The sequence below is a fragment of the Schistocerca americana genome, chromosome 4 (genome assembly GCF_021461395.2).
Source record: "Schistocerca americana isolate TAMUIC-IGC-003095 chromosome 4, iqSchAmer2.1, whole genome shotgun sequence".
Lineage (NCBI taxonomy): Eukaryota > Metazoa > Arthropoda > Insecta > Orthoptera > Acrididae > Schistocerca > Schistocerca americana.
Genome location: NC_060122.1, coordinates 758,624,935 through 759,201,650, shown reverse-complemented (window position 1 = coordinate 759,201,650; position 576,716 = coordinate 758,624,935). Strand labels below are relative to the sequence as shown.

At 41.4% G+C, this 576,716-nt stretch overlaps 2 protein-coding genes across 3 annotated transcripts; one reads left to right on the top strand and one right to left on the bottom strand.

The window, feature by feature from the left end:
• The first annotated feature begins 185,431 nt into the window (after positions 1-185,431).
• Positions 185,432-483,734, top strand: LOC124612771 (beta-mannosidase-like). 2 transcript variants are annotated; one of them, XR_006979569.1, is made up of 15 exons: positions 185,432-185,597; positions 241,891-242,040; positions 259,311-259,459; positions 298,340-298,539; positions 305,387-305,645; positions 333,819-333,981; positions 371,665-371,861; positions 385,058-385,248; positions 398,052-398,242; positions 417,506-417,783; positions 434,855-435,002; positions 445,231-445,442; positions 460,370-460,579; positions 483,278-483,611; positions 483,645-483,734. XR_006979569.1 is itself a non-coding variant. In XM_047141165.1 (14 exons), the coding sequence occupies exons 1-14, from the start codon at positions 185,471-185,473 to the stop codon at positions 483,527-483,529; spliced, it is 2,727 nt and encodes a 908-aa protein (XP_046997121.1). In that variant the 5' UTR covers positions 185,432-185,470; the 3' UTR covers positions 483,530-483,734. The 2 variants fall into 2 exon arrangements, 1 of the variants encoding a protein (XP_046997121.1); XM_047141165.1 differs by having other exon boundaries at positions 483,278-483,734.
• A 56,463-nt stretch (positions 483,735-540,197) lies between these two features.
• On the bottom strand, positions 540,198-569,754 carry LOC124613782 (uncharacterized protein DDB_G0286299-like). The gene is made up of 4 exons (XM_047142499.1): positions 569,728-569,754; positions 559,233-559,528; positions 550,807-550,875; positions 540,198-541,238 (listed from the first exon to the last, which is right to left on the bottom strand). Exons 1-4 carry the CDS (start codon positions 569,752-569,754, stop codon positions 540,581-540,583), a joined length of 1,050 nt encoding a protein of 349 aa, XP_046998455.1. The 3' UTR covers positions 540,198-540,580.
• Between the last annotated feature and the right edge of the window lie 6,962 nt (positions 569,755-576,716).

The window sequence follows — 576,716 nt, the reverse complement described above, 5'->3', positions numbered from 1 at the left end:
CTCGGCTTCTGAATGCAAATACGAAGTGTGCACTACTCGTAAACAACCTGCACTAATGCCTAGTAGATACTGAACACGCACAGTCCAGCGCGACACGTACCTTACCTGTGTTGTTGACCGTCAAACACAACCATCCCATTACGTGTTGTTGACCGTCAAACACAACCATCCCATTACTAACACTGTTCACATTATTTTGAATATCCCCTGTATGTCCTCACATGGTGGGAAATATAGCCGAGGAAACATATTACGAGATACACGTATGATATAAAGGAACATTGTAAACACTATTCAAAAATTAAAAACCATAAACTGGAGAACCTGCTCCTGCCCTATCTATCCTAAAAAATCATTTTTGAGTCTCCTGGTGATTAAATCACGCCCTGTATAATCCTAACATCACACTCTGTGCTACAGACCTGCCATCTTGAGCTCACTCCCCACCATAAGCACAGCCAGGTCCTATTCCATTACTACATCACTTGTAGTACACCACAGAAGTCCTGGAGCTGGTTATACAGCCATTGAAGATCAAATCCAATCACAATACAGCAAATATAACATCAGCACCGTTAATACACTCCTGGAAATTGAAATAAGAACACCGTGAATTCATTGTCCCAGGAAGGGGAAACTTTATTGACACATTCCTGGGGTCAGATACATCACATGATCACACTGGCAGAACCACAGGCACATAGACACAGGCAACAGAGCATGCACAATGTCGGCACTAGTACAGTGTATATCCACATTTCGCAGCAATGCAGGCTGCTATTCTCCCACGGAGACGATCGTAGAGATGCTGGATGTAGTCCTGTGGAACGGCTTGCCATGCCATTTCCACCTGGCGTCTCAGTTGGACCAGCGTTCGTGCTGGACGTGCAGACCGCGTGAGACGACGCTTCAACCAGTCCTAAACATGCTCAATGGGGGACAGATCCGGAGATCTTGCTGGCCAGGGTAGTTGACTTACACCTTCTAGAGCACGTTGGGTGGCACGGGATACATGCGGACGTGCATCGTCCTGTTGGAACAGCAAGTTCCCTTGCCGGTCTAGGAATGGTAGAACGATGGGTTCGATGACGGTTTGGATGTACCGTGCACTATTCACTGTCCCCTCGACGATCACCAGTGGTGTACGGCCAGTGTAGGAGATCGCTCCCCACACCATGATGCCGGGTGTTGGCCCTGTGTGCCTCGGTCGTATGCAGTCCTGATTGTGGCGCTCACCTGCACGGCGCCAAACACGCATACGACCATCATTGGCACCAAGGCAGAAGCGACTCTCATCGCTGAAGACGACACGTCTCCATTCGTCCCTCCATTCACGCCTGTCGCGACACCACTGGAGGCGGGCTGCACGATGTTGGGGCGTGAGCGGAAGACGGCCTAACGGTGTGCGGGACCGTAGCCCAGCTTCATGGAGACGGTTGCGAATGGTCCTCACCGATACCCCAGGAGCAACAGTGTCCCTAATTTGCTGGGAAGTGGCGGTGCGGTCCCCTACGGCACTGCGTAGGATCCTACGGTCTTGGCGTGCATCCGTGCGTCGCTGCGGTCCGGTCCCAGGTCGACGGGCACGTGCACCTTCCGCCGACCACTGGCGACAACATCGATGTACTGTGGAGACCTCACGCCCCACGTGTTGAGCAATTCGGCGGTACGTCCACCCGGCCTCCCGCATGCCCACTATACGCCCTCGCTCAAAGTCCGTCAACTGCACATACGGTTCACGTCCACGCTGTCGCGGCATGCTACCAGTGTTAAAGACTGCGATGGAGCTCCGTATGCCACGGCAAACTGGCTGACACTGACGGCGGCGGTGCACAAATGCTGCGCAGCTAGCGCCATTCGACGGCCAACACCGCGGTTCCTGGTGTGTCCGCTGTGCCTTGCGTGTGATCATTGCTTGTACAGCCCTCTCGCAGTGTCCGGAGCAAGTATGGTGGGTCTGACACACCGGTGTCAATGTGTTCTTTTTCCATTTCCAGGAGTGTAGTAACCCAACTCAAACTCCACGCCAGCCGTTTCCACATCAAGATATTCCTTTCAGTTGATGAAATTCACACATTTTTACCATTATTTAGTGTTTTTTATATTCATATTCGGCTGCTGCCAGCTCGCCGTCCTCTGAAGGAATAAAATGACAATAAAGAAAACATGCACGGGGAACGGTAACCATCGCAAAATTTTATATCTAGGGATATAGGCTATACCCGCAGAGATGTACAGTTAAAGTATCAAATAATATTAAATGTAGAAAAAGCGGATGCCATGTTGACATACATCGCAAGTTTGCTAAAGAAATGTATTTCAGCAAAGACATTGCTAACAAAACACTCTTTCCCCGACGATCACTCGTCAGTCTGGAGCCCTTACCAGGTAGGGTTAAGTATAGGAGGTAGAGGACATCTACATCTGCATCTGCATCTGCATCTGCATCTATATCTATACTCCGCTAGACATCTTGTGGTGTGTGGTGTGTACCACTGCCGCTTCCCCACTTCCAGTTACAGTTGCGAATAGTTAGCTGGAATAACGATTACCAGTAAGCTTCTATGTCGTCTCGAATCGCTCTCAAAGATCCAAAGAAGAGTGATTTCTACTTTTTACAGTACATATAAAAGATCGGCGGTGTAATATCGGTAGCTGTTACAGGCCCTTCGCGTTCGATGCTGTTGTAAACAGGAACGTTGCTGCAGGAGAAAATTGACATTAAATGTAGCAATAATTTTGGAGGATCGATGCTTAGCGCTGGGACCTCTGACGTAAATAAATGTAATGTGCTGCTCGTAAACAGCCGGAAATGTACGCTAACAATCTAGCAGAATCCATCGACAGCAATCTGAAGTGAAATTATCACTTAAAACTAGTTGTAGGAGAAGGAAGAAGCAAACGCATGCTGAGATGCCCTGAAAGAATCCTAAGGGAATCTAAGACAAACTCTACAGAAACTATCTACAAAACACTAGTTCGACCTGTTCTTGAGTATTGTTCGTCTGTCTGAGAGCCTTCCTAGGTACGATTCGTAGGGGAGACAAAAAAACATCCGAAGAAGAAGGCCCAATTTGACGTGACTTCATTTTGCAAGTGCGAGAACGCCACACAGGCCATTAAACTCAAGTGACGGGCGCGACAAGACAGACGTTGTGGATGACGGAGAAGCTTACTGCTGCATATCCGAAAGCATACTTTCCGTGAAGATTTTCGAGCATTATTTCCATCTGTATTTGTTGAAATGACGAAGACGGGAAAATCAGACATACGAGGATCATTTATCTCAGAATATACACTCGAACTGTTCAGAATGGTCTTCAAACCAAACGCGAACAATTGCGGCCTGGTGAAATGTCATCTCTGTTTGAAAACAAGAAGTCCATAAAATGCTGGAAAGGTCTGCAACTTGCCGAACACAACCATTTCCAGTCAATGATCAGTTCAGTTGGACCAGGGGACCAAGTCCACACCCTGTAAACACAGCCCTCCCCATTGTGGACTCACCACCAGCTTACAAAGTGCCTCGTTGTCAACTTGGGTCCTTGGCTTAGTGGGGTCTGCGCCACTCTCGAACCCCACCATCAGCTCTTGACAACTGAAATCGAGACTCATCACCAGGACACGGTGTTCCATTCGTCTAGAGTCCAACCGATATGGTCACGAGCCAAGGAGAGGAGCTGCAGGCGATGTCATTCTTTTAGAAATGGTACCCGGGTCAGTCGTTTGATGGTACACCCATTAACGCCGGATTCACCGAACTGCCCTAACGTATACATTCGTCGTATGTCTCACATTGATTATTGAGGTTATTTCACTCGGTGTTGCTTGTCTGTTAGCGCTGATAACTCTACTCTTCTGTTGGTCGTTAAGTGAAGGCGTTGTCCATGGTGAGAGGTAATGCATGACATTCGGTATTCTTGGCACTCTCTTGTCACTGTGAATCTAGGAATATTGAATTTCCTAACGATTTCAAAAATAGAATGTCCCAAGCCTCTCGCTCCAACTGCCTTTCCGCGTTCAAAGTCTGTTAGTTCCCGTCGCGACGCCATAATCAAATCGGAAACCTTTTCACGCGTATCACCAGAGTGCTAACAATAGTTCCACCAAGGCACTGCCCTTTTATATCATGTGTACGCGATACTACCGCCATCTATATAACGCTATCAGTATATGTGCGTATCTCCTCAGTGTGTTTCTTTTATATGTACTTTTTTTCTACATTGTCTCCATAACGTTCTACTGGCTTACGTCAGCCTTGTGTAAAAGAAGGTATTACCTGTTGGTATGAAAGGGACCACAGTGGCGAGGTGAAACTAAGCTGCCTGATTTTATAAATCTGTATCAGAATGCTACCTGATTCATACCATGCCCAAGAACTATCACTATGACTGCATCGCAATGGAAATCTGTTAGGTAAAAAGAATGTACGGGGGTAATCCCAAAAGTAAGGTCTCCTATTGTTTTGTAAGTACATAGATCTGTTTATTTCTACAATGGCTTACATCAGTTTACAGCTTGAACATTTAGCTATTTTTCGACATAATCACCGTTTCTGTCGATGCACTTTTGTAGACGCTGAGGCAGTTTTCGTATGCCCATGTCATACCAGGTCGCCGCCATGCTGTTTAGAAAGTTATGAACCTCTTGTTTCACCTCGTCGTCGCAGCTGAATAGCTGGGACCACAATTAACGCTGACAGGTAGTGTGAAGCTCTGAAAAAACTCAAACGGGCAATTCAGAACCGGAGAAGACGAATGTTGAGCAAGGGCATACACATTCTCCATGACAACGCTCGCACACACATGGCTCGGCCAACCGTAGCTCTCCTGCAACAGTTTCAGTGGAACATTATCACCCACCCACCCTATAGTCCTGACTCGGCGCCTAGTGACTATCACCTGTTCCCTAGGTTAAAAGAACATTTGGCAAGAAAGCGATTACCCTCGTATATGTCCCTCAGTGAAGTTCTTGACACCTCTTACATAATTAACGAATTCATTGACTAACATCCCTCCCCCAAATGTGACTGAGGACAGCATAGTCAACGTGGTTCCTTTACTACTGAAAAGATAGTGGGTTTCAGTATAGCTATGTGATTTATTAAATGATGATGATGAGCGTTTGGCGTCATTGGCCGGGAGGCCCCTAACGGGGCAGGTCCGGCCGCCATATCGCAGGTCTTATTACAATCGGCGCCACATTGGGCGACCTGCACGCCGGATGGGGATGAAATGATGATGAACACAACACAACAACCAGTCCCTGAGTGGAGAAAATCTCCGACCCAGCCGGGAATCGAACCCGGGCCCAGAGGACGGCAAGCCGTCACGCTGACCACTCAGCTACTGGGGCGGACATTTATTAAATGAAAACACAGAAATCAAATGATATAAAAAACCATGAGCATCTAAATGCACAAACAAATGCAACTGATATCTAAGAATGATCATTTAGCAACGATGAAGTGGGAGCCTAACAAGTGTGAAACTTCCGCTTTGAACAATTATACAAGACTGTGCTTAACCTGACACACAATATTTTTTAGCGCGACGGAATCTGACTTTCAAAAAATCCCTACGAAAGAATGGCCCTGACTAACATTAACCTATACGTTTCACAAATCACTTACCTCACAAAAATCTTCGCTGCTCAAGCTACTGCAATACAGCGAGCGCCACTACTGCCAGCTAAATAAAAGATTCAAACTACTGAAGGCACTAACTACTGATAGGGATAGTTAGCAAATGAAAGATATTAATAGAGAACAAACAATGTATTTACCTTGATATCATCATATATAAATATAGCAGTTCATGACAAATTTCAAAACTCCGCCATCTCTCTCCCCACATCCACCACTGCTGGCGGCTCACCTCCAACTGCGCAACGCTACGCGCTGTTCACAGCCAGCTGCCTAACACTACAATGGCGAGTATTACAACAATGCAAAGCAGCCACAGACTGCACGTAACGTTGCCAATAAGAAAACATAAACAGCCTACTTACATAGAGAAAACATAAACAGCCTACTTACAAGTGACTACGATTCCCTATCATGTGTTGTGAGAAGGACGATAATTCCTAACTGTTTAAAATACCACTATTGCAGAGCAGGGAATGAGTATCAAAGCAAGTAAACAGAGTCCACATGCAAATAAGTTATGCTTCTTTTTTTTTGCGGCCAAAATGCGGCCGCTTTGTTGACCTCTTGGCCGCTCCAGATAAGAGTCCCATGCTGAAAAGTTGCTCTGTACAGAGAAACGTAGATCGCACCAAGCTGCAAGACTGCCGTCAGTAGCCGACCGTAAGCGTACAAATCACCGGACAATGACCCCTCCAAAACGTATCGCCAAATTCTGGAGGACGACGGTTCAAACTCGCGTCCGACCATCCTCATCCAGGTTTTCCGAGATTTTCCTAAATCACTTCAGGCAAATGTCGGGATGGTTCATTTGTAAGGGGACGGCCGATTTCCTTCCCCATCCCTCCCTAATCCGATGGGACCGATAATCTCGCTATTTGGTCCCTTCCCCCAAATCAGCCAACTAAAAACCAGCCACATCTTCCCCCAATTGACAGGCTTGCCGCCAAAATTTAGAAGCGCCTTCTTACGTCACATAGCGTCACTGACTATCCTCCAATCGGCTTACTCGCTCTTTATGCAATCAGGAAAGCACAGACGTCTGGACACGCAACAGAATAAGCAAAGCGGTGCATCTGCATGGGTGCTACTGACAAGGAAACCTCCCCATCGCACCCCCCTCAGATTTAATTATAAGTTGGCACAGTGGATAGGCCTTGAAAAACTGAACACAGATCAATCGAGAAAACAGGAAGAAGTTGTGTGGAACTATGAAAAAACTAAGCAAAATATACAAACTGAGTAGTCCATGTGCAAGATAGGCAACATTAGGACAACCAGAGTTCAGGAGCGCCGTGGTCTCGTGGTTAGCGTGAGCAACTGCGGAACGAAAGGTTCTTGGTTCAAATCTTCCTTAGAGTGGAAAGTTTACTTTCTTTATTTTTGCAAAGTTATGATCTGTCCGTTCGTTCATTGACGTCTCTGTTCGGTGTAATAAGTTTAGTGTCTGTGTTTAGCGACCGCACCGCAAAACCGTGCGATTAGCAGCCGAAAGGACGTGCCTGTCCAATGGAAACCGAAAACATTTGATTGCAAGGTCATAGGTCAACCGATTCCTCCGCAGGAAAACACGTCTGATATATTCTATACGACACTGGTGACGGCATGTGCGTCACATGACAGGAATATGTTGTCGACCCACTTAACTTGTACACTTGGTGAATGGGTGAAAAGATTCTTCTACCATGCCCAATTTAGGTTTTCTTGTGGATGTGATAATCACTCCCAAAAAAGTGTGAAAACATAAGAGTTTGTCGCATTAACTGCAACAAATGAATGCAACAGTTTCACAGTCGCACAGTTTTCCCTGTGCTCTGTCAAAACATATGTTTTTAACGTTTTCAAATTTTTCCGTGTGTAGACCGTCAAATCCTGCATATGTCCAAGCAAATCTGAACATGTCCTGGAATTTTGGAGAGCGAAGTTGATTATATGTGACTGCCTGAACTTTGATAATTGTCTGAAAATAAAAAATTAAAATTTTCTCCCGAGGGAACACTTGAACCAATGACCTACCGTTCCGCAGGTGCACACTCTAATCACGAGACCTCGGCGCTCATAGATTTATACCCACTTGGATGTTGCCTATCTTACACATGGACTACTCAGTTTGCATATTTTGCTTATTTTTTCATAGTTCCACACAACTTCTTCCTGTTTTCTCGATTGATCTGTGTTCAGTTTTTCAAGGCCTATCCACTGTACCAACTTATAACTAATTCTGAGGAGGGTGCGATGGGGAGGTTCCCTTGTGAGTAGTACACCATGATGTGTCAAACGTGCAATTTTAAGAAGGCCTCCTTGGCAGTGACCACACATTTGGACACAGGCGGCTTCGCACTCTGCAAGAAAAATCGCTAAAAGGGGCTGAGGAGGCGCTTACCCCGCAGTAAACTGATTAACGTGGCTCCAGCGCGTCGCGTCAAAGTGGCTCTGAAAGCCGCGTGGACATTGTCGCGGAGGTACAGTACACTACAAGCTGCTTGTATTGTACAGTGTCAAAGACCTTTTGGAAATCTAGAAATACGGAATCATTCTGAAATCCCCTGTGAATAGTACTCAACAATTCGAGTGAGTAAAGAGCTACTTATGTTTCACAAGAACGATGCTTTTCTACACCCTTGTTGAATGTGTGTCAATAGCCCATTCTCTTCGATGTAATTCATAATGTTCGAACACAATATATGTGCCAAAATACTGCTACATATCGACGTTAATGATATAGGCCTGTAATTTAGTGGAATACTCCTACTACAGCATAGTGAACACATTATTGTGGCCAAGATAGATACGAAGCCCACACCTACTACAGTGGTACAAGTTTATATGCCAACTAGCTCTGTAGATGATGAAGAAATTGAAGAAATGTATGATGAAATAAAAGAAATTATTCAGATAGTGAAGGGAGACGAAAATTTAATAGTCATGGGTGACCGGAATTCGAGTGTAGGAAAAGGGAGAGAAGGAAACGTAGTAGGTGAATATGGATTGGGGCTAAGAAATGAAAGAGGAAGCCGCCTGATAGAATTTTGCACAGAGCACAACTTAATCATAGCTAACACTTGGTTTAAGAATCATGATAGAAGCTTGTATACATGGAAGAACCCTGGAGATACTAAAAGGTATCAGATAGATTATATAATGGTAAGACAGAGATTTAGAAACCAGGTTTTAAATTGTAAGACATTTCCAGGGGCAGATGTGGACTCTGACCACAATCTATTGGTTATGAACTGTAGATTAAAACTAAAGAAACTGCAAAAAGGTGGGAATTTAAGGAGATGGGACCTGGATAAACTGAAAGAACCAGAGGTTGTACAGAGTTTCAGGGAGAGCATAAGGGAACAATTGAAAGGAATGGGGGAAAGAAATACAGTAGAAAAAGAATGGGTAGCTCTGAGGGATGAAGTAGTGAAGGCAGCAGACGATCAAGTAGGTAAAAAGAAGAGGGTTAGTAGAAATCCTTGGGTAACTTTAGAAATATTGAATTTAATTGATGAAAGGAGAAAATATAAAAATGCAGTAAATGAAGCAGGCAAAAAGGAATACAAACGTCTCAAAAATGAGATCGACAGGAAGTGCAAAATGGCTAAGCAGGGATAGCTAGAGGACAAATGTAAGGATGTAGAGGCTTATCTCACTAGGGGTAAGATAGATACTGCCTACAGGAAAATTAAAGAGACCTTTGGAGATAAGAGAACCACATGTACGAACATCAAGAGCTCAGATGGAAACCCAGTTCTAAGCAAAGAAGGGAAAGCAGAAAGGTGGAAGGAGTATATAGAGAGTCTATACAAGGGCGATGCACTTGAGGACAATATTATGGAAATGGGAGAGGATGTAGATGAAGATGAAATGGGAGATACGATACTGCGTGAAGAGTTTGACAGAGCACTGAAGGACCTGAGTCGAAACAAGGCCCCCGGAGTAGACAACATTCCATTGTAACTACTGACGGCCTTGGGAGAGCCAGTCCTGACAAAACTCTACCATCTGGTGAGCAAGATGTATGAAACAGGCGAAATACCCTCAGACTTCAAGAAGAATATAATAATTCCAATCCCAAAGAAAGCAGGTGTTGACAGATGTGAAAATTACCGAACAATCAGTTTAATAAGCCACAGCTGCAAAGTACTAACACGAATTCTTTACAGACGAATGGAAAAACTAGTAGAAGCCGACCTCGGAGAAGATCAGTTTGGATTCCGTAGAAATACTGGAACACGTGAGGCAATACTGACCTTACGACTTATCTCAGAAGAAAGATTAAGGAAAGGCAAACCTACGTTTCTAGCATTTGTAGACTTAGAGAAAGCTTTTGACAATGTTGACTGGAATACTCTCTTTCAAATTCTAAAGGTGGCAGGAGTAAAATACAGGGAGCGAAAGGCTATTTACAACTTGTACAGAAACCAGATGGCAGTTATAAGAGTTGAGGGACATGAAAGGGAAGCAGTGGTTGGGAAGGGAGTAAGACAGGGTTGCAGCCTCTCCCCGATGTTATTCAATCTCTATATTGAGCAAGCAGTAAAGGAAACAAAAGAAAAATTTGGAGTAGGTATTAAAATCCATGGAGAAGAAATAAAAACTTTGAGGTTCGCCGATGACATTGTAATTCTGTCAGAGACAGCAAAGGACTTGGAAGAGCAGTTGAACGGAATGGATGGTGTCTTGAAGGGAGGATATAAGATGAACATCAACAAAAGCAAAACGAGGATAATGGAATGTAGTCGAGTGAAGTCGGGTGATGCTGAGGGTATTAGATTAGAAAATGAGACACTTAAAGTAGTAAAGGAGTTTTGCTATTTGGGGAGCAAAATAACTGATGATGGACGAAGTAGAGAGGATATAAAATGTAGACTGGCAATGGCAAGGAAATCGTTTCTGAAGAAGAGAAATTTGTTAACATCGAGTATAGATTTAAGTGTCAGGAAGTTATTTCTGAAAGTATTTGTATGGAGTGTAGCCATGTATGGAAGTGAAACATGGACGGTAAATACACTCCTGGAAAGTGAAAAAGAACACCGTGAATTCATTGTCCCAGGAAGGGGAAACTTTATTGACACATTCCTGGGGTCAGATACATCGCATGATCACACTGACAGAACCACAGGCACATAGACACAGGCAACAGAGCATGCACAATGTCGGCACTAGTACAGTGTATATGCACCTTTCGCAGCAATGCAGGCTGCTATTCTCCCATGGAGACGATCGTAGAGATGCTGGATGTAGTCCTGTGGAACGGCTTGCCATGCCATTTCCACCTGGTGCCTCAGTTGGACCAGCGTTCGTGCTGGACGTGCAGACCGCGTGAGACGACGCTTCATCCAGTCCCAAACATGCTCAATGGGGGACAGATCCGGAGAGCTTGCTGGCCAGGGTAGTTGACTTACACCTTCTAGAGCACGTTGGGTGGCACGGGATACATGCGGACGTGCATCGTCCTGTTGGAACAGCAAGTTCCCTTGCCGGTCTAGGAATGGTAGAACGATGGGTTCGATGACGGTTTGGATGTACCGTGCACTATTCAGTGTCCCCTTGACGATCACCAGTGGTGTACGGCCAGTGTAGGAGATCGCTCTCCACACCATGATGCCGGGTGTTGGCCCTGTGTGCCTCGGTCGTATGCAGTCCTGATTGTGGCGCTCACCTGCACGGCGCCAAACACGCATACGACCATCATTGGCACCAAGGCAGAAGCGACTCTCATCGCTGAAGACGACACGTCTCCATTCGTCCCTCCATTCACGCCTGTCGCGACACCACTGGAGGTGGGCTGCACGATGTTGGGGCGTGAGCGGAAGACGGCCTAACGGTGTGCGGGACCGTAGCCCAGCTTCATGGAGACGGTTGCGAATGGTCCTCGCCGATACCCCAGGAGCAACAGTGTCCCTAATTTGCTGGGAAGTGGCGGTGCGGTCCCCTACGGCACTGCGTAGGATCCTACGGTCTTGGTGTGCATCCGTGCGTCGCTGCGGTCCGGTCCCAGGTCGACGGGCACGTGCACCTTCCGCCGACCACTGGCGACAACATCGATGTACTGTGGAGACCCCACGCCCCACGTGTTGAGCAATTCGGCGGTACGTCCACCCGGCCTCCCGCATGCCCACTATACGCCCTCGCTCAAAGTCCGTCAACTGCACATACGGTTCACGTCCACGCTGTCGCGGCATGCTACCAGTGTTAAAGACTGCGATGGAGCTCCGTATGCCACGGCAAACTGGCTGACACTGACGGCGGCGGTGCACAAATGCTGCGCAGCTAGCGCCATTCGACGGCCAACACCGCGGTTCCTGGTGTGTCCGCTGTGCCGTGCGTGTGATCATTGCTTGTACAGCCCTCTCGCAGTGTCCGGAGCAAGTATGGTGGGTCTGACACACCGGTGTCAATGTGTTCTTTTTTCCATTTCCAGGAGTTTAGTTTGGACAAGAAGAGAGTAGAAGCTTTTGAAATGTGGTGCTACAGAAGAATGCTGAAGATTAGATGGGTAGATCACATAACTAATGAGGAAGTATTGAATAGGATTGGGGAGAAGAGAAGTTTGTGGCACAACTTGACCAGAAGAAGGGATCGGTTGGTAGGACATGTTCTGAGGCATCAAGGGATCACCAATTTAGTATTGGAGGGCAGCGTGGAGGGTAAAAATCATAGGGGGAGACTAAGAGATGAATACACTAAGCAGATTCAGAAGGATGTAGGTTGCAGTAGGTACTGGGAGATGAAGAAGCTTGCACAGGATAGAGTAGCATGGAGAGCTGCAGCAAACCAGTCTCAGGACTGAAGACCACAACAACAACAACAACAACTCCTACTACCTTTTGTTGAATATTGGTGTGACCTGTGCAACTTTCCAGTCTTTCGGTACGGATCCTCCGTCGAGCGAACGGTTGATTATGATTCTTAAGTATGGAGCTATTGCATCAGCATACCCTCAAAGGCACCTAGTTTGTATACAGCCTGGGCCAGAAGACTCGCTTTCATTAACTGATTTCAGTTTCTTTACTTCTCCTATAATATCTACTTCTAAGTTACTCTTGTTGGCAGCTTTTCTCGGTTCGAATTATGGAAAATTTAATTCATCTTCTTTGGTGAAGGAATTTCGAAAAGCTGCGTTCAGTAACACTTTCGCAGTACTGATGTCGATTGTATTTCGATTGTTATTGACTGCGTCTTGCCGGTAGCATACTTTACATACGACCAGAATCTCATTGGATTTTCTGCCAGGTTTCGAGATAAACTTTCATTGTGGAAACTATTATAAGCATCTCGCCTTGACGTCAGCGCTAAATTTCGAGCTTCTGTAAAGGTCGCCAGTCTTGGAGATTTTGCGTTCGTTTGAATTTGGCATGCGTTTGTCATTGTTTCTGCAACAGTTATCTGACCCATTTTGTGTACCAAAAGGGATCAGCTCCTTCGATTGTTGATTTATTTGGTATAAATCTCTCAGTTGCTGTCGGTACTATTTCTTTCAATTAAAGTCACATCTAGTCTACACTTACTCTGTTAATTTGGAAGGAGTGGAGATTGTCTCTCAGAGAGGCGTCAAATGCATTTTTATGTTTCTTATAGGTATATTCTTCGTTTATTTTTGAAGGATTTCGGGGTTACAATATTCAGTCTCGCTACAACTCTGTGTTCACTAATCCCTGTATATGTTTTGATGCTCGTTATTAGCTGAGGATTATTTGTTGCTAAGAGGTCAAGTGTGGTTTCACAACCGTTTACTACTCGCATTGGCTCATAAACTAACTGCTCGAAATAATTTTCAGAGAATGCGTTTAGCCCAATTTCGGATAACCTCTGGGTTTAAACATGTGTTTTCGTCAACATGTCAAGGTTAAATTAAAGTCACCACCAACTATAATTGTATGAGTCGGATATATGTTTGAAATTAAACTCAAGTTTTCTTTGAACTTTTCAAGAATTGTGTAATCCGAGTTGGAAGGTCGGTAAAAAGGATCCAATTATTACTATATTCTGGTTGCCAAGAATGACCTTTTCCTATACTTAAATCACAGGCACTGTCTGCTTCAATTTCGCTACAAGATAAACTACTTCTAACAGCGTCCTTTTCCTTGTTTCCCGATGATTCTTCCCCGAATGAAGTCACCCACGTGTTGTCTCTGGACCGTTTCTTAATGAAAAGTCGCGCGGGGGGTACCCGAGCGGTCTCAGGCGTCTTATCACGGTCCGCGCGGCTTGTCCTCCCTCGGGCATGGGTGTGTGTGTTGTCCATAGTGTAAATTAGTTTAAGTTAGATTAACTAGTGTGTAAGGTTAGGCACCGATGTCCTCAGCAGTTTGGTCCCATAAGACCTCACCACAAATTTCCAAATTTGTAACGAAAAACACCACCACAGGGCACCATAACTCCTCGCTGATTGACACACAGTGACTTTTCCCGATAATTCAAAAGCGTCGTGTTGCGGGGCCAGCCCTTCTATACAAACTTTGCGTGCACGCGTGTGGGAGCTCTGACAACATTCACCCACACTTTCATTCATTTCCACTGGTTAGTTAATATGTTAGGTTATTTTACCAACCTCGTCTTCATGTTTTGCAGAACAGTGTATATTACCGTCTGTAATGAAAACTGGGGCTTTATTTCTCGAACGTTCCTCGTAATTCTTATACGGAGACTTAATCTACAGTCACTTTTCCCGCGTATCATTCGCGTCGCACACAGTTACTTGACCTGAAAAGTAACATTGCTCCTCGCAGGTAGCAGGAAAAGCATGTTTCCATACGCCTGTAGCCAAACGCGAGTTTCAAGAAAATTACTGCTCAGTATTTTGCTGTTTGTTTTATATTCATTAACTGAAACATCGTCAAAACTGTTAAACCCTACAGTATTTCCGTAGGACGTTGTAATCTAAGCCCGCCACGCTGCAAGGAACACGTGTGTAGCGTACGGGCTATCGCAGACCTGGGAATATCTGTGCAGACGCGGCAGGAGAGTATGGGACAGACGCGGACTCCTGCTGAGCACAGACGTGACTAATGGCTGCCGCGGCTTACCCCACACCACGTCACAACAAAGGCAAACACTCGCCGCACTCGTCACACGCTCATTAACCCTTTCGTGACCAAGATAATTAAAATTTCGCTTATCACTGCACAAACTGGTTTCCCGCTTTTGGTATGAATACTGAGTCAGGCCACGTTTCTAAATTTCGATTGTTGTTTATAGTATTGCAAATAATTTGAGTAGAACATATATGAGACACTGGACTCGAGAAGGAATAAATGGTTCTCCAAATTTATTCCTCCACGACCCCAGTGGGACGTACAGACTGTTTCAGTTGCCTCTACCGTTGTCGTTTTATGCAACCCGTAATATTAAAGCTGACATTCGTAAACAACGCGCGACAATTTCATATTCCCTCGCTCTCTGCGCAAAAACTACTACACCTACAGGAAACAATGAGCGGAACCTTTCTGTACAAAATTTAACGAACACTACTGGCCATTAAAATTGCTACACCACGAAGATGACGTGCTACAGATGTGAAATTTAACCGACAGGAAGAAGATGCTGTGATATGCAAATGATTACCTTTTCAGAGGATCCACAAATGGTTGGCGCCGGTGGCGACACCTACAACGCACTGACATGAGGAAAGTTTCCAACCGATTTCTCGCACACAAACAGCAGTTGACCGGCGTTGCCTGGTGAAACGTTGGTGCGATGCCTCGTGTAAGGAGGAGAAATGCGTACCATCACGTTTCCGACTTTGATAAACGTCGGAGTGTAGCCTATCGCGATTGCAGTTTATCGTATCGTGACATTGCTGCTCGCGTTGGTCGAGATCCAATGATTGCTAACAGAATATGGAATTGATGGTTCAGGAGGATACAACGGAACGCCGTGCTGGATCCCAACGCCCTCGTATCACTAGCAGTCGAGATGACAGGCATCTTATCCGCATGGCTGTAACGGATCGAGAAGCCACGTCTCGATCCCTAGAGTCAACAGATGGGGACGTTTGCAAGACAACAGCCATCTGCACGAACAGTTCGACGACGTTTGCAACAGCATGGAATATCAGCTCGGAGACCATGGCTGCGGTTACCCTTGACGGTGCATCGCAGACAGGAGCGCCTGCGATGGTGTACTCAACGACGAACCTGGGTGCACGAATGGCAAAACGGCATTTTTTCGGATGAATCCAGGTTCTGTGAACAGCATCATGATGGTCGCCTCCGTGTTTGGCGACATCGCGGTGAACGCACATTGGAAGCGTGTATTCGTCATCAACATACTGGCGTATCACCCGGCGTGACGGTATGGGGTGCCATTGTTTACACGTCTCGGTCACCTCTTGTTTGCATGGATGGAACTTTGAACAGTGGACGTTAAATTTCAGATGTGTTACGACCCGTTGCTCTACCCTTCATTGCCGCGCGGGATTAGCCGAGCGGTCTCAAGGCGCTGCAGTCATAGACTGCGCGGCTGGGCCCGGCGGAGGTTCGAGTCCTCCCTCGGGCATGGGTGTGTGTGTTTGCCCTTAGGGTAATTAGGTTAAGTAGTGTGTAAGCTTAGGGACTGATGACCTTAGCAGTAGAGTTCCATAAGATTTCACACACATTGGAACATTTGGGCATTACCCTTCATTCGGTCCCTGCGAAACTCTACATTTCAGCAGGATAATGCACGACCGCATGTTGCAGGTCCTGTACGGGCCTTTCTGGACACAGAAAATGTTCGACTGCTGCTCTGGCCAGCACATTTTCCAGATCTCTCACCAACTGAAAACGTCTGGTCAATGGCGGCCGAGCAACTGGCTCGTCACAATACGCCAGTCACTACTCTCGATGAACTGTGGTATCATGTTGAAGCTGCATGGGCAGCTGTACCTGTACACACCATCCAAACTCTGTTTGACTCAATGCCCAGGCGTATCAAGGCCGTTATTACGGCCAGAGGTGGTTGTTCTGGGTACTGATTTCTCAGGATCTATGCACCCAAATTGAGTGAAAATGTAATCACATGTCAGTTCTAGTATATTTGCCCAATGAATACCCGTTTATCATCTGCATTTATTCTTGATGTAGCAGTTTTAATGGCCGGTAGTGTAGTTAGATACTGTTCTGGGATATGTTGCTCTGCAGGCCATCGTTTTTGAGTTATTCAAGAAAAACATACAAAAGCGAACTTGAAACCCACCTCCATACCACGTTCATCTCTCGCTAGTGATTATTTCTAGTATATTGTTTTTACCACTCTCTCCTACCCATGTACAAAAATTTTTGACTTCGTGAATTATTACCAACATTCGACCCTTTTTTTGACTCTATTGATTGGGCTATTACGCCACCAGCATAAAGTCAACTACATCGTTAACATCATTAATTTAATCGCAGCCGTGAAGGTAATGAACGAATAACGACGTTTGTAAACGTTACGCTGAAACTAACTGCGTAGATAGTTTTATCCAAACTTAACTCTTACAAGCACAGTAGTTTCGTAGTCTGAAAATCTGACGCATTCAAATATGTAATTGTTTGTTTTATGCTATTAAAGTTCACAGTTTCTGGGTAAAATTCACACAAACGTCAGTTTCAAGTACTCAAAAATGGTTCAAATGGCTCTAAGCACTATGGGACTTCTGAGGTCATCAGTCCCCTAGACTTAGAACTACTTAAACCTAACTAACCTAAGGACATCACACACACCCATTCCCGAGGCAGGAATCGAACCTGCGACCGTAGCAGCCGCATCGTTTTGGACTGTAGCGCCTAGAACCGCTCGACTACAGCGGCCGGCTGTAAGTGCTCGACTAAGCTTGCGGCGTAATAAGGCCTTTCAATGAAACCAGAAAAGGTCGACCTGGGAAATATTTCGTGTACTCGCATACATTTGTACAGCGGCAGGAGTGAGTGCCAATGAACAACATACTAGAAATCCTGAGCAGGGTGAGTTGAGAGTGTGATGGAGGTGCGTTTGAAGGTCACTTTTGTACGTTTTTCTTAAATAACTAGAAAATCGTGGCCCCAGCGAAAACGTCTACCAGTAGAAAATTTAACTACATTAAATTTCCTACGAAAAGGTCCTGGTAATTTTTCTATGTAGGACCAATAGTTTGCGCACAATAAACGAGAGAACATGAAAATCTTGTGCCCGATTTATGAAGACCATTTTCAACATTGCCGGTTGCACAAAACGACTGCGGAAGGGGCAGCTGGAACATTGTGTATACGTCCCGTCTGAAATGATTTTTTTTTTCAGGGGATTAGAATCTGACAAAAGAAGAAAGTTAGCACCATTATTGTGTTAAACAAATTTATTTATTCATAGCTTAACATTTTTGTGAATTTTTTCGAAGGATGGCTCAATACATAATGGTACTTTGCCGTAGCTAGATATGAAATTAGTCCTTTTCCCTTGCCTCTGTGTGGTGCATTATCTGCATCGCCTCATTGTGTTCCTTGCTGGATAATGTTTTCTAACTGCATACAAGCGCACATCATCGTGTGTACACAAGGAGTGTATCTGCAGTAAAATGTCAAGATCATACGCCAGTTACAGTTTTGTCAACGGCTTTCTACCTGAAAGATATAACACTCTTCACAAGAAAAAAACAGAGGTGGTGGTACAGCCTCAGCTATATCCTGCCCTGTATGCGTAGCAAAGCACACAGCTGTAATGGGAGCTGTAGGGTGGTTCGACCAGTGCAGGGAAAGATATGCTATTACTTGTAGATCACTCAGTTGTTTACATCGTCTTTCTTATTTTGTTCTGGACGTTGCAATGCTAAACAGACACATAGTTTGGAACTGTAATAACGGAGGAAAATGTGACAAACTTTCTTTTCACGTTGCACTTGTAGACTGCTTTCAACTGGGAGAAATATAAAGAGAAGAGACAGGCACGCATTCAGTGCAAAAACAAAACAGCAATTTGTGGAGTTTTCCGTTTCATAACAAATAAAGATAAATAATATAATATTACAGAACCGAATAAAATATATGTATGTAAAAATTTAGATACAGATATGAACAAAAGCTACGAACAGAAGTTCTGTACACACACTGCCCATAAGGCAAAACCACTAAACGAAGGTAAAAGTGTTACGACAATAAATATGTGCACAAATGTGTATATTTCTAGCAAGCAATATCGAAGACATAATAAATACATTTACTGAGCTTATCTACTACAGACAGTAAAAAAATAACATAAAACCATCAAAACACAAGGCCTACAATGAACATCTGGAATAATTAAGGCAGTGGTAGTCAAGCTGGTCCCTACTGCCCATGGTGGGTGGCAGACGACAGAGATTTTAAAAACATTTCCATTAGGTTTTCAAAAAATTTTGAAAGAACTTATTTTGTAAGTAATTATAATTATACGCTTTAACTTGCTGTAACTCTGCTTCATACGTTTTACGACGTTAGTTACTTCCCTACTTTAAAAATCGCCATCAGTTTGGAACCGGTGTTCGGTAAGGATATTTTACTACTGACGAAGGGATAATAGCTGGCAGCAGGTAGAAAATTGTTGACTAGCCCAGAATTCATCGATAACTCGCGCATTAGGTGCCAAATAATTAACGCGTTGGCTCCAAACAGTTGACACATTCAGCGCTAGATCGCAGCACCAAACTGATTTTTTTATCTCATTTTTTCGTTATTGTTCGTTGAATTTGTTCGGGGTGGACGTCCCATGACACCCGTTCAAGTTTATCGTTGATCCATTCACTCAGAATTTTTTTTTTCTTTTTGAGTCATCAGTCTTATGATTGTCTTGATGCTGCCAGCTGCCACCACGAATTTCTTACCCGTGACAACCTTTTCATCTTAGAGTATCAGTGGCAACCTATTACCTCAATCATTTGCTCGATGTATTCGTCTCTGTCTTCCTCTACAAATTTTACCCTCTACAGCTCCCTCCAGTGCCACTAGGGTTATTCTCTGATGTCTTAAAAGATATCCTATCACCCTGTCCCATCTTCTTGGCCGTGTTTTCCATGTACTCCATTCCTTGCTCATTTTACAGAGATCCTCCTCATTTCTCACCTTATCCGTCCACCCAATTTTCAACAGTTTTATTTGGCGAACCCCCCACCCCCCACCCTTCCCCATGAACCATTTACCTTGCCGGTGGTGGAGAGGCTTGTGTGTCTCAGCGATACCGATAGCCGTACCGTAGGTGCAACCTCAGTGGAGGGGTATCTGTTGAGAGGCCAGACAAACGTTTGGTTCCTGAAGAAGGGCAGCATCCTTTTCGATAGTTTCAGGGGCAACAGTGTGGATGAATGACTGATATGGCCTTATGACATCAACCAAAACAGCCTTGGTGTGGTGGAACTGCGACCAGCTGAAGACAAGGGGAAACTACAGCCGTAAGTTTTCCCTAGGACATGCGGCTTTACCATATGGCATCCTTGGCGTCCTCTTGGGTAAAATATTCCGGAGGTAAAATAGTCCCCCATTAGGATCTCTGGCCGGGGACTACTAGGGAAGACGTCGTTATCAGCAGAAGCAGAACTGGCGTTCTACGGATCGGAGCGTGGAATGTCAAATCCCTTAATCGGGCAGGTAGGTTAAAAAGTTTAAAATTGGAAATGGGTACGTTAAAGTTAGATGTAGTGGGAATTAGTGAAGTTCGGTGGCAAGACTTCTGGTCAGGTGAATACAGCGTTATAAAAACAAAATAAAATAAGGGCAATGCAGGAGTAGGTTTAATAATGAATAAAAAATAGGAATGCGGATAAGCTACTATGAACATCATAGTGAACGCTTTATTGTAGCCAAAATTGTCAAGAAGCCTACCACAGTAGTTTATATGCCAACTAGCTCCGCAGATGACGAAGAGATTGAAGTATGATGCGATAGAAGATAAAGATAGTTAACGGATAAAAATAGTTAAGGAAGATGAAAATTTAATTGCCATGGGGACTGGAATTCGATAGAAGAAAAAGGAAGGGAAGGAAAAGTAGCAGGTAAATACAGACGGGGGAAAAGGAATGGCTCTGAGCACTATGGTTCAAATGGCCCTGAGCACTATGGGACTTAACATCTATGGTCATCAGTCCCCTAGAACTTAGAACTCCTTAAACCTAATTAACCTAAGGACACCACACACATCCAAGCCCGAGGCAGGATTCGAACCTGCGACCGTAGCAGAAAAGGAATGAAAGAGGAAGCTACCTGGAAACAGAAGAGGACGTAGAGGAATATGAAATGGGAGATATGATACTGCGTGAAGAATTTGACAGAGCACTGAAAGACTTAAGTCGAAGCAAGGCGCCGGTGTTAGACAACATTCCATTAAAACTGTTGATAGCCTTGTGAGAGTCAGCCGTGACAAAACTCTTCCATTTGGTGAACAAGATGTATGCGACAGGCGAAATACCCTCAGACTTTAAGAATGAAATAATTCCAATCCCAAAGAAAGTAGGTGCTGACAGGTGTGAAAATTACCAGACTATCAGTTTAGTAAGTCACGGTTGCAAAAGACTAACACAAGTTCTTTACAGAAGAATGGAAAAACTGGTAGAAGCCGACCTCGAGGAAGATCAGTTTGGATTCTGTAGGCAATACTGACCCTACGACTTATCTTAGAAGATAGTTTAAGGAAATGCAAATCCACGTTTCTAGTATTTGTAGACTTAGAAAAAGCTTTTCATAATGTTGACTGGAATACTCTTTCAAATTCTGAAGGTGTCAGGCGTAAAATACATGGAGCGACAGGCTATTTACAATTTGAACGGAAACCAGATTGCAGTTTTAAGAGTCGAGGGGCACGAAAGGGAAGCAGTGGTTGGGAAGGGAGTGAGACACGGTTGTAGCCTATCCCTGATGTTATTCAATCTGTACATTGAGAAAGCAGTAAAGGAAACAAAAGAAAAATTAGGAGTAGGAATTAAAATCCAGGGGGAAGAAATAAAAACTTTGGTGTTTGCCAATAACATTGTAATTCTGTCGAGACAGCAAAGGAGTTGGAAGAGCAGTTGAACGGATTATTTTGAAAATTTGTGATTTTGTCTCTCTAAGTTTCTTGTATCCAATGATATATTGTTCAGTTTAACATTTACAACATATTAAAATTTATTCATGGGCTATGCACTGAGTACCACTGCGGTCGGCAGTTTCTTGAACATAACATTATGAAAACAGAATGACGAACGTTACGTTGAACAGAAGTTATACAAAACACTTGCAACAATGAAACCAACATTTCCAACTTATTATTTATATCCATTGTTGCCGTTTATTGCCTCAGCTGTTGTTGTGTATTGCCCCAGTTGCTACTAGTGTTTTGCCTCAGCGTGTGCGAGAACAACATTATGACCAGAAAAAGTTTGAGATGTGCTGGAATACAAGAAATTTTAATTGAAGAAGGGGAATTAGGAGATATACCGTCTGGCGACAATGAAGAGATTGATGCTATTTTTCTGGAGGTAGTGAATCAACTGAAGATTCTGATGAAGATGTTGGAGATCTGGGAACTCTACTTCCTGAAGTTGCCAACATCGCAAATCAAAATCTTTTCAAGTAAGTATACATAGTCTTCCATATGTTTCCAGAAACTTTAATGATATTACTATTACTACTGCTAATAATAATAATAATAATAATAATAATAATTGGAAAAAGAACACACTACGTGGCAAGCACCCGTATCATCTAACACAGCCACACATCTATCAAGACCCATCCAACACATGGCTAAGTAAAAGGCAATATAGACAGTGAGACGGAAGGATTCATGATTGCAATACAGGATCAAACAATAAACACCAGATATTACAGCAAGCATATTATTAATGATCCCAATACCACAACAGATAAATGCAGACTTTACAAACAACAAATAGAAACAGTAGATCACATCACAAGCGGATGTACAATACTAGCAAATACAGAATACCCCAGAAGACATGACAATGTAGCAAAAATAATACACCAACTTGCCATACAACATAAATTAATAAAACAACACGTTCCCACATACAAGTATGCACCACAAAATGAACTGGAGAATGATAAATACAAATTATACTGGAACAGAACCATTATAACAGATAAAACAACACCACATAGCAAACCTGACATCATACTCACCAATAAAAAGAAGAAATTAACACAACTAATCGAAATATCCATACCCAATACAAGAAATATACAGAAGAAAACAGGAGAAAGAAAATGGAAGAATACATCTAACTGGCTGAGGAAGTCAAGGACATGTGGATCCAGGATATAGTTGACATTATACCAATTATACTACCAACTACAGGAGTCAGACCACACAATATCCACCAGTACATCAACGCAATACAGCTACATCCAAACGTATATATACAACTACAGAAATCTGTAATTATTGATACATGTTCAATTACCCGAAAGTTCCTAAATTGCAATGTAACATATACCGTACAGTTAAAATGAAGTCACGCTTGAACAAGGTCCGCGTCACTTTCCATTTTTAACCAGACATAACGTCTGAGAAAGGAAAGAAATAATAATAATAATATGTAAGTACATATCTATAATACTAATCCCATCTTTTTTTCCAATCAAGAAGTGGAAATGAAACATGGGGAAAAATCCTGTTGGATTACATGGGAGGCAACCCGCACGAAAATATATTGAAGATGTCCCCAGGTCTTTCACGAGGCGTACTGTAAGGAACGTAAATACTGCAGTCAGCATTTGAATTATTTATGAAGCACAACATGTTTCAGATTATTTTGAAGCGGACCAACAAAGAAGGTAACATTGTTTTCGGTACCAAATGGACATATCTTGATAGAGAAGAATTTGAATGCTTTCTTGGCCTACTTATTCTTGCGGGAGTGTACTAAGGTCACAATGATGGCATAGTGAATTTATGGAAAAAAGAGCATGGCCGACCTATTTTCAATAGTTCTATGGCTAGGAATTACAGAAATATCACGCTGTATTCAGTTTGATGATGCTCAGCACCGGCGACAGAATCGTAGCACTGATAAATTGGCTACTATAAGGGATTTATTTGAAAAGTGGGTAAGCACATTACGTGATACATACGGAACACTCGATAATATTACATTTGAACAACTGGTAACTTTTAGGGGTAGGTGTCCATTTCACCAGTACATCCCGTCAAAACCTGAAAAATGTGGTATAAAGATATCGGCTACATATGACAGCACTAATTACTATGTCACATACCTGCATGTGTACACAGAAAAGGGCGAAGGCCAGCCTAGAGAAATAAATCAGGAAAAAAGAGTAGTGTTAGAATTGACAGAACATTTATCCAGGAGTGGTAGAAATATCACAACACATAATTTCTTTACAAGTATGGAGTTGGCAAAGGAACTAAACAAATAACTCTGGTAGGAACACTAAGAAAAAGTCGTCGTGAACTACATGCAGAATTCATCGAAGCAAGGGGAAGAACTGCAGCTTCACGTCTCTTCGGATTCCAGGAATCAGCTACATAGTCTCCTATTGTCCAAAAACGGGTACGATAGTGACTTTTCTGAGTACTGTCGATTTCAGAGAGTAAACATGTGACGGCGAAGCAGCAAAACCTACGAAAATCCTAGACTATAATACCACTAAATAAGGTATAGACACAGTAGACACGTTAGTCAGGACCTACACCACAAAACGACTGACAAGAAGATGGCCCATGGTTATTTTTTATAATATTTTGGATATTAGTGCCCTAAATACTTTTTTAATTTGGATGGACTTAAATCCTGGCTGGAATAAAAAGAAAACAAAATCAAAAGAAGAGTATATCTTCTAGAACTGGGAACTAGTACAGAAAAACAGAAGGCGGCGCAGCAAAGCTTCTCTTCCTCGTCCTCCTCCTTCAGCAGAAGTGCACAAGGTGGCTAAACGTGGACGGTGCTCCCTATGCGAACGTTCAGGGGATAGAAAACATTCAGAAACGTGCAGAAGATGCTTTTCTTTTGTCTGTAAACAACATTCAGAGATTCTTACGTATGTAAAGAGTTGCTTTGTTTCACATGTAAGGATCTATAAGATCAAGGATTAAGACAAAAATGGTTCAAATGGCTCTGAGCACTATTGGACTTAACATCTGAGGTCATCAGTCCCCTATAACGTAGAACTACTTAAACCTAACTAACCTAAGGACATCACACACATCCATACCCGAGGCAGGATTCGAACCTGCGACCTTAGCGGTAGCGCGGTTCCGGACTGAAGCACCTAGAACCGAACAGCCACACAAGGATTAAGACAAAAGCTGTAAGTGATTACATACATAGTTTACCTAGTTTCAATTAGTAATGTATGCTCTTACATCTGTTCATTAAAATAAATAAAATACTGCCAATATATGCCGTGTAAATAACTTGGGGTCATATTGACCCCAGCGGTACTTACTGTAACAAAAAGATTCTGGTAGTGGGACGGTTAAAGTAGTAAATGAGTTTTGCTATTTGGGAAGCAAAATAACTGACGATTGTCGAAGTAGGGAGGATATAAAATGTTGAGTGGGTGTGGCAAGGAAAGCGTTTCTGAAGAAGAGAAATTTGTTAACATCGAGTATAGACTTAAGTGTCAGGAAGTCTTTTCTGAAAGTATCTGTATGGAGCGTAGCCATGTACGGAAGTGAAACATGGACGAAAACTAGTTTAGACAAGAAGAGAACAGAAGCTTTCGAAATGTAGTGCTACAGAAGAATGCTGAAGATTAGATGGGTAGCTCACGTAACTAATGGGGAGGTACTGATCAGAACTGGGGAGGAGAGGAATTTGTGGCACAACTTAAGAAGAAGAAGGGATCTGTTGGTAGGACACATTCTGAGTTATCAAGGGATCATCAATTTAGTATTGGAGGGAAGCGTGAAGGGTAAAAATCGTAGAGGAAAACCAGAAGATGAATACACTACACTGATTCAGAAGAATGTAGGTTGCAGTAGGTACTGGGAGATGAAGAAGCTTGCACAGGATAGAGTAGCATGGAGACCTGCATCAAACCAGTCTCTGGACTCTAGACCACAACAACATCAACATGTAGCACCCACCACATTTCAAATGCTTCGATTCTCTTGTGTTCTTATTTTCCCATAGACCATGTTTCACCACCATACAATGCCGTGCTCCAAAGGAACAGTCTTAGAAACTGCTTCCTCAAATTAAGTCCTATGTTTGATATTGGCCAGCAATGCTCTTGTTGCCAATACCAGTCTGCTTTTTATGCCCTGCTTGTTCCGTTCATTATGGGTTATTTTGCTGCCTAGGTAATACAATACCTTAACTTCGGCTACTTCCTGATCCGCAATTCTGACGTTTCTCGCTGACCTTATTTCTGCTACTTCTCATTATTTTCGTCTTTCTTCGATTTATTCTTGAACCATATCCTTCCCTCATAAGACGGTACTTTCCATTCAACAGATCTTGTAATTCTCCTTCACTTTCACTAACAATGACATCAGCGAATCTTATCACTAATATCCTTTCACCCTGAATTTCAGTCTCACTTTTGAACTTTTGTTTCAGACGAATGTGTGTGATGTCCTTAGGTTAGTTGGGTATAAGTAGTTCTAAGTCTAGGGGACTGATGACCTCAGATGTCAAGTCCCATAGTGCCTAGAGCCATTTGAACCATTCTTTTTTTTATTTCCGTTGCTTCATCTTTGTTGTGTAGATTGAACGTCAGGGGAGAAGGACTGCATCCCTGTGTTATCACCCATTTTTAACACGGGCATTTCGTTCCCTCCTCGTTCTTGTAATTATTGTATATCAGCCGTCTTTTTTCTCAGAATTACGAACCTCTTTCACCATTATTCACTGTCTAACGCTTTTTCCAGGTCGACATACCCTATGAAGGTGTCTTGATTTTTCTTCAGTCTTGTTTCTATTATCAAAGCAACGTCAGAACTGGCTATTTGGTGCCAAACTGATCTTCATCTGACAGACCCTTAATTTTGTTTTCAGTTCTTCCGTATATTTTTCATGTCAGCAACTGGAATGCACGAGCAGTTAAGTGGATTGTGTGAAAATCCTTCCACCTTACGACTCTTCCTGTCTTCAGAATTGTGTGAATAATGTTTTTCCGTAAGTTTGATGGAATATCGCCAGTCTCGTACGTTCTGATCACCAACGTGAACAGTCATTTTATTGCCACTTCTCCACTGACTTTAGTATAGAATGATGTGAATCTGTTCTGCCTTATTTAATCATAAGTAGGCCAAAGATCTTTTAAATTCTGATTCTAATACTGGGTCCCGTATCTCTTCTAAATCGACTCCTGAATCTTCTTCTACCACATCAGACAAATCTTCTGAGGCCTTCAGTGAACTCTTTCCATCTATCCGCTCTCTCAGCTAAATATCTAGGTATTACAATTACGAACGACTTAAATTAGAAGAAACACATAGAAAATGTTGTGGGGAAAGCTAACCAAAGACTGCGTTTTATTGGTAGGACACTTAGAAAATGTAACAGACCCACTAAGGAGACTGCCTACACTACGCTTCTCCGTCCTTTTTTAGAATACTGCTGCGCAGTGTGGGATCCTAACCAGATAGGACTGACGGAGTACATCGAAAAAGTTCAAAGAAAGGCAGCATGTTTTGTATTATCGCGAAATATGGGAGAGAGTGTCACAGAAATGATTCAGGATTTGGGCTGGAAATCATTAAAAGAAAGGCGTTTAATCGTTGCCACAGAATCTTCTCACTAAATATCCAATCACCAGCATTCTCCTCCGAATGCGAAAATATTTTGTTGACAACAACCTTCATAGGGAGGAACTATCACCACGATAAAATAATAGAAATCAGAACTCGTACGGAAAGATATAGGTGGTCAGATTAGATTAGATTAGTACTTGTTCCATAGATCATAAATACGACACTTCGTAATGATGTGGAACTTGTCAGGTTAATAAAAGGTGTCTATACAAGATATTACATTAGACAAAATATTACAAGACACTCAATATTTTCAGTTTTTTTGTGGCGGTTGGGAAATTACCCACTTACTATACCCAAAAATTCATCTAATGAGTAGGAGTTGCCATTAAGAAATTCTTTTAATTTCCTTTTAAATGCTATATGGCTATCTGTCAGACTCTTGATGCTATTAGGTAAGTGACCAAAGACTTTTGTTGCAGCTTAATTTACCCCCTTCTGAGCCAAAGTTAGATTTAACCTTGAATAGTGAAGATCATCCTTTCTCCTAGTGTTGTAACCACGTACACCGCTATTACTTTTGAATGCGTTCGGATTGTTAATAACAAATTTCATAAGTGAATATATATATTGTGAGGCTACAGTGAAGATTTCTAGCTCATTAAATAAGTGACTGCAGGAAGATCTTGGATGAGCTCCAGCAATTATTCTGATTACACGCTTTTGTGCAATGAACACTCTTTTACTCAATGATGAGTTACCTCAGAATATGATGCCATACGAAAGCAGAGAATGAAAATAGGTGTGGTAAGCTAATTTACTCAGATGTATATCGCCAAAATTTGCAATGACCCTAACAGCATAAGAAGCTGAACTCAAACGTTTCATCAGATCGTCAGTGTGTTTTTGCCAGTTCAACCCCTCACACATGCATACACCTAGAAATTTTGAATATTCTACCTTAGCTACCGATTTCTGATCGAAGTCTATATTTATTAATGGTGTCATTCCATTTACTGTGTGGAACTGTATATACTGAGTTTTATCAAAGTTTAATGAGAGTCCATTTGCAGAGAACCACTTAATGATTTTCTGAAAAACATCGTTTACAATTTCCCGAGTTAATTCTTGTCTGTTGGGTGTGATAGCTATACTTGTATCATCGGCGAAAAGTACCAGCTTTGCATCTTCGTGAATATGGAATGGCAAGTCATTAATATATATTAAGAAAAGCAGAGGACCCAAGACCGAACCTTGCGGCACCCCTTTCTTGATTGTCCCTCGGTTTGAGAAATCATCAGTTTTTTAATACATATTATGTGAACTGTTTACTTCAACTTTCTGCACTCTTCCAGTTAGGTATGATTTAAACCATTTGAGCACTGTCCCATTCATACCACAGTACTTGGGCTTATCTATAAGTATTCCATGATTTACACAATCAAAAGCCTTTGATAGATCACAAAAAATCCCAACAGGTGACTTCCAGTTTCTCAGAGCATTTAATATTTAATTAGTGAAAGTATATATAGCATTTTCCATTGAAAAACCCTTCTGGAAACCAAACTGACATTTTGTTAAAACTTTATTTTTACAAAGGTGTGAAGCTACTCTACAATACATTACTTTTTCAAGAATTTTGGATAAGGCAGTCAGAAGAGAGATTGGGTGGTAGTTGTTGACATAAGACGTATCCCCTTTTTTATGCAGTGGTTTAACAATGGCATACTTCAGTCTATCTGGGAAAATACCCTGCTTCAAAGAGCTATTACATATGTGGCTAGGAATCCCAATTATTTCTTTCCGCGCGCTATGCGAGTTTGGAATAATAGAGAATTGTGAAGGTGGTTCGATGATCCCTCTTCCAGGCACTTAAATGTGATATGCAGAGTATCCATGTATATGTAGATGTAGACCTCAAGTGGAATGATCATATGAAGCAGATAGTGGGAAAAGCAGACACAAGACAGATACATCGGAAGAATCTTAAGAAAATGTAACTCATCCACGAAAGAAGTGGCTTATATGGCGCTTGTTCGCACGCTACTGAGTATTGTTCATCTATCTGGGATCCCTGTCAGGTAGCACTGATAGAGGAGATAGAGAGGATCCAACGAAGAGCGGTGCCTTTCGTCACGGGATCGTTTAGCGAGGGGATTACGGAGATGCCGAACAAACTCCACAGGTAGACGTTACAAAAGAGGCGGTATGCATCATGGAGAGAATTACTACCGAAATTTCGGGAAAGCACTTTTCAGGAGGAGTCGGAAAACGTATTACTTACCCCCACGTACATCTCGCGTATTGACTACGAGGAGAAAATTCAAGAAATTAGAGCCAACACAGAGGCTTACCGACAATCATTCTTCCCACGCTCTATTTCGAGAGTGGAACAAGGTTGTAGGGATCAAATAGTGGTACTGAAAGCGCCATCCACCACACATCATTAGGTGGCTTGCGGAGTATGATGTAGATGTGGATGTTTAGAGCTAAGAATGTATGAACGAAGTTAATTATTAATTTATTGGCTGAAATGGCTCTGAGCACTATGGGACTTAACATCTGAGGTCATCAGTCCCCTAGAACTTAGAACTACTTAAACCTATCTAACCTAAGGACATCACACACATCCATGTCCGAGGGAGGATTCGAACCTCCGACCGTAGCAGTCGCTCGGTTCCGGACTGAAGCGCCTAGAAACGCTCGGCCACAGCGGCCGGCCCTATTAATGTATCCTGATTAGTTTGTATGTTACCTCATATTCTGATTGAGATTAGCAATAAGCGTTGCTCGAGTGGTATTGGTTGCATGTAAAGGCACAGTTTTACTAGAGCAAAGTAATTAGTGTACAAATAAACACGAAATGTTGAAATTTGTCGAACCCCTTCCATATAAGAACTGAAGCTAGAAAATTGTAAAAAATGTATTATGAAACTTCCGTCAAATTCTAATTAGTTAGTTAGTACACGTTCCATGAATCATTTTACATGATATCTCTTAATGATGTGCAACGAGTCTTTTTACTTTCACATCGCAGATAAATTTGTAATTATGGCTACATGCAGAAAGTTTGTAGGATTTTTGTTTATTTTTTTATTTATATATTTTTAAAACATACAGGTACTTCTTAGTAATTCCCGCCCACCACCCTTTACACATTTTACGGAATAGAAGGAGTCGTCAAGGAAGAACTTCAACAGTTTGCTTTCAAATTTTACTTTGCTGTCTATCAAACATTTTATACCCCCAGGTAGGTGATCAAAAATTTTAGTTGCACCATTGCACACCTCTTTTTGTGCTAGAGACAACCTTAATGTAGAGAAATAAGTATCATTTTTCCTTCTGGAATTATAATTGTGTGCACCATTGCTTCTTTTGAACTGCAGTGGATTCTTTACAGCAGACTTCATGAGGAAGCAAATATGCTGTGAAGCAGCAGTCAGAATTCACAACTCCATAAACAGACGTCTACAAGATGATCATGGGTGCTCGATCACCATACATTATTCTTACGGCATACTTCTGAGCAATGAAGACTTCCTTTCTTAAAGGCGAGTGACCCAAAACATTATTCCATGTGACGGCATTAAATGAATATTTGCGAAAAATGTCAGTTCACTGATTTGGCTCTCCCCAAGATTAGCAATAAGCGCTGCTCGTGTAGTATTGGTTACATGTACAGGCAATGATTTGCAATGATTGTGAGTGTAAATGTAACTGAACTAACCAAAATGTGCTCTTTCCAGCTTGAATGCTTATCAATATGGACTCTTAAAAATTTTTAAGTTTCCCCTTATTTATTGTTTCAATGTGTTACACTTATCTTTGATACTATAACTTTAATCGTGTTATCACTAAGTAGAAGTGAACCTGAGCTATTCCAATGAATGTAGTTTAAGAAATAAACAAATCAGTAATTCCAATTCCAAAAGTAGTATTAGCAGTTCAGTATGGTATTTTTCCATTAAACACTCACGCTTTTACGTACAGTCCACTTCAGTAACTGGACGATTACTTTTAACCAGGGCAAAATTTAAGGTTTAAAACATAATAAAATGTATTGAACTCCTAGTCGTTCTTTTGGTTCACATACTTAATTTTCACTGTTCTTTGTAGTTTGTAGCGCACATAAAAGCTTGTTATCATACTATGTTTACTGAGAGGCAAAGCAACAATGGATGCCAGAGAAGAATGGCTGGAATGTTGTCTTCTCCCCCCTGGATGGCCTCGCCATTGCTGACGACGTCCGGTGTCACGGCGTTGTAGATGTTTGACGGAATAGGACAAGGTAGTGGGTACTGTCTTGCGAATAAAAGAATTAATTAATAAAAAATATTTATCGCTCCGCTTCGTCGCTCCAATGAATCGTCCTATAGTAGAACTCTCACCGCTAGGACAGACTTTCAAACACCGATCTAAATGGTTCAGGACTGGGATGTGCCAAGACTATTTGTAAACACAGTTTTATGTACACTCAGTAATGGACGACTGCATACTGATGTACGTAAACTAGCGTATTGTCACTTTATTGACGATTTACTTTTAAATATCGTACATCTTCACCCTCACAAAACTAATTATACAAATGAAAGTCCATTCACAGTAAAAATATCTAAAATAAAAAAAAATCTAAACAGTCACTTTTTGTAATACAGTCTGTAGCACTGATGTAGTATCCTGTCTCTCTACTGTCAAAATAAAGCGAGTAGCTGTTCAGTAAACAGTCACACTTCATTCGCAATATTCTTTCGTTTTCGTGATGAAACCTCTTGCGGTTCTCTTCTTCCCAGCGTCTTATTGGTCTTCGCTCCCGTATGTTCTGCGCTGATTTGTTAACGAATCTTCTGTCTTAAAGATATTGTTTCTTGCATTCTTCTTCCTTTCATTCTTTCCCTCTCGCGACTTCTTTTCTTCATTGAATTTCTTAAATCATATCTCATCTCGAAAATTTAGTATTTTACTGCAACAATGCTGATACAATAGTCTTTTGGGAACTCCTACGTTCCAGCCGTTCCCATATACTTATGCAGTGTCCTCCTTCAAATTACACTACTTCTCTTCTTCTTTTTAAATCTCCTGACTATCACGACAACGAAAACCGCTTTTCCTTTCGACATATTATCACAATTTCTACTACTTAGCACCACATTCCTGGCCAGCCATCGTTATTCGACCCCAGTTCCCAGAACTCCTGAAGATAGACGTTGACTGTGGATATTGTATCACAGACACAGTCCCTGTGACTGTTCAGAGATGTCACTAAACCCGCCCAAAGATGTAAACAACCATGCATGAGGAACGCCTATTAGACGGATGTGGTCCAACAGCCGATCAGTTCCAGTCATTCCACTAGGAAGGAGGTGCACGGCTCATGTTGTCTGTAGTACAACCATGCCTAGACGATCAATACCGCGGTTCGATCGCGTCCGCATTGTTACTTTGTGCAGGGAAGGGCTCTGAACAAGGGAAGTGTCCAGGCGTCTCGAAGTGAACCAAAACGATGTTATTCGGACATGGAGGAGACAGGAACTGTCGATGACATGCCTCGCTCAGGTCGCCCAAGGGCTACTACTGCAGTAAATGACCGCTACCTACTGAATATGGCTCGGGGGAACCAAGACAGCAATGCCACCATGTTGAATAATGCTTTTCGTGCTGCCACAGGACGTCGTGTTACGACTCAAACTGTGCGCAATAGGCTGCATGATGCCCAACTTCACTCTCGACATCCATGGCGTGGTCCATATTTTCAACCACGACACTATCCAGCGCGGCACAGATGGGCCCAACAACATGCCGAATGGACCGTTCAGGATTGGCATGACGTTCTCTTCACCGACGAGTGTGCCTTCGACCAGACAATCGTCGGAGTCGTCGGAGACGGGTTTGGAGGCAACCCGGTCAGGCTGAATGCCTTAGACACACTGTCCAGCGAGTGCAGCAAGGTGGAAGTTCCCTGCTGTTTTGGGGTGGCATCATGTGGGGGCGACGTACGCCGCTGGTGGTCATGGAAGGCGCCGTAACGGTTGTACGATACTTGAATGCCATCCCACGACTGACAGTACAAACATATTGGCCAGGCATTCGTCTTCAAGGACGAAAATTCGCTTCCCTTTCGTGCCCATCTTGTGAATGACTTCCTTCAGGATAACGACATCGCTCGACTATAGAGGCCAGTATGTTCTCCAGATATGAACCCTATCGAACATGCCTGGGATAGACTGAAAAGACCTGTTTATGAAAGCCGTGACCCACGTGAGGGATCTACGCCGAATCGCCGTTGAGGAGTGGGACAATATGGACCAACAGTGCCTTGATGAACTTATGGATAGTATGCCACGACCAATACAGGCATGCATCAATGCACGACGACGTGCTCCTGGGTATTAGAGGCACCCGTGTGTACAGAAATCTGGACTACCATCTATGGTGGTACAAAATGCAATGTGAGGTTTTCATGAGCAATAAAAAGGCTGTAAATGATATTTATGTTCATCTCTATTCCAATTTTCTCTACAGGTTCCGGAACTCTTCGAACCGATATACGCCATACACAACAGTCAAATCCTCTTCTCTGTTCCTGAACAGTTACACTAAGCTTTGGACAATACTTCTGATCCGAGAGCAATAGGTCTGTCTTTATCACCAACTCTGCGTGAAAGCACTGCATCGATACCGTAAGAAGAAGTGTAAACTTGCAACACATCAGGTTGTCAGGATCAAAGTAAACTAAGCATCGATTGCTGAGCCATGCTTCTTTAAGTTTTTGAAAAGCTTCTTCGCACCTATCTGTACAAACGAAGGGGATATTCTTTCGACGCAAACGGGTAATGGAGCTGCGACTTTTGCAGCATTGCTTATAAACCGGAAATAATAGTTCATTTTCTCTAAGACTGACTGCAATTCTGTGACATTGCGAGCAACTGGCAGGTGACGTATGACTAACAAATGTGACTGAAGAGGATGTACACCTCGACTATTAATGACATGTCCAAGATACTGCAACTCAGGTTTAAAAAATATCACACTTGTCCAGTCCGCCGGCCGGAGTGGCTGAGCGGTTCTAGGCGCTTCAGTCTGGAACCGCGCGGCCGCTATGGTCGCAGGTTCGGATCCTGCCTCGGGCATGGATGTGTGTGATGTCCTTAGGTTAGATAGGTTTAAGTAGTTCTAAGTTCTAGGGGACCGATGATCTCAGAAGTTAAATCCCATAGCGCTCAGAGCCATTTGAACCATTTGAACTTGTCCAGTCTACACTTTAGTCCAGCATCAGATAAAACACGAAACAAAGTACGCAAACTTTCAATGTGTTCTTCAATTGTACGACCTGCTACGACAATATCGTCCAAATAGTTTGAACATTTTGGCACTTGAACAGTCAGCTGTTCCAAATACCTTTGGAAAATAGCTGGTAGGTAAGCACTGCCAAAAGACCAACGCAAATATTTAAACAAGTCCAAATGAGTGTTCACAACACTCACGGATTGAGAGTCTTCATCTAGTGGTATTTGGAGACATGTGTCACGCAAATCAGTTTTTGAAAAGAATGAACCAGCGCCTAATACGTACATGAGATCCTTTGGCCGTGGCAGTGGGTAAGTATCAGTCACAGTTTGTGGGTTGACTGTAGACTTAAAGACAACATGAGGCGAATGCGACCTGAAGATTTGGAGAGTAAAATCAGTGGACTTCCCCCATTGGCTAGTTTGTATGAGGGAAATGACCTATTGCAATTCCTTAAGTTCAGCAGCCGCATTGTTCCGTAATGCAATGGGAACATTTCTGGCCTGGCAAAATTTCGGCTGAGCATTGTCGTTCATGGTAATATGTGCAACAAAATTGTTAGTCTTGCCTAATGCTTCAGAAAAGAGTTCAGGGAATTCGTTCAGCAAGCTAGTTGCACTGTCGTTGGCATTGAATGCAGATTGACAACACATTGTCCTCAAATTGAAAGCCAAACAAATCAAACGAATCGAGGCCAAATATGTTCTCACAATCGCGTGATTGCAGCACACTGAAAGTCACAGATCGCGTATGCGAGCAATACATGGCCAGCAAAGTGCATTTTCTGAGAATGGGAATTTCTTGTCCATTGTAAGCCGTCAGGTGCGTGCTAGTTTTAGACAGGCGTGTGGAGCCTAACAGGTCATGTGTGTTACGATTCAGCAATGTAACAGAGGACCCGCGTCCAACTGAAGTTTCACATTTTTTCCACTACGATGCAAATGAACAAAAAGTTTGTTGGACTGGCGTACCACTGAAGAAACTGTTTGCTTGCTAGTTTTTCTATGAATACACTGTGTAGAGTCAAAAGTTGTTCCGAGCGAACGTTTGTTTTAGGATAGCTTGCTGTATGTAACTTCGGGGACTGACATCTAGCGGCACACCCGAGAGACACACGTGCATTGTAAGTAGGCTGTTTAGGTTCTTATATTGGTAACGCCACGTAGCGTACTGTATGAAAATCACTGGCTGTGCTGTGTGCAGTCTGTGGCTAGTTTGCATTGTTGTCTGCCATTGTAATGCTGGGCAGCTGGAGGTTAACAGCGCGTAGCGTTGCGCAGTTGGAGGTGAGCCGCCAGCAGTGGTGGATATGGGGAGAGAAATGGCGAAGTTTTGATATTTGTAAGACTGGATGTCATGAACTGCTATATATATTATGACTTTTGATGACTATTAAGGTAAATACATTGTTTGCTCTCTATCAAAATCTTTCATTTGCTAACTATGCCTATCAGTAGTTAGTGCCTTCCGTAGTTTGAATCTGTTATTTAGCTGGCAGTAGTGGCGCTCGCTGTATTGCAGTAGTTCGAGTAACGAAGATATTTGTGAGGTAAGTGATATGTGATTGGTCACTGCCCAAAACAACTTGTAAAATTTTTGTGGGGAGCATGGGGGCTATGTAAGTAGGCTGTTTAGGTTCTTATATTGGTAACGCCACGTAGCGTACTGTATGAAAATCACTGGCTGTGCTGTGTGCAGTCTGTGGCTAGTTTGCATTGTTGTCTGCCATTGTAATGTTGGGTAGCTGGATGTTAACAGCGCGCAGCGTTGCGCAGTTGGAGGTGAGCCGCCAGCAGTGGTGGATGTGGGGAGAGAAATGGAGAAGTTTTGATATTTGTAAGACTGGATGTCATGAACTGCTATATATATTATGACTTTTGATGACTATTAAGGTAAATACATTGTTTGTTCTCTATCAAAATCTTTCATTTGCTAACTATGCCTATCAGTAGTTAGTGCCTTCAGTAGTTTGAATCTGTTATTTAGCTGGCAGTAGTGGCGCTCGCTGTATTGCAGTAGTTCGAGTAACGAAGATTTTTGTGAGGTAAGTGATTTGTGAAAGGTATAGGTTAATGTTAGTCAGGGCCATTCTTTTGTAGGGATTTTTGGAAGTCAGATGGCGTTGCGCTAAAAAATATTGTGTGTCAGTTTAAGCACAGTCTTGTATAATTGTTCAAAGGGGACGTTCCAGCATCTGTCGCTGCCTACCATGGGAAACTTATTCAGTGTCTCTTACCGAATGTGTACATTCATCACCTATAAGAATCTAAATAAAGGATACAATCACACTTGTTTAATCGCATTCAAACTTTGTGTACTGCACTTTGTTATTAATAGAAAGATGATTTGAAAATCTGAGCTTCTAGCGGGCATATTTTCGGAGATAGAAACATTTAATGTAAAGTTAGAAAAACTACACTTAAGAAATTAAATTCACCCGGGAACATTTATCACTTGTTTTTGGTTGTCGATTGATATACTCACCGGAAGTATCAAGGTATATAATTATTTAAATGAAATTTAATTTAAAAAATTTCAGACATCTTACAATTTTCATAATATGAAATCTAGAATAACTTCAAAAAGAACTAAAAAAACCAATATTTCTTTTATTATGTGTTATGTGAGCCTGTGAGTAAATGAGAGTGTGTATGTGGGACATTCGTCAAATTTCAATATTGTATTATACACTGTCTTAAGTAATCTGCAAGTTACGCAAGTCTGTCTTGGGAAAATGATCCTTTGCTGATGACGTATGTCTGGATGTGATTGCTATTGTAACAGAGCAGCCAGAAAGTCAGCTGGAGTAAAATCTGTATATAGGGAATATTTCCAGAACTATTGTCTTCTTGTTTTCGTTTATTAAACGTTACTTTAATATATGCATGTCACATTGACGCAAATGCGACTGTGAATAAGGACTGGTGCAGGCCAGTTTTGGCGCAAGTGTGTACATGAGCGAGTATTCTGACTGGCCGTCAGTATGGTCAGACAATCAGAATTGAGACGGTTCCAGCCCGTTACCTGATAGTTAGACTGGTAGAGAGGCTGGAAGAAGGAAGTCGCTCGCTAGCTTTGAACGCGGACCGTCATGTTACTAGCGCCAGTAAAAATAATGTGTAAGATGAAGAATTATTTAGTGTTTGTGTTATTGATGAGCTAAGTCAATAGCAGTTGTTGTTGAGGACTGCTTGGAGAAATTTCAGAGGTTTTGACTAAATCTGTTGGGCAGATATTCACGTGTGAAATATTGGCCTTCATAGAATCCGCGTGGCGTGTTTCAGTATTCAACTATTGAGCATTTTTGGCGAGCAGTTTCGTTTTTAGAAGTTCATAAGAAGGACCGAATGTAATAACTAATATTAGTGGTGAAATTAATGACTGTGAAAACGCTGTTTAATTTGGGTCGGGTTTGGACATATTTCTGGCTGCTGTGCGTGTGAATTGTGCGTGTGGATCGTGAACTGGAAGGAAATAGCCAACAGTTTAAATGTGGACTGAATAGTACCTTTTCTTTGGTTATCAAGGACAAAATAAACATTAATGTGTGGAAATTTCGGACATTATTTTTCAGAAGCCAATCCATTTTCTTTCTGCCTGATAAAATTTGATGACAGTATTTCTACAGAACATATTAGGCTCCAGGAAGCTACTCCCAGGGCAGTGGAGATGCAAGAAGCATAGAGATGACGCAATGTGGGATGAGGTACCGGTACAGATGTTATATTTGGTACCATTCCCGTGAGAAAGACCGCCTGTATGATGCTGCTGCTCTGTGATTGGCTGCTGTGTTCGGCGGTAGGGCGCCAAAACGTTAAACTTTAGTTGCTCTTATTAATTAAACGTGTCATCCAAATTACTTCATTTTTTAAATAAACATCTCTCAACAGCCAGCTATCAATCAGTCATTTCCAAATTATTAAAATCAAAGTATTACTGAAACAAAAGACTGTCGATATTACTGCCGATGCACTTCGGTGGCGTTCCGGTGACGCCTTGCTTGTCTCGGGCAGTCCGGCTCTCCAGTTCCGACCATCGCTAGGTACAGACATGTTGTATGTAATAGTAGTATTTGATTCACGTAATTATATTTACTACAGTTCTAACCGTTCCAGTAGACAGACATGTTGTCTGTTATAGCAGTATTTGTATCATACAATTTTATTTACTACAGTTCCGACGGTTCTAGTAGATAGACATGTTGTCTGTGGCAGAATGTATTTCATGATATTTTAGCCCGATATAATGACTGTGGAAAGATATGTTCAAGACGTTGTGATCAAGAATAGTTTCTCGTGTCTATATCAATAAAAACGCGAGTGGCATCCCAAATGAGTTATAGTTTATTCGTAGCAGCAGTTCCTTGCGAAGTTAATTTCAGCCTCAAGAAAAAGAATCCACGACCTGCGTGCTGTTTTCTGCGCTGGGGACATCATCATCATGAAGACAGCTGGTTAGTGAAGTGTACAAGAACCTATGTATTCCACACAGGGCAGTGGAAACAACTAGGCACCTCACGTGTACTGCATGCACAGTACAAATGTGCTCAGTGACACGTCATCTGCAGTAATGCAGAGTAGGTAAAGAAGGATGAAAGTATTAACACTATCTAACTTTTATTCCTTATTTCTCGCCGTAAGTTGCGCGGCCTCAGTAATTGTAGTTGGTGTTTTTTATCAACACTGCTTTTACATCATCTTGAAAGTATCTACTTTTCCGAGTGAAGGGACATTGAACAGACGCCTTTCTGAGGTAGGAGAATTTTAATTTGCAGCGTGCACGACGAACAGACACGAGAAATTAAACCATGACCCACCGCAACTGCATTGATACCATGGGCCTTGTGACTAAATTTTTGTGAGTGGGTAGAATTCCTATGTTTGTTCCGTTGCAAACATACGGATTGTACATCTCGCCGCAACAAACAAAAAAATACGACCAATGCTGTCTCTCCTTCCAAGTATATCCATTACCTGGTCGTGGTGCACAGGACACTCCATGGAGTCGCCAATCAATAACCTAAGGACATCACACACATCCATTCCCGAGTCAGGATTCGAAGCTGCGACCGTGGCGGCCGCGCGGTTTCATATTGTAGCGCCTAGAACCGCTCGGCCACCCCGGCCGAAAAAAGATAAGGTTAAATAGTACATCAATTACTGGCAAAAAACGGCAGAAAAGTTGAACCATAATTTGAACAATAGTAGTTTGCTGTTTTGAGCGCCCCATTTTTTTTCACAGTTATAACTGTGTACAACAGTTTTCGTCAAGAAGCAAGTCCACATCGACAGCTAGTAACACAGTGATAGATGTAATTAGGCCAAACAGTCAAGGATACAGTGAGACATCGCAATGTTAGAGATAAAAACTGTGGTACATGCTAGGATGTAATCACTGTACAATTAAAAAACATCCTCGGACCCGGGTACAAAACCCGCCACCGCTTAATTTCAGATTAATACTCTGCATTGTCGGCCGAAGACTTCCGGCATGAGAAGTCACCCTCATTCTGCCAACGGCCTTGTCGAAGAGGACGGAGGAGCAGACATAGGTTCAGGGCACTCTCTTGTTCTTGTGATGGCAGACTGCCCCTAAGGAGGAAGAATCAGCAAAGATCAACGAGATGGGGATGCAGAAGGCACTGGAAACCACTGAATTAAAGACACATAACGTGTATCCACTGACATGTGGCCCGGAATTGAAAAAGTGTGTTGATGATCCCTCTATTGGCAAAAGATTCCGGAGTGCTCCCCCATTCGGATCTCTAGGGAAAGACTGGCAAGGGGGAGATTACCTTGAGAAAAAGACTGAATAACTAACGAAAGTATAACGCTCTACCAGTCGTGGCGTAAAATGTCAGAAGCTTGAAGTGGGAGGAAAGCTAGAAAATCTGAAAAGGGAAATGAAAAAGGCTCAATCTAGATGTAACAAGAGTCAGTGAAATCAAATACAGAGGAGACAAGCATTTCTGGTCAGATAAGTATAGGGATAGGGTAATATCAACAGCAGCAGAAAATGATATAACTGGAGCAGAATTCGTTATGAGTAGCAGGATAGGACAGAGAGTGTGTTACTGTGAACAGTTCAATGATAGGGCTCTTCTTATCAAAATCGACAGCAAACCAACACTGACGACGATAGTTCAGCTATACATGCTGACATCGTAAGCTGAAGATGAAGAGGTAGAGAAAGTATATGACGATATTGAAAGGGAAATGCAGTACGTAAAGGTAGATGAAAATCTAATAGTCATGAGGGACTGGAACGCAGGTGTAGGGGAAGCAACGTAAGAAACAGATGCAGTAGAGTATCGGCTTGGGACAAGGACTGAGAGAGGTGAAACACAAATTGAGCTCTATAATAAATTTCAACTAGTAACAGCGAATATTGGGTTCAAGAATCAAAAGAGGAGGAGCTATATTTGGAAATGGCCGGATGATACGGAAAGATTTCAGTCAGATTACTTCATGGTCAGACAGAGTTTCCGAAGTCAGATACTGGATTGAATGGTGTAACCAGGAGGTGATATTGACTCAGATCACAATGTAATAGTGAAGAATAGTAGTACGAAGTTTAAGAGATTAATCGGGAAGAATCAAAACGCAAAGAAGTGGGATACGGAAGTACTAAGGAACGACGAGATACACTTGAGGTTCTCTAAGGCTACAGACACAGCAATGAGGTACAGCTCAGTAGACAGTGCGTTTGAAGAGGAAGGGACATCTCTAAAAAAGGCAAGCACGGAAGTTCGAAAGGAAAACGTAGAGATGAAGAAGATAACTGCGAAGAAACCATGGGAAACAGAAGAAATACTTCATTTGATCCGATGAAACAAGGAAGTGCAAAAAGGTTCAGGGAAATTTCGGAATACAGAAATACAAGTCTCTGAGGAATGAAATCAATAGGAAGTGCAGGGAAGCTAAGACTAAATGGCTGCATGAAAAATGTAAAGAAATAGAAAAAGAAATGATTATCGGAAGAAATGATTATCGGAAGGACTGACCTCAGCATATAGGAAAGTCAAAACAACCTTCGGTGAAAATTAAAGCAAAGGTGATAACATTAATAATGCAACAGGAATTCTATTGTTAAATGCAGAGGAGTGAGCTGGTGGGTGAAAGAGTACATTGAAGGCTCTCTGAGAGGGAAGATTTGTCTGACGTTATAGAAGAAGAAATAGGAGTCGATTTAGAAGAGATAGGAGATTCAGTATTAGAATCAGAGGGCTTTGGAGGACTGAAGATCAAATAAGGCAGAATGCATATATACATTCCATCAGAATTTCTAAAATCATTGGAGGAAGTGGGAATAAGACTACTCACATTGGTGAGTAAATTGTCTGAGTCTGGCGACATACCATCTGACTTTTGGAAAAAATATCACCCACACAATTCCGAAGACTACAAGAGCTGGTAAGTGCGAGAATTATCGCACAATCAGCTTAAACACAGCTCATGCATCCAACTTGCTGACAAGAATAATATACAGAGGAATGGAAAAAAAACTTGAGGGTGTGTTACATACGATCAGTTTGGCTTTAGGAAACATAAAGACACCAGAGAGGCCATTCTGACTTTGCGGTTGATAAGAAAAGCAAGACTAAAGAAAAAAAAATTAAGATACGTTCATATGTTTTGTCTACCTGGAAAAAGCCATCGTAAATGTAAAGTGGTGAAAAATGTACAAGAGCCAAGAAGTAACAATAAGTGGACGACCAAGAACGAAGTGCTATTATTAAAAAGAGGGACAGGGGTGGAGTGGGGAAAACCATTGCACAGCAGGAGAGTAGATCCAATAGTAACGAAAATGGAAGTACAAAATTACAAGTGTGATGTTGTAGATGCTTTTGTAATATTGCAACTTGGGTTTATTTTAGTTCACCAACACATTTCTGATATGATTTTATGTGATGAAGTGTATTCCAAGAGCAAAGCCTGTGTGTGTGTGTGTGTGTGTGTATGTATGTGTGTGTGTGTGTGTGTGTGTACATCTTTGGATTTTTCCTGTAAGTATAGAAGTTATTGGAGACTGATGATCTCTATATGGACACCTTTACAAATTCTAGGCTTTTGTAATTATCTTTTTACTTTTAATGCATTATCCTCTAGTGGTGATGCCTCCCCCTTCTAGTATAACCCAAAGTGTGACAATACAAATAGAAAGTTCAAATAGGTCATGTTGTAGATTCTTCTGTAATACTGTAATGTAGTCTCTAATGTACCAAACCATTTCTGATACGAGTTGATGATATTATTTATGAGAATTGTATTCTATGTGAAAGTTCTGTAGCTAAAGACATGTTGGATTTTTTACTGTAATTATGGAGATGTTTGGAGATTGTGTGTGTGTGTGTGTGTTTCACACTCCTTGACAAAAACTGTGTTTAAACTTTTTTGAATACACAATGTGGTTTCTAATATAGATGGACTAACTTCCTTTTTGAAAAAAAAAAAATATTTGTTACTAGGAAATATTCCAAGTGTTAAACGCAACATTTTGACTAATTCCTGTCAATGATATTTTATGATTTATTTCTTCAACATAACAGATGCTGGTTACGGTATGTTGTTTCAAAAGATGTGTAAAGTTAGGTATTTTTGTGATTTTATATATGACACACATCTGGCCCGCATCTGACTGAGTAGCGTAGGTCCCATGGTAATTTTTTATTTTATTCTTCACATCCACTATTTCTGATGGTTAGGCTTAAGCCGTCAAATCCACTCCCGTCCCATCACACCCCCTGCTTTTCTATATCTCGTATGATTTTAATTGGTTGCCTATAGTTTTGATAAAAAAATATTAACACTGTTTCCTCCTGCTTTCTCTGTAGTATGTTCTATACTCACATTTTAAAAAAATAAAAATAAAAATAAAAATTTCTACTGTTAAGACAGGACCGCCCCCTCCCACATCTTCTATTGGGTACGTGGAATTAGAAGTGTGATAAAGTTTTAATCTCTATGTTCAAGAAGAATGCGTATTACTGTTATAATACATTTTGGTATATGATACTGTGTGAGGTTTGTTTTTTTGTTATTCACACAGTACAGGAAATTTTACGATGCACCATTTTGTGAACTGATGTTTACTTGCTAGTATACGTTATTTTGGTTTTTATCTTCTAACACAGCAACATCCTAGCCTAGTAATATGTCCTAGCGGACTTATGTTTTGTGATATATAAATTTTCGCTAGTGCTGCTTTATCTAGTGTACTGATGTCAACGGATGTACTTTTAATGTTTAAGCCCATTTGTTTCGGGCAGTTGCCTTGTATTTTAGATTACAAATGTCGCCAGTGTATCATTTATCGATGTATTACGTTTGCATATATGGAATTTCACGATCTAGTTCAGTAATGTACAGTTTTAACGTAACGAAAGATTATAATGTACCTCTTAGTAAATTGATACTGCTATTGCTAATGTGTGCTACAGTTTATATCCCTGAAACAGCGTTGTCTTTGACTGTATCCTTGACTGTTTGGCTTAATTACATCTATCAGTGTGCTACTAGTTGTCTATGTGAACCTGCTTCTTGACGAAAACTATTGTACACAGTTATTATCGTGAAAAATTTTACGTTCTACAGTGGGAAAATTAATTTCGTTCAGATTATGGTATAACTTTCTTGCCGTTTATGCAAGTAAGTGATGTACTATTTGACCTTATATTTTCCTTTAAACCGTGTAATCTCTGATGATTTGATTTATTCGTTTTAGGCTACGCTTCATATTGGCCACTGACGGAAACTAGTGGTGCATTGTGCAAAATAAAGGACAGCTGTGGGTTTCACCATGAATTTTAACAATTATTTGGCGCCTGAACACTCACTTGCAAACATACATCAACTCCCTCGGGCGTTGCAACGTAATACCGTCACGCTCGGGAAAGCAAGGGCTGGTCCAGAGGGACCTAAAGGAAAGTAAGCAGATGTCTGACACAACTAAGAGGAAGAAATGTCGGACGCAGCTAAGGGCCCATGTGATTGCCACCAACATGCTCCCAAAAAGGAAGCCCCCTAGGTGGACTACACTTCGTCTGTTCCCTCACTAGCAGACTAGTCTGGCATGGAGGACCCTACCAACAGCGTAGCTCTCGCCAGAATAGCTCTACGGATCACTGAGACAAACACACCACCCCATCAACGTTAAGGTAGTAGTAAGGAGGATGTATATGCAGGGTGATCCTTTAAACTGAAGCCACTGAAATGTCTCGGAAACTACACATCGGATCAATAACAGTTATAAAGTTATGATTCCACTTTCTTTGTCTGTGCGTTGGACATCCAACTATACCACACTCGACCCCCCACCCCCCACCCCATGCGTGAGAGGTGGGGTACAACTTTGAAATCTCCAATGGGAACCGTAGGTTTTTATTGCAGATTCTACAGCAAAATGTACATATGTTTTCTCTGAAGCATTTGCTTCGTTTCACTAGAGATTCCGCTGTAATCTGAGGAATAGAAATAGGTGCATAATCGTAATTTACGACATACTGCTCAATGGTCCTTGAAAATCCTATGGTACGTGGGACCCCACCTCCATGCTGCAAGGGTAGGATAGGCCAGTACAATAAACTGGAAACCCGTTTCGCGACGTTGTATTGCTCCAACATATCGAACATGTGGCTACCGGAAGCTACACGGTGGTCGTGCACCGAACTAGGACGTATTGTAACGGGCAGTACACGAGACCAGAGCTCACGCATCGTGCAGACGTAGAGCAGACAACGACTCTAAACATTACAATGCCTGCACACCTAGCTATCATTTTGACAACATACGTGCAAGCGGACGATGAATGTTGCAACCACAGAAGAAAATAATTGAAATGATCCTGATTAACGTAGACTGTAGGAGAAATGTTGAGGCTGCTGTTGCCTTGTCGGGCGAGGGTTGTCCGGAGAAAGCTCGCTCTCGTTCGTTCTTTTACAAGACTGCGAATGACTTTACGTCTGATGACAGCGTACAGCTGGCAAAAGCAAACGAAGGAAGTGTGTTACAGGAGAAGCTAATGAAATAGCTGTGCTAGCGGCAGTGCACCACAACCCGCGGATAAGCGCCCGGCAATTAAACCGCGTGCCGGTATGTCTATAGGAAGTATTGTCACAATACTGCATCGTCTTAAGTATGATGGATACCACGTGTTATTGCATCAAGAACTTCATGACGCCGATTCCCATTACCGAATAGTGTTTTCTGAATGGGCACGTCAACAAATGGAAACTATCCCCATATTCTTTATTGAGGTACTGTTTTGCGATGTGTACATTCGCAACGTCCTTGGTCGGTTAAAGTATGGTGTGGCAACATGGGCAAAAATCTCATTGGTCCGTATTTTATCGATGTCACGTTGAATGGACGCAAATATCGCACGCTTTTGGGACAGGAACTACCGGTACGACCGCGGGATGTTGCCCTGGACGCTCGATATTGTATGTGGTGTCAGCATGCGGTTTGCACAGTGCAGTACGCAACTGAGGCACAGTAGATGTTAGACCGTCTCGACACTGGTCGGAGGGCGGACAAAATTGGCTCTGTTAATTGGCCCGCTAGGTCGCCGGATTTGACGTCGCCGGATTTCTTTCTGTGGGGATGTTTAAAAGATAAGGTGCAACGGCAAGTGCCAAGAAACCGTGAAGAGATGATAGACTTCATCAGAAAGACGTGTGCTGACGTTTCCCGCAAGTATGCTACTGTCCTGTGGTACGTCATTTGAAAAGCAGATTACTAAGCATATTGCCGGCCGCGGTGGTCTCGCGGTTCTAGGCGCGCAGTCCGGAACCGTGCGACTGCTACGGTCACAGGTTCGAATCCTGCCTCGGGCATGGATGTGTGTGATGTCCTTAGGTTAGTTAGGTTTAAGTAGTTCTAAGTTGTAGGGGACTGATGACCACAGCTGTTAAGTCCCATAGTGCTCAGAGCCATTTTTGAACTAAGCATATTGAAGTTGGCTATAGTATGTTAGAACACTCTTTTGTAATTGGATAAGTAGTGTAGCGTTCGCTTCGAACCACATCCACTGTGGCGCGTCGTGTAGTCCCTATTCGATATGCCGGAGGAATACAACGTTGCGGATGGGGGTTGCAATTAGAATTTATGAAATACTGGCCTGTCCTGCTCTCGAAGTATGGAGGTGGGGTCCCACGTGCCATTTTATAATCAAATTCCATTGAGTAGCATGTCGTAAATTACGACAGTGTCCGCATTTCTATTCCTCCGATTACAGCGCCAACTGTGACGAAAAGAAGAAAATGTTTAAGACAAAACGGATGTAGATTTTGCCGTATAATTGTAATCTGCAATAAAAAACGGCAGTTCCTATTGACGATTTCAAAGTTGTATCTATGTGATCTTTCCAACTGAAGTTGTTCGTAATTTTAACACACAGGTACTTAATTGAATTGACAGCCTTGAGAATTGTACTATTTATCGAGTAATCGAATTCCAACGGATTTCTTTTGGAACTCATGTGGATCACCTCACACTTTTCGTTATTTAGCGTCAACTGCCACCTACCACACCACACAACTGATACTGGTCTTCGGATGACCTTACTAGACGGTAAATTAGAGCATCATCTGCGAACAACCTAAGAGAACTGCTCAGATTGTCACCCAGGTCATTTATATAGATCAGGAACAGCAGAGGTCCCAGGACGATTCCCTGGCGAACACCTGATATCACTTCAGTTTTACTCGATGATTTGCCGTCTATTACTACGAACTGCGACCTTCCTGACAGGAAATCACGAATCCAGTCGCACAACTGAGACGATACCCCATAGGCCCGCAGCTTCATTAGAAGTGAGGAACGGTGTCAAAAGCTTTCCGGAAATCTAGAAATACGGAATCAACTTGAGATCCCCTGTCGATAGCGGCCATTACTTCGAGCGAATAAAGAGCGTTGCACAAGAACGATGATTTCTGAAACCATGCTGATTACTTATCGATAGATCGCTCCCTTCGAGGTGATTCATAATGTTTGAATACAGTATATGCTCCAAAACCCTACTGCAAACCGACGTCAATGATATAGGTCTGTAGTTCAATGGATTACTCCAACTACCCTTCTTAAACACTGGTGCGACCTGCGCAATTTTCCAATCTGTAGGTACAGATCTATCGGTGAGCGAGCGGTTGTATATGATTGCTAAGTAGGGAGCTATTGTATCAGCGTAATCTGAAAGGAACCTAATAAGTATACAATCTGGACCTTACTTGCCCGTATCAAGCGATTTGAGTTGCTTCGCAACCCCTAAGGTATCTACTTCTAAGAAACTCATGCTAGCAGCTGTTCGTGTTTCAAATTCTGGAATATTTCATTCGTCTTCTCTGATGAAGGAATTTCGGAAAACTGCGTTCAATAACTCCGCTTTAGCGGCACAGTCGTCGGTAACAGAACCATCGGCACTGCGCAGCGGGTGTTTGACTGCGTCTTGCCGCTTGTGTACTTTACATACGACCACAATTTCTTCGGATTTTCTACCAAATTTCGAGACAATGTTTCGTTGTGGAGCCTATTAAAGGCATCTCGCATTGATGTCCGTGCCAAATTTCGCGCGTCTGTAAATTTTAGCCAATCTTCGGGATTTCGCGTTCTTCTGAACTTCGCATGCCTTTTCCGTTGCCTCTGCAACAGCGTTCGGACCTGTTTTGTGTACCATGGGGGATCAGTTCCATCTCTTACCAATTTATGAGGTATGAATCTCTATTGCTGTTGCTACTATATCTTTGAATTTGAGCCACATCTCGTCTACATTTGGAAGGAATGGAAATTATCTCTTAGGAAGACTTCTAGTGACACTCTACCCGCTTTTTTAAATAAAATTATTTTGCGTTTATTTCTGGTGTATTTGGAAGAAACGGTATTGAGCCTAGCTATAACGACCTTGTGATCACTAATCCCTGTATCAGTCGTGATGCTCTCTATTAGCTCTTGATTGTTTGTGGCTAAGAGGTCAAGTGTGTTTTCGCAACCATTTACAATCTGCGTGGGTTCGTGGACTAACTGCTCGAAATAATTTTCGGAGAAAGCATTTACGACAATCTCGGAAGATGTTTTCTGCCTACCACCCGTTTTGAACAAGTACTTTTGCCAACATATCGAGGGAAGGTTGAAGTCGCCACCAACTATAACCGTATGAGTGGGGTGTTTATTTGTTACGAGACTCAAATTTTCTCTGAACTGTTCAGCAACTATATCATCGGAGTCTAGGGGTCGGTAGAAGGAGCCAATTATTAACTTAGTTAAGCTGTTAAGTATATCCTCCACCCATACCAATTCGCACGGAGTATCTACTTCGACTTCACTACAAGGTAAACCACTACTGACAGACACAAACACTCCACCACCAATTCTGCCTAATCTATCTTTCCTGATCACCGTCTGAGACTTTGTAAAAATTTCCGCAGAACTTATTTCAGGCTTTAGCCAGCTTTCTGTACCTATAACGATTTCAGCTTCTGTGCTTTCTATTAGCGCTTGAAGCTTAGGGACTTTCCCAGCACAACTAGAACAATTTACAATTCCGAATGTTACTTGATCCAAGCACGTCCTGTATTTGCCATGCACCCTTTAAGATTGCAGCCCACCCCGTACTTTCCCGAGGCCTTCTAACCTAAAAACCGCCCAGTCCACGTCACACAGCTTTCGCTACCCGTGTAGCCGCCAGCTGAGTGTAGTGAACTGACCTATTCAGCGGAACCCGAAACCCCACCACCCTATGGCGCAAGTCAAGGAATCTGCAGCCAACACGGTCGCAAAACCGTCTGAGCCCCTGATTCAGACCCTCCACCCGGCTCTGCATCAAAGGTCCGCAGTCGGTTCTGTCGACGATGCTGCAGATGGTGAGCTCTGCCTTCATCTCGTAAGCAAGACCGGCAGCCTTCACGAAATCAGATAGCCCTGGAAACCAGAGAGAATTTCCTCAGATCCAAAGCGACACACGTCATTAGTGCCGACATGTGCCACCACCTGCAGCTGGCTGCACCCTGTGCTCGTCATGGCATCCGGAAGGACCCTTTCCACATCAGGAATGACTCCACCCGGAATGCACACGGAGTGCACACTGGATTTCTTCCCCTCATTAGCCGCCATATCCCTAAGGGGGCCCATTACGCGCCTGACATTGGAGCTCCCAACTACCAATAAGCCCACCCTCTGCGATTGCCCGGACCTTGAAGGCTGGGAATCATCCTCTGAAACAGGGCAGGCTTCTGCATCTGGCTCGGCCAGAGACTTAATATCTGAGGTCATCAGTCCCCTCGAACTTAGAACTACTTAAACCTAACTAACCTAAGGACATCACACACATCCATGCCCGAGGCAGGATTCGAACCTGCGACCGTAGCTGTCGCGCGGTTCCAGGCTGAAGCGCCTAGGACCGCTCGGCCACATCGGCCGGCGATGAAAATAATGAGCAGTAGCAGAAATGAGATTTAGCGGTGGGCTTGACATCAAAACTGGAGCTTTTCACTGGAATGACGGATTATCTGCAGTGTCTTAAAGCGGAACTACATCAAATAAGAATGTTAATTTTAATCTAAAAGGGGCATTACTCACTGCTAGGGGCTGAACGTTTAAAATCAGGTTCTCACTTTCTGTGCCAGATCCGTTGGCTAAGATGTTGTGAAGGCCAAATAGATGCCTGTGTGATCAGTTTTGTCAAGAACTGTACGTTTGCTCATTGTGGTGTGCGAGAAGAACGACCACTAGAGGTGAAATTGACAAAGAAGAAATTAGATACATAATTATAACGAAACGACACTACCTCGTTCGTTACCTCATTTCTTAGTCACTGTATTATCGTGTTGACAACGCCTTACGCAAAGGCTTTCTGTACAATTGCTACTCAACTGATGTTGTGTAGGTCATGTATGTATAAAACTTGGTTTTCCAAGCTGTTTTAATTGTTGTTAAGAAAAGATTGTAGACTATGTGACAGCTTGAGAATGTGAATGTAAATAACTGATCCTTTCTTGAGAGACGGTAATAGTATTTTTCATCGTGTCTTCCACCACTCAAGTAGGGAAAGTACAAGTCCTTTTACTTTGGTGGCTCCTCTTGTCTTGGCACACAGTGTTACGGGAGAACTTTTTAATCAGTCGTGAACTGAAGTTAACGGAGTAAATAACAACGATGTCAAGTGATCTGCACTGCAGTATTTAATGAAGGGTTCAAATGTATGTAATTGCAATATTAAGTAGTCTCTTTTATATTGCTGCCTCGATGAAAGATTTTTGAGGTTCGAAAAAGTTACAATGCGCGACAAGTTCCACATTCAGCAGGAATGATGGTTATAGGAACGAAGTATGCCGTGCTGGTGCTGTATTTATGGTAAGAGACTTGAAGGTGATGCAGTGTGTTGGCTGATTATGAGTCATATATCTGCGTATTATTTAAAAGGCAAGAACGTTTTCATTTCAGTGGAACTGTAACAATATGATCAGTTATAGCTCTAGATTCTACTTCTGAGCACTACATTAGTTCTATTAACAGTAATAAAACTGAGTAATAGACTGCAATAAAGAAGAGGTTTCTGAAATCGTATGGAGTGTGGCGTTGTACGGCTGTGAGATCTGGACCCTGTTAGCTGAGGACAGGGAAAAACTCAGTTCTTTTGAAATGGGCGTTAACGGCGATCCTCAAAAGCAAATGGACTAATAAGGCCACAGATTACGAAAACTTTAAAAGTATAAGAAAAGAAGTGGAGTTTAAGGAGCAATACAATACTGAGAAAGAAGGAACAACTTACATTATTGCTCATCTACTGACACTTGAGAAACTCCTAGAGAATCTAAGAGAGAGATACCTGTATTTGTTAATGGAAAAATGAAGTAGAGAAAGAGTGCGACTGAAGTACAGTACGTAGACTGAACTATCAAAGGTATCTGTTGTGAGTCATGTATATAAATTAAGAAGACGGCAGAAAGACGTGAACTCTGGGTATGCCCTGACAACCATACTGCTGCCAAGCAAGTGTCGGGCTGTAGAACGTCTGTGTTTTCTAAGCTTCTGGGTTTCTAGTGAGACAAGAACGCCTGCGTGAGCAGCTGGTCTCACGAGATAAGACAATGTAAGTCAGTTGTACTCGTATCTCATCATTAAGCACATGTACTTGAGCGTCCAAACAAACAAAACACTTCCACTCTTATCACTCTGTATTTTCTCTTTCATTGGTTCCTGATACGACGAACAGATGTTTTCGACAAAAAACTGGAAAACAGTTTTTACCGAAGACACGCTTCATCGTTATAGACTTCAGTGTTCTGAAGATCGTAATTTCAACTGACTGATGAAGACCACGCCAAGGGGTAGTTAGATTGGCCTCGTTTGAAACATAACTATGAGTATTTCACAGAACATACTTCATTTATGTTCGTCAGACTCCGACATTCTTTCTCGAGTGTAGCTCCGGATTATCTGCCAAAACTGCATTCAAATCCCGTAGACTGTACACTTACAGTGGGCAGTAGGAGAAACTTTCTACTCGATCTGTGTTGCTCTCATCGGAAACTAGAGAGTCCCAGTCTCTTAGCTACTTCAGCTGTGGAAATTTCTTTCTTCTGCAGATCATAGCTTCACTAGCTGTAATTTTGTATTTGTATTTTGCAGCTCGATGTGAGGAAGACTTAGGAGACCTGTAGAACGGAATGTTGATACGGAAATGGAGATGATATTCCTGAACTCTATCTTTGGAGAGCTGTGTTGAGTGAAAGTGAAACGTGGACCACCGGAAATCCACAGGAGAGGGAAATGCGGTCGTTGGAAATGTAGCTCCCTCGAAGAATGTTGAGCAAGTTGACAGATGAAGTTCAAAAAGGCGAAGTACTAACAAGTGTAACTGTGAAGAAAGAAAACTGTGGAAAAAACATGAGGTGGTGTAAGTTGTGCGTGGCACTATGGTTTTTAAATACTGTTGCTGTATTGTGCTTCTGGGTGCAGATTCCGTAACGTGTGGAATCCAGTGGATTGAGATATACTTTGTACAGCCCAAGTGTAACTGACACCGCCCATAACTTCATCTCCATGCACTGTCACGCAACATATACACCCAGCAGCCCCATACGCAGCAACATCAGAAACAACTAATATAAACGCCAAGCTCCCATCACGCAACAAGCAAAGTCGGGATTTGACTGTTTTCCTTACCTCACGGCCCAACAACTACACATCACCGATTTGTCTTTAGGAAGCAATCTTTGTCTCTTATTCTAATTATTTAAACTGAAACATCCAGGCCACGGATTGTTCCTGGGTATGGACAACCAATGACAAGGTCTCAAGGTAACGTATCCGCAACATCTCATCAGTCTTGCGGACCACTATGCTCAACCCTGTTCGCTCGCTGACGAGTTGTCGACGAAGTAGACCCGCATGTTCACCGCTTACGAGTGCTCCAGAAAGTCTCTTTAGAGCGGCATCATTTACAGATTGGCTCTTATAACGACTGTTTGTACAAGTCGTTGATGGCACAGAGCACCGAATACATTTTGTCACTCACTCAAGGGCAAAGGAAAAAAAGTGCCAAGTCAAGCGCCAAGGGGAAAAAAAAGCCTCTGCGATAGTTTGGTCGGGTAGTAAGAGCAGCAGCGGTTTCTTGCTATCTGCGACAGATCATACAAGAGTAGGGTGGTTGTTAGTTTCGGGTCTCCTGCAATGCGCAGTATCATTGTCATAGCTTAGGCCGTCATAAAGAGTGTCAGTTCTGTCGAGGAGGGTTCTGCTGGGCTGGGCACCTGCGAAGTCTCCTGGGCCAGCTGCATGGTCTGCACCTGTAACATGCCAAGATTCTTACACAAAAGGTCGATTGGTCATAAATCGATCACTGTGTAAGGGTTTTAACTGGCTTTCTTTCCGTTTAGTGTGAAATATGGCTCCCCTGCGTTGCCGATAGGTCGGCTAGTTTATGCCTGCCTGCGTTAGTTAATTTTGCTGTCTTTCAGGGGTTCGCCAGTATTTGTCATTTTCTGTGTTGGTGTTATCCACAGCTGGTTAATTGTACCTAAGAGCTAGTGTTATTGAGCGGTTGTGTTTTCACCTGTGGTTGTGATCGCAGTTACCCAGGTTAAGGATGAAAGCATTGTTCGAGTGTCTCTTCTTGCACAGTCGTGTGACGAGATTTTTTAATACGTCCGAGATAGTCTCAAGCCGGTGAAGGGCCGCGGTTCGTGTGTATCGTGGAGCGTTGCTTATGATACGTAGCGCTTCGTTCTGTATGATACGCAGGCGGTGCAGACGTGTTGGAGTTGCGTGTCCCCCAACTGCAACTGCAGACGTGCTTGGGTAAATCAGATGGTAGAGCACTTGTCCGCGAAAGGCAAATGTCCCGAGTTCGATTCTCGCCCCAGCACACAGTTTTAATCTGCCAGGAAGTTTCATACCAGCCCACACTCCGCTGTAGAGTGAAAATCTCATTCTGGAAACATCCCCTAGGCTGTGGCTAAGTTATGTCTCCGCAATATCCTTTCTTCGAAGAGTCCTGGTTCTGCAAGGGTCGCAGAAGAGCTTCTGTGAAGTTTGGAATGTAGGAAACGAGGTACTGGTAGAACTGAAGATGTGAGGATGGGTGATGAGTCATGTTTGGGTAGCTCAGTTGGTAGAGCACTTGCCCGCGGAAGGCAAAGGTCACGAGTTCGAGCCTCGGTAGGGTACACAGATTTAATCTGCCAGGAAGTTTCATACCAGCGCACACTCCGCTACAGAGTGAAAATCGCATTCTGGAATCATGTCGTGTACAGTACCGAATACATACGTTACAAAATATATCGTTACCCATTCAACCCTTCTGTAGACTGGCTACCCCTCATTCATTGTGCAAAATACACTGACGTAAAAAATCGCTACACCAAAAAATAATTGACGAAGAATAATGAAATTTCGCGAATACATTTATCTAGATAACATATGTGAGTAACATTATATAACGTTCTTTTACAAAGAAAAGTTCACGATTACGTTGTAATGAATGTCTGAACTGTGGAATGGGTACTAAACTCGAATTATGGTATGGCCTGTTGTAAGTGCAAATGGTGTGCTTACTCTGAGTTATTGTCAGCAAAAAATTTATACGATCAGTTTGGGCAATGTAACTCCTAATACCAAGAAAGAAATACAGTCACTGCAAAATACATTCCGCCCCTTAGGCACTGAATCCTCTGGCCCTGTTCAATACCCATAACTTTGGTCCCTGTGCACATAAGAAATAAATTAAATTGCCTTGCCTCTAAAGACCCAACGGTGGAACGCGTTATATTCTGGTCTCTCACAAAAATTACAAATATGCTAGCTACAGGCTCATCAGTATGCAGTTCTGGCCATAATACTTTGAAATGCACATGAAATTCTTTTGGCCGATAAATGTAAACATTTAAGAAAAATTCAACTTCTTTGAAAAACACATGGCCTGGACAGAGAGGTGGATTACTAACACAGATTTTTTTTATTATATATTGTATTGCAACTCAAGTGTGGCTTTTCAAAAACATTTGACAACTGAAGTTACAATGGTCAAAACAAAGTATATCATATTTACTAATTGACCCACAAACAATGAGATTTTTACAGAAAGTATTATCTAACCTCACTAATCCAGCGTAAATGCTTATCATCAAATTACATACAGCTCTATTAGTAAATCTTAGAAGCATTAACAAAGTGAAATATCTAACTACCCTTCTTATCAGTCAGTTTACGTACATTCTGGGGTTACTGAACAATTACAAATTATCAGCAAACTCATCTGCACTAACGCGCTGGTAAAGCGAAAATCATAATTATTTAACATCTTTACCTTGCCTGGATAACGACTTCTGCTTTCATGTTCTCGTAAATCTACATTAATTTAACACTCGGTGACCTCACACAGCACACCACAAAAACTGCCTACTCCATCGTCTTTTGCTTACAGACAGCTACCTACAACTGAGCGTCAAGTTTTACTGATGATAACTATGTCAATAGCGAATCTCATCATTGATATCCCTTCACCATGAATTTTAATTCCACTCTTGAACCTTTCTTTTAATTCCATCACCGGTTCTTCGATGTATAGACTGAACAGTAGGGGCGAAAGGCTACATACTTGTCTTAAACCCTTCTTAATCCAAGCACTTCGTTCTTGCTCTCCCACTCCTTATTATTTCCTCTTGGCTCCTGCACATGTTGTATATTACCAATCTCCCCCTATAGCTTACCCTTGTATTCCCCAAAATATCGCATATCTTGTACCATTTGACGTTGTCTAGCGGTTTTTCCAAGTCGACAAATCCCATGAAGGTGTCTCAATTTCTTCGTTAGTCTTGCTTCCATTATCAACCACAACGTTAGAACCGCCCCTCTGGTGCCTTACCTTTCCTAAAGACAATCTGATCGTCATCTAGCATATCCTCAAGTTTCTTTTCCATTCTTCCGTACATTATTCTTGTCAGTATCTTGGATGCATGAGCTGTCAAGCTGATGGTGAAATAACTCTCGCACTTGTCAGCTCTTGCTGTCTTCGGAACTGTGAAGATAATATTTTTCCGGAAGTCAGGTGGTATATCGCCATACTCATATATTCTAGACACCATCGTGAATAGTCGTTTTGTTGCCGCTTCCACCAGTGATTTTAGAAATCCTGATGGAATGTTATCTATCCCTTCCGGCCTACTTGATCTAAGCCTTCCAAAGCTCTTCTAAATTCTGCTTCTAATTCTAGATTCCCTACCTCCTCTATATCGACAGTTATTTTGTCTTCTATCACATCAGACTGTTGTTCCACCACATAGTCGCCTTCAATGTACTCTTTCCACCTATCCACTCTCTCCTCTCACTTAACAGTGGGATGCCCATTGCCCTCTTAAATGTTACCACCCTTGCTTTTAATTTCGCCAAAGGTTCTTTTGACTTTTCTATACGCTGAGTCAGTCCTTCCGGCAATCATTTCTTTTTCGATTTCTTCACACTTTTCATGCAACCATTTTGTCTGAGCATCACTGCACTTCCTGTTTATTTCATTCCTCAGCAACTTGTATTTCTGTATCCCCGAATTCCCTGTACATTTTTGTACTTCCTTCATTCATCGATCAACTGAAGTATTTCTTCTGTTACTCGCGGTTTCTTCGTGGTTACCTTTTTGTACCTATGTTTTTTTTTTCAACTTCTGTGATTGCCCTTTTTAGAAATGTCCATTCCTCTTCAACTGAACCGCTTATTGAGCTACCCGTTATTGCAGTATCTATAGCCTTAGAGAACATCAAGCGTATCTCTTCATTCCTTAATACTTCCATATCCTATTTCAGAAAAGGATTTAATTTTTTAAAGTTAATATGTTTATACAAATTTTTTAAATATAATTATTAACTTATTTATTCTTGAAGACATAAGCTTTAAGTTATTAACCTATAATTCGTTTATTTTTAGAATATAATAGTAAGCTTTAAACCAGCTATTGATTCCTCCTGACTAATCTCTTGAACTTAAGCCTACTCTTCATCACTACTTAATTGTGATCTGAGTCTGTATCTGCCCCTGAGTGTGCCTGAGAATCCAGCATCTGCTTGCTGAATCTCCTCCCGACCATAATGTTATCTAACTGAAATTTTCCCTACTCTCCTGGCCTTTTCCAAGTATACCCCCTCCTCTTGTGACTCTTGAACAGAATCCGCTATTACTAACCGAAATTTATTGCTGAATGCTATTATTCTTTCTCCTCTCCTAGTATCCCTAGTTTTCCTAGTATCAAGCGCATTTTCTCCCGTGCCCTTTTCTTCTACTCCTTCCCCCACAACTGAATTCCAGTCACCCTTTATGTACCGAATTACCCTTTCAATATCCGCATATACTTTCTCTATCTCTTCATCTTCAACTTGCGACGTTGGCATATATACCTGAACTGGTGGGTTTTGGTTTGCTGTCGCTTCTGATGAGAACAACCTGGTCACAGGACTGCAATACACTCTCTGCCCTACCTGCCTAATCATAACGAATCCTACTCCCGTTACACCTTTTTCTGCTGCTGTTGATATTACCCTACACTGGTCTGACCAAAAGTGCTTTTCTTGTTTCCATTTCACTTCATTCACAGTTACTACATCTAGAATGAGCCTTTTCATTTCCCACTACGTTTAAACTTCTGACATTCCACGCCCTGGCTCCTGGAACATTATCCTTTCGTTGGTTATTGAAGCTTCTTCTCATGGTCACATCCCCTCTATCAGCTCTTCCCGAAGATCAGAATGGGAGACTATTCTGGAATCTTTCTTTGGCCAGAGGAGAAATTATCACGAAACTTTTTTTTTCAATTACACGCCACATGTCCTGTGGATACACATTGTGTGCCATTAATGCAATGTTTTCCATTGCCGTCTCCATCCTCACGTTGTTGATAATTTCTGATTCTTTCCGCTGGAAAAGCGAAGACCTTTCGTGACTTCAGTCTCCATCTGTCCCCGCAATTCCAGCACTGGTAAGTAAAGCACTCTTTAATCGTCAACTATAGAGTAGGTGACATAGGTATTTCGCTTCTCTACCTACCACAGTTTCACCTTTTATTCAGTTTCACTAAGAGTTATGATCGCACTTAGCGCAGCTAATTATTTAAATTGGTTCAATTAAGTTTATTCTCCTTCTCGACTTACTTATAAAGTACTTTATAAGCGGTCAGACCCGACGCAAGAGTAATATAAATTCTTTTGGTGACTTTACATCAAATTACAATATTTACACACTTTCAATTTTCTTTTCTGGTGTGCTGAGAACGTCTCATTAACAAAGAAGTGACATCTCATGTTTTTATGTTATTCAGACGGACAGACAGTTCTTGTGCGGTCCTATGAACATGTGTACGAAAATGCATCGTTGCCACGGCAGACGACGATGACGAATGAAAGTTAATCTTTACCGACAAAGCAACGTTTACCTATACTTACATGAGTCTGCATAATCGCCATCTGTGGGCTACAGACAGTCCTCGGGAAACGGTTGAGGCGTCTCCTCAGCATCGATTTAGCATCAATGTATGGGCAGGCATTCTTGGCGACCACATACTTGGACCGGTAAAAATGAAATGAGCGTATGGCATCGTTGACCGGGAGCCCCCATTCGGGGAAGTTCGGGCGCCAAGTTCAAGTCTCATTTCATTTGCGCGCCGGTGATGAGGATGAAATGATGATGAGGACAGCACAACACCGAGCCCACGAGCGGAGAAAATCTCCAACCTGGCCGGCAATCGACCCCGGGCCCGCTTGCATGTGAGGCAAGCACGATACCACCCAGCTAAGTATGCGGACACTTGGACCGGCTGTTATCCACAACACCTCGACGGAGGAACGTATCTGGACTTCCTGCGGAATTCTCTGCCTGGGCTGTTTGAGAATGTCCCTTTGGCAACGCGACAGGTTATGTGGTTTATGCTTGGAAGAGATTCATTCCAATTTCGCATTACAGTTTGTCGATAGCTTACCAGTTCTTAATGTGCGGACCCTTCAACAAAGTGTTCACGACGCCTGTGACGCTATTCGGAGAGAGACGGAACGGAAAGAGTGCGGCTATCCACGATGTGACGTGTGAACAAGTGCATTGCATCCCCCGGAGGCCACTTTGAATAGCTGTCGTGACGTGGATGCGATGCAGCACCGTACTGTGTTACGGGATTATGTGTTGTCGTTTCTCGTACACTGTCCGGAAACATGTTCATGGGACCTTTCTTCCGTCATTTCCAGTCAGGAATCCGTCACTGCAGTTTGTCGGTTTTATTGACTTTCACCCTGTATAACCAAGGCAGTGCCATTCTTTTACTTACTAAGGAGTAATTCAACACCTTTCAACAGGCGAAGCAGCACATTACAAGCACCAACACGTGCTGATTCTAGTCTCAACCAAAGGAGACAGAAAAAAATCTCCACCGAGAAATTTACGAGGCAAAATGCACCTATATGAGACCCATACATGAAATTCTACAGTATCTCTTGTTTCGATTTAATTAACAATACTTTAATTGGCAATCACTAGCTATTGTTTCAAAGCCACAACGTTTTTCGTTTGCTCGCTAAGATAGCAGATGATAAATCAGTAACCACTCGGATGTGATATTATTCTATTATTCACTTACTACCTATTATGAGAAATCTTAATAACCTGTGTTCCTCTAACCCTTCAAGTCCTTTAAAATTTTTGGAATCATTGTTATCATGACTCAGTTTATTACGTGAGTTGCAAAAGTTGCAGCTAGATGATTGACTTTTGTGCGTAAATAATAATGTTGACACTCGGTAATTAACACTAACAAATAAAATCCTTTTTAACTATTATTTACAGCGTTACATGCTAGATCAGTCAGTCAGTTAGGGTAAATATTGCTCTATCAGATCATTACAGACTGATGATTTTCTGTTAATATATTGTCACTTAAGGTTTTTGCTGCATCCTTACAGTTTTCGTCTACTGAATAGAGAATAGCTCATTCTCAGTGATCACAGTGACTTAGATTCATGAGCTATGAATGAACGATACGATACTTTATGTTCTACCCTCAACGTTTCAGGCCCAAGTGCACATACTTATCTCAGTATTCAACACAGTTAAGCTTCTTCTTTATGAGTGTTTGCCACAAGATTACTCATCTATCTAATTCCGTGAGTCTGCTAAAATTTAGCCTTAAGTTCATGTGAACAAATTACCTGCTTCTAAGTGCGATAGTATTTGTCTTGTGTCTTAACATATCTCATAAAAAATCTGATACCCCTGTTTACGTATCCATCATTCAGATTCTATACCTGATGTAAGATTGATTCATGGGTCCCTTCCTATTTTCCATCTTACCGATCAAACTACATTAAACTACCTATTAGGACTGTGGCAGTTGACTCCGATTCCCTTCATCAAACCCAACCTAATATTACAGTGTTTGAATACATTTCTTCACTAACCATAACAAATGAATTATTATTGATGAACCGCAGCTAGTTACTACTGTATCGTATTCATACAGGAAAACAAAACTAAAGCATCCCAGACGCTGAAATAGGCTGTCATTTATTCCATGAAAGCAGCTGTTTGCTGTTCCTTCATTTTAGTTCAGTTATGGTATGAAAATACTCAGTGGTACGTCACTGTACAAGGAATAATTAAGACAGCACATATATAATTATGGTTCCTTAGCCTTGGGTGGACCTTCTGCCTTGGTTAATTACTTGTAAGCACTAATGAAAGTATTTTTAACGTCCCTATGGAAATACAGGCCTTTAATTCTCTTATTAGATGGATATGCTAATAAGTAACCTTTACTATTTTGAAGTGACCTGTACACATCAAGTGCCATTTCTTGTTTCTCTTTAATAATAACGAAGGTTTATAATGAGTCTTGAGTAATACTTTTTCACCAACGGAGTAGCTTTGCGTTCTCTCTTATTTCCTATCATAGTGTACTTCCCTTAAATTTACGCTTTCTGTAATGGAGGTTAACACCTGTTTCATCTGTTTTACCTTCTCTTCTCAACATGTTCCCCTTAATTATTAAATTAGCTGGGATATATGGTGTACAATACAGAGGAAGATTATTTGCTATTTGCTCTAACACTTCCTTGGTTTGTTTACTAGCTGCGTGTATCCTCATAAACCTGTTACATTAATGAAAAATCCTTTCAATAGGATCAGCTTGAGGGTTAAATTTCCAGGTTAATATCTGTTGAATTTGTTGATCCTTCGAAAATTCTTTCCATTTCTTGCAAGTAAAATTTGATGCATTGTCGGATAATATTGCTGCAAGCTTACGCATCAAGGGGATTTAGTCATTCACTATACGTTTGGTTTTTGGTGTAACTTCACTGTATATAATTTAACAACTTGGAAAAGACATGTTATGCACCTACTACATATTTAACCCTCCATGAGCAGAGGTAAAGGTCTGGCTAGCTCAATGCAAACAATGTTTAGAGGTTTTGTGAGTACAACTGCGATAAGGTCTGTCTCACTACTTTTATATGATGGTTTAGCTTTTTCACAAATCAGGTAAGATTTTAATTTTGCTCAGCACTCTGTAACATGTTTGGAAAGTATGAGTACAAGTTAAGTTTCTTGCAACATTTCTTCGTACCACGGTGCCCACATGCATATTGCATATGTGGAACTAGTTGTCTTGATACGCAGCAAGTATAGAGGCACACAGAATATCAGTAAGAACATTTCTTGTATCAAACAAAACGTCTTCATTAGGGTTATATTGCTGCTGTACTTTATTGTTGTTGAGGAGCAACTTTACGCTTTTCCATCTGGGAGCCCTTTCTTCTAATTTCTTCATATTTTTACACATGTCCAAAAAGTTTTGCCTGTAGTGACTATCTCTCATTTAGTGAGATTTGCTCCGCAACGGCTTCAAATTCTTGCAAACCTTGCGGAAGTCGACATAAGGCATCGGCGAAACTATTTCCTTTTCCCTTCACACGTCTTATTTCAAAATCATGACTGTAGAAACATGGTGCAGAGTGCTAGACGATTATGTAACAGTTTACAAGACAATATGAAACTTAACACTTGGTGATCGCAATAAACTTTCACATGCGTTTGGAACAAATATTAATGGAACCTCTTGAATCCGCAGATTACAGCAAAGGTTTCCAATTCGGTAGCTGAATATCTTCATTCACATTCCAATAGAGTCAGACTAGCCAAATTTATTATCCTTACTTAACTTTCAACTCCTTCATCGCCCCAGAAAATCAGGATGGTATTATATCTCGGAACGTTTCAAAGCATATTTTGTAGCTCCAAAATCTTCTTTACATTTTTTTTTTTTTCCAAGACCACTATGACTTTTTCTTTTCTGATATAAATACTTGTAATTTTCTGTGTTTAAGATGACACTCTATTAGCAGAACTGAAGAAAGAGTAGGTCTTTGACCCCATGCTCCTACGCAGTGGTTAGACACTGGACTCGCATTCGGGAGGACGACGGTTCAATCCCGCGTCTGGCCATCCTGATTTAGGTTTTCGTTGATTTCCCTAAATCGCTCCAGGCAAATACCGGGATGGTTCGTTTCAAAGGACACGGCCGACTTCCTTCCCCATCCTTCCCTAATCCGATGAGACCGATGACCACGCTGTCTAGTCTCCTTCCCCAAAACAACCCAACCTCAACCCATGCTCCTAGTTGCAAGGTTTTGAGGAGACTGGTGACTGCCTACTTCCACTGTATACGAGTTTTCATGGACACTGGACTGCATCAAACGTCAGTAACTTCAGCTCCAGGAGATTCACTTTTCCTTATTTCCATTCATTTTACATACTTTTTGAGCACTAAGCTGAGATTTTACGTCCTCTTGCCAATGTCCATACTCAAGTGCTTTGTTTGGTATATATTTCAGTAATGGTTTCCTTCACCGACTTCTATAATTCTGACTAACCTTTGTGTAATCAGATCATTTTTCTCTCTTAAAAATTCAACTGCCTTCTTTTCGTGTTTAGTAGAATCATGCAATTGTCATTAACCGGTGCATCTACTGGCAAATTACGATCCTATTCTGCTCGAGCATTTAGTAACACTAAAAATGGACAATAAATTTCACTTACTCATACATCGCAAGAAGCTCAAGACCAGTTTATTGGTATTCAGGGAATAAAGTTCACTAAAACATTATGACTCAGGTTCATAAGGCCACGTACTATTCTATGATATTATACAGTACCCTGAATATTTCCCACAATATGTTAGTAGTGCAACTTTATTTGAATCTGTTGTTCTCTGTTCGACAAGATACCTATGACTTCAGAGGCGATCGAATCCAAAACGTAGTGAAGTTGTGACGTTTCCTCTGCTTTTTCCAGGACGTCCGTGAGAAGCCGCTGCCGTCGTTCCTGTGCTCCAGGTGACGTACGGTGCTGTCTTATTTCGTTACGCAAAGTAATCTTATCTACATCACGATCGCTAAAGGAAACGTTCGTTAAATTTTTATCGACGGTTCTAGAAATGCAGTGTGATTCAAAAAGACCTTTACAGCTTGGAAATGATATAGAAATTTCTTGAGATAACTTACAAAACCGGCAGATGAGTCATTCTGTAGCAAAAACCTTAAGTTTCACATAAAACCGTAAAGCATTATTTTGGATCGATATGTGATGCGCCAAACATCCCATCGGTAATCAATTACTTCTCAACCTCGCAGCAAATCGGGCATAACTTGTGGAACGGCATCATGGATTCGATACTTCGGGTCGTCTAAATTAATTGATAGAGGAGGAGCATCTAAATTAATTGATAGAGGAGGAGCACCCGTAGCTTTGGGGCAGTGGCTTTTATATAAGTGATGAAAATGTCCACTGTTTAAATTTTGAAAATCATCGGCATTGGAGGCCGAAGACTTCCGGCATGAAGTCACCGTCATTATGCCAATGGCGTTGTCAAAGAGGGCGGAGGAACAGACTGAGGTTCAGGGCACTGTCTTACCCTTGGGATGGGCAACTGCCCCTAAAAGGCGGCAGAATCAGCAATGATTAACGGCATGAGGATTCAGAAGACAATTACACTACAGTCACACAAAGTGCTTCCACAGCACATATAGTCTGTAACTCTACATCCACATCTACATCTATTGTCTGTAACTCACCCTGAGGTGCATCACTGGGGGTACGTTCATCTGTACTAGTTATTAGGGTTTCTTCCATTCTCGTACGAAGCGCGCCAAGAATGACTTGTCTGAATGCCTCCGTGCGTGCAGTAATTATTCTAACCTTATCCTCACGATTCTTCTCTGAGCAATACTGAGGGAATTTTAGTATATTCCTAAAGTCATCATTTAAAGTAGGTTCTTAAAACTGTGTTAATAGACTTTCTCGGAATAGTTAACGTCTATCTTCAAGAGTCTTCCAGTTCAGTTCCTTCACTATCTCTATCACACTCTGCCATGGATCGAGCAATCCTGTGACAATTTGTGCTGCCCTTCTCTCGATATCTTCAGTATCGCCTGTTAGTCCTTTTTGGTATGGGTCTCACACACTTTAGCAATATTCTAGAACCGGTAATACGAGTGAGTTGTTGATTACGGTCATTTCGTGCAGGTTCTTGCCCCCCCCCCCGCGTGAACCATGGACCTTGCCGTTCGTGGGGAGGCTTGCGTGCCTCAGCGATACAGATGGCCGCACCGTAGGTGCATAGGTGCAACCACAACGGAGGGGTGTCTGTTGAGAGGCCAGACAAACGTGTGGTTCCTGAAGAGGGGCGGCAGTCTTTTCAGTAGTTGCAGGGGCAACAGTCTGGATGATTGACTGATCTGGCCTTGTAACACTAACCTAAACGGCCTTGCTATGCTGGTACTGCGAACGGCTGAAAGCAAGGGGAAACTACAGCCGTAATTTTTCCCGAGGGCATGCAACCTTACTGTATGGTTAAATGATAATGGCGTCCTCTTGGGTAAAATATTCCGGAGGTAAAATAGTCCCCCATTCGGATCTCCGGGCGGGGACTACTCAAGAGGACGTCATTATCAGGAAAAAGAAAACTGGCGTTCAACGGATCGGAGAGGAATGTCAGATCCCTTAATCGGGCAAGTAGGTTAGAAAATCTAAAGAGGGAAATGGATAGGTTAAAGTTAGATATAGTGGGAATTAGTGAAGTTCGGTGGCAGGAGGAACAAGACTTTTGGTCAGGAGAATACAGGGTTATAAATACAAAATCAAATAGGAGTAATGCAGGAGTAGGTTTAATAATGAATAAAAAAATTGGAGTGCGGGTAAGTTACTACAAACAACATAGTGAACGCATTATTGTGGCCAAGATAGACACGAAGGCTACGCCTACTACAGCAGTACAGGTTTATAAGCCAACTAGCTCCGCAGATGATGAAGAAATTGATGAAATGTATGATGAGATAAAAGAAATTATTCAGCTAGTGAAGGGAGACGAAAATTTAATAGTCATGGGTGACTGGAATTCGAGAGTAGGAAAAGGGAGAGAAGGAAACATAGTAGGTGAATATGGATTGGGGCTAAGAAATGAAAGAGGAAGCCGCCTGTTAGAGTTTTGCACAGAACGTAACTTAATCATAGCTAACACTTGGTTCAAGAATGATGAAAGAAGGTTGTATACATGGAAGAATCCTGGAGATGCTAGAAGGTATCAGATAGGATATATAATGGTAAGACAGAGATTTAGGAACCAGGTTTTAAATTGTAAGACATTTCCAGGGTCGGATACGGACTCTGACCACAAACTATTGGTTATGAACTGTAGATTAAAACTGAAGAAACTGCAAAAAGGTGGGAATTTAAGGAGATGGGACCTGGATAAACTGAATAAACCAGAGGTTATACAGAGTTTCAGGGAGAGCATAAGGGAACAATTGACAGGAATGGGGGAAAGAACTACAGTAGAAGAAGAATGGGTAGATCTGAGGGATGAACTAGTGAAGGCAGCAGAGGACGAAGTAGGTAAAAAGGCGACGGCTAGTAGAAATCCTTGGGTAACAGAAGAAATATTGAATTTAATTGATGAAAGGAGAAAATATAAAAATGCAGTAAATGAAGCAGGCAAAAAGGAATACAAACGTCTCAAAAATGAGATCGACAGGAAGTGCAAAATGACTAAGGAGGCATGGCTAGAGGACAAATGTAAGGATGTAGAGGCTTATCTCACTAGGGGTACGATAGATACCGCCTACAGGAAAATTAAAGGGATCTTTGGAGAAAAGAGAACCACTTGTATGAATATCAAGAGCTTAGATGGAAACCCAGATCTAAGCAAAGAAGGGAAAGCAGAAAGGTGGAAGGAGTACATAGACGGTCTATACAAGGGCGATGTACTTGAGGACAATATTATGTAAATGGAAGAGGATGTAGATGACGATAAAATGGGGGATATGATACTGCGTGAAGAGTTTGGCAGAGCACTGAAACAACTGAGTCGAAACAAGGCCCCCGGAGTAGACAACAGTCCATTAGAACTACTGACGGCCTTGGGAGAGCCAGTCCTGACAAAACTCTACCATCTGGTGAGCAAGATGTATGAGACAGGCGAGATACCCTCAGACTTCAAGAAGCATACAATAATTCCAATCCCAAAGAAAGCAGGTGTTGACAGATGTGAGAATTACTGAACTATCAGTTTAATAAGTCACAACTGCAAAATACTAAGACGAATTCTTTACAGACGAATGGAAAAACTGGTAGAAGCCGACCTCGGGGAAGATCAATTTGGATTCCGTAGATATATTGGAACACGTGAGGCAATACTGGCCTTACGACTTATCTTAGAAGAAAGATTAAGGAGAGGCAAACCTACTTTTCTAGCATTTGTAGTCTTAGAGAAAGCTTTTGACAATGTTGACTGGAATACTCTCTTTCAAATTCTACAGGTAGCGGGGGTTAAATGCAGGGAGCGAAAGGCTATTTACAATTTGTACAGAAACCAGATGGCAGTTTGAAGAGTCGAGGGGCATGAAAGGGAAGCAGTGATTGGGAAGGGAATGAGACAGGGTTGTAGCCTCTTCCCAATGTTATTCAATCTGTGTATTGAGCAAGCAGTAAAGGAAACAAAAGAAAAATTCTGAGTAGGTATTAAAATCTGTGGAGAAGAAATAAAAACTTTAAGGTTCACCGATGACATTGTAATTCTATCAGAGACAGCAAAGGACTTGGAAGAGCAGTTGAACGGAATGGACAGTGTCTTGAAAGGAGGATATAAGATGAACATCAACAAAAGCAAAACGAGGATAATGGAATGTAGTCGAATTAAGTCTGGTGATGCTGAGGGAATTAGAATAGGAAATGAGACACTTAAGTAGTAAATGACTTTTGCTATTTGGGGACCAAAATAACTAGTGATGGTCGAACTAGAGAAGATATAAAATGTAGACTGGCTATGGCAAGGAAAGAGTTTCTGAAGAAGAGAAATTTGTTAACATCGAGTATAGATTTAAGTGTCAGGAAGTCGTTTCTGTAAGTATTTGTATGGAGTGTAGCCATGTATGGAAGTGAACCATGGACAAGAGGAGAATAGAAGCTTTCGAAATGTGGTGCTACAGAAGAATGCTGAAGATTAGATGGGTAGATCACATAACTAATGAGGAAGTATTGAATAGGATTGAGGAGAAGAGAAGTTTGTGGCACAACTCGACCAGAAGAAGGGGTCGGTTGGTAGGACATGTTCTGAGGCATCAAGGGATCACCATTTTAGTATTGGAGGGCAGCGTGGAGGGTAAAAATCGTAGAGGGAGACCAAGAGATGAATACACTAAGCAGATTCAAAAGGATGTAGGTTGCAGTAAGTACTTGGAGATGAAGAAGCTTGCACAGGATAGGGTAGCATGGAGAGCTGCATTAAACCAGTCTCAGGACTGAAGACCACAACCACAACAACTTGTAACCATCCTCCGAAGTCGTCAACAGTTCCTGTCCATCAGTGCAGGAGGTCTGTGCTCATTTTGGATAAGCTTCTGTTGTTCCCTCGGCTTTCCATTTAACAATCACCTTGAAAGTCACTGTAACGAAAATCATAAAGTTGTTGTTATTCATTAACTTTCCTCGGCAATCCATTTAACAATCACACTGAAAGCCACCGCGGTAGATATCCTAAGAAAATTGTCATTCATTAACAGTTCGTTTCCTGGCAGTGTGAATAGAAGTCGACCACCTTTACCCACAACTGTGTCTGTGTGATCACTCCATTTTATATCTCTACAAAGTGTTACACCAAGGTATCTGTATGAGTTGGCAGATTCCAACAGTGACTCAATGACATTGTGGTCACAGGATACTACGTTTTTCCGTTTTGTGAACAGTACAATTCTACATTCCGAACATTTAAAGCAGATTGACAATCTTTGTACCACTCTGAAATCTTATTGAAATCTGATTGATGTTTATGCAGCTTCTTTTAGACTACTTCATTATAAATAACCGTATTATCTTCTAAAAGTTTGGAGTTATTATTTATATTGTCCTCAGAGGCACTAATATACATCATGAACAACAAGGGTCCCAACATACTTCCCTGGGGCACACCCGAAGTTACTTCCACATCTGACGATGACTCTCCATCCAAGACAACATGCTGCGTCCTCCCTAACAAAATTCCTCAATCCAGTCACGAAATTCACTTGATACCCTATATGATCGCACTTTTGACAATACGTGTAGGTGTGGTACTAAGTCAGATGCTTTTCGGAAATCGAGAAAAACCGAATCTACCTGACTGCCTTGATCCAAATCTTTCAGTACGTCAGGCGAAAAAAAGCGAGAGTTGGGTTTCACTTGATCGATGTTTCCGGATTCCACGCTGGTTGATGTTGAGGAGCACAAGTGAACTGAGATCTTCTCTAAACTTTTGGGTTACGTCAGGAGATGAGTCTGGTGGGCGACAGAAGAAGCCAATTATCATTTTATGCCCACACTTAATACAGAGTCTTACCCAAACAATCTCACATGCAGCTGCAATTTGTAGCTCAGTGGATTTGAGTTTCTTGTCTATTGTAACAAATACATCACCTCCATTTCCCAACTGCCTATCCTTCGATACACACTTAAATTTTTCCAGCCGAAGTGGCCGTGCGGTTCTAGACGCTGCAGTCTGGAACCGCGAGACCGCTACGGTCGCAGGTTCGAATCCTGCCTCGGGCGTGGATGTGTGTGATGTCCTTAGGTTGGTTAGGTTTAAGTAGTTCTAAGTTCTAGGGGACTAATGACCTCAGAAGTTGAGTCCCATAGTGCTCAGAGCCATTTGAACACTTAAATTTTCCTCAAAAATCTAAATGCTATCAGTTTCAGGTTTCAACTAGCTTTCTGCATCTGTTAGTATGTGAGCTTCACTGCTGTTCATGAGCCCTTCAAAAACTAGCACTTTGTTGCAAATACTTCGGCAGTTTACAATTAGGATTTTAATTCACATGTGGGAGGTATTTCTTTCGATATTATCCGATACTTCCGCATTTCCTACAGCTGTCGTTATCTGGATTGGACGGAGAGTCGCCTAAACTAGAAGAACCTGTCAGCTACCTGTCAGCTACCTGGGAAGCAGTCTCTGACGTATAGTGCACACCTGACTCATTCAGCGGGACCCTACAAAAGTCAACCCTATGGCTCTGGAAGTCACAGCCTGCTTGTCACAGAACCTTCTAAGTCTCTGATACAGTCCTTCCACTCCACTCAGAACAAAAGGGCCACAGCCAGTTCTGGGGATAAGCTGCAAGCTGTGAGATTCGTTGAAACGCCATGCACAAGGCTGGTCTTTTCCAAATTCTCTGCCAGTCGTTAGAATGTAGCAAGTATGGCCTCGAAGCCGAGACATCACATTTTACAACGTGCACTACAATCTGCATTTTCTTGCACTCGATTCCCCCATTGGCTACTGGAACAGAATGTTCAAATGTGTGCGAAGTCTTATGGGACTTATCTGCTAATGTCATCAGTCCGTAAGCTTACACGCTACTTAACCTAAATTATCCTAAGGACAAACACACACACCCATGCCCGAGGGAGGACTCGAACCTCCGCCGGGACCAGCCGCACAGTCCATGTCTGCAGCGCCTGAGACCGCTCGGCTAATCCCGCGTGGCTACTTTTCAACAAATTGAATGAGGTCCCCAGGCATACACACTGAGTGCACCTGGTTTCCTTTCCAGTCCCTTGCTGCCATTTCCCGAAAGGGTACCATCATTCACCATACGTTTGAACTGTCAAAGATTGATAGACACCCTCCCCTTCACGTTTGCCTCCTCTTGACAGGTTTCCCCAAAACAGGTGAAGTGAGACCCACTGGATCAGTTTCATTTTCCGTGAAACTAAGGAATGAAGAGATACTCTTGAAGTTCTCTGATGCTATACAAGCTGGAGTAATAAACATCGGAGAAGACAGTTCAACTGAAGAGGAATGTACATGTCTGAAAACTGCAATCACAAAAGCTGAGGAGAAAGCGTTGATACAAGGAGGGTAACTGCGAAGAAACCATGGGTAACACAAGAAATACTTCAGTTTATCGACGAGATAAGGAAGTACAAAAACGTTCAGGGAAATACAGAAATACAAATGACACAGGAATGAAATAAGTAGAATGTACAAGGAAGGTGGGGTGAAACGGCTACGTGAAAAATGAGAAGAATTCGAAAAAGAAATGATAGTCAGAACGACGTCGGTGAAATTAAAAACAAGGGCGGTAGGTGTGCAATGATAATTCCACTATGTCGTGTGACGAGGGCCTCCCGTCGTGTAGACCATACGCCTGGTGCAAGTCTTTCGATTTCACGCTATTTAGGCGACTTGCGCGTCGATAGGGATGAAATGATGATGATTAGGACAACACAACACCCAATCCCTGAGGGGAGTAAATCTCCGACCCAGCCGGGAATCGAACCCGGGCTCTTAGGATTGACATTCTGTCGCGCTGACCACTCAGCTACCGGGGGCGGACGATAATTCCACTGTTTAATACAGAGGAGAGAGCGAGGAGGTGGAAAGAGTACGTTGAGGGTCTCAGTGAGGGGGAAGACTTATCTGATAACCTGACAGAAGACATATGGGAACCAGTATTAGAATCAGAATTTAGAAGGGTGAGCCAAGCGCGGCTCGTGTTCCCGTCATCATGTATTTTATACCCTGTTTTTAACGTACTTCCACCTCACTACGTTAATTTAAATTACTACTGTCACTGAATTGCTGCTTTGCCTGACCGTGACCGGCGCTAGCAGCGTGTATCGATATATCCCCTCTCGTAGTATCTTTGCTCGACTGCTACTACTTCCCGGTAGTTGACTGTCGTAAACCAGTTCGGGTCGCGTGTTCGGTCTACCAGTCAGTTAGAACGCGTCTGGAGCGCAGTCCGGACCTGTCAGTCGGGGAGTTTCAATGCGCCACTAGTGCAGTCGGGTTGCAGCAGCAGTGAGGTCTACATCGACATGGCTCGCCCGACCATTGCCGCCACGCGTTGCTTGAGCCGCGCCGTGGTCTTCGTGGATCGTCGGTCAGTCGTCCTACCGGACGACGCGTTTTGGCTCGCCGATAATTCATGAGTCGATTGTGTGTGTGTGCATCGACTCCCGATTTGTCTTTGTGCGTGCTTAGTTACTGTTGGGTATCGTTCAGGTCTTCGTGCAGGTGTTTGTCAGGTTGTGTGTGTAGTTGGCGTTATTTCCACTGACGACCATTTTAGATGTTGTCGGCATTCTGAGAGGAGTCGGTCGGTTGGTGCGGAGCAGGGGAGATATCTCCGCACGGTGCAGTCGGCTGGGTCCGCTGCCGGTCCCTGCGCAGTTAGGAGCGTGTGTGGAGCTGCCCGATCGCTACGAGCTTCGTGGCTCACAGACCCAGGACGTCAAAGTTGAGCGGTGTTTTAAGTACCCAAGCCACGTCCATTCATGTTGTGTGGTTTGTTTCGGTGGTTCGCTGTTGGGGAGGTTTCTCTGTAAGCGTTTGTATTCCTGAAATTTAGCCGCCAGGCAGTGGAATTAACTATATTGGTTGACTACAATTCAAGTGCACCACTGAAATTTTCTTCCTTGTGGCCGTTAGTGTTCTGGTTACCTGCCATGACCACTAATGTAATTTCAGGCAGTGTCCTTTCCTCAGCTATTGTCGCTGTCCAACACAGTGGGTAGTTTTGACAGATTAATACGTATGCATATTTGATTGTGGATAATTACGTCTGTAATATTTTGTGTTTGAGTTCTCATGTACCGATTGGTGGCAAGCAAGTCGGGTTGTCAGTCGGTCTGTGGCTGTCCCTTGGTTGGGTTCCGACAGATCAAGTGTAGTTGGGCTCACCACCTGTCTCACCTAAGTGAACGAGGGCAGACCGACCCCCTGGAAGCTTCTGAGTGCCGTTTTCTTTACTGTCTTTCTCACCGGTGTTTAACTGTCTGTTTATAATTTATCATAGCACGTGATTTAAAAAGATTCTTGGTTTTACTGTGTTTTATGTAAATTATAGGTCTTCACCTATGTATAAGTAAGTTTGAATTCTGGCAAGTGGATGTTTGCTGAAAGGTTATTGCCGTTGTGTTGTCTCTTCTCTTAGTGCGGTTTCAGCTACTTAAAACTTAAGGCTTATGATTATATTTGTTTAAAATTTTGGAAAATTAGTTGTGGGCCTTCAGTTGCTTAAAACCTTATTCTTAAAATTACCCTTTAAGCAGAAACATTGCGGCCTTCTGCCTTTGAAAGTTTGTATTGCAGTTTGTTTATGTTTGTATATCCCCTTTTTCCTTGAGGCTTCCAGCCTAGCTGTGGTGTATTTATATCTGAATTATTTTAGTTTTTAAGTGCTTGTTTTCAGTCACTTGAAATTTACCTTGTCGATTTTTAAGATTTATTGTTTGGAGGCCTTTAGCCGTGAAAGATTTGGGGTTTGAAACTCGTAGTTCTAAATGTTCGGCTATGTTCCGCTTCGATTGTAAATGTGTTATTAAATTACAATAAATTACAATTTTAATGTGAAACTGACGGACACCTTACTTGGCCCTTTCCACAATCCTAATCACCTGTTCTGTCCAGCTGGTTAAGCGGGCGTCTCAAAAAGCTTTGGAAGACTTAAAACCAGTAAGGCAGAAGGTATAGAACATTCCACCGGAATTTTTAAAAAACAGTGGGGGAAGTGGCAACAAATCGGAATTTTTTAAAACACGGGGGGAGGAGACAACAAATTGACTATTCACGCTGGTGTGTAGAATGTATGAGACTGGCGATATACCATCTGATTTTCGGAAAAACATCACCCACACATTTCCCAAGATTGCAAGAGCCGACTAGTGACAGAATTACCTCACAATCATCTTAACAGTTCATACATCCAAGTAAGAATAATATTGAAGAATGGAAAAGAAAATTGAGGATCTGTTAGATGACGATGTTTGGCCTTAGAAAAGATAAAGATGCCAGATAGACACTCCTGACATTGCGGTTGATAATGGAAGCAAGACTAAAGAAAAATCAAAACACGTTCATAGGATCCGTCAACCTGGAAAAAGCGTTCGACAATATAACATGGCGCAAGATCTTCGGAATCCTCAGAAGAATATGGTTAAGCTAAAGAGAAAGACTGGTGACATATAACGTGTAATAGAGCTAACAGCACGAGTGGAAGACCAAGAACTAGGTGAATGTAGTCTTTTGCCCTACTGTTCAATCTATACGTCGAAGAAGCGACGAAGGAAATATAAGAAAGGATCAATGGGGAGAAGTGTTAAGATTCGCTGATTAGATTGCCATCCTCTGTGAAAGTGAAGAAGAATTACAAGATCAACTGAATGGAATGAACAGTCTAATGAGCACAAAATATGGGCTGGAAAGAAACCGAAGAAAGACGAAAGTAAGGAGAAATAGCAGAAATGAGAACAGAGAGAAAACATTGGTGATCGCAAAGTGCATGAAGTTACCGAATTCTGCTGCCTAAGCAGCAAAATTGCCCATCACGGACAGAGCAAGGAGGATATCAAAAGCAGACTTGCACTGGCAAAAAGGGCACTGCTTGCCAAAAGAATTCTACTAGTATCTGACAAAGGCCTTAACACGAGGAAGAAATTTCTGAGAACCGGTGAGGAAAGGAATATACGGCAGAATTCTGAAAAGAAGAAGGAACAGAATGGTAAGACATTGGCTAAGTTATTACGGGATAACTTACATGGCACTAGATGGTAAGAACTGTAGAGGAAGCAAAGACTGGGATACTTCCAGTAAATAAGGACGGACGTTGCAAGAGCTACTCTGAGATGAGAAGATCGGCACAGAAGAGGTATTCGTGGTAGGCCGCATCAAACAAGTCTGATGACTGTTGACTCAAAAGACAGGAGGAGCATACACATGGTCTTTAACGAAACCTCAGGAAAAGGGAAAGGTGGTGTCACGTCTGGGGAGCGAGGTGGCCATCCAATGGTCCTTCATGGCCAGTACACCTAAGTAGGAAGCGGTTATCGAGGAAACTTCGAATTTCTGTGAGGAAATGAGATGGCGCATCGTCATTCCATCTCTATCATCTTCATCGATCAGTGGATTTAAAATTGTTCAAGCATATCCAAATACACAACACAAATGACAGTTTTCACCATGAAGAAGAAAGGGCTGTACACTCAACAAAGTTCTTGTGCTAAGAGGAAATTGTTGGGCTGCCTGGAGGTTCGTTAGTGTATTCGGTGCGAAATCTACTCCGAACAGTTGATGCAGAAATCGTTACATGAAACCAGGACACGAAGCGAGCGCTCCAGTGAAAGTAGCCATTTTAACTATGCACAACGCTGGCGGAAAGGGGTACTGACGCACTATGTGAGTCAAACTTGACGTTGTTTGCTACAAAACAGCACATGTACCGATTCTGTAAGTTCTCTCAATAAATCTCTACATCTATCCAAAGTTTAGCAGTCTTTCTTGACTCACACTATACTTAAAGATTCGCTTTAAATCGCTAGATGAATGTCACCGTTTTTAGCTTTCAACCAATAGCCTTATTCAACTAACTGCTGATATTAGCTCCACAACCAAACACATGGCTGCCACCAGAGGAAAACGACATGCTAAAGTTAATACATAAGCATTCATCCTCGAAAATCGGGGCTGCCAAAAAGTGCATCCGCCAACGGCCATGCCATAGCGGCAACACTGGTTCCCGTCAAATCGCCGGAGATAACTGCTCTTGTGCTTGTCTATCACTTGGGTGGGTGACCATCTTTATAGAGCTATTGGCAAGTGGGGTGCACTCAACCCTTGTGAGGCCAATTCAGAAGTTACTAGACTGAGAAGCAGCGGCTCCGATCACGTAAACTGACAACGGCCGAGAGAGCGGTGTACTGGCAGCATGCCCTTCCATATCCACATCCAATGATGCCTGTGGGGTGAGTATGACACAGCTGTCGGTCTGTAACGTTGGGATTTCCGATGCCTGTTCGGAAAGTATTTTTCCCAATACCCCGCAGGATGCCTAACAGTGCTCTAGACTCTGCAGGGATGCCTTATTATTTCCTATACATCTACATTATCTACGTGATTATTCTGCAGTTCGGAATTAAAACTGGTAGAGGGTCCATAAAAAACCTCCTTTAAACTAGTTCTCTACTGTTCCGCTTGTAACGCCGGAAATGCATATCCTCCTATTTCCATCTGTTGTACTATAAATTTTTTTCCTTATTTTGTTACCTGAAGATATGACATTTCTGTGTCTTTATAAATTGTGACTGTTCTACTATATATATATATATATATATATATATATATATATATATATCGATGTATAATTGGTTTGTTTTGGAAATATTATTTGTATTTTTACGCTGAGTCTGGCCTAGGGAAAACTATACTATCGAACGATTACATCAATAGGTCGTGTGGAGAACCAAAGTGTTTAGGATCTTTGGTAGTGTTAACTCTGCCTCATGGAGCGCGGGCAGAGGGAGTCTGGCTGGAGTAGGGCGGTGGAGCAGGTGTGTTGTGTAACGCTCCCGCGAGTTGCCACGCTTTCGGGGTTTGGCAGCATGTAATTGCGCTCGACGTGCTATGATAGTTTCTGACACGGTGTCGCGGACGGGAAGCATTAGCTGGCGCACATCTAGCTTCTGCAACAGCGACGGTCAACAATGAGTGACTGTCGCCACCTCCCCGATCGACGACTGCAAACCTTCAATCAACCAACAAGGAAGACTAAAATCACGTAAAGTTTTAGAACTGTATGGCAGACCTCAGCTGTTCAAACTGTTGCATCATAAAAATACAGCAACTTAGCATGAACGTTAGTTGCTCATTGTCCCAATTGCATTACCAAGCAGGGTCCCTTCCTTTTCTGGAATGAACCCGAGTGTCATTGAAATTCATACGCTAGCATTAAAGTAATATCATTCCATTTCACTGCTTTAACTTCAAAGTTCAGTTAAAGTATTCATAGCTGGCTACAATATTTAGATTACACGAGCAGAAATTAAGAGTGCGAGTTTTGTTACCATAGTTTAGCTTACTTGTGACTACAGCTCAGCTTGGTACGTACTAAATTTTACTATTGTTAATTGTTCAGACTCATTTAATTCAAGTTCAAAGTTAAATCTTTTATTTCTAAATTGCGTAGATTCAAGCAGCTTTTGAAATGATTGTTGAGGTAGCCCAAGACTACCCTTATTTTATTTTATTTCGTAGTGCTTCAGAAACAAAGTTCACTATTAATTTCAGTTACTAAATTAACTTTCAATATTCCGGTTTTATTAATTCTTTTGCTAAATTAAGTCAGAGTGTAGCGAAATTTATTACTTCTGACAAACATTCAGTTTTCACACAACACGTGTCAACCTTCAGTTGCCACACTTTTAATGCTAATTATACGCGCATTAATCTTTCATTTTCAGTTATTACAGTAGTTGTCCATAGGACTGGCGACCGTAATTATCCCCAAATCTCAAATATCTAATTAACGCCAATTAATTGTTAACGTAACGACCGCACATTTACTTTCTTTATTAATTTTACCCTTTTCTCAAAATTAATTTCCACCAATTTCATTTGCATTTTTCCCATCATTTAGATGTAACCCTTTCCTCCCTCTTTACCGACAAATTAACTTCGGTGACGATTGCTTTTCCCATATTTCCATTAGGCGCATGCGGTTTAATTTTTCACTGTCTCGAAAAGCTCATGGGAAAAACTAACAGTTACATCTTTCCTGAGAGCCCTGATTTCTCTTCTTTTATTATGGGATCATTTCTTCCAATGTAGATGGGCGCCCATTTCTTCCTATATGTGTAGGCACCAACAGAATATTTTGACACTCTGAGAAGCAAGTTAGTAATTGAAATTTCATGAGAAGGTCCTGCCGCAGCTAAAAACGCCTTTGTTCTAATGTTTGGCATCCCAATTCGTGTATCATATCCGTGGCACTCACTCCCTTATTTCGCGATAATACAAAGTTCTTTGAACTTTCTCGATGTCTTCCGTCAGTCCTATCTGATGCGTATCTCACACCACACACCAATACTCCAGAAGACAGCGGACAAGCATAGTGTAAGCAGTCTCTTTACTAGACCTGCAATATTTTCTAAGTGTTCTGCCAATAAATGGCAGTCTTTGATTTCCTTTCCTTCACAAGATGTTCTATGTGATCGCTCCAGTGTAAGTTATTTGTAATTGTAATCCCGAAGTATTTAGTTGAGTTGACGGGCTTTAGGTTTGTGTGATTTATCGTGTAACTGAGATTTAGCGGATTCCTTTGGATTCCTTTTAGTACCCTTGTGGATGACTTCATACTTTTCTTTATTTACAGTCAGTTGCCTCCTTTTGTGCCATACAGATATCTTGTCTAAATCATTTTGCAATTCGTTTTGATCATGTGATGACTTTATAAGACGGCAAATGACAGCATCATTTGCAGGCAATCTAATAGGGCTGCTCAGATTGTCTGATTCTGTTTTATTCGATGACTTTCCATCAGTTACTACGAACTGTGACTTTCCCGTCCAAAAATCACGAACATGATCACACAACTGAGACGGTATCCTCTAGGCACGCAGTTTAATTAGAAGTCGGTTCTGAGGATCGGCCTCAAAAGCCTTCTGGAAATCGACATTCTCTGTCGATAGCGCTCATTAAGTCGCGAGAATAAAGAGTTAGTTGTATTTCACAAGAACGATATTTTCTGAATCTGTGTTGGCTATACGTCAGCAAAGCGTTTTCTTCGAGATGATTCATAGTGTTCGAACACATTATATATCCCTCAATCCGTTGGTGGTACCGGTCAGTAATTCAGCCGTTTATTCCTACTTCCTTTCTTTGCTTTGGTGTGACTTGTGCAACTTTCCAGCCTTTGGGTACCAATCTTTAGGAATGTGACTGGAATTAAAGTAGATCCAGTCTTCGTTCCACAGACCCAAAAATGAGATGATTCAAGTGGGTGTGTAACCTAACATAAAGTATAGCACAAGAAACATAGAACATTTTAATATGATATTCACTTCCCTTATGATTTGTCAGCCAATTGTCAAACTATGTTAACATATTACACATTCACTTCACTGGTCATTTGTCAGGATATTGTCAAGATATGTGAATACATTACAGTATATTTGAACTGTTGATATTTACAGGATTAATGCACTGTCAGAATGAAACATAGTTATGCACTTTTAATAAATTTGTCATGAACCAAATATCTCAGCTTGACGGTTGTGATTAAGTCCTGTCGTAAATGCAATCTAACAGACATTTATTTTCTTAAGCTGGTCTAACAGTCCCTGTTAAGATATTCGTCTATTGAGTAGATGCAGTTGTCTACAAAAGGTCTTTCAGATTCTGTTTAAACTGTGCTTTATATGAAACTAAGTTTTTAATAGTATTGGTTAAAAACAGTCTTGGTTGCAATTTTAGTTTTCTATTTTTCAACGGCGCGTTTCGCCTTATTTAGTCATCTTGAGGTTATCTTTCCTAGATGGACACGAGAGGCACCAAGATCTGCATAACGCGTTCCCGTTCACAGGAGCGAGTAACAGAGCAAGAGGGGGGGCTCAGGTAGTAAGCATAATGCATAATGCATCTCTTACATCTGACATCATTCGCATTGCAAATACAGATCTGTTTAGGCACTTCAGCAAGTCTGTGGTATGCCCTTCCCAACTGAATTTATTAACAAGTTGTAACCCCAGAAATTTAACGCTATCAATCTCTTCTATCTTCATGTCTTCATATGCTACACACATGCTGGAAGGAAATCTCTTACACGTTCTTAACTGCATATGGTACGTATTTTCAAAGTTTATTGAGAGTGTATTAGCTTTAAGAGATTAGTTAACGATAGTAAAAATCTGATTAGCAGCCATTTATAATTCTGTACTTAACTTTATATTTATTGCAATGTTTCTGTCAATTGCAAACAAAACAAACTTTGCATCTGGCTTTGTGACAAACAGTAATTCATTAATGCACTTAATAAAAAGCAATGGACCCAAGATGGAACATTGAGGAGCACCACATGTAATTAATTCTCAATTAATGAAGACTGATTGTTTAATTCACAGGTATTTTTCAACGACATCCTTTGTTTCCTGTTAGGTATGACTCAAACGATTTTGCAGCACTGCCAGTGACATCATACTATTCTAATTTACTTAAGAGAATGCTGTGGTTCACATTGACAAAGCCTTATGACAGGTCACAGAAAATGGCATTAGTCTCTGATTTGTTATCGAATGAATTAAGTACAGTCTCACTGTATATGTGAATAGCCTTCTCTATATTGGAACCCTTGGCCAGCATATTACTTGCAGAAGATGCTTAAAAAGACGATTGAACATAACTTTTCAGGTATTTGGAAAAAGGCGGCAAAAGTGTAAATGGACAATAGTTTGAGAATATATTAAAAAACTAGAAACCCGCCTCGATTGCGAAAAATGCACCTAAGATGAACAGCCTGACCAACCGCGCTCGTTCTTCATACTCGTAAATCTGATGATCTGGGGATTTTCACATGCGCGCGCTGATTGTCGAGCGCGGTTGGTCAGGCTGTTCATTTTTTTTCCTTCTTTCCTCATTTTCCTTTTTCGATGAAGATGACTTTATCCCGTTGAACACCTCACGTTTTATCCCTGTATCTTTATTACCACGACGTCTTTAGATTACGTCCCCTTAGCCCCCCCCCCCCCCCCCAAGGCTAACTATTGGCTTTAGGAATAGTTTTTAAAAGTTCCTCCTGTTGTCATAGGTAGCTTCATATATGTTTCTTTCCTAGCATAAGCAACCGTGTGCGGTTAGTTTAAGGTTTCATCTCCTATTTAGCTCGTCACTTATTCTGTCCATTCTATTTTTTGATATACGTTGATCCACGGTTGGGAATATATGGGCTATTTAGCCACGACACATGTATAAACTTTCTCGTATTCGTATGCGCATGCGCATTCAAGTAACTTCCCTTGTCTTGCACATGTGCATAGGTAGCGGGTCGGCGGGTCGGGCGTGTAAATGAGCGACCATTTGTAGCTGCAGTTTATGGCAGGTCATGGCCCATCGAACATAGGCCGGTGTGAGATGGAGCGTACACCATTAAGTTAAGTAGTGGTTTTGACTTTGCACATATGTACTGTTTGTGTTTTCCTTTTTTTCGTTTATAAATGTATAGCTATGGTGTTCTTTTAATCATTGACCAAGGCCTTCTTAGACACTTGTGGATTTTATTGTTTTGAAGAAGGTGCAGTTATCTGCGCCGAAACCTAGGTTAATACTAGGTGCTTTTTTCGCAATCGAGGTAGGTTTCTAGTTTTTTAATATATTAACTAACGATTGCTGATGCGCTGCGATGTTGAAGGTTCTTAAGTTTGAGAGTATCTCTTTAATCCCCTTCTTGGAAAGAGTATTAACTTCAGCTTATTTTAGCCAGTTTAGAAATGCTCTACTGATAAGGGACTGATTACACAAATAACTTAAGACAGAACTCAACACACATGAACACTGTTTGATTGACTTCGTTGATATGTTACCATAACCAATAGAGTACTTTGATTTTATGGATTTTATGATGGATGCTACGTCTTTGGGAAAATATCATTTCCGTTTTACTGCAGCTATTTGTAGAGACTGGTCTCAGATATTTCATTGCAGTATTTACTGAACCTGATAACATCAAGCTATTAGTGACAGATATAAAGTACTTTTTAAGAGCTACATGCTCTTGTTACCAACGTCTCATTTATTCTTAGAGCTATCTGTTCCTCCTCCTTTCTGTATCTTCGCCATATCCCATATAGTTTTTATTTAACTGCCTGATATAATTATCTTTTTCTCATAATAAAGCTGCTCAGATGTCTGCATTACTAGCTTCAATATTTTACAGTATTCTTTGTAATGCATTACAGTGCTAACGTCGAAGTTCTCCCTAGATAGTAGATATAGTGTCCTTTTTCTCCAATGGGATACCCTTATTCCTTGTGTAATCCATCGTTTATTTTTAGACTTCTGTTTGATTTACGTTGCATTCAGGGGAACACAAAATTCAAATGAGAAAGGGACTTGGTTGATCAATGCTTTGTATTTTCCAATTGAGTCAGAAGTATTATAAACATCTATCCAGTTCATGTCTTTGACCATTCTCCTAACATTCTCAATTTTTGACCAATTTTTTAACCACCTGTACTCAGATTTAATAAATTTTACATCTTGAAAAATTTCAACATTTAATAAAATGTTATGGTCAGATACCCCATTTACTATTAGGTTTGCGATATTATTTGTGTTTTCGTTAGTGTGGCTTTTTTAACTTTATTAACGTGAATGGTTTTAGGTTATATTCAAATTCGTAAAGGTCCAAATAAAGTAGGGTTTTTTCCCCTAGATTTGTCTATAAAAGTATTATCAATAGCAGTCCCCGAGCATTTACATAACCTAGTTGCAAAGTTCACTGTAGGAGTTACATTGAATGACAGTGACACTGGTTACAATAATTGTTCACTGGCAGAGCTTCTCAATAAATCCGCATCAGCAATCACTATTTCCTGATTTTTTACCGTGAGATGGGACTACAGAGCTTCCAGATTTTTTTATGAAGAAGTTGTAGTTTCTTGAAGGTACTGTGTAAATAATTATTATTATAAAGGGCTTATTGTGAAATACTACTTCTGATGCATAAGCTTCTAAGTGCTGCTCTGAGAAAAATTTATTCATCTCAGTATTTTTGAAATTAAAACAGTTTCTCATAAGTGTCGCTACTGCTTCTTTCTCCATTTTTTCTCTACAGAAGAAAGAGGCTAATTTAAATCCTGTAACATTTAACATATATATACCAATGGTAACGTGATGTTCAGAGAAGCAAATTATATCAATTGGTTTGCTCAACTCTAATTCTCCTACACAAATAAACAACTTAATAGGCTTAGCCCTCAGTCCTCGGATGTTCTGATGCAACAAGGACAACTGATTTTGCGCAGCAGCTGAATTACAAAAGGATGGACCTGATTTATCTGTCAATTTCTGAACATCTCGAGTTTAAATTAGGGGATGTCTGCATGAATTGTGTATATTAAAATTTATTTTCTGGCTGCCTGTTTTATCAATGTGAATGTCATTTTCAAACTGTCTCTGAAAATCTTTTGATTCTACCCTCCCTATCACTGGCGCTTTAACATATGTTATAGTGCCTCCCCTTAAGATTTTTGCTATTAACCCAGACAGTTTCCCTTCGCTTTCCTGTTGAACTGAGTGCCATGCCTAGTACAGTCCCACCTATTGATAGTCAACATGCACTGCACCAGTGAGAGACTTATATCTGAGCCAGGCAACCGTACCAACTTTAAATTAACTCTCTTAACAGAAGAGTTTAAATGCGGCAGGTCATGGCGCCTCAGAACAGAAACAATCCCACAACCAGAATGCCTCGTTGCTGAAGCTATCTTTACTAGGTAATCCTCAACCGAATGTTAGGGTCCCTGTCTATACTGTTGCCTGCCTCACCCCTTCTTACCAAAGAGTCTTCTTTTGTGAAGTCTTTTCCAAGTGCACCTACATCTTCTATCACCTGACCCAGATTTGCACTAGGTTTAAAAAGACTTGCGACCTGTTAATCTAACCCTAATGCGTCCTGCAACAGTTGGCCAACACCTCTACCATGTGAACTACCTAACAACAAATGTATCATTTCCTTCACAACTTTGCCTGACTTCTTACTTCTGAAACACTTCTTGAAAGTTTGTTGTATCTTGTCTGCTCCTACGTCTACTTGTAGCTCGTTAGTTTCCAACTGTAACAACAGATCAAACCCGTTTTCCAAATTAACAAAAATAAAAACTTTCTGAGAAAGACCTATTCCTATTTCCTCCATAATCTTTTGTCACTTCCCATCTCTCTTTTCCCTTCTCACCCCTTAACCATTCTAGATCTTGTTTTGGCTTATCCAGTTCCACCTGAAGGGCAGCAATTTTCTCCTCCTATTCCACTATCTTCTTATCTCTACAGCGAATCCTACGAAACTATTGAGCCTTGATTTCCGCAATTCCCAGTCCACTATAGTTACTGCAAATAAAGAAGCTACAACGACCCTCACACCACAACCCAGAAGTAACGGTCCTAGGGCAGCTCATACACTCCTCGCCCATGGCAAAAAAATTTTAGATTTAGTCTAAATTAAACAAGAATAACTTCCTAGACTAGTTAGTTAATACACTATGTGATCAAAAGTATCCGGACACCCCCAGAAATATACATTTTTCAATCAGGTGCATTGTGCTGCCATCTACTGCCAGGTACTCCATATCAGCGACCTCAGTATCATTAGACATCGTGAGATAGCAAAATGGGACGCTCCGCGGAACTCACGGACTTCGAACGTGGTCAGGTGATTGGGTGTAATTCGTGTCATACGTTTGTACGCGAGATTTCCTCACTCCTAAACATCCCTAGGTCCACTGTTTCCGATGTGATAGTGGAGTGGAAACGCGAAGGGATACGTACAGCACAAAAGCGTACAGGCCGACTTCGTCTGTTGACTGACAGAGACCGCCGACAGTTGAAGAGGGTCGTAATGTGTAGTAGGCAGACGTCTAGCCAGACCATCACACAGAAATCCCATACTGCATTAGGATCCACTGCAAGTACTATGACATTTAGGCGGAAGGTGAGAAAACTTAGGTTTCAAGGTCGAGTGGCTGCTTATAAGCCACACATAGCGCCGGTAAATGCCAAACGACGCCTCGCTTGGTGTAAGGAGCGTAAACATTGGACGATTGAACAGAGGAAAAACGTTGTGTGGAGTAACGAATCACGGTACACAATGTGGCGATCGGATGGCAGGGTGTGGGCATGGCGAATGCACGGTGAATGTCATCTGCCAGCGTGTGTAGTGCAACAGTAAAATTCGGAGGCAGTGGTGGTATGGTGTGGTCTTGTTTTTAATGGAGGGGACTTGCACCCCTTGTTGTTTTGTGTGGCACTATCACAGCACAGGCCTACATTGATGTTTTAAGCACCTTCTTGCTTCCCACTGTTGAAGAGCAATTCGGGGACGGCGACTGCATCTTTCTACACGATCGAGCACCTGTTCATAATGCACGGCCAGTGGCGGAGTGGTTATACGACACCCCTGTAATTGACTGGCCTGCACAGAGTCCTTACCTGAATGCTACAGAACACCTTTGGGATGTTTTGGAACGCCGACTTCGATACCTCTTCACAGTGCAGCACTCCGTGGTGAATGGGCTGCCATTCCACAAGAAAGCTTTCAGCAACTGACTGAACGTATGACTGCGAGAGTGGAAGCTGTCATCAAGTCTAAGAGTGGGCCAACAACATACTGAATTCCATCATTACCAATGGAGGGCGCCACGGACTTGTGAGTCATTTTCAGACTCGGAGTCTGGATACTTTTGATCACATAGTGTATATTAAATTTCTTGGAAAACTAATCCTAAAGTTTGGATACTAATTCAAGTATGGAGCTATTGTTTCAGCATAATCTGAAAGAAACCCAACTGGTACACAATCTGGACCAGAAGCCGTGCATTTCTTAAGTGCTTTAAGCTCATTCACTACACCGAGGATATCTGCTTCCAAGTTATACATGTTGGCAGTTGTTCTCTATTCAAAGCCTGGGCCGGCCGCGGTGGTCTAGCGGTTCTAGGCGCGCAGTCCGGAACCGCGCGACTGCTACGGTCGCAGGTTAGAATTCTGCCTCGGGCATGGATGTTTGTGATGTCCTTAGGTTAGTTAGGTTTAACTAGTTCTAAGTTCTAGGGGACTAATGACCTCAGCAGTTGAGTCCCATAGTCCTCAGAGCCATTTGAACCACCTCGAACAATAACACACATACACTTTACCAAAGTGACATTCAGACTCCGCCCCAACCCTTCTTGCTGCTTGTATTTATAACCTAGTCAAAGAACTAATAAAAAGAGATATAGTTTATAAGTCACATGTACATCTGTTATCGTAATTTGTGCAGAAAAGTTATTAATTTATATCGAGTGACATAATTTTACAGGTTATTAAAATGACAGACAGATTTGTTGACTTGACAGAATAATTCTTTGTTACAAAAAGGCCGTTTTTTAGAAGTTTGTCAATTGACTTCTCTAATTTGCATAAATAAGTAAATGACATGAATTATTGAGAATTACATTGGTTTTCGTCTAAAATATGAGTGTTTACGTGAATACTGAGTGAAAACGGTCCTAGTGAACAAATAGGTTTCACTGGATGATTTTTATTTAAGGAGATCCAAAATACGTAAGCTGGGCACTATTTTTCGTACTTCATATTAATTATTTAAGATGAACTTAGTGTTTTTACATGAAATTTGCTGTATCAGTGATCAAGTGATATTAACTTTTTTGTGTGGGTCAGTTATTCAGTATAATTTAATGGGTTGACTGTTTATGGAGACATGTTATGCAATCATTGTTAACATACACAATAACATTTCTGTAATCATAAATACTCGTTAAACTGGTTGAATTTGGAGGGTATCGCATACTTCGGTAAAGTAAAGCCTTTAACAGGTTCCGTTACAACCTACACGTGGAGTTATAGTCTGGGGTGCGGTTTCGTGTGACAGGAGGGGCACTCTCGTGGTTATCCCACCCACCCCGACTGCCAATTTGTACGTCAGTCTGGTGATTAGACCTATTGTGCTGCCATTCAGGAACAGCATTCCAGAGAGTGTTTTCCAACTGGATAACGCTTGCCCACATGCCGCTGCTGTAATCCAACGTGCTTTACAGAGTATCGAAATGTTGCCTTGGTCTGCACGATCGCCAGATCTGTCTCCAATCGAGCACACATGGGACATCATAAGGCAACCACTCCACTGTCATCCGCAACCAGCATTAACCGTCACTGGATTGACCGACAAAGTCCAACAGTCATTAAACACCGTCCCACAAACTGACATCTGGCACCTGCACAACACAATGGAAGCACGTTTGCATGTTTCCACTCAACATTCTGGGGGTAACACCAATTATTAATGTACGAGCATTACGCATTTGCAGTGGCTTATCTCGTGGTTACATTGACCGGTGATACTGCAGTTTTAATCACTTAAGTATGTTATCTAGAGAAAATTTTCCCAAAATTTCATTTGTCTACATCATTTACTTTTTGCTTTTGCGATTCTTTTAGTCAGTTTATAAGAAGTGTTTCTTTGCTGTTACACGCAACGTACACAATGAAGTCACACAAATATTCTTCAAAAACTACACCACTGGATATTAAAATTGCTACACCAAGAAGAAATGCAGATGATAAACGGGCATTCATTGGACAAGTATATTATACTAGAACTAACATGTCATTACATTTTCATGCAATTTGGGTGCCTAGATATTGAGAAATCAGTACCCAGAACAACCACCTCTGGCCGTAATAACGGCCTTGATACGCCTGGGCATTGAGTCAGAGCTTGGATGGCGTGTACAGGTACAGCTGCCCATGCAGCTTCAACACGACACCACAGTTCATCAAGAGTAGTGACTGGCGTAATGTGAAGAGCCAGTTGATCGGCCACCATTGACCAGACGTTTTCAATTGGTGAGAGATCTGGAGAATGTGCTGGCCAGGGCAGCAGTCGAAACATTTTCTGTATCCAGAAAGGCCCGTACAGGACCTGCAACATGCGGTCGTACATTATAGTGCTGAAATGTAGGGTTTCGCAGGGTTCGAATGGAGGGTAGAGCCACGGGTCGTAACACATCTGAAATGTAACTTCCACTGTTCAAAGTGCCATCAGTGACCCAGACATGTAACCAATGGCACCTCATACCATCACGCCTGGTGATGGGCCAGTATGACGATGACAAATACACGATTCCAATGTGCGTTCACTGCGATGTCGCCAAACACGGATGCGACCATCATGATGCTGTAAACAGAACCTGGATTCATCCGAAAAAAATACGTTTTGCCATTCGTGCACCCAGGTTCGTCGTTGAGTACACCATCGCAGGCGCTCCTGTCTGTGATGCAGCGTCAAGGGTAACGGCAGCCAAGGTCTCCGTGCTGATAGTCCATGCTGCTGCAAACGTCGTCGAACTGTCCGTGCAGATGGTTGTTTTTGCAAACGTTCCCATCTGTTGACTCAGGGATCGAGACGTGGCTGCACGATCCGTTGCAGCCATGCGGATAAGATGCCTGTCATCTCGACTGCTAGTGATACGAGGCTGTTGGGATCCAGCGCGGCGTTCCGTATTACCCTCCTGAACCCACCGATTCCATATTCTGCTAACAGTCATTGGATCTCGACCAACGCGAGCAGCAATGTCTCGATATGATAGACCGCAATCGCGATAGGCTACAGTATGACCTTTATCAAAGTCGGAAACGTGATGGTACGCATCTCTCCTCCTTACCCGAGGCACCACAACAACGTTTCACCAGGCAACGGCTGTCAACCGTTGTTTCAGTATGAGAAATCTGTTGGAAACTTTCCTCATGTCAGCACGTTGTAGGTGTCGCATCTTCTTCATGTTGATTAAATTTCGCTTCTGTAGCACGTCAACTTCGTGGTGTAGCAATTTTAATGGCCAGTAATGTATTTATTAAACATAACGGAATGCTTTGAATATACCTAAAAATTATGTGGCGCAAATAAATTGCAATGGTGAGCATGTTATTTAAAACTGCAGTCAACCGCAGCCAAGTCATGACAAGTCATTACAAGTCATGACCGGTTTCATGCTACTAGATAACGCATCGCCAGGTGACAAAGATTCTTTTTAATTGGCCATGGCCGAAAGGTAGCTGCCAGAATCCACTCCCCATCATTCACAAATAGCGAACTACAACGGATAGTCCTTGTTTAAACCGAAGAGGATAACAGAACCGCTGCACAGGCAGGCAGGTGGTTGAGCGGCGCCAGGCAAGGCTGTAGCGACCGCTATGCAATAGGTACACATCTTCTAAGCATCTTCTCCTTCCAACATGACGTGAATGATGGGGAGTGGCTATAGACAGTTAGCTTTGACAGTAATCTGCCAAAATAAATATTTTGTCACCTAAGTATTCGTCTTCTAGTGGTGAGAAATGGTTCTTGACTTGTAATAAAAAGTATTCTACAGCCAGTGAAGATTATTTATTATAAAATCGCAATGTCCCTATCTTCTTTTGTTAAGCATTAACCAAATATTGCTATGAATGGTCGGAGGTATCCATTATTTTTTGCTTAATTGAGAATATAGGAAGGGGAGCCGCAAACTTGGACGTCGGGCCGGGTGGCAGAAATCCACGCTACACCGCTGTATGTACCATCAAAAGTATATGATTGTACGATGCACAGTTCAGGACGTGGTCTAAGATAGTTACAGGCCTGAGCGCACGTCTGTGTGACGTAAACAATGTAATGTTCCTGCCGGCCTACAAAAACACTGTGCTGTAAAAGATCTATGTCAAAGATTTCATCGAACTTCTTTGACCGAAATGGAGCTATTACACTATCGTAAAATTTTTTACTATAGTAATTTGGGAATGGAAATCTATTCAGTATCATATGTTGAAGACAACATTTATTTCACATGTGAATCGTCTAAATTCCAAATCTTTATCTCTTGGTAACCCCATTGCGATACATATGTGAAAAGGATAACATAAAATCGTAGGTTGATTGAAAAAAACAATAAATACACAGAGTAGCTTGTACACCAATAAGTTGTTTGAAACTTACGAACAGCAAAAAAAAGTTGCAGAAAATGTGTGTTATAAGCCACTGAAGATGCTTAAAAAACAAAAAAGGGGAACGTGTCAGTAAAAAAAAAAGAAGACTTCTGAAAGGTGGAATATATATCCCAAAAATATCACAATATTCTGTTTCCCCGATAGTTTTCGCTCATGAAAGTGGTTCTCATATTAGCATACGCGATACTCATTTAAGAAATGCTGTTTCTTAGTTTCACTCATCATAATTGACGTTTTTGGATAGCCAGCAGCTCCGTCATTAGCGATTTAAATAATGAAACACTGCACTAGCTAAATATTTTTTCACGGTTAATATGATGCCTTTTGAGGATTTATTCTTGTTATCAAGAGGAATTATTTACATAGGTGTTTGACGTGGTGTTCGTTTGTGTTTTGTTCTGCTCTACTCCCCTGCAGTTGTGTTTTTATGACTTGTTGCAATCGGACAGTGTTCTTTTGTCTGAGTTTTTCGATACATCACATAACACCCCCCAGTAAGGTCTCGCAACGAATCGGGCAAATCGTGGAAAAAATACGTAAATCTTGCAGTGTTTTATTATTTAAATTATGAATGCTATCTCTGCTAAAGATCCTCTCATGGTTAGGTTAAATTTTTTGGAAACAAGCCAAAGCTCATCTAGGTTGTAATACAGTACTCGAATTCCTCAGTGTACCAGTATACAAGTTTATTCTTCCAGAAACATGTAGACCAATATATGAACAACTTAAAGAGAATTTGAAGTACAAATAAATACATTTATTTCACTTTAGTACACTTTGAACACACGTGGCTTTTCACATTTCCATATCCTTCCACATATACTCTACTGGCCATTAAAATTGCTGCACCACGAAGATGACGTGCTACATACGCGAAATTTAACCGATAGGAAGAAGATGCTGTGATATCCAAATGATTAGCTTTTCAGAGCATTCACACAAGATTGGCGCCGGTGGCGACACCTACAACGTGCTGACATGAGCAAAGTTTCCAACCGATTTCTCATACAAAAAGAGAAGTTGACCGGCGTTGCCTGGTGAAACGTTGTTGTGATGCCTCGTGTAAGGAGGAGAAACGCGTACCATCACGTTTCCGACTTTGATACAGGTCATACTGTAGCCTATCCCGATTGCGGTTTATCGTATCGCGGCATTGCTGCTCGCGTAGGTCGAGATTCAATGATTGTTAACAGAATATGGAATCGGTAGGTTCAGGAGAGTAATACTGAACGCCGTGCTGGATCCCAACGGCCTCGTATCACTAGCAGTCGAGATGACAGGTAACTTATCCGCATGACTGTAACGGATCGTGCAGCCACGCCTCGATCCCTGAATCAACATACGGGGACGTTTGCAAGACAACAACCATCTGCACGAACAGTACGACGGCTATCAGCTCGGAGACCATGGCTGTGGCTACCCTTGATGCTGCATTACAGACAGGAGCGCCTGCGATGGTGTACTCAACGACGAAACTGGGTGCACGAATGGCAAAACGTAATTTTTTCGGATGAATCCAGGTTCTGTGTACAGCATCATGATGGTCGCATCCGTGTTTGGCGACATCGCGGTGAACGCACATTGGAAGCGTGTATTCGTCATCGCCATACTGGCGTATCCCCAGGCGTGATGGTATGGGGTGCCATTGGTTACACGTCTCGGTCACCTCTTGTTCGCATTGACCGCACTTTGAACAGTGGACGTTACATTTCAGATGTGTTACGAGCCGTGGCTCTACCTTTCATTCGATCCCTGCGCAACCCTACATTTCAGCAGTATAATGCACGACCGCATGTTGCAGGTCGTGTACGGACCTTTCTGGATACAGAAAATGTTCGACTGCCACCCTGGCCAGCACATTCTTCAGATCTCTAACCACTTGAAAGCGTCTGGTCAATGGCGCCGAGCAACTGGCTCGCCACAATACACCAGTCACTACTCTTGATAACTGTGGTATGGTGTTGAAGCTGCATTGGTAGCTGTACCTGTACACGCCATCCAAGCTCTGTTTGACTCAATACCCAGGCGTATCAAGGCCGTTATTACGGCCAGAGGTGGTTGTTCTGGGTACTGATTTCTCAGGATCTATGCACCCAAATTGCGTCAAAATGTAATCACAGGTCAGTTCTAGTATAATATATTTATCCAATGATACCCGTTTATCATCTGCATTTCTTCTTGGTGTAGCAATTTTAAGCGTAACTTCATCCACAGTGGAGCAGCTTCGAATGTAGCATATTGCTGCAGCTATTTCCTTATAAGATTTCGTCCGCTTATTAAGTTTTTGTAGTCATCAGGCTTTATGTTGTGAAGAATTTCATATTCTTCACACTTTGCGATGATCGTTGTATTGGTAGCGTCTAATAAACTTCGTCATTCATAGGTTAAATGCATTAAACCAAGCGAGACGACATTTAAATGACTGACATTGGTCTAACGTTTACCTAAAATCTTTACTAAGCTATGATAATTATTTATCATTGGCCACGAACACTACGTTTTTGACGTCACACAGACGTGAGCTTAGGTCTGTATTTATCGTAGATGACGGTTGTTTCAACACTACGCAAATTATCCAGTCTGTACTCATCCAGCGTTTGATAATGAGAGCACTTAGCCCCTTGCAACAAATATTAAACACAATTTCAAACATTTTCTGAACTACTTCTCGCTTATAGCTTCAGAAAATAGTAAAAGAAAGCAGTTTATCGGTTATTAAATGCTCTTCGCTCAAATTTTTGAAGCTTTTTTCTATATGGGAGTTCGAGGGAGGGGGGGGGGGGGGGGGGGAAGGGAGCGGGTTATTGGTTTTCTAGATTGCACGTGTTGTCATCGCGCGTAACATGCACACATGTTTTCAACTTCCAATGAAGCAGAAACTTGGACAGCTTCGGTGAGTTCTGCTCGTGATATCGGCACGTGAATTTATTGTCCCATCTCTGACTTGCAACTGCTCCAGGACATCAAAAATATTCATCATCTGACCCAAATATCGTTACCCAGGTAATGCGTCCGCTCACGTCTGCGCAGGTCCAGCTAGAAGTGGCGCCCTGGCCGTCGCAATTCCCTGGCGAAGAGGCGGCTCTTTGCCGGACTTTTATGATGTTTGTCCCTGGGGAGCCGTAGTCTTCAGGGAGTCAACGCAAGCAGTAGCGGTAACGCGCCCTCCACGCCGGCCGGCCGTATAATTTACTGGTTATCAGGGGCACCCTCGACGAGAAGTGTCGCTACTTCCGTGGCAGTCGAAGGGTGCGCTGGAAGGGGAGGCTGCCATAAACACAGGAACTTTGCAGCCGTTCATGCCCTGGCTACACACACACACACACACACACACACACACAGGCACAGGCACATGCACACACATACAGAGAGAGAGAGGGGGGGCAAGGGCATGTGAAGGGAAAAATTACAGCAATTTCTTCTCCCACATCTTGACTTCGCAAGGGCATTCATATGGAAGTGCCTCTTTCCTTCGCTCATCGAGAAGTTTTAGCAAAGTCGTCAACCACATAAATCATATACACTGGCAATGGTTGCTACTCGGTTAGTGTGCTTTAACATTTACCAATAAACAAAGTTTGTCATTGTTCCATTAAGTTTCGAGTCTGCAGCCGCAAGAAATCTCCTTCTTCTTCTAAGACTTCGGCTGTATAACGTTCAGCCATCTTCAGAGTGAGCCGCAAGACTGCCGCTCCAGTTTTTTTTTTTTTTTTTACTTTATTGTTATTTTAAAGCCTGTACAACAGGCAGGCTGTCAGCAGCACACTACGCTGCTCTGCAGCCATAGAATATACAAGCAGAAAAAAAAACAGGAGAAGACACATAAGTTACAGAAGGTGGGCAATAAAACAGGAGACACATAGAGACAAACACGGAGCCGTTCACACTCGTCGATAAACCACACTGCTAACTGATGAGACGACGCACAAACACTGAAGATGACGATGGCACTGGTGAACGAGGGAGTGTGACGGTGAACACTGAACACTAAGCACGACGGCACACACTAGACACTGATGGCGATGATCTCCGGCGCGCGAATGTTCACTATGCGTGTGCGAGTCCGGGGACCTGCCAAGAGAGGAGGAGGAGGAAGGGGAGTGGGAGAGGGAGAGGGGAGAGCAGAGATGCCACAGGCTGGGGAGAAAGGGGGGAGGGAGGAAGGGGGAGGGGAATCCCGGGGGGAAGAGTGGGGGAGGGAGGGGACGGGGGAAAAGGAAAGAGAAGGGGAGGGAAGGGAAGAGAAGGGAGGGAGGGAGGGTGCCTAAAGGAAAGGACACCGGAAGTGGGTGGTGGGGCAGGGTCAAAGTTGATAGGAGGGGTAGATGGAGGAGAGGAGGACATCATCAGGGAGGGGGAGCTGGCGGAAGCCACCTTGGGAGAGAGTAAGGAGGGTGGAGAGATGGAGACCGGGCGGGACGTGGGAATACAGGCGCGGCAGCGGGCAGGGATGGGAGAGGATTGGGGAGACGAGCGGGTGAGAAGGATCGAGTTTACGGGAGGTGTACAGGATCCGTATCCTTTCAAGGAAAAGGAGGAGGTGGGGGAAGGGGATGAGATCATACAGGATCCGCATGGGGGAGGGGAGACGGATGCGATAGGCGAGGCGGAGAGCATGGCGTTCAAGGATTTGGAGGGATTTATAAAAGGTAGGGGGGGCGGAGATCCAGGCTGGGTGGGCATAACAAAGGATAGGGCGGATGAGGGATTTATAGGTGTGGAGGATTGTGTAAGGGTCCAGACCCCACGTACGGCCGGAAAGCTGCCGCTCCAGTGCTCGCTTCGTCCCTTTATACTGTTGTACCGAGCGACTGCGCATGCGGCCACAGGTGCAAATGCGCCAGAGACGTTGGTCGGCGGCTGAGACGTGCACAATGCGCGAGTTGTATCTATGACTCCGCAGTTGATCTGTGTTGGCATATCGATATATCATTGTGAGCTGCACTGCGACGACGTCTTTGCGAGTGCCGGATTCCATGATTTATCAAGATTGAATCCACTATCTCTATTAATTAAATTCGTCGTCCAGCGAATTTCAATTGCCTCCTTCACTATCGAGTCCCAAAAGGATGATGTAGTTGCCAAAATTCCGACGTTTTCATACAACATACTGTGACCATTATCAATACAGTGCTCTGCCACTGCCGACTTGTTAGGTTGTAAAAGTCGTGTGTACCTCCAGTGCTCTGTACATCTTTCTTGGACAATACGAGTTGTTTGTCCGATGTAAGAAAGGCCACATTCACATGGAAATTTGTAAACTCCTGATTTTCGGAGCAGTAAATCATCTTTGACGGAGCCCACCAGTGCAGCTGCCTTGGGTGGAGGACGAAAAATCACTTTTACTTTGTGTCTGCCGAGAATGCCAACACAGATCAGCTGCGGAGTCATAGATACAACTCGCGCATTATGCACGTCTCTGCCGCCGACCAACGTCTCTGGCGCATTTGCACCTGTGGCCCCATGCGCAGTCGCGCGGTACAACAGTATAAAGGGACGAAGCGAGCACTGGAGCGGCGTGTTTAAGTGAGTGTTCAGTGTTGTGCGTCTCTCCACAGTGTTGCGAACAGAAATCATGCTGTCGCTGGGTGTGCATTTTACATCTCTTGCGAACAGAACCCAGACTGTCGCCGTATTTTTTAATTGTCTGTCTATTATTTTTCTGCTTCCTGTGTATTTTATTAGCATCATCAACCCTGTGTTTTATGTTTTAAGCTCCAGAATTTTCTGCCATTTTACCTTTAAGTCACCGATTTTATCGCCAACTGTTATAACTTTTTATTATCTTCATCTTTTTAAAACAAATTCTGTAGGCTGTAGAGCGGCGTAATAAGCTGCTGCCAGCCCGCCCCCTTTAGGGGGAATCGAAACTCAATAAAGGAAAAAAAAAAACCTTGAGCGGCAGTCTTGTGGCTCACTCTGAAGATGGCTGAACGTTATACAGCCAAAATTTTAGAAGAAGAAGGAGATTTCTTGCGGCTGCACACCCTAAACATAATGGAACAGTCTTTGCGCCGCCAAAACCTGAAGATTCATAAGGTTTGTCATTATTTTTATGTACTTCTTGTCGTTTCATACACGTGAAATAGAATATTGCGATATAAATTCTATTTCTGCGCCTATGTGAAATGTTGTTTATTTTATTTACAGAGACATTTCGCTTTTTTTTTATATTTTAAGCATCTTCAGTAGCATATAACACACGTTTTCTGCAACTGTAGCTTGTAAGCTATATATCTTCTTTCTTTCGCTTACGCCATAGTCCCGCAGCGATCGCAGGGTCGGCGTGGTTACAACAGATTTGGCAGTGTTAGTGACAGGGATGACCGAATGTCCTTCCTGCCACCACCCCGTACCCCCCAGGACGGAATCAGTGTACTCCAACTTTCTGCGTCTAGTGTACATCGTGAAATAGTGCGGACGTGTGTCAAACGTCTGCGACGCGTGTAACTGAGGCAGAACGTGGGGACCAGCCCGGTAGTCACCTAGTGGGGTGTGGAAAACCGCCTAAAAACCACATCCAGGCTGGCCGGCACACCGGCCCTCGTCGTTAACCCGCCAGGCGGATTCGATCCGGGGCCGGCGCGCCTACCTGAGCTCAGGAAGCAGCACGGTAGCGCGCTCGGCTACCCTGGCAGATAGCTTATAAGCTAGATATGTTGTGAAGTAATTATAAATGATTTTCTAATTTACACTTTTTTGCTGTTGCTGGGTTTCAAACAACTTTTAAGTGTGTAAGTTACTCTGCTCGTTTAATATTTTATCAATGAACCTACGATTTTATGAGTCCTTTTCACACATGTATCGCAATGGAGTCACCAACAGATAACAAAATCGATATTTAGATGGCTCACATGTGAGAGAAATATTATCTTAATTTGTATAGGGGCTCAGACTGAAATAATTTTAACGCTGGTCTTGTTGATATGAGTTATGTTTTAATTCATTGTGACATTTATGGAGCTAACAACTGACCTAAACTGAGACAGCGTCCTGAACTGTCATCTGGAATCGCGCCAAGTATAGTTCACTTGACTAGACTTACACGACCACCTGCTACTCCATGCAAATTAGATACGTTTGAGACACATCGCCTAGTATTTTGGTATGGATCAGGTTAGTTTCACCTTTCACCTTGTAAGGTTTCTGTATTACTATAGATGGTAGTTTTGTTTGTAAGACAGCGTTTTGGTTCAAATGGCTCTGAGCACTATGGGACTCAACTGCTGAGGTCATCAGTCCCCTAGAACTTAGAACTACTTAAACCTAACTAACCTAAGGAAATCACACACATCCATGCCCGAGGCAGGATTCGAACCTGCGACCGTAGCGGGCGCGCGCTTCCAGCCTGTAGCGCCTAGAATCGCTCGGCCACTTCGGCCGGAAAGACAGCGTTTTTCCTGCAAACATACACAGAGAAGAGTCTTTTGATTCCAAAGTCTATATTGTTGTTGTGTAATCGTTACATGCTGGCGAGCACTTATTTGTTAGAAATTGGCAGAATTGGATGTGTTGACTTGAGACGTGGTGGTATGGAGGCTTGGTTTCGGAATATAATTTCTGTAACTTGGATCATCTCAAATATAGTAATGTCTGGCTATACATTCGCGTACGCTGACATTGCTGGAAACGGAATGTTGCGTTTAGGGAGCATTTTCAGTTCCCCCCTTTTTCAATATTGTAACTTGCCTCATGGCTATTGTAGCGTTGTTGGTTTAAGCGCTTAATAATCTGCATGAGCTCAGGAAAGGATCATATCATTATTCATCTTCTCATTTCAAAGTACTGAACGTAAGAGTAAGTGTTATCTAATGTATTTATTTCATGAGCTTTATGATTCGTATCCAAAAATTACTGCTGTTGTTGATATCAATGATCATTAATGTATACATATTCATATTGTCTAATTCCACAAGTCAATACACAAATAAATCAGAATAGTTTTCAAGTTATTAGTTACTGAGCCTTCACACCTAACTTGTCCGTTTAAAATATTTCTAAACGATGATTATCCAGGCACGCATTGCAGCTCGCGTGATGCGATTATTAATATGTGATTTGCTGGCATTTTGCTTCCTCGCACTGAACTTTGGGAGAATTACGGTATTTAAGCAATATCAGAAGCAGCGTTTATTCTCCTAGCTCATCATGTAGCAGGTGACTATATTTCCATTGCACAGCAGAGCTACGTTTCCGTTGTTGCAGAGATAAGTCACTTTATTAGAGTCAGGCATTGTCTGGTTCGTTTAGGGAACAGTGAGTGTTTTCACAGATTCCTACTACCTCTAGCTAATGTATATGTTTATTTCGGACAGTTCTGATAATTGTTGTTAGGACAAAACGCTCTACCATACTCACAGCACTCAAGTAGCCCGCTTATATCGGGACTAATAGCAGTGGATAGGCACACTTTATACTCACGGATTTGTTTAGTCATGATGCAAGAATCTTACATAGTTACGTATGTATAATTTGGTTTGTTTAAAATACATACCAATACATACCAAGACTGTATACGTTTTTTGCAGTAAACATAACAGGCCTACGCATAAAGTTCGTATAGCTACGCAACAATCACATCTACACTACTGGCCATTAAAATTGTTACACCACGAAGATGACGTGCTACAGACGCGAAATTTAACCGACAGGAAGAAGATGCTGTGATATGCAAATGATTAGCTTTTCAGAGCATTCACACACGGTTGGCGCCGATGGCGACGACACTTACAACGTGCTGACATGAGGAAAGTTTCCAACCGATTTTTCGTACAAAAACAGCAGTTGACCGGCTTTGCCTGCTGAAACGTTGTTGTGATGCCTCGTGTAAGGAGGAGAAAAGCGTACCATCACGTTTCCGACTTTGATAAAAGTCGGATTGTAGCCTATCGCGGTTGCGGTTTATCGTATCGCGACATTGCTGCTCGCGTTGGTCGAGATGAATCGGTGGGTTCAGGAGGGTAATTCGGAACGCTGTGCTGGATCCCAACGGCCTCGTAACACTAGCAGTCGAGTTGATAGACATCTTATCCGCATGGCTGTAACGGATCGTGCAGCCACGTCTCGATCCCTGAGTCAACAGATGGGGACGTTTTCAAGACAACAACAATCTGCACGAACAGTTCGACGACGTTTGCAGCAGCATGGACTATCAGCTCGCAGACCATGGCTGCGATTAACCGTGGCGCTGCGTCACAGACAGAAGCGCCTGCGATGGTGTACTCAACGATGAACCTGGGTGCACGAATGGCAAAACGTCATTTTTTCGGATAAATCCAGGTTCTGTCTACAGCATCATGATGGTCGTATCCGTGTTTGGCGATATCGCGGTGAACGCACATTGGAAGCGTGTATTCGTCATCGCCATACTGGCGTATCACCCGGCGTGATGGTATGGGGTGCCAGTGGTTACACGTCACGGTCACCTCTTGTTTGCATGGACGGCACGTTGAACAGCGGACGTTACATTTCAGATGTGTTACGACCCGTGGCTCTACCCTTCATTCGATCCCTGCGATACCCTACATTTCAGCAGGATAATGCACGACCGCATGTTGCAAGTCCTTTACGAGCCTTTGTGGTTACAGAAAATGTTCGACTGCCACCCTGGCCAGCACATTCTCCAGACCTCTCACCAACTGAAAACGTCTGGTCAATGGTGGCCGAGCAACTGGCTCGTCACAATACGCCAGTCACTACTCTTGATGAAGTGTGGTATCGTGTTGAAGCTGCATGGGCAGCTGTACCTGTACATGCCATCCAAGCTCTGTTTGACTCGATGCCCAGGCGTATCAAGGCCGTTATTACAGCCAGAGGTGGTTGTTCTGGGTACTGATTCTCAGCATCTGTACACCCAAATTGCGTGGAAATGTAATCACATGTCAGTTCTACTATAATATATTTGTCCAATGAATACCCGTTTAACATCTGCATTTCTTCTTGGTGTAGCAATTTTAATGGCCAGTAGTGTAATTGGTCAGGTCTCTAGGCTTCACAGAGATTGCATATAATGTACACACCTATACACATAGGAACTCCCAATTCGGAAGTTGAGCTAAACAGTGGCGCACACATTTTGGTTTTCATTAGCAGCTCGTAGCTGTCTGGAAGCTGAAACCTGAACCTAAAATGCCGAGAGATTTGCTGGAGGACCTCGAAGTCGGCAACGTGAAGTGAGTTTCGACTACCCTCTATAGAGAAATATGCTATATCCTGCGACCACATCTAGCCACAATAGAGCCACGACTGACGCGTTGCCGAACACAGTTCCACAGCCAGCCCCACGACATTGGTGGCTTGACAACAAACACAGACAGACAGATACGACTGTCTGTTTACAAGCTATCTTAGGGTGGAGCCCATGGAAACGTGCGGCGGTAGCATCAGCACCTGCGGAGCGCTCATTGCTTTACGCATCAATACACGCTGATCGCAGAACCAGTATCTACCCGCCAAGATTAAGAGACTACCCGACACCAGAGCTGCCAGTTCCAGCAGCAACACTCGTCCCAGAGGATCAACGCCGAAGAACCGACAACGAACAGCGCCCGAAGCTATCGCTCTCTGTAGGGCATAACCTCATCTTTTGCAGTTGAAAAATGGCTCTGAGTACTATGCGACTTAACTTCTGAGGCCATTAGTAGCCTAGAACGTAGAACTAATTAAACCTAACTAACCTCACTGACCTTAAGACTTATCTTAGAAGAATGATTAAGGAAAGGCAAACCCACGTTTCTAACATTTGTAGACTTACAGAGAGCTTTTGACAATGTTGACTGGAATACTCTCATTCAAATTCTGAAGGTGGCAGGGGTAAAATACAGGGAGCGAAAGGCTATTTACAATTTGTACAGAAACCAGGTGGCAGTTATAAGACCCGAGGGGCATGAAAGGGAAGCAGTGGTTGCGAAGGGAGTTAGACAGGGTTGTAGCCTATCCCCGATGTTATTCAATCTGTATATTGGGCAAGCAGTAAAGGAAACAAAAGAAAACTCGGAGTAGGCATTAAAATCCATGGAGAAGAAATAAAAACTTTGACGTTCGCCGGTGACATTGTAATTCTGTCAGAGACAGCAAAGGACTTGGAAGAGCAGTTGAACGGAATGGACAGTGTCTTGAAAGGAGGGTATAAGATGAACATCAACAAAGGCAAAACGAGGATAATGGAATGTAGTCGAATTAAGTCGGATGATGCTGAGGGAATTAGATTAGGGTGTGAGACACTGAAAGTACTAAAGGAGTTTTGCTATTTCGGGAGCAAAATAATTGATGATGGTCGAAGTAGAGAGGATATAAAAAGTAGACTGGATATGGCAAGGAAAGCATTTCTGAAGAAGAAAACTTTGTTAACATCGAGTATAGATTTAAGTGTCAGGAAGTCGTTTCTGAAAGTATTTGTATGGAGTGTAGCCATGTATGGAAGTGAAACATGGACGATAACCAGTTTGGACATGAAGAGAATAGAAGCTTTCGAAATGTGGTGCTACAGAAGAATGCTGAACATTAGATGGTTCAAATGGCTCTGAGCACTATGGGACTTAACATCTATGGTCATCAGTCCCCTAGAACTTAGAACTACTTAAACCTTATAACCTAAGGACATCACACAACACCCAGTCATCACGAGACAGAGAAAATCGAAGATTAGATGGGTAGATCACATAACTAATGGGAGGTATTGAATAGAATTGGGGAGAAGAGGAGCTTGTGGCACAACTTGACTAGAAGAAGGGATCTGTAGGTAGGACATGTTCTGAGACATCGAGGGATCACCAATTTAGTATTGGAGGGAAGCGTGGAGGGTAAAAATCGTAGAGGGAGGTCAAGAGATGAATACACTAAGCATATTCAGAAGGAGGTAGGCTGCAGTAGATACTGGGAGATGAAGAAGCTTGCACAGGATAGAGTAGCATGGAAAGCTGCATCAAGCCAGTCTCAGGACTGAAGACCACAACAACAACAACCTCAGAACATCACACAAAGCCATTCCCGAGGCAGGATTCGAACCTGCGACCGGAGCGTCGCTCGGTTCCAGACTGTAGCGCCTAGAACCGCACGACCACACCGGCCGGCTCGATGCAGTTATTTGGGTATATATATATATATATATATATATATATATATATATATATATATATATATATATATATACCGTGCTTTCAACTTAAAACTGCTATTCTATAGGTTTTAATGCCAGTGACTGAGGTCCTGTGAGACTTAGAAGAATTATATGGCACTCGTACTGTAAACTAGCTCGGATACCACTGACTCAGTTGGCAATAACGGCTGGAGGAATTGGCAGCATGTCCGACGCTCATAGGTTGCTCCTAGTACAGCATTGTAGGCACCTGGCCGGTTGGAACAAGGTGTAGGCTTAGTCTGTGGATTCACACAAAGAAATACCAAAACTTGTGAAGATAAGAGCCTCTCTAAGTGTGATGTTCTGTTTTTGGAAGAAAAGCGAAAATCGCAATTTTTGTGTAAACATTCTTACACTACAGTTTAATAAAATTATTGGGAGGTAGCGTTGCTCACGTCCGTAGGTTTAACCTTAAAATACCCTACACGTGCCTCGTGGGTGGTGCTAATTGAGCAACAGTGATTACAGGCAGCCAGACTATCCACAGGATTTCCTGGCAATGACATATCAACTAAATAGCAGAAACAGTTCTTTTCAGAGCCCATTAACAAGAAACATTGGACCAACTATCAGACTCCTTCAACTGAATATCGAAAGCATTAGCAGGGCAAAGTGTGACTGCCTGTCAAAATTTTTGCTGGACAAGAATATTGATGTCGTCTCCACTCAGGAAACTCGCGTTTCCAGCGAAGCAACATTCCGAAGCCGAGGTCGAATTCCTGGATGTTCTGCACTTGGTGTAACTTACCACGAGGTGTATGGAATTGCTACGTATGTAAGTAATAAATAAACGAAGCTTCATTGATTTCTGTAAGTGTGGAGACAGATATAGATACAGTTGTCATACAATTGCACGGTATTACTACTACAAATGTTTACAAACCACCCAAAACGACATGGCCCGATTTTGTCCTACACACAGCAGAACATCCTGAAATTTACGTAGGAGACTTCAATAGTCACCACGAACTTTGGAAGTACTCTCAAAATGATGAAAACGGGAGCATGCTTGCAGAATGGGTTGAAGAGAATAACCTTCATCTACTGCTTGATGCCAAAGATCAAGGCACTTTCATGTCAGCTGCTTGGAACAAGGATTCAAATCCTGAATAACGCTTTGTTAGCTACAACGAAAGTAGCTTTCCCATCAACGCCACAAGGAAAGTGATAGATGCCTTTCCTCACAGCCAACACAGACCTGTAATAATACAAACTGGCTGCACGGTTCCTGTCGTACGATCAAACCCGCATGCTCGATGGGATTTCCAGAAAGTTGACTGGACGAAGTTTTCAACGGAACTGTATAAGACCATTCACTGGATACCTCCACACATAAGAAATATCAACGCCTCATTGGTGCAGCAGCAGCAACAGCTAAAAAGTTTATGCCAAGAGGATACCGAAAAGAATATGTTCCAGGATGGAATGATGAAAGTGAAACACTGTACCAACACTTCCAGCAAAGTGGTGACCCAGAGATAGCTATGGTACTATTGTCCAGCTTGGACATGTCTCGGAGACAGAAATGGGCAGAAACAGTCGAAAATATGGGCTTTACCCACTCGAGCAGGAAAGCATGGAGTATTCTGAGAAAACTGGGAGGAAGTGCTCCAGTATGCAGAAAAAATTCCGAAGTAACACCAGACCAGATTGCTTCCCACATCATTACTACCTCAAGAGTCCTACTGACAAGAAACATACAAGACATACCAGACAACATCTTCGTGACCTGAAAAAGATGGCATCTCTCTCATCTGAGTATACCCATCCCTTCACAGTTTCAGACATTGACTCTGGACTGAAGGACCTCAAACCTCTTAAGGCGCCTGGATTCGATGTTATCCATCCAGAATTAATGATCCATACGGGAGGAAAAGCTAAGAAATGGCTGGCAAAATTCTTCACTGACATCCTGCTGACTGGTCAACTTCGATTGGAGTTTAAAAAGTCGAAGATAATATCTGTTCTGAAACCTGGCAAACCCAGCAATGTGGTAGAAAGATATCGCCCCATTGCCCTACTTAGCTGCTGCTACAAGTTTTTTGAAAGGCAAGTATGCAACAGAATAAGTAGTGCTACCCTAGAGAACGTTGCAGTTGATCAGGCAGGCTTCAGACCAGGGCGCAGCTGCTGCGACGAAGTGTTGTCTCTCACATCCTCCACAGAGTCAGGATACCAAATGAAGCAGAAAACATCTTTGGCGTTTATTGATCTAACTGTCGCCTTTGACACTGTGTGGAGGGAAGGCCTTATCTACAAATTTCTTCACATCATACCCTGCAGAACAATGGCGCGACTGATTAACAGCATGCTAAGCGATCGGAAGTTCCAGGTAATCACTGGAAGCAACATAAGTAAGGAGAGGAAGCTGAACAATGGATTTCCTCTAGGATCAGTTCTCTCACCATTACTTTCAACCTATATCTATCTGATCTACCTGACACTTCATCCAGAAAATACTGCTATGCCGATGACCTGGCTTTAGCCATATGACACCAGGAAATGAAAACAACAGAAGAGATCCTAACTAATGACCTGTCTGCACTAGATAATTACTTCAAAATCTGGGGACTCCAGCCCAGTGTGAGTAAAACAGAAGTATGTTGCTTCCATTTAAATAATCGGTTGGCGAACGTAAAACTGGAAGTAAGTTTCAGAGGCAGAATTCTTCGTCATAATTGGAACCCACAATATCTTGGTGTCATCGTAGACCGTACACTATGCTTCAAACAACACCTTCTTAACTTAGTTCAAAAGTTGAGGACTCGAAACAACATCTATGCAGAACAACCTGGGGATCTTCAGCAACCACCCTGCGATCTTCAGTTCTGGGCTTGGTGTACTCAAGTGCTGAGTATTGTGCACCTGTCTGGATGAACAGTCATCATATAAGGCTTGTTGACACCCAGCTGAATACGCCATGCATAGCGACCTGCCACTTTTAAATCGTAAGAGAATGAAATCACGCCATCCAACTCTGTGCTATGCTGCTGACATGGTTGCTAAGGATTTCAAACCTCTCGAAGAATGGGAAGGTCGGTGGGAAGCAGTGACAGATGTGCGCCTACATAACATCTTCTCATGTGCTAAACTTCCAAGTGGATTCGACCTACCACGCAAGACTTGTACTATTCTCAACAGAATCCGTACCGGCCATGGCCGATGCAGGGATGCTCTAAGTGGAAGAAGCTGCCTAATCCTGCCTGTGACTGCGAGGCTCTATACCAGACTGTTCACCACATTGTCAGTGAATGCAGGACTCGAGCCTATCACGGTGCTGAAGAGGACTTCCTGCTAGCAGCTCCACATACAGTGCGCTGGATTGAAGGACTGGATATTCAGCTGTAAAGACAAACTTAAGTTTCTTGTGTGTCAATATGTACATATGTATATGTAATTTAATTTTATGATATGTCTGTATTAGCCATACGCTACGTAAAAAATAAAATTATTAAAAGTTATCTTAAAGTCCAGCCGTTTACTGAAGCAGGTGAAATCTAAAAAGTTCTAAAAATTAAAATAAATGCCTTCTTATATGTATGAGCTCTACAGTTGATCAAAATTTTTATTGCCTTAAAAAATGTAGTACATGTATTACATACAACTATACTTATACAAACTAGATAATTTTTAAAAAAGCGAAACTGACATGCGGAACGAGTGACTACCCTAAAAAAGAACGAGGAACGAGATCAGCCACATCAGACTGAGGTGGGAACGGGGAACAGAGGAACGAGGCCGACAGAACGAGACCGAAGCAGGTAGGAGGCCGTGAACGGTAACGATTGTCCCGTGAACGAGATCGACTAAATTCAACGGTGAACGGCTGTTCCTTAGAAATCGTTCCTTGGACCTTCCATGCACTTCAGTGAGCTGTTCCTTTGGATCTGCTCGTTCAAAACGCCAAACACGCCATTTTGGTGGTCCTTCGTCGCCTTCGATCAGGCCAGGACAAATTTCTTGACATGGCATCAGAAGTCTGTTACCATACAGTTATAGAGTTGACTGTCGTGAGGCACAGCTTCCCATCAGGACTAAGTCCACCACCAGATTGAGTCTGTGAAATACAGTTCTATGAGAAGTGGTGAGCTAAGCCGTACATGAGTGCCCAGTTGACTAAAAGCTTGTCACAACTCAGAACATTCCAGCGTACTAGCACCATCACCATGAGCTTTCCATGTTTATAGGAGTCGTCCTCCTTCAGTTGGACAATGGTAAATTCCCAGACTCCTGTAGTGCCCTATGCTGGACCTATTCCATTAGGGACGTTGGGGCATTGTGCTCACCAAATGGTTGGGTCAGGACCATGTACACTGGCACAGCATTGATGAGGACATAAAGAACACCCTCAGTAACTGCTGCCTTTGCCAACAACACGAAGTGGTCTCTAGGAGACACGTTCTGTGATCACCAATGCAGCTGCCGCCTGGTATCCACTTGGATTCTATGGGTCCATTCTTAGGACTCAATGGTTCATACTCATCGACATCTATACTAAACTCCCATATGTTGTAAGCACACAGTCAGACACTTTGGCCTTGACTATTCAGGCCCTGGCACTCACACTCTCCATAGAGAGCTTAGCAACCATGATCAACACGGAAAATGGTCCTCAGTTTTGTTCAGTTTTGTGAAGGAAATGGAACTCGACACGCGTGGACAGCTCCCTTCCATTTGGTATCCAATAGCGTTACAGAACAATTTTCTCTGCACCTGCAAATTGCAAATGGCCAGGCTACCACAAGCGTTCGATGAAGAGGAAGCACTAAAAACTGTTTCTCGTTTCTTATCGTAGCGCACTTCTAGATGGTGTCAGCCCCGCCGAGATGCCGCAAGATCGACCTAAATATATCAAGTTGTTGATCATCAAGACTGTCGCATGTAGAGACCCACCGCCAGTGTGCCATTTGCATCGTTTTAAGCTCCACAAGGAAGCCTCGACAACAGTGTTCATCAGGGGCAAACGCCAGTGGCCCCAGCTTGGATCATTCACCTTTTGAGCTGACCCATGGTTGACATCAGACCATGGTAAACGAATATATTAATCAGATCTGTTCCTGTTTCTCCAAAGATGCCACGTTCTCTTCCCCACAACCCACAACAGCAGCTTCCACAGAAGGAGTCCCTTTGGCAGCACGAACTCAGCTCCAGGACCAGGGCTGTTGCTGTGGCAGTTACCCCCATCCCAAAAGACGAGGACTCAGATGGATCCAGAACATCTCCAACAGCAACCAGAACAATGGAACCACCAGAAGCCACGACAGGCCCACCTTTTCTTTCCTATGGGGGACAGGGATGCAATATCCTGTAACCAAATGTACCCACAATACAGTCGCGGCTGCTGAGTTCACCAAGTATAGCTCCACCGTTAATTCCACAACACAAGCAGCTTGATAAGAAACACATCGGCGTTCAGATACGCCTAATCACTTATTCTATCCAAATACCAAGAGGCAGGTTCGTAGTCGCTCATCCACGACAACACCCCAGCCCACAAGAGAAGACCATGCACAAATTTTTGGCCAACAGACGGATCACAATCCTGTATCACCCGAATTATTCGCTCGGTTTGGCCCCAGCCGCCTTGTGATTAATCCCCAAATTGAAGTTGGCAATAAAGGAACGCCGTTACGGCACACCTAAGCACATCCAAATGCAGTTCCAAAAGAGGTCTACAATGACCGTTTGAAAACACTTTCAAAGTGATTGCAGCTGTATATTGATTCAAGGGGATAATATTTTAAGTAAATGCAGTGATTTTGTGAACGTAATACATGAACTTTACTTTTCATAGCCACAGTCCTAACGGAATACAATGCTTAGCTATTACAAGACTGGCCGCATTTTCGCGGATGGGTGATGTTTAGATGAGTGAGCTGGCCATTAGAACCGTGACATCATGAAACAGGCATACTATAATCGTCAAACTGGCATGAAGTGTAGTACATGGTTGAATTTACAAACAATTACAATTTCAGAGGGAAGTGATACCACAGTAATTGTCGTTCAAAAGTCGCACTCGAATGTTGTTTGTGAGAAGATCGTTTTATCCATCGTGTGAGGAGAAACGCCTACTACTGCAGCACTTGTTGTTATTCAGTAGCGGAAGGATCGTTGCCTACCGAATTGCACATTATCATTTCGTGATATTGTTGTTCACGTTGCTCGTGATGCTACGACTCTATTGTGAATGTGAATCCAACGGTTTAGGAAGGCAATGCCCAATGCCGTGCAGGATCTCTCTCGACAGTGCTAGAAACAGGAGTGGCAACACGTCGTCTTTCGAGACGAGTCTTACTTTGACATCCAGCATCATGTTGAGGAGAACGAACGTTTCAAGATTACATTGGTCATCGTCGAAAGAGCTCAACACTCGACGTGATGGTATAAGGTGCCACTGAATACAGATCACGATCACCACTGGCCCGAATGGCCCGTAGTTTTGACAGCATCCGTGACATTTCTGAAGCGTTACAGCCGGTGGCCGTTCTCTGTGCTCAAGATCTAAGTCATATAATCTTTCAACAAGATAACGCAAGACCAAATATTACCCGTGTTGTCCTCAACTACCACGATACAGAAGGTATTCAAGTGTTGTGCTGATCAGCACGTTCTCCACATTTCTCACCTATTGGGAACGTCTGCCGATAAACGGCCATATCATCGCTGTGACTGAAGAAATCGGGCATTGAAAGGACTTAAGTACCAGTATTTGTCATTGCATTTCAGTTCGACTCGATGCCCAGCCTGAACTGAGGCATTGTTGCCAACAGAAGTGACAGATCCGTGCACCACATTTTCAGCTCTGTATATCCACAATTCGCGTACAAGCCTAATTATATACACTCCCGGAAATGGAAAAAAGAACACATTGACACCGGTGTGTCAGACCCACCATACTTGCTCCGGACACTGCGAGAGGGCTGTACAAGCAATGATCACACGCACGGCACAGCGGACACACCAGGAACCGCGGTGTTGGCCGTCGAATGGCGCTAGCTGCGCAGCATTTGTGCACCGCCGCCGTCAGTGTCAGCCAGTTTGCCGTGGCATACGGAGCTCCATCGCAGTCTTTAACACTGGTACCATGCCGCGACAGCGTGGACGTGAACCGTATGTGCAGTTGACGGACTTTGAGCGAGGGCGTATAGTGGGCATGCGGGAGGCCGGGTGGACGTACCGCCGAATTGCTCAACACGTGGGGCGTGAGGTCTCCACAGTACATCGATGTTGTCGCCAGTGGTCGGCGGAAGGTGCACGTGCCCGTCGACCTGAGACCAGACCGCAGCGACGCACGGATGAACGCCAAGACCGTAGGATCCTACGCAGTGCCGTAGGGGACCGCACCGCCACTTCCCAGCAAATTAGGGACACTGTTGCTCCTGGGGTATCGGCGAGGACCATTCGCAACCGTCTCCATGAAGCTGGGCTACGGTCCCGCACACCGTTAGGCCGTCTTCCGCTCACGCCCCAACATCGTGCAGCCCGCCTCCAGTGGTGTCGCGACAGGCGTGAATGGAGGGACGAATGGAGACGTGTCGTCTTCAGCGATGAGAGTCGCTTCTGCCTTGGTGCCAATGATGGTCGTATGCGTGTTTGGCGCCGTGCAGGTGAGCGCCACAATCAGGACTGCATACGACCGAGGCACACAGGGCCAACACCCGGCATCATGGTGTGGGGAGCGATCTCCTACACTGGCCGTACACCACTGGTGATCGTCGAGGGGACACTGAATAGTGCACGGTACATCCAAACCGTCATCGAACCCATCGTTCTACCATTCCTAGACCGGCAAGGGAACTTGCTGTTCCAACGGGACAATGCACGTCCGCATGTATCCCGTGCCACCCAATGTGCTCTAGAAGGTGTAAGTCAACTACCCTGGCCAGCAAGATCTCCGGATCTGTCCCCCATTGAGCATGTTTGGGACCGGATGAAGCGTCGTCTCACGCGGTCTGCACGTCCAGCACGATCGCTGGTCCAACTGAGGCGCCAGGTGGAAATGGCATGGCAAGCCGTTCCACAGGACTACATCCAGCATCTCTACGATCGTCTCCATGGGAGAATAGCAGCCTGCATTGCTGCGAAAGGTGGATATACACTGTACTAGTGCCGACATTGTGCATGCTCTGTTGCCTGTGTCTATGTGCCTGTGGTTCTGTCAGTGTGATCATGTGATGTATCTGACCCCAGGAATGTGTCAATAAAGTTTCCCCTTCCTGGGACAATGAATTCACGGTGTTCTTATTTCAATTTCCAGGAGTGTATTTTTCCCACTATGCTGTACTCGAATAGTAAGTAAAATCTTGTTCATAACTGTAGGTCAGTAGCTGCAGAATATTTCAAGAAAGATAAAAGGTCAGTCGTCAGCTGCACTGATTCTGTAGCAAAGGTCACCAGTACTTATTCTGATGTTGGCTTACTAATGATTTGAGCCTATTTAACTTCTGAAGATGGCAGTTTAAACTGTCGAAACCGTTAAAGTGAACCAAATAAACGTTTTCTTTTGCAGCTGACGATCGACCTCTAACGTTATTGGCATAAGTAAAATGTGGTTGCTTGCTATCCTACCATCTGCTGCAACTACTGGCGTCGTAGAAGAATTCGAAGTTGTGGGTATGCATTGTTTCAGAGTATTATAGTGCTAATGTTGATGAGAAATGTCAATATTCTGGCAGTAATGTTTTCTTGTACTAGCATTACAATATAGGCGGAAAAATGCTCCTATCGAAGAGAATAAAAAAGGAATATGTTCCTCTTTTATGGGATTTTGCCAGAAAAGTGGTAAGCTAGGTGTCTTAATCCTCATTCCGCGTCCTTCCTCACTAAACAATTTGACATGCGAACATATTCTGCTCTTTTAACACAGATCATTCTAAATCTTTGTAGCTAAGCCTTCAGACTTAGAATCTCTCTATCACACTTTCTCTAATTGATTAACAGTATACACCACTACCACTATCTTCTCTCTCACTCGCCCTGTCTCCTTTTGGTTTTCTTTCCCAGTCAGTGCCACTGTCACCACCATACCACGGCAGCTCAAAAATGGGGGGGGGGGGGTATTGCTTCATCAATCTACCTTTGTCTTTCACTGCCACATTCTCTCTCGCACAATCACAGTCTCCTCTCGCTTTCTTTCGAACTGGCAGTGTCTCTTCTCTCTTCCACTGTCACTGTCCCTCTGCTACTCTCTTTCGGCAAAAAAAAGCATGAATACGTTCATGTACCAAGATTTCTGCAGATGAAAACGGAATGAGGATTAAAGCAACTGGTTTCTCTGTCAGAGGCTTTTAAAGCGGAAGATATTCACTTTTTGTGTTCCGAAAAGAACCTTTTTCAGCTCGTTCCCTTCTTTTAACTTTTACAATAGAGAGTATTACTTTTACAAAACAGCTTCAGTAGGTCAGTTAAGTTTTGGCAGTTTATTTACCGTGCATGCTTCAGCACGTGTGTATACTTTGACACATATAAACAACAAATAAGTAAGTATAATATAAAGCCAATACAAAATCCTTTGCTTTACGTTTTTTGTAGATTCTGTGCCCATCGATCGCAATTCATGGAAAACGTCCGGCTTACGATTTGTATCTTAAAACAGTAAAACTGTCATCAGAAATATTTTACTTAATTTGCAGTCTTTCCAGTTTTACATGTTTTTTGGCAACCATCTGAAGTTTTTAACACGAATGTTAAGATCCTTTTTTGTCCATTTTTGTCTCTGCACTACCAGTTTGGGCATAATCGTATAGGCGGGAAATGTCCTCTGTGCTTTGGGGAAAAAATGCTGCCTAAAAACATAGTTAGGTGACCTCAGAACTCTTGGGATGACCCTAGAGCCCTTGCCACGTGTTCACTATATCACTTAAAACTCCTTTTTCGCCTCAGACTGAATGTTACACGCAATTTTTTACTCTGAATTTCTGGTTCTCCGCCGGCCGGAGTGGCCATGCGGTTCTAGGCGCTACAGTCTGGTACCGAGCGACCGCTATGGTCGCAGGTTCGAATCCTGCCTCGGGCATGGATGTGCGTGATGTCCTTAGGTTAGTTAGGTTTAATTAGTTCTAAGTTCTAGGCGACTGATGACCTCAGAAGTTAAGTCGCATAGTGCTCAGAGCCATTTGAACCATCTGGTTCTCGGTAAAGGATAATTACATCAGAATATTTTCGCGGTCCCCCGAGAACATTATCTTAAGAACATATGGTAAAAATTTCGTTGAGCTGCAATGAATAGAAATTATTCCCAAAACTGATAGTCTTTGTACCCAAAAATCATGGTTTTTCTGAGTTTTCTAAGGAACATACCATATGTTGCCCATAAAAGCCGCCCTAAGGTCCGCACTAGAGCACATGCAATGCAAAGATGATAAGGTAAGGAGTGATGAGATGCTGTGCAGAATCGGCGAAGGAAGGAGCAGTTGGATAATACTGACAAGAAGAAGGGACACGATGGTAGGATATCTGTAAGACATCAGGGAATTACTTTCATATAGTAGAGGGAGTTATAGAGGGTAAAAATTGTAGAGGAAGACAGATATTAAAACATCTCCAGTAAATATTTGAGGACGTAGGTTGCAATTGCTACTCTGAGATGAAAAGGTTGGCACAGGAGAGGAATTCGTGGCGGGCCGTATCACACCAGTCAAGAAATAAACGGTGAGATACCATGAACAGACTCTGGTAGCGTACACGTTTTCCCACGTCGGAAAACTCTGTTGAATTTATTAGAACAATACTGAATTCTTAACTAAGTTTTTCACAGGCGATCCAGTCTACCCACCGGGAGGCCCTCATCACACGACGTTTCGTTTCATTTCACGTTTTGTGACCTGTGGATTAGAATTAAAGTGTTTACGTTAGTCTGAAGTCCCTAAAGCGTTAATTTGAGATCGTTCGATTGTAAGTGCGACATTTTTCAGTCATTACTATTCTCCAGTCACCTTCCCATGTTTCACGCTTTAAATTGTATTTAAACCTGGTGAGAAACGTGTTTTATCTCTGTGACATTTCAAAGAAGTTCCGTCGATAGTAACCAGGAACTCTATCAATGACCTTCCTCTACCAAGTGTACATTGATGCCTAATGAAAGTGTAGTACAAAAACAGTTGGGGAAATACTACGGTTATTTGAGCAATACTGTCAGAGGCCATGATTTTTGTGACTGTAAGAACACGAAATTACTGCTCCAATACAATGGAGATACACTCCTGGAAATGGAAAAAAGAACACATTGACACCGGTGTGTCAGACCCACCATACTTGCTCCGGACACTGCGAGAGGGCTGTACAAGCAATGATCACACGCACGGCACAGCGGACACACCAGGAACCGCGGTGTTGGCCGTCGAATGGCGCTAGCTGCGCAGCATTTGTGCACCGCCGCCGTCAGTGTCAGCCAGTTTGCCGTGGCATACGGAGCTCCATCGCAGTCTTTAACACTGGTACCATGCCGCGACAGCGTGGACGTGAACCGTATGTGCAGTTGACGGACTTTGAGCGAGGGCGTATAGTGGGCATGCGGGAGGCCGGGTGGACGTACCGCCGAATTGCTCAACACGTGGGGCGTGAGGTCTCCACAGTACATCGATGTTGTCGCCAGTGGTCGGCGGAAGGTGCACGTGCCCGTCGACCTGAGACCAGACCGCAGCGACGCACGGATGAACGCCAAGACCGTAGGATCCTACGCAGTGCCGTAGGGGACCGCACCGCCACTTCCCAGCAAATTAGGGACACTGTTGCTCCTGGGGTATCGGCGAGGACCATTCGCAACCGTCTCCATGAAGCTGGGCTACGGTCCCGCACACCGTTAGGCCGTCTTCCGCTCACGCCCCAACATCGTGCAGCCCGCCTCCAGTGGTGTCGCGACAGGCGTGAATGGAGGGACGAATGGAGACGTGTCGTCTTCAGCGATGAGAGTCGCTTCTGCCTTGGTGCCAATGATGGTCGTATGCGTGTTTGGCGCCGTGCAGGTGAGCGCCACAATCAGGACTGCATACGACCGAGGCACACAGGGCCAACACCCGGCATCATGGTGTGGGGAGCGATCTCCTACACTGGCCGTACACCACTGGTGATCGTCGAGGGGACACTGAATAGTGCACGGTACATCCAAACCGTCATCGAACCCATCGTTCTACCATTCCTAGACCGGCAAGGGAACTTGCTGTTCCAACGGGACAATGCACGTCCGCATGTATCCCGTGCCACCCAATGTGCTCTAGAAGGTGTAAGTCAACTACCCTGGCCAGCAAGATCTCCGGATCTGTCCCCCATTGAGCATGTTTGGGACCGGATGAAGCGTCGTCTCACGCGGTCTGCACGTCCAGCACGATCGCTGGTCCAACTGAGGCGCCAGGTGGAAATGGCATGGCAAGCCGTTCCACAGGACTACATCCAGCATCTCTACGATCGTCTCCATGGGAGAATAGCAGCCTGCATTGCTGCGAAAGGTGGATATACACTGTACTAGTGCCGACATTGTGCATGCTCTGTTGCCTGTGTCTATGTGCCTGTGGTTCTGTCAGTGTGATCATGTGATGTATCTGACCCCAGGAATGTGTCAATAAAGTTTCCCCTTCCTGGGACAATGAATTCACGGTGTTCTTATTTCAATTTCCAGGAGTGTAGTTAGCGTCCTTCCTGTAGTTTGCTTTTGAAGCTTTATTCTGAATATTCCGAAGCGCCAGCGCCGCTGTGTTCATGCAAGAAACTACATCGACACTATAACTTCATCCTTGATATCCTTGATGTAGATAACATTACAGTCAAACAGATTTCGAAAACCGAGAGTGGTGATGTTATGTTCTTATAAATGTATTGCTATCATCTGTAGGCAGCATTGGATGGCATCTTCAGTCACTGAGTTATCGGAGAGCTTCAACATGGTAACGAGGACTAAGTCGACAAAATGCTGTCAGAATGATGATGTTATTCCATCACTTACTTAGCTTTCTGACGCTTTCGTGCGGCAGAGAGCTGCCGCTCCACCTGTACTTGACATAAATACTACAAAACGTTATGCAGGGTATCCGAAAAGTCTTTCCCTGATTACATAAATTGATAACTGAGGCTAGATGTAAGATATAAATGTGAAATTTTTGTCGAATTGTTTACAACTATCAAAGTTTTTTTCTGTTTTAGGTTCGCAGTACGTAAGTAGTTGATGTGGTGCAGTGCCTAAGAAGCCATGTTAACCAATGAGGAGAAGGCACAGTGTGTCCTGTGATACCATGAGACACGATCACCAACCACAGTGCAGAGACACTTCCAGACAACATTTGGAAGGAATCCAACTGATGTTAAGAGCGTTAAAGACTGGTATGAGAGGTTCGAGAACACAGGATCCGTTGCTGACCTTCCGAGGTCTGGTCGACCAAGAACCTCAGCAGACAGGGTGGAAGCTGTAAGGCAGTCTTTCCTGCGAAGTCCGAAGAAATCGGTGCGCAGAGCCTCACGTGAATTACAGATGCCAAAAAGCTCTCCCCATGACATTTTACACAAACGTTTATTGTTTCGTGCATACAAAGTGCAAATCGTTCAGGTCTTGTTGCCCAATGACGGTACACGTCGATATGACTTTGCGGCCGAAATTCTATCACGTATTGAGGACGATGATGGTTATCTCAAACGAATTGCCTTTTCCGACGAAGCGACCTTTGTTGTCAGTAGAATAGTGAATTGCCATAATGTGCGCATTTGGGGTTCACAACCCCCTGGCGAGGTCATGGAGTGCACCAGAAGCAGTAAAAAGGTGAATGTTTGGTGCGCGCTATTGCACGATCGAATTATGGGGCCATTCTTCTTCTCTGAGGCTACCATCACATCTGCAGTGTATCTGGACATATTGCAACTGTATTCAGTTCCTCAGCTGCTTCAGTATCACCCCGACGTCTTGTTTCAGCAAGACGGTGCACCACCTCATTGGGGTTTGGACGTGCCTATCTCGATATGACCTTTCCTAGGCGATGGATTGGTCGTGATGGGCCAACGGTTTGGCCTCCACGCTCTCCTGACATAACCCCATTAGACTTCTTTTTATGGGATTATGCCAAGGACGAGGTCTACCGAACACGTGTACCAGATCTTGAAACCCTGCGGCAACGGATAACCACAGTCGTTGAATCGATCCATCCAATGATGTTGGCTAATGTGTGGACGGAAATTGAATATCGCTTAGATGTGCTACGTGCTACCAAGGATGTTCATGTGGAAGTTTAGTGATGTGTGAAAAAAAACTTTGATAGTTTGTAAAAAATTAGCCACCAGTTTCATATTTGTATCTTACTTCTAGCCTGAGTTATCAATTTATGTAATCAGGGAAAGACTTTTCTGACACCCTGTATATGGCGACCGCTCAGCGCCAACATCTTCCACTATCTTTACAATCTGGGTGTGTCCAGATAATATGTGGTACACCTAGCAGCTGTTGGCGACGAATTTCATTTCTCGTACGCGATTTTGTGTAGAGCAACATATAAAATTATGTGCGTGTGAGCTTAAACTAAATAAGGGTACTTTTATAACTAGCTGTGTACAGGTGCCCACTGGGAAATTTTCAGCTATTTTTGAAGAACTTGGATCTTTGTTGTGCTATTTGTCAGACAGTGGATAGCAAATTATTGTTTGCGGGCATTACAATGTAGATTTAGTGAAAGAATCCGATAGAAAGCTTGACCTTGTAGTATTACTTGATTATTTCAATGTGACGTCAGTTAATGATTTTCTCACTCAGGTAGTATGGGAAAGCAGAACACTGCTAAATAATGTTTCTAGACCAAAATAAATTCAATCAAATAAAAACTTTTCCTGTTAAGAGTGGTCTATCTGATAATGACGCACAGATAGTTTCAGTATATAACATAGCTTCATAGAGTAATGCAAAACTGTCCTCAAAATGGTGCGTTCAATTAACAATTTAACAACTGAAAATTTTAAGGAAAGCTTGTAACAGTTAAACTGGGATGAGGTGTACAGGAAACCTGATACTAGTTAAAAATTTAACCTATTTCATGATACCGTTGTGCTAAAACAGTGAAATATAATGTAAGAAACCATCTAAAAAACCATGGATTACTAAAGGGATAAAAATAACTTCTAAACAGAAATCGGAAATTTATCTTATGGCTAGAAGGAGTAATGATGAACAAACAGTGAAACATCATGAAAACCACTTAACTGTACTAGAAAAGATTTTAAAAAGTCCAGATGTATGTGCATATGTCTGATATTAGAACATCTGATAACAAATTTAAAATAATTTGGAATATTTTTGAAAGGGAAACAGGGCAAGCGCGAGCACAGGAAGACTTTATTTCTGTCAAACTCAATGAAAAGTTTGTTAACAAAAAGTCAGAAGTAAAAAACATTTTTAATAATCGTTTTTTAAGTATTGTAGAGAAAATAGGATCCATCTTTTCATTAGAAAAGGCAAGGCAGTGTATGGAAGAGGCAATACCTATACAATTTGATAAAACTGAAATCAACCCACCTCTCCTACTGAAGTTAGGAAAATAAAAAATTCACTCAAAAGTAAAAGCTCACATGGAATTGATGGCATTTCCAACAGAGTACTAAAAGCTTGTTCCCACTAAGTAGGAATTTTCAGACACATACTTAGAAGCTCACTGAAACAGGGCATTTTTCCAAATAAACTGGAATACGCTATTGCTAACCATTGCGTAAAAATGGGGATAGATCTGATGCTAACAACTGCTGCCCAGTCTCACTTCTGACGGATTTATTCAAAATTCTTGCAATAGTAATGTATTGCAGAGTAGCATCACATATTTTTAAAAATGAAGTACTAACCAAATATCTAACTGGTTTTCAGAAATGCTTTCCAACAGAAAATGCTATATATGCTTTCACTGATCAAATATTAAATGCTTTGAAAAACCGAACATCATCCAATGGGATATCTTGCGATTTCTCAAATCCTTTTGAATGTGTAATCATGAAATTCTACTATATAGGCTTAAGTATTGTGGTATGAGTGGGACAGTGCACAAATGGTTTAGTTCATACTTAACTGGAAGAGTGCAGAAGATTGAATTTAACAGTACAGATAGTCTGCAAAAATCAGCAGAATTCTCTAACTGGGGAGGTATCAAGAATGATGAATCACACCCAACAAACAAGAATCGACTGAGAAAATTGTAAACCACGTCCTTCAGAAAATTATTAAGTGGTTCTCTGCAGAAGGACTCTGTCTAAATTATGAGAAAACACAGTGTATATAATTCTGTACAATAAATGTCATAACCCCCCCCCTCCAATACAAAAATAATGGTGAAGTGCATAGCTATAACACTAGAAGAATGGATGATCTTCACTATTCTGGGTTAAATCTGACTTCAGCACAGAAAGGGGGGAATTATGCTGCTACAAAAATCTTTTATCATTTGACAAATGGTATTAAAAGTCTGACAAATAGCCAACAAACATTTTAAACAAATTAAAAGAATTTCTCAATGACAACCCCTTCTACTCAATAGATGAATTTTTAGATATGAGGTAACTGTAAGAAACGATAAAAAATTTATTACATTGTGTAAAGAAACCGTATGTTAAACCTGCACGTTCCACATCACTACCAAGTCTCGTATTCATGATCTATGGAACAAGTATTAATGTAATGTAATGTAACTTCTCGCATGATACTCCCAAGTTTCTAGTACGTTGTAGCGCGACCGAGACACAGCTCTGTGAGCTAGTAGCCGTAATTATCTGCTTCACTTCACTCTCTGCCTGTCTGGTTAAGAAGGGTCTCCAACATCGGACTGTCACTGGTGAGGCGGGATTATGCACTCACTTGACTACCACAGGAAATTCACTGCACCTGCACCAATCATCCCTTAATAACCATTCAAAAATTGAATTCTCCTTCCTTGCTAGTAATAAAGTACAGCTCCTCTACAGCGTATGTAGAATAAAGCAACAGTTCTGGGTCATTTATGCTGTATTACCATTCTAATAAGATTTACAGAATTTTTGTAAATATCAACAGTTGTGAAAATCGCTGACTGGTGAATTTCATGAAATGCACGGACTATACTATCTACTTGCCAATACAAGACAATAAAAAAGTAAGATATCAATAACTTGGAAGGTATTTACAATGATGAAATGCTTTTTAAAAAGGGGACGCTAAGAAATATATGGTAACGGTCCATTCACGACAGTGCCCCGAACCAATTTTTTCTAAAAAGCCGCACGATTTTTCGGGCTCTATTGATCACGTAGGTAAAGTATTTTGGATAGACCTTTCAGTAAAAACGATTTTTGTACCTTTCGGAAGAAAGCGCATACTGCAGCTATCCTACGGTATCGGGTCAAAATTTAGATACTACATACTATATTTAATTTCCACATTCTTCTGTAGCACCACATCTTAAACACTCCCCATTATCATACAATGTTGTGCTCCAAACGTACATTCTCAGAAATTTCTTCTTCAAATTAATAACTATGTTTGATACTAATAGAGGTCTCCGTCCGTCATTGTTCATTTTTCTGCCTAGATAGCGGAATTCCTTAACTACATCTATTTCCTGATTACCAGTTCTGATGGTAAGTTTCTCGCTGTTCTCATTTATCCTTCTCATTACTTTCGTCTCTCTACGGTTTATTCTCAATCGTATATTTTTGTACTCACTAGATTGTTCATCCTATTCAAGAGATCCTGTTCTTCTTCACTTTCACTGAGGATAGCAATGTCATCAGCGAATCTTATCATTGATATCTATTCACCTTGAAACTTAATCTCTCTCTTGAACGTTCCTTATATTTCCCTCACTGCTTCTCCAATATGTAGATTGAACAGAAGATGCAAAAACCTACACCCTGCCTTACACCCATTTTAATTCGAGCACTTCGTTCTTAGTATTCCAGTCTTAGTGTTCCCTGTTGGTTCTTATATGTAATGTATACTACCCGGCTTTCCCTATAGCTCACCACTATTTTTCTCAGAATTTCGAACACCTTGGACCATTTTACATTGTCGAACGCTTCTATCAGGTCGATAAATCCAGTGAACGTGTCTTGATTGTTCTTCAGCTTTGTTTCCGTTATTAACTGCAACGTCAGCAGCTTGGATGCATAAGCTGTTAACCCTCCAGTTACCAAGCTTTTTCACACCTCTATTTTACCAAGGGGGTTTTTGGACCACCCCAAAAGAGTTTTGTGTTTTATTGTAATATTTGTTCTCAGATTTCGTTATTTCCATTGAATGGCTTTATTTGGTATTGAAAAACAGCTTTTCAGGTTATTAGAAGTATTTAATCAGATCATAGATATAAAGTACAAAAAATTTTATATCTTTCACTAAATTCAGTACTCAACGAACAGAAAATTAATAATCTATTTACCTCAACAGTCACTGCAATAAAATAACACAAGACGTTTTTCAACTTTTCAGTGAAGTACATTGTTGCACTGCATGCACATCACAGTAACAGTTTCTTCTCTGTGTATATTACAAACAGGTTTCTTGCACGTTACACAACAGAATCGTGTTTTTCGATCTTCGTTTCTCTTGCAATCTTGACATGGTTGTGCGTTGGTAACTAGGAACACTGGGTCTGGATCACTGCTGTAGGAACTGCAATACCACAAGCTTTCAGTGCATCTTGTACATCTTTATGAAGACCGTTGATATTTTTGGGTCTTTATTCCATGTACCCTTTGCTGAGTCCAAATGCCAGTTCAGTCGTAAAGAGATTACGTCGGCTTCGGTTATTCTTCTCCCATTCAGGAAATCTTTGAGTGTACAGAATATATACATTCAGCGCTGCAATATCTATCATTTCCAGTTGCATTTATATCTCTCCATCTCGTCTTTTTTTTTCGAAGAATGAAGTGCATTCTACAAAGAAATTACTCGTTTGGCTTCCCTGATCGTTTCTTCTATAATGATGCTCACGATATCCGGTGAGATAAATAATAAAAATTACTCTGTTATTGTTTTGATTGTTTTTCCATCATTCACTGGGCCAGGTGTTACGTTCAAAATGTTGCGACATCGACTCCGCCCAACTTTTGGTGGTCTACTAGAAAATTGTAGTCCATTTCTAGAAACAAACAAATCTCCAGTGTCTTCATTTTCGTCTTCTTCTTCTTCTTTTCATCATCCTCTTCTCCTACTTCTACTTGTTCACATGAATGTGTAGTGTCTTCTGATATTTCATCATCGGCTTCATCTGATGTTATGATATGGCCTTTGTCAAGAGGTTCCATATATTCATTCAGTTCATTATCAATGTCCCATTCATTTTCATCGTCAGTGACATCAGAATTGTATAGAATTTCCATGCTCTCTTCGCTAGGAAGTCCGTTGGACATCCTTACTTGCAGATGAAATACTGACTCGTGTAATGTCAGCTCAACAGTGAAAGTCAAATTCAACTCAACAATAGTAACCAGCAACAATAACAAACATTGGATCTATGGCAAAACTCATCAAAGAAGATGAATGACAGATATATTTCCCAAAATCTTCTTTTTTCTACAAATAAGAAAATATGGCGTTTCATACCAAGCGGGGTAGTCTCACAATCCCACCAATAAATGACTTGAATAACAATGATAAAGCTAAAAAAATTAGATAGTCATGAGTGTGAATTCAACGTTAACCATTTTAGTACAAAGTCATGAAACTACGGGCATATGGCCCGTCAGATAACATTATTATAGGGAAAAAATTAACCTGGGGTAGTCAGAATACCCCGCTTGGTAATGCGAGGGTTAAGCTGATTGCGCGAAAGTTTTTGCAGTTCTCGGCTTTATTAATCAGAGCCGTACGCCGAACACGATGGTCTTCCCTCTACGTAGTGCCAGGTGGCCGCATGGATGCCGGGCTTCTTGCGACTGTACATTCTCGTGGCCACCGTCACCAGCAATCATATACAGTGGCAATACTCCCGCCAAGTCTTTCGGCAGTACCACAAAGGAACATCCAGCTCCTCGTAGCACTATTACACGACCTCGATCAAACTCAGCGAGATGTTGATAATGGCGTCTTTGTCTCCTTAAAGTTACTCTCTACTAACATCAACTCACCACATCCAGTCTAAAAGTAACTAACGTTCACGACCGTTACAGCTTGTATTTAAGGCAAACCTCATAGTGTCACTACTAGCGCTCCTGTTAAGCGAGCGGCTCGAAATTTGAATAGGCATCATCTTGCAGACGTAGGAACACCTCAACCAACTTTCGCCTACGTCGCACTACTCCTTCTTGGTACTGAAGTTTTTTCCGTCGGTGTTGGCCAGGCATGAGGTGTTTGGGCACGACAGTGTCCAAATATTGAACCGAATGGAAACACGAGGGAGATCACTCCCATCGTCGATTTTCTGGTCCACAAAACCTAATCACACCGCGGGAGGCTCATGTATTGTACACTAACAAGGGAACCTCCCCATCGCACCCCCCTCAGATTTAGTTATAAGATGCCACAGTGGATAGGCCTTGAAAAACTGAACACACATCAATCGAGAAAACAGGAAGAAGTTGTATGGAACTATGAAAGAAAATAAGCAAAATATACAAACTGAGTAGTCCATGTGCACGATAGGCAACATCTAGGACAGTTTGAGCTCAGGAGCGCCGTGGTCCCCTGGTTAGCGTGAGCAGCTGCGGAACGAGAGATCCTTGATTCAAGTCCTCGCTCTAGTGAAAATTTTACATTCTTTATTTTCGCAAAGTTATGATCTGTCCGTTCGTTCATTGACGTCTCTGTTCACTCTAATAAGTTTAATGTCTGTGTTTTGCGGCCGCACCGCAAAACCGTGCGATTAGTAGCCCAAAGGACGTGCCTCTCCAATGGGAACCGAAAACATTTGATCGCAAGGTCATAGGTCAACCGATTCCTCCACAGGAAAACACATCTGATGTATTCTATACGACACTGGCGACGGCGTGTGCGTCACATGACAGGAATATGTTGGCGACCGACCTAATTTGCACACTTGGCGAATGGGTAAAAAGATTCTTCTACCTTTCCCGATTTAGGTTTTCTTATGGATGTGATAATCACTCCCAAAAGACGAACAGATAATAATTATCTGAAAAATAATTGAAATTTTCGTTCGAAGGAAGACTTGAACCAAGGACCTCTCATTCCGCAGCTGCTCACGCTAACAACGGGACCACAGCGCTCCTGAGCTCACACAGTCCTTGATGTTGCATATCTTACACATGGACTACTCAGTTTGTAGTATGTTTTGTTTATTTTTTTCATAGTTCCACACAACTTCTTCCTGTTTTCTCGATTGATCTGTGTTCAGTTTTTCAAGGCCTATCCACTGTGCCAACTTATTACTAAATCTGAGGGGGGTGCGATGGGGAGCTTCCCTTGTAAGCACCTTGGAACGCCACCTGCAGGTACCAATCGGGCACATTATAACAGCCTGCGACACCCACACACTTGGTTGGCTTCTAGCGGAACACAAAAAGTTGAATCGCTGTCCAGTGTGTAACCCGCTGTTTCTGTCATAACACGGCTGTTTTGGAGTGAGTGCGCATCTGGAAAGAATGGCCTAGAGACGAACGGTGTTGCGTCACATTCAGCGATGAATCTCGCTTTTGCACACTCTAAAATGACCAACATCTATGAGTATGTCGGCGCCAATAGATGAGGACAAAATGTTTCAATGTTTGAAGAGACACACTGCGATTATCACTTGCGCCGTTCTGTGAAAAAAGTTTTGATTTTTCAGGAGATCTCTGGTAGTGAGTACGGGAAACTGACGGCATAGCATTACATCAGAGACATCATGCGTCCTCATATGTTACCTCACATGTGACAGTATCCCTGTACCACACTTCAACAGGACAATGCTCGTCCTCACACGGTACTCTCTGAACTACCTACGTAATGATAAGGTACTCAGCTGGCCAGAACAATTTCCGAAATGTTCCTAGTGGAACTTGTACGGGAGCAGATCTAACGTCAGCTTCATCCAGTGCCTATAGCCAGGATATCGCATATTTACAAAGTATTGTATGGCGATTCTCCGCTGTCATGACCTATGTACTTTGCCGTTACTGAATACGACGGAAGACAGTCATCAGAGCGAGTGCAATTACGGTTCCCTTCCGTATGCCGCAGACGGCAGGTAGCTGCGTCAATTTGTAATGGAGCAGCAAGATGTGTAAGGGGTCCAGCCGTGTGTTGCCACATCAGAGCGAAACACTGAAATGATGAAAATGTCCCACAGTCTGGCAACTTCAAGTGATGTTTATAAAGTTTCCCCTTACACATCTTTCGATGTGTATTACAAGTCCAAATTTATAGGAAAGAAGTGATCAACATTCCTGGTGCAATATTTTTAAATATGAGTTAAGAGGAAGACTTTATATCGTAGTGCAGTTAATTATCTTGCAACTGACGTAAGTGTATAGGCTTCTTGTCCAATTTGTAGCCTTAATGAAAGTAATACTTTGTCCTGGGTTTTGATACAGAGATGACTGAAGTAATGAGTCTTGATTTTTACGTATCTACTTTTTATTTCCTCTTCTCGCAATTCATTGCATATAAATATCACCAACATTTTCCACAACATGTAAAATCACAGTGTTAATACAAAAGCATTGTGCTTGGAAGTTCTTTGCTCTACCCGTTACACAGCAAAAAGCCTCGTGAACTGGACTTCAGTACGGTCGAAATACTGGTAAGTGGTGCCGTCTGCGACACCAATTTGAAGTATATGTCAAGAAAATAATGTTATAGAAGCATTCAGAACATTCTATGCGTCAGATTTGTTGTCGGTAAACTGCTTTTAATATTTAACTGAAATCAAAATTAGTCGATGTCTTTCACATATCAAAATATTTCGAAAATATTATGGGACTGAAAGATGTTAACTGAAGTGACAAAATTATTTTCTTTTAATTGAGATGTAAAGCCACATCATAGGTTGGTAAATTAAACAAGCATGATGTTTATTGATTTTATAAAAAAATGAGAATATGATTTATTACATTTAATATTTTATCCATCCTCAGTAACTGTAGTTGTATGTGATTAAATAACAAGCAACCAGTTGCATAAACGAAAATTTCATTTCCTTACCGGTTTCGGGCACATAGTGCCCTTCTTCAAAAGGTTAATCTTATCGTATTATTTGCGAGTGTCAACAATAACAAGCATAGAAAAAAATGCATTCTGCTGCATGCCTCTTATTGTTGACACTCGTAAAGAAGGCGGTAGGTACAACCTTCTGAAGAAGGAACTAAGTGCCCGAAACTGGTGAAGAAGTTTAATTTCCTTTATACAACTGGCTGCTAATTATTCCGTAACATTGTGTTATATATTTAGTGGTGACAATTATGCGAAGACCAGTTCTCTTAGTTTAACTCGGTAGCGTATGAAAACTTCGATATGTACTCGACTAAGTTCAAGCAAGCCAGAGATCCGCCAGACTACTACAATATTGTGTAGATATTCATAAACATGAATCAGACACTATATATCCGACAATAACTACAACCATCGTTGAAAATAAAGCGGTATCGTTTCAGTAATTTGAAGAAATTACGAAAGATCTTTGTTTATTAGATGTTCTAGTTTCAGCAGAGAAGTAGTATATAGATTTGGAATCCGTTGCTTTCGCTGAGAGGCTGTAATGGGGCTACTCATAAAATGGCTAAGTCTCCATGCTACTAAACTTAGTACGCAGAAATTTGCTGAAATGTCATAGAATTTTTATTTTTTACCTTTCATCAGATAGTCCGAAAATTAATTACAGAAATTGTGTGGTGTTGCTACGTTCACCTACAAGAGTCACAAGTTAAGACAGTAATCGTAATTATTATTCACAAATATAATCACTGTACTCTAATGAAAATGATATAACATATTGCTAGTATTTCACAAATCAAACTGCGCTTTCTAAGCTCAATTACGGCCTGCTTTGCTCACAGAGTCGCGATTTTGGACGTGCATTGAAATTCTAGCAACTTTACTATTCGGCGTGTCCTTGCCGACTGTACCGCATCACTGGACGGTTATTTAGCGCGAAGCTGAAGACAGAATAAGTGATTCGGTTTTATCCAGTTACTCAACTATTCTTCAAAAATTGATTGTAAAATGGACTTTTGACTACATGGTAATAACTTAAGTGTTGAGAGTCTCTCCATTATTATTGTAAACAAAATCTGAATTACATTTTAGTAACGATTAGATTTGCGCTATATCCAACTACAGGTAAGCAGTTTTGGTACACTATGTAAATCACATAGTGAATGGTAGAATTACGTAGATCGTGTAGACGTTACGCCCGATAGGTATGCAACACAGCTAACATGCAGGTAATGCTGGTATGACTCATCTGACAAAAGCTACTACCGTAGTCTATGCTTACTTTTGGTATGGTAGCCTACGGTGGCCTTCACTAGTTTTACAACTCTAGTAATGACCAATGAATGAAAATGTTAGCTTTGGAGCACAGGCTGATGATAATCCTTCCATTTCCCATCACAACAGCCAATCAGCTGGCGCAGTTTTCCACGATAGACGTGCTCTCTGTGCCATCTGTTGTTCATGCCTCACTCCACATTATGAGATCATGTCAGCTATTCATCTTGGCTCAACTGAGATGTGATGTGTCGGAATGACAGAAATGTTACAATTTACAGCACTCATGCCTTGTTAATGGGGTAAAAACCACATGAAGAACTGTATGAGCGGTGTGCTGCTCGCGCTCGAGCCGTTTGTTCTTTGGCATTTTGTCACATCGAGTTGCGTCTTGTTTCTTCCTTACTTACTGGCTTTACGAAGTTGCTGGCTTGCCTCCTTGAGTGGCAGCAGCAACTCTTCTCGATACTAGTACTGTCGTACTATCTTTGGTGTGACCGCTAGTATTTCCGGGTGGTGGTCGTGTGTGTGATGGTCAGTCAGTTGGAACAGAGCAGCGAGGAAGTCTCTGCAGCGTGAGGCCAGGCCAGGACCGTTGGTGGCGTGCACACGCTGTCGTATTGTTAGGCGATAGCTGCGAGAGCGACAAAGTTCGTTGCCCATCGAACCTGGATGCTGAAGTTGAGTGATCAGTTAAACTGTTATGAAACCTCAACTATTGTCACGTCTCTTCGTTCATTTCCAGATTGTTGCTCCCAGGACCGTTTTGGCTAGCAGCAACATTTGATGTGTTAGTCGGTGAAATCTTGCAGCCGTCTTCCTATATCGTGATTAATTATTAAACTAACTGTTGTAAGTAGGCTGTTTATGTTTTCTCTATGTAAGTAGGCTGTTTATGTTTTCTTATTGGCAACGTTACGTAGCGCTCAATATGAAAATCACTGGCTGTGCTGTGTGCAGTCTGTGGCTAGTTTGCATTGTTGTCTGCCATTGTAGTGTTGGGCAGCGGCAGCTGGATGTGAACAGCGCGTAGCGTTGCGCAGTTGGAGGTGAGCCGCCAGCAGTGGTGGATGTGGGGAGAGAGATGGCGGAGTTTTGAAATTTGTCATGAACTGCTATATTTATATATGATGATATCAAGGTAAATACATTGTTTGTTCTCTATTAATATCTTTCATTTGCTAACTATCCCTATCAGTAGTTAGTGCCTTCCATAGTTTGAATCTTTTATTTAGCTGGCAGTAGTGGCGCTCGCTGTATTGCAGTAGCTTGAGCAGCGAAGATTTTTGTGAGGTAAGTGATTTGTGAAAGGTATAGTTTAATGTTAGTCAGGGCCATTCTTTTGTAGGGAATTTTGAAAGTCAGATTGCGTTGCGCTAACAAAATATTGTGTGTCAGTTTAAGCACAGTCAGGTACAATTGTTCAAAGGGGACGTTTCACTGTTACTTGCCAGTGAAGTGTACCAGCGGTATTTTCTGCCCTGTGGCCATTGACGCCCCAGTTACCTGCCCTGGTCGTTAGCGTAGTTTTCCGGCAGTGTGCCTTTCCTCATCGTGTTGATACTGTCTGGCACGGCGTGTAGTTCGACAGTCTTTTAAGTTGTTTGGTTCATATTTTGCTTAGAATGATTATTGTTCCCTTGGCTGTGTTTAGACGCCAATTTCTGAAGACGTAGTGCTGTTCGTATCCTCGCCCTCGGCCGATATTTTCCATCGTGTTGCCATTGGTTAGAAGGAAGGGAATTGATTAAATTGGTGGTCGGTCCTTAGGCCGTCCCTAGTTTGAGATGCCAGCCGATTATTTAATGTAAACTCTTGGCTGCCTGTCTTACCTCACCTTACGTTTGAGCTACCTTCTCATGCCGACCGTTGGAATACTTCTGCGCACCACTTGTTCTGTTTGTTCTAAATGTGATTTTCATTTTAGTTTGAAATATTGTGCGAGGCCTTGGGCCATGTATAAATTCAGTTCTTTTTAAATTTTACATAAGGCTTTCAGCCGTGTTAAATTAAAATTTTGAAGATTGATTGTATGTAAAAAAAAATATTTTTTTCCGTAAAATTTGTTCTATCTGAAATTGTTTGTAATCCAGGTTCTAAGCCGTTAGTTGTTCAATGTGTTATGTGTGGCCTTCAACCGAGGAGTTACATGAACCTCTTTTAATAACGCCTTCAGCCATGTGTATTTTTTTTAAGGAAAATTTTTTATAAGAAGAAAGTGATTTATATTAAATTGTTTGTCTGACTTGTTGTTCAGGCTTTCAGCCGTTGTTTCAAATTTTTTTCTGATCTTCAGCGGTGCAATAAGTTAACATTTCTTTAATTAGACTTTTGGCCGTTGTGTTGTAATTTAAAAAGAAATTTCTTGGTTAGAAAAATTGTTTATTAATGTGTTTTAATTATAGTTGTCCTTCAGATGTGTAGTGTAGGTCTTCAGCCGCTATGTGTTTTATATTGAAATTTAAAAAAAATAAAATATTTTTACCTTCTATTTTTAATTGCTTTTGATTTCCAAGCCAAGTCTTCAACCGCTCTTTTTTTAGTTATGGTTTTGGGCCTTCAGCCCAAAAAGTATTTCAAGTTTTGCTTCACTAGGCCTTCAGCCGTATTGTCTAATTGTGATCTTTTAAAGCAATGTGTAAATAAGTGGTTCTTAGAAAAATAAAGTTGTGTGTTTGATTGTTCAACCCGCAGTAAGTGTTTACGGCCCCACGCACAATCGTAACCTTATCCTGTGCGCTGTCTGAGTACCTACTAACCAGGTTTGACTGCAGTATAACTGTCCAGCATCAGCTTACCTGATAAAAAAAACGATGGAACTGCTCTACTAAACACCACCTTAATCAGCTAACAAGCTACAGGGGAGATGACTTTCTCTTTTCAGGCAACAGAACACAGAGGTACCCAGTGGGGTTGCTCGGCCACAGAGGAACGGCTGGCAGTGTTGATGTCACCTCCCCGCGCTGCTGTGTGTGTGTGTGTGTGTGTGTGTGTGTGTGTGCGTGCGTGCGTGTGCACCCTGTAGTGGCTGCGGTGGTGTGCCGCTATCTGTGACAGCCATCCGATGGCCGGCCTCGTTACCGCTTATCTGGGGGGTTCGGGCGGACGCTCAGCGCTCCCTGAAACCCCCCTGCGGCCCACACTCCACGTTGCAGGCCACGCCGCCACTCTTCTCTCGTCGGACGCCGTTCCCCATTCTCCTGCTTCAACATACAGCTTTGTAATAAGGGATACCGTTTCGGAGAATGTTTTTAACTCTATGGGAATCTTACTTGTGGAGTATCACAAGGCTCTGTCTTAGGTTCCCCGTTAGATTCCTTGTACTACATTGGAAAGGTAATTCCTGAGAAATAGATCTTTTGTTAAGCTCTTTTCATTTATTTTTGTGAACGAAATATTTCAGAAGTAGGGGGAAGCGTTGTTCGCATATGCTGCAAGAGGTTTCCCTGCAGGATACGGAGAGGCTGATTAACAGCAATATGTGTCTGTGAGCGGAAGAAGTAACATTATTTAAAGAAAAAAGTTTCGTTGTAGACAGCAATCGTACAGAACGGGCGAAGCCCACAGAAAACAAAATATAAACCAGAATCAATGTCACGTTGGAATTTCAGACTTGCAATACAGATCTGGCGCCTGACACTAAGTGCTGAGAGTATGGTTTAAGGAGGGTAGGCCGTCAAACGGGCCGACTTGGAGCAGGAGAGTCGCCACAGGACATTTTAATTTCTACTGTCTATACTTTTACAAATAAATTCATAGAACTTTGTCACCATGACCAGGAAGGATTGAGGACTCACACTCATAGCAGTGGAAGTTCAAAAACGTAGCAAAATACTTTTTATTTTAAATGGAAATTTCATCATTTTTCACTTATTAATGGCTGCATTTGTTGCTTAATGCATTTCAAAATCTATTAAAAAACTGTGAAAAAATTGAGATAATTATCTATAAAACTTGAGTTTTATCTAAACATGAAGTTTAAAATTTAACAGTTCATTCATTTTTTCATAAATTAAATAACTTCTAGAGTTTCATACACCTGTAACTATAGTTTGTGTGCTGTACAAAAGTCATCGAATAATCTCTCTTACTTAGGAAGAAAAGTGTACCTATAGCAACAAATGCAACCAGTAGTAAGTGAAAAAATAACGAAATTTCACATGTAAAAAAATGAGTTTTATTACGTTTTTGAGCTTCCTCTGCTATGAGTATGAATCCTGAATCCTTCCTGGTCATGCTGCTAAAGTTTTATGAATTTATTTGTAAAAGTATAGACAGTGGAAATTAAAATGTCCTGTGGTGCCTCTCCTGCTCCAAGTCGGCCCTGTTTTTAAGACTGGAATGAAAGTGAACGATTAAATAAAAAAGGTGGGAAATACTTAATGACTGTTTTGTGCTGAAACAGCATTACTTGCTACGTAAACACGCATAGGCTATTAAGTTCACAAAGACAGCTATTAAGTTCAAAAAGACGTCATTGTGAACTTTGGTTCTTTATAAAATCCATTGTACACAGCTATTAGTGTAAAAAAAAAATTGAACTACTGTGGTGGGCTCAAAATAACTTTTTAGCCGTTCATGATAACTTATGGTTGATAATGGTCATTTGACCTAAACTAGTAGCGAAACGCAGTGTGCAAAATAGAGGACACCCGAAGGTTCACCATGAATTTTAACAATTATTTCACGGGTGAATATCCCTACCCGCAAAAATAAACAGATGAAAAAAATTCGTTAGAAAAATTTATTCAGACATATTTGTTATACAATTTGCAAATGAATATAACTTAAAATAATATATTTCGTTTGTTATATAATAAACTAAGACAGTTTTTTCAAGTCCGTTCCGCCCTGCTTTTTGTTTATTTTTTTAATATCTTCGATGGCACATCTTACAGATTAGATGGGCTTTGTCATCCTCACTATCTATACCAGCATACGAGCTATGAACCCACTGCCTACACTTCTGACTGGCAATCCAACCTTCACTTGAAGCGGAAAGTATTTCCTTGCAGTGTATACCTGCTGTCGTCTTCAGATGTTTCATTTTCTGTAAAGTCAGTTTCCTTTTCTTTTGTCTTCCATTTCTTTGACTAAAGACGTTTTCCTTCCACTTTGTTCTTCTCTTCTCGTGATAGCAGCCTGCTCTTTCCTATATTCTCTTTAGCTTCTTTAGTTTTCATGGATTTTTTAACCTCTTCTTCTAGCACATTCATTTCGCGAGGCGATGTCACAATATTGGTTTTACCTCTCTTTCTTGTCACTCGTTTCTACCCCGGTTCAAGTCTGATTAGTGGAATAACATTTTCCAGGTTAAAAGTAGGGAAGCTTGACCCAGTGAAGTTATTGATGAATGCCTGTTTTTCGTGGACCAATTTGGCCTCTCCGTTTTCCGTACACAATGACGTACCGTCCTCAAACGATAAAGGCAAAACATGCGGTAGAATCCGTCAAACGAAAAATAAAAGGCGACCTGGGTGGAGTGGAATATACCAGTAGACCAATCCGCTTCAAACGCAAACCTACTGAGAAAATATTGCGTGACCATCGCAAACAATTTTTTTTCAACTCCAGTGCATACACAGATAGGTAAGAACATACTCATTTAGGCGGACTGAACGTACCTTCTAAAGAAAAAAGTATGATAAACTTACCTTAGTTGGAAACGGTCCGGTAAGTTATAACAGAACATCAAATTCACTCACTTTTGTAGACAAACTAAGCAACTCGCTCGCGACAACAGTAGTAACCTTATTAAACCAACACAGACATTAGTCATTCTCAGCGCACTTAGGCACCTCTAGAGGAAGTTTTACCACCAGACCACCGAGACCGTTCTGCCCAGGTAATCCATTCCGCCCCAGTCTCCCCTACAAGGAAAGGGGTTACTAATAAAGCCAAGCAACTAGAGCATTTATAAGGCTGTTAAATTCATAATTCTTGGAAGAATAATGAGCACGTGTATTTTTTCCCATATTACACAATCAATTTTTCATATTAAGTAGCCTAGTTTATTATTATAAATTAGAAATAGGAGCACTTTACATAGAGAAGAGCATTGCAGTGCTCTGTATTAGAATGCGTTACTTTCCCCACAGTAGTTTCCGTTGCATTGTCTGATAAACTGAAGGTGAAACAATGGAAGTTAATGAAGGAGAAGTGAAATACGCTAGAATGCCTGCCGGTTTGTTAAAGAGTTGCACTCTATGTTTATCGTGCTTTTTACGTAAATAAAATATCTGCTGCTGCTGTTTCTTAATGAAAATTCTATAACAAGGGTGTACGCACTGGTTCGCTGAAGTGAAGCTAATAAATAAAGAGTAGTGATTGAATTCTCGATGTGTAATGAGTACATACGTGTGACTTGAAATATAATTAGATATGTAATATTACTCATACATTAGTCATTTATTGTAGGTACACATACTGTATAGGATACACAAATTCGTTTCGTTGTGCAATTATTTCCATATTGCATGCCAGATCATATACTCCTATATCACTCGCATGGCTTGTCCATGTCATTATATAAGATTACCGTCTGTTGTTATATTAATAATAGTGTACAAGAAATGTGATTATCAGTTTATCTCTACATGAATTTGCACTCCACTAGTTGCCTTACCTTCGTTCTCACACAATATACTGCAATGTTTCAAGGAGTAAATTGTTCTTCAAATATACTGAGATGAAAGAGTTTAAAAACAATATTTAATCTGCAATAAAAGGACCTTCTCCACGCTATTCAGCTTGTATTACGAAAATGCCGATCATATAAAACCCAAATTGCCCTCTTTACACATACGAAAATCATAAGACCATTGGATAGCAACCATAAGTATTGTATGGTTCCGTAATTTCGAAAACATCTGAGAATTTATTAATAGCAAAAGGAAACACTGACGCCCGACGTAAAGTCTTCACAGACACTGAAGTTATGCCGAGTGTTCCGCATGGAAATCAGGTTGGACTATATTGTTCACGCTCTATGTTAATATCTTGTCAAATGCTTGGTATCAGAGGGAGTCGCAGAAATTAAGCAGATGCCATCGAAAATTATAATGAAGCGTTATCCAATAGAAATCGTTGTCATACCCAAACAAGTCTTGACAAAATATCAACTTTCTACAAATACTTGTAACTAGGTTCTAGTGTGGAGGAAGATAATTCCCAGCATAAAACGAAAAAAAAGTGGAAATCCTTAACCATTCGAGTAATGAGCTAAACTTAGTGTCAATCGTTTCATGGTAATACCTGGCAACAATAATCTGAAAAATATTAAGTGAAATTATCTAATAAGATAATACTATGTAGGGTACTGGGAACCTACGAAGCAGACTGCTTACAAAACAATACATCCAACAATGTTAAACTGTTCAAGTGTGTTGGATTAACAAAGAACATTGATCGTACACGAAAAAGGGTAGCACTACTGCCCACATGTTTGTTTTGGCGGGTAATTTTCCACTTAAACGTGCTTAGATAATTCCAAGAGGCAGTTTCCAGATTGATATCCGCTAATATTCTTCATCCGACTATGAATGACTCCCATAGAGAGTGTGAGGATAAAAATTGCCTAAGAACATCTCCTACGGAAGCGAATAGCGAAAAACTTTTCCCATGTCCCATCTATATATATTGCGCATAGAAAGACTGATAAAAGTACTTCTACAACGTACTTCATAGTAATCACAGGATTTTTTGTATTTTTATTTTTGTTTATTTATTTTTTGGATGATTTCGTTATGCCTTCAGATGATATTCTCTTCATTTCTTGTACTCTAATGATAGAGTAATGAAAAACATGAAATAGAGTGAAATAGAGTAAAACCATTCATGACCTGCTTTTTGGTTGCGCGATCTGCCGCATCACAAGTGTTCAGTACCGTTTCATTAGAGTGCAGTGGTCGACTATAGATATAAGAGCGTTGCAACAACTGTTCAAAAATGATGTGCTCCCACAACAACGGAACAAATATTTACAAGTTATTTGCAGGAAATTACAGCTACATTTACGCCAGTTATGAACAACAATTAAATGTAGCTGAGATCAAAGGACATATATATAGCTTAATTAACGAATTTCTGTAAAGTAAAATAAATTTAATCTTCCTAGTGGAAGGTCGCTAAAAAAGACCGACTTTTGCAACAACTGCTCAGAAGTAACATGCTCCTAAACTATTTTTAATTTGTTTTATTACAATTACTTTCAGGCGTAGGACCAAGAACGTAAATGGCATCAGATACCATTAAAGGATAGTCCATAAAGTAAGTTAAAATTCTCCTAGCATTTCTTGAGATATGAGTTGTTCCTAGGTTAAGTTCATAAAGATACTAATACATCTAATGTATGTCTCTTCCGTTCCAGATATTTGAAAATGACCTAAGGCCGAAATTGTGCAATCGTACATTAAATAAAGAGAATATTAGCTGAAGGCATCACGGAACCATTCAAAAAAATTCATTGTAGCTACAGACCCTATTGCAATGAACATCATAGATCGCAGAGTAGTAGTTGTTTGATCTTCAGTCCGAAAAACTGTTTCATACAATTCTGCACGCTTGTCCGTTCTGTAGAAGCCTCTTCAACTGTACGTAACTGCTGCAAACCTACATCCACCTGAACCTCCTTACTGTTGACACGACTTGGTCTGCCTCTACAAGTTTTATCCACTACTATTCCTTGATGCCTTACGATGCATACCACCAAGCGATCTCTTCTATGGTCGTATTATTTTCTACAATTCGATTCACTACCTCCTCAATAGTTTCTCGATCTGCCGCCCCCTTCCCACAATACTTTCCCGCTTTCCCAAATTGATGATTGTTTCTCGATCAGTTCTCCTCTTTAACTCAAGTAGTACCATAAACTTTTCACCCCAGTACCACATTAGTCATCCGATCACAAGCTTTATTCTGTTCCAGTCTAAACTGTTTGTGGTGAATGTATCACTTCAGTTCAAAGCTATCCTCTAGACAAACACATGCAGAAAGAGATACCACACACACAAACTTGTATTCTGTATTTATAAATTTCTCTTTTTCGAAAACTGCCAGTTTGCCGTTCAGATTACTATGGCTACCTGTCAAAAGCCTGAATAACCACCTTTCGCAGTGCGGAGAGGCATCACGAAAAACCTAAACCAGGATGGCCGGACGGGGGTTTGATCCGTTGTCCTAGCGAATGCGAGTACAGTGTGCTAACCACTGCGCTACTACGGTCGGTGCACGTGTATTCACCAGCAGATGTCACCGCAGCCGTCGCTCACCATTGTCATCTGTGGCCTGTGATGCACTTTAGTTGCCTCGGCGACGGTTTGGATAGCGCCGTTATGCCATGCACAGTAGACTATAGCGGCAAGCGAACAGTTTACAAACTTGGCGGTTTCAGAAGTGCTTCCGCCCTTGGACTGAAAGCCAATGATCTTGCACTACAGGGTGTTACAAAAAGGTACGGCCAAACGTTCAGGATACATTCCTCACACACAAATAAAGCAAGGATGTTATGTCGACATGTGTCCGGAAACGCTTAAATTCCATCTTAGAGCTCATTTTAGTTTCGCCAGTATGTACTGTACTTCCTCGATTCACCGGCAGTTGGCCCAATTGAGGGAAGGTAATGTTGACTTCGGTGCTTGTGTTGACATGCGACTCATTGCTCTACAGTACTAGCATCAAGCACATCAGTACGCAGCATCAACAGGTTAGTGTTCATCACTAACGTGGTTTTGCAGTCAGTGCAATGTTTACAAATGCGGAGTTGGCAGATGCCCATTTGATGTAGGGATTAGCACGGGGCAATAGCCGTGGCGCGGTACGTTTGTATCGAGACAGATTCCCAGAACAAAGATGTCCCGACAGGAAGACGTTCGAAGCAATTGATCGGCGTCTTAGCGAGCACGGAACATTCCAGCCTATGACTCGCGACTGGGGAAGACCTAGAACGACGAGGACTCCTGCAATGGACAAGGCAATTCTTCGTGCAGTTGACGATAACCCTAATGTCAGCGTCAGAGAAGTTGCTGCTGTACAAGGTAACGTTGACCACGTCACTGTATGGAGAGTGCTACGGGAGAACCAGTTGTTTCCGTACCATGTACAGCGTGTGCAGGCACTATCAGCAACTGATTGGCCTCCACGGGTACACTTCTGCGAGTGTTCATCCAACAATGTGTCAATCCTCATTTCAGTGCAAATGTTCTCTTTACGGATGAGGCTTCATTCCAACGTGATCAAATTGTAAATTTTCACAATCAAAATTTGTGGGCTGACGAGAATCCGCAATCAATTGTGCAATCACGTCATCAACGCAGATTTTCTGTGAACGTTTGGGCAGGCATTGTTGGTGATGTCTTGATTGGGCCCCATGTTCTTCTACCTATGCTCAATGGAGCACGTTATCATGATTTCATACGGGATACTCTACCTGTGCTGCTAGAACATGTGCCTTTACAAGTACGACACAACATGTGGTTCATGCACGATGGAGCTCCTGCACATTTCAGTCGAAGTGTTCGTACGCTTCTCAACAACAGATTCGGTGACCGATGGATTGGTAGAGGCGGACCAATTCCATGGCCTCCACGCTCCTCTGACCTCAACCCTCTTGACTTTCATTTATGGTGGCATTTGAAAGCTGTTGTCTACGCAACCCTGGTACCAAATGTAGAGACTCTTCGTGTTCGTATTGTGGACGGCTGTGATACAATACGCCATTCTCCAGGGCTGCATCAGCGCATCAGGGATTCCATGAGACGGAGGGAGGATGCATGTATCCTCGCTAACGGAGGACATTTTGAACATTTCCTGTAACAAAGTGTTTGAAGTCACGCTGGTACGTTCTGTTGCTGTGTGTTTCCATTCCATGATTAATGTGATTTGAAGAGAAGTAATAAAATGAGCTCTAACATGGAAAGTAAGCGTTTCTGGACACATGTCCACATAACATATTTTCTTTCTGTGTGTGTGAGGAGTGTTTCCTGAAAGTTTGGCCGTACCTTTTTGTAACACCCTATATACTCTCCACTGCTAATGCTGTTAGTTGCCGTCTGCGAGTGGTTATTGCGCCTTGACTTCGAAAATAGGCGGTAGGCACAGTTATGTGACAGGACCGTGTACAATATGATAGACAAATCTCAACGCTTCAATTTCTTCTCCAAGAACTTTCGTTTCATTTCCAAATTTATCCTTGGTTCTCTTCACAGCTCGAGCAATGGAGAGATTGAATGACTTCATGGAGTGATCGTACAGACTATAATATTAATCGAAGAAAAACGTGCAAAACTAGAGTTCATCTGTGGGATTAATATTAATGGATGTGCGAAACTGACATATACAGACGAAGGAAGATATGTCCGAGCAATATAATCTATCGTCTGCCTATATGCCAATGAGCTCCATATCCTATCCCATTCGACAGGCTGATACAAACCTGGATTTCTAGTGAAGTGCAGCAAAGCAATAATAAGCCATTTATTCGTATATGTTTCCACGACTAACATAATTCTCATATCAGAGCGTTGTCAACACGTTATTAACATTTGTTTTTATTTCGTAAATAGAACACTTTTGTGTTTCGCCAAGATGTAATCCCGTCTTGCCTATGATAGGTGCTGCAGCACATTTGCAGTTTATTCAAAATCATATCTCTTTTATATATTCGTGCATACACGCAAGGAGCGCCATTGCTCTTATTTAGCACTATTTTTCTTTCTTGGATTCTTCATCCGTTCTCTGTGTTTCTAGTCGCAGTATTCTGTACTTCCTGCATTCTGTGGGATTCTGAGCAAGTTTATGTTTGTGTTTTGTGGTACTACAATTTGTCCCATTTTGAATTATTTCTTCACGAATACCAGGGTTTTTTAGATCAGCAATAACTTCTACTGGCCAGTACTAAGATTTTTCGTCGATTGCATACCATTTAGAATTTGTTATTGAGTACCTTACTAAATCGAAACAATAAAACTAAAAGGCTATCTATTATAAAATTCTTTCTGTTCTCTGCAGGATCTTTTTCATAGTGTAAAAAAGTGTTGAGGTGCCAGTAGTGAAACGTATATTGAATGTCTACATGTACGATCAACACTGTATCTGAACACCATCTGTTCAGGCGTATCGGGACATCTATTAGTACGCATTAATATGGGGTGAGTCAACCCTTCGCCATTTTGACAGTTTGTACTCTGCAGGGGACATTTTCAATGACGTGTTGAATGTCTGTGGAGGGATGGCAGCCCACTCTTGCTCAGGAGTAGAAACTAGAAAATGTAGTGACGTCAGACGCTGGCGTCTGGAGCGAATTCGATGTTATAAAAGGCCCTTCACACGATATTTGCACACAGACAGTGTTTGTACAAACAAATCGTTGTGTATGAATGAATCTCCCACTGATAAATTTGTCTGGTGGCGCTTGAGTTGAAGCATACCAGATGTGCAACCGAGGTGAAAAGCTTTAGTGTTTCATACATAGCACGGCATGTTTACGGACTTGTATGGCCCAACGATGAATGGGATATCATGGCAGAAAATTTCACATCAGCACGGTTTGTGCCAGTAGCCGAATACCTCAATGTAACTATAAGGCTTTCACAAGTATTTACCGATTTACTCAATACACTGTCATTTCTTTTTATATACGCTGTCACATACAGCAGCACCACAAAGAATGTCTCCTCGTCCTAGCTAGTTAAAGCTGTCTTCTTTTCAATTTTTAGCTCCTTAACGTGTGAAAGCGTTACATGTTTTAGGAGGCACTCTTTTGTCAATCTCCGTACTGGTCTTTTTTTCGAAATAGTACTGAGCAGAATAATTATCTCATAAGGAAAATTACTTAATTTGGTCACGCCAAAAAAAGTACACTGCACTGTCTGACGACTGATTCAAGACTGTGTGAAAGCTGCATTGTGGTCGTAAGATGTAAATGCGAATAGCCTACTGCGGAGCAGATGTGCAGACGGTCGTTGCGAACATGACCTGATCATACAAGCCTGAGTGTGTAAAAGGCATTTTATTCGTCCCAATTACGTCCCACTGGATTCAGGTCGGAGCACTGGCCAGGCCAATCCACTCCAGGAACGTTGTTGTCCACAAACAATTGTCCCACGGATGACAAGGTGCATTGTCATCTGTACCGTTCGCAGTACACAATGCCGTAAAATTTGTTCGTATCCGACCACGTTTATCGCTTTCTTCAGTACAATACGCGGACCACACCGTAACAACGATAAACATGCCAGTACCGTTAACACCACCTCTGCACTTCACTGTTGGCACCACATATGATGGCAGGTAAAATTCTCCAGTCATTCGCCGAACCCAGACCCTACATCGGATTACCACTGGGGGTAGGTAGAGTGATTCACCACTCAACATCATTCGTTTCCTGTCATCCATTGTCCAGCGGCGTCACTGTTTACAAAGCCTCAAGTGTCGCTTAGCACAGATTGCAAATACGTGTCGCTTAGGAGCAGCTGTTCGCCCATTGTAACCCATTCTTTTTAACTCCCTACGCACAGAGATTGTGCTGGCTGTAATAGTGGAAGCACTTTGGAATTCACGAGTAATTCCTCCTGCTGGTTTCATGCAATTTTTATAAACCACCCTCCGAAACCCTCGATGGCTCTTATCCGCCAGTATAGGAGATGTGCCAGGTCTTGGTTTACCTATGGTGTTTTACGCTTTCCCACTTCACTTTTCAATCACATACAGTCGACTTGGGCAGGTTTAGGACTGGTATGTCCCTGACCCATTTGTTACTCAGATGACATCCAATGACTGGTCCACTTTCGAAATCACTGAGCTCTCCTGGCCGAGTCATTCTGCTCTTGCTGCGAAAAGCAGCACAATACTCCCCCGCCTCTGTGTTATTCATATCACGATAGGAATAGGCGTATGATTATAAAGCCATTTCCTCTATTCAGCTACATACGAGGGTGAGTCAAATGAAAACCTTAAATTTGTAATAACAAATCGAAATTCGCGCCGTTATCCCGTAAGTTGGTAAACGTGCTACAAACAGCTTCCAGAATGCCCTGTAGGTGGCAGTATAGTGGAGATGCACACATACCATCGCAGTATGAGATCAAAGATGGGTCCGCAGCTCGTGGTCGTGCGGTAGCGTTCTCGCTCCCCGCGCCCAGGTCCCGGGTTCGATTCCCGGCGGGGTCAGGGATTTTCTCTGCCTCGTGATGACTGGGTGTTGTGTGATGTCCTTAGGTTGGTTAGGTTTAAGTAGTTCTAAGTTCTAGGGGACTGATGACCATAGATGTTAAGTCCCATAGTGCTCAGACCCATTTGAACCATTTTTTTATAAAGATGGCGGCCCCACTTGCGACTTGCACCAGGGAATGAAGGTTCAGTACGGTGATGCATGTTTGACACAACAGCAAGCAACGGCAAGTCTACGAACGGAGTAGGAAGTTCGCAAATGGTGTGACTTCAGTGGAAGATGCTCCTCGTCCAGGTCAGGCGCAACGAGTTGTGACTCCGCAGAACATTGCAGCAGTTGAAGCCATAGTGAAGGAAAACCGCCGAGTGACACTGAATGACATTGGACCATGTTTACAGATTAGTCATGAGACAGCACACCACATTGTACATGATGTGCTCCAGTTTCGCCGGCCGAAGTGGCCGTGCGGTTGAAGGCGCTGCAGTCTGGAACCGCAAGACCGCTACGGTCGCAGGTTCGAATCCTTCCTCGGGCATGGATGTTTGTGATGTCCTTAGGTTAGTTAGGTTTAACTAGTTCTAAGTTCTAGGGGACTAATGACCTCAGCAGTTGAGTCCCATAGTGCTCCGAGCCATTTGAACCATTTGCTCCAGTTTCACAAAGTGTCTGCAAGATGGGTGGCCACGGCAGCTGGCTCCTGAAATGAGAGAACGACGTGTTGATGCGTGTGAAGAACTTCTTCGCCGCTTTGAACGAGAAGGAGATGGTTTCTTGTATGGGGACGAAACCTTGGTTCACTTCCACCAACCGGAAACGAAGAGAGAGAGCAAGGAATGGCGCCATTCCTCATCACCAAAACGAAAGAAGTTTCGAACAGAACCATCAGCAGGGAATATTATACTGACTCTTTTGGGACGAAAAAGGCGTCATTTTGGAGCATTACATGCCTAGAGGAATCACTGTCACCAGTGCATCATACACAGATTTCCTAAAAAATCATCTGCGACCTACAAACAAATCAAAGCGACGTGGAGTGCTGTCAGCTGGTGTCCTTTATCAACATGACAATGCAAGGCCCCACACTGCCTGTACAACAGTTGCAACGATTACAGACCTGCATTCTGAGTGTCTTCCTCATCCACCATACTCACCAGACCTTGCCCCAAGTGATTTTCATATGTTCGGACCACTCAAAGACGCAATGGGAGGAAAGAAGTTCCGTCCTGATGAAGAGGTACACGACGCGGTGAGTGAGTGGTTGCGCGGACTACCAAAAGAATTTTTTCTAAAGGAATTTATGCACTTTGTAAGCGATGGAGGACTTGCATTGAGCGTGGGGGAGATTATGTTGCAAAGTGATACAGCTTTGTAACATTTCTGCAGAATAAATAATGATTAAAAAAATATTTAAGGTTTGTATTTGACTCACCCTCGTATAACACCGATCTTAACAATATGTCGTGTTCTACATCCTAACGACAGACTCGCAAAATTTATCCTTGAAACTAAATGTATAATAACGTACAAATAAATGATTTTTAATACAGAATTCGTAAAGTCTAATTTCATTCATGTTGTTAGGTCCTGATGAGACAAAATAAACACGCAAACCATAATTAGCGGTATGATAGGAGGAAGGAAAATACAGTATGTGCCTTGGACGTCAACACAGAACAATGCTTCAAGTAACCGACAATGGAAGGGCACTGCTAATATTAGCGCAGCATCAGTTCGCTTAGGATACACTCACAACTTTGAGTACTTAGTGTGACAACGAAAGACCGTGGCACCAATAAAATTAAGTTCAAGTATTTCCTCTCAAAGACTGATTCATTAAGAAGAGGCAATTGCTGAAAATCTTTCTGAACTGAACTCGGATCTATGGAAACAACTCGCTAAATGTACATGAAACATCTCAGATCGAAAAATGGGCACGAGATCTGCGAAGAAATATCGGTAGCGTGTGTTTCTGAAGAATAAAGCTAACTGCAATGAACACTTCTTGAGGACAAAATGAGTGCACTATGAGATCAGTTAAGAGAATTTGGAAAGAATTCCAGGTACAGATATTGAATAACTCGACAGAAAACGTTGGCATCATACAATGACGCTCAAGAAAATAGGGTATGGAGAAAATTTTTACAAACCACGTACCTGGCCGTGCTATTGGCGGATCACATTATGATGTATATTTATTAATATAGATCCATTTGCTAACAGTTGTGCTATTCTTCCCTGAATACTAGACTTCTTTGGCGTTTAAAACGAATTAAGAGGGTTTCACTACGTTTCATCATGAAGTTTCCTACAAGCGATGAGATTCGTCGTATTAGGGAATATTAAAATCCTTAAATAGAGGTCGCTCCCATAACTTCCCATATCCTCGGTCAGAAGTGCATGCATAAACACGTAAGATGTACGACGCTCCGCTAAATTAGACTCCTGGCGTTAATCTGGGAACTTGCGCGCCGTCTCAGGTTCTTCATTCTTCCGCGGGAGGCGCTTTCGGCAACAGAACAAACAGCGATCGCAAGTTGGCTGTTTGAGTTGCTGGGCGCCTATCGATTCATTCACGAGGCTTCATCTATACGGCTGCCTCCTCCAACCGTTTTAAAATAGCCCCTGCCAACTTTAAACAGTAAGAAAATCGGAACCAGCAAACTCCAACACTTCCTTTTATTCTTTTTCATCACAAGTTTCGAGCCGAGAATTACGAAATGGGTGCCTCTTAAAATTATTCTTAAAGTCAATCAGAAAGTTTAGAGCTCTGTGAAAGAAAATGGAAAGAGTTGTCTGTCTAATTCAAAAGTACGGATTTTAAAACACAAACTGTCAATAATATAACATTGGTACCATTATTATAACAGATTTTATCTTTGTGCTGGCTTCTTCGGACGTAACATCTTCATTTACTTCCTTTAATTTACTAGTCTTATTTTCCAGTACTAAAAAAGGGGCTATAAATTACTTCTGTTTCTCTGATATGTTTTCTGTTCGATTCAAAAAATGGTTCAAATGGCTCTGAGCACTATGGGACTTAACTACTGTGGTCATCAGTCCCCTAGAACTTAGAACTACTTAAACCTAACTAACCTAAGGACATCACACACATCCATGCCCGAGGCAGGATTCGAACCTGCGACCGTAGCAGTCGCGCGGGTCCGGAACTGCGCGCCTAGAACCGCTAGACCACCGCGGCCGGCTTTTCTGTTCTGTGCTCCTACTTTTGTGATCCAGGATAAAGCTGACATCTGTTCCCACAGGATTTTTTTTCTTTTTCTTTCGACAGAATGTGAAGCAAAAGATTTGTTTGCTGTTAACTCCTATTATTAATTATGTTTTATGATAAAGATAAGAAAACTTCTGTATTTTGCTACTGAAATTTATTTTTGTGTACCAGACATGTTCTGTCTATTCATGTTAAAGACCTTCTGTGGTCTAAAATACACATATATATTTTTAATACGAAATTTGTAGTGATTCTTTGGCAGTTGGTTGAAGTCTTAATATTTCTATTTTTAGCTATATGCTTGTGTTCTCTTTTTTATTGTCACATTCGTTCTTGTCCTCTTCATGCAGCCATCTGTTGTTCTACATTTGCTAAATGAACATAGAATAGGTATCTTCCAGTAAATATTTCTTTGCACATAACCTATACTGTACTCGCATACCGTCCATACATGCACCGTTTTGTCACATAACTAACTCAGGGTTCATGCTAGCTGTAGAAGGGGAGAGTGGAGTGGTGTGTTGGGATGGGGTTGGAGGAATGGTGGGTGGTGGGACACAAACAAATGGTTGCGTGAACAGAACACGAGATGAATGTAAATTTAAAAAATGTGGCCTTGCCAGGGTGGAGTGAGTCCATCATAAATGTGCACTAGCTATTAGTCAGATGCGTTATCCATTGCGTTGCATTAAAAAGTAAGGACGAGAATATATTATAGCTTAACTGATAGACACTAGGGCTCATATTTCAAGCATAGTTGCAGTGGGTATGATAATCACGAAAATATTTCTGATGTACGAATAATAACTGCACTCGCTTGGCAGGCTACTCATCTAGTAGGCCTGATTATTAGATGCCATAGAATGGGCTAGGAATCTCCCAATGTCTTCATGTAACTAGGATAGCCGTAAGTGAAACGGCGCTTATTGTCAATATGACGAATGTTACGAATATATGGCACGTAGGTGTTCATCACAAGCTCCAAGCACCACGAGCTTACCCGAAAAAGACGCTATGATCAACAAGAGAAAATACAAATGTTTATTCGAATTCCTTTTTCAGGCCCAAATCGAAAAGCTTTCTATATTTTTGCAGGGCCTTTTTTCTTAGTTGTGGCCGGTTTTTTTTTTTTTTTTTTTTTTTTTTTTTTTTTTTTTTTTTTTTTTTTAGGTTCCGCATCTCAGTCGGTAAAAAAGGAAACGTCATAGGTCGCACTATTGTCTGTCCGTCTGTCTGTCCAACTAACAATTAAGAACCATTTTTCTCAGGAAAGGGGAGACGTAGCAAGTTTAAATTTACGTCACATTCTTCGATCTAGAATCCTTCAGTGATGTAAAAAACTTAATCATCAATGCAGTCAAAAGATGTAGCCAATTATGTCATATTTTGATACCCAGAAACTCACTCACCAAAACCCGTTGGCCGGCCGCTGTGGCCTAGCGGTTCTAGGCGCTTCAGTTTGGAACCGCGCTACTGCTACGGTCGCTGGTTCGAATCCTGCCTCGGGCATGGATGTGTGTGATGCCCTTAGTTAGGTTTAAGTAGTTCTAAGTTTAGTGGACTGATCACCTCAGATGGTAAGTCCCATTTGAACTGCCCGTTGACCTAGAAGCACGAAATTTGGCAGTAACCAAGGATCCTAAGTACAAGTGATGGAACAGAAAATCCTAAAATCGCTAATTTGTAATTATATCACACGAAAAGAACTTTTTTGTGACTTGTTATCGGACCCCTTTTTCCCACGAACGGTTAAATGTGCTTTCTTTCATTTGTTATTGGACCCCTTTTTTCCAGAAATTTGCACATGTATTAAGTAGAAATTTATGTCTGATACTAAAGTCAGTAGTCCCTTGACAGTGGAAAAATTTTAGTTCGTAAGTCAGTGCAATCAAAGGATAGAGCCACTTAGATCACAATTTTGATACTACGTTTCTAGCATTTGTAGACTTACAGAGACCTTTCAACAATGTTGACTGGAATACTCTCTTTCAAATTCTAAAGGTCGCAGGAGTAAAATACAGGGAGCGAAAGGATATTTATAATTTGTACAGAAACCAGATGGCAGTTATAAGAGTCGAGGGACATGAAAGGGAAGCAGCGGTTGGGAAGGGACTGGGACAGGGTTGTAGCCTCTCCCCGATGTTATTCAGTCTGTATATTGAGCAAGCAGTAAATGGAACAAAAGAAAACTTCGGAGTAGGTATTAAAATCCATGGTGAAGAAATAAAAACTTTGAGGTTCGCCGATGACATTGTAATTCTGTCAGAGACAGCAAAGGATGTAGAAGAGCAGTTGAACGGAATGGATAGTGTCTTGAAAGGAGGATATAAGATGAACATCAACAGAAGCAAAACGAGGATAATGGAATGTACTCGAATTAAGTCGGGTGATGCTGAGGGAATCAGATTAGGAAATGAGACTCTTAAAGTAGTAAAGGAGTTTTGCTATTTGGGGAGCAAAATAACTGATGATGGTCGAAGTAGAGAGGATATAAAATGTAGACTGGCAATGGCAAGGAAAGCGTTTCTGAAGAAGAGAAATTTGTTAACATCGAGTATAGATTTAAGTGTCAGGAAGTCGTTTCTGAAAGTATGGAGTGTAGCCATGTATGGAAGTGAAACATGGACATTAAATAGTTTGGACAAGAATAGAATAGAAGCTTTCGAAATGTCGTGCTACAGAAAAATGTTGAAGATTAGATGGGTAGATCACACAACTAATGAGGAGGTATTGAATAGAATTGTGGAGAATAGGAGTTTGTGGCACAACTTGACAAGAAGAAGGGACCAGTTGGTAGGACATGTTCTGAAGCATCAAGGGATCACAAATTTAGCATTGGAGGGCAGCGTGGAGGGTAAAAATCCTAGAGGGAGACCAAGAGATGAATACACTAAGCAGATTCAGAAGGATGTAGGTTGCAGTAAGTACTGGGAGATGAAGAAGCTTGCACAGGATAGAGTAGCATGGAGAGCTGCCTCAAACCAGTCTCAGGACTGAAGACCGCAACAACAACAACATTTTGATACTAGCAAACTCACTCATAAAAACCTGCAGGGTACTTCCCATTGACCTAGAATCATGAAATTTGACAGGAAGCCAGGCACCCCATACAAGTGATGTAAAATATCCTGAAATTGTTAATTTGTCATTATATCACACGAAAAAACACGTTTTTTGTCATTTGTTATTGGACCCCTTTTCTCCAGGAACTTGTACATGTATCAAGTTGAGATTTATGTCACATACTAAGGTCTATAGTCCCTTGACAGGGGAAAAATTTTAGTTCGTATGTCAATGCAGTCAAAGGATACAGCCATTTACGTCACATATTTTGATAGTCGCAAACTCATTCATCAAAACTTATAGGGTACTTCCCGATGACGTAGAAGTATCAAATCTGGCAGGAAGCAAGGTTCTAGAGTGCAAATAAGTTTTTACGGAATCCTCGGTGCACTCCCGCGCATCCGGATTTTGTTTCATTGTTTCGCTTGGTAGCGTAGCGGCGTAGATGTCGCCCCATGAGACGACATTTCGGTCGCTCCGCGTGTGACGGTCAAGGACCACTGGCGAGGCCGGCGCTGTGGACACGCCCCGCACTACAGCAAAGCGCATGCGCAGAACCCTGCCCCGTCGGCGCAACGCAAGCTGCCTCGCCACTACATCTTTCATCGCTATTACGCACAGGTATTTGTTCCGCAACCTCATCTATTGACTATTGGTAAAATGGAAATGTCGTGTGGCTAGGGCCTCCCGTCGGGTAGACCGTTCGCCTGGTGCAGGTCTTTCGATTTGACGCCACTTCGGCGACCTGCGCGTCGATGGGGATGAAATGATGATGATTAGGACAACACAACACCCAGTCCCTGAGCGGAGAAAATTTCCGACCCAGCCGGGAATCGAACCCGGGCCCTTAGGATTGACAGTCTGTCACGCTGACCACTCAGCTACCGGGGCGGACTGACTATTGGTGTTAATCGTTACTGTCACTTGTTGTCATTAACATAATCATAGGAAATACAGGCTTTCATTACGTTGATGACGTCTTCTCGGGCCATCAGTGGAGTTATGGTGTCGTATTGGCGCAACATTTCGACGACTTTCCTACTCATCATCTTCAGGCGAAGACTCGCGGAAACGTTGCGAGAGGACCACGCCGTGACTCGGCTGATAACCCGAGAAGATTTCATCAACGTAATGATTGTTATCCAGCTCAATTTCGGCTATATCACTGAGTTAGCCAGGCACATAGAATTCCAGCATTTCCGTTAAACGCAGAAAGAGGACAATGCACATGCTATGTTGTTCAGCCTAAGGACACATCAGTTAATAAAAGCAGTAACATCTGTACCGATTGCAAGGGTTCAATTATTTATCACTCAATAGTACCCTAGTAGATATTAGTATTGAATTACACTGCCGTGTTGCAGCGACACTGTATTACCAGAAAAAGACCGACTGGAAATTCTAGAAGAGCTTAGCTCTCTTTGATGCGTGGTGTAGATAGACGTTTCTGGACGCCCTGCATCTGGAAGCCCTGCATCTCGACAAAATTAATTCCGAGCCTGCATGTTCCTTCAGCATGTTCTTTGAATGCTGCAGTATGAATAGCTCCGTCCATGTGGATGACACTTTTCAGCGTGTTTTGTTGAGAGTAGTAATAAGGTCTTGTCAACTGATTTAAGTGTTCTACTGCTCATTAAAACTGTAACACTACATTCCAGCATGTCGGTTTTGGGGTACCAAAAAACACGAGCTGTAATATCGCGATATGAATTCCGACATGTTGTGCCAGACGTTTCTGTTTCTTAGACGAGACTTAACAGGAATTTCCAGCATTCTAATGCGATTTATGAATAAAAAGAAATATACCGCCTAACGTTTCTTTATATGTAGATTGTAGATGGCTTTAATCCTACCTGCTTTGTGTGACTGCCCTGAAACGCTACTCGTTTGGATGTCCAAGCATGTGGTACACGTTATCCCATTCCGAAGTTTGTTGCATGCCGCATTTTTTGTGCAGCAATTTTAAAGGCAGATGTGTCCTTAAGAGCTCGTACAAAATCAGCAGACTCTAGAACTACGCTGAAGAGCCAAACAAACTGGTACACCTGCCTGATATTGTGCAGGGAGCCCGCGAGCACGTAAAAGTGCCGCAATACGACGTGGTATGGACTCGACTAATGTCTGAAGTAGTGTTGGAGGGAATTGGCATCATGAACAGCGCATGGCTGTCCATAAATCCGTAAGAGTACGAGGGGGTTGAGATCTCTTCTGAACAGCTTGTTGCAAGGAATCCCAGATACGTTCACTAATGTCTGGGGAGTTTGGTGGCCAGCGGAAGTGTTTAAACTCAGTGTTCCTGGAGCCACTCTCTAGCAATTCTGGAAGTGTGGGATGTCACAAGTCCGTCGGAATGCATAATGGACATGAGTGAATGTAGGTGATCAGACAGGAAGCTTATGTACCTGTCACATGTTAGGGTATCTAGACGAATTAGGGGTCCCATATCACTCCAACTGCACACGCCCCACACCGTTACAGAGCCTCCACCAGCTTGAACAGTCCCCTGCTGGCACGCAGGTCCATGGGTTCATGAGGTTGTTCCATACCCGTAAACGTCCATCCGCTCGGTGCAGTTAGAAACGAGACTCGTCCGACCAGGCAACACGTTTCCCATCATCAGCAGTCCAATGTCGATGTTGACGGCCCCAGGCGAGACCTAATGCTTTGTGACGTGCAGTCATCAAGAGTATATGAATGGGCCTTCGAATCCGAAAGCCCATATCGATGATGTTTCGTTGAACGGTTTGCACACTGACACTTGTCGATGGCCGAGCATTGAAATCTGGAGCAATTTGCGGAAGGGTTCCACTTCTGTGACGTTGAACGGTTCTCTTTAGTCGTCGTTGGTCCCGTTGTTGCAGGATCTTTCTCCTGCTGCAGCGACGTCGGAGATTTGATGTTTTACCGGATTTCTCATATTCACGGTGCACTCGTGAAAGGGTCGTATGGGAAAATCCCACTTCATCGCTACCTCAGAGACGTTGTGTCCCATCGCTCGTGCGCCGACTGCAACACCACGTTCAAACTAAGTTAAATCTTGATAAAATTGCCATTGTAGCAGCAGTAACCGACGTAACAACTGCGCCAGACGCTTTTTGTTTTGTACAGGCGTAGGGCCGGCCATTGTGGCCGTGCGGTTCTAGGCGCTTCAGTCTGGAACCGCGTGACCGCTACGGTCGCAGGTTCGAATCCTGCCTCGGGCATGGATGTCTGTGATGTTCTTAGGTTAGTTAGGTTTAAGTAGTTCTAAGATTTAGGGGACTGATGACCTCAGATGTTAATCCCATAGTGCTCAGAGCCATTTGAACCAACAGGCGTAGGCGACGGCAGCATCGTATTCTGCCTGTTTACATATCTCTGTGAATAAGCATGCCTATACCAGTTTCTTTGGCGCTTCAGTGTAGTTTTTGCTACTGTGTTGCAAACACGTAGCATTTCAATAAAAAGAAATCAAGAGATTCTGCGAATCGTAGACTTATAGAAGAGCACAGTTCTCTATAGGCGATTCTGGTCCTGAAAATTTTATTTTTAAGTCTATGCTTTCCATGTTATAATCGGAATGGCTCCGTCAACATACGTGTTATTTCTAAGTATGAGCTTTCAATGTTATAATAGGAATAACTCCGTTTACGAAGATAGAAAATATCAGTTTCTTTTTGGTGACAGTAACTAAATCTGATATGTTACGTTCATCTGATATATGTGTTAAGACCACAAAATGTTACAGACTTAAAATTTTGCGTTATGTTTAATTGAATAATTCAAAATAATTACGGAATCCGGTATAGGAATTCATTAAAAATAGTAAAAAAATTTTCAAAATTTTAAAATATGAAATACATGGCTAGATTATAATATGCCCCTTGATATTGCGAGACTTACAGGCTGTACATTGGTTTGTATGGAGTTTGAGGTTGACTTTTTCTATTTTTGTCGAAAAAAAATTGTATGAAGGTATGAGGAAGGAGGCGTTGTTGTTGGAGTAGAGTTGGTGATCATTTCTCGCAATCCCTGCGTCACTTCTGATGCTGCTGCCTTCTCAGTAATCATGTTCACACTGATAAAACAATGTACGCTGGATGGCTTTTTTCGACACTGTTTCTCGTGATTATCAACTGAGCTAGTATAGCATAAGAAATAACATATCTCTTCAATAGTTGACGCACCTTTAAATACTCTAACACATATGCGGGTCACATACACAAATGCATACACAAATGCATACACAAGACGTGTTGGGCTTAAGTGTTTTTGTATGGATCAGTAATATACCAACTCTAAATTATTTTAACTCTCGCTCCAGCCAAAATTTTCGGGTGGTTTCCGGAGGCAATTAGGAGAATATCTGAAGTGAGAGTCCGCCTCCAGTTAGAAAGCTCGATGTGGTTTGGCTGCAAACAAGTAAAGTGTCAGGCTTCAAATAAGGTATTTTATGACGTCACACTATACGTTACACACAATGAATTATTTTTTAAAGTTCATAAATGTTTCTTCTGTCATTTATCAGTTACTCACATGAGATATTAATAAGACTTCTGAATGAATAACGCCGATTATACACAAAAAGTATTTGGAATCAAATTCACAACCAGTGTTCAGTCTACACTGAGTCAATTATACAGTTGACATCTTGTAACGCACCACTTTACAGCAGTGAGCAGACCGTTTGCCCACGTCACAGTGTGCCTAATGTGTTCGGAAACAAGCCATCAGTCCCATACCAAACAGAATGGCCGCGGGTAGCGTGTATAGCACACTACCAAACTGACATCACTCCGTCTCTCAACTTAACGATCTTCGCATTTAATTAATTTAGTTATGTGTCATATCACTACAAAACAGAAAATAGTTCCTACTACTACTTAGTAATATGGTCATCAGTCCGTTACGAACAAACTGTGCTGTTTTAACCAGCCGGTTACTGTATAGAAATATCACGTAATATGAAGAGGAGTGTGTGTTACTACTGTATCAAAATAACATCGCATAATGGCACAAATATTTCCTGCTTAAAATAAATCTGAAGGCCTACACTAAAAAAAAAAAAAAAAAAAAAAGGACAGCAATTAGGGGAAAATGTGCACACTGCAGCGATTATACGATAATTACTGAAATGAGTTTTCACATTCAAGATTATTCAGATGCCCATAACTATGGGCTTTACACAACCTGCATAGGCTTCAAAAACCATGGACAAGATTTTCATATTCTCTTGTTCGCAATGTGTAAATATACAGAAAAAAAAAAATTAACAGAACCTTTTTGTATGAAACGTTATGTGGTTAAATTTTATACTGGTACACATTCTTCTAGAGGCTGTACTTTTCGAAATATTAAACGTAGTGACCTTCAAACACATTTTTCTTGCATAACTCAGAAACTGTGGCCTCCAACGAAAACTTATTCCAATACAAAATTTAACAATATTAAATTCCCTAGAAAAAAGTTCGTTTCGTTTTTGTTGTACTGCTAATAGTTTGCGTGCAGGGAGCGAGAGAATGTCAAAACCTCACATGTGGATTTTGAAGGCATAGCAGGTTGCATAAATTCGATAGGTAGGGACAGATGAATCACGCTGTATGTAAATGCAATGGCATAACAATACATTATCTAATACCTTTACAGACCGCTATGCCTTAAAAAAAGTACGTAACTGTTATAAATACAATTTTTGCCTGTAGAAACACATAAACAGACTAGACATCGGTGTAATACTGCACTCCAAGCCAACTCAGACGACTACAGAACATGCTGGCTGTAAATCAATGACAGTCTTAAATATGCCATAACTAATTGGTTAATGTTTACTGGAAATCGGTCATTCAAAAATTCTCTCGACTGAAGATCTTTTCTTATTACTGAATCTCGTTAGTGCACCAAAACGTAGCAATGAAAAATAGTTTACATTATTTAAGAAATTTGAGAGCAAAAGATAACCAGTCTTACATAATCTTTCGGCTGTACTCTGAATATAATCAGAGAATAGGAACGGTATCTTACCATAGGAAACAATGAATTAGTCAAATCACAACATTATCACGGCCTACATTTCTAGATGCAACTGTATTAAATTCAAATAAATCAACAGTCTAAGTTGTTATTCTTACGCAGAAACTCCAAAAGACGAAATGGATAATCAGTTTGGTGTCGTAGACGATACTGTCCCATTTGTCCTCGTGGTGCGTTGAAGGTACTTCACTTGGCACAGTGGCATACAATAATTTGTTAAGCACATATAATATCTGACGGAAAAAAAGAGACGTACAGAAAGAGGGGAGGAATCGAAATGAAACTTCATTGTTCATTGACCTAAATGTACAACAATGATTCGGTGGGAATGGTGTCATGAGGCTGTTGTACCCTTTCCTGAGGCAAGCTGAAGGACAACTATTGCAACTGGTCCTTGATATCCTAGTTACTGGCGCTGGGTTATATTTGTCGTTGGAGCTGGTCCCACAAATGCTCTATGGAAGACGGATCTGGGGATCTTCTACTGACGGCAGTACCTCAACATCACGCAGACAGTTTATACAGACAGGTGTCATTGTCCTGTTGGACAATGGCACCACGGTATTGTCAGGCGGGAACTAATGCACGAGAATGCCAGATGTCTAATGTTTTGTTGTGCCATCAGAGTTCACTCAGACGTTACCAGCCATGGCCTGAAAACCATACCCGACAGATCCCCACATCACAAAACCAGGAGTAACACTGACATGCCTCACCAAAACAATAGAAGAATGGACCCTTCAAAGGTCGCCAACATACTGGGGCAGTACAGGGCAACCGTTTATCGCCCAACACAATGGGACGCCATTCATTAGCAGTCGATGCTTCCCATTCATGGCACCATTCCAGATGCAGCCATCTGCGTTTTAACGGGAACCTATAAATAGGATGGTAATTCCCTTTTCAGACTGCTGTTAGTATCCAGTTGACGGCACAGGATGTCACACCATTTTGCGCAGAGTCCATTACTTTTTCTCAGACGGCACAAGCAGATTTGAATAGGTTATGTTGTGATTGGTGCACAATATGGCAGTTCTCCCTTTTTGTGGTCAGACTTTACCAACCTGAACCGCGGCGGCAGTTATGTCTGTCCTCAAGTTTCCATGCAATCCATCATCGGACCACTGTCATATCCGGATTGCACCACAAATCTAGATCCTGCATGCCTCGACCAGACGGCCAAATGGAGACTCACAATTGAGACCCGTTTCAAACTTTTCCAGTTACTAATAACGCTGTCTCACACAAGTGCGGGGTATTTCCGTGTCCGACACAATAATCAACATCTGAAACTGTTCATAGCCTTTATAATAATCTTACCCTGCCTGATAACAACACGTTCAATAGTAATACACTCTGGCGGCCGTTCTACCTTTAACAGAGAAATGCAGCCCTAATTAATGGTTCAAATGGCTCTCAGCACTATGGGACTTACCATCTGAGGTCATCAGTCCCCTAGAACTTAGAACTACTTAAACCTAACTAACCTAAGGACATCACACACATCCATGCCCGAGGCAGGATTCGAACCTGCGACCGTAGCAGTCGCGCGGTTCCGGACTGCGCGCCTAGAACCGCTAGACCACCGCGGCCGGCTGTGGTTGTGTTCTTCATTACAACATGTCCCAGAGATATTTACGAGATTTCATATAGGGTGGTTTGTAAGTGTGACGAGTGTAGCCCAGGAGTTCGTTATTGCTCACAGCTTTGTTCCACGTGCATAGGTAGCACTCCGAACCAGAGACACTACTGCCGGAAAGAGCGCAGGTAGTTGATCATGGTCAACTACAACAGAACATTACCACTACACTCGGTAGGAGGCAAAACCGAACCCATCTCAAACAGCTACTGAAATTGCAACCACTTTTATCAGGACTGCACTGCACGCAGTCTCACGCTCCAAAGTGACACGGCGACTGTGTGGGGACTGTTTCTTTGAGAACCACTCATCGCCGGCACCTTTTTCGATGGTGTCAAGAACATAGGTGCTAGACTAACGAGGACTACGGGTTGGGTGCTTTTCTGGGATGAGAGCCTATTGAATCTGTGTAATTCTGGATGTTCCCTCATTTGGCGAAACGTAATGCATCAAAAAATTTTGTCCAACACGGTCGTTTTGGTGGTCCAGGTTTTATGGTGTGGGGAGGCATAAGTAATGTTGCATGGTTGTACTCTCTTCAAAATATTTGAAAAAGGTTCACTCACTGGTCAACGTTATTTTGGCACTGTAGTCCTTCACCTAATGCATCTTTTCAGCCGTTCACTCGACTTAAATCCCGTCGAGCACGTGTGGATTCTGTTGGGAAGCCAGCTTGTAGGATGTCCACATGTACCAACGACCATCTAGCGGTTGTCAGGCACCCTAGTGGAGGAATGGAACGCGCTATGACAATAAATTACCAACCTCTTTACCAGCATGGGAGAAGATTGCACAGCATGCAGTGCCTCCATGATGAACACAAACGTTGTTGAAAATCATGTCCCACCCTTTGTTATTGCCAGGGGACCATCATATATCGCGGTGACTTTAGTGTAATTATTGTCTTTGAATAAAAGTGTCCTTTCTGTTCGGTCATTGTGTATTTCTTTCAGTTACGTTCTGTACTGTACTGTACTAAAGCTGTTCTCTTACGCATGGTCCAATTTTCCTCAATGTTTGTTACTTGTCAGTGATGCTTCATGCGGAAGCCATTTCAATTCTTAAGTTCTGCACAACATTGAACTTACATATCCTCCGATGGTGTGCATTTGTTCGAAGTTACATGGCCAATCGACCATGTCTTCTGCATGACCCACATTTGGTATTTGCATACATCAAAAAATGTTTTCCATCACCCCAGTTCCCAGAACTCCTGAAGATATACGTTGACTGTGCGTATTGTATCACAGACACAGTCCCTTTGACTGTTCAGAGATGCCATTAAACCCACCCAAAGATGTAAACGACCATGCATGAGTAGCGCCTATTAGACGGATGGGGTTCGACAGCCGATCAGTTCCAGTCATTCCACCAGGAAGGAGGTACACGGCTGGTGTTGTCTGTAGTTCAACCATGCCTAGACGGTCAATACCGCTGTTCGATCGCGTCCGCATTGTTACTTTGTACCAGGAAAGCTCTCAACAAGGGTAGTGTCCAAGCTCTCGAAGTGAACCAAAGCCATGTTGTTCGGACATGGAGGAGGTACAGAGAGACAGGCACTGTCGATGACACGCCTCGCTCAGGCCGCCCAAGGCCTACAACTGCAGTGGATGACCGCTACCTAAGGATTATGGTTCAGAGGAAGCCTGACAGCAACGCCACCTTATTGAATAATGCTTTTCGTGCAGCTACAGGACGTCGTGTTGCGACTCAAACCGTGAGCAACAGGCTGAATTATGTTCAGCTTCATTCCCGGCGTCCATGGCGAGGTCCATATTTGCAACCACGACACCATGCAGCGTGGTACAGAAGTGCCCAACAACATGCCGAATGGACCGCTCAGGAATGGCATCACGTTCTCCTCAGCAATGTGTCCCATATGCCTACAACCAGACAATCGTCGCAGACGTGTTTGGAGGCAACCCGGTCAGGCTGAACGCCTTAGACACACTGTCCAGCAAGTGCAGCAAGGTGAAACGTCCCTGCTATTTTGGGGTGGCATTATATGCGGTCGACGTACGCCGCTGGTGGTCATGGAAGACGACGTAACGGGTGTACGATACGTGAATGCCATCCTCCGACCGATAGTGCAACCACATCGTTAGCATATCGGCGAGGCATTCGTCTTCATGAACGACAATTCGCGCCCCCATCGTGCACTTCTTCTGAATGACTTCCTTCAGGATAACGACGTCGCTTGCCTAGAGTGGCGAACATGTTCTCCAGACATGAACCCTATCTAACATACCTGGGATAGATTGAGAAGTGCTGTTTATGGACGACGTGACCCACCAACCACTCTGAGAGATCTACGCCGAATCGCCGTTGAGGAATGGGACAATCTGGACAAACAGTGCCTTGATGAACTTGTAGATAGTGTGTCACGACGAATACAGGCATGTATCAATCCAAGAAGACGTGCTACTGTGTATTAGAGGTACCGGTGTGTGCAGTAATCTGGACCACCACCTATGAAGGTATCGCTGTATTGTGGTACAACATGCAATGTGTGGTTTCCATGAGCATTAAAAAGGGCGGAAATGATGTTTACGTTGATCTGTATTCCAGTTTTCTATACAGGTTCCGGAACTCTCGGACCCGAGGTGATGCAAAACTTTTTTTGATGTGCGTACGAGGTTGGAACTTAAATAATGGCAAGTATTTATTTACAGTTCGTACAAAATAAATACGTTTTTCGAAGTTTTACTAACCATCATAGTAGCCACTAGTACTGTGTATAATCCGTTGCCAGCGATGTGGAAGTCGTAGGATACTCTTAGCAGTGCCCGGAGTGGCCGAGCGGTTCTAGGCGCTACAGTCTGGAGCCGCGCAACCGCTACGGTCGCAGGTTCGAATCCTGCCTCGGGCATGGATGTGTGTGATGTCCTTATGTTAGTTAGGTTTAAATAGTTCTAAGTTCTAGGGAACTGACGACCTCAGAAGTTAAATCCCATAGTGCTCAGAGCCATTTGAACAATCTTAGCAGTGCCAGTTATGTTGACAGCTCGAGCGACGCGATCGATTGCCCGACGAATTTGTAGCAGTTCAAATGGTTCAAATGGCTCTGAGCACTATGGGACTTAACATCTATGGTCATCAGTCCCCTAGAACTTAGAACTACTTAAACCTAACTAACCTAAGGACAGCACACAACACCCAGCCATCACGAGGCAGAGAAAATCCCTGACCCCGCCGGGAATCGAACCCGGGAACCCGGGCGTGGGAAGCGCGAACGCTACCGCACGACCACGAGATGCGGGCTGTAGCAGTTCTGAAGCGAATGCCATGAAGTGTTTCCTTCAGTTCAGAAATGGAGTTGAACTTACGAGGGCTTAACTCAGGGGAGTGCAGTAGGTGGTATAGCACTTAGCAGCCCCATCAGTCAAACAAATTAGTAACAGCTTACATTGTACGTGCCTGAGCATTGTCCTGCAAAATGATGGCCAGGTGATTCTGAATGTGTCATCACTTCTTTCTCTATGCTGTTCATTTTTGGAACACAACCTACGACCATCTTAGAAACAGAAGTGATGACACTTTCTGCAGGACCTCATCTCCTACCTTCCAAACCTCAGATTTTCTCCTACAGAACTTACAGGACTAGCACTCCTGAAAAATGGAATAATGTGGAGATATCGCTTAGCCATCACCTGCAGAGTGGTTCCAGAATAAATTTTTCAATCTGTAGCGGAATGTGAGCTGACGGGTTGTGAGTCATGCTTCGGCAGCTCAGTTGGTGGAACGTTTACCCTAAAAACCCAAAGATCCTGAGTTCGAGGTTCGGTCTGGCACGCAGTTTTCACTCTCCGCTGGAGAGTGAAAAAATTCGTTGTGGAAACATGCCGCAGGCTGTGGCTAAGCCATATCTCGACCATGCCTGTTCTTCCAGGAGTGCTAGTCCAGGAAGTACTGTCATAGAACGTTTGTGTAGTTTCTAAAGTAGTATATCAGATATTGGCGGAAGCAAAGCCGTGAAGACGGATCGTGAGTCATGTGTGTGTATCTCAGCTGGCAGAGCTCTTAGCCACAAAATGCAAAGGTCACAAGTTCGACCCTCTTCCTAGAGCATAGTTTTAATTTGCCAGGAAGTTAAATATCAGCACACATTTAGCTGCAGAGTGAGAAATTCATTCTGATTTGTCGAAAGTTATTGTACATAACTTCTAGAAGGTCTGAGTCGTTAGTAATAAAATCAGTCAATTAGTATCATCAAATCTGCTTTTAGAATGTACAACGCTATGCCTTCAGCTTACCTCTCTGAAATGGTGCTTGAGAACAATTTAGATGTGGAAATATTTAATTTGAGACTTTACTGGCACTTACATCAATCCACTAGGCCTAACTTCTAATGTCAACTGTTAGTTTATTGTATTTAAGCATGGAAATGGCTTTGGTGAACTTATTTTAGAGTTTAGGCAATAATTTCACGAGTATGTGTATATGTGGAAAATAACATTGCGAAACTTGATGTAAACACTGCACCTTTTTGCTTTGCTGATGTTTTTTTGCAGACATTTTAGGCCTAGAAAGAACACTGTGGTCAAAAATGGCTCTGAGCACTATGGGACTTAACATCTAGGGTCATCAGTCCCCTAGAACTTACAACTACTTAAACCTAACTAACCTAAGGACATCACACACATCCATGCCCGAGGCAGGATTCGAACCTGCGACCGTAGCAGTCCCGCAGTTCCGGACTGCAGCGCGTAGAACCGCGCGGCCACCAAGGCCGGCCACTGTGATCTTTGACAAGCATCACAGATGTGGTAAATAATTAATTTATGGTTCTCTTGTGTCATGTGCCAACTATATGAACTGTTGACATGTTTACCAGTGCAGTCAAGAATTTTTTTTTTTACATTTTACGCAATTCAGATACTTCTTTATGTGTGTGAAGTACATTTTATAATTATTTCCAAGTCCTCAGGATACTTTTGAGGGCAGCCAAGCTGAGCGTTCATTATAATTAGCCCTTTCATTTTAACGACTGATAAAATACTAGACTGCGACTGATGGAGAGGGGAGGGAAATTGGTACGTTATACAATGTGTGTTCGCACAGTTTTACGTAAATATCATGGAAATAATGATAGTTGATGCTCTTGTAGGAGTAATTTTAATATTAATCTCTGATTTGTTGGAAAGAGAAGATGGTGGCGTGTCAGCATTAAAGCACAATTGAACTAGTTCCCCATCTTCGATTTCTGATTGGCTGTTTCATTTTTAGTACTTAGTTATGATTGGTTGATGGTGGGCGAAGGGGATGGGGAGAGGGTTTTAATTTTTCCATTAGGACAATTAGGCTATTTCCAGCATCTTGTATTTTTTTATTTGTTCTTTCCTGTTGAATACTCTACCGCCATTTGCTGGAGATTAATAGGTGAGAGTGGAGGGGTAAGGGGATGGTTTCCCACTGATAAGGATGATAATGTCGTTGATAAGAGAGATGATATCACTGATAACATGGCGAACGTATCTCTGTGTACCAGATGACGAATGGATAGTATGTACAATTTTTTCTTTCTCTTAGAAATTGTTATTTTATTTACGTAGAAATTCTAAGTTGATCCCCCCCCCCCCCACCTCCATAAGCTCCAGGATGCTTAGTTATACTAGCTCAATTAGAATTATGCAAAATATTGTATGCTATATTAGGCCAATTCATATGCAATATTTGGTCTGTTCTTGTTTCTAGAAATATCTAATACACCCATTATTAGGTGTATATATACACCCCAGATCGATTTCAGCCAAATTTGGCACAGAAACAGTAAGACTCAGGAGCATCAGCACTGTGGAGTTTATAATATCCTGGGTCCAGTAGGAGTGGAGACACGATCCAAATGTTTTTTTTCCAGCCCCTGGTGTATATGCTGCTCTGCATGACAGCCATCTTGTGTGGGAACTGTATTGGCCTGCCAATTCAACGTCTTTTGTGAGGCAGCTTACAAGTCAAAGGCAAGAAATAGTTTTCTGGGCCCAGTATATAGGTGGCCCTGCATGACAATGTTGGAGTAGCATCAGCCTCCTTTACTGACCTGCTTTGCATGGTGGCCTGTACATCGTGGACAAATAACTGACTTTCAGGCTTCTGATGTGTAGCTTGTACTGCATGACAGACATATTGTAAGAGTAGTATCGGCTTCCTTTATTGAACTGTATTTCAGGGGCTACATGTGGTGCTGAGTATGGCTGGGGACAGATTAAGATGGATAGGGGAGAGAATGGACAGGGCGAGGGGGATGAAGAAATGGACATAGAAAGAGGGGAGGCGGGGGACATGCGGGGGTCAGGTGGAAGGTGTAAAGGGATAAGGGTAGGAGGAGAGATGAAAAGAGAAAATAGGAGGAGCACATAGAGAGAGGGAAGAGGAAGATGTGGTCAGAGAGAGGGGATAAAAGAGAGGTTGAGAAGGAGATGGACAGATAGAAGTGGGAGTGTAAGCTGAACAGACAGTGGGAGAAAGAGGTGGGCACAGAGAGGGCGAAGAGGAGGCCTGTTAAGGATAAGGGTCAGACACATGCGCTGGCGAATCTGCTGGGAAAAGGCTCGTAATCATCGATAAGTGCAGGCTCTAGTGATGCATACGTAGTTGTTGTTGTCATTGTTGTTGTCTTCAGTCCTGAGACTGGTTTGGTCCAGCTCTCCATGCTACTCTATCCTGTGCAAGCTTCATCTCCCAGTACTTACTGCAACCTACATCCTTCTGAATCTGCTTAGTGTATTCATCTCTTGGTCTCCCTCTACGATTTTTACCCTCCACGCTGCCCTCCAATGCTAAATTGGTGATCCCTTGATGCCTCAGAACATGTCCTACCAACCGGTCCCTTCTTCTTGTCAAGTTATGCCACAAACTCCTCTTCTCCCCAATTCTATTCAATACTTCCTCATTAGTTATGTGATCTACCCATCTAATCTTCAGCATTCTTCTGTAGCACCACATTTCATAAGCTTCTGTTCTCTTCTTGTCCGAACTATTTATCGCCCATGTTTCACTTCCATACGTGGCTACACTCCATACAAATACTTTCAGAAACGACTTCTTGACACTTAAATCTATACTCGATGTTAACAAATTCCTCTTTTTCAGAAACGCTTTCTTTGCCATTGCCAGTCTGCATTTTATATCCTCTCTACTTCGACCATAATCAGTTATTTTGCTCCCCAAATAGCAAAACTACTTTACTACTTTAAGTGTCTTATTTCCTAATCTAATTCCCTCAGCATCACCCGACTTAAGTTGACAACATTCCATTACCTTCGTTTTGCTTTTGTTGATGTTCATCTTATATCCTCCTTTCAAGACAGTGTCCATTCCGTTCAACTGCTCTTCCAAGTCCTTTGCTGTCTCTGACAGAATTACAATGTCATCGGCGAACCTCAAAGTTTTTATTTCTTCTCCATGCACACGTAGACGACGCAAAAAATGGTTCAGTATACCCACTCTCTGCGGGATCTGTTAATCAACAGGTAGCTTCAGATCGATATGGAAAACCGGAAGAAAATTTGTGAAGTCTCTTTCTCGCCGACTTGAGACCATTACCAAGACTTCCGCGTGGAGTTAACGATTTACAAAATCAAATGAATTGCGTAAGTAAGTTGCAGTAGATCTTGTGTATCTAGTAGAACGTGCAGAGGATTCTTGTTTATTCGCCAGCAGCTCGTTGTCCTTCCGGTTCCGCTGGGCAGGGTCGGTGCTGGAGTAGTCTTTGTGCAGCAGACAGTCTCGCTCTCGCCGGCTGGCAGACGGCGCCCTGGAATGCGCTCAGCGAACCGCAACAGCCAGAATAGCCGGACGGGCCGTCTGCTCTCGTGGGGTCGCTGTGTGGCGAGGCGCAGCGGCGCGCCACGAGAGGCAACTACTGTACTGCGTAACTCTTGCCCTCACACACACTCCTCCTCCAGCACACAGCTTTCTTTTTAAGGACTTCAGCCTTTCCACTGGTTTATATGTTGCATTCCTTCAACCGTTTAAGGCAGCAAGATTAGGTAGCCAGCTTTTAATCTCTGTTGTTCACTTTGTATCAGAGGCAACGAAAGAAAAAAAAGTCCTTAGAGGAACAAAATTACCGAATAATCAGTGCTAAGGATTGCATACGACATAACGCTTCTGGCTGGAAACAAGGAAGAGTGTTCTATCTTCTAAGCTACTAAAGCACGACTTACCCTCATATTACAATGAAATGAACACCCTTCGCTGCTTACAGACGTTGACGTACGTCAACGGGGACCGATGAAAACGTGTGCCCCGACCGGGACTCGAACCCGGGATCTTCTGCTTACATCGCAAACGCTCTATCCATCAGAGCCACCGAGGAGACAGAAGATAGCGCGACTGCAGGGATTTATCTCTGGAACGCCTCCTGCGAAACCCACATTCTCAACATATTGTCCTGCACTACATTCGAAGTGCCCCCGCCCATTATACTCATTACTCGCGGCGCGTTGCCGATTCCCGTAAGAGTTCGGGCACTGTTTGTGCATTCGTACAGAAGAAGAAGATGATCAAGTGGCCGGTGAGCCTTAACTATATACACTCCTGGAAATTGAAATAAGAACACCGTGAATTCATTGTCCCAGGAAGGGGAAACTTTATTGACACATTCCTGGGGTCAGATACATCACATGATCACACTGACAGAACCACAGGCACATAGACACAGGCAACAGAGCATGCACAATGTCGGCACTAGTACAGTGTATATCCACCTTTCGCAGCAATGCAGGCTGCTATTCTCCCATAGAGACGATCGTAGAGATGCTGGATGTAGTCCTGTGGAACGGCTTGCCATGCCATTTCCACCTGGCGCCTCAGTTGGACCAGCGTTCGTGCTGGACGTGCAGACCGCGTGAGACGACGCTTCATCCAGTCCCAAACATGCTCAATGGGGGACAGATCCGGAGATCTTGCTGACCAGGGTAGTTGACTTACACCTTCTAGAGCACGTTGGGTGGCACGGGATACATGCGGACGTGCATTGTCCTGTTGGAACAGCAAGTTCCCTTGCCGGTCTAGGAATGGTAGAACGATGGGTTCGATGACGGTTTGGATGTACCGTGCACTATTCAGTGTCCCCTCGACGATCACCAGTGGTGTACGGCCAGTGTAGGAGATCGCTCCCCACACCATGATGCCGGGTGTTGGCCCTGTGTGCCTCGGTCGTATGCAGTCCTGATTGTGGCGCTCACCTGCACGGCGCCAAACACGCATACGACCATCATTGGCACCAAGGCAGAAGCGACTCTCATCGCTGAAGACGACACGTCTCCATTCGTCCCTCCATTCACGCCTGTCGCGACACCACTGGAGGCGGGCTGCACGATGTTGGGGCGTGAGCGGAAGACGGCCTAACGGTGTGCGGGACCGTAGCCCAGCTTCATGGAGACGGTTACGAATGGTCCTCGCCGGTACCCCAGGAGCAACAGTGTCCCTAATTTGCTGGGAAGTGGCGGTGCGGTCCCCTACGGCACTGCGTAGGATCCTACGGTCTTGGCGTGCATCCGTGCGTCGCTGCGGTCCGGTCCCAGGTCGACGGGCACGTGCACCTTCCGCCGACCACTGGCGACAACATCGATGTACTGTGGAGACCTCACGCCCCACGTGTTGAGCAATTCGGCGGTACGTCCACCCGGCCTCCCGCATGCCCACTATACGCCCTCGCTCAAAGTCCGTCAACTGCACATACGGTTCACGTCCACGCTGTCGCGGCATGCTACCAGTGTTAAAGACTGCGATGGAGCTCCGTATGCCACGGCAAACTGGCTGACACTGACGGCGGCGGTGCACAAATGCTGCGCAGCTAGCGCCATTCGACGGCCAACACCGCGGTTCCTGGTGTGTCCGCTGTGCCGTGCGTGTGATCATTGCTTGTACAGCCCTCTCGCAGTGTCCGGAGCAAGTATGGTGGGTCTGACACGCCGGTGTCAATGTGTTCTTTTTTCCATTTCCAGGAGTGTATATATATACTAAGATGTCCGAAAGAACAGATACTCTTACGGGAATCAAAGATAGTACGAGGGTGCAAATATCGATACACGCTGCTGCTGCCACTCTCAGAGAGAGAGAAAAACAGCATAATCGCGATAACCGCGGGAGACTAATCACAGCTTAGCAACTAAGGTTTAATGCAAAGCACAAAACGAGCCAGCCACGGTTCAGCATGCCTATACGTTTCTTTGGGGCTTCATAATGCATACATAAAAAAAAGTTTTGCATCATCCCGGTTTCCAGAACTCCTGAAGAAAGACGTTGACTGTGGATATTGTATCACAGATACAGTCCCTTTGACTGTTCAGAGATGTCACTAAACCCGCCCGAAGATGTAAACAACCATGCATGAGCAGCGGTCTGTTAGACGGAGGGGATCCGACAGCCGATCAGTTCCAGTCATTTCACCACGAAGGAGGTACACGGCTCGTGTTGTCTGTAGTTCAGCCTTGACTAGACTGTCAATATCACCGTTCGATCGCGTCCGCATTGTTATTTTGTGCCAGGAAGGACTCTCAGAGTGAGCCAAACCGATGTTGTTCGGACATGGAGGAGATACAGAGAGAAAGAAAATGTCCATGACATGCCTTGCTCAGGCTACCCAAGGGCTACTACTGCAATGGATTATCACTACCTAAGGACTATGGCTCGGAGGAACTGCGACAGCAACGCCATCATGTTGAATAATGCTTTTCGTGCAGCCACAGGACATCGTGTTACAACTGAAACTGTGCCCAATAGGCTGCATGATGTGCAGCTTCACTCCCGACGTCCACGGCTAGGTCCACATCTGCAACCACGACACCATGCAGCGCAGTACAGATGGACCCAACAACATTCCTAATGGCATCACGTTCTCTTCACCGATGAGTGTCGCATATGTCTTCAGCCACACAATCGTCGGAGACCTGTTGGGAGGCAACCCGGTAAGGCTGAACGCCTTCGACACACTGTCCAGCGAGTGCAGCAAGGTGGTGGTTCCCTGCTGTTTTATGGTGGCATTATGTGGGGCCGACGTGCGCCGCTGGTGGTCATGGAAGGCGCCGTAATGGCTGTACGATACGTGAATGCTATCCTCCGACCGATAGTGCAACAATATCGGCAGCATAGTGGCGAGGCATACGTCTTCATGGACGAAAATTCGCGCCCCCAGCGTGCACGTCTTGTGAATGACTTCCTTCAGGATAACGACAACGCGTTGTTTTCCTTCCTGATACTGACGCGTGTATTCTCCTGAAAACGCTGGGTAATGCAGAGCTGTGCCTGACTCATGTAAGACGTCTCACATACGAAAGGGAGGAGAGCAAAGGCCTACTTTGTCCTCTGCAACAACCAAACGTTGACTATGAATCGTATTAAGCTCATGTTTGGAACATCTGCATTTACGTATTCCCTTTTGTTTACTTCTAAATGTAGCGTGTCCCCCACCTCTCGAGAAACTGGTTCTCTGATCCTCCTCATCCACCATGACATGTGGTGTTTACAAATGTTCCACCATGTCCAGACACACGTGTCTAATGATAGATAAATTGGTAAATGACACAGGTATCAAAACAACGTCGCAAAGAAATTTCATGTCCTGTATTATGATCTAAATACTTATCGAACTGCAGCGAAACACTCTTTTTATGGAAGGAAGGAACGAACGGAGATTAATATTTAACGTCCTGTTGACAGTACGGTCATTAGAGACGGAGGAAAAGCTCGTATTAAGGAAGGATGAGGAAGAAAATCGGCCGCGACCTATGAAAGGAATGAAACCGGTATTTGTCTTATGTTATTTAGGGAAATAACGAAAAACCTAAATCTGGATGGCTGGACGGATTTGAACCATCGTTCTCCCGAATTCCATCTTTGTATGGATTGAAGCACTCAACAGCTACGATCAATCGAAATTCCACTATACTCTCCGTCACAACGTCAAAGCAACCAGTAACAACAAAAACGGACACGTTTCCAAATATGAATGGCTCTGAGCACTATGGGACTTAAATTCTGAGGTCATCAGTCCCCTAGAACTTAGAACTACTTAAACCTAACGAACCTAAGGACATCACAATCATCCATGCCCTAGGCAGGATTCGAACCTGCGACCATTGCGGTCGCGCAGTTCCAGACTGTAGCGCCTAGAACCGCTCGGCCACTCCGGCCGGCGGACATGGTTCCAGGGAGTTGTTGTACGTAATCAGAATTATCAAGTCCAGAATGCAATCTGCGTATCTGAGATGATGCTCACATTACGTATTTATGTGACATGCTGTTGCTGTTATGAAATCCTCTAGTTAGCTTTCGTTACTAATTTTTTATATAGAAAATACTTTCTGCTTCTCGCGCTTACAAGGTACAACGCGTTGAAACTTCAGAGCAACGAAAGATTTTGTAATTGCTCCGCCACACAATATGATGTTTATTTAATTGACAGATAAATCAGCCAGCTGATGTGTCATTTTCACATATCAAATCTTAGACTTATCTCTCCCAGATAGGCGTTCCGAAATCGGTACTCAGCAAACATCATCTTGTTCGATAGCTAAGATTATCACTTGAATCAAGTGGGAAACAAACTCAAATAGGGAGAAAATAATAGCCGTCAGTCTAACGGTATTTTCTCAGCTGAGATAGAATTACAGACAGCATAGTTCTTCCTCAGATGCAATATGAGCCATATATTACTCAAGCCGAAAGCTGTTCAGCTCGTTGTTTCTACCTGTTTCAAAAGTAACAGGTAGAAACAATGAGGTGAACAGCTCTCCGACAAAGACCTGTAGCAGTCGTCGCAGATTCGTGTCTAAAATAAAATTTTTTCGAGATTCAGCATTGGAGCATATGTACTCCAAAGCAGGTACTACTTGTGATATGCTGCACAAAAATTTTTATGCATCTGAAGAATGTTATGACATATCAAATGCCGATTGATATTTCATGACATTCTTCAGATAAATAAAAAAATTTGTACAGCATAACACAAGAAATAAGTTCTTTGGAGCAATTGCGTTCCAATCATCCAACAGCACATTTCATCTCAGAAGGTCTAAAAATAAATTTAAAGGGGAAATTGTTACGTTGAAGCATATCAATGTGAGCTGTTCCACTGGCTCTATTGAGCTACCTTCAACGTTTTTATACTTTGTAGCATCTCTACCTGCCAAGTGCATCTATAATTTCGATTCTGGAGAGAATGATGAACAGTACAGTGTTTCATTAGATAGTCACAGTGGCACTTCAACAATGATCGTGTTTTTTAAACTGATAATTTACGGTTCACACGTCTATAGGCACCTCAACCTAATACGTCTTTCTATAACCATTTTTATTTCGTATCCTTGCTGTATTTTTGTGCCCCATGCTGTATTTCTGTGTTTCTGTTCCTCTTTCTTACCTTGTATGCTAGAGAGGGTGTGTTAGTGTCTGTGTGTAATGCTTCCATATACTTTGATTCGCTGGTATGAATTCTTTGAATGATAATGGCAGTTTAGTCAACTTTTGTGGAGAGCTTAAGTAGTATTCTGCAGGGCCAAAGAGACATTAGGGCACACTGGTCAGCAGCTATTGTACAGTTTGGTACAGGTAGCAGAAATGTATTTTCTCTGTCCATTTCCGCTACTGCCTAAGGTCCACTGTCTGGCAGCATGGAATAGCACTGTCTGCTGGGTCTTTGGACAGTGAGGTGGTCTGTTGTGATCATCTTTAACAATGTAAGTTAGTCAGTTGGAATGTGTAAGACCTTCTCTGAGTATGAGAAGCTAAAACATTAGTTGGAAGTATAACCATGGTAAATCACACCGTATTATCTATTTCAGTTAGGTAGTGCGACCTTTCTCATCAATATTTCAGTAATTTAACACGATTCTTTGCCCTACTGCAACACAGCGATGTGCGAGTGCTTAGCCGAACTTATGTCTCGCTTCAGTTAGTGTGAGTCTTTCATGCATGAATGTTTTGTGTGTTTACCATTTGTTGTGTTAGAATTATTTTCCATTCAGTTTTAAATTCCTTCCCCAAGTTTCAGGTTTCTTGTAGCGTGTGAATTGGTAATAGTTGTCACATACTTCTCCACATACTTCTCCTGTGGTGCACTGGAGTCTTCAGCTATGTAAGTCTCATCTTCTCTTTGTGTGACTTCTCTTCATTACCTTCATGTGTGTACAATTTTACTTTATTCTAACAACTTTCATTAGCTCAGCGTTCATTGTAGGAATCTGAATTACTCTGTGTGCCTTTCCGCCACGTGAAGAGACTTCAGCTCAGCGTCATTATTTATTCATGTTGTTTGTACCTCCGAGATGGACATTTCCTAACCAAGTTACCAACCACGCGGCTGATTAGAAAAGCTAACGTTTCTGTGGCCCATCGCGTTTTTAATCTGGTGTACAAGGTGTGGCTGTAAAATAACGGAACTATTGCTTTAAAACACTTTATTTCAAAAACATACATATTTAGTTGTCAACCTCAACGTATTTACCTGCTGTAACCCTACAAGGCTCCATGCGAATTTTGCACTGATGTAAACACTGCCATAAGCCGTCCTCTGTGAGCTCCTTTATGATGCCTGTCGCTGTTCCTTACCCTGCTTCAGTGACTGAAATCTTGTTCTTTTTAATGCAAATTTGACCATGGGAAATAGATGAAAGTCATGTGCTGCTAGGTCAGGCCAATAAGGCCGATGGATTAAAACTAAGATGCTGTACTTCACTAGAAATTTGACATGTTCTTCCATAATTCGGCTCGCTTTCTTGTTATTTTCTCACTGAATTGAGTAAGATTCTCAAGGTAATAATGTTGACTACTAGTCTGACCTTCAGAAACTCAGTGAACACGCACAATTTCACAAATATCGAAAAATACATTTATCATCGCTTTGAATCTTGATTTTCCAATTCGAGCTTTTTTCGCTCTCAGTGAAGTTGGGATTTTCTAGTGCATGGATCATAAGTGAAAAAGGAATCTCCGTCATATGTTTTCAGTCTTTCCAAGAAATTATGAACATTTTCGATCGTATTCGAAGTGTCAGTACAAACATTTTCATGAGCCCCTTTTTGTTCGATCGTGAGAAATTTTGGCACCAGTTTCGCACACACGTTTCTCGTGTTAAACTATTTATGAAAAATTTGCCTTTCACATTCTTTTTAAATTAATACAGTTTCAGTAATCGATCAAATACTCAACTGAAAGTTATGTAGGATCAGATTAAGTACTTTTTTGCTTTTTTCATCCGTTTTTGATGTTGAATGGCGCCCCTGGAGTGAGTTATCTTCAAAATCTTCTCTACCATATGGGAAACTCCTTAACCACTCAAAATCTCCTCTACATGAGAAACGGTCTTCACCATACACTTGTTTCAGTAAAAGACGGGTTTAGTAGCAGTTATTCTATGTTTCATGTGAAACTTCACGGCAGTTCGTTGCTTTATTATTACACTTATCATTTTTTTCTTCAAAACAAAATAACAGCTCTTACACAAGCGAAGGCCACTGCCCCACTGATTTGTCTCCGGACACAAAATATGCCGCATTCGACTGAGAAGGCTTCACGCCCGCATATTTGCTCTGAGGCAGCATCGGTCCCGCCATTTTATAACCACACCTTGTAGAAATGTATCGTTATGTTCTCCTCTTTCTGGGTGCGTACTGTTGAGTTGAAAGTACGTGTAGAGTGGCTGTAGAGAAGAGCTGCCACATCCGCTTGTTCAGAGAAGCTATAGAAATACACAAACACGAGAACAGCTTCAACAAGAAAGACGAAAGCCTCAAGGTAATCGGATCCTGGCTTCTCGTACTGCAGCAAACGACTGTAGCAGGTAGCAAGAGAACCACGCTGGAAATGACGATGGAGAAGTCCTTGGACATTGGCGCACCAGGTACATATAGTCTGCGGCCGCGAGCTCGGCTCCATTCCACCATCAGCAATGGAGGGTGTGATGCCCCACCCACTTATATCCTTATACGGATCGGTTTTCGCCTGATCATGGTTGGCGATCGGACTCGTAACTATATAATGGGCGGGCATTCGCTTGCAGTAAGACGTCAGTGTTGATTGCAGTAATCGCTCTAACTGCTGCTGAGCTAAGCTCTTACCACACACCCTTTAATTTTGAATAATTGGAACCGTTATAGTCACTTGACAAGCTAACAGTGGGAGGAGAGCACACAGTATAAGTCATAACCACTTTGAAACTGCCGGCCGCTATGGCCGAGAGGTTCTAGGCGCTTCAGTCTGGGCACGTGCTGCCGCTACGGTCGCAGGTCCGATTTTTACCTTGGGTCTGGATGTGTGTGATGTTGGATTGTTTGGGGGAAGAGAGCAAACAGCGGGGTCATCGGTCACATCGGATTAGAGAAGGACGGGGAAGGAAGTCGGTCGTCCCCTTTCAAATGAACCATCCCGGCATTTGCCTGGAGTGATTTAGGGGAATCACGGAAACCCTAAATCAGGACGAGCGGACGCGGTATTGAACCGTCGTCCTCCCGAATGCGAGTCCAGTGTGCTAACCACTGCGCTACCTCGCTCGATGTGTGTGTGATGTCCTTAGGTTAGTTAGGTTTAAGTAGTTCTAAGTCTAGGGGACTGATGACGTCAGATATTAAGTCCCATAGTGCTTAGAGCAATTGAACCACTCTGAAACAACGACATGCACTGCATATGTACAATATAGATCCTAGACATGTATTACTTTTGTTACCGCAGCAAAAGACACTTTCATCAGCACAGAATAAATCTATTTTAAACTTGACACACTTTTATGTAAAATAACACTGATATGTTGAGTGAAAAGATCCTGCTAAGCTTTGAAGATGCATAGTTACTGTGGTGGTGTGATTTGTAATTTTTTTAGCTAATTAACTCTTTCTTTAACATTATCTTTATACAGAATTGACCACTGACTGAAAATGAGTTTTTACACTGATGTTTCCTGACAATTTCTGAACTGATAGTACTTCAATATAAGTTAACAAAAATACTTTCCCGCACTTTTTTTGAAACATAAATTTACTTTTTCACATTCCATGGAACAATAAAATCTTATGATCTGAACTCCATAGTTATAATCTTTTTGTAGTAATGAACACGTGCACAATACCTTCCGTTATCTTCATCTGCAACTGCTTTTATTATGCTTATCAATGTAATAAAGTAGCTGGTTCTTTGTACACAATCTGATGCTTAGCTTAATACGGCAATAATAATTTTAAACACTTTATATGGGCCTACATATAACCAGCTTATGATCTGAAAATGTTGCTGATTCAATATCGCAGTGGTAAGGAGGTACTAAGCATCTACTGAAACAACAACACTGTGATAATGCTTGCTGCTTTTAAAAACTTAACTTGTATTACTTAATTTGTACAGGAGGACGACGAATCATGACTTTTACAATATGTCCATCACAATGAAAATTAGGATGTACTGAACTTTATGATAGAAATAAACACTTCAGTTCTTTTGTGGTGTTGAGCAATATTTTGCAGCCTCTGACGATATTTTGCTACTGATGGATGGTTTAGCAGCTTTTAAACAGTGGCTTCCAAGTTGTAACTACCATCGTAATATTTGGCCAGTACAGTGGGTAATGCTGTAGCGTAATGTCTGCCTCCTTCAAAGCAAACAATGACTTCCCACTGGCTCTCATAGAAACATTGCCACTTCTGCTTGTTTGATAAATAGCTGCATGATACTGTAGAATTGTGTGTAGCAATAATTTCCCGGCCATCCGAGGCTGTTTAACGACGATTGTCCTTATTTTAATCACCACACAATACAGTACTTGAGCATCGCACCACACGCTACTTCACAGCCCTTCCAACTCACAAAGAGAACTGTTCTGGAACTTTCTGTCACAATGTTTCTCCCGTCTTACCCTTCCAACCTAAAGCCATGACTTGTTACAGATTTAATTACGAAGGTTCATAATACTTTTAAAAGGAAGATCTACTTAACAATATATAGAGATTACTACAAAAATCATTAGTTACCGGTATACATTTAAAACGAAGTTACAGAATTTTGGTTGCTTACTTCGCATTCTAGTGGCAGCATCTTATAGTAGCGAGCTGCCTTGCTTTACCCTGCTGCCGTTAGATGGCGTATGCAACCTCAGTCCATTACCATCTCACTGCTTGCTTTATACAGGTTTTCCAACTGCCCTGCTACTGATCGTATTTTTTAAGTTATGACAGAGAATAACGAAATAACTTCTACGAAATGAAATGGAATAATTCCTACACTGTGTGATGCATTATTTTATCTATTAGTGTAAACAATGAATTGTTTGGCATGTGTACTTGATCATTCTGCTTTAGTTTTCTGTATATGGTAATTTTCTAGCAGGATACAACATATTATATTGGTTCAGGTATATGGATGACATCCATTACTTAATAGATTAAGCACAAACAAAAACTGAAGAACTAAATCCTGACATCAACAACATACATAAAAATATAAAATTCACAATTGAAAGAGAACAGAATAACCAAATTTACCATAAACCCACAGAAACGGATATTATCATTCCCCATTCCTTGAACCACTCACGCTCACAAACGTAAACAGCACTCAGACACATGCTCCATAGACTCAAAACAGTTCCACTCACCAAAGCAAACTACCAAAAGAACTTGACATAATAACGCAGACAGCACACAACAGTGGTTATAATTGTCACATAGTCACAAAGCTAAACAACAAAATTAAAACTAAAACACAAGAAGAAATCGCCAAAGTACATACAACAGCCCAACAGAACCAAACACAATCACTCAGTACCAAAACATCTACACAGAATAATCAGAAAAATTCGAAAGAAAACACGAGATCGTGCACAATGACATACGAACACAAACACATACATAAAATCACCAACGTTTTCAAAACACAGGGAATAAACATAGCATACGCAGCAGACAATTCCAAACAAAAATACACCCCAAAGCTGAAAAAGATAGTGACATATACCAGAAAGCAGGTATATATCAACTACAGTTTCTTTTCAAACTTGTGATGGTAGATATATAGGACAAATGGGTAGAACGTTTGATATCAGATACAAAGAACACATGAGAGTTTGGAACTATGACACAAACGACTCGGCATTTACAGAACGCCTAAGAGAACATAACCACAAACCAATCACTAGAGAAGCTAGAGAAGAAGGCATGAAAATAATTGGAATCAACAATAATAAACTCCTCCTAACCTTGCAAGAAAATTACCACATACAGAAAACGAAAGCAGGAAGGAAAACCCTGTTCAACGACCAAGTACACACGCCAAACGATTCATTGTTTACACTAATAGATAAAATAATAGAATTCCAAAAGAGGCTTATTATCATAGTAATAATAACGCAACCCAACACATTTTCACTCACTTGTCGATGAACCCCACCACAGGACATTCAAACCAAAAGTCAAATTAGATGAGCATCAAATCTTTCAATCACTAACAGCTATTGCTTCCATATTCAACACTCTACAGCTCAAACGACCACCAAACCCCACCCCCAACACACACACACACAAAAGAACCATATACGCACCCTTCAGCTCACTCTCTCTCTGTCTCTCCCTCCCTCTCTCTCTCTCTTCCTCCCTCTCTCTCTCTCTTCTCTCGTATACACACACAGACACACACACACACACACGCACACACACACACACACACACACACACACACACACACACACACACACAGATATAAACAACCTGATCAGAAGCTAGTTTTCAACATGTACTTCGTTAGGTTTGCAGCATTCAAGTACCAAAAAAAGGAGGGAACTCATAATGAACTCACAATATTTAGACTCTGAAAAGCACAGTGTTCGAAAGAATAGCTATAACTAGAGGCAAGAGAATAATAGTGCATCACAAAGAAGAAGAGAAACATGGTGAACAGTGTGAAAGAAAAAGTTCGGAATACAAAATTGTGTTTCGGAAATGAAGTAGTAGTGCGACCTACAGACCAGATGAAAGGAAACACAGATACCAACAAACTGTAACTAATTACTTATTTACTTTAGAAAAAGCAACGTGAACTGTTTGGCAATCTAAAAATAACAAAACTGTATCGTTTCTGATGCGAATGAAGATGCCTTAGAGTAAGAAAAAGGCGAAACGCGTCTGGGAAAAATGAATTAAGTTTGCAGGAAGGAAAGGCGGTTTTCTTTAAAAAACAAGTAGCAAAAGAAAGTGACGAGAAGTACGAAAATAAAGTTTTCGGAAAAGTTCAGCTGAGAAAGGTGGCATACAGCTAGAATTTTCGAATTCTAACAGGCGTTTGTTCATCGTCTTCCTAAAATGACCCAAAACGAACCGACATCGGTTAGTATGCTGTGCGGCAAGGCAAACTCATCGGTTTTCAAGCAGGAACCCATATCCGGAAACGCATGGCTTGGGCGCTGGAGAGTGTCGAAGTCTGAGAACGAACGGTTGTAACGGTTTGTTCCGATTCGTTTTGGTGTCTGAAAACGGAAGTTATGCAAACCCTTTAGCCATCTGTGCACTGCGGGTGGACAACTTGAGCCTAATGACATTCCTGCACGTGCGTTACATTCCTCGTAACAGCCTTTGTGCGCTTCCTACTGCGGACCGTGTGCGGCTTGCCAGTCGAGTGACGTTGTTGACAGCAGTGCGACATGCACCAGTACACGGCTGCGGAAATGACCGACATGATGGCTTCGTACGCCAAACCGGACTACGACCGGACAGCTGCTGCAAGACTGTATGCGGAACGTTTTCCAAGCAGACGTACCCCACACCACTCCACGTTCGCGTCCATCGAGGGATGCCTCAGAGAAGCCGGAAAGTTGCAGGTACGTATTTTATGCCTGAGATGTGTCCACTGTACAGTAAAGCAGCAGCACTTTGTGCTTGGTGCTTGCGACTACTGTTCTCAGCCTACTGCCTATCCTCTGGTAGGTGCCGAAACGTGATGCCATTCATCCACGCTCGGCTTGACTACTGTTGGAGGAGAACAAGTCCTGACAGTGTTCGAAGAGGACCCAGCTGCCAACATTCACAAGGTGGCGCAGGCGATGTACACTGGTAAAAGTGCTGCGTTGTCCTTGAACAGCATCTCTATCCACACCATCCGCAGAAAGTCCAGGCATTAGGGAGGAGGATTACCCACTATGGGTGCAGTCTGCACAGTGGTATTTACAACAATGCATACTCCAGCCATAATTCCCGAGCCTGGCACTATTCAGGGATGAATGCACATTTACTAGAGACAGCATACTAAAATTGCACGACATGCATGTTTGGGCAGACGAAAATCCTCGTGTGCAGGTGATTCAAAATCACTAACACAGGATGTCCGCCCCGATAGCTGAGTGGTCAGCGTGACGCATTGCCGTCCTACGGGCCCGGGTTCGATTCCCGGCTGCGTCGGGGATTTTCTCCGCTCAAGGATTTGGTGTTGTACTATCTTCATCAATGTGGCGTCGAATGTGATAAAACCTGCACCAAGGCGGCCGGACCTGCCCCGTAAGGGGCCTCCTGGCCAATGACGCCAAATGCTCCTTTCCATTTACCAACACAGGGTCGTTATTAATATCTCGGCGGGGATAATTGGTGACATCCCACTGGGCGATATGTACTGCCAAACGGATTAACAGGACCGATCTGCCTTACATTTATTAAAGATTTTTTGTCTACCGTACTGGATGTATTCCCACTAAAAGTTCGGATGGACATATGGCTGCAACACGACGGAGCTTCAGCACATTTTGATGTCGATGTGCAGAATCACCTCTGCGCCACATATCTCAATCGACTGGTTGATAGTGGTGGACCACTTCCATGGCCAGCATTGTCGCCGCTCGACTGTTTTCTGTCGGATTGTATGCGGGGTATGCTGTGTGGCACACCTGCAACGTCAGGAGAGGACGTTATTGCTCGATTCCACGGAACGACTGAAATGCATAAAAGGCAACCGCACTTATTTAGTCATGTGCATGAGGTTCAGCATCGTCGATGTAGACTCTGCATTGACGTAGTAGGTACGCAGTTTTGGAAATTCACGGTAAGTTCCTTTGGGACCAATCTGCTCCGGTCATCAGTCCCTACACTTACACGCTACTTAATCTAACTTACACTAAGGATAAAACACACACCCATGCCCGAGGGAGGGCTCGAACCCACGTCGGGTGGAGCCGTGCGAATCGTGGCAAGGCGCCTCAAACCACGCTGCTACCCCGCGCGGCGGTACGCAGTTCAAAGTCCATTTATACTGTAGGTAGCATGATGTGCTACTCATTTGAGATTTATTGACGTAATATGGAACAAACACCCATCTCCGACGTTCTCCAGCGGCCAAGCCGTGCGTTTCCAGAGATGGGTTCCAATGGTTCAAATGGCTCTAAGCACTATGGGACTTAACATCTGAGGTCATCAGTCCCCTAGACTTAGAACTACTTAAACCTAACTAACCTAAGGACATTACACACATCCATGCCCGAGGCAGGCTTCGAACATGCGGTTCCTGACTAAAGCGCCTAGAACTGCTCGGCCACAGCGGCCGGCTCCAGAGATGGTTTCCTGCTTGAAAACCGATCAGTATGCCTTCCCGCACATCATACTAAGCGTTGTCAGTGTTTTTTGGAACGCCCTGTGTATGTAGATGTGACTAAAAGGTGGGTCCTCAAATAAGGGAATAGGTACATCGTCCGGAAACAAAGGAAATTCTACATATATTGTACTTCCCTCATTGAAAAATATTAGACTACCTGTAAAAGAATAGGTACTGTTCTCTACCTCTTGAGATAACCAAGAACGACTCACGACCCGTTCTCATTGCTTTAATTCCTGTGAGGTCGGGTGGTGAGTCGTGCTTGGGTAGCTCAGATGGTAGAGCACTTACCCGCGGAAGGCAAATGTCGTGAGTTCGAGTCTCGGTCCGCCACACGGTTTGATCTGCCAGGAAGTTTCATGTCAGCGCACACTCCGCTGCAGAGTAAAAATTTCATTCAAGGTAGAAATAGACTACAACAATTCGCAATTGTATGCAACATTAGTTAGGTGGCGCGGATCCTTCCATTCCGGCGAAATAAGTGTGAATGACGAAGAACAAAATTAATGATCAACTGTCTGTGAGGGACCGGGAATCACAACAGAAGTGGAGGGCCTGGTGCCCGAAGACCATTGTATCACAATAGAAGCGATGGTCAAAAAAGTGAAAATTTGTCACAAATGCCAGTTTGCCAACTGAGGATGTTCGTGTAGAAAGGAGCCGGTCATGGATTAATACGTACACCTAAAATAACAGCTGCGTTGGTTTCCTTGACATTCACAGTAATCAGATGTGAAAGTAGAACAAAATCGGTCATTGATCAGTTCCAACATCCTGAATCACATTTTTAACATGACTAAGATCGCCGCCCACCCGGTTCCAAGACTTTTCACACACCTTGAAGGAGTCCGACGAACCAAGGCCACAGCGGAAATGTCACACCTGTTTCGGGCTAATTCATATTTTTTTTCATGACTTTTCTAGCCATTTTCTCATCACGGCAGAGTCTGGGTGTATTATAATGACCGCCTGTGGTGTGCATACTGTAAGATCTTCAGTACACACACCATCAGATTATTTGACCTGTCGCTTTAACGAAGTAGGCGAGTGTCAGCAATATGTCTCGTGGTCTTATCGTGGCGTGTTTATCTTCTGCCGTTAGGTCAGACGATAGAAATGCCACTTGCACGCTTAGAGTAGCAGATTGACGGTAACCAACTTTAAACAGAACTTGATTAATTTTCACACACATTTATTAAAATAATAACAAGCATAAAAATTACTTAACTTGATTCTGGATGCTATTTACAATTGGCAATCTGAAGTTCCTTTGCTATTGGTGCGTTAATCTTATTCTCACATATATCTCTGATACTTGACAAAAGTGTATATAGATTTATCTTCATAGCTATGTACAGGAATATGGTAATCTTATTAGGCGCAGACTCAAACTTGACTATAGACTGGTACAGACAAATGTAGAACTCGTACATACTGGTACAGACTAATGTACAATCGGAGGTCTGTACATTCATTATAATACCACGCGCGTTCATGTATCACTGCACGAGTGTGATCCATGAGGAGAAAAGGTTCTACGTTAGCAGCAATCTCATTGGCTGCGTTACATATTAATACGCGGATCGGCGGAAGCAGAATTTGGTCCGTCTCTATGGCAGTGCCATCTCGTAGTGCGGAGACGGACGAGCGCTGCGCCTGCGCTGTTGTGCTTAGCGGGGAGCGCTCTAGTGGAAAAGTTGTGTACACGCTGACTACACGGAACTATGTACACAACACCGCCAAACAATGGAACAAAGCGAGCAGGCCTAGTGGAAATATTTGGATTCATCACCATTGAAAATGCCTTATACGCAAGTATCTCAGGGGATGGTTGCGCTGAGTATTTTTTTTTTTTTTTTTTTTGGGACCACTACAGTACAATACAATAAGGTTAACTCGTAAGGGGCGAACTGTCACAGAATCACAGTACCAATACTTCCTGACGACAATGCTGGAGTCTGTCAAGATGCATCGTGGGAGGCTGTCCATGGGGCTCTTTTTGCTCCATGACAAAGACACGGTTCATTCTGCATTGGAAATAGTCACTAATGATGCCTCTTCATGGCGATAAATTTCACCCCACTCCAATCATTTTCCTCACATGGCAGCGAGTGACTTCTTCCTTTTGTCTCTGATGAAAAACCTTTGCGTGAAAAGTACACCCACAATGACGAAGAGGTGATTTTCGACGTGGAACGTTTCCTAAATAACCATAAATTAGGCCTGTACAGTCAAAGTCTCTGTCAAGTCATCCATCTTCGACAAGGTTCCTGGATGCTTTACGTGTTTCGCTCCTCTACCACATCAGGGTATATCCAGCATTGTCGAACATGATCGTTTTCGTGTTCCGGGTTTTATGGAGAGGGATGACTGGGGAGTTGTAATGTTGCATGGGCCTACTGACGTTCACTGCTCTGAACATGATATACTCACCAGTCTATGTTATTGTGACACTGTCTTCCTGCCCCATGCGCGTTTTTCAAGGGGTGCATTCGGCTCTGACTTCATTTTCATTGACGAAAATGCGCGATCGCATCGAAAAGCGCAGGTGGAGAAGTTCTTGGAAGGAGAGGATATTCGGCGAATGGTGTTGCTTGCCCGTTCCTCCACCTTAAATCCCATCGAGCACGTGTGAGATGGGTTGGGAGTGGCATACCACAGCACGTCCACACGTATGAACGACCATCTAGCAGTTTTCAGTAGTGCTGGTGGCAGAATGGAACGTCCCACCGTGTGTGCATGAGGGGTTATTCTGTGCAACGGATTCATCTGAGATGTACCCTTTACCCTGTGACTCCTGCAAGATGTAACTTCCACCCCCACACTACTACAGAAGTCAAACAGACGCTCCTAACTTTCTAAGGAGAAATGCCTGAAAAACTTTCAGCAATAAATATCTTCTGGAGTCATCCACTGTAAGGAAATGACACAAAAATTCACAAATTTTCTTATGGAACTAGTGGGATACTGGGTACTGGAGTAGTGCTAGTTAGTGTAAGAAAAACATGAAACTAACGAAAGTTATTATTTATTCTGCAAAAATTCTGAGAAATCACAATGTCACTCTTAGTTATGAATTGAACAAGTTATATTCTGGCTCTTTTCAGAATATGAAGTTACTTTCCAAGGATAGGATTCGCTAATGAAATTTCTATACAAAGTTTAAAATTGTTGTTGACTTGGCAGAATGGCTGAGAGGCGTGCCTACTCAACTTGAATAACTATCCTTTAGAATGTTGCTAGGTATGGTTGAGGCTGTCGTGTGTGAAATGCAGTGCAGTGTACTGTTGTGGAGGAAATATGGGGCTTGCAGTAGCTGTAGCGCACAATACCATAAGCTGCAATGACTGCTGTCTGTGCCGCTCGCTGCTGAAAAAATAAGATAACTCTCGTTCTATCTGAATTGACCTTCACCAATCAAACTCTCCCTACGCCTTGATGAAGTCAAGGATTCCTATTCGCCCCTAGTCTAACTATTGGCGTGGTACACCAGTCAGATAAGCAGTCCACCGCGATGCCACTCAAAAATTCACTCGCAGGCGTTAAACTATAACTCTATCCGTTCACACCACACAATAAGTGTGTCGGCCAACACATTGAACAATACTTAATCACAAGGACTCAATATAGAGAGTCGCACTTCGATTTGCTGTCAACAGAGGTGCTCTCCCAGTGAAGTACTGAGAAGAGACTTGTTCCTCGCTCCAAGAGCGACAATGGAACGGAGCCTCTCCACGCCAGACGTGAAGGGGTATATCTTTCGGTCTCTTCCAGTACTCCTTCAGCTCAAGGCGTCAGAAATATCGTCTGCCAATCAGCATTGCTCTTCTAAAACGGGAGAATGACGTTTCGTTTAAGGCGACCAATCTGGAAATCTGTAGCATAGGAGTTTGGCGTTTGCTGTCTCCCTGTGAAAATCTCTGAAACTGCGTCCTATGTGTAAAGAATGCGTAGGCTGGCCGCTCCCACACAATGTAGCGGAATTTGCTTTTAAACCGAACACGGGGTCGTTCCTCCTTTCCCTTGGACAAACGCTGTCTGCTCCACGGGCGTCCAACGGCCGACGTAGATGGGTTGGGACCGGCCTCTTGACGTGCGGTTGCCTCTCTCGAACTAAAAGCTTCTGTGACTGTCATGTCTGGAATATATGTGTGTACGCCAGCCTCGAGTATTTCAACCACGGTGCGCACTTGCGATTTATTAGTTATTTGCATATTGTTTACATGAATTCATACAACATTGACTTTATCTTATCGAGTTTGGGTTCGAATGAAGCGTCTTGATGTGCGGAATATGATTGTGAGGGCAGAATATGTAAGCAATGAAGGTCAGGAGACTACGACGTCTTACAATCGCAAGAACTCATTACTGATCGTACCGCCTGCACGGGAGCACACTCCAGGAGACCATCGTAAATCGTGGTGCCTCAAGTGTAATTGTTGTCTTTGGATAAAAGGATTCATTTGTCTTTGCCTCATTGCGTATTTCTTTTAGTTGCCCTCTGTACCGTAGTGAGTGGAAACACCAAAAACAAGTTACCATGCCTAAAACGGTGTAAGAAAACCGGTGACATTCAAAACAGCTTCCAGCCATATCGGAATGGATAAATACGGCTCCTGTACGATTTTCATGGGAGTTTCATATCTTTCTTCCTGCAAAGCAGTGGAAAGTTCATGCAACGACGATAAAGGTGGATAACGATCATACAACTCTCTCTCCAAAGCAGATCACAAAGGCTCAATAATACTGACTGTGGTAGCCAGGGAAGTTGTGGCATTTCAGCCTCGTGCAAGGTAACCGTGGGGCCCATGGAAAACTACGACATGGCTACCATAATCATCATCTAACCCCCTCCATTTTTCATTCTTAGAATGTAAACTTGGAAAGACGTTGTAAACAGTTGTAGAATTATGGAACGTGTTTTATGCTCAAGAATTATGACTTTTTGGAAAATGAACAGCATCGCGGGACTAGCCGAGCGGTCTAGGGCGCTGCAGTCATGGACTGTGCAGCTGATCCCAGCGGAGGTTCGAGTCCTCCCTCAGGCATGCGTATGTATGTTTGTCCTTACGATAATTTAGGTTAAGTAGTGTGTAAACTTAGGGACTGACGACCTTAGCAGTTAAGTCCCATAAGATTTCACACACACACATCGAAAATGAACATCTCCTCTACAAAAATCAACATGGATACCGCAAACAGAAATCCTGCGAAACTCAGCTCGCTCTGATCCTCCATGTGATCTATAGCGCAGTGGACAACGGCGCTCAGGCTGATGTCATGTTCCTTGATTTCAGTAAGGCATCTGACACCGTTCCGCATTGCGTTTAATGAAAAAAAAATACGATCTTACGGAGTATCGGAGCAGACTTTCGATTGGATTCAAGACTTTCTTGTAGATAGAACTCAACACGTCGCTCTTAATGGATCAAAATCGACAGGTGTAAAGGTAATATCCGGGGTACCACAGGGAAGTGTGAAAGGACCGTTGCTGTTTACAATATATATAAATGATCTAGTAGAAAGCGTCGGATGCTCTCTAAGGCTGTTCGCAGATAATGCAGTTGTCTATACCAAAGTAGGAACGTCAGAAGATGGTAAGAATTTGCAGAACGACCTGCAGAGAACTGATGAATGGTGCAGGCTCTGTCAGTTGACCCTGAACGTAAATAAATGTAACATACGGCGCACACATATGGAAAAAAATCCACTACTGTACAGCTACACTATTGATAATAAACAGCTGGACACAGCGTCTGCCGTAAAATATATAGGCGTACTCTACCGAGCAACCTTAAGCGATATGACCACATAAAACATATAGTGGGAAAAGCAGATACCAGACTCAGATTCATCGAAAGAATATTACGGAAATGTAACTCATCCACGAAAAAAGTGGCTTATAAGGCGCTTGTTCGCCCGATTCTTGGGTATTGTTCATCTATCTGGGATCAAAATGGTTCAAATGGCTCTGAGAACTATGGGACTTAACGTCGGAGGTCATCAGTCCACTAGACTTAGAACTACTTATGCCTAACTAACCTAAGGACATCACACACATCCATGCCCGAAGCACGATTCGAACCTGCGACCGTAGCAGCAGCGCGGTTCCGGACTGAAACGCCGCTCGGCCACAGCGGCCGGCTATCTGAGATTCCTATCATTTAGGACTGATAGCGGAGATAGAGAAGATCCAATCAAGAGTGGCGCGTTTCGTCACGTGATCGTTTAGATGGCAAGAGAGCGTTACGGAGATGCTAAACAAACTCCACTGGCAGACGTTACAAGAGAAGCGTTGTGCATCTAGGAGAGATTTACTATCGAAATTTCGGGACAGTATTTTTCAGGAGGAGTCGGACAACACATTACTTCTCCCCCCCCCCCCCCCCCCACATACATCTCGTGTATTGACCACGAGGAGAAAATTCGATAAATTATAGCCAGTACAGAGGCTTACCGACAATCATTCTCCCCACACACTTTTCGTGAGTAGAACAGGATTGGAGGGATCAGATAGTGGTACCGAAAGTACCCTCCACCACACACCGTTAGGTGGCTTGAGAAATATTATGTAGATGTAGATGATAAACAAATTTGTCCGACCAAACTATTTTCTTCCATCGCTCCATAAGTCCATACGCTTCGGTACCACGTTTTTCTGGAACAGGCATTTGCATTCCAGCTCGCCCTGCATTTCCCGGCTGATGGAACTCACTTCGTGTTGTTTCGACGCTACCAGGTTCGCGAGTGCGATATTCAGTTCTCAGTGATTCTGCAGCTGTTGTTCTCTTATTTCCGTTACAGACATCTTCAATGACCGTCCGAGACACAGATTTCCGCCCTCGTTGTGACTTAGTGGATGACATTCTTCAGCTTTTCCTTCATGCGGTGTAAATCTTCGATACGGTGCCTGTTGAAACACCATACGCTTGGGCTACCTTGCACGCACCGTACAAGCATCAACAATCTGTCCATGTTCGAACGTAATGAGCTCCGATGTGCAACCTGTAGTCTTGGGTAGCATCTACATTTATGCTGAAGAGTCCACGTCTCACGGTGTTTCCATATTTTGTCCACCCCTTGTATACTGTAGCAGTTCTTCCAATGTTTGGTGCAAGCTATTTGGCGCTGACACACCAGGCGCAAGTTACTTCTATCCTTAAGTTTTGTACACTACTGCATATAGTGTACCTAAAATAAAACGGTCCTAAGTCAATAATACGCTCAGAAATTATAGAAAAATATCATTTTAGAATTCTTAAAATACTTACGAAATTATAACAACTTATAACATACATTGTAACTGGGCGCCCTATCCCTGTAAGGGTGTTACAAAAAGGTACGGCCAAACTTTCAGGAAACATTCCTCACACACAAAGAAAGAAAATATGTTATGTGGACATGTCTCCGGAAACTCTTACTTTCCATGTTAGAGCTCATTATATTACTTCTCTTCAAATCACATTAATCATGGAATGGAAACACACAGCAAAAGAACGTACCAGCGTGACTTCAAACACTTTGTTACAGGAAATGTTCAAAATGACCTCCGTTAGCGAGGATACATGCATCCACCCTCCGTCGCATGGAATCCCTGATGCGCTGATGCAGCCCTGGAGAATGGCGTATTGTATCACAGCCGTCCACAATACGAGCGCGAAGAGTCTGGGGTTGCGTAGACAAGAGCTTTCAAATGTCCCCATAAATGAAAGTCAAGAGGGTTGAGGTCAGGAGAGCGCGGAGGCCATGGAGTTGGTCCGCCTCTACCAATCCATCGGTCACCGAATCTGTTGTTGAGAAGCGTACGAACACTTCGACTGAAATGTGCAGGAGCTCCAACATGTTTTGTCGTACTTGTAAAGGCACATGTTCTAGCAGCACAGGTAGGGTATCCCGTATGAAATCATGATAACGTGCTCCATTGAGCGTGGGTGGAAGAACATGGGGCCCAATCGAGACATCACCAACAATGCCTGCCCAAACGTTCACAGAAAATCTGTGTTGATGACATGATTGCACAATTGCGTGCGGATTCTCGTCAGCCCACACGTATAGGCCGCTCCTGCGCAGGGGCACCTGCAGAAGTCAGCAAGTTGCTGAACTTAGTACTTTTGTGTTTTATCTTGACGAGACAGAACACCACAGCTATGGCCTATTGCATGCTCTGCATTCAAAATACCAGTCTGGGTGGTGCGTGTATTCTGTAGTAATACAGAGGAGGGAATACACAGGACGCTTGTTGTGATGAACATTGACTCTCGTTTCCATCCGCCTGCAAAGGTTAATTAGTTCCTAAACAATTAGCGCTTTCAAAATAGCGCTCCAGGCCATATTGCTTTCACCGTGATTCGCTGAACCAAAGAAATACTTCAGTACATTCCCGTCATCATATTTAGCCGAAAGAGTCCACAGCTACATAAAAAAGAAAATCAACAGATTCTTAATACTGGAACAAAGCGATCAAGGATTGGTGATGATAAATATGACACCAAATATTTAAAAAGTAGTATCACTATGCTAAGCTCTGCCCTCTCACTGTTAACGTTATTTTGTTTTTAGTGATACAGATTTATTAATCAGACATTGAGATCTGCAGCAGTATTATTAATATATTTTGGTAAAATTATTTTTAAAAACTGTAATTTTTCCATAAAAAAGGTTGTTCATTTAAGAAGAGCAGCTTTCAATCACTGTCCCGTAATGAGGGCTTAACTATGGGTTACATTATTGATTTCAATAAATGGAGTCAGGTTGCTTTTTTTGGTAGGGGACCGATGAACATTATTTGCTTTTTGAAAAGGGGGCGGTACGGCAAAACTGGTTGAGAACTTGTGGTCTCGACGCTTAATGCCTATGCTTATACATACTGACGCTCTGATGTACAGTATGATTTCACACATGACGCACTCCGAGTGGCGTCCTGAGACTATTTGCCACATGGTGTATATCATTAAAACTGACGACCAACACACACACGCACACACTTTGTTGAGATCCCTTCCCTCCTATTTCGGCTTCTCAATATGTCCCGCGCTCTTTGGCAGGTATTGCACAAGGCGTCACGCGAATAGAAATCGAGTAGTGTTCCCTAACGACACTCGCCAGTGGACCGTGATAAGCCTGGGTAGCTGATAAGCCCGGCCTTAAGAGACGTCTGCGGGCAGTGAGGCGACATCGCAGTGAGGGGCGGGCAGCCATAGCGAAGCTCGCCATGACAACGACCATGAAGACGCTGACGTTGACGCTGCTAGCAGCCGCGACCCTTTTGGGCCGAGCTGAAGGCCTCATAAGACTTTCTCTGGACGGTGACTCCTGGACGGCCTCCAACGGCAACGGCTGTAAGTACCAAATCAGCACCACCATACCCACGCGGTTGGGAGCACTGTTCGGTAATAACCTCTTACAGACTTACAAACGTATAATGAACTTGATATGTACCGCAATATAATATGGCAAAAATATTTTTGTGTGGGGAAGTTTGGGATGTGTAACGTTACTTAACAATATACCACGTCATATTACGGATATATTCCACCAAATAAATAACAGGTATCTTGTGTATTCTGGGGTGCTGCTTCTTAATGCTGACATGGTTCATCTTGATGTTATTGCATCGCCACACGGGAATTAGGCAACGACAGAAATAGGTTTCAGTATTTCTTGTTCACAGAGAACTTTTTTTCCCACGATTCGGCGGCGAATGTACAAAGTTTGACTACACGCTGTTGAAACAAAATTCGCTCCAAGACTGACGTAAGAATAACCTAAGACTGACCTATGGTGGTCCACAAATCGCCTCTATTTATATGGTTTTAAACACTTACTATCATTGTTACATACTGAATTTTGGATTTATACAGTTAAAGTTTTTACATATATTTTCCCAAATGACATAGAACTTTTCATGAAATAAAAGTACATAACATCATACAAAGACAGGAAAGAATCTGTTTCTATTAAGACTATAAATTACATGTTTTATCATTGCAACAATATAGTTTGTTAATTTGCATATACACACATCGAAAACAGTTTTGCATCAGCCCGGTTCCCAGAACTTGACTGTGGGTACTGTATCACAAACACAGTCCCTTTGACTGTTCAGAGATGTCACTAAACCCACCCAAAGATGTAAACAACCATGCATGAGCAGCGCCTATTAGATGAAGGGGGTCCGACAGCCGACCAGTTCCAGTCATTCCACCAGGATGGAGATACACGGCTCTTGTTGTCTGTAGTTCAACCGTGTCTAGACGGTCAATACCATCGTTCGATGCCGTCTGCATTGTCACTTTGTGCCAGGAACAAGGGAAGTGTCCAGGTGTCTCGGAGTGAACCAAACCGATGTTGTTCGGACATGGAGGAGATTAAAAGAGACAGGAACTGTCGATGACATGTCGCCCAGGAGCTACTACGGCAATGGATGACCACTACCCACAGGTTATGACTCAGAGGAACCCTGACAGCAATGCCACCATGTTGAATGATGCTTTTTGTGTAGCCACAGGACGTCATGTTATGACTCAAACTGTGCGCAATAGGCTGCATGATGCGCAACTTCACTCCCAACATCCTTGGCGAGGTCCATCTTCACAACTACGACACCATGCAGCGCAGTACAGATGGGCCCAACAACATTCCTAATGGACCGCTCAGGATTGGCATCACGTTTTCTTCACCGATGAATGCTGCATATGCCTTGAACCAGAATATCGTCAGAGTCTTGTTTGGAGGCAACCCGGTCAGGCTGAGCGCCTTAAACACACTGCCCAGCGAGTGCAGCAAGGTGGAGATTCCCTGCTGTTTTGGGGTGGCATTAAGTGGGTCCGACGTATGCCACTGGTGGTTATGGAAGGCGCCGTAACGGCTGTACGATACATGAATGCCATCGTCCGACTCATAGTGCAACCATATCGGCAGTATATTGGCGAGTCATTCGTCTTCATGGACGACAGTTCTCACCCCCATCATGCACATCTTGTGAATGACTTCCTTCAGGACAACGACATCGCTCGAGGAGAGTGGCGAGCATGTTCTCTAGACATAGTCCGTATCGCACATACCTTGGATGGATTTAAATGTGCTGTTTATGGACGGCGTGACCCACCAACCACTCTGAGGGATTCAAGCCGAATCGCCGTTGAGTGGGACAATCTGAACCAACGGTGCCTTGATGAACTTGTGGATAGTATGCCATGATGAATACAGGTATGCATCAATGCAAGAGGAAGTGCTACTGGGTATTAGAAATACTGGTGTGTACAGCAATCTGGACCAGCACCTCTGAAGGTCTCGCTGTATAGTGATACGACATTCAGTGTGTGGTTTTCATGAGCAATAAAAGGGCGGAAATGATGTTTATGTTGATTATTCCAATTTTCTGTACACGTTCCGGAACTCTCGGAACCGGGGTGATGCAAAGTTTTTTTTAATGTGTGTATTATTTTACTGACAAAGGAATATCATACTATCATTTTCACGTGAACAGAACAAATGGTTTTATTGAATTCAACTAATTAAATTTCGTACGAATAAAATTTTTCATTTCTATATGGTCGTAATTACAGTTCTGTTAACTAACACCAATTAAAGCATGAGTACGCTTAATTCTGACTGAAAAATCGTCATGTCATATTTCTATTAGGGGTACAAATAGTTTTTTTTTTATTTAACAAAGCTTAAAAGTGGCTGTCTCTTGATGGCCAGAAATATCGGAACTTTAATGGTTAATTACTCCATAATTACAACAGTAATTTTATTCCTATCATGTGCCTGTAGTTTGTATTATGTGCAAATTGTGATGATACATTAACTTTTAATCCAACATGTTTCCTTCATTCTACATAGCGGTGAGGCCCAACGTAAACAATGTAAAACAATAGTTTAAATTAGTGCAAATTACTAATTTGCTGCACAAAGAATCTTCGGTGTATTCGAATCCAGATAACCAGATAAAACAAAGTCAAAGCAGCAGTTTATATTGGTGTCAATTAGTGATATATGCCCCCTTCGGGAGAGTCGGGATGAGACCGGAAAAGTATACAGGATCCCAAAAGGGGTTGTGGTATTACAGTACGCAGCCAAACCTGACTCCTGATATCGTTCACCTAACATATCTTAAATTATAAGCATTCACGGCCTGTGGTTCACAATTAAGTGTCTCGCATAGAGTAAAACAGAAGTGATTTCTGGCGCTCACCAAGGTAGTGTCATAGACCCTCTCGTGTTCCTTATCTAAATAAACGATTTAGGAGACAATCCGAGCAGCCGTCTTAGGTTGTTAGCAGATGCTGCTGTTGTTTATCGTCAAGTAAAGTCATCAAAAGATAAAAACCAATTACAAAACGATTTAGATAGGATATCTGCATGGTGCGAAATTTGCAGTTGATCCTAATTAATGAAAAGTGTGAGGTCATCCACGTGAGTGCTAAAAGGAATCCGTGAAACTACTGTTAGATGATAAATCAATCAGATCTAAATGCCGTAAATTCAACTAAATACCTGGTAATTAGAGTTACCAACAACTTAAACTGTAAAGAACACATAGAAAATATTGTGAGGAAGGCCAACCAAATACTGCGTTTTATTGGCAGAACACGTTGAAGATGCAAAGGATCTACTTAAGAAACAGTCTACACTACACTTGTCGTCCTGTCTTGGAGTACTTCTGTGCCAAGTCGGATATGGGATCCTTACCAGATAGGATTAATGGTGTACATCGAGAATGTTTTAAGGACAACACGTTTTGTACTAGTGTGAAATAGAGGAGAGAGTGTCACGGACGCGATATAGGATTTGGAGTGGACATCACTAAAAAAAAAGGCATTTTTCCTTGCAGCGGGATTTTCTCACAAAATTTCAATCACCAACTTTCTGCTCCAAATGCGAAAATATTTTGTTGACACCGACCTACATAGGGAGAAACTATGAACGGAATAAAATAGAAGTCAGATCTCGCACGGAGAGATATAGGTGTTCGTTTTTCCCACGCGCTGGTCGAGAGTAGAATGATAGAGAATTATTGTAAACGTGATTCCATAAACCCTTTGCCAGGCACTTAAGTGTGAGTATCCATGCAGATATAGATGTAGATGTTCACTGAACCACCTTCGGGCTATTTTTCTACCGTTTCACTCTCGAACAGCGCGTGGGAAAAGTGAACACTTAAATCTAATTTCTCTTACTTTATAATGACGATTGTTTCTCCCTATGTAGGTGGGCACCCACAAAATATTTTGGCACTCTGAGCGGAATTTTGCTCACTGAAATTTCATGAGAAGATCCTGCCCCAACCGAAATCCCCTCTGTTTTATTGATTTCCACCCCAGTTGGCGTATCATATACGTGGAACTCTCTGCCCTATTTCGTGACAACACAAAACGAGCTGCTTTTCTTTGGACTCTGTCAGTCCTATCAGACGCGGATCCCACACCGAACAGCAATATCCCACAAGAGTACGATATATTCTTATCAACACAGGAACTGCAATATGGTATTTATCAGCCGATAACAGGCTAATGACTTTCGACTAAATATCTTCCCTCTGCGCGAATTACAATAAGCGCAAAAATGCAGATTAATGACACATGGTCGACGACCTATGAAAGTTTGCGTCTGGCCTTGAAGCGTGTTTGGGTGATTAAGTTTTTGAAGCGACCGCTCGCAATAACAGGAAATTCGGATTAGAGTTCCGGTTCGGCACAAATTTTTAACGTCGTCATTCCATCGCAAGTGTCCCGCTTACGCAAATGCGAATAAACTTCCTGTACTCCAGAAGACGGCGGATAAGCGTAGTGTAAGCGGTCTCTTTAGTAGACCTGTCGTATTTTCTAAGTGTTCTGTTAATAAATCACAAACTTTCCCCAAAACATTATCTATGTTATCGTTCCAATTTAAGTAATTCGTTAATGTAATCCCTAAGTCTTTAGTTGAATTTAGAGCCTTTAGATTTGTGTTTTATCGGGTAACCGAAAATTTAGGGATTTCTTTTAGTTCTCATGTGGATACTTCACACTCTTCATTATTTAAAATCAACTGCCACTTTTTGCACCATACAGATATCTTGCCTAAATCATATTGCAATTTGTTTAGATCGTCTGATGGCTTTACAAGAAGATGGAGGGTAAATGCCGTTAAATAGATGCAACATTGTAACAGGTCAGTGTAGGTGCTACACGAAGACTAATAAACGATCACTTTAGGGAACATAGAACAGGGAACACATTACTTCATAATAAATGAGATAACTGGGTGATGTGAACAGAGTATATTAGGAGAAGATGGGAACAACATTTGGATAAACTTTATAGTTGCTCAGAATAAATTAGACCACTTGAAAGTGTGGGTATCAGATAAGAGCATGATAGGGGAGATTCAGTTTTAAGGGGAAACGCACTATACTCAATTCTGTACAGGAAATAGTGTCATACCAACAAGTGAAATAGTGTTCAAATAAGAGTCAATAAATAAGGTCGAATACTCCAAATTTAGGGGTGTACATACCGATGAACTGGAATTAAATTCAGCTACTTTTACTCTTTGTATAACTGCTAATCTTGGAAACAGGTGAATCTACCTCCTGACACATTTCGCGTATGTGCACTCAATGATGTATAATGGTACAATTTTCTGGGCTAACTCACCACTCAGAAAAAAAGTATCGATTGCACAAAAGCGAACACTAAGGGTACTATATGGTTTCCATCCCTGGACGTCACGTAGATACACTACGTGATCAAAAGTATCCGGACACCCACAAAAACATACTTTTTTTCATATTAGGTCCATTGTGCTGCCACCTACTGCCAGGTACTCCGTATCACTAATCGTTAGACATCGTGAAAGAGCCGAATTGGGCACTCCTAGGAACTCACGGGCTTTGAACGTAGTGATTGGGTGTCACTTGTGCCATACGTCTGTACGCGAGATTTCCACACTCGTAAACATCCCTAGGTTCACTGTTTCCGATGTGATAGTGAAGTGGAAACGTGAAGGGACACGTGCAGCACAAACACTATACAGGCCGACCTCGTCTGTTGACTGACAGAGACCACCGACAGTTGAAGAGGGTCGAAATGTGTAATAGGCAGACATGTGTTGGATGAATCTTGTCTCAGACTGTTTCCAACTTCTGGTCAAGTTTACATTCCAAAGGTCATGGCGGGGATTCTGCAGTTATTTGGGCAACTGTATCATGGTATTCCACCTACATCTACATCCATACTCCGCAAGCCACCTGACGGTGTGTGTCGGAGGGTACTTCGAGTACCTCTATCGGATCTCCCTTCTGTTCCAGTCTCGTATTGTTCGTGGAAAGAAAGATTGCGAGATATACGTAGTGGAGAACAATATACTGCTTGACTCCTCGGTGAAGGTATGTTCTCGAAACTTCAAAAAAAGCGCCTACCGAGCTACTGAGCGTCTCTCCTGCAGAGTCTTCCTCTGGAGTTTATCAATCGTCTCCGTAACGCTTTTACGATTACTAAATGATGCTGTAACGAAGCGCGCTGCTCTCCGTTGGATCTTCTCTATCTCCTCTATCAACCCCACCTCGTACGGATCCCACACTGGTGAGCAATATTCAAGCAGCGGGCGAACAGGTGTACTGTAACCTACTTCCTTTGTTTTCGGATTGCATTTCATTAGGACGCATCTCAGTCTGGCATCTGCTTTACCGACGATCAACTTTATATGATCATTCCATTTCAAATCACTCCTAATGCCTACTCCCAGATAATTTATGGAATTAACTGCTTCCAGTTGCTGACCTGCTATATTGTACCTCCTAAATGATAAAGGATCTTTCTTTCTATCTATTCGCAGCACATTACACTTGCCTACATTGAGATTCAATTGCCATTCCCTGAACCATGCGTCAATTCGTTGCAGATCCTCCTGCATTTCAGTAAAATTTTCCATTGTTACAACCTCTCGATATACTACAGCATCATCCGCAAAAAGCCTCAGTGAACTTCCGATGTTATCCACAAGGTCATTTATGTATATTGTGAATAGCAACGGTCCCACGACACTCCCCTGCGGCACACCTGAAATCACTCTTACTTCGGAAGACTTCTCTCCATTGAGAATGACATGCTGCGTTCTGTTATCTAGGAACTCTTCAATCTAATCACACAATTGGTCTGATAGTCCATATGCTCTTACTTTGTTCATTAAACGACTGTGGGGAACTGTATCGAACGCCTTGCGGAAGCCAAGAAACACGGTATCTACCTGGCAACCCGTGTCTTTGGTCCTCTGAGTCTCGTGGGCGAATAGTGCGAGCTGGGTTTCACACGATCGTCGTTTTCGAAACCCAAGCTGATTCCTACAGTAAAATCGAACTGGTATCCCGTCAGGTCCAACAGCCTTTCCTCTTTTGAGCGATTTCAATTGTTTTTCTATCCCTCTGTCATCTATTTCGATATCTACCATTTTGTCATCTGTGCGACAATCTAGAGAAGGAACTACAGTTCAGGCTTCCTCTGTGAAACAGCTTTGGAAAAAGACATTTAGTATTTCGACCTTTATTCTGTCATCCTCTGTTTCAGTACTGACACACATAGTGGTTACAGTTACTACAAGCCACACCACAAGTTGGGAAACGGGGCCAAATTTCTAGTAGTTTACTGTCGAGTTGAGAATTTCACACACAAATGTTTTATTCATACCTTACAGAAACTAGCAGTACGGCAATAAACAACCTTTCAAGACACGCCGCTAAAGGCAATCAAGTCATTTATAGCAATACAACAGTTTAAAAAAAATTTAAAGAACAGTAGTAAACAGGCTACTAAAGTAAATACAGAACTTTGTTAATAAAGTACGGTGAGGTAGTGAAGCGACCAACACCCCCATTAAAAAAAAAATCAAAGGTCTCAGAAAACACACGATTAGTGGCAATAAAGGAATGAAGGAATTTAAAAAAAAGTTTTTAAACAAAATTGTCCTGGAATATCATTAGAACATAACCGATATGACGGACTCGTGTAAGGCGGCCACAAATCACCCACTGAGGGATGCTCAGGCTAGACAGAATACTGACCAATTTAAATACGCCCGTAAACACAATTGCCACTCTCAGGCTCATCACTGCACCGACTTTTAGCCAGCGAAAACTTGTAATGAGATGGCTTAACTTGCTGACAGCATTAGAGCTAACCTCGTGCAAGGAAACATTACACCACACAGTCCTGAATGAGCGACCACATGATCAACCAACAATAAGCATGAATTTACTCATAACACACGACAGAATAGCGAAACAATTAAACTGCCAAAACTACACCTCCCATCGGGCAGTAACGAGAGGAGGAGGAAAGATCACTGTCTTCAATTAGACCGGTGCCGGGGACAGGAAACCCGATCGCCGGAGGCCACAAGGCAGAAGAGACACTGGTTACGCAAACTTATTACTTAATGATAAAACCTTCCACTAACTTATCTTGCAATTATGCTCGAACAGGCCGTACACGACATCCGATGGCAAGGATCCACACATCCGACCGCGCACGCGTCGCCAGTCAGTGTACCCTACACGCCACGGTCACGCGACAACACGCTCTGTCGCCGGAGTTCACGTCTTCTCTGCAACGTTGACGGGTAGTGACCGCTCCTTCATGTTAGGTGTCTCCTTTTTAAACTCCAGTGTTGAAACGGAGGACTTAAAGAAGCCTGTTAACGTCTCACCAAGGTGAAATGAACAGCAACTACTCGTGGGGCGATTCTGTATACAACCAACCCGCGGGGGGGTGCTCTTCCGTCAACTCGACCCGCTCGTTACACACAATCGACATACATTACGTGGCGACTCGGTACAGCCGACCACGCCTGGTCCGCGCTGGCGAGCCACACTGCCCTCCCGTGTCCACCAGACTCTGAGCGCACGCCCCTGCTTCCGTGCCACCACACGAAATTACCACCGGTCAAAGATCTCACTTCCTCCATATCAGTTTCCCGGGCGCAAAAACGCCGATATCGATAGCAGAGAGAAAAGGGAACCAAGCAGCTACTTAATGACAAACAACATATCAGACAAACATTTCAGGGGAAGAAAAGGAAAACCAATGCAATCTGAACACAAGGTGTAGCACGAGTCGATACGCGGATCAAGTACCATTTTGGTGACAGAATGTCTGGACATTTTGATTTGATCGACCTACCGCTTTGACATAAGACCAAGATTTCTTAGGATTTTCTGCCACATGCTTTCTGCCACATGCTTACCCTGCAAGTACGCATTAGTTCCAAGGGTTGTGTGACCGTATTTAACTGATCAGGTCCATCCCAAAGGTACAATGTTTGTTCCTCAATGGTGGATCCGTGTGCCAAGACAACAGGACCCGTCTTCCCACAGCTCATATCGTCCAGGACTAGTTACGTGAGCACGAGAATGGATTCCCCATCTCCTCTAGCCACCACAGCCACGAGATCTCAATACCATTGAGCCTTTATGGTCCTCTTTGAACAGAAGGCTGCGCAAACCCTATTCCCCTCCATCCTCCTCTCACTATTTTCCAGGAAGAATGGTATTAGATTCCTTTTAAAATCATAGAGGACCTGTATGTATTCGTTTCGAGAAGACTGGCAGCTGTTTCGAATACCAACGAGTTGTCTGCACCACTTTAGGGAAGGTTAAGTGTTGTGTTTCTAATGTCTTGTGTTTTCTGTGTTTCCATAGATTGTCCAACCCTTGTATATTCGCTTGTGCAATTCGTGAAGGTCAAAAAGAGACATTTCTGTACACGGAGACATTTGGGGGCGTTCAGTGCACAAAAGAATATCTATTCAAAGTAGCATATAATAGCACTTAAGTTTACCCTTCTTGAATATGAGAATACATTATAAAAAATCTCTTTTCGTTCAAACATTTTCGTATGGTGTAAACTTCTTCCTGCGATTAATTACTCAGCAAAAACTTTATGTCTCTTTTTCTCAAAACTTCCTTAGTGTGACTTGATTCCCTAGTCCACTGAACTCCCCCGCATGACCCTGTTCACGCCCCTTACATAGCTTGTCCGGCCTGGTAACAACATTAAACACCGAACAACAGAAATGCACTTTACTGACCGTTCTATTTGACACAGATATAACTGCAACTCCTCCCATTTTCGGGTATATAGCCGGCGACGGTGTGTACGTGTACAGACTGACAGTGACAAGCGACCATGTCTTCTGGGTGTTTCTTTTGTTATTTGCCAGGTAGTGTAAAATGTTTTCCGTTCTTAGATAGTGTGATATCAAGAACACACAAGAGTTATCAGTACTTCTAAGTAATTCAAGAGGTCAAGAATGATACAAGGCAGGGTTGCTACTTATCACAGCTGATATTTAATTTGTGTATTGAAGAGGCAATGTGAAAAGTGAAGGACTATCTTAACGTGGGAATTGTTTGTCACTGATAAAGAATCCTGCATGATAAGATTCGGTTGATGACATAACTGTAGTCACTGAAAGCTAACAGAAACGGAGTCGGCTTTTTAATGACACAAAGTGACTACTACTCGATGCTAAAATTTGCTCATAAAAAACGATAACCAAGGTTAGGCTGTGCACAGCAGGTGGAAATTTCTGGATGGCAGAAAACTTGGACAACAGCCTCTTGAGGAGACAGATGATTTTTTCTGCCAATGAAATAGTATCGATAAGGAACGAAGATACAAAAACTATATATTACGTTGGTGCATAAGTTCGTAGCGTTTCTGTTTTTCAAGTTGGTTTTCCTGTCTCCATGGGTTTATTTGTCGATCTTAATTTTTATTTGTAGTTCACTGTTGCCATTTTAGTTGAGATATTGTCATCTTGTCATTTAGAGATAGTTAATGGAACTGTGGACGCTAGAAAATGGAGTGCCAAGTAGAGAAATCGGAACATTTCCGACATATTCTTCTGTTTGAGTTCAATACAGGGGTGACAGCAGAGGAGGCAGCAAGAAATGTTTGTACTGTGTATGAGGATAATGCCACTGGACAGAGCACGGTGAGAAAATGTTTTTCTCGTTTTAAGGAGGATCATTTTTGCAGTAGCGGCTCTCCACGTTCAGGAAGACCTTCGGGGGTTGATGAAGATCGCTTAAACGAATTAATCCACAATGATCCAAATCAGTTTACTCGAGAACACTTGAGAGTACTCGAGAAGTGGCAAAAGTGATGAACTGTGATGATTCCATTATCGTGCGACATTTACATGCAATGGGGAGCGTTAAAATACCGGGTGTATTGGTACCGCATGCCTTAAGTCAGATTCACAAAAATCAGAAAGTGGCCGAAAGTGCATCTGCTTGCTCTTCATCAATTGGCTCATGAACAGTACCGGCCATTCCTACCCGTACCGTTACTGGTGACGAGAAATCGTTTGTTTATGCTAACTTAAAGAAAAGAAAGGGAGGGTTGAGCCCAAATAAAGAAACAACTCCCAGTGCAAAGACCGCCGCGCATCCACAAATGAGAATGTTATGCATTTGCTGGAGCAGCCACAGTGTCGTGTATTACAAATTGCTTCCCTCAGGTGTAACCATCACTGCTGCCAACTATTGTCAACAACTGAGGCGCTATCCAAGAACAACGACCAGGAAGAATGCCTCAAGTGATATAAAAACGCTACACAGGAGCTGTACTGGGAAGTCGTTTCGCACCGACCTTATTCACTGATCTTGCGCCCTCAGATTTTCACCTTTTCAGCTCTGTATCCAACAACCTCGAAGGAACTTCCTTTGCGGATGAAAATGTGCTCGGAACATGGCTCAATGAGTTCTTAGCTTGAAAACCACGTGATTTTTACAGTAGTGGGAACGAAACGTTACCCCAACGCTGGCAGACTATTGTAAATAGCGCAGGAGAGTACATTATTGACGACTCAAGTCTCTGTTACGTGTATCTGTCGTGCTAATTGAACTTACAGAAAAAACCTACGACCTTATGCAGAAGCGTAATAGTACCGAGCATAGCAAAATGGCTTTGTATAAAATAAAGCATAAACGTTAAGACTAGAGAAAGGTTAATGAAAATCTATGTTTGGAGCACAGATCTGTGCGGTGTGTGTGTGTAATATAAAGCATAAATCTTGAGACTAGAGAAAGGTTAATGAAAATCAACGTTTGGAACACAAATCTGTGGCTCTTTGTGTGTGTGTGTGTGTGTGTGTGTGTGTGTGTGTGTGTGTGTGTGTGTATGCAAAATACTTAATAGAGGATGTTGGGAGAAGTGGTTAAAAAAATGGCTCCGAACATTATGGGCCTTAACATCTGAGATCATCAGTCCCCTAGAACTTAGAACTACTTAAACCTAACTAACCTAAGGGCATCACACACATCCGTGCCCGAGGCAGGATTCGAACCTGCGACCGTAGCAGTCGCGCGCTTCCGGACTGAAGCGCCTAGAACCGCTCCGCCACCGCGGCTGGCGAGAAGTGGTTATAGAGGTGACAGAACTAGCTCAAGACGAGAAAAGGCGGAGGGACGGATGCCTAGAAAATCATAGCATTGCAAACCAGTATTGGAGGGTAGATACCCGCTAGTCCGAACATTCTCTCGGGACATTAAAGTGGCTTGTAGCAAAAATTGCTGATTGGTCAAGCTAGTCTCTTCCAGTTATTCTTACGAAAACTGTTATGCAATACAGGAGGTTCGCTTTCCTTTTGTTCAAAGTTTCTCTTTTCCGTCTAATTATTTATCGTATGGCACATACAGTATTATAAATAATTTGAGAAAAAAACCGTGAAATATAAATTGTATATGCTACGGGTAGTTTCAGTTACCCACTCAATGCACATGGGCTTTGGAACGAAGAATTCCGTTGGATCACCAGGGTGTGTTCTCCCAAGATATTTTCAAAACCTCTGACCATTTTCTGAAGATCTGCTAGATCATGTAGATAGTAGGGAATGTTTACATTCCGCAGTTCCGTTCATTTGGTATTGGGATTGAAGGTGTCTCCAACGAGCTGTTGAGCAAGACGTCAGGGTGGATTTAGGGATCGTAGCCGATTCCTTGCCAGCTAGGGTATGTCGTGGTGGATCAGCAGTTCAGGACTGTACATGACATTTTTTTAATTCCTCTATGAGTGCTGACTTCCCGTGTAGATGAGGTGGAGGTATTACATGATGCACCACGTAAGCATCCTCAGTGGCATTTGTAACTGAACGTCTATCGTTTTGGAGCGAATATTGTTCAATTAGACTGGTGTGCATATTCAGCTACAGAGTGCAACAGTCTTCGTGCTGAAGTTCGTAATGTGTTTACCGAAACTGTGGTATCGTCCAAAGTTCGCGGTGCCACAACAAAATCGGCAACTCGCACCGATACCGCAGAAGTTACCGATTTCTTGCTGCAGTTCGCACAGACGAATGGGAGACACTAGCGGAGCCACTACATCCCATACAGCTGTGCAGCACCGCCGCATAGACGCCGATATACGAGTTCAATCGAGCATACAATCGCTCAGCCCAGTTCGTGACCTCTTGTCAGGCAGACAGTATCGACTATTTGGGGCTCATGTTTTACTCGTGTCGTAGAGCGTACTATTTTTATGAACCTTGTGAACCTACCTTGGACGTCAAGAGAAGACTATTGTAAATGTGGACGTTAGGTGATGCTTTAATATTCAAAAACAGTTGTAAATATACGGCACATTCCTGTTGCAATCTATTTTATAAGGTTAGGTAAATATTTTTATCATTATTATAATTACGTGAACTAATAGTTCATATGTTGTAGTTCCAGTCAACCATCTCCCAGAGCAACCAAAGAATCCACAGTTATGATTGGACGGTTGTAGTATCATCAGGTCATAACAGAAGCCCCCCATGTAGCGCCACTGAGTTTCTGCTTAATATTGTCACATCTCCTTACCTTGCCTATTTTTATTCGGTAAAAGAGTATGATGGCAGCATGTTTCTGACATTAGTCAGTAATTATCTGACGAACAGACGAGATGACGTGCTGGTGAGACACTTAGCCTGCGGGCTTAAAGGCGATGTTCAATGTCTGTCCAGCTATGGAGAGTAAGATTTTACGTGCTGGTTCCTTTCAAAGGAATTCGGCAATTTTCCTTCCTGAATCAAGAATTGTCTCGAACGGCTTCTTAGTCGGTCGGACTATGAATCATAATTTCCTTTTCATCATTGACTGGCGACGGACTTGGAAACCGAAACATCATTGACTACGTAAATGAATAACATATAACATATATAGCTGCTATTTTCATCTATAACGATAACCATTAGATTAAAAGCTTCAATTCAGAAGCGTATATTGCGCAGGAGGAGTCTAACAACGAATGGCATGATTTCTAAGCTCTTAGGCCGTGACCAGTGTAGTAAGCACAGCGTTAAACGTACCTAGTAATAAAGGAAGTAATAAAAACAGTCATACTGTTATAAATACAAGTCATTAAAGAAACATTCTACCATAAAAATCAGAGAATTAATTCCCGGAATGTCCAGGATACGGAAAGGAGATGCCAGTATATGCAAAAAAATGGTAATTGGTGGGAATGGTGGCAACCAACAGAATGACAGCTAAATGAAAAATCAGAAAATACAGAGTAAGTAATAAATTCAACGCTGCTAGAAATAAACAGCGATTCACGGTAGTAGAACATGCATATCTTACGAACTAGTAGTGGAGGTTCGTGGTGCTTTCTTCTCCCTCTCTAGCATCCAGTTCGTTTTTCATTACTTTCTTCTATTTGTGTCTCATTTCAATTTTCTCCATATTTGACGTAGTTTTCTACAGCGTAGCAGGCAAGTTGTTAATGTTTTCTCTGTACTCGTTTTAGAATCTCCACACTTTCCATTAGTAAGGTACACAACCAACATATTTTGGCTTCTATTTATCTAATATTGTTTTAATATTGTAACTTACTACACGAAATATTGTATTTGGGAACTTTTTGTCTGATCCTCCAGTTTCCCCCTAAACTCTAAAGGAAATTTTTCTTTTTATCAGTATTCGAGTTCATACTGTCTTTTTTTTTTTTTAGATTGTTTATCCTACAATCTAACTGATAAGGGCTTTTCTCGAGGCCGAAACAGCCGTGCTTCTTCAAAAACAAATCAACTCCAACTGGCAGTCTTGGCTTTCCTCATAAGCGATTTGTAGTTACAGATTAACATCGCTCAGCACTATGGAGAAACATAATATTGACACGCATCACTTAATGTAACGAGATCGCTTGTTTGTAAGACCTGCCCATCATATTAAAACTTACATCGGACAGAAAGTCAAATAACGATTCTTGCCTACGCGGGTAGTGCTCTTACGGTTTAAACCACCCATACCTACCATCCGCTTCACAACTTTGTCTATCATGTTTCAAACTGCGATGCATCACACAACTAATACGAACTTCAACACTTACAAATTCTGGACTTGAATAACACGCAGTAGAATATAAGAAAAATTAAGGATAGTGTTTTAAGAAGAGTGTCCTTCAGTCAAGTCCAAGGTTCCAGAGGATAATTTCAGCTATTAGCTGTAGGGTTAATAATACAGGAAAAAAATTAAGAGAAGTTAAGCTATCTAGATGTCGCTGGTGACGCAGCAAAGCTAATCAACAATGCAAAATACAATTAGGGGAGAGAAGTCATGAAATTCATTGGCTGACTATAAGTTTCTATTGTATCATTTTCACAAGGAGAACAATAACAATGCTAAGTGACTTAAAAGACAGACATGCTACTGATAGAAAGAGTGTATGATATGGTAGAAATATTCACCCTTCTGAGTTTCACTTCAATCTAGAACAGGTGATGACTGAACTGAAACACAGGAATAAATTCCAGGAATGATTAAGTTTGCTCAAAAATTCTTCACCTCCCTAAAAGTACGGAACACTTGGAAGAACTACCAAACATGATGTACTAGCTCCTTGGCCTAGAACCCGTTATAAAGCTAAACAAATGTGAAACGTTAAAGTAATATTTCAGTGTTTCATGCATTTAGTAACGAATGCTTGAAGCGAAAAGATACGCAACCAACTCAGCATTTTTCAAAGCAAGTGTGGAAGTCTGTTAAGACCTGAAACCAGCTTTTCCAGAGCGACAGACCAAGGGCCGCTAACCCGTCGAGCGGGTTCGAAAGAAGGAATCGAGAAATATTATGGTTTAATATGCCGTTGAGAGCAAATTCTGTTTGGTAATTGATCATCTGCATGTCCCACGTTGTATTGTACTGAGCCTTATGAATGCAAGGTGATCTATAGGTACCAAAAACGTGGTGAAGTTGCATGACACAAATAACGAAAAGTACATGGTTATTCAGCGAGAAGCAACTAACTACGTTGTTGACTGCAGTGACCAAATAACGTCGGTAACGTTAGGTGTGTTGCAGCAAATTACAGAGTTGTTCTGCACACCTCTAGCGGCTACTCTGAGGTTCTTTTAAACTCCCGGGATTTTCAGTGGCATGTATAGTGAAGTTACCCTGTGGCAGTGACTTTTGTAAGTGAATTATTCCACTCCCCGATAAACTATCGGTTACCAATGCAAATATTTCGGTGTGGTGTTTTTCCGGTCAGAAAAGTACAAGAGTATGCCACCCTCAAAACAACTGTGAATAGTAAATCGCTGTGGTGTTCGAATCACCCTTCACATTTTTGCGCGCTATACTAGAAAAGCACATCTGTCGTCAGGTTGCTGAGCTGGAAAAGTGCTTTTAGCAGTGGTTCACCTGTCTGACACTAAAACATCATGACTTTCACCAGTGTTAAGGCACGTAACATCCCGTGTTCGCTACCGTTCACAGTTCTGTGTTGATATTCTGACAGTCAGGGTGTAGTTTAAAGCAAAGGTCAGTGTTTCCGGCGCCATCAATCTAGTGTTCTTCGGATTGCATTCACCTGCAGGGACTGAGAAGAATGACTGGTTAATGTATCTGTATGAACTGTTATAAGCCTGTTTTAGTTTCTTCGGGTTTCTGCGGAAGAGGAATGTGGTGGCTTCAGAATAGTAGTTCACCCCACCCTGAAATTGTATGTTAGACTAGTCCAAGCACATTTACACGAGATATTGAGGGTCTTCCTTGGAGCAACCGCTGGTTAAGCTTCTTTCAACATCTCCGCAAAACCCTCTGCTTGTAAAACGAGCTGATGACCTTTCACGCTGACCTTCTTCACAGCCGCTCGATTGTATCTCGTAACCCGACACGGTGTGGATACCTCACATTTGAGAAGTATCCACTCTGAAAGGTCTACCACACATTTCAAAGCTGTTGTACAAAGGGCGCTGTACTATGCACCTAATTGACACCAGAAATTAAATCCTCAATATCGGTTAGTGTAACAACAGAAGCAACTTCTTCTCCAGTGTTTGCTGATTACATTCTACAAGAAATCTAAAACTATGAGAATCTGTACCTGCACAATGTTTACTCATGTAACGGGTGGGGGGGAGGTGGGGGCGGGGCGTATGTGAAAGCGACCAAAACCGTGAAAAATTTTTTATTGGCTCTTCATTTACTACATGGTACTGAAATTTCAATTTCTAAATATTATGTACCAATTCCACTCCTAAGTGTGATAAAAATAATAACTGGCAAAATCTTGCAAGGTGCGCCGCGTCTTGCTTGCTCTGTATTTCCTGTTATTATTTATTCCTTCAGCATTTTCTTCCACCTTTATGCGACCACCGTGCAGGGGATATTTGTGTAGTACGTCAGGAAAGCTGTGGAATGGCATCACACATTCTATGGTTTGTGGTGTTCGTTTACAAGTGGCTGCAAAGGAGTAAAGTTTACGGAAATTGTGTGTAGCTTTATTAGAATCCACAATATGCCTTATTGCCGTAAAGTGTAATTGTTACACTTTAATAATCTACACTTTAATAGTACTGGCAGACTACACCTCTACAGAGGCTAGGATTTGATCCTGGAGCTTTCACAATGTCGATATTGAAAGAAATCGATAACAGAAACATTGCTTTGGGGGATGCTATTGATATTCAGTTTGAAAATCTGGTTAACCAAAGATGAAAACCAACGAAAAAGATAGCTTGAGGATGAAGGGGGGTATGCATAAGCTTTACACTGGTTCACCCACAGAAGGAAAGGTCTTATAGAAACACTGTCAAATCATTGATTCAGGTTTCCCGTAAATAACGTTTTGGAAACTTTATGTACCTTTTGTTCGCAAACCATTGACGTTAAAGTACTTAAATTTGCCATGCAACTAGTCAATACCATGGTGAAATATTCTGTGGAAGGAATTTTCAATTCATACAATAGTACGGGATTTATATAAGTGAAATACCCTAACATTTGGTGTTTTTCCACAGATATTTGGAGAGCTGTAAAAATCCAGCAAAAGAAGATACCAAAATTCTGTTCCACAGATATCTGTAATATCTGTAATAATGGTACACAAAATTCTGTATAAAAATGCGTTGACTTCGTTTTGATAGATTTTCCAGAAAAGGAACATCTGTACTCACTTTGTTCAAACAAATTTAAGTTCTTTATCATTAAAAACGTATAACGGCAAGAAGCGCGAAAACTTACGTGTGTATAGATATAACATTTCTTAACAACTGTGCCAAATTTAATCACATCTTCATGAAAACTTTGGACATTATAAAATTTCTTTCAAGGTAAGGTACTGAAAATTAGTGTACCTCCTCTTCTCTAACTTTTGCTGATTGCACTTTACAAGAATTATAAAAGTGTGAGAGTCTCTACACGCGTGATGTTTACTCGTGTAATCTGAAACCTCATTCACATCATTACCGCCAGTTATCTGACATCTACTTGTGCATAAAGAACTCCTCTAGAATTTGCTGTGCTTTATACTTTCCACCTGTATGTATACATGTGTTCATGCACGTTTTCTAATGTTATCTCCCAGCTTTTCATCGGGTCGTCGCTTCAGTTTCTTTTCCTCATAAAATCCAGCGTAGAACTTCCTTCTGTCACCTACATCTTGCCCATTCACTTTCATTTAAGTCGTAATTACGTCCATCTTTCCACTGTGCATCCTGATTTTTTTTTTCCAGCATGCATCTTCCCATTGCTCTGTGAGTGACCCACTACCCTTTTAATGATTTTCTCATTGAAAGTATCTTTCTCACTTGCATCACTGATGAAACACAGTAATCGTAAACTTTCCCCTTATACACAATGTAAGCTTAGTTGTGAAAATCCTGTTTTGTTTACCAAATGACATATTAATAGCCCCTATTTACCGTGCTGTATTTAAGTAAAGTTGCTTTAAGTCCCAAGATGAAGCAATCTGCCCAGACCGACCGCCACATCATCCTATACCAAGGGTGTCATTGGGTGCAGAATGGAGGGACGTCTGGTGAGCATTGTCGACTTTCTTGACTTAACAGCTATGAATCGGCGGAGTAGCTCCTCAGTTGGCCTCACAAGGCTGTGTGCACCCCGTACCACTCCTCCCACCAAGGGGAAAATCCGTGGGAGAACCAGGAATCGAACCCTGGTCCCTCGCATGTCAGTCAGGCGTGCTGACCATTCAGCTATGGAGGCGGATCATCCAGCTGCTACCTTCAAGAGCCATATTTATTAGCTTGGTGCATAAGTTCGTAGTGTTTTTGTTTTGCATGTTGGTATTCCGGCTGCAATGGATTTATTTATCGACTGCTATTTCTTTATTTCTAGTCCACTGTTGTTGTTTTAGTTTCCATATTGTCATTTTGTCATTTGGAGATAGTGAACGGAGTTGTGGACGCTACAGAATGGAATGCCAGTTGTAGAAATCGGAATATTTCCGACATATTCTTCTGTCTGAGTTCAACCGAGGGATGACAGCAGCGGCGACAGCCACAAACATTTGCACCGTGTATGGGGATAACGCCATCGAAAAAAGCTCGGCACGAAAATGAAAGGCATTTTATTCATCACAGAATTATCTAGAATTTCTTGCCATTAAACCCAAAACTAAAACTTGTAAGTAGGCTGTTTAGGTTTTTATGTTGGTAACGTCACGTAGCGCTCTGTATGAAAATCACTGACTGTGCTGTGTGCAGTCTGTGGCTGGTTTGCATTGTTGGAATATTGTAGTGTTGGGCAGCTGGATGTGAACAGCGCGTAGCGTTGGACAGTTGGAGGTGAGCCGCCAGCAGTGGTAGATGTGGGGAGAGAGATGGCGGAGTTTTGAGAGCGGATGATCTGAACATGTGTCCATCAGAGACAGTAAATTTGTGAGACTGGATGTCTTGAACTGATATATATATATATATTATGACTTTTGAACACTATTAAGGTAAATACACTCCTGGAAATTGAAAAAAGAACACATTGACACCGGTGTGTCAGACCCACCATACTTGCTCCGGACACTGCGAGAGGGCTGTACAAGCAATGAACACACGCACGGCACAGCGGACACACCAGGAACCGCGGTGTTGGCCGTCGAATGGCGCTAGCTGCGCAGCATTTGTGCACCGCCGCCGTCAGTGTCAGCCAGTTTGCCGTGGCATACGGAGCTCCATCGCAGTCTTTAACACTGGTAGCATGCCGCGACAGCATGGACGTGAACCGTATGTGCAGTTGACGGACTTTGAGCGAGAGCGTATAGTGGGCATGCGGGAGGCCGGGTGGACGTACCGCCGAATTGCTCAACACGTGGGGCGTGAGGTCTCCACAGTACATCGATGTTGTCGCCAGTGGTCGGCGGAAGGTGCGCGTGCCCGTCGACCTGGGACCGGACCGCAGCGACGCACGGATGCACGCCAAGACCGTAGGATCCTACGCAGTGCCGTAGGGGACCGCACCGCCACTTCCCAGCAAATTAGGGACACTGTTGCTCCTGGGGTATCGGCGAGGACCATTCGCAACCGTCTCCATGAAGCTGGGCTACGGTCCCGCACACCGTTAGGCCGTCTTCCGCTCACGCCCCAACATCGTGCAGCCCGCCTCCAGTGGTGTCGCGACAGGCGTGAATGGAGGGACGAATGGCTCAAATGGCTCTGAGCACTATGGGACTCAACTGCTGTGGTCATAAGTCCCCTAGAACTTAGAACTACTTAAACCTAACTAACCTAAGGACAGCACACAACACCCAGCCATCACGAGGCAGAGAAAATCCCTAACCCCGCCGGGAATCGAACCCGGGAACCCGGGCGTGGGAAGCAAGAACGCTACCGCACGACCACGAGATGCGGGCGAGGGACGAATGGAGACGTGTCGTCTTCAGCGATGAGAGTCGCTTCTGCCTTGGTGCCAATGATGGTCGTATGCGTGTTTGGCGCCGTGCAGGTGAGCGCCACAATCAGGACTGCATACGACCGAGGCACATAGGGCCAACACCCGGCATCATGGTGCGGGGAGCGATCTCCTACACTGGCCGTACACCACTGGTGATCGTCGAGGGGACACTGAATAGTGCACGGTACATCCAAACCGTCATCGAACCCATCGTTCTACCATTCCTAGACCGGCAAGGGAACTTGCTGTTCCAACAGGACAATGCACGTCCGCATGTATCCCGTGCCACCCAACGTGCTCTAGAAGGTGTAAGTCAACTACCCTGGCCAGCGAGATCTCCGGATCTGTCCCCCATTGAGCATGTTTGGGACTGGATGAAGCGTCGTCTCACGCGGTCTGCACGTCCAGCACGAACGCTGGTCCAACTGAGGCGCCAGGTGGAAATGGCATGGCAAGCCGTTCCACAGGACTACATCCAGCATCTCTACGATCGTCTCCATGGGAGAATAGCAGCCTGCATTGCTGTGAAAGGTGGATATACACTGTACTAGTGCCGACATTGTGCATGCTCTGTTGCCTGTGTCTATGTGCCTGTGGTTCTGTCAGTGTGATCATGTGATGTATCTGACCCCAGGAATGTGTCAATGAAGTTTCCCCTTCCTGGGACAATGAATTCACGGTGTTCTTATTTCAATTTCCAGGAGTGTACATTGTTTGTTCTCTATCAAAATCTTTCATCTGTTAAGTATGCCTATCAGTAGTTAGTGACTTCAGTAGTTAGAATCTTTTATTTAGCTGGCAGTATTGGCGCTCGCTGTATTGCAGTAGTTCGAGTAATGAAGATTTTTGTGAGGTAAGTGATTCATGAAAGGTATAGGTTATTCTTAGTCAGGGCCATACTTTTGTAGGGATTATTGAAAGTCAGATTTCGTTGCGCTAAAAATATTGTGTGTCAGTTTAGTGTTGATCAGAATAAGTAAAGAGCGAAATGTCTGAGTACGTTAAGTTCTGCTCAGCTGTTTGAAAATCAAATAGCGTAAGGGGTTTATCAGCACAGTAATTCATTAATTTTTCTAAGGGGGCGTTTCAAACTGCCTGACGCGACATGAAATACTGTGGCTTTAACAAAGACTACCTGCCTTGGTATTTTTTGGTCTTCGCTCCCTTCACGAGAAATTGTGCTGATTCCTAGGCGCTGCGGTTTTGGCACTGTTCTGCAGTCGAGATGGAAGCGAAACTTTACGGAACAGTGCCGAAATGCAGGGAGTGAACAAAAATATGGTAACGCCATTACCAAACTTAATACGGTGTAGGAAAACCGTTGGCATTCGAAACAGATTCCAATCGCCTTGTAATGAATAAATATAGGTCCTGTATGGTTTGCGAGGGAAGTTTACACCATTCTTCTTGCAAGCTAGTGGCAAATTCAGGTAACGACGATGGAGATGGATAGCGATCACAGATCGTGGTCGTGCGGTAGCGTTCTCGCTTCCCGCGCCCGGGTTGTCGGGTTCGATTCCCGGCGGGGTCAGGGATTTTCTCTGCCTCGTGATGACTGGGTGTTGTGTGATGTCCTTAGGTTAGTTAGGTTTAAGTAGTTCTAAGTTCTAGGGGACTGATGACCATAGATGTTAAGTCCCATAGTGCTCAGAGCCATTTGAACCATTTTTGATAGCGATCACGCACTATCCTCTCCAACGCAGACCTCACAAAGCTCAATAATATCGATATCTGACTACTGTGATGGCTGGGATGGATGTGAAAATTCATCCTCGTGCTCACAAAACCAGTTCTGGACGATGCGCGCTGTCTGAACATGGACTCTGTGGTCTTGGAACACAGTGTCACCATTAGGGAGCAAATATTGTACCATGGGATTGACCTGATGGTCACACCGTCCTTTCCAGTAATGCGAGCTTGCAGAGTAACCATGGGGCCTATGGAATACCTCGATGAGCTGCCCAGATCATCATGGAAACCCGTCCATGTCTCATTCTTGGGACGCAAACTCGGCCAGAAGTTGGAAACAGTGTGGAACAAGACTCACCCGCCAAAATGACGTTTTTCCATCATCCATTGTCCAGGTTTAATGGCTTCGGCACCAGGTTTTCCTGTTACAGGCATTTGTATCGCTGATGAATAGTTTTGAAGTTCCAGCTCACCCTGAAATTCCCTGCTTCTGGAGGTCTCTTCGTGTTGTTTTGGTCTGACAGGGCGCGATTCTGCAGCCGCAAACGGCCTTGCCGCAGTGGTAACACCGGTCCCCGTTAGATCACCGAAGCTGAGCGCTGTCGGACTGGACTAGCACTGGGATGGGTGCCCATCCGGTCCGCCGAGTGCTTTTGGCAGGCCTGGTGCGCTCAGCCCTTGCGAGGATGTATTTGATTGAGAAGTAGCGGCTCCGGTCTCGTAAACTGACATACGGCCGCGAGAGCTGCCCACATGCCCGTCCACATCCGCATCCTGTGACGCTTATGAGCTGAGGATGACACGGCGGCCGGTCGGTACGGTTGGGCCCTCATGGCCTGTTCGGGCGGAATTTTTAGTTTTAGTGATTCTGCAGCTGTTGCCCCTTCTTTTTCGTTACAATCCTCTTCAGTGACCGTCCGTCACGTTCACTCAGCACACACTTACGTCCACGTTGTGACTTAGTGGATGACGTTTTACCGCTTTTCCTGCATGCGCTACAAACGCTCGATACGGTACCTCTTGAAACATCAAACACTTCGGCACGCTTGGTTGCGGAAGTACCCAACACACGAGCACGATCAATTTACCCACGTTAAGATTCACTTACCTCCGACATAATGCACTCACGACTACAAAGAACAGTGTTCTGACCACGATTGACACTTGTAACGTATTGAAGACATTGCGCAGGAGCTGCTGGTGTTCAAATATTACAGCGCAGCGTGCAGGTTGGACTAGCATCTGTTCAAGCACGCACTTCTGGCGGTATTGCCATATGCTACTCCCACCACTGCAGTGTCACCAACCTTTTGCACATGTCTCTTACTTGTACAGCCCTTCCAGAGCTGCAGAAAATGTGACCAGTACAACACAAGTGTGGCTACAGCGTACGTGCCTGTCATCCACATCCATCTTTCTCAAAAACTCTCCCTCCCCTTTTTGCACAACAAAATCTCAATTGTACTTTACCCAGTGTCTACGGACAAAGAAGACCCACAACGACTTGCAGATTCTATATTCAGTTTTACACGGAAGAACTATTGCACCAGACTTTGAAAAATACAATCGTCTATATTTAATCTGCGAGTCCGAACGCTTCAGCCCAAACAGATAATCCCATTTTATGTGCTAGAAGAGAGGGAATAGAAGAGAGAAACTTCAAGGTCGAATTGACCTCCAGCAATTGTGACCTTCTCAACTGTATGGGGTGTAACACACTGCTACGTACAGTAACAGAGTTACCTTTTCAGCAGCTCTATTAGTATAATTGCACAATAATGTGACAAACGGGCAGGAAGAGGGTGACTTGGTTCAGTCCTAGGCTTTAAAAGTCGATTCTACCAGCCAATATGAGGCTCCAGGTACTCTCCTAGACTTCACGTACCCGAGCAAAAACATAGGTTCCAAAGCACATTTTGTTCAAGTTTAGTAATACTAGTCAACATCAAAAAATAGAAAAAATGGAAAAATCCATTAAAAATATCAGATGTACTTTGTAAGCAAAGAAAGTGTTGTAGATAGCGTGAAATCTAATCAGGCTTTTTCCTTTCAGAGCTATACAGCCTGTTCATCCACTTCGAGGAGTATTAATGTTGGCTGATTTCTTTTTTATCCAACATAATTTTCTCAGTCGGTCTGAATTATTTCTGTTCCAGATTTTGAATTTTTGTTTCATACTACATTATGGGACCATAAATATTAATCTGTAAATGTTTTTTAGGTTCATTTCATAACCCATTGTATACGTTCGATTCAGACATATGAGCATGAAATTTTATCTCGTTCAATAAAAAAGGTGGCATTCATATTCACACAGGGTGACACAGAATAACGGGAATGTTTGAAATGAGTAGTGGCAGCCATGGGCAGGTGGCAGCACTGCGGGTTCGTGACAGCGAGTAAACAGTGCGCCATTTCAGTAATTATGGATCAGTGGAACGGACAGCAGCCTGCGTTAGTCATAAAAATGTTTTATTAAAACGATGATAATTTAGTAGCGACGCAGAGGGAGTCTCGACCTTTTATATAATTTAGGACGTCATGATGCCCTTCCGTCGAAACACGCGATAAAATGTTGGATAAATAACTTTGAAGAGACTGGATCTGCCCTCAAGAAGAAACCAACAGGACGACCAAGAAGTGTGCGTTCTCCAGCGAACATTGATGTTGTACGTGAGTCTGTCTTAGGGAGCCCACGCCGTTCAATTCGTAAGCAAGCAGCAGTGGTTGGAATGCCCCAGGAGAGTGTTCGCAGAATTCTTCATCTTGATTTAAAATTTCATCCGTACAAACTACAGATGGTGCAACAATTGAAGGGCAACAATTACCGGTTACGATTAGGATTCTGTCAACAAATATTGACTAAAATAATCAATGACTACGAATTTCTAAACAAGTTGTAGATGTCAGATGAGGCACATTTTCATCTCACAGGTTATGTAAATAAACAGAACTACCGTTACTGGGCAAACACAAATCCTAATGACGTTGATGAGCGCCCTTCACACGCTAGTAAAGTGTCAGTATGGTGTGGTGTTTCATCACATGGGATTATCGGATCGTATTTTTTCGCAAATAAACAGGGAAACAGGATAACTGTCAATGTCGATCGTTACGTGAAAATGTTACGAAATTTCATTGCACCTGCATTGAAGAACTTTCCAAACGTTCAAGAAGCCTAGTTTCAACAGGACGGAGCGACATCATAAACTGCACGGCAATCAATGGCGTATGTGTGAGAATTGTTTGGAAACCGTGTGATCTCACGATTCGGTACCATTCCCTGTCCCCTAGATCGCCAGATTTAACCCTTTGTATTTTTTCTTGGGGGGCTACCTCAAGAGCAAAGTCTACACGACTCGACCAAGAAACCTGTATGAGTTAAAACAGAGAATTCGGGATGCAACTCTCAGTATCCCGGCTGAGATGTTGCAGCGGTCAATAAGGAATCTCAACAGCAGATTTCACGGATGTATTCGTACAGGAGGACGCCATCAAATGGAAGTAATTTTTTAAACAAAATGATAAATGCCGTCAATGTTTCGTAAATGGCAAAGTTGTGAGGTTTCAATTACTATGAATGCAATATCTTTCCTTCATCACTTCTAGTTTTATTGGATTGTGCAAATGTTCCCGTTTTTCTGTTTCATCATGTATTAATAACATAGAAAGATATACTTTGTGGTTACGACCGAATATGCTTACCTTGTTACTAAGTGAATAACTGTCAATCTTTCGTGATATAAGTTTTGTGCACTTCCTGTCAAATTTAGTTCCTAGAGCACAAGACGTTTTCCATCTGACTGTTACAGTTACTTAGAAATTGGCAGTTTCAAAATTTTTGTCCCCTCTTGGAAAAATTTCTGCGGACGCCCATGATTCCAAAAACAGTGATATGAGCCATTCGCGTGCAAAAAAGCTCTTCCTACCACGAGAGACATTTCGATGATCACCTATTCAGGATCCAAGAGGGGAATCTTGTTAATGCAAAGAAACAAAATTTCGATATAACAGGACCAGCTGCTGTATTTTGGTTCAAATGGTTCAAATGGCTCTGTGCACTATGCGACATAACTTCTGAGGTCATCAGTCGCCTAGAACTTAGAACTAATTAAACCTAACTAACCTAAGGACACCACACACATCCATGCCCGAGGCAGGATTCGAACCTGCGACCGTAGCGGTCGCTCGGCTCCAGACTGTAGCGCCTAGAACCGCACGGCCACTACTGCCGGCTGCTGTATTTTCCTCTGCTTAAAACAATTACGCTATCTGATGAAAAAGACTTTTTCTACTGACCTGACAGTGTTGCATAGCTATTCAATACTCAAAGTGCAGCACTGGGATTTCAGTGAAGTGATCAAAGTGAAGTGGAACAGAGCATTACGCACAACTGACTGAAGCCACTTTTTTCGTATTCAGCATCACTTCTTCATCTAAGCAGTTCAGTATCAAACGCCACCCTTACTACATTTTCCACCCTTATTACATTTTCAAACGAGGACTCTGAACTACTTCAATGTAGAAGCAATGTTGAATACGATAAAGCCGGCCGTTGTGGCCGCGCGGTTCTAGGTGCTTCAGTCCGGAACCGCGTGACCGCTACGGTCGTAGGTTCGAATCCTGCCTCGGGCATGGATGTGTGTGATGTCCTTAGGTTAGTTAGGTTTATGTAGTTCTAAGTTCTAGGGGACTGATGATCTCAGATGTTAACTCCCATAGTGCTCGTAGCCATTTGAACCACGTGAATACGATAAAATTGCTTTATTGCCGCGCGGGATTAGCCGAGCGGTCCAAGGCGCTTCAGTCATGGACTGTGAGGCTGGACCCGGCGGAGGTTCGAGTCCTCCCTCGGGCATGGGTATGTGTGTTTGTCCTTAGGATAATTTAGGTTAAGTAGTGTATAAGCTTAGGGACTGATGACCTTAGCAGTTAAGTCCCATAAGTTATTATTAAAAAAAATTGCTTTATTCAGATGTGAATATTATTCGTTTTGTTTTTTGCTTTGACCTCTTTATTGAAATCCCACGCTTACACTTTGAACAGCTGCGGAACACTACTAGGTCAATAGCAAAATTTTGTTGTTCAGTTAGTATAATTATTTCGAGTAGGGGGAAATGTAGCAATAAGTCACGACACTGAAATGTGTGGTTCTAATTTTGTTATTGGACGCTTTGTTATTTTATTCACGCAAGCACGTGTCAATGTCGCACTCTCCTCCACCATGCACACACCACAGGAGTGCACGAAAAGGGGACGGATGAAACAGCATAAACACACTTTTCTGCTTTGGATCATATTAAAATTTCGTCGAATGGCTTCGGACGACTCCTAGTGGTTCCGCACTGTATACAAGTTAAAAAATTGCCCTCACACTACGCTCCATAGGGTGGAATCACGTTCGGTGGGGTTATAGCCATACGATGTTAGAGAAGCGTTGAAGTGTCCGGAGGGTTTCAGCAGTGTGAAAAGTGGTCAGAGCGTCGTTCTGTCAGACATCGCACTGCACACTGTCGTTTTCCACAACCAAATAATATGAAAATGTGCACCCCAATGGAAGAGGTGGTTTCCTTGACGCCCTTTATGATACCTTCTGAGGGCTCGGTATTAAGAGAAGGGTTGGGATGTGGGTCAGGGGAGGTATGACGACCTTCCCATAGTGTGTCACGTCCATGACGGCATTGGGCAGAATTTTGGTGAAATTTGGTACCAATGTGACATCATTAACCCACGTTAAACCTCACATGATCGTCTCAAAAAATGGTTCAAAAACTCTGAGCACTATGGGACTTAACATCTGAGGTCATCAGTCCCCTAGAACTTAGAACTACTTAAACCTAATTAACCTAAGGACATCACACACATCCATGAACTTCTCAGCTCTGGCTTTTTTTTTTTTTCTTTCGTGTGTCAACACCTTGATGTAGGAAACATTACCGAGCCGATGGTGACTCTGCAGGGCGCCACAGAGGAAGGCTGTAGGCACTTTCGAGCCATATTTCAAACTTCTGCGACCCAAAGAAAGAAAGTTACGGGGTTTCAAAAATCTAACCTGTTAATCTTGTTGCGCAGTGCAGCTATGGGACTGGATTCATGATTTCCCTTCAGTTCTTCAGAGCTGACGAAAACAAATCTACTGAAATTGAAGTCATGTCTGGGATTCTAGAAGGAGGTGTCTCTGCTGTCCTTTATCTATATGAACGATTTAGGAGACAATTTGAGCAGCCCTCTTACGTTGTTTGCAGACGATGCTGTCGTTAAAAGTTTAGCAAAGTTCTTGGGAGATCAAAACTAATGGAAAAATGATTTAGACAAGGTATCTACAAGATGTGAAAGGTGACAATTGACCTTAAACAGTAAAAAGTGTAAAGTCCTTCACGTGAGTACTAAAAAAATCCATTAAATTTCGATAACACGATAGAAAACAGGAATTTGAAGGTTTGATCGAGTCAACTAAATACCTAAGGAGTACAACTTAAAATGGGACCATCACACTGAAAATGATGGAATACGAACCAAAGATCGTGTTTTTATTGGTAGAAAACCCAGATAAGGCAACATATCCACTTAAGGGACTGACTGTCGTCTTGTAGAGTATTGCTGCGCGGTCCGCTTGGTATAGATTGACAAAGGACGTCGAAAAAGTCTTAATAAGGCCACCTCGTTTCTTATTATAGCAAAGTAATGGAAAGAGAATGACAGATGTGATAAGCACATTGGGGTAGCAATCATTAAAACAGAGGTGTTTTTATTTGCGACGAGATCTTCTCACGAAATTTAGATTACAAACTTTCTTATTCGAATGCTAAAATAATATGTCGACTCCCTCCTACATATAGAGAAAGCACCATCGTAATAAAATAAGAGAAGTCAGAGATCCCACGGAAACAATTAGTTGTTCAGTTTTCCCACATGCGTTTCGAGAGTAGAACGGTCGAGAAATAGTCTGAATGTGGCTGTGTGGACCTACTGCCAGCTACGCAAGTGTGAACTCTATAGCAGTCGTACAGATGTAGATGTACCGCAGGCCGGGACGCGGTTGATTCCTACCTCCATTGAGGTAGGTGTCCATTAGGTTGGAATAGTGTGCTTATGACTTATCGTCTCGAAAAATAAACCTGTTTCTGAATGTTGAATGAGGGGCTGGACAGTAAGTTGGAAGACCCTATCCTGAAATTACACAGCCCTGACAGCGACGAGAAACTGTCGACATCTGTGCATGACTGGCTTAAGACATGACAGAATCCATCTTCCTGCTGAACCTATGAACTCTGTACCTGAGAAGTACATAGATAACTGGCCGCATCCGCATTCCACACCGATCATCAGGCGTCAGACAAGATCTGCTCTCGTCGCAGAAGAGAACCCGGCGCCATTAATCCACGTTCCATTCCACCTGTTGCCTTGACGTCTTCTTCACACACTATGGCATTGGGGACTTTATACTGTTGTTCGTTAAGGACGCCCATAAGTCAAAATAATCGTTTGGAGACGGTTGCATTCTTTCGTGCACGCACGGCACTAGCAGTTACTTTCAAAACGCAGCTCTGTTGCCTTCTGCATCGTGTTCCGTTTCTTTGAGCCTTAATCTGACGAGAACTTCAGTTTCTCTGCGTCTCTCGTTAGAAACTGAAGCGTACGTGGTCTACGCTTGAAATGGTCCGTCGAAACATGTTGACAGTGACTGAAAGCTGCATTCTTACGTTCACGGTCGTGAACATAGTCCGCTCTACTCACTGCAATGCATTAACAAGTACGTAACCTTGTGTGCGCAAAACCGCACAAAAATGTCTCACTCATTTTGGTATCAATTCCTATTCGCCTGCGTTATAGGCACCCCGTTCGACACCCGTCAGATTTCATACCCAGGAAGCAGGTTTTAGATCAACGATAATGTGTCAGTCTACTGGCAGGTATCAAAGAGGTTTTGGTGAATGGTTGTTTCTGCACACGCACATTCTTCAAGTGCCCAGCGTGAGTGTGGAGGTGGCATTGAGGAGGTTGTGTCGTACTGGCGGAAGGGGGGGGGGGGGCCTCAAAGGGCCCTTTGCAGTTTTATTCACGAATGTGTCAATGTCGCAAAGACCCCCGACCACCTTGTCCACGAGGGCGCGAAAAAGGAGGGATAAAAAACCATAAATACCCTTTTCTGGCCGGCCGCGGTAGCCATGCGGTTCTAGGCGCTGTAGTCCGGAACCGCGCGACTGCTACGGTCGCAGGTTCGAATCCTGCCTCGGGCATGGATGTGTGTGATGTCGTTAGGTTAGTTAGGTTTAAGTAGTTCTAAGTTCTAGGGGACTGATGACCTCAGATGTTAAGTCCCATAGTGCTCAGAGCCATTTGAACCATTTGAACCCTTTTCTGCTTCAGATCACGTTCATATTTGGTAGAATGGTTTCGAACAGTCTGTAGTGGTACCACCCCACATACCAGAGCAAAATTTGCGGTCACTGTACGCTCCTATGTGGAGAGATAACATTCAATGGGGTTGCAGCCTACGATGGCCTTAGACAAGGACTGAATCGTGAGGGGGATGTCAGCAATGTCAAAGCTTGTCAAAAACGTGTCTTGCTCCACATCGCACTGCAAACTGTCGTTTTCAACTGTGAAATGTTTAAAAACGAAAGCCCCAATGGAAGGGGTGGTTTCATTCACACACTTCATGACTCATCTTCGAACAGTGGTGTGTCCGAAATGTTTTCCTCGATCATCCGCAAACCGAGTGATTTCAATGTTCTGCCCCACAATCACAGATCTGACCTCGATCGCAAAGATGCAAAGCTGTGAGAAGAAGGGTTGCAATGTGAGTCAACGGAGGTCTGACGACCTTCCTATGAAGTGACACGTCCGTGGTGGCGTCGGGGAGAATTGTAGGAAAATTTGGTGCCAACGGGGCACTGTTAACCCACCTTACATCTCACACGGAGTTCTGAGTTCCGGCCTTTTTCTTGTTCCTTTCGACACCTTCCTGGTTGAAGCATCTCTGAGCCTGATGGTAATGTCGCAGGGCGCCAAGCTTTTGCATCAACACACAGGAATGTTGAAGGCAGTTAGAGCCAAATGTCCAACTTCTGCGACTCTGGGAGAAAATAAGGGAGTTTCAAAAAAGTGGTTCGAAGGCGTTACTGAGGAACAGTTTCCACAGTCTTCTAGAAATTTAGAAATATGGAATTTTATGCGAGTAAAGAGACAGTTGTGTTTGACAAGAATGATATTTTCAGAATCCATGCTGTTATGTGTCAATAGATAGTTTTCTGAAGGTATTTCATAAAGTTGCAACACATTATACGTTACAAAATTTTACTGCAAATCGTTTACCGTGAAATCGACTTACACCTCTGTGGATTATTTCTATTTCCTTTCTTGTGACTTGGTATGACCCGTGACAATTTCCAGTCTTTAGGTACTGATCCTTTGTCGAGCTAGGGTTGTATCAAATAACTAAAATGGTGCTATTTGATCAGCATCTTCGGAAAGGAACCTAACTGGTGTTCAGTCTGGATCTGAATCTTGCCTTCATTGAGTGACTAAAGTTGCTTCACTACAGGGGTTTCTACTTCCAAGTTTATCTTGTTACCAGCTGTTCTTGATTCGAATTCTGGGATACTTACTGCGTCTTCTTTGATGAAATAATTTCGGAAAACCGTGTTTAGCAACTTCACTTTAGGTGCACTTAGGTGGTAACTCCGCCATTATCTCTTGCAGTGAAGGTATTCATTGTGCTTTATGGACATGAGAAAGCTTGGAACCAGTTGAAACTTGAAGAGACATCTCAGGAGCCTTCCTCTGTCGTTGGATCTACTTCTGAGGGCTGCCGCAGGTCAGAGTTTCGACTACCTTGTACACTGTATGCCGAGGACGATCCAAACTTTTAAAATGCACATGTTGCAGCAAAGGAGGATTAAATGTTACCGAGCTACAGATTTTGATTTCACAGATGTTCAACAATGTGCGCTTTCGAACGCACTGCATTTACTTAGACAATTTTCTGTTTTCCATTAGGCTTATTCTCTCATTCCTTGTGGCGTCTGGATCTACACATTCACTCGTTTGCAGATAAGCAAGTGGTGCAACCACATTTTCGCTACACCCGTTATAAACCTGTGCACTTTTAATCTTTCCTATATATACATTTTTATGTCTGCCTGGAGTGGCAAATATAAGTTGGAATTGGTAGCAGGACGTGACCGGAATGTGACGCAAGATCTGATGGCCGAGATGGCCAGCGATCAGGAAGATTACTTATCTTCACTCTCCACACTGAAGGAGGCACCGTCTATTGCTCTCATAGCAAGTCGCTTCGTAATTAAGTTCACAATACAATTCACAAATATACAGTGCAATCCAAATCGTAACTAAGTTCTAGGCCCAAGGTTGTCATGTAAGATCTATACAATAACACTTCGATATTAACACAGCTAGCGAGCTAGAGCGAGTGGCCCCGGCATCAGGTCTGTGCTCCCGTTATATCTTGTGGCCACAGAGGGAGCTGCAGGCAAGAACTATTGAATGGCGCGACGTCTTCAGCCGCAGATAACGCCATGAACCTCCGGCGGCTGCGACGTGAAGCTAAGGCCGACCACAGCGCATGTGCGGCCGGGCTGAGCGATGGCAGGGCGCGCGTGATTCGGTTAGGTCCACGGACATAGCATGCAGCATCTGACAAAAGAAGTGAAGTACCCACAAGACATAATCGGACTTCAATGTAACTTTGTACAGATACACAGCATCGGCGGATATGTAAATGATTAGGAGTTGCAGTGTTGCAGTTCTCCGCGACAGGTAAAAGAGCCAACAAGGACCAAGAAGCATTAGAGTTGTTCATGCTAATGTTGTAACCAGGCCCGGTAGGTTATGTAAGGGGCGGAAACAGAGTCAGATGTTGAGTGATCACTGTGAATAACACTGAGATGCCGCGTACTCGTATAAGACAGTGTTTTGAGCACCTGGCAGTGTTTCAAGGTGCCTTATTTTATGTCTCCATTTGGCCAGCTGATCGAATCGCGCACGATCTATATTTATACTGCTTTCAGATGGGGCAGTGGCCCGATGATGGATTGTATAGGAACAAGATGGCGTGCGTAGCCTTCACCAAGGTTCCACTTGACCATATCTGGTCAGCAAAAGCGAGGGTTGCAGTACTGTGCACCAAGCATATCGAGAAACTTTCACGTCTGCGCCTGCCAACCAACAACGAGTAATGGACTCCCAGCGACATTCTGTATCATCCCACACCATTGATCGCAGACTAGCAGTATGTGGAATGGGGAATTACAGCCCCATACGTACGCCGTTACTGACCCTACGACTTACCTTAGAAAATAGATTAAGGAAAGGCAAACCTATATTTCTAGCATTTGTAGACTTAGGGAAAGCTTTTGACAATGTTGACTGAAATAGTCTTTTTCAAATTCTAAAGGTGGTAGGGGTAAAATACAGGGAGCGAAAGGCTATTTACAACTTTTACAGAAACCAGACGGCAGTTATAAGAATAGAGGGGCATGAAAGGGAAGCAGGCAGTAAGACAGGGTTGTAGCCTGTCCCCGATGTTATTCAATCTGTATATTGAGCCAGCAGTAAAGGAAACAAAAGAAAAGTTTGGAGTAGGTATTAAAGTCCATGGAGATGAAATAAAAACGTTGAGGTTCGCCGAAGACATTGTAATTCTGTCAGAGACAACAAAGGACTTGGAAGAGCAGTTGAATGGAATGGACAGTGTCTTGAAAGGAGTATATAAGATGAACATCAACAAAAGCAAAACGAGGATAATGGAATGTAGTAGAATTAAGTCGGGTGACGCTGAGGGAATTAGATTAGGAAAAGAGACACTTACAGTAATAAAGGAGTTTTGCTATTTGGGGAGCAAAATAACTGATGACGGTCGAAGTAGAGAGGATATAAAACGTAGACTGGCAATGGCAAGGAAAGCGTTTCTGAAGAAGAGAAATTTGTTAACATCGAGTATAGATTTAAGTGTCAGGAAGTCGTTTCTGAAAGTATTTGTATGGAGTGTAGCCATGTTTGGAAGTGAAACATGGACGATAAATAGTTTGGACAAGAAGAGAATAGAAGCTTTAGAAATGTGGTGCTACAGACGAATGCTGAAGATTAGATGGGTAGATCACATAACTAATGAGGAGGTATTGAATAGAATTGGGGAGAAGAGGAGTTTGTGGCACAACTTGACAAGAAGAAGGGACCGGTTGGTAGGACATGTTCTTAGGCATCAAGGGATCACAAATTTAGCATTGGAGGGCAACGTGGAGGGTAAAAATTGTAGAGGGAGAGCAAGAGATGAATACGCTAAGCAGATTCAGAAGGATGTAGGTTGCAGTAAGTACTGGGAGATGAAGAAGCTTGCACAGGATAGAGTAGTATGGAGAGCTGCATCAAACCAGTCTCAGGACTGAAGGCAACAACAAACAACGTACGCCGTGGTTGACACCACAACAATTGCTTTCGTGTTCAGCGATGAATCACGGTTCTGCAGAACCATGAATGACCATCGTCGGCGAGTATGGCGAGAAGTCCCATCCTTCCAAAGTTTTGGAGAGGCGTAGCGGTTTTATTCCTGGTGTCATGGTGTGAGGAGCCATTGTGTGTGACTTCAGATCACGACTGCTAATAATTGAGGGAACTCCAACAAGCACAACGGTACATCACAGACATCCTGTGCCTTAATCTGTTACCTCTCATGTGACAGTATCGTGGTACCATTTTTCATCAGGGAAATGTTCGTCCACACACGGCACCTGCCTCCACTAACTGTCTGCGTGATGGTGAGGAACTCTCATGGCCAGCAAGGTCACCAGATCCGTCCCCGACTGAACACACTCTGCCCCAGTGCCAGTATCTAGGACAGTATCTAGGATATCAAGGACCAGTTACAACAGTTGTGGGCCAGCTAGCCTTAGGAGAGGATGCGATGGTTTCTTCCATAAGGAATGCATCCAAGCGTGATGCAGAGAAACGTCATACTGATAAGTAAGGGTCATGCTGCCAAGTTGTAAATTTTCCTAGGTTTTGCTTTTGAATACATTATGGGAGTGACAGTGATCAATGTGTTACAAATATTTACTATAAAAAACAGTCTTGATCACAATTTATTTATTATGATGACCGGTTTCGACCACTACTGTGCTCATCTTCAGACCAATGAGTAAGAACCTCCTTCTGCTGAGTAGTGATTCTCCAGCAGAAGGAGGTTCTTACTCATTGGTCTGAAGAAGACCACAGTAGTGGTCGAAACCGGTCATCATAATAAATAAATTGCGATCAAGACTGTTTTTGATAGTAAATATTTCCTAGATTTCATAACCACTGAAAGAACATCACACACCCTCCTATCCACTGACAGAACATCACACGCCGTCGTCCTCCTCTTCTGGGTGCTTCACTTTCACTGTCATGCATTGCATAAGAAAAGCATTTCACTGACCCAATGACCAATCCCTCTCGGCAGTTTCGAGGTTTTGTTTCAACATTGCCTAGGTCAGCGTAATTGTGTCCAGTCCGAGATAACAGAACCATCTGGCCACTTGAGTGATAAATGATCGAGTCCTCACTACTCTTGACGAGACCTTATCTTCTTAAGCGCGGCGAGATACCAGAAGCACGCGACATCAGTGAAGCGACTCATCTCTGCTGGTCCCGACTGTATCATAGCTCAGAGCAGCAACGCTGCTACAGAGAAACAGAACTGTCTGTAGTGAAGACGACCTAAGAAGTTCCCTGAAAGCTTGCAGCACTGTTGCCAGCTTTCAACAGCGAAGCGCTAACAACAGCAGGCGGAAACTAGCTGAAACAAAATCACATTACTTATTGGTTGAGGTAGGCGCGCGAAGGTGCCTTTCCCAGCTCACGGCAACTGTCGGGAATCAACGTACGCCGACTCAGCTGTAGTAGACAGTTTTCGGGCCTTTAACAGACCAACATCAAATGAAAATTGCCCTTCTGGCCGTTAAAATTGCTGCACCTTGAAGGCAACATGCAACAAACGTTATACTTAAACTGCATGACAGTACATTCAAATGATTAGCATTTCAGCACAACCGCTCAAGTGGGTAAGACTTACCCCATCTACATTTTGTATATAAGGAAAGATTACGGAGAGGACTTCTCATTCAAAAGTCGCATCTGAATGTCGTTTGTTTTCGACTACATAGTATTGTGCGTCATGTGAGAAGGAGGAACCTGTATCATCATTTGTCAGAATTCGACAGCGTCAGGATCGCAGCTTTTCGTGACTGCGGTTTGTCATTCAGCGAGACTGCCGCTCGCGTTCGCAGGAACCACACGACTGTCTTGCATGTATGGAATCGATAGATTCGGGAACGCCATACTCTACGGCAGGAATGGGCAATCTTTGGCGACTGATTCACATATGGAAGCTCGCGCTCCTCTTTGTCACGTGACGCGACAGCAGCACACGTAGCGCATGAAGTCAAAACCATATAGCGTTGATGACATTGCTGTTTGTAGGAGAACGCACGGACGTGATTGACACTCTTTTTCCAACACGCTACACCTACAAATTATGCCCCAAAATACGCGTTTCTGAGAGTACAATCATTTTATGTGCATCCCATTTTCAGACGTTTACGTTTATTTACGCGTCTTGAACACTGTTTCTTACTTATGACGATTTTGGAATAGCTGTCTTCAAAACTTCCGTTGCGCAACTCTGCAACGTCGTTAGTAAAGAAACATTGCTCACAAGAAGTAAATAAATGTAAATATCTGAAGATGGGATGCCAGGCATCTTGAAATATCATGGAAAAATAAACGACTTTAAAAACAACTGGTTGTAGTTAATTCATTATAAACTGGCTTCAATTTTAATAGTTGCAGTGTTGTACTAACAAGGGAACCTCCCCATCGCACCCCCCTCAGATTTAGTTATAAGTTGGCACAGTGGATAGGCCTTGCAAAACTGAACACAGATCAAGCGAGAAAATAGGAAGAAGTTGTGTGGAACTATGAAAAAAATAAGGAAAATATACAAACTGAGTAGTGCATGTGCAAGATAGGCAACATCAAGGATAGTGTGAACTCAGGAGCGCCGTGGTCCCGTGGTTAGCGTGAGCAGCTGCGGAATGAGAGGTCCTTGGTGCAAGCCTTCCCTCGAGTGAAAAGTATACTTTATTTATTTTCGCAAAGTTATGATCTGTCCGTTCGTTCACTGACGTCTCTGCTCACTGTAATAAGTTTAGTGTCAGTATTTTGCGACCGCACCGCAAAACTGTGCGATTAGTAGACAAAAGGACGTGCCTCTCCAATGGGAACCGAAAACATATGATCGCAAGGTCATAGGTCAACCGATTCCTCCACAGGAAATCACGTCTGATATATTCTATACGACACGGGTGACAGCATGTGCGTCACATGACAGGAATATGTTGTTGACCCACCTAACTTGTACACTTGGCGAATGGGTAAAAAGATTCTTCTACCTTGCCCGGTTTAGGTTTTCCTGTGGATGTGATAATCACTCCCAAAAAGGTGATGAAAACGTAAGAGTTTGTCACATAAACTGCAACAAATGAATGCAACAGTTTCACAGTCGCACATTTATCCCTGTGCTCTATCAAAACACATGTTTTTAACGTTTTCAAATTTTTCCGTGCGTAGAGCGTCAAATCCTGCATATGTCCAAGCAAATCTGAACATGTCCTGGAATTCTGGAGAGCGAAGTTGATTATGTGTGAGTGTCTGAACTTTGATAATTGTCTGAAAATAAAAAATTAAATTTTTCACTCGAGAGAAGGCTTAAACCAAGGACCTCTCGTTCCGCAGCTGCTCACGCTAACCACGGGACCACGGCTCTCCTAACCTCATACTATCCCTGATGTTGCCTATTTTGCGCATGGACTACTCAGTTTGTATATTTTGCTTATCTTTTTTTATAGTTCCACACAACTTCCTGTTTTCTCTATTGATCTGTGTTCAGTTTTTCAAGGCCTGTCCACTGTGCCAACTTATAACTAAATCTGAGGGGGTCGCGATGGGGAGGTTCCCTTGTAAGTCCACAGTAGACAAGAATCGTTTACCAACGTTAATACGGGAAAGAACAGAAAAAACGGCAATGAGACAGGTAATCCCAGTCGACAATCAGACAGGTCATTCGAGTGTATTAATGTCCACAAACACTATTAGCATGCATTTTTTTTATGTTTATCCAAAAATACTTTTGACGGCTGATCGTACAAGCCTGGGTTTTTTTGTAACGTGAAATAAATTATGGCTTTATTTTTTGTTCGTTTTATATGATTTTGAAGTCAAAATCGCTTGAACTGGGTATATATCGGCTTTATTGTGGAGTAGCCAGACTGAAAAAAACTGCTTACTTGCTGCAAGACATGTATCCACATGGACCGTGCGATGCCGTCTGGTGCAATTGGTCAGTCAGCACGGGGCCACTGTTTCGGTTTCTCCTGACACGTCAACAGAAAGAGCCGCACCGAGAGTGAAGGGCGCAATGACAAATCCGGAAACAGGAGTGTTGCCACAACGTCTTTTCAACTAGTCCCGCGTCTGTGCACAGCGCCAAAATGTGTTTCCGCATATGGGGTCTCCGAGTACCTGGCATAGTGGTATGACGAGGTATAAGCTACACAACACTATCATCCCTGATTCGCATAGCCGCTTATTTGGACAACAGCAGTCACATATGCCTTACAAGAGGACCGCGCGACGCAAGGCTTGGCTAGAAATGAAAGTGACGGAAATGGGAGCTCCAGGCGGGCAGGAGTTTGCAAAACATATCATTTTTGCTTTACCGTAATTTCCAGGCAGCGAATGGCGATGCAGGAAAAGAAGGGGAGTCCGAGGGTTCTGGGATCGAGTCTAACGTGAAAACCTTTTTCTTTTATTTCAATTTTTACATTACCTTCACCACAAGTAAACTGAAATAATCCTCAATATATTGTAACCAGGCGAAACTACGCTGTGTGATCAAAAGTATCCGGACACCTGGCTGAAAATGACTTACAAGTTCGTGGCGCCCTCCATCAGTAATACTGGAATTCAATATGGTGTTGGCCCACCCTTAGTCTTGATGACAGCTTCAACTCTAGCAGGCATACGTTCAATCAGTTGCTGGAAGGCTTCTTGGGGAATGGCAGCCCATTCTTCACGGAGTGCTGCACTGAAGAGAGGTATCAATGTCGGTCGGTGAGGCCTGGCACGAAGTCGGCGTTCAAAAACATCCCAAAGGTGTTCTGTAGGATTCAGGTCAGAACTCTGTGCAGGCCAGTCCATTACAGGGATGTTATTGTCGTGTAACCACTGCGCCATAGACCGTACATTATGAACTGGTGCTCGATCGTGTTGAAAGATGCAATCGCCATTTCCAAATTGCTCTTCAACACTGGAAAGCAAGGGGAAGCAAGCAGGTGCTTAAAATATTAAGGTAGGCCTAAGCTGTGATAGTGCCACGCAAAACAACAAGGGGTGCAAGCCCCCTCCATGAAAAACACGACCACACCATAACACCGCCGCCTCCAAATTTTACTATTGGCACTACACACGCTGGCAGATGGCGTTCAGCGGGCATTCGCCTTACCCACACCCTGCCATCGGATCGCCACATTGTGTACCGTGATTCGTCACGCCACACAACAGTTTTTCCAGTGTTCAATCGCCCATTGTTTACGCTCCTTACACCAAGCGAGGCGTTGTTTACCATTTACTGGCGTTAAGTGTGGCTTATGAGCACCCGCTCGACCATAAAATCCAAGCTTTATCAACTCCCGCCTAACTGTCATAGTATTTTCAGTGGGTTATGATGCAGTTTGGAATTTCTGTGTGATGGTCTGGATAGATGTCTGCCTATTACATATCACGACCCTCTTCAAATGTCGGCGGTCTCTATCTGTCAACAGACGAGATCGGTCTGTAGGCTTTTGTGCTGTACGTGTCCCTTCGCGTTTCCACTTCACTACGTCGCGTTTCCACTTCAATATCACATCGGAAACAGTGGACCTAGGGATTTTTAGGAGTGTGACAATCTCGCATACAGACGTATGACAAAAGTGACACCCAATCACCTGACCACGTTCGAAGTCTTTGAGCTCCGCGGAGTGCCCCATTCTGCTCTTTCACGACATCTAATGACTACTGAGATCACTGATATGGAGTAGGCAGTAGGTGGCAGCACGATGCACCTAATATGAAAAACGTATGTTTTGGGGGGTTTCCGGATACTTTTGATCTCGTAGTGTAAAATCTGAACTGTTCTGCTGAAATTGTTGAACGCGGCTTTTGTGGCTACTTAAATATAGCAGTCACTTAGGCCACACCTGGGACAGTGCGTGACCAAATAATGCCCTTGGAAGCTGAAGGTTAACTCACCTGTTTGACTCTTGCATATCGTATGTATTCGTTACTGGCAAGGGAAAATCCTCATCGCATCCCCCTCAGATTTAGTTGTAAGATGTTCCAGTGGATAGCCCGTCGAAAACTGCATACAGATCAAGCATGAAACAGGAAGAAAGTGTACTGAACCGTGAATAAAAGAGCAAAATAGAAACAGTGAACAGTCCAAGCTAAGAAGTACAGTACTGAGCGAACGTGAACAGCCTCGCCGCTATGGTTAAGTAGTCACAGTGTTTGACTGTCAAGCGGACGAACTATACTCAAGACTCCCACGTGCCATTTATTTTTATTATCTTTTTTTGTTTTTTGTTTACAACATTATGAACTGTCCGTCCAGTCACTGAAATGTTTGTTCTCTTTCTGTAGTCTTGGCAGTTATCATCTATACACTGGTTATGGTACCGCCGCAAGTAAACGTGATGAATAGTGAGAGCAGGCGAGATACCACATAGACGACTCACAGAAATGAAAACAACAAGTAAACAGGTGTAAACTATGTTACAACAAAGGAATTCAAGAGTCAAAACTTCCAAAAAACGGAATGCAACTTCAAAAACGTTGAAAACATATGTTTTCCAGAACGCACAGAAACTGTATCTGTTTGAAACTGTTGCTTTCATTTGTTGCGGCTTATGTGTCAAACTATTATATAATGTTACTTAAAATCCGTCTTGATTGCAAATCTTTTTATTAAAAATAAAAAAATTTGCAATCAAGACGTATTTTAAGTAACATTATAAAATCACTGATTACTGTTATCCCATAAGACATTATGTCTGTTTTTCAAACTATTATGTTTTCATTATTTCCCTCGAAGTGATCACATTCACGTTCATTCGAACACTTAAATTGGGCAAGGAAGCATATCTCACTCACTTACCAGGTGTACAAATTAGATGCGTCGGAAGAGATTCCTATCATAAAACACACGTTCTGTCACTAATGCCGTGTGTGACACAACAGACGTGGTTTCCCGTGTAGCATTCTGTTGACTTGTCATCGTACGTTTGCGGTTCCCATTCGAAAGCCAGTTCCTTTCGGCTGCTAGTGGGGTAGTTGTGCAGAATCAACTGTCCTTATAGGTCCCTTCCTTACACCTCGCTGTTGCATACGGACGTACACCACAACACAGACACAAATTTAAATGCAGCGAAGAGAGAAAAAGAAAAAAAATGGGTACAAGTGAGGTTTTAACACGACTCGTCCGAGTGGCAGTTCAACAACGGGGTCACTTAACCACGACGTTGTTGGTATTTCGAGCTCCCCTTGTCCTTGGACCGTTGGCTGTTTCTATTTTGCTCTTTTTTTCATAGTTCAGTACACTTTCTTCGTGTTTTCATGCTTGAGATGTGTTCAGTTTTGGCCGACCTGTCCAGTAGGGCCGGCCGGCGCGGCCGTGCGGTTCTAGGCGCTTCAGTCTGGAACCGCGTGACCGCTACGGTCGCGGGTTCGAATCCTGCCTCGGGCATGGATGTTTGTGATGTCCTTAGGTTAGGTTTAAGTAGTTCTAAGTTCTAGGGGACTGATGACCACAGATGTTAAGTCCCATAGTGCTCAGAGCCGAGCCAATGTCCAGTAGGCCCTCTCGCCACTAAATCTGAGGGGGTGCGACTGGGAGTTTCCCTTCTGTGTGACTGGGAGTTTCCCTTCTGAGTAATGGATATTCCATGAGACACGAAGTACCGTTCCGTTACGCCCTGAAATGTTTCGTTACTCTCATGTGTTCTTCCGTGCACGCAGGTCGTATCCATTCGGGCCGAGTCGGTTATTTTCGTATTCTTCTTGTTACTTATCGTTAGAGGATTCGGAGTAACGGAGAAGTTTCGTTACTCGTTTCTTTCCTGCACGCTCTTGTCGATTCGGTGATTTTCGTGTTCCTCCAAATTCTTATTCTCAGCGGAGCAAGTCATTATAGTGGCCGTCACGAAAATAGGCAGATCAAGAGCATCTCACCGTCTTCTAGGCATGGGCAACTACTGGTCACGCGCGAACCTGATTCGCATACTTACCTAAGCTCGCGAGACGTCCAGTCACACGACGGGACCTCAGCTTTCCTAGAGCATAGACAAAAAATTATAACGCCCTGGCTTTATTGTTCTGAATTGCCTGTTCAATATCCACACAGACTTTCTTTATCTCTTCATTTTCAGCTTGCGACGTCAGCATATATACCTGAGCTATAGTAGTCGGCGTTGGTTTGTGGTCGATTCTGACGAGAACAACACTATCACAGCACTGTTCACAGTAACTCACTCTATGCCATAATTTCCTATTCATAACGATTCCTACAACTGTTATATCATTTCCTGCTGCTGTGGACATTACGCTATACTCATCTGACCAGAAATGCTTGTATTCTTTCCATTTCACTTCACCGACCCCCAACACATAACTACCGAGCCCCCGCATTTCCCTTTTCAAACTTCTGACATACCCACCCGACTGGTAGAACGCTATCTTTTCGTTCGTTATTCAGTTTTTTCCCATGACCACCTCCCCCTTGACAGGCCTCTCCTCGACTACGATCTGTTCCAGAATCTCTTGCCAGTGTTTTCTTTTTTTTAATAGATGCTTGCTTATAAGATATGCGTTGATGTTAAATGCAGTTATTGCAGTGAGGTGGTTTCCTCGTAGAACGGCGAGCTGCTGGAGGCATTGGGGGTGGGCTTACTGTGTATGTGTGGTCCCCCAACCCAGCTGTGCTCTGACAAGGGTGCAGCTTCATTGTAACGTCATTTATCTCGCATTGTGTAGTGGTCATTACATCCTTTTGTGTTGGCAAAGGGCCACTGCCTGGACTGTCACCCCAAGGTAGGCTACAAGCAGCTGGCGACCATGTGTCCGTCTGCTGTAGGAGCTTGGTACGGCATAAAGAAATGCACAGCACACAGTAGCAGTTGACCATTTGAAAAAGCCGATATCTCCACCATAGGTGGAAGGAGGGAAGGAGATAGAGGGATGATATTGTGGGGGGGGGGGGGGGGGGATTGCCTATAATTTCGCTAGTTCATGGCTGTACATTGAGGAGAACGCACATTCAATTGCTGCCCCTCTCTCCTCTTGCAATCTTTGAGAATATGATTTTTCCCCAGTCATGTTTTGCATTGTGACTCACTGATTATGAGTTCTGGTTTTTCTCACAACAATTTCAATGAGAATAGAATAGCGAAACGTTTTCCATCAGTTGTGGTAGTGCGTATTGGCTTTGATTAGCTGGGCTGCAGGGTAATTGTCGAGCAACGCATGGGGAGGTGTCTGTAGCAAACTCTGATGTCGAACAGTGGTAGATACAGTCCTCAGTTCTATGCTCACAGGCAACACACTTATTAAACTCCTCTTTGTCCAAGACCATCATTTCGTCAGCTGAACACAACCCCCACCAAATTACGAAGATAGCACATCCACTCCAGCCTTTTTCTCACTAGCCTGTAGGTGAGGGGAGGAGTTGGGGTACATCTGCCACTGGTTTCGAGTAGTATTGTGAAATTTCGTCCCGCCAGGATAACAGCACTTTTGTGGCATCGTCAATTTTTGAGTTGTATTGCGATTTTAGACATTCCTTGTATAGTGCTATACATACAGTTGTGTAATTATGTCTAATCTTTATGATTAATTACGTTAATTATGACCAATCTTTACTTCAATTTCTCAACCAAAATAAATAAAGTACACTAATCTGAAATCCCTCTCCTGCACCTGGACAGTTTCCGTGTTCTGGATGGCGCAATTAGGCTTTCTGTCCAGAAAGACCAGAGTTTGAGTCCCAGAAAGGGCATTGTCATTTTTAATTTCCCACCAGTTCCTGAGTGGGAGATGGGATTGGACGTCAGCATAGCCTGGGAACACAGAAATTCCCGCCAAAATTCGAAATTTCCGCCAAAATTCAAAATTTCCGCCAAAATTCGAAATTCTCGGAAAAAATGTAGATGGGGGAGGGGTAGAGGCAGGGGTGGGGAGGAGGAGGCATGGGGAACGCATGTGCCGGCTGAGGAAATCACATGAGTCATCCAGGGGTTTTGTTGGAGTTGGAGAATGGGTGGGGGCAACTACTTGATCAATTTAATTAATTTGCATATTAATTTGATAACAAATGTGTCCTTGGAGCTCCAGTACTCTATTACTTCCCGCCTCAAAGGCAAGAGAGTGCCCTGAACTTCTGTCCTCTTTGACAGGGCCGTTGGTAGAATGAGGGTACTTTCTTACGCCAAAAGTCTTCAGCTGCCAATGCTGATGATTTTTATCGAAAATTTAATCAATGGTGGCATTCGAACATGAGACTGTGGACATTTTTGTTTACTTATCAAAGATTCTAACTTTTTCCGCTGTTGGATTTGCAGGGTCAGGCGTCACATGACACCCATTTAAGTTCGTCATTGTTGCTTTCACTTAGAGGTTTTTTTTTTTTTTTTTTTTTTTTTTTCTACGGAGGACAGCGACCCTTCTGACCAAACACACTGAGCCACCATACTGGCCAACCGTAGACCAAGGGTGGATTTCATATCGCTTTGTAATGGTACACCTAGACCTAGATATTTAACTGATGTTACTGTGTGGAGTAGCACGCCTCTAATATTGATTTTTACGTTATTTTCCTATTCATCTGCATTCACTTGCATTTTTCTACATTTAAGGCAAGCTTCCATTCATCACACCAAATATAAATTGTGTCCAAGTCAGACTGCATCCTTCTACAGTCACTTGACGACGATACTCTCCTGCACTCTACAGTATCATCAACAGTTGCAGATTGCTGCCCACCCTGCCCGCCAGATCATTTATGTGTACAGCAAATAACAGCCGTCGTATCACACTTCCCTGCGGCACCCCTGACGGTAGCCTTCTCTCTGAAGAACAGTCGCCTTCGAGGACAATGTACTGGGTCTATTATTCAAGAAGTCTTCAAATCGCTCACGTTTCTGGGAACCTATGCGATATGCTTGGACCATCACTACCAGATAGCAGTTGGGCACTGTGTCAAACGCTTTCCAGAAATTTAGGAATATGGAATCACTCTGTTGCCATTTATCCATGGTTTGCACGATATCATGTGAGAAAAGAGCAAGCTGGGGCAGGCTGTTATATTCGAACTTATGTTCAAGAATTTGCAGCAAACCAATGTTAAGAGTATTGGTATGTAAGCCGCGCGGGATTAGCCGAGCGGTCTCAGGCGCTGCAATCATGGACTGTGCGGCTGGTCCCGGCGGAGGTTCGAGTCCTCCCTCGGGCACGGGTTGTGTTTGTCCTTAGGATACTTTAGGTTAAGTAGTGTGTAAGCTTAGGGACTGAGGACCTTAGCAGTTAAGTCACATAAGATTTCACACACATACAGCCTTCTTACATACAGAATTGGGATTTCATCTAGACCTGGCGACTTACTTATTTTCAACTCTTTCAGTTCCTTCTCTACCAAGGAATGTCTATCACTATGTTCTCCATATGGAAGTCTGTTCGACGGTTAAACAACAGTATATCTGTACGATCGAACAGCGTAAATGATTTCTTAAAGGTGAATTTTAAAACTGCACCTTTCCTCTTGCTGTCTTCTAGTGACACACAAGATTGGTCAACGAATGACTGAACAGTATCCATCGAACCGCTCAGCAGTTTTGCGTAGGATTAGAATTTTCTCGAATTCTCGGCAAGATCTTTCGCTAAAGTATGACGGTGAAAGTTTTTACATGCTACGCACATTGTTCTTTTTACAGACCCAAGAATTTGTAATAACTGTTGGCTGTCGTTATTTCTGCGTTGTTTTTGAATGGAGAGTGCAACACTCTCTGCTTCTTTTGCAGTTTCCGAATTTTGTTATTAAACCTCACTGGGTCTTTCGCGTTCTTAATCCGAGCAACCAGTTGATTGCGCGTTACCAGAATTAAGGAAGTAGAATTTATCCAATAGATACTGATATCAAACACCACACTAGCGAAGAACTTGAGTGTTGTTATTCCGAAAGTACCAGGACGCTGAAGAGGTGTAAAGCATTAACCCTTAGCTACTATGGCTATTAACAGGAACATAATTACTGTGGAGGGCTCTTTCAGACTGTCTTTTTATTTTTGACGTGTCAAACTGTTGTTTTGCTGAATATATATCTGCGTGACTACCTGTTGTTCGTTACACTTTTTGGAAACAGACTTTATGGAAATTTGCATTTTTTTGAACAATTCGGAATTTAAAACACTTTGTAAACTAAAATACAGTACAATTAGCAGCTTATTTTTATTTTATGTATTAATAAAATAACAGCACATAGTTACCTCTCTAGTAACTCACAGATTATCATCAGGGACATGGTATTATAGATTTGCAACATATCTTTGTGGAAAACACTTTGTGACTAATTGTATTTGGAGTCAGCTTTGAGTTTGCTACTCTTTGTTTCAGCCTTAGAGCGATTATTCCACCTTATAATTCAACCAAGGAAGAAATTTCGCCAAATTTTTATTTTAAAAATCAAGAAGAAAGTAATTACCTTATGTATTCTTCTGAGGCCCCGATAAAATTTGAAATGCTTCCACCCTGCATGCATTTCACACAGACCCTCCTACAGTTCTCCAACCAAATCGGAACACCACACTGTTGACACGGATAGTTTGTTTTCTACTTCAAATGTGGACTACAAAAGGCTAATGTTTTTCGTTTTACAAAGAACTATTTCTTTATTTGAGGCTCATATCTCCAAAACAGCAGGTTTTCTCAGAGACTTTTCGGAATCTGTTGCTGTCCAGGCAGCTGCAAGACAAGGGTGAGTTGCCTTGTTCTTATGTTAGGTAGTTGCTTCTGTTTTCTCCATACATCTTTCTGTTCTTACTGAAGAAGTACGCTTCTCTATTGTCATCGCCTGTCACATCTTCATCACTTTCAGTTTCCTCGTCCGAATTAGTGTCGTGGTCGAAATATACTGGAAATCAGGGTCATTATCACTGACATCAAAGTCTTTACCTGAGAATTCGCTGAGGCAGTCTTGAACACCCACATCAGTTTCGTATAGAAAATGTTCAGTAGAAGGTCTAGCTTTCCTCACCATGGAGAAATGGTAACGCTCAACAAAAACATGACATACAAACACTATGATGCGTCTCTGAGACCTCTCAAAGCCCAAAAACAAGAAATAAATTGCAACAACGATACCAGATTTCTGGCACTTGTAGGTTGCCATCCAATAGGAAGGTTCACCTTAGGGGGTGTGTGAAATATCACAAGACAAAAAACTGTAGCGGTCTGAGAGACCGTTCATTGTATAGGTGGTGCTGGATACTGTGGCCTATGTACAGTGAGCAGTTTTCGTCCAAACAGCTGGGCGAGTTCATTCGTTCGTTCAGAAGGGGAGGCCGCCAAGCGTTTGCCAGCTTTCGGCCGGTCGGCGATAACAGAATCGACGTGCACGCCCTGCAATGTTTATCAAACGATTGTACAGAAACTATTCAGTAAAGAAAATTTATTTTTGCTTTACTGGTAGCGTTATATGTCAGGTTCATTATGATATGTCCATCATTTCGTTAATGGTCATAATTATTGGGATATTTACGCGAAAGTAAGACACTGAACGAAATTTGAAAAAGTTTGCGATTAAAGATAGGCGTCGCTGCGATTTTGCGTCTGGTGCATATTACATAATATATTGCCACGTATGACCTCTAGCAAACATAACTGAATTTTTCTTTAGACATGGTTGGAGATCCGTATCTGTCACCAGCCTTCAGAAAACATAGCTGACGTAGTGCACTTATTTGTGATCGCACCAAGCCAGCTATAAAGCCAGAGTAAAATATCCACAACATTCCTCATATTTCATAAACAGTGTGAGATGTCGAAATGAGGTTTCGACAAATGTTGGCACACAAAGAGGAGAGGACTTTGCCGCATGGTTATTGCGCAAAACGCCAATATCTATTGCGTTATTCCACTAACTACAGACTTTCCCGATAATGGAAATGTCGTGTGGCTAGGGCCTCCCGTCGGGTAGACCGTTCGCCTGGCGCAGGTCTTTCGATTTGACGCCACTTCGGCGACCTGCGCGTCGATGGGGATGAAATGATGATGATTAGGACAACACAACACCCAGTCCCTGAGCGGAGAAAATCTCCGACCCAGCCGGGAATCGAACCCGGGCCCTTAGGATTGACAGTCTGTCACGCTGACCATTCAAAAAAGCTGTTGATAGCTAGCGGAAAGAGAAATTCTGTGGGTTTTGGAACAGTATAAATGAAGTCATTACACGTTTATTTTGTACCGAGGATGTGCTTTTTCATAAGATGCTGACCTTACTTCCCTCAATTCCTCACTTAATAATCTTAATAAACTACTACACTAGACTCCCGCTAATCCGGCCATTCTTGGCCCTACAGGTGCCGGATTAGCGGAAGTGCCGGATTATTGAGTGTCTGAAATTTATTTTATTCATTTATTTTGTTTTTTATTTATTTTGAAAACATATGGATATAGTTTAGGCCTACTGTACTTTATTAAACCGAAGGATACAATTTTAAAACATAGAGGGTATGCTTTATTAAATCCAAAAATAGGCCTACATTATTTTGCAAAGAAAACTTAGTCCTTGAGTGTATACTTTACATAATTATACAGTCATATCTCTCACTATGAAACATGCCCCTAATTTTTAACTGTCGCAGTGATGACCAGCGACGGTGGCATGCTTTATCACCCAATCGCTTTACAAAGATTACACCGGTACTGTATGTTTCTGGTTGTTACATAATGTACTCCAGGAAGACCTCGGCAGCTTCGGCACCAGCAGTGTGAGACATCTTCATGCTCTCTCCTCCTGTATCCTCTTCATCATTTTCATCATTACTTTTTTGCGTTCTTTTGATTATTTCTTCATCTGTTAAAGTTTGGTCCGTATCACGGCTTTCCTCATTCAGCCACTTAGTAACATCTTCATCACCAATTTCTTCTCCCCCTGAAAGGCTGTGGAACATGTCAGTGAACAAAGTAATTGATAATTCCGAATTGACGGGCTCATCGCTGTCACTCACTACTAGATCCAACTCGGCATCAATGGATAGCCACAATTTTCTCCAGCTCTTCATTATGGTAGCGGTCTCCACTTTAACCCATGTTTTGGCTGCTTGGCAAACAATATCACGTATGTTACATGCCTTTCACGCGTTCAACATAATCGCGATAGAGTCGTTTTCCCTTTCGTTCAGCAAGGAGACAAGAAGTGGATGTCGATAATGACGTTTAATCGATTCCAAAATTCGGTGGTCCATGGGCTAAATTAGGGCCATCACAGTGGGTGGGAGAAAGAGTGCTTGTACATGTATACCATCGGACTTAGAGAAACATCTGAAGGATGACTGGGAGCATTGTCAATTATAAGGATAGCTTTCAATGGAAGCTTTTTCTTCTTTAGCTCTTTTCTCACTGCTGATACAAATGTTCCATGGAACGACCAAGAGAATATTTGTCTGTCCATCCACGCTTTCTTCTGAGCGCAATACTGCACTGGTAGAGTATTTATGTCAGTCTGTTGAAAACAACGTGGATATTGGGATTTTCCAATCACCATAAGCGGTACTTTATGATTCCCATTTGCATTACAACACGCCATTGATGTTACGATCTGTTTCTGTTGCTTGTAATCACGAGCTTCCTTCTCGTTCTTGGCAGCTAATGTTTTTGAAGCAAGCATCTTGTAAAAGAGTACTGTTTCATCAGCATTATACGAGGCATCAGCAGTTAAATCTTCTTCCTCTATTATCTTCTGTATCTTGCCTACATACTCATCAGCATCCTTATCGTTGGCTGAGCGACTTTCCCCGGTGACTGTCAGCTGCCGAATGCCCTGTCTTTTTTTTTTTTTTTTTCAACCTTCGCTCGCTGCAAGCATGTTACTACCGCCATGTTGTTTGTTAAATGCAGCTGCTTTTTTCTTTATAATCGGACCACTGACTGGAATTCCTGTACTGCGTTTTTGTATGAACCATCTATAAACATCTACATCCACTTCTTCATTCTCGTTCTTTCGCATAACCTTCCGTATTTCCAACTCACTATCCATTTATGTTGAGTACTTCTTTCTTTTTGATGTCATAAATAGTTGCTCGTTCAACATTGAACTCAGCAGGAATGGCTTTCTGCGAAGAACCTCGATTTAACTCATCTAAAATTTCGAGTTTCTGCTTGAATGCCTAGTGTAACGTGTTTCCCTTTTAGAAGACATGATTCAGAACTGTAAAGAAAGCTAAAATTTCAAATACAGTATATAAAGCATTGATTAACTAAGCACTGTTACGCACAATAATTCATTGTGCACGTGTTTTTGGATGTGCGTCGGATCACTGAGAGGCCAGACTACTGAGGGCCGGATTAATGAGAATCTGGTGTATTTCAGATTTCTCTCACAGTTGCGTCTGCACAACATGTTACTGAGGTGAGACTGTGTAAGCTCCTCTGAGTTTTGGCAAAAGAAGCAAATTTTAACATGGCAACAAGAGAAATGTGTCGGTTTTACTCAAAATTCCCCACTCGTAACTTTTCTCTGAAAGTTACAAATGGTTAACAAGCCAGGTGGAAATAAACCGCGGCATTTACTTCGGAATTCTTTTTAGATACTAACGAAAGCAGAGGTGACAGTAGACCTTCTTGAATGGTCACCTTGGAAATGTGGGTGTGGAGGGGCTTCGCTTAACATTTGCCAAAAACGTGAGTGTAGGCGGTCAAAATTGTTCAAATGTCTCTGAGCACTATGGGACTTAACATCTGAGGTCATCAGTCCCCTAGAACTTAGAACTACTTAAACCTAACTAACCTAAGGACATCACATCCATCCATGCCTGATACAGGATTCGAACCTGCGACCATAGAGGTCGCGCGGTTCCAGACTGAAGCGCCTAGAACCGCTCGGCCACACCGGCCGGCTATAGGCGGTCAGATTGGCATTTTCTCTACAGCGCTCTGAGCGACCCCCACCACTGCTGCTCTCCCCACGCTTCCCCAGCCGACTGTAGCCACGGCATTTTGTGCGCACTATACTAAAGGGTTAACGATAATGTTTTTGGAACAGTATGTAGTATTCTGGTAGTGACCGCGTAACAATGCATTTCCAGCTGATTGCCTCTTTCCTGGTGTGTTCATTCTTCTGGGCAGGGTGTAGGATTTTGCTTTAGAATGTTAACAAAGCTTGACTAAAATCCCTTGTTGGTTTATGTAACAAACTGCTTGTGTAACAGCTCCTCGCAACAGTCAGACCAGTAGATACTCCCAAAGTCTGATAGCCGTTCGTTTCAATTAAGGTTAGTGACAACTACCTCACTGAGTGTTCTTCCTGCTATCAACATTCCTTTCACACATTTTTGTTTGAAATACAGTGTCTCTTTGCAATCTTTAACAGTGTCTCTTTATTGTGTTTCAACACATATCGACAAAGTTTTCAAGCATGATTCAACGTTTAATCCTTTTATGCACACAGATGTTCTTATTCACTTCCGCCGAGTATCGCACATCGCGGTGTCAGTTTTCCACTTTACAACGCTAAACACAACGTCGATTACACATTCCTAATTGATGTGGTGCAACGTTTACTTTTATGGTGCACACAGCTATGGAGTGTATTGCAATATATTTGTTCTGATAAGATATCTAAGTTTTTATTATGATGCATTAATCTTTTTTACTTGAAATTCAAACATTTAATCAGGTTCGAGACAGTCTGCAGAAATTATTATTCTCAACGGCTAGCAACTGTCCGTTCTGCTGCCGGTAGTTTCAGTGGTGATAAAAATCTTGAACAGTTCTCTCTCTCTTCCCATTCAGTGAAAAGATACTGAAGTACCTTCGTCACGTGGTCGGTTTTAGTGTAGGTAGTGGTAGAAAAGCGTTATTCCTATTTTATAATGGTCGTAACCAGTGATTTCTCCTTGGTATTTGACCAGAACTAATAAAAGTCAACTTTGACGTATTTTTAGCGTCTTCGGTAATGTTGAATATGTTGCTCAGATAATGTTTGAAAAAATCAACGTGCACAACCTGTACTTGTGCTTAAATTAGTGAAGTTTTAAGAGACATTACCTTTGCTATTAAATGATGTAAGCAAACACGTTTTAAAAATATCGGAAGATAATGAAAACGAAGTCTTTCGCGACGGCACTTGTATGTAAAACATTCTCTTTTTTCTTGCCGCGTTAATTCCGGATAAAATCTCGAGCTTTCGACGATAGCCTCCATCGTCATCGTGAGGAGCAACTGATTGTCTTCACTGCTGCTTTGGTGGCCTTTTTTATAGCCTGTGGACGGCTTCTGATTGAAATTCCGAAATTAACCATCTGAAGTACGTGTCCCGAAAAAATTGCTGTGGTGCACTCGATATGAAGGCAGCGTTCTCCAAAGAAAGGAAACGTGGAAATGCTGCACACTCACAGGATGAAACACCGATTGCGGTTCTTCCTCTTTGTGGCGCTGTATCCAGCAAAATAGGAAGAGTCCTGATTAGACAGGGTATAAGACCGATTTTTCGTCCTCTTAAGAAAATTAAGGAGATGATGCGTCCTGTTAAGGACAGTCTCGGCCTCAGGGTCCCCTGAATTTATAATGTCCCCTGTGAATGTGGAAGTAATTATGTAGGTCAGACCATTCGTACCGTTTTTGACTGCTGTGCAGAACACCAACGCCATATTAAAAATAGAGAACTCAAGAAATCGGCAATTGTGGAGCACAGCCTCATGAACAAACATAAAATACTGTTCAGTGAAACAAGAATTCTGTTCCATGCCTCCTCATACTAGGATTCTGTTATTAAGGAGGCTGTTAAAATATGAATGGGCAAGAAGAACTTTAAATGCGACAGCGGATACTATCTGAGCAGTGCATGGAAACGAGCGCTAGATGCAGAGAAGCAGCAGAGACATTCCTTCCAATGTTTATGTTCCAATGGAAGCGGTAGCACCACCAGCACACACATTGACACCATCTGCGACAGCAGTACGTAATCGCCGACCAATCAGAAGCCATCCACGGGCTATAAAATTGGCCACCAAAGCAGCGGTGAAGACAGTCCGTTGCTCCTGGTGATGACGATGGAGTCTATCGTCGAAAGCTCGAGAATTTATCCCGAATTGACTCTGCAAGAAAACCGAGAATGTTTTACACATGAAAAGATAATGCTGAACAGTGGTCGAGCAGTTCAACACTGCTACAGGTGCCTTGCGACCTTAATCTGGGCCTGTTTACAGCACTCTACTTTTAATAATGTTAACAGAACTCAAGATATAAACCAACGCCAATGGCGTACTGCATGACTCCTTGCTCGAGAGAGAGGGAAAGGTGGGAAGGTAATTGATACTCGTGGTGTTCAGAGTATGCCACATTTAACCAGCTGCATTAAATTCGGACAGAAACGGAGCTAGAATGTTGCGAATTTGCAGTTTGGAAATTCCAAACATGCTGTAAGGTATAATAAATTCTCGCATTTTAATGGTTCATTTTTAAGTTGATATCAGTGATCAGCATCTTGTTACAGGCAACCATCTTAGCACAAAAAGCTGCAAGATAATGGATTAGTGACCAGAAAACACAAGGATACGCAAACTTGTGAGAACAGCTGGAAACCTTCGGACTGCAAGTCGTCATTCGACACAGTGCGACTACATTCCTCACCATACATTCATATAAATGATTTTCCCCAATGGGCCGTGAATCTGTCACCTTTAGTAGTGTCTGGGGTTTCGGACATGTCTGAAGGAACAGACAACCCACATCCAAAGAGCTGATTCCCCTCGATGGGCAGTGAATTCACACCCTCATTGTGGATGCACATTTATGTTCGACCTCTAACCGGGATCTAAAATTAGTGAGCACAGAAGACATGGATGCAGGCTATGGCTAGGTGGTGCTAGGTGGCAGTGTGAGTCGGCTGGGAGCATACTAAGATGGTTCGCACATTTGTGATAAACATTGTGTCCAGTTGGTGCAGTGGTTAACGCAACTGCCTAATAAGCGGGAGACCCCAGATTGGGGTCCTGGTCTGGCACATATTTTTGTTGGTCTTAGGTGATTCCACATAAAGTCCTGATGCAGCTGATGTTATTAGTTCCTTCCCTTTCCTTTCACCCCCTCCACCTTCAGTTTAGGTGATATGTATCTCAGCTGTGTATCCCACATTGTGTCTGTTCTTTTGGATATGTCCAAAAGACCAAACACCACCACGCATTCATATAAGATTTATCGAGCCTACTGTGATAGCTAATAATATCATTTTGTTTCGTAACTAGCTGTGTTGTTAAAAGAATCTTTTGGTATTGGACTGAAGATAATCTTATGTAAATGTACAAAAATAACCATGTATAATGACAAGATTGTGGTTTGAGATGTTTGAGAAGTTTTGCAGGAGGGCAAGTCTTGAAAATTGCCATTTTTCTATGTAAATGAGTTGATCAGTTTCGAGATAAAAGATCTAAATTTTTAAATTATTGTACCCCAGAGAATTGATTGTTATCCACTCAATATCTGAATAAAACCTCTGTACTTCAAATTCCACTGGGGAAGGCGGGGTTGGAGGGGGTGGACTGTCCCCTCCTATTGTCGCCCCCCCCCCCCTTTGTCAATGCTTAGTGAGGACTATGAGAACTCTCTGCCTAAAGTTTTATTAAACAGGCAGTTGTCAATAAACTGCAGTGAATGCAGAGAATTAAATTTGATCATCACAAGAATTTGGCATTGTGTAACTTGAATGTTCAATGATTGAGTTGCAAGACTATTGAGTAAGCAAGACTGTGCCATAGGAAGCTATACCAGAGTATAAGGAAAGCACACATACGGTACTTTTCACATCACAGATAGGTTCTAATTTTGGTAATATACCTCAGCCCCTGCATTCTCCTAACTCTACTTCCCTTGACTAGTTACTTCTTAAGGAACAAAAATATTTTTTTTATTCATGGTAAAATTTGTGGTTTGAAATCAGATCTTCAAGAAAAACCCAACAAAATTAAGCAGGCATGTTTGCATGTAGTGGTGTGTATCTTCCACAAATTTCAGCAATAAATTGAAAATCCTCTAGTTTGTGTACTTACTTCTACTGTCTCTGATATTAGAGGAGGTGCACAGAGCAGAAACGTAGGGTGTCATGGGGAGAACCACAATGAGGGAACTTCAGTTCCCTTATGTAATGTTTCGTGTGATTAGAATGAAATGTAGATATAAATGTATGAATGTTTCATATATCGGTACCATGTTTGAAGTCGCAAGAACCTTGTTTTTGAAAAATGTCCCACACTTTTCTATTTCTCTGTTTTTCATCCCTAGAATAAAGGTCTGAAGTTTGAGACTATACTGGTTTTTATAGACTTCTCTTGACTTCCTGGAATCGTTTTTCTTTCGTTCATGTACTTAAACCAAATCAGAAGTTTAATTTTTAATTGTTTGCAAATGACATTTTATTTTGCCAACAGCCATCACAGTTCCTGCAAGTGTTCCTGGCGGCATATATTCAGATCTCAGAGCTGCTGGAGTCTTACCGGAAGATATCTACTATCGCTTCAATGATGCTGAGTATCGCTGGGTGTCTTATGAAAATTGGACATACTCGACAACATTTCAAGGTCAGTGACTGGGGAAATATGGTTTCCACTTTTTAGATATTATAACCTCTCAGCTATATTTGTTTCTGTTTGAAATTTTTGCCAAATTTACCTCCCACTCTATAAAATCTATTACCAAAACTATGTCCCGACAAACTGTTATCCAGCATATACTAGTGTGCTAACCATGGACCAAACAGAACCTAATTTGGAATGAACTGTAACTGATCAGAATGAAACTTGTCTTTATATTAAATGTGCAACTGAAATAAAACAATTATATGGCGCTAATCAAAATTTCCACTTACATCGCATCTTGACAACATTGTTGTGGATTTCTTAAAAGTACAATAGCGAACAGCAACGAGACAGTGGCTAAGATCAATTTCTGTTCCTAAATACATATTCAAACTGCTGCATATAGTAATGCATAATGATAAACAGTGGGGTGGGAGGAGTAACTGTTCCTATGAAATGGTATACCAAGACAATGATATTAGAAGGGTGTATGTTTTCAAAAAAGGCAGCGTAAAACTTCACATGATCTTCACACATAATACTGATCTGAACAATACTATGATTAGCAAAGTGAACAATGATTCAGAAAAGGTACAATGTTAACAAAGAATTTCTATAAAAACCAAATAGCTTAATCAGTTAATATATTAATGCATGAATCTGGGAAGTATATGATTTTTCTCTCACCTCTAAGCAAGTTAACTGGCTGACAATAATCATTCTTTGCTGTGCAGTGCTGCCATCTCACCACAAACTTCTTCTCTTCAAAGTTAATAACATTTATATCCTTTTTACCTTCCAATATATACATTGTATTCATCCTTGCTCTCCTTTACCATTCATCTTTCTTCATGTAACAGATATCATCACAAATCAACACAGCATTACTAAAAACATTCATCACTTACCACACTTCAATGAAGAATGTATCAGATACACAGAGGCTAAGACTGTTCCACAACAAGACCAAATGTTATGTAATGTAACATATCTTGCTCTCTCGCTGACATACACATCAATGACATACAAATATCAAAATGACATGACCACCTTACAATATCTGTTGAGATGAGTAAAGTTAGTAGAAGAATATAATAACTTAAAATAAATTCTGTACTTCTGTGCATTGTGCATTGTGAAAATATCAGTAACTGAATGAGTTTCTGTAACAGGTCCTCATGTTGAATTTATATCTTTAAATTACGTTAGCATACTGGTACATTCAATTTCTGGTCTAACTATTGACTTCAGTGACTAGTATGTAAATATATGAACAACACTAATTTGATAGGTGAAATTTTGATCAGCTGGCAAGATGCATCAAATATAATGAGATTACCATATTTTTGAAGTCTTCTGTCTGTTTATGGTAGCAAATGGATGCATATGCCACTATAAAGAAATATATATGCAAGAGGCTGGAAAGGCAAGAGTGAAATTTTGATCAGCTGGCAAGATGCATCAAATATAATGAGATTACCATATTTTTGAAGTCTTCTGTCTGTTTATGGTAGCAAATGGATGCATATGCCACTATAAAGAAATATATATGCAAGAGGCAGAAAAGGCAAGTAGCCAGGGTCGATTTGATGGTACAGTGGCAGAGAGAGAGAGAGAGAGAGAGAGAGAGAGAGAGATGGAGTTATAAACCTGGGGCTCAGGCTGCTGTTAAGGGTGGTCATACATCACTCAGGAAACCAATGTGATACATTTATCATATTTAAAACTTCTGGGCTGATAGGCTGTGATCAATGTATAAATCTCTGCCTTGATGTTTTGTCTCCAACTGTAAGAGACATCCTCTTAGGTAAAGCAGCGAACTGCAAAGAGAACTTGAGGAAGAACTGCTTATATAGGCAGTGCAGAGAGTGCCTCTGTCCATTAGGTGGTGTCGGCTATGAGACTGTCTCTTGTAATGCCAACATTCTCAATTGAAAATAATCAATCATTATGCTTCCGGTGCAACACTGACATCCAAATTTTATCCAATTTAACACCTTCCTCTTTCCTGTTAAAATTATTACGGTATGTATCAATCTCGATAGACTCTCTATACATGTGAGCGCAATAATGCGCAGTTTTAAATATGATGCCTATCTTGCTGAATTTTATTTCATGATTACCTTCCTGATAAACATATTCTGCTATGGCCAATTTATCTGTGTGACCCAGGTGGCAATTCTTCTTATGTTCAACAAGACGGGTGTTAACACTTCTCTTTGTGGTATTGGTATAAACCCATCCACAACTTCAAGGAATTTTATATACCCCAGTGTAGCCAAAGAATGTCATGCATCTTTTGCTGATCTTAAATATTCTGTTATTTTCCTGGTGGGTCTGAAAATAGTTTCCAACCCATACTTGATTAACACTTTCCCAATGTGATCTTACTAATGAATGGAAGAAACATCTTGGGTGGCTGCTGTTTGTCGTTGCTCCTGATTCTCTGCCTAGACCAAAGTGCTCAGTCTATCTCCTTTCTAGAATAGCCATTCTTCACGAAAATCAACTGTTGATTTTCAATTTCATCTTTTAAATAATCAGGTTCACAAATTTTGTATGCCCTGTCTACCAAGGTTTTTAATACTTTTTGACTAGGGCGGTGGTTTGAATCTTCATGCACATAACAATCATTAAGTGCAGCCATTCTATACACCTTGTGGCCCGACATTCCATCCTGTCACTTAATCACAGACACATCCAGGAAATTCAGGTGCCCCTTACTCTCCATCTCCATAGTAAATTGGATTTCCAGATTAATGCTGTTTAGGTGTGTCAGGAAAACATTCAACTGCTCTGCTCCATGTGTCCATACTATGAAAGTATCATCGACATAGCAACACCCTCTGGCTGGTCTCTTACTATCATTCTGCAACGCCCTTTGTTCAAAAGTCTCCATAAACAAGTTAGCCAAGGCAGGACTAAGAGGACTGCCCATAGCCACCCCATCAATTTGTTCATAAAAGTCACTATTGTACCACAAAGAGAAGTGTTACACTGGGGACATATAAAATTCCTTATAGTTGTGGGCAGTTTTAGATTGGTACCACAAAGAGAAGTGTTAACACCCATCTTGTTGAACATAAGAGAAATTACCACCTAGGTCCCACAGATAAATCAACCATAGCAGAACATGTTTATCAGGAAGATAATCATGAAATAAAATTCACCAAGATGGTCATCATATCTAAAACCACGCATTATTATGTGCACATGTATAGAGAGGCTACCCAGATTGATAAACATCGTAATAATTTTAACACGAAAGAAGAAGGTGTTTAACTGGATAAAATTTGGAAGTCAGCATTGCACTGGAAGCATGATGATCAATTACTTTTAATTGAGAATGTTGGCATTACCAAAGACAGTCTCATAGCTGATGCCACCTGACGGACAGTGGCGCCCTCTGCACTGCCTATATAATCAGGGCTTCCTCAAGTTCTCTTTGCAGTTCGCCCCTTTACCTCAGAGGATGTCTCCCACACCCGGAAATGAAATGTCAGGGGAGAGTTTTGTACATTGACAATGTCCTGTCAGCCTGGAAGTTTTAAGTGATGACAATATCAGTTGTGAAAGCCTACATTGTATGAACATTTATCATACTTTTTCCACAACTATTTTCCTAAATGTCTGTGTTGGTTTAAGAATATTTTGTTCTCTGCCAGTATATCTATTACCAAGTCTGGCAGACTGTTTAGAGGAGATAACAGAAAGTATAAAGATTGTTCTAGAATCCAAAATGACAACAAAACAGAGTAGCAGATTGAGTAGTGAAACTTCTTGGCATATTAAAACTATTTTCCAGACTCAGACTGGACCTCTACCTTTTGTGGGAAAGTGTTCTGCTGACTGAGGTATCCAAACACAAGTGCACAATCTGCTCCATAGTGAAAATTCATTCTGGAAAGTGTCTCCCATGCTGTGGTTAAGCCACAGTCTCCACAGTATCCTCTTTTTCCAGGACTGCTAGTCCTGAAAGGTATTCAGTAGAACTTCTGTGAAGTTTGGGAGGTAGGAGATGAGGTACTGGTGGAAATAAAACTGCAGATTAGGTTGTGGGCTGTGTCTTGATAGCCTTGTTTGTAGAGAACTTGCTCATGATAGACAAAGATCAAACGTTCAACTCCCAGCTTTTTATACAGTTTTTGGATCCAGAACAGTTAAAAACCAATGGCACTTTGCCTTTTATGCAGTTTTTGTCACAGGACATTTAAAAACTGATTTTTCCTATCCAATGTGGTACGCCCCTGCTGTGGTGAATGAGCTTACCCAACAAACAGTGCCACAACTGTTGACTGCCGAATTTGTGCAGTCATGTTCATTGAACATTACAGATTGTGTAATGTGGAGTTCAGACCATAGCCATCGTATTGCGGTTACTCTGTTATTTGTCTCCAACCCCCATTTATGTTAAGACCCTTACAGTGTCATCTGTTGGTCTAACTGTTGTTAATTCTTTTGTTGCATGATGCTACCCCATTAGTCAATAATGTTGTTGTTGTGCTCTTCAGTCCAAAGATTGGTTTGATGCAGCTCTCCCCACTACTTTGTCCTGTGTAAGTTTCTTTGTCTCAAGTAAAAATGACCTGTCAGGAAAAAGAGATGATGACCTATCAGGAGAGAGGGATATTCAAAGATGGTTGCTACTATCACCCCTCCCTCAGTCACATCGTACATAGGGAGCATGGCCTGCATCTGCAAACTTCTGGTAAGAGACTACTTGCACAAATAACTGCCAGAACCATCCAGTTTCACCAAAGCACTTTCCTACCCATCCTAGTGATTTTCAGTGTGTATCCTAGGTAAATTCATAACATGCCAGGTTAGCCGAGAGCACTAATGCGCTGTTTCCTGGACTCAGGTAGGCACAACAGCCCCAGATCTAATCCACTCAGCAGATTACTGGTGTTGGCCAGTGTGCTGGCCAGCCTGGATGTGGTTTTTAGGTGGTTTTCCACATCCTGCTAGGTGAATACTGGGCTGGGCCCCACGTTCCACCTTATTTACACTACTCACAAACATCCGAACATGTTCACACTATTCCATAGATTGCACTAGATGCAGACAGCTGGGCTCCACTAATTCTATCCCAGGGGCAACAGGATGGTTGGGGGAAGGGCATCCAGCCGCCTCATAAAAATTAACATTGCCAAATCCATCCTAACCATGCCAACCCTGCCAAATTGTGGGACAAGGCACCAGCAAAAGAAAGAAAGATCCTAGGTAAATTCAGCCAAAAGACAGATTTGAAAAATAAGTATATTTACAATTCAAACAGCTACTAGCAAAACAAAATACTGCACCTTAGACATAGCAGTCACACGCTGTGTAAAATTTACATAGTTCGCAGACAGGTGGTGGATATGACTGCCCTCACTCAGGTGAGTGATGATTGCCGTGACAGGGATGGCATCCAGTTGCAAAGTTAAATGAAACTGCCAAAGCTTGAGTACAACAGAGTCCATTCTAGACAGGGTAAATGCTACCACAAAAAAGAAGATGAAGAAGGAATTATCTGTTAGCTACATGGTAAGAATCAGTGTAGATTATAAACCTGCTTTACAAGTAGTAAATTATTATTGTAAATATTCCTCTGTTGTAATAGAAGTGGGTAATTGCTTCTTTGGAAAATTTTCAATCAAACCAAGTAGATATTAAACTAACAATAAAAGGTAAACTGTTGTTTTATTGTCATCATAATTTATGGTCCTTTGAGATGCTTTACATACTTTATTCATACAGGGTGTTTCACTTACAATGCCTGGTGGATGCCCATAGCTTGTATGGCGGATTTATTGGTTGTTGCCCCCTGCAACTGCAGCAAGACAGCTGTGCATGCTTTCCCAGAGTTGGCTGTAAACAGTGATGTAATCTGACTAAAGTAAGCCTATATTTATTTACAGCAGGTGCTAAAAATGATGTCTCTCTCTGACAAGAGCAGCCTGACACCTTCTGAACACATTATCAAGCACTCAACGAATTTTGGCTGCCAAAATTTGGGAAATGACTAGCAGAACCCCGCCTTCTCTCTCTTCAAGTGTACAATGATTGCTTGCATCTACCTTAATTTTTTTACATCCCCCAAGGATAAAAATCACATGGATTTAGATCTGGAGAACAAAGAGGCCAGTCAAGTACCCTGTCATCAAAAGCACTTCTTATTCATGTTAGAGGGCATTGGCAATGTGTGGTCTTGCATTGCCCTGCATAACTGTATATCTTTTTGTTAAGTGGTACTTCTCTAAAAGAAAAAGAAAGCATTATATTGTTCACATGCCTATAAGAAGTTATTGTTTCAAGGAAAAAAATTAGTCCAGTAGCTCATCTTACACTCAACACTCCTGTTTTCAAATCACGTAGAGCCTGTTGATGTAACTGATGAGGATTTTCAGAACTCCAACATCAACTGTTCTGTAAATTTACATAACCAGACAAATGTAGCCATGCTTCATCAGAAGAGGAGAGCATTTTGGGATTAACCCTTCCATCATGCATAGACTGTAACAGCCATTTGCAATAACGATATTGAGCAACAGCATCTGAGGTAGTCAGTCAATACAGTACCATTATTTTATATGGTTTCAGTTTGTGTCTGTGCACAGCTCTGTGAGCAGACACTAGCAACAAACAGACACACTATTCTCAAGTGCTAAGCAAAGCAATGGTTTTCTCAGTCTTCTTTCCAAAGCTTCTCATACCTCACCTAATTAATTTTCAATTAAGACACTGGGTTCTCTAGATTTTCATATTTCTAGCATGGAACTAATCACTTGAAATTTTTTACTAATGTATTTATTGTCCAGACACTGAAATATACACAATGGGACATTATCATATGAATGCAAGCCGACATTCCACATAATATTCTGTTTGTATATTCTGTTGTACTGTTTTATTGATCCTCTTCATCATTTTTGTAAATAGGTGCAAAATGATATGGTACAAGTCAGTATTAGGAGAAGATGAGGTGAGAAAACATGAATTAATGTGATGATTATTAAATATATATATATATATATATATATATATAAGGTCTTTAAATATGTCTGCTTGTGTCTGTATATGTGTGGATGGATATGTGCGTGTGTGCGACTGTATACCCGTCCTTTTTTCCCCCTAAGGTAAGTCTTTCCGCTCCCGGGATTGGAATGACTCCTTACCCTCTCCCTTAAAACCCACATCCTTTCGTCATTCCCTCTCCTTCTCTCTTTCCTGATGAGGCAACAGTTTGTTGCGAAAGCTTGAATTTTGTGTGTATGTTTGTGTTTGTTTGTGTGTCTATCGACCTGCCAGCGCTTTCGTTCGGTAAGTCACCTCATCTTTTTGTTTTTATATATAATTTTTCCCACGTGGAATGTTTCCCTCTATTATATATATATATATATATATATATATATATATATATATATATATATATATATAAAAAACAAAGATGATGTGACTTACCAAACGAATGTGCGGTTGGATATGGGTGTGTGTGCGAGTGTGATAGACACACAAACAAACACAAACCTACATACAAAATTCAAGCTTTTGCAACCAACAGTTGCTTCATCAGGAAAGAGGGAAGGAGAGGGAAAGATGAAAGGATGTGGGTTTTAAGGCAGAGGGTAAGAAGTCATTCCAATCCCTGGAGCAGAAAAACTTACCTTAGGGGGAAAAAAGGAGACATATACACTCGCACACGCACACACATATCCATCTGCACATACACCATACCATACTTTGGTGTATGTGCAGATGGATATGTGTGTGTGTGTGTGCGAGTGTATACCTGTCCTTCTTTCCCCCTAAGGTAAGTATTTCCGCTCCCGGGATTGGAATGACTCCTTATCCTCTCCCTTAAAACCCACATCCTTTTGTCTTTCCCTCTCCTTCCCTCTTTCCTGATGAAGCAACTGTTGGTTGCGAAAGCTTGAATTTTGTGTGCAGGTTTGTGTTTGTTTGTGTGTCTATCAACATGCCAGCACTTTCATTTAGTAAGTCACATCATCTTTGTTTTTAGATATATACAGTATTACAAATACACAGTAGTTTACACACAAAAAATCTGTAAGCAAATTACACACACAAACACACACACACACACACACACACACACACACACACACAAAGTTATAAAAGCAATTGGATGTTTACCATTTATACTGCATCATGTGACCATAGCTTACAAAATCAACTTTTTGCACAAATGTACACTATGTCATCTTACCCTACTTATCAATTTACAACAACAAATCTACTTAAAAAACTGTTGTAGTTTTTACAGTATCTTTGTGACCACAGTTTACAACTGCAGCTTTTCTATAAAAGACACAAATTTGAAAATTAAAAGATATTTACAATAATTTATATGACAACATGATGAAAATGTGATACATAATATCCTACTTCTTTATGCTTATAAACATTAATTTATACTGCAGGAATGTATATGGAGGAGATATTTGTGCAGAGATCCTTGAATTTTGCAGTCTGTTTTACTGTTTCACACTTAACATGATCTATACAAACTTTCCATTATTGCTGTTTGTTACAACAATGATGAACACATTTACAATTTAACATGATAGATATGGCCATGATGTGGAGACAGCATCCAAGCCCAAGGAGGCCTTGGAGGCAATAGGGGACAGAAACTCCAAATTGCTGGAGAACTTAGAACATGGGTGAAAATGGCCAGTATGAGTAGTGCCCCTATGGCCCCCTTCAAAGCATGCGACAACAGGACTGGTGATGGGCAGTCCAACCTGAGATCCCTGGCAATGTCTAGTGGTGGTATGAAGGTGAAGGCTGGGGCCACACAGGAGGCCTTGAACCTGTAATGGGCATGTTCACTTGCTGAGGGGCACCAGAACCACAGCCAGAAGCTGTGTAGTCACAGGCTCATCAGGTGGAGGTATAAACACTGGTGGAAGAGGAGGCTGGAACACCAGTGGACAGGTGGCATCCAGTTACCAGGGTACCGGTGAAGACGGTGGTGCTGCCTAGGTGAGGGGGAGGGGAGGGGTGCCCACCTGAACGTGGAGCTGATTTTGATGGAGTTGAGCCTCCCAGTCATGAGTTCTCGGTGTGTAGACTCAGAAGCTGTTCTGATATGCGATGATTGCTGGCAACCAGTGGAGGTGCCAGCCAAAACCATGCACCCAGACTTCTGTGCCTGGTACAAACTCAGTACAGCAGAACAGCAGAACACAATGGCAGGTGACATCACAAATAAAGGATGTTGAGCAGCATCTGTGGCTGGCACCTGTGGAGAAGCTCGACAGGGCTACAGGAATCCATAGAAGTGATTCGGTAGGCTGTCAAAAAACCTGAAACATTTTTTCATCTATGGGTTGGGTTGTTTGGGGGAAGAGACCAAACAGCAAGGTCATCGGTCTCATCGGATTATGGAAGGACAGGGAAGGAAGTCAGCTGTGCCCTTTCAAAGGAACCATCCCAGCATTTGCCTGGAATGATTTAGGGAAATCACAGAAAACCTAAATCAGGATGGGCGGATGCGGGATTGAACCGTCGTCCTCCCAAATGCGAGTCCAGTGTGCTAGCCACTGCGCCACCTCGCTCGGTTTTCATCTGTCTTAAAGGTGTGAAACATGCATTTCACCTCTCCATTTGATTGGGGATGAAATGGAGGGACCAAATGTGGTGACTGCCTAACCCCACACAGAAATCACAAAACACCTGGGACAGGAATAGAATAGAATAGAATCTTTATTGTCACATGACATGTTATATACAATCATTTGATTGAAACATTGGTGACTGGTCAGTGAATAACTCTATGGCTACCTAAGTATACCTAAAACAAGATACATTAAATTAACCCATATAGACGCTCAGAAATGAGCATTACAACATAAAAAGATAATTACATGTTAGATTTCTTCCTTTTTCTTAAAATGTCCACAGTGGTTTGAAATCATTCTTTTAAAGTATTTTTCATGTTTTTTTCTGTAGTTTATAAATACTGACATACTTCAAAGACCACCTACTTTCACAGAAGTAGTATATATGTTTACATCTAGATATTTAGATACATAGTTCACATTATATGTAGTTTATAAGTATGGACATATACAAAAAGAACATATAGCTCCATTAAAAGGGAACATAAGCATACACATGGAACATAATGTAGAAAAAAATGGAAAACAAAACAGATGTAATATGTCCTACTTGTCTTCCTCATTTATAAAATCATCCACACTGTAGTAGCATTCACGTTTTAAATATTTTTCTGTGTTTGCACAGGTGGATTCTAGCTTGCAGTCCTTCAACTTTGGACGGATTTTATTGCTAAGCTTCAAAGCCATGTAATATGGAGTATTTTCAACTAACGTTAGTCTGTGGCAGGGTAACATGTAATCTTGTTTGTGCCTTGTTTCATAAGTATGTGTAATGAATTTCCCTCAAAAAGATGTGGGTTTTTTAACTCAAAGAGAAGTGTTTCATGTATAAACATGGAAGGAATTGTCAGTAAGTCAAGGCTTGCAAATAAAGGTTTGCATGATTGTCTATTTGTTTGTTCCAGTCATAGCTCTGATAATTTTTTCTGTAGCTTGAACACTCTGAGGAGGCTTCCTTTTTCAGCTCCCCAAAAAATTATGCCATATCTTACAACTGATATAAAATATGCATGATACAAAATTTTCCTAACAGCTAAGTCAGCTACTTTATTCAGAACCCTCCTTGCATAAACAAAACTATTTAACTGCTTCAGAAAGCAATGCACATGATCAGTCCATGACAAGGTTTTGTTTATGGTCACTCCCAGAAATTTGACAGATTCTGCAGTTATCAGTTCTCTGCCTTCCTGAAGTGTACAATTTGTGTTTTTGTTTAGTTTCATAGCATTATTATCTACCAGTTGTCTAGTTCTTGAAGAGTCTGTTTTGTTCTCTGTGGTAATTCTTCGGTGTTTTTACAGCAGATTACTGCTGTTGAGTCATCTGCATACAGAATCGTATCTGAACTTACCTTACCTGTCAAGTCATTTTTATAATACAGAAACAGTAACGGGCCTAGTATGGACCCCTCAGGTACACCTGCTTGTATTTCCTTCCATCTACAGCAAGCTTTCTCGTCCTTATGTTGTATAACTACCCTCTGTTTCCTATTTTTGAGATATAACTTGAACCAGTTTAAAGATTTTTCATGGAAACCATAAGAAGCTAATTTGAGGAGCAGCTGCTTGTGGTTCACCATGTCAAATGCCTTACTGAGGCCACAGAGGATACCAGATACGCTCTCCTTTTTATCAAGGCATTTGCTTATTTTAGTGATTATTTCATTAATAGCATGCACAGTGCTTCGGCACTTCCTAAATCCATACTGATTATTAAGAATAATGTTGTTTTTTATCATATTTTTCTAGTTGGTTACATACTGCTCACTCAAATATTTTAGAAATAATTGATAGTACTGATACTGGGCGAAAATTTTGTATCTTCTCTTGTCTGCCCTTTTTGTGGATAGGTCAAACTTCCACATACTTCAGCCTATCTGGAAAGTGGCCCTCATCAAACAATTGATTTATTATGTGACAGAGTTGGGGTGCAATATTATCACATCCTGCCCTTATTATTTTTGTTGAGACTTCATCCCAACCTACAGATTTGAGATTTTTTAGGGATTTTATAATGTTAGCCACCTCATAGCAGGATACATGAGTGAATTGGAATTCTACTGATCTGGGCTGCATTATATCGCATTATATATGTAGAGGAGGGAGTTTGTCAATTTTGTTAGAATTTATGAAATACTTGTTGAATTCTTTGCAAATATGTCTGGAGTTTGTAATCATTTCCCCATCTGTATCTAATTTATGATTAAAACTTTTTTGTTTTTTCTGCTCCTATTTCACTCCTGACAATTTGCCACACAGCTTTTGATTTATTTGTCGCATCTGATATGTATTTACTGTTTGCCATTTGTTTTGCCTGTTTAACTACTCTACCAAATATTCTTTTGTATTTGTTTACATAACTGACAAACTATGCATCATGGTTGTGCTTTGCTTGCATATGCAGTTTCCTCTTTCTAATACTAGAGATCCTGATGCCTTCAGTTACCCAAGAGTTCTTTTTACAGTTTTTGCCACATGCTGTTATGAACTGAGGTTTGTTGTCAAAAACAAGGGAGACATTCCACAGAAAACATTTTCAAAAGTACACTGACTTTGGTAGTGGCCAAGGAGCTCTGTACCACATATGGACAATGCAAAAACATGTAAATGACCATCACTCAAAATGCATTCAGAAACTGACCCACAAAATATACATGGATGCACTCCTAGAGCTGGGTAGCTGGAGGCCATGGGGAGAACAAAGCCCTGGGAGCTGTCTGTTGACTGTCACACTGAGGACACGCAGCAACCAAATTCTCAAGCTCCTGGTCAATGTTGGGCCAGTACACATGTCTGCAAGCCAAGGTTTTAGTGCAGGAAAAACCCCAGTGACCTTCATATAACAGCTGTAAGAACTCCTGTCACAAACTCCCAGCCATCCTGTGAGATGTGCTGCCCATGGAGATGAGGAAGACCCTTTCTAAAGACTGAGAGATGATGGCACAAGATAATTTAGTTATGAAGCAGATTGGAAACAAGGCCTGAGAACAAGATGACCACCCCTGATAGACAGAGTGGATGACCTGCTTGAGGATAGTGTCAGATAACAGTGTCAGGTACCAGTGATTGAAAACACATCTCCCATTTGACAGGAAGTGATATCCAAATGAAAACCCCTGTGCTCCTATCAATCAAATTTGTGTCCAGGCTAATAGGCAGCGAGGATAAGACAATCACATTGGAATAGTGCCCAGTGTAGTGAAAATGGTTGTCATAGTGATATTTTGAAAGGAACAAGGCCAAACTGTGGGTCACCTTTTTGGGGACCTGGTTGGATGGACTAAATAACAAAACTGATGGCTTGTTGTCAGCAAGAAAATGGAATACTGTGCCTTACAAGAAAAAGTTGAATTTGATGACCACATACACAATGGCCAGAGCTCCTTCTCGACGTGAGAGTAGTGGACCTGTGCTGAACTGAGAGTTTTGGATGAAAACAGCAGTGGCTGCTGCAAGCCATCTGCCACCCTGCCACTCTGTGAGGTATCCGTAGCCAAAACCAATGGTTTGTTGGGATCAAAAGTAGTTAGACAAAATGCTGACCTGAGATGGTCCTTCAGTACAATGAAGACATGGTCACGCACTGAAAGCCAGACAAAGGAAGCATCCTTGTGGAGAAGGATATGGGGTGGTGCACAGTGAGCAATGTCCCGGGAATGAACTGGTGGTAGGCAATTTCACCCAACAAAGCCCACAGTTCTCCCAGTGATGAGGGATGCGGCAGGTTCCTGATGGCCCTGACCAGACACACCAGGATTTGGATGACCTGCAGTATGGTCCAGATTCTCAAAACATGGTTGGAAAAATTTAGACTTCTGACTACTGCAACACAGATCCATGGCCTGAAGTGTTTGAGAAAGGGCCCAGAGAATATGTAGGTGGTTGCTCATTGTATGTTCAGTTATGACAGTGTCAATCAGGTAGGTGAAACAGTGTGGAAAAATGGACAACCTGGGGGGCACTTGTCACCTTAAGCATCAAACACTGTATTATTGTTGTTGTTGTGGTCTTCAGTCCTGAGAGTGGTTTAATGCAGCTCTCCATGCTACTGTATCCTGTGCAAACTTCTTCATCTCCCAGTACCCACCGCAGCCCACATCCTTCTGAATCTGCTTAGTGTATTCATCTCTTGGTCTCCCTCTATGATTTTTACCCTCCACCCTGCCCTCCGGTGGTAAATTGGTGATCCCTTGATGCCTCAGAACATGTCCTACCAACCGATCCCTTCTTCTAGTCAAGTTGTGCCACAAACTCCTCTTCTCCCCAATTCTGTTCAATACCTCCTCTTTAGTTATGTGATCTAACCATCTAATCTTCAGCATTCCTCTGTAGCACCATATTTCGAAATCTTCTATTCTCTTCTTGTCTAAACTATTTATCGTTCATGTTTCACTTCCATACATGGCTACACTCCATACAAATACTTTCAGAAATGACTTCCTGACACTTAAATCAATACTCGACGTTAAAAAATTTCTTGTCTTCAGAAACGCTTTCCTTGCCATTGCCAGTCTACATTTTATATCCCCTCTACTTCGACCATCATCAGTTATTTTGGTCCCCAAATAGCAAAACTCCTGTACTACTATAAGTGTCTCATTTCCTGATCTAATTCCCTCAGAATCAACTGACTTAATTCGACTACATTCCATTATCCTCATTTTGCTTTTGTTGATGTTCATCTTAGATCCTCCTTTCAAGACAGTGTCCATTCCGTTCAGCTGCTCTTCAAGGTCCTTTGCTGTCTCTGACAGAATTACAATGTCGTCGGCGAACCTCAAAGTTTTTATTTCTTCTCCATGGATTTTAATACCTACTCCAAATTTTTCTTTTGTTTCCTTTACTGCTTGCTCAATATACAGATTGAATAGCATCAGGGAGAGGCTACAACCCTGTCTCATTCCCTTCCCAACCACTGCTTCCCTTTCATGTCCCTCGACTCTTACAACGGCCACCAGCTTTCTGTACAAACTGTAAATAGCCTTTCGCTCCATGTATTTTACCCTTGCCACCTTTAGAATTTGAAAGAAAGTATTCCAGTCAACATTTTCAAAAGCTTTCTCTAAGTCTACAAATGCTAGAAATGTAGGTTTTCTTTTCCTTAATCTTTCTTCTAAGATAAGTCGTAGGGTCAGTATTGCTTCACGTGTTCAAACATTTCTACAGAATCCAAACTGATCCTCCCCGAGGTCGGCTTCTACCAGTTTTTCCATTCATCTGTAAAGAACTCGCATTAGTATTTTGCAGCTGTGACTTATTAAACTGATAGTTAGGTAATTTTCACAACTGTCAACACTTGCTTTCTTTGGGATTGGAATAATTATGTTCTGCTTGAAGTCTGAGGAAATTTCGAATGTCTCATACATCTTGCTCACCAGATGGTAGAGTTTTGTCAGGACAGGCTCTCCCAATGCTGTCAGTAGTTCTAATGGCATGTTGCCTACTCCAACGGCCTTGCTTCGACTTAGGTCTTTCACTGTTCTGTCAAACTCTTCACGCAGTATCATATCTCCCATTTCACCTTCATCTACATCCTTTTCCATTTCCTTAATATTGTCCTCAAGAACATCGCCCTTGTATAGACCCTCTATATACTCCTTCCACGTTTCTGCTTTCCCTTCTTTGCTTAGAACTGGGTTTCCATCTGAGCTCTTGATATCCATGCAAGTTGTTCTCTTTTCTCCAAAGGTCTCTTTAATTTTCCTGTAGGCAGTATCTATCTTACCCCTCGTGAAATAAGCCTCTACATCCTTACATTTGTCCTCTCGACATCCCTGCTTAGCCATTTTGCACTTCCTGTCGATCTCATTTTTGAGACGTTTGCATTCCTTTTTGCCTACTTCACTTACTCCGTTTTTGTATTTTCTCCTTTCATCAATTAAATTCAGTATCTCTTCTGTTACCCAAGGTTTTCTACTAGCCCTCGTCTTTTTACTGATCCTCTGGTGCCTTCACTATTTCATTCCTCAAAGCTACCCATTCTTCTTCTACTATATTTTTTCTCCCATTCCTGTCAATTGTTCCCTTATGCTCTCTGCTCTGCTCTGCACAAACTCTGGTGTAGTCAGTTATCCAGGTCCCTTCTCCTTAAATTCCCCCCTTTTTGCAGTTTCTTCAGTTTTAATCTACAGTTCATAGCCAATAGATTGAGGTCAGAGTCCACATCTTCCCCTGGAAATGTCTTACAATTTAGAATCTGGTTCCTAAATCTCTGTCTTACCATTATATAATCTAGCTAGTTGGCATATAAACTTGTATTACTGTAGTAGGCATGGGCTTCGTGTCTATCTTGGCCACAATAATGTGTTCACTATGCTGTTTGTAGTAGCTTACTCGTACTCCTATTTTTTTATTCGTTATTAAACCTACTCCTTCATTACCCCTATTTGATTTTGTATTTATAACCCTGTATTCACCTGACCAAAAGTCTTGTTCATCCTGCCACCGAACTTCACTAATTCCCACTATATCTAACTTTAACCTATCCATTTCCCTTTTTAAATTTTCTAACCTACGTGCCCGATTAAGGGATCTGACATTCCACACTCCGATCCATAGAACACCAGTTTTCTTTCTCCTGATAATGACATCCTCTTGAGTAGTCCCCGCCCAGAGATCTGAATGGGGGACTATTTTACCTCTGGAATATTTTACCCAAGAGGATGCCATCATCATTTAATCATACAGTAAAGCTGCATGCCCTCAGGAAAAATTACGCCTGTAGTTTCCCCTTGCTTTCAGCCGTTCGCAGTACCACAACAGCAAGGCCATTTTGGTTAGTGTTACAAGGCCAGATCAGTCAATCGTCCAGACGGTTGACCCTGCAACTACTGAAAAGGCTGCTGCCCCTCTTCAGGAACCACACATTTGTCTGCCCTCTCAACAGATACCCCTCCATTGTGGTTGCACCTACGGTATGGCTATCTGTATCATTGAGGCACGCAAGCCTCCCCACCAATGGCAAGGTCCATGGTTCATGGGGGGAAAACAACAATGGTACTAGGCTGAGTCACTGACCTATTGGTAATGTCGACCATGCATTTGCTCAGCAAGTGTATTTGCAACTTACTATATTGGAAGTATTGTGAAGTGCTAGACAATTTTAAACAAAAAGTGTTTTAGCTGTCAATTTCACTGATCCTATATACAAATAAACAGTGTCTACTTATAATCAGAAAGCAACAGTACATCTTTTTCTCATTTTCTAGGTTCCAGTTAGATGTCATAAGACTGTATTAAGCAGCATAGTGATAGCACATTGCTAACACAGTGTAGAGATAAAGTTTGTAACACGTTTTTTGTAATATCTATTACATTCTGTACTCATCACTGTTTCTCCTTTTCAAACATGCCCCACACCGCCCAGTAAAACACTCTGTCTCTCTCTCTCTCTCTCTCTCTCTCTCTCTCTCTCTCTCTCTTACACACACATTCATAGAGAGAGAGAAGAGAGAGAGAGAGAGAGAGAGAGAGAGAGAGAGAGAGAGAGAGAGAGAGAGAGAGAGAGAGAAGAGGGTGTTCTGTTCTTAAGATGATGTGACCAATGACAACATTCCTGTTAGAAAAAATATTTTATTTTTTTTTCAAATCCATTTTGTATGTGTTCTGTAGAACTTCACTAATATGTAATAATTTCTGATTTCAGTCAGTTCTGACATCAAGAATAAAAGGAACATTACTCTACTTTTTAATGGAGTGGACACAATTGCTGACATATATCTGAATGAAAATTACATTGGTTCAACAGAAAACATGTTTCTTCGATACTTTTTCCCAGTAGAAGATTATATACAGGTATGTTCATACTGTAAGATGAGGTGCAAAGTATTTCAATCCTTAAAATCAATATTACATCAAGACTGTTAAAATTTTATGATATGTTAAGAGAAAGTGAGATTTGTATTTTGAAGAATTATGAAAAGGGTAGACTGTGACTCACTGTAAAGATGACATGTTGAGTTTCTAACAGGCATAACAATAAGACTGTTACACATCGAGCTTTTGGTCAAAGTCTTCTCCAGAAAGGAAAGGAAAACACACATACACATATTCACACAAGCAGGCACAACTCACACACACAACAGCTATCTCTGGCCACTCTCGCCAGACAGCAGCTGTTGGACTGAATGAAAGCAGCAATCTAGAATGGGGCAAGGAAGGAGGAAAAGATAGCAGGGTATGGGCAGGGGGTAGAGAAGAGCACTGTCTGGCAGAGCATGCAGGGACTAGACAGTGGCCGGACAAAGTTGCTAGGCAGATGGTAAAATATTGGCAGGTGCATTGGCAAAAAGCAGTCCACAACGAGGGTGAGGGGACGTGACCTGGCAGGAAATGACAGGACAGATGGGATGGGAACTGTTGGGCAGAGGGTTGGGGACAGTAGGTTATCATAACTTGAAACTGGGATAATTTCAGGAACAGAGAATGCATTGTAAGGATAACTCCCACCTGTGCAGTTCAGAAAAGCTGGTGGTGGAGGGGAGGATCCAAATGGCCTGGGTTGTGAAGCAGCCATTGAAGTGAAACATGTTATGTTCAGCTGCATGTTGTGCTATGGGCTGGTGCACTTTGCTCTTGGCTACAATTTGGCTGTGGCCATTCATCCTGATGGACAACTGGTTGATAGTCATGCCAACATAAAAAGGTGTGCACAGATAGCAGCAGAGTTGGTATATGACATGGCTGCTTGCACAGGAGGCCTGGCCTTAAATAGAGTAGAACAAGCCCATGACAGGAGTGGAATAGGAACTATTTGGTGGGTGGATTAGGCAGATTTGCACTTGGCTCCTCTACAGAGATATGACCCCTGTGGCAAGGGGCTGGGATTGGGAGTGGCATAGGGATGGACTAAGATGTTGTGGAGGTTGGGTGGGCAACAGAACACCATTTAGGGGAGTGGGAAGAATCTTGGGTAGGATGTCTCTCATTTTAGGGCATGATGATAGATTATCACTAGGGCCTATATTTCTGAAAGACAGAGCTGCCGAATAACTACAGACACAATTGAAACAATGAGTGAGGAGAGTAAAAAGGGCCCTGAGACTGTGACCATGTGTATGTGAGTTTTGCTTGTGTGTGTGTGTGTGTGTGTGTGTGTGTGTGTGTGTGTGTGTGCGTGTTTATGTGTTTTCTACTGCAGAAGAAAGACTTTTTCTGAAAGGTTTAACATTTTAGCAGTCATTTTCATTGAGCCTACCTACCACTCAATACCTCCTCTGTACGGTGAGAAGCAGTCTATGTTTTCCGTATGTTATGCAACAAATTGACATAAAATTGGAACATGTGAGATATAGACACATATCTCACATCTTGTTGTAGTTCTTGATACATGTAGTGACACTGTTATCAGTAATCTCCCCTGTCCATATACACAGCTCCAGATTAGGTTTATGAAAAGAATGTTGCAGATGGCATTATCTCACCTCATGCACACTCTGTGGGGCTTAAGTTTGGTCACTTGCAGATAATTAAAAGGTCAATCTTTTTTCAAACCATAACTCATCTACCGGTGCAGGCTTTATAGTTTTCTCACTGGATATACAAAAAAGGGGCGAACAATTCTTGTTAAGGTGTAAACACAAGAAATGCTGCAATTTTTGTTGTACAAAATGTTGATCCATCACTGAAAATTATTTTCCTCAAGTTTTAGTCTTCTTAGCATATAATATTGTACTATATTTGATTAACATTAAAATTAATGTCCTTTACAATTTTTTCCTGAGAACAAGCTACCTTCTTTGAGACACCAGGGCATGATATTACATGATCCAGGGAAACAAAACTGATTTCAAAGCTGTTAAAACTTAAATACATCTTTTTCCTTGAAGTTGTGACCAGCAGAGCATCTTTCTCTTTCAAAGATTTGTTTCATTTACCTCTGTTCTGTCTAAGTATTTGTCCACATGAGAATTTGCATTATAGATATCTTCTTGGTAGTTTTTTAGTCTAAATTTTAAAAAAAAATATTATTACAGTGGACAAGAGTAGAAAATGCAACAGAGTAGTGAGAAATTGTCAACAGTTTGAAGAATGGAGATGTGACAAGTGATAGTATTATCATTGGTGCTGTAGCAGTTGTGCCTATAATTTACAGAGAAAGAGCCCTGATCTTAAAATTTAGAGGTAATTTAGGAGTACTACAGACAGAATTAGAACAGTTGAAAGCTACAGTTATCAACCATAAAGTTAGGGAGCTGCAATTGTCAGACATAAAGGCAGGAAGAGGCAGAGGAGTGAACTGTGTCCAACCTGCCAAGTGAGACAAGAGGTTCAAGAAATGTTGCAAGTCTCTGCTTTTAGTCTAGATGCCTCCAGTAGCTAAACTGTTTTGGAGACTATGGACAAAAGTGTGCAGACAACTCAAGGAGTTCAGAAACACCCGGGCAAGACAAGCAAAAAAGAGGAAGCTAAGTGTAGTAGTAGTTAGATGGTTAAAAAGACCTGGATGTTCCTTCTGTGACTGAATAATTATGAGAGGGAAATGTCTGAACTAGTAAAGTATGCTCTGGATTGTGAAGTCCAAGTAATGAATATTTTTAAGCCAAGTTCAGGGCTCAGAGATGTCATGAGTGATGTAGAATCTTTGGAGGAAGGTCTTCATAAAGAATATTGTGTAGTGATGATTGGGGGAGTCAGGAACAGTTTGGACCATAACCTTACAGCATGAAGCACACCACTGGCAATGCTTCTGCCACAGTGTGAAGACTGTGCCACTCTTTGAGAATTATGATAAGACCTGGATGAAACTTCTATTGACATTTAAATGCAGAGCTCCAGGAATCATCCAACAGAGGGGGAGGGGGCTGTGGTGAGGGGGTGGGAAATCAGATATGGGCATTATAGATCATCATCCATCACAAGGGTGCACCCAACACAAAACACTCTACACTTGAATGCTTCCAGTAACAGTATACTTACATGACTAGTTTTCAGAAACTTTAAATGTATCTTGAGTAATGCCTGTTAAATGTCAGTAATTTCTTACACTTTCCTTAAGCTCTGTCTTTCCAAAAGACAGAGTTGACAAATTACTACAGACACAATTGGAACAATGAGTGAGGAAGCAAAATACAGCAACTTGCACAGTACAAAGGATAACAATTAAAATGTATTTTGCCTTTTCTGTTAAAGCCCACTAAATGAGAAAAACAACTTTTCAAATCAACACCAGGGAGAGACAAATCTAAATTTATTTTGAAAGATAAGCTTTTAACAGAACATCATTTGGAAGTTATGGAAACTGAACTACTTTCGATCATTAATTTTATCACATTACTGTTGGTATAATGTGAAGAAAGAGAGAGTGACTGTATTCACAAGAAGAGGAATGAAGTCCCAGGCCTTATACTTCACTTGCATCTAACAGCTCTTTAAGTACTCTACATTAGTAATGGATACACAAGATTTAAGTTCTGACACTCATTTTTCTCTCGCTCTGTTTATGAATGGTACAAAAAAGGCAATGTGAAAGTCTTGTATGCTCAATGCTCCACAGCTTGTTAGTATTTATTAAAAGGCATCTTGCTGGGCACAATGAACTGCATGTAAACATACTGAATCACCAACTGGCAATTAAATACTTTTATATGCAGCTCACAGAGCACAGCAACATGTCTTTTAACAGGAAAGGATGTAACCGTCAGTGGTACAAGGTGTCCTGTTCAGTTCACTGAATAGTGGCTTGTGGGGTATGTAAATAGCTGTAGGACTTAGAAACAAAAATTAAAACTTCATAGATTAGTAAATTCTGATTAGAGATTCCCTATTTGTAATTGCTGAGTCAGTAATAGTATTTTTGTTCTGTACCCAGAAGTGTAATTGGTATAAAGCACACTATAAGTTTTGCTGTCACATGAGATATTTATATCATGACCCTATGATGCATCAAGCACTTGCTATCATAAAACCACTCTTTTTATTTGAGTCACAACAATTTTTTGGCAATCAGACTTTTTTTAAGTATTGTGTCAGCTTCAATACTATCATGATTATACAGTTGCATAGTTAAAGTTATTCATGCAAGGAATGCTCTCGTCCCATTTTGCATCTTTTCCTTTCCAAATTTCTGCCATTCTCCTAGATCATAAACTTTACAGTTGCAATAGACTCCTTGCTGTCAGCTGCTAGTGGGTATTGCTCACTCCCCTTGCACTTTTGGTTTTTTGCATACTGTGACCATGCTCAGAGCAGTGAGTTATAGCACAGACATGACTTGAAGTAAAACATTAATTATTCCTCTCAATACATCATAGGAACCTGAGTCCTGGCACACATTGGATGAGGCTTTCTGTGTAAAATTGCTGCATGCCTACAATATTAGAAAAAAGATAGACTGCTACTCACCATCAAGATGACCTGTTGAGCTTCAGACAGACCCAATGAAAAAGCTGTTACACAATACAGCTTTCAGCCAAGGCTTTCTTCAGCAAAAAAGAACACACACACATTCAAACAAGCAACTACACCTCATCCACACATGACTGCTACCACCAGCAAACATTGGCAGAGAGAAGCACACAAAGAGGATGAGTGAATGTGAAAGTGGAGGAGGTGATAGGACAAGGGGGTGGCAACTGTTGGGTGGAAGATGTGGGGTGGGTTCCCATAGTTTAAGGCTGGTATAATTTTGGGAATAGAGAATCTGTTGTAAGTTGTAAGTTGGTAGTCCTATCTGCACATTCCCAGAAAAGCTGCTGGTGGCAGTAAGGATCCAGATGGCCTGTGTTGTGCCACAGGGTGTCTACTTTGTTCTTGTCCACAAATTGGCAGTGTCTGTTCATCTTGGTGGACAGCCAGTTGGTAGTCATACCAATTAAATAAACTGTGCAGTGGTTGTGGCATAGCTGGTATATGATATGGCTGCTTTCACAGGTGCCCTGGCCTTTGATGGGTAAGATAAGCCTGTGACAGGACTGGAATAGGAAGTGCTGGCTGAGTCAATTGGGCAGATCTTGCACCTGGGGTCTTCTGCTTGTGCCAAGGGGTTGTGATTGTAAGTGGCATAAGGTGGACTAGTATGTTGTGGAGTTTAGCTGAGTAATGGAACACCATTTCAGGAGAGTTAGGAAGGATCTTGGGTAGAATGTCCCTCATTTCAGGGCATCATGATAGATAATAAAAGCTGTGACTAGGCTATGGTTCAGTTGTTCCAGTCTGGAGTGGTAACAGGTGATGAAGGGGGCGGTAATCTGTTTGCAGACTAGGTTTGGGGTATAGTGCCTGTTTGTGAAGGCCTTGCTAAGACATTCAGCCTACTGTGAAAGCTGGGAAAGGGAGTTTTTGTCACATATCTTGCACATACAACATTCCTGGGTGGCAAGGCTGTGTGGGGAGGATTCTTTGGTGTGGAAGGGATGGCAGCTGTGAAAATGCAGATACTGTTGGTGGGTGGTGAGTTTAATGTGGACATAGATGTCAATTGAGCCATCAGAGAGGAGGTCAACATGTAAGAAGGTGGCACATTGGCTTGCAGAGGACTGGCTGAAGTGGATGGGAGAGTTTTGGGAGACTAGAGAGGTTTCCTTTAGATTGCCCATAAACAGGTTGACATAGGAGAGTGTCATGCAGGTGTCCATGGCCGTGCTGCATATTTGTTTGTATACCTTCCCTTCAAAGGAGACATAGTTATGTGTTAGGATAACAGTTTGTTAGGCGATTCACATATTGGGTTTGGAGTCTGAAAGACGTTGGGAAAGGCAGTGTTCAGTTGCAACAAGACCACGGGCATGAGGTACGTTGGTGTATGGGAAAGTGGCATCAACAGTGACAGGTAGGGAACCAGGAGGCAAAGGAGTGGGGATGGTAGAGAGTTGATGAAGGAAGCAGTTGGTATCTTTGATGATGGATACTAGATTATGAGCAATTGGGTGAAGGTGTTGGTCAATGAGGGCCAAAATCCTTTCATTGGGGGCATAATAACCAGGTACAATGGGGCTTCCATGTTTTTTGGGTTTGTGAAATTTGAGGAGCATGTAGAAGATGGGTGTGTGGGCAGTCATAAGGATGAGTAGAGAAATGGATGCAGGGAGAGGTTCTGGAAAGTGCCTAAGGCTTTAAGTAGGGATTGGAGGTTATGTTGGACTCTTGGGATATCATCACTCTGGCAGAGTTTATAGATGGACGAGTCAGGTAATTGGCAGAAGCCTTCCACCAGATACTTACTGCAACTCAACATGACACAGTGATGGAGCCTTTGTCTGCTGGGAGGATGTTTAGGCCAGGATCTTTTTTGAGTCTGTGTATGGCAGTTCTTCCCTCTGTTGAAAGGTTGGTGGTGTAAGGAAGGGATCTAGGGAAGGATGGTGAAGCCAGATTAGAGGTAAGGAATTCCTGGAAAGTGACCAGAGGGTGGTTAGATGGGAAGGGCACAGTATCATGTTTGTATGTGGTATGAAATGAGAGAGGCAGGGTTCATTGTTGGAATTAGGTTGGCTTTAGCTGTAGGGTTTGGTGGCAAGGAAGAGTTACCACTACAGGGATCAGGAGAAAGAGAGTAGGTCTTTGACAAGTCCATCATTATTAAATTTGGATATAGAGCTAAAGATGAGGCTTTTGGATAGGACGGAAGCTCCGGTGAAGCTGAGAATTTTGATGGCAAAGTTAACAATAGTGTTCTGGGATTGTTTGGGCTCTGGATTTGGAGTGTTGGTAGGGAAGTTTGGGGATGTGGCAGGTTGAAAGGCTTTGTGAGCCAGGGTCTGGGTGCTAAGAGAAGTTGATGAGGAGGAATGGCGTGGGTAGAATAGGGGTTGGATAGGGGTGCTCCAAGGTGGCAGTGGGATGTCAGCAGGTTAGACAATTTATGGAGGTGGTGTCTGGAACACCCTTCCAGGTGTTGGAGAGCAAGGGATTCAGTTTCCCAGAAGGGATGTATGTAGAAGAGATGGCGCAGTAGCAATATCTTGCAGAGAGAGTAGAGGTGGTTCTGATATGACTGTCACATGGAAATGTTTTCACAGTACCACATATGTAAGGGTCAGGGACTGGCAGAATCTGAAAAGGTGGAGATCATTGTGAAAGAAGGGGTGGGATCCAGAGAAAGGAATTTTTATGGTTTGGCCATTGGGGATGAGAGTGGGGGCATTTCATGGTTTAGGCATCATTTAAGCAAAAGGATGTGGGATTGGATTTTAGCCAGGGAAAGGGATACTTTTCTGAACTGGTGCAGGAAGTTGGAGTGGGGCTTCATTGTGACAGGGATGGCATTGGGGAAACACGAAATGATGTAGCACATAGGCAAATGAAGGAACTGAATGGTCGTGAGGAGAGCTGCATAACAGAAATAGATGCATGAAAATACACACAGGCATGCAGAAAACGTGCACAGCTACACAAGAACATATACAAATCTGTCAAAATGCACAAATACTTGAAAATATGTAAAAATATGAACAAACACACACAAATACTAATAAACACACAAAAAGAAGGGGAAAAGGGATGGATGAGGTATGGGAGTTCATGTGGAACAGGTAGGTGTGGAAAATAAAACATAAAATTATGAGAGGATGAGTGAAGAAATAAAGTTAATAGGAAAAATTATAACTATCAGCAAATAGAATTTGGGGCATGAGATGCTGCACCAACAATCTGTGCATTCACATAGCCATGTGTTTTTCATGAGATAGATCATTGTTACAGTGGGGCTCAGAAGTCAGAATGTATGTGGTTTGAAAGGCGGTGAAAAAACACTCGGAGGTAGAGAAAGAACACACTGAGAGGAGTAATTCTTCAGAGGTAGTAACAAAGGAAAATAATACGTGGCTGTAGGATGGAAGAAAAGCTATTAGGCAAAATCAAACAATGGGTCTCAAAGTTGGAATATCAACCATACTATGAAAAGGACAAATTAGTACTGACTGTCAAGATGACACGTTGGATTGCACTATGAAGGACTGCTACATGCTACAGCTTTTATCCAAAGCCTTTTTGAGCAGAAAAAACACACATAAATTTACACAAGCAACCTCACCTCACGTACACATGACTGCTACCACCAGCAGCTCTGAATGGAATGCCACTGTCACATGAATAGCAATCTGGAGTGGGGCGGAGAAGAGGAAGGTAGTCATACCAGTATGAGGGGCGTTTGAAAAGTCCATTCAAAGTCTGAGAGATAGCACCACCGGCACATATATGGAGGTCATGTTTAGTTAGTAGCATCTTTGGAAAGAATGCACACCAAGTTACAGTCATATTGGTCTATTTCTTTGTGTTTGGCATTCATGTGAATCAAGGAAGTCAAGGGATTGTCAAAAAATGGACGAAAAAGAATTTTGTGTGGTGTTTAAACATTAATTTATGAAAGGCAAAACGCCTCAGGAGAGTAAAGGGAAGCTTGATAAACATTACGGTGACTCTGCACCTTCAATTAGAATAGTTTATAAATGATTTCAAAATTTTTGGAGTGCTCATATGGGCACAAGTGATGCTGAATGTTCTGGACACCCTGTGGAGGTAACAACTCCAGAAATCATTCATAAAATCCATGATATGGTGATGGATGACAGAAGATTAAGGTGCGTGAGACTGCTAGTGCTGTGGGCATCTCGAATCAATGGGCACATAATATTCTGCGTAAACATTTGGACATGAGAAAGATATCCGCAAGATAGGTTCCGCGATTGCTCACACTTGACAAAAAACGGAATTGTTTGAAGTGTTGCAAGGGTGGCCTGCAGCTATTCAGGAAGAATCCACCGGAGTTTAAGCATCGTTTCGTCACTGTGGATGAAACATGGATACATTAGTATACTCCTGAGACCAAAGAACTATCTAAGCAATGGGTTACCAAGGAAGAATCTGAACCAAAAGAGACATTGGAAATAGGATTCCAACTCATTTCACATTTATTTATTTCATTTGTGTTCTGTAGACTCATTAGCAATAAATCATGTGGGTGTAGGATGTGTCATTTACATAGATTTGAGACATTTGTTTATAATAATAGGTTGTACAATGAATAATATATTACATAGAAAAAAATGTTAACAAGAATTGTTTTTAGTAAAAAGTTACAAATTACATTGAACAGACTTACACTAGATTAAAATCAATTCACATATTCTCATACATAAATTCGTCCAGTGAGTAAATGGTTCTACTTAGAAGATATTGTTTCAGTTTATCTTTAAAAGTAGGTGGATCAGTAACTGACATTTTTATTGCCTGAGGGAGAGCATTAAATATTCTTATGCAAGAGTAGTGTACTCCTTGTTGTACCATACTTAGATTCTTTTGTTCAAGATGTAGATCATTTTTTACCCTAGTGTCATAGTAATGACACATGCTGTTCATTTCAAAAAGGGAATGGTTTTTACACAAGAAACACATGAGAGAGAAAGTGTACTGAGATAACGTTGTGAGTATTCCCAGTTCTTGGAAGAGTTTCCTGCAGGAATATCTGTAATTGACACCACACAGAATCCTAATGACTCTTTTCTGGGCTACGAGGATTTATTTATTTATTTATTTGTCCACATAAATCTCTTTTTTAGTACATATATATTGTACACAGGATATTGGACAGGAAACCTTTTTAGCTATTGGATTTTCAAATGTCAAACATGCATTTTATAAATTTTTATGACAAATTGGATCTACACAGTTAATAATTACAAATTTTTGAAATACTGTATATTTATAACTTATTTCTACAATTAAAGATACAAATCACATTTTTTCTTGCATAAGATACTGTGAGACTGAATAGTAGCAGTTTTTCAGAAGGTAGGATGTCACAAACTTTTTAAAGCTTTGTGGTTCAGTAAGAGATTTTATATGTCTTGGTAATCTGTTGTAAAATTTTGTTTCTGCTTGATATACACCTTTTTGGCATAATGTGGTGTTACAATGATTAACATGTATGTCACTGTCTGACCTGGTACTGTAATCATGGACACTTTTGTTTTGAGGAAAAAGGTTTTCTTTTCTCAGTATGCTTTTTTTGACATTCGTGACTACTTCCAGTATATAAATGCAGGGAAGGGGTAGGATCTTTAGATCTGTAAAGAAAGGTTTGCATGATTTTCAGCTGCTCACTTGTTTCATTATTCTTATAATTGCCTTTCGTTTCCTGAAAACTGTTATGACCTGATGTACATTTTCCCAGAAAATGATACCGTACTTCAGTATTGAATGTACATGAGCAAAATATACAGCCCTAACTGTTTCTGCACTAGTAGTGTTGCAGAGAATTCTTACCACATAGCTCATGTTTGCTAGTTTTGATTTTAAGGGCTGTGATATGAGTGTTTCATTTAAGATTTTCCTGGACATGAATCCCAAGAAATTTAGTTTCATTGCCAGCACTAATGTTTTGGTTATCTATACATATTACAGGTTGTGCTGGATTTTTATTTTGATCAGTGTGTTTCTTCTTGGATGCTGTAATTATCTGTTTGGCTTTGTTTCATTCTTCAACATAACTTTCTCTGTCTACCTGAGTTCTAGTATGTAGCCATTTTTGATATGCCTTCTTTTTCCTTTTACAGGCTGCCTTGAATGTGTCATTCCACCAAGCTGTTTGCTTCATCCTACCTTTACACACTACTGGGCCAAAGAATGTCTTGGAACAGTAGTGTGTAAAGGTAGGATGAAGCAAACAGCTTGGTGGAATGACACAGTCAAGGCAGCCTGTAAAAGGAAAAAGATGGCATATCAAAAATGGCTACATACTAGAACTCAGGTAGACAGAGAAAGTTATGTTGAAGAAAGAAACAAAGCCAAACAGATAATTACAGCATCCAAGAAGAAATCTTGGGAAGACTTTGGAAACAGGTTGGAGACCTTGGGTCAAGCTGCTGGAAAACCATTCTGGAGTGTAATTCGCAGTCTTCGAAAGGGAGATAAGAAGGAAATGACAAGTATTTTGGACAGGTCAGGAAAACTGCTGGTGAATCCTGTTGATGCCTTGGGCAGATGGAGGGAATATTTTGAAGAGTTGCTCAATGTAGGTGAAAATATGATCAGTAATGTTTCAGATTTCGATGAACAATGAGACAGGAATGATGATGGAAATAGGATCACATATGAGGAAGTGGAGAAAATGGTCAATAGATTGCAGTGCAATAAAGCGGCTGGAGTGGATGAAATTAAGTCAGAACTCATCAAATACAGTGGAATGTCAGGTTTCAAATGGCTACACAGGATAACTGAAATGGCATGGGAGTCGGGACAGGTTCCATCAGATCTGACGAAAGCAGTAATCACACCAATCTTTAAACATGGAAACAGAAAAGATTGTAACAATTACAGAGGTATCTCTTCGGTCAGCATTGTGGGTAAAATCTTCTCAGGTATTTTTGAAAGGAAAGTGTGAGTATTAGTTGAGGCACAATTGGATGAAAATCAGTGTGGGTTTAGGCCTCTTAGAGGTTGTCAGGACCAGATCTTTAGCTTACGGCAAATAATGGAGAAGTGTTACGAGTGGAACAGGGAATTGTATCTATGTTTTATAGATCTAGAAAAGGCATATGACTGGGTTCCTAGGAGGAAGTTATTGTCTGTTCTACATGATTAAGGAATAGGAGGCAAACTTTTGCAAGCAATTAAAGGTCTTTACATAGATAGTCAGGCAGCAGTTAGAGTTGACGGTAAAGTGAGTTCATGGTTCAGAGTAGTTTCAGGGGTAAGACAAGGCTGCAACCTGTCTCCACTGTTGTTCATATTATTGATGGATCATATGTTGAAAACAATAGACTGGCTGGGTGAGATTAAGATATGTGAACACAAAATAAGCAGTCTCGCATATGCGGATGACTTAGTTGTAATGGCAGATTCTATTGAAAGTTTGCAAAGTAATATTTCAGAGCTAGATCAGAAATGTAAGGACTATGGTATGAAGATTAGCATCTCCAAAACAAAAGTAGTGTCAGTGGGAAAGAGATATAAACGGATTGAGTGCCAAATAGGAGGAACAAAATTGGAACAGGTGGATGGTTTCAAGTACTTAGGATGCATATTCTTACAGGATGGCAACAAGCGAAAGAACTGGAAGTGAGGTGTAGCAAAGCTAATGCAGTGAGCGCTCAGCTACGATCTACTCTCTTCTGCAAGAAGGAAGTCAGTACCAAGACTAAGTTATCTGTGCACCGTTCAATCTTTCGACCAGCTTTGTTGTATGGGAGTGAAAGCTGGGTGGATTCAGGTTACCTTATCAATAAGGTTGAGGTTACGGATATGAAAGTAGCTGGGATGATTGCAGGTACTAGTAGATGGGAACAATGCCAGGAGGGTGTGCACAATGAGGAAATCAAAGAAAAACTGGGAATGAACTCTATAGATGTAGCAGTCAGGGCAAACAGGCTTAGATGATGGGGTCATGTTACACGCATGGGAGAAGCAAGGTTACCCAAGAGACTCATGGGTTCAGCAGTAGAGGGTAGGAGGAGTCGGGGTAGACCAAGGAGAAGGTACCTGGATTTAGTTAAGAATGATTTTGAAGTAATAGGCTTAACATCAGAAGAGGCACCAATGTTAGCACTGAATAGGGGATCATGGAGGAATTTTATAAGGGGGACTATGCTCCAGACTGAACGCTGAAAGGCATAATCAGTCTTAAATGATGATGATGATGATGATGATGATGGTGTGCAAATTCATGAGTACCGTTTTTTGGGGATTAACTATTAGCCTGTTTCTGGTAAACCATTCAGACACTCCTTTTGTAATATCTTTTGCAGATGTAGTAAGATTTTCTTCATTATTCCCTTCAATCAATAGACTGGTGTCATCTGCAAACAGTACTGGTTCAGAATCCCTTACGTGTGATGGAAAATCATTAATGTAGACCAAAAAAAGAAAAGGACCTAAAATGGAGCCCTGTGGAACACCATGACTTAGTCCGCATTGTTCTGAAAGGTGCACCTGGAGTTCATTTCCTTCCGTGTACTTCATTTCAGTTACCTGAGAGCGATATTCCAAATATGATTTAATCCACTGATTTGGCACACCTCTTACACCATACCATTTGAGCTTCATCAGGAGTATAGAATGATCAATCACATTTGGTCCAAGAATAAACCTGAGATATTTCTGTGGTTGTCCACTGCATTTAAGACATGGTTTATCAGATTGAAAGTGGCAGTTTCAATTGATCTCTGTGGTCTGAAGCCATGTTGACATCCAGAGATAATATTATTCTTGTCGAAGAATGTAATTAGTTTTGAAAGGAACACTTTTTCAATAATTTTCGAAAACTGTGACAATAGAGACACAGGCCTATAGTTACCCATACATTGATGATCACCTTTTTTATATAGGGGTATTACTTTTGCCATTTTCAGTTGCTGAGGGAAGACACCACATAATAAGGATGAATTGCGTATGTCCAATAAAGGTGAAAGTATTTGTCTTGCTGTTATTTTTATAATATAATCTGGACTATCATCAATACCAGTTGAATACTTACTCTTCAGTGAATTAATGGTATTTAGGAGCTCTTTTGGGCTCACTGGACTGTGGAACATGGATATATTATTTATTTCAATAGATGAAAGTTCTTTCCATGTTGTATTAGGTGGATTTCCAAATTTTTCCTTCACAAATTTCCCAGCAACAGTTGCATAGTAAGAATTGAAACTGTTTGCAACTTCCCTAGGGTCAGTGACATTCTTGCCATCATGTGATATCACAATATTTTTGTGAGTTGTCTTCTTCCCCGTAAGATCCTGCACAGCTTTCCGCATGGACTTAGTTTTATTGGATGACTTCATAATATATTTGTCATTTTCCTTAATTTTTGCCTCCTTTATGACATGTTTCAAAACAAGCTTGTATTTTTTGCCTTTTAGAAGATACTCTGATGCCTGGTGTAAGCCAGTTTTTGAATCTATCTGTGCTTTTGGAAGTAACTTTCCTTTGTGGAAAAGCTATGTCAAAATTATGCTTTAAAATGTTCAAAAAAATGTTCCATCTTTTCGTTAGCATTAGAGGTATCATATACTTCTCTCCAAGATCGTTCGCTGATTAGGTACTGGAAGTATTCTATATTTTTCCCACTATAAATCCTTTTATGGATAACATTTTCTATACTGGTCGAAATGTGATTTACAGGTATGGTCAGTAATTGCGAAAGGTGGTCACTATAGCTCTAGTTTTCTGATGTACACTTGTCCATGTTTACACACACCTGATCAAGGAGAGTGACACTAGTTTTAGTTACATGTGTTGGAGAGCTAACAGTAAGACAAAGATTGTAGGCTTTTATAATATTTAAAAACATTTCCCTGTGAGGGCTATGGCTCAGAAAGTCAATATTAAAATCACCACATAGTACCACTGTTTTCCCAGTTGTCTTAAGTTTGCCTAAAGCAAGGTCCAATTTTTTGAAAAAAACACTTATGTTGCTAACAGGAGATCTATACACACATAAAATAATAGTGTTTTCAGACATTAACTCAACAGCTGAGATTTCAAAGTCTCTTTCACAACCAAGTTTGCAAACAGATGTTATACTCTTATAATCTACATTTTCTTTTACTTATATACAAGTTCCCCCATGTTTTGATTTCATTCTACAAAAGCAGTTTGCAAGGTTAAAATGTAATATTTTTAAGTACTGAAAATACTCATTTTGTAACCAATGCTCACAAAAACATAACACTGAAACATCTTTCCATTCACTATTGAGGAGTATATTTATTTTATCAACTTTGTTTGTTAATGACTGTACATTCTGGTGTACAATCTTCAGTCTATATTTGCAATTTAATTCTGCATCACATTTTTTTGTGATACAGTCTACTTCCCTAAAAAAACTCTTTCACCCTTTTTATAAGACATCGCATCATTCTTTATGACCCATTTGTCCAAAGTACTTGGACTGCTTCTATAGTAGGCCTATTGTGACTCCAATTTGCTAGACGACAAATTTCTTCAACCAAAAATTGTTTCCCACTATGATTTAAATGAAGGCCATGGCTGGTGTGCATGGACCTGTCTAACATGTTTACATTTATTAAGTTCACATACAGAAAACTTTTTGCATACAGTATCTATCTCTTTGTTTACCTTTGCCTTTGGCTGGTTTCCCCAGAATATAATTCCATAGGCCATCAGGGCATGAAAATAACAACAATAGGCAACTTTCACAGTATTTAAGTCACTGAAGGAAGCAATCACATGAATAGTGTAAATTGCTGAGCTTAGGTTTTTATATAGGTAAGGAATGTGTAAGGACCAGTTTAGATTGCTATTAACACATAGACCCAGGAACTTTGTTGACTCCACTCTTCCTAAATTCCCATCATTGTATTTAACATTAATCTCACCTTCGATATTTTGGCTTGTATGGAATTGAATCAATTGAGTTTTTTCAGAATTTAGTGATAATACATTAGAGGTAAACCAGGTTAAAGGTCTCCTGAAAAATTGCATTTACATTGATCTCAAGATTAGTATTTGTTGGATTGTGTACCAGAATTGTCGTGTCATTGGCAAACAAAGTAAATTTTACCTTAGCCCTTGTACACATTGGTAGGTCATTTATGAAAATAAGGAAAAGTGGAGGACCCAGAATAGAGCCCTTGTGCCCCAAGAAGAAGACACTGGTTCCCCATTAGTGTTGTTTACCATGACTTTCTGTTTCCGGTCCTTTAAATAGGAGGCAAGCCATGTCCCTGCTCCTCCAGTAACCCATAAAATTCTGCCTTTCTCAGAAAAATCTCATGGTTTACGCAATTGAATGCCTCAGAAAGGCCACAAAAAATTCCAGTTGGAGACATTTTATTATTAATTGTTTCAATAATTGCATTGGTGAAAGAATATATTGCCTCTTCTGTTGAGATGTTTTTCTGGAAACTGAATTGGTTTTTATTGAGCATATTGTATTTACTAAGATGTTCAAAAATCCTTCTGCGTAAAAGTTTCTCGAGAATCTTGGAGAAACAGGTTAAGAGTGAAATAGGACAATAATTGGTTACTTCGTTTCTGTCACCCTTCTTGTACAATGGTTTCACCACTGCATATTTAAGTCTATCAGGAACAATTCCTAGTCTCAGTGATTCATTAAAGATGTGGCACACAAATGAAAATGTGTGTGTGTTTCAACACTTTGATGGAAATACCATCAATACCAGTTGAGTTTTTGTTTTTCATGGCCCTTGTTGTTGATGTGGTCTTCAGTCCTGAGACTGGTTTGATGCTGCTCTCCATGCTACTCTATCCCGTGCAAGCTTCTTCATCTCCCAGTACTTACTGCAACATACATCCTTCTGAATCTGCTTAGTGTATTCATCTCTCGGTCTCCCTCTATGATTTTTACCCTCCACACTGCCCTCCAGTGCTAAATTTGTGATCCCTTGATGCCTCAGAACATGTCCTACCAACCGGACCCTTCTTCTTGTCAAGTTGTGCCACAAACTCCTCTTCTCCCCAATTCTATTCAATACCTCCTCGTTAGTTATGTGATCTACCCAGCTAATCTTCAGCATTCTTCTGTAGCACCACTTTTCAAAACCTTCTATTCTCTTCTTCTCCAAACTATTTATTGTCCATGTTTCACTTCCATATATGGCTACACTCCATACAAATACTTTCAGAAATGACTTCCGGACACTTAAATCTAGACTCGATGTTAACAAATTTCTCTTCTTCGGAAACATTTTCCTTGCCATTGCTAGTCTACATTTTATATCCTCTCTACTTTGACCATCATCAGTTATTTTGCTCCCCAAATAGCAAAACTCCTTTACTACTTTAAGTGTCTCATTTCCTAATCTAATTCCCTCAGCATCACCCGACTTAATTCGACTACATTCCATTATGGTCATTTTTCTTTTGTTGGTGTTCATCTTATATCCTCCTTTCAAGACACTGTCCATTCCGTTCAACTGCTCTTCCAAGTCCTTTGCTGTCTCTGACAGAATTACAATGTCACTGGCGAACCTCAAGGTTTTTATTTCTTCTCCATGGATTTTAATACCTACTCCAAATTTTTCTTTTGTTTCCTTTACTGCTTGCTCAGTATATAGACTGAATAACATCGAGGAGAGGCTACAACCTTGTCCCACTCCCTTCCCAACCACTGCATCCCTTTCATACCCCTCGACTCTTATAACTGCCATCTGGTATCTGTACAAATTGTAAATAGCCTTTCGCTCGCTATATTTTACCCCTGCCACCTTTAGAATTTGAAAGATAGTATTCCAGTCAACATTGTCAAAAGCTTTCTCTAAGTCTACAAATGCTAGAAATGTAGGTTTGCCTTTTGTTAATCTTTCTTCTAACATAAGTCATAAGGTCAGTATTGCCTCACATGTTCCAACATTTCTACGGAATCCAAACTGATCTTCCCCGAGGTCGGCTTCTACCAGTTTTTCCATTTGTCTGTAAAGAATTCGCGTTAGTATTTTGCACCTGTGACTTATTAAACTGATAGTTCGGTAATTTTCACATCTGTCAACACCCGCTTTCTTTGGGATTGGAATTATTATATTCTTCTTGAAATCTGAGGGTATTTTGCCTGTCTCATACATCTTGCTCACCAGATGGTAGAGTTTTGTCATGACAGGCTCTCCCAAGGCCGTCAGTAGTTCTAATGGAATGTTGTCTACTCCCGGGGCCTTGTTTCGACTCAGGTCTTTCAGTGCTCTGTCAAACTCTTCACGCAGTATCGTATCTACCATTTCATCTTCATCTACATCCTCTTCCATTTCCATAATATTGTCCTCAAGTACATCGCCCTTGTATAGACCCTCTATATACTCCTTCCACCTTTCTGCTTTCCCTTCTTTGCTTAGAACTGGGTTTCCATTTGAGCTCTTGATATTCATACAAGTGGTTCTCTCTTCTCCAAAGGTCTCTTTAACTTTCCTGTAGGCAGTATCTATCTTACCCCTAGTGATATAAGCCTCTACATCCTTACATTTGTCCTCTAGCCGTCCCTGCTTACCCATTTTGCACTTCCTGTCAATCTCATTTTTGAGACGTTTGTATTCCTTTTTGCCTGCTTCATTTACTCCGTTTTTATATTTTCTCCTTCCATCAATTAAATGCAATATTTCTTCTGTTATCCAAGGGTTTCTACTAGCCCTCATCTTTTTACCTACTGCATCCTCTATTGCCTTCACTGCTTCATCCCTCAGAGCTACCCATTCTTCTTCTACTGTATTTCTTTCCCCCATTCCTGTCAATTGTTCCCTTATGCTCTGCCTGAAACTCTGTACACCCTCTGGTTTAGTCAGTTTATCCAGGTCCCTTCTTAAATTCCCAACTTTTTGCAGTTTCTTTATTTTTAATCTACAGTTCATAAGCAATAGATTGTGGTCAGAGTCCACATCTGCCCCTGGAAATGTCTTACAATTTAAAACCTGGTTCCTAAATCTCTGTCTTACCATTGTATAATGTATCTGATACCTTCTAGTATCTCCAGGATTCTCCCACGTATACAACCTTCTTTCATGATTCTTGTGTTAGCTATGATTAAGTTATGCTCTGTGCAAAATTCTACCAGACGTCTTCCTCTTTCGTTTCTTATTCCCAATTCATATTCACCTACTATGTTTCCTTCTCTCCCTTTTCCTACTCTCGAACTCCAGTCACCCATGACTATTAAATTTTTGTCTCCCATCACTACCTGAATAATTTCTTTTATTTCATCATACATCTCATCAATTTCTTCATCATCTGCAGAGCTAGTTGGCATATAAACTTGTACTACTGTAGTAGGTTTGGGCTTCGTGTCTATCTTGGCCACAATAATGCATTCACTATGCTGTTTGTAGTAGCTTACCCACACTCCTATTTTTTTATTCATTATTAAACCTACTCCTGCATTACCCCTATTTGATTTTGTATTTATAACCCTGTATTCACCTGACCAAAAGTCTTGTTCCTTCTGTCACCGAACTCCACTAATTCTCACTATATCTAGCTTTAACCTAACCTACCTGCCCGATTAACGGATCTGACATTCCACGCTCCGATCCGTAAAACGTCAGTTTCCTTTCTCCTGATAGCGACGTCCTCTTGAGTAGTCCCCGCCTGGAGATCTGAATGGGAGACTATTTTAACTCCAGAATATTTTACCCAAGAGGATGCCATCATCATTTAACCATATAGTAAATCTGTATGCCCTCGGGAAAAATTATGGCTGTAGTTTGCCCTTGCTTTCAGCCGTTCGCAGTACCAGCGCAGCAAGGCCGTTTTGGTTAGTGTTACAGGGCCAGATCAGTCAATCATCCAGACTGTTGCGTCTGCAACTACTGAAAAGGCTGCTGCCCCTCTTCAGGAACCACACATTTGCCGGGCCTCTCAACAGATACCCCTCGGTTGAGATTGAACCTACTGTACAGCCATCTGTATCCCTGAGGCATACAACTTTTAATAATACCCCAGATGGTTTTTATTTTGTTGCCAGAATTATCTATTTCTGATTTGATGAACATACTTTTTGCCTTTATCAGAACTTCATTTAAGATCTTGCAGTACGTTTTATAATGAACTCTTATTTCAGAATCATTTGTATCTCTGAGAGAAACATAAAGCAGTCTTTTAGTCCTACATGATGTTTTTACTCCTTTTGTGAGCCACTGTTCGCTGGTATGGCTCTGGTACTAGTTCTTTGCAGTTCTTAGAGGGAAGACAGCTTCAAAGTGGCACATAAATTCATTTATAAATAAGTTAAATTTGTCATTGACTTTCAGTGCTCTATAAATTGGACTCCATCAATGAGTTGAAGATAACTGTTGAAAATCATGAGATTTTCATGATTAATTACTGTAAATGACCTTTTACAGACTTCGTCCTTCTTGTGTGGGCATATACCGAATTTACTTGAATCTAAGCCACACTTTTTTCCAGTTTTTGTAATCCAAAAAACTGCTTGCGGCTTAGAATCGAGTACAAAGTAAGCAGAAGTTCTGAAAAATGTTGGTAGGTGCCGCCACAACTAACTTCTGTCATCGAATATATGTAGCGCTACACAGGCAAGCTTTGCAGGCACAAAGATAAATACTGGCATCAAAACCTCTGCGTCAGTAAATAAAATTAAAAAAAAATGAAGACGAGCTTTCTTCTCCACCCCGAGTTTCGACCACTGCATTTTCATACATTATCCGAAGAAGTAAGTACAAATTCCATATTGTTCATCCTCGAATGTAGCAGCATTTCAGTGTTCTACGAAAATCGGACTGGCAAGACTGTTTGGGATGTTTGTCAATATGGCCAACTCTACGTTCCGAATTTTTTCCTACCTGTGAGAAATGATGGTTGCTAATAGGAACTTTTATGAATTGTGAATCACATGCAATATTCTCTTCGCCATAAGAATAATATGAATGTAAACATTTTGCCATGTATTCTTTCATGTTTGTTGCTATCTCATTGAAATCCTGTCTGCCTAATAAACTACAAAACTAGAGTGAGACAACAGAAAATGCGGTAGAATACACATATCATGTCATGTTTATGTTCTTATTATTCTTATGCCTAATAATGATTCAGTCAGAAATGAAGCACGGCAGTTGACTAGATTTTTAATCTAAGATGACATTAATTTCTGTGCAGAATGTAATGTACTAAAGAGGCGTCTGCAATGATTTTCAAGCGGAGAAAAATTTTCGCTTAACTCTCAGTCAGAACATCTTCTATCATACGCAGTCTATTTTTTGGTTGTTGTTGATCATTATCAAAGAAAGCAGCAGTGTAAGTAACAACAAATAGCAGTCTCTTGCCATTTTTTCGCAAATAAGACGATTTTCTCTCTCATTTTTTTTAATTGTAAGCAGCGGTAGCATGCAAAAAGCAAGCCAAGCTGCGAGTGGTGACAGGCCGTAAACACTCATTATCAGAATGCGACAAACAATGCGTGACACAGTACAGTAATGCATTTTCAGCATAGAGTGACGTAAACACCTATAACAAAAAGAACGGCACTTACTAGATCAAAGAGAAATAAGCAATCAATGCAAACCAGACGAAGCACGTGAAAAAGGAAAGGTACCCGTATAAATACAGATGGAGCACCTGACGCACAGCAGTGGCTACCTGGTAAAGCTTAACTGCTAAGCTTACGACTTGAACCAAACTACTGTAGCTATATCGTCATTCATTCGACCTAAATTGTGTCTCATATTACAATGGACCAACAACTTTGTTTCGATTTGGAGGTGCAGCCTAAAACTTTTCTCTCCCCTTGAAATTCGAGTCCCAAATTTCAGGTGCAGCTTAGATTCAGGAAATTTTTTTTCCTTGATTTCAAGCCTCATTTTTCAGGTGCAGCTTAGATTCGAGTGCGGCTTAGATTCGAGTAAATACAGTATCATTGATAGTTAGCAATTGGCTGTCACGGTCTGAAAGAACATTTAGGACTTGTTTTACTGTTGCATTGGTGTTTCTATTCTCATCAATGAAAATATTATCTATAAGACCTGAACAGTAGTTCGTAACCCTTGTGGGGAAGTCTACCATGGGTGTGAGGTTGTATGTGTTCATTATATGTAGCAGGTCAGCTCTACTACTATTATAATCTAGAAAGTTAATGTTAAAGTCTCCTAAGACTACAGTATTTTTATTTTTTTGATATATGTGGAATAGAAGAGATTCGAGTTGCTTAAAGAACATACATTGCTTCCCTGATGGGACCCTATACACTGTTACTACAATGAGTGACAGGGTCTTGGTGCTAATTTCTATACCACAAGCTTCAAAATGCTGATCAAAACAGTAGTTTGTGAGCTCTAGATATCTATACATTATATTCTTTTTTACATATATTATTACACCACCCTTCTGCACATTGTTTCTACAAAAGTGAGAGGCAATATGTAAGCCATCTAGATTCAGTATATTGATACCCTCCTTTACATGGTGTTTGGTAAAATAAAGGATATTGGCATTATCAATAGTATTACTGTCACTAATATTCATTGTCAACAGTTCTAGTTTACTTCTTAGCTCTCTTATATTTTGATGGAAAATACACAGTTTGTCACATTTAGTATTGACTTTCTGAGGAAGTGAGTTGCTAGGTTTCAAGATGGGTGAGTTTTAGCACATGCCCATTAGATAATTGATCTTTTGTTGAGTGTCATTTCTGACTGACTTACCTAAGTCATGGTTTTCCCCTTTTTGTTGCAAAACCATAAAAAATCTTGATTGAGTAGAGCAGGTTTTCTAGGCCTCAAGCTCCTCTTTTGATTGTAGACTGCTGCAGGTCTTGGTGACACTACAGTCGCTTTGATGGAGCACTGTTATCTACGGTAGTTGTTGATCCTGCTGCAGTTAATGTTAATGTTTCCGGTGCTGTAGTTACTGTAGGTAAAGTTAATGACACTTCCACTATTGACGGGACAGTAGATGTAGTAGAAACTGAGCTTGACAAATCATCTATGTCGATTTTTTTACTTGAATTGTTTCTCAATTTATCTGAAGTCACTGCAATTGTACCACTCTGTGATCCTAGATTAGGCTCCACCATACTTACTGCTATTGGTAGATACTGTGATTCATTGAATTGATTTAGGTTAAGTCACACAATCTAGATTTGCCACTGCTGTTCCTGTGCATACCATGTGTTGTGAAGTCTTCTCTTAGACTGGCAGCTTTAAGAGAGCTCACATTGCAGAACAGTTTGCACATTTTCTCAATTTTACAATTTGTAATTTCTATTTCTTTATTTACACAAGATGTTTTTCTTAGGTCATGTTGCTCAAGAATACTAACAATAGTTATTTTGAATGATGGCACACACTCTAGCATTTTCTTCAGATCTCTTATTGCATGTTTGACTTCATTTTTGTAAACATCATTTGCTCCAGCTATTATTATAAATGAGTTATTTGAACCTGAGTCTTTGTATTTGTGGATATCTTTCGTAACAACATGCAGAGGCACACCTGGTTTCACTAGACCCATAACATTTACCTTTTCCATTTTTTCTTTCAGTGTTTCAGCTAGTCCTCTTCCATGACTGTTTGAGAATAAGTAAATATTTTCTTGATTTACTTTCCGATTTTCAGCCCTGTCATTTTTCCCCAGCAATAAAGTGTTCACCTTATCATCACATTTGTTTCTAATATATAATCTAGTAGTACTTTTTTTGCTGCCAGAATGAGTTAAATGTTTCTCATTGAGACCTATTGCCATAAGGTATTCACGAGAATTCGCAATGACTTTCTCTTTTTGCACTACAGTACTGTTTGATAATACCTGATATCTATTACTTAATTTGATATGAAAACTATCTGTAGAAACTTTCGCCTGATGAGCCTTTTTAGGTGTGTAGGACATGTTACAAAGTAGGTCAAAGTGATTTTCCGCTGCTTTTACGTTTGCCGACTTGGTTTTTTCTACTGAGAAGGCATTTTTTAGTTTGTTTACTTCAGGTTTTAGGTGGTACACATCATTCATTGATGTTGTAACACCACATTGTTCAATGTCTGCATCAAATGGCGTGAAAAGTTCATTAATGGCGTTGCACTCATCACTACACAAACACGTTTTATTGATTGCAGTGTAATTTAAACTGAGTGCGACAACACAATTTGAATGAACCCACTGTTGAGCTTCTTCACACATACGGAGTACCTGCGTTACATTTTCTCCACATACATAACACTTAACACCATTATTTTCGTAATTTGAACTGGAATGATTTACCACTTTACCAATAAGTGACGCAATCTTATCCCCTATTCTCCAGAATTGGCTCCCTCGGACTACTATTTGTTCCCAAATTTGAAGAAATGACTGGCGGGACAAAGATATTATTCAAGAGAGGATGTGATTGCAGCAACTAATAGCTATTTTACAGACTTGGACAATTCCTATTTTTCAGAAGGGATCAACAAATTAGAATAGCATTGGACAAAGTGTATAAGTCTAAAAGGAAACTATGTCGAAAAAAAAAATGTTTACCCCAAACACATAAGTAGTTTTCATTTTTGCATTGACTTTTCAAACGCCCCTCATACAAAAAGCTGTACAATTTGTTGTAGCAGGGCTGGTATATGACATGGCTGCCTTCACAGGTGGCTCAGCCTTTGATGGCGTAATATAAGCTGGTGACAGGACTTGAATTAAACCCATCAACCACCAACAGTACCTGCATTTTCACAGCTGCCTTTCCTTCCACACCAAAAAATCCTTCCCATACAGCCTTGTCACTCAGGAATGGCATATCTGCAGTGACAAGAACTCCTTTTCCCAGTATGGTGAAGGTCCCACAAAGACCTACACAGGCAGGCACTATGCCCCAAACCTAATTCCAAACAAATTTCCTGTGCCATTTCTCTACACACTTCCAATCTTACCAAAACCCCTAAGAGCCAGCAACAAAGGAGTGCACTGCACATCAGAGGCTGATACCAAAATAGATGACTTTGTGTGGGATGCATACATGGGCTTTTTAGGTTAGACCACTCACCATACAAGCCATATATCAATAGCTGTATAGGGCCCAGAATTATGAGTAACACTGAAAGAAATGTACTGCCCCCACCCCTCCCCCACCCAACCCAATGTCCCCTATAGATGAGAGTATTAAATTTTTATTTGTTAACTGCTGAGGTATGTGAAACAAAGTGCCAGAACTTGAAGTGTTCCTAAAAAGCAGTGGAGCTCACATAATACTAGGCACAGAAGTTTATCAAAAACCAAAACTGATAGTAGTGAGACGATTGGTGAAAATTTAACCTCATATTGAAAGGATTGGCTAATGGTGTACAGAGGTGGTGCAGTTGCAGTAGAAAAGGATTTCATGTCTACTGAGATAGAAACTGAAACTGCATGCAAGATTAATCAGACAAGATTTGTATCAGGCATGGGCATAAACTTATAATTTGATCCTACTGTGCATCACCTGATTCACCTCGAGACATAACCAAAGATTTGAAGAAACCTCAGTTTCCTGTTACGTGTATTTCCCAGTCATACTGTAATCATTGGAGGAAAATTTAAACAGTTAACAGTCTATTGGGATGGTTACAATCTTGTTAGTAGAGTGTGCAACCAGACATCCTGCAAAACATAACAAAATTCTATCTCTGAAAACTACCTAGAAATAAGATAGTTTGGAAAACCAAAAAACAAAAAAAACAAAAAAAAGTAAATAAAAAAAGCAACCCAGACAGGAGCAAATGAATCACATCCTATGTCAGGGCTTTGATTACCTATCTTGATGCCCTGAAATGAGGGACATCCTACCCACGATCCTTCCTATCCCTCCTAAAGTGGTGTTCCAGCACCCACCCAACCTCCACAACATCCTAGTCCTGCCCTATGCCACACCCAATCCCAATCCCTTGCCACAGGCATCACATTCCTGTGGAAGGTCTAGGTGCAAAACCTGTCCAATCCATCCACCCAGTACTGCCTGTTCCAGTCCTATCATAGGCTTATACTAGCCCACTAACGGCTGGACCGTCTGTGAAAGCAGTCATGCTACATATCAGCTTTTCTGCGACCATTGCACAGCTTATTATTGATATGGCTACCAACCAGCTGTCACCAGGATAAAATGCCACTGCCAAACTGTGGCCAAGAGCATAATAGACCACCCTGTGGCACAGCATGCAGCTAAACATAACATGCTTGATTTCAATGGCTGCTTCAAAGAATAGGCCATCCATATCCTCCCCCCCCCCCCCCCCCCCACCACCACCACCACCACCACCAACTTTTCTGAGCTGCACAGATGGGAGTTAGCTTTACAACATGTTCTCCAACCTCAAATTTATCGCGGCATCAACTTATGGCAACCTGCTGTCCTCAGAGCCTCTACCCAACCCGTCCCATCCCTTTGTCCTCTCATCTCTTCCCTTTTCACATTCACTCACCCTCTTTGTGTGTTGCCCTTTTCCCTTCACTGTTCCTCTCCTTTTCTGCTCACCATTTTCTCCTCCCCATCCCAACTCCCTATGTTGTACATAACACACTCCACCAAGCAGCATTTTATCTCCCCCCCCCCCCCCCCCCCACCACCAAACAACACCCTGCTATCCCTCCCCATTCCCCACCCCACTTTAGATTGCTATTCATTTGATGGTCACTTTTCAGTCAGAGCTGCCTGTCATATGTGTCATGTGTGCATGAGGTGTGCATGCTAGCGTGAATGTGCGTATGTTTTCCTTGCTGAAGAAAGCTTTGGCCAAAAGTTATGATGTGTAACAGTCTTTCCCTTGTGCCTGTCCAAACCTCAATGGGTCATCTTTACTGTGAGGGGTAATCTATCCTTTTCTTAATATTGTTAATATACCAACCTGGAGTTTCCTTCGGTTGATTCCTCGGCACCTAAATGGATAATTAATTATCTGATGTGGCACCAGCATGTGGATAAGCAAATCAGAAAGTGCAGTTATGCCCAGTATTCATGTAGAAGTGTTTCTTATTTTGGTGCCTTGCAGACATGATTGCTAGTATACAAGCACTTTTAATACTTTCACTACATGTTGTCCTATGTCACAATCTTCTGGGACACTGCAGCTAAGGTAAAAAAGTATTTATCCTAAATCAATCAATAAGAATACTGTGTGAAGCTGAAAATGGAACATTGTGCAGTAGTACCTCCAGGACCCATGAACCATTACACTTATGCACCAATACACACATCAAGAAAAGTTCTGCATCACACTGGTTCCCAGAACTCCTGAAGACAGACATTAACTGTGGACACCGTATCACAGACACAGTCCCTTTGACTGTCCAGAGATGTCACTAACCCACCCAAAGATGTAAACAACCATGCATGAGCAGCGCCTATTAGTTGCGGGAGGTCCGACAGCTGATCAGTACCAGTCATTCCTCCAGGAAGGATGTACACAGCTTGTGTTGTCTGTATTTCAACCGTGCCTAGACAGTCAATACCATGGTTTGATCATGGCCACATTGTAACTTTGTGCCAGGAAGGGCTCTCAAAAGGGAAGTGTCCAGGTGTGTCGGAGGGAACCAAAGCAATGTTGTTCAGATGCAGAGGAGCTACAGAGAGAGAGGAACTGTCAATGACATGCCTTGCTCAGGCTGCCCAATGGCTACTACTGCAGTGGTTGACCACTACCTATGGATTATGGCTCAGAGGGACCCTGACAGCAACACCACCATGTTGAATAATGCTTTTTGTGCAGCCACAGGACGTCATGTTATGACTCAAACTGTGCACAAGTGATGCACAACTTCGCTCCTGATGTCCATGGTGAGGTCCATCTTTGCAACCACGACACTATGCAGTTTGGTACAGTTGGGCCCAACAACATGTCGAATGGACCGCTCAGAATTGGCATCACGTTCTCTTCACCGATGAGTGTCGCATATACCTTCAACCAGACAGTTGTCGGAGGTGTGTTTGGAGGCAAACCGGTCAGGCTGAATGCCTTAGACACATTGTCCAGTGAATGCAGCAAGGTGGAGGTTCACTGCTGTTTTGGGGTGGCATTATGTGGGGCCAACGTATGCTGCTGGTGGTCAAGGAAGGTGCCGTAGTGCCACCATATCAGAAGCATACTGGCGAGGCATTCATCTTCATGGATGACAATTCGTGCCCCCATCGTGCATATCTTGTGAATGACTTGATTGAAAAGGGCTGTTTATGGATGACATGGCCCACCAACCATTCTGAGGGACCTATACTGAATTGCCATTGAAGAGTGGGACAATCTGGACCAACAGCGCCTTGATGAACTTGTGGATAGTATGTCACAATGAATACAGACATGCACAAATGCAAGAAGACTTGCCACTGGGTATTAGAAGTACTGGTGTGTACAGCAGTCTGGACCACCACCTCTGAAAGTCTCACTGTATGGTGGTACAACATGCAATGTATGGTTTTCATGAGCAATAACAAGGGTGGATGTGATGTTTATGTTGATCTCTAGTTCAATTTTCTGTACATGTTCTGGAACTCTAGGAACTGAGGTGATGCAAAACTTTTTTTGATGTGTGTATGTGTATATACACCTTAATCATAAAAGAAAGAGTCAATTTAGGATGAACTCTGCAATTCACAACCACAACACTACAAGAAAAATAATTTCCATGTCGACTGCCATTCTATCTCTGGAATCACAAAGGAGTTCTATACTCTGATTGAATTCAACTGAATTTTATTTGATCCTGTAGGATTATATGGTGTACAGTGAATGCACATGTAATATAGGACATGTCAAAAATACAAAAACCTTCATTATCACATACTTTCTAACTGTTCTAGCATCATTGATTACAATTAACAATATTTACAAATTTAATGTGAGCAGTACTCGCCAATACTGTAAAATTTCTTTTCCACCAGAAAGCCTTTTAGGTTATTTGAAAACTTAGTATCATGCTCATTGTCATGCAGTTTTTTAGCCAGACTTCTTAGTAATTTGGTACATGAGGACTGGGGTCCTTTTTCAAGCATTGTCAGTTGGTGGGGTATGCTTCGTACATCATTATTCCTCCATGTGTTGTGGATGTGTGCACTAGTATTTGTAGTCCAGTCTCCACTCTAGACTATCTAGACATATGGTACAGTTTTATATATGTACAAGGTGGAAAAAGTTAAAATGCCTAGTCTTTCAAGCAATCTTTCTTCTTTATGTGATTCTGACTGCTTTTTGCAATGTGAACATCCTTTTTATTTCTTAAATGTTTGCGTTTTCCCACACTACCACTCCATACTGCAAGTATGGTTTGAAGAGTCCATGGTATACTGAGCACAAAATCTGTTTGTCTGTGTAATGTGCAAGCTGCTTTATTATTAATATGTTGGAACTAAGTTTCTTAGAGACAGAATTAATATGTTGGTTTCATTTCAGCTTGTTATTCACAGTAATGCCTAAGAATCTAATGGATTCTACTTCTAGTCTTGTTTCATTCACTCTAAACCCATGTGCTCAGCCTTCTCTTTAATTTCTGAACACTGGATACATAGACTTCTTTAGGTCTATAACAAGTCCATTTCCAGGAGCCATTGCTCTGTGGTGTTTGTAGATATGTATGCTCTCCTCTCAAACTGAGTCACAGTTTGGTCATTGTTCATTATTGTCATGTCATCTGCATACAATATTTTCTTCTCTTTCTCTTCAACACCTATGTCATTAGCAAACAGATTAAACAGTAATGGCCCCATTACGATCCCTGCAGCATTCCGTATTTGGTAGTTTTGGTTTCTGAGTGATATTTATCCCCTATTGATACATGTGGCTTCCTGTTGCATAGATATGGTTCTATCCACTTCCATGCTTGCCCTCAAATATCATAGTTTTCCAATTTTCTTATCAGAATTTCATGATCAATAGTGCGAAATGCTTTCGAGAGATCCAGAAATACAATTTGTTTTTCATCTAAGGACCATATAATATATTCTGTCAGACTGACAGTTGTTGATTCTGTAGAGCTAGCATTCCTGAAACCATGCTGTGATGGTATGAGAATGTTGTATTAGTCCAGATACCACAATCAACTAATCTATTATACATAAGCATTTCTAGGATTTTTGAGAAACCTGATATAAGTGAAACAAGCCTGTAGTTCTTGGGGTCATCCTTATCCCCTTTCTTGTACATCCTGCTTATCTTCAGTTTTTCTGGGAAAATTCCATCTCTGAGAGAGCAGTTTTCGACATCCAGCAATGGTGAGATTATTTGCTCATTTACTTGCTTTATTAAATAATTTGATATTTCATCATAACCAGCTGATTTCTTGGATTTCAGTTTCTGTTTATTTTTCCTCAATTCATCTTATGTGACTGGTGTCAAGAGCACGTTCTGCTTGATTTTTGTGGTAACTTAGTAACCTTCTTTTGGGGATTATTTCTTTCCAGGTTTAAGTTCTCTTCCACATTTATATAGTTATCGGTGAGTATGTTAGCTATTTCTCTACCATCTGTAACCACTGTGTTGCTTATTTTCATTGACCTGATATCGGTTTCTTTGTTTGATCCAGCTTTTTCCTGTGTTTAACCATTAATTGTGTTCCAAGTTGCCTTTTTCTTGTTTCTTGAGTTCATTATGGCAGTATTAATTGCTCATAGTGTTGCCTCTCATATTATTTTTCTATATGTCTTTTGTAGCATTTTATAATTTTCAGCTTCTCCTCTCCACCTCAGATCATACAGCTTCCTTTGCAGTTCTATTATTTCACTGGTAATCCACTTTGTCTGATCCTGCATCTTTTATTGTCTCATTACTTTGGGGAATGCTACAATAAAATTGTGTTTAATTGTTGTAATAAATGAATCAAATATTTCATTTACATTCTGTATTTGTAGGGCTTCATTCCAGGTTTCCCTGGATAATATTGTTTTAAAGATGTTAATATTTTGTTCATTGATGTTCCTGATTTCTTTGGTTGTTTGTCTTGGTTCAGCTATTATTTTCTTAGTTCTGCAGAAGCAGATCAGCTGTCCATGATGATCAGATATTTATTTGGACTGCACATGACTCATAATTAGACCTATTGTTGTTGCCTCTGTATTGCATTGTATTAACAATTCTTCAAAATCTTCTCTTGGTTTTGATCCTTTTCTCAGTCAACACTGAAGTCTCCACATATATTGATGTTTTTCCTCATATTCATTCTTAGTAGTAAGTTGGCCATTTTTTGGAAAGTTGCTAATCTTGTCACTTGTTGATCTGCACACACAATACAATCTAAAGTCATCAGTCAGTACACCAGTAATTTCAAAGTCTTTTTCTCTAGCTATAGGTAATCTCACACCTTTACTGTTTGCAGTCTTTAGGGGCTGTTTTCTATTTTAATATAAGTGGAATATGTTTAGATCTACAGATATGACTGGATAAGATATAGTCCTTTATTGTCAAGTTAGCTGTCTGAGTTTCAGTTAGACCATGTTCACTAATACATAGCATATCTGGTTGCATTTCACTTAGGACTACTTCAGCTTCTCATTTCTTGTTACCAACATACTGAATATTCTGATATAGTACATTTATATAACTTTTCTTTTTCTGACTTCCATGTTGTGGGCTGCCTTCTGAGAGCATATTCTGTAGTCCCTCCTTTTTTGTGTGTTGCTTATTTTTTGCTTTTTCTGCTGCAGCAATTGGTTTTTCACCCCCATCAGACCATATTAGTTTCCCTTTCTTCTGATTATTTTGCAGACTTCTGTAAACATTCTGCTAAGGTTTACAGACCCTAATCAGTTTAAATACATACCATCCTTTCTGAGGCAGTTTTCACTCAGAAATTTGTTTGGGTCTACGAAAACAGCAGCAGGACAATCACACTGTTCTTTGATGGCATAGTTCATTTTGGAGGTATATTTGTCACTCACTGATCTTCTTTTTATGATTTTGCTAAGTATCAGCCAGGATCATGAACAGATACTTGTTGCCGAGCGATTCACATTTCTTGTTTTGTTAATAATTTCTTTGTCACTGGTGCTTCTTACTGAATTTGTTTCAAGGCATATAATGACACCACTGTAATTAGTCTTGGTTCCAAAATCCAGTTTTGTATTCGTTTGTTCTGACTTTACCATGTTTTTAAAATATTTGTTAGTTGTTTCATTCTAATTCCCAGTCTGACGTTGATTTTGTAGTTGGGGACAGAAATATTTTTCAGCAGTGAGTCACCAATTATTAGAAACTCATTTTCATTCCTTTGCTTAACCGCAGTGTTCTATTTTCTTTTATTGTATGTCACCATCTTCCATTCATATTTATCTACAGATTTTTGGCATGCTGAGCTTATTGTGACTTCAGAAATGATGGATGTTTTGTTGTTTATAGTGTTCATAGGCATAAATGTATTTTTGCCGTATTGCTTTTCAGTTTGTTGTATTTCATACACAGAGGACTGGCTTTCACATATCAATCTATCATTCTCTTTTTTTATAGTGAATAATTCTGTTTTTAGAGTTTCAATGTCACATTGAAGTAGCTTTATAATTTTGTTTTTTGCGTCCACTTCACTTAAAACATCGACCGTTTCATCATGTAAAAAGCTATGGCATGTCCACAGAAATTCATAACTGATAAATTTCAAATTTGCTTTCACACACTTTTCATGTGACCAGGAGCCCCATTTAATGCACGAAACACCTTTAATCACTCAGTTTTCACATTCCCTACATGAAGAACTTATTCATAGTGGGGAGCAGACATGATAATTACAACAATAAATAACCATTTGCACTCCCATCACTGACTATGAATACTTTTATTCACACAGCATATACACATCATATATAGCATCGAGTGTGTACTACAGAGAACTGATATGGCAAAGATACAATTGTTGTTGCTGCGGTAGGGCAACGATATTATTGGTGGGTAGAGCCCTCCCCCTCCCCCCCTCCCCCCCGCAAGTGCGGAGCACAGTGACTGGTGTACGTCATGATGCATTGTCCTGTTGGTGATGGTAACGGCCACCATATTGTAGTCCACCAGGTGCCTGGGCAGCCGTAAAAGGTGGCCAGCCTGTGACGTCAGTGGCGGTGCTGATGGGGTACTGGCAGTATCCATTGAGGTGTTGGTGGCTGGTGGTGTGTCGTCTGGTCTTGGTAAGGTTGTCGGTCCACCAGTGGCAGTGTCTGGGGTGTCAGTCATCGTTATGGAGTGCTCTGAGGCTTACATGAGCAGATAGCCATACGAAGGAAGAATGGATTTCAGACCTGTTGTTTCAATTGTAGGCAAAAGGGGCATGGTATGCTCTAATGACCTCAAGACCATGCTGTAGCCCGACTGTCTATTGTCAGATTTGGCCGTAACCACAAGTAATGAGCCTGCAGTGTTACGAAATGTCTTCTGGGAGGTAGTCTCATGGGTCTAGGCAAACTGTAAATTGGCTCGAGGGGCTGGAGCTGGGGCCAGTGGAGGGTAAACACTATATGTCTCTGCTAAAGTCCACGCCAGTTTTAGGCAGTTCAGTGACACAGTTGTCCTTTTTCCAGCTTGCAAGATATCAAGAGTTTTGGCCTCCATTTCAACAGATATCAAGAGTTTTTGGTCTCCATTTCAACACCCTGTATGGGCCACTGTACACAGGGTGGAGAGCAAGTGTGTCGGCATCAGTCCTGACCATGATGTGTGTACACGATTGGAAGTCCTTGTGCACAAAGATGGTTTGGCATGGTGTGACGGTGGTGGGATGCGTTTTACTAGGTCCGCCAGGTTAACGTCCACAGGGTCGGTGGTTTGTGATATGAACTCTGCTGGGAGGGTGATCAGTTCCCCATAGAGCCCCTCTGCCAGCGAGGAATCCATATAATCTTTTTAGGCAGCTTGTATGTCCAGCAGCACCCAGAGGAGGGCCTCCGTCTACTCCTGTTCATGGCGCTATCTTGAGGGTGCGGTGCCACCATTCTGTAAGTCCGTTGGATTGAGGATAGTAGGCTATCGTGTGGAACTGGTGGCACCTACAGAGATGGCAGAGCTCAAAGAACAGGGCCAACTCAAACTGCCAGCCCTGGTCAGTTGTCAGGGACTCTGGGCAGCCGAAGCGTGCAATCCATAGTGTGATGAAAGCTTGGGTGACAGTGTTGGCTGATATCAGTCAGTGGTGTGGCCTCCACCCATTGAGTTGTCCTGACTATGGCTGATAAGATGTACTTGTATCCATTTGAATCTGGGAGTGACCCCACCAGGTCTATGTGGACATCTTGGAAACAGCCCTTCAGGATGGGGAATTTCCCAAAGGGTGGTTAGGCATGGCATCCTGTCTTGGCCTGCTGGCATTGGATGCAGGCTCTCTTTCAAACAGTGCAGTCTCATTTAATGTTAGTCCAAACAATGTGTTCTATTATGAGTTTCAGTGTCGGACATACTCCAGGGTGAGGCAAGTGCAGAGGGGGTCAAAAACTGTCTTCCTGAAGTTCTGTGGGATGACTGATCATTGCCTCCCAAGAGATCTGTTGTGCCAAACTAGTTTGGTTGTCCAGGTGATGGTTCACTTCTTTAGCTGGAGGCCCATTGTATGTCCAGTTAACAGGTTTTGAAGGTCAGTGTGAGTTGCTTGTGCCTCCACTAGTTGGTCGAAGTCAAGGTATGCTGCAGCAAGTCATGAGAGGTAGTCAACTACCATGTTTACTGCTCCCTGTACATAGTGGACGTCCGTAATATATTGTGAAATTGAGTCCAGGTGGAAGAATCATTGAGGGGAGGTAATGGCTGGCGGGTTTTTAATAGCGTCAGCCAGAGGTCAGTTGTCTGAGTAGATAATAAGCGGCCAGCCCTCAATGTCATCTCAGAAGTATTGGACCATCTCCTATATTGCCAAAAGCACACAGTTGAAGTTTGACCACATTTTGGGAGTCAGTAAGTTTCCGTGAGAAAAACCATGGGAATTGGGTTGCAACAGTGACTTCCTGTTGTGGCACTGCCCCAATCACCAGGTCGCTGGCATCAGCCATTATAACCATATGGGCATCCAGCGATGGGAGTGCGAGGGTGGTGGTCTGCACAAGCTCAGTACTGATGTTCTCGAAAGCTGCTTGCATATCAGGAGTCCAAGTCAGCTTATGTTTGCCTTCTTGCTGAAGAGTGACTCTGTGAGTGGCAGAAGTTTTTTTTGTGGGATGTGGGAGGTGTTGTCAGTAAAAATTAAATAACCCCTAAAAAACAGTACAACTCTTGATAGTACATCAGGGGTGGTAGGTTATTCATTTGGTCTATCTTTTCCAGGGTGTGGCAGATGCCTGAAGCATCAATGAGGTGGCCTATGAACGTAACACATTTTTTCCGGAGTTGGTATTTGTCCTCATTGACCACAACACCATGCTCTGCTAGTTTTTGAGTATTGCTTGGAGGTGTTTCTCATGATCATCAGCTGTTTGTGAGAAGATAATTACATCGTCCAAGTAACAGCAAAAGTGCATGGTAAAAAACCAGCCTTCAATGAACCATGGCCAAGTCTGTGCTATGTTTTTTAGTCTGAAGGGCATAAAGAGGAATTCATATTGGCCAAATGGTGTAATTATTGCCATCTTTGGGATGTCCTCTGTCGCCACTGGGATCTGCGAATAAGCTCTTTTGCAGTCTATCACACTAAAGATGGTTGCACCAGCCAGTTCCTGGGAAAACTCCTCAGTATTGGGCACGAGGTAACTATCAGTGATGGGGCATGCATTAAAATGTCTATAGTCCCCGCACAGGCACCACTTTTATCTTTTTTCATTCTCATAGCAGTCAGTGAGGCCAATGCACTGTCTGATGGCCTGATGTTGCCCTCGTGTAAAGGGGCAACAGTTCCTTGATCGTGGCCTTGGCCACCTTTAGTTTATGAGGGGCAAGGCAGTGGGGCTGGTGTCAGATCAGGGTAGTATTAATTCTGTGTACAGTACTCTTGCGTACGATGTTAATCTTTTTTGATGCTGATGTGGAGGAGCATGTGAGGCACACGATCTGCTCGCAGAGGCGATATCATTGTTTACACGCAACCCACTCATGAGAGCAATATCACTGTTTTTGTGACGTCCACTCACAGGAACATCATCACCAGAAGTAAGAGGCACTGGTCTGACATGTGGTTCTCAAGGCCTGGTGGCATCTCAGTCGGGCAGCTCTCATTGTTGCTGGTGCAACAACAGCTGTTGCTGTGTGATGTGCAGTTGTGCCGTGACTTTGCAGCAGCGGTTGCAGACGTGTTTGTTAGCTGCTCATGAGATAGCATTGGTGCAGCATAGGTTGGTGTACACAGTAGTCATGGTTTTAAACTCCTCAAACAATGCCTGGTAATGCCAGTTTCAGTCCTGTTTCAGAGGTAGGAGGAGCAGGTGGTGGTGTCTCGTCCATCTGTGGGTTGTCACTTTTTACTGGACTGACCAGCATGTGGCAGTCATGATGTATTATTAAGGCCCTACCCACGTCCAACAGAAGATTACAATGCCTCAAACTGGCTCTATGGCATCAACCACGAAAAATGTCCATGGGTGAGGGGTATGGTTGTCCAGTTGAACTGTGACAGAAGCTGTGCCTATCATGGGAATCACTGAATCATTCATCACGTGTAGTTGTATAGCAGATAGTGTACATTTTCCAGGTGCCAGCTGAGATGGCAGCATGCTAACATCAGTGCCCATGTTGACTAGGAAGTAAACTGTAAGACAGTTGTTGTAGACGAAGAGCCACATGCCATTAGAATGTAGACACGGGATATGATGAGTGTTGTCATGTTTCATAGTGAGACGGCTTGAAGCAGGGAAGCAACCTGATGCATCTGTGTAAGGCCACTGTATTAGTTTGGGTAGCTCCAGGGTCAATGACTGCGGCATGCGTCAGCACTGAAGGGTGCGCTGAACCAGCAGACCAGCAGGGGCAGTATGGCCAAGTAGGAGCAATGTTCTGGCCGGCTGAGTTGTTTAGATGATTAGGCATGGGTCAACAGCTGGGTGTGAGTGCAGCAGGTGGTTGTTTACATTCCTCTACAAACACAGTGCTTGGGTCCGTCATGGTATCTGATTGTTGGTGCATCGCTACAGTGGAGTCTTGTGAGGCTACTGCAGGCATGGCATGGAAGGGCTCAGCTGAAGTGAGAGCAGCTCAGCAACTGTCAGTAGACCAGGCACTGCACAGTGAATACTACCAGAGCTGATGCGAGTGTTTATCAAGACATGATGTTGCGTGGGGACAATCATTCGGTCAGTAAGGTGTAATGGGGTTACCAGCAGTTTGTTCCCATGCATTAGCATGGATGTGATTAATGTTTTCAGGCAGCTCGAGAAGCCATAGTGACCATAGAGGATGATCTCATAACATGTTTGTGTCAATTCGGAATTGCAACCTGCACCAGAGCACTGATGGGGTATCATGGCCCAGCAACGTCTCAGCGATGGCTAGGTGGAGTTATTGTTCAGGTGAACGTGACAGGCACTGTGGTTTGAGCGTCTTTCTGTCTTGTATCTGCCAGTGGTTTGTGCATGCAATAGGAGGTCAGTGGTAAGATTGGTGTTGGTGTGAAGGTGGTTCAAAAGCACCAAAAACTTGCCATGATCGTCTGTGATCCTGGCCAACTGCAGCATGCACTCACAGAATACAAACCATACTTGTGGGAAATCTATTTGTAGCAGTGACAAATGTATCTTGGTGTGTGGCCAGTTATAATCTGCTTGGTGGTGAGGAGATGGGACCAGTATGAAGTTGTTGCAATCACATGAAGTACATTGCGTGGTTTCATGAGCACCATTTGGTGGTGCTGATAGAGGCAGCAGCTGGCATCATGGTGGGGTAATCACTGTTGATGTGTCGGTAATGCAGGTGTCGTGATCGATTATCACGGGATGCGGCACTTGCCATGGCTGATGCTTTGGCGTCATGAAGGACAGCGTAGTAGTGGCATACCAAGGAATGTGGTATGGTGGACAGTTCTGGTTGGTGGCAATCATGGTCGATGGTGCATCAGTGTAGGTCACCCAACACGGCAGCTGTTGTAGGTACTCTTTGTGCTCCCGCAGTGCATGGGTCATAGTTGAGGTCAGGCTTACCATACTGATATGCTGTGATCATGAGGTGTGAGAACCCTGCACGGTTGCAGGTAGACATGGTGTGCCTGCCTGTTGAGTGACATCAAGTGGCAGGCATAGCATGGAGCACAGCAAGGCTGTTGTTGATGTGACATCATTGTGATGACGTGATGCAGGTTGCAGCATGGCCATAACAAGTGTGACATCACCCAGGTGATGTATGGTATTGCACGGAAAGTAAAGTTCAGACTTAGGCTGTGGAAAAAGTGGTCTGGCACAGGAAGGTCACTTGTAGGATGGATTTTTCCGCAGTAAACCCATAAATATCGGTTCTCTGCAATGGAAGGCAATCATATATGGCGGCAATTGTCAGCAGTTGCTGTACTCTGGAGGGTGTCTATAATTTGGTACATTGCACATGAATGTCAATACACAGAGGCATTCGAATGAAAATGAGTATGGTGTAGTTCATTAACACTGTCACTGTTAGGTTGCTGTCACAGGACATCCAACTCTTTGTTTGTCACACAGGTCAGATTTTCCCTGCCTCAACATCTTTAAACTTACTCTCCCAATGATGCACGGTACTCACATCAACACAATCATCATAACCTGCTTTCATTTTCTGTTGAATCTCCTTTGGAGTGACACCTTCTGCTGTCACATTGACTGACCGTCTATGCAGGGTTGCATACTTTACACTGTAACAACACAACCGTTAAATGCTAAGACTTCCCACCAACTGGACCTGTATAGAAGAGGCTATGGAACAAGCCAGTACCTGCCGTGTACCAATGCTACCAACTGTTGAAGAGTTACCGAGGTGGAGGCATTACTTTTCAGTCAACCCTCATAAATTCTTTTGCTCTAATTTCAAAGAGCCCTTACATATTTCCGCTTGTTTTCAGCTGCTTAGGATTCCATCATTGTTGTTCTGTGTTCACAGTTAAGGAAATTTTCATTCTTTCCTCTTTGCACTTTTGTTTAATTCTGCGAAATATACATATAAAAAAATGCAGTAAATTCCAAAAGACATTTGAGCTATAAATAGATTTTAGGTTCTATTTTAATTCCATACTGCTATTCTCCCCCTCTGCCCCTCTCTCTTCTTCTTCTTATTCTTCTACTACTACTACTACTACTACTCCCCCCCTCCCCCCCTCCCAGAATGTGAGTGAATGATTTCACAGTATTACATATTTATTGACTAAAATTTCTAATAAATCTAATTCCCACAAATGTCTCTTCATGAACTGTTGCTACCACTCATGAGCACTTAATAATATCAGTCTCAAATTTTGAATTTGGTAATAAGGAGTGTCTTCTGACTACAGGAGGGAGAAAACGTTCTTGAAGTGAGATTTCAGTCTGCAGTGATATCAGCCTTGGATCGTTTTACGGCAGAAGATTATATTGTACCACCTGAGTGTGTACCAGATGAATATCATGGAGAATGCCATGTAAATTTTTTGCGTAAAATGCAGTCATCTTTCTCTTGGGATTGGGGACCTGCTTTCCCATCAGTCAGCATATGGTAAGCAAGTTAATTTCTCTCGTGTGTGTGTGTGTGTGTGTGTGTGTGTGTGTGTGTGTGTGTGTGTGTGTGTGTGTGCGTGTGTGTGTGTGTGCGTGCATGCGTGCGTGCAAGCAGCATGCATGCATGTGTCTGTTCATGCGTGTTTACAGTGGCTGATTCTAGAATTACAAAATGTGTGCTTACCTCCAATGAGTGTCACCTTTATATGTATACAATCATACTACTGTAAGCAACATGTTATACAGAGTAGCCAAAGTAAAATTGGCCCAATCTTAACATTATGCTACAGCTGTTAAAATTTTTTTGGTGATTAATGGTACTTGTTCTGTGAGTTCACATACATGGATAGCCTCAATCAGGTCTCATCTGAATAAATAAAAAATTGAAGATTCAGTTGCCCAACACCACCAGCACTGCTGAAAGTGTTCATGTTGATCTCCAAATTTTCACTCATGCACAACAGAAAATTTGCATGGATAACAATGCAATCCATTTTGATAATTCTCTGACATGATTATATTTTAATTATTGGTTGCTTGACTAGCTACCATTGTAAATTTATCAGAATTTTCTGCCTCCCATCTTGTACTTGCACAGAGTTTTCTGTGTATGGACTCATTTTAGATAAATGTAGTCTACAGTAAATGAATGTCTTACAATAATACGAACTTGTCTTATTTCTAATTTAGCATACGATACAAAATTAAAGATAAAATATCTATTATTGAAGTACTGAAGTAGGACGTTTACTACTATTTAACAGTTACTTTGGTATGCACATTTACAGAAAGCCTGTCAGACACATGAATAGAGTGACTTGAAGGTAGCTCCTGCATCAGGAGAAATTAAAACTTGAAATGGAAACTAAGGACTAGAGACTAGTACCTGTAAAACCCGTCACATTTATTGTTGCTTCCACCTCATTTTCAGAAAGATTTCTGACTGAGCTAGTGTGTTTTCTGTCCTCTTAATGGTCCAACTATTCATAAATCATCAGTGCTGAAATTCAATATGTATTTTTCTGTTTCCAGGGCTCTCGAGTGTCCAGCCGGATGTGATCATTGAAGTCCCACGATATTTCGGCGAATAACCTTTCCACCATCATCAGGTGGTTCTGATGGAATATTATGGGACTTCAACGATCGCATCCGGATGGACACCCAAGAGCCCTGGAAACAACACAAACACCGGAAAAGCCTCCGATCACATGTATTTTCCTGTTCACAAGTCCATATGTCTTGATGTATTTGCTTCTGCCTCAGATGCTGACAAGTTGGTGCTTCTTCTGTCACATGTGTTGATAAGCATTTCTGAAATTTGTTAACAACAGATATAATTTTAAATATTAGGAAGTCTTTTCTGAAGGTATTTGTCAAGAGTGTATCTCGTACAGAAGTAAAACATGGATGATAAACTGTTCAGACAAGAAGAGAACAGAAGCTCTGTAAATGTGGCACCACTGAAGAACGTTGTAGATTAAATGGTTAGATCATATAACTAATCAGGACATATTCCCTCATCTTCACAAAAAGAAACTGTACTAATTATACTATTTGTAAACAATTTACACATTGTCTGAAAGGTTCGACATTTCACTCATTCATCAGCACACGTATATAAACTACAGAGTCTCCATGTTGGTTTCTGGACCATCACCTGTGGACAAGAAGATTCAGCAAGGAGTTTGACTTAAAAACAACCTTAATGGTGTTAAAGAAGTGACATTTTTCATCTCTAGCAGAGCACACACTATAAAGAAGGAACAGATGGAAATGAATGACAAGTTGAAACTCTAAGCCAGTCAGGACTTCCACAGGTGCCATAATTCAATTGATAGTGCACTGCCTGCAAAAGGCAGGATCATAACTGATCACAGCCTCCTATTTCATCGATTGGAAGACTTGAACCAGAGCCTTTGAAGGTTCTGTGACAAGCTAGGCTGCAACTTCCTAGCTTTGAACCATGAAGTTGAGAAGTGTAGGGCCCTGTGTGCACTGCACATCAGAGGCTGATACCAAGATAAATGACTTTGTGTGGGCTGCACACAAGGGCTTTTTAGAGTAGACAACTCACTATCCAATTCAGATAACAGTAGCTGTATCAGACCCAGAATTATGAGTAAAATTGAAAGAGGCATGCCATCCCCATCCTACCCCCACCCCCGCCCCCACATGACCCCCATAGATGAGAGTATTCAATTCCTATTCATTAGCTACTGCGGCATGTGCATTAAAGTCCCAGAACTTGAAGTTCTCCTAAAAAGCAGTGGAGCTCACATAATACTAGTACAGAAAGTTTATTAAAACCCAAAATTGGTAATAGTGAGACAATTAGTCAAAATTTAATTTATTGAAAGGATTGACTAATGGAAAATGGAGGTGGTGTATATGTTGCAGTAGAAAAGGATTTCATATCTACTGAGATAGGAACTGAAGCTGCATGTATGACTGTTCGGACAAGACTTGTATCAGGGATGGGCATAACCTTATAATTGGATCCTTCTATCAATCTCCTGGTTCACCTCCAGACGTAACCAAAGACTTCGGAGAAACCTCAGTTTCCTAGTACATATATTTCCCAATCATACTGTAACCATTGGAGGAAATTTTAAACAGCTAACAATCTATTGTTAGTAGAGTGTGCAACCAGACATCCTGCAAAACATAACAAAATTCCATCTCTGAAAACTACCTTTAACAGATAGTTAGGAACACCCCCCCCCCCCCCAAAAAAAAAAAAAAAAAAAAAAAAAAAAAAAAAAAAAAAAAAAAAAAAAAAAAAAAAAAAAATATCACCATATCACAATCCTGACCACTTTGAGGGTGTCCTTATTGAGCAGGATGATTATACACAAACAGATAACTACCTCATTTATAAATTTTATGAGCCCCTCTGTTTGCTCTAGCAGATGATTTTCTCTTGCATTCACACATACATGCTCTAGAAGTATCAGCATTGTAGTGGACACCTGCAAACTGAAATTTCTTTTCACCTCTACCACAGGCTGCCTACCATCTTTCAGCCAGAATTCCCATCCGCTTGTGAGCTAGGCATTCTTCGGCAATTGCAAGTGACAAAAGGTTGATGCAATATATGTGCAAATGCTCTGCCTTTCAATATGACCCAGAGCTGGTATTTGTGAACCTGTGCTAGTGTTTGTGAACCAATGCTAGTGATTGTAAGCCTGTGCTTCTGTGTGTGAAACCTTTCGTTTTGGACCAGTACTCTCAGTGAGGACCCAGGGAGAGCTGTGTGCTGTATATTCGAGAACAAATTGGATGAGTTGACCTTGTGCCATCACTTGGGGCAGATAGCTAGCAAGTGCAATAGCTTCCTGAGGAGGAGCAATCCAGTGGTTCATGACTCACATGCCATTTTCCTTTCAGTTTCCTTACAATGCTTTGGGGAGTCACCTATCAGTTTCTGGAGGACATAAATCCCATGTTTGGTAGCACGCATAAACACCTTGTATGTCGGACTGCTTTGTTCCAGCACTGAGAACCCACGTGGTCTGTCCCCTAGAATTAGCACACAGCTTTGCATCTCCTTTTACATGCAACAGTGTATTGTGAGTTTCCCCCTTCATTTTATTCGCAGCTACCCTTGGCCTTTGCTAGTGATGAACTTTATGTGTCCATGTTGGGCTTTTTGATTTTGTGTAGTTCAAGAGAAGGCCTACAAACTTTAAGCATATGTTCATTCCCATACTGGCACTGATAAACTGAGAATTTTCACAGTGTGATCACTCCTAAATTGTGTCTGTATTGAACATGCCCCTTTTGTTATTGTTATATGTCATACAGTGACCTCTACCTTAATAAATAGTTAGTGCTGCCAAAAGATTGCTCCATTCAGTGCACATTCCCTGTTAGGTTGTCTTTTGTGCACCTCTGTGTTGCTCCATAAGCTCAATCCAGATTTTACTCATTGTTTCCATTCTCCGTCCCAATCAGATTCATCCTAAAAATGCCTGATATGCAGTCTACATCAAGGAAACATTCCACTTTGCAGACACCTGAAATGTCATCCACATCAGAATGTGTTTCATCCAAACCACTGGCTCAGGCAGCTTGCACAGCTCTTGAGTGCCTCTATGCCTCAGTCGCATCATCAACCTATCTGTTAAACAGAGCTTCTACCCATCTCCTCACCATTGACACCTGTGACCTGTGCCAATGGTTCTTCTCTGTCAAGGTGATCTTTGCCAGGTCTGGAACTATGAGTGACACAACAAACTTCACCCTTACTATCACCAAGCTCGAGTCTGCTGCCATGGCAGGAGCTCACAACACCATCCATAGCCCTCTGCAGTTCAACAAGTACAGTAAATTGAAAGAGCGCCTCATCACATAACTGGCGTCATTCAAAATGCAGCACTCCTGGCCACTATTCCAACATGAGGCCCACCCAGCTCCTGTAGCATCCCACATCATGCTGGACAAGCATTTAATTCACATCTGGAATTCTTATTTCCTGCTGTGATCTTTACAGTGTTTCTTGTGTGGAACCATACAGACACCAATGTCACTGCCATCATAGTGCACCAGGTATTTGAGTCACTTGGCCCATCACTGGCTGTTATTGCCACTGCCTAGTCCCCTTATCCTTATCCCCAACCCCATTGCTCCAGTCCCCTCCTGCCATCATGCCATTGGATTTAATACCAAAATTAATCAAATACATGTTCGTAAGCTAGTGCCACAGTGGAACTCAACAGACTTTAAGGGTGGAGTTGGTTGGTGCTACAAGTTTCTGAAGTGTCATGGACTTAGCATGCAAACCAAAACCAAAATATTTAAGAAAATTCCACAAGAGTATGAAGACAAAATATTATCTTTCCATTGATTTATTATTCAATATTGAAAGAAAACCAATATGGAACCAAGCCAAATAGTGAATATGTATGAAACTCCTCTGACATTTGATGTGCCAAGTAACAGAACTGAAGCCATGAAAGATGCTAGAACTGTAACTATAAAAACAAGTGGAGATAAAAAAAATGCACTACATTGTTGTCCTTTCATGTTGTGCTGACAGTGCTAAACTTAATCCAGCAATCATTTTCAATCATGAAACAATGCCAAAGGCTTCTGAAATACTCCTGGGTGTTGTTGTTCATGTACATACAAGGGTTTGATGGACAAGGCTGGTATGAAATTATGGGTTTACAGAGTGTGGGAGAGAAGGAAAGGTGCTTTACTGAAGAGGAGTTCTCTTCTTGTGCTAGATCAGTTGAGAAGTAATTTGAAAAATTCTGTGAACAAGAAACTGAGACAGGGAAACACAGAGCTTGCTGTTATTACATGAGAACTTACTTCACAGCTGCAACCTCTTGATGTCTCAATAAATGAACCAGTTAAAGTGTGTATGAAAGAGAATTGGAACAGATGGATGAGGGATGAAACCCAAAATGAATTCATGCCGAACAGAGCTTTAATACGACATACAATCAGACAAGTGTGTTAGTGGATAAAAAAATTGTGACCTAGAGTGAGAGAAGACATTATTTTTAAATCTTTCAAGAAGAATATCTTAAGTAAGACTCTCAATGGCAGTGAAGACCATCTTATATATGAAGAAGACAACAATGACAGTGAAGAGGAAGAAGAAGAAGAAGAAGAAGAAAGTTCAGATGCTGATTCTCAGGGATTTTAAAAGTCAGTTCAGTTTTATGAACTAAGAATTTTTTATTAGTCTGGCTTTGTAATCTAATAATAAAAATGGTAAAAATGTTTTTAATTGCTTAAAAATTAAGGTGCATCTTAAAGTCTATAGTGTCTTATAGTCAAAAAATATGATAGATGACACAGAACTTGTCAACAGTGTTAGAAGCTGGAATACACAGCGCATTCTACTGTGTCTCAAATGAAGTTACGATGAAAACAAAATATCAGTTGATGAAAGTGAAAGGAAGGAAGCAGTTGTCTATTCCTTTATAGTGACAAAAGTAGTTTTGTGCAACAGCCAATACAAATGATGGATTTCATTGAAGCTGCCATAAGTAAAAATATATACTTTGCATCATTCAAAATTATTCATATTATCAGTTATACAAATGTTGTTGTGTACAGGTCATCTGAGTATAATGCCTCACACATGTTGTGTTAGCTTTAGGAGCTCCAAGGCAGATGGAGGAACTGTGACAGTGCAAACAAATTAGTCTCACACAAATATATACTTTATTGTTCTGCAATACTTACATTGTACAGCATCTTGTTGGATGCACTTGCAGATAGATACAGCAAAGCAGTGGTCTGTCAAGGCCTTCATTACTGAATACAATGTCAACTAGCCTATGTCCATCCTGGATGCCACACTGTCAATCACTGTAGTAAATATTAGACCTATGTGAAGGCCGTAGGTGACTCCATCCTTAGACTAAGCCTCACAGGCTGATCTCCACTACAAACTGCCACCCTGCAACTCTGTACTAGAACTGTCATATGCTAATGCCAAACATAAACCATATGTTGCTGCCTGTGGCCACCACTTATCATGATGTAATAGTCCACCTTATAGGTGGTGACATAGAGTTTGCTGATTGGGCCTCGCTTGTGGTTGGCAGTGAACTTCGAAGTGCCGCCAATGGCATCAGTCACTAACTGTTTCAGTGCACCAGCTCTGATTGTGTCCATTGTCAATGACACAACAAATATATGCTGATATTTCTGAGATATACATCTGCTATGGCTTATTACATCTTCCTCAGAAACAAGGCACGTTAGAAACAAAATTATTTCTTATTTCAAATTCTTTAATCCATGTAGTCATCCTTAAGACTGCTCCTCATTCTTGTAAGTGTAAATGTAGATAAGAATTTAATACTACCTGTTTAAATTTCCAGGAAAAATGTAGAGCTGCTTGCTGCAAATAATGGTTACATCAAGAATTACTATGTTTCTGTGCTGTTTAATGAAACAAGCCAGATGTACGAGGTAACTCAGCATGTGGAGATTTCTCCTTATGATACTATGTGTGATCAGTTAACATTAGGAATAAATACAATTCCAGGAGGAAATAACAGAAATCAAGCAAAGACGATGAAAATAACATCAGACCAATTGGTTGATCCTCAGTTTGAAGCCACATGGTATTATCCAGAGGTCAGTATATGAACATATATCTCTTTTCAGTAGAAAGTTTGAGGTGGTTTATCTATTTGTGTGTGTGTGTGTGTGTGTGTGTGTGTGAGAGAGAGAGAGAGAGAGAGAGAGAGAGAATGCAATGCAATTTCTCAATTTTCTCATTAGAGGCATAGATCAACTTTCTTTGGTTCACTTACTCTGTTCCTTTCATACCACATATATTAGGGCATATCCTGTTTCCCACTTCACACATCTCTCTCTCTCTCTCTCTCTCGCTCTCTCTCTCTCTCTCTCTCTCTCTCTCTCTCTCTCTCTCTCTTCTGTATGGTACATTTATTTTGAGACCAACTCCTAAATAGTTGCTTATTGTACCTTTGTTTACCATTTAAATACTTACTTGCTCCACCTCAGACAGTTATCATTGGCAACTGTTATTACTGACTTACCAGTATCTTATTGTGGTTAATATCTGTTACCATATAATTACGCATTGTAGAGCTTATATTAGGTTATCCAAAGCTGATGTGAACTTATGATGCTATGGATTCTGACAACATCTTCTTACTCTAACCTGGTTGTTAGCACATCATTAAAAATAATTTAACTCATACACTATTCAGTCCTCCCTTCATAAACATGACACTGCTAAAATCTGCATAATGCAGTGCACACAACAATACGTTACATGGTAAATATGTAAAGCAGTAAATGAAATAAAAGAAAAATTTGGTGTAGGTATTAAAATCCATGGAGAAGAAATAAAAGCTTTGAGGTTTGCCGATGACATTGTAATTCTGTCAGAGACAGCAAAGGACTTGGAAGAGCAGTTGAACGGAATGGACAGTGCCTTGAAAGGAGGATATAAGATGAACATCAACAAAAGCAAAACGAGGATAATGGAATGTAATCAAATTAAATTGGGTGATGCTGAGGGAATTAGATTAGGAAATGAGACACTTAAAGTAGTGGATGAGTTTTGCTATTTGGGGAGCAAAATAACATGATGGTCGAAGTAGAGAGGATATAAAATGTAGACTGGCAATGGCAAGGAAAGTGTTTCTGAAGAAGAGAAATTTGTTAACATCGAGTATAGGTTTAAATGACAGGAAGTCATTTCTTAAAGTATTTGTATGGAGCGTAGCCATGTATGGAAGTGAAACGTGGACGATAAATAGTTTAGACAAGAAGAGAATAGAAGCTTTTGAAATGTGGTGTTACAGAAGAATGCTGAAGATTAGCTGGGTAGATCACATAACTAACAAGGAGGTATTGAATAGAATTGGGGAGAAGAGGAGTTTGTGGCACAACTTGACAAGAAGAAAGGACTGGTTGATAGGACATGTGCTGAGGCATCAGGGGATCACAAATTTAGCATTGGAGGGCAGTGTGGAGGGTAAAAATCGTAGAGGGAGACCAAGAGATGAATACACTAAGCAGATTCAGAAGGATGTAGGTTGCAGTAGGTACTGGGAGATGAAGAAGCTTGCACAGGATAGAGTAGCATGGAGAGCTGCATCAAACCAGTCTCAGGACTGAAGACCACAACAACAACAACATGTATTTTAAGGACAAATGAAAAAGCGATGTAAATCTTTACCTAATTTCAGTTCTTTCCAGAGGGCATACATACAACTTTAACATATTTTAGAAAATATAAACAAAAATTCATGCTATAACTGAATCTTTTGTAGTTCAAGAAGGCTTATTCTGCTACCAACTGAAGACGTAATTTTTTTCTGTTTAACACAAAACACAACCTTTATATTTAATGCAGTAGGTCCATGTAAATATTTCTCACTGTGAATTTGTAATCCAGGTTAATTTTGCCAAAAAAATGATATGTTGGAAAAAAACTTATGCAGAAAAGAAAGGAGTCTCTCTAAGGATTATTGAATATGGAAGAAGGAAAATAGAACCATTACCCTAAAGAGTGAACTAAAAAAGGAAAGAAGAGATCAGGAATGTTGAAACTTTAGGAATAAAGACAATAACCCCAAAGACAGATACCCTTCCAGTCTACAACACAGAGTCCCTCCCTGTGGGTGCATCACTGGTAAACTGGAAGATAGTGATGTTCATAGATTCTGTGAAATGGTCATCACCATCTTCATGCCCACAGGCTCCAAAAAGTGATCTCAGGATCCTACTCTTCCATGCCAGTGTCAGTTACATGTTCACCAAGAAACAATTTTGTTTAAAAAAATATGATTGGGTCATTTTGCATTACTTTTTCCAGGTTTACTTCTCTTTTTCATGTATTCATGCATAACTTTGCAATAGCATCAATGTGATATTCATCCTATATGATTAAATATTTATAAATGATGTTAATTAAATAAATCAGTTCTGGAATTCCTTACATATTCTCTAATAAATATGTAACCATATAAATATTCCAAAGCTTAAATAGTTTTTTTTACCTTGTTTAGTTTTGTCTGGTACCACACTCAGACTGCTTCATTTGCATTTTTCATCTTCAATATACAGTACTGTTGTTTAAGAAATAAACCTAAAATGATAAGCAACTGTCACTGGGTTCAATACAATGAACTCCAATCATAGCTGTTAAAGATGAAATAATTATTAAGCACTCAGTTAATGTAGGGTCACCTTGATTACATTCCATAACGAAATGGCCTCAGAGCAGGAAATATCATAGCCTACGTCACTTACTCAATACGTTATGAGTGTTACTTTGACCAGCACCACTGAAAATATCACAAAAAACTCCTAATAACGTTTACTTAAATATAAATGTGAAAGTATATTAAAACTAATCAGTATTATCATGTGATTTTTTATGATATAAATATTTTTTAGCATTCTTACTCGTACAAGCCTGACTTCCATTGAAGCCAAATGGAAAAACTTATTGTGGTATATGTACACTATTTTAAAGTTTGAAGTTACTGTATGACTACTGAGAAATAAAGACACAAGACTGTAAATACTTTTGGATTAAAGGAGAGCATTCACCTCAAATGCATCAATAAAGCGCTTGTCTCTAATCTTAAGTGTCCATGTTTCACAACCATAAAAGAAAGCAAAAAACATGAGTGTTTCAACTAGCAGGGTCTTTGTAATGTTCACTATTGCTATATGTTCTGCTAGATCTTGGTGAGCTGTTAATAGGCACACAGAAGAAAGAAAATTTACTAGCTTTTGGAGTTAGCCTTTGATGAGATACAGTAAAATACACACACACACACACACACACACACACACACACACACACACACACACACCGAGAGAGAGAGAGAGAGAGAGAGAGACTATGCCCCTACATTATGCCACCAGCTGAACTAACAGTGCCAATGCTGTTTTTCACGAGGTGGACTGGTTGTAGTAGGGGTAGTATTTGGTGGGCTAGGTAGAGGGAGAAGAAGGTGGGGGGGCAAGGAGGGGACTAGGGGTGGATGGCTAGTGGCTCAGAGTGAAGTGTTTGGTTTACCGGCTGGGAATGTGGGAGGAGGGCTGACAGGTCTATGGGTTTGCACAATTGTAGCAGCTGATGTGAAGTGGTGCATGCTGAAGGCAATGTGAGGACATGAATTGGGAGAGGATGACAGGTCAGAGGAAGGGGAAACTTTTAGGTGTAGGGTGCAGGGGCTGTGGGTTACCTAAGGTTGAGACCAGGATGATTACGGGGGACAGAGGATGTGTTGTAAGGATAATTCCTATCTGCGCAGTTCAGAGATGCTGGTGCTGGAGGTAAGGATCCAAATGGCTTGGGTTGTGAAGCAACCATTGAAATTGAGCATGTTGTGCTCAGCTGCTTACTGCACCACTGGGTGGTCAACTTTGTACTTGACAACTGTTTGGCGGTGACCAATCGTTATGGTGGACAGCTGGTTTCACAGGTGGCCCAGCCTCTGATGGGGTAGGATATGCCTGTCACAGGAGTGGGGTAGGATGTGCTGGCTTTATGGATTATGCAGGTCTTGCACCTCGGTCTGCCACAGGGACACGATTCCTGTGCCAAGAAGTTCGGAGAAGGATTGGCATACGGATGAACTAGGATGTTGTGTAGGTTTGCTGGGTGACAGAACACCACTTTAGGATGAGTGGGAAGGATCATTTTAGGGCAAGGTGGGAGATAAAGCCCAGGTGGAGGATAGGGTTCAGTTGTTCCAGTCCAGGGGAATATTAGGTGGTGATTGGGGTACTCCTTTGTAGCTGATTCTTCAGGGTGGTATGAGGATTGTGGGAGTGTAAATATATGGCACAGGAAATCTGTTTGTGGATTAGGTTTGGAGGATGTCTGTCTGTGAAGGTCAAATGCAAGACTGATATATGTCAGCAACTTACAGCCTGCCAGCTGCTTACTCAACAAACATTAGAAGCATAATATCATTGTATATAGTTACTGAACTAACTCAGTGTGAGGAAACGGTATGTTTGATGAACATGATTATATATCAAGAATTTATTCATGTGGTTATAAATAAGAATACCCATCTCTCTCAAACTGTGACTCTGCCAAAGTTTAGGTCTAAGTACTTATATGAATTATCATCAGATGGGAATGTAACAGAGTGGCTGCAGCTCTCAAACAGGAACACACAAGATATTATCTCAAAACAAGTGTTATATATTTCAATATGAATATCATATTTTACAGCTCAGAGATGTCAGAAAGGGGGACACGGGAATAAAAGTGACTTATTTCAGTACAAGTAGCATCATTACAATTTCAAAATCTCAACAGAGGAGGGAGGATGGGAGCAGTTTGTATATGATGATTCAAAGATCTCGAAGGATTGTACATGGATATGTAAGTGACATATTTTGAATATGAATAGCGCATATGATGATGTTAAGATCTCCATAATGGACACATTTGTTCTTCTTTTGATTCATTTTATATGCAGCATCCTGTGATAGCACCAAACCTCAAATGTATCAATACACTGCTTGTCTCTAATCTTAAGGGTCCGTGTTTCACAACCATGAAAGAAAGTAAAAAACATGAGTGTTTCAACAAGCAGGGTCTTTGTAATGTTCACTATTGCTATATGTTCTGCTAGATCTTGGTGAGCTTCTTCACAGCCACTTGCCCTAGTGTCATCTGTCTTCTCATTTCATCTTCACAGCTTCCCACATCATGGATAGTTGACCCAAGATAGATGAAAGAATGCACGACTTCCAGTTACTTTAATTAACCTTTTGGGGGAACCTATGCTTGTCAATCATTTATCCTGAGTTTGGACTTGCTGAGATTGAGGTCTGATCTATATGATGGACTAATGTCCTTAATATTGTTAGCAGCTCAGCAAGTTTATCTTCCTTACTAACTAAAAGCATGGTGTCATCAGCAAACCAGAGGTTGTTACTAGTTCTGTCACTATTTGACATGCCTTTGGTCCAACCATCAACAGCATTCCTAAGACATGTTCTTCACAGATGTTGTATACTATGTGGAACAGAGAGCAGCCCTGTCTGCTATCTTTTGATCCACTGAAGACATAAGATGTTCCAGCACTTCTCTTCATAGCCATGGGGTAATTATTGAATAGACTTCTGATGAATCCTGTCAAGTGTGGAACTCTGCAACCATCTGCCACAGCTTTTCCCAGACAACACAGTCAAAGGCTTTCCTATAGCCAAGGAAGCAGATGAAAACAGGAACACAGAACTCACAATTTGTGGATTATTTGTCATATGTTGATAATCTATTTAGAGTTCCTTACCTTTTAGTGAAACCTGCTTATTCTGTGGCCATGTGAGACTGAATATATAGCTTCAGACAGTGGTCTGGACACTCCCCAGCTTCCTATGTTCTCGCCCACAATGAATCCACTATGTCAACACCTTACTGTCCCACTTCTTTTATCATCTCTCCAGATATTCTGTCTAGACCAGGGGATTTATTGTTCTTCAGATGTTGAATTTCCCTTTCTATTTTACTGCATAAGAGTGCAGATTCTGACACTGTTCATTCCACAATACAACTTTTCACAGTACTGATTCCACCTCACAATGGTGTCTTCCTTGTCCCCAATAGGGTTGGCATTCTCATCATCTACCACCCATGTACAAGGATTAAATTCACTGGTGACACTGTTGATTTTCTTGAAAAGATCACATACTTGGCTGCTATTATAATGTTGTTCTATCTCATTACAGATACTGTTAACGAAGTGTGACCCGTCCTTTCTGCAATTCCACTGTATTTCTCTGCATAGGTTCTTATATCTGTCTTGACTCTGGGATACCAGGTCACTTCTCTCATCAGTTAATTGCAGTGTGGACTGTAATATCCATGGATGTATTGCCCTTTTGTGATTGTTCTGATGTTGAAAGTGACAAGGAAATTACCTCCTTCAATTGGTCCTATTTTTGTGATGCTCTTTTTTTCTCAACAAGACTGATGTTGTGGAGTTTGGGCTCACCAAACTGTCAAAGAACTTCCTTGTTTGTGAGACTTAGGTGTCTTTCACCACTTTTCTTCATGGATTTGAACTTAATCTGCATTTTCATGGACAGCAGATTGCGATCATTTTCACAGTCAACTCCATGGAAGTTCTTACAGTCTAAGCCCAAGTCTTTCAGCAACTCTGCTCTAGGATGAAGACAATCTGGTTTCTAAATCTATCATCACATGGTATCCAAGTGAACAATCATCTTGGGTGATGTTGGAACATAGTGTTATAGCCAGTCATATCATTACCCACACAGTGCCTGCCTTGTTCATTTCTCCCATACAGACCAAAGGTCTGACCACAGATTGGAAATATGTGGCTTGGGTACTATCTCCAGTTTTAGCATTGAAATCTCCTTGAATTATTGCCTCTTCTTTGTTAGGACTCTTACTAAAGACTTGTTTTAGTTGTTTAGAACTCCTCTATCTCCCAATCTGATGCTGCAGCAGTAGGGGCATGGATCTGAATGATCTTGAGTACACATGGAGGAGAATTCAATTCGATGAATATGATCTTATCATTAACAAGTTTATAACTGATAACACAGTTGTCCTCATTTCTAGGAGTAACTATTGAAACACCATTTGTCCCCCAAATAGAATGTTTAGCTGTAATACTTGATGAAAGAGATAAAATAATATTTTGTTGTACCTTTTGCTCACTGAAAATATTGACACATTCCTCCAGTGTTTTAAGCCTGAATCCTGGGAATACAGTTATATCTGAATCTTTATTTTGTTCTGAAACTTTTAATCTGATTGTAGTATCAGAAAATTGTGAGATTAAGGTGGAGCTCACCATTTGCAGCATCATCGATGGAACCACTATGGTGCTTTGGTGCAAAGCTGAGTGGAAGGTCTGAATCAGAGGCTCAGGCAGTTCTGTGACCATGTAGGCTGCCAATTCCTTGACATGCAACATCAGGTGGTGGATTTCCGGGTTCCGCTTAAACGGTCATGAGTCCATTACACACAGGAAATGGCTACATGGGTAGCGGGGGGTGAGTGGAAGGGTCTGGGTGATTTTTTTAGGTTAGAGCGTCTCAGGAAACCACAGATAGGGTGTGTGTCTAGAAGGAGGCGGGTAAAACACAGTAAGGTAGTTGTAGAAAAGATCAGTATTGTAGTTGTAAATTGTCGTAGCTGTGTTGGGAAAGAACCAGAGCTCCAAGCCCTAATAGAAAGCACTGAAGCTCAAATAGTTATAGGTACGGAAAGCAGGCTAAAGCCAGAAATAAGTTCAGCCAAAATGTTTTCAAACAACCTAACAGTGTTCAGGAAGGATAGACTAAATACAGTTGGTGGTGCAGTATTTATTGCTGTCAGGAGTAGTTCACCTTGTAGTGAAACTGAAGTAGAAAGTTCCTGTGAAATAGTATGGGTAGTGGTCACTTGATAATCAGACTAAACTATTAATTGGATTATCTTCTGGTAAACCTTGCGGGATGTAAGGTCGTGGTCCATGAAACTCTTCAGCTCCTAACGTTTCGTCCAGTGCTTCGCTGGACATCTTCAGAGGGGTGTTTCTCCTCCGGTGAGTCACCGGAGGAGAAACACCCCTCTGAAGATGTCCAGCGAAGCACTGGACGAAACGTTAGGAGCTGAAGAGTTTCATGGACCACGACCTTACATCCAGCAAGGTTTACCAGAAGATATGTCATCCGGTCGTGAAAGCCTTCATACTATATTAATTGGATTGTTTTACCGACCCCTGACTCAGAAGATATAGTTACTGAACAGTTCAAAGAAAATTTGAGTCTCATTTCAAATAAGTACCCCACTCATACAATTATAGTTGGTGGTGACTTCGATCTACCGTCGATGTCCTGAAAAAATTATATATTTAAAGCCAGTGGCAAGAATAAAATGTCATCTGAAATTGTACTGAATGCTTTCTCAGAAAATTATTTTGAACATTCAGTTAATGAGCCCACTCAAACCGTAAATGGTAGTGAAAGCATACTTGGCCTTGTAATCTTACATTCCCACACACCACTATTAAAATTCTCTGTCTCTGGACAAGTTTTGAAAGCTTTGAGAGTTGTAAGATATGCAAGAAAAAAACTTTTTACTTATCTTCATCTTCACTTCTTGTTGTTGGCTGCAGTTATTGCATGTAGGGGCACATTGTACAATGCAGCTGCAATTTTGATTTTATATATTCTTGTTGAACTGAACAACTGATGGAATTTTTTCTGTTGCTATGAATTCTTTTTATTTTATCCCATTCTTCTATACCACACTGACTTCACAATCTCCATTTTCATAAAACCATCAATTACATTGTTGTAGACAAAATTAAAAAAACACATCCACTTTTATCAGAGGCATGACCACTACTCTCACATTCTGTGATACTCACAATATTCCAAATAGCTTACAAAGGGAAAGAGTTTACATACTTTCTTGACAAAAGAAGAATCATCACCAAGTTATAAGATTATGTTATAAATTAATCCAGAAATAAATTTAATAATTAGTGTTAGACTGTGCAATTATTAATGTGAATTTTAAATATGCCAGATACTTCATAATTTCAAATATTTCTACAAGAAGAATAATTTTAGCTGTAATTGATTGTAACTATTTAATTTCTTTTTATACATTTTAGCCTGAAATATAATACATCATATACAAAATCAAATGAAATTCTTTCTGTGAAACAGCTGAGAATATTCACCTATGCCAGATTTGGGATTAATCCTGGTATCAGCTACTTCTATAAAAAGAGTTTATGTTAGAAAAGGGAGTCCCATTACAATATCCCCCTCACAAAATTTGGAAACAGGATGTTTACAATATTGTGTGGCAGACTACAAAGTTTGCCAAATGGTGTTCATAATGATGCCCATGATACCAGATGGATGTTTAGAAGTATCTGATACATGACATATAGCAGAAAACATAAGAAAAATATTTACTATACAAATCATAATCTATACATATATCAGGATATGGTATTCAGATTTTCAGATCTGTAGAACATACTGTCACAAGACAAATAATACAAGATCAAAACTACAACATTACACCACCAAACTATAGAAGTAAATACAAAGACAATGTAAATTACTAGAATTATAAATTGTACATTAATATCCATACAGTCAAACCTTCAAAATCTTCAAAAGAGAAGAGAAAAAATTTCAGGACCTAAGTGTATGACAAGTGAGCCAACTCGAAAAACTCACAACGATGGGTACACACCAGAGGAATATACTCAATCATGAGTAGGTATCAGTCAGCCACATAAACCAATATTCAAGTATATGTTGACTCATGGAAAAATATGAGGGCCTGAGTTTATGATGTGGGGACCGACCCATGAATCCAAACCACACCAGGTACAAACCAGCAAAAAACGTTTCGAAACCATAAAATGAATGAAGTTCATAATCACATCAGTAAGTTCAGTCATATGCAAAGAGTAATTGCAAGAAACATCTAGCCTCATTCAGTGGTTCAATGGTTGTACATTCTCCATTCTCCTTGAGTACACACACACACACACACACACACACACACACACACACACACACACACACACAAATAGCTTTTAATGAAGACACAATCCAGTAGCTTGAGGACCAAAATGAAAAGCAGACGTGTATACATCTTGTTATATTGTTAACTAGTAGATGTCTTCCATACTATTTGCTAATTGTCCATACAAACTAACCTACATACACAAAGACCTAGAAGATTCATTTAAAATTGATGAAAAAAAAATACATAGTAATTTAAAGTTACATAATGCATTGGAAATTCAATCCCCCTACTTGAAAAAACATGAATCTATGCTGAATAAGCCTGTCTTTAGCAGTATTGGCTAAAAATTCACAAATATCAGTCACAACACAGATCCAGTCAACAGAGTACTTTACCGAGCACCCATGATCTCTTGGAAGTCGACTGATGTAGCAGGGTACAGCTGTACAGCAGAGTGGGGAGTGGATCCACCCACATCTTTCAGTTTCCTCCTTAGAGTTCTTATCACATGCTCCAACAGATAGGTAACTCCCTATCTAACATTCACATCAAATCCTGAAACATTGTTTTGTGTACTAAGTATGCTGTTCAGTACCTCCTTCATATCACATGAGATACGTTCTCCTTAGTAACTTTTCTAAGTCAGTTATGTGGGATTTATGTCAGGTGCAATTAAAAAGTAATTAATAAACAGAATTAAATGCAATGAAAAGAATGGACTAGTAAGGTAATACACACAAATATGCTCAGGTACTATTCGTAATCTTAGCTGTACCAATTATGAACATTGTCCCATTTCAAAATTGCAAAAAGATCTACTCATTTAGTCTCATGGCATGTATGTATCAAATTGTAAAGCACAAATCTAATACAGAACATAATTATATAGTGTATCATAGATTTTAACCCAGTCAATAGATGAGACAAAACTTTAGAAATCACATCATTCTTACATACTAAATTCCAGACCAAAAAAGAACAGGTAACTCCCTGTCTGGCATTCACATCAAATCCTGAAACATTGTTTTGTGTACCAAATATGTTGTTCAGTACCTCCTTCACATCACATGAGATACGTTCTCCTTAGTAACTTTTCTAAGTCAGTTATGTGGGATTTACGTCAGGTGCAATTAAAAAGTGTTCACATACAAAAAATTAATAAACAGACTTAAATGCAATGAAAAAAATGGACTAATAAGGTAATACACACAGATATGCTCAGATACTATTCGTAATCTTAGCTGTACCAATTATGAACATTGTCCCATTTCAAAATTGCAAAAGGATCTACTCATTTAGTCTCATGGCACGTATGTATCAAATTGTAAAGCACAAATCTAATACAGAACATAATTATATAGTGTATCATAGATTTTAACCCAGTCAATACATAAGACAAAACTATAGTAATCTCATCATTCTTACATACTAAACTCCAGGAAAAAAAAATATATATATATCTAGTCGAATCCATCTAGAGATAGATTTAAACTTAGCCAACAGATAAGATAGAATTCTAGAAACTACATGATCTTAAATACTACATTCATGGCAAACAAAACACAATTATATAGTCTTATAAATCTACAGATGTAGTGTATATTTTCTTCTAGACTAGGTATCATTATACATCCATGTTCATAGGCCTTGCCTTCTATACTGAACGTTTAAAGTACCTGACATTTTACCAGTTTACTTTGCTTACCTGTAGCTCCTCTTATCCTTACACATACCATGGGAATTTCCACAAAAATCTTACTATATTTAATCTTGTCTCTAAATTGTTCAGATATACCACAAATCAGGCTACCTGCATCAATCAAACAATTCCCTTCCCACTTATCAACCTTAATCTTAATGTAAAGACATCCAAAATCTGAATCTCTGTTATTAGACACTTCATGTAAGAGATCACTTTCAATTTCATCAAATGCTACATCCACACTGTTTTTGCAGGGTTTTATCAACTTTACTGGTATCATAGTATTGCTTTTGTTACTCATGTTGTCAGGTAAAGATTGAACACACTGAATAGGTTCCGTAGCACAACTAACATTACTTATTACAGAAGGAACAAAAAATACATTCCTGTCAAAATTACATTTCCTACTTAGAGCTTCTTTCACTTCATTCCACCAGCTTGGATACAAATTTTGACTAACTACAGCTAACTTACTCCAGAATGCACATTTATCTACATTATCATCAACTTGGTCCCAAACAAATTCCAGGACCGATGGCTCTTCAATCATACAAATCAACCAAACAAATTTCAAAAAGTTTTCACCTTTATTCTCTAAGCTTACAGATAAATCACCTTTACTGTTTGAATCATTACTATGCATGACATTCATGAAAAACTGCTTTGACTGGACTGGTATTCCATGACTCTCACTTAGATCATCACAAACATCACTTCCTTACCTGTATCCACAAATAACCCTGAAACTTGATTATTCTTAAAATCCAAAAAATATCTAATACTCGTCATCATCATCATCATAATACTCTTCCAGAATTACTTCATCAACAACATAATTAACAACACCAGTCTCATCACCATCAAAGTCACACACCTCACCTACATTCATTTTCAAAAAGCTACCAGTCTCTGACTTACCAAGCTCAGTCATTTCACAGCTCTCATTCATATCTACACAAAAAATACCACCTAATACAGATCCTATACAGCCCTCACCTATTTTACATATATTAATAACACTGTATTCTGCCCAAGAAAAGAAATCATTAGCACACACTACATCAAAATTCTCATTACTCTCACATTCTGGTTTGTGATTAGTATCTACATCATTATAAGTAAACATAATATTATAATTAATTATAGAATTAAGAATTATGGTGTTTTCAGAAAATGAACATCTCCTCTCTAAAAATCCACATGGATTCTGCAAACAGAGATCCTGCGAAACAGCTCGCTCTGTTCCTCCATGAGATCCACAGCACAGTGGACAACAGCACTCAGGTTGATGCCATGTTCCTTGATTTCAGTAAGGCATTTGACACCATCCCGCATTGCCATTTAATGGAAAAAATATATGAACTTACAGAGTATAAGAGCTGACCTGTGATTAGATTCAAGACTTTCTTGCAGGTAGAACTCAATACATCACCCTTAATGGAACTAAATAAACAGGTGTAAAGGTAATATCCAGAGTACCACAGGGAAGTGTGACAGGAACATTGCTGTTTATGATATATATAATTGATCTAGTAGAAAGTGTAGGACACTCTTTAAGACTACTCACAAATGATACAGTTGCCTATACCAAAGTAGCAATGCCAGAAGATAGTAACAGTCTGCAGAACGACCTGCAGAGAATTGATGAATGGCGCAGACTCTGGCAGTTGACCTTGAATGTAAATAAATGTAACATACATCTAAAAACAAAGATGATGTGACTTACCAAATGAAAGCACTGGCAGGTCGATAGACACACAAACATACACACAAAATTCAAGCTTTCGCAACCAACGGTTGCTTCATCAGGAAAGAGGGAAGGAGAGGGAAAGACGAAAGGATGTGGGTTTTAAGGGAGAGGGTAAGGAGTCATTCCAATCCCGGGAGTGGAAAGACTTACCTTAGGGGAAAAAAGGACAGGTATACACTCGCACACACACCCGTATCCAACCGATGTGCGATTGGATATGGGTGTGTGTGTGAGTGTATACCTGTCCTTTTTCCCCCTAAGGTAAGTCTTTCCACTCCCAGGATTGGAATGACTCCTTACCCTCTCCCTTAAAACCCACATCCTTTCGTCTTTCCCTCTCCTTCCCTCTTTCCTGATGAAGCAACCGTTGGTTGCGAAAGCTTGAATTTTGTGTGTATGTTTGTGTTTGTTTGTGTGTCTATCGACCTGCCAGCGCTTTCGTTTGGTAAGTCACATCATCTTTGTTTTTAGATATATTTTTCCCACGTGGAATGTTTCCCTCTATTATATCCATAAATGTAACATACTGCGCATACACAGGAAAAGAAATCCACAACTGTACAGCTACACTATTGATGAGAAACAGCTGAAGACAGTGTGTGCTGTAAAATATCCAGGTGTAACTATCCAGAGTGACCTTAAGCAGAATGACTATATAAAAGATAGTTGGAAAAGCAGACACCAACTCAGATTCATCAGAAGAATCTTTAGGAAATGTAGCTCATCCACAAAAGAAGTGGCTTATAAGGTGCTTGTTCACCTGAATCTTGAGTATTGTTCATCTATCTTTGATCCCTGTCAGGTAGGACTGATAGAGGAGATAGAGAAAAAACCAATGTTTTGTCATGGCATCACTTAGCTGGCAAGAGAGCATTACAGAGATGCTAAACTCCACTGGCAGATGTTACAGGAGAGGCGTTGTGCATCTCAGAGAGATTTACTATTGAAATTATGGGACAGCACTCTTCAGGATGAGTCGAACAACATATTACTTCTCCACATATACATCTTGCATATTGACCATGAGGAGAAAATTCGAGCAATTGAGCAATACAGAGGCTAACTGATAATCATTCTTTGCACGCACTATTCACAAGTGGGACAGGGTTGGAGGGATCAAATAGTGGTACCACAAGTACCCTCCACCACACAACATTAGGTGGCTTGCAGAGTATGATGTAGATGTAGATGAAAACAGAAACGAGAAATCTGACATCCCTTCTGTTCAACTTCAGATATCTGTGCACATTATTAATACTGTTGTTATTGTCTAATTGTAAGCGTAATTTGGGGGTCCTGTTCACATTGTATTTCCTTGTCCCAAAACTGTGGACCTTCATTAATGCAGACTGCCATTTCCCGAGTAGTTACCTCTATGATTGTTTCTACTAATATATTGCCCATGGTTATCCCCATTATTCCTATTCTGCTGATGTTCAAAGTATCTGTCTCTATTACCACTTTGACTCGGATAGAAATCACCATTATCTCTGTTTCTGTAGTTGTTACCATTGTGATCTCTATCATTTCAATTATTATGGTATACACTTCTATCTACTGCCCTATCCAGCCTGTCAACATATTGTAAAATTGTTCAAGGCAATCCTCAGATCCATGTACTAAATCCCACTGCAGTCTCTCCGGTAATCTCCTTTTTAGTGCATCAGTCAACGTCATTTCGTCAAATGGTGTGTCAAGAGGTGTTAATTTCTTAAGTTTATTCATACAGAACTCTTTTAGGGTACTGTCCCTATTCCTATAATTTGGACCATTCAGAAATTCACTTTTAATTTGCCCTTGTTCAGCTTCTGACCAAAATTTATTTAAAAACTTTTGAAACTTTAGTATGATTCCCATTGACTGAAATTTAGATTTACCCACAACAGAGCTTCACCTTCAAGACATCTTTTAACAAATTTAATCTTTTGGTCATCACTCATGCCCAATACAAAACTAACTCTACAGTGATGTACAAAATCCACTGGATGAAAGTATCTGATGGCAAACTTTTTATAGGAATCTTGGACCACACAATACCATTGTTTGAATAAAGATTTTTGTGAATACAATTTTCTTGGACTACTGAAATTTTTTGGGCTAAAACATTTACATTAGTTACCACACTATTTTCAACATTTAAAATTTTTTGATCTAAACTACTGAAGTTCTTTTCCATTCTGTCTTCTATGGCTTTCTGCTCAACTCAGACATCATTAACATTCTTTGCTTGTTGTGCAAATTGGGTCATGAACTCATTTTCCAGCACAACAAATATTTTCTAATACAACGACTTTTTCATTCACATTTTTTAATCCCTTGGACAACCCATGTTTCAGTTCTCAAACCTGATTACTAAGTTGGTCTATTTGGTATTGTATCTTGTCCATTTTACTATTGTTTTCAAATTGCATTTCCATTAACTAATAATTGACTGCATTAAATTTGCCATTGTTATCTGTTTTTATTTCTGTTAACTGATCATTAACTGCACTCGATTTTGTCAAAATCATCTGCATAATGTCAGTTTTAACTGTTTCTTTGCTGACTATACCTTCACATGGTTCAAACATGTCTAGGCTGGGTCCTACAGTTTTCACTTCATCGCCACTGCACTTGTCTCTATTCATTTTCCTAGCAGTCACATGAATCAACAACAAAAAATTAATTTCACAAATGGTTTTTAATTATCTTTTTCTTATTGATGTCTTTCCTCATAGTTGTAAAGTCTTCTTTCAATTCATCTGGTCTGTCTTTGTTGATATTATCTCATCACTGTTGATCCAACTTTGTTGGGAAGCTATCAGGTCTTCTTTCATAGAGTGATTGAAGATCATTTACATAAAAGCTCTAAATACACTTATAATTGTCCTTTTTTCTTCTGCAACAGACAAAACTTTGTTATAAGTCAACAGATCCTGGTTGAACCCCACACTTGTACTCTTACCTTCCCACACATCACTATTAAAATTCTCTGTCTCTGGACAAGTTTTGAAAACTTCAACAGGAGTAAGACATACAAAAGAAAATCTTTTTACTTATCTTCATTTTCACTTATTGTTGTTGGCTGCAGTTGTTACATCCAAGGGTACATTTTAACAGCTGAAATTTTGATTTTGTACGTTCTCGTTGAACTGAATAACTCATAGAATTCTTTCTGTTGCTATGAATATCTTTTTATTTTATTCCATTCTTCTATACCTCACTGACATCACAACCTCCATTTTCATAAAACCATCAATTACATTGTTGTAGACAAAGCTAAAAAACATGTGCAGTTCCATCAGAGGCATGCCCACTACTCTCACATTCTGTGGTGCTCACAATATTCGAAAGAGTTTACAAAGGGAAAGAGTTTACATATTCTTGCCAAAAGAACAATCATCACCAAGTTATAACATTATTTTATTAATGAAGTCAGAAATAAATTTAATAATTAGCATTAGATTGTGCAATTACTAATATGAATTTTAAGTATACCAGATAGTAATTTCAAATATTTCTACAAGAAGATTGATTTTAGCTGTGTTGATTGTAACAACTTAATTTCTTTCTATACATTTTAGCCTGAAAAGGGTGTTCCATTACAACCTCTTAGCAACAAATAATCAAGGGCAAATGGGCAAAAATAGGGAGTATCATGACGAATACAGGTATTAGCGACCACAAGGCAGTTGCTGCTATGCTGAATACAGTAATGCCCACAGCCATAAAAAAGAACCATAAGGTGCATCTATTTAAAAAAGCTGATAAAAATGCTCTTAATGCCTTTTTAAGAGACAGTCTCAACTCCTTATGATCTGATCATGTAAGTGTAGAAAAGATGTGGAATGATTTCAAAGAGATTATATTGACAGCAGCTGAGAGATATACACCACATAAATTAATAAGTGACAGAACTGATCCCCTATGGTTCACAAAATGGGTCAGACTGCTGTTGTAGAAGCAACAAAAAAAGCATGCCAAATTTAAAAGAATGCAAAATCCTCAAGCTTGCCAAAGTTTTGCAGAAGTTTGAATGATAGCATGTACTTCCATGCGAGATGCTTTTAATAATATCCACAACAAAACACTGTCTTGGAAACTGGCAGAAAACCCAAAGGGATTCTGGTCATACATAAAGCACACCAGTGGCAAGACACAATCAATACCTTCACTGAGTGATAACAATGGTGAAGTCAATGATGACAGTGCCACTGAAGCAGCATTATTAAACACGGTTTTCTGAAACTCATTCGCCAAAGAAGATGAAGTAAATATTCATGAATCCCAATCAAGAACAACTACCAGGATGAGACACATAGAAGCAGATATCTTTGGTGTAGCAAAGCAGCTTAAATCATGTAATAAAGGCGAGGCCTCCAGTCCAGATTGTATACCACTCGGGTTCCTTTCAGAGTATGCTGCTAAAATAGCTCCATATTTAGCAATTATACACAACTGCTCACTCACAGAAAGATCCATTCCTAAATGCTGGATAATTGCTCAAGTCACACCAATACCCAAAAAGGGAAATTGGGGTAATCCACTGATTTGCAGGCCCATATCACTAACATCGATTTGCAGTAGGATTTTGAAACATATACTGTTTTCGAACATTGTGAATTACCTTGAAGAAAATGATTGATTGACACATAGTCAGCACAGATTCAGAAAATATCATTCCTGTGAAACACAACTAGCTCTTTATACTCATGAAGTAATGAGCGCTATCGACAGGGGATGTCAAATTGGTTCCATATGTTTAGATTTCCAGAAACATTCAATACCATTCCTCACAAGTGTCTCCTAACCAAACAGCGTGCCTTTGGGATATCATCTCAGTTGTGCAACTGGATGTGTGATTTCCTGTTGGAAAGGTCACAGTTCATAGTAATAGATGGAAAGTCATTGGGTAAAATGGAAATAACATCCAGCATTCTCCAAGGAAGTGTTATAGGCCCTCTATTGTTCCTGTTCTATATTAATGACATAGGATCTGAGTAGCCCTCTTAGATTTTTTGCAGATGATGCTATCATTTAGCATCTTGTTAAGTCATGAGATAACCAAAATGAACTGCAAAATGATTTAGATAAGGTATCTGTATGGTGTGAAAAGAAGCAATTGACACTGAATAAAGAAAAGTGTGAAGTTATTCACATGAGTATGAAAAGAAATCCACTAAATTTTGATTATGCAATAAGTCACACAAATCTGAAGGCTGTAAATTCAACTAAATACTTAGGGATTACAATTACAAATAACCTAAATTGGAACAGTCACATAAATAGTGTTGTGGGTAGAGCAAACCATAGACTGTGATTCATTGGCAGAAAACTTAGAAGGTGCAACAGGTCTATTAAGGAGACTGCTTACACCATGCTTGTCCACCCAATTCAGGAGTATTGCTGTATGGTGTGGGATCTGCATCAGGTGGAACTGATGGATGATATCAAAAAAGTTCAAAGAAGGGCAGCTCGTTTTGTACAATCATGAAATAGGGGAGATAGTGCCACAGATATGATACGTGAATTGGAGTGGCAATCATTAAAACAAAGGCGTTTTAGCTGTGACAGGATCTTCTCATGAAATTTCAATCAACAGTTTTCTCCTTCGATTGTGAAAACATTCTGTTGGTACCCACCTACATAGGGAGAAATGATCATCATGATAAAATAAGAGAAATCAGGGCTCATACAGAAAAAATTAAGTGCTCATTTTTCCTGTGTGCCATTCAGGAGTGGAACTGTAGAGAGACAGCTGGAAGGTGGTTCATTGAATCCTCTGCCAGCCACTTTGTTGTGAATAGCAGAGTAATCACATAGATGTAGATGTTAGTTTACAGTTTTGTTGATTGTGAGTGTGATGAGGTATCCTGCAAAACATTAATAAATACCACCTCTGAAAACTACCTAGAAAAGATAGCTTGGAACCCCACTCATGATGGGAAGTATTAGATGTAATGGTAACAAATAGATCCGACCTCATTAAGATCATTCACGTCAAAAATGATATCGGTGACCATGGGGTAGCTGTAGCAACAATGATTACTAAAGTGCTAAGGGCAGCAAAGACATGTAGAAATATTTTAAAATGTTCAATTAAGTACATGTAGAAGCACTAGTGTTATATGCCAGTAAGGAACCTGAAACTTATTGCTCAGGACTTGAACAAGTGGAGGAGCTACAGCTCAAGTTTAAAAGAATAGTTGACTATTTACTGGAGAGATATGTACCTAGTAGAACAATTTGTGATTGGGTGGATGCCCCATGGTATATTGTCACTGTAAAGGGACTTCTAAAGAAAAAGAGACCACTGAAAAATAAGTGTAAAACAAATCATAGGGTTGTAGATAGTGAGATGCTGAATGAAACTTATTTGGCAGTCAAGTGAACAATGCATCAAACTTTCTATGACTAACATAGCAGAACATGGTTGAAAGATATTTCACATAATCCAAAGAAATTCTGGTCTTATGTAAAGGCTGTTAATGGCATCAGAGTTACTGTCCAGACCTCACAGATGAGATAGGAACTGGAATTGTTGGTAACAAAACAAAAGCAGGAATACTTAACTCTATTTTCAAGTGTCCCTTTACAAAAGAAAACCCAGAATTACAGCCTCAGTTTAATCCTCAGACACTATAAAAATAAGTGAAACAGATACTAGTGTTGTGATGTTGAGAAACAGTTGAAATCATTAGAGCTGAACAATGCTCCAAGGCGTGATGGAATCCCTGTCAGATTCTATACTGAATCTGCAGTTGAGTTAATCCCTCTTTTATCTATAATCTATTGTAGGTTATGCAATGCTGCAATAGTTGGAAGAAAGAACAAGTAACATCCATCTATGAAAAGGACAGGAAAAGCAATACACAAAACTACTGTCCAGCATCTTTGACAATGATTTGTCATAGAATTTTAGAACATATTCTGAACTCATTCTGAGATATCTCAGACAGAATGACCTCCTCAATGCCAATCAGCATGGATTCTGTAAGCATCAATCATGTGCAACCCAACTCGCATTTTTCTCAAATGACATAAAGAAAACCACTGATCAAAGCAGTCAGATAGATGCAGTATTTCTCAATTTCCAAAAAGCATTTAATTCAGTACCATATATATGCTCCTTAGTGAAAGTACAATCATGAAATTTGTGATCAGACTGAGGATTTTTGGTGGGGAGGAGATTGCAAATTACCTCGAATGGAGAGTCATTGACAAAGGTAGAAGTAACTCTGAGTGGTCCCAAGGGAAGTGTGTTGGGACCCTTGCTGTCCATGTTGTGTATTGATGACCTTGTGAACAATATTATTAGTAACCTCAGATTTTTCACAGGTGATGCAGTTATCTATAATGAAGTACTGTCTGAAAGAACCTGCATAAATACTTGGTCATGTCTTGATAAGATTTCAAAGTGATGCATATATTGGCAACTTGATTTAAATTTTCAGAAATGTAAAATTGTCCATTTCACAAAGTAAAAAAATTTATTATCCTTTGACTACAATATGAATCAATCACAGTTGAACTGGTCAATTCGTATAACTCACTGGGTTAACAATTTTTAGGGATGTGAAATAGAACAATCACACAGGCTCAGTCATAGGGAAAGCAGGTGGCAGACTGGTTCATTGCTAGAGTACTATGGAAATTCAGTCAGTGTACCAACGAGACTGCATACAAAACACTCATGTGATTCGGCCTTGAATATTGCTTAGAGTTTCATCATGAATGATCACAGGCTTGTTTGAGCCATGAGAGTGTGTCTTATCTTCAAGTATCTGCCAGTTCAGTTCTTTCAGCATCTTTGTGACACAATATCATGCGTCAAACAAACCTGTGACCATTCATGCAACAAAGATGCTGAAAGAACTCAACTGGCAGATACTTGAAAATAAGATGCATATTATCCCTTGAAATCCTACTCCTAAAGCATTACTTCAAGTTGTGCATGTAGGAATATATTACAACTCCATAAGTATTGCTCTGATAGGGATGGCAAAGACAAGATTAGACTTATTGTAGTAGATACTGAGGTATTTAAGCAATCATTCATCTCACAATCCATACATGAATGGAATGGAAGAAAGTCCTGAAAACTGGTAGAATGGGAGATACATTCCACCATGCACTTCACAGTGGTTTGCAGAGTATATACATATACAAAGGTGGAGATTTACATCAGTAAATTCTTATTCAGTGATTGTGAGTCATGGTGTGGTTCGTATCGGTATGGCCATTGGGTCAAGATGAGTTTTGATCGTTGAGTGGCAGATTTGTTGTGTGGCAGTCTTCACTGGCGTGGAGTCTCACAAGGTGATGTTAAAGGCTGCAAGCATATTTGCAGGACGTGAAATGAAGCAAGTGAGCTGCCATGTTCAATGGTTGGATGGCTGTGTGTGTCACAGTTGACTCGGTGATGGAGAGAAAATATGGGGAAGTGTTTCTGTGACTGCATAGAGAGAGAGAAAAGTTATTTGTGGCTCAGTAAGGAGTGCAGGGTTTGCTGGTCAATGAAAGTAATTGATCCTGAATCCCTGAAGAAGACAGGAAGGCACCATGGAGGTTCCTTTCAGGAAGTAAGTGGACACATTGACATTTTGTGTGGTGAATTGGGAGGTGTCATTGTGTTCCTTGGATGGAGACATGACCAAGTATTGAGTCCCACTTTAATTTTACTGAAGGCTACAAAAACTTGGAAATCCACCATAGCCGGCCGGGGTGGCCAAGCGGTTCTAGGCACTACAATCTGGAACTGCGTTACTGCTACAGTTGCAGGTTCGAATCCTGCCTCGGGCATGGATGTGTGTGATGTCCTAGGTTGGTTAGGTTTAAGTAGTTCTAAGTTCTAGGGGACTGATGACCTCAGCAGCCAAGTCTCATAGTGCTCACAGCCATTTGAACCATTTTGAACCACATCCACCATAAATGTGGTGGAGGCAGTGCAGATTTATTTAATTTGGTGAGCTATTACCTTTTGCTGGTTAGTGTGAGCAATTACCTTTTACTTGTTAGACGCAAAATAGTGAACTTGGTCTGCAAATATAAAACTGATATTCACTGCCATCCTGGTTTTCAGTGGTCAGTATTGTATTTGGTAATTTTATGTTGTACATTCTCTCAATATATTGTCTGGTATAATGTGAACCTCACATTCATATCAGTTAAGACAGAGTACAAAGTTGCAGGCGGGCTTTTTTTTTTTAAATATAATTATGTTTGGAAGTTGTTCCAGTGGACTAGAGACTATGAATTGAACTGGTACACAGTGGATTTTCTGACAGTTGTATGGCACATACTAGTTGTCATTGTCAAGTTTAAATACTTGTGAATTATCATGCCATTAAGGTGTTGTCAAATGATTGTTCAATTCGAAGGTTGCTCCAGTATAACAGTCTGTGTTACTGGAATTATGATCACAGTCAAATTGTGTGTCTTAAATTACTCCGCCATTACGGAGACCTTAAGTGAAAATATTTAATCTTGGGGCTCCTTCACCTTGTTTATTAATAGGAAAATTTACTGTGTGTTTTTTGATTAAAAATTGAAACCAAGCAGGGGTCATTTTAGTTCATCTGTTTAATTTATATTTTAGTGCTTAGAGGGCTTTTGTGTGTTTTAGGAAACCGTACCATATTCTGTGGTTTTTACTATTGAGTTGATGGTATGCAGGGTCACAGCTAGTCAGTGGTTGTGATGGTTCGCAATCTATCCACGCCTTCATGTGTTAATGTGGTGCCTGCCTGGGCATATGACACTGAATTTTAATTCCCAGTTTTCCCAGATAGCACAGTAAGCCGGTTTCAAACTTGTTTCCAGATGTAGTTCAAGTATATAAGCTTGATCAAAGCGGGAATATTCAGGCCTGTTAGTTGGATTCAAGCTTGAAACAAACATCAAAGTTGGCAGAGTTCAAGCTATATTTCAAGCTTGACTTATCAAGTTTGGCTCCAGTTGTATCTACACACGTGGAATACAGCCTGGTATTTACAGCTTGTTTTAAGCTATATAATTGTTAAAACTGAATTTATTGAACCTATTTAATTAAATAAATACCAGAATGGAAATGGTGTGAAAAAAATTATCAAGACATGTATGTTTAATTTTTTTTATTTTCAAAGTGTTTAAAATTGTTTTATTTTAAAATTTAATTATTCTCAAGCCCCTCCGGCCCCAGCACACAGACCAGAGCAGGATCAAATATTGCTGACTTCTGCTGGTATAATGATCCTGTAAAAGGTAAAAGAAAATGTTAGCCATACCTAAACATAAAAAATGTAAATAGTTTAAACTGATCAACCTAAATATAATTTATGCCCCAGATTGGCAAAATAACTTCAAACTCACTGATGCAGTAAAAATCATTAACTAGTATAAACGTCACTGAGTAAGCAGCTGCTTCTGGTGACTTCATTCCAAAGAGTTTTTAAAGCAATTTGAAATAACTTTTTGTTTGAAATTTTTAAAGTAAAGATGATATTTGGGTAATTTTGCGATGACTTCATGAAGAAGCCACACATCACTATTTCTAACAATTTCAGGGCCATTTAAACTGAATTATAAAGAAACAATTACTTGAAATCATATACACCTCATACTGTAAGCTTATAAGGAAACTACGGCTTAGAAAAATGTAGACATTTTATTCTATCCACAATTATTTTTTGGTGAGTAAAACTGAATCAAAATGAAATAAAAGATGAAATCGAAATGAATTTAAGAAATTACCAGTTCAGTGGAACTGAAATGTAAAAGAACAAAAAATGTTCTCCTTGTCATACTTTAATATCGCCTTTTTTTAGATTTCAGCCACATTACAAATAACAATAAAATTAAAAAGTACCTGTAGGCCTCACAGTATTATTTCACCTAGGGAACAACAAAATTAAGAGCAGATGAAGAACAGTCAAAGCTACGTAAATAAAAAAGACTGACACCTATGTAGTGACTGGTTCTTGAGCACTTTTTCCCGTTCACCATGTCATTACTATTTGTATTCACAAAGACACTTTTCACACTTCACGATTATTCATTCATGGTGTGACACACGCGAGTACTTACAAGTAAACAAATGTAATAGGGCGACATATATAAAAATGCGAGATTTTATAAGGTAAAATAACATTAAGTTTTAATTTATTGGTGCTCAACAACTTGTAATATGTATTCTTAGCTGGTAATCCATTTCACTTTCATCCAGGCTCAATTTTTCTACGTAAAAGAATATGATATTTCTTTACGTTACGTAATAATATTTAACATTTGTAATATTAACGTACCACTAGAGAAAAATGAACCAACGTACCTGTAATACACTATATATCTTCTTCAGACCCAGTGTAGCAGTAAGGCAGGGGACGCCACACACTTTCCGAACTATTTTCCGGTATAAAACAAACTTCACAACAGTCAACAATCATTAACGCGCGTCACAAAAGTAAAATGGCCGTAAACCTAGCAGAGTCAGTGCATTGTGCAAGGCTTATAAACACTTGTGGCACTTCCCGTGGACATCTATGGAAGCTATGCTGTGCGCGCATCTGCTGTACAGCCTTCCAGGGAAATTACAGTTTATTTCAAGCTTGGGAAAATTATTTTAATTCAAGCTAAATTTTTACAGCTTGATGTAAACTGAGTAACTGGTTGATTTTTCAATCTTGAATTTTCAACTGAACCTAAACTCAATATCCACCTTGAAATAAGCTGTGTAACAGGTTGATTTTTCAAACAAATTTTCAACTGAACCTAAACTCAATATCCACCTTGAAATAAGCTTGAGTGCTAGCTGGGTTATTTAAAGTCATGTCCTTTGGAAGGCATTTGTATATTACTGTATTACAGCATTCATCTTTTGAAAGCTTATACAAGAAATTTTTAAGAACTTTATTCTATTTAAATCAGTTTAATTTTCATTCTGTCTTTCTTTTCCTTATAAATTGGAATTTTTAATTTTTTTGTTTAAAACATGTTACAGGTAATCAAGGTTGTAGTTAATTATTGTTTGACACAGCTTCTCAGGAAATGTCAAAAGGTGGTCCAAAGCATGTTGTTTAATGTGCAATAAATATTTAATTTATGGTAGTTACATGTTAGTTAATAGCAGCATCTTTCCTACTCCACATGCATAGCTCTACAAACCATGGCCAATAAATAATTATATTATTTTACTTATGGGAAGATTTGAGCATATCAGATATCTTTAATCTCTTTTAAATCTATAATCTGTTTCCTAACTAAGTCACACTGCTTAATAATTTCAGAATGTAACTCACCTGTGAAAATCGAAATTTCAGTTTCTTTTTTTGATATTTTATTATTAATTTCTAGTTTTTCCTGACTTGAGTCAATAATGTGTTGACCTATTCTGATCTAACTGGACATTTGTTTCAGCAATAGCCTTCTCATCCCAAACACTCTGGGTGCCTATTCGTACATTTAAAACCAATTTTCCCGCCATTTTATCATTTGTCTTATCTAGATTGGCATTTAAATCAGCACTTCAGTCATATATTTTTGTATTTAACTTCCTTATATCTGCTTTTAAGTCAGCACTAGTGCTATGTGAAACTTTAAGATCTTTCAAATGCTCTTTCATTCTCCGAGTCAGCACTAGCATACAAGTAAGCAATAATAAGTTTTCAATTACTCTTCTCCAATAAACACTGTTAAAAACAAAATTTTCTGAAATCAAAATCTACTTCCACTCAACAAAAAAATAAATAAAATTTAATTTGCCTTCAGTACAGCTTACTGAAGTTGCTGTATCAAGATGCCGATGACAAGTCTGGTCGCTGCACTCAGTGAGACTGGATTTTTGCAGGCTGATGAGCAACTGCCATTGATACTGCTAGATGCTACATCATTTCTGGGAGTGCGATGAATACAGTCATCACCCTTAGTAGTTGTTGGCCAGCTATTTTCCATCTTGTGGACTTAATAATCTTGTGTGAAGTACCTTTCACCAATATCTTTGATTGTTACTTATTAACAAAATTATTTATTCTTAAATGTTTGACTTTCCACATATGATTTATCTACACACTTCTTCTTAATGTTCTGCTGTTTACCTAGTTATCATTGATAACTTCCCAAAACCTTTAATTAATATTTCAACTTCTTCTTAATTATTCCCAGCTTCCAGTTATTGTTAACATTCTTTATCAATTTGATACAGTTCCATCATGAATGTTCCAGGTACAACTATCAGGGCACAAAAACGTAATGTTCCCTTACATTCCTTGCCTTCAATAAGATTATTTTTTGCTTTATTGATTTGCATAATAGCTGTAATTATATCTTGACTTGACTTCATTTCTCCTCAGACTTGAATAATGCCTGAAGTAATAACATAGCATTAAATAAATAAAGTAAAAACATTACATTAAATTAAATGAAATAAAAAAAAGAGTTTCTTCAAAAACAATATCTGTATATTTTCCCATAACCATACATTAAATTCTTATACAAGAAATTTCTCAATACAGAAATAATCAAATATCTATATCTCTCTAGGACTGACAAATGAGTGAAATGAATCAAATTTTACAATCTTTTGTATCTTTGTATATCATTTCCAGCAATATTATGCACTAGATCAATGATGTGTCGAATGTGCACAAATGACCATGCAGATACATCTCATGGAGTTACTGCAAGACACATGGTATCCCTCAGTGTACTTGTCACATGCAAAATTACACAAGAAAACTGCATGAGATATGAGCTCTTATTCATAAATGAAAATGGCTTATATAAACTTGCTGCAGTTAAAACTCAATAAAATATAAACAATTCAGATGGGCGGTGTAAATCAGTTAGTTCACTTTTTGTTCCTTGATGTCATGGAATTCTTCACAAGAACAAAATTTGGATGTAAAACCATTTCAGTGGGCTAAATGCACTGAGTCAAAGGTATGCCTTTATACTTTTCATAACATTTTGTTTTCATAGTGTTTCAGGTGGTCTGTCGCAAACATCAGATCAGCAATAAACAAAATTTGAGTTTTTAATCTATTGAGTGTGCTAAATGATTTGAGTAAAAGATACACCTTTATACTTTTCATAACATTTTATTACTCAAAGCAACATAGGTGGTCCATCACAAACATCAGACACAACTCCCAAACCAATGTACATTTTCAAACAATTACTAGATTGTTAGTATTGTAGTTTTTAGAGATTCAAATTGAAAATAATAAACTCAAGTAAATTTGACACACATACAGAAGTGTTACAATTGCTCTTATTTGTTTCATGCATAAAATTTGGCCAGAAATCAATGTTATCACTTGGATTTACATGGAATAAGCAGAACAAACAATGGTTTTAATAACTTCATCAATTACTCAGCGACAAAATTAAGTGCAATGTTCCTACCATATTTTATATATTCTTATGGTTATAGCCTTTTATCAGTATTAGTATAGTTCCATCCTTTACACAGAAAGTATCCTTAAATATATATATATATATATATATATATATATATATATATATATATATATATATATATATATATATATATATATATATATATATATATATATTTATTTATTTCATTTTTTTTTTTTTTTTTTTTTTTTTTTTTTTGGGGGGGGGGGGGGGGGGGGGGGTAGTTGGTCTTAGTAAACTGTGAGTTGTGGTACTGGACTGTGTGTGTGTATTTCTTTCTATTTTTAATTGCAATTTTGTTTTTTTTATCTTATTGCCTTTTATAGATAGCACACTCTTTTTACATACTCTAAGCATGTAAAGGAGATATTTTAATTTCTTGATATTAATTCCATGAAATCAAAAACATAACATACTTTGTGCTCAACTTGTTTTATCACTGTATTAATTTTACAGGATGAGGTGATGAATTGGTGGCCCAATGGCATGGGTGAACAGTATCAATATCGGACATATGCTGAATGTATGGATGAGGATGGATTATACACCATAGAAAAATATATTGGTTATAGGAGAATTAATATAGTTCAAGTACCTGTGGCAGAAGATGCAGAGAAAGGTCAGTAAAAATTTCAACAAGCAAACTGATGACCAAAACAAGTAAATATCTAGTTCTTACTGTAAAATTTCTATTTGAATGTGCTATCATCCGATTCTGGCTAACATGCCATTTCCGTTGATTCTTTAACAAGCTAACACATGTTCGTGTGTTATAGGCTCACAGTAAAATGGCAGGCTAATTATTCAGTAGCACACAGCAGTTTATATTACATGGTCATTAGCAATCAAAGACTTATCTGAAACAATTCAGGGAACCACATGTTAAGAAAATGTTTTTATTTAGTGTAAAAATTCTAAAGTTTAAAAAAAGTATTAGAAGTTTGTTGTAAGCAAGATACGAGTGCCAAGGTTCTGCCAACTTCAAATTGTACAACTTTAACATTGCAGCAGAAGGAAGCTGGATGCAGCAGACCATTAATAAGAATCTCACAAACTGGTCAAGATCTTACTTGACTAGAAACAGTACAGTTTATTTTACTTTTTAGCAGTTAGGGAAGTTCTGTATGTCAACAGTTGCAGGATCAGAGTGCCAACTGATAAGTTTGCGCTGTCCCATCCTAAAACTTGCCCATTAGTTGATTGGGATCATACAACAATCTGGTCAATAATATAATACTGGAATGACCTGGGTAAGCACAAATATTTGTTTTATTGAGCTTCAGCAGCAGCAGGGACAACTCTAAATGTACAAGATTAGATTATATTAGATTAGTACTAGTTCCATAGATCACGAATACGACACTTTGTAATGATGTAGAATGTGTCAGGTTAATAAAAGGTGTCTATCCAAGACATTACATTACACAAAATATTACATGACACTTAATATTTTTAATTTTTTTTCCTTTTCTTTTTTGATGGGAGGTGGGGAAATTAACCACTTACTATATCCAAAAATTCATCCAATGATACATGAACAAACCCATCAGATGAGTCAACTAGACATTAGCAATTTTGAGTGGGCCTCTCATCAGTTTTGTACCAGTTGCTGATGTTGTTGAGGTACTCAAGGATGGTCAAAATGTTAATGGGAGGAGCAAAATAGATTATTTGTTATTATCATTTTTATTTTATTATGAATTCCATTGATTTTATTAGCATTATAGTTGCTAGAATATGGAATAAGTCAATGTTCTTATAATATTTACAGATACAAATACATTTTAAAAATTTTATAATAATGAACACAGAAAAGCACAATATGGTAGACTCATGATAGTATTCATATCAGTTAATGGCACACCATAATACATAAAAATAAATGAAGCACATAATACAACAAGACATCAGAATTAGCCCACTACCTGACAAAAAAAAGTGAAGTACGCAGAAGGATTGGAGGAAACGGAACTTAACTTCTTGGGTTGAGAGGTGATGTGATGTAATTTCTGTGATTACAAAATTAAGTCAGATTTAGAAGGAACTGGACAATATCAGAATGATGTAGACACCCTGTGTCCCGTATGCATCCAGTTGGGAAAAAGTCATAAAGCCATTGTGTCCTCTCCGGGTATGAGATAGCCCAAAAATTCTGTAATTGGTCCTTGATATCATCAATAATGGCACTGTGACAGACCTCATCCTACACATGTTCTACAATGTACAGATTTTTTCTGGATACAGGAATACCTAACATCACACAGGCAGTTTACAGAGATGTGTAGGCAAGCATTGTCCTGCTGAAAAATGGTACCACAATATTATCATAAGAGAGGTAACACATGAGAACACAGGATGTCCATGACATACCATTGTGCTACCAGAGTTCTCTTGGTCACTATCAGCCATGACCTGAAATCACACCCCATGGGTGCTCATGTCATGACACATAGAGTAACAGTGCTGTGTTCTCCAAGCCTTTGGAAGAATGTGACATTTTTCCCCATTTGCCACTGCACTCATCAATAATGGTCATCTTGGGTAGTACAGAACAATGGTTCATCGCTGAACATAATTTGATGCCATTCATTGGCAGTTAGGCTTTGCAGTCATGGCTTCACTCTAAATGCAGCTGTTTGTGAGTTTGTGAACTGGTGTTAATGGCAACCTACACATGGGATGGTAATTCCTCAGCCAGGCTTCTGACTAGCCTCTGAACAGTTGTGCAAGTTGGCATAGAATGTCACAGGGAGTTCATTATTTGTTCTTGGATGGCAGGCCCAGATCTGAAGGGTCATGAGCTGCTTGGTGTATAATACAACAACACTTCTTTGCGGTGGTCAGATGTGATTGCCCAGAAACTTAATAATGAGTATGCCTGTCCTCATGTTCTGATGCAGTGCAACATTGGGCCACTGTCACACTTAAATGACTCACAGATCTGGATACTGATCAATTTTACCAGCCAAACAAATGGAGACTCAAAATGAGGCCCCTTTCAATTTCTGTCAGGTGCTGATAATGCTATCTCATGTGAGTATGCAGCATCTCTGTGCCCTACACAGTGATCAATCAACATCTGACATTGTTTGCACCCCTTATATACCCTTCCTGGTCTTGTAACAATGTTAAACATGAGCAACATCAATGTACTTCAGTGACTATTCTGCCTGGCACTGAGAACTGCAACTTTAATCATTGATATATCTTCCAATGGTGTATACATATACAAAGTTACATTGAGATATGATCAATCTTTCTGTGTACAAATCTTTATTGTTGGCCAGTCTATTTAGCACACACTATGAAACATTCCTATCAGTAATTTCTTAACACTATAAAACTAATATTATATCTTTTATAACAAAAAAGAATCCAAATTGATACTCGAACTAATGACATATTCCAGTTATACAGTAAACTTACATACAAACACTATTATTTTTGCTACAAATTATTGAGTGGAATGAGTTTTGTGACTGAGACTATTTCAATTTGCTCTTGTATTTTGGTGCTTTGGGATCAAGACTTTCGGTTTCAATAGGTACACTATTTAACACTTTCATGCCTGAATAATTTACTAATTTCCACACAAGGGTGAAGTTTGCCTGGTTATGATGGTAGTCTTGTTTTGACCTTGAATCATGCCATTATATGCCCTATTACTTTTTAAAAGGCAATGGTTTTTATTACAGAAATGTACAAGGGAGAAGAGGAGTCATTGTAAAAATTTGCAGTTTCCGTTATAACCAGGAATAACACAATAACTATGTCTATGGTTTATTTACATAACACTGATACAAATTGTTCTGTTACCAAGTGCCAAGTTGTAGATGAACACTTTATCGAAAATTATGTTAATTGATGGTAGTTATACCAATGTCCAGGAAGTGCAAGTGGAAGGCAGTATTCTGGTGGAATCACAAGTTCTTTGATATACTATGCCTAATGAACCTTGAAGTCCAAGTTGCAGTATAGCATTCGGATTACAAAGTCCTGAGCACAGCCCAGTCCAAATTGAACACCAGGTCCACCATAGTCCTCCTGAGTTGTGGAGTAGAACATAGCACAATGAGAACTGACTTGTAGGTGTCCATAGTGGCGTTAGATAAGGTTCTACAGTTAATGAAGCTGTTGGATGGGGTTGATTTATTTTCTGGGTGGCCAATCACTGAGTGGTGTGGGTGGCCAATCACTGTAGGTTGGGATGCATGCACAAGGTGGCCTGCGATGTTAGCAGTGGGCAGCACATGGAGCAGGAGCAGTCAGTGGCGTGTCTTTATCTTAATCCAGAATTACTCGAGGTTGGTGAGTGGGTGATATCTCATAGTTCAGGAAAGGCAGCCTCTGGAGTTGTCTGGGGCAATGAACAGGCTGATCGGGCTGCCAAGGAGGCCTGCAGAGAGCAGGATGTGGTCCAGTGTCCTATCCCCTTGCAGTCAGTCATCGCTGCACTCCACAGGAAGTGCATGGAGTTGTGGGAGGACGAATGGCTGGCGGTGATGGCCAATAAACTGCGGTCGGTAAAGTCAACCACTCGGCCGTGGCGTTCCTCCTGTCGGTTGCTCAGGCGGGAAGAGGTGGCCCTCACACGTCTTCGGATCTGGCACTGTCCTCTGACGCATAGCTATTTATTACGGCGGGAGGATCCTCCGTTTTGTGATGCTTGTGGCGTGCACATCTCTGTCCGCCACATTTTAACAGACTGCATTTTATACCGTGATGCAAGGGCAGAAGCACAAGTTGATGGTGATCTGCCCTGTGTTTTAGCTAATGATGAGACGTGTGTGTCTAGGGTTTTTAAGTTTTGTGATGTGTCTGGACTCTGGCCTAAACTTTTAGGCTGGAGGTTTTAGTGTATTGCAGAGTGGCTGACTCCTCCCTTTTTTTCCTTGCGGCCAGCCAGCCACTTCCATCTGCTACATTGTTTTAGCCCCCTCTCTCGTTTTCTTCCTGTGTTGTCCATGTTTTACTGCTGACGCCCTGCTTCATCCCACGCTTCGGTGTGGGTGAGCACATCTTTTCCGATGATTGTTTCCCGTGTTTTATGTTCCGTTTTATGTAAATTTTCTGAGCTTTTTTTTTTTTCCTTGACACCCGTCTCACTATGATACTGAACGGGCGCTGAAGACCTTGCTGTCGTGCGCCCACAAAACCCCTCTACTACTACTACTACTACTCTGGAGTTGGGCAACATCTGGGGTAAGTTGCTCTTGTTGGGGTGTGGTGGTGGTTAGCTGGCTGTGGGCAAAAGGCATGAATAAGTCTCATGTTACACTGACTGAGGACGACGTTGACTGGCAAGTCACAGAACCACTCAGTCTGGAAGCTGCATCCAGAAAACATTCCAGCCCTGGTGTTGGATGATTGTTCCTGGAATCCAGGCTGGTTGCTGGCCAGATCCTTTCACCCACACCAGGGTCCTAGGGCAGAATTTGGAAGCAGGCAATGGTGGTGCTGGCCATGGCATCGGCATGAGCAGGCTCAAGAGAGTCTTGGGCTGCTGTCCATGTAAAATTTCCACAGGACATTTGTCTCCAATGAATGTGGACCTGTAACTGTCAGAAAAAAAGTTAGTGATGGATCAGTTGAGTGATCCAGGAGGTATTTCTTCATTTGAGTTTTTGGAAGTTCTGGCCATCCTCTCGGCTTTTCCATTAGTTTGCGGATGGAAGGGGGTGTTGGAATGTGGCGAATGGGATTCTGGGGACAGAAATCACGAAAATCATTGAATGGAATTGTGGACCATTGTCAGTTATGAGCATTTTCGACAGGCCTTCAGTCGCAACAATTTTTTCTAAGGCCGTGATGGTGTGAGTGGTTGATGTGGCACTACTGCAGACAATGTATTGAAATCAGGTGTAAGAATCAACCACTATTAAGAATGTGACGCTTAACTCTGCCCCAGCATAATCAATGTGTACCTGCTCCCACAGGGGGGCACATGGTGGGAAAAGTGAATTTTGTGGGGCTACCTGCTGGCTTTGACAGGGTGGACATGTTTCGGTGAGTTATTCAATTCCCTGGTTCATGCCCAGCCAGTAAGGGAACCTTTGAGCCAGGAGTTTAGTTTGGGATACCCACAGTGACCTTGGTGCCATAGTTGCTGATTGTGCCAATATAAACAACAAGGAATGACTACTTGTGGATGTCTCTCATCAGAAATGAACAGAATTACTCTGTTGATTAACATGAGCTGATGGTGGGCATTAAAGAACTGATGGAATGCCACTGGAAGCCTTGAGAGATTGTTGTTTAGGCCACACATGAAGTATGTAACTCTGGACTTGTCAGAGTATCTCATCGTTACTGGATGCATCTGTGACCCTGGAGCTGATAATGGGAAAAGAATCTACGGTGGCTTCTGCTTCTTCATCAATTAGAAAACACAGAGTTTTTTCTCTGTTGAACTCTGGACCAGGTCCCCATGGTAGGTGGGAGTGGGCATCTGCATTAGCATGCCAAGTCATGTTGTGAAAGTGAATCTCATACTGGTAGCTCACCAAACATAAAGCCCAGTGTGGTGAGCAGTGCTGTCTGTAATCTTTGCTGCTCGGTTCAATAAGGAGATCAGTGTCTTATGGTCTGTGATGAGATGAAACTTGGTGTCATAAACAAAAACTGGGAATGTCTTTAATGCAAAGACAATGGCCAGCTCTTCTGTTTCTATCTTGGAGTACCTGCGTTGGGTGTCAGTCGATGTTTTTGATCCATAGGACACAAGGTGCTCAGAGCCATCTGCCTCCCTGTGTGCCAGGACAGCTCCGATGCCTGTATCAGATGATCTTTGTTGGATCAAAACATGTGAGACATGGGGCCATCAACAACTGGGCTTTCAATCTGTGGAAGGTGCACTCACAAGCTAGTGTCCACTGCAAAGGCATCCCTTTTTTTCATAACTGGGACAAGGGGCAGTTTTTGTTGCTGCTGTGGGTAAGAACTTTCAGTAATGTGAAATCTTCCCCAGAAAGGAATGAAGTTGCTTAAGCACTGTTGGTCAGGGGAATTTGATTATGGCTTCAACTTGTTTATACCGAGAATGAATGCCTGACCTGGAAATTACGTGGCCAAGATACTCAATTTCAGACTGAAAAAAATAATATTTTTATTTTCTGCATTTTAGGCTGGCCTCCCTTAAGAAGATAAATAAAGGTTTCAGATTGCAAAGGTGTTCCTCTGTGGCTCACTATGTTACAATTATGTCATCTAAATAGTTAATTCACCCATGCACTTTGAATACTAATTGCTCCAAAAACTATTGAAAAATGATGGGGGCACTTGCTATACCAAACATTAGGCATTTCAAATAATAAATTGTGTGGCATGTTAAGTGTAAGAAACTTTTGAGGTTCTGCATCAAGGGGAAGTTGGAGATTTGCATCCACTAGGTCTGTTTTAGAGAAGAAGTTCCCATCTTTTAATTTTGACAGTAATTCTTCCAGCTTCAGAATAAGATATGTCTCAATCTTTGATTAGATGTTGACAGTTACTTTATAATCACCACACAGGCAGATCTCCCCCAATGGTGTTCACACTATAACTAATGGGGTAGCCCATTGACCAGAAGGAGTAGGTTCTAGAACTCCAATTGCAGTTAGGTGATCCAATTCTTTCTTTGCTTGGTCTCTGGGAGCAAAGGAACGGCATGAGCTTGAAAGTACCAAGGCTGTCATTATGTTTCAGTGCAATGTGTGCCTCAAAATCCTTTTGGTGTGCCCAGTTCTGGGGTGAACAGGTCCTTATAATCCTGGCAAATTGTCTCTAAGTCTGAGTACAGAACATCTTATGATATCAAATTACAGAATCGTCCATGGAAAATCCAAATTTCTGTAAAGAGTCAAGTCCAAACAAGTTCTCAGCAGAATCAATGTTAATGACTAATAAAATAATGTGGCAGGTGACATTGTGATATGTTGTTGGCAGTTTGACTTGATCACATACTGGGATGGTATGTTTATTATACGCCATTAAACATCTCTTTATTTCTTGCAAGGGAGGAGCTTCAAGTGTCAAATAGGTACCGTAATTCAGAATACTCATGGCTGCGCCTGTGTCTACCTGTAATTTAACTGGTTTCTCTGCTATTTGTACTTCTACAAAAAGCTTATTGGAGGTCACTTGATGGTCTATAGCACCTACCAGATTAATATCCATGTGTTAGGCAAGAGGCTGTCATGCCTGACAGGGCTTACAACATACAGAAGCTAAATGGCCATTGGCAAAAGAGTTTTGGCAACAGGCTTTTGGCAACAGGCCCATCTGTCAGGGCAGTCTCCACATTGATATTTTTTGAAATAATCCAGAAATGACAGCAGTCATTTTGGTACCCAAGACTGGTTTGATTGTCAGTGGCGGATGTTTTTGTTTAATGGGATGGTGTCCCCCCTTTACTGTTGCTACACCCAAATCACCATGAGTGTGGCCATTGGCTGCTGGCTCAGATGTGTTTACATTAATGACTGCTATGTTGATCCATGATTCCAGTTTCTTGGCTGCTCCTTGGGTCTCTTTGAAGCTTTATGCTAAGTCCAAAACTTTGTCTAATACGGGTCTTCGAGTTGAAGTACCTTTTGCTGGAAATCTCTGTCTGGAGTACCCCATATGATCATGTCCTGAATCATTTCTTCTGCATAGGACTCCTTACTTTTAGTGGTAACAAAATGATATTTTCACCATAAAGGTTGCAACTCTGTGGCCTATTCTCAATGAGTCTGGTTTGGCTGTTTAGTGCTACTACCTTGGTGGAAATAACATGGATATGACACTGGTAATATTTAGTCAGCAATGAATGAATATTTGAAAAGGTGAGGTCTAAATGCTTAGATAAGGGTCCAATTTGCACGGTAGCTGGTAAATCTCAAGTTTTGACCAAGATAAAAACAAAGATTTTGTGATGCTGGCATCAGTTACCTTGATGCATGGAAATGCTCCAGTAATATTGATTCATAGGCTTCCCAATTCTCTAGAGCCTCACTGAAGGAAGGAAAAGCCAGCCTTGCTCTGTTGCTTGCATCTGCAGTAAGCTTTGAAGAAGTGGTTGGAGAATTTTCAGTAGCAGCTTTTCGTACTGCTGGTGAATAAGTAGCATGAGTAAAGCTTCCTGTGTAGATGGTTGCTGGCTCATCTCCATTTTTATTGTGTTATAACCAGGAATAACACAATAAATATTTCACCATTCTATGGTTTACTCACACAACACTGATACAAATAATTCTGTTACCAAGTACCAAGTTGTAGATGAACTCTTTATGCAAAATTATATAAATTGATGGTGTATGGTAGCTATCTCTGTCAACATAATAGGAGCAGTGCTGTGCAGTGGATAGCATTTTGGGTTGGCATGCAGGAGGTCAAGGGTTCAATTCTGGGTCAAGGCCTATCTGTTTTTACTTCCCAATTTCATTCTCCCATGTAACACTGTAGTTTACACCTTTTCTTAAGCCACACATGTTCAACATTTACATAGTACAGTGTTCTGTAACAGTGAACATAACAAAAATGTGGCCAGACAAGTCAGAAATAGACAGTTGAAACAAATGAACTGTCATATGGCAGAATAACAACAAAAACAATATCAATTTTGAGATGCTAAGGATGATTGCACAGTTGTATGCTAGTCATTTATACTACATGCATTACACCTGCTCAGATGTAACACATTAGCAACCAGTGACAATAATAATTTCCATATTAATGACCACATGACATTGTCCTCAGAGCAGGTGGTCAAAGTGACTACATCCAAATATTGTGCGACCTGCTGGATCATACAGCTCTGGACTCTTCACAACATGGCTGTAACCACAAACACAACAGTAGCATGAGCATGTGCTACCAGTTCTTCCACTTGTGTCAACTGAGTAGAATACCCACTGGAAGAAATCCAGAGATTTAGGTCAGGTGAATGCAGAGGCCATAAAACTTGACCTCCCCATCTGAGCCATTTCTCTGGAAATGTTCAAGCTGTTGTACATTAATTGCAAAGTATGAAGGTGCACCTTCGTATTGGAACCATAATCTCTGTCAGACACAAAATGGGACATTTTCCAGTGTATCAGGCAAATAGTTTGAGAGGAATGCATGATACCTTCATGCAGTCAGCTGGGCAGGCAACAAGTAAGGACTCGAAGTCCTGTCTCCCAATATTCTGGCCCAGAGGTTGACACCAAAGTGAATTGATATCCATGGTTGGACATGACACTAATGGTGGGCATCATGCTTATTGAAGACACCCTCATCAGTGAATGCTGCTTCATCTGACCATATCATAGTGTTTATGAAGCTGTCACTCGATTCCCGTTGTTGTTGGAAATATTCACAGAATTGTATCTGCAGGCAGCAATCTGCAGGATGCAATTGTTGTGTTAAAGAATAATGATAGGTGTTCAAGCCAAGCTCATCCACCATCTCAACAATCATGCATTGCAAAGCGTACAGCTGCATTGCTACACTACATGTACTCTACTGGAGTTCTTGCTGTATGACCTCCTGAACAGTATTCTCAGTAGCTGGAGTTCGATGAGTCTGTTGATGACCTCTGTCATGCAGTGCTGGAAGGAGAGAATCTGTTTCCCAAAGATAAAACTCCAGAGAATGAAATGCAATTTTATCTGGATGACATTGACAAGACACCTAGCAGCATATTTATGAGTAGTAACACCAGTTTGGACAAGAAGATAACAGAAGCTTTCGAAATGTGGTGCTACAGAAGAATGCTGATGATTAGATGGGTAGCTCACATAACTAATGAGGAGGTATTGAATAGAATTGGGGAGAAGAGGAGTTTGTGGCACAACTTGACAAAAAGAAGGGACCGGTTGGTAGGACATGTTTTGAGGCATCAAGGGATCACAAATTTAGCATTGGAGGACAGTGTGGAGGGTAAAAATCGTAGAGGGAGACAAGAGATGAATACACTAAGCAGATTCAGAAGGATGTAGGTTGCAGTAAGTACTGGGAGATGAAGAAGCTTGCACAGAATAGAGTAGCATGGAGAGCTGCATCAAACCAGTCTCAGGACTGAAGACCACAACAACAACAACAACAACAACAACAACAGCCCAATTATCACATATACTGAGGATCAGAAGCATATCTACATATCCATTTTTGTGTATACCATTTGTCTGCAAATGCTGTTTTGGAATAAAACAAGAAGAAAATACAGTAAGGGTGTGCCAGCAACTAATCCCTGTCTGGTGAACAGCACATGCAGTATAAACATGTCATTAGTCACAGCAGGATGTGAACTGACAGCTGAAGATATAAGAGGGAACTCTTTCTCCCATGGTAAAATTTCTATTTTTTTTATATGTGGGAGTAAGTCTTGTTGAAACAGAGTGTTTTAACCCTGTAACTGTGGGTGATTTTCCAATTTTTCCATACAAAATCATGGGGCATTTTTATTCAATAATGAGAATAGCTATAAGAATAGAATTATAGGAAGGTAACATGAAAAATGAAAACTTACTTTAGAGTTGATTTTTAATTAATTTCAAATGTAAATAACATGGGAAACCTGAAAATTGCATTCAATGTTACAAAAGCCGAATAAACTTTCTAATAATTTTACTGAATGTTGTAGGCTATATCTTAAAGCAAGATTCCACACAGAAGCTCAGAAATAGGACTACAAAACTGCTGCTATGAGAAGGTGTAGTTGTAAGCATCTGAAAGAGACAGGAGAATATCTAAAATGTGACTTATGCTATTTTTGATGGGAAAATAGTGACCTCTGATGTTCCAGAGCAACTGAAAAAGATTTGATGAAAAAACAGCAGCCTACAATGTTCCAGAGCTACAGAAAAGAATTCAAAAGGAAAATCAAAACTTCTGACATGCAAACTGAACAGAAATTACATTCAACATGACAATCACAGGCCTCACAAATTTGTTCGGACATTGCTGAACCCACATGTCTTCATTGCCCACAGATGGAGGGTTAAAGGGGATGAGGCAAATGAGTCTCACACAGAAAAAAAATGTTTTAATAGGCTTACCCTAATGCATCAGAATATTAGAGAACTGTGACAATGTAACAGCAGCATATTTTATTGGAAAAATAGAAGAAAGGAGTTGTTATATGTATTAAAACTAACATGAAATTCAAATCTATTGAAACCCATGCTTTCTGCTTATATCAACAACTGAAAGCATGTGCTAGCAACCAAAATAAATTTCCACTCTGCAGTGGAGTGTACATTGATTTGAAACTTCCTGGCAGAGTAAAAGTGTTTGCTATACTTTTACCAGCAAGTGCTCTACTAACTGAGGTATCCAAGCATACCTATGATCCACTCTGACAGCTTTACTTGTGTCTAGTATCTCTCTCCAAACTTCTCATAAGCTCTCCTGTATATCTTGTGGGACTAGCTCTCAAGAAAGAAATGATATAGCAGAAAAATGCCTTATTCACAGCTTAGGGTATTGTGTGTAGAATTAGCTTTCACTCTGCAGTGAAGTGTGTGCCGATTTCGAACTTACTGGCAGAGAAAAGCTGTGTGTTGCCCTGGGGCTCAGCCAGGGAACCACTAGGAGTGAGGTCCTGGTGGAAATAAAGCTATGACAGTCAGTGATGATTTATTTGGATAGCTCAGCTGGTAGAGCACTTGCCCAGAAAAGGCTAATGTCTCAGGTCTAAGTCCCAATCTGGTACACAGGTGCCAGGAAATTCCAAGAGCTAGAGAATTGCTGTTTCTGGAAAACAGATTTATAATTATTATAGTATTTAGCTCTCCACTTGGAAATTTTCAAACATTTACTGAACAATTTGGGTCATTATTCCTCCACCTGGTGGAGAAAAGAAAGCAAATGATGACATGTGGAATTTTTAACATTAATTTTCTGTAAGATTTAAATAAAAGAAACTACTTGTAAAAGTTATTTATCACTTGTAACAAGAGTTATTTAATTGATTTTCACTGTGGTATTGATTCAACATCATATAATCAATTATTTAAATGTTTACCAATTTGAAAATGGCCTATGGCCATGATTTAGAACTTGCCGTATGTAAGAGATTAATGAACAGATAACAGAAATTGTTGGCGCTAATTTATGAAATGGTTCCAGGCATAATGTGCATAATTTGACACATACCAATTCTAAATTTAATGTATGTATAGACGAATTTCTATTTACCTCCAATAATAATTGCATTTTAAAGACGACAATGAAGTATGCCACTTACAACAACTGTGGCAACACTGACATGCCATAACATCTCTGGTGTGCAAAAAATTCTTTGGGCCAAGGCGGCCATTATGTGCTGTCTATGTGATACTTTCAATGTGTAATATATCTGAAGTGTGACAATAAAATGTGCTCATTGTTTTAACAAGTGGATCAACGGGTTGTTATTTATAACGATAAGGACCCAAAATTCCACATTGGTGACCCCGATGACAGTTTATGATACTCTTCCTGTGTTCTACGTGAGTTCAATAACAATAACAATCATGTGTGTATGAGTGAATCACCTGTATCGTCATGTGGCCTACACAACGAGGTGTACCGCCGTATGATTTCTACGGTCAGAATCCGACCACCTGCACTATGCATGGACTCTATACATTGAACATTTCGAGGCCCTCCTACCTGCGAGTGGATTGCAGTACCACAACACTCACAGACAACGCATACGTACCGCCTGCCATCTTGCCTCGAGATCGTTCTTTCGAACATACAGGACAAAGTGTGAAAAGAGATCTGGACATTCCACCGCTAACGTGGCATGCTCAGGGGTGTGCAACCCCCCTCAGAACTTTGCACCAACTTTCGGAGCAGTGCCACTACACGGCTGCTACATCATCCACGCTGCAAATCGGTTCCGTGCCTGGCTATGCACAGCCTTAATTTTCTGATCGAACTGAACAGTGTATAGTGAATGTGACCTCTCCTAGTACCTCGCCCACTTTTGCTATACATCAGACAGCAATAACAACCAATTCGCGGGTGTAACAGTTTACGGGCCCCCGGGCCTACAACACCCCCCCCCCCCCCCCGGCAGACGCCATATTGACTGCTCCCACACCTGTGGCTCTTACACACCCAGTGGTTGTGGATTCCAAACCAACTAAGTTACCTAAGCTGCCAACTTTTGCAAAAACGCAGCCTAACACATGGTTTGGTTCGCATTAGTCGACTCTATTTTCGCCGCCACAGGCATTGACTCAGAAGAATCATGTTTTGTATGTTTGGTGGGACATTTGGATGACCATTTGGATTTGATTAGTGACCATTGTGATCAGCCCGCTGTCTTCACCAAAATATACGAACGCGAAAAGACTCATTTGTGAAAGACTTTCTCGAGCTCTGGACGAGATTATTCATCATATCATTCATGAGGAACACCTGCATGACCTCACCCCATTGGGACTACGGTGACAACTTTGCACCCTCGCACCTGTAGATTTGCTACCCGATACAGCGTTACGGTTGATGTGGCTCGTCAAAATGTCGGAAGCATTACAACTACAGCTCCTGCCGCTCACCAACAGCACCTTGGACGAGAAGCTTTCAGTTACGGATCAAGTTTTCAGGATTATTAACAGGTGAGTGTACAGCATGAAGAGTGGGGGTAGCGGTCTCAACAGCATGACATCCCCCCCTTGCCCCTCCAGGATTCCTCCAGGATTTCCCCCCACTCCGCCGACAATGACACTTTCCAACTTTCCGTTCTCCACTCCTCACTGATCCCCAATTCCTTAGATCCTTCCCTCATTCAATGTTTCATTGACGCCACGGGGACACTGTACATGTTGCACCCCATGTCTCTGTCCATTCCCCCCACCCCCTCTGTCACCCCACAAACCGGTCGCCACATACTCCCATCGGTGTGGCACCGTGATTACATTTTTCCATCCAAAAGTGCTCGAACCCTGGCCCTGCGCTGCCCAGTTTCACCTCCGCAGAGCCTCGTGCTCTGCACTGCAAGGATGGCAGGGGGGGGGGGGGGGGGAGGGGGGGCTTTGTGGCAACACCGACATGCCATAACATCTCTGGCACGCAAAAAACTCTTTGGGCCAAGGCGGCCATTATGTGCTGTCTATGTGATACTTTCGATGTGTAGTGACATATATCTGAAGTGTGACAATAAAATGTGCTCATTGTTCTAACAAGTGGATCAACGGGTTGTTATTTATAATGATAAGGACCCAATATTCCACACACCAAAAGGCTTCAGATTAAAAAGGAATCACATATCATGTGTAAGAAAGAAGAAATTGTGTGAAATGTATAAAACAAACAAAGAAGTAGAACTGTTTTCATATTAAATGGAAAGTGACTAAGAAATTGAAAAAGGAACTCTGAATAATGGGTGAAATGCAAATAATAAAATTAATTCTTTATTGGGAAGAGTTCAAGAGATGACAGAAAATTGTTTACAAAACATGAGGCAGTAACACATTACCTGATCCATTGTGGAACAGTAATCCTCTCTGTGATGCACACAACTCTGTATGTAGTGGTTGCCATTGGAATTTTATGAGCATCTCACAATGCTCTCACACTTATTGAATGAACCAGGGTGAAAGACACTACTGTTACTTGGACTGTCTCAATCTTCTCAATTAATCATACCTGGTAAGGATTCTAGACTGAAGAGTAGTTCACCAGATTCAGTCAAACAAGTTTTTTGTAAGTCATTTTTATGAATGAGAACAATTTCCTTAGTATTTTTCCAGTGACTTTAAGCCTGATATCTGCTTTTTGTACAACTAGTTTTATGTGATTGTTCCACTTCATGTCACTTCAAACAAATAGTTCATGGTTGCCACTTGTTTCCAGTGATTTATTGTTGATAGTGTAATGAGAATGGAAAAGGCCTTCTGCATATTTATGCACAACACATTTAATTTATAAATACCAGTAGTGCACTGCCAGTCCCTGTACCAAGTATCAATTTTCTGCTGGTATCCCTCCATTTTGCTACAGTTTTCTGGGAACAAAACTTTTCTGCATACAACAACATCATCTGTGAACAGCTTCTCAGAACTTCCAGTGGTATCCACTTGACCATTTATATGTTTTTCAAGAGGCCTATGAGACTGCTTCGAGCACTCCCAAAGTTATTTTCACATTGAACAGTTGTGCCTCATTAATAATAACTTCTTGAGTTCTATCTGCTGGGAAATCTTAAATCCAGTAACAAATCTGGTTCATTATTCCAGAAACTAATATTTTGTGACAGGGAATAACTATATTGAATGGATATTATGGATGAACAGAGGGAGCTGAGTTTCACAATATCTCTGCAGAGTCCTTGTTGACTCCTGTGGAGGAGATTTTTGTTCCCAAGAAGAGGTCACAATAAACATAAAACATCCTCTATGGATCTGAAGTAGATTACATCACTGATATATGTTTACAATAATGTGTATCTGTCTGTGACACTTCTTAAAAATAGTCATGACCTGTAGATATCTCACAATGCATGAAACTCTTCATTGCCTCAGTAACCTAAGATAAACTGCATCTAGAAGGGGAGCAAGCCCATATGGTCTAGATGAGATCATGCCATACTCCAGGCTCACTTACTTTCATAGCTCTACACAGTATATAACATATTTTAAAAGTATAGATCCATCTTACATACCATTTTAAATTTTTAAAGTCTGCCAGATGATAACATACTGCTGAAACTAATTTCAGGACCAAAAATATTTTAGTAACTTTATGTTGGTTGGAAATAAAAATGTCTTTTTTTGAAGCATTCTGGTCCTGTAGCTCCTCAGGCAGATGGTCTTTGAAATTGTGGTGGTTATCGACTGCAAGACAACAAACTTCTTTGAAAACTGTTGATCTCAGTATGTTCCGAACTCTGTATTCGAGCGGATGCGTTTGTACCGACATGATCAAAATACAGTAAATTCATTATAAACAAGTGAATACTTAATTTTGGGTTTGATATTACCATACGTAACATCTCGATTCCCACACTGGTGACCTCACACATCAACAATGCGATCGAGACTCACACGTTGTCCATCAAAACCCGCTCAACACGTTGGTAATTTCACTTCTGGACAGTGCTGTGCTCCTTTGCTGATTAATTTGGACTATTTTGGCTTGTTTTTGTGTAATGAATTAACTTTGTGCAGTGCTTCGATACTGGACAATCATGCCAAACAATGGACTGCAACAAATGTGGACTACGTTGCAAATCCCAGTTCGCACGAACTCCCAACTATGGCTAAATTGCATGCCTGGTTTAATTCACAGGAAAAATTTCATCAAGGACATCCTACTGTTCAACGACAATGCACCAATTACACTGATGACAATGCCAGCTGTTTCTCAGTGCTACACTGGACGTGCCATGCCTCCCTCTACGCAGCACCCGAGCTGTACCGACCCTGCTCAACCACTACCAACAGCGACATCTCAGCTGCCGCCTGCTGGCTTACTGACCTCGACCCAGTCAAAACAAACAGCTGCGCGACATATGATCCTGCCACGGCTACTGCACCCGCATCATGTCAATAACTCACCAACACTATGCACGCTTACCGCCCGGCAGTTCACTACTGGATCACGCCAGCAACTTGTTCACGCACCCCAGAAGACGATTTCAGCTGTATCAATGCTTCATACAGCAGTGAACATGTTCTCACTCTGCCTCCACTGAGTACTGAGTTTGACATTCACAATCGCACACACAATCTCTTCTACTCGAACTGTTACGTCAATACTGTGCCACCGACCTTGTGTTGTGCACCAGGTTACCCTTTGATAGAGACAGATTCTGATTTCGACCCCATCTTATTCAGTGATACACAGCAGACTGCTTCATGACATACATTTTTGCCTGAACAACTGCAACAGCTATGTGAGCAAATTACGACATACAAGTTGTTGGTACAAGATCAGGTACACATGCTGCAGCTGACACCGACCGAGCACGACATGCAATGAGATGCATTTTCGCCTGAACAACTGCGACAGCTACGTGAGCAAATTGCGACATACAACTTGTTGGTACAAGATCAGTTACACATGCTGCAGCTGACACTGACCGAGCACGACATGCAACAAGATGCTCCTGTCATTGTTCCACCTCCAACTGCTGACGATCCTTTGCCATTACTACCAGCTACAACTAATACCCTGACGATCACGCTACATGGATCTATGTCCAAGATGTCACAACTGTCATCATGATGCCACCTCAAGTGAAAATTCTACGTTACTAATGTGATACAAGCAACTTATTTACGCTGCTGCCACCTTTCATTGGTAGTTCCAGAAACTTCGTTTCTGTACCATGGCATAACCAGCTGCATTCCAGTGTTGCTTGCTTTGCCGCCCTCTTCACTGCCTCCGCAATGTATGACCAACATATCTGCCATTTCTGCTTCGATGAGTGAGCATCTTTCCGCTCCGGCACATAACCATGCAGCAGTTTCGCACAAACAACTAGAAGCCTCACAATTCGACCGCAGTGCCAACATCGACAGCACACATGCAGCTCCAGTTCCAATGAACTGTGTCGCCTCTCCGCCACGTACCAGTAGTTCATCCGCCGATTCGACTTCTTCATGTTCACATTACATCTCATCGCCTTCCCTTCTCCGACCACGGTTTCCCGACCACGTCCGCCTTACACCACCTCTTGCCATCGCCACGCCTCATGCACAGGGCTCACGGCCACACCCTCCAACCTTCGATCATGGCTGTTTCACATATCAAAACACCTACACTGTCAACTCCACTTGGAACACTCTGCCATCTACCACTGTAACACACTCACCATCCACAGACTCTGAGGTGACGCTTCTGTCTACAGCGAAGTCACCCGCCGCCAAGGTCAGTCATGTGCAGCTTGCTGTTTTCTCCCCTGATGCGACATCAAGCACCTCTATAACTCTGTCATTACCACAAGTGTTGCTCATCCAGCATCTCTTACGCAACCTGTTAAGCCACAGCATGCTTGCTCCTTTATGTCATATGGCCAATAACAAACTGTTACCAGACACGATGCACTTACCACTGGGCTCACCGGCAAATACTTTGGCAATACATTGCATCGCATCTTCGACGCACTCCGCACCTTTGATCGGATCAAAACCCCGCTGCACCACACGGCCTCGGCACGACGATGTTCTCCCCACCGATATACCACCACCTTCCGCTCCCACCGTGCCATCAGCAGCATGGCACGGTCAACCTGTGGACGTCTTCCATGCCTCCTTCCCTCCGCTGGTCACTCCTACCAAGACATCGAGAAACAGTCCGATCGCGCATCGCACTAGCTCCTGCCATGACACGATCGGTCACACGCACCTGCGCCATCAGCCATCCGGGTGCACACACACCTCTCATCAACCTTACTGTGCTCCGCACTACTGGTGGGGGCTCTGTGGCAGTTATCAACTGCAAGAGTTGACCGCCTCATCTTTTAGAATGAACTTCTTTGAAAACTGTTGATCTCAGTGTCTTCCGAACTCTGTATTTGAGCAGATGTGGTTGAACCGACATGATCAAAATAAAGTTAATTCATTATAAACAAGCAAATACTTAATGTTGGGTTTGATATTACCATACATAACATCTCGATTCCCACAAAATCATCTGGTTACCATATAGTGATCATCCTTGACGCTTACTTTCACCCAGATTATTTCCCATTTGGAATCTGTAATAACATAAATGTAAAACTTCACTAATAGTCACTCCTGGTTTTAGCCTGCTTACTGTTCCTAGTGGTACAGGGACATTATTTGCTTTGATAAGTGAAACTACATCTGAGAGCCTACACTGGGCACAATTGCAGTTAATTAATATCAAAGTAACATTATCTCCTTCTTATCTACAATAACAAATATTTTTCTGTGATTAACACTGCTAACCTACTCATTTCCCCAGTTACAGCATACAATTAACCAACAAAACTATAGAGGGTTTCGTTTGACATTAAAAAACCCATGTGCATGTTACACTTACCCTGCTACCCTAAAAGCCATTCCTCAAGTAACTTATGCCAAGTAGTTGAGGGCACAGACTGGAACAGACTGTATGGGTCTAGTTCTGAAAGATCATGCCACCATTTTAATGTCTTCATGATGGGTCCAAGGTGTTCTGGTAATAGTCAGTCCTCCAGGGGCCAAACAAAGATTCTGTAAAATAATAACAGGTAATATATCTCTGCTCCCTAGGACCTGATCTTAAGGTGCTCTAAGACACTAAGAATCCTTATAATTATTGCCATTCTATCCTTTATGTGTTGCAGCCAGATATGTGTCTTTCTGTGGATAATGTCCAGGAACTTAATTAATTTCTTAAAATTAAGAATCTTGCTTCAGAGGAAAATTTGAGTTGATTAAATTCTCCACTGGCTATGGTTAAAATTATCCACTGAGTTTCACTATTCTCTTGGATATGTTGGTCTGATAGTGCACTGACACTATTTCGATTATCACACACAACAACGGCAAGACAGCCCTAGAAACCCCATTTATACTCTTCTTGTATCACCAGGTACTTTCACCCACATTTGTAGTGTCAAAAAATATTCCTTTCTAATGTTGCCATGTAAAAGACTCTCTGTATCACCACTTTCATGATAATAGGTTGTGAAGTGTAGAATGAGACCACACTGAAAACAGCTGAGGAGCTGCTCGGGTTTTGCACTTCCATATTAATTCGCTGTAGATCATTCTTTTTAATATTTTCCTTGTACAACTAGTAAGTGCTGCACTGTGGTAGGTTGGTGTTACCTTTCTGGATTTCAGGAGAGGGATCATGGATGCTTCCACATAGGAACCAATTGCTCTGATAGATATTGTTAAAAAACTTAAGAAAGTATTCTTCAGACATGGGATTTAAGTGTTGCAACAGGTCTTGGATCTTCAGATTTGCTGTAGCTGATGTTCAGTTGTACCCCCTGTGCTATTTTAAGCATATTTTACATTCTCTTTTGTTTACATTTTCTTTTGTTTACATTCCTTTTTACATACTCTGTATTAACAATGTTTCTTTAATACTCTGTTGAAAAATAAAAGAAAATCAACAAAATGAACATTGGAAAACACTTTACACTTCACTCACAACCTCAGCACCTTCTCTCCCATTTGCTTCATGTGATCCTCCTCAACCCAACACCCCACCTTCCTAGACGTTGGCCTCCTCCTCTCTTATGGCTCCATCCCCACCTCTGCCCACATTAAACCCACCAACCACCAACATTACCTGCAATTTGCCAGCTGTACTCCCTTTCACACCAAAAAATTCCTCCCATACAGCCAGGCCACCTGGGAACTGGATATCTGCAGTGACAAAAACTCTCTTGCTCAGTATGCTGAGGGTCTCACCCAGGTCTTCACAGACAGGCACTATTCCCAGACCTAGTCTGCAAACAGATCTCTTGTTCCATCTACTCTCACACCCCAGTCCTCCCACCACCCCCAAGAACCAGCCACAAAGGAGTGTCCCCTTCATCACCCATTACCACCCCGGACTGGAACAACTGAACCACATCCTTCACCAGGGCTTTGATTACCCATCATCATGCCCTGAAATGAGGGGCATCCTACCTGAGATACTTCTCACCCCTCCTAAAGTGGTGTTCCATTGCCCACTCAACCTCCACAACATCTTATTTAATTCCTGTGTGCCACTCCCTATCCCAGCTTCTTGCCATTAGGGTAATACCTCTGTGGAAGACCAGTGCAAAACCTGCCCAACCCACCCATTCAGCACTGCCTATTACAGTCCTGTCACAGATTTATCCTACCCCATCAGGAGCTGGGCAACCTGTGAAAGCAGCCATGTCATTTACCAGCTCTGTTTCAATCATTGCACAGCCTTTTATATTGGTGTCACTACCAACCAGCTGTCCACCAGGATGAACAGCCACCACCAAACTGTGGCCAAGAGCAAAGTAGACCAACCTGGGGCACAACAGGCACCTGAACATAACACACTTGATTTCGATCACTGCTTCACTACCCGAGCCATCTGGACCCTTCCCTCCACCACTAGCTTTTCTGAACTGTGCAGACGGGAGTTTCCTTTACAACACATTCTCTGCTCCTGTAATTATCCTGGCCTCAACCTGTGGCAACTACTGTCCACACGCCCTCCACCCAACAGTTTCCACGCCCTCTGCCCTGTCGTCTCCTCCCCATTCTCACCTGCCACCCTGTTTATTTGCAGCCCTCTGCCAATGTGTCAGCCTGTCTTTCCTTGCTCCTTTCCTTTTCTGCTCCTTCCCCCCCCCCCCCGCCCCCCCCCCCCCCCCGCACACACCCCATCACCCTGCCCCACTAACTCCTGATGCTGTGCCTGTTGGCATTCTAGTCCCTGAACACGCCATCAGACAAGGTCATCTCTCTCCCAACCTGTGCACTACTATCCTTTCACCTCCCCTGGTCCCTCCAGATTGTTACTTGCAGCCCATGTGATATTTGCATTCCGGCCCGAGAAGCTGGAGTTCGCAGTCATGTGTGCATGAGAAGTGCTTGCTTGTGTGTATGAATAGTGTGTGTCTCTATTACTGAGGAAGGCTGTGGATGAAAGCTGTATGTAAGTGTCTTTTAATCATGCCTCTCTGTAACTTAAAGTGTCCTCTTTAGAGTAAGTAGCAATCTGCCTTTTCCTATATTGTTTACGTTTCACTTTCATACAGACAGAATCAGTTTCCTTATTTGCAAGGTGATTCATGTCACTGTTGTATGGGGAGGGTAGGTGCACATTTGTGCATGCACAATTGGCATGTGGTGTTTGTTGCCAGACATTCCCAGCTGATATGATGCATTCTTAACTAGGCTGTGGCCAGCTGCATCTGCTGCAATCTGCAAAGCTGGAGAGTGAGCAGATACATACATACCTGTGCCAACTAGAGGTCTAACCCCTACACACAACTCATTGCATTGAAAATGGGGGCAGCCCTGTTTCGCATTCGTCCAAGCTTCTGCTGTTTCTGGTAGCTCTAGCGTGATTGGCTGATGTGGGGGAGGGGACCGAACAGGAAGGTTATCAGTCCCATTGGATGATCATTCATTTAATCCTATACTTGGGAACTAGCTCTAGTCAGAGCCCCTATCACACTAGTTTCTTCATTAGCAATCCTTTTCAGCTTAACATTGCTACTCCTTGAAATTTGGTCTGAAAAGGGTGCATGGAGTTCCAGTTATAGTACAAATGTGGTTTTATAAGTTTGGTAAGTTTCTATGAAAGAATGGAACATTTCTGTCAATTTCTTGAAAGGGATAGAGTGCTACTCACCATACAGCAGAGATGTTGAGTCACAGATAGGCACAACAAAAAGACTGACAAACAAGTAAGTTTCCAGACAAGAGGCTTTCTTCTGAATTAGACACTCACATACACACACATTTAAACATAGTCTGGCCTTGGTGGCAGCCAGAGACAATGTTCATGTGTGTGTGAGTTGCAGTTGTGTGAGTCTATGTGTTTATGTTGTGTAATTCAGAAGAAGGCCTTTTGGTCAAAAGCTTACTTGTTTGACAGTCTTTTTGTTGTGCCTATCTGTAAATCAACTTTTCTGCTATATGAGGGGGGGGGGGGGGGGACCCAAAAGTAACCAGATCATAATGCTGCACATCATGTACTTGTAGTAGCAGGTTGCACCAACACAGGGTTGTAGAAGGAGCTCTGCTGAGTCATTCAGCCATGCAGTGTCACCTAACAGTGAGAAGTGTGGTTTCTTTGGCAGTTCTTTGAGTGTGCATACAGTGCAGACGTGACACGAGGAAATGGCTAGCTCTTACGAACAACATGTGGCAGTGAAGTTTTGTTTCTTGCTCAGCAAAAATGCAGCCGAAACTGTTGTGATGTAGTAAAATGCATGTGTACAAATGGTTTTCTCAGTTTGAAAAGGGAAAAATGGTGGTTGAAGATCAGCCCCATTCTGGTCGACCTTCAATTGCTCGAAACGAAGACAACATCGACAAATTCTGTGATCTCATCAGTGAAGATCGATGCAGGACAATTGACCAACTCAAGAACTTGTCTGGGTTGTCCTGGAGCTCAATTCAGCACATCTTGACCATCTATTTGGGGATGTGAAGAGTGGCAGCAAAATTCGTGCCAAAGCTTCTTACCAGAGATCAAAGAGATCGTCGCGTTCAAGCCTGTCTTGAAATGAAGGACGCGTTCAAAGATGATCCACATTTTTTCAACAAAAACATTACAGTCATAGTGCTATGGGTACGATCCAGAAAGTAAACAACAGTCATCACAATGGAAGTCACCTGGCTCACCTTGACCAAAAAAAGCTCGACAACTGAAATCGAATGTGAAAACGATGTTGAACCGTTTCTCTTTTTTTTTTTTTTTTTTTTTTTTTTTTGGCATCGAAGGGATCGCACACGCTGAATTTGTCCCTGAAAACCAGACAGTAAACCAACAATTCTATTTCAAGGTTATGAAACGGCTTCGCAGAAGTTTGGCGCAAAAACGTCCAGCTTTGTGTGATTCTGGCGTGTGGTTCCTGCATCATGACAATGCCCCCGCGCACACGGCTCTCAGCATTTGCCAGTTTTTGGCGTCAATGAAGATGACTACCTTGACCCATGCCCCCTATTTGCCAGATTTAGCACCCTTGGACTTCCTCCTATTCCAGAGGATGAAAAGAGACTTGAGAGGGAAGCGTTTTGTGGATGTGGAAGACGTAAAATGCAATGTCATGAAAGTGCTAGCAGGTATCAAAGAGGACAAATTTAAAAGATGCTTCGAACATTTGGACAAGTGTATTAATGCTAATGGAGAGTACTGTCAAAGGAGATTAAGGTTGTACTTGAAAACAATAAAGTATAAGCTTTCTAGAAAGAAATTCCAGTTATTTTTGGGTCCCCCCCTTGTATATTGAGTAGCAGCCTATCCTTTTCATAATATTCTCTTATTCCATCCTGGATTTTCCAAATCAACATACTTGTTTCACTTTCATAGTAGGTAAGCTTGATTATTCCAAGGAATGTATGAAGAATTCCACAACATACAGCATACAGTTCATTTTGACAGCCGTCTGAAGTGGTCAGTATGTTGACTGTGACTGAAAATGGAGAAAACTGAGTTTTGTACTGTTATTATTAAACATTTTCATTTGAGGGGCCTGACTGCCACCCAGATCAAAACAGAATTGAATGCAGTTCGTGCTGACTCTGTACCATCATTGAAGACCATTTACTTTTGGATTAATGAATTTAAACATGATTGGACAAGCACTGAAGATGAAGTGTGCTCTGGCTGTTAAATTGAGGTTATCACAAAGGAAACTATTGACAACATCCATGATATGGTAATGCAAGACTACTGAATAAAAATTCGTGAGAGTGCTCAGACTGTAGTCATCTCAACTGAGTGAGTACATAATATTTACATGGAGAATTGGCTTTGAGGAAGCTGTGTGTGAGGTGCATGCCATAATTTCTCACTGTCACTGGCACACCATTTCAAGACAACGCCTGGTGATATTTAAGCTCAATCCACAAGACTCTTTGCACTGATTTGTGACTGTTGATGATACCTGGATCAACTATTGCACACTAGAGTCGAAACACCAGCCAAGTCAGTGGACAAAGGCTGGTGGAAGTGCACTGAAGAAATCGAAGACTATTTTGTCAGCAGGTATGGTGATGACGAGTTTTTCCCCGAAGGGGTGGAGGGGGTGGGGGTGGGGTGGGGGGAATATGTGTGCTCAATTCAATGTCAGGGATGGTACATTGAAATATGATGTGCAAGATTTTTGTTCATTTTACAATTAAAATATTTTAGCACTTTTAAGATTTTCATTTGAACCACCCTTATATTAGAAAGAAAAACAGACTTGGCAATAATTCTTGGCAGGATGACATCAATTCTGCATCTACTTAAACATATGTACACAGACTGGCTTTCAAAAAATAACAGATAACAGACAGTTAACACCAACAATGTGTGTAAAAGATGCAAGTTTGTTGCAACTGTGCCAGAGGATTGATGATGCATGGAAGTACGTTACAAACAATTTTATGAGAGAATAAACTGCCATTTCACTGTGTATTACAGTGTACATGCTCTGTACTATCTAGGTTTTGGCATTTATGCCATTATCAAATACAATATTATAGACAGTTAACATATCATATATATATTAACAGTCTGAAGAAGAGAAATTTGTTAACATCGAGTATAGATTTAAGTGTCAGGAAGTTATTTCTGAAAGTATTTGTATGGAGTGTAGCCATGTATGGAAGTGAAACATGGACGGTAAATAGTTTGGACAAGAAGAGAATAGAAGCTTTTGAAATGTGGTGCTACAGAAGAATGCTGAAGATTAGATGGGTAGATCACATAACTAATGAGGAAGTATTGAATAGGATTGGGGAGAAGAGAAGTTTGTGGCACAACTTGACCAGAAGAAGGGATCGGTTGGTAGGACATGTTCTGAGGCATCAAGGGATCACCAATTTAGTATTGGAGGGCAGCGTGGAGGGTAAAAATCATAGGAGGAGACCAAGAGGTGAATACACTAAGCAGATTCAGAAGGATGTAGGTTGCAGTAGGTACTGGGAGATGAAGAAGCTTGCACAGGATAGAGTAGCATGGAGAGCTGCATCAAACCAGTCTCAGGACTGAAGACCACAACAACAACAAGGATTTTTAGCATTGTACTTGATAATGACATAGAAACCAAAATAGTACAGAAGATGACTACAGTAATACACAGTCAAATGGCAGTTTATTCTCTCAAAAAATATTGTATGATTGTGGCTCAACACCATCAAAAACTTGTTATTGTTTCAAATTAGACTTGCAACAGGCATTTATAAAATGTTCCATACTGAATGCACTAAATGGTATGGAGGATGATGCTCTGTAGGAAGAACTGAGCAACAAGGAATCAAGTGTTGTGATTCAGAATTATCTAACCTATATTTAAACATTTCATAAAATTTATGTATAAATCTAATAAAATTTTGTTTTATATTTCAGCTGTTAATTTCAAAGTTATTTTCATTCATATTTTGTAAGTGTTGCTTTTATGAGTTATGTTGTTATGGCTAATGCTACATCCTGAATGTTTTCCTACCAGTGGCAAGAGATTCCTATGAATCAAGAATCACATACTCTCTTTGCCAGAAGAATAATCAAAAATGTAAAAATTATGTATTCTTCCATGTTAGCTATTACCTCATTAAATCCTGTTCACCTAACAAACTTGAGTGAGACAACAGCAGACACAGAAGTGAGGCAACTGACTTTTAGTATTGATTTTTAAATCTTCTACAACTATAAATTCTGTTTGAAATTCGAAAGAGTGAATTAATCTACAAAATAATCTTGCTAACCTCAACTGCTAAGCTTATGACTTGAACTCAACTACTGTAGTTACATCATCATCCATTCTATCTCGTTTGCATCTCATGTTACAATGAACCAACTTTGTTTCAGTTTTCAAGAGTAGTCAGCAGCTTTTTCTCCCCTTGAATTTAAAGTTTCATTTTCTGCATGCAGCTTAGATTTGAGTACTTTTTCCTGGAATTTAGAGTTTCATTTTTTTTTTTGTATGTGGCTTAAATTCAAGTGCGGCTTAGATTCAGTTGGTATATGTGTGGATGGATATGTGTGTGTGTGCGAGTGTATACCCGTCCTTTTTTTCCCCCTAAGGTAAGTCTTTCCGCTCCCGGGATTGGAATGACTCCTTACCCTCTCCCTTAAAACCCACTTCCTTTCGTCTTTCCCTCTCCTTCCCTCTTTCCTGACGAAGCAACCGTTTGTTGCGAAAGCTAGAATTTTGTGTGTATGTTTGTGTGTCTATCGACCTGCCAGCGCTTTCATTCAGTAAGTCACATCATCTTTGTTTTAGATATATTTTTCCCACGTGGAATGTTTCCCTCTATTATATTAGATTCAGGTAAATGTGACATTTAAATCGTGGAATGTTGGCAGGGCATCTGGTAGACTCAGAACTTCCATAGCCCACAATCATCCTTGACACTAGCAAGCTGTACCCATATTTTAGCTGGTGGTTGGGAAACACTATTCAGTTGGTATTTTCTAAGAATTCACCCTATATTTCCAGATAAACAGAATAAACACAAGGGATACATCCTCACAAGGTTCATCTTATGTTTCATCTAACTGTACAGTTGGCATAGAATATAAGAATTTGCAATTTTTTTGTAGCTGTTATGCCAGAAAAGTGTCTTCAAATGTTCAAGTTCTTGGTTGAGACCCTCATTTTCAGAGAAGGTACATGCCTTTTATTTCTTTGAGCATGCCACTCCTCTGTGACACAGTGTCAGCTGTCTGCTTGTAAGTACAGGTCAGTGTACATCTTCTTATGGTGCACAATATGGCTCAATGTGCTGTCTGCTCTTCTTTTTGCCCTGACATCTAGAAAGAGGAGCACTCCATCCACTTCAGGTAGAGTTGTAAAATTTTTTTGGTAGTTCAATGATACTATAATCATGTCTCCCAATGGAAGAGACAAGCTGAATGATTTCATCACATAACACAGTCCCATAGACCTGAACATCATGTTACCATGGAAGATGCCAGCAACACACATTTCTGGGTGCAAACATCATATAAAGAGTGAAGATTTGGTGCAAGAGGGAGAGGGAGTGGGGGGGGGGGGGGGGGGGGGGGGGGATGGCTGGTCTAATGCCCACAGCTGGGTATGGACCACAAAGAGAGAGTGCTGGTTCAGAGAGAGAGAGAGAGAGAGAGAGAGAGAAAGGGAGAGATAAGCCCAGAGTCAGCTCATAGACAATCACTTTATTGATGTACCTGATGATGGCAATGTGCTTGCTTTTTGAAATATTGTGCCTGTTGGACACTGACATCCAGATATTCACCCATGAAATATTTCATCATAAATCATGAATTTGAAGACTCTTCATCACATACCTCTATAGTGAGGAGATGTATCACAGCATGAGACATGAAAAGACTTCACAAGCTGCATCACTGGAGGAGCCATTCTCTTAAGACCTTTCCACTCCTTATGAGATGCCATGGAGATGGTATGGTGCTGAAACTCACTTAACAAAGAACTATTCAAAATCAAACAATGCAAAATTCAGGATGGAATAATGACAATATTATGGGAAGGATAGGCTGCAACACACTATACAGAAGAGATGTAGAGTTGCAGATGGGCACAACAAAAAGACTGATATAAATCTGAGCTTTTGGTCATGAGGCCTTGTTCTAAAGTAGAAAACACACACACATTCACACAAGCATAACTCATGCACACATGACCATAGAGATTTATTTATTTATTGTGCCTGCCTGTAACTAAATGTCTTCTCTGTATGGTGAGTAGCAATGTGTCCTGTCTGTGATATTGTTGTTAAAGAACTATTCAGATTACATATACTACAAACACAGCTTGTATTCAGTTCAGTTCCTGGACATGGAATAGGATTTATGGTCTCACGTGGGCCACAGTGGGCTCTACACAGGGGAAGGATTCCAGATGTCAAATACCAAAATTTGAGCATATGTAAGAGATACTGTCTTCTGAAGCTCCCTTCAAGGTTATCACCAATCTCAATGCCAAACAACTGGATGAGGACACAGTTTTAGTTCAAAAGAAAGGACTCAATTTTGCACCCACTCCTAAATCTGCACCTACCATACTCCTGCAAACAGAATCTATGAAACCAAACATCTCTAGCAGGGAAAAGGTGGTCATACAGGAACTCATAGAAGGTATCCCGATATCTTAGTTTTACTAGCTGACAAAAGTATCACACACCTTTCTCTCCAGGATTACATTGAGAAAACGTGGGGCATGCCTGAAGGTTGTGCATTTCAGAAGATCGACAATGATCCTACCAGGGGAGTGGAGAGGAACATCATGGTACTTGTCAAAGAGTCTAACTTACCAGACAAAGCTGTTTAGAAACTACGACAGACAGCATTGGTTACACTGAAACTTTATGGACTTTCAGGGGTTTGCAAAGATAGGGTGCCTTTACTTTCCATTGTTAGCAATATTGTTGCTCTGTGTACTCACTTGCTAAATGTCTGAAGGATATGTTGGAAAATGTTGACATCATATTTGCAACTTCAAGTTTAAGGATTCTGACATCCTTGTGAACTTCGGTGTTGTCTTTATTTTTACCAGAATGTTTGCAAGAATCCTTGGAACTTATCGGCCAGAAATTTGACACATTTCTCGACACTGACATATTACCTTTACAATGGTAGTTATTATGAGCAGACAGGAGTAGCCATGGTGAAGCCACTTCCACCAGTTATTGCCAACATGTATACAGAACATTTTGAGCAGGAAGGCCTAGAATCATGCAACAGAAACCTACCTGATTTTTCCAGCATGTCAATGACACTTTTGTTGTGGCTACATGCAGAAACAAGCTGAATGGTTTCCTCAAATGTCTCAGTTCTATGCATTAGAACATCAATTTTACCATGGAACTCAAAGTGGATGAACTAGTCACCTTTCTGGATGTCCTAGTAAAAAGAAGAGCAGATGGCACAGAGTGTACCTAAGAAGACGCACACTAACCTATACTTATGCAGACAGCTACCACCACCCGGCTAGATGAATGGTATACTCAAAACATTGGTACCTAGGGCTCACACTGTCTCTGGCAATGAGAACAATGAGAGTCTCAACCCAGAACTTGAATGATCGAGAATGGTTCTGGAAGAATGACTATACAGAGTGGCAAATTCAGAGAGCAGTACATACTACACTGACTGTACCATTAATGACACATTATCTGGAAAGACAGTACAAATTCTGTGGAAGCACCAACTGAAGATGTCTGCAATCATTACATAAGATACAGGCCCTGTTTGGCAATGTCAAGGATGACCTTGGACTATGGAAGTCCAGAGTCTATCAGATCCCTTGTCAACGTGTCATGATATACATAGGTCAGACCACGCATTCTGTCAAAGATTGTTGCCGGGAACACCAACAACACACCACATTGCAGCAGCCTAACAAGTCAGCTGTCACTGAACACTGCTATCAGAACTATATGCACAGATTACAACTGTACTAAGGTTTTGAAATAAATGTCTAACTTCTGGGACTGTGTCATTAAAGAATCCATCAAGATTTGAGCATAGAAACTGATTGTCAGTCTTGATGGTAGCTGCATCCTTAGTAAGCTCTGGGAACCTGAACTTAGTCACATTAAGGAGAGAAAGGAGATATCCCACAATGAACTGACTTTGGGTGCAAGTGGAGCAATAGCAGAGATGATGATGGCATGCATCCTTGGGCTCAGACCTCTTGTGGAGGGATGTGTCAGTGAGAGGAGGGAGAGGCAGTCGCTGACTCACACCCACACCTGGACACAGTCCACTGAGGGAGTATCAGGTCAGAGGGAGAAGATGTAACCCCTGCACCAGCTCCTAGATAAGCAACTCATCAGTGCACCTGTCTCTTGCCAAAATATTGCACCCATTGGACATTGACATTCACTCATAAACTATTTCATCATCAATCACACCATGGAAATTTAGAGAACACTTTATTCTTCAATGCTTTTATTTGGTTATGTTATATCTCTCATTTTTTTCTACTGTGGTCTTCTTGACTTTGGTGACATTACTATGCACTGCTGGTACATTGAGTTCTACTTCTGTGTTTCTTTGTTACATAAATCCATACTTGCTCAGATATACTCCCCCAAAATGTTGTGGCAGTTTCAGATTTATTTTGTAGTCTTATTTCCAGCTCAGAACTTCTTTCTTGATTGTGTATTATTAATTCCTATTATTTTGACAGACATTCTTCAACTCAGGAAATAATGACTCAAAAATTTATTTAACTTTTCCTTTTCATTTAGCCTTTGTGGTTCCCCATCTTCCCTCTCCTGTAACTGTTGTGCCTTCCATTCTTCCTTCTGTTGTATTACTAAATCTGTTAATGCTTTGAGTTGATGCCGTAATCCTAGTTTGTTGTTGATTATTTCTTCTTTTTGTTTACCTTTGCACAATCCTTGTAACATTCTGCTAGAAAGCAGTATGAAATGTTGAAAATAAAAATGGATCCCGTAGTTAGCTTGGTTCATCAATCATCTTATGAAATACTGGAATAATTTATAGCAGAATGTTAATTAATTCTGTCTCCTTCACCATGGTTGAGGTTATAGTTAAAAATCTTGCTTTACTGCAGTTCACATTAATTTTGACTCTTGATGCACATAGGATGTCAGATATTCAGATATGCACTCTATTTAGAAAAAAAAAAAAATAGTATTCTAGTGCATGTCAGATGTCAGATATGCAATGTAATTGAGACCAGATACTGATTTTTTGATCAAATTTTTTTCTTCATGCTTATACTTTCCTCAATTATGTCAATCGTGATATAACATATTGTATGAGGCTAAGACTGACGACTGACACATACTGCTTAATATTGCCCCCTGTGCACTGAATGCACCCAGATATTCATAACTGATGACAGTGACTGTTTTAGTACACAGATTTATAATCTACATACTCGCATATCCCTTTGTAAGAATTTTGAAACACAACTTTAATCTTAAAACACTGTTGAGGTGTTTCATAAGAGCCATATTTCTACAAATGAATGTTTTTAACTCTTCCAACCCCCCTTCCCCTCCCCCCCCTTCCCCCTCCGAGATACAACTCCTTACACCACTCCACCTGCCTTACTGCAGTCGCAACTTCTTTGTGTGTTCAGCTGGTACAATGTGGCTGCACAGGTGTGTGCTTTTGTGTGTGTGTGTGTGTGTGTGTGTGTGTGTGTGTGTGTGTGTGTGTGTCACTGAATGTATGTGTTCCCTCAGTCATACTCCTAAGTAATAAATATTACTGCTAGCATTCAATGGTTTGTATGTTAAGAGGTTGTTGTGGTCTTGAGACCAGAGATTGGTTTGATGCAGCTCTCCATGCTGCTCTATCCTGTGCAGACTTCTTCATCTCCAATTACCTACTGCAACCTACATCCTTCTGAATCTGCTTAGTGTATTCATCTCTTGGTCTCCCTCTATGATTTTTACCCTCTACTCTTCCCACCAGTAATAAATTGGTGATCTGTTGATGCCTCAGAATGTGTCCTACCAACCAGTCCCTTCCTCTAGTCAAGTTGTGCCACAAATTCCTCTTCTCCGCAATTCTATTCAGTACCTCCACATTAGCTATGTGATATACTCATCTAATCTTCAGCATTCTTCTGTAGCGCCACATTTGGAAAGCTTCTATTCTCTTCTTGCCTAAACTGTTTATCATTCATGTTTCACTTCCATACATGGATACACTGCATTCAAATATTTTCAGAAAAGACTTCCTGACACTTAAATCTATACTCGATGTTAACAAATTTCTCTTCTTCAGAAACACTTTCCTTGCAATAACCAGTCTACATTTTATATCAACTATACTTCGACCATCATCAGTTATTTTGTCCCTCAAATAGCAAAACTCATTTACTACTTTAAGTGTCTCATATCCTCACCATCAACTGATTTAATTCAGCTACATTCCATTATCCTCATTTTTCTTTTGTTGATGTTCATCTCATATCCTCCTTTCAAGACACTATCCATTCTGTGCAACTGCTCTTCCAGGTCCTTTGCTGTCTCTGACAGAATTACAATGTCATCGGCAAACCTCAAAGTTTTTATTTCTTCTCCATGGATTTTAATTCCTACTCCAAATTTTTCTTTTGTTTCCTTTACTGCTTGCTCAATATACAGAATGAATAACACCCCCTTCTCAACAACTGCTTAGCTTTTGTGCCCCCTCACTCTTTTAACTATCATCTGGTTTCTGTACAAATTGTAAATAGCCTTTCACTCCCAGTATTTGACCCCTGCCACCTTCAGAATTTGAAAGAGAGTATTCCAGTCAACATTGTCAAAAGCTTTCTCTAAGTCTACAAAGTCTGGAAATGCAGGTTTGCCTTTGCTTAACCTGTCTTCTAAGATAAGTCATGGGGTCAGTATTGCCTCACGTGTTCCAACATTTCTACAGAATCCAAACTGATCATCCCCGAAGTTGACTTCCATCAGTTTTTCCATTCATCTGTAAAGAATTCGTGTTACAGTTTTCCAACTGTGACTTATTAAACTGATAGGTCAGTAGTTTTCACACCTGTCAACACCTGCTTTCTGTGGGATTTGAATTATTATATTCTTCATGAAGTCTATGATATTTCGCCAGTCTCATATATCTTGATCACCAGTTGGAAGAGTTTTGTCATGGTTTCTAGTTCCGGGGCCTTGTTTCAAATTAGGTCTTTCAGTGTTCTGTCAAACTCTTCACACAGTATTATATCTCCCATTTCATCTTCATCTACATCCTCTTCCATTTCCATAATATTGGCCTCAATCACATTGCCCTTGTATAGACCCTCTATATACTCCCACCTTCCTGCCTTCCCTTCTTTGCTTAGGACAGTTTTCCACCTGAGCTCTTGATATTCATACAAATGGTTCTTTTTTCTCCAAAATTCTCTTTAATTTTCCTGTGGGCTGTATCTAGCTTACCCCTAGTGATACATGCCCCTACATCCTTACATTTGTCCTCTACCCATCCCTGCATAGTCATTTTGCACTTCCTGTCGATATCATTTCGAGACGTTTTTATTTCTTTTCACCTGCTTCATTTACTGTGATTTGTTATTTTCTCCTTTCATCAATTAAATTCAATATCTCATCTGTTACCCAAGGATTTCTACTTGCCGCTTTCACTATTTCATCTTTCAAAGCTACCCATTCTTCTTCTACTGTATTTCTTTCCCCTGTTCTTGTCAAACATTCCCTAATGCTCTCTTTGAAACTCTCTACAAGTTTATCCTGGTTCTATCCTCTTAAATTCCTACCTTTTTGCAGGTTCTTGAGTTTTAATCTACAGTTCATAACCAATAAATTTTGGTCAGAGTCCACATCTGCCTCTGTCAATGTCTTACAATTTAAAACCTGGTTCCTAAATCTCTGCCTTACCATTATGTAATCTATCTGAAACCTTCCAGTGTCTCCAGGCCTTTTTCGCATATACAATCTTCTTTCGTACTCCTTAAACCAAGTATTAGCTATGATTAAGTTATGCTCAGTGCAAAATTCTACCAGGCGTCTTCCCCTTTCATTCCGTATGCCCACTCCATAATCACCTGCTACTTTTCCTTCTCTTCCTTTTCTACTGTTGAATTACAGTCCCCCATGACTATTAAATTTTTGTCTCCCTTAACTATCTGAATAATTTCTTTTGTTGCATCATACATTTCTCCAATCTCTTCATCATCTGCAGAGCTAATTGGCATATAAACTTGTACTGCTGTGGTAGGTGTGGGCTCCGTGTCTATCTTGGCTACTATAATGTGTTCATTATGCAGTTTGTAGCATTTCTGCCTGCTTTATTTCTTCATTTGTTGTCCTCGGTGTCGATGTACTGTGTTGCTACACTGGCTGAAAAATGGGGTTTGTAATTTGGACAGATTAGATCAGATTAGATTACATTAGTACTTGTTCCATAGATCATGAATACAACACTTCGTAATGATGAGGAAAGTGTCAGACAATGATGTGGAACACTAACTACTGTAAATAATGTGGCCGACAGGTACACATTTGTGTTTCACCATTGTTTAATTTCACTTTGCACAACCCCAAATAATATACAGTTATATATGTATGGCCAGTGCACTATTATTTAAACTTTCCATAAGCCTCATTAATAGTTTGCAGGCAAACCTCCACATACTGCTACAATAGTTTACTGTTGAACATCTATGAGCAATAATAATATAACCACATAGTTCATAGTTCTTGAAGAATAAATAGGGACTTATGGAGCAGACTCTCTCATTGTTTTTACATGTGGCCTAATTGTTTAACACTTATTCCACAGTTAAGTTGATGCATTGTTGTCATTTTAAGCAACACTGGTTACTCAACTGAAACTTGGTCGTGGACTGACTGTCTCATGACCAAAAATCGGGTCCTTACATATCCTCGCAATAATAGGTGCTGAAACTACACCTTGTTTGAAGTTTAATGTACAGAAAGTACAATTAGAACTCAAGTCATTAAATTAACTGAACACATCAAAAAAATTGTGTCTTTTTAAAAGTTTCTTCTATTACAGGGGTTAAGCCAAATTATTTGTTTAAATCATGAAATTAACATACATAGTTACGCAAAAAATAATTTTGACAAAACCTTTAATCACTTTGGAATTAATTAAGGCTTTGCTAACATTTTGTCGAATATAGCCAAATAGATTCTTTAAGATTACTAGCATTTTGTCTTCCAAATGTTTACAATTATTATAGAATTTAAATTTGTTTATATTTCAACAATAGAATTTAAGTTATGAAACAATAACTGATTTCACCCTATAATGAAAGATACTAACCAGTAATAGTCAAAATAAATTAGAAAATCAATTACATAATAAAACTAAGAACAGAATTAGATCTGGTGTTATATTCCTTAAAACTAAGGGCCAATCTTTCTCTTTTATAATAATACAGATTATACTCACTTATGTTAATGTTAATTAAGTCAAAATGAAAAAATGAATTTTAAGGAGCAGATGACAAAATAAGAGGGGAATTAAAATTATCCCAGCTTGCTTCATCTCAGGTTTGTAATAGCTTATCCACCTTTTTATCTTTTCATTCATTTTAAGCTTCTCCTTCATTACTGTTATTTGATTTTGTATTTATAAACCTGTATTCACCTGACCGCAAGCCCTGTTCCTCCTGCCTCAAAACTCCACTAATTCCCACTATATCTAACTTTAACCTCTCCATTTCCATTTTTAAATTTTCTAACCTACCTGCCTGGTTAAGGGATGTGACATTCCACACACCAATCTGCTTTGTTTCTCCTGACAACGGAGTCCCCTGAGTCATCCCTGCCCAGAGATCTGAATAGGGGACTATTTTACCGCTGGAATATTTTACCCAAGAGGACGCCATCATCATTTAACCATACAGTAGAGCTGCATGCCCACAGCTTGCTTTCAAGAGGTAGACACTGAAAAATGAAAAGTAGGCAAGTCCTGCAAGGACAGTGCAAATGTAAGGAAATATTATTAATTTTTGAGTTAAGTGAAGGTGAACAGAATGTCAACTTATCAATGAAGATGTGTTCACAGTTCTGAAAAAAGAAACAGATGAAGGATTATGCTCTTTTTGTTTCATTTGTCTTTCTTGATTTGTTATTCTGGGATTTATGAGACACTGTCCTCAATCATCATTTGTAAACAGGATTTTAACATCATGCTAGTGGTGTATGTTGAAAGATCTGCAGAGACCAGTAGATTCTTCTAAGGACATCGTTAGTAGATATAATATATTCCTAGTATTTAACTTTGTTTGTAGTCTCTAGTATGAGTATTTCCATGCTTAGTTTTAAATTTTCCAGAAATAATCAGTCATTAGCCTCTTGCACCCAGCATGTATTCTATGCATCCTAGTATTTTATCACTCATTTGCCTCTTACTTCCAACACCTCTTCCATTCATATTAATATTTTATAGCCAATAATCAGAGTGCATTTGTCATGTCTATGTCCTTGAGTTTCTGGGTGCGCAATATAACACCACTTCTTCCTAACCAGGTGTGGAGATAGTTATGGATTATTAATGAACAGCCATCTGTCCTACAAAGCACCAGACCAGGTGCAATATACTAATTCAATGGGTCACTCAAAAATTCCATACAACTGTACCAGTCAGTATTAAAATTGGCGCAGTGGAGATTGTCTGCTGCGCCTATTAGTTTGGCCAAAATCAAATACAATAAGCAATATTACTACAATCATACTTGCAGCCATTCATGACTGCGACTATAATTATATGGTCAATTTAACACCAAATCATTTATGTGTTTACCATGATATATTAAGATGCTGTCATAAGTCATTCATTCAATATAAATATTCTTATGAAGACCTAGTTGGCTGAAAGCTCTCTTTCTAATAGTCTTTCTGTTGAACCTAACTGTGACTCAGCATCTCCACAATATCATGAGTATCAACTATCCTTTTCATAATATTGTTACATTTCAACCTGGATTTTCCATTATTGGATTTAAGAAGTTTCTTTTTAGAAATTCTGTGCTATGCATTTCTAGAATTACACTGTGATTCACTAAGAATTCATAATTGTGTAATTGCTGCAGTAATTTACCTTTCTTATCAGTTTATATTACCTTTGAGAACAGTAACATTAACTAAACTAGTCTCCAATTTTTTATTACTTTCACCATAACATTTGTAAGGGGGAAGTACATAATTAATTAATGTATAACTAATCTATATATATGAAATTAATAACAGTAACCAAAACATTAATTAGAAATATTTGGAATGAAATCTTTGTGTTTCAGGTCTTAGTTTCTACTTAGAGGTCAATGGTGTTCCAGTTTTTGCAAAGGGCAGTAACTGGATACCATCTCATGTGCTTGCAGAAATGAGTGCTGATCCGAACAGGATTAGAAATCTACTAACTGCTGCCAAGAATGCTAATATGAATATGCTACGCATATGGGGAGGAGGATTGTATGAATCTGATTTGTTCTATCAGGTATGTCTTATAACTGAGTAACTAATTTCTTGATATTTTAAGTATTTTTTTCTGTGCTAAGACTTTAATTATCACTCCAGATCCATAAGACATGGCTCACTTGTCATCGCATGGGTATCAATAAAAAATGTTAAACTTGAAACTGTTCCTACACAGGTCATTTGATTAATTTGTAGTTTCTTAAATAACTGAAATACCTTCATCATCAGATAGACAGGTAAACAACTTCTTTAGTGTCTCTTAGACTCCAGTGGCTCTGACAGCCTTAGAAATATTTGATGTGTTGGAATATTAAAGATTCTGTTCAAATTTTAAGCTTGATAGGCAGTTCATGCTATTTATGCCTTTTGTCAGCTAGCGTACTACTAGTTTCTTTTGGGCTCTCTCATTTTGTAGTGCTATGAACAGCATAGAATAGTTTGAAATAAACATATGTATCTCTTTGGGTTTGAAACCAATCAGCAATGCAATTCTGCATGTGTAAATTTTATTGCACTATTTAACTTCTTCTTTCTCCTGCCATTATATCCCCTGCATATTCATAGTTATCATATTTACTTCTGGCAAGAAGGCATTGTGATTACTGTATGGTTCAAGTTCATCATAATCATTTATCATCCAAATCAAACTTCCAATTGTTTGAATTTAAGTTTAAATACTTTAAAAATCATTCAAATAGCAGAAATGTCTGATTCTTTGTATTTGCCTTTGTAAGCATAATTTAAAAATGCTATGCTTTATGAGTAAAGAGTCCTTTTATTTGGCAAAAACAATTTTCAGACAGAAATGATTTAAGTTTATTCTCAAAGAAACTTTTAATATTTATGTTGTTTTATACAACTAGTTAGGCTGTCCAATAATTTAACTGTTAGGTGTGAAACATTTTTCTGAGATAATGTTGTTCTAGACAAAGTGATGTGGATGTTATAGGTGTTTCTCATATTGTAACTATGTGTATTTTGTTGCAGTTTCATAGAACTAATTACAATATTGTCATTTGCAGATAGAATAGGCTCACTGGACATACTAACTGTCATTTATTGAATAAAGTATGGTCTATATCATTCTAATTTGCTCTAGTCACAAAGAAACATGAGAACTTTTTTTCTAAATAATATATAATTTTATTTACTCATAAAGCTGATTTATTAATTGTATTAACTATACCTTACATGTTGACAAGGCCAATTGTATCAAAATATACTAGACAGCTGATAATAGACATTCTACACAATCTGTGTTTAAAATGTTTTGCTGGTGGCTGAATTTCCCAGAAGACTAATCCATATGTACCTAAGTAACAAAAGGAAATTTGCATAATAGAGCTACATAACTAATAATTGACCTCCACTCCAACATAGCATACACATGAATAACAAGCTTTTGATAGCTTCAGAATTTCAAATTAAATAACATTTTATGTACCGATACTTACCTTTCAGTCTTCACAACCAATAAGTGTGATCCTGTAAATATTCTGAAGTCGTTACAGTGATATAATTCAACCTGTGTGATTGTGTGTGTGGGGAGGGGGGAGTGGCACAGGGTGTAATGCAGTCTTAGTGAAACTGCCATTATAGGCAATATCTGGAGCACCTGTCACATCTAGGTGTTTTAGGCTTACCCAGACTAGTGTGTGAGAGAACATTTATTTCTGTAATGTCTCATGGGACCAACACGGCTTATGTTCCTTAAACCCTAACTCTCAACTGACTAAGAGAGCTCAACAGGCTAGTCCTCCAGAACAATCACCATATTGAAAGAAAAATGCTAACAGTAATAAAGTACATGAGTACTAACTTGTTTTTCTAAGTAAAAGGAAATTATGAACTTTTGAGCAGCTGGTGCAGTTCTACATTCAGAAATTATTAGAAACCATCACTACAGATGTTGAATCTCTGGAATGAAAAATAATAGAATGACTACAGTTGTCATTGAATGATAGAAGACACTTAATGCTATGAAAGGGGTTGTTACATTCTGGAACATAATGACTGCTCACACAAAGGAGGGATGGAAGCAAAAAATAATATGATTCTAGTAAATGGTGGACTCAAGAAAGTACCACATTTATGACATTATAAATATATTTGTCTAAAAACAAAGATGATGTGACTTACCAAACGAAAGCGCTGGCAGGTTGATAGACGCACAAACAAACACAAACATACACACAAAATTCAAGCTTTCGCAACCAACGGTTGCTTCATCAGGAAAGAGGGAAGGAGAGGGAAAGACGAAAGGATGTGGGTTTTAAGGGAGAGGGTAAGGAGTCATTCCAATCCCAGGATCGGAAAGACTTACCTTAGGGGGAAAAAAGGACAGGTATACACTCGCATACACACACATATCCATCCGCACATACACAGACACAAGTAGACATTTGTAAAGGCAAAGAGTTTCGGCAGAGATGTCAGTTGAGGCGGAAGTACAAAGGCAAAGATGTTGTTGAATGACAGGTGAGGTATGAGCGGCGGCAACTTGAAATTAATGGAGGTTGAGGCCTGGCGGGTAACGAGAAGAGAGGATATACTGAAGGGCAAATTCCAATCTCCGGATATCTGACAGGTTGGTGTTAGTGGGAAGTATCCAGATAACCCGGACGGTGTAACACTGTGCCACAATGTGCTGGCCGTGCACCAAGGCATGTTTAGCCACAGGGTGATCTTCATTACCAACAAACACTGTCTGCCTGTGTCCATTTATGTGAATGGACAGTTTGTTGCTGGTCATTCCCACATAGAAAGCTTCACAGTGTAGGCAGGTCAGTTGGTAAATCACGTGGGTGCTTTCACACGTGGCTCTGCCTTTGATCGTGTACACCTTCCTGGTTACAGGACTGGAGTAGGTGGTGGTGGGAGGGTGCATGGGATAGGTTTTACACCGGGGGCAGTTACAAGGGTAGGAGCCAGAGGGTAGGGAAGGTGGTTTGGGGATTTCATAGGGATGAACTAAGAGGTTACGAAGGTTAGGTGGATGGCGGAAAGACACTCTTGGTGGAGTGGGGAGGATTTCATGAAGGATGGATCTCATTTCAGGGCAGGATTTGAGGAAGTCGTATCCCTGCTGGAGAGCCACATTTAGAGTCTGATCCAGTCCCGGAAAGTATCCTGTCACAAGTGGGGCACTTTTGGGGTTCTTCTGTGGGAGGTTCTGGGTTTGATGGGATGAGGAAGTGGCTCTGGTTATTTGCTTCTGTACCAGGTCGGGAGGGTAGTTGCGGGATGCGAAAGCTGTTTTCAGGTTGTTGGTGTAATGGTTCAGGGATTCCAGACTGGAGCAGATTCATTTGCCATGAAGACCTAGGCTGTAGGGAAGGGACCGTTTGATGTGGAATGGATGGCAGCTGTCATAATGGAGGTACTGTTGTTTGTTGGTGGGTTTGATGTGGACTGACATGTGAAGCTGGCCATTGGACAGATGGAGGTCAACGTCAAGGAAAGTGGCATGGGATTTGGAGTAGGACCAGGTGAATCTGATGGAACCAAAGGAGTTGAGGTTGGAGAGGAAATTCTGGAGTTCTTCTTCACTGTGAGTCCAGATCATGAAGATGTTATCAATAAATCTGTACCAAACTTTGGGTTGGCAGGCCTGGGTAACTGAGAAGGCTTCCTCTAAGCAACCCATAAATTGGTTGGTATACGAGGGGGCCATCTTGGTACCCATGGCTGTCCCCTTTAATTGTTGGTATGTCTGGGCTTCGAAAGTGAAGAAGTTATGGGTCAGGATGAAGCTGGCTAAGATAATGAGGAAAGAGGTTTTAGGTAGGGTGGCAGGTGATCGGCATGAAAGGAAGTGCTCCATCGCAGCGAGGCCCTGGACGTGCAGAATATTTGTGTATAAGGAAGTGGCATCAATGGTCACAAGGATGGTTTCTGGCGGTAACAGATTGGGTAAGGATTCCAGGCATTCGAGAAAGTGGTTGGTGTCTTTGACGAAGGATGGGAGACTGCATATAATGGGTTGAAGGTGTTGATCTACATAGGCAGAGATACGTTCTGTGGGGGCTTGGTAACCAGCTACAATGGGGCGGCTGGGATGATTGGGTTTGTGAATTTGAGGAAGAAGGTAGAAGGTAGGGGTGCGGGGTGTCAGTGGGGTCAGGAGGTTGATGGAGTCAGGTGAAAGGTTTTGTAGGGGGCCTAAGGTTCTGAGGATTCCTTGAAGCTCCACCTGGACATCAGGAATGGGATTACCTTGGCAAACTTTGTATGTAGTGTTGTCTGAAAGCTGACGCAGTCCCTCAGCCACATACTCCTGACGATCAAGTACCACGGTCGTGGAACCCTTGTCCACCAGAAGAATGATGATGGATCGGTCAGCCTTCAGATCACAGATAGCCTGGGCTTCAGCAGTGGTGATGTTGGGAGTAGGATTAAGGTTTTTTAATAAGGACTGAGAGGCAAGGCTGGAAGTCAGAAATTCCTGGAAGGTTTGGAGAGGGTGATTTTGAGGAAGAGGAGGTGGGTCCCGCTGTGACGGAGGACGGAACTATTCCAGGCAGGGTTCAATTTGGATAGTGTCTTGGCGAGTTGGATCATTAGGAGTAGGATTAGGATCATTTTACTTCGTGGCAAAGTGATATTTCCAGCAGAGAGTACGAGTGTAGGATAGTAAATCTTTGACGAGGGCTGTTTGGTTGAATCTGGGAGTGGGGCTGAAGGTGATGCCTTTGGATAGGACAGAGGTTTCTGTTAGGCTTGTCTGACATTTGGCATTACCCCCAAAGGCCTCACACTTAAAGTTCCCATCTCTGGCTGTAACCCTTCTTTCCATCAGTCCCTATACCAGTTCCAAACTGAACAATCCATTGCCCTTACCCACCTAATCCTTCACCTACACATCAACTCAGCCAATGAACACAGCCGTCAACTCCTATCCTTAATAAAAGTCCTTAATCTTTCCTCTCCCACATCCACACCGGCTGTTCAGAGCATCTTCCTACAGGCCAACCGCAAATTAGAACAGCATGCCACCCTCCACCTCAAAAAAGTATCCAATCTCCTGGTTTCCCACCTCTGGAAAGGCAACTCACTCACCCTTCACAACCTTTCCAGCAAACCTCAACCTCCTCTCATTGCACGCAGACCCAGTCTCTCCCATCTACTCAATCTCCCACTTCCAGCTCCACTCCCCCCAAAACCTCAAAATTCTAATCAACACAATCTGGAACCACAACACCCTAATTCAGTAATTAACCTTTCCTCCAAACCTCTCTCCCAATCTGAAACCTCTGTCCTATCCAAAGGCTTCACCTTCAGCCCCACTCCCAGATTCAACCAAACAGCCCTCGTCAAAGATTTCGTACTCTCTGCTGGAAATATCACTTTGCCACAAAGAAAAATGATCCTAATCCTACTCCTAATGATCCAACTCGCCAAGACACTATCCAAATTGAACCCTGCCTGGAATAGTTCCGTTCTCCGTCACAACGGGACCCACCTCCTCTTCCTCAAAAGCACCCTCTCCAAACCTTCCAGGAATTTCTGACTTCCAGCTTTGCCTCTCAGTCCTTATTAAAAAACCTTAATCCTACTCCCAACATCACCACTGCTGAAGCCCAGGCTATCCGTGATCTGAAGGCTGACCGATCCATCGTCATTCTTCCAGTGGACAAGGGTTCCACGACCGTGGTACTTGATCGTCAGGAGTATGTGGCTGAGGGACTGCGTCAGCTTTCAGACAACACTACATATAAAGTTTGCCAAGGTAATCCCATTCCTGATGTCCAGGTGGAGCTTCAAGGAATCCTCAGAACCTTAGGCCCCCTACAAAACCTTTCACCTGACTCCATCAACCTCCTGACCCCACCGACACCCCGAAACCCCTACCTTCTACCTTCTTCCTAAAATCCACAAACCCAATCATCCCGGCTGCCCTATTGTAGCTGGTTACCAAGCCCCCACAGAACATATCTCTGCCTATGTAGATCAAGACCTTCAACCCATTACATCCAGTCTCCCATCCTTCATCAAAGACACCAACCACTTTCTCGAACGCCTGGAATCCTTACCCAATCTGTTACTCCCAGAAACCATCCTTGTGACCATTGATGCCACTTCCTTATACACAAATATTCTGCACATCCAGGGCCTTGCTGTGTCGGAGCACTTCCTTTCACACAGATCACCTGCCACCCTACCTAAAACCTCTTTCCTCATTACCTTAGCCAGCTTCATCCTGACCCATAACTTCTTCACTTTCGAAGCCCAGACATACCAACAATTAAAGGGAACAGCCATGGGTACCAAGATGGCCCCCTCGTACACCAACCTATTTATGGGTCGCTTAGAGGAAGCCTTCTCAGTTACCCAGGCCTGCCAACCCAAAGTTTGGTACAGATTTATTGATGACATCTTCATGATCTGGACTCACAGTGAAGAAGAACTCCAGAATTTCCTCTCCAACCTCAACTCCTTTGGTTCCATCAGATTCACCTGGTCCTACTCCAAATCCCATGCCACTTTCCTTGACGTTGACCTCCATCTGTCCAATGGCCAGCTTCACACGTCAGTCCACATCAAACCCACCAACAAACAACAGTACCTCCATTATGACAGCTGCCATCCATTCCACATCAAACGGTCCCTTCCCTACAGCCTAGGTCTTCGTGACAAATGAATCTGCTCCAGTCTGGAATCCCTGAACCATTACACCAACAACCTGAAAACAGCTTTCGCATCCCGCAACTACCCTCCCGACCTGGTACAGAAGCAAATAACCAGAGCCACTTCCTCATCCCATCAAACCCAGAACCTCCCACAGAAGAACCCCAAAGTGCCCCACTTGTGACAGGATACTTTCCGGGACTGGATCAGACTCTAAATGTGGCTCTCCAGCAGGGATACGACTTCCTCAAATCCTGCCCTGAAATGAGATCCATCCTTCATGAAATCCTCCCCACTCTACCAAGAGTGTCTTTCCGCCATCCACCTAAACTTCGTAACCTCATAGTTCATCCCTATGAAATCCCCAAACCACCTTCCCTACCCTCTGGCTCTTACCCTTGTATCCGCCCCCGGTGTAAAACCTGTCCCATCATCCTCTCACCACCACCTACTCCAGTCTTGTAACCCAGAGGGTGTACACGATCAAAGGCAGAGCCACGTGTGAAAGCACCCACATGATTTACCAACTGACCTGCTTACACTGTGAAGCTTTCTATGTGGGAAAGACCAGCAACAAACTGTCCATTCGCATGAATGGACACAGGCAGATAGTGTTTGTTGGTAATGAGGATCACCCTGTGGCTAAACATGCCTTGGTGCACGGGCAGCACATCTTGGCATAGTGTTACACCATCCGGGTTATCTGGATACTTCCCACTAACACCAGCCTTTCAGAACTCTGGAGATTGGAACTTGCCCTTCAGTATATCCTCTCTTCTTGTTACCCGCCAGGCCTCAACCTCCATTAATTTCAAGTTGCCGCCGCTCATACCTCACCTGTCATTCAACAACATCTTTGCCTTTGTACTTCCGCCTCAACTGACATCTCTGCCGAAACTCTTTGCCTTTACAAATGTCTACTTGTGTCTGTGTATGTGCGGATGGATATGTGTGTGTATGCGAGTGTATACCTGTCCTTTTTTCCCCCTAAGGTAAGTCTTTCCGATCCTGGGATTGGAATGACTCCTTACCCTCTCCCTTAAAACCCACATCCTTTCGTCTTTCCCTCTCCATCCCTCTTTCCTGATGAAGCAACCATTGGTTGCGAAAGCTTGAATTTTGTGTGTATGTTTGTGTTTGTTTGTGTGTCTATCAACCTGCCAGCGCTTTCATTTTGTAAGTCTCATCATCTTTGTATTTAGATATATTTTTCCCACGTGGAATGTTTCCCTCTATTATATAAATACATTTGTCATTTTCTAGAGCACATTAAGGTGGATTCCTCAAATTTTCATAAACCATGTTGTCCTTGTTGTGGTATTCAGTCTGAAGACAGGTTTGATGTAGACCTCCACACTCTACCTTGTGCAAGCCTCTTCATTGTTGCATAACTATAGCAACCTACATCCTTCTGAAACTGCTCACTGCAGACAAGCCTTGGTCTCCCCCTAAAATTTTTACTCTCCTGCACTTCTTCCAACACCAAACTGATGATTTCTTTACGTCTTAAGATATGCACTATACCTGATCGTTTCTTTTAATCAAGTTGTGTTTTTCACCCAATACAGTTCAGTACCTATTAATTTGTTACCTGATCAACTGATCTTAAATTTAATAGTATCCTACAGAATCACATTTTAGATGCTTCTATTTTCTTCTTGTATGAACTGTTCACCATCCACATTTTACTTCTATACAACCCTATACTCCAGACAGATACCTTCAGAAAAGCCTTCTTAACACTTGAATTTATGTTTGATGTTAATGGACTTCCATTTTTCAGAAACACTTTTCATGCTATTGCCAGCTTGCACTTTGCATTCTCCATGGTTCAGCCTTTGTCAGGTATTTTGCTGCCAAAACAGTAAAACTCATCTGATACTTTCAGTGTTTCATTTCCTAATTTAATTCCCTCAGCATTCCCTGATTTAATTCTACTACATCCCAGTATCCTTGTTTTATTTCTTTGCTATACATATTATAACTAGTAACATCTATTTTTAAAAGGTTAAAAGGTCTAGGATAGCATCATAAAAGAAGTTACTTTAATTTAATGGGATATACTGAAAGTAGTGATCAGTGTAGATTCATAGGAAGTACTGGGGAAGGTAGGATGCAAAAGAACGGTGAAATGGTTTGATGAGGAGTGCTTACTGATAATCAAAGAGAGAAATGAAGCAAGGCAAAGAATGCTGCAAAAGAAATCAAGACTAGCAGCAGATGACTGCAGAGAGAATAAGAAAAGGGCAGATACATTTTGTAGGGTGGAGAAAAGGTAGTATGAAAGGAAGAAGGCAGAGCAGTTGAATGAAATGAGGGAAATAATACGATATGGAAGCTACACAAAAGATCTAGAGAACTGAAGAGGTGATTCCACATGACGGCAGTCTTCTATAAAGATAAACCCAAGAATAAAGATGGAAACCTAGTTGGAGATTTAAAAAAATCTTTGGGAAGATGGTAAGAGTGTTTTACTAATTTACTCAATGTAATAGGGAGAGGTGACAGGCAAGAGATTTTGAATGTGGAAGAAAGGAACCAGATTTGGAATTAGAATTAGAAGCAGAGGAAGAGGAAGTCAAACCACTAGAGCTAGAGAAAATTAAGAATGCCATAAGAAACTTAAAGAATAACAAAGCAGCAGAAAAGAACAGTAAAGAGGCCAAATTTTTAAAATTTGAGGGGGAAAATATCAAGATGGTTGTTAAGAAAGGGAATATGGATTAAGGGAGCAACACCTAAGGGCTGGAATGTGGGAATGATCTGCCTATTACATAACAAAGCTGATAAATAAAAGTGCAGCACTCACTGGGGAATTACTCACTTAGATATAACATATAAGATGTTTATTTCAATGAAAACAATCAGTTTTTTAAATATAATGTAACTGAGTCAGTAAAAAATGTTCTCACCAAGTGGCAGCAGGAGAGCACACATGTAAAGTTACTGAAATTTGCAAGCTTTAGATGCCAGTGGCTCCTTCTTCTGGGAGAAGGGTTGCAAGGGAAGGAAGAGCAGTGAAGGAAAATGACTGGAAAGGTTTGGGAAATGTGGAGAATTTGAAAATGTCACTCAAAGTCCCCAGTCAAGGGAGACTTACCAAATGGGACAAAGAGGAAAGACATTGCAAATTTCACTACCTTTATATGAGTGTTCTCCTGCCACCACTTGGTGAGTGCAGGGTGTTTAGTAAGATTTTAACTTCTCAGGTAGAATGCTGGGTGGAAAGGATACTGGGAGATTATCAGGCTGGATTTAGGAGGAACAGGTCCACAGTGGTCCCGATATTTTCATTAAGACAAATCCTTGAGAAATTTTATGAATATGAGAAGCAAGGAATGTCAGGACTTGAAAGTGCTGTTAAGCTATACTAGGAGAAGTGGTGTAGAAGCTAGGACTGGAAGCAAATATAGACAAAACATAGTGTGTGGTGATGAGAGATCCTGGTTGGGATAGCAGAGTGGCTTGAATAAAAACAAATGGGAAAGAATATCAAAGCGTAGAAGAGCTTAAATATGAGGGTTAACAGAAAATAAGGCCGGCCGCAGTGGTCTCGCGGTTCTAGGCGCGCAGTCCGGAACCGTATGACTGCTACGGTTGCAGGTTCGAATCCTGCCTCGGGCCTGGATGTGTGTGATGTCCTTAGTTTAGTTAGGTTTAAGTAGTTTTAAGTTCTAGGGGACTGATGACCACAGCTGTTAAGTCCCATAGTGCTCAGAGCCATTTGAACCATTTGAACAGAAAATAAGGCACCACATATTTTTTTTTCTTTGTTGAAAACAGTGCTATTAACGCAAAACATTACATGCATGTTATTTGAAGCCTCCTGAGTGAGTGCAGCAAGTTTCTGTCACTTCTGACAGATAGCATAGTTGCAGGGCAGTTTCAAAATGGCATCTGTAGATGATTTATGTTACAAGCAATGTGTCATAACTGAACTTCTCACTGCAGAGAAAGAATCTGTGGGGAACATTCATCACAAACACTTGTGCAAAGTCTATGGAGCATCTGCTGTTGACAGAAGTACAGTTAGTCACTGGGCACTGAGGGTGAGGTCATCAGAAGGCGGCTCAGCAGAGCTCCATGATTTGCAATGGTTGGGGAGACCATCCACGGCTGTCGCATCTGACAGCCCTGACCTAGCCCCTTTGCATTTTTACTTGTTTGGGCCATTAAGGAATGCCATTTGTGGAAGACATTTTGTTGATAATAAGGAGATGATTCACACAGTGAAGCACTGGCTCTGCCACCAGGACAAGGATTGCTACCTACAGGGCATACATGCCCCTGTTTCGCACTGGAGGAAGGCTGTAGAACAGTAGGGAGATTACATAAAGAAATAGGATGTGGAGATAAAACACCATTCTTTCGTGTGTGTAATTCTCATTAAGTTCAATAAAGAATTGTTGAAGAAAAAAATGTGGTGCATTTCTTTCTGTGCAACCCCCATATCTAAGTTCAATAATAACAGAAGATAATAGCACAGCAGTAGAAGTTCAAGAAAGGATAGCAAGTGGAAACCAAAGCTATTTCTCCTTTCAGAATACATTGAAGTCCAGAAATGTTAGTAGGAATACAAAAATCAAAATATATGTGACTACACTAAAACCACAGTAATGTGTGGATCAGAAAGTTGGGTGGTATCTACTTTAGTACATGTGCAGGCATGACAGCACTACTTCACTACACGATCTGTGCAGATACTTTGTGGGGAAGTGGTAGCTCAGTAATACCCAAGGAACAGAACCCCAGGAGAGGGAAATGAACTCACCATGTCAGTCAATCTACAGGAAGCAGAGAGTCTGAAACCACATTGAGATGAACACGGGAAGAACTCATCAGTCTGTGGCTGGCATGGATGGCTAATGGCTAAGCACTTGGCTCAGCCTACAGTACAATAGGGGGGGTGAGGTCCATGGTGGATGAGCTCCAGAGAAAGCACTGACCTGCCCAGCCTACTACCACCTGCAGGTAAACACCTACACAAGTTGGTCTGCCCATCCTATATATTTAGAGTGGACTCCATTGCAGTTTTCACATTATCCTGCTGCATTACCCATGCCACCTCATCAGTCTCCATCAGGATTTCCACTGGTGGGGATACTAAAACTCCAAAGAAAGAAGGCTCGTTATTGAGGTGGGAGAGGAAGATCTTTAGAAAGATATTTGGGGCAATGAGGAAGGAATAAATCTGGAAAACAAAGACAAACACAGAACTTGAAACACTTTTTGGACAGATAAATGTTATAATGAATATCAAGTAAGAAAAAATAAGATGAATGGGTCATGTACAGAGAATTTGAGAATCCCAGAGTGTCAAGAAAGTATTTATAGCACATCCTGAGGGGAGAGGAAAAAGAGGAAGACCCAGGAAAAGGTGCCTTGAGGATATGGAGGGTGATGTCAAAACAATGAGAGCTAGGAATTGAAGAATGGAAGTGATGGACAGGGAAGAATGGAGGCAGGTGGCTAATGAGGCTATGGCTCTCCAAGGACAGTAAGCACCAGCCAATAAGTCACTAAGCTATTGATGTTTATCCAGTCCAGTGGCCCAAAGATTTCTTACCCAAGCTGCTTGATGGTGAGCATTTCTAAATGGCTACATTTGTGATAAACTGGATTTTTCAGTGTCCTGTCAATAAATAAAAGCACAGCTCTTGTATACATTAGAATGAACCTACTTGTTATCAGCCCATGCAGTATTGCTTCCATGTACTCTTGCTGGGACTTGGTAGACCATATGTCAAAAATTACTACATGCTATCACTTACTGAAGTATATAGATTTGTATTTTCTTCTTTCAGGTTACCATCTGGTTGTGATTCTGAAAGTTTAAGTCCATGTTATCATGGTATCAATAAAACAAATCATAATTTTAACAACTAGGTTTATTTCATTTTCATTGTGCATAATATGGATGACACAATTACCTTGATCAACTTCAGTAAGTACTACAAAAAGGATAGATTGCTACTTACCATATAGAGGGAATGTTGAGTCACAGACAGGCGAAACAAAGAGACTGTTATATATTTAAGTTTTTAGCAAAAGGCCTTCTTCTAAAGTAGGAAACACATACACAAACACATTCCACAATCAAGACCACCGTCCGTGGCCAGTGAGGCTGGACAGCAGCCAGAGACAGTGGTTATGTAAGTGAGAGTTGTGCTTATGTCAATGTATGTAATTATTTTAGAAGAAATCCTTTTGTCTAAAAGCTTAAATGTGCAGCAGTCTTTTGTTGTGCCTGTGTGTGACTCAGTGTCACCTCTATAAGATGAGTATCAATCAATCCTTTTCATGATACTGTCACTATTCCAGCCTGAATGTTCCATTGTTCAGTAAGTACTAAATGATGTATAGAATTTTTTATCAGTAGCCTATTCTCAGTTTGATAACTGATATACAATTTTGAAAACAAAATTTACTGCTTCTACTTTTCAATATGTTCCAGTAATACCTCAATACTACTTCTTAGTGAACATTTTTCTGTCCCTCCTGTCACTATGCTTCTCCCAAACAGCATCTATCATTGTTAGCTGATGCCTAGTTTCATTAATGCATGTGTTTCTAATAATTCTTTTTCAGATCGCTGATGAAATGGGAATAATGATATGGCATGATTTCATGTTTGCCTGTAATATGTACCCAACAAACCCAAGGTTCCTGGATAATGTTGCAGCTGAAATTACTGAGCAAATTGTACGGCTAATGCATCACCCAAGCATTGTTGTTTGGGCTGGCAACAATGAAAATGAAGGTGCACTCAGGGATAACTGGTAAAATTGTTTTCCTTTTGTAGAAACTCAAAAGTAATAAATTAAATGCTCAATTGTCTCACTTGTTCTAGTGTTACTCTAGGATATACCCTATCTGATGTTGTATGCCTGCAACATACCTGTTTCACATTTGTTAATGATATTTATATGCCTAGGAAATGATATATAAAGAGGATTTTTCGAGAAGCTGTTTTGTGACAAATTTATGAAACATAGGGTTACACCAGATAATCATTTATTAAGAGTCTGAATGTGACAGTACTAGACACAAGTAATGAAACTTGTTACATGGGTTTGTAATTGATTTACTGCAAACAGTTTCAGTATTTACTAAAGCTTGATTTCCAAGCAGATAAACTAATTAGAAAAGTTACTTATTTTTCATTTAAAACTGTCTCTCTCTCTATTTCAGTTCATTTCAAGAAAAAAGTATCTTCTTTTTTATTTGATTTATATATTATTACTTGACAGTATTGTACATTGCTACAATGTGAAGTATTTATTCTGTGAAAACAAGTGGTAATTTATCTGAGTCTATAAGAGTGGGTTTGTTGTAAAGAGACATATATTTTTACTGTAAACACAAATAACTATTGTTCTTTGGGAAATATTAATGTGATTGCAAAGGTAATAAGTGAGCAGTAAGATATCTACATATATGTATTTACCACTGTGACATGTTGTGTACTTCCCAGTGATTATTTCCCATGAGTAAAACAATCCAATGACCATTCATTTACCCTTTTTTGCATAAATTCACTAGCCACTGCTAATCCTGGTTGATATACTTGAGAAATGGTGGTATTCTAAGACAGGATACAAAGGTGTTTTGTGAGAAGTCTCCTTTGTGTACTAATTACACTTTTTTCAGATTTCGTTTTCCTAGTAGGTTGGTTGGTTGTTATGGGGAAGGAGACCAGACAGTGAGGTCATCGGTCTCATCAGATTAGGGAAGGATGGGGAAGGAAGTCGGCCGTGCCCTTTGAAAGGAGCCATCCCGGCATTTGCCTGGCGCGATTTAGGGAAATCACGGAAAACCTAAATCAGGATGGCCGGACGTGGGATTGAACCGTCGTCCTCCCGAATGCGAGTCCAGTGTCTAACCACTGCACCACCTCACTCGGTGTTTTCCTAGTATTCTACCAGTGAACCAAAATCTGCAACTGACCCTGTGAATCATTACATATAATATACCTACAAATTGATAAACCGAGATTTTTTATTAGTTGCCTTATTCCAACTGTTACTAATTGATGTAGTTATAGGATACCACATGTTTCCATTGAAATGCACAATTTTATATTTCTGAACTTTTAAAACAATTTGCCAATCTCTTCACCACAACAGAATCATACCAAGATGTGATTAAATATTTGCACAGCTCTTTTCAGATATCATCTCATTATCAAGAACTAACTGGCCTGCAAAAAGTTCGGGTTACCACTATGATCATCTATCAGGCATGTAGCAGCTAATGAAATATTAAATTAGTCATCATGTTTTGCAGATTGTTATCATAATGGAGAGCCTACAGGAATGTGGAACAAGTCAAGTTGCTTGTTAACAAAGGGAAAGTGCATTAATAATGTTCCATTTCAATAGCTACATACTGACACTGATATTTGCCGCAGAACAAGAGCTATTAAAATTAAGTAAGAATATAAACTGGTTTACTGTTGCTATTGCTGCTTGCTAAGGAGTTAAAAAATTCTTTAGTCTGTGGACCTAGATAGTCAGATAATCAGTGGGAGAAATGGCTAGTGAAGCATAAAAGTGTATTTTTTGTAGTGATTCTCAGTTTCTTTCTTTATGTCAGATGGGCCTTTTATAAGACTTGTACACCAGATTAAAGAGCCCCACTCTAAAAACCTAGGCAAAGAGTCCAATTATAAATGTGAATTGTTTTTCTGTTTTAGAAGCAGTTATATCATTCACAGTTCATCTGAAAGTGATTTCTGTTATTAGGAAAAATCAATACCATTAAGAACTAAATAATCTCTTTTAGTTGAAAATACACTCCTGGAAATTGAAATAAGAACACCGTGAATTCATTGTCCCAGGAAGGGGAAACTTTATTGACACATTTCTGGGGTCAGATACATCACATGATCACACTGACAGAACCACAGGCACATAGACACAGGCAACAGAGCATGCACAATGTCGGCACTAGTACAGTGTATATCCACCTTTTGCAGCAATGCAGGTTGCTATTCTCCCATGGAGACGATCGTAGAGATGCTGGATGTAGTCCTGTGGAACGGCTTGCCATGCCATTTCCACCTGGCGCCTCAGTTGGACCAGCGTTCGTGCTGGACGTGCAGACCGCGTGAGACGACGCTTCATCCAGTCCCAAACATGCTCAATGGGGGACTGATCCGGAGATCTTGCTGGCCAGGGTAGTTGACTTACACCTTCTAGAGCACGTTGGGTGGCACGGGTTACATGCGGACGTGCATTGTCCTGTTGGAACAGCAAGTTCCCTTGCCAGTCTAGGAATGGTAGAACGATGGGTTTGATGACGGTTTGGATGTACCGTGCACTATTCAGTGTCCCCTCGACGATCACCAGTGGTGTACGGCCAGTGTAAGAGATCGCTCCCCACTCCATGATGCCAGGTGTTGGCCCTGTGTGCCTCGGTTGTATGCAGTCCTGATTGTGGCGCTCACCTGCACGGCGCCAAACACGCATACGACCATCATTGGCACCAAGGCAGAAGCGACTCTCATCGCTGAAGACGACACATCTCCATTCGTCCCTCCATTCACGCCTGTCGCGACACCACTGGAGGCGGGCTGCACGATGTTGGGGCGTGAGCGGAAGACGGCCTAACGGTGTGCGGGACCGTAGCCCAGCTTCATGGAGACGGTTGCGAATGGTCCTCGCCGATACCCCAGGAGCAACAGTGTCCCTAATTTGCTGGGAAGTGGCGGTGCGGTCCCCTACGGCACTGCGTAGGATCCTACGGTCTTGGCGTGCATCTGTGCGTCGCTGCGGTCCGGTCCCAGGTCGACGGGCACGTGCACCTTCCGCCGACCACTGGCGACAACATCGATGTACTGTGGAGACCTCACGCCCCACGTGTTGAGCAATTCGGCGGTACGTCCACCCGGCCTCCCGCATGCCCACTATACGCCCTCGCTCAAAGTCCGTCAACTGCACATACGGTTCACGTCCACACTGTCGCGGCATGCTACCAGTGTTACAGACTGCGATGGAGCTCCGTATGCCACGGCAAACTGGCTGACACTGACGGCGGCGGTGCACAAATGCTGCGCAGCTAGCGCCATTCGACGGCCAACACCGCGCTTCCTGGTGTGTCCGCTGTGCCGTGCGTGTGATCATTGCTTGTACAGCCCTCTCGCAGTGTCCGGAGCAAGTATGGTGGGTCTGACACACCGGTGTCAATGTGTTCTTTTTTCCATTTCCAGGAGTGTATATTCTCCATAACTTCAGAAATATTAAAGGCTCACAGAATCTAAGTTCAGTTTTGGAATCACCATGAAAATTCCTTTGAGATGAAACATTTTACACATAATTTCAGCCATTTTAAAGTTTGTAAAAATTACATTTCTTTTATTTTGCTAAGACGTCAAAACATGTTGTGGAAGAAGTAGCTGGTTCAGATGTGCTTACTACAACATAAATAGACACTAGACTAATTTAAAATATAAAGGAAAAATTCTTTTGTGCTAAAATGTGAAGTACACATCTATACTTTGTTTTTTAACCTCTTCTTTGAGCATGAACTGTATTTTCCCATGAATGTTGTTCAAATATTCTTGAAACTTGTGTAGTTCTGTTCCACCATGAGGCCATATAGTGAACATGTCATCCATGTATCTGAACCGGCATTGTGGGCATAATGGAGCTGAACCAAGGGCTGTTGCTTCAAAGGCTTCCATGAACATGTTGACTGCCAGCGGAGTAGGGGGAGACCCCATTGCTATGCTGTCTGTCTGCTCGTAGTATCTGTCATGATGCTCCCCATTTGTCCAAGATTATTTGTTGCTAAGAGGTCAAGCATGTTTTCACAACCATTTAAACTTTGAGTGGTTTCCTGGGCTAATTATTCAAAATAATTTTCTGAGAACACATGTAGGCCTAATATGAATTCAGATTATGTTTTATGCCTACCACTGACTGTAAACATATACTTTTGCCAACATATCAAGGGTAGACTGAAGTAAGCATCAACTACAATTGTATGAGAGGCATACCTGTTTGAAATGAGACTCTAATTCAGCGACTGCATCATCCAAATTGGGGAGTCAGTAAACAGTCAGTTATTAATTTATTCTGTTTGCCATGTATAACTTCTACTCATACTAACCCACTAGAACTACCTACTTCAATTTCACTACAAGGTAAAATACTTATGGCAGAAATAAACACTCCATCACCAACTATATTTAATCTATCCTTTCTGAACATGGTTACGTCCTTTGTAAAAAATTGAGCTGAACTTATTTCTGGCTTTAACCAGCTTTCTGTTCCTATAACGATAAGAGATTCAATTTTTTCTATTAGCGATTGGAGCTTTGGTTCTTTCCCAACATAGCTGTGACAGTTTATAACAACAGTACTGATTGTTGCTAATTCCACCTTCCTTCATTGTTTGTCCTGCACCCTTTGAAACTGAAGCCCTTTCTGCACTTTCCAGAGATGCCCGAACCTGAAAAAAAAACTGCCCTGTCACCTCCACACAGCCCCTGCTACCAACGTAATCACTTTCTGTGTGTAGTGAACCCCTGACCTGTTTAGCAAAACCCAGGAACCCATCACCATGTGGTGCAAGTCAAGAAATCTGCAACCTACATTGTCACAGAACTGCATGAGTCTCTGATTCAGACCCTCCCCCCCAGTTCTGTACCACAGTCAGTTCTGTCAACAATGCCACAAATGGTGAACCCCTGCTTCATCTCACAAGCAAGACTGGTTGTATTTACTACTTCAGTTAGCCAACCTAAACCAGAGAGGGTCCAAAGCGACACACATCATTAGTACCAACATGAGCCACCACCAGCAGTTGGCTGCACCCTGTGCAATCAGTACATATGTCAATCAGTAGGTTGTTATAGACTGCCATTAGGATTTGAACAAAAGATAAAGTATTTGATTATCTGTTACTTGCATAGCAAAATTTTTAAATTTCAATCTTTTTCAGTTAGTGAAGTATGGAAAATGCATTTGAGTACTAGCTTAAATCTTAACGAGGCACAATCCAATTTGAGTCATTATTTCATTGTCTCCCTCAACCTTTGAACTGACTTAATCATCCACAGTTTCCATGAATTTGTAACTACAATTCAGTATTTCATGTTTCCCATATAAAAGATCTGCAGGAAGCAATAAGTTACATGAGAAATCGTAGCACTGACTGGATTTTGTAAAGAGAGACCTTGTGAAACATAGCCCACCTCAGGAAAACATGCAACAATATAGCTCACTCTGTTCATCCATGAACTCCAGAGCACCATAGACAAAGGTGCCTTGGATAATGTCATGTTCCTGAGCTTCTGGAAGGCATTCAGTGCAGTTCCATGCTGTCAAAATACAAGCTTTCAGAGCATCTGGACAAATTTATGACTGGATTTAGAACTTTCTAGGAGAAACATTATTCTTATATATAAAAACAAAGATGAGGTGACTTACCGAACAAAAGCGCTGGCAGGTCGATAGATACACAAACAAACACAAACATACACACAAAATTCAAGCTTTCGCAACAAACTGTTGCCTCATCAGAAAAGAGGGAAGGAGGGGGGAAGACGAAAGGAAGTGGGTTTTAAGGGAGAGGGTAAGGAGTCATTCCAATCCCGGGAGCGGAAAGACTTACCTTAGGGGGAAAAAAGGACAGGTATACACTCGCACACACGCACATATCCATCCACACATACAGACACTGTGTCTGTATGTGTCTGTATGTGTGGATGGATATGTGCGTGTGTGCGAGTGTATACCTGTCCTTTTTTCCCCCTAAGGTAAGTCTTTCCGCTCCCGGGATTGGAATGACTCCTTACCCTCCTTACCCTCTCCCTTAAAACCCACTTCCTTTCGTCTTCCCCTCTCCTTCCCTCTTTCCTGATGAGGCAACAGTTTGTTGCGAAAGCTTGAATTTTGTGTGTATGTTTGTGTTTGTTTGTGTATCTATCGACCTGCCAGCGCTTTTGTTCGGTAAGTCACCTCATCTTTGTTTTTATATATAATTTTTCCCACGTGGAATGTTTCCTTCCATTATATTGAAAACATTATTCTTAATTAGATTAATTAGATTAAACAGAAATATGAAAAAAAAATATTTCTGGAGTACCCAAGGGACTGTTATAGGATCATACCTGATGGCTTACCAGAGAGGACATTATCATCATTGATAAAGAACGTCCGTCCTCAGAGACCAAAAACAGGAAAAGTTAACGTAATATTGGTAAACTGCAGGAGTATCCAGGGCAAGGTTCCTGAATTAGTATCTCTTATTGAAGGAAATAGTGCGCATATAGTATTAGGAACGGAAAGTTGGTTAAAACCGGAAGTGAACAGTAACGAAATCCTAGACACAGAATGGAATATATACCGCAAGGATAGGATAAACGCCAATGGTGGAGGAGTATTTATAGCAGTAAAGAATTCAATAATATCCAGTGAAGTTATTAGCGAATGCGAATGTGAAATAATCTGGGTTAAGTTAAGTATCAAAGGTGGGTCAGATATGATAGTCGGATGCTTCTATAGACCACCTGCATCAGCAACCGTAGTAGTTGAGCGCCTCAGAGAGAACCTGCAGAACGTCGTGAAGAAGTTTCGTGATCATACTATTGTAATAGGGGGAGACTTCAATCTACCAGGTATAGAATGGGATAGTCACACAATCAGAACTGGAGCCAGGGACAGAGACTCTTGTCACATTACCCTGACTGCCTTGTCCGAGAATTACTTCGAGCAGATAGTTAGAGAACCAACTCGTGAAGCTAACGTTTTAGACCTCATAGCAACAAATAGACCGGAACTTTTCGACTCCGTGAATGTAGAAGAGGGTATCAGTGATCATAAGTCAGTGGTTGCATCAATGACTACAAGTGTAATAAGAAATGCCAAGAAAGGAAGGAAAATATATTTGCTTAACAAGAGTGATAGGGCACAAATCGCAGAATATCTGAGTGACCACCATCAAACGTTCATTTCTGAGGAAGAGGATGTGGAACAAAAATGGAAAAAATTCAGAAACATCGTCCAGTACGCCTTAGATAAGTTCATACCGACTAAGGTCCAAAGCGAGGGGAAAGATCCACCGTGGTATAACAATCATGTACGAAAGGTACTACGGAAACAAAGAAAGCTTCATCATAGGTTTAAGAGTAGTCGAATCATAGCTGATAAGGAAAAGCTGAACGAAGCGAAAAAGAGCGTAAAGAGAGCAATGAGAGAAGCATTCAACGAATTCGAACATAAAACATTGGCAAACAATCTAAACAAGAACCCTAAAAAGTTTTGGTCATATGTAAAATCGGTAAGCGGATCTAAATCCCCTATTCAGTCACTCGTTGACCACGATGGCACCGAAACAGAGGACGACCGAAGAAAGGCAGAAATACTGAATTCAGTGTTCCGAAACTGTTTCACTGCGGAAAATCGTAACACGGTCCCTGACTTCAGCCGTCGCACGGACGCCAAAATGGAAAATATTGAAATAAATGATATCGGAATTGAAAAACAACTGCTATCACTTAGTAGCGGAAAAGCATTCGGACCAGACGAGATACCCTTAAGATTCTACAGTGATTATGCTAAAGAACTTGGCCCCTTTCTATCAGCAATTTATCGTAGATCGCTGGAAGAACGTAAAGTACCTAGCGACTGGAAGAAAGCGCAGGTCGTTCCCATTTTCAAGAAGGGTCATAAATCAGATGCGAATAATTATAGGCCTATTTCGCTTACGTCAATCTGTTGTAGAATAATGGAACATGTTTTGTGTTCTCGTATTATGACGTTCTTAGATAATACAAATCTCCTTCATCATAACCAACAAGGATTCCGCAACCAGAGATCATGTGAAACTCAGCTCGCCCTATTTGCCCAAGAAATTCACAGTGCCGTAGACACTGGCGAGCAGATTGATGCCGTATTCCTGGACTTCAGGAAGGCATTTGATACGGTTCCGCACTTACGTTTAGTGAAAAAAAATACGAGCTTACGGAATATCGGACCAGGTTTGTGATTGGATTCAGGATTTCCTAGAAGAAAGAACACAACATGTCATTCTTAACGGTTCAAAATCTGCAGATATAGAGGTAATTTCGGGAGTACCGCAGGGAAGCGTGATAGGACCTTTATTGTTTACAATATACATAAATGACTTAGTTGACAACATCGGTAGCTCCGTGAGGCTATTTGCAGATGACACGGTTGTCTACAAGAAAGTAGCAACATCAGAAGACTCGTACATACTCCAGGAGGACCTGCAGAGGATTAATGCATGGTGCGACAGCTGGCAGCTTTCCCTAAACGTAGATAAATGTAATATAATGCGCATACGTAGGGGCAGAAATCCATTCCAGTACGATTATGCCATAGGTGGTAAATCATTGGAAGCGGTAACGACCGTAAAATACTTAGGAGTTACTATCCAGAGCGATCTGAAGTGGAATGATCACATAAAACAAATAGTGGGAAAAGCAGGCGCCAGGTTGAGATTCATAGGAAGAATTCTAAGAAAATGTGACTCATCGACGAAAGAAGTAGCTTACAAAACGCTTGTTCGTCCGATTCTTGAGTATTGCTCATCAGTATGGGACCCTTACCAGGTTGGATTAATAGAAGAGATAGACATGATCCAGCGAAAAGCAGCGCGATTCGTCATGGGGACATTTAGTCAGCGCGAGAGCGTTACGGAGATGCTGAACAAGCTCCAGTGGCGGACACTTCAAGAAAGGCGTTACGCAATACGGAGAGGTTTATTACTGAAATTACGAGAGAGCACATTCCGGGAAGAGATGGGCAACATATTACTACCGCCCACATATATCTCGCGTAATGATCACAACGAAAAGATCCGAGAAATTAGAGCAAATACGGAGACTTACAAGCAGTCGTTCTTCCCACGCACAATTCGTGAATGGAACAGGGAAGGGGGGATCAGATAGTGGTACAATAAGTACCCTCCGCCACACACCGTAAGGTGGCTCGCGGAGTATAGATGTAGATGTAGATGTAGATTACAAGGAGCTCCTTGTCCAGGCTGTGAAGGCCCAAAGGACATCTACCAGCTTCCATGTCTTCATCTGCCTTTCAGCACCATGTGGAAGCAGTATAGAGGGGGATGTTACAAGTAGCTTCTCAACTGACATCATGGGGCTGAGTGCACCCTGTATAAGTCCTGCCACTAAGGTAAAATATCTGCCAGTAGAGGAAATCAAACCTAAGTCCTCCACATGACAGCTGTCTACAATGACTGTTCATCTATGGAGGCATACTGTAGGGCCTCTGCTGTTTAAACAATATACACAAATAATATAGTGGATAACATCACAAGTCCATGTTGCTTTTTGCAAATGGTAATGTTGTCTATAGGAAGGTTGCAACACCAGACATCTGTAGCAAGATGCAGAAAGACTTTCTGAGAATTGATTGTTATTACATTGGATGGCTGTTGACTCTGATATTAAATATTGTAACAATAAAAATAAATGTGAGTAATTGAAGGAATCCAGTGCTATTTGATTAAAGTACTGATAATAACATTTTGGAAAGAGTAAAAACTACATAGTACCACCTAGAAGTAATCATCTGAAGTGGTGTAAAGTGAAACAGAGACATAAAAGTAATTGTAAGCCAAGCAGATGCCATATTGGACTTCATTGGAAGAAATGTGAGGAAATGTAGTTCACCCACAAAAGAAGTGTCTTAGAAAGCACTTGTTCAACCACTTCTTGAGTATTGTTCATCAGTCTGGGACCCTTACCAAGTAGGGTTAGCAAAAGAAAGAAGGAATATCAAATGAAGAGTGGTACATTTCATCATAGGACCATTTATTAAGTGTGAGAGTATCATAGAGATGCTCAACAAACTCCAGTATCAGTCATTACAAAAGAGGCATTGTGTATGCTGGAGAGTGTTATTGCTGAAATTGTGAGAGCATTCATTTGGAGAAGAGTGAGCAACATATTGATTCCTCTGTCCAATGTATTGATTCTTCCCATATATATCTTGTGAAATGACCATGACAAGAAAATCAGGTAAATTACAGCTCATACCAAAGTTTACTCGACAGTTATTAATCCCATGCACAGCTCTCAAGTGTGGAAGGTAATAGGGAAAATGATAGTTGTATCAGAGGTGCCCTTTCGCACATATCTTAAGGTGATTTGCAGGTTATAGATACAAATGTAGAATTGTACCCAAGATCTCTGGATCTGAAGTCTGAGACTTAGTACTTCGAACACATATATACACTACATGAAATAAATACACATGCCACAGTAAAGTATGCCCAAACAGTAGCATCAATATGCGGTTTACCACTCTGGAGGCAACACAGGCATGTATTCTTGCATGTAAATGATCATAATGGTGCCAAATGGAATCCTTGTCCCAAGCACGTTGTGCCTTGTGTTTGAATTCAGCTATGGTTCTTCCAGGTACTGGAGAACGAGTAAGTTCCCTCTCCAACATCCCAAAAGTGTTCAGTTGATGAGAGATCTTGTGACCTTGCTGGCCAGGACAGTTATTGTATAGCATGAAGACCACATTGTATCAAAGCACCCATATACAGACAGGCAATGTTCTGCTGTAAAAGCACATCTCTGTCCTGTTGAAGAAGTAAGAGTTTCACAACATGTGCAATGTAGCAGGCACTGGTTACTTTAACCTGCAGAAATACATAATGTGTCCACGAGTTGTAACTGAAGGCCCCTCATATCATGAAGCCTGGGCTGGGACCTATGAGTCATGATACACTTCAGAATAGGCCTGCCTGTGCTGTACATGTTTACTTCTACCCTCTTGTACAGAACGTGCTCTCATCACTGAAGACAATGGAGTGCCACTCTCAACTCCTTCACAGCACCTGAGTTGCCATGTTCGGTAGTGTTGTAGGTGTCAGTGGTAGCCTGGCCAAAGGCAACATGTTAACTTAGTCCTGCTGCAAGCAGATGGTTTTCAGTCATCCTCAGTGACACATCATGTGCAACACGTGCAAGATTTCTTCTCCAGATGGTGTTTGGTCAGCCTATATTACTCTCACAATGCATTGATCTTGATGTACATATGTACTGCAGGGACATCCAGAACCTGGTTTATGGACATGGGAATGTTCCATAGACCTCTGCTGAAAACAGTGACATACCACTGATACATTGTGCTCATTATGTGGAACAACCTGTCAATACATGTATTCAGCTTTCTGCAGGGACATAATGCAACCCTGTTCAAATTACTGAAGTTGTTCAACAAGAGTATGTACTCATTGACATGACATGGTTGCATCATAGAATGAATGTTGCAGACACTGTTCACCTCTCCACTCAGCCCAATTATTGCCTTCAGAGTCAAAACAGAGGGTGCACAGACAGGCCTTCAGAGTGCCACCTGATCACTGATGATCATGCCAAATAAATCACTAACACTACAGCCCTTCAGTATGCACATATTATACCCTAGTGACAGTGAACTCAGTCCTTGAGTGTGTTGCTTTTTTTCTGGCAATGTATAAAAGTATAAACCACTGTCCTAACTTTTGAAACTATTAGTTCCGTCCTCAGAGAAGGATAAGCTCTACTTTGGAGAAGGTTATGTCTTTATACATGGTATTACAAAACTTTGAGGGGTATTAGAGAGTATCATGAGGAGCAAATTGTGGATAGGTACCCATGTCCAGAATGGTCATACAATGATGCTAACAAACCACAGGTGCAATGTCTCGCAATGTTGTTTGTAATTCAGTGATCCCAACTAATTGCCATGATTGCCTTTGGACAAGGTGGAGCTAGTAGCTACCTAGACAGGTCTTGTCTGTTATCATGTGATGCTCTTTTGCCTTGGTGGATGATGGTTTCAGACACAGATTTCCATCTGCAGCCTACTTTTCCTTTGCACACTGAAAAACACTGGAGATTTTAGAAGATTCCAAGAGAAACATAGGCTGCAGATGGAAACCTGTGTCCAAAACCATTGTCAACCAAAAGAACAGAGTATCACATTCATAGGAGACAAATCCTTTATATGCAGCAGCTAGCTCTATCTTCTCCAATAGTCGTTGTGCAGTCAGTCACGATCACTGAATTACAAATAACTTTGCAAGATGTTCTGCTGTCAATCTGCCAGTGTACAAAGTGATGCTTGCTGCTGAAGTACAAGCCTAATGGCAGGTGCTAGTACCTTTAACTTCATCACTCTGTGGCATCATTTGATGATGTTTCTGGACAGGAGTTCCTCTCTTCAGTTTGTTCCCCAAGACAGCCTCTACAACCTCTTGGAGTTTGATGGTATCATTTTGTAACACCCTGCAAATTGGCAGATGTTTAATGACAGATTGATAGTAATTGTGCTGCATCCTATCAATGTGTATTCTGGCTTGCTACACATCTCTGAGAGTTTGCTTTCATGATAAGATCTACAGAACATGGTGTATTATTGAATCAATCATTCGAACAATTATTTCCATGTACTACATTTGTACTACATTTGTGCTGCAGTCTGTGGATCATTAAGAAGAGCTGCATACTTAACAACAGAATTTGTCATATACTGCATATGTTTACATTTTTTAATTTCAGGATACTCACTAAGGAATTTATTTTTTGTTTCAGGTATGGCACAGGGTCAAACTTTAGCCTTTACTACTCTGACTATGTTAAACTGTATGTTGATACAATCGGCGAAGTAGTACAAGCATTAGACACAACCAGACCATTTGTTTTCTCAAGTCCATCCAATGGCCTTAAAACCATAGAAGAGGGATATGTTTCTCAGACACCAGGGGATTCCTTGTATGGTGATGGTAAGCAAAATAAGATCTGTTCATTATGGGAGCTTATATTTTCTTTTACACAGGCTGGGTGTTAACATTTGTATGTAAATTAATGGAAAGGCATACTGAAGCAGCACTACAGACCATATAAATGTAAAAGTAATATTAGAGTACCAAAAATTTTACACAGAAAGAGGTCAGTAATCATGGAAATATGATGTACATTTTATAATCTCATTTTTATCTCAGTTGAGCGCTGTATGTAACTAAGAAAGTAAAATATAGAAAAGTTGAACCACAGGTACAGCTAGCTACAGACATAGGAGAGTAATAAGCTCAAAATAATTAGACATATTGTGACCCAAATTTTCATAATCAATAGCTCATTGCTCATTCCTCAGTTCCAATAACCTCTTTGTGTCCCCCTTCCCCTTTTCTTAAGTGAGTGAGCATTGGTATTAGACCACAGAGGCACCACCACTGGGATAAGTTACCCAAAAATCTAAGATTCTGTCTGATTTACACTTAGAAATCTTCTTCATTATATTGAATTTGAGATAGGTCACACAATATTGTCACAAGGAATATTTATCGCATAGAAGCATGCAATAAGAGTATTGTGTAAAGCTGGTGCCTGAACATCTTGCAGAAGCGTCTTGAGTGACCTGTGATGTAGCTGTTGCTTCAAATGTGGGGTCATTACAACATCTATATAAAAATTGCTCACTACATACTTCACACACTGTTTTTGAAGACTTTATCTCCAAAACCGTAATAATTTCTTTCAATGCAGAAATTGTTATCTCATTTACACCACATTTTAGGAATAAATTCTCCACAGTATTTGTGACTTAACATGTAAAATATTAAGTACAAGAACCAATCATATTAATGTAACGTCTTAATGTTTCCATATACGAAGTCAGGTCAGTATTCATCTCAAAAGTTTATCTACCTTTCATTTTAAAATTTTTATATTCTTGATGTAATACTTTCTGGGAAATCTGTGCCTCTCCAGAACAGGAAGGCAACCTATGGAATACTTATTACAATGTCTGAGCAGCTATTTCCTCTTGCTAAGTTCCCAGGACCATTATCACATGCTGAAAATGCCCAGCATCCCTCAGTATTGCTCACCACATGCAAAATAAAAATAGAACCAACAAACAAAATGTGCTCAATTATATTAGACATTTTATTTTATGTTAGTAGCTTCTTACTACATAAATTACTTATGTTGCAATTCTCATTCGTGGTAAGAAGATGTAGTGACATGCCTCAAATACCTTGTGGTTTTTATGCTTACATACCTGTACATTTGTTCCCTAATGATACTTGCAGTTAATAATAATAGCAAATGAAGGATAAACTGTGCTATTCCCAATCACAATTTGAGAAGTAAAAAAAAATAAATAAATAAATAAAATAAAAAAAATTTGTTTAGACTATGCATCCTTAGATAGGGTTCAGCACGGAATTTTGTGGTAAAAACAGGTTACCAATATCTCTTAAGCAAGAAATTGAAAGTCTCCATAGTTTCAAAGACAAAGTTATCTTATTAGACACTGCTATAACTCATCATAATATTGGAACCTAGAGGAGTAAATTCTAATTAATTTTAATTTTTGAATGTTCCAGTACTGTTGTGGCTGTAGAGTTCATTTTAAAGTTACATAAATATTTCATTTGAAGTGTTAGACATAAACAATAACTGAATAGCATAAGAGGAGCAAGTGGTGAGTTTTTTCAAAGTAGCTGTTTTATTTACAAATGTAAAGTAAGTGCCATATTTATGAATGGGAGTGTATTATCACTATTTACAATTTATCGTGAATATACTTTATAGAAGTTTTATATGGTGCCTGCTTCTCGTAACTTGAGCTTATCTTGAATGAAGGCTGTGCATACTGCTGTTGTTGTGATTGTCAGACCTCAGACTGGTGTGATGAAGCGCTGCCCTTGTCTGTTATATGCAAGTCTCTTCACCTTTGCATAACTATCCCAAGTTGAACCTGCTTATAGTAGGTGAGCCTAGGTCTCCTCCTACAAATTATATTTCCCCTCCATCCTTTTAAGCTTAGGTGTTATGTTTTGAGCATCACTTAGGCACTGCACAAGGATTTCCAAAGAATGGATGACCGAGTTCTTATGCCCTGGGTGGTAGTAGGATTGGGCGTGCAGATACCTGTCTGTATTTGTAGTTTTACAATATTCTCTGTGCCCCAGTGTGCCCTCCATTGTCCTGCATACTTCGACATCTAGAAATGGAATTGCAACATTCTTCTCTTCTTTGAGCATGAACTGTATTTTCCCATGAATGTTGTTCAAATATTCTTGAAACTTGTGTAGTTCTGTTCCACCATGAGGCCATATAGCGAACATGTCATCCATGTATCTGAACCAGCATTGTGGGCATAAAGGAGCTGAACGAAGGGCTGTTGCTTCAAAGGCTTCCATGAATATGTCGACTGCCAGCAGAGTAGGGGGAGACCCCATTGCTATGCCGTCTGTCTGCTCGTAGTATTTTCCTTGCCATTTGATGTATGTTGAAGTGAGGCACAACTCAACCAGGTTGCTTATTTCTGGTGGGACATGCTCCTGAAGGATGCAGATAGTTTCATCCACCGCACATTCATAAATAGTGACTTCATGTCAAAGTTGACCATGATGTCCATAGGTAAAACTGTTTCTCCCTTTAGGCTTTCTATAAAGTGTGTCGAGTTCTTCACATAAGAGTCCATCTTGCCAACTAGATGTCTTAATTTGTGGTCTAGATACATTGCCAAATTGTAACTAGGCAAATTGATCCCATTCACTATTGGCTTGAAAGGACAATTTTCCTTATGTATCTTTGGAACACTGTAAATTCTAGGAGTGACTAGTACTCTGGGAGTAAGACCCTTGGCTATGTCAGCATCAATTCTCGAGTACTTAATCGAGGCCATGTCTTTTTAATTATCTTCACCATAGGGTCCACCCTTAGTTCTCTGTAGATTGGATCATTTAATAATTCTTTTATCTTGTCTTCATACTGCCTGGTGTCTAAGATGACAATAGCATTGCCTTTCTCTGCTTTTAATATTGTCACGTAGAAGAAAATGTAATTAGATGAATGATGAACACTAACTTCACTTAACGAAGGTTTATTCAGCTCTTGCACATACAAGAGGGCAGAGCGAACTGCCTCTGGCCAGAACACATACAGTATATATACAGCTACAGAACATTCCAGTACAATGATTCTTGACATTTGTGGATACCTCTATATTGTACTCGAACCGAATACAGAAATTAAAATTGTACAGTTCAGATGAGTTTTGAGCTCATGACCCTTCATACAACAGTTTAGTATCACAACCACTACACCACAGTGTTACTCAACTTCTTTTGTGTCATTGCTCCTTCCTTAAGTGAACAGCGCCTCGGTGTTACATCATCCTGGTCCAGGAACGAGTCATCAATCCTGCATACTCCGACTCCTGATCACTGATAATCACCCTGGCGGTGATCTTCTTAGAACTTCTTTTGCCGCTACACTCTTCATCACCTTTCCTCTTGTTTGCCTGTCGCTGGAGCTCTGAATTTACCCTGGGAGGCAGGAACCTTGTAGAGCTTCATTCGAAGGATGTGGACTGTATCTCTGATCTTCTGTCGTCTTGCGTCAGGATCGAAATCTTCAACTTCATAAGTAACATCAGCCAACTGTCTTACAACCTTATAAGGTCTAAAGTATCGCCTGAGGAGCTTCTCAGAGAGACCAACCTTCTGAACAGGAGTGAAGATGCAGACGAGGCCACCAGGCTGCTAGACTACAAGGCGGTGGCTCACGTCATATCTTCTGCAATCGTTTTCTTGAGCTTGCAGCATGTGGAGTGGAGCTAACTGCCAAGCTTCCTCAGCTCTTGTTAACACCTGGCGGATGTAGTCATCATCCACATCATCAGGATGTAACGGAAACACAGTGTCCATCATTGTAGTCGTCTCACCCCCACACACCAGGAAAAATGGTGTAAATCCTGTGATGTCTTGTTTGGCAGTGTTGTAGGCAAATGTAACGAAAGGTAGCACCTTATCCCAGTTGCTCAGCTCAACATTGATGAACATAGATAGCATGTCGGCCAAGGTCTTATTAAGGTGTTCAGTAAGCCCATTAGTTTGCGGATGGTAGGCAGTCATCATGTGATGAGTAATGTTGCATGAACGGTTTATCTCTGTCACAAGATTCGATTGAAAAACTTTCCCTCAATCCATAATTAACAACCTTGGGGCACTGTGTCTTAATAAAACATCTTCCATGATGAATTTGGCTACCTCAGATGCTTCAGCTGTTCTCACGGCTTTCCTAATGGTATAGCATATCAGATAATCAGTGCAAACAATAACCCATCTATTGCCACTAGCAGACATTAGAAATCGTCCAAGGAGATCAATCGCAACATGCCCCAAAGACATTTTGGCTGGTGCAATTGGTATGAGTTGGCCAGGTGGTTTCTGAGGAACTGCCTTTTTCCTCTGGAATTCTCGACAGTGCGACACAAAATGATGGACACTCCTAAATAAACCTGGCCAGAAAAATCTCTTGCAAATTCTATCATAGGTCTTAATAAATCCTAAATATCTGGCCACAGGTATGTCATGATATTTTTGTAGAACATCTAAGCGCATGTATTTAGGAATCACTGGTAGCCACCTCTTTCCAAACGGATCAAAGTTTTTCTTGCAAAGTAATCCATTAACTACCTTTAATTGTCCTTTCACGTCCTCTGACCGATTTAAGGCAAGCATAATTTGTGATATCTGTGCTTCCTTCTTCTGCTCAGCAGAGAGATATTTTCTTCCACTTTTGTACAATAAGGTAATATCATACTCTTGAAGATGTAGTGCCCACCTGGCGAGTCGTCCTGTAGGATCCTTAAGACCTGTCAGCCAACAAAATGAATGAGAGATACTGTCGAAATCTGCACATGGCCCAGATCACAGCAAGACATTCTCTTTCTGTAGGTGTGTAGTTTCTCTCGGCTTTTGTAAGTGTCCTAGAAGCATAGGCTGTAACCTTCTTTTTTCCATCTGAAATTTGCACCAGAACAGCACCGATTCCATACCCACTGGCATCTGTGTGTAGTTCTGTAGGTGCTCTCTCATCATACAGACCAAGTACAGGGTCAGTCATCAGAGCTTTTTGCAGCACATTGAAAGAATCTTGTCGAGCACTACCCCAGATAAATTTAGCATCAGCTTTTATTAACTCTTGGAGTGGCCTGACATTGATACAAAAGTCTTTGATAAAACGACGGTAATAAGAACATAATCCGAGGAAGCTTCTCACATCACTAATACTTTTAGGAATAGGAAATTCCATTATAGATCTCACTTTTTCCGTGTCTGACTGCACACCTTCGTTTGGCACAAGGTGTCCAAGTATTTTGATTTCTTTTGCTCCAAAGAGACAATTTCTTGGATTAAGTTTCAGTCCGTCCTGTTGGAGACACTTGAGAATGGCCCTCAGTTTTTTTGTATGTTCGTCAAATGTCTCTGAGAACACTATAATGTCATCTAAATAACAAATACACATTGTCCACTTCAGGTGACGTAGAAGATTATTCATCATCCATCCAAAAGTTGCTGGTGCATTACACAAACCAAACGGCATTGCCTTAAACTCGTACAGGCCCACAGAAGTGATGAATGCAGTTTTCTCATGATCAGTCTCATCTACTTCGATTTGCCAGTATCCCGAGTACATGTCCATGGTTGAGAAAAACTTAGCCCCCTTCAGACAATCTAGTGTATCTTCAATTTGTGGAAGAGGGTAAATGTCCTTTTTTAGTTATCTTATTAAGCTTCCTGTAATCAACACAAAAGCGCCAAATGCCATCCTTCTTCCTGACGAGGACCATTGAGATGACTATGGGCTCTGTGAAGGCTGAATGATGTCATTATTCATCATTTTCTCTACCTCGGCGTGAGTAATTTGACGTTCTGTTGCTGACACACGGTATGCTCTCTGGCTTATAGGTTGATGGTCTCCAGTGCTAATCCAGTGCTTCACCATCAATTTGTCTAATTTGCTCTTTGCCTGTGGATTGAAGCATTCAAAGAACTCTTGAAGAATGGCAAGTAGCTTCTTCTGTTGTTCCTTAGTAACACCTGGTGACAGTTGAGCTAGAAGATCTTGTCTCATAGTGGTAGCGCTAAATTCGCTCACAGACTTGGCTTCGGAGGTTTCTATGACACTCAGCTGTTCTGCAGTTAACACAATTCACTGTATCCATTTTTAAACGAGATGACAGAGGCTGGGATGACCAAGTTATTCTTCAGTAGTATGCTTCTCTTACATTCCACTAGAAGATCCATGGGTTGATGCACGTGACAGTTACCTTTCTAGCGATGACTGCAAGAATGATCACATAGTCTCCACACACTCGGATGCGCATCTTCCTGTCCACAGTATCTTATCTCGCCTAGCATAATCTTTGAGCGACCACAGTCTATAATTCAGAAAGTCCCATCTGAGAATGACGTCATGACTACACTCTTATAAGACGATGAATTCTAAGGTCTGTGTATGGCCACTTATACCCACACAAATGGTACATCTTCCTTTAGGTTTTACATATTTCCCATTAGCCACTGTCAGCAGAGGTGTTTTGTCATCAACGAATACAGTTTTCTGCAACTGGTGATGGTACTTCTCTGAAATGCTCCAGAGTCCACAAGAGCTTGTGCTGGTAGGCCATTCATGAGGATATTGACATAGTTCCCTATCATTTTTGTAAGATCAACAGCAGAGGATTTTTCTCTTCGGTGGCCTCACCTCAAAGGAAGGTCACACCCTTTAGTTTACTAGGTTGCAGCGGCTAGGTGATCGAATTGAACTTTTAAACAACAATGGAGACCTTGATTGGCACGTTGGGGAGCATCCTCTCCCGCAGCTAGTTTGTGGCGATGGTGACCTACGTAATTCTGCACCCACATCTTCTTGTTCATCTTTGTCGTCCCGGAGTTGGTGTCAGCTAAGATCAATCTGCAGCAGTACGGTACAGGCATCATCAAATATGCGCCACCTTCCTTGAAAATAGCACACCACATGTCCCGGTCATCCGCAGTGGAAACATACTGGTTGGTTATCCTGGGTCCTCCAGACATCAGTCTTCCCTGGTGCCCAAACAGGTTCCTCATATGGCATTGTAGATGGTAGATAGTGAAACAGATGACAGAGGGATAGAAAAACAATTAAAATCACTTAAAAGAGGAAAGGCCGCTGGACCTGATGGGATACCAGTTCAATTTTACACAGAGTACGCGAAAGAACTTGGCCTCTTCTTGCAGCGGTGTACCGTAGGTCTCTAGAAGAGTGTAGCATTCCAAAGGATTGGAAGAGGGCAAAGGTCATCCCCGTTTTCAAGAAGGGATGTCGAACAGATGTGCAGAACTATAGACCTATATCTCTAACGTTGATCAGTTGTAGAATTTTGGAACACGTATTATGTTCGAGTATAATGACTTTTCTGGAAACTAGAAATCTACTCTGTAGGAATCAGCATAGGTTTCGATAAAGACGATCGTGTGAAATGCAGCTCGCGCCATTTGTCCACGAGACTCAGAGGGCCATAGACATGGGTTCCCAGGTAGGTGCCTTGTTTCATGATTTCCTCAAGGTGTTTGATACAGTTCCCCCAGTCATGTAATGAACACTGTAAGAGCATATGGACTATCAGAGCAATTATGTGATTAGATTGAAGAGTTCCGAGATAACAGAACGCAGCATGTCATTCTCAATGGAGAGAAGTCTTCCGAAGTAAGAGTGATTTCAGGTCTGCCACAGAGGAGTGTCATAGGACCGTTGCTGCTCACAATAAATATAAATGACCTCGGGAATAATGTCAGAAGTTCACTGAGGCTTTTTGTGGATGATGCTGTAGTATATTGAGAGGTTGTAACAACGGAAAATTGTACTGAAATGCAGGAGGATCTGCAACAAATTGACTCATGGTGCAGGGAATGGCAATTGAATCTCAATGTAGACAAGTGTAATGTGCTGCGAATACATAGAAAGAAAGATCCTTTATCATTTAGCTACAATATAGCAGGTCAGCAACTGGAAGCAGTTAATTCCATAAATTATCTGGGAGTACGCATTAGGAGTGATTTAAAATGGAATGACCATATAAAATAAATCGTCAGTAAAGCAGATGCCAGACTGAGACTCATTGGAAGAATCCTAAGGAAATGCAGTCCAAAAACAAAGGAAGTAGGTTACAGTACACCTGTTCGTCCACTGCTTGAATACTGCTCACTGGTGTGGGATCCATACCAGATAGGGTTGACAGAAGAGATAGAGAGGATCCAATGGAGAGCAGCACGTTTCGTTACAGAATGATTTAGTAATCGCGAAAGCGTTATGGAGATGACAGATAAACTCTAGTGGAAGACTCTGCAAGAGAGACGCTCAGTAGCTTGTTACAGGCTTTTGTTGAAATTTCAAGAACATATCTTCACCGAGGAGTCAAGCAGTATATTGCTCCCTCCTACGTATATCTCATGAAGAGACCATGAGGATAAAATCAGAGAGATCAGAGGCCACACAGAGGCATACCGACAATCTTTCTTTCCACGAACAATACGAGACTGAAATAGAAGGGAGAACTGTCAGGTGGCTTGCGGAGTGTGGATGTAGATGTAGATGTAGATTGCAGGAATGTAAATTCGCCTGGATCTCGACTTTTTCATCATTTTAAAGGGAACTGAAGAATGAGAGATTGGGTTCAATGTCTGTTCCACTTCCTCCCTTATGACCTCTTGAAGTGTCTCGGTTTTTTCCTCACCATGCAATTCAAGTGCCTTCTGAACTTCCTCTCTCACTATAATCAGTTGCTTCCTCCAGCACAGAAATGGATAAGATGTTTGGAAGCTGTTCAAACGTCTTGTGAGTAATTCTTATATGATGCATTGTCTAGAGATACTGGCACCATTTAATGAAGTCATCTGCTGTCGAAACTTCCTTCAGGAGCAAGGCTTCATACATGTCCTCAGCAACACCCTTCATTAGATGTGCAACCTTATCTTCCTCCTTCATTCTAGGATCCACTTTTTTACGCAGCTCCAAGATGCCTTGAATGTAGGATGCTGTAGTTTCTCCTGGATGCTGTGCCCTGCACATTAATTTATCTTCAGCCTTGCACTTCTGTCATTGTGTGTCACCAAAATACTTGCACAGTTCCACCTGGAATACTTCCCAGCTTGTGAACTTCTCCTCGTTGTTCTCATACCATTGCTTGGCAGTGCCCTCCAAGTAGAAAAATACACTAGCCAAACATACAGTGTCATCCCATTTGTTAAATTTGGCTATACACTCATATGCCTCCAGTCACTTGTTTGGATATTGGCCATCTTCACAAGAGAACCCGGAAGGATGTCTCTTGTGGTGCCACACAGTTTCTGTCATCGTAATGCCCTTCTTCTTCTGTCTCCAGTAGATTGCAATCTGTTGAATATGGCTTGAACTTGGGTTTCTCGCCACATAAACAACAGCTCTGTCATGGCCTGATGGGAGCCACTGTGTCGTCAATAATGTGTGCCATCACAAGTTCCAATACCTGGCATCTCCACCAGAATAATGTCACATAGAAGAAGGTGTGATTAGAGGAATGACAAACACTAACTTCACTTAACGAAGGTTTATTCAGCATTTGCACATACAAGAGTGCAGAGCCAACTGCCTCCAGCCAGAACACATACAGTATATATACAGCTATAGAACATTCCAGTACAATGATTCTTGACATTTGTGGATACCTCTAGAATGTACTCAAACCGAATATAGAAATTAAAATTGTACAGCCCAGGTTAGTTTTGAACTCAACAGTTTAGTACCATAACCACTACACCACAGTAGTATTAACTTCTTCTGCAACAATATCACAATTTGATCATTGTTCTTCAGTACCTTGATAGCTGCCCTTTCCTCTCAGCTAAGGTTGTGTTTCGGTGGCTTGGCACATAGTAGAACTTGGACGGTTTCCTGCCTAATTTTCTTAGCTTCCATGGCAGATGTGTGCTGGAGTGCTGTTTCCACTGATTCTACGATTTCTTCCTTAGGAATCTGCTCAGGTGTGATGGCAAAATTTAGTCCCTTAGTTAGTGCTTCTGTGGCTGCAATGCTGATGGGATGAGATGAAAGGTCCACTACTGTTCAAGATGTACCCAGTCAAGGCTTAGTGTACTGTGTTGTCTTTGCTAGCTGCTCAAATTTCTTCTTCTGGCGAATGGCGATGGTTTCACAGTTCACGCTCCAAGTAGAGAAGAATAGTGCAATTCCTTTTCTAGACATAGAAGTATGAAGGACAATGGAGGGCATGCTGGGGCACAGAGTATATCGCAAGCCTACACATAGAGACAGGTATCTGCATACCCAATCCTATAACCACCCAGCGCAGAGTAACTCTGTCATCCGTTCTTTGGAAATCCGTGGGCAGCACCTAAGTGATGGTCAAAACATGACACCTAAGCTTAAAAGGTTATGCACAATGTTTCTAGCCAATGGCTACAGCTATAAGTCAATCCACACAGCCTTGTCGATGAATACAAGTAAGCATGATATGCAGGAAATAGACAAACTGCAGCCAACAGTGCACTTACCTTATGGGGAAAATGTTACTGACCAAATAGGCAAACACCTTCATTGGGCTGGGGTGCAGCCTGTCTTCCATAGTGGTTGCAGGATCCAGGATGTGCTAGGCTCCACTAAGGACAAGGTGGATGCATTACACACTGCAGGCTTGTACAAGGTGGAATGTGAATGTGGAGAGGCATACATCAGTGAGACTGGCAGGCCAATAGCAATGTGCATTCAGGAACACAAGTTCTATATTCATCTAGGGCAACACAACAAATCTGCAGTGGCAGAACATCAGCAAGATTGCAGAAAAGAAATAAAATTCAGAGAAGACTGTGTGTTGGCCAAGCAGCTGGTTATGATGAAATGCAAAATCAGAGAGGCCATTTAAATACTTAAACATCCTAAGAACATGAATTGAGAGGATGGACTCAGGCTTGCCCCATCTTGGCTGCCAGCAATCGGAGCCCAACGGACCGCAGTGTCAACATTGTGGTCCACATTCCCGCAAGTGGTGACACTGTGAAGAAGGTGATCACCAAGCAGAGAACGTGTGAAGTAATGGTGCGGGTGACAACAGAAAATATTCTATTAGGACAGAAAAATGGTGATGAGGACAGTACCTATAGCTCAGCTAGCTCGAAATGGTGGTATATTAATTGGATGACCAGGTTTTGTACTTCCTAATTTGGTTACAAACATTTTACTCATTGCTAACATTGTGCCAACCAACTTCACAACAAAGTGAATGTAAAGTCATATCTGCTGCAGCAACCAGATTTGTGTTTTGGAATGTCAGAAATTTCATTTTGACACCCATGGTGAGTGTGATGACAAGATGCAATACACTCTTACTGTTGATGATTTGGATGCCCATGTATTAGTTTTGATGGCAGAATATTTATGTCATGCCTGTACAGTGTAAATACCAACATCTAAAGGACCATATACTTCAAAGAGGGCGCAAAGCTTCAGACATAAATTCCTGTAAAGACTGTTGTTATTCCCAATGATGAATGTGGTGTACCTTCACAGTTGGATAGTGCTGACAGAATATACTGAGTGCTTCAAAATGACAACATTAGTATCGCATAACAATTCTGTACTGCAGTTGCTACAGCACCTTCATCTGCCATTATAAACAACAGGACAGCACCTACTGCCTACTGTTTTCTGAGCAGGTACACACACTGCAGTACTCAAGTGGACACACCCAGGCAGCAGATGACAGAAGCAGACAGTGAAACAAAGACTCATGCCAGCCATAATGACATCAACTCTCAGCTATTTCACTGACTCACATGCTGCAAAGTAAACAAACAGCAGTGTAAGTAGGCACCACCCTGGTACTGGTACCATACCTGTTTTGGCACACAGGACAAAAAGTGCATTGGTCCTTGTTCTCACCCAAATGGGATTGGCATCTGGTTTTAGATGCAACTGGTCACAGGTACTTAAGAAGGCACCTGTCTCTCAATACACAACATATCGCTGTTGGTGACAACAGAAACAATTCTAACACAATCGTCCTTTGCTCTGTGAAAAGACATTGCGGCTAAATAAAATAGGTGCCAATGAATCATTTGTGGTAAGTAACACATGATTATACAGATTTAAATCCTGTCATGGACTTTGTGTATTGGAAATAAAAGGTGAAAAAATGTCAGATGACGTGGATGCCAAATTCTTTTAAAGATGGGTTTAAAAAAGAATTGGCTGAGAATGATTGTGACTTCTACTTTACAATGCTGATGAACTTAGATGAAATTCGAAATCATTAGCATCAGAATTTTCAGCTTTTCAGCAGGAAAGTTGAGCTCCAGGATATAAAATTAGTAAAGAACAAGTAACACTATTAGTTTGTGGATACTATCAAGACCCATAAAAGGCCTTTGCTCCTTGTCAGAAAATAAATAAAAACCCAATGCTTAAAAAATATCAGACTTTCCTTAATTTATAAAAACCAAAAAAAGATATGGATGAACATTGAAATACTCAGTTACTAGTATGGCAATACTTTTATCCCTGAAGTACAGAAATTTCAAAATGAAAATAGTAAATGAGGAAATTGTGAAAACCCATCCGCCAACGGAACAGTTAGAGAGAGAAAATGGGATGTATACAGCAAAATTTTTGTCTCCTAATGTGACATCCTTGTTGCAGCCAATGGGTCAAAGTGTTACTGAAATATTAAATGACTTCATAGAAAACAACTCTTATGTGGGTTGTTATTTGTTAATTAAGATAATATTGAAGCCATTTTGTAATTTTTCAAGTGAATGAATGTACAGGAGTATTGTTACATGGTTGTAGATGGGTGGGAGTTGACTGAAAGGAAGACTTAGAACAAAGCTTGGAACAGGATACTCAAATGAGAGCACAAAAATTCAGTAACTGGTACAGATGATTCTGTTTCAGAGGATATAAATGAACTAATGTCAAAGATGCAGATATGCCAGGAATGTGATGCCGGTGATATAAAAGAGTGGCTCACTTGTGACAGTAATATTAAGGTTTTCAGATCATATCAGATGACACATTGTTGGAAATATATCACAGGCAAATGTATAGCAGGAAATGGGAGAAGATGAAACAGTAGAAAATGTAGATGCAAAAATGGTGCAGGATCATCTCTTGTGGAAGCATTTCAAGCCCTGGATGCAGCTTTCAAATGGTTTGAAAAAGAACCATGAATTTGCTACAAGAAAAAGAAATTCATGATATAGCACCAAAGAAGAGAAAGAATTGTTTACATCAACTGACAGTTGCCAAATTTTTAACAAAATCAAACTACAGTGACTATCCTATGTGACTTTTGTTAGGTAATTAATTCATGATTAAGGCTGCTGTATTTTAATGATTTTAAGAACATATTCTTATGTATGAAAATTTGTCTCTAATCTTGTGATCAACATTGATTTTTTTATTTTAATAAGTTTAATTATTTTGGTTGTTTTGAATAAACACCTAACATTATCCTTTGTATTAACCCTAGAAAGATAAGTTTATGACAATATAACTAAAGGGTAACTGTATACGGGTGATGTACATTACCTTTCTAGAGTTAATAATATATAAATCACTTTTTGACAATATAATGTAATTGGATAGACAAAAAGTTTACTCACCAAATGGTGTCAGGAGAACACACATATAAAGAAAGGTATTATGTATGCAAGCTTTCAGAGCGAGTGGCTCCTTCTTCTGGGAAAGTTTTTGAAGGGGAAGGAAGAGGGGTGAAGGAAAATGGTTGGGCAGGTTTAGGAAAAGGGGTAGAATTCAGAAAAGTCATCTAGTGAGGGCTTACCAGATGAGAAGGAAAGACTGATTGTTGGGGACTGCACAGGATGAGATTTGAAAACCTGAGAGCTTAAAGATGGAAAACAGGGTAGTGTACAACATAGAGGTTACTGCTAAAACACTGCGCATGAGTTAATAAGAGTGAAAATTTAAGTGCATTTTATGTAATAGAGGTAGGAGGGGACAGCAAAAAATAGGCAGGTCAGAAAATGAAAGAAGTAGAAAACCAAAATGGAGGGAACAAAGGAGAAGTTACTCCGAAGAAATGCTGAGATGGAGGAAATTAACATTAATTTATGTCAGGACATGTAGCACTAGTTCCCACCTGAAAAACTGGTGTCTGGGGGAAGACTCCAGATGACACATATGATGAAACAGGCACCCGAGGTCACGACTGCTATGTTATAGAGCATGTTCTTTTGTGTGTTGCTGGTATTCACACTCTTCCTATGCCTATTCATCCTAACTGATAACTTGCTGGTAGTCATGCCAATGTAAAAATCCAAACAGTGTTTACGTAACACCTGGTATATGAAGTGTCATTTTACAGGTGGCTCTCCCTTCGACAGTATATGTTTTGCCAGTTACTGGGCTGGTATAGATGGTGGTAGGAGGGGGTGTACGGCAAGTCTTGCAGTGGGGATGGTCACAAGGTTAGGAACCTTAGGGTAGGAGACATTTGCAAAAGGAGCATAGGGTCTGCCAAGGACTTTCGGCGATTGGTGGGAGGGTGATGAAAAGCTATTCTAGACGTGGTGGACAAAATCTCATACAGAATGGACCTAATTTCAGCGCATGATTTTAGGAACTTATGGCCTTGTTGAAGCAGCTGATTAATACATGCAAGACCAGTACAATACTAAGTGACAAGTGGTGTTCTCCAAAGGTATTTTTTTTTAAATCAACGTTACCAGGATTCAGATGTGATGGCCCAGGAAATCTGCTTTTGAACTAGGCTGGTGGGGTAATTATGTCCAGTGAAGACTAAGGGAGAATGGTGGTGTACTGCTTAAAGAGTGTGCATCCCAACAAATACATTTGCCTCTAATGCCAAGGCTGTATGGGAGGGAACAGTTGACATGGAAAGGATTGAAACTGTCAAAGTGTAAGTACTGTTGTTTGTTGGTAGGTTTAATGTGGACAGAAGTGTGTAGCTGGCCTTCAGTGTGGCTGAGACTAACATCAAGGAAAGCGACATGGGTTGCAGAATACAACCATGTGAAATTTAAATGGGAGAATGTATTTAGAGATTCCAGGAATTTTAAAAGGTCAGCCTCACCATGAGTCTGCATGGCAAAGATGTCATCAATGTATCTAAACAAAAGCAGGGGCTGAAGCGTTATGGATCCTAGGAGAGCCCCATCCTATTGACCCATGAAAAGGTTGGCATAAGAAGGAGCCATCCTCGTTCCTGTGGCTGTACCCCTGGACTGTTTGTATGTCTGCCCCTCAAAGTTGAAGTAGTTGTCAGTAAGTATAAAGTTAATTAAGGTGAGCAGGAAGGGTGTCATATGTTTGGAATCAGGTGGGCACTGACTGAGGAAATGTTCAGCAACAGACAGACTGTGTATGTGGGGGATGATGGTATAAAGGGAGGTGGCATCAGTGGTGACAAGCAAGGTGTATGGTGGGAGTCAGACACACACATATCCTCATGCATTCAGTTATCCAAATTTTCAATTATCCAAATGACTTATGACAACAGTTGCTTCAGTTAATTGAATCTCCACTGTATTACATGCACAGACAGAAGAAATGGACTCACTTAGGTTATTTCTTCATGTTTTCTTATGTGATGATGATAATCCTGCATTTTTGGAGCACAGCTGCCATGTCATGCAAGAGAAACTAAAAGCATTACGAGAAGACAGGGCAAAGATACTTATTGGAAATCAGATATTACTACACAAATTGTATTTGGTGACAAAGGAATTAGATGCTGCTCAAGCAGAAATTCAGAAGCTACAAAAGGAATGTTCTTGATCTCTACTATCATCAGCAGTTTGCACCACTCAGACTGCATTTAAATTTGGAGAAACACTGCTGACTAGCATCATTGCACCACTCCCAGCCCTCCAGTTGCTCAAGAAGCTCTGCATCTGACTCCTGACAAATTAGCTCCAGGAAAAAGGAGATGGATGAACTGTTAATTCTGGGAATAATCCATGGTTCAAGTAGACCTTGGGCATCACTGCTGCACCTTGTAAAGAAGGAAGATGGCACACGGAGGCCGCACAGTGATTATCATGCATTAAGTGCACTCATCATTCCTGACTGTTACCCTATACTGAACTTTGAGGATTTTATGAGTGCACTTGCTCAAGCAATAGTTATTAGTGTAACAGGCAAGGCCTATCACAGATTCCTGTGGCACCCCAGGACATTCAAAACACTGAAGTTATTGTACCTTTGTGTTATTTGAATGATTGTGTATACCTCATGGTTTGAAAAATGCCACACAAACCTGGCAAACATTTGTGGACAAAGTATCATGTGGACTTGATTTTTGTTCTGCTTACTTAGACAATGTGCTTGTGTTGTCCAATACAATTTCAGAACAGGAGGTACATTTGCAGCTGACTCTCCATAGATTTTCAAAACGCATATTAGTTTTTAAAGTAGGCAAATGGGAATTTTATCAGCAAAAGGCACAGTTTTTAGGACACACAGTTTTGACATCTGACATTTGTCTGCTCCAAATTGTGGTTGAAGCAATACACATGCCTCATACTGAGAACTTTCAAAAATAGAAAAGGTTTCCAGTGACAGTTAATTTGTATAAAAAACATTTACCCCATGCAATGGTTATGCAGCCAACTTTGGCTGCTGTTTTGGCAGGCCACAACACTAATAGTGTGACTATGCTCACACGTGGACTCCAGATATCTTACAAGCCCTTGGCCAGGTGAGAGCAAGCCTTCAAGGCACCTTACTGTTGGCCGACCCTGTACACACTGCACTCCTTGTAGTCATCATCAACATGAGACAACTACCTATTGGTGCAGGTCTACACCAAAAAGTAAATGGATCATGGCAAACACCTGGCTTCTTCTCTCAAAAACTGACCACTGCCCGAACCAAGTGGAACTTTTGTGATAGAGAATTACTCACAATTTAGAAGACTATAAAAACATTTACAACCATATGGGAAGACATGACTGTCTATTGTTTTCAAGGACCATAAACCAGTTGTTTTTATTTTTGCAAAACTGATGGAATCTTTTATCCCTGGTGAGTTCTGACAGCTCAAATTCATTAGCCAAATTTGTAAAAAGTGGCAGATTATTTTTTGTGACTCAATGCTATATCTGGAATCACTGACTATAGTAAGTAGGTGCCAGCACAAGCCATTAACACTCACAAATGCAGAACTGATATAAGGTTTGAAGCTCAGGTAACTGCTCTTCCAAGGATCAGGAACTCAGTTGTGGTGTGATGTTACCAAACAACAACCTTGACCATATGTGGCTTCTACTTCCCAAAAAATATGTTCAACATGTTACATACCCCCACTCATCCAGCAGCTACTAAAAACATGACTAGAATAGTTACAGATAGATATGTGTAGCCATATGTAAAAAAAAAAAAGGACTGTCACTTGCAGGTCAGGGCACTTATGGTGTATCATGAGGCAAAGGTTGGCAGACATGTAATAAATCTGTTGGATGCTTCCCTGAACCCAAGCAGTGAGTTTCCCATGCGCAAATCTAATTAGTGAGTCCACTACCTCCAGTGGAAGGTTGGTTTTCACAGTGATTGGTCAATACAATAATCTGATTGCCAACATTCTTGTGGTGAACAATTTATAAAACTTTCTTAGCTTATTGTATTGTGCATTGGTTACCTTGCATCAGGATAGGCAGTTTGAATCCGCACTATTCCACAAACTCTCCACATTTTGAAATTTATAACACCCATCACACCACACACTATCAATAGAATGGTAGAACCATTGCACAGGACTCTTAAAGTGGCACTCTTGTGCCTTGATACTTCTTGGGTAACAGTACTCCCATTATCCCTACACAGACTCTGCACAATGGTCAAATTAAACATTGTTTATATAGTTTGTTTATGGTGAACCACTGTGGCTACCACTGGAATTTTTGGTGCATCAACAAGAACCTTCTGCACAGGATATCTCATTCTTTTGACAACAGGTGAAATACCTCATTTCTAAGTTCTGTCAAAGTCCAGCATCTCACCAAGCAGATGCCAATATTTTTATTCACGAAGACTTGCATATGAGTTTCCATTTAATGTTGACGATGGATGCGGTTAGTTCACCACTACAGTCATCTTACTCCAGACCATATCAGATTGTAGTACACAATGAGTAGGCAGTGAAAATTCTTCTAAATGACAAACCTACTACAGTGCCACTGGAGTGGATGGAATTAACTTACCTCCTATGCAAAGACTTATCCTTCATATCAGCACTGTTCGCATCAATCACTGCCTACAGCAAACAATGCAGTCAATGTACAGACAACACCAATGCTCACACAACTTTCATCTGACCATTGCAGTATTGCTGTTTCACAAAAGACATACAAGGGTTGGCTGGTTTGTACATCATAAAACATCAATACCTCTACATCCCTGGAACTTCACTCTACCAATGGGAGGGGGGAGAGGGGGGGGATTGTGCTGTCAGGCACTGAGATTACTTCAACTGTAAAACATAGTCACTGAAAGAACTAGTAAATGTATTTGACTTGGTAACTTGAGTTTTGTGCTTTTTGAACATGCATGCCCCACTGACTTACTTGCATTTCATTCTCTGTGTTAATGAGTATTTATCAAGTGTTCAATAATCTAGCTTGTTCATTGGCATCAGTATATGCATAGTTTTCATTGTGGTCCACATTCCCACATGCTCATCTTGGGCTGTCTTTGAAATCAGTCAGTGATCCAAGGAGTAGTTTCTATAAGAATTAAACAGAGGCTTCTTTTGGTGCTGTTGTTGAATGGTCTGCTCACAAAAGGAGTTGATGAAACATATACTGTAGTTAAGATTTTTAATTTCATTTCTGTAATTTGAGTTCCAATAATAGGTATTATTATTTACAATTTATTTCATTTATCTATTATAGTTCACTGATTTCATTTATATCTTTAATTGTAAGACATATTTATATTTGATGTGACATTTATTGATACTGCAAATGCAACACAGTACAATCTACTAAGACATAATGACATACTGTATCATAACTTAACATACATAATAATTTCTTCAATATGCTTTGTAATTTATGAAACCAGCAAGAGAGAGAGAGAGAGAGAGCAATGTATTTATGTGTTTTTGTATGTCACTTTCTATTTTTAATTCATTATTGGTGGCATTAATAATACATTCTTCCTCATGGTTTCAGTTCACTATTATAATTATAATGATGATGGCTGGAACTACACAACTTTCCCAACTCCTCGGTTTGCTTCTGAGTATGGTTTCCAATCATTACCATCAATCTATACATTATCTTCAATAGCAATACCTTCAGACCTAAGTGTTGGCAGTGAACTCATGCAAAGAAGACAGCACCATCTTAATGGTTATGAGGAAATGGCTCAGCAAATAAGCAGGCACCTTCCTCTTCCAGATGACTATGACACTGAAGAAAATTTCCGAACTTTCATTTACTTCAGCCAGGTAACACATTACCATAGTATACAGTTTCTCTCAAATGTTCAGGCCAATATTTTTTTCATATAATATGTATTGTGTTTTGGTGATATACATAATTTTAATAATCGTTCATTAACTTTTATAAGGGGCTACACATTTTGGAGATTGCTGCGCAGTTACGATTTAATTTCTTTTACACTTATGTGAACACAATTCTCTTGTTTTCTGTAGCTCTTCCTACACATGCAGATAGACATAAAAATGTATTGTTTTTCACCAATACAAAATATGGCATTAATAGCACATAAATAAACACTGTGAAAACAGTAGACTTCCACAGTTTCAAAATTAGAATATGCTTATGCCAGAGCAGTAAAAAGAGTGGACAGAGAAAGTCTGGAAACTATTTAACATTTAAAAATGGGCAGCAAAATCAGTAGGACAAACAGAATTGAAAGATGTATGTAGTGTTTGGTTATATTGTTATTTTACATATTTAGATTATACTATATATAAGGACTGTATTTGCAATACTTGAAAAATTATATATATATATATATATATATATATATATATATAATAGAGGGAAACATTCCACGCGGGAAAATATTATGTCTGCTTGTGTCTCTGTATGTGTGGATGGATATGAGTGTGTGTGTGTGTGTGTGCGAGTGTATACCCGTCCTTTTTTCCCCCTAAGGTAAGTCTTTCCGCTCCCGGGATTGGAATGACTCCTTACCCTCTCCCTTAAAACCCACATCCTTTCGTCTTTCCCTCTCCTTCCCTCTTTCCTGATGAGGCAACAGTTTGTTGCGAAAGCTTGAATTTTGTGTGTATGTTTGTGTTTGTTTGTGTGTCTATTGACCTGCCCGCATCCCGCAACTACCCTCCCGACCTGGTACAGAAGCAAATAATCAGAGCCATTTCCTCATCCCTTCAAACCCAGAATCCCCCACAGCAGAACCACAAAAGTGCCCCACTTGTGACAGGATACTTTCCAGGACTGGACCAGACTCTGAATGTGGCTCTCCAGCAGGGATACGACTTCCTGAAATCCTGCCCTGGATTGAGATCCATCCTTCATGAAATCCTCCCCACTCCACCAAGAGTGTCTTTCCGCCGTCCACCTAACCTTCGTAACCTGTTAGTTCATCCCTATGAAATCCCCAAACCACCTTCCCTACCCTCTGGCTCCCAGGTAAGAGGGAAAGACGAAAGGATGTTGGTTTTAAGGGAGAGGGTAAGGAGTCATTCCAATCCCGGGAGTGGAAAGACTTACCTTAGGCGGACAAAAAGGACAGGTATACACTCACACACACACACATATCCATCCGCACAATTACAGACACAGGCAGACATATGTGGCCTTTACCAGAGACTGGTTTAATGCAGCTCTCCATGCTACTCTATCCTGTGCAGATTTCTTCATCTCCAAGTACTTACTGCAACCTACATCTTTCTGAATCTGCTTAGTGTATTCACCTCTTGGTCTCCCTCTATGATTTTTACCCTGTTGGATTTTCTTGAAATAAAGTACAAAGTGATTTCTACTTAGTCTGTAGCCCACTAATTTATTCTTTTTTTTTCATCTGTATTCAGTTTATCATTGAAGATATGTATAGTTCTCAACCTTCACTACAAATGTCTTTTGTTTGTTAAAATATTGATTTGTGTCATATTCCATAAATTGTTTTGTGGATCCTTGTCAGTCACCAAGAGCTAAAAAAGTATAATACATGCAAGAGTCACCCTAAAAGTTCTGAGACTGAATGGTTTCTTGTCCAGCATCATACTTCCAGTAAAGCAGGTAGCATACATTCTGATCCATCCTGTGCCATTTCAAACAAGTGGAAGCACCTCCATCACCATATCCCTCACATTTTTCAGCAATACTAGGTTGTGGAGATAAAACTGCAGCATTTCTGTGTTGGATTCCATGGTACATCTGAGTGTGAATCAGTCTCTTGAATTACTGAATTTAGGGACTTCTTCTTGCAAAACTAAAAACTTTGCACTGTTGTTTTTGTTTACAAACAGTTGCATATAGGCCAAATTTGTGGAGCCATATTTTCGTGTTTACCTGTAATTTAACTGACTTATTCTTAATAAACTATTACGTTTATCATGAGTAAAAAGTGCTTGACTTGCTGTAGAATTGTTGGGTCGGGGCTATGGTGTGATGGGTGCTGTAGTTTTTTCCATGTGGATGACTGTAGTGGCATGGGAATAGGGGAAGTAAATGAGACTCATCAGTGGTTTTGCAGGATTTGTAGTAGAGATAGGAAGATACTAGAACAGGAGGGGAAAATTGCCACCCTTCAGGCTGAGTTAGACAAGGCTAGGGGAGATATTGACAGGTTAAGGAGGGAGAAGGGTAAAGAGAGGTGGGAAGTGGCGACAGGCAACAGGAGGCTTTTCGCGGATGATGCTGTTGTATACAGAGAAGTTGCAGCATTAGAAAACTGCAGCCAAATGTAGGAAGATCTGCAGCAGATAGGCACATGGTGCAAGGAGTGGCAACTGACACTTAACATAGACAAAGGTAATGTATTGCAAATACATAGAAAGAAGGATCCTTTATTGTGTTATTATATGATAGCGTAACAAACACTGGTAGCAGTTACTTCTGTAAAATGCCTGGGAGTATGCGTGCGGAACAATTTGAAGTGGTATTATCATATAAAATTAATTGTTAGTAAGGTGGGTGCCAGGTTGAGATTCATTGGGATAGTCCATAGAAAATGTAGTCCATCAACAAAGGAGGTGGCTTACAAAACACTCGTTCGACCTATACTTGAGTATTGCTCATCAATGTGGGATCCATACCAGGTCGGGTTGACAGAGGAGATAGAGAAGATCCAAAGAAGAGTGGCGCATTTCATCACAGGGTTATTAGGTAATCGTGATAGCGTTACAGAGATGTTTAGCAAACTCAAGTGGCAGACTCTGCAATAGAGACGCTCTGCATCGCGGTGTAGCTTGCTGTCCAGGTTTCGAGCAGGTGTGTTTCTGGATGAGGTATCGAATATATTGCTTCCCCCTACTTATACCTCCCGAGGAGATCATGAATATAAAAATAGAGAGATTCGAGCGCTCACAGAGGCTTTCCGGCAGTCGTTCTTCCCGCGAAGCATGCATGACTGGAACAGGAAAGGGAGGTAATGACAGTGGCACATAAAGTGCCCTCCGCCACACATCGTTGGGTGGCTTTCAGAGTATAAATGTAGATGTAGATGTAGAGGAACAGGCCTAGAACTTTATCTGACAGCTTCATGGTGAATGTGGAAAATAGATTTGACCTGTTGCTTCAGTTAGAAACTGGTGAGCCTCAAGCAGTTGCAGGTGTAGACAGGGCACAACAAACTTTCAGCAGCAAATTGAAAAGTAAGAAAGTAGGGAAATCAGTAAAGAGAAAGAAAGTGTTGTTGTTAGGTAGTTCCCATGGAAGAGGTGTTGGCCAACTTCTGTTGGATGAACTAGGACCATAATACCAGGTCACCAATTTTTGTAAACCTAGTGCTGGTCTGGAGCAGGTGACAGAGGATTTAGGATCACTTTGAAAAGACATCACTAAGGAAGACACCATGGTTATAATGGATGGGGCAGGTAATGGTATTGACAGAGATTCTGGGTACCGTACAGAGTGCGACCTGGCAAAGATTGCATCAGCATCGAAGCATACTAGTGATGAGATTGTATCTGTTCTTGGGCGCCATGACCGACCTCATTTGAACCCTTCTGTCAGAAGAGTTAATTTGGAGTTGGAACAGTTGCTTATGTCAGGTGCAGGGTCACACATTGGTGTGGTTCCTGTGAATTCTCTCAATAGGTGGGATTATACTAGGTATGGCCTTCACCTCAACAGGAAGGGGAAGGGTAAACTGGCTGGGAAAATAGCAGGAAAGTTAAAGGGGGGAGGCACTGTCATGAGTGATAAAATACCAGTGGTTATAGGGTTCAGAAAAGACCCTTTTTTAAGGTAGTGAGGACAGAAAGAAACCAAATTTTAAGAGAGGTTAGGACTGAGACAAACCTTCAGTTTGGGAAAGAAACCAAAAAACATAATTCTAGCTCATTACATCAGCACAAACAACCATTGGTTAAGAATTTTCAACAGTCAGCAGATATTTTAACACCACCCAATTTTAACTCAGTCAATGATGAAATGTCAGCTATCTTTATTGCGTCAAATATTTGAGGACTGAGAAATAAAATTAATGAATTAATTATCTGCACAGACGAATTAGAATCTTCAAACCCAGCTGACATAATCTGCCTCTCTGAACATCATGTGACCACTGGTATAGAACTTGTAAGTGTTACAGGGTTTAGGTTAGCATCTCACTTTTGTAGATCAGAAATGGAGAAAGTAGGAGTTGCCACATTCAACAGGAACTGTCATAAATGTAAGAACATGGACATTTATAAATTTTGTCTAGAACAGCATATGGAAGTATGTGTAACAGAAGTAGAATTTCACAAAAATCCTTCATAATATTAAGTGTATATCAAGCACCTGCAGGTAACTTTAATCTGTTAGTAAACCACCTTGAAGCTGTACTGGCCCATTGAACAACCAAAAACAAAGAAATAGTGGTTGCTGGTGATTTCAATGTAGATTTCCTTGAAGACTCTCCCAATAAGAACTTATTTGAGTTAGTAAAACTTTCATTCAACTTAATTCCCACTGTAAAGTTCCCCACTAGGGTAGCCAATTGCTCACACACAGCCATTGATAATATCTTTATAGAAAAGTCCAATGAACAAACTTATATTACAAAACCAAATGGCCTCTCAGATCATGACATGCACTTCCTTCTGTTAAATGTTAACAGTGAACAGGATATAAAATCTGTTAAATCTGAGCTCAAGAGGGTAATCAATAAGCCAAAAACTGATTATTTTTGGACACTCCTCAGAGGCATTCACTGGACTGATGCTTATAGTGCTCATGGCATGAATGAAAAATATAACACTTTTGCTAATGAAGTGCTTACCTTACTTGAACACTCTTTTCCCCAAAAACTTACCAAGGTTAAAGCTAAGTCTAAAAGAAGCCATGGATTACGCAAGGAAAACTGTATCTGTCAATCCAAAACAGTTCTGATGTTGATGCTATAGCACATTACAAGAAATACTGCAAAATATTAAAGACTGTAATACAGACATCAAAGCAAATATATTATAGGACAAGATAGTCATATCAGATAACAAAATAAAGACAATATGGGATATAGTGAAGCAGGAGACCGGTAGAACCAGACATGAAGAGGGACAAATATCATTACGAGTAAATGATACGTTGGTGACAGATGTGTATAGTGTTGCAGAACTTTTTAACAAACATTTCATAACTGTTACTGAAAAGATGGAGTTGTCAGGTTCTGTAGATGCTGCTATGGAATACCTCAGACCAGACATTTCAAGTAACTTCCATAATATGAATTTGACCCTCACTACCCCAGCAGAAATAATGTCCATCATAAAATCTTTAAAATCAAAAACATCTAGTGGATATGATGAAATATCAACAAAGCTAATTGTAGAATGTGATTCTGAGTTAAGTAACATTTTAAGCTATCTGTGTAACTGATCGTTTATCAGTGGAATATTTCCTGAATAGTTAAAAGTATGCTGAAGTTAAGCCACTGTTTAAGAAGGGAGATAAAGAAATAGCATCAAATTTCCATCCAATTTCACTTTTGCCAGCATTCTCAAAAATTTTAGAAAAAGTAGTGTACAGTTGGCTTTATAACCATCTTATCTCATATAACATACTGTCAAAGTCACAGTTCAGATTTCTAAAGGATTCTGATGTTGAGAAGGCTATCTACACTTACAGTGAAAATGTGCTTATTTCATTAGATAAAAAATTGCAGGCAACTGGCATATTTTGTGATCTGTCAAAGGCATGTGACTGTCTAAATCACAATATCCTTTTAAGTAAATTAGAATATTATAGTGTAACAGGAAATGCTGCAAAATGGTTCAAATCTTATATCTCTGGTAGGAAACAAAGGGTGTTATTAGGAAAGAGACATGTATCAAGCTATCAGACATCATTCAACTGGGAACTAATTACATGTGGGGTCCCACAAGGTTCCATTTTAGGGCCCTTACTTATTCTTATGTATATCAATGACTTTTCATCAGTAACATTACCAGATGCCAAGTTTGTTCTGTTTGCTGATGATACAAACATTGCAATAAATAGCAAATCAAGTGTAGTCTTAGAAAGATCAGCTAATAAAATATTTTTGGACATTAATCACTGGTTCCTAGCCAATTTCTTGTCACTAAACTTTGAAAAAAACGCACTACATGCAGTTCAGAACTTGTAAGGGGTGTCCCATGAGTATATGCGTAACATATGATCACAAGCAGATAGAAGAAGTGGACAGTGTTAAATTCTTAGGATTACAGCTTGATAATAAATTCAACTGGGAAAAGCACACCACAGAACTGCTGAAGCATCTTAACAAATCTCTGCCATGCGAATTGTGTCAGACATAGGGGATATCAAAATGAAAAAGCTGGTGTACTATGCTTACTTTCATTCCATATATTTATTTATTTATTTATATTTATATTTATATACTTGTTCCATAGATCTGTACATGTGAGCAAGTCACTCAGATGTGGAACGTGTCAATGTACATAATAAAATACATAGAATAAAGACATTGTTATAGTATTAATAACAGTGCACAAAAGTCACTTATTAGCTTAAAAACTAGTCAACATAAATGTGAAGATAGCAGTTTCACATTTAGGGCATTATTGCATCTATTTTAACCTTGAACAGTAATCAAAACTCCCCACTTTGGGTTTAAAAGTGACCTAAAAATGGAAATGAGAAAAACAGGAATTTTTACATTAGGGCATTGTTACATTAGTTTAACAGTAAACAGTGTCAAAAAATTTAAAAACATCTTTCCAATCTGGGTTTTACTTATTTCTCTGAAAGAATTCCTCTAGTGAATAAAGTGAGGTCTCAAGTAAATAATTTCTCAAGCTACATTTAAATACTGATGTACTACTCCTTATACTTTTGATGCTGTTGGGTAGGGAATTGAAAATTTTCGTTCCAGCGTACTTTAGCCCTTTCTGAATAAGTGTCAAGTTCTTTAACACACAGTGGAAATCCTCTTTTCTTCTGGTGTTATATTCATGATGTAGGCAATTTGTTTCATACAGAGCGGGGTTATTTATTATGAAGCACATCAGTGAATATATGTACTGAGATGTTGCTGTCAGTATTTCAAGTTGTTTAAAAAGATTTCGACATGAGGTTCGTGGGGGTACACCACAAATGATTCTTATTGCTCTTTTTTGTGCTGTGAGGATTTTCTTTGCGGCAGGTGTATTGCCCCAGAAGATGATGCCATAACACATGACTGAATGAAAATAGCCAAAGTAAGCTGACTTTGAGATGGTAATGTCATTGAAGTGTGACAAAATTCGTAAAGCAAATGTTGCCGACGTCAGCCGTTTTAGTGTTTGTAGAATGTGATGTTCCCAATTCAACCTACTGTCCACGTATACGCCTAGGAATTTTGATAAGTACACTTGCTTTATCATCTGATCATTCTGTGTGATAACTATTTCTTTTGGGTTTTTGTGGGTTGTCTGGAACTGGATAAAATTGGTTTTTTTCAGGTTTATTGAAAGGGAGTTAATACTAATCCAACCCAGAACTTCTTTAAGGATATCATTGACCTCGGATTCTAAGTCAGTAGCTGACACATTATCCACCACAATGCACGTATCATCAGCGAACATTGTAAATTTACACTTCTTATTGATGGATAAAGGCAGGTCATTAACATACACTCCTGGAAATTGAAATAAGAACACTGTGAATTCATTGTCCCAGGAAGGGGAAACTTTATTGACACATTCCTGGGGTCAGATACATCACATGATCACACTGACAGAACCACAGGCACACAGACACAGGCAACAGAGCATGCACAAAGTCGGCACTAGTACAGTGTATATCCACCTTTCGCAGCAATGCAGGCTGCTATTCTCCCATGGAGACGATCGTAGAGATGCTGGATGTAGTCCTGTGGAACGGCTTGCCATGCCATTTCCACCTGGCGCCTCAGTTGGACCAGCGTTCGTGCTGGACGTGCAGACCGCGTGAGACGACGCTTCATCCAGTCCCAAACATGCTCAATGGGGGACAGATCCGGAGATCTTGCTGGCCAGGGTAGTTGACTTACACCTTCTAGAGCACGTTGGGTGGCACGGGATACATGCGGACGTGCATTGTCCTGTTGGAACAGCAAGTTCCCTTGCCGGTCTAGGAATGGTAGAACGATGGGTTCGATGACGGTTTGGATGTACCGTGCACTATTCAGTGTCCCCTCGACGATCACCAGTGGTGTACGGCCAGTGTAGGAGATCGCTCCCCACACCATGATGCCGGGTGTTGGCCCTGTGTGCCTCGGTCGTATGCAGTCCTGATTGTGGCGCTCACCTGCATGGTGCCAAACACGCATACGACAATCTTTGGCACCAAGGCAGAAGCGACTCTCATCGCTGAAGACGACACGTCTCCATTCGTCCCTCCATTCACGCCTGTCGCGACACCACTGGAGGCGGGCTGCACGATGTTGGGGCGTGAGCAGAAGACGGCCTAACGGTGTGCGGGACCGTAGCCCAGCTTCATGGAGACGGTTGCGAATGGTCCTCGCCGATACCCCAGGAGCAACAGTGTCCCTAATTTGCTGGGAAGTGGCGGTGCGGTCCCCTACGGCACTGCGTAGGATCCTACGGTCTTGGCGTGCATCCATGCGTCGCTGCGGTCTGGTCCCAGGTCGACGGGCACGTGCAGCTTCCGCCGACCACTGGCGACAACATCGATGTACTGTGGAGACCTCAGGCCCCACGTGTTGAGCAATTCGGCGGTACGTCCACCCGGTCTCCCGCATGCCCACTATACGCCCTCGCTCAAAGTCCGTCAACTGCACATACGGTTCACGTCCACGCTGTCGCGGCATGCTACCAGTGTTAAAGACTGCGATGGAGCTCCGTATGCCACGGCAAACTGGCTGACACTGACGGCGGCGGTGCACAAATGCTGCGCAGCTAGCGCCATTCGACGGCCAACACTGCGGTTCCTGGTGTGTCCGCTGTGCCGTGCATGTGATCATTGCTTAGACAGCCCTCTCGCAGTGTCTGGAGCAAGTATGGTGGGTCTGACACACCGGTGTCAATGTGTTCTTTTTTCCATTTCCAGGAGTGTATATGAGGAACAGCAAGGGCCCAAGCACTGATCCCTGTGGCACTCCATGCTACACAATTCCCCACTCAGAGTCCACTGTATATTGTGATACACTATCTGAAACATCTAGAATAATCTTCTGTTTCCTATTTTCGAGGTACAATTTTAACCAGTTCCCTACAGGTCCTGTAATTCCATAATGACAGGCCTTCTTGAAGAGTATCTGGTGATCTACACAGTCGAACGCCTTTGATAGGTCGCATAAGACACCAATTGGCAGCCTCTTGCTGTTTATAGACTCTAGAACATCGTTTGTGAATGAGAAAATTGCATTATCTATTGAAACTCCCTTTTGAAAACCAAACTGCTGACTGTTAATGATGTTCAGGTCACCAAGGTGTGCCACAATCCTGTTGTACAGAGCTTTCTCTAGGACTTTTGAAAATGTTGTTAATAGAGAGACAGGGCGATAGTTTGACACATTTGTAGCATCCCCTGCTTTGTACAGGGGCCTGGCAACAGAGTATTTCATTCTATCTGGAAACACTCCTTGTTGCATGGATGTGTTGCAGATGTGAGACAAAACTTCTGTCACTTCACTACAGCAAGCCTTCAACAGCTTGCTTGAAATATCGTCGATACCAGCAGAATGTTTATTTTTCAAAGACTGTATGATTTTTTTGATTTCATTGGCAGTAATGGGAAGCACACTTATTTGACTGAAAGGTTCTGGAAAATTATTTTTCATTATACGGGCAGCTTTATCTACAGAACCATGGCAACCTATCAGTGATGGGACAGTTAAAAAATGTTGGTTAAAGATTTCAGCAATTTCCTCACTATTAGTTATCTCTGAGTTGTCAACAGTTAAAACAATATTTTTGACTTTGGTGTAGTTTACAGTCCCTGTTTCTCTCTTTATCACATTCCAGATTGTTTTAATTTTATTTTCAGAATTAGTAATTTCAGATGCTATACACATACTTTTAGAGTTTTTAATTACTTTGGCAAGAATTTTACAGTAGAGTTTATAATGTTTTAGCTGAGCAGGGTTGTTAGAAGTCTTTGATGCTATGTAGAGTTGTCTTTTTCTCTGACAGGAAGCTATGATGCCCTTAGTGAGCCATGGTTTTTTTGCAGCCCTTGCAGCTTCGACTCTGTATGACTTTTTTGGAAATACACTTTCAAAGATACCTGCTATCTCATTTGTGAATAAATTGTATTTTGAATTAGCAGTTTCTGCTAGATAAACAGGTGTCCAGTCAGTATGCTGAAGACATGATCTGAACGTTTGAATAGCTCCCTCACTTATTTTCCTTACTGTTTTCCATCTAAGTGAGGTGTCATTCAGAGGAATTCCCAAGCTGTTGAAAGTAACTCGTTGTCCGTCATGGTCAGACAGACCATTTATAACCATTTCAATATCAATATGGTTGACTTTACTCTGATCAACAAAAACGTTATCAATGAGAGTACTGGAAGAGGTTGTGGTTCTGGCGGGCGAGCTAACCATGGAAACAAGGTTGTACGTGCACATGAGATTTTCAAACTCCACCTTGCAGGGAGAATTAACCAAGAAATCTATGTTAAAATCCCCAACAACTATCATGCCCCTATTTTTTCTACTTAAGTACAACAAAAGAGTATCTAATTGTTTAACAAACACTTTAAAATTTCCAGATGGTGCCCTGTAAACTGCTACAACTGTTAATCTGGAGACTGTGTCTGGCACCTCTATAGCACATACTTCAAAATGTAGCTCAAAGCAGAATCTTTGTACATCTATTGCCGTGAACAAGACATTGTTTTTTACATATACAGCTACTCCTCCTTTGTCCATATAGTTCCTGCAATAAGACGTTGCCAAAACATAGTTGGGAATAGGGACCACTTCAATACCAGCAGTGATGTGGTGTTCTGTTAGACACAGAATGTGGGCACTGTTTATACCTTTTGTGTCTTCTATATTTGCTGTGAACTGATCCAGCTTGCAGTATAGGCCTCTTATGTTCTGATGAAACACTGTTAAATTTTGTTTGTCTTTAATTGTATTGCTGTTTGAGTGGACTTTCGTTTGTGTATTAATTACTTGTTGCAGATTTTTGTTACTGGACCAAATCCTGCTAGAGTTGGCCCAGCTCACTAGTTTCCCTCGTTAGTTAGGGCTATGACTGGTCTGCTTTCATGATCGTTATTGTTTAGGCCTGTTATTTCATGAAAAGCTTTTCCAATGTCTGCTGCTAGTTTATTTTTGCCAAACTGATTTAGATGTAGTCCATGCTTTGTGAAGCAGTGTCTCTCATACCTGTATGTATCCAGTAGTGTCACATTCGTAAACTTAGTGCAAAAATGTTTCAGTTTACTATTCGTTAGGCAAATTTCTCTGTTCACACAAGACCAGTCTGCCAGGTCATATCTCGTGGGCACAGTTGTTAGTATTATGTTTGTATGCTGTAATAACTGCAGCAATACGAGTAGCTTTTTAATGAAAGTGCTGGCCTCGTTGCAATAAACATTGTTTGCTCCTGCGATTATCGCAACACAGTCTTTTTCCGTGAATTTAGCACATTCTATGTGTATGTCTTCTACCACATTCACGAATTTTGCACCTGGTTTAACAATTGCTGATATACACGAACCATCTTGAGCAGAGTTCGACATGCATGTCGAAATATTGCGAGCATGACTGTCTCCAAATATTTTTACGTTATTTTTCAGTTGTGTTTGTTATGTACGCGATCGGAACTTTTTCTTACGCAACCACGCGTGTTTTGTGTACACGTGTTGCCGTCTACTACAATTTTAGATGCACTGTTTTTGTTATTTGAATTATCACTGTTTATCAAGCACTGAACTTTGTCCACCGGGATTATTTTTTGGGGTAATTCATCAAACCAAGCTGAAGTTTTCCAGGCACAAATAAGTGCGGTATGAGTTATATGTGGTGTGAACTCAAGAACGTCCTGCAGAAGCCTGTTTATGGAACTAGGGATACTAGCTACTGCTTCCCAATATATTTATTTTTAATGAAATTTGTCATTAAAAATATATCACTTTTTCAAACCAACAGCTGAATTCATGGAATCAATACTAGAAATATATATATATATATATATATAAGGGAAACATTCCACGTGGGAAAAATATATTTATGTGACTTACCATACGAAAGTGCTGGCAGGTCGATAGATTTACATTTTCCCCCTTTTACTGCTGCATGTACAAATTGTGTGAAGTGTGACTGTCAAAGAGCTGAAATATGAGCTCTAATTTCTCTTAGTTTCTTGTCATAACCTTTTTGAGGGAGAGATGGGATACATGATATGTTATCTATCTCTTCTTAAAATGTATGTTGTTAGAATTTTATTTCTATCGACCTGCCAGCGCTTTCGTATGGTAAGTCACATCATCTTTGTTTATATATATATATATATATATATATATATATATATATATATATATATATATATAAAAAAAAACAAAGGCAAAGATGAGGTGACTTACCGAACAAAAGCGCTGGCAGGTCGATAGAAACACAAACAAACACAAACATACACACAAAATTCAAGCTTTCGCAACAAACTGTTGCCTCATCAGGAAAGAGGGAAGGAGAGGGGAAGACGAAAGGAAGTGGGTTTTAAAGGAGAGGATAAGGAGTCATTCCAATCCCGGGAGCGGAAAGACTTACCTTAGGGGGAAAAAAGGACAGGTATACACTCGCACACACGCACATATCCATCCACACATACAGACACAAGCAGACATATTTAAACATGTCTGCTTTAAATATGTCTGCTTGTGTCTGTATGTGTGGATGGATATGTGCATGTGTGCGAGTGTATACCTGTCCTTTTTTCCCCCTAAGGTAAGTCTTTCCACTCCCAGGATTGGAATGACTCCTTACCCTCTCCTTTAAAACCCACTTCCTTTCGTCTTCCCCTCTCCTTCCCTCTTTCCTGATGAGGCAACAGTTTGTTGCGAAAGCTTGAATTTTGTGTGTATGTTTGTGTTTGTTTGTGTGTCTATCGACCTGCCAGCGCTTTTGTTCGGTAAGTCACCTCATCTTTGTTTTTATATATTTAAAAACAAAAGATGATGTGACTTACTTGATATGTCTGCTTGTGTCTGTATGTGTGGATGGATATGTGCATGTGTGCGAGTGTATACCTGTCCTTTTTTCCCCCCAAGGTAAGTCTTTCCGCTTCCGGGATTGGAATGACTCCTTACCCTCTCCTTTAAAACCCACATCCTTTCGTCTTTCCCTCTCCTTCCCTCTTTCCTGACGAAGCAACCGTTGGTTGCGAAAGCTAGAATTTTGTGTGTATGTATGTGTCTGTTTGTGTTTCTATCGACCTGCCAGCACTTTCATATGGTAAGTCACATCATCTTTTGTTTATATATATATATATATATATATATATATATATATATATATATATATGAGGTAACAGTTTGTTGCGAAAGCTTGAATTTTGTGTGTATGTTTGTGTTTGTTTGTGTGTCTATCGACGTGCCAGCACTTTCGTTTGGTAAGTCACATCATCTTTGTTTTTAGTTATATTTTTCCCGTGTGGAATATTTCCCTCTATTAATATATATATATATATATATATATATATATATATATATATATATATATATATAGACACACACACACACACACACACACACAATATAACTTCTGCACAATTTCAGTGCAGTAATGTGTTCATTGTAAATAAGTGTGTGTGTGTGTGTGTGTGTGTGTAAGTAAAATCCAACTTCTGCACCATTTCAGTAGTCATATTACACATTTATTACCTTATAAATAAATTAAAAAAACTTGTTTTTATTTTAAATTCAGTGCATTAGTATTTGTAAAATGATTCTCTCATGTAGTGTTCATTAAAAAATGATGATCATTCCACTTGGGACCTGTGGAATGGTACATTAGCTTATTTGTTTGAGTTGTAAATATTTGTCATGTATTGTTTTTCTGATATGTTCTACATCCTGGAGGACCTCCTCACTATGGATCTATTGGAATGAAAGTAAATCTAATCTAATCTAATCTATGGGTCAAAACATCTATCTACACCTCCATCTACACTCTGCAAGCCACCTCAGTGTGTATTGGGGAGGGTGTTCTTGGTATTATTCTCATTTTCCCCCTTTTACTGCTGCAGGTACAAATTGTGTGAAGTGTGACTGTCAAAGAGCTTAAATATGAGCTCTAATTTCTCTTAGTTTCTTGTCATAACCTTTTGAGGGAGAGATGGGATACATGATATGTTATCTATCTCTTCTTAAAATGTATGTTGTTAGAATTTTAACAGCAACACTTCTCTGCAATGCATAACACCTTTCTTGTCACATCAGCTACTGGAGTTTGTTATAAATCTCCATCATGTGTTTGCGCACACTAAATGAACTCATGATGAAATGTGACATTCTTTGGTGAATCTTCTCTCTCTCTGTCTCTTTTCTGTTATTTGAATCTGATAAGGGCCCCAGACTCTCAAGTATTATTCACATTATTAGTCAAATGAGTGTTTTGTAATCCACTTCTTCATTTACATTTCCTTAAGTGTCTTCTAATAGATTCAATCTCCAATAGATTCCGCACTGACATTTCCCTTTCCTACAATTAGTTTTATGTGATAATTACACTCTAAATTAATCACTATTTTGTATTTTGTCTACAAATATTTGACAGTATCTAGTCCCACCTTGTCAGAATTAGTATTTGAGATTTTAACTGGTAGTAAAAGATGATTTTCCATTGATCTAGTGATGAAGTTCTGGTCATGTATTAGGTTCTTTCATGGTTGTCCTTTATCAACAAAAGTGAACATTGAAAGAAGTGAGAGTAAAGCTTTGTTGCAAAGCGCACATCTGCACAGTCATGCGTGAAGAAAGTACAGCAAGATGGCAGCTCCTTTATATTTTTCCCAGTAAATCCAGGAGAAATTTTAAATTATGGGACTCTGTGGTATTTTACTCCACCAGTACCCAGTTCCTGTTCACAATACTAGCTATAGAAAATTTTAAACTGACGAGTGACCAGACAATTTCCCACTCTCTCTACCCAGCTATATCACAAGGAGCACCTCATAAGGTTATATCAAACCTGGAAAAGCTTGGCTTGCCAGTGAGCACATCCTACTCCAATTCTGTTCGTGTAGCATCATCATGGCCTGGTTCATTTATTTATCAGCAGTTGAGTGGGGCAGCAAGTCTTGCACTGTTTTGTCTCACACATTTACTCATATTTAGATTTACTCTCCTTAATATTGCCCTATCTTTCAGGTTGTCACTTTGGTTATTATTATGGTCAATGTCCTGGCTTTAATTCTGGTTATTTCTGTTACTGTTCCTCTATTTCCTTTCTTCAGAATGTCAAAAACGAAGAATACTGAAAACTGTTTTCAGTGAGGAGTGGCAGATGAGGTACTACTCTCAAAGCAGTTGTGATGTCAAACACTAATGTTTCATACTAGTATGTAAAAAGTGATTGAGTTAGAACATAGATACTAATCTTGCTTGAAATTTCTCTCCACTCCATGAAGCAACACACGGCCATCACTATCATGATGAACAATGAATAGAAGGGTTACCTGAACCACTGAGTCTTAAAGAAAAGAATTTAACTGAATCATCTGTGATATGCTTGAAAGATGTAACAAAAACTATGAATATGATACATGGAGGAAATTGCTCACCATCCCATCGAAAATTTAAACAATTTCAGAACATGTTGACACAACATGCACCCAGAAAAGAAGTTTCAAGTTTTCTAATAAAGAAGTAAAATTGGATATTATGGAATTTGAAAACATATTCATTTTTTATCATTATTAACCCTTCTAAAAATTTGACAGATTATTTCAGTAATTTGAATTCGTGTTAGCATGGAAATTAATGCACTACTACTTATATGTTTAGGATTATTAATGGATTATGGTGTAAATTTACAATGTCTAAACTGCAACTAAGAAAGTAAATCTTGTGTCATTTCCCGAGATGCTCTGAACTGAACCAAATATACTTGAAAGTAAAATTTTCAAGATTTACTTCCATTATTGGTAATGTCTCGAATGAGTTTCATAATCATTTTAAATCTGTGGAGGTGGATGTCATTTTCTTTAATAATCGAATGAAAATTAGTCTTGGAAACGTTAGAAGTGATGTGCAGTAAGAAGTGTTCACTTTACCAAATTATCCATTCATGCTGTCCAGAATAGAAAGAGATGCTCCAATTTTTTAAGTCACAAGGTTGATACTGAAAAGTCATAGACTTTGCTTTTAAAATAAAATCTTTTTCATATCAACATACATTTGTAAAATAACATTTTCTTAAATGAATTATAGTAAATCTGCTCATTGTAATGCTATGACCAGTGAATTATTGGAATTTCAACTACATTTTGCTACAGCACAAGCTGAAATCAATAGTGTAGAAATTGGTAAGACTGAGTTACATAAATCCAACTTAAATACTCAAATATCTAATTAATGTGAGTACAAGAGTTTGAGACAAAAAACTAAATAAAAACAAAGTTGTAGTACCATATTGTATGCATTATTGTTTTGCATATAAGGCATAAGTAGAGCTCACTTTCCCAAAGTCCATGAAATTAGATAGTTACACTTCTTTTCTTATCAGATAATTAATTTCCTTTTGGATACCAACATGAATTCTATGCATGGACAATGATCCTAAATTTGATATAATTTACATCTATGAAACAGTTACTACATTTGAAACGTCTGTATATTTTTTCACCTGAAATAATGTAAATTATTAGTGTTTTATGTATTACACAATGTTTCAGAATTTAACTGAGCTAAGGAAAGCAACTCACTGCATTTTAATTCCTCCAGATTAACCAGGCAATGTCGACAAAGGTGGAAACAGAGCACTACAGAAGGAATCGTAATAAGCTTACCGATGCTGGAGAAGGATATACAATGGGGGCATTGTACTGGCAACTGAATGACATTTGGGAGGCTCCATCATGGTCTTCCATAGGTAAACACAAAATTATAAATCACAAACTACAAACTTGCACCTAAAAAATTAGATTTGTTGCTTGTACACTGCCAATATTAAGTTCTGTAATTGAAATTTAATCACAAAAGGGACTCTAGAGTAGTTTTACTCCTTTAAAGTAGCACAAATGTTATAAAAGAATGCAATTTCTTATCTTTATATCTCAACTTGCTTTCAGTTGAAAACCCATATTATTACAATATATTTCACCCTTCAATTAAAATTAAAATAAAAATAAAAAAAATAAACTTATTGCAAATTCAGTATGAGCATACTTTCCAAAACATTCATGTTATGTGTTATAAATAGAAGCACGAAATAAAATAATTTAAATATTATTAATGATATATCTGTCTTACCTTCTTGTCTTATAGAAAATCAACATGTTATTCCAAGTCTTTAGTTATTGAATCTATGGTGATAAGCACTTCTTTCCAAGCTGAAAGGGAAACATTGTCCTTCTTTAAGTAGAAAGATAATAATGTATACTTTATTTTGTTTTCCTTTGCCTTAAACTCTGAAGCTCATCTAAAAAGTAGAAACCAAAAATGTTAAATGAGGAAAGTCTGTTAGAATGTGCTGATGTTTTAATGGTATGGCTAAATAATAATTACATTGTTCACAACACTTGTATTCACACATCAATATCACATTAATACAAAGAAGACGAAGTAACATCAACACTAAATTAGTCTAATCCCTCGTAGTAGGTTCCAGCAAGGATTATATAAGGTGCCACATTACCAACATAACAATACTATCACTTAATCTTGCAACAGTTTGAACTTATGAGATACAAGTGTTACTCCCTAGCAAGTGGCTTAGCTACTACATCAGCAGGCATCCCTTCCACTGCAAGTACTTGACAAAAATCTCACTTCTTTTCTTATGTTTTCTAATAAAATGTCCTTTCACACAAACATGTTTTAATCTAGAATGCAGCACAGGCTATTGTGACAGTCTAATAGAACATTAGTTATCATGAAAAATGATTACATGATTTTGATGCTTATTATTTAGCAATTGCTCTGCCAACCATCCCAAATACACTACCTCTTTAGCTGTAGAATTTAAAGCCACATGTTTAGCATCAGTTGTTGAAGTGGCAATGTCTTTCAGTTTTTTGCTGTCCTTGGAAATTATATTTTTCCCAAAATAAAAACCACTCGCATGTTGCAACAACCCAATGGTTCAGTCATCTACAACATATTAGTGAACAAAACCAGTTACATGCAGATCTTCAAAATCTGCTAGTTAAACACAATACCAATTATTTAATCAATTATTCCTTTGATCATATGTAATACAGTGGACTTAACTTTAATCATTACAGAGAACAATTTTCTAGATTGTATGTAGTCCTACATGTTATACATCACATTTATTGTAGTTCAAGTATTAACTTACTGAACAGAAACAGTGGTAGTAGTAATGTAGATAATCTCTAATAGATATTTTAAAAATATTTGGAAATTTATTGAATACTTTTATTCCCATATAGCATGTACCTTTCTGATACAAACCTATGTTGATTGGGAGTAAATGCAGGTTACATTTTAATCTAATATTTGGATTACGCAAGTCCCAATTTTTTCTAAAATTAATATCATTTTCAATTACTTTAGCTCTGCTCCCTGTAATAATCTTAACGGCTCTTTTTTGGGTTTTGAAGGTCCCAGAGCTGCTGGTGAATTACCCCAGAGTATTAGTCCACACTTTAAATGTGCATTGAAATATGCAGATGTGTAAAAGACACACACATTAGCAGATGTGCATCTACACATGGGTCCTTTTAGAGCTTTTGAAGGATAACAGCTAGTAGTCAGCTTCACATTATTTTGTTCAATATGTTTGTCTCAGTTTATGTCACTTTGAATCCAAATGCCAAGAAATTTTGTTGCCTTTTTATTCACAATAAACTGTTCATTGATCATGATATCTAGATAATGCAAGGCGTTGTTTCAACAATTACAAAACTTTAATGACACTTTTTTCTGTTGTTTGTTATATGTTGATTCATTGTTGACCATTTACTTGGTTGATTGTAATTGAGTTTACTTCTTGTTGGATATCTTCATTTTCCCACTTTTACTGGTATTTTTGTATGATTAGCAAATAGAATTATTTTCTGTGATTCAGCATGAACTCCAGATCATTGATATAAATCAGGAAAAGAGGAAGTCCCATTACTGACCCCTAAGATACCCCATAGGTGATTGGGTATTCTTGTAACAGGTATCCTGAGACTGTGTGTACTTTGTCACCTACATGCCTAAAGCATACCTTTTGCCTGCAGTCACTGAGAAATGAATGAATCCATGCATTTGATAATTCACTAATGTCATAGTGCTGAAGCTTCTTAAAAGAGTTCTGTCACACTCCATGACAAAGGCTTTACTTAAGTCTAAAAACCTGTTGTTTGTTGTTTTTCATCAATGGCTTTTAAAGCAGTGGTTATGCGTTCATAGACTGCTGTCTCAGACGGTTTCTTACTTCAGAAGCCTGTTGAGAACTGCCTAATACTCCATTTTTGTTCATAAACTTTATTAACTTATTGTACATTATTTTTACAATAATTTTCAAAAACATATTGGTGTTGTAATGGGGCAATAGCTTATTACTTTATCTTTGTCACCAGCTTTAAAAATAGGAATAACTTTGGATGATTTTAGGTGATCAGGAAAGATGCCCAGCTCTAAAAAGCAGTTACACATGTGAGAAAGGGGGTCAATTACAATGTGGAAGGATAGCTGTGAGATTCTGCTGGGTACACTATCAACTTTTGTAGAGTATGTCTTTCTTTTATCTATAACAGCTTATAACAGCAGGGGCTTATATGAGTCACATACATTGATAATTTACAGTTGTTGGCCTTGTTTTCCACTGTTTGACTTAATAATTTACCTTTGATGCCATTACATAGGTTAGTGTTAGTAGTTTTTTTAAGACCACTTACATTACTAAATCTCAAAGTGTGCTCCCTTGGTAGCTCAGAGAATGTCGAGACGGTATTCCAGTTCCTGCTAGGTGTTTTGTAACATGTGTTCTGTCACAGTACTCATAGCAGCTTGTATCCTAGCCTTCAGTTAGTTGACATCAGCAACTGGTGTGACAAAGGCTCTGTCCTTGATATAGCCCCAGAAAAAAAAAAAGTCAAGGGGCATAATGTCTGTAGAGTGGGTTGGCCAGGGTGTTCGACCATTCCTTCAAATCCACTGATCCAGAAATGTTTCATCCAGGAAATCACACACTATCAAAGCCCAGTGGGGGGATGCTTCATCTTGCTGGAAAAGTATCCACAGTTGATATTCTTCTAACTGTGGGGCAATGGACTGTTGCAAAATGTTGAAGTAAATGTTAGCAGGAATGGATTTTTCCATGAAGAAAAACGTCCAGAAACTTTCTTATGTATGAGGCCGCACCAAACATTCACTTTTTCACTGTCTCGCTGTAACTGTACAGTAGCATGTGGAGACTCTGAACCCCATATATGGACATTATGCCTGTTTACCATTCCACTGACATGAAAGGTTGATTCATCGGTAAAGCATATGCGATTTAAGTAAACATTAGCGACATCAATCCTGTTGAGAATCTCAGTTGCAAATTCAGCCCATGTCAGCAAATCATTCAGTTGCAAGGCCTGCAAGATTTGCACCTTGTAAGCATGCAGCCTAAACCTTTCATGAAGAATCTTCACTACACTTGCTTGCAGTATTTTAAGTTCATGTGATGCTCGATAAGTTGATTTAGATGGACTCCATTGAAACAATTGCCAGACATGATCAACAGTTGCATGACTCACTCGAGGCCTGCCACATTGACGATGATCTTCAACATTGCCTGTTTTGTTAAACTTTGTATACCATCACTTTATTGATTTAACATCAGGAGGGCTGCATCCATAAGAAGCCCAAAATTTACACTGAACACTGATGGGCAATTTTGTTTTGTGATACCAAAGCACACATTGCGCTTTTTCCTGCTTCGACACCATTCTGCCAACAACTAATGTGACCTAACAGACCACATCAGTATTGTGGAGCACTAGCGCCATCTATTGGTTACAACAACTAGTAACACTAACGTATGTAATGGCATCAAATATAACTTATAATGTCAAACGATTATTCTGTTATAAATTTTTATAATGAGGGTAATACTTTGTGCTCACCCTGTATTTTCTGTTTTACTTGGCTCTCTAATATTGTTATTGTTATGTAAAAAGATTGTATTCCCATTAGGTTTCCTATTTTTGTCAATTTCCTTTTTTATTATGTTCCACATGGCTTTTAATTTACTTGTGGAATCTTTTATGTATCTATCATTTTGCCTGTTTTATGACTTTTGTAAAATTTTGTGTATTTTTTTATAGTGAGTATGCATATCTGCTATGATGTTACCTTCCATACAGATTTGGTGCAGTTCTCTTTTTTTCTGGCAAGATGTTTTAATTCCTGTAGTAATCCAACCCTTGCCTCTTGCATTATTTCAGATATTTATGATTTTCAGAGGAAATTCTGTATAAGTTTTCTAGAATTGTGTTGAATTTTGTACCCAGTTTTTGCATTTCATAGACAGCAGACCAATCTTCACTGCACAATAATGAATTAAAGTGGTTTATGCTTTCCTATTTAAAGAGCTTACATTTGACATTTAGTTTGTAGTTGTTTGTGTGTCCTGCTCCAATGGTGATAGTCATTATTAAAGCTTTATGGTCACTGAATACTGTATTGAAAATTTAGCTCAGAACAATGAGTCCTGTATTGAATACTTACCTCAGAGTGCCCTTGAGACAATGAAGGACTCCTTATGCTGCTCTCCAAAGCATGCTATTAAACTTATAATTATACTGGCTTAAAACGATTGCTGCACGAGATATGTCAGGTCTTGCATTAGTACTGATATACAGCGAACATCCATCAAGATCCACATATGGCACATGAACCTTATAGCCCTGCACATCCAGAAGCCTTAATCCAGCCTCCAGTGGTGCTCCTACAAAAGTACAATCAGACATACTAAACCATTTCAGCACATCTGCAATATAACCTTTCCTGTCAAGTTTTAATTAATTTATTTTTATTTACACGTCAAGTTCCATGGGACCAAATTGAAGAGTAAATCTCCAAGGTCATGGAACATGTCAGTACATGAAATTACAACATAAAAGAACAGTTAAAAATAAAATGTTTATGAACCTGAAAAAAGTCATTCCTTAAGTTTAAGTAAATGCAATCAACAATACCACAAGAATCTGCTTAAGTTTTCAAGTAACTCCTTGACAGAGTAGAAGGGGTGACTCACGAGGAAACTTTTCAGTTTCAATTTGAAAGCAGGTGGATTACTGCTAGTTTTTTGAATTCTTATGGTAGCTTATTGAAAATGGATGCAGCAGTATACTGCACACCTTTCTGCCCAAGAGTTAAGGAAGTCCAATCCAAATGCAGGTTGGATTTCTGCCAAGTATTAATGGAGTGAAAGCTGCTAATTTTTGGCAATAAGCTGATATTGTTAAGAAGAAATGACAGTAAAGAATACATATATTGAGAGGGCAGTGTCAAAAACTCTTTGCCTTTACAAATGTCTGCTTGTGTCTGTGTATGTGCGGATGGATATGTGTGTGTGTGCGAGTGCATACCTGTCCTTTTTTCCCCCTAAGGTAAGTCTTTCCACTCCTGGGATTGGAATGACTCCTTACCCTCTCCCTTAAAACCCACATCCTTTCGTCTATCCCTCTCCTTCCCTCTTTCCTGATGAAGCAACCATTGGTTGCGAAAGCTTGAATTTTGTGTGTATGTTTGTGTTTGTTTGTATATCTATCAACATGCCAGCGCTTTCGTTTGGTAAGTCATATCATCTTTGTTTTTAGATATATTTTTCCCACGTGGAGTGTTTCCCTCTTTTATATTCATATAATGTATTTAGAAATACAAGAAGATGGCCAATGGTTGCTTTTTATAGCATCATGAACACAGCTGCGATAAATGCTGCTATTATGTTCAACTCAATTCAGAAAGAACAACTGAGATGAAGAGAGTTTTTGAGGCCGCTTTCTTTTACGCTTCTGCATGATCATCTTCAGCAAAGAGTAATGTCAAAAATATTGCCAAGGAAGATAACTGAGAGAATTGGAGAGCTTTGCAGTGTGAAAATTTCTGAAGTGGAATCAACTGCAACCTCACGAGGATGGTGTGTGGACTGCAGAAGCAAAAACAGGAAAACAAGATATATTTGTAAGAACTGCAAGAAATACATTTGCCTTGAACATTCTGTTACTGTGTGCCAAGACTGTATCGACAAAATATCTGATTGAATACATGCATTATTTTGATAACAGCTAAATTTGTGTAAATATTTTTGACCAAAATATTAAATTTACCCCTTAAATATATTTACTAAACTGATTTTTAATGATTTTACTTCATTTAATAATGCTTCCCTCCATAATACACATCTAAATGCAAATTCAGAAAGATTGAAACTGAAAGGGTCTGTGACACCAGCTGCATGTACTGCTGTCCTGTTTCCAGGTCCATGCACCTCTGGGTTAAACCCTCCCTGTTTCTGCTTACTTGCCAAAGCTGAAACAGAAGCGTCTGTCATTCATACTTCAAAATGAGAAACAGCCCTATCCAAGGGAAAAAGAAAATTACTGCAGTATTAACTTCTTTAGATTTGGAAAAAAACTGACCTGTCTTCCCCCGGAGACTCGTTAATTACATCTTAAAGTAAACTACCTGCTGTCAGACAAATGAGTCTATAAATAATACTGAAAACTGTAAGTAGACAGTAATAAGCTTCAAATAAATTAAACAGTTTATTCAAATTGAATGATGACATGCCATGCAAAAATATATTCTTTTCTTAATGAAACATAATTTTATGCTTTACTTAAGTATGTGCTCAAATTGTGTACCACTGACTGCAAGGCACATTTGCATTCATGTTCAATAGATAGATGAACAGATGAAAGTACACTGGATGATATACAGTTACATGTGTAGTGAGGCTGGTGTAGGTGGGGCTTCATGACAGACTGCATCATTCAGTGATCCCCATAGTAATAAATTAAGAGGAATCAAATTGAGAGACCTGATTAGCCACAGTACTGTGGCATTGTGCCCTATCCAACAGTCAGGAAACTTTTCATTCAGTATTTGGGTTGCAACACAGGAAGAGTTAGAGGGGCAGTCATTGTGCTGAAACCACATACACTGTTGCTTGTGCCATGGTAACCCTTCTAGAAGAAGAAAAAGAATGTTCCTGAGAAAGTGTGCATACATATTTTCATTTAACATCCCTGGTAAGGTCACACAGTAGAATTTCCTATGCTGCAGCACCATAGGTTTATGCCTCACGATCATTGTTGTTGTAACTGATGAAGCCAGTGTGGATTTCGAGCTGCTCAGTAGCACGTGTTATCTAAATGTGCATTACCATGATCCATAAATGTTGCTTCATCGGTAAAGAGCACATGGAGAAATCTAGTGTCATGTCCCAAGATATGCAGAGAAAACTTACAAAATTCTAGATATCTACCAAAATCACCTACCCCAGTGCCTGATGTAGTGACAGATGAGAAGGGTGGAATTATGTCAATGCAAATGATACTCCTCCAGTTGATGCCACATTCCTTGGCAGTATATCTTATGCCACCATTTGCCATATAAAAGTAGCATTTCTAACTTCTGATTGGTGTACTTGCCTGCATGTAAGAATTGTTGAAGCAGAAATGATCTGTTGGTAAATGACACAGTTCCTGCTAGTTCTGCAGTGCAGAAAAGTAAATAGTCAAAAGGCTTCAGGCCATAATGCAGCCTGGCACAAGTGAGTGTACAATGCAACAGCTGATTCTGGCCACTTTATGTTTGAATTTTAAAATGTTTCTTTGATTCTTTTGCAAATAGTTTTAACCTCAACATTAACAAGCATTATATCACTGCACCTGTGTTGTTAAGCACTTTCAGTTGCATAAAAAAGGATTTCATTATATTTAAAAAATCATGCTTGTCTCAATATCTCTATCAATATAAGACATGTACATACCCCTTAGCATACTATCAGTCGTGAGAAATCTTGTTTCGATATCTGGAACTGTTCACGAAATAAAAGGGGTGTTAAATCTTACATGACTCATTGTATTTCTTATCCTTTCTTTTCCTCCTTCTGTCTGTCTGTCTCTCTCTCTCTCTCTCTCTATCTCTCTCTCTCTCTCTCTCTCTCTCTCTCTCTCTCTCTCTCTCTCTCTCTCTCTCTCCTTTTTTTTAACACTAATGGGTCTGATGGAACTCTAAACCATAAGAAGTATCACAAACAACATGGTGACATATTTATCATTTATTTATGTTCATAATTCCTACCAATATGTGGAATGGAATGTGTGTTAGGCAAAATTGCATCACGGCACTGTAAGGAGCTTGGCCATTAAGAAATATCTTACAGTTGTTGTTTTTGTTAAATTTAGACTGCTTGCTTTATAAATGCCACCTGGATGATCATCAATAGGATCTTAAGTCCTCCGACTGCATTCTCAAAGCTTCTCTGTTTGTACCAACTGAAAAGTATTCAGAATTTCAACTACTGCTCAATGGACTCAGGCCATCTTCTTCTTAAACACACATATATTGTACCTGTGTTACAACTGTTCTTCCCATATTACAACCTAATCAGAATTACATACTATGATCATTCCCAATACAGGTTTCCCTATTTCATCCACTAGCTGCCTGTTAGCCAAACTGATCTCAATTTTCTCTTGTGACATCAGAAGTATTGTCATGAGCTGCAAAGCTCCAGGGTCCACAGCAGATCTAGGTAGAAGAGAATACTTGCCTGAATAACAAGTATGATAATGGGAAGTTGGCTAACTGGCCATTGTCTTGTCTTGTAGATGCACTTCTCAACTTATCCACACACTATGGATATAGTGCCCCTTGCCCATTATCTTCATTACTACAGCATTTTGCTGTTCCCAATAAGAGTATGAGCCTGGTGTGTATCAGCACTGAAGTGATCATTGGGAATAGTGGGCAATGTGCACTACATTCGAAGTGTGTGGATAAGTTGAGAATTTGGTCTGATGGGAGGCAGTCTGTGCAGTTGCAATGACCACTGCGGCAGGTTGACTAAGTAGTCAGAGCACCTGCTTAGTAAGCAGGAGATCCAGGTTTGAATCCTGGTCCGGCACAAATTTTCAACATTTTGCATTGATTTCAGTCAGTGCCCAGTGACAGCCAGTGCCTTAATTCCTTTGTGTCTTATAGGAGTTGAGACATACACTACTGCTCTTTCCCACCTATAAATGTTGGGTATCCTGCCAAATGTCAGCCAGGCCCAATATGCTGGAGCTGGCAATCATGTGTTCATCAGGTGAGCTTGCTTGTGTGTATGAATGGTGTGTGTCTCTCTTTTACTGATAAAGGCTGTGGCTGAAAGCTTCATGTAAGTGTCTTGTAATTGTGCCTGTCTCCAGCTTACTGTGTCTTCTTTATGGTAAGTAGCAAAGCCTGAGTAATTTAGTCAAAATATTTTGCATGGTATGTACTGAAAGTTTTGACCCAACTAATAAAGAATCAGAGAAAATAGTAGCGACTAATACACAACATTATAATGACCTTCAGTGAGACTAATTCTTATTGTGTCACATTCTGGATTCACATATATGATCCTGAAAGAAGGAGACAACTTATGGAATAGCACCTCTTAAAATTATTTAGCTAGAAGAGACACAAAAATATCCTATCAGGAAAGATGGCTATGGACTGATATATTGGTACCTTTAGAAGTTTTGATCTCATCTGTGACTAGTTCTGAAATGCAATTAGTATCCAGTACTTTGCTGCTGCATTGACATTTCCTTCAAAATCACAAAGGAAACTGGTGACTAAAGAGAAAATATACTCTTATAAACTGGTACACTGCAACAGTTGTGTGTACTTTATTTGATTTTTACTGCTTTGGAACATTAAAGTTGAATGTCAAGATTCGTTAGATTTGGAATCAAAGTACATCGTAAATTTCTATGTTATAGTGACTGGAAGAAAAACATCAATTATGAATATTAAGCAGTAAAATAAATATAATGCTGTAGTTTCTGACTGACCTTTACCTAATAACTTGCTAGTGTATGTTTGTGATGTTTCAGATTTTATACACACTAACTCTTGCCTGTGTTACATTAATTATCCTATATTTTTCTTTGCAGATTTTCATGGCAACTGGAAGATGCTTCATTATTATGCAAAGAACTTTTTTGCTAATGTTCTTGTGTCACCATACATCACTCCTGAAGGAGAGCTGGTAGTGAGTCTTATCTCTGACCTGCCATATGAAATGGATACTGCTGTACTTAGCATTTATGTGTACCGCTGGGACAGCTTTGAGTTTGACATAGCTATTATAGGAGCACATAGACTGGTAAGAGAGGTTCTCATACACAATCTTCTTTGTTTTAAGGAAAAAAATGGCAGTAGCTATAAGAACATGCCTTTTTACACATACACACACTCAAACTGTTTCCCACACACACCAATCATTCTGAGATTTATCTACTGATTGAGCCAGGGGGGAATTATCAGGCATTCTCATCCCATCTGGTCAGTCACCCCTGGCCTGGGGTTCTGGATGACTTTTGGAAACTCTCCCCATTTGCTGAACCTCACCAGTCCCTTTTTTTTTCATTCCTCTTCCTTTCCCTTCAACCCTTCTGCCAGAAGAAGGAGCCACTGGCTGCAAAAGATAGCACATGAACTTAACCTTTATACACTGAAGCACCAAAGAAACTGGTAGAGGCATGCATATTCAAATACAGAGATATGTGTACAGGCATAATATGGTGCTGCAATCAGTAATGCCTATATAAGACAACAAGTGTCTGGCACAGATGTTATATCACTTACTGCTGGTACAATTGCATGTTATCAAGATTTCAGTGAGTTTGAATGTGGTGTTATAGTAGGCACATCAGCAATGGGACACAGCATGTGTGAGGCAACGATGAAGTGGGGATTTTCCCATATGACCATTTCATGAATGTACCGTTAATATCAGGAATCTGGTAAAACGTCAAATCTCTGACATCACTGTGGCCACGAAAAGATCCTGCAAGAAAAGGACCAACACAACTGAAGAGAATTGTTCAACATGAAAGACATGTAAACCTTCTGCAAATTACTGTAGATTTCAACACTGGGCCATCAACAAGTGTCAGCGTGCGAACCATTCAACAAAACATCATCAATATGGGCTTTTGGAGCCAAAGGCCTACTCATGTAGCCTTGTTGACTGCATGACACAAAGCTTTATGCCTTGCCTGGGCCCCTCATCTCCAACATTGGACTGTTGATGACTGGAAACATGTTGCCTGGTCAGACGAGTCTTATTTCAAATTGTATCAAGCGGATGGACGTGTACAGGCATGGAGATCCTGCATGTCAGTGGGGAACTGTTCAAGCTTGTGGAGATCATGTGTGAGGCATGTGCAGTTGGAGTGATATGGGACTCCTGACACATCTAGATGTGACTCTGACAGGTGACACTTATGTAAGTATCCTGTCTGATGACCTGTGTCCAATCATGTCCATTGTGCATTCCAGCAGACTTGAGCAATTCCAGCAGGACAATGGGACACTACACACATCCTGAATTTTTACAGAGTGGCTCCAGGAACACTCCTGAGTTTAATCACTTCCGCTGGCCACCGAACTCCCCAGACATGAACATTATTGGGCATATCTGGGATGCCTTGCAATGAGCTGTTCAGAAGAGATCTCCACCCCTCATACTGTTATAGATTTATGGACAGCCCTACAGGATTCATGGTGTCAATTCCCTCCAGCAGTACTTCAGACATCAGTCAAGTCCATGCCATGTCATGTTGTACTTGTGCATACTTGTGGGGGCCCTACATGGTATTAGCCATGTGTACCAGTTTCTTTGTTTCTTCAGTGTCTATATTTTCTTCTACTGCCACCACATAAGTAGATTTTTTATCTATCCAGTAACATTATATTTTCCAAACTATATTATTTTCATTGATGTAAAAGTTACATATGTAGCTTTTTCTGTGTGGTTTTACAGTATAATTCTCAAATAAGTAATAGTAGGACAGATGGGGCATGTGCATGCTGTGTGAGGGTGCAGGAGGAGCAGGTCACTGTTCCCTAATGGCTGGAAGCTGTGTGGTCTGTGATCAGCCGGGAGCTGCCTCAGGATGCAGAATCTGGCATGTTGCATGGAATACCTCTGGTGTCAGTTGTTTTACCTACGGGCTCTGCCACCAATGCACCATATGGCATACATGAGGTGGAGGTCCACTCTCTTAGCAGGGTAAATGGCGGATTGTAACATGTTGGTGTCATTCCAGGCAGAAAGTCAATGTGAGGACTTGCTGGTCTAGTCTTGACTGGTCACCCTGTGAGTGCACAGGTGGCTGCTCCTCCAGCAGCATCCGAGCTGGCACACAGAGAAAGGATTTACTAGTTATTATGAATACCAATGTTAGGTCATTATGGAGCCACTTAGGAAAATAGTGACAGAAATGTAATGTGCAGTCAGTATGTCTGCTGGTGGACCATGTGCAAAATGTGGAAGCAGCCATGTTTGTGGCTATTGAGGTTGCAGTGTGCAATCATCTGCATCTTGTGACTCATGTCTGCACCAGTGGTGACTGTCACTTGGACTCTGAGGTCACCCTCAGCTGGTGAAAGTGGTGAAGCCTGCTGGCCTTGTTTGCAGAGTGCAAACAGAGCTCACAATATACAGTATCATACCCAGAAATGATTAGAGTCCTTTTGTTTTGAGCCGAGTGGAGGATCTCAACCAGAGGCTCTGTTGTTTCTGTGATGATTTTGGCTTCAGATTCCTGGACCTGCATTATGGAGAATTGTAGGAGTCCCCTGAATATGTCATGAGTGCACTACTCAGAGGAAGTAGCTACTTGTGGATTGTACATAGAGATTTTTTTAAAGCCAGGCAATAGTTTGAAGTTCTCTGATGAATATTTGTAAGTCAGTATAATGAGAGTGAAATCAGATTTGTACAAAGTAAAGGCAGCTTGGGTGTCAAAATTTTAACAGTAAATTGCCAAAGCATTATAATTCCTCATACACTACCTTCCAGGAAAGTAGATGCACTCAAATTATTTTCAGAACTGAGAGCTTTGTGAAAGAAGAAATATTTAACGATGTATGGAATGTATGGCAATGGCCTTGCCACAGTGGATACGCTGGTACCCATGAGATTACCACAGTTAAGTGCTGTCGGGCGTGGTCGGCACTTCGATGGGTGACCATCCAGGCCGCCGTGCATTGTTGCCATTTTTTGGGGTGCACTCAGCCTCTTGATGCCAATTGAGGAGCTACTCGACTGAATGGTAGCGGCTTCAGTCAAGAATACCATCATAATGACCATGAGAGTGGTGTGCTAACCCCACGCCCCTCCTATCCACATCCTCCACTGAGGATGGGATGGCGGTCCGATGGTCCCGGTAGGCCACTTTTGGCCTGAAGACGGAATATGGAATGTTTGTTGGAAAGATAGGTAGATGCTATAGGAGGGGGAGTGTTTGTTGCAGCAAACAACAATATTGACTCTGTTGAGGTGAAATCAAGTATAACTGTGAAATTACCTGGTCACAAGCATCTGGTGTAAGTGAACTCAAGTTAATCATTGACCACCTGATCCCACAGTAACTGTTGAGGAATCATTCAAAGACAGTCTATTCTTAGTAATGTGGAAATACACAAATCATGCAGTATTAGTTGAAGGTGACTTTAACCTGTTGAGTATAGGATGGTATGCAGAAGGAATCATTGCAGGTGGCATAGACACACAATCTTGTGAAGTAGTTCTGAATACATTTTCTGAAAACTGTCTTGAGCATCTGGTTTCACAACCCACATGCAATGGAAATATTTTAGACCTTTTAACAACAAATAGACCTGACAATATTGACAGTGTCAGCATAGAGACAAGGAATGATAATTGTGATGTCATCATAGCAATGATGGTTACTAAAGCTAATGAATCCATCAAGATGGCTTGGATGATTTTTATACTGGAAAGATCAGGCAAGCAGTTGTCAACAACATACTTAGCCAATGAATAGACATCACTTAGTTTCAATATGATGGACATAGAGGAATTATGGATAAAATAATTGTAAATTGCACTCTGGACAAGTATGTGCTGAGTAGGCAGACTAAGAATGAGAATGGTCTGCAATGGTTTAATAACAAAGTTTGCATTTTAAATTGTGCACTGGAGAAGTATGTGTTGAGTAAGTGGACTAAAGATGGGAAAGATCTGCCATTGGTTAATAGCAAAGTTTGGAAAATGTTTAGGAAGCAGAGAATGTTGCACTCTTGGAAATGTTGACAGGCAAAGTTCTTACAGACTGATGCACAAAGCATGCAACAACTTCCACTGTCACACCTTAGTGAAGGATATTGCTGGTCCCATGTAGAATCACTAAGTGGGTCAAAGATTTCTAGCCAGTCACTCATTGACCAGTGTGATGTGACAATAGAAGGCAACAAAACAAAGCTGAAGTTCTAAATTTTGTGTTTAAAAAACCATTCACACATGATAATTATACAGGCAAACCATTGTGTGACCACCACACCCACACCCTTATGGAGAACATAGAAATAGGCATCCCTATTGTTGAGAAGCCACTCAAAGAGTTGGAAAGAAAAAAAAAATTTACCATATCTGAGAAGAATTCCAGTTTTGTTTTACAGAGAGCACTCTATGGCATTGGCCACTCACTTAACTTGTATTTTTTCATATCTCTCATCCAGCAAAAAGTTCCAAGCAATTGAAAAAAAGCTCAGGTGACTCATGTATTTCAGAAGGGTAAAAGAAAGAACCCACAAAAATATGAGCAATATCCTCAACATCAATTTGCTGCTGAAGTCTTGAACATATTCACAGTTCAAATGTAATGAGTTTCCTCGAGACAGAAAAGCTTCTGTGCGCAAATTAGCATAGATTTAGTAAACATTCTTCTAGCAAAACTTAGCTTGTCCTTTCCTCACACCACATTCTGCAAACCATGGATGGAAAGCAACAGGCAGATTCTATATTCCTAGAATTCCAGAAAGCATTTGACACTGTGCCCAGTGCAGACTGTTATCAAAGGTCCGAGCATGCAGAATAGATTTGCAGATATGTAAGTGGCTTGAATATTTCTTACGTAATAGAGGAAAGTACATTGTCCTCAATGGTAAGCATTCACCAGACACAAAGACTTCTTAAGTAATAGAACACAGTACATGGTCCTCAATGGGAAGTGTTCATCAGGGACAAGGGTATTGTAAGAAGTGCCCCAGAGCAGTATGATAGAACCACTCTTGCTCTCTGAGTATGTAAACGATATGACAGATAGGGTGAATGACAATGTACAGCTGTTAACTGATGATGCTGTAGTATACAGGAAAGTATCATCATTGAGTCACTGTAGAAGGATACAGGAGGCTTAGAATATCTAATTGGTGTGATGAAAGGCATCTTATTCCAAATCTAGGATAATGTATATTGAATATAATAGAGGGAAACATTCCACATGGGAAAAATATATCTAAAAACACAGATGATGTGACTTACCGAACAAAAGTGCTGGCAGGTCGATAGACACACAAACAAACACAAACATACACATGAAATTCAAGCTTTCGCAACAAACTGTTGCCTCATCAGGAAAGAGGGAAGGAGAGGGAAAGACGAAAGGATGTGGGTTTTAAGGGAGAGGGTAAGGAGTCATTCCAATCCCGGGAGCGGAAAGACTTACCTTAGGGTGAAAAAAGGGGGTCGAGTGTATACCCCTTTTTTCACCCTAAGGTAAGTCTTTCTGCTCCCGGGATTGGAATGACTCCTTACCCTCTCCCTTAAAACCCACATCCTTTCGTCTTTCCCTCTCCTCCCCTCTTTCCTGATGAGGCAACAGTTTGTTGCGAAAGCTTGAATTTCATGTGTATGTTTGTGTTTGTTTGTGTGTCTATCGACCTGCCAGCACTTTCTTTCGGTAAGTCACATCATCTGTGTTTTTAGATATAATGTATATTGATGCAGATGTGTAGGAAAAACAATACAGTGATGTTTAAATACAGTATTAGTGTTGTGGTGCTTGACACAGGCACTTCAATTAAATCATCATCATCAGGATTTCCTTCCAGCAATCCGGGTAATAATTTGGTGAACAATATGCCTCCATTAGTTTCTGTCCTGGTATAATTTTTCCCTCTTCACTAAATCCCATGTCCCTTCTCTCCTCTTGAGTTCTTCCATAACCTGGTCTGTCCAACTCTTTTTAGGCTGCCCAATTGGTCTTCTTCCTGGTACCTCCATCTCCAAATACTGGCATGGAGTTCAAGTTGGGTGCATTCGCTTCACATGACCAAACCACTTCAGTCCCACAGCACTCATCCTCTCCTCTGCAGTGAATGTCACCTACAGGTCTCTCCTTACATAATCATTCCTGACTCTGTCTCTCCTAGTTTTTTGCAGAGTTGACCTAAGGAACTTAATTTCACATGCTTGTATTTCACACTCTTCTCTCTTATTTATGACACAGGCCTCTAGACTATTCATCATGATTGGCAGGAGATAAGTTTTATACATGCTCTGTTTGGCTCTTTGAAGGACTTCCTTGTCCCATATTAGATTTCATACTTGGTGGAAGAAGTTAGATCCTTTTGTTATTCTGTTTATGACTTCTAGTTTGGAACTTCCACTGCATGATATGATGCTACCCAGATAGTTGAAGCTTTTCACACACTCAACCTTCTCCTCCTCCAGTATGGTGTTACAAGGTTTGGGTGTCCTGCTCATCTCCATTGTCAGTCTCGTTCCTACTCACAGTTAATTTGAAGTTTTTAAATTTTGTGTTCCAGTAATGTAGTCTCCTCTGAACCTCCATTTCCATCTCTCCCCAAATGGTGATGTCATCAGCAAAAACAAAAGCTTTGAGATCTTCATTTTCTTCTTCCTTGATTTCTTTCATGATTGCATCTGTAAGTGTAATGAAGAGTAAAGGGGAGAGAAAACTGACTTGCTGAAGACCTCTCTGTGTCTTAAATCATTTTGATCTTCCCCCTCCTACTTCTACACTGCTGTCACGACCATTGTACAGCATCTGAACTTTTTTTCCATTCATCCGGCACTGTGTTTTCTTTCCATATCACACCCAGCACCTGGTTTAACCATTGTATTACATGGATTCCTGTGGCTTAAATCATATCTGCTGTCAGCTCGCCAGATAATGCATATATATCTGCTCCTATAAGAAGTTTTTCTGGCACAGCCCAGTGCAATGCTGGCCACTAGATTTGTTATGTATAAAAAGAAACAACTGATTTTTCTTTATGATAATCAGGATGACCGTGGATAGGAGAAGTTAGTAAAATCCTTAAATTCAAATGAATGATTGTCAGCTACTAGATTTTGGACATTTTTCCTATTTTCTTCTTCTTTCAGCTTCCACTCCTTAATTTTAATTTTTGGTTTTCTTTGTACAGCATTCAAACTTTTCATCTTATAATTTAGATCCACTACTAGTAACTTGTGGTCACTATCCAAGTGCTCACTTGGTATGACTTTAGTGTCCCTTACTTTTCCTCCAATTAATTTGTCTGTTAATATATAGTCTATAACTGTCTTAGCTTTGCCATCCCAGCCATATCTAGTAATCTTTATCTTTAATTAACTATCTAAGCATAACACTGCAAAGCAATATGAAATGGCATGAACACATAAGTACCTTAGTAGGGAAGGTAAGTGGTTGACTTTGGGTTATTGGGAGAGTTTTAGAAAGCTGTAGTTCGTCTACAAAGGAGGCCACATATGGAACACTTTTGTGACCCATTTTTTACTACCATTTGAGTGTTTGGGGTCCTCACCAGGTCAGATTAAAGCAGTTACAAGTCATTCTGGTAGGTTTGATCAACATATGAGAGTTATGGATATGCTTTGTGAACTCAAATGGGGATCCTGGAAGGGAAGACAGTGTTCTTTTTGTGAGACACTTGCAAAAATTTAGAGAACAGGCATTTGCAGCTGACTTCAGAATGATTCTACTGCCACCATTGTACTATTTGTGTGAGGACTGCAAAGATCAGATATGAGAAATTTTGGGTCATATGAGACATATAGTCACTTTTCCCTCCTTCCATTTGTGTGTGGAATGGGGAAGGAAATGACTAATAGTGGTACATGGCACCCTCCACTGTACACCTTATGGTGGTTTGAGAAGTAAATTGTTCTCTGGTATCTCACATATTTGTCTATCTTCCCTTGCTGTGTAACTGTGTCATACACAAGCATGTTTGGATATTATATTGTATCCAAAGTACTCCCACTTACAAGGGTTCCTGTGTGTTGCCTTCAGGCAGAAGACACAGGTTGTATTCTTAAAGTGTTCTTTGCAGTCTCATGTACCTGTTTGGTTAACATTCTGGGATGAGTAAAGTATCATCTCCAGCATTCTGTTTTACTTGTACTCTACAATAGTAACAGAAGTTGATGGTCTGCTGCACTTCACCACACCAGTGTGGCATACTCACAAACTAAATGATCTGTTGTGAGGTATAAGATGATGCAAAGGTGGGCAGAAGGATCAAAAGTCATTCCAGTCATTTTATCTCAATGTGTTTAATGTGAACAATAGTACATCAGGATACTTGCAAACATTTTGTAGCCAATATATCCTTCCAGGATGCAGAAACACTCCAGAGTCACAGGAATCTTCTTCTTTGTGATAATTAGTATTTGGTTTTTGTTATCAACAATCAACCTTCAATTCCTGTAGTAAGCATCTTCACAGTCATACTGGGTGAAAACAAGTGATATGGATGAAAATGATGGCAAAAATGTTTTTTGTGATGTCTACAATAAAATCTCAAATTTCTTCCTCCATCGATTCACAGTGAGTCTGTGACATTTTGGAAGACATAAAACCTCCATCCATCTTCTGGCAAAGTGGTGGTGTCTTGCAGTTTGTCCCTTTATATAGTCAGTGGCAGTGGATTGCAATTAAAGTATATGCAGCACCAAATCTCATCAGTGGGTTTTACACTCAGTATCAGGACACATGTACAGCACCAAAAGATGGGTGAAGAGCCATGTGCCTTCCAAACAACTTGGACTCATTGGTAATTGATGTGAGAAAAACCTGAAGATTTTATTTTATGCAACAATGGGACTGCCTGTGTTGGTATCCAAAAGTGGTTCTAATGTGTCGATGACTTTCTTCCATCTGAGCAGATAATGGTTAATGGCTTGACCCCTGACAAAAGCAAAATTGAGCCAATCAGTTTTTATATTTGTGTAATCTCTTCCCATAAAGCCTCTAAGATCTTGGAGATGCCAAGGATGGTGTAAATTTGTAAGTAATACACTCCTGGAAATGGAAAAAAGAACACATTGACACCGGTGTGTCAGACCCACCATACTTGCTCCGGAAGGCGGAAGGTGCACGTGCCCGTCGACCTGGGACAGGACCGCAGCGACGCACGGATGCACGCCAAGACCGTAGGATCCTACGCAGTGCCGTAGGGGACCGCACCGCCACTTCCCAGCAAATTAGGGACACTGTTGCTCCTGGGGTATCGGCGAGGACCATTCGCAACCGTCTCCATGAAGCTGGGCTACGATCCCGCACACCGTTAGGCCATCTTCCGCTCACACCCCCACATCATGCAGCCCGCCTCCAGTGGTGTCGCGACAGGCGTGAATGGAGGGACGAATGGAGACGTGTCGTCTTCAGCGATGAGAGTCGCTTCTGCCTTGGTGCCAATGATGGTCGTATGCGTGTTTGGCACCGTGCAGGTGAGCGCCACAATCAGGACTGCATACGACCGAGGCACACAGGGCCAACACCCGGCATCATGGTGTGGGGAGCGATCTCCTACACTGGCCGTACACCACTGGTGATTGTTGAGGGGACACTGAATAGTGCACGGTACATCAAAATCGTCATCGAACCCATCGTTCTACCATTCCTAGACCGGCAAGGGAACTTGCTGTTGCAACAGGACAATGCACGTCCGCATGTATCCCGTGCCACCCAACGTGCTCTAGAAGGTGTAAGTCAACTACCCTGGCCAGCAAGATCTCCGGATCTGTCCCCCATTGAGCATGTTTGGGACTGGATGAAGCGTCGTCTCACGCGGTCTGCACGTCCAGCACGAACGCTGGTCCAACTGAGGCGCCAGGTGGAAATGGCATGGCAAGCCGTTCCACAGGACTACATCCAGCATCTCAAGGATGTCTCCATGGGAGAATAGCAGCCTGCATTGCTGCGAAAGGTGGATATACACTGTACTAGTGCTGACATTGTGCATGCTCTGTTGCCTGTGTCTATGTGCCTGTGGTTCTGTCAGTGTGATCATGTGATGTATCTGACCCCAGGAATGTGTCAATAAAGTTTCCCCTTCCTGGGACAATGAATTCACAGTGTTCTTATTTCAATTTCCAGGAGTGTATATTGCCATTCATGAATGTTCTCTCTGTTTCAAAATAGTTGCTATTTCTGCCTATTTCTATGTATCTGATGAGACTCCAGTTTTAACAATGTTTTTAAGAGCATATTTTCTGCAGAAATTGGAGAATCACTGCTTTTACAATTTGCATTAGTTTCCTGAACAGTAAGATAACAGATAGTAAATTCACATTTGATCTGGCAGGCTGATACACAGCATGGCATTTGAGGTTAGGTGTCTTCTTTCAGTTTCCTGCTCCTTGTAATGAGGTCCAAAATTGGTGTCAGTTGAGATCATTCCATCTGCCATCTCTGACTAGCTAACACAGCATCAGGCTTTTTTAATTCTGCAAACTGCATTGTGAGCCCTACTGGCTGTAATGGCATTTAACCCATGTTACTAAATGAAATTGTTTAGTGCAGGTAATTTTCATTTTCCTCTGTTTGTATTGGATTGTAGGCTGGTGTGCCTTGCTGAACTCAGACTTTGTCTCCACTGTTTGTGCATTAGCATGAGTCTTGTTAGGTTTTATGTAATGTTGCATGCCATTACCAAATACTTCAGAGATCATTTTATTGGCTACTAGTGGATAAACCCAGCATTGCTCATTGTAGCTGTGTGTCCACACCCATATTATGCAGTGTCTGACATGCCCATATCATGCAGTATCTGGCCATAGCTTAATGTTTATGATTGCATATCTCCTGAAGTACGTGTTGTACAGTCATATAACTTTGCACTTGCGTTCAGTGGTGTATGAGCTTACTGTCTGTGAAATATGTCATGAATACAGTTAGTATTAATGAGGTAACAAATTATTAGCATCATACCTCATGCAGTAGATAAACTGCATGAACGAGGGAAAAGGAGTAAGCAATAAACATTTTCATCATTTTATAGGGGTTGTCAGCAAGAAAGAAATTTGTAAAGGTTTTAAATTTTATGTCAAGCTTGTTACAAGTCTCCAAGTGCTCTCATTCTCAAATACTGGAATAATGTAATCTGAGAATTCAAGCACCACATGCTGCACTTCTTTGTCAGCCCCACCACTCTGATAGTTGGGTGGTTCTTACCCCTGACAGCAACTATTGACTGACAGTAAAGTATATGTGTACCAAGTTCGAGTGAACTTGTTTTAGAAGGAAATGTGGAAAACACACACACACACACACACACACACACACACACACACACACACAAAACACATCCATTTTTATAACACATATGGATTTCGCAGTCAGTGTACATTCTGATGTATTCTAAACAGTGAGCACACACTAGAGTGCCTTGCTTAGTCACAGTATATTGTCTACTGTAATAGGGCCCAGTAAACTGGGACTTTGAAGATGCTTCATGTTGTACCAACCAATGTATCTGATACTGTACTTTATAAGGAATTACACTGATATGAGCTGCATATAGCATGCAGCCTCTTGGGCTGTGCCTTTCTCATGCTGTAGGAGCTGAATCACAAATAGTTGATAATTTCCTTCATTGTCAACAATGACAACCAGGTAGAGGAAGTTTCTCACTTTGTGATAACTGGCTTTAAATATATTAACATGCAGACTTAGGTCTTTGTTTTCTCACAGTAATATATCTCCCATCTCATCTTTATTTACTTCCTCATCCCATTCTATGATTTTGTCTTAAATCTGTTTCCCTTGTACTGGCCTTCTATATATTCCTTCCACTTTTCAGCTTTCACCTCTTTGCTTGGTACTCTTTTTCCTTCTGACCTCTTAATATTTATACAGTGCATTGGAAAAAATGAAATGAAGGAGATACTTAGCAAACACAACAAGCTGGTGGCCAGGGTAGTTGAAGTGTCTACACCCACACTATTGTGTGCAGCCTCCCCCCCCCCTTCCCCCCCCCCCCCCCCCCCCCAACACACACACACACACACACACACACACACCAGGTGTCACTGGCTGCAGACTCTGATGCAGTCACCTCACTGGCCACTGACATGTGCCTTGTGGACAGACCATGTAGGGATCGGTCCATAGGGTGAGGGGTTATAAATCAGCCATGCACCCCCAGGAAGTCAGTTCATCGCTGCACCTGATAATGGCGACATGTCTAATCACCAAAATATTGTTTCTGATGGATGCTGTGAAACAACAGTATACCTGTGGTTATCCAGCCAATAATAACATTATTATGTGAAGCTCAAGCAGTAAAGAGAGATAAAAGAAAGTGGTAGTATGACTGCAAGTGTCATTGTAGCTTCTGACAGATTCAGTTGAGAAAACTGATAAATCATGACACAGAACTGAGCTCAGCATCTCTGACTCTGTGGACAGTTACCATGCAAAGTGCCCACAGCATGGAATGCTGACATTTTTTCCACATAATGATAAATCATTATACAGTTTCAACCACAATGTTGACTCAGCAAGACAATACTACACAGTGTGTGTAAGTCTGTTGGGTTAGAAATTGGTCCCGCCTGCTATGAGCTGCATTGCTGGCATGTATACCACTATCAGAGCTTCTATTATCCAAGGACCATAAATGCCTCAAAATGCAACAGGCACATGAATGACATTTGTAGCATGCTGAGCAGCAAAATGTAATGTTTGGAGTCAAGTCACATATATGTGTTAAATATTGCCATGTGGTGAACACAATCTCACAGATTGCATTGTGAAGGGGCACAAATATAAAATAAATGATAGGCTTGAACTGCTATCAAATGTTGCAGGGTACCTCAACTTCTACATAGTAAGATATTGAGACTTTCACCACATAAAAAAGTACAGACTTTGCTTCAGACAATCCCGTACATCATATTTCAATTGGACAATGCAGCACCACATGTGGTGAGCGATTTCACAGTGTTCTTCAAAAAATGGCAAGTACTGCTACTTTCCTGAGCTAAAGATTCACCTGAGATTGAATATGTTTTAGAGATGGTTGGTCAAGAATACACTAGTTGCAGTTATCAAGCAACCACTGTTGATATGTTAGGGACATATATACAAAATGGATGATGGGTAATTCCTTAGGATGATATCCTGGCCCTCTTTAAATCCATACCAGGACATTTGGAGTCTCTGACTGATGGATGTAGGAACTGCACAACCTACTTAATGCTCAGAGTCAGATGAATGGGAGCTAGTCTAAATGTAGAAAAATGTAAGTTAATACAGATGAGTAGAAAAAATATAGCCATACAGTATGAGCATAGCATTAGTAGTGTGCTGCCTGAAATAGTCACATTGATTAAATATCTAAGCATAATGCTGCAAAGTAATACAAAATGGAATGAGCATGTCCACTTCACTTTAGCCGGCCGAAGTGGCCGTGCGGTTAAAGGCGCTGCAGTCTGGAGCCGCAAGACCGTTATGGTCGCAGGTTCGAATCCTGCCTCGGGCATGGATGTTTGTGATGTCCTTAGGTTAGTTAGGTTTAACTAGTTCTAAGTTCTAGGGGACTAATGACCTCAGCAGTTGAGTCCCATAGTACTCAGAGCCATTTTTTTTTCCACTTCACTTTACTGGGAGAATTTCAGGAAAGTGTGGTTCATCTGTAAAGGAGATCACATATAGGACACTATTGTGGCCCATTGTTGAGTAATGTTCAAGCGTTTGGGATCTGCACCAGGTCAGATTAAAGGAAGACATCAAAGCAATTCAGAGTCAGGCTGCTAGATTTATTATCAGTATGTTTAAACAATGCTGGTATTACGGAGATACTTTGCGGACCCTAATGGGGCTCACTGGAAGGAAGTTGACATTCTTCTCAAGGAGCACTGTTGAGAAAATTTAGAGAAATGGTGTTGAAGGCTGACTGCAGAACAATTCTACCGCCAGAAATGTATATTTCATGTAAGGACAAAGAAGATGAGATTAGAGGGATTAGGGCTTGTGTGGAAATATATAAATAGTGTTTTTTCCTTGCTCTGTTTTCAAGTGGAACAGGAAAGGAGGTGACTAGTAGTGGTACAGGGTACCCTCCACCATGCACTGTACAGTGGGTTGCAGAGTATGTATGTACATAGACACGGATGCTGATATACCTAATATGAGGTAATTATACTGTAATTTCATTTCAGTCCCAAGTATCATCATAAATCTGGCAGTTATCACAATGTTAGTGTATTTCAACATATAAAGATTCATGATAGACACACTATCATTCATTTATGTTGGTAGCAACAAAGAGATACATTATGTACATTTTCTTTGCCTTTACTATAGAACTAGTAGCCCCCCCCCCCCCCCCCCCCCCCCCCTCATCCCTCTCCATTGATTCCTTAAAGTATCAAACTTCTGCATATAAAACAGCTTCAAATGTCTGATTACTTTACAAATGCAAATGTGTTAAATATTTTACATTAAGCATGTAAAATGTTTATGGTTGTAGACACAAAACCCTAATTTGTTGTTTTTATTAGATCTGGATTATTCACCCACAGACTAGTGAAAAAGTCAAAACCAAAATTGAACTACGTGCCATACAGTGATATAATCTCACAGTACATTCAGTAGTATATTAGTTGTACATGCAGATACTGTCTGCAAAATGTGTTGTGAACAGAGTTAATAGAAAAGAAGTAATAAACTGAAATGTAGTGCCAGATGCAGGAGTTGTACTGCACAAACAACAAAAATGAAGTAGGCGATAAACTCTTTTTCTTTCATTATTTTATTGGGTGTGTCAGGAAGAAAAAGTTTCAAAAAGGTTTGAAATTATGTGTAAAGCTACTACATAAAGCTTTCTGGAAGCTCCTCCAGGGTGGATACATTTACATTCACTTGAATTTCCTTTATACAATATTACAGTTACAAATAATGTGTCTGTTAATGTTCTAGTTTATTTCAACTCATAAGTTACTTAACATCTCTAAACTTACAGCCAGCTGCCACAGCATATGATGCATACAACGAAACACTGGAAAATATCCTGGAAGGTACAACATGCGGTGCTGATGGCGGTACAAAAGACGCGTGTCTATTATATTTCACTTTAGAAGATGACACATTAACAAAAAAAATCAGTCCAGATAACTTTATATTTCTTAGTGAAATAAATTCAGCAATTGGAATCAGTGATCCTTCATTAAATGTGAGTATTCAGCTTTAAAAGCTCTTTTTTTTTTTTTTATTTATTTTTTGTTTTTAATATCTATGGAACTGCTTTGTTGTTCAATGCATAACAAATTTTAAATATTGGTAGTGTAATTCCTTTCAAATTGTGGAATTGTGGTTTAGATTAATCCATCTCCCTTTTAAAAAAGAAAAATACTAAGTAGCTTACATTCTTTGCAGAATAAAAATTATTGTTTGAATTAATAATAAGCTGATTTCCATTGTAAATAAAACACTCTGTATTCACAGAGTGATTGACTCTCATTTAAGAATCAACTCTTTGATGACATATGCATGTGAAAACACTACCATAGAAATATGAGAAAACTTTGGTATTCAACAACAAAGAATCACATTTGCCTTAATCATTATAATCTACTAGAAAATAAATTGCTCCAAGTGAGCAAGTCACAGTCTTCTTTTATGCACATTTAGGCCTGTCAATGCAGACAAAGTATCCATACTTTAATTCCTATAAGATTTGCTGTAACTGTTAATCTGTTAATGCTTAGAATTTTCAGAGTCTAATAAACAAGAAGTGGTGAGCAATTATGTGGTGCAGTTTTTATCATGTACTGATGGAGAATCATAGGTTAAAGGGAACACCTCCATTGCTGGGAGAAAACTGTACATTTTGCTTTAGCATTCTGAGATAGACAGGGTGTATATGACCTGGGACAGTTGGGAGATCCAGGAAAAACACGGCAACTTTTTCATCTGGCAGAAAACCGGGAAAACCTGGGAATTTTTTAGAATTCCGGGAATTTTTCATTGTTTTAGTTTTCAGCTAAATTTTTGTAACTTTGACTGGTAAGAACTGATACTCTAACAAAGGATATTACTGTATCCCACTTCTGCAGAATAATACTGCAGCAATAAAACGTGTACAAGAGAAAAAATTGAAAATACGACTTCAATTGCAAAGGAAATGTGCGACATAAAACAACAAAATACAGTCCTCATACAAGCGTCTGCCAACAGAAAAATTTGTGAAGACTTTAGAAAGTACTTCATAACAACAAATTGCCTCCGATGAGCATGACATCACACCTGTTTACATTAGATTCATTTTATCAGTTACGAGCAGGCTCATGGATATGCACAGTTGAGTCGCATATGAGTAGCACCTTCTCCCACTTCTGGCAGAAATGTGGCTCTTGGCTGAGTAAGCAGCAAGCAGCTGGATGCTACCAGGAAAAATTTTACTGGTGCACCCAAGCTGCCAGATTCATGCATGCGCAGCATGCCTGGATCTGGGAGGGAGGAGGGGGGGGGGGGGGGGGGCAAATCGAGATATCTAAAGTGGGTGGCAATTTCGAGGGGGGAAGGGGGCTCCAAATTCAAATTATTGAGGGAAAAAAAACCTTGTTTCACAAAGTGCCTAGCATTCAGCGCATGTTGACCTATCAGTTATGCATGTGGTTTTGAAATGCATCCCTGTTGGTTTTTGAACGCATTCTAAGTTGATTTCTGAATGAATCATAAGTTCATTTTTGAAGGCGTGCATAGTGTATGTGATGTCCCTGTCAGGGGAATCCTCACTGCATTTAGAAATAAACTTTATTGCAAACAAAATGGGATGGGGCCATACGAGCTGAGTGAAGTAAATCCGAATGAATGAATGCCAGTTGCTGTCTGTCCGGTGTTAATTGTGAGGTTTTTTTTAAAAAAAAGAAAAAAAAATAAAGAGGGCAGGATGTGAAACTGGTCGATTGGGAGCGGGAGAGGCATGGGAGGACATTTTAATTTCCACTGTCCTGAATATAATTTCATGGCATCCATTACAAAATATACACTTTTCAATTCCACAGAGTGAAATACAGTGATGTGCAATAGAAGAATGCTGTGTGAAGAGGCATGGCGTTGCACTTTGGCACACTTAAGACCAAATAACATGTCTTACATTTCCTCGAACACATATGTTTTGTGTGTCAGACTCTTAAGAAAGATGTGCACTAAAATGAACATATTTTTGAAAACTGTTTTTTTTTTTTTATTTTTGACAACTATCAAACACTTGAGGGGGGGGGGGGGGGGGGGGGAGGGCACTATGTAGTACTTCCCCAGTTCAGAAATACCTTAGATCAGGGCTGATGCACAGAGCAGTCTGAGTTATAGTAGGGAAGTGGGTAGTATCCATTGATCCATGTTTACATTTAGTAATTTTGCTGTTTCCTCTTCATTTACTGCTCTCACGTCAAATGGAAACAAAACAGGTTTCAGTGGCCGGGAGCTATAATGTGAATTAAAATACATTCACATAGTTACAGAAGGCTAAAATATGTTATTAGTTTCAGATTTTTCTTTCTGGCGGTCAAGCATTAATCGCCTTGCAGAACAATGAAGTTATTTTTGTCAGTTTTCTAAAGAAATTTTGCTTTTATTAATCTTTTCTGCTGAGGCAGTCAATGTATCTGAAACAAAGTATTTAATTCCACACTAATGGCTAGTTTCAACTGTTTGCTGCTTTTCATGTACACGTTTTCATCTTCTAGCAAGAATGGCATTATGCCATAATAAAGAACCAAACATGAGATAATGCAGTAATGGTACTCAAAGAAATTTTCATCCTGAAAACCACACTGAAAAGTTTAATACTAGGTCGAGGCCTACTTCATTGTGCACTTTAAGTATGCACTTTAAATGTGCACAATTTGGTATAGTTCACAAAATTCCAATGCTCTTGGAGTATCCTCTGACATCTTGTTTCTTTTATGACATAGTGTAAGATCTTTTGATGTTTTACACGTACGAACATACGGGCTTCCTACGTCATCGTAGCTGCGCAGGTGTGGTGGCACCTGTTATCTGGTGCTCTCTGGCAACTGCTAAAACAAACCTATTTCTAACAGATCACGGGACAATATTGTGAATGGTGGTTTGAAAAGTGTTACATTCAAAGTAAATTTCCTTTTACAGAAGTTGAACTATGTGTGAGAATGTACAATGAATATCTTAAATCACAGAGTGATTGACTCTCATTTAAGAATCAACTCTTTGATGACAAGCCATTTAGAAGAATTTTGAGCCCAGAAGATCAGACATTTATGTCATTGTTAAAAATTTTACTGGCACATTTGTGTGATATACCCTAAAGTGTAACACACGCAAGAAGACCAACATTATATGTGAAAGCTTATCTTTTCTTGCAGCTTATTAACTGTAGAGACTAATATTATTTGTGAAGGCATTGCTTTTCTTGTAGCAACACTATGTATATTAATTTAAACCATTAACGTGTCCTGTTTGTGTGTTCGCGCTACGTAATAGTGATGTTGCTATTGGCTGATTACATCACATGTCCTATGCTCTGAATATCCGCTGACATCTGCTGGTGAGATCACATGACATGAGTTATGACTGGCTTACAACAGTGCATCACAATCTTGGAAAGTAATATGGGGTGTTTGGTGGAATTTGAATTGTAATACCAAAATATGCAGCATACATGTCACTGCACATCAAAGATCTTTCCAAAACGTGTTTTTTTTCCCTGAGTTTCATTTCCTAAAGTGCCAGGAAATTCCACATCCGTGTATGAAACCACAACCACTCAAAGGATTGATAAGTTCTACAGTACTGAGGGAATATATACAGTCACTTAATACGGGAAAAGTGTGTTTTTACCTGGGAGAAAGTGTATTTTTAACCGGGAAATCTGGGTGAAATCCAGGAATTTTTTTTCCTTGTCTGCGTATACATGCTGGATAGAGTAAAAAATTTTGTGTGTACCCTTCAGCCTTCAGGCTGTTCACTGATAAAGTAGGTCACCCTTGTCATTGATTGAAAAGAATTTCTGCATCACAGAAAAAGGGCACATTGAGGTGTGTACATCATCATGCTAGGGTAACAAGTGGATTGGTCTGCATGTGCATTTCATAGCATTCTGCAAAACAATAATGAAGGGAAGAAACCTCATCCTCTGGTTTGAACATTTGAGGGAAGTCTGACAGAATGTTGACTTACATATCAGCAGGATTAATTCATACAATGAAACTTTGATTACTATATATCCAGCCTACCTGATGATGTTTATTGAATCCATTCACTGAGACTTATCAAATACAAATATTTGGGATTATTAACATCAGATGATGGAACCACAAACTACAAATCAACTACTAGGTAATTACTTCAAGGAATAGATGGCGTGTGCTGTCCAGAGTCCTGTGTAACAAAAAACAAACCTTACAATCTAGCTCATAGACTGCAATCATATGGATGTGCGGAGGACAAGTGAGTGAAAACATAAGAGTAAGTCCAGTAACAAATGCACAGGGCATCCTTGTAGAAAGAAACATGCTACATAAAGTCTTGAATAAATTCATACTGATGTGGAACGACCATTTCTTTTGCTGCCTGGATGACTACATCATAAGTAAAGCCTCTGCATCACTACAAGTAGGATATTTGGTGTTTAACTTCAAGTCACTAGGCTAATAATTGTCTAAAAAGATGTGAAAAAACAGCATTGGTCAAATAACAGGTTATCAAATAGTTCCTTAAGATTAGGAAAGTCAGTTCCATGCAATGCAAAAATATAAGGGCCAATCAAAAAGCTTCTATTCAAAGGCCATACAGTCTAGAATGTTGGATGTTCACCACCCTGTTTGTATGCATTTGGTAGTAATGTCGCCATAGTTCACAATGAAGCATTTACTACTTGCACATCAGAAAGATGTGAATACCACACTAATCCCTTGCCTACATGTTGGTGCATATATATCCTTATTGAAGTTGTTGACAAAATTATTTAATTGTATGAATATAATAGAGGGAAACATTCCATGTGGGAAAAATATATCTAAAAACAAAGATGATGAGACTTACCAAACAAAAGCGCTGGCAGGTCGATAGACACACAAACAAACACAAACATACACACAAAATTCAAGCTTTCGCAACAAACGGTTGCTTCATCAGGAAAGAGGGAAGGAGAGCGAAAGACGAAAGGATGTGGGTTTTAAGGGAGAGGGTAAGGAGTCATTCCAATCCCGGGAGCGGAAAGACTTACCTTAGGGGGAAAAAAGGACAGGTATACACTCGCGCACACACACACATATCCATCTGCACATACACAGACACAAGCAGACATTTGTAAAGGCAAAGAGTTTGGGCAGAGATGTCAGTTGAGGCGGAAGTAAAGAGGCAAAGATGTTGTTGAAAGACAGGTGAGGTATGAGCGGCGGCAACTTGAAATTAGCGGAGGTTGAGGCCTGGCGGGTAACGAGGTTATACTGAAGGGCAAGTTCCCATCTCCGGAGTTCTGAAAGGTTGGTGTTAGTGGGAAGTATCCAGATAACCCGGACGGTGTAACACTGTGCCAAGATGTGCTGGCCATGCACCAAGGCATGTTTAGCCACACGGTGATCCTCATTACCAACAAACACTGTCTGCCTGTGTCCATTCATGCGAATGGACAGTTTGTTGCTGGTCATTCCCACATAGAAAGCTTCACAGTGTAGGCAGGTCAGTTGGTAAATCATGTGGGTGCTTTCACATGTGGCTCTGCCTTTGATCGTGTACACCTTTCGGGTTACAGGACTGGAGTAGGTGGTGGTGGGAGGGTGCATGGGACAGGTTTTACACCGGGGGCAGTTACAAGGGTAGGAGCCAGAGGGTAGGGAAGGTGGTTTGGGGATTTCATAGGGATGAACTAAGAGGTTACGAAGGTTAGGTGGACAGCGGAAAGACACTCTTGGTGGAGTGGGGAGGATTTCATGAAGGATGGATCTCATTTCAGGGCAGGATTTGAGGAAGTCGTATCCCTGCTGGAGAGCCACATTCAGGGTCTGATCCAGTCCCAGAAAGTATCCTGTCACAAGTGGAGCACTTTTGTGGTTCTTCTGTGGGAGGTTCTGGGTTTGAGGGGATGAGGAAGTGGCTCTGGTTATTTGCTTCTGTACCAGGTCGGGAGGGTAGTTGCGGGATGCGAAAGCTGTTTTCAGGTTGTTGGTGTAATGGTTCAGGGATTCTGGACTGGAGCAGATTCTTTTGCCACGAAGACCTAGGCTGTAGGGAAGAGACCGTTTGATGTGGAATGGGTGGCAGCTGTCATAATGGAGGTACTGTTGTTTGTTGGTGGGTTTGATGTGGACGGATGTGTGAAGCTGGCCATTGGACAGATGGAGGTCAACGTCAAGGAAAGTGGCATGGGATTTGGAGTAGGACCAGGTGAATCTGATGGAACCAAAGGAGTTGAGGTTGGAGAGGAAATTCTGGAGTTCTTCTTCACTGTGAGTCCAGATCATGAAGATGTCATCAATAAATCTGTACCAAACTTTGGGTTGGCAGGCCTGTGTAGCCAAGAAGGCTTCCTCTAAGTGACCCATGAATAGGTTGGCATACGAGGGGGCCATCCTGGTACCCATGGCTGTTCCCTTTAATTGTTGGTATGTCTGGCCTTCAAAAGTGAAGAAGTTGTGGGTCAGGATGAAGCTGGCTAAGGTAATGAGGAAAGAGGTTTTAGGTAGGGTGGCAGGTGATCAGCATGAAAGGAAGTGCTCCATCGCAGCGAGGCCCTGGACGTGCTTGTGTCTGTGTATGTGCGGATGGATATGAGTGTGTGTGAACGAGTGTATACCTGTCCTTTTTGCCCCCTAAGGTAAGTTTTTCCACTTCCGGGATTGGAATGACTCCTTACCCTCTCCCTTAAAACCCACATCCTTTTGTCTTTCCCTCTCCTTCCCTCTTTCATGATGAAGCAACCGTTTGTTGCGAAAGCTTGAATTTTGTGTGTATGTTTGTGTTCGTTTGTGTGTCTATCGACCTGCCAGCACTTTTGTTTGGTAAGTCTCATCATCTTTGTTTTTAGATATAAATTATTTAATTGGGTAGATAAAAATCTCTCACCAAGCAATGGCAGAACACACACATAAAAGGCTGTTGTAACTGGCAAGCTTTCAGAGCCAGTGGTTGCTTCTTCAGGCAGAAGGGTCAAATGGCAAGGAAGGAGGGTGAAGGAAAAGAAATGGAGAGGTCTAGGAAAAGGTGTAGATTTTGGGAAAGTCACCCAGAACTGCAGGTCAGGGGAGACTCACCATTCAGGATGAGAAGGAAAGAAGTCATCATAAAAGCAAGTAGCAGTTGAAGATCAGGATGTAGTTGCAACACTCAGATAATCCTAGTGTGTGAGCAAGTGAATGACATATATTTTATTTACCTAAAGAGAGCGTTGTCAAAGCGTTTTTTTCTAATAAATATGCCATTGGAACCTAATTTTTGATAAAGTGGTTACTTGAGTAATGAAGTAACATAGTACAGTCTTATATGAAGTCTTCAAGGGCTGTTAGCTGAGTAGCACCATTGTCTCATAGCGAGACAATGATGCTACTCGGCTGACAACCCATGAAGAAGTCATATATGAAATTCACCAAGAAAGCCTGCACTCACATATAGTACAGTCTATTCTGAAGTGAAAGTCAACAAATAGTTTTGTTGCTACACTAGTTCTCCAAAAAATTATTAAAAAATGTTTGGTCCCAGCTAAATACATTGAAGTGACAGGGCCACCAAACAGTGGTAAGAGGTTGACCATGGTGTACTGGATGGGTGAAGAAAGTTTTTCTTTTTGGGGGGGGGGGGGGGGGGGCACGGGGGTGGGAGGGGACTGAAGGGGTAGAAGGAAGAACGGGTGATAACTGGTAAACTGGTAGGGATAGGCAGGTTGTGACTGATAAGGAATGTATAACCAGTTCACACTCTCTGACACAGGCAGAAAGAGTTGCAGATGGTGCCTAATGAGTGCAGAAATGGCTTGGGAGGGAGCAATAGAACAAAGGAAGATTGTGACCACCGAAAGGAAAGCAAGAGTATGGCTTTATGAGTTGATGTGGAGGGCATGGCTGCAGAGGTGGACATGTGAGTGGGATAGAAGGTAGCAGAGAATGTGGTCAAAATGAGAAATGTGAGATCAAAGGAACCCCCTCCCCCCATAAAAAAAGAAAAAAAAAGAACTTTTCAGAAAGCTAAGCAATCTTATCACCTTCTAAGTACTCTTGAGTGTACATAACATATTGGTTAATCAGTGAATCCATTCTTGGTGACGTTTTTATACAATAAAATATTCATGGGTTTCTTGCCATGTAAGATGGCAGTGTGGGCATGGTGTTTCAGAAATGCTGATGTCTGGCTTTCCACTTCCTGGCAAAGTGCCAGTCTGTTACAAACTAGTCTCCATATATAGGTATCAGCACAGGTATTTAAATCACATAACAGCTGCTCCACGACAGTTTACAGCAGTCTGGCCAGTTGTTTATGTAGCTAGCAACTTGCATCTACCATACATGGCTCCATACACAATGCAGACTGTGTAACAAAGCAAGCTGGGATATTTTTAATTCCCCTCTTGTTCTGCCATCTGCCTCCTCAAAATTCATTTTTTTTTTTCATTTTTGACTAATTACTATTAAGATACGTGACCATAGTCTGCATTTTCATAAAAGAGAAAGGTTGGCCCTCATTTTTAAAGTAAATAACACCAGATCTAATTTTGTGCCTAGTTTTATGTATGTAATTGAGTTTCTAATTTATTTTGACTATTAATAGTTAGTACCTTTTGTTATAGGGTGAAATCAGTTATTGTTTTGTAACTTAAATTCTGTCGTTGACTTATAAACAAATATAAATTATGCACTAATTATAAACATTTGGAGGAACAACTAATAGTATTCTTAAAGGATCTATTTGGCTCTATTTGAAAACATGTAAGCAAAGCCAGATCTTAATTAATTTCAAAGTATTTAAAAGTTTTATCAGATGTATTGTTTGCATAATGATATTTGTTAATTTCATGATTTAAACAAATATTTCAGCCTAAACCTTGTAGTAGGAGAAACTGTTAAAAGGAATGAAACTTTCAATGTATTCAGTTTATTAAATGAGTTAAGTTTTAATTGTAATTTCTGTAGATTTAACTTCGAACAATGTGTAGTTTCAGTACCTATTATTGTGATTACATATAAGGGCCCAAGTTTTGGTCATGAGTCAGTCAATCCACAGCCGAGTGTCAGACGAGGCACCTGCGTTGGTTAGAGTGACAACAATGCCTCAACTTAACAATGTAATAAGTGTTACACAATTAGGCTGGGTGTTAAAACAGTGGCAGTGTCTGCTCAATACATACCTGATTATTCCTCAAGAACTGTGAACTTTGTGGTTAGGCTTCTATTGCTCATAGTTGTTCAACTATAAACTATTGTAGCAGTATGTGGATGGTTCGCGTGCAAACTATTAATGAGGCTTATGGAAATTTTAAACAATAGTGCACTGGTCATATAACTGTATAATATTGGGGGGGTAGTAAACAGTTAAAGTAAAAGACTGTGAAACGCAACAGTGCATATGGCGGCTACATTATTTACAGTAGTCAGTGACCAAATTATAAACCCCATTTTTCAGCCAGTGTAGCAATGCAGTACGTTGACACTGAGGACAACCAAAGAAGAAAATAAAAGTAGGAAAACCACTACAACTGCTGTCTCTCCCATCTTATTGCTTCAAAGACTAATTTCAGTGCTCTGGTGAGATGGCAAGATGGCACCTATTGAAAAGTGTAGTGACACAGTGCTTGTAAATAGGTAAAAATTAAATAGTGTATCATGTAAAACGTATCAGAAACAGGTTGGAAAAGGAATCTTGTGTGTTAAACGCAACTTTTAGCTGCATGAAAGATGTGCAAAAATATGTTTAAAATTTGTAAGTGATGATATTCACTGGTCATGCCTAGAGTGTTTGTAGAATGAGAAAGCGAAACTAGCTTCCACTGTGAGCTCAAAGGAAGAAATTATCAAAATCCTATGTAGTGACATTCACATTTTAAAAGCAGAACTATCAGTGCAGAAGCAAGAAAACTGTGACCTGAAAAGCGGAAGAAAATGTTTTTGTGAAAAAGTTGAGGCGATTTATGAAAATAACATGAAAAACACATGGATTGATACATCTGTTCAAAACAATGTGCCTGTAACATGTACAGATGAAACTAGCACAGAAATCACAAAAACTCCAAATAAATATAAGTGAACAAGCGTAACATACAGAAAAAAGAACTCAATGCGCCTCAGTAACATAAAACAGAACGAAAACAGTAATTTCCTTGTTATAGGCAATTCTCTGCTCCAAAATGTGGCACTGACAAATTCCATAATAGATGTTCACCCAAGCATCAAGACCCATCAATTGAAGAGACATTTTAACAACATATACAACTCACAGGATGGTTCAGCAGAGGCATCTTGGAAGAATTACCTGAGATCTTCAACCACGTAGGTATAAATTCCCTTAGAAGGAAGATTGAAGAGGAAATTGTATATGAAACAAGAAATTTAATTCAGTCTGCTAGAAACACCTACAAGACATCTAGAATTGTAGTGAGTGGTATTGTCTACAGTAGATCCATGAGTGATAGTTCTATAGCAAGAATAAACAGTGATATAAACAAAAGCTGTAATGATATGGGAGCCGTGTATGTAAATCCAAATAAGTTCTTAAGCAATAAATGCCTGGGTAAAGATGGTCTTCATTTAAACAGATTAGGATCAAAAATTCTTTGTAAAATGTTTGCTGATGCTTGAAAAATTCTGAATAATGGGGGGAAACTTATAAGGAATGATGCGGATGAGAAACAGCATTTGGTAACTAAAACAGCAAGACCAAAATGGTACCCAAGAAAGAACATACTGCTTGAAACCATAAATAAGAAACGATGTTCCTACATAATGCACTTGAATATAAACGGTCTAAGTGCCAACTTTCAAAACAAAAGTCATAAAATGGACGATTTATAAATTATTCTTTCAGAGTGTAAAAATATCAAAGTTATTTGTCTCAATGAGCATTGGCTTACATGTGATAATATTAAAATTCTTAACAAAATCAGAAATTTTGAAGTGGCAAACAGCTTTTGTAGACATGAAAAATCACTTGGAAGCTCTTGCATACTTACTCATTCTGATATAAAATATGTAATAAGAAATGATTTTATTCACTGACATAGCAAAAAGTTTTGGCTTGAAAGTAAACATTAAGCAAGCCACTAGGGTAAATGCACAGTCAGCAACCTGTACTGACAATATCCTAACCAACTATGTATTTGAAGATGTCCATAAATTTTGCTTGGATCTAGGAATCTCTGACCACTCCTCATTATTGATTGAACTACCAAAAATTAACAAAGAAATTCCATGTAACAGAAGCTCTATGAAAAGGAACTTCAATGAAAAAAATTTAACTGTATTTATAAATACGTTAAGAGAGGTTGAATGGCTTTGTGATAGCTTTATTTCAAGTTGTAGTATCTTTGACAAATTTTTAAGCAGTTTTCTTAGGGTGTTTAATGAAACTTTTCCATTTACAACCACATGTAACAAAATCACTGGTAAAGTTAAATGGATAACTCTGGGTATAACAATTTCTAGTGTTAGGAAGAGGCAACTACATAATGAACTGAAATATAATAAAAACATGTATTTTACTGAATATGTTAGATGTTATAAGGCTACCATCAAAAAAGTTGTGAAAGCAGACAAGCAAATGACAAACAACAAGTTCATTTCACAACATAAAAGTAAAACAAAGGCAGTGTGTCTGTTGTCAAATCAGAGTTAGATGTTAGAGTTAATAGAAACGAAATATCTAGGATTAAAGTAAATTATAGCCTTATTGTAAACCCAGCTCAAATATCGGAGTGTTTAAATTAATTCTTCATAAATGTGGCAAAGCCAGATGTTGATATAGTAGAGTATCAGAGTAAAGTAAACCCCTTTGGACTCCAGCAAGGAGCTGAGTGTCTCACGGATTTTAAAAAAGTCTCAATAAGGTATGTGGAAAATATTATATTATCATTAAAAAATAAAAATTCAGCTGGGTGGGATGGGATACTGACTAGAGTGATTAAAGCAGTGTACCACATAATAGCACCTCCACTACCTAAAACAATTAAGCAATCTTTAAAACAGGGGTGCTTTCCTGATGTGTTGTTGAAGTATGCCAAAGTCAGACCTCTGTTCAAGAAAGGGTCGAGGGAAGATATGGGAAACTATCATCCTATTTCTATTCTTCCAATCTTGCCGAAAGTGTTTGAGAAAGTAGCAGCAAACCAGATACAAAATTTTATTGTGAAAAAGATATCATTATTAATCAATTTGGATTTCAACCAGGAAAAAACACTCTGGATGCAGTAAATAACTTTATTGAAAAGATATGGAAAGCACTGGACCAGATGAGTAAAGTTGCTAGTATTTTATGTGATCTTACTAAAACCTTGGACTATGTAAACCATGCCTTGCTTATCTACCAATTATATAAATATGGGCTTAGGGGCAATACTCTCAAATGGCTTACATCATACCTGTAGAACAGAAAACAAAGGGTAACTATCACTTCACATGTGGTGAATTATTTTTCGAAATGGAGTACTGTATCACAAGGTGTGCCTCAAGGCTCCTTTTGGGGCCAATCTTGTTTCTATTCTATGTAAATGACTTATCCACAAATATCAATTCCCCATCAGTTTTGTTTGCAGACAATATTTCTGTTTTAATTGAAGATGGTGATGCAGAAAAAATTCCAAACTTCATTGTGAGCACACTGGACACCCTAGAAAACTGGTTCCAGTTGAATGGGTTGAAACTGAATGTTGCAAGACCCCATATGGTACATTTCCAAACCAAACACTCAAAATGTGCAGAGCTTAAAATAGAACGCAATAATCAACTTATGGAAGAAGCTGATACTGTCAAGTTTCTAGGACTAAATGTGGACAAGAACTTGAACCAGAACACACAAATTGAATCCTTATCAAATAAAGTAAGCAGTTTTGCATTTGCAATGCAGATACTTGCAAATTCTATTGACATGAGTATACAAAAAATAGCATACCATAGTTCTTTTGAATCAGTCATTAGGTATGGTGTAATTTTCTGAGGAAGTTCAAGTAGAGTATCTCGCATACTGAAACTTCAGAAAAGAGTTATCAGATACATGTGTACTGCACAGAAAACAGAATCTTATCACCCATTATTTCAACAACTGTAAATCCTAACTGTACCCTCCATACAAATTTATGAAATTGTTATCTTCCTACACACCAGGCAAAAATTATTTGAGGAAAATCATTTTAACCACACATAAAACACAAGAAATAAAAATAATTTTATGCTTCTCACATATAAATTGAAATTATTTGAACAGGCTCCACATTATATGGGGATGACAATATGTAACAAATTAATGGGCAAACATATATTTACTTTTAATCCAGAGATCCTAAAAATAAGGCTACATCAGATGCTGGGGGAGAAATGTTACTATTTGATAGAAGAATTTTTAGAGGATGACATGATGATTTGAGCTAGGGTAATTTAGTGTTAGATTTTTAGATACTATTTTTATTATTATTATCTCTGCCTTTTGTGTATATAAAACAAAATTGTGTTATTACTATGATGCTGTATGTAAACATCAGCTTTCTATGTTTACGGTAAATTTTACCAAACTTTTGACATGTCTCCTGTACCTGAATCAAATGAATTTGATTATTTATCTTATGAGACTAATAAACAATTCAGAATTCTGATGGGGGGCAAAATCCTTATCGTGATTAACAAGATTTGTCAGCACTCGTATCTTGATTGCCTCCTTAATAATGCTGTCTAAGCAACGATTAGCTAAGCAGAAGGCAGACATCTTTTAGAAATTGAAGAGGTGCTTTTCCGATGGGCTATGCTCAGCCAGGGAACGTTTTTTTTCTCTTGATAGAGAGAGAGAGAGAGAGAGAGAGAGAGAGAGAGAGAGAGAGAGAGAGAGAGAGAGAGAGCCTTGCACTTGTCCAATGTGAGATTTTCCACATTCACACGGAATGTGCTAGACCCAGGTGAACAAAATTTGAGGTAACATTTCACATTGCCCAGAATGTTCCTTATTTTGCAGATGGTTGAAACATTGGAATGATACCTCTCTTAGACAGAGCTTAATCAACTCATGGATCTTGTTGAGATGTGTCATCAGCATGTCTGTAGAAATGTTTAGGTAGCTGAGGCAATGTCCTAAATGCAGTATTTTCTAATTCTTCCAGTTAAATATTTGCCATGACACATGATAGGGGCACACCCATAAGAAATTCATTAACCTGTTCATAGTTGTTTCCGTCATGCAGAAAGTATGTAACTGCAGTGCCCAATCTAAATTTGAATAGTTAAATTAACATCTAACATAAATGACTGTCTAATCAAGTGGTGACCTAATCTCACTAGTTACACTGAATGAATTTAGGTGTGCTGTTTAACAGTGTTTCATTCTAGATGTGAGATTATAGTCTAAAAGAATTAAATTAAATATATTGTTCAGCTCAAAATCAGTTTAACTATACTTATGTACTCACCCTATAACTTTACTTACTTGCAAAAAGTATTTTCAAGAAAATTAAGAGAAACATCACTCTCTGACATTAAATACAGTTCCCACAAGTATATTGCACCAATAATGTTGAATAAGTATGTCTGGGCCCAGAAGTGCCCTCAGTTACTCTAAATGTACTGATGTCCACAACATGTGCAACTTATAATTTTGTAAACAAGCCAGCCTCAGACAAGTGTTCATCAGCCCTCAGTTTCAAGTACCAGACTGGTTGTGTTCTTGGCTAATCAGAACAAAGCACATCTAGGATAAGTTCTTATGCACATTGTATAATGGTGGTTTACAAATCTGCTCACTTCAGAAAAACCACATGGGAAGTTAGAATCTATGAAACATGGTTAATGAACCAAATGAATGGGAACATGAGTAAGAACTCTTTTACAAATAATCAAAAACTTTAGCAAGGGATGTGTAGCAAATGCTACATTTATATGTTGGTAGTGTTACAGTAACAATGTTGTCATAGATCAACAAATTACTATGTTATGACTGGTACAACAACAACATCTTGTTTTAAAGAGAAAACAGGTAGACCTATTACACTGCTGTTGAAATTGAGAACTGGATCTTATTTAGCAGTCTTTTTGAAAACTCTCTATTTTGGTTGCACCTCATCTCTTTGAAGAGATAGTGTTGTGACAATGACATTTATGTTGATATTTGGTGATTCTGCTTTGAAAATTATATCTCCAGATGCATTATACATCTGTTATGCGTAAAAATAGGACTTCTGTACTGTTGCAGTTGTCATTGTGAACTTGATTTCAAGGGACTAAAGTTCCAGAGTATGCACAGTTTCAAATATGCAACACTAATGTATTTATGGAATATATGTCCCTATACAGTGTCCCACTCAGTGGCACCCATCAAACAGTTTCAGTTTAATGATTGATACAATGTAGTTCAAGGCTTAACTCACATCAAAGCTCAATCTTGGAAATACTCAAGCCTGATATCCTGCACACTCATTGTATCACCAGTGTCCCACCAATTTGTATCCATTGCACACATGAAAACTATCTTAGTTCATCTAAGCATAAAATCAGAACACTCAGTTCACAGTTTACTCAGTATGAATTTATGTCATTCTGCAATTCCATCAGCATGGTGCACATATATATTTAAATGATTTATTTGTGCCCTCACATGCAAAAACCAACACACATGTCACATCATTGCGTCACCAGTCACTTTCTTTTATTCTTCATCCCTACCACTCGATTGTTCAGTTGCAGTAGTAAAAAACAGTCTCTCTTATATACAAATACATTGAAATATTCATGTTCAGGTAGATGTACCACTTGAATGTACTGATATTTACTACTAAATATAATGAGTAAAACGAAATAATAAAGGAAAAAATATTTATATAGGCACTTTAGATATTTACTTTACATGTAAGGCTGAAAATGTTGTTCCAGTAAATCAGTGTCTCTTGGAGAGCAACCACAATCAACGACAAAACAGCATCAAAACTCATCAGTTTATCCCCTGGGTCTGTTTAATTGGTTTTAGGATGCCCAGAAAGAGTGCTGAATTTCTAATGTACTGGCTGCAGTGACTCATGTGGGCTCCTAATAGAGACACATTTTTCCAAAGTAAACTTCTTCCATCACTGACACAACATACTTCCTGCATGCCAGAAACTACTATAAACAAGCAGATGGGTTTCTAATGGGCTCACCTGCATCACCTGTAATGGTCAACTTTTACATGGAAAAATTTGAAAAGACACACTAAGGATGACAATACACTGCTGAAACATTTTATTGCACTGCACACAGCACAAACCTTCAAAGGCACAGTATTTTTATAGCCATTTACAGTCATGGCTGTCAGATCCTCCATCATGTTTTCTTCACTGCTTATAACTGATGAAACTAGTGTCTTTCCATGCTGCTCTTCATATGTAGAAACAAGAATAAGTTGCATGGAGCTAGGTCAGTTGAGTAAGATGCATGGGGCAAGGAAGTATGCTATTTTTAAGAAAAAATGTATGAGCAGGAGGAGTGTCATGGTGGCAAAACCAGCCCCTGTTATGCGATCTTCACAGACCCTTCAAATAGAAAAAACATAGTTAATGATCTGATGTGGTGGAGTGAACTATGAATGCACTGTCCCTCTTACATAAAAAAGTAAATGAAAATGAACATTGTCTTGATGCTTGACTTTAACTGATGAATTGTTTTGGGTGAGATGACAATGACTTCTTCATTAACTTAATTGTTGTTGACATCATTCTGACAGCACTATGACTCAGCACAGTAATGATTTGGAAAAAAAATTGTGGATTAGTTTGGAGCTGTATCTTCTTGACTTTGCTCTCAGTCACACCTGAGTAGTGTTGCTCTTCCAAAAATCACAGACCATTGGACCATGGGAACTCCAAAAGATGATTAACATGACCTTTGCAAGCCTATGGTTGAGTTTTGAACTTCTTATGGACAGGTGATTCAGTGTGTTAGCACCACCTGCTTTCACACTTGAACTCTTGCTCAAATTGATGTGTTCAAGTTTGATTAGTGTTTGAAATCCTGCCAAAAAATGCATCACCTTCGGTACTGCTACAGTCTTTGAGCTCAATGCCAATGTGAAATCTCTGTTCTTTGTGGTAACAGTAAGTTCTCTGGAGACACACATTCCGCATGTTGTATGGTAGTTCAGTTTGTATTGAATGGTGGAATGAATTGTACCAACACTTACTCAACATTTTTCAGCAATCCATTCAGGTGTAAGTCATTGATTTTCTTGGATAAGCCAATAAATACAAGCCTGCAAAGCTCCTGCTACCATATGCCCAGAACAATGCTTGTCAGTTACACTTCTGTGGTCGTGTTTAAACTTTTCCACCTGTGCATAAAATCTCACATGGCTCATGCAACTACTGCCCTATTGTTTCTCCTTCTGGGAATATATTTGTGGCAGTTGTATACTTTCTGATAGTTATAAATCAGATCCCAGAAGCCTGTTCATCAAATACACATTCTTCAAGCAGACACACAATCACAGCTGAGGCCTTAGATGTTACTTTTATGTAAATATTAATTGGACAAATGATTAACTCTCTTTACAAGGTTGCCAATTAATACAAAAGCTTCAGTTTCCTGCACTACACATTACCTTCACTATATATGTTTGTCTGTTTACTTATTGAATGACCTTCTATTACTACATGCACAGTAAGTAAAATTCATTGTTTACTACCCTTCCTGGTGCTGCAATTTTAATGACCAGCAATTTAGGCAGTCAAAGTCCTGAGAGAGGATGTTTGAATCTTGTATATTGGTTTATAAGAGACTGTGGTCCTTTGCAGCTGGTTTGTAGGAGATGGGGAAAGGGTGTTGAATATTAGGGTGATGTGTAGATATGACACAAGATATCAGTTTGCAGACGTGTTTGTTACTGCACATGACTCATCCGCAAGCGGCTAGACTGTATAGGAGTGACTTTCTGGTGTGGAAGGGATGTATAAGAGATTAATGGCACCCTTTAAGTGTTGTTGATTCTGATTCTTTTACACAGTATTTTGACAACCAACCCAGCTGTCTTCTTGGTGTCTGGACACCAGCCAGACTGAAGTATTGTACACTCTTTGAAGCTCATTTGTTTTCCAGAGCCTACACTCATATTCCATGCAATGCACGTTCTCTCAGAATTCTGCTGCTATAAAGGATGAAATGGTCAGTGAGACTTTAATAAACTGAATGACTGATCTGAAGCCTTGCTCAAACAGAACCTCTGTCCCAGTTTATAATGTATTTTGGAACTGCAGCCCATGGATGGTCTGACTGTAAAGAAAATGCTTTTTAGTGTGAAGGGAACGGAAGCTATTAAAATGCAAGAACTGTTGACTGACAGTTAGTAGGGTGGATATGGACTAAGGACAATTTGTTTTTCTTTTTTTTTAGGAAGGAGGGGGGGAGGGGTAGTGGAGCATCAGGGTGCAAGTCAATGACTGAACAGGTGACATGCTGGGTTGAAGAGAAACTCATGAAGTGCACAGGAGAGAATGTGTTTAGGCTGGGAAAAATTATCATCTTATGTAGCTTGGAAAGTTTCCTCCAGATGGACCTTAAACAGAATGGTGTAAGAGGGTGCCATGTGAGTGTCCTTGGCATGGGCATATATATATATATATATATATATATATATATATATATATATATATATATATATATATATATAAATAGAGGGAAACATTCCACGTGGGAAAAATTATATATAAAAACAAAGATGTGGTGACTTACCGAACGAAAGCGCTGGCAGGTCGATAGACACACAAACAAACACAAACATACGCACATGTCTGCTTGTGCCTGTATATGAGTGGATGGATATGTGTGTTTGTGCGATTGTATACCCGTCCTTTTTTCCCCCTAAGGTAAGTCTTTCCTCTCCCGGGATTGGAATGACTCCTTACCCTCTCCCTTAAAACCCACATCCTTTCGTCTTTCCCTCTCCTTCCCTCTTTCCTGATGAGGCAACAGTTTATATATATACACTCCTGGAAATTGAAATAAGAACACCATGAATTCATTGTCCCAGGAAGGGGAAACTTTATTGACACATTCCTGGGGTCAGATACATCACATGATCACACTGACAGAACCACAGGCACATAGACACAGGCAACAGAGCATGCACAATGTCAGCACTAGTACAGTGTATATCCACCTTTCGCAGCAATGCAGGCTGCTATTCTCCCATGGAGACATCCTTGAGATGCTGGATGTAGTCCTGTGGAACGGCTTGCCATGCCATTTCCACCTGGCGCCTCAGTTGGACCAGCGTTCGTGCTGGACGTGCAGACCGCGTGAGACAACGCTTCATCCAGTCCCAAACATGCTCAATGGGGGACAGATCCGGAGATCTTGCTGGCCAGGGTAGTTGACTTACACCTTCTAGAGCACGTTGGGTGGCACGGGATACATGCGGACGTGCATTATCCTGTTGGAACAGCAAGTTCCCTTGCCGGTCTAGGAATGGTAGAACGATGGGTTCGATGACGGTTTGGATGTACCGTGCACTATTCAGTGTCCCCTCGACGATCACCAGTGGTGTACGGCCAGTGTAGGAGATCGCTCCCCACACCATGATGCCGGGTGTTGGCCCTGTGTGCCTCGGTCGTATGCAGTCCTGATTGTGGCGCTCACCTGCACGGCGCCAAACACGCATACGACCATCATTGGCACCAAGGCAGAAGCGACTCTCATCGCTGAAGACGACATGTCTCCATTCGTCCCTCCATTCACGCCTGTCGCGACACCACTGGAGGCAGGCTGCACGATGTTGGGGCGTGAGCGGAAGACGGCGTAACAGTGTGCGGGACCGTAGCCCAGCTTCATGGAGACGGTTGTGAATGGTCCTCGCCGATACCCCAGGAGCAACAGTGTCCCTAATTTGCTGGGAAGTGGCGGTGCGGTCCCCTACGGCACTGCGTAGGATCCTACGGTCTCGGCGTGCATCCGTGCGTCGCTGCGGTCCAGTCCCAGGTCGACGGGCACGTGCACCTTCCGCCGACCACTGGCGACAACATCGATGTACTGTGGAGACCTCACGCCCCACGTGTTGAGCAATTCGGCCGTACGTCCACCCGGCCTCCCACATGCCCACTATACGCCCTCGCTCAAAGTCCGTCAACTGCACATACGGTTCACGTCCACGTTGTCGCGGCATGCTACCAGTGTTAAAGACTGCGATGGAGCTCCGTATGCCACGGCAGACTGGCTGACACTGACGGCGGCGGTGCACAAATGCTGCGCAGCTAGCGCCATTCGACGGCCAACACCGCGGTTCCTGGTGTGTCCGCTGTGCCGTGCGTGTGATCATTGCTTGTACAGCCCTCTCGCAGTGTCCGGAGCAAGTATGGTGGGTCTGACACACCGGTGTCAATGTGTTCTTTTTTGCATTTCCAGGAGTGTGTGTGTGTCTATATATATATATATATATATATATATATATATATATATATATATATATATATATATTTGTGTGTGTGGGTATACCCTCAAAGGAGAAGTATTTGTGGGCAGCCTCAGAGATGATATATCTGAATGGGGGCAAAAATTTGATAGTGGTGCATCCCCCATCCCAACCTCCCCTACCCCTCCTCCCCTTATCCATTTCAATAGGATGTCAAAATTTTTCAAAAATCTATTTTTCAAAAATATGTTCATTTTGCAGCACACATCTTTCTAAGAATTTTATATATATATATATAAAACACATATATTTGAGGAAGTGTAAGACATGTTATTCCCTCTTAAGTGTGCCAAAGTGCAGTGCAACACCTTTTCATACAGCATTCTTCTATCACACATCACTGCATTTTGGTCTGTGGTATTCAAACAGTCATTTTTTGCAATGGAAGCCATCAACCCCATATTCAGGACAGCAGAAATTAAAATGTCCTGTGGCGCCTCTCCTGCTCCCAGTTGCCTGGTTTGACCCCCCACCCCCAGCAAAAAAAACTCACTGTTAATAGTGGGTGGGATTATTTGTGACTGAGAAATTAAGAACTCTTCAGAAAATTTGCACTCTTTATTGTGGTTTAGTTAATAACTTTCTCTTTTGTATGGCACAGAATTAAATACAGGGGACAAAAATTCATTAAAGACAAGATACAAGAAAGATGGCACACATTTCTTCAACCGATAGGTGCCAGTATTTTTTTCTCTCTAATCTTGCTACAGCTTTACATGGTGTGCTTTACTTTCTGTGTAAGAATCTATTACCTCATCAAAGTTCGTCAAATGTTTTGCTGCATGAAAAATCAAAATGTCATTGTGTAATACAGAAAAAGCTGTTAATACAAATAGTATCTATTCTTGATTTGATTACATCTATTTTGTCACTGTCTGCTAGATAAAGTGAAATAGGCCTTTCTAATATAGCAGCAATTGTATCCCTTTCAAAAGCCAAACCCAGTCCCACATCCTGTTTTTAAATGCTGCCTCGCATGTGGGACTACCTACAACAGCCTAACAATAACCCAAAGAAGCGAGACTATTTTGGCACAAATTGTTATTTTTATGCACCTCATTCACATAAACAACACAACAGAATATAAGTCATGAAGTACCAATATCAAATGCCTATTAGGTCTACTACAAGCAAAAATTTTTATGTTAGGAAATACCTTCACATTTCATTTATATGCTCCAGTTTTTCAAGCATGAAATTGGAAAGTGGTAGTAAGAAACTTTTATATAAATTTGGAATTGACATATTTTTCCATGTAATTTGTGTGATTTCCCTATTTCTTCTCCTTCCTCTAACATGCAAATTCTGTAACTATTTATGCCAAATTCTGCAACTGTTTGTGTCACTGTCAAAACTTATTCTTGGAGTAACTTAGCTAACCATGCCGGAATTACCAGTTGTGTTATACTGTGTTTATTCTCTGGTTATGCATTATTACGTGTTTGAACACATTTTCCTTGCTATTCTGGGAATAGATGCTAAAGCGTCTGCTAACTGGGGGAATGTACAACAAGTCCTTAGTAGTAAATAAGATCAGAGAACTATAAATGAGAACTGAAGGGGGAACACAGAGATAAATCTTGAGTTACACACTGAAAGGAAAATTAAAAATCCCAAAGTAAATATGTGAAATAAACTCAGATAATAGAAAAATAAACAGGTGAAAAAGAATCTGACATACAATTTGAGGGTTTGGCAACAAAAATTCTAAGAGAAATTTGTGAGGAAAGGATGAAACAAAACACAACTGCTTGGCCCAGTGGGGCTGCAGTGCTGGAAAAATGTAATATATAATCATCTGGGACAAATTAATTTTGCATGTGTGTGTTTTGTATTAATAATGATGTGAAACTTCCTGGCAGATTAAAATTGTGTGCCGGACTGAGACAGCAGAGTGAAAACCTCATTCTGGAATAATGATACACATTAAAATGATGAGGATGACACACTGAGTGGTCAATAAGGCATGTAAACAAGACTAATATCAATATGAAACTTTCGGACAATGTCCTTCTTCAGAACTAAGTACACATATACACACACACACCTGCATGATTACATTGTCCTAGTGGATTACAAGGTGCTGGCCTTGGTTAAGGTTCTGGGTTAAGACTCTCAATCTGCCAAGTAGTTTCAAGACAGTACACAATCCAGCAGACTAGAAGATTCATTCTGGTTTTAACTATTGTTACCATTTTCCTAACCACTTGTGTAAGATGTGCCGCTAACATTATAAAATATTGTTTTTATGTGCTTTTTACAATTTCAATCTCTCTTACAGATAACATCTGTGACTGGCCCATATCAAGTGTCTGGCAGTGATACTTACACATATAATATCACTGTTTCATCCAATGCTATAGCTCCTTTTGTGTGGTTGGAAGCAGAAAATATCAATGGGTTTTTCTCAGACAATGGATTTATTATTCTCCAACCAGTCACTGAACTTCAGTTTTACACAACTCAGGAGACAACAGCTGAAGAATTGGAAAGTGCTCTTTCTGTCACATCTGTCATGAGCTCATTTCATTAATCTCATTGTATCATATTAGTAAATGTAATTATGTTTAATATAACATCCAGTGGACACAGAAAAATGAGTTTTCTTTTAATTTTATAAGCTCGCAAATGTAAATAATTTTTAACTGCAGACTTATGATGAACACATTGTACACAGATTAAAAGAAATTAATGAATAGAAATAAATAAAACTGTCAAACATTTATTCTCACCACAAAGAGCAAATTCTCGATGTTTCATTAATTCATTCGCATAACATGTTCCATAAATTCCAAGGACACATTTCAGTGATCTGGACCAAGGCACACTATTTGTTTAGACACAGAGGCAGTCACTGATGATAACTTCTTTTAAGCAAATTAGCAACACTTATGATCAGTGCTAGTCTAATAAGGCTACTCATGTAGTAAATTATCAGAACTGTTTATGTATTTTGCAAGGAGACTCGAAACTGGCCAGAACTTACTCTGAGGAGATGAAGATCTAACAAGGGAAACTCCCCATCACACTCCCCTCAGTTTTAGTCTTAAGATGTCCCATTGGATAGCCCGTCAAAAACTGAACAAAGATCAACCGCCGTGTGGTCCGAGGCGTCTTATCATCACAGTTTGGGCGGCTCCCCCCGTCGGTGGTTCGAGTCCTCCATCAGGCATGGGCGTGAGTGTTGTCCTTAGTATAAGTTAGCTTAAGTTAGATTAAGTAGTGTGTAAGCCTAGAGACTGATGACATCAGCAGTTTGGTCCCATAGGAACTTACCACAAATTTCCAAAAAGATCAACCATGAAAACAGGAAGGTGTACCGAACTGTGAAAAAAAAGCAAAATAGAAACAACAAATGGTCCCAGCTCAAGATGTGCAGCTTTGTGGAGTGTTGTGTAGACATAATGATTATGTGGTCATGTTGCAGGGCTGTAAAGGGGAAGATCCATGTTCAAATCTTGCTTGTGCCCCAAACTTTTTTTTTCTTTTTTTTCCCACAAAATTATGAATTTTCCATCTGGTCATTGACACATCTCTTTTCCTTCCCTAGTCTTGGCAATTGTCATACTACACACTGGTTATAGAAAAAGTCATGTGGTAAGACTATATTACTGTCGCAAGTAAATGTGAAGAACAGTGAGAGCAGGTGAGCTTTTCACAGAAATGAAAACAACAAAGAAGTGGGTGTCAATTATGTTGTAACAAAGGAATTCAGAAGTCAAAAACTTTCAAAATGGAACCCAAGAGTCATAAAACGTGGTACTTGTATAGAAAAATAGGAAGTACATCAAAAACTTCCAAAACAGAACCAAAGAATCATAAAATGTGGTACTTGTGTAGATAAATAGGAGGTACATAAGTCTCGAGGTCCCTTTCTTACACCTTGCTGTTGCAAATGGATGTTACACCATGACAAAGACAAAATCTGAATACAGCGAACAGACACATCAATAATAGGATGGACAGTTCATAATTTTGTGGAAAAAATGGGAATGAGTGAGATTTGAACATGGATATCTCCTTCATAGTCCAACACCATAATTGCATAGCCACGATGCTGTGGTTACACAAGCAGGCTCATTGCTGCACCTTGTGACCTTGGACCATTCACTGTTTTTATTTTACTTCTTTTTTCCACAGATCAGTACATCTCCTTCCTGTTTTCATGCTTGATCTGTGTTCACTTTCTGATGAGCTATCGACTGGGACATCTTATGACTAAATCTGGGGGAGGGGGTGCGGGTGGTAATGGAAAATGGAAAATTTTCCTTGTAAGTACTGACAATAGACTCAAACAAACTATAAAAAACTATTTTAATTTTCAGAACTATTCTAGTTTTTGGAACTATTCCATCATCAGGGAGGAAAGGAGTATAGGTTATTGAAGGTTAGATAGGAGGGGCAGGTTGTTATACCAAAGGATGAGACAATTAAGAGAAACAAAATGCCTGTGGAGGCAACAGAGTAAGTAGGAGGTAAAAGAAAGTACATAGGTAAGTAACGTGCCAGTTTCACAAACGTTAAAAGGAAAGCAGAAAAGAAGATGAAAGAGAGATAAAGGAAAGGAATGCAGACAAAGAGAAAATGAAGAATATAACTGAGTATATAAAAATATTTTTTAAAAAGAGAGTGATTTTGTGTTAATAGGAGTTCCATCCAAGATCATCATATTAGTGGCATTTATTCACTTTCACATTGTGTTCTGTAAAACACATAACTAAGGAAAACCTGCAGTCGTGTGGTATGAGCAAGTTACATATTAATAAGCAGAAACAGCCACTGCAGGCTACTTCTGTGAATTACTTACACTCAAGCTCTGCCATTCTGGCCACACACCAGCCAACAGCTGTGTCATTCTTAGCCAGTGGTTATGGTATAGAGGGGGATAAGCTCAGCACACCACTCTTCCAGCAGTTGTTGCCTTTGCAAACCTTGAGTTGCTTCATCTCATTCAAGTAGTTTCTAAATTGGCACCATGAAGCTTAGTGGACCCTACTGCAATCCTCCTACCCAAGAAAAATCCCTGGCAGTACCAGGAATTGAAACTGGGTCCTCTGAGTGGCAGTTGGCTGTGTTAACCACTCAGTTATAGAGGCAGACGTGACTTACACTAACAACATATTATGGCTAGTGTTAAACTATTCATAATTATGAGAAAATAGTCTAAATTATTTTACATGTATTTGTATATATTAGAAGAAAAACAGCTAGCAGTACTCTGAAAGAATCTAATGTAGCTCTGCTTTTATTACCCAGCTGCTCTTTTTGTCCAATATTTCAAACAAATCCTTTACATAAATTTACACAGAGCACTATCAGGTGTCCGTATACTGGAAAAGCCATAACCTGTTTAATATGAACATTATAATTATATGAAATTTACGTTCCTGAGGCCAAATATTTTGATATTGTAGAAGGCATGTTTAATGACTTATTGTTTTACTTTGTTTCTGAGTATTTGAGGTTTCCAGTTTCCTGGCTGTTTATGATAATTTTGCACCAGAATATAAAATTCCACTCTGAATCTTAGATAGGGTTCATGGTCATATGGAAATTACTGTAGCGGATGGAGATACCAGTCTTATGTGCATGAGGTGGTCTTGCTTGTGTGAATGTGTTGTGTTTCCTTTTCTGAAGAAGTCTTTGGCCAAAAACTCAATGTGTAATAGTCTTTTCATTGTGCTTGTCTGAAACTCAACTTTTCATCTTTATGGTGAGTACCAGTCTATCCTTTTCATAATATTACTTTTACTTCTATTATTGTAGTTGTGAGTTTTACTGTTCACACTAAATCCACTCTTGTTATAACCATAGACACCATTATTTAGTAATATATTGGAAACTGAGCATAAGAATATGAAGTTCCAAATGGACAAGTGTGAAAATTGCCACAGAGAAGTGACCTGTGATATGACAAGCATGAATGGGGTATTGCTAGCCTTTGGTGCTATAGTAATTGTGACTATGGCTCCACAATTATGAAGAAAGAGTAGCTGATCTCGAAACTCAAAGCTGATCTCCCAGTATTACAAATAGGATTAGAGCAGTTAGAAGTTACAGTTGGCAGTAATGAAGTTAGGAATAAGGCAGACTGTGATCAACCTTCACAGATCAAGTAATAGTAGAAAGAGCTGTTGCAAATCTCCCAGCTTTAGTCTGGACATCACAAGCAGCCTCATTGCTTTGAAGACTGGAGACAAAAGTATACAGGCAATCCAAAGAGTTCAGGAGCACACTGGCAAGCCTGGGAAAAGGTATGTAGTTTTATCTGTGGCAGTGTGCAGGCAGAAGAAGATGTTCATACTTACCCCATGAAATTTAACCACTTTATTAATACAAATCACTACTCAAATAGAAACAAATTTTAACATAGTAAGTACACAGCACACTGGATGAAGACTAGATAGAAGAAAAAGACATTAGACTTGTGTAGTGTCCTTAGTATTTTATTTAACTTGTTCATATCGCCCTAGGTGGTCAGTGTCACCAAAGAGCCCCCCCACTTCTAGTGTGGAACACAGGATGTAGAGTAGATGGATGTAGCACTGAATATACTCTTTCAGCTGGGGGGGGGGGGGGGGGGAGGATGGTGAAGTTGACCATAGTTAGAATGGAGAGATTCCCCACTGTCATTACATGGTATGGTGGAAGGACACAGAGCCACAGTTAGGTAAGAATGACTGGAATGGAGACACATCAACTGAAGTAAATGTAGGCATGTATTCTTCAAGTTGTGGTGGAAAATTGTCTTCCCCTTCTTGTTTTCACGATTTCCAAACCAGCTTGAGGTACTGAACAGAGACTGTTGTTGTTTTTCAGTTAAGGAAGATGTAACTTCTTTGGTCCCCTTGCCACAGCGCCCTGTGTAGGCCTAAATAAGGATGCTGAAGGACCACTTGTATGGTATCATTGCGGAGCATCACATATGTACAATTCTTGAGAGCCTTAGGCATGAAAACCTGATGCACCATGAATTTCGGGAGGTGGTGTACAGACATGAGCTATGCGTTGAGTGACATTGGCTGCTAGTAATGATACCTCTGTCATCACCAATAGTGTTGATGGCAGGAGGAAATCCATGGGACGTTCAAGCATTTGGAATACAGAATTTCAAATAGCAGTGATTCAGATCCTATTACTCAGGATGTGGAATAAACTAATCAAATAACATGCTGAGATACACAATGTAATTTACCTGCACCATCATAATAATATTGACCTACCAAGTGGGTTGCAGACATTGAAGCCCAGATCATGACATGTGGTGGGTTGTGTCCTAGTTTTTGTGTTCAAGTTCTTCACAAAAATGTTGGGTTTCTTTACTCCAACGAAGGTTTCTCAATTTTGCACTTTGATATTCTGCACATTCATCCAAGAAAAACACTTTCTCCCTTGAAGGAAGAGTTTGTAATCTCCCCCTCCCACAACTTGTTGTTGTCACTACTATTGTCAATGGTAAGGTCTCTTTTTTCAAAAATACAAGAGGAGTAAGATTTACAATAAACTTTTTACTTATCTTCTTTTCTATTGTAGTTGGCTCCAGTTCTTCATGTCTAGGGGCTGATTCTTGAAGCTGAAATTTTCATATTTTAGGATCTCATGGTTCCAATTGATATAATTAACTTTGAAGTAAGCCTGAGCAAGCTTTTTGTTTCTATGGTGATTTATTCTCTCACTTTTTTCTATATCACACTGTCTTTTGAATTATCACATTAACAAAGCCAAAATTACATTGTTCTTCCAAAATACAAAAACATGTCTGGCCATATCAGAGGCACGCCCACTACTACTTCACTCTGCAGTAATAACAATATTCCAGAGGGTTTACAAATTTTCTTGACAAATGAATTTCTATTAATTTATATTATTATTTTATAAATGAATCCAGAATAAACATAGTAAGTAGCACCAAATTGCGTAATTAACAATATAAAACTTAAGAGTCTCAAATATTTCATAATTTCAATTGTTTCAAAAAAAATAATTTTAACTGTACATTCAGATTTTATCTTGAAATATAATACATCATGAATACAATTATATAAATTTTTTTGGAAAACAGCTGAAATAATATTGACCTACGCAAAATTCGAAAATCAGTTCTGGTATTGACTACTTCTGTTGAGGAAAAGTAATGACAGAGGAGGATGTCCCTTTACAACACACCCCCACAAAATTTGGAAACAATGTGTTTACAATATTTTGTGACCTACTGTAAGGTTTGCCGAACAGTGTACAAAATGATGCCAAAAGATAGAATACAGATGTATAAAAGTATCTGATACATATTACAAAAAACATAAGGAAAATATCTACTACCCAAACCATAATTTATACATATATCAGGACATGACATTCAGATTTTCAGATCTGTGGAACATTCTGTCACAAGACAAATGATACAAAGTCAAAACTACGACATTACAACACTAAACTATAGAAATAAGTGTAGAGACAATGTAAATTATTAGGATTACAAATCGCAAGTTTACATCTATAAAGTCACACCTTCAAAATCTTCAAAAGAAAGGAAAAAAATTTAGAGCCTAAGTGTACGATGAGTGAGCCGACTCGAAAAACTCACAATGACCAGAAGAATATACTTAATCATGAGTAGGAATATAGCACAAAACCAATTAGCCACATAAGCCAGAGTATTTAAGGATATATTGACTCATGAAAGGGGAAAATAATATTAGGGCCTAAGCTTATGATGTGGAGACCAACCCTTAAATTTAAACCACACCAGGTACACACCAGCAAAAAAATGTTTCGACACAACAACATGAGTAAAGTTCACAGTCATATCAATAATTTGAATCATGTGTAAAGAGTAATTATTGGAAGCATCTAGGTGTCAAAGTTGAGTGACTGTAGGAAGATATAATATGACTTAGGCAAAATTTCCAGTTGGTGTGATGAACGACAGCTAGCCATAAATGTGGAAAAATGTAAGTTAATGGAGGTGAGTAGGAAGATCAAACCTGTAATGTTCACATACGATATTACTAGTGTTCTAGTTGACACAGTCAAATCATTTAAATAACTCGGCATAGCATTGCAAAGTAATATGAGGTGGAACGAGCATGTGAGAACTGTGGTATGGAATGCAAATGGTTAACTCTGGTTTATTGGGATAATTTTAGGAAAGAGTGGTTCACCTGTAAAGGAGACTGCATATAGGATGCTGGTGCAACCTATTCTTGAGGACTGCTCAAGTGTTTGAGATCCATTCCACGTTGGATTGAAGGAAGACATCAAAGCAGTTCAGAAGCAGGCTGCTACGAGGTGTGTTTTTTAAGTAAGCACTGTTTTGAAATTAAATACAGACGTGCTAAAATATCTCAATAATTTTATTTTTACATGAAAGCCTGTACCTTAATCTACTTTCCTACATAAATTCCATCAATATTGAGGCACTTGTCATAACATTGTACCAGTTTTTGAATACCCTCCTCATAGAAGTCTGCCACCTGACTTGTTAACCACTGCATCACCACTGTTTTGACTTTGTCATCACCCTGAAGATGCTGACCACCCAGGTGTTTCTTCAAGTGCAGTCTTACTGTAAGACATTGCACAATCTGTGCCTTTCAATTCAGAACAAAAGACATGGCAAGTGGAGCAAGGGCATTGTTTTGCTGCAAGACAATGCCCGTCCACATGTGGTGAATCAGACCAAAGATCTCATCACATCTTTTCGATGGGAAACTAGATCATCCTCCATACAGGTCTGATCTTGTGCCCAGTGACTACCATCTGTTCCTGCACTTGAAGAAACACCTGGGCGGTCAGCATCTTCAAGACGATGACGAAGTCAAAACAGTGGTGATGCAGTGGTTAACAAGTTAGGCGCACACTTCTATGAGGAGGGTATTCAAAAGCTGGTACAACAGTATGACAAGTGCATCAATATTGACGGAAATTATGTAGAAAAGTAGATTAAGGTACAAGCTTTGATGTAAAAATAAAATTATTGATATATCTTAGCACGTCTTTTTTTAATTTCAAGATGGTTCTTACTTAAAAACCACACCTCATAGATTTGTTACCCGGTTCAAACAACATGTAAGTGTTATGGAGATGCTTCAGGAACTCAAGATCGATGTTTTCTAAACCTATGTTGACTGTGTGTCAATAGACAGTTTTCCTTGAGGTACCGTATTTACTCGAATCTAAGCCGCACTTTTTTCCGGTTTTTGTAATCCAAAAAGCCGCCTGCGGCTTAGAATCGAGTACAAAGCAAGAAGTTCTGAAAAATGTTGGTAGGTGCCGCCACAACTAACTTCTGCCGTCGAATATATGTAGCGACACAGGCATGCTTTGTAGGCACAAATATAAATACTGGCGCCAAAACCTCTGCGTCAGTAAATAAATTTAAAAAAAGGTGGAAGACGAGATTTTTTTCTTCGCCCCTAGTTCCGACCACTGCATTTTTATACATTATCCAACGAAGTAAATACAAATTCCGTATTGTTCATCTTCGAATGTAGCAGAATTTCAATGTACTACGAAAATCCGACTGGCAAGACTGTTTGGGCTATTTGTCAATATGGCCAACTCTACTTTCTGAATTTTGTCCTACCTGTGAGAAGAGATGGTTGCTAATAGGAACCTGATGAAATTTGAATCACATGCAGTATTCTCTTCACTATGAGAATAATACGAATATCAACATTTTGCCATGTATTCTTTCGTGTTTGCTGCTATCTCATTTAAATCCGGTTTGCCTAATAAACTACGAAAGTAGAGTGAGACAACAGCAAACGCAGAAGAATATACGTATCGTGTCATGTTTATATTCGTATTATACTTATGCCTAATAGTGATACAGTCAGAAATGAAGCACGGCAACTGGCTAGATTTTTAATTCTAAGATGACTCTAATTTCTGTGCACAATTTGATGTACTAAAGAAGCGGCCGCAAAGATGTTCGAACGGAGAAACATTTTCGCCTAACTCTCGTTCAGAACATGTTCTATCATACACCGTCTATTATTTGGTTCTTGTTGATCATTATCAAAGAAAGCAGCAGTGTAAATAACAACAAGTAGCAGTCTCTTGCCATTGTTTCGCTAATGAGACGATTCCTCTCTATTTGTTTTAATTGTAAGCGGCGGTAGCGCGCACAAAAGCAAGCCATGCCGCGAGCGGCGACAGGCCGTAAGCACGCACTAATCAGAATGCAACAAACAATGCATGACACAGTGCAGTAATGCATTTTCCGCTTAAAGTGACGTAAACACCTATAACAAAGAAAACGGCACTTACCAGATCAAAGGAAAATAAGCAATCGATTCAAACCAGACGAAGCACGTGAAAAAGGAAGGGTACCCGTATAAATACGGACAGAGCGCCTGACGCTTAGCGATGGCTACCTGGTAAAGCTTAACTGCTAATCTTACGACTCGAACTAAACTACTGTAGCTGTATCGTCATTCATTCGACCTAAATTGTGTCTCACATTACAATGGACCAACTTTGTTTCGATTTGGAGGTGCGGCCTAAAACTTTTCTCTCCCCTTGAATTTCGAGTCTCAATTTTCAGGTGCGGCTTAGATTCGGGAATTTTTTTTTTTTTCTTTATTTCGAGTCTCATTTTTCACGTGCGGCTTAGATTCGAGTAAATACGGTAATTCATAATGTTTGAACACAATATATGTTCCAAAATCCTGCTGTATATCAACGTTAAGGATAAGGGCCTGTAATTAAGTGGATTACTCCTACAAACTTTCTTGAATATTAGTATGACCTGAGCAACTTTCCAGTCTTTGGGTATGGATCTTTCATAAAGTGAACGGTTGTATATGGTTGTTAAGTATGGAGCTAATGCATCAGCATACTCCAAAAGGAACCTAATGGTATACAGTCTGGACCAAAAGACTTAGGCATTGATTGTTTCTTGCCATTAGCATACTTCACATATGACCAGAATCTTTTTCGATTTTCTGCCAGGTCTCAAGACAAAGATTCAATGTGGAAACTGTTATAAGAATCTCACATTGAATTCTGTGCTAAATTTCGAGCTTCTGTAAAAGATCACCAATCTTGGGGATTTTGCATCTGTTTAAATTTGGCATGTTTGTTTCATTGTTTCTGCAACAGTGTTCTAACCTGTTTTGTGTACAAAGGAGGATCAGCTCCGTTGTTTGTTAATTTATTTGGTATAAGTCTCTCAATTGCTGCCGATACTATTTCTCTGAATTCAAGCCACCTCTGGTCTATACTTACGGTATATTATTAATTTGGAATAAGTGGAGATTGTCTCTCAGGAAGGAGTCAAGTGAAATTTTATCTGCTTTTTTGAATAGGTATATTTTTCATTTATTTTTGGAGGATTTGGGGACTACAATATTCAATCTCACTATGACAAGGCTGTGTTCACTAATCCTTGTATCGGTTTTGTTGCTCATTATTAACTAAGGATTATTTGTTACTAAGAGGTCAAGTGTGTTTTCACAACTGTTTACTATTCACTTGGGCTCATGAACTAACAGCTCGAAATAGTTTTCAGAGAATGCATTTAGCGCAATTTCGGATGATATTTTATGCATACTTCCAAAATTAAGCATGTATTTTTGCCAACATATCGAGGGTAAATTAAAGTCACCACCAACTACAATTGTATGAGTCAGGTATGTGTTTGAAATCAAACTCAAGTTTTCTTTGAACCTTTCAGCAACTGTATCATCTGAATTGGGAGGCCGGTAAAAGGATCCAATTGTTATTTCATTCTGGTTGTTATCAATGATCTCTGCCCATACTAACTCACAGGAAGTATCTACTTCAATTTCGCGACAAGTTAAACAACTTCTAACAATAACAAACAGACCACTGGCAACCGCCGCGCGGGATTAGCCGAGCGGTCTGAGGCACTGCAGTCATGGACTGTGTGGTTGGTCCCAGCCGAGGTTCGAGTCCTCCCTCAGGCATGGGTGTGTTTGTTTGTCCTTAAGATAATTTAGGTTAAGTAGTGTGTAAGCTTAGGGACAGATGACCTTAGCAGTTAAGTCCCATAAGATTTCACACACATTTGAACATTTTGAACTGCCAACCATGTTTAGCCTATCCTTTCAAAACACTGTATCTATTCAGTGGAGCCTGAGACCCAACCACCCTTTGGCACAAGTCAAGGAATCTGCAGCCTACAAGTTCACCGAACTGCCTGAGCCTCTGATTCAGACCTTCCACTCCACTCTGTACCAGAGGTCCGCAATCAGTCCTGTCAACTATGCTGCAAATGGTGAGCTCTGCTTTCTTCTTGCAAGCAAGACTGGCAGCCTTTACCACTTCTGTTAGCCACTTTACACCCTAGAGAATCTCTTCTGATTCAAAGTGACACACATCATTGGAACCAATGTGAGCAACCACCTGCAGTTGGCTGCACCCTGTGGTCTTCATGGCATCCAGAAGGACCCGTTCCACATCTGGAATGACTCCACCTGGTATGCACATGGAGTGCACATTGGTTTTCTTTTCGTTCATGGCAGCCATGTCCCTAAGGGGCCCCATAACATGCCTCGGTGGAGCTCCCAACTATCAATAATCCCACTCTCTGTGATTGTCCGGATCTTGCAGGCTGAGAGGTTTCCTTTGAAACAGGACAGGTGACAGCATCTGGCTCAGCAACAGTGTCAGCCACAGACAGCACCTGGAACCTGTTTGTCAGACAAACCTGGGAGGCATCACGTGTAGTCGCCTGGGAAGTCTTTCCCCACCTGCTACGTCCCAGGGCAACCTCCCACTCGACCACAGGTGAGGATTCAACCTCAGTGGGAGCAGTAACTGGGTTGGCCACTGGTGAGGACCGATTGGAGGACTCAGACATGCTGGATGTCTTTTGGATCCCTATGGCTATCCCACAACAGTGGTCCCCATCCACTGCAGCCTCAAGCTGTGTAACCAAAGCCATCACAGCCTGAAGCTGAGAGAGAAGTGTAGCAACTCGGCTTGCATCCACACAACAGTCACAGTCCCTGTCCGTACTAAAGACTGTGGAAAACTAAACTAAGCAGATAAATGGACTATCGGCACATGCTGCTCAACTCTACTGTAGACCCTGACGAAAATGCAGGAACTGTGTCTAATAATTCGCAGATATTCAGAAACCTAACTAACTACCGAAGCACTCAGATGAAACTAAATAATTCGCTCCTGATTAGGAACTTGTAATATGTCACAAAATCTGTTTACTTTCGGACACAAACGAAAATGAGAGAACTGTGACTATTAGATATTAAATTTACACTCAGAAACTCAAGAAACTAGACTATTAAAGCACACAGATGATATTATAAAATTCGCTCTTGGTTAGAAACTCATAAATGTCACAAAAACGGTTACTTCCCTGTTGCTACTTGTGTTTCGTTGGGCTACTACTGCCTGACTGACTGGCTGACTAACGCCAACAAGCGGTCACTAGCTTTCAGAACAAGCAAACAAATGACTATCAACTTGTGATACGGAAATCTACTGTAGACCCTGATGAAAATGCAGGAACTGTGTCTAATAATTCACAGATATTCAAAAACCTAACTACCGAAGCACTCAGGTAAAACTAAATAATTTGCCCCTGATTAGGAACTTGTAATATGTCACATTATCGATTTATTTTCCAATGCAAACAAAAATGCGAGAACTGTGGCTATTAGATATTAAATTTACACACAAAAACTCAATAAAATAAACTATTAAAGCACACAGATGATATTATAAAATTTGCTCCTGGTTAGGAACTCGTAAATGTCACAAAAGCGGTTACTTCCCTGTTGCTGGTTGTGTCTCTGTTGGCTACTACTACCTGACTGATCTTAGTATTCAATTCATATCGACATCAGTGGTTTATGTCACCATTAATACAATTTAAGGTTAGTAATAGCCATAGCTGTCAATGGCCTTGCTGCCGTGGATGCACTGTTTCCTGTCAGATCACCGAAGTTAAGCCCGTTGGCCTTATTTGGTTCTTGGATGGATGACCCCCATGTGCTGTTGACCTAAGGTCACAAAAGCTCACAATGGCTGGGAGAGCAGTGTGCTGACTCCGCATCCCTCCATATCCCATCTGATGATGACAGATCACTGAGGATGACACAATGGTTACTTGGCATCATTTGGCCTTGTGAGGCTTGTTCAGAGTTTAGTTTATTTTAGCTTGGTTTAAAAAGGCCAAAACAGTCTTCTGCTGGGTAGTAGTCATGGGAGAGTAATGTCTGAACTATTGCAGCTCTGTCTAGATAGTGAATACCAGATAATAAACAGCTTTGAGCCAAGTACAGGGTTCAGCAATGTCGTCTTGCCTCATGGCTCGTATTTCTGCAATAGATCTAGACGCAAGATCTGTCCCATAGATCCTTCCACCACCACTACTCCAGTCTGGTCACAGGCATCACTTATTCATTCAAAGGCAGGCTACCTATGGAAGTGGTCATACTAACTACAAACTAAGCTGCAACCATTGTGCTGCTTTCTTCTTGGGCATGACAACCAACAAGCTGCCTGTCCATGTGAATGGCCAATAAAGAGTTGTAGCTTCAAGACAGCTGGACCACCTAGTTGCTGATCACACTGCCCAATGCAATGTGCTTCATTTCAAAGATTGCTTCACACCCTGTGCCATCTGGATTCTCCCTACCAACACCAGCTTTTCTGAACTGTGCAGATGAGAACTCTCCCTGCAATATATCCTATGTTCCTGTAACTCCTCTGGCCTCAACCTGCACTAGTCACTGTCCTTTTCACACCTATCCCATTCCCTACTCCCACTCCATCACTACAGAGCCCTTTATTCACCCACTTGTCTTCTTCCCCTCTACTACTTCTCCCCCCCCCCCCTCTCAACCCACCCAACTGCACTTATCATTCCTACCCTGCCCTCATCACATCTTTGCACATCCCCAAAAGCAGCATTACAGCACGCCCACCCCTACCCTGCTGTCCCTTCTTCACCCCATCCTAGCCTCCTCCTTTCCCCCACCACTTACAGTTTGCTTCTCCCGTCAAGTGCAATTACTCACAGTCGACCTTAGTGTTTAAATACAGGGTGAGTCACCTAAAGTTACCGCTGGATATATTTCGTAAACCACATCAAATACTGATGAACTGATTCCACAGATCGAACGTGAGGAGAGGGGCTAGTGTAATTGTTTAATACAAACCATACAAAAATGTACAGAAATATGTTTTTTAACACAAACCTACGTTTTTTTTAAATGGAACCACGTTAGTTTTGTTAGCACATCTGAACATATAAACAAATATGTAATCAGTGTCATTTGTTGCATTGTAAAATGTTAATTACATCCGGAGATATTGCAACCTAAAGTTGACGCTTGAAACCTCCGACGCTCAGTTGCGTGTTGTAACAAACACGGGCCACGGTCGGCAAGCAGCATCTGCAGGGACATGTTTACGATGACGACCGTGTTTACGAGTGTGGCTGTAGTGCACTGTTCTGGTTTGGTCTAGCTGTCGCAGTGTCTGCATGTAGCGCTTGCTGCTATTGTTATTCTGCAATCGTCTCCACATGCAGACCAACTGTAGTACACCATGTTACCAGATGTCTGTGATAGTGTAATGTTATAGGAACTGTGACCATGGTGTATTTGAACTCTGAAAAGGCGGAGATGATACTCATCTATGGCGAGTGTCGACGAAATGCAGCTGAAGCCTGCAGGGTGTATGCAGAATGGTACCCGGACAGAGAGCATCCAATGTGCCCCACATTGCAAAACATCTACCGCCAACTGTATGCAACAGGTATGGTCATAGCATGCAAATGGGTCCATAACAGGCCCGTCACAGGAGAAGCTGGTGCAGTTGGTGTGTTAGCTGCTGCTGCCATGAACCCACACATGAGTACACGGGACATTGCGAGAGCTGGTGGACTGAATCAAAGTAGTGTCATGTGCATACTGCATCGTCACCGCTTTCACCTGTTTCATGTGTCGCTACATCAGCAATTACATGGTGATGATTTTAATCATCAAGTGCAATTCTGTCAATGGGAATTAACAGAGAATGCGTTGCAGTTCTACCCGTTTACCGATGAAGCTGGTTTCACAAACCACGGGGCAGTGAATCTACGGAACATGCATTACTGGTCCGTGGACAATCCTCGCTGGCTCAGACAGGTAGAGCGACACCGACCGTGGACTGTAAATGTATAGTGCGGAATCATTGGCGACCACCTCATTGGTCCTCACTTCATTGCAGGGGCCCAAACAGCTGCAACATACATTGCGTTTCTACAGAATGATCTGCCAACGTTGCTCGAAAATGTCCCACTGGAAACGCGTCGACATATGTGGTATCAGCATGATGGTGCACCTGCACATTCCGCAATTAGCACCAGGCTGATCCTTGACAGGATGTTCGACTGGCGCTTCATAGGACGTGGAGGACGCATAAATTGGCCAGCCTGTTCTCCTGATCTTACACCTCTGGACTTCTTTCTGTGGGGTGCGTTAAAGGAGAATGTGTACTGTGATGTGCCTACAACCCCAGAGGATATGAAACAATGTATTGTGGCAGCCTGCGGCGACATTACACCAGATGTACTGTGGCGTGTACAACATTCATTACACCAGAGATTGCAATTGTGTGCAGAAAATTATGGCCACCACATTGAACATCTATTGGCCTGACATGTCGGGACACACTCTATTCCACTCCGTAATTGAAAACGGAAACCACGTGTGTACGTGTACCTCACCCCTCATGGTAATGTACATGCGCGTCAGTGAAAAAGATCAATAAAAAGGTGTTAGCATGTGGACGTAATGTGCTGTTCCAGTCTCTTCTGTACCTAAGGTCCATCACCATTCCCTTTTGATCCCTACGTAATTCGGTGCTCTCCGATACACACGATCGAACAGCGGAGGAGTGTTACTCAAGCATCAACTTTAGGTTACAATATCTCCGGATCTAATAAACATTTTAGAGTGCAACAAACGGCACTGATTACGTATTTGTTTATATGTTCAGATGTGCTAACAAAACTAATGGGGTTCCATCTAAAAAAACGTAGGTTTGTGTTAAGAAACATACTTCCGTGCATTTTTTTATGGTTTGTATTAACCAATTGCACTAGCCCCTCTCCTCACATCCGGTCAGTGGAATTGATTCGTCAGTATTTGATGTGGTTTAGGAAATACATCCAGCGGTAATGTTAGGTGACTCACCTTGTATATAGCAGTCCCGTTATTATGCCTGTCTGCAACTCAACACCTCCTCTATATGGTGAGTAGCAATCTATCCTTCTCATAATACTGTGGTCACCTGTGATTTAGGGTCTCTAGGGAAATATTTTGTTAAAGATTATGTAGTGATTAGTGGAGGTGCCAGAACCATTTTGGACCATAACTTCGACTAATGCAATTGAGAATGACATTAGGCACATCACTGTGGCTACTCCTCAAACAAATTTTAAGATAGTGTCAATCATTAAGAGATATGAGATGGATGAAGTGTTCTGCTGAACATGTATAGTTTTAGGTGTCTCTCAAGAGAATGGGATGATCACACATGGGTGTGAGTAATGTGCCAGCCCTCACACAGTCACATCACACATAGCATGCTCTACATCTGAATTTTTCCAGTAAGAGGCTGCTTACACTAATTGCTAATTAGAGGGTTACTAATATAGCTTAGTAGAAATAACTAGAAAGTAATTTTAAATGGAGATTCCTAAGTAGATTATATTTTGGATAGTTCTGACTGACTTAATGATGTCTGAATGTGGTTTGACTCCACAATGACTCCACAAAAAGTACAGAAAGTATTTTGACAGCAACTGATAATTTATACTGGAATTCCATAGTAAATGATTTATCTGGCCATGGTTGTCAAGTGGTAATAATAAATATTCTCCATCAACCAGATTCAACTACGTATGAAAATGTAAAATTGCACATAATTGAAATGTTATCACAGCTGCACTATTCAAGGAAACTTTAAACTGCGCTGCAGTGAGGTGGGTTTTTAATGGTTTCACTTGACACTGTTTGTTTATCAAAATGGTTCAAATGGTTCTGAGCACTATGGGACTCAACTGCTGAGGTCATTAGTCCCCTAGAACTTAGAACTAGTTAAACCTAACTAACCTAAGGACATCACAAACATCCATGCCCGAGGCAGGATTCGAACCTGCGACCGTAGCGGTCTTGCGGTTCCAGACTGCAGCGCCTTTAACCGCACGGCCACTTCGGCCAGCGTTTGTTTATCCTTCCATCCTCAGCTAATATACAGTTGTCTTCATAACCATCTGACCACAAATAAAATCTTATCCAAGTCACATTTCAGATTTCTAAAGGTTTCCAATATTGAGAAGGCTACCTACACATACAGTGAGAATATACTTAATTCATTAGACAGTAAATTACAGACTACTGGTATATTTTGTGACCTGTCAAAGGCATTTGATGGTGCAAATTGCAGCATTCTTTTAAGTAAATTATAATATTTTGGTGTAACAGGAAATGCTGCAAAATGATTCAAATCCCATATCTCCAACAGAAAACAAAGGGTGTCATTATGTATTAAGTTATCAGGCACCATTCATCTGGGAACCAATAACATATGGTGGCCCCCAAGGTTCCATCTTGGGGTCCTTACTTTTCCTTCTGTATCTCAATGACAATTCATAAGTAACATTAGCAATGCCAAGTTTTTTTGTTTGCAGATGATTTAAACATTGGGATAAATAGTAAATCAAGTGTAACCTTAGAAAGGTCAGCTAATGAAATTTTCATGGGTATTAATAAATGGTTCCTAGCCAGTTCTCTTTCACTAAACCTTGAAAAAACATACTATATGCAGTTCAGAACTTGTAAAAGGTTTTCTGACAGTATTTGGCTAAATTATGAGGATGAGCAGATAGAAGAAGTTAGTAGTGTTAAATTCTTGGGATTACAGCTTGATAATAAATTTAACTGGGAGGAGTATACCACAGAACTGATGGAGTGCCTAAACAAATGTCTATTTGCTACGAGAACGTTGTCAGGTATGGGTAATATAAAAATAAAAATGCTATCATACTATGCTTAGTTTCATTCCATAATGTAATTTCTGGGGTAATTCATTAAGCCAAGTTTTCTGAGCCCAAAAACTTCTATCACAAATTACACAGGCCAATGATGGAAAAACATTTTTTGCTGGAAATACCCTATTCTTATGTTTTTTAGGGTGGAAAATCCAAATATGATACTTAAAAACCGGTATTAGCCACCATTTCTTCACATTTTACAGTTAAATTTATTAAATTAGGTGATTTTTAAAGAATTTAACAGCTTTTATGTAGTTGAAATAATTTAAAAAGGAGGTGTAATGAATGTAGATAATGTTGGTAGCACTACAGAAAAACATTTGCTGGCAAAAAAAGGTCGATTCTATTTTTGTGTTTACAGATGGTGTTTCAGTTACTGTCAAGCTAACCTCACTGACCTGTTTCCTGTACAATTGCTCATTACAATGTCTAATTGTGGTTGTAAAGACTCTGCTGACAGTTTTTGTTATATTTGTAGTGAATTTGTGATTAAAAAACACCAAAGAAACAGACTTTGTGAAAAAGGTTTATCTATCATACTTTGGATCTAAACTTGGTGATCAAGATAAATCTTGGGTGCCACACAAGGTATGTTATGGGTATGTTGTGGCAGCACCACCGTTTGGGATAGGGGAAGTTAGTTTTGTGCAATATTCTGAGCACAAGTTACAGATGGGTATGGTTCAGATTGCAGTGAGTTATGCATATCAACAGTTGGGAAGTAGAATAGAGGCCACAGGGCCATCAAATTGTTGAAAGAGTATACATAGCAGTTTTGCATGTTATAAATCACAGGCAGAAAGGGCCCACTGGCCAACCTAGTTTGTTATGAGTACGTGACTCAAAGTGGCGCATATGGCAAAAGAGAGGCGCACAGCCACGTATAAATAGGCACGGGTTTCTAAGAAGATTCATTCAAGTGTGGCAGCTCTCCTGGATGGTGGGGCGTGTCACACCACCAGCCAGCTTGCCAGTCCACGGCGGGTCATTGGATCGACCACCTGAGGCTGACATGGGGTCCATAGCCAGCCAGCCAGCGGCGGACCACTCTCCAGATTGCTACCGCAGGCAGTCATCTTGGCTCCCAATGCATGCTGGAGGCATCCCAAGGTGAGGGACACAGATTTGGATGCCAGATCGTGGGTGCTTGTGGTCACCGCAATCTCAGCTATGCCAGCAAGGCAGGATGCAGTGGGCTACTTGGTGGCTACCAGCAGAGTGGCGCTGAGTCAGTGGGGAAGAAGACCACTGAGTCAGCTGCCAGGGCAGCCCTGATGAGACGGCCCTACAAGGCTGACCGCAGCAGCACATTGCACTGGATCACTGGGGCGGTGCCCTCAGCATTGTGGGACCCTGTGACGTGGACCAAGGTGAAAGGCGCACTGTAGTGGAAACAATAAATCACTTGGAAAGCTCGGATGAGTCTTAATATGGTGCCTTCTACCTCTTCCCACTACATTTGGTCATCCTGATACATTCAGTGGCAGAAATCGCCACTACATTTGGTGTCGGAATAGCGGAGATCGTCTGTCCAGTACAACATTCGAGTCCACCACCCAGATTACATTCACAATATGTGGTGATTTTTGACCAGTTTTCTTTTGAGTATTGGACGTTTTCTTTCTTGTTTGTGATTTGAGTATGGCCAGCCGGGAGCCACATTTTAGATGTTTTGCTTGGGCATAGTAATTTTTTTTTTGTCAGAATAAGTGTTAGGGTATTTATGGTAGTATTTTTTTTTTTTTTTTTTTTTTTGTGGCATTTAATTACTTTTGTATTGGTTTGTTACTGAGTATGATGATGCTGAGGTGTAGGGAGTTGGGTTATTCTTGTACTTAAATGTTTCGTTTCAGGACTAACTGAGAACGAAAGTAACACAATGGCAGAGTCAGGGACACGAGTTGTGGGGGAACCAGAAGTGGTACGGATTTTGTTGAAAAAGTAGCACAATTGACAGCAGACAATACGCAGTTGAGAAATGAATTAACATCTAGAAGTGAGCGGGAAACCACATCTGATCAGTCGTTGTTGCCTAGGGTGCAGGAGATTGATCCAGCTGCTGCGAGTTTGATTATTCCGTTTTCTGGCAAGGCATCTGAGGATGTGCATTTGTTTATGTAAGACTTGTGTAGACTTCAGCGGTGACGAATGGTTGGCCTGATGGGCAGTTGTTACATATAGCCAAGATTAAATTAACAGGTGAAGTGAAAACGTATGTTAAGTGTTCTGAGGCCTTAAGGAAGGCAGGACAGATTAAGCAGTTAAAGGAAGGGCTTTTACAAATGTACAAAAAAACAGAATAGCACTCAGTACTTTAGAGAGAGGTTAAGTAAAATGTCAAAGAGACAGGGGGAGACAATGGAGAAATTTGTGGATAGGATAAGGGAAATTAATGAGTATACTTATGAGTTGGATCAGGATGAAGAAGTGAATAGTGTTCTGTTGCAGGAAGCTAAGCAAAGGGCACTTGTATTTTTTGGAGGGTTACCGGCACATATGTCACAGAAAGTGTGTGAAGGGACTCCAAAAGACTTGTATTCAGCCATTCAGCTGGTGATTCAGTGTGAGGAAATAGACGAGGAAACAGGGGTACGCAAGAGGCAAACAGTGTTCACCACAGGTGTGAAATGTTTTAAGTGTGATCCCATGGGACATGTGCAGAGGCAATGTACCCAGTCACCAAATAATAAAGGAGGGGGTGAAAATTGGCAGTGGGGAGGATGGAGAAGTGGAGATAGAAGAGGTGGACAAGCATTAGATGGCAGAGGGGACCAAAGACCCACCTAAGGGAGCTCCTGTTTAATTTCAATGCTACGAATATAAATGCAGAGGTGGAATGTTCTGTGGTAGGATCCATAGGAACTAAAGAGTTTAAGATTTTGTTGGACCCAGGGATGCAAGTGTCAGTAGCTACTAAGAGTTTAATCGGACAAAGGGTCTACCCACCACATTATAGGTTGCATGGAGTGGGGGATAAGGTCACACCTTTGGGGTTTCTACAATGGATTTGACAAGTGGTTATCATCAGTTAGAGGTGGCTCCAGAGGATCGTCCAAAAACTGCTTTTTCTATTCCTGGAGGCCATTACCAGTACCTTACGATGCCATTTGGTTTGAAAAATGCACCGACAATGTTTCAGAGGTTGATAGACAGTGTCTTGAGGGGTTTGAAACCACAACAGTGTCTGGTGTATTTGGATGACATTATAGTGTTTTCAAGTAGTATGGAGCAACATAGACAGTGGTTGAGGGAAGTCTTTATGAGGTTAAGAGCAGCTTGTTTGATGTTGAGCCTGGAGAAGTGTCATTTTGCATTAGAAGAAGTAAAATATTTCATTTGAGTCATATTATCAGCAGGGACGGAGTGCGAACAGATCCAAAGTTGGTACAGGCTGTATGGGATTTTCAGGAACCAAAAACAGTTAAGGAAGTGCAGTCATTCATCTGAATTTTCAATTGCTATTGAGAGTTCATGAAGGGTTTTGCAGATTTAGCACAGCCGTTGACGCGATTTTTGTGGATGGGTGTGAAATTTGAGTGGACAGAAGAGTGTCAGAAAGCGTTTGACAAACTGAAAGAAGTGTTAACATCAAGTCCGACTCTTGTGTTTCCAGATTTTGAAAAGGAGTTTATAGTAGCATGTGATGCATCGAATCAAGCATTAGGGTGTGTTCTTAGTCAGGAAACTGACGGGAAAGAACATCCTGTAGCCTATGCATCTAGGCAGTTGAATGCAGCAGAGAGGAATTACTCAACAACTGAGAGGTAGATGCTTAGCGTAATCTATGGAATCACATATTTGAATGTTGTTTACAGGGGATAAGATTTCGGGTAGTGACAGATCATGCTGCATTGACGTGATTGTTGGGGTTGAAGGATCCACCCACTTGACTCACTAGATGGGCTGTGAGGCTTAGTGAATTCAACTATGAGATGGTGCACAAGCCTGGGAAGAAGCAAAGTAATGTGGATGCACCAAGTAGGAAGGTGGCAAAGGTAGAAGTCATAGGTTATGACCTAGCACTATGGCAAGAATTACAGGGCATGGACAACGATTGTAAACTGTATCGGACACAGCCACAGTTTAATATGTACAATGGTTTTCTGTGCAGGGAAACAAAGTTAGGGCCAAGGGTAGTAGCGCCAGCAAAGCTGAGAGATGAGGTTTTAAAGGAAGCATATGATCACATGTTTTCTGGTCATGGCGGGTGTAGAGCGATGAGTAGGAGAGTGGTGGAGAGGTATTGGTGGAGAGGTAGAAAAGGAGATGTGGATCAGTATGTCAAGAATTGTATACCAAATGCACAGAGAGCATAGTTGAGTCATAAGCAGATACACCTACAATGATTACCGGAAGCAACATGTCCATTTTCTTTGTTGGGGATCAGTGTCTTAGGACCTTTCAGGCAAACACCATCGGGGAACAGATTCAGTCTGACAATAATAGACCATTTTTCAAGGTATGTGGAGATGGTGGCTATGACAAATCAACAGGCAGCAATGGTGGTGCAAGCATTAGTTAACAACTGGATTCTGAAGTTTGGTGTACTGGAGACAATAACTACTGACCAAGGGACCAACTTCATGTCAGATTTAATAAAGGAACTGTGTAAATTGTTGAATGTAAAGAAGTTGAGGATGAGTGCATTGCATCCACAGGCCAACAGAAGGGCAGAACAGGTACACAGAACAATAGGGAAGATGCTGAGTTTTTATGTGGATTCTCATTGCCATCAGTGGGGTGAGTATTTGAAGCATATTATATGCACATACAATGCAGAAGTCCATACAAATACCGGTTTGTCTCCATATGAGGTAGTGTAAGGGCAAAAAATGCCATCACCCTTCGATTTGGGAAAGCTACAGAAAGGGATTGGTGAATCTGTACATCAATTCGCAAGGACAATTTGGGATGTTTGGAAATGGGTACAAAAGGTGAATACAAAGGCTTTGGAGAGACAGGAAGACACAGTAAAGTGGAAAGGAAGTTTACCGCAGTATAGAGTGGAGCAATTGGTAATGCTGTCCAGCCCCTAAACGCAAAAAGGGAAAATGTAGAAGTTCTTCATGAGGTATCAACGGCCATATCAAGTTGTTGAAACCTCATCCTCCATTAAAGTTAAGCTTCAGCTGCCAACTAGAACAACGATAGTACACATTGTGCAGTTATGGCCATTTAAGGGTTACCCAGATGTGGTTCCAGGCATGTCACAGGAAGGAAAGAGGAAGAGAGAGTGAAGAGAGGTGCTAAGCACAGAGAAAACCAGGAAGACAGAGTACAGCATGAAGTACCGTATGCTTTGCGATCCAGAAAGTAGTACAGTATTTGTAGTTTTTTTTGTTTTCATCTCATGTATCATTGGGTGTGCATAGATTAATTACAACATTGCTTCCAGACTGGCCTCTATAAGTGTAGACCAGCACACTTCTGACTCAACTCTCAACTGACCTGGCACACACCCCTCAAGCTAATAGTGCCTGACTATTTATACTGCTTTTCCTCCCACTTCTGACATAGTGTCAGAGAGAGACCGAAACTATGGCAGGGGTAAATTCCCATACATCAGTCACTTACACATCTCCCTCCTGACTGTGGCCTAGTGCCCTGCCTCATACATCACAATAATTTCAAACAACGCTGCAGTTCCCTGCCTCACTGCTGCTTCACTCCAAATACATTGTACGCGCAATACGCTGCTAGAGCTCCATGTTTACCCTGTCTGGCCTACTGGCTGCTGGTTATTACCACACACTGCCAGCGGCCCCAGACTTCATCGTCCAACTGCGCCTTTCCTGAATTTTAACAAAATTCCCCTTTTCTATGACTAAGACTAATACTAGTGCAGCACACTCCCATCCTTTCAATAAGATTCATCCTGAATCAAAATATAACCACCATGGCCTGTGGCTGCAAAAATATACTTTGTTCACAAAACTTATATGCTACAGACTAAAACTAATGAGAACATAATAACATTAACACTACACCTATACACTCTTTACACTGGTTACCCATACCATAGGCAACTGATGTGTTGACATCTCCTCTACTGGTGCACATTTCCACACTCTCCACAAAGCTATACTCAAGAAAAATAGAAAAAATGGCACACCCTGTAGCAGAAGTGCTCACTGTCATTATTCTGTAAGTGTGATGCTGTTGTAATGTTCAACATGTTCCAATACTTTATTAACCATGACAGATCCTTCCTGTGCATTAATAAAGAAATACAACATTTCCAAAAACTCTGGATTTAATGTAGAGTTTAAATATGTCAGACTCTGCCTTGGTCATTAGAGTGTTTGTGTGGGTGACTTTGAAAGCATAGCATACCTTTTTCTTATCTCTATGACAGTGTATCATTACTGTTCACTGTGCAACTTCATCAAAGTGCCAGGTAGTTTACATTTTGTGACAGCAGAAGATGCTAAGCAGAAGATGTTAATAAACTAGCAAGAGGTCGCTATAATGTGTGGCTGGCAATGCTACTGGTTTTAGAGACAAGTTTTTTTTTTTTTTTTTTGGCAAATGTAGACATGAAAAAACATTTTTTATTTTGTTAATTTTTATCAACATGTGCACTTTAGGCTATTTACGTTAGATCAGCAATGGTGATCATGTGTGTTTTGCAATACTATAGAACCAGTTGTATGTAATTTCATGTATTTGATGCATGATACAAATACCAAATTACAGTGGTCTAGTAATCTATACATGTCTATACATGTATGGAAGTGAAACGTGGGTGATAAATAGTTTAGACAAGAAGAAAATAGAAGCTTTTGAAATGTGGTGCTGCAGAAGAATGCTGATGATTAGATGGGTAGATCACATAACTAATGAGGAGGTATTAAATAGAACTGGGGAGAAGAGAAATTTGTGGCACAACTTGACTAGAAGAAGGGATCAGTTGGTAGGACATATTCTGAGACATCAAAGGATCACCAATTTAGTATTGGAGGTCAGCGTGGAGGGTACAAATCGTAGAGGGAGACCAATAGATGAATACACTAAACAGATTCAGAAGGATGTAGGTTGCAGTAGGTACTGGGAGATGAAGAAGCTTGCACAGGATAGAGTAGCATGGAGAGCTGCATCGAACCAGTTTCTGAACTGAAGACCATAACAACAACAGCAATCTATAATTTATTTCAGTACTGGTAGTGCCAATAACCAAGCTGCATGTATTTTAATAAGTGATACAGACAATTAAGATGTGGAAATATTTGATTTGAACATTTATAGCACCTTACACCATCTGTAGGCCTAAAAATGGAATACATGATACTTTCCAGTAGCTGCCTATTTTTTTGTGTGCTTGCCTGCCCAGCACTGCATTCTAACAAACACACGTTTACTGCCATAAGAGGCTTGGTCATGTTAGCTTCGCTACATTACCTCAGTTAGGCTTAAAGATGAAGCTTAAAAGCCTGCTTACCATGTTATTTTTCAGCTGCATGTATTTAGGCATGGCAGTAGCTTTGGGGAATTTAATTTGAAAGATCACAATAGTGTTACAGGCAGTTTATAGGCACCAGTTTTGATGGATATGTGTGAATGGGAAAATAATATTGTGGCACTTGACATAAATATTTCCATTTTTTTGTTGCTAACATATTTCTGCGCACATTTTGGATGTGGTAAGAACACTGTGACACTTGACAAGCATCATAGAACAATTTAGATTTAGAAAATATTAAACTGGGGGTTGGTTGTCTCTTACAGCAAACTTGGTCAAATAATGTAACTATGGAATCAAATTATAAACATTTACAAGTGCTGCCACTTGTTGGTGATGTCAAGCAAGAGTAGCATAAAGGAGCAGTTGATTTTAGCTTTGGTTTCAAAGTTTTGTGGAATGAAACTCACCCTTATCTTTCTAATTCATTATTACAGTGCAAGAGCAAACTTTGGGTTTCAACTATTTATGGAAATCATGTTTTATATTTGTTCTCATACTCCGTAGTGAATGTACTGAAGCTTTCAATGAATTTTACAGATACAAAATTAAATTCAGTGATGAGTCTACAGTGTTTGACATAACTAATTTTTTAGTGAAGTATGAAAACTAAACTGACCATTTTTAGAAAATTAATATATTGCCATTGTGTGGCATGCTCAAGGAGTTGTGCCAAATAATGTACCTCCAGTTTCAAGAAATAAATAGCCTTTATTTATACTGAAATTGAATACAGGAAAATTGTCATTCAGAATTGAATACACACAACTTGGTTCTGACGCGCGAACAATCACTGCACTAGGAGACCTTACGATGGCAACATTGGTGAGGTCGTATTGGTGGAGAATGGTATGGATTAAGGGTGGTTCAGGAGAGTACTCCCATGGAGGAAGAAGCTTATAGTGGTCAGAGATAGACTTGATTACTCAGAGTAATGGCTGCCTTGGGCATACTGATAACTTGCCCAGCAGATGAGGGAGCAATGGTAAGTTGCACACAAAAGGGCTGCAGACGCATGGGCCGAACATGGACTCAAATGATGTGCTGAGCAAAGGCATTGATGGCCAGTATGAAGAACTCCAACATGGCTCAGGGCAAAGACTCAGATGCAACTTCGAGTGTGCAATAACACTTGGCAACAGGAGTTCTGAGTGAGAGGCTAGCAATTACAGTTAGTGCTATGGCCCAGAGTGACTCTTGGAATGAGCTGGCTCTCATTGATGTGTATAGCAGCCCAGAGGAAGAATATTTCCACAGCAACTGGGGGGCATATACTCAGTGGAAGAGAATTGATGCATGAAACTGCAGTGCTATTTGTAGAACCTCTAGCAGTGAAGCTGGTGCCATGTTTTAGCAGACTGACATTCTGGAGTATAGAAGTTAGGACTGATTTCTAGGGGCAGTGTTCAGGTGATTGTTCTTGTCAGATTCTTGTTGGGACTCGACAGAGTAACATCTCTATATGCATAGTGGTCTAAAATATATTTATAAAATTTTCAAGGATATTTAAGAGGCTTCAGCTAAGCAAATAAAAGGACCTTCAAAGTTTTTCAAATGCCAAAACATCTTGAATACATGTTTAATAGTATGACAGTCCAGCTTTGGAACATGTGATATGTAATTATCTTGAATCACACGCCAGTAGTTTGTGGGTGTGGAACTGGCACTTGATAGCATCACAGATGCATCCAGTCAGGTTCAGACCATGCCTGTTTGGTTGGCAAAGTTCACTATCATGCTCATCAAACCACTGTAACGCTGTGCTGGTCTTTCGATATGGACAGTTATCCTGCTGGAAGATGGTGCCTGTGTTGGGAAAGACATGAAATATGAAAAATCCTGACAGAGTAATATTACCCACCCAGGACTAACTCAATGGAGCAGTGCATGTTTTGAGAAGCCTTTCCCCTGCATAATGCTGTATCTGGACACGACCATCAAATGATGGTCTAGGCAATATATTTCCACTCCTCCATGGTCCAGTCTCAACGGTCCTGTGTCCACTGCAGTCGTAACTGACTGTGTCATTGGCTCAACATGGGAACATGTGGGGGCCACCTGGCTCAGGGCTCCATGTTCAACAATCTGCACTGAACGGTGTGCTCCAAAATACAGGAAGTAGAAATAAAGTTAGCCTGGAGAACATCATTCCAGGGTAGAAAGAAACATAACAGAAGAAAGGAAATACAGTACTAAGGTGAGTATTGTATATGTTGAAAGTGACCACCATTCATCTCTTGGCACTTGCTCAAGATGGATCAAAGCTGGACCACTGGAATTGCTGCAATCTCTTCCAAAATGTTCTTGAAGACTATGGGGGTTGTTGCAATACACCATGTACTTGAGGGCTCTCCACACAAAATAATCACACACTGACAGATCAGGTGACCTCTGCTAAGAACTCTCTCAGGCATGAAGATTGCGTAAACATGCTCCAAGTTCTGGCTGGCTGTATGGGTAGTTGCTCCATCCTGTTGGAAGTAACTGTAGATCTTTTCCTCCTCTTTTCCTCCTACTGCCACAAATTGTTTCAAAATATTGGCAATTGAATGCACCAAAGTCAGCACCTCATGAAAGAAGATGGGACCAATAAGGTGGCATACAGACACTGCACACCAAACCCCAACCTTCTGATTGAGCAGTGATGTTTTGTGAAAGATATGCAGATTTTCCGCTGCCCAATACCTGTGATTCTGTGAGTTGACATAACCACTCAGGTGAAACCAAGGCTTCATCAGATATAAAGAGCAGTCCCATATCAAAGCCATTCATTGTTATCTTGATGAAAAGCCACTCACAAAACTGGAGACACTGAGGAGCATCTGCTGGTTTTAATGCATGAACAACAGACAATAAGTAGGGATGCACATGATTGACATGATATGCTGGTCTCTTGTGACATGCATCAGGTTGATCTAGGAGGACTCTGAAGCATTTTCTGATGAACTGCAGCCACATTTTTTGGTGTGCAGAAACGTTTTGGGATGTTTCTTGACTTGTTCCAAACAGATCCTGCCAGACACTCTGTTCAGCCTAATTGTTGCATAGCACTTTGCTCGCACTTTGGCACTTTAACACCATGAAATCTCTCAGCAAACAACTGACCACACCATTTTGACTTCTATGTTATCATGTAATTTTCCACAGAGAACACCGGCTGCTCCACTGTAATTACCATTGTCCCCTTTCCACTGCTCTATTCACAATGACATAGTCCACACTATGCTCTGAACCACTGTGGATCACGTGACAAGCATACATGTGGTTTGTGTGTCATAGGACATGGTTATATGCATACATTCACCTCCAATCATATCCAGTCATTTGGGCCACTTATGTATTCCCCACCCTGTACTTTTTCCTGTCAGCATTGTACTCTGTCCTGCTTTGCAGAGTGGACAAGCCTCCGACCTCCATATTCAGTGATAGGTGTGGACACCCAACACTTTGTCCCCAAATCTTGGTTTCACTGCCCTTCAGTTACTTTCCATAGATGCTCACAAGAACAGTACACAGACAACTATTTTCGTCATTTCTGAAATGCTTTTTTTCCAGGTGGTGGACTATAACAGTCCACCCTTTGTGAAAGTCACTTGTGTCAGTTGATTTCCCCATTTGTGGCCCATATTGTCACTAGAAAAATTCTCCAATCACCTCTGGTCTGCTTATATATTTTCTTAACATGTCACATAACTACAATGCCGTGAAGAGGCATCAGTCTTGTGATGGGCTGTGGTCATAATTTTTTCGCTCATCAGAGTATGTCAGCTGTGATATCGCTATTCATATTTCCATATGGTTGGAAATTTCCCTTAGTCAAGGTACTTGTTGAAAAGTCTGCTAAAAACAGGAGTAAAGGCTGTCCATAAATACTTTAATATCTCATTAAAATGCCATTTGAATCTGGTGCCTTTTTAATTTTTCAATTTTCTGATTCAGGATAACTTGATCAACAAGCGGACTAACAACATGATTGTTCTTGTACCCCTCAGTCAGCTTTTGTAGCGGGTCACTGCAGGTTCTGGCCAGGAACACTGAGTCAGCAGCGGTCAGCACTTTTTCCCTAGTGTCACATTGTAGCTGACGCAATAGTGAATGTAATGTTTAATGTCACTGGCGACAGCTGTCAAGCTCTCCCTGCCCCAGGGAGGGGACAGGAAGAGAGGGGAAGGCCGATCAATTGAAATCAAGCTCCCTCGAACCCCCCCCTCCCCCCAGCACACCCATTTTGCTCTCATACATTAGGGATCATTAGAGGTCTCTGCTCCGAAGTGAGAACACCTACAGGCAATTTTTCTCTTAATTAAAAAAGAATATGAGGTATATGAGAAAAATAATGAGACTGATTTTTATCTACCAAAGTTTTTATTTTTATTTTATTTTATTTATTAATTTATTATTATTTTTTTTTTTTTTTTTCAAAGAATAATACTATCCCTTTCAAAGGAGTTCACTTTGACAGCTATAAACTGACAGCGGTTTTCCCAATCTTGGTATCAGAGTGAAAGGTTTCAAATGATAGTGCCTTTAACATGTCAGTCACATTCTTTCGAATTTTTAAGACATTTTTCAAATTTAGGAAAAGAAGAAAGTCACAAGGGCTCAGATCAGCTGAACAAGGAGGCTGTGGAACAACTGGAATGCATTTTGAGGCCAAAAATTCCGTGATGGAAGTTGCTGTGTGACATGGGACATTGTCATAATGCAGCATTCACTTGTCTGTAACGTCTAGTTTCACTCGATTCACCCCACTCCTGAGCCTTTCAAGGACACCTTTGTAAAATCTTGGTTGACAGTTTGTGCTGGATGACTGATTACAAGAGCACCTACATATTCGACGTTTTCGTCAGTTTTTGAAGTTGAAGGGCTCTCTGAGCGAGGTTCATTTTTAACGTTTTCTCTGCCTTCTAAAAATGATTTGTGCCAGTGAAAATTTGTTCCTTTGATAAGGAATGTTCCCCACAGGCTTGTTTCAACTTTTGAAAGGTTATATACTCCCAGATTCAGCAAGTTTAACACAAAACTTGATGACAAAACGTTGGTCTAAATTCTGTTGTTCTATTTTCGTAAGATACAACAGAAACACTTCACTGGTGGTGCTCTCAAAAATCACGCGATGGCTATATGGAAACTCTGACTGCCGCGCGGGGTAGCTGTGTGGTCTCAGGTGCTTTGTCATGGTTCGCACGAAGCATGTGGCGAGGAAGCCAGACACAATACAGACCACCTCTAAAAACGCTCAGTTGCCATCGTAACCGTTACCCCACTGCTGGAAACGGGAGAGGGAGTACAGGCAGCCTTAGCCAAGCCGTACGCCACCGTGACACAGGAGGCCAGCTGCCGTGGAAGATTTCCCTTACGTTACTTGACCCCTGTGATATCAAAAATGGTTCAAATGGCTCTGAGCACTATGGGACTTAACTGCTGTGGTCATCAGTCCCCTAGAACCGAGAACTACTTAAACCTAACTAACCTAAGGACATCACACACATCCATGCCCGAGGCAGGATTCGAACCTTCAACCGTAGCGGTCGCGCGGTTCCAGACTGTAGCGCCTAGAACCGCTCGGCCACTCCGGCCTGTGAAATCAAGTGCAGCCTTGTACTTGCAGTGATATAATTCTTTTGATTGAGGGCATCATTACTTTATTGCAGGAACTTTCGTTTTCAAGGAGATATGAAACTGAAAGACGCGAAATTTTGGAGAAAGGTCATCCAACACTGGCGTTACACTTTCTTCAGAACGATAAGTTCAAATCACCTGCAAAGCTTCTTGGTATGAGCAGCACAAAAGGTTATGTGCAAGTCCTACAAAAGAAATTATTCTGTTGGCCAAGTGTGCTCCTAAACACAAGAAAATTCCAAGGTCAACTGAGGGTTTTGATGATTTGAAGACTCTGTTCAGAGGTTTAGCAAGACACGCTTCTTCGAAGGATAATCTGTGTAGTTTTGTTTCAGTTAAGGAACTATCCAAACAAGTGTTTAGTATTTCAGAGCTGCTTCATGAGCATGTCAGACTAATGAAAATCGGACACAACAATAAAGTGAAAGCTAATAAACAGATCATGAAAATTCTAATTGACGTCACAAGACTTTTGCTGTAAGTGGGAGCTACCTTTCAGAGGTAACGACGAGACAGAAGATGCCGTGAATCCCAGAAATTTCATAACTATTTTTAAACTTCTGCTAAGCAGAAAAGAAAACTTTGATGCACAGTGGAAGGGAATGGACTATTTTGAATGTACAAATAAGTCTATTTGTGAACATAAATATTCAAGCTTGGATACAACCTCATTTTATGCCTGCATTGTGAACGAAGCAACAGATGTTTTGGACAACTCTTGGTTTTCATTATGCTAGCCAAGCTAGAACTGCTGCTACTTTAATCACTGTGCTGAGTGACGTGTTTGAGAATAATGACATGAAGAACAAACTGTTGACCCAAACCTATGATGTTGTTTCTGTTCTGACAGGTGAATTAAATGGCCTGCAAGTTAAGGACCATGAATTGTTTTGCACATCATTTAAATTTAATTTTGCAGCGGCTGTTCTTGTAGAAAACCAGTATTTTTTTCTTCATGTTTCAGGGTATTGCTTCTTTCTTTCACCCGTTTTCAAAACGCACCTCAATTACAGACAGTATTGCTGGCAGTTATAGACAGTATTGTTGGTACACGCATTGCTTCCAGTACTGGAACGAGAAGGAAGAGTAACGCCAGAATAATGTCTGCCTTTCTCTAAAACCCTCTGGAGTTAATTGTGGTTTTAAATGAAACAATATTGACACTCCAGACTCTAGTGCAACAACTACACAAGAAGCCTGTCGTTTCAAAAAAAGCCTCCAAGATTTTGACTCTGTTCCTCTTCTCTCTGTTTTTCAAAGCATTTTTAAAAGACTGAAGTGCTTTTGAACATCCTTCAGAAAAGCAACGATGATTCACAGTTGTGCAACAATGTTGCCTGAGAATTCATAGTTCACCCGGAAAACCTAAGAAATGAAGATAAATTAGTCGACTTTAAATTCCGTGAGAAGCTCGACTAATTCGCAGCCTGAAGCTTCCATGAATAGAGCTGAAATGATGGATGAATACATTGGCACGTCATTGATGTCAAATTGCATACAGGCGTACTTCGAGGTATTGGATAATGTTATAACACAACTGGAAACAAGATTTTCACCCTGTGATAAACTGCTCTTCTTTAAATTAGGCGCCCGCCGCTGTGGACGAGCGGTTTTAGGCGCTTCAGTCTGGAACCGCGCGACTGCTACGGTCGCAGGTTCGAATCCTGCATCGGGCATGGATGTGTGTGATGTCCTTAGGTTAGTTAGGTTTACGTAGTTCTAAGTCTAAGGGACTGATGATCTCAGATGTTAAGCACCAGAGTGCTCAGAGCCATTTGAACCATTTGAAATTAGGCGGTCCATTCTGTTCGCCAATAACCATCGGCATTTCCCTGTAGACGGTGCGGATTCGTTATTAGAAACGAATGGGGCGTTGTTCAGTCGCTCGCAGTTCCGTATAGAACTGGAGACTATTTCTTCGCAGCATAACCAAACATTTCACTCTGTCAGTTTGGGAGCCGTAATCAAATGAGTGACTGTGAATGAAACAGACCAAATTCTTCCACAAGTTTTCAAAGTATACTGTCTGCTACCACTACTGCAAAAATGCTTCAGTAGATACGAGTTCTTCTTGTCCTAAACGCGAAAAACCATCTGTGAAGCACAATAACCAAACATTTCACTCTATCAGTTTGGGAGCCGTAATCAAAAGAGTGACTGTGAATGAAACAGACCAAATTCTTCCACAAGTTTTCAAAGTATACTGTCTGCTACCACTACTGCAAAAATGCTTCAGTAGATACGAGTTCTTCTTGTCCTAAACGCGTAAAAACATGTGTGAAGGAGAGTAAGGCCTTATCGCTTATCGGCTCTTGCCGAGGGCTCCCATATGGAAGTTTGTAGGAGGAGGATGATACACTTGGGGGTATGGGATATTTTTAATATTTTGGAAGAAGAATGGCGACTTATAAATAGACATTAAAAGCTTCCAGTTTTCATTCTGTTAAGAATCTTCTTAATATCGACTTTTAAATCAATTAGTTGAAAGAAAAACACCTGACTTCACTATACAGGGTGATTCAAAAAGAATACCACAACTTTAGGAATTTAAAACTCGGCAACGACAAAAGGCAGAGCTAAGCACTATCTGTCGGCGAATTAAGGGAGCTATAAAGTTTCATTTAGTTGTACATTTGTTCGCTTGAGGCGCTGTTGACTAGGCGTCAGCGTCAGTTGATGCTAAGATGGCGACCGCTCAACAGAAAGCTTTTTGTGTTATTGAGTACGGCAGAAGTGAATCGACGACAGTTGTTCAGCGTGCATTTCGAACGAAGTATGGTGTTAAACCTCCTGATAGGTGGTGTATTAAACGTTGGTATAAACAGTTTACAGAGAATGGGTGTTTGTACAAAGGGAAAAGTTCTGGACGGCCGAGAACGAGTGATGAAAATGTAGCACGCATCCAGCAAGCATTTGTTCGCAGCCCAGGAAAATCGACTCGCAGAGCTAGCAGAGAGCTGCAAATTTCACAATCAACTGTATGGAGAGTCCTACGAAAAAGGTTACTTATGAAACCTTATCGTCTGAAATTGGTTCAAGCACTGTCTGCAGCTGATAAGATTAAAAGAATCGATTTCTGTGATTTTATCCTTGCTCAAATGGAAACAGATGAATCTTTCGTTTCAAAGATTGTGTTTAGTGATGAAGCAACTTTCCGCACTAACGGGAAAGTCAACCGTCACAATGTCTGTATATGGGGCACTGAGAATCCACGGGAAACAACTCAGTATGAACGTGACTCGCCTAAGGTGAACGTTTTCTGTGCCATTTCAGCCAATAAAGATTTTGGTCCCTTTTTCTTCGAAGGTGCTACTGTAACTGGACTACAGTATCTGGAGATGTTAGAGAATTGGCTGTTCCCTCAGCTCGAACAAGAAGCACAATAATTCGTATTTCAGCAGGATGGAGCGCCACCACATTGGCACTTATCTGTCCGTAACTACCTGAACGTCAACTACCCGAGGCGATGGATCGGCCGCCAGGCAGCCCGTGACAGAGCACTTCATCACTGGCCTCCAAGAAGCCCTGATCTTACCCCCTGCGATTTTTTATTATGGGGGTATGTTAAGGATATGGTGTTTCGGCCACCTCTCCCAGCCACCATTGATGATTTGAAACGAGAAACAACAGTAGCTATCCAAACTGTTACGCCTGATATGCTACAGAGAGTGTGGAACGAGTTGGAGTATCGGGTTGATATTGCTCGAGTGTCTGGAGGGGGCCATATTGAACATCTCTGAACTTGTTTTTGAGTGAAAAAAACCTTTTTAAATACTCTTTGTAATGATGTATAACAGAAGGTTATATTATGTTTCTTTCATTAAATACACATTTTTAAAGTTGTGGTATTCTTTTTGAATCACCCTGTATTTCCTCCTTTCCCTGAGAACTAGATTTGGCGGTGTGGGGAGGGGGAGGTGGGTGCGGCCACCCGTTGGCCCTGCGAATGGGCGCCCGCACGCTCACTCCGCTGCTCGACTCACTGTGGCTCGCGCACCCCAGCGCCAACCCCACTAGCCCAACGCCATGCCGAGAAGTAGGAATGGAGGAAGAGGCAAGACTGCTGCTGCTGTTGAGCTCCTGCTAAACGCAGTCGGGAGCAACCGTTGCGGCAACAAGAAGAAGAAGCGGCAGCCTGTGGCACAATTACAGTGCTATAAGTGTCAAAAGCTGGGACACATGGCCAGGGAATGCGACGGCGTGGTTGCGTGTGTTAAGTGCGGGAAACCGCACAACAGATGCAACTGCACCAAACCGAGGGGTACTGCAGCGGTGTGCGCAAATTGCGGTGGCTCGCACGCCGCAAACGCGCGCAGCTGCAGCTATCTGAAGACGTGGAAGCAGCGGAAGTTGGCCACCACGCACGAGGAGGTGGCCCAACAAGAAGAAAAGGTGGACACCCCTCCCTCCTACCTTACAAGGGAACCTTCCCATCGCACTCCCCTCAGATTTAGATATAAGTTGGCACACTGGATAGACCTTGAAAAACTGAACACAGATCAATCGAGAAAACAGGAAGAAGTTGTGTGGAACTGCGAAAAAATAAGCAAAATATACAAACTGAGTAGTCCATGCGTAAGATAGGCAACATCAAGGGTGCCGTGAGCTCAGGAGCGCCGTGGTCCCGTGGTTAGCGTGAGCAGCTGCGGAACGAGAGGTCCTTGGTTCAAGTCTTCCCTCGGGTGAAAAGTTTAATTTCTTTATTTTCCCAAAGTTATGATCTGTCCGTTCGTTCATTGACGTCTCTGTTCACTGTAATAAGTTTAGTGTCTTGTGTTTTGCGACCGCACCGGTAAACCGTGCGATTAGTAGACGAAAGGACGTGCCTCTCCAATGGGAACTGAAAACATTTGATCGCAAGGTCATAGGTCAACCGATTCCTCCACAGGGAAACACGTCTGATATATTCAATACGACACTGGTGACGGCATGTGCGTCACATGACAGGAATATGTTGTCGACCCACCTAACTTGTACACTTGGCGAATGGGTAAAAAGATTCTTCTACCTTACCCGATTTCGGTTTTCTTGTGGATGTGATAATCACTCCCAAAAAAGTGATGAAAACATAAGAGTTTGTCACATAAACTGAACATAAAAAATTAAACTTTTCACTGGAGGGAAGACTTGAACCAAGGACCTCTCGTTCTGCAACTGCCCACGCTAACCACGGGACCACGTCGCTCCTAAGCTTACATCAGCCTTGATGTTGCCTATCTTGCGCATGGACTACTCAGTTTGTATATATTTCTTATTTTTTCGTAGTTCCACACAACTTCTTCCTGTTTTCTCGACTGACCTGTGTTCAGTTTTTCAAGGCCTATCGACTGTGCCAACTTATAACTGAATCTGAGGGGGGTGCGATGGGGAGGTTCCCTTGTTAGTAGGGGAAGCGGGCTGCGCCACAATGACGACGTGGACGCCTTCCGCAGAGCATTGCGGGAAGCCAGCGAGGACGCAGTCACCGCGCTCAAATCCGCCATGGCGGAGGAGAGAGCGGCCCTGCGAGCGGAACTACAAGAGACGCGTCGGAAGGTGACTCAACTAAGGTTCGCCCTGTGCCTCGCGTCCCGCACGACGCCGGACGTGGCGCCGACCCCCACCAGTACGGGGGTAGACGCGGCAACACAAACGACCGCCCCCCTGGCCGACGCGGCAACGCAGGTTGCTAGGGAGGTGGTCATGCAGTCGGGGAAATCCGCCGACAACAAGGAGACGGCCCCCTCGGAAGCAGTCGTCACTCCCGTCTCTGCGGAAGCGTAGACGACACAGGAAATGTCGATGGATGGAGTGCCTCCCCCTCCCCAACAAGAACTGTGTGAGTGGCGTGCTCACCAAGATCGCAGATTCCCTGCCCGACGGTAGCTACCCCCATCATGATCATCCTTACCCTTTCACAGCAGACAACATCCCTCCCCTACCTCATACACCTTATCCTTTCCACTGGGGGTGCGACCCTTGAACCAGAAGCTGCACGGGAGGGAACTCGTCAGGCGTGGAGATCTGGAGCTCATAAACAAGCACCCGAACTTCACCGGCGAGGACTGCCGGTACATGACTGATCCAGCAAAAGACGCCGCCAGTGGACTTCTCCCACCTGAAGAGGACAGAATTCAGGCAGCCAGGAAGCAGCAAGAAAAAGAAGAATAAGAAGCAGCCGGCAGATAATTCTTCATCTACAGAAATCAGAGGCCAATCCAAACCGAGAAGAAAAACATTCCCAACAGAGAGGATTCAGGAGGAACAGCTTATCCAAGCTTAAACTCCTATACCTCGGGCCAAGGCAGGACCGTCATTATAGTGAGTGAGTGAGTGAATGGGCGCCCTTGGCTCTTGCTTGTACTTCAGCCAAAGAACCAGTACTGCGAAAACTTGAAAGTGGAGACATACGGTACGATGATGTCATCGAAAGACTGGGGAAGAAGAAGGATAATCGAGATACTTTGTTTTACAAGAAATAACGTTCAAACGCCCAGTCTACCAGTTCGTCCGTAAATAAAAATGAGTGTCCTCATTATTATCATTACTATCAGTAGTGGCAGCAGCGGTAGTCGCTGTCGTCTTATCAGTAATAGCAGCAGTGGTGACGGTAGTAATAGTAGCAGTGATGGTGGTCGTTAGGAGCGCTAGTTTTGCGTACGATAGCGTCTGACTCGGAGCTGTCCAGTAAGCGATATGTTCTGTCACTGTGGTGCCAACTGCTGCTCAGATGTTGTTGCAGATGCAGTACGATGCGCCGGAATCATACACTGAGCACGATGGTCTTCCATCTGGGTAATGCCACGTCGCTGTCCGGAGTCCGGTCTTCCTACGACCGTACATTCTCGTGAACACAGCTGCCAGCAGTCATGTAGAGGGGCTACACTTTTTGCAGTATCTTAGAAGGGACATAAAGCTCCTAGTAGCCCTATTACACGACCTCGTTCAAACTCAGTGAGGTGTTCGTAATGGCGTCTTTGTCGCCTTACAGGCATTCTTGACTAATATCAACTCATCACGTCCAATGTAACTATCGCTCACGACCGTCACAACGTGTGTTGAAAGCCGACATGATTTGCACCCTCATAGTGACACTAACAGCGTCTCTCGTATGTGACTGGTGCGAAATTTGAATAGGTATCATCTTTCAGATGTAGAAACACGCCTACAACTTTCGTTTATGTCGCACAGCTCCTTCTTTGTGTTGCGACTTTTTTCCCCCGGTAGTGTACAATATGTACAATGTGCCTGCTGAAAGTCAACAAAAAGGTGATATATTTCAAGGTTACATTCGGTGATTTTTTTCACGGAGGAGTCTGAGGACAAAGTGAATTGTTGTAACCGAAATCCTGTTTGATGCACTCCTATTTGTTGCGAAGGAATTTATACGCAGTAATAAGCAAGGCCCAGGGAGTAGACAACATTCCATCAGAACTACTGACGGCCTTGGGAGAGCCATTCCTGAAAAAACTCTACCATCTGGTGAGCAAGATGTATGAGACAGGTGAAATGCCCTCAGACTTCAAGAAGAATATAATAATTCCAGTCCCAAAGATAGCAGGTGTTGACACATGTGAAAATCACCGGACTATCAGTTTAACAAGTCACAGCTGCAAAATACTAACGCGAATTCTTCACAGACGAATGGAAAAGCTGATAGAAGCCGACCTCGGGGAAGATCAGTTTGGATTCCGTAGAAATGCTGGAACACGTGAGACAATACTGACCCTACGACTTATCTTAGAAGAAAGATTAAGGAAAGGTAAACCTACATTTCTAGCATTTGTAGACTTAGAGAAAGCTTTTGACAATGTTGACTGGAATACTCTCTTTCAAAATCTAAAGGTGGCAGGGGTAAAATACAGGGAGCGAAAACCTATTTACAACTTGTACACAAACCAGATGGCAGTTATAAGAGTCGAGGGGCATCAAAGGGAAGCAGTGGTTGGGAAGGGAGTGAGACAGGGTTGTAGCCTCTCCCCTATGTTATTCAATCTGTATATTGAGCAAGCAGTAAAGGAAACAAAAATTCGGAGTAGGTATTAAAATCCATGGAGAAGAAATAAAAACTTTGAGATTCGCCGATGACATTGTGATTCTGTCAGAGACAGCAAAGGACTTGGAAGAGCAGCTGAACAGAATGGACAGTGTCTTGAAAGGAGGATATAAGATGAACATCAACAAAATCAAAATGAGGATCATGGAATGTAGTCGAATTAAGTCGGGTGATGCTGAAGGAATTAGATTAGGAAATGAGACACTTAAAGTAGTAAAGGAGTTTTGCTATTTGGGGAGCAAAATAGCTGATGATGGTCGAAGTAGAGAGGATATAAAATGTAGACTGGCAATGGCAAGTCCGCATCTCGTGGTCGTGCGGTAGCGTTCTCGCTTCCCACGCCCGGGTTCCCGGGTTGGATTCCCGGCGGGGTCAGGGATTTTCTCTGCCTCGTGATGACTGGGTGTTGTGTGTTGTGTGCTGTCCTTAGGTTAGTTAGGTTTAAGTAGTTCTAAGTTCTAGGGGACTGATGACCATAGATGTTAAGTCCCATAGTGCTCAGAGCCATTTTGAACCTTTTTTGTTTTTGCAATGGCAAGGAAAGCGTTTCTGAAGAAGAGAAATTTGTTAACATCGAGTATAGATTTAAGTGTCAGGAAGTCGTTTCTGAAAGTATTTGTATGGAGTGTAGCCATGTATGAAAGTGAAATATGGACGTTAAATAGTTTGGACAAGAAGAGAATAGAAGCTTTCTAAATGTGGTGCTAGAGAAGAACGCTGAACATGGGTAGATCACATAACTAATGACGAGGTACTGAATAGGAATGGGGAGAGGAGGAGTTTGTGGCACAACTTGACAAGAAGAAGGGACCGGTTGGTAGGACATGTTCTGAGGCATCAAGGGATCACAAATTTAGCATTGGAGGGCAGCGTGGAGGGTAAAAATCGTAGAGGGAGACCAAGAGATGAATACACTAAGCAGATTCAGAAGGATGTAGGTTGCAGTAAGTACTGGGAGATGAAAAAGCTTGCACAGGATAGAGTACCATGGAGAGCTGCATCAAACCAGTCTCAGGACTGAAGACCACAACAACAACAACAACAACAACAAAAAGCATGAAAGGAGACTTTATGCCACATGTGTAATAGATCTACATCTCTGTTGTTACACACCGTCGTGTCCTGCTTTTTAGGGATTGGTCAGACTAGAGCCGTGTTTCATTTCATTGCCCGTTTCTATTTTGTGGGAATCGTGAATTCTAGCCTGTCGATTTTAGATGCAAGTAGGCTATCTCCCTCTTTTTTTTAACAGTTTTGCTTACACACGAGGCTTGGAACTTAAATAATGGCAACTATTTATTTAGAACCGATACAAAGGACTTACGTGTTTGAACCTGTTACTGTCCTTCAAAGTAGTCACCAGCGTTGTGTAGAACCCGTTGACAGCGATGTGGAAGGCGTAGTATACCGTTAGCAGAACCTGTTCTGTTGATGATGCGAATGGAGCGGTCTAAAGTTATGGTGATTCTCGTGTACGACTGTGATGGTGTTATCCTAACGCATTAAGTTCCTCCACGGCAGAAGGTCAATGCACAGTATTACTGCTCGGTTTTGGAGCATCACCTGCGACCAGCTTTGCGAAAGAAGCGGCGACACTTTTTGCGCAATCCATCCATCATTTTGCACGACAATGTGCGGATGCATACAGCGCAAGACGTGGCTGCTCTGTTCGGTCGATGGGACTGGGAAGTACTGTACCATCCAGCATACTCCCCGGACTTAAGTCCTTGTAACTTTGATTTGATTCCGAAGATAAGGGAACCAGAATGAGATTTTCACCCTGCAGCGGAGTGTGCGCTCTGCCACTGTGCCAACGTCCAGTGCCGATAGTCACGAGCCCATTTCGATCGTAGTTGCCGATGTCGTGGTATTAACATTGGTACTGCATAGGTCGTCGGCTGGGAGGGGGGGGGGGGGGGGGGGAGGGACGTCAGGAGTGTTCAGTGCACTGTGTGTTCAGACACATTTTTACACTGCCCAGCGAGCCGGCCGGGGTGGTCGAGCGGTTCTAGGCGCTACAGTCTGGAACCGCGCGACGGGGACGGTCGCAGGTTCGAATACTGCCTCGGGCATGGATGTGTGTGATGTCCTTAGGTTAGTTAGGTTTAAGTAGTTCTAAGTTCTATGGGACTGATGATCTCAGATGTTAAGTCCCATAGTGCTTAGAGCCATTTGAGCCATTTTTTTTACACTGCCCAGCATTAAAGTCTGGCGTCAGTTCCTCCACAGTTCGCCGCCTGCCCTTTTTTACCAGCCTCTCCAGCCTACGACTTCCGACATCTGTAATGAGGAGTGGCCGCCAAACCTCACTACGTCTGGACGTGGTTTCACCTTCGTTTCGCCTCGTGTTGAAGACACTCACATTGCACTCTTCAAACACCCGGCAAGTCGTGCACTCGGTCAAACTCAGATCGATCGTGCGCCTTCCCCATTCTACACACGGACAGCACGCTCAGTGATACTGCAGGCACCTTGCGTGTGTCTGACTAGAAGTCATTCCTCGCCAGGTGACTCTCGTATTGCCTGGAGGGATTTACATCGGTAGTAGGTTAGTAGCAATAATGTTCTGCCTGAACAGTGTATGTAAGCATTAGTAACAGTGATGCGAAAGTGCCGTAATCCTTGCTACTTCTGAATGTAAACATTAACTACGTAAGTTTCCTCAAATATGTGAAATATAGTTACTGTAAACTGAAATTAACAAACTGTACACGACTAATACTTAAATACAAAGAGTAGGCATCTGGGATACACCGAATAACTGCATCAGCAATCAAAAAAAATGAAATGGATAACTGTTGTGTGTTAAATATGTATGCTGTTAGAAAATGCAACTTCTGGGATATATGAAAAATATACAAATGATCATTGTTCCCTAATTCTTTTTCACAATGTTCGTCTTGGCCCTACAGTTGATTCTCACCTGCGCAACAGAAAGTGCTGCTCTGCTCTGCTTTATTGTTTGAAATAAAATGCTGAACTGCAAATTCCTGAAGGCTGATAGCCTGCGGGGTTGATAGCCTTAAGATTTACTTTAGCTGCTTGTCAATAAGGATAGATATGTTACCAAGAATGCAGCTAACTGAGCACCCAATAATGCACGGCGTACCAGGGAAGTTGTGCTAAGTTTACTTTCAAACAGAGGGAGGAAAGTTTAACGAACTGATGACAATTAAATCAAAATGTTACTTCAAATTAAAATTACAGCCGGCCGAAGTGGCCGTGCGGTTAAAGGCGCTGCAGTCTGGAACCGCAAGACCGCTACGGTCGCAGGTTCGAATCCTGCCTCGGGCATGGATGTTTGTGATGTCCTTAGGTTAGTTAGGTTTAACTAGTTCTAAGTTCTCGGGGACTAATGACCTCAGCAGTTGAGTCCCATAGTGCTCAGAACCATTTGAACCATTTTTTTAAAATTACATTGCAACTTTTAAACACAGAATTTGAATCGCATTAACGTAAGAACTATTATCTTCAAGCATTGTCAGAAACAATGCAGCTGAGTCACATAAAAATTAAGAAAACAGTCAATATTTAAACCTTTGCGTGATACATGGGCCGAAATGGCCCATAGTATTACAGGGAAAACAAATTTTTTTTGGAACATCTGAGGCCGCAACCGCTACACCAGTCTCTCAACAACCAACTGAGACGTATTTACATTGGCGCACTGGGCTCTCATCATCTCCGGTGTTGACACCACAACCCATTCTATTTCCCGCACGGGCCGCAAAGGTCTACGTCTCACGCAAAGGGTTAAGTTACATGAAACTTTCACTCTTTTACTTTTCTTTAGAAGAAGGTTTAACCAAAATGGGAGGGTGAAGAACAGTTGTCAGAACAAAGAACACATGATTGATAATTTTGAAATGGATAACGAGATAGACATTTTTGTTCGGAATTTCGTCTTTACATTATCATAATATTATGCAGAATGAATATCGATACATAAGCCGCCGGCGCGGGTGTCCCAGCAAACAAAAAAACTTTAAGCAAAGAACAGTCACGCGAAGAAGAATCTCGACAGTCATTTTATGACCACCATGTCCGCCATTCGCACTGCTCTCTCTCCACTCACTAATTACCAACAACAGACTCCAACTCGCGGCTGGGCGATAGTGACGTCATCTCGTCTTAGTACAACCTCTAGTAACCAAAGAGTTGTTTATAAACCATGTGCTCAGCTATCTAAAGACGCTTTCTGTGGCAGACGTAACAAAGCCACTTCTTATAATAAAGAAACGCCACAGTTTCACATCTGCAGTGCCTTCCCAGTGTTCTACATATTCTGCCTGATTTTTCAATACCGGTATCAGTACTGCAGCTGGCTTTTGGAGTCTGGTCGTGATAGAGAGGTCCATCCCGAAATGCTCTTTTGCTTCTGATAAAGTTACCAAGATACGCAAGATTTGCAGATAAATCGTTGCTGGAATTATGAAAGTCGTCATGAATTACAGCAAGAGCCTCTCCATGATACGAAAACCGTAGTGTGGTGCCAGTTAGTGGAATTAGAGTTACTGGAACGATCTTTTCCCATCTCGTAATGGTGTCGTAGACATATTGGCTGGCCGCGTGGAATGACCGTGCCATGTCACGGACTGCGCGGCCCTTCCCGCCGGAGGTTCGAGTCCTCCCTCGGTCATGGGGGTGTGTGTTGCTCTTAGCATAAGTTAGTGTAAGTTAGTTTAAGCAGTGTGTAAGTTTAGGGACCAATGACCTCAGCAGTTTGATCCCTTAGAAATTCACACACACACACACACACACACACACACACACACACACACACACACACACACATTGGCTGTATATTATGCTCTTGTATGTTTCGTTAGTTGTTAGTGGAAATATGCAGCGGTAAGAGCAACCACATACTCAGGAGCTGTTTCTGACGCAGTCAGCATTATCTGTCCTATTTTACGCGATACAACACGTATCAAGAAGGCTGCCGCTTTCAGAGGAGGTCTCGTGAAGGTGGTGCAAGCATTACACCAGCAGTAGGAGAAACACGTCTTTCTAGAGTCAATGACGGGGCTGTTAGCAGCTTCATAAAGACTGTCACACGTGGTGAATACACAGTGAAAACAACGTCGTTGGGCAGGTCTCTAAACGCCGCAATTAACGCAACGTATGAATCACACCTGCGTCTTAGATCCTGGCTCAGTGCCACAGAACCTCCTCCTCCCCCCCCCCCCCCCCCCCCTCCGCCAAATTATGTACGCTCTTAGAGAATGTGAAACACCTGCCAGGTAACGATAGGAATCTGACTTACAATAATTACAAGGTGGGGGGTACAGAGAAGCTGCAACGAAGTTTTCAGTGGGTTCATCGAATAACTCAAGCTAATTCGAGAAGAGTAAAAATAATATACGGAGATATATCAGAGCTTTAGTAGATTAAATAAACGAAGACATTAATGGAAAGAAAACTAAGAAATCGTATAGCAAAATTAGATTGTTCGAAGATCGACCAAGGCAAAGTGAAAGTCTGGAGTGGAAGAGTGCTGACTAACAAGAGGAACCTAAAAGATGGTACAGATATTTTTTTTAAAATAAACAACATGGAAAAAGATAGAGTAATTCTCTCGATTTTCACCAGACCGGAGCTGCTGACCACGATTATCTCCTCCGAGACTTGCAAAACTTATAAAATACGTAAAATAGCTACATAATTTGAAAAGTTGTGGAAAATACTAGGGTTGGAACTTAAACAGTGGCAACTATTTATTCACAACCGATACAAAAGAGTTACATGTTTTCACCTGTTATCCTTCAAAGTAGTCACCAGCGTAGTGTAGAACCAGTTGCCAGCGATGTGGAAGGCGTAGTATACCGTTAGCAGTGCCTGTTGTGTTGATAGTGCGAATGGAGCGGTCTACTGTCTGTCGAATCTCTGGAACAATCCTGAAGCAAATGCCACGAAGTGGTTCCTTCATGCGGCGTTTAGAGTATGTTATTTACAACAGCAAATATGTTTTTAGAAAACACCCCCTGGAATGTTGTTTGTGATTGGAAGCATGACAGGTCAAATCACCAAATGGACGTACAAATTTGCAGGTAGGGTGCTTGGGATAATCACTACAGTGCTGCTACTGTTATAGGAAATCACACCCCAGACCGTAACTCCAGGTGTAGGTCCAGTGTGTCTAGCACGCAGAGTGGTTGGTTGCAGGCCCTCAACTGGCTTCTTCTTTAAATCGAGCCATCACTCGCACCGAGACAGAACCAGATTTAATCAGAAAACACAACAGATCTATCTTAACCCTGTCTCCAATAAGCTCTCTCTCGGCGCCACTGAAGTCGTAAATGGCGGTGGTTTGGGTTCAGGGGAATGCACGCTATAGGGCGTCCAGTTCGGAGCTATCCTTGAATTAACCGATTTGTAACGCTTCATTGAGTCACTGTGGTGCCAACTGCTTCTCATATTTCCGCTGCAGATGCAGTACGATGCGCCAGAACCGTACGCCGAACACGATGGTCGTCCCTCTAGGTAGTGCCAGGTTTTTCGGAGCCCGGTCCTCTTGGCCGACCGGGGTGGCCAAGAGGTTCTAGGCGCTACAATCTGGAACCGCGCGACCGCTACGGTCGCAGGTTCGAATCCTGCCTCGGGCATGGATGTGTGTGATGTCCTTAGGTTAGTTGGGTTTAAGTAGTTCTAAGTTCTAGGGCACTGATCACCCCAGCAGTTAAGTCCCATAGTGCTCAGAGCCATTTGAACCATTTTTTTGAACAGGTCTTCTTGCGACCGTACATTCTCGTGACCACACCTGCCAGCGGTCGTCAGAGTGGCTACATTCCTGCCAAGTCTTTTTATAGCATGGCGGAAGGAACATCCAGCTCCTTGGAAATCTATTCCACAACTTGTTCACGGTCAGTGAGATGTTTATAATGGCGTCTATGTCGCCTAACAGACATCTTGACTTAACTTCGACTAACCACGATCAATCTCGACGGAAAGTAACGGTCACGACCGATAGAGAGTGTATTTAGAGAAAACGTGATTTCAGTAGACATCTTTTTCTGATGTAGAAACATGTCTACAAACTTTCGTTTACAGCTCCTTCTTGGTTCAAATGGCTCTGAACACTATGGGACTTAACATCTAAGGTCATCAGTCCCCTAGAACTTAGAACTACTTAAACCTAACTAACCTAAGGACATCACACACATCCATGCCCGAGGCAGGATTCGAACCTGCGACCGTAACGGTCGCGCGGTTCCAGACTGTAGCGCCTAGAACCACTCGGCCACTGCGGCCGGCTCCTTCTTGGTGTTGCGATTCTTGTTTGTTTGTTTGTTTGTTGCCGTCTGTATATTTACTACAAACGGCTATAACTGTTTAACGCATAGTAATACGTCGATAATAAGTACAGACAATGTAAAAGATAGTTCAATTTTTTATATACTTAATAAGTGTTCTATAAATTCCTTTTGCTCACAAGTGACTATCCATTTCACTTCGTACCTTCTGAGTGTTTGTGAAGTTATCAGCACGAACGCATTAGAAACGAGCATTTGGAATTGTGGATTTTTTTTCCCGTCAAAAAAGCACACACACACACACACACACACACACACACACACACACACGAGATCTTTCACAAAATCCCATAAAAAATCGCATGGGTGTCAGGCGCGGAGATTTAGATGATCAATAGCAGAAAACAGCGTCATTTACAATATAACGGATCCAACAGTTTGGAAGACATAATTTTAAAAAAGTGTTAACCAAACTCCTTGTCCGATGTAAGGGTCCTCCATCTTGTCGGAAGATGAAATCCGTAAAATTTGTATCAAGATATGGCATCAGCCACCACTCAGTGATGTTTTGTGTTCATACTTAAGGCCGCCCGGTACTTTTTCCTGTGCAAGAACAAACTTCAAAGTGGCGATGCACCTGCTAAAATTCTTGGCATTTGAAGGTGCTCGATCGTGCAACTGACGAAATCTTGTCTATACTGCGATAGTAGAACGACAATTATTTAAGCCTAAAATGCAGAATGCTTTGCATACTGGATCAGCCATTTTCACTCTTTGCAGGGAACTTGTAACTGTACCCATCTTAGACTTAGCTTGGGTTTTGTTCATGCACGTGGAAGTCTGAAGCTAATGATTTTGCCTTGAAATACGGCACCAAAATAATAATAATAGTAATAGTAACCGGATAACGTTAATGTGAATTGGAAGTTATTTTGGTAGGACACCAAGTTACTCATAAATGCGCAACAGAGGTGGGGCAAATATCTCTTCCAAGACGGAATCAGACAGAAAATCTTTCACTTTAGACTAAGTTACTGTCTAAATAACTGAATGTATTGCAAAGTCGTTGAAAACTGTTCTTATACAAAGTCCTGAAAGATGCCTCGAAGTGACTCAAATAAATGCATGAAAAAGTGCATGAGCGTGAATTATCATACAAATTAAGATAATATTCCGTTCACAGGAAACTACTCCGCCAGCGACTACAGACTGCGTCATGGACTTACCTTATCTGCTGAAAAAAATTACTAAAAAAATACTGGTCTTACCCGATCCCAGTGTGAAATGGGTTGGTCAGTTGTCAGATTCGACTACGCTGCTCGGGGAGCCAAGGCTGAGACTCGTTTTGAAACACGCAAAATGGATTCCGTCACTGCTCGTGACAGACATGTAAAGTGTATTTCATTACTATAAAGAAAAGGTTGCAGTTACGGTTAACTTTAGAGAGACAATGAGAGTACATTTATTTTCCTAAAGTTAGTTACCAGCAACCTCAAGGAATGAAAGCAAATCTGGAATTCTGATATCGATTGGACTTCTGCATAACAAAACAACTTGAAAAATGAGAATCTGAATCCGTGTGGTCTCACCTTGAAACACATTGGTGTACAAAACTCAAGAACGAAAGTATTTTTTGGGTGCCGTATTACTGCCTAGTAACATAGCTCGATGAAACTTGGACCATGCGTAGAAAGAACTGCTACAGCACAGAACAAAACGTAACTAAAAGAAATACCCACTCAGACGAACAGAAATGACACTTTTACTCATAGACAATAATTACACAGACGTCATCGCGATTTAAGATGGACATTACAAAAGGCGGAACATGGTTCTGAATAGGGTGATCACCATGGTCGGCAGTGCATGCTCCACAACGAGCTGACCATAAGGTTGGTAAGGAGTTCTTGTGGCAGGACGCTCCTCCCATCCACCAGAGCGGTTGACTGCTGCTGGATGGTCATTGGTGCGTGTGGACGTGCGTCAACACGTCTCCCCAACGCATTTCGCACTTACTCGATGAGATTTAGGTCGGGGGAACAGGTAGGCCAGTCCATTCAGCGAATATTCTCTCATTCCAAGAAGAACTCCACCCACGCTGTTCGATGCGGTCGCGCTTTGTCATAAATATAAACGAAATCAAAATCGAATGCGCTCCTGAAAAGACGCGTTTGGGGAAGGAGTTTCACAATAATGTTAATTGATGAGTGTACCGTGTGGAAAGCACGCCCATTCAGTATTATACTTCGACGCACCGTGACATCTGGACCACAAAAATGATAGTGTTCGACAACATTCCTGCGTACATTACATGTTCCCACCTCTCGCCATATGAGGGCACATGATACACCCACGGACACTGACGAAGATGACCGTTTTGATGGCCCAGATGTCTCGTTTTTGTGGATGGCCATGAACGATTGCATCGAAATGCGCAGGTGGAGGAGCTCTTGGAACGAGAGGATATTCGACGAATGGACTGGCCTGCCCATTCCCTCGACTCAAATCCAAGGGAGCGAGCCTTGGATGCGATAGCGTAATGTACTGTAGCACGTCCAATCTGCTGGCAAGAATCACATGCGGGTCTAATACCTCTGGCAGACGCACGTCCGCGAACCTCTCACTAAGTTAAGTGATTGAAATAAGAGATAATTTAGTTAATATTACATTTTAGACAAGTGCATTTACTTCTTCGCTAGGCTATCTATTGAAGGTTTTGCTTTTCTGAGCGTATTTGGATCGAAAAGAAAGTATTTCGTAAAAGCCGATACTCGTTAATTTTGTTTACATTTCGTGAGAGTGTAGCTCTTTATTTTTTTACTAGACTTAGCGGTTCAAAGTTAAATTAATTCGTGTCTGTCGTATAGAGTTTAGGTAGTTAGTTAAAACTCTCGAAAGTAAGTTTAAAAGTTTGTTTATATTAGCGTTTAGTTACGTATTACTACAGGCTACGAAACTTCAGTGCTCTTGTGCCAAGTTATTCCCTGCTTTTGTTAAATTTTTGTATAAATTTTGCTATCAAAGCATGTGTAACAAATGTGGTGGTTGCCATAGAAATCTGAAGGAGGGGGTGTTCTGTCAAGACTGTAGGTTATGTTTTCATTGGGGCGAGTGTAAGGCGAGGAAACGGCAGTGTAGTTTATGTAGAATGGACAGAAAAATCTCTGAACAGGAGGCAAAAATTTGTGTCCTTAAGGCTGAATCAGAAAACGCGAATTTGGAATTGTGTAGCCTACGGGAGGAAAAAGAGACGGAGTGCTGTAGCAAGCAAAGAGCGACAAAGGGAAACTACGGAATAAAAACTTTAGAAATTCAGTCAGTAAATCAGTTTGGCTTGCTATCTGAAGTAGTGGTGGAAGGGCCTCATCCAGATGTAGTTGAATGTAGCTTGAAACAGAATATTAGGATAGAGGGAAAAGAGAGGTCGGGATCAAATCAGAATAGGGAAAGAAGAATTCTGCTTCTTGGTAGCAGTCGTGGGAGGGGTGTAGGCCAGCAGCTTCCGGAAAAATTAGGTACAGGGTACCAGGTTACAATTTTTGGGAAACCAAGTGCTAGCCTTAGCCAGGTGACAGAAGACTTAGGTCAGCTATGTAGGGACTTTGAGAAGGAAGATCAGGTAATTATACTTGGGTGGAGCAGGAAACAGCCTGGCTACGAATTCAAGATATAGTATTAGGAGTGACCTGAACAAAATAGGATCATTAATTGGCACACAAATGTGGCGTTTGTGAAGGTCTTTCAGCGCCATGATCGGCCCTGCGCAAACACTGCTGCAAGGCAAGTTAACACTGAGCTGAACAGGATGCTCCAGACACCGGCAAAATCTCATATAAGTGTTGTTCCAATTTGTGCTATTGATACATGGACATACACTACACATGGCCTTCACCTAAATAGGAAGGGGAAAGATAAGTTAGCTTCTCTACTAGCAGATGCTGTAAGCGGAGCCACGGTCACACAAGTGGTGACCCCTGTGGTTAATGGGACCAGACTGACAGGTTTTTTAGGTTAAAGCCAAAGTCCAGACAGACAACAATCAAGAAAAACAGAATAAAAGAAACTTCATTTACACAAAATAGGGATAAAGCTAAGCGTGGTATCAACTTACTTTACCAAAATATCAGGGGAATAAAAAATAAAGTAAATGAGCTATTAGTGCGTTTAGATGATCTCAAAAATAAGGATGAAAGTGATGTAATTTGTCTATCTGAACACCTTGTAACTGTGAAGAAGGTATTAAAACAATATGGAGCAGCTACAGCTGATGTTCTGAGTCACATCTGTAATGCATCACTAACTCAAGGTATTTTCCCAGACAGGTTAAAATACGCCATTGTCAAGCCTCTCTACAAAAAGGGGACATCACACATGTCAATAATTACCGAACAGTATCCCCGCTTACAGCATTTTCAAAAATGGTCGTGAAAGTAATGTACTCAACAGTGGTTAGCCATCTCAACAGTAATGGGATACTTATTAAATCATAGTTTGGATTTAAAAACTGTTGTTCTGCTGAAACAGCAGTATACAATTTCACTGCCCACATAATGGAGTCTTTAAATAGTAAAATGTCATCAATAGGAATTTTCTGTGACTTATCTAAAGCATTTGATTGTGTGAACCGTGACATTATGTTGCACAAATTACATTTCTCTGTTATAAATGGAACAGCATGTGAGTGATTTGAGTCATATCTACAAGCCAACAGGAAGCAAACAGTTTCTTTATGAGGTTTAAGTGATTTAAGGAAGTTTCCCACGTCATATAACTAGGGTGAAATTACATTAGGTGTTCCACAGGGTTCGATCATGGGTCTCCTTCCATTCTTGATATATGCGAATGACCTTCCTTCTTGTTTGAAACATGAGGATAAATTGACACTGTTTGCTGATGATATAAGCCTCATCATTAATCCAGTAAAAAAACTCCAATAGAAAATGATACAAATAATGTCTTTGGAAAAGTTATTGATTGGATTTCTGCTTATGGGCTTGCTCTGAACTACGAAAAACACAGTACATCCAATTTTCTACTGCAAGAAGTACAGTTCCTTCTATAAATGTAACACATCAACAGAATCAGTAGCCAGGGTAGAGGATACTAAGTTTTTGGGTGCACATTTAGGTGCGAATCTTAATTGGAAAATTCACATTTTGGATTTTCTAAAGCGACTAGGTTCAGTAACTTTTGCAATGAGAATAATTATTAAGTTTGAGGATACAGAAATTAGCAAGCTAACATACTTCGCATACTTTCACTCTCTGATATACGGAATACTATTTTGGGGTAGCTCAACACTTAGGCAAAAAGCATTCACTGCTCAAAAGAAAGTGGTTAGAATAATGTGCAGGCCTCATAGTCGCACATCTTGTAGGCATTTGTTTAAAAGGTTAGGAATTCTTACAACAGCTTCAAAGTACATTTTCTCAGTAATGAAATTTCTTCTCAACATGGACCAGTTTAAAAACAACAGTGATATTCATGATTATAATACCAGTAGAAAGAAAGACTTACACTATCCTCTACTTAACACTGAACTGGCACAGAACAGGGAAAATATGCTGCTGAAAAACTTTTCGATAAATTACCAGATGAAATAAAATGTCTGAAAGACAGCAGTAATAGTTTTAAAAATAAATACAAATCATGTCTCCTTGACAACTCCTTAAATTCCATAGATGAATTCTTGAATAGGAATAAATAAATCTATAGTTACAATATATGCATTTTGTGCCATTTAAGAGAATGGGGTAAGTAATAAAAATTTTAAGCTCCTTCAAAAAAAAAAAAAAAAAACAACAAAAAAGACCCTTGATTCATGTGTGCATTTCGTATGCACCTGACACGTTCCACATCATAACGGTTACCGTGAGATTGATCAATGGAACACGTAACTAACTAACTAACATACAGAAGAATGGGAAAGGAAATTGAGGATGTGTTAGATGACAATCAGTTTACATTTGGGAAAGGTAAAGGCACCCAGATGCAGTTCGCACATTGCGCTTGGTAGTGAAAGCAAGATTGAAGAAAAATCAAGGAATGCTCATAGATTTTCCGGTCTAGAAAAACCGTTCGATAGTGGAAATGGTGCAACGTGTTCGAAGTTCTGGGAAAAATTGGAGTAACCTACAGGGACAGACGGGTGATATACAATGTGTACACCGAGCGGGGTGGCGCAGTGGTTAGACACTGGACTCGCATTCGGGAGGACGACGGTTCAATCCCGCGTCCGGCCATCCTGATTTAGGTTTTCCGTGATTTCCCTAAATCACTCCAGGCAAATGCCGGGATGGTTCCTCTGAAAGGGCACGGCCGACTTCCTTCCCAATCCTTCCCTAATCCGATGAGACCGATGACCACGCTGTCTGGTCTCCTCCCGCAAACCAACCAACCAACCAACAATGTGTACAAGAATCAAGAGGAAACAATAACACTGGAAGACCAAGAACGTGCTCGGATTGGAAAGGGTATAAGAGAGGGATGCAGTCTTTCGTCCCTACTGTTTAACCTGTGCATCGCAGAAGCAATGACGGAAATAAAAGAAATGTTCAAGGTTGAAAGTAAAATTCAAGGTGAAAGGATATCAATGATAGAATTTGCTGATGACTTTGCTATCCTCAGTGAAAGCGAAGAATTACAGAATCTGTTGAATGGAATGAACGGTCTAACGAGTACAGAATATGGATTGACAGTAAACCAGAAAAACACGAAAGTAATGGGAAGTAGCAGAAATGAGAGTTGCGAACTTGACAACAAAATTGGTGTTCACGAAATAGACAAAGTTAGGGAATTCTGCTGACTTGGATGCAAAGTAACCCAACACGGACGAAGCAAGGAGTACATAAGAAGCAGACTAGCGCAGGCAAAGAGGCAATTCTTGCCCAAGAGAAGTCTACCGGTGTCAAAGGCCTTAATTTGAGGAAGAAATGTCTGAGAATGTGTGTCTGGAGCACAGCATTGTATGGTATTGAATCTTGGACAATAAGAAAACCGGATCAAAAGAGAATCTAAATGTTTGAGATGTGGTGCTATAGAAGATTTTGAAAATCAGGTGGGCTGATAAGATAAGGAATGAGGAGAATAGACGCAGAATCGGCGAAGAAAAGAACATATGAAAAACATTGACAAGAAGAAGGGACAAGATGATACGACATCCGTTAGGCATCAGGGATTAACATCCATGGTACTAGAGGAAACTCCATAGGGTACAAACGGTAGGGGAAGACAGAGATTGGAATACACCCAGCAAATAATGTAAGTAATCGAGAATATAGGGTGCAAGTGCTACCCTGAAATGGTTGGCGCAGGAGAGGAATTCTTAGCGGGCCGCATCAAACCATTCATAAGACTAATGACCCAAAAAATAAAACAAAAGAAAGGAAAATCCTTCTAAGATGTCATGTTTTCGGTTTTTCAACAAAATATATTGTGCAGTTAACAGCTGACGAAAGGTAAAAGTGTGTGCACAAGTGGAACCCGAATCGGGATACTTGCTTTTCGCCGACAATGTGTCACCACTCATGTCGTAAGTACATGCCTGGGAGACCGATGCAAGGGATCCACCAGTCACCTGTAGTTCCTTTCCACATACTCGAACATCAGACATGTCTTCTTAGTAGTTCTAATTCTGTGTTTAGGTCTAATATTGGCAATGTTATTTCTCCAACGAGGTCGCGTTGTGCGTGGATCTACGTGGAATTTGAGGTTACGGAAAAGAAAAACTGGTGACAAAGCGTGGTCGGGACCCGATTTGCAGCTCATTTCGGAACATTGCTACGACTTGTAACAGTTGTTTACCTGATGCTACTTCATAAAACGTCTATTCCGGTAGAAATGATGGCTTCAAGGCGCTTAGCTGTCATCGAAAATAAATCTATTTTTTGGAAGACTCGTAAGTGCAGACCGGGCGTTACTTCATGTTGTACTGTATGTTAAGGTTTCGTTCTCTCCCATACCTGGATTAGATATCGGAAGAAGACGTTCTTGTACAGCTCCTGAAGAACATTCCTAGACTCTACCTCGACAGTACGTTCTTGACGTATTCTATTCTAACGATACTTACAGACTCTTTCTTCGGCTGTCTGAAAGTTTATATTTTTCTTCTTTTCTGTTAGAGTTTCTCGCCTGTCAAACATGTCTGTGGCCATTCTCTCTACTTTTCGCTGCCTACGTTCTGTATGAGTCCTACATGATTTGGATCACCTACACTTGAGAAATATTCAGGTATAGGACATACGAGTGTGTTTTACGCAATCTGTTTTATAAAGGAAATGCGATTTAGCAGTATCCTACAAGTGACAAAATATTTGTATGACTTCACTGACTTTGGCCGCGTATCATTAACGTTGGAGACAAAAGCTAACACGGTTTCACGTTTCATGAAGGTAAAATTCCACTTTTCTGGTTTTGTATTGTTGCTGACTGTTTCAATTCCTGCCTCGTCCATAAGTGTCAGGACACCGAGTGTTTTCTGCTTGACAGCCTTGAATATGATCAAAATTACTGGGGGTTTTGAGACAGATCCAGCGATAATATTTTGCTACGGTAACTATATCCACTGCTTCACGCTTTACCCTTTCCTTAGCCGAGCGCGTTGCAATTAGTATCTGCGTAATAGTGGCTTTAGATATTTTGTTTCCAACCTTTTATGCAGTAGGCGGCGTCAAGATGCTTTCTGATGTCTCTATACAGAAGGGTATTTGTGGGATACGTACAAATTTTTATGAGCTTAGACGGCTACTGTTTCAACATGAGCAACAGTTTCTATATTTGTTGACTGGCTGAATCAAATAATTCGTGTCTAAGGAATGATGTAACCTCCTCTTTATTCTTTTTATTGAACGTGTGGACTTTTCTGCAGTAATACCACAACCCTTTTGGGATCCTGTATCCTTTTCCAGTCTCATTCCCACTCCCCCAAAGAGGGAATATGCGTAATACCAGTGATTTACACCAATTTAAACTGCTGGTTTGCTTTTGTCTTTTCTGGTTATCTGGATTCGAATACACCGAAGATTTCTTTTGCAGCAAATTAGTAATTTGCGCTAATTTAAGCTAATGTTTTGACATTGTTTACGTTGGGCCTCACCAGTATGCAGAATGAAGGAAACATGTTGGATTAAAAGTTAATGTACCATCACAATTTGTGCGCAATACAAACTACAGGCGCAGAGTAGGAATAAAATTGCTATTGTAATTATGGATTAATTAACGATTAAAGTTTCGATATTTCTGGCCGTCAAGAGTCAGCTACTTTCATGTTTTCAAGCTAAAAATTGTTTGTATCCCTAACAGAAATATGACATGATGATTTTTCGCTCAGAATTAAGCACACTGATATTTTAATTGGTATTAGTTAATGGAATTGTAATTACGACTATATAGAAATGTAAAGTTTCACTCGTACAAAATTTAATTGTTTGAATCTAGGACTTTCATTCAATAAAACTAATCCCTCTGTTCACCTCAAAATGCTAGGGTGATCATCCTTTTAGTAAGTAAAAAGATATATGCAAATCAATGAAATATATTGTTACAGTGGCCCTAATAGAAACAGATTCTTCCCTGTCTTTGTATGAAATTATTCACTTTTCATTCATGTAAATTTCTATGTAATTTGGGAAAATGTATGTAAAAATTTTAATTGTATAAATCTAAAAATTTAATATGTAACAATGACAGTTACTGTTTAAAACCATATAAATAGAGGCGATTTGTACACCGCCATGGGGCAGTCTTAAGAGGTCAGTCTTACGTCACTCATGAGACAGCGTTAAGTTAATTTTACACATGTAGTTTGCCGCCGAACATCTAGCGTGCGAAATGAAACTCTTTGTGAACAAGAAATACTGGAACTTATTTCAGTCATTGCATGATTCCCGTGTGACGATGCAGTAACATCAAGAGGAACCTATGGCAGCATTAAGAAGCAGCACCCCGGATTACACAAGATACGTGTTATTTATTTGGTGGAGGATATCCGTAATATGGCGTGGTATAGTGTTTTTCTTGTGTTAAGCAACGATACACATCTCAAAATTCACAATACAAAAACATTTTCGCCACGTTATATTACACAGCTTATATTTCTAGCTTAATATAGCGCAGCAGAATCGTAATAACTGAGGCTTTTGCCTGTGTGAGCATCCTCGAAGATGTCAGGTCAGTTTGTTACCAGGAAGTGTGATTTTTTCCCTTATGGTAGAATTATGTACCGGTACTTCTTAACCTACGCAGTTTTCATAGGAAGCATTTAGAACTGCTCCAAAATAAATTTTACATCTTTCTCCATTTAACAAGTTATTTTCCCAATCAGGTTTTGAGTGATTACAATTCCCAGTAAAGTGAAAGAAATGAAATGAATCGAATGCATGAAATTATATGAGTGCAAGTTACATCATCGATCAATTATTTTGTTTGAGTGTATTTAACTCATTTCATACATATCCTTCGTGGCAGAGTTTGTAACGTTCCTGAACTACCGTTAGCTAGTAACGTTTGCGATGTTACCCAGTGAGAGAATCTTCTGTCGTATAATTCTGAAACCATAAGTAGAATAGAAACATCAATGACAACGAAAGATCGCCGGTTGCTGTGGCCGAGCGTTTCTAGGCGCTTCAGGCTGGAACCGCGCGACCGCCACGGTTAGGTTTAAGTGGTTCTAAGTTCAAGGGGACTAATGACCTCAGATGTTAAGTCCCATAGTGCTCAGAGCCATATGAACCATTTTTGAAAGTTTGAATCACGCTGCTCAGATAAAAGGATAATCAGGAAACAAAAAGTTACTGGCGGGTAGAATGTACATTTATTTACAAATAAGCGATTTTCACTGTACACAGAACAGATCGCAGGCTCTGGTGGTGAGTATAAAGTCACACCAGGGTGCAGGCGACACTCGAACGGACACAGCGAAGTCCACTCTCCACCACGTCGCTCTGCGACCGGCTTATGAGGCACTCTCTTTCCTCCACGCTTCCTGTAAGTCTCTCACGTTGATCGTGTGAATCACTTTGGTGAATCCTTTGTTAGAAACTTTCCAGTGGCGTGTGCGAGTCCGGTGAGGGAACTGAGAGTCGTCGGATTCGGTGTAGGCGTTGCGCGGAGGGGTTGGCAGCAGCTTCTGGTTGCTAGGTTACCGCCATTGCGCCTCCGGCGAGACTCGGACGGCGCTACGGGGTTTCGGTCTTGGCTTGTGCTTCTCCGCTGGCGCTGTCGCCTTCAGTTGTCTGGCTCTGGCTTTTAGTTGTCTTGTTGCCGCTAGCAGCCGCTGCCGTCTTCTCTTTCTCACTCTTACTATCGGCTGCCTTCGCTTCGCTAGGAGCTGCAGCCTTTTCTTCCGCGCCTTCAGCTGTTTGGCTTTCAGCTTCCTTCTCGCTGCCAGCGGCTGCTGCTGACTTCTCTTTGCCACTCACAACATCGGCGGCCTTCCCTTCTCTCGTGGCTGCAGCCTTTTCTTCCTTTCCTTCCTTGCTGCTTCCCGCCTCGGCTGCATCACCTTTACTAGGTCCCTCGGTATTCTCTTTCTCGCCGCTGTCGCTTACAGTCGATTCGCTTTTGCTAGGCTCTGGCTTCTCCTCTTCTTTCTTCTCACTCTTGCCACTTGCACTACTCTTTTCTTTCTTATCACCGTCTCCTTTTTCTGTCTCGTCTTCACAGTTCTTCCCATCCTCTTCCTTGTCCTGTTTCTTCACATCACCCTCCTTGTTGTCGGCGTTGCTAGTTTCATGTTTATTACTATTTTCATTCGGTTCTACTTTGAGCGCTTCGTATTGCTTTTCTTGGATCGGATCTGCCTTAGGATCCAATAAAGCATCGTCATAGTCGACCCTGAAATCAAATAAGCAAGATTTACTGTCTTTTCATACTAGAATAAAAATAATAATGTATAACCGAAATCACTTGAAGAAAATATAAAAGGAGAGATTTATTTACGACGTAAGTGGTTCGTGAAATCTACAGCTACATCTAAATCTGTACTCTGCAAGCCACTGTTTAGTGCATGGCAGAGGGTACGTCACATCGTACCAGTAATTAGGGGACATGATAGCCAATAAAAGTCTCTTAGAAGAAAGTTGAAGCAATCCTTCATATACCCTCCTGTCGAATAAAATCAGACATTACAGCGCTTAAAGGAAGAAGTCGCATTGCATCAAGAATTGTTCAGAACAAGCAGCGATATTTTATTACATATAACTTTGTAATATGAGTAGCCACAGCTCTTGAAATGCACGGTAAAGTGAACTTGAATAAAATCCCGCAGCACCTATCACATGTTGTGGTCTTCCATCGTACAATAGCCGCTCCGGTCTTACGGTGATCCTCGCCAGTTTAGAACACAGCCGACTGCTTCCTGTGTGGTATCCTCGCTGCAATCAACTGCAGGATATGTAAATTTCGTGTACTGGTTTATTTGGACACAGAAGTTATGTTAGGCGGTTCATTAATCTGTTTCCTGGTGCTAGGGTTTCCTTTATCAGTAGGGTTGCCTATTATCTGATGTTCATTCTCCGTTTTTTCTGATTTTTGGTGTTTTAAGCAAAGTTTATATCTTATAAGATTTTTAATAGTTTGTTCTTCATCTGCATTCAATTGCAACTGGGAGCACGTGTGGGCCCAACAGCTTCATTACTTTCTCGCTTCCGAATTTTTATTGTGGCATAATTTTAGCCTTCTGGGGGTTTTTAATTTTGTAGAAACGGGGCTGGTTAATAGGTTACGTTCCTCGGACAGACGCTGCATTCATGGTACCTTCTTTTATGCTTCTTGTATTACATTTTAATCATATTTACTGCATTAACTACGGTTCTTTTTGTCATAGCGCCTAATGCCCTGCACTATTTGCCCCAATCCTCTGTCGGTTATTGTTTGTTTATGACTTATCCTCTTCTTGGCATAGCATTCTGTGTCTACGAACAATTCTTCTACGTGTCATTATTCTAGTGGAGACGCTGGGTATTGGAATTTGTGATAGCGCACATTATCGACGACACAGTGGCTCCCATCAGGCCACGACAGAGCCGCCGTTTACATGGCGAGAGACCCGAGTTCGAGCCATAGTCAACAGATCGCCATCGATCGGAGACAGAAGAAGGAGAGGACGTTATGATGACAGCAACTGTGTGCCACCACATCAGACATCCTTCCGTTTTCTCTGGTGACGATTGCCAAAATCCAAACAAGTGGCTGAAGGTATATGTGCGTATAGCCAAATTTAACAAATGGGATGACACTGTGTGTTATGCTAACGTATTTTTCTACTTGGAGGGCACTGCCAAGTAATTGTATGAGAACAACGAGGAGAAGTTCACAAGCTGGGAAGTATTCCAGGTGGAACTGCGCAAGAGTTTCGGCGACACACAACGACAGAAGGGCAAAGCTGAAGATAAATTAAAGTGCAGGGCACAGCGTATAGGAGAAACTACAGCATCCTACATTCAAGATATCTTGGAGCTGTGTAAAATAGTGGATCCTAGAATGAAGGAGGAAGATAAGGTTGCACATCTCATGAAGGGTGTTGCGGAGGACATGTATCAAGCCTTACTCCTGAAGGAGGTTTCGACAGCAGACGACTTCATAAAATGGTGCCAGTGCATCGCGACAATTCATCAAAAAAGAATTAAACACAAGAAGTTTGAACGTATTCCAAACGTCGTATCGATGTCTGTGATGGAGGAAGGAACTGATTCTCAAGTGTTCTTCGTCAGACAGTGAGGAAGGAAGTACAGAAGGCACTTGGATTGCACGGCGAACAAAAAACCGAGACGCTTCAAGAGGCCATAAGTGAGGAAGTGGAACAGACATTGAACCCAATCTCTCGTCCTTCATTTCCCTTTAAAACGGTGAAAAAGTCAAGACCCAGGCGAAGTAGCGTTCCTAAAATGCCACATGAGGAACCTGTTTGGGCACCAAGGAAGACTGACGTCTGGAGGACCCAGGATAACCAACCAGCATGTTTCCCTGCGGACGACCGGAACTTATGGTGCGCTATTGTCAATAAATGTGGCGGATATTTGATGACGCCCGCGCGAGAAGACAGCAGACCGATCTTAGATGACGCCAATTCCGGGACGACAAAGATGAACAAGAGATGTGGGCGCAGGACGACGTAGGTCACCGTCGCCGCAAGCTAGCCGCTGGAGAGGACGCTCCCCAACACGCCGATCAAGGTCTCTAACGCCGTTTGGAAGCTCCAGCCGATCACCTAGCCGCCGCAACCTGGAAAACTAAAGGGTGCGACCTTCCTTGGACGCGAGGCGGCCGAAGAGAAAAATCCTCCGCCTTTGACCACTATAAAAATGATAGGAGACTACGTCGATGTTCTCATGGATGGGCGATCATCCCAAGCTCTTGTGGACTCTGGAGCATCATGTTGTTGTTGTTGTTGTCTTCAGTCCTGAGACTCGTTTGATGCAGCTCACCATGCTACTCTATCCTGTGCAAGCTTCTTCATCTCCCAGTACTTACTGCAACCTACATCCTTCTGAATCTGCTTAGTGTATTCATCTCTTGGTCTTCCTCTACGATTTTTACCCTCCACGCTGCCCTCCAGTGCTAAATTTGTGATCCCTTGATGCCTCAGAACATGTCCGATCAACCGGTCCCTTCTTCTTGTCAAGTTGTGCCACAAACTCCTCTTCTCCCCAATTCTATTCAATACCTCCTCATTAGTTATGTGATCTACCCATCTAATCTTCAGCATTCTTCTGTAGCACCACATTTCGAAAGCTTCTATTCTCTTCTTGTCCAAACTATTTATCGCCCACGTTTCACTTCCATACATGGCTACACTCCATACAAATACTTTCAGAAACGACTTCCTGACACTTAAATCTATACTCGATGTTAAAAAATTTCTCTTCTTCAGAAACTCTTTCCTTGCCATTGCCAGTTTACATTTTATATCTTTCCACTTCGACCTTCATCAGTTATTTTGTTCCCCAAATAGCAAAACTCCTTTACTACTTTAAGTGTCTCATTTCCTAATCTAATTCCCTCAGCATCACCCGACTTAATTCAACTACATTCCATGATCCCCGTTTTGCTTTTATTGATGTTCATCTTATATCCTCCTTTCAAACCATTGTCCATTCCGTTGAACAGCTCTTCCAAGTCCTTTTCTGTCTCTGACAGAATTACAATGTCATCGGCGAACCTCAACCTTTTTATTTCTTCTCCATGGACTTTAATACCTCCTCCGAATTTTTCTTTTGTTTCCTTTACTGCTTGCTCAATATACAGATTGAATAACATCGGGGAGAGACTACAACCCTGTCTCACTCCCTTCCCAACCACTGCTTCCCTTTCATATCCCTCGACTCTTATAACTGCCATCTGGTCTCTGTACAAATTGCAAATAGCCTTTCGCTCCTTGTATTTTACCCCTGCCACCTTCAGAATTTGAAAGAGAGTATTCCAGTCAATATTGTCAAAAGCTTTCTCTAAGTCTACAAATGCTAGAAATGTAGGTTTGTCTTTCCTCAGTCTAGCTTCTAAGATAAGTCGTAGGGTCAGTATTGCCTCACGTGTTCCAACATTTCTACGGAACCCAAACTGATCTTCGCCGAGGTCGGCTTCTACCAGTTTTTCCATTCGTCTGTAAGGAATTCGTGTTAGTATTTTGCAGCTGTGACTTATTAAACTGATAGTTCGGTAATTTTCGCATCTATCAACCCCTGCTTTCTTTGGGATTGGGATTATTATATTCTTCTTGAAGTCTGAGGGTATTTCGCCTGTCTCATACATCTTGCTCACCAGATGGTAGAGTTTTGACATGACTGGCTCTCCCAACGCCGTCAGTAGTTCCAATGGAGTGTTGTCTACTCCCGGGGCCTTGTTTCGACTCAGGTCTTTCAGTGCTCTGTCAAACTCTTCACGCAGCATCGTATCTCCCATTTCATCTTCATCTAAATCCTCTTCCATTTCCATAATATTGTCCTCAAGTACATCGCCCTTGTATAGACCCTCTATATACTCCTTCCACCTTTCTGCTTTCCCTTCTTTGCTTAGAACAGGGTTTCCATCTGAGCTCTTGATATACATACAAGTGGCTCTCTTTTCTCCAAAGGTCTCTAATTTTCCTGTAGGCAGTATCTATCTTACCCCTAGTGAGATAAGCCTCTACGTCCTTAGATGTCCTCTAGCCATCCCTGCTTAGCCATTTTGCACTTCCTGTCGATCTCATTTTTGAGACGTTTGTATTCCCTTTTGCCTGCTTCATTTACTGCGTTTTTATATTTTCTCCTTTCATAAATTAAATTCAATATATCTTCTGTTACCCAAGGATTTCTACTAGCCCTCGTCTTTTTACCTACTTGATCCTCTGCTGCCTTTACTGCTTCATCCCTCAGAGCTACCCATTCTTCTTCTACTGTATTCTTTCCCCCATTCCCGTCAATTGTTCCCTTATGCTCTGCCTGAAACTCTGTACAACCTCTGGTTTAGTCAGTTTATCCAGGTCCCATCTCCTTAAATTCCCATCTTTTTGCAGTTTCTTCAGTTTTAATCTACAGTTCATAACCAATAGATTGTGGTCAGAGTCCACATCTGCCCCTGGAAATGTCTTACAATTTAAAACCTGGTTCCTAAATCTCTGTCTTACCATTATGTAATCTATCTGATACCTTCTAGTATCTCCAGGGTTCTTCCATGTATACAACCTTCTTTTATGATTGTTGAACCAAGTGTTAGCTATGATTAAGTTATGCGCTGTGCAAAATTCTACCAGACGGCTTCCTCTTTCATTCTCTCCCCCAATCCATATTCACCCACTATGTTTCCTTCTCTCCCTTTTCCTACTCTCTAATTCCAGTCATCCATGGCTATTAAATGTTCGTCTCCTTTCACTACCTGAATAATTTCTTTTATCTCATCATACATTTCATTAATTTCTTCATCATCTGCAGAGCTAGTTGGCATATAAACTTGTACTACTGTAGTAGGTGAAGTACCGTCGCCAGTTGGAGAAAACCGTATTCGTCGACAGCAAAACATCTCTGCTGAAGGTGACTAATGGGAAATACGTAAAACCTACAGGAAGATGTACCATTCGTGTGGGTATAAGTGGCCATACACAGCCCTTTGAATGCATCGTCTTAAAAGGGTGTAGTCATGACACCATTCTCGGATGCGACTTTTTGGAAGCTTCTCAGGCAAGTATACGTAGATTGTGGTAGCTCGAAGTTTATGCTAGACAAGATGAGATAATGTGGACAAGACGATGCGCATCCGAGTGTGTGGAGACTATGTGTGCTGGATGAAGTGATCATTCCTGCAGTCAGCGCTAGAAAGGTAACTGTCACGTACCATGTCACGCATCAACCCACCGATCTTGTAGTGGAATGTAAGAGAAGCATACCACTGAATAACAACTTGGTCATCCCAGCCACTGTCGTCTCGTTTAAGAACGGATTCAGTGAATTGTGGATAGATAACTGCCACCGAGAACCGCAGATCCTTCCAAGACACATGGGGGTAGCAAACGCTGAGCCCTTAATTGAAGAGCAGCTGAGCGTCATAGAAACCTCCCAGGCCGAGTCTGTGGGTGAAATTAGCGCTATCACTACAAGATCTTCTAGCTCGACTATCACCAAATCTCACTTTAGGAACAACAGAAGAAGCTACTTGCCATTCCACAAGAGTTCTCTGAAAGCTTCAATCCACAGGCGAAGAGCAAATTAGACAAATCGGCGGTGAAGCACTGGATTAGCAATGGAGACCATCAACCAATAAGCCAGAGAGCATACCGTGTGTCAGCAACGGAAAGTCGAATAATACGCGATGATGTAGAGAAAATGATGAAGAATGACATCATTCAGCCTTCGCAGAGCCCATGGTCGCCACCAGTGGTCCTCGCCAGGAGGAAGGATGGCAGTTGGCGCTTATGTGTTGATTACAGGAAGCTTAATAAGATAACTAAAAAGGACGAATTGACGATACACTAGATTGTCTGGAGGGGGCTAAGTTTTTCTCAACCAGGGACATGTACTCGGGATATTGGCAAATCGAAGTAGGTGATGCCGATCGCAAGAAAACTGCGTTCATCATCCCTGAGGGCCTGTATGAGTTTAAGGTAATGCCGTTTGGTTTAGGTAATGCACCATCAACTTTTGAACGAATGATGGATAATCTTCTAAGTCACCTGAAGTGGACGATGTGTCTTTGTTATTTAGATGACATCATAGTCTTCTCAGAGACATATCATGAACACGTAAAAAGACTGAGGGACGTTCGTAAGTGTCTCCAACAAGGCAGACTGAAACTTAATCCAAGAAAGTGTCTCTTTGGAGCAAAAGAAATCAAAATACTTGGACACCTTGTGTCAAATGAAGGTGTGCAGCCAGACCCAGAAATGGTATAACAGAATTTCCTATTCCTAAAAGTATTAGAGATGTGAGAAGCTTCCTTGGATTATGTTCTTATTACCGTCATTTTATCAAAGACTTTTGTATCAAAGCCAGGCCACTCCAAGAGTTGTTAAAGGCCAACGCTAAATTTATCTGGGGTAGTGCTCAATAAGATTCTTTCGATGTGCTGCGAGAAGCTCTGACGACTGACCCTGTACTTGGTCTGTATGATGAGAGAGCACCTACAGAACTACACAGATGCCAGCGGGTATGGCATCGGTGCTGTTCTGGTGCAAATTTCGGATGGAAAAGAGAAGATTATAGTCTATGCTTGTAGGACACTTACAAACGCCGAGAGAGGCTACTCAACGAGAGAAAGAGAAAGTCTTGCTGTGATCTGAGCCATGCGAAAATTTCGACAGTATCTCTATGGAAGGCCATTCACAGTTGTTACAGACTATCACTCACTTTGTTGGTTGGCAGGGCTTAAGGATCCAACAGGGCGACTCGTCTCCAAGAGTATGACATTACCATAGTGTACAAAAGTGGAAGAAAACACCAAGATGCCGACTGTCTGCCAAGAAACCCCGTGCAAGACTTTGATGAAGATAGTGACTGTCTCGCTGCACTCCAGGATCTTTCTGCTAAGCAGAAGAAGGATCCCAAGATATCTCAAATTATGCTTGCTTTAAAGGAGGATGTGAAAGGACAGTTTAAGGTAGTTAATGGATTACTTTGCAAGAAAAACTTTGAACCGTTTGGAAAGAGGTGGCTGCCAGTGACTCGTAAACATATGCGCTTAGATGTGTTTCCGTTACATCCTGATGATGTGGACGACGACTACATCGATCAGGTGTTAACCAGAGCTGAGGAAGCTCGGTAGTTAGCTCGACTCCGCACGCTGCAGGCTCAGAAAAACGATTGCCGAAGGTATGAGGCGAGCCACCGCTCTGTTGCCTACCAGCCTGGTGACTTCATTTGGATCTTCCTCCTGTTCGGAAAGTTGGTCTCTCTGAGAAGCTCCTCAGGCGCTACTTTGGACCTTATAAGGTTGTGAGACAGTTGTCTGATGTAACTTACGAAGTTGAAGATTTCGACCCCGACACAAGACGACGAAAAGTCAGAGATACGGTCCACTTCCTTCCAATGAAGCCCTATAAGGATCCTGCAACCCAGAGTAAATTCGAAGCTCCAGCGACAGGCAACAAGCGGAAAGGTGACGAAGAGCGTAGCGGCAAAAGAAGTTCAAAGCAGGTCACCGCCAGGACGAGAATCAGTCATCGGGAGTCGGAGTATGCAGGACCGATGACTCGTTCCCGGACTAGGACGACGTAACACCGAGACGCTGTTCTCTTATGAACGGAGCAGTATCGCAGAAGAAGCTGAGTAGTTTTGAGGTGTAGTGGCTGTGATACAAAACTGTTGCACGGAGGGTCGTGAGTCCAAAACTCACCCCGACTGTAAAATTTTTAATTTCTATATTCGATTCGAGTACATTCTAGAAGTATCCACAAACGACAGGAATTACTGTACTGGAATGTTCTGTAAATGTATATACCGTATGCGTTCTGGCCGGAGGCAGTACCCTCCGCGCTCTTGTATGTGCAAGTGCTGAATAAACCTTCGTTAAATGAAGTTAGTGTTCGTCATTCATCTAATTACACCTTCTTCTACGTCACATTATATATATTTCACAAGTACGGTTTCCTTTCCAGTAGAATCACCTGAAGATGCTGCTTTAATGCAGCGAAATCGGTCGTGATTCAATCATCACTTAACAGCTTTCTGCGATTTTATTTAAGTTCTATTATTTTCGGTCTAAAAAGTGTTTTTTCCGTCTTACTACAGTTAAATACTGTTACTACACTTATATATTATTTTTTCCTCTTGTTTGCGTTTTCTAAAAAACCAGTGATTGAAGTCCAAGAAAACCTGGTTGCAAGTTCATTTTTCGCAATTTTTTTGGCTTTTATTAACCCACTTTTTCTTACTCTGCATTTGTGTTTTTTTCCACTTCACAATTGTAAACTAGAAAAAGGGAAATAGCTGCATGTGTTCTGCACTCAGCACAGTGTTTATGTATACTCATTTCTGTACTGTGTACGTTTTGAGCATAGCCAGCCCTGTGAATACTATTTTTGTTAGCTGTCAGGTGCTCGCGGGGAGGAAGAGAGAGAGAGAGAGAGAGAAAATCACGAAAGTGAAGTGAAGTGCAAAAACGCAGAGCAAAAAAAAAGGAGGTTGATAAAAGGTGAAAAATAGTGCCGGCCGGGGTGGCCGCACGGTTCTAGGCACTTCTGTCTAGAAACGCGGGACCGTTACGGTCGTCGGGTCGAATCCTGCCTAGGGCATGGATGTGTGTGATGTCCTTAGGTTAGTTAGGTTTAAGTAGTTCTAAGTTCTAGGGGACTGATGACCATAGAAGTTAAGTCCCATAGTGCTCAGAGCCATTTGAACCATTTTTTTTTTAAATTGATATTTGAATGTGTAACCAGGTTTTTTCCGACTCCACTGCTGGTAAAAATGAAAGAAACAAGAGATAAAAACACTGTAACTAAATTGCATGTTGATTTTATAAAGAAGTGCTGTTTATAAATACCAAACTGTAGAGACATATTATTTATACCACATATCCAGCGTGGAGAGCTGCATCAAACCAGTCTCAGGACTGAAGACCACAACAACAACAACAACAACATCCAGAATAGTCACAAAACACGCTTAATAGATAAAAGTGAAACGCTTCTAATGAAAAATACTTTTTAACTGCAGCAAAAGAACATTAACTGATACATATCAGCTGCTGTGAAATATGGCTATGCAAACAAACATAAAGTTTGTTTTTTGTGACGCCATACAGTTACTCTGAAAAACATAAGAGGGAAGGATACAAAACTTAAATTCTACAGAACACATGCTCTGTCTACGGTGGCGTATGAAAGTGAGACGAGGAGATTGGTATGAAGGTAAGAAAATCGAGTAGTACAATAGCTATTGTTAGAACGACAATAACTATGCCAGTGTAAGGTGTATAGTAAAGCCGTGTTACTTACGTCCCATTGTCCGTGGAATTGTCATCGTCCAAGACTCCGACTTCGATGATGACATGCGACAGCACGTACCTGCAGAATGAAGGAATTGATTAGCCAGCAAGTTTTAATTGTGTGCTGTCTCGTACACTAAATGGCTCCTATATCGTCTCGCAAGTCATAAAACATCCGTTATATTTTCATTACAAAGAGAACAGACTGTAGATAGGTTTTTAAATTTATTACGATACAATTCGATGTGATTTCTGTAGCCATGAATAGTTCTAAACGCACTGAATGTGCAACAATGAAAATATACCACGTTAATTTCAGCTCGTTTTGAGTCAAAGATGAAAACTAGAATTTCTTAAATGGAACAGTTGTGGGCATTGACACAACGGTTGAGACGTATCATGAATCCACTAACAAGTGACACACAAATATAGATTCTCCTGCCAATCTACAAAATAATTGTATGTGCTGTAAGAGTGATGAACATAATGTCGCGAATAAACATCCTGAATATCGCATAAAAATAAAACCGATTGTTGAAGTTTGTATCTGAAGAATGTGTAGTTGAATGATGTCTTTTATATTCCTCTTGCTTCGTAAACAACAGTGGCACAAGATTTTCAGTAGAAGGAGTCACTCTCATCCAGCAAACAGTCTGGTTAAAGAGGGCGGAGGAGCGGACAGAGGCTCATACGACCACGTCTTGTTGTACCTCAAAAGGAAGTTCGAAAACATTATGCTTGCGGCGGAGGCTGAATCCTCCGTGAACAATAGGAACGACTCCGAGGTGGCCATCAGGATAGTTGAATTTCAGTCCTTGGGTGAAACATCGCACAACATTAAGGCAAAGCTCTTCGGTCCGCAGTTTGATGTACACGACGCTGCTCGTGATGGAGAAGTGAATTCCTACGACACCTTGAAGTGTCAGAAGAACTTCGTCACATATAAACTGTTCCACCTTGTGCGTTCGGGGTCGTGGATGCTCCTCTTGAAAGATGATGTTTATAGTCGCACGGCGGTAAGATGTCATTGCAGGTCGGAACTACAAGGAAGATAGCGGCGTAGCACCACACACTGACATGTAAACAAAAATCATGCTCTCCGAGTACTGCTCGAAGCGCCGAGCACATCCGCCTCGTGTAAAGGCTACGAGCCGACTGATCGTGTCAGCCATCCGGACATCGTCCCTGACTGAATCAAACTTTCAACTTATCTACACACGACTGGCGTAGAGCCCCTGCCCATTATCCTCAATACTCGTGGCATGTGGCTGGTTCCTGTACGAGGTCAAGTGTATGTCTGCATCTGAAGAGAAAGGATGAATTGCCCATGTCGCCCTGTTTATATAGACTGCCGGAAAAAAAGTGTACACCTAGAAAGACGACGTCGATTTGGTTCTGACGATGGCATATGCCATCTGCGGGATAGTAGGTGCACTGATAATGGTTTAAGCTTCGTCTGCAAATAGATAGCACAGTGGCATAGCAACCAGATTGCCATATGTGTCTACTATTTAATAGGGAATGCTCACAGCCAGAAGGCTCAGTGTGGTGCAAATGTGTAAAGCAAGCAGGCAACCATGCCACAGAAATACACTCCTGCTACTTACAGCCAAATGAGTGAGTATGAAAGAGGTCAAACTACGGCTTTTCGAGTGGCGAGATGTTCCTTTTGGAGAAGTGTCCCACACGTTGGACGTGCTGCATCATTTGTGGAACGATACTGCTATCAGTAGTCACATCAACATACTCATACACGTGGAAGAGGTACTGGATATCCACGCAGCACAGACACCCGCTAGGTTCGTCATATTGTAAGGCCAGAAGTGGCAGATCGTACAGCTACCACAGCACGGATAAGAGAGCTTGTGAGCCCTGATGTGCGGATACGAACTGATGCGAACTGATTGTTAGAAGTGGGACCATGAATTTACATCTTCATCTACATTTATACTCCGCAAGCCACCCAACGGTGTGTGGCGGAGGGCACTTTACGTGCCACTGTCATTACCTCCCTTTCCTGTTCCAGTCGCGTATGGTTCGCGGGAAGAATGACTGTCTGAAAGCCTCCGCGCGCGCTCTAATCTCTCTAATTTTACATTCGTGATCTCCTCGGGAGGTATAAGTAGGGAGAAGCAATATATTCGATACCTCATCCAGAAACGCAACCTCTCGAAACCTGGCGAGCAAGCTACACCGCGATGCAGAGCGCCTCTCTTGCAGAGTCTGCCACTTGAGTTTATTAAACATCTCCGTAACGCTATCACGGTTACCAAATAACCCTGTGACGAAACGCGCCGCTCTTCTTTGGATCTTCTCTATCTCCTCCGTCAAACCGATCTGGTACGGATCCCACACTGATGAGCAATACTCAAGTATAGGTCAAACGAGTGTTTTGTAAGCCACCTCCTTTGTTGATGGACTACATTTTCTAAGCACTCTCCCAATGAATCTCAACCTGGTACCCGCCTTCCCAACAATTAATTTTATATGATCATTCCACTTCAAATCGTTCCGCACGCATACTCCCAGATATTTTACAGAAGTAACTGCTACCAGTGTTTGTTCCGCTATCATATGATCATACAATAAAGGGTCCTTCTTTCTATGTATTCGCAATACATTACATTTGTCTATGTTAAGGGTCAGTTGCCACTCCCTGCACCAAGTGCCTATCCGCTGCAGATCTTCCTGCATTTCGCTACAATTTTCTAATGCTGCAACTTCTCTGTATACTACAGCATCATCCGCGAAAAGCCGCATGGAACTTCCGACACTATCTACTAGGTCATTTATATATATTGTGAAAAGCAATGGTCCCATAACACTCCCCTGTGGCACGACAGAGGTTACTTTAACGCCTGTAGACGTCTCTCCATTGATAACAACATGCTGTGTTCTGTTTGCTACAAACTCTTCAATCCAGCCATACAGCTGGTCTGATATTCCGTAGGCTCTTACTTTGTTTATCAGGCGACAGTGCGGAACTGTATCGAACGCCTTCCGGAAGTCAAGAAAAATAGCATCTACCTGGGAGCCTGTATCTAGCCCGTCTTCCACTCACGCCGCAGTATCGACATGCACGGCTCACTTGGCAGAGGATCACTTGGCAGATGGAATGATGCGCCTTGGTATTCAACGGTGAAAGCAGATTCTGCCTGCACAGAAGTGATGGTGGTTTGTCCATACAACGTACACATGCAGAATGTTGTTAGGCCACGTTCTTTTGCCGTTCTTAAAACAGGAAAGCTCCCACACACAACGCCTGTGAAACTCAACGAGCTCTAAAAGACGCGCAACAACTTCCCTTTGGCAGAACAATCTCCAGATTTGTCTCCAGTCGAGCACGTGTCTGATGTGAGAGGAGGAGAAGTGACTCGTGCGACTCGTCAACCAACAACTCTTTCAGAAGTAAGTGAACAGTTCGAGCAGCCGTGGCATAACATGACAAAATTTTCTCGGAGTTCCAGCCGCGTCCAGTGGTTTAAAATCCACGAGCTTTCGGTCGAGTTCTCCTCTGCCATTTCTAAGTGGTGACAGCCGAATGATTGCTGCTGCCTTTCTTATATAGCCGCGCTGTCTTCAGTGACGTCACTGGTGCTCGTTCCAGCGCCATTTATGGTAATGCTTTCACTGCGCGCTTGCCGCGCCCGTTTCAACTTTCCGATGGTCGGGTTCCAAGCTGTGCTTAGCTACAGGCCGCCTTTCTTATTGCGAATGTTGTCAGAAATTTTTAACTCGATCGCTTCTTTTATAACACTGTCCCAAAAATTAGTAGTCGGCGTAATAACAGACGTCTCCGCAATTTCAATACGGTGTCCATTCTCTAAAGCATGTTCCGCCACCGCTGATTTATCAAGATACCGTAGGCGAAAACATCTTTCGTGTTCCACACGGCGCTATTCAATAGTACGTACAGACTATCCGATATAGAACTGTCCACACCCACATGGTATTTTATATGCTCCTGGCGTTCTGAGTCCAACATCGTCTTTCACAGCCGTCATTAGCTGTCGAATATTAGCCGGTGCCCTAAAAACCGTATAGATTGTATGCTTCTTTAAAGGCTGGCTGATTTTTCCTGTTATTGAGCCACAGAACGGTAAGAACGCAAGCTTCTTCGTGCCCTCCTCGGAGGTCCTCTGCAAGATGGCTTGCGAAATCTGGCCGTTGTTGCAGCCGTTTTCTTCGAAGACTTTCCGTAAGTGTCTCAGTTCCTTTGGAAGGTTTTCAGCGTCTGAAAAGGCTTCCGCTCGATGCAGCGATGTCCTCATAACAGAAATTCTCTGCGAAGGGTGGTGACAGCTGATAGCATGCAGATATCGGTCTGTGTAGGTGGGTTTCGGATAAAAACTGTGGCTGAAAGATACGTTTCCTTTCGGGCGGCGAGGACGTCTAGAAAAGGCAAGGCACCATCTGTCTCTACTTCCATCGGGAATCTGATGTTATCTTGGATACTGTTGATGTGGCTGCGAAATTCTCCCAGCTTTTCACTCCCATGAGGCCAGGAAATGAATGTGTCGTCGACGTAACGATAAAAATAACTAGGCTTTGCAGGAGCGATGTTCTCAAAGTACTAAGAAACTTTGGTTTTATGTCAAAGCGGTAGGTGAATCAAAACAAAATGTCCAGACACTCTGTGACCAAAATTGTACTGAAACAGAGGATGACAGACTAGAGGCCGAAATACTAAATGTCTTTTTCCAAAGCTGTTTCACAGAGGAAGACTGCACTGTAGTTCCTTCTCTAGATTGTCTCACAGATGACAAAACGGTAGATATCGAAATGGACCACAGAGGGATAAAAAAACAATTAAAATTGCTCAAAAGAGGAAAGGCCGCTGGACCTGATGGGATACCAGTTCGATTTTACACAGAGTACGTGAAGGAACTTGCCCCCCTTCTTGCAGCGGTGTACCGTAGGTCTCTAGAAGAGCGTAGCGTTCCAAGAGATTGGAAAAGGGCACAGGTCATCCCCGTTTTCAAGAAGGGACGTCGAGCAGATGTGCTGAACTACAGACCTATATCTCTAACGTCGATCAGTTGTAGAATTTTGGAACACGTATTATGTTCGAATATAATGACCTTTCTGGAGACTAGAAATCTACTGTGTAGAAATCAGCATGGGTTTCGAAAAAGACGATCGTGTGAAACCCAGCTCGCGCTATTCGTCCACGAGACTCAGAGGGCCATAGACACGGGTTCACGGGTAGATGCCGTGTTTCTTGAGTTCCGCAAGGCATTTGATACAGTTCCAAACAGTCATGTAATGAACAATGTAAGAGCATATGCACTATCAGACCAATTGTGTGATTGGATTGAAGAGTTCCTAGATAACAGAACGCAGCATATCATTCTCAATGGAGAGAAGTCTTCCGAAGTAAGAGTGATTTCAGGTGTGCCACAGGGGAGTGTCGTAGGACAGTTGCTATTCACAATACATATAAATGACCTTGTGGATAACATCGGAAGTTCACTGAGGCGTTTTGCGGATGATGCTGTAGTATATCGAGAGGTTGTAACAATGGAAAATTGTACTGAAATGCAAGAGGATCTGCAACGAATTGACGCATGGTGCAGGGAATGATAATTGAACCTCTATATAGACAAGTGTAATGTGCTGCGGATACATAGAAAGAAAGATCCTTTATCATTTAGCTACAATATAGCAGGTCAGCAACTGGAAACAGTTAATTCCATAAATTATCTGGGAGTAGGCATTAGGAGTGATTTAAAATGAAATGACCATATAAAATTAATCGTCGGTAAAGCAGATGCCAGACTGAGAGTCATTGGAATAATCCTAAGGAATGCAGTCCGAAAACAGAGGAAGTAGGTTACAGTACACTTGTTCGCCAACTGCTTGAATACTGCTCACCGGTGTGGGATTCATACCAGATAGGGTTGATAGAAGAAATAGAGAAGATCCAACGGAGAGCAGCGCGCTTCGTCACAGGATCATTTAGTAATCGCGAAAGCGTTACGGAGATGATAGATAAACTCCAGTGGAAGACTCTGCAAGAGAGACGCTCAGTAGCTCGGTACGGGCTTTTGTTGAAGTTTCGAGAACATACCTTCACCGAGGAGTCAAGCGTAAATCTCGCGAAGAGACCATGAGGATAAAATCAGAGAGATTAGAGACCAGACAGAGGCGTACCGACAATCTTTCTTTCCACGAACAATACGAGACTGGAATAGAAGGGAGAACCGATAGAGGTACTCAATACCTCCGCCACACACAATCAGGTGGCTTGCGAGGTATGGATGTAGATGTAGGCCGGCCGGAGTGACCGAGCGGTTCTAGGCGCTACAGTCTGGAACCGCGCGACCGCTGCGGTCGCAGGTTCGAATCCTGAATCTGGCATGGATGTGTGTGATGTCCTTCGGTTAGTTAGGTTTAAGTAGTTCTAAGTTCTAGGGGACTGATGGCTCTGAGCACTATGCGACTTAACTTCTGAGGTCATCAGTCGCCTAGAACTTATAACTAATTAAACCTAACTAACCTAAGGACATCACACACATCCATGCCCGAGGCAGGAATCGAACCTGCGACCGTAGCGGTCGCTCGGTTCCAGACTGTAGCGCCTAGAACCGCACGGCCACTCCGGCCGGCCGGGACTGATGACTTCAGCAGTCAAGTACCATAGTGCTCAGAGCCATTTGAATTTGTAGATGTAGATGAGGATGTACTCCGTGAAGAGGTTGGCAATAACTGAAGCTAATGGGATTCCCATTGCGACGCCGTCCGTGTTGTGGGATAAAATTACGCAAGACAGTACTAGTCATGGCCAACGGCCTTGCAGCAGTGGTAACAACTGTTCCCGTGAAACAACCGAAGTTAAGCGCTGTCGGGCTGGGCTAGCGCTTGGATGGGTGACCATCCGGTCTGCCGAGCGCTGTTGGCAAGCGGAGTGCACTCAGCCATTGTATGACCAGCTGAGGAGCTACTTGGCTGAGAAGTAGTGGCTCCGGTCTCGGAAACAGACATACGGCCGGGAGAGAGGTGTGCTGACCACATGCCCCTTCAGATCCGCATCCAGTGACGGCTATGAGCCTGCTCGGGAGGAGTTTAGTATTAGCCATGTGTACGTTCGACTAGCTGACAGAGTCAGCACCTGCACTGGAGGCTGTACCACGTACTAACTTGGGTGTTTCAGCAATGGGTCGATACCTGAGGTACCTCCGAACCGCTTTTGATATTGATATTCATTTACAACATGCGGCTCTGTTGTAACAATAAATTTTAACTGAATTGGAAAGCTCAAAAGGAGTCTATTGCACTACTGGCCATCAGTTGTGATGCCTCGTGTAAGGAGGAGAAATGCGTACCATCACGTTTCCGACTTTGATAAAGGTCGGATTGTAGCCTATCGCGATTGCGGTTTATCGTATCGCAAAATTGCTGCTCGCGTTGGTCGAGAGCCAAAGACTGTTAGCAGAATATCGAATAGGTGGGTTCAGGAGGGTAATACGGAACGCCGTGCTGGATCCCAACGGCCTCGTATCTCTAGCAGTCGAGATGACAGGCATCTTATCCGCATGGCTGTAACGGATCGTGCAGCCACGTCTCGATCCCTGAGTCGACAGATGGGGACGTTTGCAAGACAACAACCATCTGCACCAACAGTTCGACGACGTTTGCAGCAGCATGGACTATCGGCTCGGAGACCACGGCTGCGGTTACCCTTGACGCTGCATCACAGACAGGAGCGCCTGCGATGGTGTACTCGACGACGAACCTGTGCGCACAAATGGCAAAACGTCATATTTTCGAATGAATCCAGGTTCTGTTTACAGCGTCGTGGTGGAAGCATCCGTGTTTGGCGACATTTCAGCAGGTTAATGCACGACCGCATGTTGCAGGTCCTGTACGGGCCTCTCTGGATACAGAAAATGTTCGACTGCTGCCCTGGCCAGCACATCCTCCAGATCTCTCACCAATTGAAAACGTCTGGTCAATGGTGGCCGAGCAACTGGCTCGTCACAATACGCCAGTCACTAGTCATGATGAACTGTGGTATCGTGTTGAAGCTGCATGGGCAGCTGTACCTGTACACGCCATCCAAGCTCTGTTTGACTCAATGCCCAGGCGTATCAAGGCCGTTATTACGGCCAGAGGTGGTTGTTCTGGGTACTGATTTTTCAGTATCTATGCACCCAAATTGCGTGAAAACGAAGTCAGATGTCAGTTCTAGTACAATATATTTGTCCAATGAATACCCGTTTATCATCTGCATTTCTTCTTGGTGTAGCAATTTTAATGGACAGTAGTGTAATTTTTTCCGGCGATGGCAACCGTACCTCGGCGGGTACCTCGGTCTCAATACGCTCTCAAGTAGGGTGCTGATGGTATCTCGCACCCTGATCACACCAACCCCGTAGCAGGCAGCGATGTTCACGATGTTTAGCATAATGTAGGTAACTGGTGACCGGTACTCACGCGTCTCCGGGGGCGGCGGACTCCGGCAGGTCTGGCTTCTCGGGCAGCGGCAGCTGCTTGGCCAGCGAGACGGCGCCGGGTGGCAGGGCGTCGAGCGTGGGCGGCGCCAGCGGCAGCACCGTCACGTTGGCGGCCGCCGGGTCCGGCAGCAGCGCCACCGACAGCACCGTCAGGTTGGCCGGCAGCGCCCCCCGCGGCACCACCGCCAGGTTGGTGGCGCTCTGCAGCACGCGCGGCGGCACCGGCGACGCCGGTGACAGCGTCGCCACGGCCGCCAGGCACACCAGGGCCCACACCTGCGCACGTCGGCGGCGTTACCTCGCTGCACGAGCACTGAGCCACCCCACGTAAAGGCCAATACGCAGTCTCTGGTTGGGTTGTTTGGGGGAAGAGGCCAAACAGCGAGCTAATCGGTCTCATCGGAATGGGGAAGGGAGTCGGCCGTGCCAAGGAACCATCCTGGCATTTGCCTGGAGCGATTTAGGGAAATCCCAGAAAACCTAAATCAGGGTGGCCGGACGCGGCATTGAACCGTCGTCCACCAGAATGCGAGTCCAGTGTGCTAACCACTAAGCAGTCTCTGGAAAACGGACCAGAAGCCAAACGGCGTACCAGAGACATCGACAGCTACGTGACTCCAGAATGAGGTTTTCACTCTGCAGCGGAGTGTGCGATGATACAGGGTGCTTCAAAAATGACCGGTGTATTTGAAACGGCAATAAAAACTAAACGAGCAGCGATAGAAATACACCGTTTGTTGCAATATGCTTGGGACAACAGTACATTTTCAGGCAGACAAACTTTCGAAATTACAGTAGTTACAATTTTCAACAACAGATGGCGCTGCGGTCTGGGAAACTCTATAGTACGATATTTTCCACATATCCACCATGCGTAGCAATAATATGGCTTAGTCTCTGAATGAAATTACCCGAAACCTTTGACAACGTGTCTGGCGGAATGGCTTCACATGCAGATGAGATGTACTGCTTCTGCTGTTCAATTGTTTCTGGATTCTGCGGTACACCTGGTCTTTCAAGTGTCCCCACAGAAAGAAGTCACAGGGGTTCATGTCTGGCGAATAGGGAGGCCAATCCACGCCGCCTCCCGTATGTTTCGGATAGCCCAAAGCAATCACACGATCATCGAAATATTCATTCAGGAAATTAAAGACGTCGGCCGTGCGATGTGGCCGGGCACCATCTTGCATAAACCACGGGGTGTTCGCAGTGTCGTCCAAGGCAGTTTGTACCGCCACAAATTCACGAAGAATGTCCAGATAGCGTGATGCAGTAATCGTTTCGGATCTGAAAAATGGGTCAATGATTCCTTTGGAAGAAATGGCGGCCCAGACCAGTACTTTTTGAGGATGCAGGGACGATGGGACTGCAACATGGGGCTTTTCGGTTCCCCATATGCGCCAGTTCTGTTTATTGACGAAGCCGTCCAGGTAAAAATAAGCTTCGTCAGTAAACCAAATGCTGCCCACATGCATATCGCCGTCATCAATCCTGTGCACTATATCGTTAGCGAATGTCTCTCGTGCAGCAATGGTAGCGGCGTTGAGGGGTTGCCACGTTTGAATTTTGTATGGATAGAGGTGTAAACTCTGGCGCATGAGACGATACGTGGACGTTGGCGTCATTTGGACCGCAGCTGCAACACGGCGAACGGAAACCCGAGGCTGCTGTTGGATCACCTGCTGCACTAGCTGCGCGTTGCCCTCTGTGGTTGCCGTACGCGGTCGCCCTACCTTTCCAGCACGTTCATCCGTCACGTTCCCAGTCCGTTGAAATTTTTCAAACAGATCCTTTATTGTATCGCTTTTCGGTCCTTTGGTTACATTAAACCTCCGTTGAAAACTTCGTCTTGTTGCAACAACACTGTGTTCTAGGCGGTGGAATTCCAACACCAGAAAAATCCTCTGTTCTAAGGAATAAACCATGTTGCCTACAGCACACTTGCACGTTGTGAACAGCACACGCTTACAGCAGAAAGACGACGTACAGAATGGCGCACCCACAGACTGCGTTGTCTTCTATATCTTTCACATCACTTGCAGCGCCATCTGTTGTTGAAAATTGTAACTACTGTAATTTCGAAAGTTTGTCCGCCTGAAAATGTACTGTTGTCCCAAGCATATTGCAACAAACGGTGTAATTCTATCGCTGCTCGTTTAGTTTTTATTGCCGTTTCAAATATACCGGTCATTTTTGAAACACCCTGTATGAAACTTCCTGGCAGATTAAAACTGTGTGCCGGGCCGAGACTCGAACTCGGGACCTTTGCCTTTCGCGGGCAAATGCTCTACACAGTTTTAATCTGCCAGGAAGTTTCAGCTACATGACTGCCCTGCAATTACCACTGAAGTGGCTGGCAGACAGTTCATCGCACGAAAAAAATGGTTCAAATGGCTCTGAGCACTATGGGACTTAACATCTGAGGTCATCAGTCCCCTAAAACTTAGAAATACTTAAACCTAACTAATCTAAGGACATCACACACACCCATAGCCGAGGCAGGATTCGAAACTACGACCGTAGCAGTCGCGCGGTTCCGGACTGAAGCGCCTAGAACCACTCGGCCACCACGGCTGGCGTTCATCGCACGGCTTTCACACTCTCTCTAATGTTCCACACTCTACAGCGTGCGGGAAAAACGAATATTAAATCTTTCAGTGCGAGCTCTGATTTGTCTTTGTGACTATAGTCATTTCTCCCTACGAGATGGGCAGCAAAAGAATATTTTCGCATTCGGAGGCGATGGAAATTTAAACGTAGTTGTTTTAATGATTGGCACTCCAACTCGCATATCATATCCGTGCCACCATCTCCCCTAATTCGCGATAATACAAAACGAGCTTCATCAATTCTATCCAGAGCCGGCCGCCGTGGCCGAGTGGTTCTAGGCGCTTCAGTCCAGAACCGCTTTGCTGCTACGGTCGCAGGTTCGAATCCTGCCTCGGGCATGGATGTGTGTGATGTCCTTAGGTTAGTTAGGTTTAAGTAGTTCTAAGTCTAGGGGACTGATGACCTCAGATGTTAAGTACCATAGTGCTTAGAGCCATTTGAACAAATTCTATCCGGTAAAGAGGCTATACCTCGCAGTAATACTCCAAAAGAGCAGACGTGTTGCATCTTTTTTAAGTGTTCTACCAATAAAACTCTCAGTCAGCCTTCATCAGAACATTATCTATGTGATTGTTGCAGTTTCGGTTGTCCGTAATTGTAATCCATTGTTATTTCGCTGCTTTGACAGCTTTTAGATTTGTATGATTTATCCTCTAACTGAAATTTAACGGATTCCTTTTAGTACTCATGTGGATCATTATTTAGAGTCTGCTGCCACTTACCACGCCATACTGTTATCTTGCATAAATTAGTCAAAGCAAAGAAGAATGTGCAGATCTGATTAAAGCCACATTTTCAAGTTCAGAATCACTTCTGCATTCAAGCAGTCTAATATTAAACGCCATGTCTGAAAATGTAATCAGTGTGGCTTCTTCTGTCACGTGTTTATATGTATATATAACAGGTATAAGGGCTGATATTTTTATATGTGGTACCCTCATACGTACGTACATTAATGTGTTGGTTATATGTCTACACACACACACACACACACACACACACATATATATATATATATATATATATATATATATATATATATATATATATATATATATACATATATATATAAAAAACAGGTATAGGCGCAGATGTTTTTGTATGTGGCACCCTAATATGTACACACATTAGTGTGAGTTATATTTTCTCTGCGTAGAACAATCTTCCCACAAACACGTCACAAATTTTACGATCCAATGTTTTCTGTATGGTCGCAACTACTCCACTAAGTGGAATATGCATGTCAGCATAGAGTAACCGGTTTGCGTCCACGCGTCCACACTTCACTTCAACGCCTAACCTACTGTACTGGGGAGAAATGAACATTAATGGATGGCTTTCTCTCGCCACATGTACTTGGGAGTACTAACCACCTAAAAACACATTATTACTAATAGCTATAATTATGGAGGGATCCCAAGACATCTCGAGTGTTCTACTATCAACAGAGATTTAGCACGATATTCTTCACGACCATTAGCTTAAGTCTTGTCTACTGCCTAACGCACTCGATGGGGAAAATTACTGTATCTTTCTCCGTGTAGTAATACCGGAAATGTTGGCAAAAACTGGAAATTTGTGGTAAGGTCTAATGGGACCAAACTGCTGAGGTCATCGGTACCTGAGTTTACATGCTATTTCATCTAATTTAAACTAACTTACGCTAAGGACAGCACACACACCCATGCCCAAGGGAGGACTCGAACCTCCAACGGGGGGTAGCTGCTCGGACGTGGCAACACGCCCTAGACCGCGAGGCTACCCCGTGCGGCGGAAATGTTGGAGAATAGCAGTCAGTCAAGGACTCTAATTCGAGCAAGACGGAGCTCCACAATACTTTACCGTTGATATCAGAGAACATTAAGATAATATTTTCTGCAATTGTTGGTTTGGGAAGGGTGGACTACAACAGTGGCCAACACATTCTCCCGACTCACTCTTAGGAATTTCTTTTTCTGGGGGGAGACGACACACCAACAGACTCTCTAAAAAAGCTCGTTGCACGTTTGGCTGAAGATACAATCATTATTCCAGAATGAAATTTTCACTCTGCAGCGGAGTGTGCGCTGATATGAAACTTCCTGGCAGATTAAAACTGTGTGCCCGACCGAGACTCGAACTCGGGACCTTTGCCTTTCGCGGGCAAAGGTCCCGAGTTCGAGTCTCGGTCGGGCACACAGTTTTAATCTGCCAGGAAGTTACAATCATTATTAGTGAAAAACCTGGTTATTTGAGACTGTTAGACAATTATCAGTACGCAGCCATTATGGCTGAAACACCTGGTTGTTTTGAGCGTGTTAGAAAATCATTAGCAGATGCTAGTTTTGGACTAATTTAAATGGACGATATTTTCAGCAACGCCTCTACGTAAAACAATATGCATTATACGGAAGTTTGAACACCGTTTTCGACCGCTCCGGTCGCAGGTTCGAATCCTGCCTCGGGCATGGATGTGTGTGATGTCCTTAGGTTAGTTAGGTTTAATTAGTTCTAAGTTCTAGGCGACTGATGACCTCAGAAGTTAAGTCGCATAGTGCTCAGAGCCATTTGAACCATTTGAACACCGTTCCTGAGAATTACTAGCGTCAAAACCTTGATCGACCCCTGGTGGGAGAATCGTGCACCTGTGGCTTTAAAAATGTGTTTCTTTATTGTCACCTGTAAAGACTCTGAAGTTGTTTTTTACATCCTGCATGCATTTGCAAGGCGACCTTTTTATCTTGAGAGAACGAAATATCTCAAAAACTGTGCATCGAATTAAAAAACGGAAAAATAGTTGTTCAACATTTTTAAAAATGCCCGGTGGTATCAGTGTGAGGGAAAAATTCGAAATCTTAGCCGGCAGCAGTGGCCGAGCGGTTCAGTTTGGAACCGTGCTGCTGCAACGGTCGCAGGTTCGAATCCTGCCTCGGGCATGGATGTGTGTGATGTCCTTAGGTTAGTTAGGTTTAAATAGTTCTAAGTCTAGGGAACTAATGATCTCAGATGTTAAGTCCCATGGTACTCAGAGCCATTTGAACCATTTTTTGAAATCTGAAATCGGAACATCCCGTTGCTATTGTAGATTCGAAATCTATTGAAAAAATAGGTAACTTTTGTATGCAACACTTTGGTCGTTGCGTGATAGATGGCACTGTACACGGGAAATAACACAATTGCGTTTCAGAACGGTATTATCTCGAGAAAAATACATTAGATAAAAAAAAAGCAGATGTTGAGTAACTGTAAAAGAAATCTTGTCTGAGGTGTGTCCCGTCACCTCTCACCAACAGTGTGGTGGTGCTGGTTTAAAATATGTCCTGTCACTTTTCACCTCTCACCAGTGGGGTGCTTGCTTGTAACAATTATTTCACAATAAGTGGTCTGAAATGTCCCTGCCCACTTCGAGCCTCTTATTTAGCAGCACACTGAATGATTTGACGCAACTGAGAAGTATCCCCGATGTAGTCTGCTGAAATGCATTGCTAATACTCTGAAGGCTTCACACTTTGTGAAACCCCACAAACAAAAGTCGGGCGAAGTGAGACTTGGCGATCTTTCAGGCCAAGTTAGCTGCACCACCTCTTCCGATCCGCCGATGACTGATTCACTGCACCTAATATTGCAGTTTCATTAGCCTCTCCAGCAACTGTTCTTCGACACTTCCTTTTTCGTAGTTGCACAGTTCCCTCTGTGGAGAACTGTCGAATACACAGAAAAAGAAGCGCGTGATCGGACATTTCTGCCACTTCCTCCAAAAATGTAATCCATCTTAATTTTTTCTTCTGTGGTAATTGCCTGCATTCTAACTATTAAAGCAGTCAGGTTATGAAGGAACATATTTAAGAAACGAGGGACGACGTGCACACCTGTCAAATAATGAGTCAATGAAAGCTGGAAAACAGCTACACACAGAAAACTGCAAAGCACTGAGCCATTTGCCAGACATGTCTGTTTGAACATTTTTGATCCAAATCATTTTTCTCGAGATAATACGCCCACCGTTTTGCCCGTCAGTTCTGTTATTCGTCGTGTATCGCGCAATGACAAAAGTGTGACATACTAAAGTTACGCCGGCCGTTTTGGCCGAGCGGTTCCAGGCGCTCAGTCCGGAACCGCGCTGCTGCTGCGGTCGTAGGTTCGAATCCTGCCTTGGGTATGGATGTGTGTGATGTCCTTAGGTTAGTTAGGCTTAATTAGTTCTAAGTCTAAGGGACTGACGATCTCAGATGTTAGGTCCCATAGTGCTTAGAGCCATTTTAACAAAAGTTACGTATTTTTTTCCCGGAGAATCCGACTGAACAAGAATAATGTTATGTTCATATTTAAGAATTTAAAGTTGCCTCACCGCACCGCGCTCTGCGGTGGGGTAGCGAGGTCAACATTTGTATCACCGAATAGTACTTTTCGGGTCGTTAGTACGTACATATAAAGCTGTCAGTGACTCATAAGCGTCTTCAGTACATAATGACAAAATTCTGGCCGTTTTCATTATATTATAAAGAGCCTAATAGACACAATAACGACGTGAGACTACCACAATCGTTCCATCACACTCTTTCATGTCACAAATTAGCTTTTTCTTTTTCCTGCAAGGATGGCTACGAAACGAAAATTTGTGCGCAAGTAAGTAAAATGATGAAATGATAATGACTTCTCATTTTCTTTCTACTTGTGACTCGTGGCCTGTACACAGAACAGATTTCACGTTAACCCTGTAACGGTAAGGTTGGGGTTGGATCCGACACCAGCGAGTCTGTTTGGTTTACAAGTCCCCACTCCCTTTTCTGAGAGCGCTGTGGTTCCAGCTACCCTACCAGCCAGTCGTCCCGAGAACGCCGAGGAGGCCACGTCAGTCTGTTGAATCACCTGCAGCTACCCTCTCTATCCGAAACCTACATTACCCGCGCTCGGGTTGGATCCGACCCCACCTTACTGTTTACGTCACAGTTTCCTTTGTGGGGAGGATTCAACCCCATATTGATGTTTATATTACATATACGTTTTGTTTTCTCTTCTAGTATCTTATTAAAATGGCGCATTAACTCCTTAGAACTCCTGAGGAGATATTCAACGAGTTTCTCCGACAGGAGGCTGAGTCAGAGGATGGCGACAATATCGATGCAGAAAAATGTTCAGAAACCGAGGATGATGTATTATCTAATACTGATGACGAGGATGATGTATTTCATTGTGCGGCAGGAGCAGTCGGGTTTGATAATTCTCAGTCAGATGTAGATGATGAGGGAAATTTTGAGCTAGGTAAAGACTTAGAGACAATATGGACCACCAAACCCATCCATTCAATTTTCTAGGACTCCAGCGTCAAATATTATTACTCATCTCCCTGGTCCACGTGGGGAAGCAAGGGGGCCACTAGTGTATTGGAAATATTTTTATTATTTATAGATTCGAAAATTATAGAAAAAATTGTTTTGTACACAAATCTTGAAATCGAGAAATCTAGGCAAAAGTACAATACGGTCCAGTGATTTGATTCACCAACGGACAGCGTTGAAAAAAAAATGGTTCAAAGGGCTCTGAGCACTATGGGACTCAACTGCTGAGGTCATTAGTCCCCTAGAACTTAGAACTAGTTAAACCTAACTAACCTAAGGACATCACAAACATCCATGCCCGAGGCAGGATTCGAACCTGCGACCGTAGCGGTCTTGCGGTTCCAGACTGCAGCGCCTTTAACCGCACGGCCACTTCGGTGGAGAGCGTTGAAATGAAAGGGTTGATGGGCCTTCTCTTCACGAGTGGTGTCCTAAAAAATTATATGCTCAGTGTAGATGAGATGTTCTCAGCAACCTATGGACCTCCGGTATTCCGTTGCACTATGTGCAAGAAAAGGTTTGCATTTGCTCTAGAAAACCTCTGCTTCGATGATAAAGCCACCAGAGAGGCCAGAAAAATCAACGACAAATTTGCGGTTTTCAGAGAAGTGTGGGACATGTTTGAATCTAACAGTGAAAAAAATTATAGTCCATCTGAATATGTCACAGTAGATGAGACTCTACTGAGTTTTCGGGGTGCTTGTCCATTCAAAACGTATATTCCATCGAAACCCGACAAATATGGGTTGAAAATAATGTCACTATGCGACGCAAGGACATTCTATTTCTTGCGTGGCATTCCATACACTGGCAAGGACAACAGAATAAAGAGGAGACCTGGAGATTTGCCTTTACCTGCCCAGTATGTTTTGCGCCTGACGGAATCTATCAGGGGTTCTGATAGAAACATTACAGCGGACAGTTGGTTCTCCTCACTGGAGGTGTCTGACGCCCTCCTCCAAAAGAACCTCACATTTGTAGGTACACTGAGGAGGAACAAACCTCAAATACCACCATCAATGCTGCTTTCCGCTCCAGTAGACTCTTCAACATTTATGTATCAGGACGACAAAACTTTGGTGTCATTTACCCCAAAGAAAAATAAAAAAGTTTTACTGATATCGTCTATGCACTTCTCTGGAGACATAAATGAAAAGTCAAATAAGCCTGAAATTGTGGAGTTCTACAATCTAAGGAGGGGTCGATGTATTAGATACGCTTTGCCACAGCAGGACCACAAAAAGAAAATCGAGAAGATGGCCCATGCGGTACTTTTATGCTATTTTAGACATCGCTGCTATAAATAGTTTTATCACTTACAAAAGCAATAGCAAAATGGACAGCTTTTCAAATGACGCGAGAATATCATTTCTCAAAAATCTTGCGCTCTCTTTGGCAAAACCTCTTATGGAAAAGAGGTTGAATAACACGCATCTTCCCTGTGAGCTCCGTTCACTATTGGAAAACTTTTAGAAAAAGAACCAATCGAATTAGACAAGCCTACCCAAGCGCAGCCACTAAAGAAAAGAAGATGTGATTTTTGTGACAGATCAAAAGATAGGAAGGGAAATGCTTTTTGTAGTAAGTGTAATCTTCTATATGTGGGGAGCATAAAGTTATTATATGCCCTGACTGTAAAGAAACTGAGATGTGATAAATTGTTCCAAATATGTATTTTGAGGGCTGTATGTGACCGTTTCCAGGATAACATCATACATTTATTATTGTTTCTATTACATTATGTGTACAAAGACAAGCCGGCCGTGGTGGCCGAGCGGTTCTAGGCGCTACAGTCTGGAACCGCGCGACCACTATGGTCGCAGGTTCGAATCCTGCCTCGGGCATGGATGTGTGTGATGTCCTTAGGTTAGTTAGGTTTCAGTAGTTCTAAGTTCTTGGGGACTGATGACCTCAGAAGTTAAGTCCCATATTGCTCAGAACCATTTTTATTGAGAACTTTATATTTCGAAACTGCTGAGACTATAATTATTTTCTACAATTAGTAAGAGATGTTTCTCATTTAGTTCCTATCTTTAGAATTTCTAAAGCACTCACGTTCCTAGTTGATGACTGAATCTATTGATTTTTACTATATTTTCAAAAATTTTTTAGAGAATACTTCTATTAAGGTATTTTTTTGTAATCAAGTTTCTATTTTTTCCAAAGTACTTTATATTCTTACTTATTAACTACAAAAATAAAAAAACTTGTTATAACAAATGTTATATGTGTTTAATAGATAATAAAAGTCTTTCCCATTATTCATTTTTTATTTTACCCCGAAAAATCGATATTTGGAGGGTGGGGTCTGATCCAACCCCACCTTACCGTTTATGTCAGGAAACTTCACCTTACCGTTAGAGGGTTAATGTCGTTCGTCGACAGCATCTAACTATGTTGGAAGGCGCTGCCAAATCATTACTAATGTTAGTGAATGGATCTTCGCATGCAGGAAGGAGGATGGACGCTTTTGCCTTCCTAGTGACGGCTCGTTAATGGGCAGGAAACTCAGGTACTAACAACATGTATGTCCGGCGGAGTACTCACCCGGGGAGAGATGACGCGAGCAGCCATGACGGAAGCACTGAACAGAGTCCGCCGCCCGGCTGGCAGCGCCTTTATACCAGCGCGGCACGCAGCGGCTGCGTGACGCAAGCGACACGCCCCCTGCCTGTGGACACCTTCACTACGTCGGGTTGCGCCTGGTCAGTGCGCCCTAAGGTGAATGATGACAGTTCACCACGGCTCACTGCCATAAAGAGGCTTTACGAGTCGTCAGTGGGTGTCCCAGCTTTTTTTTTTTTTTTTTTTTTTTTTAGCGCAATTCAGTCTATACGAAGTAATAAAAGACGTGGGCTGTCCCGGTAGTGCTTCAAGGAATTTCCGAAAAGAAGGCCGTCGGTCAGTATGATAGAGGCTGAATAGTTCCAAGTGCCCACGTTTTACTAATGCTAATCACTAGGAAAGAGCAGCTATCGATAACGTTTTGAGAACAGAGCTGGCAAATGCTTAAAGATAGCCCTCAGCTACTACGCGAAAGCCGGCCGGAGTGGCCGAGCGGTTAAAGGCGCTACAGTCTGGAACCGCACGACCGCTACGGTCGCAGGTTCGAATCCTGCCTCGGGCATGGATGTGTGTGATGTCCTTAGGTTAGTTAGGTTTAAGTAGTTCTAGGGGATTTATGACCACACCCGTTGAGTCCCATAGTGCTCAGAACCATTTGAACCAATTTTATTACGCGAAATTCTGTAAATTGAAGGTCGGTGGGGGAGAAAGACAAGGAAAAGCAAGGGATGGAATTATTAATGTCAACTGCATCGGGATTTTATGGAGAATCGGCAGCGACGAGTGTCTGGTTCGCCTCGATGGGCAGTGAATCCACCACTTTCAGGTGTGGATGCACAATTACGTCCAACCTCTTGCGGGGATCTCATGTACGGGGACTGCAGATAGGTGACAACAGGTCGGGGTGTGGGTCGGCCGGTAGGAGTACCGAAATAGTACGCGCAATTGTGATAAACACTGTGTCCAGGTGGCGCAGTGGTTAACTCGGGTGCCTAGTAAGCGAGAGATCGCGGTTTCGAATCCCGGTCCGGCACAGATATTCACTCGTCGCCGCTGGTTCTGTATAAAATCCCCACGCAACTGACACCAATAACCCCTTCCTTTTCCTTCCCTTTCTCCCTCTTCAATTTACTTAATATGTATCAAGAGCTGTGTGGTGTCTGTCCGAAAGAACAGACACCACACTGAATCCGCATTCATATAAAGCGAAACCCTTCTTAAAAAGTTTCAAGACCGAGAATCTAGAATCAAACTACTCCTGCAGTGACCGCGAAGACCGATTGGACTAATTATAGCGCATACAGAGTCGTTTAAACAGTCCCTCTTCGTTCGCTTCGTACTCAAATGGAATGGGAAGTCACCCTAATAAGTGATACAATGAGAAGTACCCTCTGCCATGCACGTCATAGAGGTTTGCAGAGTATGGGTGTAGATGTATATACATCCTCATCAGCCATTTGACAGCATTCGTGAATAAAAACCTCATAAAGACGCCTCCGTGAATTAATATCACCAGAGGTATGAATCAACGTTGATCCTACATGATTCTTATGTTGACATGTGGAACAAGTCTTACGTAAGTCAGCAGGCTTTCGTGGCTGTTGTCATTAACAACTCTTATTTCGTGAACGGTTTCAGAAGTAAAACGGAAATTTTCGGCAAATAATTGCGTGCAGAGCATCACATAGAACTGGTATAAAGCTAACACTTTAGGATCAACAGGCAAACAGAATCAAATATTTTTTTAATGGGACTTCCCATAATTTATGCGTCGTCGAAGGCTCTCGAAAAGACGAGAACAGCGATATACAGTTTTAACACTGTAACAACGGATTCCGACAACCTTGCCTCTCAAATTCAGCACATTGTTATGCGGTAAATACTAATGTTTTCTGAAAATTTCCGGTGCCTTGTAGGAAGTATTAATTACTTAAAAGACATGAATGCTTTAAAACTCGTCATAGTACCACCACAAAGAGCGACTTTTCTGAACTACTTGTTTCAACCCTCGGACCATCATCAGGTATCTTGATGTAATTTAAAACTACTTATATTACTTCAATTCTTCGTAAGTCACTGCTACCAGGTAGTGAAATACGTTACTCAACTGTAGTGACGTATGAAGGATTTTATGCTGTTTGACGACACAGGTTTCGTATTGCCGTGTAAGGTGTTCTAAATGATTCCAAGGTAGCTGACGATCATCCGAGGATACAAACTGGTTGTAACAAAGAAATATTTATAAGCAGCTCATGGCGGTGGTATTGTAACGTGTTTTTTCAACACTTTCGTGCTGTGGGATATCACCTTCACAAAATTTATGTAAATGCTTCAGCATCTCTATTGATATCGTACTAGAATTGCGAGTATTATCCCTGTAATAAAAATACGTTCTCCTCCAAAATACACCATTTCTTGAGTACCTCGTTTTGACGTCTTGAATGGCTCACGGAATAAAAGGGGTAATAATCTCTTGCGCAGCTCTGCCTGGTTATTTAGAAACGAGTTAATGGGTTACAACAACCAGTAGGAATAGGTGTAAGAAAATTGTGTTGTGTGACAACGTTTTTGTCACCCAATGCTTGTAACCATTTAAAAATTCTCCACATGTATTTTTAAAATTAATGCGAAACTGTTTTTTGCTAAGTGTTTTTGCCTTTAATGTATTTCATATCACTACCTTTATATTAGAATATCAAACAACAGTACTCTTAAATAAAATGTACATTTTTTTATAATTTCTATTGGTTTCATTGTGGGTCTTAGCAAGATGTGGTTACTTGGAAACTACACTGTCAATTGTTTCAATATTATTATTTACTTTGGTGATATAGCCCATTGTCTACCATAACTGATAAAGAAATAGTTGCGCATCGTGGTACAAAGATAAGCAGCAAAGGGTTTACGATCGTCAGTTGCTAATACTAAATAAACAAAACAATGGACTCACAATCACCACAATAATAAAATAAAACAAGAAAATGAAGACTAACTCCTTTTTTGTGAAGTCTGACTAATTGTCCAATCCGCCCACCTCCGTAATTGGGTGGCCATCGTAGATGGCTACATGCGGAAGACCTAGGTTCGATTCCATGCACTGTCAAGGATTCTTCCTTGATCGAACAGTAGGTGCTCCAATGCCTGGAAAGTCTGCAAAACGGCCAGGAGAGCTGTTTGCTGACCACATGCTCCTCAATGCCGTATCCGCTCGACACAAGGCAGAGGACGGCACGGCGGCCGTTGGACATCCCTTGATCCTTGGCGGGCTGGCGAGGAGGTCTTTCAGTTGTCCAACCCACTTTAATTAAGTTGTACCCCACTATAAATAGTTACAGAAGGAGCAAACAAACTTCATTTACACATTGCAGGCTGTCACGGTCGGTACTTACATTATTTGTTGTATGGGTAGTAGGCTGTGGTCCAAGGCATGTAATACCGCCTAAAGTTCTCTCTTCCAGTACTAGAGACATTGTCAGACAGCAACTCAAGGTAGCTCAGTACAGCCGAATTGCTTATGCGTATCTGCGCAACGGTAGGTTCGGAACTTCATCAGACCGCTGCCTAGAATCACGGAGTCGCACTTATGTTTGTTATGCAGTTTGTTATGGGACGCCGCGCGGAGTGGCCGTGCGGTTTGAAGCGCCATTGTCACAGATTGCGCAGCCCCTACCGCCGGAGCTTCGAGTCCTTCCTCGGGCATGGGTCTGTGCGCTAACCTGTCTGATTTCAGTCCCTCTTTTCTGTTTAAGTCGTTTTTGTACTTTTGAATGTCTACGGTCTTCTCTGTACATCCTAGCATAGTAATGATTGGATCTTGATAAGACCATTTTATCAGAGAAACTAATTTTATAGTTCTCTGGTATCATCTCGTGCTCTGTTACTGCTTATATACCCGGGTTTCCAGCCGACAATTGCGTTTGTGTTCCTTAAGATGGGTATTAATGTTTTTTTTTTTTTGTAGTTCCTACGTACACTTCACAGGATGTGGAGGGGATTTTATATATGTCAGCCGTAAAAACAAACACAAATCGCATAAGCAGAATGCTAAGAAGACCCGGTATTGACACAGCGTTTAAATGAAGGAGAAAATTGCGCGAATATTTGAATTCTTCAAAGGCACCAAGCACGCCGCTTGCAACAGTAGGAATATATAAAATCCCTTGCACATATGGTCAAATGAACATAAAGAACTACAAAAAGTAGCATTAATACTAAAGGAAAACAAGAGGAGTTATATAATTCCAACGTTTTGTTGATAACAGGATCAGAAATACAAAAAAAAGGTTCAAATGTGTGTGAAATCTTATGGGACTTAACTGCTATTGTCATCAGTCCATAAGCTTACACATTACGTAACCTAAATTATCCTGAGGACAAACACACACACCCATGCCCGAGGGAAGACTCGAACCTCCGCCGGGACCAGCCGCACAGTCGAGGACTGCAGCGTCATAGACCGCTTTTTAAAATTTTTTTTTAATCTCATTTTGTTCGTTTTCGTTCGTTTCATCTGCTCTGGGAGGTCGTCGCTAGACACCCGTTTCAGTTCGTCGTTGATCCGTTAACTCAGGTTTGTTTTATTATTTTTTTTTTAATAAAAAGGGCAGCTACCCCTCTGATCGAAAACGCTGAGCTACCGTGCCGGCGGTCCGCTCGGCTAATCCCGCGCGGCCTCAGCAGTTCAAATCTGATAGTTATTTATTTGGGTTTGTTATACAGTCGTCTACAATTTTTTGGTGGTAACTAGCTTCGGACATTAACATTTATTCTCAAACCATTTCCTGTATTTCGAGTGTTTGTAGGGCACAGTTCCACTGATACGCTTACAGGACATCTTCATAAAATAGATCTGCATGATAAATGTGGCGTGACCATAACACAGAAGTGGTGCATTCAAGAGACTAGCTAGTTGTAAACATTAACGTTCGAAACTAGTCACCGACAAGAAATTGTACGCAACTGTAACAGAAACATGAATAAATAACAAGAGGGCAAATGGGGTTACGTCGGCAGCAGCAGGTCATACACTGGGACCAGGAAGCCACCAAATTCGTTTTTCTGATACTATAGTTTGGTCGAGACCCAATCATCACTATGCTAGGATGCACAGATGGTCATAGAAACTCAGAATCACAATAAACGTTAACAGAAAAGAAGAAGAATGATCGAAATTAGACAACTTGTGGGCCGTAATGCTAAACAAAGCGAACAGTGCCAACTTTTTTCCAATACAATAATCTGCCAGGAACTTTCATATCAGCGCACACTCCATTGCAGAGAGAAAATTTCATCTTAGAATACAAAACTCGTGAGACACGTCGGTCGCCTTTAGTTTAGGCAGAGATCTAATGACACCGTTGTGTGGATACGTATAAACTGTTCAGATTTCTGAACGTGTTTGAGTCTGAAACTGCTATATGAGTGTTTATAGCCTCTGATGACGTCTCAAGCAGTCGAAGATGGAACACTAGGGAGAGAAATATGCCTTGAACCACGTCCTAATACCCATAAAACAAACATCACCAAACAGTTCAGTTACTTTCCACTCTTTGACACCACCAAGCGTTAGTAAAGGCACAAAACATTTTTGTTAGGTTGTTCCAGAATGTAAACGAATTTCCTGGTTATTTATTTTAACATGTTGTATTGTGAATGTAACATTTTGTGTATTTACCATCAGCTTTAATTTATTGGACAACTCTAAATTCCTTGCGGGGATTGTACCATCCTGCACAACAATGGGCTGATAACCCGAAACCTAGGTAACGATAATAAAGTTACTGGCAAAAATGTGTATTTTTCCATGAACATTTTGTATTTATTTCCACGTTCCAGGTGTCTGTGTCGGTGGAATCGGTTAAATGTAACTCATGTAGTGAAATTTAAATTTATTCCATAAAGCCCTCAATTTTACCTTCTGTCTTTATTCGCCGCTTTAGTGGTAACGCCTTTCCACATTGTTGTTGTTGTGGTCTTCAGTCCTGAGACTGGTTTGATGCAGCTCTCCATGCTACTCTACCCTGTGCAAGCTTCTTCATTTCCCAGTACTTACCGCAACCTACATCCTTCTGAATCTGGTTAGTGTGTTCATCTCTTGGTCTCCCTCTACGATTTTTACCCTCCACGCCGCCCTCCAATGCTAAATTTGTGATCCCTTGATGCCTCAGAACATGTTCTACCAACCGGTCCCTTCTTCTTGTCAAGTTGTGCCACAAACTCCTCTTCTCCCCAATTCTGTTCAGTACCTCCTCATTAGTTATGTGATCTACCCATCTAATCTTCAGCATTCTTCTGTAGCACCACATTTCGAAAGCTTCTATTCTCTTCTTGTCCAAACTATTTATCGCCCATGTTTCACTTTCATACATGGCTACACTCCCTACAAATACTTTCAGAAACGACTTCCTGACACTTAAATCTATACTCGATGTTAACAAATTTCTCTTCTTCAGAATCACTTTTCTTGCCATTGCCAGTCTACATTTTATATCCTCTCTACTTCGACCATCATCAGTTATTTTGCTCCCCAAATAGCAAAACTCCTTTACTACTTTAAGTATCTCATTTCCTAATCTAATTCCCTAAGCATCACCCGACTTAATTTGACTACATTCAATTATCCTCGTTTTGCTTTTGTTGATGATCATCTTACATCCTCCTTTCAAGACACTGTCCATTCCGTTCAACTGCTCTTCCAAGTCCTTTGCTGTCTCTGACAGAATTACAATGTCATCGGCGAACCTCAAAGTTTTTATTTCTTCTCCATGAATTTTAATACCTGCTCCGAATTTTTCTTTTGTTTCCTTTACTGCTTGCTCAATATACAGATGGAATAACATCGTGGAGAGGCTACAATCCTGTCTCATTCCCTTCCCAACCATTGGTTCCCTTTCATGTCCCTCGACTCTTAAAACTGCCATCTGGTTTCTGTACAAATTGTAAATAGCCTTTTGCTCCCTGTATTTTACCCC

Bases quoted from the DNA above. Each gene is read 5' to 3' on its own strand.
- LOC124613782 (XM_047142499.1), bottom strand. From the start codon at position 569,754: ATGGCTGCTCGCGTCATCTCTCCCCGG. The intron at 550,876-559,232 runs GTGAGTACCGGT...TTCATTCTGCAG, and splicing joins TCCGCCGCCCCCGGAGACGC to GTACGTGCTGTCGCATGTCA. The intron at 541,239-550,806 runs GTAAGTAACACG...ATTTGATTTCAG, and splicing joins AATTCCACGGACAATGGGAC to GGTCGACTATGACGATGCTT.
- LOC124612771 (XM_047141165.1), top strand. From the start codon at position 185,471: ATGACAACGACCATGAAGACGCTGACGTTGACGCTGCTAGCAGCCGCG. The intron at 417,784-434,854 runs GTAACACATTAC...TAATTCCTCCAG, and splicing joins CTTTCATTTACTTCAGCCAG to ATTAACCAGGCAATGTCGAC. The intron at 435,003-445,230 runs GTAAACACAAAA...TTTTCTTTGCAG, and splicing joins TCCATCATGGTCTTCCATAG to ATTTTCATGGCAACTGGAAG.